At 43.7% G+C, this 557330-nt stretch overlaps 1 protein-coding gene and 1 long non-coding RNA gene across 4 annotated transcripts; one reads left to right on the top strand and one right to left on the bottom strand.

Moving 5' to 3' along the window:
* Positions 1–105758: 105758 nt before the first annotated feature.
* On the bottom strand, positions 105759–353342 carry KERA (keratocan). 3 transcript variants are annotated; one of them, XM_085653017.1, is made up of 3 exons: positions 353195–353342; positions 259112–260003; positions 105759–113426 (listed from the first exon to the last, which is right to left on the bottom strand). In XM_085653017.1, the coding sequence occupies exons 2-3, from the start codon at positions 259995–259997 to the stop codon at positions 113251–113253; spliced, it is 1062 nt and encodes a 353-aa protein (XP_085509143.1). In that variant the 5' UTR covers positions 259998–260003; positions 353195–353342; the 3' UTR covers positions 105759–113250. The 3 variants fall into 3 exon arrangements, with proteins under 3 accessions (XP_085509143.1, XP_085509142.1, XP_085509144.1); XM_085653016.1 differs by lacking the exon at positions 353195–353342 and adding an exon at positions 352969–353170; XM_085653018.1 differs by lacking the exon at positions 353195–353342 and adding an exon at positions 352451–352712.
* Positions 353343–534181: 180839 nt separating this feature from the next.
* On the top strand, positions 534182–555278 carry LOC146855318 (uncharacterized). The gene is made up of 5 exons (XR_014980812.1): positions 534182–534237; positions 534927–534990; positions 535174–535232; positions 537611–537768; positions 553532–555278. It is a non-coding gene; the product is annotated as an uncharacterized LOC146855318 (long non-coding RNA).
* Positions 555279–557330: the final 2052 nt, after the last annotated feature.

Raw genomic sequence — 557330 nt, 5'->3', positions numbered from 1 at the left:
GATCTATATGCCCACATAAAGGAATTTACAGAGAAAGGTTATCTTGGGTAGCACCACCATCTTGACTAAGTTCACTCTCCCAAGAATGGTTATAAGGAGATGGGCCCAAGATCTCATCTGCTTTTGACACTCTTTTGACACCTGCCCTAGATTAGCACCTGCAATCTTGTCTATGTCTTGGAGAATTCTAACCCCCAGGTATCGCAAACTACAACTAACCTGATGCTGACTACTCTCAAGGTTCCACGTCATAATCTCAGTTTTACCGGCATTCACCTCACACCCTGAGACCTGTCCGAATTCCTGTGCCAATCTGATCACTGCCGGGAAGGTTATTTCCAAGTCTGCCGAAAGGACCAAGATGTCATCTGCGTACAGGGCCACCTTCCTCTCCCACTCTCCATATCTATAAGGCACAATGCTAGGATCTTCTCTGAGCCTCTGCGCAAAAGGTTCGATATACATATCGAACAGGAGAGGGGAAAGGGGGCAGCCCTGCCTGGTACCCCTGGTGATCCTGAATGGTTGTGTCAGCTTACCGTTGACGAGCAACCTGGCTGACGGGGCTTGATATATCAGCTGGATAGTTTGACGGAATTTTTTACCCAGGTCAAATTTCCCCATGACTTCTGACAGGTAAATCCAATTGACTCTGTCTAAAGCCTTGGTTGCATCAAGAGTCAAGGCTGCAAGAGGGAGAGAACAGGTGGAGGCAAAATCTATTGCTCCAATAAGGTCCTATGTGATGTCCGCTAGATGTGTACCTTTTACAAACCCCTTCTGATCTGAGTGAAGGATATCTCTGACTACAGACCCCAACCTGGACGCTAAGATCGAGGTAAAGATTTTGTAATACGCATTTAAGAGTGAAATGGTCCTATATGACCCACAGCTCGCCGGATCTTTGCCAGGTTTCAAGATCAAGATGACTGTGGCATCGTTCCTTGACCCGGGGGGTTTAAAACCCTCTGCTAATATCTTGTTAAAAAGTTGTGTCAGAGTCGGGATTATCACCTCAACCAGGGACCTGTATAACTCTGCTGGTAGCCCATCAGGCCCCACAGCTTTACCTCTCTTACAGGCCACTACAGCCTTCCTCACTTCCTCTTGGGAAATGTCCTGTTCTAAATCTTCCTGTTGTTTAGGACTCATAGGTGTCAGTGTGGTTCTATCCAGCTAATCCTTGACTTTAGGTCTATCCTCTATCAGCTCTTCCTGGTATATGTCTTGGAAATAATTTAAAAAGGCCTCAGCAATATCTTGATCCGAAGATAAAGCAGTTTCCGCATCACCGGCAGTGATCTCCTTAATCTGGTTACGTAGCCTATCTGCTTTTGCTTTCCAAGCCAGGAGTTTTCCTTCCCCTTCCCCATCCTCTAAATGGGCAATCTTGCTAGCCTCCCATCTGCGCATAAGCCTTGTTTGAAGGATACACTCCAACTGCTCCCTCAATTTACTAAGTTTGCTCAGATCTTCTTGGTGCCTACCCAAGACATCCTGACTGTTCAATTTTGCCTCCACATTTTTCATTTCTGCCTCCAGTTATCTAATCTCCCTCCTATACTTTTGGTTCCTAAAACTTGACCTGCTGGTAATGATACCCCTCAAAAAGGCTTTCTGGGAGTCCCAAACCATTGTGATTGATGCTGTTTCCATGTTGGACTTCAGAAAGTATTCAGTTTCCCGGGATAGGAAAGACATCTCTTCCTCTTCCAGGAGCAATGTTCAATCAAAAGACCAAACTCTGAACTGCTGGGCTTGTAGCCCCTCAAGAACTAATACAATTCCTGAATGATCTGACAGGTGGGGCGGCAGGTAGGTCACATATTTGACCTAGCCCGTAAGCTGTAATTAACCAGGATGTAATCTATTCTTGATTTATGTCTGTACTTAAAAATTCGATATGAGACTCCTAGCTGCTGTCCCGATCTTTCTCTCCATACGTCACACAAGCCAGATTGCACCATCATGGACTGAAGAAATACTCTAGATCTTGAGGGGACAGCCGCTCTACTACCAGCCGATTTGTTGAGTTTAGGGTTAAGAACACTATTGTAATCCCCAGCCATAATAAATGGTTCTGGGAAGTCTAGGAGGTGCAAAAAAATAGTTTTAAGAAATGAAGGGTCGTCTTGGTTTGGGCCATAATAGCCAATCAAGGTAAGGAGGATGCCCATTAAGGTCACCCTCAGTATCACCCATCTGCCACATGGGTCTACCATATGCTGCAAAATCTGAACATTGGCTTGTTTTTTAAAAAGAATCAGAACCGCTCTAATATTAGCCATCTGGTTAGTACATATGAAGGAGTCTACCCATTTTTGTTTTTTTTAAATTTCCTTGGTCTCCTCCTCAAGAAGATATGCCTCCTGGATGACAATGACCTGCGCTGGAGAGTCTTTTAGGTATTGCAAAATTCTGGCTCTTCTTGATCTCACGCGCAGTCAATTGACATTCCAGGATAATATCTGAAGTGTATTCATGGAGGCTTAAGTCTGAGGCCCCGGCCCTGCACTGAACCAAGTACAGACCGCCGCCCAATCCCTCGCAATCTAACCACGGCTTTCTGGACTAAGTCTAAGATACATGAAGCGAATGAGGTGTTTTTATAGTTTAAACCCCTGAGCCCCCATGAGACCCACCCAATCCACTCACCCCCCTCGGAGAACCCTTCCCCCATTTGTCTGGACCGGTGTTGTCCAGGTGTTGCACCCCGGAGCTGCCCGCCCCGTCCCATCCCATTCTAAATATTTGAAAAGATTCAAGCAAAACAAATTAAACCAGTGCCAATGATAATGAAATAATTAGAGTATATAGAGAAAAGAATAAAAAAGGAAAACTATGCAGACTATGCAAACTATGCAAAGGTGGCCCAGTCCAATATTGCGACTTCCACCTTTCATCCTCACCAGTTTAGTTAAACGGAAATAGGCTAGAAAAAGGACCACCGATACAAGTGACCCATTTCCTCAATTCACCCTAGACCCAGCAAGTGGAGAGCTACTCTTAGGTAACCTTCTTGCCTATTATGTCAAGCAACTCATCTGCTTCCTGCACTGATCTTATGTGGTGCATTTTATTATTATGCATAACTTTCAGGAAGGTTGAGAACTTTAGCTGTACTACAGCACCAATCTTCTTGAAATCGTCCATGTTCCTGCCTAGTTCTCACTGCCTTTCAAGAGTAACTCTGGCAAGATCCGAATGAATTTCGAAAGAGAAATCTCTGATCCTTAGTGTTTTAGCCTTTAAAGCCAAGTTAAGGATTTTCTCTTTCAGAGAGTAAGTGAGGAAATTGATGAGGATGTTTCTTGGCTTAATTCTGTTTGGGTTCCTTCGGAATGGGTCTCTGTATATTCGCTGTATATCATTGTCTAGGCTTGCCTCTGAATCTTCTAGCTTCCAAGCTTCTTTAAGCAATGTAATGATATATGATTTAAGATCAGACCCTTCCTTCCCTTCAGGGATATTTATAAGACAGAGGTTGTTCCTGCGAGAGATATTCTCTAAAGCCTCCAATCTGTTTCGCAGGGCGGCTTTCTCCCGTTTAAGTATCTGTATTTCAGCCTCTGCAACCCCGAGATTATCTTTCAGATCCCCAACGTTTTTTCAAGGGTCTCAGTCCTGATGTTTAGGATATCTACCTTCTTCTCAAGGGACTCATAGGAGTTTCTTATGTCACCCTGATTAGCAGCCGATACAAAAAAGCCTTTCTTAATATCGTCTGATAATATAGCAAAAAGAGTTTTCTGCGAGGCTACTGAGGATCCACCCGGTTCTTGAGGCGTAAATCCTTTCTCCGTCCCTCCACTCACTTGGTTGGCAGCATCCTCATTACTCTGATTGTCCGAATGTATCCCTTTATCATGCGCTACCTCGGGAAGAGTTTCAGTATCTGTTAGAAAAGACTCCGAGGGTGGAGAGCTGATCAACTCCATATTGCTGGTAAGTCGGTTAATCTTGAGCAGCTCAGAATGTCCTCCTCCTCCTTTAAGAGTCTTCCCCTTCTTTGTAATATCCAATACCTCAGGTTGCACTCTAAAATACGACCATAAAGAAGGGGTGACCCTAACCTTGCTATCTAGAGGGTTATTCTTAGACCTCCCAGGTTTTATACTTCTCCCTTTAACCTGACAATTTTGAAAAGCTGAGCAGTTAATGGAGGTTGCTTTGTTCGGGGAACTTTCCTAAACTTGACGATTAAACTGTGCCTCAGTGAGCTGATTGTTAACCTCATTTCTTTTGGCTCTCACAAGTCCCTGGGCGGCCCCCCTCGATTTTTGCCTTTCTTGCTGCCCCCTCTTATGGCTGACCCAGAGGCGTCTGAAGCAGCTCTCACCTGAGGTGGGGAACCAACCTGTATCTTCTGAGCTTCGACGAAGTTTCGAACCTCTTGTAGTGTCTCGGGTGTTATCTCTGGGGTTATCTCTGGGGGTGTCTCCCCCAACCCTGAAGGAACAGATGTTGCATGAATAGCAGAAATATCAGGGAGCACAACATGTTCAGAAGTCAGCCCCGGCTCTTCCCCAACCCGCTTCGATGAGTCGAGGAACCGGCTGATGCTGACATTGCCCCCGCTGACCCGGAGGAGCCCTCGAGCCGCTGCTCTACGGCCCCTCCTAAGCTCCAGGGCGGCCTCTCTCCAGCGCATCAGGCGGGGGAATAGAGAGCTCCGGGGGTCCCCACAGACATCCCTTGCTAACACGCTCAGCTGACACGGCCGATGATTCAGCGGTGATTCAGCGACAAAAAAGCAGGTACTGCGGCATTGCGGGAAGGGGGAAAGGGCGCTCCGGGTGCAAGCGGCTGCTCAGGAAGCTGTCGCCATGTTCTCCTTCCTATCCCAACCAGCTTTTTCGAAGATGAAATCTGTACAGAAAAAATAAGCAGGGTGCAATAATTAGTGCACAATTTAAAATGCAGATCCCTGGACACATGTGCGTAGTTTCCACTGGTGCAGTAGGTGGAGTAGCCTGTGGAGCCATCTGAACCCTGATTATTTCTGTTTTTCACAGTTCAAACATCATCCAGGGGGCACATTTCCTTCCTTGCACTATGGGCTGGGATACACTGGCTACTCCACTACCTGACCATTATGAAACCTGGTGAAACTCCTGTTTGCCTAGGGAAACAGTAGAATGACCAAGTTTCATAATTTAACTCCACATTTGAAATCAGGGCCAAAGTGACCAGTTAAGAGCTCATGATGTTTCTGAACAAATACATTAAGTGTATAAACATTTGATGGGTTCTCCCACATGAAACTGAAGAAGCATGGGAAAAACAAACTCCAATGATGCTGTTACTGAACAAAGGAGGGGCAGGTTAAGAAAAACAGTCTCTAGTCGATGGCCATTGAGGTCACTACTACTAGGGTGGCACTCATTGTGTGTTCTGTACAGCGAGTTTGAATGATGGCCTGTTTAATCCACAGAAGTGACCCTTCACAGCACAGGTGATTCTTGGAGAAGTTACACCCATGTTTAAAATAATGATCAGGCTCACCAAACTAGGTCATCAGACTTCATTGGTGAATTACCGTTACTGAGTTTTAAGTACAAAATGAAGATCAACTCACAGGCATTAAACAAAGACTCGTTTTTTAACTAATGAAAAAGAAGACAGCAATGTGTCAAATTACAAACTATTGTTTCATGCCTCACTCACTCCTCTTTTCCATCCTCCAGTGGCACTTAGTTGTTTCAGCATGATGTGTGCTGGCCTAATTTTGTGTAAGCTGCTACATACTGATCATCCAGACCTCGTCTATCCCAAAAAGATGTGGATGTTTAACTAGGAGAATGAAGGACCGAGAATCCTCAATATCTTGCAAGCAAACTCGTGGGATCCACACAGCCAATCATTTCTCAAAAGAATATGGAGACCACCTCCACTACCCTTCCATGAAGGGATGCAAGTCATCTAAAAATCTTGAACAGGAATCCTTACAACTATGAAACTAAGAGGTCCCATGTAGGCCTGGGCGAAATTTGAGCTACACTGGCAAAATTAGCTTAATTTAGATATTTTTGTGTTACTCTTGTTACGCAAAACTCCCAACATTAGGATATTACACCACATTACCTAATTATGTACTGCTCATGGTAAACATGTATCCCAAAGGCACCACTTGGTATAACAATTGACCACAAATGCACTGCAACAACGTGAATGACAGAGCATAAGCAACTGTTGTTCATTGTCCTTTTTTTGTACAGTTTTTTAGCACAAAATGCATTCCCGTATTCAAAGTGGATTTCAACGATGCATTTTACACTAGGAAACAGCACCAAATGCCCATTTCATATTTCGCTGAATTACAACTAATTTTGTTGACATTTCACGTAATTACCCATAAGCAAATTACACAAAATTCTCAAAGACCTAATCTCATGCTATGTTTTTACTTCTAACAATTCTTAAGTATTTTAAATTCTATGAAACAGGCAGCAATCTAGAAAGTTAGAATGTTTCAATTTTCTTTGTGCTCACTGTCTCAAAGAATACACCTTCAGGTCAGGATATTTTATGTCTCAAGCCCTGTACCCATCAGCTATATTCCTGGGTGAACGATATTTTAGGCGGGTCAGAAAGATCACTTCATGCCACAGTAATCCCAGCAACAAAGATGCTGTTTGGCAGACATTTCACATCTGCCTAGGCATAATTCATACATTCTACCTGAGTTCCAATTCATTCTTTAAGTTACTTACCTATCTGAATGTGAACAAATATGCCAGTTTTGGGTGCAGGTCATTGCACAAGCCCATTCTTACTCAATGCACTGAAAGAGAAGCACTGTATGAAAAGCACCTTATTGAGGTATTATCTAGCAGCTATATTTCTAAATGTAGGTCCTACTGACCTTAGGGTTAATCCTGTGATCCAATTTACCCAAGTTCTATGTTCCCAAATAAATCAATGACATCCCCTGTTCTCCATTTTCCTATCAAAGTTGTGTGTTTTCAATAAATGTTTTCATATTTGCAGAGCATATTTAGACAATTAATTCTATTTAGGTTTGCGTGTATTCACTTCCTCTATGTAAGAAAGTAGGTTATTATTTGTGGTGGATGAGAGTCCGCCTCAACAAAAAAGGATACAATCTTGTCGGGGTAAAATACAACTTCAGTAATTTAAACCTGGGCTAAACTCCATGGTAGCTGTGGCACAGAGTAGACATGCTTAACCTAAGAAAATATGTAAACTGTTTAGCAGTGATAAACCATATAGAAAGTCAGGATGCAACACATAAAAAATACCCCACCGCCAATTTCTAAAAATAGAGGAAAAGGAACACAATTACCAAAACCACAAAAATCCAATAAGGTGAACTGAATATAGGAATGTTGAAATGATTTAAGGCAAAAAGTGAACATCAATCAGAAGTCACTCTTTGGGGTTGACTGGGACGTAGGTGTGATTTCAGGCTGATGGACTTTCAGCTCGATTCACCAAATTGATTGTCCAAGACAAAGATTTTACCTTCTGACTTAGTCCCTGAAATGGCAGACGAAAACATCTAGTGTGGCAAAGTTGCAGGAGCTGTATCCAATGAAGTCCCCTTGAAGCCGGAGAGCCATTGGATGAGGGTCCGCGGAAGCCATTGGTTTTGTTGGGGAAAGCTCAAAGAGGGAGAAGCGTAATTTCTTGACCACCAAAGTTCTTGCATTGGGCTTATACTTATTGCATCTTTATCCCGTCAAGATTTCTACCTTGGGACTATGTCTTTTATATGGTGTTCAAAATCCTTTAGTGGGGCAAGCCTGAAGCTGTATAAGACAAAGTCCACTCAAGATTGAACAACTTTATTGTGATGTTCAGCTGGCGCACTGGAGGTCTTGGAGGTCCAAATATTTTCCAGGTGCCAACTTTTAGGGCTTTCTTGAGAAGCTCCTCTTCACCACCTCTGAGGCTACTAGGACTTCAGGGAGAGCACTAACATGCTTTGACACTCCAGCAGAGCCCTCAAGTAGGGTCCAGTCCAGCTCCAATTGCTACTAGTCAGCTCAGCAATTTAGGAAATTGCAGCTTGTTGGGCAGCTACAGTCACACAGGAGGTCAGCTAACTAACACTCGGAGTCTACTTCATAATCCTTGGAACAAGTAAGAGCAGGTGCAGTCCTTCAGCTCTCCACACAGGTCTCCAACAAGTATATTTCTCTGTTCATCCACAGATTCGGGGAGTATTCTGATGAGCTGTGGGTGAGGTGACGTTTCCGCTAGTTAATTGGAAAGGGTGACACCTGGGCAGTTCCTAACCAATGAGGTCCAAGTTCAGAGGGGCACACCTTTCCACTTTTTTAACACATCCTTTTTACTTATAGCAAGCCACCCCACATGAACTCTTCTGGGGCAAACCCAAGATGGCAGTGCCAATCAGCCTTTGGAGTACATTTAGGGAAACAAGTGGTTTCCTTCTCCTCAGCTATATCAAACTGGTTTTGTGACCAGCTTCTGCTCCCACTGGTTCCAAGCTGGCTACAGAGAGCCTAGGAAGCAAAAGGCCTTCTCCAGGTCTCCCTATAAACTTAACTATGACTGTGCTGACATTTCCCTGATTCTTTTCAAGTTAATGAAGTTCCTGAACCCTCCCAAGCTGCACTTCCTATGTTGATATTAGTTACAGCTCTCACATCCAGTTCTTCCTTTCAAAAGGCCTAAGCCACTGCTTCTGCTCTGGTAGCAGTTTTTATATCTCTTTAAAGCAGGGGTCTCCAACCTTTTCTGTAGTGAGAGCTACTTATGATCAGTGAAAATCATCTTGAGCTACTAAAGGCCGAGCAACTCGCACATTGTTCCCAGAGTCCCCTCCACACCGCTTCATTGACTAAAGGGCCACTACAGAGAAAGAAATACACATTTAGTGTATGCAATGCACAACATGAAACCAGAAAACCTGGCATTAGTCCTGGCTTTCCTCTTCAACAAATGTTTGGATCCTGAGCTCTGCAGTCACCAGCTCACTAGACTACAATTGTAAGAAATTATAGGGCTCTGCCGAGCTGTGCAAAGCTACCAGCATACAGAAAACAAACTGCACGTATGTCTCTCATAACTTGTTATCCACCACACTACTATGTCCCATCACACAATAAATGCACCTCAGTGGTCATCACGCATGACATGGAAACATGTCCCATATAGGTTCACAAAACAATGACAACGCCATTCCAATCACATAGCTTACATGGCCTAGCTTGCAGATCATGTAGGTGAGAGCTTCAGTGCCCCACTAAGGAGTAGTACATGCCATATAAATGCTGCAATACAATTATTTTGTTACACCATGCCTTCTTTTTCTTTATTATCAGGCCTGATGGCACCTTGATATGCTTGAATTTATTTTAGGGTGTGCCCTGTGCACTATACAAAAATCTCTCCTGACAAACTCATGATGCTCCAAGTAGTTATAACCTATGCAAGATGTATGGAACACAACTTGCCTCTTACTTCATTAAAATAGCATTGTCATCATGGATGGTGGGAGACCATGACTGTTTCAAGGTTTGAAAATGATCACTTCTAAAAATGCCTCTTAAGGCACTGATATAATTTGATGTTCTTATTAAGTGGTTCTACATGTTGGAGAAATAAAAGTTGTGATTTGTTTTTCAAAAGATGGCATTTTTGTATGACGTCTGTGTCACTTTTTGCAATATTTACAAATATATGTTTGCGCAAAGAAGGGGTTATACACGTAAGCTTGTCTCATGTCTCAGCTTTCACTGTTTGACTCATGTCTCCGCTTACCCTGTTTATTGGCTGTACTTACAACTGAAAAATACAGCCACTGTATGAGTGAGGTACTTCTTATTTTAATGAGATCAGTTCAAAATGCCATGTTAAGCCTTATGTTCATTGTGCGTTAAAAGGAACACTTCATTTTAAATATCTCCCGTTAATTAATTAAATTGAAGCAGCGTTTTACAGGGGTTCTTAAAAAACAAATAAATAAAGTACCTCCTGCAAGTTGTCCCTATGCAGAAATCGGATCCAGGAACTTAATTTTACGTTTCTCTCATTTGTCCATTGAAATGTAATGAAAAGAAATGTAAAATGATATTCCTGTCTCCTGTTTGTGGCCAGAAACAACTTGCAATGTACTTTATTTAAAAAGGAAAGATCCCTGTTAAACGCTGCTTTAACTTAATGTTAAATTAAATCAGCGTTTCAAACAGATTTTTTCTGACAAAATAAAGTATCTTTGCATTTTGATGCACAGAATAAAGCCTTTCACGGGCATCTGTTTCTAACAAAAAACTTTCTCTCTTCCACTAACCTGAGGCTGGCAGTCTGGTTGTGCCTCCAAGGCTGCTGCTCGGGCCGCACAAGTCATGCAGGATCAACGTGCTGTGCTGGGCAGCAGAAGGCTGGTGTCGTGGTTCCCCATGGGCAGTTTAACACTGTTCATGCCGGGCCAGAATCACTCGCTTCGCCTCACCCCTCCCCAGCTAAAGCTCAATAGCCAATGGAAGCAGTTGGTTCGTGAGACAGCAGGCAGGATCACATACGAGGCTAAAAAGGCCTAAAAATATACAAAATGACCATGACAGGGTACAAAAGTGGGCACTGAGTCTCGAGCTACAGACAGGTTGTCAGCGAGCTACCAGTAGCTCGCGATCGATGCTTTAAAGGGAAGCACTGACTGGAGTAAGCTGCTGGCAGGCTAATATTAATTAGTCTGCTGGAGGTTCAGGTTAAGTGTAATGTTTTAAAAGTTAGTTTTCCTAAAAGTTTATTAAAAATCTGACTGCACCACTGAATTGGATTTTAATAAACAAAAACACTGTGTTAATTATTTTAGTAAATTATCCATCATAGGATAACTACAGCCCTTAACACTGAGAATAACATTTAAGGGCTAGTCGCTGTAGGCATATACCAACACAAACGATTCTTGCATTCACCACTTTAAAATACTAGGCACACTACCATGTGGTCTTTAAGGCCTGCTTCAGGATTATTTTGAATATTGAAAAGTGAGGTTCTTTCCTGTTAAAAAGTGTTATTTCAACATGTTCACTTGCAAGTTTAAAAGCTTCAATAGTCAGGATTCACAAGTCTCCTGATTCACAGGTCTTCCTGAGGCCATTTTTTCTTTGTCACTCTAGTGCATGGCATGATTAGTGCTGCAGTCTACGGGTGGCATTTACCTTTCTATGCCATTGGTATATTTTCCTGCACATGTATCTATGGCCTTACTGTAAAGCTAAATATGTCAATTGGGGATGAGCTAATGTCATAATTTTTGAGGGGTCAGAGCACACATTGGCATAAATGCGACGCTAACCTTGCTCAAGAGTCTGAAGGGTTAAATGATTTCCTCAGCCTTGCCTAAGGGCAAAGGTGTCTTAAAAAGAACAGAAAAACCAGGAGTAGGTGACTTGTCATGATGCCCTGCGTCTTGTTCTCAACTGAAAAGAGGGTGCAGCAGTGGGTACCAGCTGATCAGCTGCTCTTTGACCCTCAACATTGTGTGGATTATGGAGGAGCAGCTCACCTGCCACCTCCTGAATATCAAGATTCAGATATTTACCCAGTAGCAGAATGGAACCACTCACCACCCCTGTCCAAGCACAGCAGCCACAAGAGAGTTTTCAGTGGTTGAACCATGATACAATCAAGTGGTACGGGGTTAGGATAAGGACTCCAGTGATCCATAGATCCAATAGTAAATGTTTGTGATCACTCTCCAATATTTTTGTAAAATTAGATAAATTAATAACATTTCTAAAAAAACTGGTAATTATCCTACTTGAAATATAAAGTGCCCTTTGCTTACAGCTGACAGATCCTCTTCAACATTGGCTTGGAAGTTTGATCTTGAAAAAAAGCACTGAATTCTCACAAATTGGGCCAATGTTCCTATGACCAACATCAATATTAGCCTTTACTTTGCCTAATTCAATCATATTCAAAGCCTCTTGTTCTGTTCTGCATTCAAAGGCAATGGAAGTCTTGTAGTCAGACCTCACTTTGTGGGTACAAAGATTTAAAATGTCTTTAGCATCTGCAAATGGTTAATCTCCAGGTCGCAGTACCATTCTTTCACAAGTTCATGCCAACTTCTTTTTTATGTGGAGTTAGTGCTACAATAGTTCTGGAAAGATTGGGTAAGAAATTCAAGCGTAACTCCTAAAATGAGTTGTTTGAGCTCAGAGTTTCCCTTTACTTGAAGTACCAACCACATTTTAGTTCCCAAAAAGGTTTTGGATACAACAATCACAGCTTTTCAGAGGCTTTCAAAATCTCTCAAATGGTCACAGGACTTTGACCACATTGAAGTAGGTGGAAATGGAAGGTGTCACTAAACTAAAACAGACTTGGTTCTTTTCCAAATCATGTGCTGCTGGCTTTCAGGTAGTTTGCCTTGTTGAGAAGCAGTGGATCATAGGATGTGTCCCTATTTATAGAAAACTTCTCTCTAGTTTTCAGATGATTGTGCTAGAGTTTCTCATTTCAAGCAGGACCCACATTGGCCACCACCATGGTGGGCATATCTTAATCAATCAACCAGAGACATGGTGGAGTAGGGGACACAGAGATATACTGGCAGGCTGGGAGGCATATGAGGAACTATTAGTTACCCTTGTTTCTTGATGGTGCTTGATGGAGGGTGCAAGGTCATGGCTGGAAATGGCAATGGGACAGACCCCTGCCAGCAAAGCACCTTGTTCCCAATTGAGAACAGACAGAAGAAGAGGGGGCTTCAGCTAACTCATGCTCCTCTATGGGCTGCACAATGCTACAGGTATCAAAAGAGTAGGTCACCTTTTACCTATCCCTGCATACATTGTTCTTAAAATTGACCTGCTCATTCATGGCCCGGAGCATTGTATATGCCATGGAGGAGAGGGTTGTGGTCATCTCTAGCTTGCTCCACACTGCTGAATAGTGTGCAAGTCCAGAGCATTGGTACTTTCATGCCTCCCTCACCTGATTCTTTAGTATTGTGAGAGTGGGGGAACTAATGTTCCTCCACTTCATCTTTGGGAAAGGTGAGTGTGCCAGTTTTTCCCCTGTTTTCCTTGCACAATATATGAAGGAATAGAGGAATTTCCCCCTCCCAATTGCAAGAGGGCTGTTTTTAACTTGTCCTAGGGCAAATGAGATGGGAGAGGCCCTGTCAAACCTTTGACATGCAGAAGGGTACAGGGATACAGGAATATAAACCAGTAGCTACTCGTATACAAGTCAAAATTGTCTTCCTATCCATGATCATGGAGGGAGGATTGTGTTGTCCCGCTCTTAGGGACATCCCAGGAGGCAATTTATTAACTGCATCAGCCCTTTGGGAAGGTGGTGGGTGGATTCTGCTAGCCCCCATGAACATGGATAGGCACCGGACCTCTTCTTTTCATCAGCTACATCTTCATAAGATTTTTTGGAAAATGACTATCTTTTGCATGATATCTAACAAGGTTTGCACTTTCTGCTTTTCTGGCATTCGAACTATGTGAATGATACCTCTGTTAATGAGGATTAATGTGTCTGTGCTTCCCTTTTAAACATGGCTAAAATTGGCTTAACCCTAATTGACAAATGTATTTAATTAGTGCCCAGCAGGTAAAAAGCAGCCTGTGCTGTTGTTTACTAGTAGGGCCATACACAAAGGTCAAGAGGGCCTCAAGCATATGAGTATCAATGCTTTAATCCTGAAGCATCACTTATTTACACACATTTGTATTCTTCCAGCTCATGAAGAACTAACATTTTGTTAGAAACCTTGTGGGAGTATGTGTTAGACCATACATGATCTACCATTCTCATGAATCAATTATGGCTCAAACTTCATAAAATCTCAAGAGCGGTCAATCTTACTCAAATGTTGTTTATTGTATATATATATATATCTCCTTTCAATTTCAAAGATTTCCAAAACCATTGAAGCTGTTGGACTTGTGATTATACCCATAGTGATCAGATTCATATGTTGTTTTTAAGCACTAATACTTTTGGAATAAAATGACTCTTTTTTCCATTCCATTTAGAGTAGTTGCAAATACTTTTAGTGAGTTTGGCTGATAATTAATGCTCAAATTGCTTTCCAACATATGATTACCAATTGGAAATGTAGATCCAACATTCCTTTTAGGGTTGGGATATGCAGTTTGCTACAAACACAGATTAGATAGAGCATTTGCTGAACGTTCACTGGGGGTGGTCGGAACGTGTGGAGGTTCACTCTGCGGAGTTCTGTGGAGTTACATAAATGCTCCACGAGATTCCATGAAGATCCAGGAGTGGGCGGAATCAGTATTCTGCACTGATTTCTATCGCTGGGAGATTGTTCTGAGCTGCAAATTCAGGGCAAACAGAACCATCTGGCACATAAGAGGGTGCTTCTTCTTTGCTTCCACTCGAGTAAATTTTGTACTCGAGTAGCAGCCTTCTCACAGTGTGCGGCAGATTTCTCGACTGCTTGTGACCACCCACGTTGAGAAAATCTTGCTGGGGGTTATCCTAGCACCTGAAAATTGCACCAGGGACGGCAATTCTTGCTTGCACTCGCCAACTTAACATTGGTGAATCACGCACGAGAAAAAACCTATATGTGACAGAGATTTGCTAGAACTCCATGTTGCAATTCTAGCTCAGAGTGGATAATACTCAGCAAACTCTGCTGGCGGAGAGGAATTTATCACCTAACCCTCCTCCTCACCTGTTTCCCTTAATAGGGATTTATAATGGCTGCCTCTCACATTATTTCTTAATATATCTAGTAAACATTCTACTTATAGCCACATATTGAGATCTGAAAGCTTTAAACCTTTTTGTATGTTTCATTTCTTTGTTGTGTTTGCATGTTGATATCTTTTTTATTAATCTTTTATTAATGTCTGTATATATTAACTTAGCTGGTTGATCTTCATTGGTTAATGATTATTATATTGCTCGGTGGTTGATGGAGTTTTTACTGCCCTTATTTTCTCATCAACCCTCCCTTCTCCCATTTTATCCCTGTTCACAAAATATTTTTTTTAAAAGCTTGTACTGTATAGTTCTTATTTATATATCTAACAATCACTAAAGTAATAATTTAGATTTTTGTGACAACTATAGATTTGTTTTTTTATCAATATATGTTCCTCATACTTCAATAAATTGTAATTACTGTGTTGATTGTTGTTCATTGTTCTTGATCTTTGAATTTATGACCCTCATTCATTTGTCATGATAAATCTTCTCAAATTAAAAAAAACTGGGGGAGTTTGTGGTTTTTTTCCCAGTCCACATTGCACTTGTAACATGGAGTTCCGGCAAAACTCCATCAACCACCTCGTGGCAGAGCTTTTGCTTGCATGTGGCTTGCCAACAGTAAGTTGGCAAGTGTGAGCAAGTGTGAGCATGAATTGGCATCCTCTACTGTGATTTTCAGGCACTTGGAGGGCACTTGGTGAAATTTTCTCAACACTGGCAGACTCCAGCAGCAGCAAAGAAGCAGTGCCCTCTGGTACCGTTCATGCTGATTTTGCAGTGCGGAACGGGATCCTGGCACTAAAAGTCAGTCCAAGCAGAGCGAGGTGCCGATTTCCGCCAGTTCGCGAAACTCTGTGGAATTTCGTGGAGTTTTCATATAACTCCACAGAATTCTGTGAAGTGAAACTCATCAAATTCTGCCCATCCCTAAAAAGAAATACAGCAATTTGAGTTCTAATAGGTCCTCCTTACCTTCATGCTTCATCCTATTACTGGTAAGTGGAAGAAAGTCCACCACAAGCTCTATTTAATTGTTGTCAAAAGGCTGCTTTATTGAAGAACAAGCTGGGTACAATGTAGTAAAATCCTTCAGTTTCTTGCTGCAAAAACTAATATGCCCTCACAAATATAAACTCACCCATCCCCAGCCCCAAAACAGTTCCCACCCCCACTGACGTCTTACTCTTTAACTTCAATTTGACCCCTTCTGTTTTTGTGCTTTGCTCAGGCCCATCTGGCTTTTCTCGTGCCTGCACTGCTTTTCTGTCTCTGTGGTTTGAATGCCCCGGACCAAGCCTGCCATCCTTTACTTTCCTCATTTTGTCTTTACTCTCCAGTGTTCTCTGTCTGGTTACCATTAACCTTGTCCTTAATGCCCTTTGAACTGTCACCAGAAGAACCCTCCCCGAGGTGGTGCTTCTGTCCTTCTATCTGGCGAGGCGCTAACACTCCCTTGCCACTATCTGACTAGTTCTTCTGTCACCTGTTGCGATAAGTGCCCTCTGCCATTTCACAATTTTTGTTAACGTTCACATTATGTCTCTATCTTTTACCATGTCTATCCCATGCACTCTGCAGCTCCCTACTAATCTTCCACTGGCCTCCTAATGGCAGCGGGTTCCTGTGCTCTCAGTCACACTCTCCTGGGCAGTAACTATGTCCACATCACCACCATCTCTGGCCATAGCTCTTTCACAGTCCACCACTCTTGTTTCACTATCTTAGTTCCAAGTCTGTAGCTTAAACAACATCATTCTCCCTCAAAGACAAAGAATTGCCAGAGGACCATTTTTAATCAGTTACCATAATGCCTGCATTAACTACTACCATTGCATGCCCCCAATGCCATAGCATCGCACAACCACCTTCTCCTGTCCAAACCCAGTTGGGCCTCTTCCCTCAGTTTCTCAGCGTGCACTCCAGCCCACTTAACGATGAAGTGGTCGCAGATCCAGACTTCATTTTTTGTACTTCCTCTCCGATCCCTACCTGTCAATCAGAAGAACTCTTCTTCAGAACAAATCCCCTCTTTCACCGTCTCACATACCCCGACATGCCAGCACTCTTCCACCACCCTAACATCTTAAAGTTGAATCTTCCATGCCTCTCCTGAAACCTTCTAGGGCTTTTCCTATGTGATAAGAATAAATCCTCCCCAAAAATACACCCTTGTTCCAAGCTTAGCCTCAGCACCCCCAGTACATGTGACACTGAAACTAAGCAGCCATCACTATGTCCAAAGAATGAGCCACATCCCTGTCCTCCTACTCATCCATTCTTACACTCCCCGCATGGGACATGTATCCAACCAAAGCACAGCACAAACACAACAAGATGATGTCTGGGTTGAACCCATCATCGTTCTTTAGCTCACTTCTCCACTCAGACACTCATCCCCAGTCACAGATCTGGATTGAATCCATCATCGGTCTTCAGCTCACATGGCCACCCCAGTTCAGACCTAGCCATATCCAAATCAGTCATGACCCTGTTCATCATGGGAACAGTCTACCCCGAACTGCCAAGCCAGGTCTTCCCTGGACCAGAACCAAGCATCCTGAGACCTGTTTCGGGGTAAATACCCTAATCAGCCAGGCTAGCTTGAACCCAGTGGCAAAATGAGCAAGGGACCCATGTCTGGGCATACCCTACCAATAGTTCAGTCTGAACTGGGGTGGCAAAGTGAGCTAAAGAACTATTATGGATTTCACCCAGATCTGTGACTGGGGGTGAGTGTCTGAAAAAAAAAAAAAAAACTGGGGTGGCAAAGTGAGCTAAAGAACGATTATGGATTTCACCCAGATCTGTGACTGGGGGTGAGTGTCTGAAATGTTTCAGCGCACCATCCATCATCTCATTGTGTTTACTTTGTTCGCCCTAAGTTGGCAGGGTATGTCCAGACGGTAAGAACACATATTTATGCAAAACACAAAGGGATACGGAGGGACTACAATAGTGTGAACCATATGTCAAGTGAAAGTAACTTCCTAATTTGCTTAGGTCAGCAGTTGAATTGGCCCGCTCTGCAGGGTTACCCCCACATTTTTTTGCCTTCACCCCTCCTGTTGTTTTAACCTGTTTTTGTTGGCTTTTGGGATTTTGTGCACCTTACCACTGTTAACCAGTGCTAAGGTGTATGGCTTTCTTTAAAAGCATGATATAATTGGCTTACCCCGATTTGGCACATTTTATTTACTAATAAGCCCATATTAAAGTGCTACAACATGTACCCAAGGCCTGCAAATTAAATGCTATTAGTGGGCCTGCAGTACGTATTGTAACCCTTTTAAAACAAGTCTCAGGCCTGCCATTGGAGCTTGTATGCAGTTTTAAACTGACAATTCGACCTGGAAAAATATACCTCTTGCCAGGCTTAAAACATCCTTCTTTTAATACATATGTCACCCCTATGGTAGGCCCTAAACAGCCCATAGCAGAGGGTGCATTGTAATTAAACATTGAACATGTCCTTTTAAGTTTTACATGTCCTGGTAGTACAAACTCTTAAATTACTCTTTCCCTACTGCATTGGGTTGCATAATTAAATGTAATAAGTGATAACCTTTACTTGGGGATACTTAACTTAAATCTTTGAAATTGCATATATCAAGTTCTACTGATTGGAGATTGGATTTTTGTCATTTTTGGGTCAAAGAATTTATGTTAGTCTATTTTTCTAAATTAGGGTGCAATTTTTCTTGTGTCGTGTTTTCCTTTATTACTGTTTGAGTGCTGTATGAATAATTTATATATTGCCTTTAAGTTACCCCTGACTGTTTTTGTGCCAAGCTACAAGATGGTCAGACACAGGTTAATTTAGTGACTTTTTGTGGTTCACCTTGACAAGGATTGTGGCTGCTGCTTGAGAAGGGCTCATACCCCCTTCAACCAACAACCCAAGTTCTCACAACAGAATGCTATTTAAAAAAATATTGATAGTCTGGCTGAGAAGGAGACAGGAGAAGCACATATACACTGAGATTAAGATAGTTGACGTATTCAGAAGTGAAGCATTACAGCATAAGGCTGTTCAGCTACTTTCCTCAAAATTGGCAAATATATAGAACAACAATGGTCAATGTAAAATGCCAAGTTTTTAGAGCCAAGTTATATTGATGAAAGTTAGCACAAGTCATTGGGAAGTCAATAGTTACAATAAGGGACCTGAAAAAAGAGATGAACGGTTATTCAGTGCCAGAGAATATTGTTTAAAGTCAGCAAACTGAGTTGAGCAAACGAGGCTTACACTAGAGGGTCAAACAGGAAAACAGTGTGAATGCGTTAACGTGAGATGAAAAGATGTTTTAAACAAGTATATATTTATATGACCAAAGCCATTATTATAAGGTGGGCCAGTAATCTAGTGAGATCAATATTTGAAGTCACCAGCTGCATATGTGAGTTTCACCCGGACATTTCTCCAACTCGGAGTAGGCAACATGTTTGGGTGAAAAAGGACCAAAAATGTGGAATAAGAATGTGGGGAGCAGAATAGAAACACCAGCTCCCTCGTGTTAGTACCCATTTCTCAGGGGAGAAGTTTAAGTTGCCCGGTGTTCCACACACCTGGAAGTAGTGACACCCAGGTATGGGTAATTCTGGGCGTGGGTCTGCTCATTCTTTCACTGTTTGTAACAGGACCCGTCGATTCAGCGACAGTTGAAAGAGCTGAGGAAAAATGGCTGCCTCAAACAAAAAGTAACTGTAAGGCTTAGGCAGACAGAGAGCCTCTGTTAAACTGGTTGACCTTGTGAATTCTGATGGAATTATAAGTGCACCGACAAAAAGTAGTTACGTATCTGAGAAACTTCCACAGAGACAAATAACCACAACCAAGATTACTGTTCTAGTCATTGCGATGGATAAATGTTAATATCATTCATGTGTATAGTTAGCTTTGTTCACTTAGCATGAAGAAGAATTCTTATTTTGCAAATAGAAAAGAGTTCGATGAACGTAATACATTAAATATTGTGGCACTCTGGGGCCTGTAGTAAAAAATAACAGGAAAAAGCTAATTATGTTGTTTAAAATGATCACTACTTCGTTAAGGAGGGATAAGCCAACTGCTTGTGGCAGACAGTAGCAGATGGTGTGCGGGCAGAGTGGCGGGGCGGGCTGTGGGCTGGAGGGGACGACGGGGAGGTGGGGGGAGGGAAAGTATGCATAACAAATAAACATTAAAAAAAAAAAAAGACCCTTACCCTCCGCCTGCCGGCCGGCGCTCTTTTCCGATGTCCTCGCTGCTGCACAGGCTCCCAGCCTCCCCTGCAGCTAATCCTGACGCTGCTCTCATGTCTGAAAGCAGTGCCAGGATTGGCTTGAGCATTGGGAATTTGCGCTCCTAGAGAGACTGGGAGCCTGTGCTTTGCTCGGTGTGTATGTCGGTTTGGCCAGCCTGAGACAGATGGCCAAACCAACATGTGCACTGATCACAGTGGCAGAGGGCCACTGCCCTCGCGATGACCCAGGCCCAAAACTCGCCCAGCCCTCGGAACCTTAAAAATGAAATGATAAAAGTTTGTGGGCGGCGCGGGCGATGCTCCTCCACCACAGCAGAGGAGCTGCCACTGGTGCTTGACTGCAATACAGGGGTAGAAAATTTGATATGACTCGATAAATCATCGTTTTAATGTCTCGGTTAACCTGAGCACATGCATGAAGCCAGCTTTGGGGTGGTACGACCAGTGCTGCTCCACCGGGCGCTGATCCGGCCTGACAGCACTTACCCTGGGGGGGGTGCTGTGTTTAGCAATAACCTAAGATCTAAAAGCACCTGCTGCAGAGTTCTTTGTGAGTCCAGCTTTCAGGCAGCAGTAAAAATGTCAAGATAATTCTTGTGATTAATGTTCCTAATAGAGAGAGAGATCAGAGTTTTGTCTAGTTGTAATTTTGACTTGCCATAATGTAGCCCAGAGGGTTAATGAGCCTGCTGAAAAGAACAGGTCTGTATTTTATGTGGATAGCTGAGTTGATTAGTAAAGTCAGCCTTTACCAACGCTTTAAAACAAATAATATCTGAGTGAGAAGGGAGCTAGGGAAAGACAAGGGGTACTTTTCAGGGTGGTAGGGTAGTATGGGAATATGAAGAGGAGGTCATGGAGGGTGAGTGTGCCAAAGGAAATTGTCACACCGGGAACCAGCAGCACTTAAGCCGGCCCTGCACATGCTATTGGTTTAGTCTGAAGTAGACATACAATTACTATAGCACAAATCCGAGGCATGTTCAGATAATATTAATGAAATGACACATGGTGCAAATAGGCTCTCTCTTCTCCCCCCAGTACAGACAACACAGGGCCTAAATACGATGTCAGGTGCAAAGCCGTCGACCAGCTGTCGGAGGCTTTGGAGCCTAGAGGACACCAATGGTGCCCCCCTAAACATCCCCCTCCGTGCGGCAGGCACAACATGGTGCAGGGATGTTTCAAAACCTCAATATCCCAATGGCAGCTTGTGCGGCAGGCCTTTTATGCCCGCCGCACCAGCTGCCATTGGGGAATGGATGTTTGCAACCACGCATAGGGCGGTTGCATCCAAATCCGGCGGTTGGCACCGCTGACCTATGGTTGGTCGGTTCCAGACAGCAACATTGTCAGGCAGATGCAAGACTGCTCTACATCGTTAATTAAGCCCACAGTGTTATGCAACATGACTGCTTATTATCGAGTTTTATGGTGACCCCTATATAATTCAGTGTTTCTTGACCACACTCTCCAGTCACTGGAATTGTGCCAGATAACGTCACTTGGTTCATGCAGTCTCAACCCTGCTGCCAGTATTGGGTAGATATCTTCCTTGCACCCTATGTTTGCTGGGTCCCCAGTATAACATAAGAGTGTTCGATCATTAGCCTCGTGGAAGGGCTACACACTGTGATATAGTGTGGTTTCCCTCCACCATTATTAGAACATTGGAATTTTGGCAGTGCCATTGAAAACGATGGAGTGCTCCTTGCTTCTAATGGCCGCTAGAAGCCCAGAGCTCCAAAATTCCGAAAGGCCTTACAGAGGCCTTACAGAGTCCAAGGCCTTACAGAGTCCAAGAAGACTTCAATCCCCTCGGGCTCCATGAGGCCTTTGGTTTTCAACTTAGAACAGTCTGCTCTCTTGGGGTGGAATGTTCTAATAGCCTTAGAGCCCTCCATTGCGGGCTCTACCGGCCATTAAAGTCCCACTCCCTTGTTAAAGGCCGTCACCTCGGGTCTTTAACGCTGGAACGGGCCTTTAATGGCCGGTAGAGCCGACCACGATGGGCTCGAAGGCTATATTAAGCAACAATGTTCTGCTCATCCTTTATTCACTAGTGTTGCACAGCCCACAAGCAGTCACTATTTTATACCCCTTACCTTACAATGTTGTGTGCATCCTTTGAAGGGTGTCTACCACTCAGTACTTAATTCCCCGCTGTGCATTCTTTAAATACTGTGTTGTTGTTATGCAACAGAAAAAAACAGCATTATCACCCACCAAAGAACTCCTTCCTCGGGACAACAAGCTCCTTACACCTCAACACCGACCTGCTCTGATCACTCACCTCCATACAATAACAGCAAAACAGTAACCGAGGATCATAAAAGCACTTCACTCTTACCTTGTCCATTGACCCTTCCTATATCTACGACAGCTCTGCCACTGTCATTTGCACAAGCTTTAGGGCTTATTACAAGTTTGGTGGTCCATATATTGCTGCACTGGCGGTCCGACGACGGTGAGCTTCGGCGGTCCGACGTATTGCGGATTGTGTTTCTGAAGACCGCAGCTGAACTTCCGCCACCGCCAGCAGAGCGCTGACTGTGGGGAATGCAGTCAAGGAAAGGCAGCCATCAGAGGGCGGTACAGAGGAGTTGCACCGCTGTGCGTATTACGAGATATCTTATCCACAAGCATCCTTCTTTTAGGTGGCGTACAAGAAGGATTTGGGGCGGGTCTCTACAAAAGTAATGAGAACATGTAGCTTAGGTGGGAAAGAAGTAATTTGTCTTCTTCCAGGCAGAATCTGACGTGGATTCCTTTCTTCAGGTCCCGCCTACACAGCAGGATCTTGACCCCAAGGATTATGACCCTGTTGGTGACAATCAAAAGGTGAGTCCCTTTCTTACCTCATATGGGCCGCACCCCTGCAATGGGTAGAAGGTATATTTCCATATATATCATGAATATGTGGGCATCCGACACATTTGCAATCATAATGCACACACAAGCATCCATATATTAAGTAAAAGTACTCCCCATTGCCTAAATAGCTCTGCTTATAATATGGTGGTCTTTAGACTGCTTGCGCTGTAGTCTACTGGCGGACGCAGTTCTCAGGCGGTCAGACCGCCAAACTTGTAATAAGGCACTTATGCTGGTCCTCCTTTAATACAATAATTGGATTTTCATTTCCCAGTACAGATCTGCCTGTTATCTAGAGCTTTTCAGATACTACCTGAAGTTCCTGTAATCAAGAATTTTCCATTATCTTCCAGCAGAAACAATAAATTCCTCTTACTTCACAATTCTGGGAGGATTAAAAATGTGACCCACCCCTAGTTTGTATGACTCATACAAAATTAATGCTTTGTGTGTTAGAATGACTTAATAGGGCATTGCATTATCCAGTGCTTGGAAGGCAAGGCTGCTTGAATGTAGTATGTTTAGTATAAATATGTTTGAGTGGCCTCTTTGTGTGAGTAAGAAAGTGACAAAGGTGGACTTCACCAACTTCTTCAAGTGTCATTTTCAAACTATTGCCGAATTCACATATTTTGCAAGGTCTTCAAATTCACAAATTTGGTAAGGTCTTCTAAAATATAGCACATAAAATCCTCCAGAACAAATGTTTCTTACTTTCTTAAAAAATATCTTACAAGTGCATTCTTGTGGGAAATTTCATCTGAAGTCGAACTTTTTTTTATCTCTCGCTCATTTGCTTCTTGCCTCCCTCTTGTTCTTTCCCTTGTGTGCATATTCCCTGCCCTACTTGTTGCCACCTTCCTTTTGTGCATATTTTTCCCTCCTCAGACCACCCTGCTAACTTGATCCATTCATCTGTTGACTTATTCTCCCCATATTACCCAATGCCCGCAGTCCTATTATTAAGAAAAAGGGGTGATAAAGCAAGAAAATATAGCTTAAAATAATGCTGTTAGCTTGTCAACATTAACACGAATTATGTCAAAGAGATACAGAAAAATTAAGATGTGCCTTTCACTAAACATGTAAATTAACATGTGATATATTTAGCCTGATTTTTTTGTAGTAAGCATCCATTTCTATTGTATTTTCATGTCAAGTTAAGCTAGACCTCATTAATTACTAATTCCTTTGCATTGCATTTATTTTTGCCCCTTAACATGATTAAGCAGAATGTAGCCTAGTGGAATATTAAATAAATAATTCACGTTAGCTTTAGAAAATGTTATTCTTGAAGAATGTGCTGACTTTGACAAATGATTTCTTTCCCTCCTAAGCTACATTTTCTCATTGCTTTTGGAGAAACTTTAGCTGTTACTTGTCAATAGTTATTAAATAATAAGCGTACGAATAGAACATGAAGCGTATGATGTAGATCTGTAGAAGCTGCAACTAAAATGTTTCTGCTTTAGACTAGTTCATTGTCATGCGGTGGAGTTCTGATTAGGTGATAGAGAGAGCTACAGGGCTCTCGGGGTAACTCAACGTGAACCAGTAAACATAAGCATTTGCAACTTAGTATTTCATTTGAAGATAATGTTAACTACTTTCATATGTTACCGTGGGAATGAAGAAGGATGCGACAGACCATCAGATGATTCTTTCATGTTGACTGATTATAACCTGACGCCGAACCGGATGGATATATACATTTTTTGTGTTTAATTTATCTGTTCCTAATTAGAATTCAGTCAGGCTAGCAGATAAATTTGAATTTAAAATAAAGAGAATAAAACTCAAACCACTAAACTTAAAAGATAAACTTTAACTGAACATAAGAAGTAGAGTTGAAATTTGATATTGATTTATGCTCCATTTTAAACGGTGGCAAAGATCTGGAGAAGATAAAGGGGCAGGGTTGGAGACCATTTTTGCAAGTTAAAAGAGGTAAACTGATTTTAAACTACTCGGGCGCCAGCAGGGGCCAGGCAGCAAATATTTGCCAGTGCTTCCATTTGCTAAATAAAAGGAGTTTTGCCCTACTTTTTGTTTTTTTTACTTATACCGCATGGACGATGCTGTATAGGTCTCAAAGTTGAAACTTGTCTCAAAAGTTTAAACGTATTGGCTTTGCCAATGCTTGTTCCTGTTTTGTTTTACATTTTCAAATAGTGTATAAAATGCACTGCGACAATCTGGGAGGCATGACATGGCAAACACAAGTATCCTCAAAGCTCATGGAAAGTATACAGGCACTGCTAGGAAGCTAGAGCAAAGGTAAGAAGGAGGTTTATGTCTGGGAGGTTTAGGAAAACTGGTTCATTCACAAAATGTTTGTTTTGAATGATTCCTTCACATTTGCCCAATGGCTTCTTTCATTTTTAGTTTGCCTGACCTCATTCTACTATGCTTTTTCTGCATGATCTTTATTTTTTCTAACTGATTTGCTAAGACATTCCTCACAGAACCCCAAAGAGAGTATGTGTACATGTTCATGATTTATTAGCACACTAAAACAGAAAACTGGCCTCAAGTCAACACTAAACTTCAGGAATGAATGTGCAAAGTCAGCTGGGACACTGCATGTTTGTGGGCCTTTTGGAGGCTTCATATATAGCTGTTTTCTCAAACTGATAAAAAAAAGTGTAGGACTAAAAGAAAAAAATTAAACTCATATAACATCACAGATTGTATATTTTGCCACTTACATCACGAAACCTAAAATACACCTTTGACTTTTTAACTTTTTAGAAGTATAAAAATGCTTGTTTAGAAATCACTGGTATTTCATTCACAGATTTCATAGAGAGAAGAGAAAGTTTGTGTTCAGGAACTGCTCAGGCCCACTTGCAGGGTGTGATATATAACATATATTATACAGTAACAGTCCCCACTGTGTAATTATAGTTTGCTAAACATTTCCATAGGGAAAGCATTATTTTCTTTCTTTAATAATTTTGAATCCATTTGGGGAATCTGCGCAAAACCTTTAAACAAAAAAAAGTAATTCCTCCTTGGCTTCTTCATGGATAGTTTCGCACCCACCCCTCGAGCAGAGCCAAGAAAAAGGCGGGAGGCTGTCCCAAAAGTGTAATTTCCTATGATAATTCCCATTGAAACCTTTGTGCTATAATACAAAAAAAAAAACGTTGAACGGAATTACACAAAATTTGGCAACATGTAGGAACTTCATCCAGAAAGGGTGCTTTTTCTGCTTTTGTGTTAATCCATTCAGCTGGTTTTGAGAAATGTACATTTAAAGAGGGGCATGGGTTCAGCATGAATGGGTTAATGCTCCAAGAAAAGTTAGGCATATCTGGACAGTTGGTCCCACAGAAGACCCGAGGTACCACAAAGTAGGACCTTCTGATTGGCTGAGGGAGCATTTTTTCCTGTTAGTCTTTTTGGAACTGTGTCACTTGTGCTGGTGTGGCCGTACTAATTGGTCTGATAGGCCAGCCGTAACACTGAAGAAAATATTCAGCCCACCATTACATAACTCCGGGACCCATTTCTAGAGTCCATATTATTTCCGGAAGCCAGCACAACAGTCCCAGCTCCCAGTACCACGATACCGAGTGCAGCACTCCCTGTGTTACCAGGGCACTAATACCTGTAGAGTGGTGCCCCAAAAAACAAATACATTAAAAAACAAGGATCCAGTCAAAGATTAGACACTGCAGTCAACCACCATTATTCAGGCCATAGGCAGTGGCTGTTGACGGCATGACATACATTATGTCATTTAACATGTCATGAGTGATGTAATATGTGAGATCATAAGCAGTCCAAGTTATGGTTAGTTCACTAAGCTATAACTTGCAAATATCAGGGGGCTTTCGTTAACTCTAACTTCATTTTATCCTTTGTGTTTTTTAAGTGAATATAAGAAAATATCTATAGAACATGTATAAGGGCATGAAGGTATTTTATTTTTACATCTGTCCGGTCAGGTGACTGCCTGGTGGAGGAGTTATTGCCAGATTCCTCCCTTGGACCCCTGTTGTAGATTCATTTTGCAGTGAACTTCATGGTCTTTCAATGCAACATCTGCAAAATAGTTTCATGCTTGATTTCAGTGCTGATCAGCTAATGTTTTACATTATATCACTGTCTACAAAATAACTGAATGCGCACATAGCATGCGCAACATAGTAACAATAGATGATTTTTACCTTTACAAATTTTACAACTTTGAAAGCCTTGCAACCTGTGAAATTCCTAAAATTAATCATCAAATGAATTTTTTAAATGTTGTAGTCTTATGTAAGCCTGGGCAAAGCACTATGCTACGCTCGCGTAGTTTGCGAAGTTCGCGCTACTTCGCACTACGCGAACTGCACGTAGCACAGTGCGAAAACGCGTAGCGTAGTGCTGCGGTCATTTTTTGCTTGCTTGCGGTCCTCAACTTCAAGTTGGCGACCGCGAGCACGCAAAATGACATCCCGGCGAGACTTTTTGCTTGTTCGCGATCAGCAACCTCAAGTTGGCGATCGTGAGCATGGAAAATAAACCTCCCGGCGAGATTCCCAACGCGAGGAGGTCAGGTTTCTCATTGCGATGAGAAACTACCAGTTCGCGTTGAGAAAGCTGCCGCTCGAGTAAAAATCTACTCGAGCAGCAGAAAACTACAGCTCACACTGTGCAAGATGCCATTTTCAATGATTGCACAGTGCCGGTTGCTTGTCCGCACTGTGCAATCATTGAAAACGACATCTGGCACAGTGCGAACAAGGTACTACGCAGTTCGTGAAGTGCTACGCGTAGCTCGCGTAGTGCGAACTGCACTTTGCGTAGCTTCGCGAAGTGCTACTTCGCGAACTACGCCCAGGGTTAGTCTTATGCCTATATTGTCCTCAAGTCTGACCCACTTTGGAGCTGCAAACTGGAAACCACTTCTCTCTGGGAATAGCGAGTGTAATCAGTTTCATCTCAGGGAAGTACTGTAGAGGTTAGAGACTTAGAACTCACTTAGGCAAACAACAGGCACAGTAAGTACATTTGCAACCTAGTGCTATTGATTTGAGAAAGAGAGAAATAAGTTATCACATGAGGCATATACACAGTGAAGGGACTCAATCAAGTTACAACAAAGCCAAACAGAAACTTCAGATTTTATACACAGGTCAGTGTTTGTGTGATGAAATGGAGCAGCCTTTCTGAGTTCTGTAACCCATTGGCAAGTCTGTATGCTTTGACGCAGGTTGCAATAATCTCCAAAAAATCCCTTTGCCATGTTTTCAGTTAATGTTCTGTTTGCGCATTTAGGTTAATTACAGAGGTCAAGCACACCGGGATCTTCTGCGAGTGAGCAGGCTTTCTCTTGATGATGCAAGCAATTGCAATCCCTGTCACAGGGACTTGATGGGGCAGCTTGCCTTATTTTCTCCCTACGGGGCCGATTGTACTTGCAGCAGCTCTGGTGAAAACTCCTAGCGGGCAGGTTGGGCCTCACAGCCAGGAGTTCCTTCCTTCGAGTTGCAGGGCCGCGGTCCTCCGGGCTCAGCAAGGGCAGAGTCAGGGGCATATCAACAAGGGCTTTATCTCTGCTTTTTTGGCTTTAAAAGCCAAAAAAGCAGAGATAAAACTAGCACCCTATCAACAACAGGGTGCTAACACGCAAATTTGCATGTTAGCACCCTTTTACTCTACGCTTCCCCTTGCATCTCTAATGAGATGCAAAGGGGGCGTTCCAGAGTAAAATAATAGGAGGAATGTCGCTAAGCGACATTTCTCCTATTATCAAGAATGTCGCTAACCCTGTTAGAGACAAAAAAAGCAGCGCTAACCGTGGTTAACGCTGCTTTTTTACGTCTGCTAATTTTCAGACTTAGCCATGATATCCTATGGAAGGAGGATATCATGGCTAAGTTTGCCTGTCCCTATCAACAAGGTAACGTGTGATTATCGCTGGGTTTCCAGCGATAATCTCACGTTAGCCTGTTAGCGTGTAGATTTTTATCGCTATTGAGATAAGCGTTGCTAATAGCACGCTATCTCAGCGATAAAAATTCACGCTAGCCGGCGATAATTATCCTCACGCTAAGAGCGCTGAGCGATAATTATCGCCGGTTGTTGTTGATATGCCCCTCAGTGAGTCAGTACAGGGCCTCTCGTCTTCCTCTGTGTCGGTCGCTGGCGCAGGCACTCTGACAATTCATAGGTTTCCATTGGCTTATCTTGGGCCTGTAGGGATGTCAAACAACCCTCAAGCACCCTTGGTTCAGCTTCAGACACACTCCCACACGCGTTGTTCGATCCTCTCGCTGGAATCGGCAGCAAGGCTTGTTCTCCCTGAGCAGACAGCTCCTGTTGGATGAATCCCTCCTTCTGTCCCCTCACCTGGCAGGGAGGCTCCCCTGTCCGGTCAGGCAGACACACAGCTCCCCAGTGCAATGTGAAGATTTAAAGAGGTGTCCCCTTACCTCTCGGAGACTTTACATCACTAGGCCTGGGGCAAATTTTAATCACACTGGCGTAATTTGCTTAATTTCAGGAATGTCACATTACACTTGTTACGGGAAATTTCCAAAATGACACCATTGCATCACTTTGCGTAAATATATGCCATTTGCGGTACAAATTCATACCAAAACGTTCTATTGACAGTAAAAATTGACAGGAACAACTGATCGTGAGCGGATGTTTGTTTTGCTTTTGGTTTAATAAGTCCTCGCGCCAAAAATATGCAGGACGAATTTCTCACCAAAATTAAGTAAATATAGCGCGGGATAACATTTTTGCATTTCATATAATTAAGTTTAATTTTACTGAAATTTTGCGTCATTGCACCAAAGCAAATTACATGAATTTCGCAAAACCCTACCTATCGGTGATACCAGCCCTGGATCGCAGCCGCTGTCCATGTACTCTGCACAGACAGTTCTTCCGTCTGTGGTCAGGCAATACAATTGAAACAGGACCCCAGTGGGAAAGTTTGGGTCTGCTTTTATGCAAGATTTCAAGTAAGGGGATGTGGATCCACTGTTTAAAACCCAGGAAACAGTTTGGGGAGGTTCCTTTCGCATTTGTTTTCTGCCTGTACTGCATACACCATCTTTGTGCAAGGTGATGGTTCTCTAAGCAGGGAGTGATGAGGCTTGCTCTAAATAAGAATATCAATAACATGAGCACAATTGATGCAAGGCTCTGCACCTGGCTATTTATTTATTTGAAGTTTTGTATAGCGCAAACATGACCCAAGTGGATCAGAGCGCTTTACATGACGGTTGCGGAGGACATAGATCGAGAGATGTGGGAGACATTTATGGCAGTATACATCAGTAACAACAGTGAAAAAGTGGTTATACTGATCCGTGACAGTGGCCAGATAGCAATTGCGACGCGATACATAAGGAATAACAGTGGAAAACTGGAGTGCGACAAAGGTCCGTAGCAGAGGCCAGGAGGTGACTAAGACAGTTAAAAACAGGCAGGTCGCCAAAAGGGGCAATGCTTCTAGGTCAATGTATTTTTCATCAGTAGAGCTTTCACTTCCCTTTTGAAGGCAAGGGTTGAGGGAATTAGTCTTATTTCGGCAGGTAAGTAGTTCCATATTCTCAGGGCAACGCCAGAGAAAGTGCGTTTGTAGGTTTTCAGTTTTTTAATTTCTTTGGCTTGAGAAGCATAGTGCTGATGCTCCTTGAGGGCCTGGCGCTTCCAGATAGCTTGAGCTTATTCTTCGGGTATCATCAGTGTTCCTAGATGGGTCATTCAAGGAGATGAGAAAAGGACCAGGCTCTGAACTTCTTTCCCAAAAGAATGAAATCGGCAAAAGGTTACAATAGAATAGATTTTCTATTGTAATTAATGTCTAGAGATTCACCTTCCAGCTCAGAAATGCAGGCAATACAATTCCACTGTCTCAGGAGGTTGTACAAATTTACATGAGCTGGCCTGTAAGGATCACTCTCTCACTTTGGATCAGGTATTAATGGCCTGGCCAATGCCACGGGTTCAAAAATGGTATGCTGCTACCGCAGCTCAGTGTACACATCCCAAATTACCACAGAAGGTATTCTCGTGTCCTTTAGAGGGTAAGGGTCTTGCGGTCAATTTTAGGCATACAGTATTTTGTGTGTGCTGGGGTCAAAAGAAAACCAATATACCAGTTTCACATGTGGTCAATTGTCTCAGTGCAGAGCTGCTCATCAGTTTACCATGAAGGGAGCATTCTTGTCCCAATAGTCTCGGCCAATGTGATTTCACCCACTTACCATTGATGTTCACGGGTTGACTTATTAATGTCTTGAAACTTGAACACCAAGAACTACCTGTTAGCATATAACTCACAGGGCAGCGAGGCATGCAGGCCAAGGCAATGTAAAGGGGTAGTATGGGGTTAGAGACTCCAGACTCCAGACTCCATAGTGCACAAATAACACTAAATAATGGATTATCCAGTCACAACTCTTATTTATAGAGAAAAAGTATTTTATTATACTACTACTTAAGACTACATAAATAGATATTACAGAATGCAACCCATACATATGAAAATCAGTCCTAACCCTGCTCCCCATGGGAACAGTCCGGCCAGAACTGCCAGGCCAGGTCCTCCCTGGACCAGAAACAATCATCCTAGGACCCGTTTCGGGGAACACCCCTCATCAGCCAGGCAAGCTGAAATCCTTTGGCAGTTCGGGCTGGGCTGTTCCCATTGGGAGCAGGGTCAAGATTGATTTGCATATGGCTGGGTCCAAACTGGAACGTCGTGGTTAGCAAAAAAACAACAGATTTATGCCCAGATCTCTGTTTTTGAGGAGAGTGTTAGACATTGTACAGCATTTCCTCCACCATTTGTTCTTTTAGAAAGTTGGCATTTTCCTGCCTCAGCCATTTAGTGCCTGTAGTCTGTCTCTTGGGCACAAGACTGAGTGTAGCTGACATTTGGTCTTTGTGTATTCCTCCTAGACAGGCACACACAATGGAGAGCTCAGGAATGCTTTGCTGGGTCATCACTGGCAGTATGGGCGGGTGGAGCTGGACAAACCACTAGTTACACTTGAATAGGCTGTGTTCTTCCTCCACACAAAGGGCTGAATACCCCCTGTAGTTAGTCTGAATCCAGGACAGGGAAATCAGGATGCCTGGTGACTTCAAAAGGAATTTCTAGAAGCTTCCCCCATCTTCCAGAGGAAAGGTACCACGTATAAATGTTGGACTTCAGAAGCCACCTCTTCAGTACACTTCAGTATACTTCTGGACCTGCATATACTCTTCCAGGAAGAAGGACTGCTGTGCTGCTGAAGAACTGCCACTCTTCTGGACTACTGCCCTGCTGGGTTACTACCTTGTTGAACTGCTGCCTTGAGGTGCTGACCTGCTGCCGGCTGCCCTCTTGATTGAGTGAGAAGGACTGGACCTTAATCTCTTGAACCCAGGACCCCAGAGTGTTTCCAAGGGTTAATTGGCTGGCCTGCTGACAGGATCCTCAGGGACTGAAGGCTCCAACAACCTCAAACCCAGGACTATGGACTCTGCCATCTGTGAGTCCCACCCTACGAAGTGGTGCCAACCCAGTACTGGACCTTTGGAAGTGGGCCTAAGGTTCTCTGACAACCTCTGTGGATCCAGGGGAAACAAAGCATCTTCTCTGGTGCACAGCGCAACCCCAAGCAGAATTGATGTATCACAGCTGCTGCGTGGAATGGTACCGTCACAAAGATCCGCATTACATCTGCAGGCACTTTGAACTACAGCTGCGAGGTGCATCCTCAGTGCAGGCGCACGCATCCCTCATCGATGGCAGCCTCGACGATGACGCCGAACTCCTCATCGCATCCTCGCACCTCCTCAGAACCAATGCATTGCCATGACTTCTTGACGCAGCCTCGTGCCGGACTTTGCATCAGAAGCCCTTGTCAACAGGATATTCGCCAAACTCGTAATCAGGCCCTCTTTTCAGCAGACCTACCTGGTTACCTGTAACCGGCTCTCACTGTATTGTGGTCAGCCTGTACTTGTGACTTTCTCCCAGTCCAGGGGAACCAGATAACCACATTTGGTGCTATTTTCACTGAAACTTTGAAATTGGTTATCCCTAGTTCCACTGATTGGATTTTTGTCATTTTTGTTTTATTCATTAAACATAAGTCTAGTCTTCTAAATCTATTGTTCTAAATCTATTTGTGGTGTATTGTCACTGTGTTGCTATTTGAAGTGTTACAAAAATACTTTACACATTGCCTGTGAGGTAAACCTAACTGCTCTGTTCCAAGGTACCCGAGGGTTGACCACAAATTAATTTATAGTTGCTTGTGACTTCACTCTGAGAAGATTTGTGGTTGAGGCTTGAGAAAGGCTTCACCCCTCTTAACCAGTGTCCCAATCTCCTACAGTGTCAATCACTCCCAGACGAGGGAGGAGGCTGAAAATCACCTCAAGACCCAGTGGGGCCACGAGGGGGTGCAGCCATATAGACATGAGGTGCAGGGCTCATCTAAGGTTCCAGCAGTTCTGCTCCTATCCAAGACATCCCAGTGGGGTTTGTCACTGGTAGACTTCTTCAGTGTGCTTCCTCCACCAGGAGTACAGTTTGGGCTATCCTCTGCGCAGAGGAGATACATGCACATTTAAGCAACCAAGATTACTCCTCATCCAAAGCAGGACCTTGGTGGGCAAGAAGTGGGTTAGACCTTCTAGAGACAGGAGCGGGTTACAGACTTCTCAGGTGAAGTTCCCTCAGGAGAGGGCAGCTTTTGCATGATGCACCTAGCAACAATCTGGAACATGCATGTAAAGGGGAATAAAATGGGAAGCCCGGATACAGACAGAGTTCTTTCTACTCACACCTAGTGGTGGGTGTCCTTAAGAAAGGATACAAAACCAGCAGATTACTAGGTCTGAGACTTGCATTTCTAAAACAACTGTTATGCTCACCCCTGTCACACAAAGGCTACAGGAATGCGAGCAATACACTATCCCCGCCTGGTAGGCTGCCTTTACCTCTATTTTGAACCGCATGTTTTCGTAGCAATCTAAAATAGATTCTACCCAGCCCACACAGTGGCGTCTCTGGAAGTGAATTTTGTAAGGGGCACACATTGAGCCACAAATAAAACTGGTGTGGCCCATCTACAAGTATATTTATCTACCTATATCTATATATGCATCTGTATCTATATCTATATATCTCTACCTATATTTAGTGCTATTCACTAAAGAAACGAAAGTTTCCCATGCAGGAACTTGATTTGGCCATCCTACTGCAATTCTGTGCTAAGGCTAACATATGCGCATTAGCACGGCACCACTGTGGGACCGCCAACAGACAGCCCGCCAGACCAGGAGAAAACTTCCAATCTGGAGGGTGGTTGTGGATCAAGTCTGGTGGTGTGGGAACGGGGTGTTGGTGTGGCAGCCCGCTCCCACACCGCTAAACTCATAATCAGGCTCTAGGCCTTGGTTACATGCTTCAAAGAGGCACTTAGAACATTTTGACTCTGGAGATGCCCCTCTGGTTCCTTGTCTCAGACCTCATTTTTACAGGATAGCTTCGATCCTGAAGATATTGTTGTTTTGTGGTAAATTTTAATTACCTAGACTTAATTTATGCGGTAAAATACAATACGAATAACTCAGTAAAAATAAGAGGCAGAATCCGTGGTATTCGAGGGTATAATAGGGAATTTATTCCTTACAAAGGAATGATGGTGATGGTTCGAACCAGGCAATCGAGTTCCGTCACCACGAAGGTTCAGGAAGGGATCAGCAATACATTATTGACAGGTTATAGCATATATAGTAATGCATTACAGTAAAGACAGATGCAGGAGGCGTAACAGCTGATAAGAATACACATACGTAATAAAAAGGCGTGACAATAGGCGTGCATAGAGGCGTATACTAAAAACGTCATTATGATGATGACACAAGTGGGTGGATCCATAAGAGAATCCTGCAAAGTCAGCAGAAATACATGGCAGAGATGCGCGCGTAGCCGCATGACGTGTGATTGACGTGTAACTAGAGGGTGAAGGGAACTTGACATTTAGCCCTACATGAGGAGACAGAAGTCTGGGGTGTCAGGACAACCTAGTCCTAAATCATATCTAATATCTTGTGTTTAAGGAACTATATTATCTAGAAGGGAAGGTCTTTTCGGACAGAGTCTATTCTATACTGACTGCTAGTGCGTGTACAAGCGTCTAAGTGTCTACATGAGATGCGAGGGGGCATGGGCCTACCATGGTAACGAAAGTCATGAATTACTTGCACGGAGACAGTAAGGCCGGGCCCTTTGCTCTGCAGCTGGAGGGATGTTTACCTAAGCTACTAGACAAGAATGCATTTCTGGAGGAGCGGAGCAGATAACTTGAAGGCTGAATACAGTTTTGGCAGGCAACAGGCTGGGCTAGGCACCGTTAGCCGCGCAGGAAGTAAGACAAAGTTCATGGATACAGATGCAGGTCCAGGCTGGAGCATTCAGAGGCAGAAGCAGGAAAAAGCTCGATGGCAGAATTCAGGGCCTACCTTGCCAGAGCTGGAAAACGTGAAAAGTATACCATATAAAGACGGTGGCCAGGCATACTTAGGAACGGAATATCTGACCCATTCATGGCAGATCTGAAAGAGGACATATTAACGTTGGACACAATTGTATTTGCGTCTTCATAGCTTGAAGTGGAGGGAACATACATGTACTTGTAGCATATACATGGAGCCGTTGGGGTCTAGATAGGGGACACAATTGACCATAAAAATTCATATTTCCTCATTCCCTCCTTGTCCCCTACGGACCCTCATGAAATATCGATCTTCAGGAATCCATCAATCTGTTCATGTAACATCATTTGCTCTTCTTTCTTCTTCCGGAATCTTGAATGAAAACTTGAACGTGGAATACACGATGTAGCACACAGGCCGCAAATCGCTGGTCCACATTGTAGACATAGGCAGCAACTGAATACTATGAGAAGGCCAATACCTAGGAAGGATAGGACTTTCCATCCCCAGGCTGACAACACGCTCCAGAACCAACCGGACCACGTCCAGGTGCCTGCATTCTGATGTATCTGGTTTGCAATCTTGTGAAGACGAGTTATGGCTTTATATACGGATGGCGCGTTTTCTGGGATGAAAACACAGCAACTTGATCCGATGACCCTACAAGCTCCGCCCCTATCTGGTAGGATGACGTCAAGGACAAGACGATTTTGAAGAACAACAATCCGCATCGCAGACTGCTCCTCGGTTAAGTTGCCTAGGGCAGAGGTAGTTTCATTCACTACTGCTTCAAGGGTTCTGGTTAATCTACGTATCAGTTTACTGTTTGAGACAACACCTATGTAAGGAAAGAGACCTTTATTGAAGTCTGTATATTGTTCCCATGCTGTTTCGGTGTAGTCAACAATCGGGATATCTCTCTGGGGTCTATGGTGTACTAGATTGGTATTTCTATGATAATCAAGAGGGGCTAGGAAAACAGGTGGCAGAAGGAATGCAATGTAACAGGTACCATCCCAGTCTGGAGGTAGGCGTATATATGCGGTATGACCACAGATGAAGTAGGAGTGACGGGAAGCTCTAAATGTAGACTTGCCTTTATCACTGAATTCGATCACAGTAGTACATTTACTATGACCCAGGTGTACTGAACCATTCTTTCTTACACAGAATTCACCTTTGACTGGTAATACGGACATAGCAGGCAAGACTAATGTAGCTTCAGATTCTATATTCAGAATCATGATGTTAAGTGTAAAATTACCTAATCCATATACTTCATTTTCTAGGTCAGTTCCTGTTCTTTTGGGAAGTCCCTCCTTGTTAGGATAACAGGCTTTAAGCAAAACTAAGTTCAGGTTTCCCCATACCCAGTTGCTCTGGTAAACTACAGTGTTTGAATCTAAAGAGTTAATCAAACTAAACCATGCTCCACAGGAACCATTGTGTGTAAATGGGTACGGAAAGAGAGGCAGAACTCCTTTTCTCTTCTGATAGGGAGGGAGTCTGCCACATATCCAACAATTTGTAGCATTGCTGGTCTGATGGGAATGGTGTAACATACTAATGAATGTGTTGTTGCGCAGCGCAAATCTATAGGACAATTCATGTGGAGGTAGTTCACTAAAAGAATGTTCGGCTGTAACATTGTAAGCACGCTTGAAAATAGGATAGTACATGTGCAACAGTACACTTGCAGCAATAATAAAAAGACTTAGAAAAAACATAATCAACAATGTCACTATACAGTGACTATGAAGTGATTTACAGTATGCATGTTTCTTGAGCTGTTTCTGTCTATTTCTCTCTCTCATTCGGTCTAGAGGATACATGTCAAAGACTTAATTCAACCGATTCACCTTGGAGAGGACTTAAACAATCGAATTGTCTGACTTGCTAGACCTTAGTTTCAGTTTGTATTCCTGTGATTCGGTCTTTTCAACCAAGGGGAGTTTTGAATCAGTCTCTGGAAGGGGGCAGGGCTGAGAGTTCAGATCGGATGGTAGTCCATGAAATTTCTTGATATGACTCGAGTGTAACCAACCCTTGCGACCCTCGACCTTCACTGCTGTCCTCGTCGTTAGAAGAACCAGCTTTGGTTGTTGCCAGCGAGGCTCCAACGGGCTCCTCCTGTCGAAGTTTCTGATGAAAACTAGATCTCCAGGAACCACTTCATGGGGCTTTACCTCGGTGTTGTCGGGAAAGGCTGCAGCTACCTGTGAACGGCAAGATTGTAGTGCAGACATCAAGGAAGCAAGGTAATCTGTCAGCATATTACAATCAACATCAGTTATTTTACGAGGTATAGGCGTCCCCCACATATTTGGTGGCCTACCGAAGACCACCTCGTACGGGGATAGCCCTGTGCGAGAATGTGCTACCATTCTCATGTAAAATAGTGCAACTGGTAAGGCTACTATCCAGTCGACACCTTTCTCTCTACAGATTTTAGAAAGTCGTATTTTCAGGGTCTGATTATGACGTTCCACGAGACCTGCTGCCTCGGGATGTCGGACACAGTGGAATTTCCATTGATAGCCTAACAAGAGTGAAATGTGTTTCATTAGCTCGGATGAGAACGGCTGGCCATTATCTGAGTACACGATACGGGGCAAACCATACCGTGGGAAGAATTCACGAACTAATTGTTTGGCAGTAGTCGGGGCAGTGTAATCTGAGACGGGATACGCCTCTGTCCAACGGGAAAGAGCGCATACAACTACGAGGACATATTTGAATCCTCGACATCGTTCCATCTGGATATAATCCATCTGGAGGACTTCAAAAGGATGATCGGGAGGTTGAAATCCACCCTGCTCTACAGGTACGCCTTTACCTGGATTGAACTGACAACAAATCATACAAGTTCGGACTTTCTGTTTAGCTGCAGCTCGTAAATGTTTGTTGAACCAAATGTGTTGAATACTGTCTAACATAGCTTTTTCTCCTAGATTTGCTGGACTATGTATTGTGTTAATGATAACTTGAACCATTGAGTCGGGGAGAAACCATATAGATTTTCCCTTCGTCATCCATCCCTGATCTGTTTGGATCCCTCCTAATTCAGTCCATTTCTTTATTTCCTCTGGTGTAGCATGTGTTTGTATGTCAATTACATCAATGGCGGGATCCTTAACTGTCATGCAGTGTGTCGGCGTCGGAACTATTGTCTTTGTCAAGTCAGTTGCATGAGTCTGATTCTGTGCTGTTTGCTTAGCTGTTCGGCATGCAGTGTGTCGTGTTTTGTGTTGCAGCAATAGGCTGTGGTACCGCTATGGTCTGTTGTGCAGCTTGCATAGGCTGTACATTCTGAGGTGCTTGTTGTTGGATCTGATCCTGTCTAGGCGGACGTGGTCTCTCCTTGGTTTTACCCGTAGAGATATTATGTTTCAGGACTGCACAGTCGTTTATATAATGACCTGGCTGTTTACAATAGTTGCATGTCCCTTTAACGGGAACCGCTGAATTACTGGACTGTGTCGCACCCTTTTTATGACCGTCAGCTGGAACTGACTGAGCGACGAGCATTTTCATTTTCGTGTCTTTCATACGTCTTTGTTCGTGTTCTTGTTCTTCTCTGATTCTATTCTGGTGATACTGTAACATTTGTAACATTTGCGAAGGAGTGTTAGCTTGCCAAGTGCTCTCAACTTTCAATACTCTGTTTTTAACCTGTGGCAGGGAATTCTCGACTAGTTTTGTTACAAAAAGATGTGGATATGAATCGCTACTTGCATTCAGGCCGCTATTAATACCAAAACATTTCTCAAATCGGGAATAAAAATCACTAGTGTCTTCATCAGGTTTCTGTTTACAAGCTGAGATTGCTCCCCAATCTTCCTTTTTCGTAGTTAATAAACGTGGCAATACTTGTACTAATAATCCTGGCAATGCTTTTGTTTTGTCCCCAAGCCCTACGCCTGCAGTTCGGTTATTTTCTTCGGTTTCTAATGCGGTCCAATCAATCTTTTGGTCTCCCACTTCCCACTCTTTTTCTTTGAGTTTCTCGTAAATACCGGCAGGCAATAATACTTTCAATATTTTCATAATGTCTGGATAGGTACAATCACCCATGAGTAACATGTCCTTTAGTTCACGGTGAAAACCTGCTGGATCTTTGTCATGGCTGGGCACTAATTTTTTCATTTCCAATAGTTCTATTTTGGTTATGGGCGTGTACACAAACACGCGTCTAAACGTATTGTCATCATTTCTAACTGGGTGTACTTCGCGTAAGGGATTCTGTCTGTCTATGTAATACATTTTTCTCTCCATGGAAGGAGCTGGATCATGTTCTGGACACAAAAAGGCACTATATCTATGTCTGTATTCTAGAATTACTTTAATTAGATCGGTACCTAGACCTCTCCATTTATTCATGAGTAGTTCTATCAATATATCAGGTAGGGGACCAGGATCGGAGTGTTGGGCTTTATATAATATAAGGAGATGTTGTATCATGTATATACTAGCTAAACGCTGTTCGTCTGGGGCTAGATTCAGAAACGTGTGTGCTAGCGCATCATCACTGTATTTTTCAGGACTGTCAGCCCATTGTACTGCTGACCTAGCTAATTCTTGTTCATCCATAGAATCGAGCACGTGGTACCCCCTTCGTTCTCGAAGTAATTTATCAGTAGCCTGGAATAAGTGTTCAGGGGTCCTTGGATTTGAGATAACTGTTTGAAAAATTCTGTTACATTCTGGGCGTATCGGACGTATTGTTTTATTAAAGGATCTTCCTTTTCCTACATAAGCTATCATTTGTTTAGCTGGTAATTCAAATTGTCCTGTATTCGTTTCTGACTGTTCCTCCTCCTCTTCCTCTGATTCAGTTTTATCTGCTTCTACTCTTCTTTCATGTATTCGTTCTACTTCTTTTCTGATCCTTCGGCACATGACTTCTATACACTTCTGTTTATCATGTCTCCCGTCTGTTATATTCTGACCCCATTTGGTAAGTACTTGCATTTCCTCCGAATCTACCTCAGGCCTATCTCTGTTTCTGATCAAGCAGTTTATGAAAAAGCGTAACAATAACTTTTGCATGTCTACTTTCTGGTATTCCATGGCCTCGGCAATACTTTCAGGACCTTGCCCTGTTTGGACAAAGCGATATATTTTGTCTAGATGTTCAACCATTCCTGATAACGTCATTAAATAGTTTGCAGCTCGTCGTAATCGTACTGAAGATAGCAACATTCTGTCGTGTTTTCCTGGCACTGGATCATATCTACAATCAGAAAGAGGCTCATTTAATATATTGTCATTAGCTCTTTGGGGTGTACGTTGGTATGCTAAATCCCTATAAGTCAATCTAGTTGTTGGCGGTGGCGTGGAAAAACCTCCTGTCGCACCTCCTGAGGTGCCAAGTCCAAAAGGATTTGTTGGGTGTAGGGTAGAGGGTGTGGGTGCAGGAAGGACTGTAGAAACAGATGGAATGTTTAGAACGTGAGTAGGAGTTTGTTGCTGCGGAGGTGGGTGCAGCTGATCTTGGGGTTGAGCGTCGTTAACAGGTGGTGTGCGTGGCTGCGCACCATTACCATATTCGGGGGCTGCATCATCTAAATAGGAAGAAAGGAAAATATCCTTTGCGGTCTTGGGATGTACTTTAATCGGGAGTAAGGGAGGTGGCAGATCTTTTGGTACCTCCAAGGTGGCCTTAGGCAAACCCTCGGCCAGAAGAGGATACATACCATTCATAAGAGTGTTTCGTTGTCTGTCTACTTGTTCTGTTTTTACTCGGGTACCTTCGTCAATTAATATGTTTTCTCGGGCTCTTTCTGAATCTTCCCTACTTTTCTCTTCCTTTCTGAGCGCTTTCTCTGTGCGTCTATGCGATTCTTTACGCCATAGTTCAATGGCATCCTTCTGTGACTGTCTGGCTTTCTTTTTCCATAAGGCTTCTTCTACTCTCATGATGCAATCTGCATCCCATGTTCCAGTAGCGGGCCATCTCTGACTCTCTGCTAAATCCTTGGTGTAGTCCACCCATAGATCAAGATATAATACGGCATCTAGGCCATGTTTATGGTACATAAAGTACCCTGAAGTGTCCCTAGGTGGGATGGGAACAGCTTCCTCGAGTATCCCTTTTCTAGTTTTTAACTGTCTTAATTTTGAAAATAACGGCATCTTGAACCTTGTTACTTAATTCTTACTCGGTTTTTGAACACAATAATTACAATAAACACAATAATGAAGATCGAACAATCACTCATACCACGACATTTAAAACATATCAAAACATTTTAGAACGAACAATAATAATTAGAATAAAACTAGTTAACTGCATAATACTAAATATACTGTATGTACTGCTAAACAGTACAGATACACTGCTAAAACAGTGCAGACCAGGTCTGTGTACCCAGACCCGTCTTGACCGGCACAAACTAATGTGCACGTCTAGATGCGTCCCCAGCAACGGTACTCACCGGGAAGCACAGAACGGAAGGCCTCGGAAGTCTGGACTGGACTAGACCAAACTGGACTGGACTCGACTCGTGACTTAGATACTTCGGAACTTCGGAATCTGGTGGGCCTCTGTATACCTCGGATCTTGCTCTCTCAGCTAGGCTCTGGTCGGGATTCTCCGCACTCCTCACCGCCTCGTCTGGGTGTTGATCGCAGCCTCAGTCGCCCCCGTTGGCCTGAGGGAGATACAGGAAATCCTGCGGGTACGCGTAATTGTCCGTCCGGCTGTGGCAGGAGACCGGGTCTGCAACGCACCTCCGGCGCGTGGGGTGTGAGAGGTGTCCCTGTTCGGGTGCCAATTATGTGGTAAATTTTAATTACCTAGACTTAATTTATGCGGTAAAATACAATACGAATAACTCAGTAAAAATAAGAGGCAGAATCCGTGGTATTCGAGGGTATAATAGGGAATTTATTCCTTACAACGGAATGATGGTGATGGTTCGAACCAGGCAATCGAGTTCCGTCACCACGAAGGTTCAGGAAGGGATCAGCAATACATTATTGACAGGTTATAGCATATATAGTAATGCATTACAGTAAAGACAGATGCAGGAGGCGTAACAGCTGATAAGAATACACATACGTAATAAAAAGGCGTGACAATAGGCGTGCATAGAGGCGTATACTAAAAACGTCATTATGATGATGACACAAGTGGGTGGATCCATAAGAGAATCCTGCAAAGTCAGCAGAAATACATGGCAGAGATGCGCGCGTAGCCGCATGACGTGTGATTGACGTGTAACTAGAGGGTGAAGGGAACTTGACATTTAGCCCTACATGAGGAGCCAGAAGTCTGGGGTGTCAGGACAACCTAGTCCTAAATCATATCTAATATCTTGTGTTTAAGGAACTATATTATCTAGAAGGGAAGGTCTTTTCGGACAGAGTCTATTCTATACTGACTGCTAGTGCGTGTACAAGCGTCTAAGTGTCTACATGAGATGCGAGGGGGCATGGGCCTACCATGGTAACGAAAGTCATGAATTACTTGCACGGAGACAGTAAGGCCGGGCCCTTTGCTCTGCAGCTGGAGGGATGTTTACCTAAGCTACTAGACAAGAATGCATTTCTGGAGGAGCGGAGCAGATAACTTGAAGGCTGAATACAGTTTTGGCAGGCAACAGGCCGGGCTAGGCACCGTTAGACGCGCAGGAAGTAAGACAAAGTTCATGGATACAGATGCAGGTCCAGGCTGGAGCATTCAGAGGCAGAAGCAGGAAAAAGCTCGATGGCAGAATTCAGGGCCTACCTTGCCAGAGCTGGAAAACGTGAAAAGTATACCATATAAAGACGGTGGCCAGGCATACTTAGGAACGGAATATCTGACCCATTCATGGCAGATCTGAAAGAGGACATATTAACGTTGGACACAATTGTATTTGCGTCTTCATAGCTTGAAGTGGAGGGAACATACATGTACTTGTAGCATGTACATGGAGCCGTTGGGGTCTAGATAGGGGACACAATTGACCATAAAAATTCATATTTCCTCAGTTTATCCATGTTCCACAGAGTGGAAGCCATTCCCTAAGGTGGCAGCAAATACCCAAAGCAGACTTTTTGTATTCTTCCCAAAGGAGGTTATAAGCCACCTTTGAGAAGAATAGTCCAGATCTTCCGTAGAGAGGGCAAAGTTGCCATTGATCCAAAACTGTCCATCTTACCAAGAAAGTTTGTTAAGGATCCTAAGAAATGAATAGATCGTTCCTGGAAAGCTGGCCAGGACAAGCTCTTAAATATTTCTGGTCCTTTATCAAAAATGTTGGATATGGCCTTGATGACTTAAGACCAAGGCACCATCACTGATCCTGACATTCTAGATGTGGGCCCAATGGGCCACCTGCTTATTATGCAATGCTGATTGTGCTTTGTCATTAGAGCGCTGTCATTCTATTCTTAGCCAGCTCTAAAAAAGTTGTCCCAGTCCCACCTTTTTTCCTAGGCTGGTCGAGGCTGGGGCTGTTCCACCAGACACCTTCAATATCAAGGTCCTTCTTTTGTCAACAGAACACAAGAAGATTTTTGAGATGAAATGACACACAAAGGGGAACCCACTCCTTTCCTTCCAATGCAAAGGATTCCACTACAGGACGTTCCATGAAACAGCTACCAGTTTCTCTTTCCAAGTGAGTCTTCTACGTTCTCCCCATGCAGAGTTTGGAGGTAGGATTTGATATTTTCTACACAACTGGAGCTCCATAACCCATGATGCGTGCGTTTTGCAAACAGTTCAAGGTTTTCAGCTGGAATTTTAAGCAACTCCAGTCCAGACTATTATTCACAACTAACTTCACTTTCAGTCTCACAAGGTTCACTTCAAAGTCCCGATGTTATCATCTCTTCTACAAAAGCAAACCATAGCCCCATGCAATCCTCATCTCACAGTTTTTCTAAACAACATCTTCCTCGTGGACAAAAAAAGATGGTAGCCTCTGTGTGGTAATCAGTCTCAAGAGTTCAACTTTGAATCCATTTCTGCCATTTCAAAATGGAAGGAATTCAGGTGCTAGGAGATCTTCAAGGAGAGGGCAGCTACATGGTCTGTTTGGACCGGAAGGTCGTCTACTTGACAGTGCCAATTTTTCCTTCACATCGTCGCTTCAAGCAGTTTCAATGGTGTAACCTTACCCATGAATTTTTGGCAATGCCCTTTGGCCTATCTTCAGCCCTTTGTGCTTTACCAGACTTCTCAAACCAGTGGTAGATTTATTGAGAGCCAGAGAGATCCTGTTGATCGTGTACTTAGACAACTTCCTTTTGATGTCTCATGACCCGAGTCTGTTTAAGAATGAGTAGAGTATCACAATTGCACTGTTGGAAGCACTCGGGTTTGTCATTAATGACAAGTCCAACCTGCACAACAAATGCCTTTTGTAGGATTTGCCATTGATTCTGTTCCAGCCTCTTTGGCTCTTCCAGATCCAAAGCTCAGATCAATTAAAAAGGATATACGCAAGACTCTTGCACAAACAATGAACGCTTGTCGATGGCTTATGAGATTATTAGGCCTATTGACATGATCCATCCAGGCCATCTTTCCGAGACAACTTAATTATTGGCCTCTAACGCGCAAGTAAATTGCTCACTTACGAAAAGGCTTGTCTTATTCAGATCAGATTGCTCTTACTCAGGAAGTGCACCACAAACTGCTGTAGTGGCTCGACAACCAGCCGCGGCCCATGCAGGTAAGAGCGGTGGGGGGAAATCTGACAGTTGATGCGGGAAAATTAAATAAATAATGAATTTCCCCTCGTCGCTGTCTGTGGAAATCCCCCCACTCCTTTTACCTGCACAGGCCGCGGCTGTCAACAACATGGATGACTGGAATGGGAAGTCAATTTTTGGCCTTTTTCTAGACACGATGGTGGAATCCAATGCCATCCGTTGGGGTTGGCCTGCACCCTGCAGCAACACAACAATAGAGCGATGATTGTCTGTCCAGAACAGAACTCTATTTACAAATCAACTGTTTACAGCTGTTAAATGTCCCTTTGCCATCCACTCTTTTTCTCCCCAACAACCACATTGCTGTATCCTGCTAAAAATGGACAGCATGTCAGCAGTCCAATATTTCAATCGTTTGAGAGGCATACAATAACTACTTCTTGCAGAGATGGTAAAAGACTTTTGCCGTTTTGCCTCAAGAATCAGATTTCAGTCATAGCTCTTCATCTCCCGGGCACCCAGAACACAGATACCAGCAAGTGAAACTGGATCTGAACCTGTTCTCTAGGATTATGTAGGATTGGAGTCCATGGCAGATTGATCTGTTTGCATCTCGCCTAACATTCCAGTTACCATACTTCTTCAGCTGTAGGCGGAACCTGCTAGCTCTAGAATTGGACGCATTCTTGCACAATTTGCGTGGACTGAACTATGCCTTTTACTCATTCTCTATACTGCTAAGAGACGCCCTGCAGTTCAGATGTCAGACAGCAGAATGTATCCTGATCTTGTCTCTTTGGAGGACTCAGAGTTGGTTTCCGACTTGACTAGAACTTCCTTGTGATTTCCCTCTCCTACTTCCTTAGTTCCTAACTCTACTCTGGGAACATCTCAGGTGTCAACATCCTTTGGTCACGACACAGTAGTTGAGGATAATAGCCTGGAGACTTTCCAGAGACGTTGGCAAGTGCTGGGAATTCCGGGACAGAATTTTGACCTCATCTACAAAGCCTGGTCAGATTCCACAGATAAACATAAACAAGCAGTTTGTAATCAATGGTCTGGCTATTGCTTTGAATAGAGTTTAGATCCTGTGGTAGCAGTTGTGATTCATATCACCAAGGTTTTGTCTTCCTTGGTCCTGGATGGCCTTTCTTAATGAACCATCAATTTTTATGGATGAGCAGTTTCGGCAGGTAACATTCCTGTTGCCAACAGACCTGTAGTATAACATCCCCTTGTTCCTAAGCTTCTCAGAGGGGCAGGATGTTATACTCCTCCTCAACCAACGTATTCTTCTCTTTGGGATGTTTCCATAGTTCTTAGGTTTCTTAAATCATATCTAAATAACTCCCCTCTATCAAGAAAATAACTCTCTGTGAAATTGACTCTCTTACTGTGCCTTGTTTCTTTGAGTCTTTGATGTTGGAGTTCTTGATTTGCACGTAGATGTTTTACCCCTAAAGGCATTACCTTCCTGATTTCTAAGCGGACAAAATCAGCAACCAGACAGGTGGTATTTCCAGCACTTCCCTGTGATAAGAAGCTGTCTATAGGAGTATAAAAAGATGGCTGCTCCTTTACAAAGCTCCCTTTTTGGTCCACAATTAATCTGTTTGGTACAACCTCATGCCCCTGTATCCTGCCCTACATTAGCATGGTAGGGAAAATTGATTCTTTCACAAGCAGGGATCGACACTTCCATTTTTGGAGCTCATTTAGTCCAAGGAGCTATAGCTTCAAAGTATTTTGCTTTGGGAGTACTCGTGGACGAAATTACCGACACAGCAGTTTGGCCATCAGATTCCATGTTTAAAGACTTCCACCATAAGCCAGTAAGTAACCTTTTCTCTATGGTGGTTGATAAGCTTTAAACTTGCATAATCTGAAGCCTCCGGTCCTCACATAAAATCCAACTTAAAAAAAAAAAATTGAACAAGAAGTTTCGATTCTATTAAGGGCACGGAGGCAAAGATTATCCCACCCAGTAAATTTTATAACTGAACAACTATTGTCCTGGTATTGCTGTTGATGTAGTCCATACATGCTATCACTTCTATGTAGGTTGCATTTGGCCTCACCCTTGCAGTAGTATAAACGTTTAAGTCTTTTATTTTTAGTTTCAGATTAAAAGCGAGAATTAAACTATGAATCTAATTACGAATGAACGGAATTCCTCGCAGCTAAAGAGGAAGAGTTAAAATTGTTGACCCTGTTTATAGACCTACATGAGTGGTGAATGTATATTGGACATTCTACTATGGCATTGTTAATAATGATAACATCAAGGGCACTGTTTATAATGATACACTTGCATAAACAAGTCAAATCACATCACTGTTAACCAACTCGCCTGTCATGAACTCTTCGTCAACTCTGACTCAAAAAACCGTGGTGAGGCAGGGCTTGAGGCTAATGAATGACACATCACAGTCATGGCATGTAGCTGGGAGGCAAATGCATGACTAGAAAACTCAGGTCCATCCCACAGATAAGAGCAACAACACCAAAAAGGTCCAGGGAGATTGGCCACAATAAACCACACATAGTGCGAGGGGTGCCCGCATTCCTAAAACTTCATGCCATATGAAGTGAGCAACTCACAGCCAATCAGAACACCGCACACACAGTACATGCAGTAATCACACACCCCTAATGCCGGACAACTGGTCACATTACCCACTGGCCCACATTGTGTCCATGCACGGTCGAGGCCCACCTGCATTTGCTATCAGGGCCCTTATTTATGACCCCACAGACAAGGCCTGCATTCCTTTATCAAACAAAGTTTGCTGCAATATTATTTGATACCCAAAAACAGGATAAAAATGTGCTCAGACTGATTGTATTTTGAGACATTCCTCAGACCTGCTTCTGCAACTGTGCTCCTGGCCGAAGTGTTTAATTAAATCAACTGTTCCTGGTTTGCCAAACCTCTTGGCTTCTGTTTTTTCAAGGGAAATTCATATTCGAACAAACTTTTGGCGAGCCAGAGGAAAGGGAGCCCACCGGACAGATTCACATCTGCACAGCAGGAAGGTAAGCAGACGCCCCAATTTCATAGCAGTTCTGCTGAAGCTGCAGGTGGAGGCACAGTCCTGAAGCCACTGTCAGAGAGTAAGAGACCACATCTGATCCTTAGTCTCCAGCACTTGACATATGGCAAACTAGGAAGAAATGTAAAATATTAACTTGAGCTCCCTGCCACTAACAGAAATCTGGCATGTTACCTATTTTATGTGCCTGAACTGAGTAGCCGCAAGGATGGCTCGGAAATGTTCTCGCGGAGATCACCTTTCTTCAATAGTCAGCACGCTAGGAAGGTTGTAATTGGTTATCACTTGGACCGCTTGGCGTTATACAGATGGTACTATTATTGCTTGAGTATAATACAGGGCTGAGGCCTCACAGCTCGGACAGCTGGGTGTGGTACAAATGGTACGCATGGGCCCTGGGTGTGATATAGGGCTGGCACCTCAATCTTATTTTTCACTCTAAAGGGTTTCCTCAGTGCTACCAATTTCTTAACACTGTTAGTATCTGAAAGAAGTGAGAGGTGTTGTTCGCTCAGAATGCTGGGTGTGATACAGATGGCATGGTAAACTCTTTGGTGTGAACAGGGTGCAATTGGGACATTAAGGAAATATTTGGATCTAGGAGATCAGGTGTAGGTGTGTTTGGCTCAGAGGGGTCTATGGTTCTTTGAGGTATTACTTTACTCGGGAAAAAGTAGTAATTTTCTTTGTCCTCGAGCCTATATTGACATACTATCAGGCTGACTTAGTCCAGTGTACCACACAGGGCTTTCCCTGGTCACAGGATATCATGCTAAGGTATTTTTGAGAAAGTCGTCATTTTTTTCTGCCAGTTCTTTCTTTTATAGTACTGAAATTGATGCAAAGTATATTTGATTTAGTTTGATACTGCTGTGCTGGTAAATGAATGCAACAGTATTTTGTCTTGAGTATTGTGTTTTTGTCGATGTCTATATGAAGGCATTGCTGTTTCTCAAATTTATTATTTCATCTCAAAGCAAAATCTGCTATTTACTGCCAAATATCATGACATTTTAACAATTGCACTTTCTTCTAAATTGTGACTCTTCATATGCATTACTATTTGTGTTTGTGAAACGTTTGTATTGATGCATCTGTAAATACCATTGAGCTCATAGAAAGAAGTTAGAACCAGGAGTCCCCATGTATAATATTTCCCCACGATCACAGTAAAACTAAAAAATTATCTAAAAACCAGAAAAAAATAGGGTACATCTGTCCCTTAAAAAAGTACCCGGCTTATGATGGCGTCGCCACTAAAACACATGCAGACCACGTTCCACACACAGGCTAAAACACTTAACAAATATTGCCACGAATGGCATGCACATACTAAGGTACATGCATTCCCCTGACTAAAAGGAGAGAACCTTCAACACCAACATTATCGAACACATGAGGACATACGTATGGACCAAATATGAAGGACAGATAAAGGACAGGAGAGAGGCACTGTCAGAGCTGTGGCTGATCTTCGAGGAGACCCAGACCGATGATCCTATTCCACCGACAATATCTAAAGCACCTGCACTTCTCCAACCATATGAGGGTATGGAGGTGCTCTCCCTGATTCCAGGTATTCCAGCATTAGGATACACAAACCCGCCAGGTGATGGAGCCGAAGGGTCCCCAACCGAACAACAAACTGTTAGGTCAAGGCATGTGAATCTAACAGGCCACCAGACCTGAGCAATCACAGCACCATCCCAGTCCAGTTCTAGTCAGCTGACGTTTGACCTCCCCAGGCCATCGTGTTCATCCCATTGAACACCAGCAAAGCAAAGTACGTGCACTCCCACTGTGTCAGGTGAACACACCTGAGTTAGAAGGAGATTCATAGGAGGTCTGGACAGTGATACAGATAGCGGGGGTGAGGGTCCCAGTCCCCTGGGATCTGAATGCGAGAATAATGCTACAGGGTTGGCCAAGCTGACCAAGAGGGAACATTAGGAATCAATGCCAGAAGCAGATAGACCGATCAGCAATAGATCCAACCTTCACAGTACTTGGGAACAACATGCGGTGCAGTTTCCTAATAGACACATGGGTGACAATGTCATGCATGAGGGAAGGGATAGTCCCCTTGTCAAGAACTACAACAGGTGTAAAAGGATTCTTGGGCACGGTGACAAGGATCCCCATCAAGGAACGTCTTGAGTTACAAGTAGGGGGGAATCGGATGAGGAAACATTTACTATACTTTCCCTCATCTCTGGCTAATATACTAGGGCGTGACCTGATGGTCAAACTCAAAATGTCCATCCATTTTTCCGATGACGGAACTATAGCTTGCTCCTCCCTCAGATGCCCTTCCTTAGAGCCCGCACCATTAAAACACTCCCACGTCACATGTACACGGGATAGCACAATCTCTACCAATCAGACCCCCTTCGCTGAGGCAGTCTTGGAATATACGGAAAAGGTCTTTGAATTATGCAAACTTGCATGATAGTGGGCATGCCGCTCACACCGACTCTTAGTTGAGACTGTCAAAAAGATTAAGACCTCGATAGTCAATAAGATACAGATGGAGGAACAGCATCAGGACCGTGACATGCACACACCTGCTGGGTCTCTCTAGGTAAAGCAGGAAGCAGGGCTAAGGCACACAGGGGTAATCGTGGCAACAGTCGGAACATACATGCCTCTAGGACCTCCAAGCGCAGTCTCTGCCACCACCTTTGCACCTCCGTGCATGGGCAAGTGTCACAGGCGAGGCTGCCTGGCCCAATGTGGGCCGTTCCCCATGCCCGAAGCCCCCCTTCCATTGTCAGATAGGGCAGTGAAATACTTGGCCACCGAAGGGAATAGGTAAATAGAAAATCAGCACAAGAAAGCGCCCCCACTGACCACGCAGGGAAGGAAATTGAGTACAATATGGGCAGGCAGTCACATGCCCCCCCCAGTCAGCGACCCGATAGGAAGATTTCACCACGAAACACCAGAGGGTTTCAACCTCACTATAGCCGCAGACATCAGGGAGGTTGGCAGTAGCCAGACCTTAGAGAATGTTACTATTTCCACACATGAAAACCAAATAGACGTTCCCGAGCAAGAACAAGGCAGTTAAGCCAGTAAGCAATAATTCTCAATGAGAGTGACAAGAATAATTCAAAGTCCAGTAAATCAAAAAAGGTTTCTTCTTTATTTCCCTTAGTCTTCTTTGTTCGCATTAGCGGCACCAAGATAAGAACAGTAGCCAACACGTGTTTCGTCTCGGGTAGGTTGCCCGGCGACTTCCTCAGGGCATAAAATTAATCACATACACAGTATATGTTCGTTGGTCCGCCACATCTATAATGTATTTTTGTATTTTTAATGTGGGTCCATACAATATTGATCGTCTGTGTACAAAAAATATATATCTTTGAACACTTTTTCAATCCCGATCAAGAAATCAGATGAAAGGGATAGGTTAACGTATCCAAGAACCGAAAAGAAGGAGAAGGGAGAGTGCTCCGATCGCTAAATACTGGTGGCGATCGGAGCACTCTCCCTTCTCCTTCTTTTCGGTTCTTGGATGCGTTAACCTATCCCTTTCATCTGATTTCTTGATCGGGATTGAGAAAGTGTTCAAAGATATATATTTTTTGTACACAGACGATCAATATTGTATGGACCAACATTAAAAATACAAAAATACATTATAGACGTGGCGGACCAACGAACATATACTGTGTATGTGATTAATTTTATGCCCTGAGGAAGTCGCCGGGCAACCTACCCGAGACGAAACACGTGTTGGCTACTGTTCTTATCTTGGTGCTGCTAATGCGAACAAAGAAGACTAAGGGAAATAAAGAAGAAACCTTTTTTGATTTACTGGACTTTGAATTATTCTTGTCACTCTCATTGAGAATTATTGCTTACTGGCTTAACTGCCTTGTTCTTGCTCGGGAACGTCTATTTGGTTTTTAGTGTTTTTCCTCCTATCACCTGTGTGACGGAGGAATATTGGGGCATAGGTGGCTGTCCCTCTTGATGTTTCCCTAGAGCACTTCTCTAATTTAGAATCATACAATTGACAGGATCTTGGATATGCGCGAGGGTGTAACCCTGCCATGGTTCTAAGTTACATTATTTCCACACATGGCCAACCAATGCTGCCTCAAAGCACACCACAAACAGAGGTTAATAAACTTGGGCCAGTCCCCGCAAACCACAAAACCAATCCCAGGGGAACCCGAATAGACCGTACACACAGCTCCAGGGAAATCAGTCAACTACCATGCCACTGCAGCAGGGATCAGGTAGTTAGAAAAATGCTTGGCAACAGCATCAAGAGACAGGAAACCCAACCCAACAGAGACTTGGGCCACATTCAGGGCATTGAGGGTAACTGTCTGGGCAGACAGCGCTTTCGTGCAAACAAAGAACTAGCACTAGGGAGGGTCAGTTCAGTTCAGAAAAGCTTTATTCGGTTTATATAAAGGCAGACATTAAATTACAAACATTAAATAATAAAACAAAAATAAAAACAATTCCCTTATACAGTCTGTGAAAAAAATACATAATATATCTAAATATGTTGAAACAGGCAGTGCAGTCCATTTCCTCCCCTTCTTAGTACTGTACATAATGCGTGACTTTTGTGCTATGCCGATATTTTGTAGACAAAGGCAGAGCTTTGTACTTAACTGGGAAAATGTACAGGATATTTATACATATGGGCACATTCACTTCCTGACAATTCTCCTGGGTTTAACTACAGAAACAAGGAATCAGTATGGCATATGTTAGTCTTCACTCTTCAGCAACTGGAAATGCTCTAATGCCTCTTTAAATTTTTGTATATTTAAACTTCGCAGTAAAGGTCTCAAAATGCGGTCTCGCTGTTCCCTGTATGATTCACAGAAAAAGAACAAATGAAGTGATGACTGGGGTGCGATTGAGTTACATTGACAAGGAAGAAGATTGTTACTATTATATACGCTTGAGGAATATGATACAAAAAAATGACCTATTCCCAGGCCAAATCTAATAAATCAAAACCTTTGGTTGCGTGTTTTTTTGAGCAGCTAAGTCTCAATGGGTGGGATTGTAGATATTGATAAATATAACCCAACAGATTTCTTCTTAATTTCAGCCTCCCACCTCCTTCCTTCTATCAATTTTAGTAGGTCATCTTTTATCCTGGTTTTGTGGGTTTGATTGATTGCTGATGGATTATCAAAAAAATCTCTTTTGCCTATTAGGTGAAGATGTTCTCTAATATGTGTTAGTCAGTTAAATTGTGAACCCTGTCCAATTTATGACAGTCAGTAAATACAGTTTGTGTTATGACTGATTCTGGTCTGGCCCAGACTGTCAGCAAGATCAGGGTGGGTTCCAACCTCAATTTGTCCTCCTCATATTGAAGACCCAGTTCTTCATGTACTAAAATTAGTGGGATGGAATTGGGAAGTGACAATAATCTATGGAAAAATCTATTTTAACTAATTTGCAATTAGGAGTGCTCAATAAATCCCCTCACCCCATGCCATAGGTGACAATCTGCACAGATCTGACTCTATATATTTCAATGGCGGCTTTAAGGGACCTAGACACTATCAAAGCAGCAAATTTAACCAGGGAAGCTATGGGTTACTCGCACATTACTCAAGTGCTCCCAGAAGATCTTGTTGTCGAACGGAATCCCCAAATAGGTAAAGGAGATCATACACTTAAGTTCTTCCTTCTGACTTGGAAATGCGTCATCCGTCTCTAGGGCATTCACAGACCATGGCGTATTGATGTAGATGTATTTATTGTTAGGCCCAGGTCAGACATAAGATGTACAAAAGTGTTCAGGAGTTTTTGGAGTCCCAGTCCAGTTCCAGCTATAAGGACGCTGTCATCTGCGTACATGAGGGTGGGTATCAGGCAATTTCAGGCTCTAGGTGGATCGGCTGCAGCACCCACCAGTTGATCATCAAGATCGTTGATATAAATGCTGAAAAGGAATGGTGCCAATACGCACCCCTCTCTAAACCCATTTTCTGATCTTAATATAAGGGGTGCACTCCCCACCTGGACCAAATCTAATACATCCCTCAACACTGAAGTGCAGCTGGGCAAGAAGATGCACAATATATGGATTAACGCCCTTACTAACTAGCATACTCCACAATATTGATCTTATAACGTTATCAAATGCTGCACTCAGATCCATAAACACCAACTAGCGACATCCTTCCTTAGCGAGCACATATATGAATATTTAATCAATGGAAGTTTAAACATTGATCAGCTGTCCCACATTACAGGCTGCATATCGGGACTGGAGGGGTATACATGTGACCTCAGGGCATGCTGCCATTGCCAACGACATTCAATTGCAACACACATCCTCTGAATACACTGCCCCTTGCATGTGTAGGTCAAAAGACACCAATCGCACCAATAGCACCCCCCACATATACATCAGAGAGAGGGGCTGGCAACGCCCATGGAACACTAGCTAAAATTAATACCATCCCATGTTCATGAGATTACCCTGTAAAAATACTGCACCAACCTAACTAGGCATGGAGAGGGGGGAGGTCCGGGATCCTATAAAATTAAAGGCCAACAACCCCTAAAAATGAATGAGTCCCATGAACAATAGCGCACTTTAACAAATAGATACTCCCACTGGGACTACCTTCAGGTGACTCACTAAAAATTGCATGAATAGAATATGGAGAGCACACCCTTAAAAGGAACCCAGAAGGAAAATATGCAATAATGCACTGTTTTTGATTTAACCAAATAAGCATAGCGCTCATTCAACAAGTTAGCAATCGAACATCCAAATGCATCCCCTTTTTCAGCCGGCACATCAGCACCCCAATAGGATCTACGGTGTTCAAACTAATGTAGTGAACTTTTGCCTCAAACTTTGCTGACTAAAGACACTCTCAATTACCAGAGTATTACAGATGTCTCGCCTGCATCCATTCCCAAGACCTGCAATGTTCAATAAGTTATGTATTGTTGCACTTTTACGTACCCTTTGCTTACTATGGGTGTTTCCATTCATCACCAAAGCAATGACCAGTCAGATGGAGTCCACCCTGAAGCTATCACCGGGCTTGCTTAGGGACCTCTCCCACATCACTTATAATTATACCTAACTCAACACTAGCATTCTAAATTACAAACTCGCCTGTATGAACTCTTCGTTAAACCTGACTCAGAAATATGTGGTCAGGCAGACTCTGCAATATAGGCCTGAGATTACTTATTGACACATTACAGGTGGGGTGGCACGTAGCTGACAGACAAATGCACGAACAGGAAATTGGCCCCAATAAAGCACACATGGCCAGTGGGGTGCACACATTCCCAAAACATCATATAGTCAGATGCCACATGAAGTTAGGAACACATGGCTCATCAGGACACAGCACACACATTACACGCATGGATCATGCAACCCTCATGCCTGTCATCTGGACACGTTGTTACCCACTGGTCCACATTGTGTCCATGCAAGGTGGAGGCCCACCTGCATTTGCTATTAGGGCCCTTAATCATGACTACACAGCCAAGGCCTGCATTCTTTTGCCAAAAAAGATTCACCAGAAGTATTTTTATGATACCAAAACTGTATAAAAACTTTCTCGGATTGATTGTACTTTGAGACAGTACTCAGATCCGCTTCTGTCCAGCCAAAGTGTTTAAATAAACCAACGCTACCTTTTTTGCCAAACGCCTCTTGTCTTTTGTTTTTTCAAGGTAAATTCATAATCGAGCAACAGCATACATAGTTATGTTGAACTCTGGGATTTGTTGTTTTTCATCTACAACTCTGTAGGTAGTGTGTTTGTTTACATGGCTGCTTTTCAAATAAATCAATGTGGAGAATGCATAAAGTTCGCCTCCATGACCTTAATAGAATTGAAAATTCCTGTTCATGAATGCTATAATAGTAATGATTCTCAGAAACTACCATCATACACTGGAACACCACCTTTGTAAAAAGCAGACATGGACATTTTATGTGGTATTTAAATTTCAAAATTGTATGACCTTGAGCAGTACATTTAACCTACCAACTGTAATGAGTTATACATATTTGTATATTTGCTAAAGATCAGATTCCAATGTTGATAATTGCTGAACAGATTAAGGAAGACAAATTGTTATCCTCAACAACTTCTGTTTCTGAAAAGCAAATGGAACATATGAGGCTAAAATCCCAATACAGGCTGTTACAGGATTCTTATCAGCAACACTTCAACATCATCACTTTGCATTGTAATGACAACAATATATGATTTAAAGTCTCAGTGCAGTGCCCTCTACAGAAAACCATCAGCCTACAGTCGCTCCTAATTTCTTAATTGTTTAGAAATGATTAAATGATCTTTCTGCCCTTAGTAATCTCATGGGAGGGTGGCTCTTAATTTTGTTATCTGTATGCTATTCATTTGTTATAGTCTGAAAGTATAATTGTCATCATATCTTAAATAAGATGGAGGGTCTAACCCTAAAAATTACACTTTTTTAGACTATGTTTGTTCTCTCCAAAATGGCTGGTTAGTAAATATATAATATTTCTTTGTCTCACAGTTCTTAAATGTTCAGAAGTTCTTTAGGACACATAGCAATACTTTTGATGTAAAGTTTGGGACAGGTGAAGGATATCAAATACCTATCAAGTGTATTAAACATTTTGAAAAATTCGGTGTGCAACTCTGATTACCATCCTACGAGAATGTAACAGTATTTCCAAATTCATATTTGCATCCACATTTGCATTACATACAGGAGATTACTGCCAGCATGTGGTATAAATTTGATTGCTGCTTTTTTCGATATAGGCAGAAATTATCCCACACCTGGACCTGCAAAATTGTGAAGGAAATAGCTTTTGTGCTAATTCTCTATGTACTGTCATGGCTTTGCGTGGTCTGCTTTAGATCTAGGTTGGTTCTGATTGTTGGGGTACCTTGTCGGTAAGACCTCTGTGGTCTTAGGACAGAGCCAGGCAAGTGAACCTTTAATGATAACTGGGGACCCACTAAACAATCCTCATAATTCAGATGCTGTTAGGCCTGCCAGCCTGAGGGTGGCCTTCCCTCAAACATTTTCCCTGCTTGCCTCCAATTTTATTGAATTAATTTTTGCTAGCTTTAGGAATCTGTGCACTTTACCACTGCTAACCAGTTCTAAAGAGCTTGTACTCATTCTCCCAAACATGGTTTGATGGCTATATATCAAACATCTATGTATACCCAACATCCATTTGACCATGGCCTCTGACCACCCGCGGTCCATGTTGGAACACCTCAGTACACCAAACACAAACACTCTAATAAACTCCATCGACTTGAGATCACCCATCGACCCATGCCCACACCAACTTTTCCACCTCAGAAGGGACATGATGAGCTGCCATTTCACCTACATCCTTAACACCTTCATTGTAACAGACACCTTTCCTGATGCCTAGAAATACTCAGAGGTCAGACCGCTCTTCAAGAAACCGGAAGTGGACCCCAGCGAGCTCCAGAACTATCCCATCTCACTGTGTCTTGGAGAAGGTCATCAACCTCCAACTCACGGAACACCTGGAGAGAAACAACCTGCTGGACCCATTCCAATCAGCAATCAGAGCTAATCACAGCACTGAGACAACGTTGATTACTGCAACAGATGACATCAGCACTCTACTCGATAGAGAATCAGCTGCCCTCAAGATCCTTGAACTTTCCAAAGCTTTCGACACCATCTCCCACCACACACTCATTGAATGACTATGCCACATCGGAATCACAAACCACACACTCAAATGAATGGCTTCCTTCCTCAATGGGTGAACCCAGAGAATCTTTCTCCCTCTCTTCACCTCTCAGCCAAGAAGAACCATCTGTGGCATCCCTAAAGGCTCATCTCTGAGTTCAACCCACTTCAAAATCTACATAACACCACTTGCAGAATTTGTCAGAGCCCACAACATCAATATCATCTCCTATGCCAACTACACTCAGCTCATCTTCTCGCTCTCACTGGACCCCACCATGACGAAGTCCAACTTCCACACCTATAAGAAGAACGTCTCAGCTTGGATGGAGAACAACTGCTTGAAGTTCATCAAGGACAAAACTGAAGTGCTGATCTTCGGCAGACACACCGCCCTTTGGAGCAACTCCTGGTGGTCATTGGGACTCAGACCTACTCCCACTCTGAAAGACAACGCCTAAAAACACGGCATCGTCCTGGACAGCAAACTCTCAATGAAACATCAGGCAAATGCTGTCTCCTTATCCTTCTTTCACACTCTCCGTAAAGTCTTCGAGTGGCTCCACACCAGCACCAGGAAAACTGATACGCTGGCCCTCATCACCAGCCCACTGGACTACAGAAACCCACTCTATGCAGATACTATCAATGAACTCATGAGGAGACTCCAGACAATCCCGAATGCAGCAGCCAGACTGATCCTCAACCTTCAAAAGAGGACCCACATCACCCAGCACCTGAAAGATCTCTATTGGCTCCCCAGCCGTAAAAGATGTAAATTTAAGCTCCTGATCCACATCTACACAGCCCTCCACAACCTAGGACCTGCCTGAATGAACCACCGCCTGTATTTCCTCCTACCTCCCAGGAACCTGGGCTCACATGCCCTCACACATGTACCACACACCGCCACTACCGAACCGGAGGATGCACCTTTTACCTCCTTCCCGCAAATTACTGGAACACCCTTCCCCTTCACCTCGGCACCACACCCTCGCTTTTACATTTTAGGAGCTGACTCAAGACCTGGCTCTTCACCTTACTCCGCAGCACAGTGTCTAGATTCCGTCAATGGTGATGAGCAATGCTTAAAAATACCATCTGATTGATTGGCATTTTTAATTTCCCCTATAAATCATTAGTAAAGTACACTGCATGTGCCCAGGACAAATAAATTAAATACTCTACGTGGGCATGCAGCACTTAGTATGCCACCTACTTCAGTAGCCCTTTAAACCTGTCTCAGGCCTGACACTATAGAGCCTATGTGTGTAATTTACACTGCCATGTTGACATGATGTTTAAAAGCACTTGTCAAGTCATAAACTCCCTTTTTATTACAAATGACACTCCTAAGGAAGGCCCTAGGATACCCATAGGGCAGGGTGCTCTGTAATTAAAATGTAGGGCATGTACTTTCAAGATTTACATATCCTGGTACTGAAAAACTCCCAAATTAGTTTTTCACCACTGTGAGGCCTATCCCTCCCATAAGTTAACATTGAGGATTCCTTGAAACATTAAATAAGCTGCAATTCCCAGTTGAAGGAGGTAGGTCTGTCATGTTTAGTACCCTTGGATTTGTAATGCTAAATCCTCTGTAATGGCAAAGTCAAATTTATAATTACAATTTCGAAAAAATATGCCATTTTTCTGCTCTTAGCCCTTTGGGCCGGCAGCCTCTCTGATACACGTCTGGGACGGTAACAGCTGGACTTTATGTATTCCCTCTAGACAGCCACCCACAAAGGTAAGTTAGGTGTGACTTGATGGGCCATCCTGGGAGGATGGGAGGGAGGAGCTGGGAACTGAATAGGCTGTGTCCTCTTCCCACACAAAGGGCAGCATAACCCCTGTAGTGTATCTGGAGCCAGGTCAGGAAGAGAGGACCTCTGTGCACTTCAAAGCCCTTCTTTGAAGTCCCCCCACCTCAACACTACCAGCGGGTATAAGAAATGGACTTCAGACCCTACCACTTCAGTACACTTCTGGACCTCTGGATACTCTGCCAGGAAGAAGGATTACTGTGCTGCTGAAGGACTGCCACTCTGCTGGTCTGCTGCTCTGGAAGAACTGCTTTCTTGCTGTGCTGACCTGCTGCCTGCTGCCCTTTTGGTTTGGGAGAGAAGGACTGAACCTGCATTACTTGACCCCCCAGAACCCAGAGGGACTCCAAGGGCTAGTTGGCTGGCCTCCTGATCTGAAGTCTCAGGGCCATAACATACCTCCAACTATCCTGCTTGTACACCTTGACTCTGCCATCTGTGAGTCTACCCTGCCAAATGGTGCTATGCCAATCCTGGACCCTTGAAACTGGGCCTTAGGTGCTTGTTTAACACTTAATCACGGCTGTGGAGACAGAACAGGTACATTCCTGCTACTGCATGGTCAGCACCGATGCATCTTCACTAACGTTCTGATTGGAACAGGTGCATAGCCCCTGTTGCGTGGACCAGAAAGGATGCATCGCTGCATCTGCGTGGCTCGGAACCTCCACTCTACCTTCAGAAACAACCACCACTGAGCGACGCTCTTCAAGGAAAGTCTTTGCATCTCTCTCGACAACAGCATCAACATCAAAGCTAAAACTCTGCATCACATCTCAGCCAACGTATCATCGCTGCTGCAAGGTCCATGACACCCTGCATTCCAAAGGTAATATTTGCGGGTCTTACCGACACCGTAGCTATCCCGCGACTCCGCAGTCTGCTTGATCTGTTGGATTTGTTTGTTCGCAATGCCTTGATAGCCCCAGTCGGATCTATAGACTTCAAGGAAATGTATTTTTGCAATAGTCGTATCATGATTTCTTTATGTTGGATTTTAGGTTTTTTGCATTTTGGTCTTGTTTTACACAGATAAATATTAGCTATATTTCTAAAACTGGTGCAGTGTCCTTTTGTAGTGTTTTCACTGAGTTACTGTGTGTTATGTGCAAATGATTTAAACATTGCCTCTGAGATAATCCTGACTGCTCATGCCAAGCTACCGAGGGGTTGAGGTGGGGTTATTTTAGAAGTGTAATCTCCTTACCCCGACTATAAGGAAGGGTCCCTACATGGACAAGGTACATACCTCTGCCAACTAGAGACCTCAATCTCTAACAAAGCCAATATAAAAAACTACAAATGATATCATCAAGCTGTACTGCTCTTGCTCCTTAGAAAAATTGCCATTTCATCTCCTTTTTCTATTTTTCGTCAAATGGCTTCCTGCCAGTGTGTCTTTTATCCCTTCACCTCTGAATTGTTTGTGCATCTCTGTGACATAGTTATAAAAAAAAAAAATCATTAGCACATGTCTGTTTGGACTCTGTGCACCCAAGCAAGAAATATGTTCTCTTTGGCTCATTGAATGCTATGTATTGTTGTCAACACATGAAAATGTATCTTTGCAGCATGAAGATATAATTAAACATGTTGAGGTTTTTTAATTTTTTAGCAAATCTGCTCAACTTTTAAGTGCATTTTTCAAATGGAAAAACATATATAACAAAACACTAACTAGAGAAACGTTATCCTAAATGTCTGGAGTCTAGCAATACCTAATGCACAATCAAATTTGTAATTTTAGTGCAGGTTATGAAATTGGGCAGAATCACTGTTCAATTGATGACAGGTATTAGGGCCATATGAAAGTATTAAAGGTATACATTTTCTAAATCTTTCCACAATAAGAATTTATTGGTACACGCCAGGCCTCCTTGTCCTAACTGGTTGGAGTGTAAAGCACTCTGAGTATGGCATTTGAGAGACAATTTTTTCCCAAAACATGGTAATTTCATACAGTTTCCTTGGCGCATGAAAATGTGCCTGTTAAGGTTTGATCCCCAGCTTTGTTCCTCTGGGTCTCTTGAACATTGTAGTGTTAGATATGTATGTGTTTCTATGAAAACAGGAAACCAACCACAAACATATATTTTTAAGATTGACACATCGCAAGGTTTATGTCTCTGGGAGTCAGTCCTCCATCACTCTGATTGACTGACTGCACAATTGTACTCAACATTACATTTTTGGGACTTTTATTTATTTATTTTCTTATAAACATGGTAATTCCCTCTATTCTCCCAAATGTGTGTACCTAGGTCCTGTGAGTGTGATATTATCGGACATGAATGGATCTTTCATGGGTTTGATCAGGAATCACACAATATACACCAGGGAGATTACAGAAGAATGTCTGTGGCATTTGGACACTGGTTTGCCCAGCACCCAGGAGAACCTATCAACACCACCCAGTTCAGAAAACTGGAGAAAAAAGTGAATCCACAATAACCGGGCTTGCATGAATTCCAAATGATTTACCAAGAAGTACCTAACAATGTTATGAAATCTGTAAAAAAATAACAGAAGGGTCCCAGAAAGTAGAAGAATTGTTTTTATTAACAGGTACCTTGACATTATTGGGGACATCTAGGTAATAAAACATTTGGGGTTCATGAAAGCAAGGTCACTCTGGATTCCCTCTTGTCTAAATTTTTCAGAAATGACTAGGGTTTATAGTTTCTCCTGGGTGGCTGTCCAAAGTCAGAACATCAGGAAAATGGCAGAAGTCCTACCATCAAATATTTGCACACTTCGGACAGTAAATATGGCACCCTACATATGGAGGTGGACCTACTGCACACAACAGACTTAGGTCAAATTTATGATGATGTAAAGACCCCATTCACACTTACTAATTTCACACAGTGATATTTTGGTCCTGTTTGTGGCTTTTATAATAGTTACCCAAACATGTGAGGTACTGCTTTGAATTTTAAAAGTGTTAGAAGACTTAGAGGTGGGTGTTTTTCTGTTTCCTACAAATTCTGGAACTTTCTTTCACAGAAATATGAGGAAAGTCTGTTCTACGGATTATTTGACTGGTATAGTCCTTTCTGTGTGAGAAAAATAGGTGGAATTTATGCAAGGCACCCCACTCAGGAGTCTTCCTGGTGTTTAATGTTAAGACATGTCTGGGGGCGATAAGTTTCTCTGGCGCCGGATGACCCCAGACATGTTTTTGTGTGCTTGTGAGGTGCTGGCTAGGGCCTTGCAATAGGCACAGATGTCTGATGTTTTTTTTTACTGTAAATAAGAAATAAATTCAGACAGGCTCATGCCTACTTACTGGGGTACAGAGTTGTTAGTGTGTGCTGAGCTTCATTGAGAAGCAGGGAGTTTTGGGCACCTCATTGGAGTGCAGATGTGTGTGTTTGTCTGTGCCCCAGCAAAGGGTCAGACACTGCACATGTTTGGATCTTTTCTGAGGATTGAGGAAAAAGTCAAACAGCTCCAGGTTGGGGTGTTGATGAGAGTGAGTGTGTGCATGTACACCCAGGTGAGGAACCTGGAAATGTTTTGGTTTTTTATGAGGCTAGGAAACTTTGCCTGGGCTCCTTGCTGTAATGGGGATGTATGTGTGTCTGCACCCCAGCAAGGAGCCAGAAACTGTTTGAATTTTTAAAGATTATAAAAACTCTAAATGGCATGCAAACTTCTCGCTGGGGTGAAAGTATGTGTGTGCATGACCGCAGCATGAAACCAGGTGGTTTTTGGATTTCTTCTGATCATAAGAAAAAAATCTAACCAGCACTCTGCAACAATCCAGGTGCTGTTTGGATTTTTTCATGAGTATAAGAAAATATCCAAACAGTGCCCTCCAGTCTCCTCATCAGGTCACAGCCATCTGTGTGAGTATCTGCACAACCCAGAGGAGCCATATGTTGTTTTTTCTAGGAGAAGAAGGAATCCAAACAGCATCCAGGCTTCTTTCGTGGTTGCAAACATATGCATGTGTGAGGAGCTGGGCCGTGTTTAATTGATTCTGAGGCTATAATAAAAAATCCAAACAGTGTCTGGACTCCACATTGAAATGCAGACATGTGTGTGCATGCCTGTACAATAGAAAGGAGCCTAGCACTGTTTAGATTTTGATAATGATGAGAAAAAAATCAAAACATCATCTAGGTTCTTCTCATGGGAACTAATCTGGCACTCTTTGGATTTTCTGAGGATAAGAAAATATTCAAGGTGTATAAAGTCCTCATCAGAGCCTAGACATGTGTGTGTGTGTGTGTGTGTGTGTGTGTGTGTGTGTGTGTATGTTGGTGTGTGTTTGTGTGTGCTAGAGCACAGGGAATTCTCTCCAACTTACCCATCAATCCAGGATACACAATTTACAGGTGAATGACCTTTGATGTCTGCAAATATATGAGTTGTAATCCATACAAACATTATCAATTATCAATTCTCTTAGTTCAGTCAAGAAAGAGAGTTAAGGTGAGATAAAAGATTTTATTTTCAGATCTTTTAGTTATTCATTCTTTCAATAAGTAATTGTATTCATATCTCATCATCAAAGGTTGATATAATCAATTAATCTATATTTTATAATAAAGTAATTGCAACAAGTGTGTTTACATAAAGACACTACCTTCACTAACTAAAACCAATTTAAATGCAAGAAGGAAAAGGTGTCATTTCAGATACCCTTGAAGAGTTCTGATGGGAGAACCAAGCATATGCATAAAGGTTTTACATAATAAGGTGGACAGTATTCTCTACTCAAATAACATCAGACTAATAAATAAGGAAATGCATCTCATGAAGAGATGTCAAAGAAACACAGTAAAGAGTCGCTACTCATAGAGTCAAGAATGGGCACAAAATGACATGCTACTCTCAGTGTAAGAAAAATGGGGTCCCTGTCTCACTAGTTTTGGAATACACGCCGAGATAAATACACATTTCAAAGTAGCAAAATTAATGTTCTTTCTTCTTCACGCTGACCAATAGGATTTCAGCACACTCCTAGGAACAGGTTTACTCCGCACTTTCTCACCAGGGTGCAATTGTTTTTTAGACCCGTGTGCTAGAATGTTACAGGCACAACTTTATTTTTGTCAAAATTTGCTTCCCATGAATTATCCTTTGTGTTGTCTGCATCTTTTGCAGCGAGAACCTCACTATCAGTGATCTAATACAACAAGATTCTATTCATTAGCTAATTAATAGTATCTTCTGAAATCACAACGTCTTCAGCAAAGAGAAAAAAAAATTTTGCACAACGGTTGTTAAATGTGAAAAATAGCCATTTCAACAATAATGCACTAATACACGGCATCATCAGTTTTGTCAAGTTAAGAAACCATGCTTCATTTCTATATTACAGGCCTGAGCTTTGCACATTATCGCTTTAATATAAATGTTTTACAAAACCTACATTTGCAGCAGCAGTTTTCCACCTCTGTTGGTTGAAAAACCATCACAATTTCATCACAAATGAATCTTTTCAGAGTGCACGTTCATTCCCGATTGAGTCATCTTTTCCAGTCTTATTTTTTTTCAGATTTTTACAAATTTCTTCTAATCCCTGTTCTTCTCCTACATTTCTATTTTCTTCCTAATTTGTTTATTTTTCTCTATTCTTTCTTCTGTTTTGACATCATCTAAATATTTGCTATAAACCGTATAACGTTATCAAACAACCACCTATGATTAATGCAGGTTTCAGGATGACTCCAAAAAGTCCTCCTCCAGCCAGCTTCCAATAGAAGAAACTCCTTTACCTAAGATTCCTAACACTCAAGAGGTTTCTAATGGTTTTAGTTCAGGCTTCAAGTCAGAAATGTTCTTTGCAAATTCTTCTATCTTCTATCTTCCTACTCTTGTCTGGTATGTATGAACACCAATGTTGTGCTTTCAGCATCTTGCAGACTCTGCCTTTCTCTACCAGCAAAATGTCTAAAGCTAATTGATCTAATAGCCACTTTTTTCTGTGTTAACAGTCAGCAAAGCACCAGAAGTACTAGTTGCCAATGTATGAAATTCAATGTACAGCTTTCTAGTCTTCCCATCATTCAGAACTACTCGTACATGTGGTATAATTACTCAAAATAGTGCCTCCAACTAATTGTGCTCCATCATAAAAACACTTAGGGCCCTATTACAAGTCTGGTGATCTGAGGGCCGCAGGACTCGAGGTGGCGGAGCAGTGCCGGATTCAGCCACCGCCGCATCGGTGGTCCGATCATCATATTAGGAGTGGGGCGGTCGGACCTTTCACATATTACTCATTTCTTATAGGGGATCCTGACGATGCATTGAACCCCCCTTTGTGACCAGTGGGCTTTGGATCAATCTAATCTGAGGATGTGTGGGGTATCAAATATTAGTACTGCGTTGCACTGAAATGTATGAATTCTTTAATATAGAGATTCCTTGCCTTTTCTTTTAGGCTCCCTATCCTGGGTATGTTCTATTTATTTATTTAATTTAAGAAGTTTTATATAGCGCTGGCCTGACCCGATGGTATCGGAGAGCTTTACAACAGATACATTGCAAAGAATCACATAAAACATAACAGTGCAGGTCGATGGTGGGGAGATCTTATTCAAAGTCTTGGGGGCATGGAGTCGAAGCAGTGCGAGGTGTCTGCTTCCCTGCTCCGACTGCTCCAATCGGTTCCCTAGGGAGCGGTCGAGGAACAGGATTTTGAGTTGGCTTTTGAATTTTACAAAAGAGGGAGTAGTTCTGATGTGAGGGGGAATAGAGTTCCAGATTTTAGGCTCACTCCAGGCGAAGGATTGTGCCGCAGTTCTTTGTTTTCGGGTTTTCAGCTGGATGAGTAGGAGGGGGTTTGAGCTTCTAAGGTTCCTGGCCTGACTGGCTTTTTTGAGTTTGGCCACCAAATATTCGGGTTTGCCGGTGTGCAGGGCTTTGAGCATGAGGCAGGCTGTTCTGAAGCTAATCCGCATTTTGACTGGGATCCACGTAAGTTCTCTGAGTGCAGGAGAAATATGATCGAATTTCTTGATTCCGGTGGCAATTCTGGTTGCCGCGTTGAGAGTTGTTTTGAGGGTAGCCAGATGTGATTTTGCTATTTCTGAGAGGTCTGCATTCCCATAGTTCAGTCTTGACAACATCAATGCTTATGTGGCCTGTTTGAGATCACTGGGCGGAATGAAAGGTTTTATTTTGTTCAGTAGCTTTAGGTTAAGGAAAGCCCTCTTTGCTGAGTTCTTGATGTTTATGGCCATGTCCAGATTCAGGTCTAGCGTGATGCCTACTGATTTGACAAAGTCGGCCAGAGTGAGGTTCCCGTTGAGCGCATCGACGGCTTTTAGCCATTCAGCAATTTGGGGGTTCTCCTCTTTGTTCGAGATGAGGAGTATTTTGGTTTTGTCGGAGTTTAGTTTAAGGTGGTTACATGACAGCCAGTGTTGAACATCTCTCAGTACGTCATTGAGTCTTTGAATGTCTCTGATGGAGGCGGTTTCCAAGTAGATCTGGGTATCGTCAGCATAAAGATGGAAGCAGATGTTGGCTTTTTTTAGTAGTTTGGTGAGAGGTTCCATGTAGATGTTGAAGCGTTGCGGGGAGAGCACTGAGCCTTGAGGGACTCCCTTGTTGACTGGGTGAAGGTCGGATGCAAAGTTTTTGGTTTTGATTTTTTGAGTGCAATTGTGTAGGAAGGAAGAGAACCATTGGAGGACCACCTCACCAAGTCTGGCTCTTTCTTATTGTATGTCCTTTAGGATAGTACTGTCATGTATGCCCCCTTTTTACATACATTGTCCCATCCGCATGACAATAAAGGTCCTGAACAGGTGACCTTTTACCTAGTAGCTTGCTTCTGTCTTTTTGACACCAGGCTCTTAGTATTTTATCATAATACCTGTACCTGACGTGCATAAACATGTCCTCAATCACTGCATAATTATTCTGTATAAGGGACACCATTTTTTTTCTTTTCATCCTTGGCCAACAAGACCATAGTGCATGATCGCATTGTTTTAGAAAAACAGTTATGAGTGTTTTCAAAATGTTTATGATTGTTTTCAAAACATATCGATACTAGAAGAAACCCTGGAGTGACCACTCTAGTATATAAGACCCTTATTACCCCCTGCAAATTAGAGGAGAATTCCTTCCACCCTGAGACGGGGTCCCGCATGCTGAATCTTTGACACGCAGAGGTCTGACATCTCTGGCGGGTTGTCATCCTCAGAGCAGAGATGGGGTCCACCATCCGGTGAGGGGGTTGATTCTTCCCTAAGGGATTCTTGGCTATATACATCTAAACCTATAGACATATACATGCTACACCTACATATTTAGGCTAGGTATACTTAGGCTAATTACGTAGGGCGCACATTATAGGAGTACGTAAGTGCTACTGTCTTATCTGAACTGTATATGTTCATCTTATTAGCACTATGGTAGAAATGCATCTACTATTTACTATATTGGTACTAGAAATCTCTTTTGTATGCTTCTGTCTCCTGATTGTCGCAGCACACATGTTTTACACAAGGCTGTCACTGGGCCAATAAATACTTATTGAAACCTCCTAATTTCCATCCTGTGTATTTTCTGAGAGAAAGCAAGCATGTGTGTCTGAGCAAAACATACTCTACTGTACTGTACTAGTTCCCACGATCCCTGAGGAATAAGGGTTGTCATGTTCAGTTGTTGTCAGAAACTACCTACACCACTGTAAGATACAGGGGAGTGGTAGTCGCACTGTAGAGCTAGCTGGTCTAACGGCTGACACATCCTGTGGGGGGTGTCTGGAATCGGTTTGGACTCCAAGCCCTCAGTTTAGGTAATCCAAAGCATGCAGGTCCCGAGGATTCCTAGGAACTACAGGACACTATATTTTTCCTATAAACACTTGCACTTTTTCATGTGGCACTTTAAGCAAGACACAAATCTATGTGGCTGGTATTTATTGACATGAGGAGTTGTAAGATATTTTGTGAATTTATTGGCATTTACCCATTAATGTATAGAGATATATTCTAATATGATCCAGGAATGCTGCCATCTTGGTATGGTACTAATGAGTGTTTTGTGCAGAATTAAGTAATGTCGTAAAAATTATATAATGTCGAGCTCCATGATTTCCATAATGCGTATATTGATCAATTGACATTTGTACACTATATGTGTTGCTGCTGATCTTGCTTATTAATGTTGGTGTTTTGTATATTCACATGGGTGACATTTTTTTTTACAAAACAATGCATACATTAAAAAAAGAAAAGCAAAGAAAGAAAAAGAGACCTTTGTGACCATAAATGTCCAAAGTCATGGACCACACCAAAGCCTTATTAACTTTCTGTAAAAATAGGCACTCTCATTTGTGCTGAAAGGCAACATGCTTTTGAAAAGGGCAATGAATTCTGCCACTTGTGCAGAGGTAACACCTAGAAGCCATGACACTTCTACCACTTCTTGAATTGAGCAGACTGCATAAGCTGCTCTCAAAGTTCTCTCATTGTTTCTTAAACATAAACCGCCTACAAAGATTACATAATCAGGTTCATCAAGAGGTTCATCTCTCATGTATGGTCTTGGCTTGGTGCATAAGTCTGTAACATGTGGACAATTATGTTCAACCTGATCCCCATCAATTTGATTTTCAGGTGGAGGCAGTAATGTGGCTGGACGAAAATGCAACATCTCTTTAGCACCACATTCTTTGCAGCAACTATCTGTTGTTCACACTTTGTAAGTCTGCTGTTCATCAAGTACTGTGCTTTTGTTTGAGTGAGCAATATTTCTAAGAAGAACCAGCACTTTAAGAGGATATCCCATCACTATGCTCTCACATTTCTCAATGCTGACACTGACGTCTGCAACCGATTTGAGGCAGGGGACAATATTGTGGCAACAGGGTCAGGGGTAGTTGAAAAATATGTCACAGGTCTTCATGAATCTCCATGCCTCTTAGTTAGTACTGAGAGAGAAAAGCCCTTCCTCTCACTGCAAAACAGTGTGAATATTTTACTGTAATCAGGTATTTCTAGAGCCGGGGCACAACAGTGACTTTCTCTCAGTTGTAGGAAACCTTTCAAATAATCGTTCTCCCATGGAAGTGGATCAGGCACATCTTTGTGTGTAAGCCTCTGTAAAGGCTTAGCCAGTGAGGACAAGTTTGGTATCCACTGCCTGCAGTGGCCAACCATTCCCAGAAATGTTCTGACTTCTCTCCTAGTTCTTCGTGGAATCATTGTTAAGATTGTTTCAACTCTCCTGTGACTCCTTTCTCATGCTGTCCTCAATTATATGTCCCAAATATTGGACTTTCTTTTTGACAATATTGCAGCTTGCCTGGGAACACTTTGTGTCCATTCTCAGCCAAATGATCAAATAAAGCAATTGTATCTTGTTTTCAGGCTTCTTGTGTATTCGATGTCAAAAGAAGGTCATTAGTTTATTGCACAAGAAGTGAATTGCAAGGCATCTGCTGAGTCTCAAGATTCTTTTTCAAGATCTGATTAAAGATTGATGGGCTTTTGATATACCCTTGTGGAACTCAGCACCATGCCAGAACTCTATCTCTAAACACAAATGAGAACAGGAATCGACAGTCCTCATGCAACAGAATAGAGCAGAAATCCTGCAGTGCAAGGAATCTTGAAAAGTATTGTTGTTGGATTCGGTACCATGGGACAACATGGAACAACTGCTTTGTAAATGTTTTGAAGATCCTGTACAGTTCAGTATTCCCCATTAGGTTTCTGTCATCCCATAATAGGAGAATTGCAAGAACTTCCAATAATCACCTTTAAAATCCCATTTAATCATATTTCTCATCACTGCTGTTATTCCTGACACTGTCTTTGATGTCTGATTTTAAGGGGGCATTTGTGATAAAAGAAGTCTTGTTATTAAACATTATGTGTTCTGTTACCATGTTGGCACACTTACTATTTGTATTCAAGTAACATCTTCATGTGGTTAAGATTCCACGTTCTGGAAGTGATTGCAGTCAGTTAGTTGCTCTGCCACTCTCCAGATCGTGGACGCTCCAATAAAGCACTCTTAAACTTTAGTGTGTGGAGACTCTTCAATTACCACATATGGCGCCGATTTATGGGACTTGAAAATATAACCCAGTATGGAGCATCCACACAACCTACCTTCCATGGAAATTGTCAGTCTCCTGCCATCTCCCTGACTTTCACCATTGTGAGGTTGATGAGATTGTAACCTGGGATTTCTGTCAGCAGATGGCTATGTCGCACTGGCATTAGTTGAGGCAGCAACGAAGCAGACAGGAGTTGTAGCTCCAACAGAAGTGTGGTGGCTGTTTTCTCACACCCTGTGACTTTTCGATATTCTGCGGAGGCTGTTCCAGATATATCCTTGAAAAATCCTGGCAGCGACTGGTCCTTCGTGTCACCTGTCTGCTGTTTTGGGGTATTTTCATCAGACATGAGTTACTGATTTCTGGATGAGTGCCAGCGCAAGCAGAGGAGTCACATGTGAGTGGGTGACAGAGTGCAAGACAATTCCCTTAGAGAAGACGTGCAGACATGTGCAGCGGGGATGACACACATGCAAGCGCCGTTTTGGTTTCGGAATTTGTCATCGTTTCAAGGCTGCGTGTCCCGAAAATACACCTACCTGACTTGGCAATTTAGAAGCCTTTTGTATTGAGACATCATGTCACGCATGCAAGCGCCATATTGGTTTGGGAATTTGTCATCATTTCAAGGCTGCATGTCTCGGTAATACGCACACCTGACTTGGCAATTTAGAAACCCTTTGTATTGAGCAGTTATTCACGTAGCGTGTTGTGGTGATATGCACACCTGAATGTCAATTTCACTTAAGTTAAATATTGTTTAAACTTTCAGCAGTATTCTCAGCATTTTATCTGCATTTGTATTCTTAGCATTTTATCTGCATTTTTGCCTCACCATGACTATTGTGTGGGGAAATCCTCCACCACCATTTTATTCATGTACCAGTCAACCAAGCATCAGATGGGAGCAATTGTTTAGACATTTTAATAACTATCTATTAGTTATCAATGGCAATTCTTTTAATGCAAAAAGAAAGAAGGCATTGTTATTAAATTTGATGGGCACACATGATGAAGATGTGTTTGAACATTTGCCTCCTGTGCCTACTCCTATATGGTCTGAAGCTGGAGATTATGGTTGCTTTAGTCAAACAGTAGATGGACTTAAAAAAAGGTTTACAGAACAACCCGATATTGTGATGGAAAGGTATCATTTCTGTACCTGACATCAATTTGTGAACGAGTCAGTTGATGCCTATGTATCTTTTTTAAGAGTATTAGCTGAAGAATGTGATTTTGGGCACAGGTTGACAAATATATTCGTGATCAACTAATAATTCGCTGCTCCAACAAAAAGATACAGGAACAACTCTTGAGACAACACAATCTATCTTTACATGAAGGTATTGAAATTGCAGAGTGTAGAACAATCAATACCTTTAAAACCATCAATGTAGACAATGTGGCTGGAGGGGTAGCTGCTCTTAGTGTGAAAGAAAATAACTGTCATGCAAGTGGTTCTAAAGTTTAATAAAACATTTTTATCTAATCCCATGGATAATAAACAATATGCCCATAATACTTATTTTAATAAGCTGTTGTGTGCCTGTTGTGGCTCTAGATCTTATTCCTTTCAGTTCAAACACTGTCCAGCCAGGAGCAGAGTGTTTTAAATGCAAGGAAATATGCCAGTTTGGAGCAATGTGTCAAAGCAACAAAAGGGTTGCTAGTGTCACAGATGAAGACATTGTGGATTAATTGAATACTGAGCTTATGGTTGAAAATACCATTCACTGTGTGAGAGAAGGTAATATTTATAAAGAAAAGTTGGGACAAGTGATATGTGATACAGCTGATGGCATTGATAGTGAACCTTCACTAGATAGGCAACGCAGCACACCACAACGGTACAATAATACCACAATTTATCCACTTGGTTAAATCACATCCATAAACTGTATAGTTCACATAGGAATGTAAATCATTGTCCGATCTTCATTGGGATGTTGTAGGTGCCTCCTGATGATATCAGAACTTGTTTCATCAATTCTAATATAAGTATGTACGTCCTCTCTCGTATCCGTATGAACGAACACCTCGTCCTGTCGTTTGGCCAAACGACAGGACGAGGTGTTCGTTTATACGGATACGAGAGAGGACGTACATTGGTTCCAATACGAATCATCTCTACGGACTAGAACGAATTAGGACCTGACTAACATGGGTCATTGGCGAATCGGTTTATAAACATTTGATGGAAATACTTATATTAGAATTGATTAAACAAGTTCTGATATCATCAGGAGGCACCTACAGTGCAGTGCATAACTATAATCATTCGAGCCTTGAAAAAGCCCTGCGGGCGAAACGCGCGTCGGCTGCTGTTTGAAATTGGATACGTACTTGGAAAATAAACATTCAATACAACATCCCAATGAAGATCGGACAATGATTTACATTCCTATGTGAACTATACAATTTATGGATATGATTTAACCAAGTGGATAAATTGTGGTATTATTGTACCGTTGTGGTGTGCTGCGTTGCCTATCTACTGGATTCAAATCTTTGGACTATTCATAGTCGCAAAGATATGTTCAATACTTTAAGTGGATGAGTATTTGGCTTCGTTTCCAGCACCCAATATTATTGTTAGAATTTATACTGTTTGAAAAACTTTATTATGTACAAATAATGATGTGCAGATCACTTTAGCATATCCATTGATAGTGAACCTTATTTGCCTCCTATGTGTACTATTACTGTAGATGGCAGGAATGTTGAAGTCATGGCAGATTCCGGTTCTCTATTCACCATCATCTCAGATTATTTCTTCAACACATACTGAGGGGGCAACATTTTAGAACCCAATGACATTTGTATTTATAAGTTTGGAGGTAAGGAAATTGAAATTTTGGGATACTTTGTTACGAACCTTTCTTTTAAACACAAAATCATTTTGGGAAAAGTGTATGTTGGAGTTGATAGGTTACAGTTTCTGGGTTGGAAGCATCAAGGTAAATTTAATATTAGGTTACTTCCCAATGCTAAAGTACAAGTGTGTATGTTGGAAGAGTTGACTCCAATGCATGGTAGTCAACCAGACAACAGAAAAGAAGTAGGGGATATTTTACATAAACACAGAAATGTGTTTAAAAAAGACTTGGGAAAAGTAAAAGGGTTTTCTCATAAAATTGTTCTAAAAATAATGCCATTCCTTCTGAACATAAATTGAGAAATGTACCATTGTCAGTAAGAAATGAATTAGCAGAGATGATCAAAAGGTTGTGTGATGATGGTGTTATTGAACCAGTTAATGCATCAGAATGGGAATCTCCGAATGTTTTAGTTAGGAAACAGAATCGTGTCTCCTATTGAAATTGTATGCTTTTATTAGCTCTCGACAGCTCCATGTCTCTTCTCATGAGGTAGGACACCTTTTGTATTCTACGGGGAAGAACCTGTTCATCTTTACTTGGGTGTTAATTTCACCATGACAGTTACCCTGCAACTGCCTAGCTCGCGCTCCGACTTGCGCCATTGCACACGCATTCCATTCTTGTGAGTCTTTCTTACCTCCGAACTTTACGTTGGATTCCATTCCTCGCTCCTTATATCATCCGTCACTACCAGTCCTCGTTGACACGACGTCACACGCTTCACACAACATAATGGCGATGAGGAGGCCATTTTAGCTGATCGGGAAAGTTCACATTGAATATACCTTACCTTGCGTGTTTCTTCGCATTGGAAACTTCGTTCAATCTCGGGGCACTAATATTCACCCGAGAGTGTACATCAACTACTTTACCATCAACCACTAGTGATCATCGACCACAACGGTGAAACGCACACCAGCGGAGTCGATATTGATCATTTCTGCATCTGTCTACTGGACTACGATGATACCAAGTTGGTACATTCATGATTTTATACAATTATGAATTTGTCTGTAGTGTTCCCTGTGCTCACCTACTGAATTACGGTGATGCGCACACCTTCATAAGATATCCAGTCAGCTTTTCTTCATTCAGTGCATTTTCTTCGACAACATTTGTTCTCTTTCATATCTTCATAACATTTTGTTTGCTACTACAAGAGTTTATACACCTAATTAGTTTTTTTTTTCAGTGCAGGGACACTTTGTCTCCATTACACCTTCTTCCTGAAATGTTGTTACTGTAAATGCAAGGGTAACTGGTCTTGGAGCAGGATTGAGTCAAGTTAAAAGAGATAATGAGGTCAATGTTGCGTTTGCATCTAGACCGCTTACTGTGACGTAAACAAAGTATTCTACTATTGAAAGAGAAGCACTGGGTTGCTCTTGGGCAGTGGAACATTTTTAAACTGATTTGTAGGGGAAATCTTTCAAGCTAAAAACTTACCATAAATCTTTGGTTTCTCTAATGTCTAACAATGGAGTGGGAAAAGCATCATCAAGATTAGTTTGAATCTTAGCTATACTGTAGGAGTTTAATTTTGAAGTGACGAATATCCCATGTTCACAAAACATGAGATTTGATTGTTTGTCGAGGCTGTCTTATGAGCCTCAATCTACAGATCAAGAATTTACACAAGAAGAATGTGTAGTGACTTCAGTTGAAGATATGGTACTTTTGGTTTCTCAAGTTATTTCACAAGAAGAATGGTTAAAGGCCATGACTGAAGATGAAAATTGGAAATTCTGCCAAAATATATTATTGAGGGTTGGCCATCAGAGATATGTTTACCTCCTATGGGTGTAAAAAGGAATATGATATATATTGCTCATTTAGGGCATTTAGGGAAATCTAGCACCATTAAAAAAGTGAGGGATTTGTTTTAGTGGCCCTACATGGATAATTGTATTTTTGAGTTTGTGATTCTGATAAAGTCTTAAAAAAACAACACTTAAATTACAAGTACCTGATAAACCATGGGAGAAAATTAGTATTGATATTCTAAGTCCTTATGAAGGAATCTCTATATAAAAATTGTACATTTTAGTTGTCATTAACTATTTTCCTAAGTGGGTTGAAGTCAAATGGGTTACACAAATTGATTTCATGTCTATAATTGATTTTCTACAAGAAAATTTCAAAAAGGAAAGAATATCAAAAACCATTGTCTCATAATGGCTCTCTATTCACTCAAATGTTTGGTAACTTTGTAAAAAATGCTAATATAAATCACATAAGAGCTGCTCTGTATTGTCCAAACATGAATGGACTAGTGAAAAGACATTGGTTGAAGGTATTCAATTAGCGCTTAAAGCTCATATTGATGTTAAAGCACATGTAGCAGAGTTGATTTGGTCATATCTTTGCACTCCATATTGTACAACAAAGTTTTTACCTTTTGTGCTTCTCAAGGGCAGGAAACCCGGACAAGAGATATCTCTTGCTTGGTCTAAATCTACTGGAAATAGTTTGGAGCCATGGTATAGCTAAACACAATTGTGATACAAAATGAAATGTTGTTTCAAGAAAACAATCTTCTTTAAAAGTTGGTGAGAGAGACTAAATAAAACTACCAATGCATATTAAAAAGGGTCAGTCTAATTTTTTAGATGCCTGTATTGTCCAAAACGTTGGGAAGACCTCAGTGTTTTTGAATAATGGGTCATGGTGGAGTATTTCTAAGATGGCTAAAGCTAATATTTCCAAATGTAGGGAATCTCTTTACTCATCTAAGCCGGATTTTACAAGTGTCTTAGAGCAACTGGAAGGAGAAAAGGAAATAGAGTCTTCTTTAATTCATAATTGGGTTACTCTTCATTCTGACTCAAGATGTCTTGAGCCTGTGAACCTTACATCTGTGAAGAGATGGAAGATGATACCGATGAGATTTGAGGATTTTGTGTTGTATTAGTTATATGTATTTATACCTCTGTTTTTATTTTATAAGGAAGGAAGAAATGTGATAATAGAAGTCTTGTTATTAAACATTCTGTATTCTGCTGCCATGTTGGCACGCTTACCATTTGTATTCATGTAACATCTTGATATGGTTAAGATTCCACGTTCTGAAAGCGGTTGCAGTCAGTCAGTTGCTCTGCCGCTCTCATTATAGTGGCTGCTCCAATAAAGCACTCTTAAACTTAAGTGTGTGGCGACTCTTCAATTACCACAGCATTCTTTGGAAAACTGTGTTTATCTTTACTGTAATTCAGACTAGTTCTACACCCTTGATTAATAATGTCCCGAAAAACCCCATACCTCTATGTTTATAGTATCTTTTAAATAAGCAGGCAAATCCTCTACTATCCTCACTGGATACAATCCTACAGCCATTTCTTTTTGGACCATTTTAAACTCAAAATCTTCATCATGTGTTTGGAATTCAACACCCTCTGGTGTGTGGTAAATAATGTAATTTAACTTGCACAAATTATTTTTACTAGCAGATGTATAGAACTTGAATCACATAATCTAAATTAAGGATTTATTCGAATGAACCTATTTTTACAGACATTTTCTCTAAAACAGGGTTAGTTATTTGTAACACCTTCAACTTGGATCTTCTTTCCTGAAAGGGGTAGGTCTGGGACTTCTGCTGTACCAAGAGTAGAACCAGTAGCTCCGGTGTAAATGAGAAATGATACTAGGTGGCCATTAACTCCTCCTTCTAAAAATGGTCCACTTTGGTCTACCTCTAGGGCTGCGCCAAGAACCTAATCTTCTTCCTGCCTTAGGCACCATCATTGGAAATTGTCAGAACCAAATATCTCATTTTTCAACATGGAGAACTGTTGGAATGGTTTCTGGTTTTGAAACAGATCTGGATTTGCTCTCGGTACTTGATTCACATTATATCTAAGATCTGATTCATAGAAACCGGTGACTGTACTAGCATTTTCATTTGTGGCACAGGCACCTGACTTGCAACATTCTGTATTTGTGTTTTATTTACTTCCTGCATTCGTTCATCACCACTCACTCTATTCGGATTCTCTCTGAATCAAGGCCTGATCTTGATACAAAAATGACAAGAAGTCAACGTTTTTAATGTTGCAATGTCTATACCAGAAATTGGATCAATCTGACCTCCAGCTTGAAAACTAACACCTTGCATTCCACTAGTGTTTCCTCCAAATAACTGATTCTGGAATCCTTTTTGAACCAGCTTCCTCTGTGCAAGCATGAACTTCTCCTTAAGTCTGCTTAATTTCCTGCTCATCACCACAGTATCTCGCATACCTCAGGATCTCATCTAAGGGATTTGTCTGCCAACAGATCACATGTTGCTGTAAATGCAGCCTGGTCTCTGGTCGCAACCCATTAACAAACTGTGACACAAAACTTCCCATATCACTTTTCCCAAGATATTCTTGCCCATGTGTGGTTTAAACACTTGTAACACTCATTCATAATAATCAAGTACTTATTCCTTTTCCTCTTGAGTTGTTCTATTGATTTTGAACCGGTCAATGTCACTTGCTGGAACTATTCCTTTCAAAAAGGTGATCACCTCATCGTACTTGGTCATTACCACAGGTGAGGGTGCACATCTCTCAGAGGTTCAGAACATGGGCATTGCACAGCTATTTTACATTCAGCTCACAAAGTTCTCGGTACAACAATGTCCAAGAAGATATTCAAATCTGTCAACAAAACATTTGCAATTGTAACAAATCTGTCTACTTCTATATACCATTGTGCAAGTTTTGCTCTCAATTTCTGAAAATTGTTCATAATATTGGAAGATCACCTCTACTCCATGGCACACGGACATACCCTTCACCTCTTATCTCTCATAGGAAAGGCCAATGTTTCATCTGGGAGTTCTGGTGGTGGCTAACTATGAAGGAGACAGACACTGTGTGTTTGCTTTTGATGAATACATCCTAATTTTCTTATGGCGCCTTCATAGGAATTTGGTATAGTGCAAAAGTGGAACTTTCTAATAATCTGACACTGGCGAGTGGTGCTAGCCAAGGGTGCCTTCTTGCCCCTCTCCTTTGTATATGGTACACTAATGGCCTTGAGAAGCACCTGAAAGACTTGAAGCACAATACCCCATGAATCAGCAATCAGGAAGCACATGTCCTTCTCAATGCTGCCATTGCCATCTTCATGTCAAAGACTAACACCTGTTTACAAAGGTTACTAGAGTTCTATGTTGAGTAAACCCAGTGGGAGGGCCCAAATCTTAAGACCAATTTCTCCAAGATGAACATCTTAATTCAGGGTCCAAAGAGAACAAGATCTAGTGATTTTGGTTTGCAAAATCATATGCTAGGTGAAGACAAAGCCTTTGGTTATCTAGGTGTTACTTATGATTGTTGAGGGTCATGGGCTCAGTTACTGTGTATTCAGAAACTTAAACTTTTATAGACCCAAGCCCCTGTTCAAAACTTTGTTAAATCGCTAGGAAACAAACTGAAAATATGTATGACTGATTTTCATGATAGTAAATCAATTTCTAGGTTTTGCTATGATGCTGGCAGCTGACCATTTATTGATTGATTATAAAGCTTATAAGAGGCTGAAAACATATTTTGTGCATAGATATTGAGACTTAAACAAGGAACTTCGTCCTACATCTGCAATAAAGAGATGGCACTTATATACCTAGAAGAGTATTTACACATGGCACCATTATTAATTTGGATCTTGGCAAGATGCAATTTGTCAACATAACTGAACTGCATAACCATCAAGGACTGTTCGAAGCTTGATGGTAACTCCGAAATATTGTGGCTGAGTTATGTAAGAAAACTTTGCTCTAATCTAGGAAGGCCAAATATGTTTTCCCACCTATGTGTCAAACAACTGAAGTTCAAGATCTTGGACAAGAAGGAAGTGGAATTACATTTGGCATTGCATAAAAAAATGCAAGGAGCTCACCAATTCATCTGCCAGGTCTTATCTGTTATCAAAGACTAGCTGCCAGATGGATCCGTATCTGACAATTGTCTCTTCTTCATAAGATTGATTGCTTTTGACCAAGTTATAAATGGACTCAATCCATGTTTTGTTGACCTTTTCTAAAGTCTGACTACATTTGATGTTTTAAATCCTTGTCCTTGTGACTCAGGATCTGATTTAGTATTTGGCAGACACAAAACTCTGTTGGAAATGCCACAGACTACCCTGTCAGCAACACTGACATTCTGCCCACCCTAGTCAATGCTGAGAGGACACCAACTTTCTGTCAACGGAACCACCTTCAGAGTAGGTGTCATCCAAGTAAAGACATTACATAACCCACCTTGTTTAGAGTGGGAAGTGAGATGTCCCTTTTTTCTGTCCATCACCGCCAAGTAACAGTTCTAGTGAGGGACAGAACAAAAATATGATGCACACACCCTGGGAAAGAACAAACTGAATAGGGGGGAGGGGGGGTCATTATTATTACTATTATTTCAGTAAAAAAAAATCACACTTTGGAATTTTGTTTTTTAAAATAATCTGTAGAAGTTTGGTGGATTGTTTTCAAACCAATGGCGGACGTCCATCAAACGTTTTGTACCTTGAAAGGAACTGTCATGACAGCTGTACAGAGATCACCTGTGGGCTGGCAGTGATCCCTAAATTTGGCAGATAGTAGTCACAGTGGCAGGTGAAATATCCTCCACCACCCTGACAGACAAAGTACCATCCACCAAAAGTTTATATCTGGCCCTGTCACTTCTAACACCTATGCTTTTAATTTTGTTGTAAGATTTATAGTTCAATCCTCACCAAGTACTTAATGCCTGTATTGAAATCATGTAGTTTCTCAGGGTGTAGATTGGCATTTATCGTTTTACAATCATTATATTACCCTTTTATTTCATATACAGTGAAATGCTTTTTAACTGCCACTATAAATTCCCCATATATTTAGTTTTAACTGTTCATAACGAATGTCTGTTTTTTCACAGCACCTTATTTTTTGTGAATGCCTCATTGATTGTTGTGATTTGTATTTCATGATTATTTGTTAACTGAAAAAACATATTGATTTATTGATTGAATCAATAATCTAAATGGTCCACATTTAACCAAATAGACTCGAATTGATCCTACTCTTCATAGCATGAACCAAACCATGGCCTTATACTGACAACTCCATCCCAGCAAATATACTAAAATCTTTTGCTAAACACATTGCCCCATCTTTGTGAAGATTATCAATTCATTTCTAGAGGAAGATGCATTCACATCTGACCTCACAGCCGATCAGATCATGATTCCATTGACAAAGAGACCCCACTAACTTTCAGAATCTGAGACCAGTCCCCAAACTTTCCTCCTTGAACGTTTTTTAGGAAAGCTATCTCCCTCATATTCCTTGTCTATATCCCAAGCAGCAGCCTCTTAAATGCCTACCAGTCTGGTTCTGTGAAATGCAGACAGAAAAGGCCATCCTTCAGATCATTTAGAATTCCCTCTGGATGAAGGAATCATCGGTCTAGTAGTGCTACCCAACTAGTCAGGGCTATAAAGGAACAGAGGTGCCTAAATAAAACATACATAAGAATACTTTTAACTGGGACAACAATTATGCACAGAAACTCTGTCCTTTAGACAAAATAAAGTCACATTTATTGACCAATTCAGGCCAATCGGTGGGTGGAAACACAAACAACACAAAGTTATATAAACAAACAAAAGAATCAAGCAGTAATGTGTGACCTAAATCAAAATGTAGGTTAGTCACAATTACATTTAAATCAGCACTTCTGCCCCTATACTGATTATTCTGTACAATATAGTTGGGTCAGTGCACAAGAGCCGGCGATGATACATTTTTAAGGGGCTACTTAAGTGGGCGGTACACTGAGTGCTGTAGACCCACTGGTAGCATTTCAATTACAGGCCCTGGCTGCTTGTAGTATCACTTTACTAGAGAATTACAAGTAAATGAAATGTGCATTTGGGTGTAAGCCAATTTTATCATGTTTAAAGTAGAGAGCACAAGCACTTTAGCTCTGGTTAGCAGTGGTAAAGTACACAGAGCCTTAAACATCAACAAAAACTTGTTCAGAAAACAGGAGGGGAGAAGACAAAACGTTTGGGGTTGACCCTGCAGAGAGGGCCAGTTCCAACAATAACATATCTCCAGTGTAACCAAAACTGCATCATTCTAGCTCTTTAAGAAAATCAAACCCTCTACCGCATCTAAAGATTTCAGGAACGTGGCTCAGTCCCTCATGCTGCCATACCCTAATACCTTACTCGCAGGACTCCCCAAGGCCATCCTAGAGATGGCAGCTTACCAGGCAATAAAAAATATCCTGAACGACTTCCACCAGTTGCCTCTAGATGCTGGGATTCACATAGAAATTGCGTATATCACCCATAAAGCCCACATCCCTGAATAACAAACTCCAGATCTCTAGAGAGAATAGAAGTAACAGGAACCCCTTAGATATGACTATGGAAACTATGAAAGTAAAAAAGTCCAGGATTCTGAGCCAGGCCTTCCCATTCTTGACTCAAAGATTCTGGGACCACCTGCCTGAAGACCCAAGGCCCAATAACAATCTTCTCCAATTCAGAAGGAACCTGAAAACTCACCTAATCAAACCTTGCACCAAATTGAGTTTTTGCTTTGAACTAGTCACATGAAAGTCATATTTTTCCTTTGGTAATCTATTGCTTTATTCATTTAACTGTTTTCCTAGTATGCACTATATAAATCCTAAAAATAAAAAGTCCTGCTGACAATGTATTCCCCTATTTTTGAGGGGATTCTTGGCTGTCGGTATGAAAAATGTTAAATTGCAAGTCGGTTGCACAGTACTAAAATTATAACATTGGTTGTTTCAGCTTGAAGTTTCATTTATGCCATGAAGAACATTAATTATATTGCTTTCATTGAGCTATTTTGATTTTCCATGAACTGTTCATATATATTTTAGCATAGAAATCAACCAGTGTTATAGCTGTAGTGATACGCAAGCAACTTCATATTCAGTTCTTTTTGTCCACACACGTTTCAATTTTTGGGGCATCTGAGTCCGTATTAGAGTTTAGTGCTTTGGGGGCACAGTGGACATGTGAGGCCACTGTTAACACCCCAGGGCACTATGGTACTACAGGAGGGGTTGCACATGTAGCACCAGTACTATCTTCAGAGGGTGTTCCATCATCTGCATTGGGGCATGACACCTAGCAAATGAGGGACTCACTTTACTTTTGCGCCACATCAAGGACACGGGCAGAGAGGCAAACAAGCCCTTGGGAGGTGCACTTACACTGCACCACAAAAAGGTGGGGCCCTGTCAGTACACCTCATTAAGCCAGCCCTCTGAAGTGAAAAAAGGGTCTCATTTCGACCCCCCAGATTTCTACATGCCTGTTATGGGATCTCTCTTCCCTCTAAAGTGCAGGTAGCATGCCTCCTGCACAGTGAAACAGAGATTAGCTTTTAAGCAGACACCCCTTGTTTCACTAAATGCACAGCCTTCAAGGCAGCATCAGATTGTTTGTTTCCCTGAGAGCAGCACATTTATTGCAATGGGGCACATTGTTCCCGTTTGTACCTGGAGCATCTGTTTAAAGGAGCGCCATAGTTTGAAGGAGGACAGTGCGCCCTAGCTGTAATACCTGCCCAGCTTCCAACTTAATGCACTAATTTGTGATTTAGCACATATATACAATATTTTGATACAAGTTATAATAGTAATTTTGTAGATTAGTGTATCCTGTATCATCTACTTATCTACCTCTTGTTTTCTCATGCACGGAAAAACTTGAGTGACCCAGTTGTTTCTAAATGGGTCTCTACGTGGGCGATTTATGTTGGTGTGTGTCAGGGCTCTGAGCTGCACCCTAATTCAAAATGGTTGCCTTGTAGTGTTAGTATTTAGGATACAGGCAATGGTCCCTGCTGTTAATCCGTCCCAATCAAGATAGCAATGGTAATAACTTAATTAGGTATTAGGGAAAATGGTGAGACACTGGAAACACTGATTCGATATAGAAAATACATCAGCCTCAGAGCTTCACAGAACCACCACTTTGAAATCTTGTAAACAAAACAATAACAGACAAACAATTAAACTTCTTTGGATAATTAACACTATTTTGGGGAGTGCGTCCTCTAGTTGCTCAAAGGACGGGGGACATAAAAATGCACGCTGCGCGGGCATGCTGTTGGCACGCCACAGGCGCGCCTAAGGCAAGCCCGTCTGCGCCCGTCAGGGTCCCGGATGCGGCCAGCACCAGCCATTATGCCAGTGATCCCTCCCACATCAGACCAAATGCCCTTCAGTACAACAGTAAGAAACTTTGGTCTCTCAACTCTAACAATTGTGAGGGATGCATGTGATGGGATGTTTCAGTTAAAAACGCTTATGCCTGTGATAATTGCAAGTTAGATCTTCCCCAGTCCCTTTTTTCCACAGCTGATACTTCTAGGGGAAGACATGAGCCGCTCTATATTAAGGCAGTGCTTATCAATGCTCGTTCAGTCTCTAAACACTGCCAAGACGTCTCTGAGCTGCTCGTAGATGAGTCCCTCGACCTTCTGTTTCTAACCGAAACATGGCTTACGTCTTTTACTAGCCTGGTCATTAAAAAGGTCATCCCTAAAGGGTTTAAAATCTCCAGAGCAGATCACAAATCAGGGCGGGGGGGGGTGGGGGGGGTGTTGCAGTGGTGGCGAGGGAAGAATGGGAGTGCCAATTTAATGAATTAACGGACTCACCTGACATCAAAGCCCTTTATTTGTGTGTTAAAATATCTTCCCAGTATTATTTGGGGGGGATTTTGCTCTATCGACCACCTGGCCCTGCTGGTCTCTTCTCTAATTTGCGAAATATCTGGATTACGCCTAGAGCTATACGTTACACGCACTTCTTGCTCCTGGGCTATTGTAACATACATATTGATAATATGGATGGGAGTGATACGCGCGACTTTCTATCCGTGCTGCATTGGACCCAGCTCCAGTAATATGTAACCGCCCGACTCATTGCGGGGGCCACATGCTTGATGATGTCATCTCTTCCAGTCTACCATTGGTGGTGCCATCTCCTCTGCAAGTAACTTGTTCCGATCATTATTTGATCTCCTTCTCTTGGCATATTGCCTGGGGGACTTATTCGCCCAGGCCATGTGGGACTGGGACGTGTAAGGCGACCCATAAAATAGAGCCAGCTGCTTTCTGCCAAGCCCTGGCTGAATGAAAGCCTCCGCTCCCTGCGGATTTCAATCTTGCTCTTTCACATTCTATTAGATAGATTGAGAAAGTGGTGGTAGATCTCACTCTGCAAGTTAGACCCAAATGCTGGAACACGCCGCTGTCCAAACCGTGGTTTCTCGCCTCATCTCAAATGACAGAAACAGCATTGTAAAAGGCTGGAAAGAAAATGGAGGCAGAACTATAGTATAGTGGCCAAAACTGCAGTAAAAACAGCCCAAAAATCCTACTATGCTGCTATCGTATTAGCAAAACGCTCATACTATACTGATCGTATTGCCCTGTCTGGCAATAACGCTAAAGAACTGTTTAACATTATGAAAAGTTATGTGACCCCTAAAGCTGTCAACAATGCCCATGCCCCTTCTCTTTCTTGGTGTGAAGAGCTCTCAAATTTCTTCATTAATAAGGTCAGGGCGCTTCAATTGGTTTTCGGTAGCCAGGATGCCCAACCCTTTCCTTAATCAGTTGATCAACGCCTCGCTGACATTGGCCTCCGTTCCTACAGAGCGGAAACAGGCACTGCTTATCCCGCTTATTAAAAAGACGACTCTCGACCCCAACCTACCGGCCAGTTATTGCCCTATTTCTATGCTCCCTGCAATTGCCAAAGTATATGAGAAAATGTTTAATAAGCAGTTGACCACCTACTTTGAACAGCATGGCCTGCTGCATCCGGCTCAATCTGGCTTCAGGGCCTCTTACAGCACGGAGTCAGCCTTGGAGGAAATCACGGTAGCTATCCGTGAGACCTTGGATGCTGGGGGCAGGGCAGATCTGGTCCTGTTGGACCTCTCTGCCTCTCTTGAAACTGTCCCCCAGTCACTCATTTTAGCCCTCTTGCAAAAATTAGATATCATGGGTACCGCCAGTGAGTGGCTGAAATCTTTTTTAGAAGACAGAACCCAACAAGTCTGGATCCCCCGTTTCACATTTACTTCCCAAGCCCTTTTGACAGGGGTTTCGCACGGGTCTGTATTTGGCCCACTTTTGTTTAATATTTACATGACTCCTCTCATTCAGCTGGCAGAGGAACTGGGAGCTAAAGTTGTTGCTTATGCCGATGACACCCAACTCCTGTTCACTTGTACATGTGCTCATCTGAAATGTAATGAAGATAAGAACCAAAATTTTACTCTTTGGGGAGTTCCCCCCTCAAGTCTGGCATACTTTCTGGCCGGATGAGTCTCCCAGGCCCTCAACTTTGGGGCTCCGAGTAGCAAATCTCAGGTTTTGGTTTGAAGAAAAGCTTAGTTTCTGCAACCAAATCAATAAACTGACAGGTACCTGTTTCGGCATCCTGAAGCTTCTAAAAAAAATGTCTGCCTTTCTTGCTCTTAGCAGCGAAAGAAATGGTCATACGAGCCCTCGTTACCTCCCGCATTGATTATGCGAATGCACTGTATGTTGGCCTTCCCGGCTACTAAATGGACAGACTTCAGGTGGTACAAAATGCCACTGCCCATCTGCTTTTTGACCTTCCCAAATGTACCAGTGTCAGGCAACATCTGCGCAATCTGCACGCACTGGTTACCGGTGAAGGCAAGGGTCACTTTTAAGGCCCTGGTAACAGCTCATGCTGCACTCTATGAGTATGGCCCCTCTATCTCAGGAAACCCTCTCAATTCTACACCCCTTGCAGACACCTGAGTTCCTCTTACATGCTTATGGCCACGATCTCTAAATTCCGCCTGAAAAGAAAGGGTGGTAGTTCCCTGGCCTATTTGGCTGCTATGGCCTGGAACTCCCTCCCTTTTGACTTGCGCAGCTTACAGAACTCTACCCAATTTCGGACAAAACTTAAAACTTTCTTTTTGAACTGAGCTGGTTCTGTATATTTACTGTTCCTCTTTCCCTCTTCCTGCTGACTCTTAGGCTCACGCCGGGACATTCTTTTGAGTAGCTGTGCGCGTTATAAACTCTGATAACATAACATAACAATTAATGTGTGAGATGTATATATATGCACAAAAAGTGTGTCCCGAGCTCGGGGACACACTCCATCACAGGCGGATTAAATCCTTACATTAAGGGGAGCAGGCAGTTGCATCGCTGAGTTCATTCACCACCTAACATGTTTCAGAGCCCCCTGCTCCTTTTTCAAAGGCATTTCCCAGTGCGCAACCAAATCAAAATGAACTCGTTTTTTTCTCATTTAAGTACCTTTTAATAGGTTACAGCTGAATCGTTTTGCTGAGGATTCTGGTATCCATAGTGCACAATGAATTATTTTCAACCCTCCAGTGGGTGTTGCACGGCTGAGGAGATTGTCAATCATTTCAGACCCTCCAGTGAGCCTCAGTTCCTCAACTGTACGAACGATTTTCAAGGCACTGTGATGTCACAAACAGGTAAAAGTTCAATCTTCACCTTGCGCCTCATTCTCTTTCTTGGGTGGTGCCGTCCCCCATGGCCCAGACCGCCGTGTAATTCATCAACAAAAAGTGTGTCCTGAGCTCGGGGACACACTCCATCACAGGCGGATTAAATCCTTACATTCAGTGGAGCCGGCAGTTGCATCGCTGAGTTCATTCACCGCCTAACATGTTTCAGAGCCACCTGCTCCTTTTTCAAAGGCATTTCCCAGTCGCGCAACCAAATCAAAATGCACTCGTTTTTCTCTCATTTAAGTACCTTTTAATAGGTTACAGCTGAATCGTTTTGCTGAGGATTCTGGTATCCGTAGTGCACAATGAATTATTTTCAACCCTCCAGTGGGTGTTGCACGGCTGAGGAGATTGTCAATCATTTCAAACCCTCCAGTGGGCCTCAGTTCCTCAACTGTACGGACGATTTTCAAGGCACTGTGATGTCACAAACAGGTAAAAGTTCAATCTTCACCTTGTGCCCCATTCTCTTTCTTGGGTGGTGCTATCCCCCACAGCCTGGACCGCCATGTAATTCATCTAACAAAAAGTGTGTCCTGAGCTCGGGGCGCACTCCATCACAGGCGGATTAAATCCTTACGTTAAGGGGAGCCGGCAGTTGCATCGCTGTGTTCATTCACCATCTAACATGTGTCCGAGCCCCCTGCTCCTTTTTCAAAGGCATTTCCCAGTCGCGCAACCAAATCAAAATGAACTCGTTTTTCTCTCATTTAAGTACCTTTTAATAGGTTACAGCTGAATCGTTTTGCTGAGGATTCTGGTATCCGTAGTGCACAATGAATTATTTTCAACCCTCGAGTGTGTGTTGCATGGCTGAGGAGATTGTCAATCATTTTAAACCCTCCAGTGGGCCTCAGTTCCTCAACTGTATGGACGATTTTCAAGGCACTGTGAGGTCACAAACAGGTAAAAGTTCAATCTTCACCTTGCGCCCCATTCTCTTTCTTGGGTGGTGCTATCCCCCACGGCCTGGACCACCGTGTAATTCATCAACAAAAAGTGTGTCCCGAGCTCGGGGACGCACTCCATCACAGGCGGATTAAATCCTTACATTCAGGGGAGCCGGCAGTTGCATCGCTGAGTTCATTCACAGCCTAACATGTTTCAGAGCCCCCTCCTCCTTTTTCAAAGGCATTTCCCAGTGCGCAACCAAATCATAATGCACTCGTTTTTATCTCATTTAAGTACCTTTTAATAGGTTACAGCTGAATCGTTTTGCTGAGGATTCTGGTATCCGTAGTGCACAATAAATTATTTTCATCCCTCCAGTGGGTGTTGCACGGCTGAGGAGATTGTCAATCATTTCAAACCCTCCAGTGGGCCTCAGTTCCTCAACTGTACGGACGATTTTCAAGGCACTGTGATGTCACAAACAGGTAAAAGTTCAATCTTCACCTTGTGCCCCATTCTCTTTCTTGGGTGGTGCTATCCCCCACGGCCTGGACCGTCGTGTAATTCATCAACAAAAAGTGTATCCCGAGCTCGGGTACGCACTCCATCACAGGCATCGAGATGGAGGAGCAGCAACATACCCTAGAAGAGATGAGCAGTTAAGAAGGCCTGGGAGCATAGGTGTGTAGGAGGTAAAAGCAGAATTTGTAGCAGGATTATGAACAACAGGGAGAGGAAATCAAATGAGAAAAATACAAAAATAAAAAATAAAAAAGCGTGGGGTTGGAATGCACAAACTGATAGTAAGTAAAGAGCTAAAAACAACCTGGGAAACTTCCACTGGCTCCCTGTTGAGAAGAGAGTTACTTTCAAGATACTTACCCATGCCTACAAATGCCTCAACAACACAGGACCCCAATACATCAATGAAAGAATCTCCTTCCACCTACCCACAAGAAACCTATGATGCGCCGACCTAACCGTTGCCGAAACCCCACGCATCCGCAGAGTAAGAACAAGTGGAAGAGCTTTCTCCTACATCGCGGCCAAGACCTTGAACAAGCTCCTGATCAACAACAGATGTGCCCCCTCCCTGATCATCTTCAGGAAGACACTCAAGACCTTGCTTTTCGACTGAACGGAGCTGCATACCCCCCAGCGCCTTGAGACCCTCACGGGTGAGTAGTGCGCTTACAATTGCCTTGATTGATTGATTGAAACCAGGCATTTTGCCAGGAACTTGGTTAGTGCCTGTGAACATTATATATATATATATATATTATCTACTGGCGGTCGCTAGTAGATAGTTATAGTTAGGACCTATTTTCCATAGGAAATCCGCAACATTCTATTCCCAATAAGTCTGGCGCCGATTGACGAATCTCCGCGAAATTTTCCAAACTTTTGGCCAGCTCCACTCCGCTCCTACCCTGAAAGTTTTGTGGTGATTTGTCAAGCGGGTCCGAGAAAAAAGGGGGTCCCAAAACGCATTTTCCCCATGCAATTTCCCATAGGATCTGTTGTCGCAGCTACAGCCCGAACCGCTGAACAGAATGACACCAAATTTGGCAAAGAGGTAGTCCTCAGTTCAGACTCGTGCCTTTTGCATAAATGGTGTGAATCTGTTCAGTAGTTCCTGAGAAAATTTGGGTAAAAAAGTTAGTGATATCTATGGCCGGGGAGGATCCGTGGACCCTACCCGCACCGTAAGCGCACCCTCCCCGAACCGAGCGCGCACCATCCCGATCGCGCACTGAATGCTAATTGGCTGTCGAGTGTCTCTCTACATTCGAAACCAGGAACTGTTGGCGGCCATTTTCTGCCTCGGTAGAAGCGAGGCTGAAGAAGCAAGGGAATAAGTGTGGAAAACATAGAAAGGGGGCAGAGTGGAAATGCTCTGACCCTCTAGAGGTGCTCAGGGGGTCCCAGAAGGACCCCTGGGGCCCCCTTTTTAAAAAAAAGAAAAAACGGCGAAATACGCGCACGGTGCGCGCATCCTAACGTGTTGGGTGCACGGATTCTCACGCGTTGGGTTTGCGGATCCACGGCAATGTTTTTTGAAAAAAGACAAGAAATCATTGGTTGTATGACTACTTTCTACACTGAAAGGTAGGGTTTATATTTCTGTTTTTTAAAGGTATGATTCTTATTGGTTAACAAAAACAGATTGTAAGGAACATTATATATGATAAGCTGATATGTTGAAGTCAAGCACACTTCCTGTCTTGATTAGCAACATTGTGTGCTGAACTTGTGACCTGTGAGCTCAGTGCAGTGTTCCATGACCTGTTTCTATGGTAAGAGGAAGAAGGCAGATTGGGGGAAGGGTTGAAATTTATTTCAGTTGGAAAGGGTTAAAATGTTTAACTAATAGAAATGTGTGTTTGCTTTTGAGTTTATGTGTGAAGGATTGTGATTTGATGTTTACATGTATATGTGTGGAAAATGAAAGGGAAACTTTTCCATTCTTTGTTTTTGCTGAGAGGTGCACAGTGCAGAGATTTTGTAAAAGAAAATATGGTGAGTGATTGATATACTTCTTAATGTACAAAAGAACTTGAAAGATGAGTTATTTAATTGTGAGGGGATGTATGTAGACTATTTTGATTTTAATCAGACTAATGTATTTCTCCTGCTAAAGTGTAGGAAGTACTTTTTTTCTCTACAATGTGTGTGCATGTAGAAACCAATCTGTGATAAGCATTTGTGTTTTTCATGTGTTTGTAGACAGATAACTGTGCTGTTTTTATATATTGGTAGAATTAGAAACCAGTCATTGCTTATGAATTTGTGAAATGAGTGATGTTATGTTTCTGTACTAAAATGTAGTACTACTTCTAGATGAAGAAATGTGTTTTGGTATAGTGCAAGGGATAGTGTTGTTTGTCTAGAATCACACAGTGAGTCTGTGTGCTTTTGGGAACCATTGTGAGAGAAGCATTTGGTAACATCCCGCTACCTCCTAGGCGAAGCTGTGTTCAATGCTCGCCAGGTGGTGACTTGTTGGCTTTCCTTGCACTCGAATTGAAAACTGCCTTGCCTCTGTATTTTAACACTGCTGACTATTTTAATTGTGATTGCTGCTTTTGTGACGAACGTTTTTATCTGCATTACGTTTAGCTTTGTTTTATTTTAAATCGTTTTTTGGCTGATCAATAGTATTTGCATATTTGCACAGGCACCCTGCACTTACCTCTTTCCTTGCTTGACCGGCAAAGGGGCAAAGGTTTGGGAACTTGGGTCACCGCCATATTTGCGGTTAGCGTTTCAGTCTTTTTTTCGCCTCCCTTCAAAGCCACACGCTGACGCGACCGCGCAGCGCTACCTCCTAGGCGAAGCTGTGTTCAATGCTCGCCAGGTGGTGACTTGTTGGCTTTCCTTGCACTCGAATTGAAAACTGCCTTGCCTCTGTATTTTAACACTGCTGACTATTTTAATTGTGATTGCTGCTTTTGTGACGAACGTTTTTATCTGCATTACGTTTAGCTTTGTTTTATTTTAAATCGTTTTTTGGCTGCTCAATAGTATTTGCATATTTGCACAGGCACCCTGCACTTACCTCTTTCCTTGCTTGACCGGCAAAGGGGCAAAGGTTTTGGAACTTGGGTCACCGCCATATTTGCGGTTAGCGTTTCAGTCTTTTTTTTCGCCTCCCTTCAAAGCCACACGCTGACGCGACCGCGCAGCGGACGCGCGCAGCGGGCGCGCCGAAGGCGCGCCAAAGGCAAGCCCGTCTGCGCCCGTCCGCGCTCGGCCCGGGCTCAGGGCATGTCCCCCTGGTCCGTTTGCCACCCATCCGATCAGTTATTCTCGTGAGCACCTTCTGGAGATGGCTCATGCTCCCGCAAATATTAGATGCCCCAGATGGGATCTTCACCTGATGGAGGAGACACAGGAGCTACACTGCCCAGGGTGCTCCTTTATTCTTTCAAGTATTTCGACGAAGAGAAGCCCCCTTCATGCCTACATCACTCCTACCCCTTTAGCTCTGCCACCCATTAAATGCCTTCTGCTTAACGCTAGATCTCTTATTAAACATAGCGTGGAATGCGCTTTATTTATGGAGGAAAACGATATTAAACTGGCCCTGATAACCGAATCCTGGTCCCATGAAGCCTCTGGCCCTGACTTACTCAAAGCTACCCCTTTAGGTTTTCACTGTTTTACCCAAGACAGACCCTCTAGAAGAGGTGGTGGATTGGCCGTCCTTTACCATGACTCTCTTAAACCGAAATTTACCAACGCCTCCAACTCTACTTGTGAAGCCTTACTAATTAACATCCAAATCTCACACCATGAGACTTTTAACTGTGTCCTCCTGTATCGCCCCCCGGGGCCTAGAGGGGCTTTTCTTGATTCCATTGGCTCCCTGTTAGAAGAAGGACTAAGCAACACCAATTTCACCGTTTTGGGCGATTTTAACTTTCACTTGGATGATGCGAACGATCCGGATAGTCAAAAATTGCATCAAATATTCAATGGAGGTGATCTTAAACAACTAGTAGTTGACCCCACCCACTCTGCAGGCCATACGTTGGATGGAATATTCTCCAACTACCCTAATCTTGTTTATTCAAAATCCCTGCCCCTAATCTGGACTGACCACACAGCCATTTTATTTGAGCTCAATCGCACTTCACTTAAAAACCCTAAACCTCAGGACAGAACCACCCCCAAATCTAGGTGTTGGAAAAATATCAGCAGCCACATCCTAAATTATTTATTACTTAACTCACTTCCTGCTCCAGTGACCGACATTGATGAGGCAGCTACCACCTTTTCAGACTGGGTTGATCAGGCCTGTACTCAACTAGTTCCAGTCAAAACCTGTACTACTAAGCGGGTACATCCCTCCGCCCCCTGGTATACTGAAAATCTAAAGAACCATAAATCAGATTGTAAAAAACTTGAACGAGCTTGGAGAAGAGATTACTGTGACATCAGCAAGGAAGCGTACAAGTTAGCTTTGGCAAAATATAAAAAACTAGTACAGGAAACGAAAAAGCTTTATTACGGAGAACAGATAAGAGGTGCCAGCTCTTCATCTAGAGAGCTGTTCAGAACCATCTCCCAATTAACCTCTCCCTCCTGTCCAAAAATTGCAAGCACCCCGGAACTCTGTGAATCATTAGCTGCTTTTTTCCTGCAAAAGGTTGATACTATCTTTTCATCATTTACCTTTGCGCCGTCACCCTCCCTACAACCGACGCTTATGGGGAATAAAGAGCGTGACAGATGCCGCCTAACTCTCAATCACTTTACCCCTTTGGAACAGTCAGGAGTCATGAAACTCCTCTCTGAAATTCGCTCCGGCTCCCCATTGGACCCTTGCCCAGCCTCCGTTCTGAAGATGGTCCCAGAAATTATTGGGAAAGTTCTTACCCCACTATTCTATTCCATCTTTGAAGCTGGATATTTTCCTGTCCTCTGGAAAATCGCCTCAATTCTCCCTCTTCTAAAAAAGCCCAATTTGGATGCCAGCGACCCGAACAATTACAGGCCTATTTCGTGCCTCCCTCTACCAGCCAAGATGATCGAGAGAGCGATGAATGCCCAACTCAGCCAATTCCTACAAACTAATGCTTCTCTTGATTCCACGCAATTCGGGTTCCGTGCTGAGCACAGCACAGAGCTGGCACTCTTAAAATCCACTGAAGAGATCAGGGAGGCCTTGGATCAGGGAGGCGCTGCCATCCTTATCCTTCTGGACCTCTCGGCCGCATTTGATACGGTCCATCATGATGTTCTGATGGACCGTCTCACAGCGGTCGGGGTCGGAGATAAGGCCTGGGATCTCCTAAAATCCTTTTTGAGCAATAGATCACAAACGGTTGATCTAGGTAGGAACAGTTCTAAGCCCTTTGTTCTGCCATGTGGGGTTCCTCAGGGGTCGTCGCTTAGCCCCACTTTGTTCAATGTCTATGTTACCCCACTGTCCACCCTGGTCAGATCTTTCGGCTTTCAACTGTCCTCTTACGCCGACGACACTAAAATTGTGCTGTCGATCAAAAAGGGGGCAGAGGCAGAAACAGCCTCTAAGTGTCATGACTGCATGAAGGCGATAGCTGCCTGGATGGCAGCTAACTGCCTTAAGTTAAACGCTGGAAAGACCGAGGTCATTCTTTTTGGTAATACGACCAATCTGTGGACGACAGACTGGTGGCCGTCTTCTATGGGCAGACCTCCCATCCCAGTCTCAAAGGCAAAAAATCTTGGGGTGCTCATTGATGCTAAACTTTCGTACGAAGATCAGATCAGTAGGGTTGTATCTTCCTGCGCCTTCACCCTGAAGCTCTTACGCAAAATTAGATCCCTCCTTCCAGACGACTGCCTTAAAATCGCAGTAACGGCATTAATCCTATCACGGTTGGATTACTGCAACAGTCTCTATATCAATATTCAAACAAAACAGTTATCGAGACTTCAGACTGTGCAAAATGCCGCAGCCAGATTACTCACCGGTATACCCAGGTTTACATCAGTAAGGGCAGGGCTTAGATCCCTACACTGGTTACCGGTGGCAGCTCGAATTCAATTCAAAGCCCTATGTTTAGTCTTCAAGGCCCTTAATGGCATCGGCCCTGAATTCCTCAAACATTCTATCCAGTGGTATGTGCCAGGGAGAACTCTGAGATCTCTGACATCCAAACGCGCTATTCTCCCCCGCTATCACAAACTCAGATGGGGCGGCAGAAGTTTCTGCCACTGTGCCGTTAAGGCCTGGAATAGCCTTCCCATCAATCTCAAGAACTCCCCTGGATTACTCCCATTTAGAAAGGGCCTCAAAACCTGGCTCTTCTCGTGAATTCTCGGCCCTCTGCTTTCTTAGATAGGTAGCGCATAGCGCCAGGACACCCCAGGGTAACAGTGCGCTTTAGAAATCACGATAACATTAACATTAACAACATCGTGTATTTGCTGACAGATAACTGTTTTAACTTGTCATGTTGTGAAGTTTTAGTAGCATTAGAAGACAGTTATGGCTTATGATTTGATTAAATGAGTCAGGCTTTGACAGAAAAGTGCAGTCCTGAAATATGTAGATTGTGTGCAGTTCCCTTACCACTTGCACTGTAGTGAATGAGTTTTGGTAAACTCCTAGGTATAGTGGTTGTTGTCTAGAATCACACTGTGAGTCTGTGTGCATTTGGGAACCACTGTGAGAGAAGCAATTGGTAACATCGTGTATTTGCTGACAGATAACTAATTTAAAACCTGTCATGTTGTCAAGTTTTAGTAGCATTAGAAGCCAGTCATTGCTTATGCGTTGATTAAATGAGTCAGGCATTGACACTAAAGTGCAGTCGTGAAATATGTAGATTGTGTGCAGTTCCCTTACCACTTCCACTGTAGTGAATGAGTTTTGGTAATCTGCTAGGGATAGTGTTGTTTGTCTAGAATCACACTGTGAGTCTGTGTGCATTTGGGAACCACTGTGAGAGAAGCGTTTGGTAACATCGTGTATTTGCTGACAGATAACTGTTTTAAAACATGTAATGTTGTCAGGTTTTAGTAGCATTAGAAGACAGTTATGGCTTATGCTTTCATTAAATGAGTCAGGCATTGACAGTAAATTGCAGTCGTGAAATATGTAGATTGTGTGCAGTTCCCTTACCACTTGCACTGTAGCGAATTAGTTTTGGTAAACTCCTAGGGATAGTGGTGCTTGTCTAGAATCACACTGTGAGTTAGTGTGTATTTAGGATCAGTGTGAGAGAAGCATTTGGTAACATGTATTTGTTGACAGATAACTGTTTTAAAACCTGTCATGTTGTGAAGTTTTAGTAGCATTAGAATCCAGTCTTTGCTTATGTGTTGATTAAATGAGTCATGCTTTGACACTGATGTGCTGTACTTAAATATGTAGATTGTGTGCAGTACCATTAACTCTTCCAGACTAGTGAATGAGTTTTGGTAAACTCCTAGGATAGTGTTGCTTGTCTAAAATCACACTGTGAGTCTGTGTGCATTTGGGTAAGGATTGTGAGAGAAGCATTTGGTAACATCGTGTATTTGCTGACAGATAACTGTTTTAAAACCGGTCATGTTGTCAAGGTTTAGTAGCATTAGAAGCCAGTCTTTGCTTATGCTTTGATTAAATGAGTCAGGCTTTGACACAAAAGTGCAGTCCTGAAATATGAAGATTGTGTGCAGTTCCCTTACCACTTCCACAGTAGTGAAGGATTTTTGGTAAACTCCTGGGTATAGTGGTTGTTGTCTAGAATCACACTGTGAGTGTGTGTGCATTTGGGAGCCACTGTGAGAGAAGCATTTGGTAACATCGTGTATTTGCTGACAGATAACTATTTTAAAACCTGTCATGTTGTCAAGTTTTAGTAGCATTAGAAGCTAGTCATTGCTTATGCGTTGATTAAATGAGTCTGGCATTGACACTAAAGTGCAGTCGTGAAATATGTAGATTGTGTGCAGTTCCCTTACCACTTCCACTGTAGTGAATGAGTTTTGGTAATCTGCTAGGGATAGTGTTGTTTGTCTAGAATCACACTGTGAGTCTGTGTGCATTTGGGAACCACTGTGAGGGAAGTGTTTGGTAACATCGTGAATTTGCTGACAGATAACTGTTTTAAAACATGTCATGTTGTCAAATTTTAGTAGCATTAGAAGACAGTTATGGCTTATGCTTTCAGTATATGAGTCAGGCATTGACAGTAAATTGCAGTTGTGAAATATGTAGATTGTGTGCAGTTCCCTTACCACTTGCACTGTAGTGAAGGAGTTTAGGTAAACTCATAGGGATAGTGGTGATTGTCTAGAATCACACTGTGAGTTAGTGTGTATTTGGGATCACTGTGAGAGAAGCATTTGGTAACATCATGTATTTGCTGACAGATAACTATTTTAAAACCTGTCATGTTGTGAAGTTTTAGTAGCATTAGAATCCCGTCTTTCCTTATGCGTTGATTAAATGAGTCATGCTTTGACACTGACGTGGTGTACTTAAATATGTAGATTGTGTGCAGTACCATTAACTCTTCCAGACTAGTGAATGCGTTTTGGTACACTCCTAGGATAGTGTTGCTTGTCTAAAATCACACTGTGAGTCTGTGTGCATTTGGGTAAGGATTGTGAGGGAAGGATTTGGTAACATCGTGTATTTGCTGACAGATAACTGTTTTAAAACCGGTCATGTTGTCAAGTTTTAGTAGCATTAGAAGCCAGTCTTTGCTTATGCTTTGATTATATGAGTCAGACGTTGACATAAAAGTGTAGTCCTGAAATATGAAGATTGTGTGCAGTTCCCTGACCACTTCCACAGTAGTGAATGATTTTTGGTAAACTCCTAGGTATAGTGGTTGTTGTCTAGAATCACTCTGTGAGTCAGTGTGCATTTGGGAATCACTGTGAGAGAATCATTTGGTAACATTGTGTATTTGCTGACAGATAACTAATTTAAAACCTCTCATGTTGTCAGGTTTTAGTAGCATTAGAAGCCAGTCTTTGCTTATGCATTGATAAAATGAGTCAGGGTTTGACACTAAGGTGCAGTACCATGTACTATTCTGTTCACTGTGGCAGAACTGAAAATTTTAAAGTTTTACCTAAGCACTGTCCTAGAAGTAGTCTGATTAGATAGTCAGTTTCTAAGTACCTAATAGATTGCTTCAAATGTCTATGCAGTATGCATGTAGTGTTCTAACATACTATACACTTGTCTTTTACACCTTCAATTCCCTAGTCAGTATCCATACACTTCCAGGAAACATCCTGTCAATTCCTTTGCAGTCCTCTAGAGACCCATTCAACAGCATGTACTAATCCATTCACTGTGCCAAAACGCAAACATTTATAAATTCACCAAGACACTCTCTTTCCAGTACTCTAATGACTCAGTCACTGCCTAAGTATTCATGCACTGAGCCAGGTTTTAGCACATGGACTTCTTTAAACCCCTATCCACTATGCATGCAGTCCTCTAACCACCTACACACTTTTCTTTCACACCTTCAGTTCCCCAGTCAGTATCCATTCACTTCCAGCAAACACCCTATCACTGCCGTTGCACTCCTCTAGTGACCCATTCAGCATTATGTACTAATCCATTCACTGCGCCAAACCCTAATAAATTCATCCAGGCACTCTCCTTGCAGTACTCTAATCATTCAGTCAGTGCCCAAGTACTCATCCAGTGACCCAGGCCTTAGTATATGGACTGCTTCAAACCCTTATCCACTATGCATGCAGTCCTCTAACCACCTACACAATTGTCTTTCACACCTTCAATTCCCTAGTCAGTATCCATACACTTCCAGGAAATATCCTGTCACTCACTTTGCAGTCCTCTAGTGACCCATTCAGCACCATTTACTAATCCATTCACTGTGCTAAAACCCAAACACTTATAAATTCACTAAGATACTATCTTTGCAGTACTCTAATCATTCAGTCAGTGCCTAAGTATTCATACACTGAGCCAGGCCTTAGCACATGGACAGCTTCAAACCCATATGCACTATGCATGCAGTCTTCTAACCACCTAGACACTTGTCTTTCACACTTTCAATTTCCTAGTCAGTATCCATACAGTCCAGCACTTGTCACTGCCTTTGCACTCCTCTAGTGACCCATTCAGTACCAAGTACTAATCCATTCCCTGTGCGAAAAGCCTAGCACTTATAAATGATCACCGACAGAATATCGATGACAAGAATATCGACCTACAAAAATATCGAGGAAAAAATATAGAATGCCAAAATATCGAATGCCTATCTACAAACAGGTAAGTACTAAAATATCGATTCCAAAATATCGTTGTAAAAAATATAGTTAGTCAAAATATCGATTTTTTAAATATATTAAAAGTAATGTAAAATTAATGAAATAATAAATATAATTAACTAAAACATACTTACAAATACTTAAATAACTTTACAATTAATAAATAATTAATATAAGTTATTATTTATTTTTTTAATACCTATATATATTAACGTAATATTAATAAAAAATATTCTATATTTTTAGCGTAGGATAGCGGGCGGGTCAAATTTACTATTACCACTCGAGTAAGTCCAACAGTAGGGAAAGCATTGGATAGCGGGATGGTAAAAATTACTATTCCCGCTCCAGAGAGTGCAACAGTAGGGAAAGCGCTGGATAGCGAGAGGGTAAAAATTACTATTCCCACTCCAGAGAGTGCAACAGTGGGGAAAACATTGGATAGCGTAGGGGTAAAAATTACTATTCCCTCTCCAAAGAGTGCAACAATAGGGAAAGCGTTGGATAGCGTAGGGGTAAAAATTACTATTCCCACTCCAGTGAGTGCAACAGCAGGGAAAGCGCTGGATAGCGGGAGGGTAAAAATTACTCTTCCCACTCCAGAGAGTGCAACAGTAGGGAAAACATTGGATAGCGTAGAGGTAAAAATTACTATTCCCACTCCACAGAGTGCAACAGTAGGGAAAGCGTTGGATAGCGTATGGGTAAAAATTACTATTCCCACTCCAGAGAGGGCAACAGTAGGGAAAGCGTTGGATAGCGGGCGGGTCAAATTTACTATTACCACTCCAGTAAGTCCAACAGTAGGGAAAGCATTGGATAGCGGGATGGTAAAACTTACTATTCCCACTCCAGAGAGTGCAACAGTAGGGAAAGCGCTGGATAGCGGGAGGGTAAAAATTACTATTCCCACTCCAGAGAGTACAACAGTAGGGAAAGCATTGGATAGCGTAGGGGTAAAAATTACATTTCCCACTCCACAGAGTACAACAGTAGGGAAAGCGTTGGATAGCGTATGGGTAAAAATTACTATTCCCACTCCAGAGAGTGCAACAGTAGGGAAAGCGTTGGATAGCGGGAGGGTAAAATTTACTATTCCCACTCCAGTGAGTGCAACAGTACGGAAAGCGTTGGATAGCGTAGGGGTAAAAATTACTATTCCCACCCCAAAGAGTGCAACAGTAGGGAAAGCGTTGGATAGAGTAGATGTAAAAAATACTATTCTCACTCCAGAGAGTGCAACAGTAGGGAAAGCGTTGGATAGCGAAGGGGTAAAAATTACTATTCCCACTACAAAGAGGGCAACAGTACGGAAAGCGTTGGATAGCATAGGGCTAAAAATTACTATTCCCACTCCAAAGAGTGCAACAGTAGGGAAAGCGTTGGATACAGTAGGGGTAAAAATTACTATTCCCACTACAGAGAGTGCAACAGTAGAGAAAGCGTTGGATAGCGAAGGGGTAAAAATTACTATTCCCACTACAAAGAGTGCAACAGTAGGGAAAGCGTTGGATAGCGTAGGGGTAAAAATTACTATTCCAACTCCAGAGAGTGCAACAGTAGGGAAAGCGTTGGATAGCGGGAGGGCAAAATTTACTATTCCCACTCCAGTGAGTGCAACAGTAGGAAAAGTGTTGGATATCGTAGGGGTAAAAATTACTATTCCCACTCCAGAGAGTGCAACAGTAGGGAAAGCATTGGATAGCGGGAGGGTAACATTTACTATTCCCACTCCAGTGAGTGCAACAGTAGGGAAAGCATTGGATAGCATAGCGGTACAAATTACTATTCCCACTCCAAACAGTGCAACAGTAGGGAAAGCGTTGGATAGCGTAGGGGTAAAAATTACTATTCCCACTCCAGTAAGTGCAATAGTAGGGAAAGCGTTGGATAGCATAGGGGCAACAATTACTGTTCCCACTCCAGTGAGTGCAATAGTAGGAAAAATAATAATTTAATATTTTATTAAAAAATAATTATTAATAGTAATAAAAAATATATTAACATTATTTACCAATCACACAACCTTTAATAATTAATTATTTATAAATACCAATAAATATTTTTTTTAATTAATTACCCATTAATAATTATTTAACAACCAATTAATGTTCAATAAAAAAAAAAAAATAGAAATGAATAATTAATTCATAATAAATATCAATATACAAAAATAATTTCAACAAATTATTTGTTTACAATTAAATAACTTCCCACCATATTCCCCTATAAATCCACAACCCACTACAAATAATAAATTAATACAATTAACATAATTATCAATTAAACAATTAATAGAAATTAATTACCAAATAATACACATTAATTACCAATTAATAATTAATCAACCAATTAATTTTCCATACCAAAAATTGATAAATAATAAAAATACCAATTAATAATTAACAGTAAATTAATTATTAATACCCAAAAATATTTTCAATAATTACTTAATTATAATTACATTACTTCCCACCCTATTACCCTATAAACCCACAACCCGCACCGAATAATAAATTAGTACAATTAACATAATTATCAATTAACCAATTAATACAAATTAATTACCAATTAATAAGAAATAATGACCAATTATTACAAATTAATTACCAATGATGTTTAATTACAATAAATTAGTTATTACCAATTAATAATTACTTAATAACAATTAAATTTCTTTCCACCCTATTCCCCTATAAACCCACAACCCGCTACAGAAGTAAAACTCAAACTTAAATTACAAATAATTAATAATTCCTAAAAATTATTATTTATTGTACTATAATTATATTACTTCCCACCCTAATCCCCTATAAACCCACAACCCGCTACAGAATTAAATTACAAAAAAATTAAATAACATAAAATTCATTACTTTAAAAATATTCAAACATACATTCCAAAATTAATACAGACTTTTAACACATATACTAACACTTAAAACACTATAAAAAAATTCGATATTTTTAACAACTATATTATGACTGTCGATATTACTTACTTCGATATTATGCAAATCGCTTTTTCTTACCTGATTTTCGATTTTCTTCACTACTATATTTTGGTATGTCGATATTCTGTCCATTCTATATATAAAACTCGATATTCTGTCCACTCGATATTTTTTTTTCGATATTTTGGCTGTTTACCCTTATAAATTCACCTAGGCACTCTCCTTGCTGTACTCTAATCATTCAGTCAGTACCCAAGTAGTCATGCAGTGAGCCAGGCCTTAGCACATGGACTGCTTTAAATGCCTATGCAGTATGGATGCAGTCCTCTAATCACCTACACAGTTGTGTTTCACACCTTCTATTCCCTAGTTAGTATTCATACTCTTCTAGCAAACACCCTGTCACTCACCCAGTGTGTCTCCTTATAGTACTGTAATCATTTAGTCAGTTAGCATGTAGTCTTTTAGTGAGGTAGGCTTTAGGGCATGAACTGCTTCAAAGTAGTATGCACTATGTATGTAGTGTTTTAACGATCGTCACACTTGGGGCTCAGGGCTATAGTTTCTTAGTCAGTTTTTATATAAAATGTGTTTGCACAGTAATGGAATAGTATAAATTTGAAAGTTATTAATATACATTTATTTGTGATTCTTTTTTACAGATACAGAACAGGAGTGTTTCTCATCTGTTTGCACTCTTCTCGTGCAAGATTGTTTGGGTGAAGGGTCCTTAGGTGTTTCATCATACTTGCTGTGCCGCACGAGTATTTTTTGTTAGGATCCCCTCATAACAGAACTCTTTGGCAAATCTTGCGAGTGACGAAGGTGGCATTGGTCTTTGTTTGCCCCTTGGGAAAAGTAAAAAATGTCCTCACCACTGAAGAAAAACGTTGTGGGCGTGGTGCCTTCTGCAAAACAAATTCCTCAGATTCGGTAAATATTTTAAAGCGGCAACATTTACAGTTTTTGTAAGTTAAACTTATAAAATGTTGTTAGCTGTATGCATTTTATATATCTGTGATTTGTTTCTTGTGGTATTTTGTTGAGAATACCATGTTGGTTTTTTTAAACAATCTTTCTGATTTTCCAGGTCTGTCGTCGACATCCATGGTCCCCACAGGAGTGTTCCGCCTTGTTGTTTTGTATTATTGTTGTTACATTTTGTTTATTAGTTTATTGTTCATATATATGTTAATAAAAAAATAAAGTTTGAAAATAGTTTATCGTTTATATATTTATTATCATAAAAAATGAAGTTTAAAAAAAAATTAATAACGTTTTTGGTTGTTCTCTTAACTGCTGGGTGACTCTTTCTTGTTCTTATTACTGTTATTTGATGGAGTCCACCATGGTGTTAAATTTTAGGGCACTTATCGCTGGAATACTGGTGATATCTGCAGTTTGCACCAACTTCTGAATAGTGTGTTAGATTTATCTTAACTTTACTTCCGTTAAAGTGCTGATAATGAAATGGAGAGTAGCCGTTCCCGTGCAAAAAGACACGAGGTGCACCTTTACGATTTATTCTAAATACTAAAATCCTATATTGAATTGCACTGAGGTATTGGCTACACTTACAGTGTACGCACAAAATCTATTAAGAAATCTCATTGTATGTATATTGATTGGGAATAGTGCGTCAGGTGCTGGATCTTGACGAGATACACTGCTCAATTCGTATATTGTTCTGCACACGAAAAAAATCACATCACAAATTTCACAGCAATTGCAATGCGAAACAAATTCCGGCAATAAGACACGTTAGCACCAGGGATTTTACACCTGCTTTCTGCTGGTGTTAAGCAGGACAACTACCTGCACCATGAAAGGGAACACAGCCAAGAGCCACACCAGAACACCCACAGGTGCCATAGAGTCAATGAGCATGATACAGGGATACCCATGAGGGCCAGAAGACTCATCTCAACAACTCCAGGACCGCCAATGCCCCCCGAAACCCACATCTTAGTAAGTGTGTCCCTGTGGCATGATAGGCAGGAGCCCTGCAACATCACAGTGTGCTGTCACCTCAGTGTTGGCAGTGAGCCTGGATGTGTAGCTACGCACGCATCCTCCTGCATGCACAACTGGCGTGTGCTGGTCTGGGGTTCACAGGTCAGTGCAGGGGTGTGCCTATCCGGCAAGGGGAACGGGGTTTCTCGGACATGTCCGTGTACAGGAAGTACGGTAAGTGTGTCTCTGTGTTCTGGTGTGGCCTGCTACAAGAGCTGCAGCAGTCGATGTTGTAAAGTGGCATGCACCACATCCAAACGGCACTGTGATGTTGTAGTTGGAATGTAGCAGGACATGCGCAAATAGGCATTACAATGGTGTGCCGTACGAGTGCACGAGATACAACAGCGCACCGTACAAAAGTGTGGGGGCTCGTGGGAGGGAGGAGCAGCTATTTGGCAACATAACACACAGTGAACTCGACCATGTGCCACATGCTGGGCATCTCATCCATGATGACCACGGTCGCAGACATCCCACAACACCAACGACTGGCCTTTGTACACATCCTGTATGAATGCAGCGTGGTTTTCACTTCTATGCTCGTTCAGTGGTGTGATGTTGGCGGGTTGTGTGACTTGTGCTCCTTGTTGGTGTGTTTCATTTTGGCCATTGTTAGTCTATATGTGTGTTGTACTTAATTGTGCATGTGTGCCATTCTGCCCATCTCCCACCTTCCCCCACTCCCTGCTTCTTCCTCCTCCTAGCGCTGTTGTGTCTATCAGTGATGTCATTTGAGATGTCATCAGTGATGTCATCAGTGATGTCACTGACCATGTCATGAGTGATGTAATATGTGACGTCATCAGCAGTGCATTGCGGGGGCGCGAGTCATAGTTAGCTGAACTAACTATAACAGGGGAATTTCTAGGGTTTTGTATGAGGGAAGTGTCCAGCTAACTATAACGCCTCTGAAACCTATGGTTTTTTCAGTGAATTTCTAAGGTTTTATAAATGCTAATTCCTAACTATAACGTGCCTGAAACCTATGGTTTTTTCAGTGAATATATATATAGTTGCAGCTAAAACTGATCCGTAAGTTCTGCCCATAACCTGGATGTAAACTTAAGGTTGTCCTGCGCTACCTTCCAAGCCACCATCTTCCACAGTTTCCAATCCTGGCTACTATGGATCTTAAACAAGGCTGTAAACTTAGGCACTGGTCTATCTCTTTGGTGACCTTTCGGGAACTTTTACTCCTAATCCTGATTATGCAGTCTACTCCAATGTCTCTGACAACTGAAGACCATTATTCTCCTTTCAGATGGTCACAAGAAAACATAGATAGGACTGTGGCTCCAATTAACTTTCTCTGTCCCCATAAATCTGCTGTCAAGAGAGTGCATTTCACAATTGAGAGGTGCAACAACTCGCAAGCTTTGAATGCAAAAAGTAAGAACGTTTGTTGCTACTGCCTGTTATTTCATTTAGTCACCTATTGTTTCTACAAGTTTACAGATTTTGGACCTAGTTTATATATAGGCGGGTGGCCCGTTTCTCCGTTATGGAGATGTAGTAAATTACTCTGTTGCCCTGATGGAGGAGCCGTCCGCCTAATTTAGAAATGACCACCAAGCTGGTAATCCTTTTTAAAGCATTGCCAGGAACCGCCATCATGGTAGTTCCTGTCAAAGCTGTTTATAGTTTGATGCAGGGTTCAGTCGACATGACAGAACCCTGCACCAAACTCTTTTTTTTTCTTTTCATAAAAAAAAATCCAGAAGCAGGGTTTTCTTTTTGAAAATAAAATGCCTTCCAGCCTAAGAGAGTCCTCCCACATGGAGCATTTTAGCAGTTGTCACTGCCCCTTATGTCAGGGATTTCCTGGAGGTGCTATGCAGTGAAAATTGAACTCTAATTCTGCCCATCTAAATTAGGTGAGTGGAAATAGAGATCTGCCTCTGATGGCCTTTACTTCACTGTTATTAAAATTAAGGCCCGCCCTCTATTAATTTTGACGCGTTGACCTGTATCTTGGCAGTATGTATACTCAGTTGCCAATGAGATCGAGTATTCATACAGCCAAGATTTAAGTAGGACCCTTAAGCATTTATGCTTAGATGGTCATTACAGCCTGATGTTGGAAATATTGGTCGCTGTGTGCCTTTGAAAAACTTTTTATCTCTGTATGTTATGACAATGTGTACATTGTTAGTTTGAAAAAAATGCATGAGACGTGTTTTTCGGAAGCCCAAAGCTATTTTAATTTGACAGCAAAGAAACATGTTTGTTGAATGTCTTTTTTCTCACATCACATGTAGGTGTAAAGTAGGCAACGTGTTTGTGTTCGTCGTAAAAGATCACATTTTTTCCAAATGTAATTACTGGTTAGCAAGTCACGTACTACATTTCTTCAAACTAATACACCTTTACATTCTACAAGCTAAATGCAGTCTTGTATATACACAATTGAAATATGTTCATTTTTGTAAACAAATTGTTATACACATATATTGATTGTTAGTCATAAACCTCAGCTAAATGTAAAATCATATGTATGCACACAATCTAAGCTACAACATTAACGGACCCTGTAATAGGAATACAAAGCAACTTGTCTTTCATATATATTCCCCTGCAAAAAAACTAAACATAAAATACAGCCGGTTGTAGTATCATGCCCAATATATAAAATGTTGTACATACATTTGCTCAAGGCTAGTAATTAGTTAACCCCTATTTATCAAGATAACATTGAAAACGAAAACATAATATGTTTTTTTCATGGTAGTTCTATTAGGTAAAATAACTTACATGTTTCACAAGTTAAGACACTCCTCAGCATTGTTTAAGGTAACAATGTTCATTTGATGAATGACAGCGCAATAATCAAAGCAATGATTATAACAAAAACAAATATAAAAACATGTATTGCGAACAATCAAAGAAGCCGTTTCGAAGGTCGTAGTTGAAATATAATTTTTTTGAATACAGAAAAATCGATAAATTTAGAGGAAATATAACCACTTAAATTTACTGATGGCAGCAGTGTAAAACAAAATGTTTTTTAAACAGGGAGCATTTGCTAAATGTTATTTGACATAAACCAGCACCCTTTCCCCACAACAGAAATGATTCTTATGCAAAAACAAAAACACCTTAGCACTTAGGGTTCTACCTAAAGAAAAACCCTTGTAATTTAGTGAAATTTAGTACCTGCCAAACTAGGAAAAAAGTTCTATTCAATGTTTCACTTTGAATGCCTATGTTGTCAAAATACAGACAAAACATTAAACTAAGGGCCTTATTTATAACATTTTGGCCTAGGGAAACACAGCAAGGCACCTTGCCGCACTGCCCTATGCCAATGTCAAAGTGCTGGAATACACCGTATTTAAGCAATGTGGTGCTTTCAGCCTGACCTGGTGCAGTTTTGGCAGCCTAACGCCAACATAGGCACCCTTGCACCATGTTGCACCATGGTGCAAGGGTGTGGTGCAAGGGTGCCTCCGTTGCATGCATGATTGTTTTTGTGCAGGAAGGGGCACCTTCCTGCACAACAACAATCCTACCAGGCATTTTCCTCAATCTGAACGCAAATACAAATACTAGAAAAGTCAGGAAGTGTTATATTTCAAAATTGAAATTAACTAATATGTAAAATTTAGTGGGCCTAAAATGTGGCTTTTCCTGAATAATGCATACAAAGTCATGAGGGAGAGTTATTTTAAATATACGTATTATTTGGGATTTGCCAGTTCTAAAAAATATTGGAACATATGACAGTTAAGAGTATTTTGGGTTATCCCATTTGAACAAATGTTGCACGAAAGTAATCACCAACCAGTGCCACATACACCATGTGTAACTTATCCAATATTACTTCATCAGAAGCTGAATCATTAAGCCATTCTAAAAATGCCCAGAATTCTATTACCCGGGTCATGGTGGGTCTCCCAAAAAGGATAGTCTCTCTATTTCGTACCAAGAGGTGCATTGGCTTCCCATAAAAGACAGAATACATTTCAAGATGTCTGGTACAGAAGGTGTCCATGGGCTTGTCTTTGAGCATCTGTAAAGAAGACTTTAGGTTTATGGTTTATGACACACTTCACCTACACTTAAAGAGCAAAACAAGAGAACAGAAGAATCCAGACATCAAAACCGAAGGCAGTCATTTATTTTCAATCTAATGCAACAGTCATTGTGGATGCCTGGCCGCATGAATTTCTTCACCTTCTCATTAGCCCCACAGGCCCTGATGCCCTTTGGTTTTGTGCACGTTAGAAATGTAAATGCGTACCTAGATCACCAATCTTAATGATTGCAGGAATCTACTACCAATATAAAAAATGTCAAGAAGCATTAGAACACACTGCATCTAGGATGTTTAAATATAAAGTGTATCACCTGTGTCAAAAAAGTGATAAAAATGCCCCTTGTAAAAAGTCTCGGACAAAGAGCCTAAACAGCCTTCATCAAGCAACACACAAATATGCTCACTATCTGGTTAAGAAGTTAGTTGATCCAAACTGTCTCTCTCGAGTCACAGAAATACATAGAGCAGTTTTAATTTACAGGAAAATGTATTATCTTTATGTATTGAAGCCATGATATATATTTCATGACCTAGATCACTTTCTGTAATATTGGCATGGTGTATTCATCCTGAGTCAACCTTACTGTACAGTTTCAGAAGTATGGCTTAATGAGAATGAATTTACTCCTCTGTAATAAAAGAAAGGACAACACAATATAATGTTGCAGTTCCATCATCTTCACTTACAATTTGTTTCCCTATTTTTGTTTCCATCAAAGGTCTCCCCAACTACACAGGACAGGTAGCCGACCCTAAGTGGACCAGGATACTCAGCAAAATTCATTCCAAAAGCATATTTCCAACACCTCAGCAGCATAACAGTTCAATATAAGATCCACCAAGGGTGGGATACCTGTCCTGTGTAGAAGGGGATACCTTTAATAGAAACAAAAAAAGGGAAATACATTTGTTTAATAGAAGTTTTTTTTTAAACTTTATATAGGCACATTCACAATTGTTAATGATGAAAAGAAATGTTTTTATGTGGTAATCCTGGGTTTGTTTCTACATAGGAGCAACTTGATTTTAATATAGGTCTGCGGGAGAAATCAATTAGCCCTGAAGAAGGAGGGTCTAAGTGTTTGGCACCCACTGAAACACATTGATGCAGAAGTGGAATTAAATCTAGCAGTCATTGAGACACTGTAGTTGTTGGCCATTTGGAAATACCATAGACCTAATTAGGATGTCGGTCAGAGTTTCCTCCGACTGACATCCCTGTAGTTTTAAGACCCACCGACCTCTGGTCGGCGGTCCGAATCCACAATTACAAGGCAATCGCACATGATGCAGTCACAAAGTCCCATTCACCAATTGGAGCATGTGAGGCGGTTGGAAACCGGCCGCAGCACAAGCTCCCATTGAGAAATGGGAGTCCCTGTAAATCCCTGCACCGCATGGCAGGAACCATGAGAGATTTACAGGGGTCTCCTCGGCCCCCAACTAGATGCCAAAGAGAACGGGCGCCCTGCTGGGGCCCTCAAAGTCTCTTTGCAATGACTTTCCATGTTAGAAAGCCCGACATGGAAAGTCTGTCATAAAAAACATCATAATCCTGAGGGGAACGCTGTCCGCACGGGATTGTTTGCTTTCTAACTGGCTGATGGGCTCCATTAGTCTGTCAAGAGCCAGCTGAAATGATCACAGGTTTGACTTCTGGCCACCAAAATCCTAATATGACTGTCGGAATTCAAATCAAGGATGTCGGTCGGAAAGCCTTTGACCTGCGGTCAGAGACTTTCCGACCGACATCCTAATTAGGCCCTATGTGTCATCAACAATGATCAAAACAGATTAGTAATTGTAAAATACATATGTGTTTGTCTTATATGTTCTCCCTATTTGTGCATATCTGTGATTTATGGTGTATGACTGTTGTTTTTTTTTAAAAAAAGGAGGATTGTTTGTTTTTTAATAAATGTATTTTACGTTTTTTTAAATTGCTGCTACAGTTCAAAAATAACCTGGAGGATTTACTTTGTGATGCTTAGATTAATTTTAATAACTCTTTTTAAATTGGATGTGACTTTTGTTAAATGGAGCACTAAAGATCCTGTCAATTGTGAATAGTTGCAGGTCGAAACAAAGTGCTAGGTGAGGTTGAGAAGTGAAAAGGTGTGAGAATTTCAAACAGGTGGTGTAGTTAGTGATTGAACCCCAAGGGGAGATTTCTCATTGACTTAATAGTCTGGTACAGTGCTCTGGATTGAGGGGCCTCTCTCAACTAACATTGTTTCATTGGAATGCAACTATAGTGTTCAAATGAAATGAAATTGCTTTCACACATACAATACCAGAAAGGGGATGACATCAATTTACAGAGGTTAAGTCTTCCATGAGGGACAGCTTCCAATTCATGAATGTGGCTGTCGACACTAAAGGGAGCACGCAGGGTGCAGGGTCTGCAATAAAATAGGCTGTTCATAATTTTGATAGGATGTTTGGTGTCTGCTGTCCATCACATGTCTCCATTTCTGCTTTCACAAATCTTTCAATAGGATTCACTAAGAGAACCCTGCTTCATTTACATCATCGTGCAGGATCATGTAAATCCTAACACAAGTATATTGAGGTGGAAAATGAGCCCTGGGTTGCAAACCAGTTCCTCTGAAAAAGGTCTGACTGCTTTGTGTTCTGGGGCTTAGTACACCAGGCCTATCATCAATTAGCTCTAGCTGCAGCACTCTCTTAAAAGAGGAACTGTAATATTGAAACTATTGGCTTTGGGAACTAACCTTTGGAGCAGATACATTGGTAAAGATATGTGTATATATAGGCTTGTCATTCGGGGTTGCCAATCAGCAAGTTAGACATAGGGCATCATTGAAGAAGCATAATGTAAGAAATCTATATTCAGTAATAGAAGCAATAGCAAAGAGCATCAAAATCCTCAAAACTGGGTTCTGTATTTCTTTCCTAATTTTAGATGCCAAGGAAGAGTTGCAAGAAGCAATACCATCTTCAACTTCGGAAGTTCATGCAGCAAGTAAGTCCAAAAATGGATCATCAGACTCCACAGCCTATTATATCATGCCATGTATCTTGTTCTGGTAGTTAGTTTAATATTTACCAACATTCTTTCTGTTTTACCTTCTCATATGTAACACTTCTTCAAACCAGGGAGAGCTAAATATATTCTTTAAGGATGTTGACATGAGCAACATATATCTTTTTGAGTACTAAAAAGCAAATATTTATGTTCTCTATAATCATGCATGCAGAAATGTTGATATGTTACATCACTATGCGGTGGCCTTGTAGATCTATGTGAATATATCATTTTCATATAAAATATATGCAATGCATTTAGAAAATGAAAAGGGAAAGAAACTAAAATTTAAATTAGGTCCGTGACCAACTGCAGTGGAGGGGATGTGGGCAAGCTGAAGCAATTTGTTATATTGAGCAAATGAGGTGCCCCAGGAGGACAAGGTATTTAAACATAACAGAAGTGGTTTTCATCTTCCCTTCGCAAACGTATGTACGTTAACAATCATTGTACTGAAAATAAATAAGGATGACCACTGTCCATGACGTAACAATGAAAGTGGCTTTGTGAAATAAATGACTCTTACAAAAGCCTTTTCAGAAAATTCCAATTTCATCTAATTGGTCCACTATCCCTGAAGTCAGCACTGCATACAAATTTCACACACTCATTTAATAAATAGGTGTAAATAAGTGTGGCTTGCTGAGTGTCTAGCACTAGGTAAAGCACAATCTCTCTCTCTCTCTCTCTCTCTCTCTCTCTCTCTCTCTCTCTTTCTCTCTCTCTCTCTCCCACCGAATAAAGACTTTGCTTTGAAATGAAGACGGATATACAAGACTCGTTTTGAGTCATAGAATTGGGCAAGTTTATTGTTGAATAAACTAGTCTCATTCTCCATGCCGTAGTTGGATTCAGAAGCCTTTTAGGGCAATGTCTATTGAACCACATACTAGTTTTATTTGAGCCTAATTATAACGTTTATGGCATAAAATGGAGAATGACATGCCAAAACAGTCTTAACAACAGTTTGCGCACATATTATTACCCCTTTAGCAATGTTTTGGCTACCAATCCCTCCAAGTATTACCTGTAGATGCATTGCACATATAAAAATTATCAATTGCTGGCATTTTCCACAAAGCCCATAAATGTGAAAAACAAACAGATGTTTTGGTGTCATGTTTCCACTTTGCACTCATATGAATGAGTGTCAAATAACTTCTGAACTATCATGAAGTGAATGAGGGGAGATTCTCGTCCATTTACATTTGTGAACTGTCTTATTCCCAAGAATGAATTTGTTTTTATTATTAAATTAAATTATATAAAAATATACCGTTTTGTATTATTTTTAAAAGACCCAAATATTTATTTAACAAACAGATATGTTGTCCCTCCTTCCAAGATTATATGGTGAAAAGGAAGTGGTTTGAATTTTCCGTTGAGGTTGAAATTGAGGACAAACCCAGAGGTTTCACTATTGTGTGAATTTCATTTGCTCATCACCAGTGATGTATGTTCTCACAAATCCTTTATACAACTTTTAATCCACTTTGGCTCTCACCAGAAACTGGGGTCAGTATTAGCACATATGATATTATGCAATGAACTGTAAATCCTGTACAACATAGCTTTCTAAGCTAGTAAATATCAAAACCATCCAAGGCAGCGGTGCTTAACTCAGAAAAAAAGTTTTGGGGGTTTACTCTTTTAGGCATGGATTCCTAAGGGGTTAAAGAAGGCTCAACTTTAGTTAATTAGGAAACATCTATGCTTTCACTTTCAGGAACTCCTACAGCAATATCAATCTTGCCATATCCAAGTAAATCACCATTATTTAAGCTAGTAGCATTACACAAGGCACGATTTGGAACTATACATATCTCATTTTCTATATTACATGGTATTCTGCAAATTATCCTACAGTTTTGAATCTTGTGATACAGAAATGTAAGTAATGAGATAGCAGAGGGTTTTGGAAAAATATACTATTATGATACTATAGACTAGTTCTTAAGAATAGTCAGTTTGAATGAATACTTTTTGACTGAAAGTGAGGCTTCCACAGATCTGAATAGGTTGATTTTTGCAAGGTGTTCCCTTCCCAGCAGATGCATGTAAGATTTTTGGTAGCAATTTTTCAGTTGTACTTATTTAAGCTTGCCGATCACATACAGGCATAGACATGCCAGAATTCGAACTACAGTGTAAAATGTAAAATTATCATAAATGTAGATATAGCTGAATAAACCCGTACTATTTTAGTTTCACTAAATATACATCAGTTATATGTGGAAAATACTGTAAATTGTAAGATCATAATTAACGTACAATACAGTATAACAAATTCAAAATTGTTGCCCAGCTCCTACGTTAAAGTAATATTTTTCGAACTCCTATATTTGATAAAAATTTGTACTGAGTTCTAAATTGGCACATTTGATATGACAATGCCGATTAATTTTCGTTGCAGACACACAGATGCTTTATACGTAGCATATCAATTGTGCCAGCACTAGCTAAATGGCTACAAAAGTGATAACAGAGAAGAGATATTGGATAATGTGGACAAGTGTATGAAACAAACTTCTTGACTCTGAAACGCATCCACTAAACTTTTGAAAATGGTTTGGGAAAACACATTCAAATAGTAATGACATGTAGGAGTCTGAAGCAAACCAAAAGGTCAATGGGAATTGGAGGCTTGATATCATTTCCATCCAAGCGGAGGTAACGAAGGCGTGGCCCATTGTCGGAGTATGGATCACTTGGTTGTTCCAGCTCAGCTGGTGTTGGGCAAATTGTAGTACCATTAACACCTAGAACACAAGCAACAGCAGTTTATGTAACTCCATACAGAATAGGAAACAGAAATGCATTTATCCACTGCAAGTTGATATCACAAAAATAAAATACATTTTCATTGTGTTGTTTGTCAATCGATTCACGTTTTTTTAACCTGAAAATTAATCATGATAGTTGTATATAACATTTTTAGGATACACATCAGAAACACAGTATCTGTAGGAGTTAGCAAAGGCTGTTACTGCGGTCAACATTTTGCACTCAATAGATCAACCTAAGATGTCAACATGCAAACCTTTGTGACCCAATGTGCTGTCTTATGAACTTGTAGTAAATAGTTAGTTAAATGTCTTTTTATTGTCCATAGCACAGAATGATGTAACATCCATAATGTTCAATTATTCAAATTTTTGGACGCATGCAGCATGCCATGGAATTACATAGTTAAATATTAGTACTCTTACAAACCATTGTGTTCATGTATACTTTAGAGCAGAATAACATATTTTACATTGTTATTCAAGCCACTATGTATTAGCTTTGGTGGTCTGGCCTATAAAGTATATATATATTTTACTATTTAAATGTTCTTAAAATATTTGCACAACTTGTTTTGAGGATGGTGACAAATTGCCTCTAAATCCAGTATGTTGTTTTATATTGTACACATTATTAGTTCATCTTTAACTAATATGTACAAACATTCTTTGCAGGGAAATCATGAAACAGCTATATGTGTGGAAGTATGTAGAGCTAAATATATACAAAAAAGCCTAACAGGAGACCAGCAGACTATAAAAGAGAGGGCAGAGTCCAAGAAGAATTACATTATCATTTTAAGGTAGCAGCCTACAGGTAGGTTTTTTGTGTGTGGCGAGGTTGTACACCTTTAATTCTTTCTGAATATTAATAGCATAGGAGCCATTCTGAGGTTGATGACAATGTTTTACAGGATTTGGGTGCATGTAGAAAGTCTAACACTACTATGTTTATGATGTAATCTATTTGAAGTAAAAATAAATATTGGGGGCTTGTCACACAGGTACAGTTTCATGGGATACATCTAGATGTGTAAGATTATTATTACACTTTTGATTACGTTTACTACTTTAGGCAATGCACCATTTATGAGTGTTTGACGTACATGTAACCAAACCTGAAGCAGGAGGTTGGGCTAGCTTGATGCTCCTTCAGTCACTTGGGACCTGTGCCTACTCTCCACCCAGCTGTCTAACGCAGCTAGGGTTGGGGAGTTTTAAAGTGCGTCTTTCAAGAGAAAATGAAATGCACACTATAAACTGAAGTGCCCAACACTCCTCCCTGCTGGTTCCAATCAGCAGCAATAGCCCCATCCTCAGACTTGTCTCTGCTGCCAGCATGAAAAATAAAATGGTAATAAAGTCCAATGCTCTCCATGCCACTGGATTCAAGCTATAATGGCGGATGATGAGTGATACTCCAAAACCGGCCCTAGTATGCTTGTTTCCAGTCTGGGAAGGACCTGGCCTAGCAGTTTGGGCTGGACTGTTCCCATGGGGAGCTGGTTCAAGACTGATTTGCATATGGCTGGGTCCAAACAAGAATGGCATGGTGAGCAAAAATAATTAGGGATTTGGGTTCAGATCTCTGTACTGGGGTGAGTGTTTGACATTGCTCAGATTTCCGTCCATGAATTTCCTTTTAACTTTTAAAAAGTTGCCACTCTTATAGCACACACTCAGTTCTGCTTGCTGGCTTAGTTCTTGGTTGTTGGCCACGAGACAGCCTTCTGCCCTCCTAGGTGGTAGCTGTTACTGACTCTTACAAAGGAACACAAAGGGCCTTCCTTTCGAAGAGGTGTTAACATCTCACTAGCAGGAAGGCCAAACAGGGCGTGAGACCAAAAGTCAAGCTTCCCAGGGGAAGCCACCTTTAAAGGAAAAATGCAGAGCAACTTCTCTTTTCTTCTGGTAGACAGGCTGATGTCAGGGACAAAGTGAGGGAAATTGTTGCCAAACCAGTTTTCCCATGGGCATGCAACCCTCAGGTAGCCACTCCTCTAGAGCGGGCTACCTAGCACAAAACCCTGAGAGATGGTTTCGGCTATCTTAGGAACATACAGAACATTGTATTCTGGGATAGCTAAAGTTCCAATTTAGGAAGTTGTCATCAGGCGTGAGGGGATCTGTTAGTCTACAGCCTAGTAGTCACCACATCTATGATGGCAAATTCTGGGTATAAATGTGGCAACTCTGGCACCCAGGCCTCTTATCACAGATGCACTGGATAGAGAACTGAATAATGACTGCCCTGCTTTTCCCTAGAGCCGGCAAAGAGAAGCAGCACCAACGACTGGATTGCACCTGCTGAACATCTCAATTTACAATTCACAAATTATTATGTAGGTGAATTGTGCCCAATATTCCTTAAAATGTGTCTTTTTTTCATGTTACTATGGACGTTCTGTGGATATACTTTTAATTTCAAAGTTGTGTCGTTCACTACTCATCTTTTTATAATGATTTTTTTTATAGCTCTGGGTTGATAAATACGTTGCAATTACCATGCTTTTAACTTACTGACTGATCTAGATCCTTACATTAATTTCTTGCAGTTTTCTTATCAACCTTTTTGTGAACACTTTTGGTGTAGGCCATAATGCAAATCAGTAACATATATGTAGGACTTATGTGTCACGATCTTCAGTATCAATCACTAACCTTGAAACGCTTAGGAACTGAGGACCATACGTATGAACACATTTTCCCATAGACACAGAATGGGTAAAACTATTTGATACGTCTGGACCTTAATGCTTTTTTGATATTTCAGGTTATAAATCAATAGTATCTTTCAATCCTCTAATGTACAGATTACCTTTAATTTGCGTTTTGAAACTATCATTCCAATCATCATAACTGCAAAATCTAATGATGGGTTACCCATTTGCAAGTTAATTAAATTGTGAGATGTGTATTTAACTGTGTTGTCTTTAAATCTAGAGTTTCTCAGTTTTGAGCAACTACTCACAACAATATTATGCCATCTTTAAGTGTATACCAAAAACATATTAGTTGATGACATTCTGGATCACATAAAATACATTAATGCTGAACTGTTTAGATAAATAGATTTGTCTATGCTTAAACCATATTTCTCATATTAGATATGTCCTACACTTTAGAATAAAGTATTTTAACACATTAGTTAAATGTCTTTTGGGAACACATTTTAGTAACAAAATAAGAAATTGAATTTAATTTCATACAGACCAATCTAATTTATATTGGCATCCATTGCCCTTAATCCTTCACAGTATCATTCATTAGATGCACAGGGTGATCTTATCAAAAATCACTTCAATTGTATTTACTGTACTGAAAGATACACCTTCCATTTCTCTGTGCAATCTGTAAAACCTTTCAAATATGTTGCAGTCACATTCTCAATCTCTTTTGAAAAACATTCTCCATGCAGAGCTAATGAAGCTAAATTGTTACTTACCACATTTGAAACTTAGCAATAGAAACATATTACTGTCATAGCAGAATGACTAGTTCATAAATATTACTCATAATTCACTTTTGTCTGTTTTATTCAAAACTCCCCTCAGACTTTCTTACAGTCAAATATTGGAGATTATTGAATCCCTGATATGCTGTAATAGCAGAATGCTGTTTGGTTCCTTCTGACAAATATTAAGACAAGATGACACCATTTATCAGCAGGGTTAAACACAATGGGGCCTATTCACATAGATAAGGTCTACGCATATTTTTATGGCAGAAAAGCTCCACCAGGAATGCTGAGTTCTCGTTTCCTGTAAATCTCTCTTTAAGAGTGGGATTTGGAGATTTCAAGGCATGGCTAGCCTTGTAAAATTCTGAAAACTCACAAACATGACTTCCACAATTCATAAACTACTGTGCTTTCCGTTCCCAGCCTGAAAGGGATTGAAGATTTACTTCAGCCAATGGAAGGCTTAAGATCCCTTCTGAGTTGGGAGGGGGAGTAGTTCACTCATTGATTTGCTCGGGTCTATGGGAAGGAGTTTCACTATGGAGAAAAATGAATTCCCAATTAAAAACAAAAAATGTGTGTTTGTCCAGGAAATTGTAATTCCCATCTGTGGGGTTACCTTTTCTTGTGAATTCCACACACCAGGAATAGGATCTCGTGGGAATGTCATATGACTTTCCAAGGAATATGCCTGGAAACCCACGTCTATCACATATTTCTCTGTGTATTCCTGTCAATGCTTGTGAATTCCAGAAAATTGTAAATCTACACTCACACATGTGTGTAAATCTGCAAGGGTGGATTGACAACTTTCATGAAAAACATACTGTAATGTAGATTTCTAAGAGTCAAATTGGTTGTGAAGGAAATTGAAGAAAGTGGTATGAAATCATTAAATAAGTGTGAGAAATCTGAACAGTGTCAAAATAAACAAAATTATTTGGATGAAGCAATAGAGAAAGATTCAAATAATTGAAATGAATTAATATTTAGTACTCATCAATATAAATTTGCTAACAGTTTTTTGTTTGTAAGCACACTGCAATCCATAACTCTAAAAACAAAAATATTATTGGAAAACATGGGACTATGCTACAACATGATGAAGAAATGCAAATATAGGTGAATAACTATTTGCAGTAGTGAGTATATCCACAATTTGACAACTAATACTGGTGTGTGAAAATACAATTTTGACTTCATCAACATTTAAGGAGTCATTAAGCTGTTCCAAGAATGAGGTATCCTTTATAAGGCAGTAGATGTTGTGCTTTCCTAATCCCATGATTCCCGTTCCTCATTTAGAGGTGTGAGAACCACTGGAATCCAACTAGGAATCTCCTCCAGATCAGATGTTTAAAAATATTAGCCAGGAATACATCTGCCACAAGCCTGCCAGAGACAGCAGACCTTCTGGTATCAATTTTTCCTGCCTAGGTCAGCTATGTGAGGCATGATGTTCCTGGGCAGAAAAATGTGAAATGTCCCCCATGTGAATAGAGAAACCTGATGTATTTTTTATTTTTTCAGAAGCAACACTCCACTTTGCGGATTTGTTAATGGAAAAATATAAACATTGTCAGGCACACATCAATGACATGCCTGCCCAGCAAACATGATTATATAGGTTGAGTGGCACTGTCATTTTCACTATAATCTCTCACTTTGGCCTTCAGAAATTGTGAATGCATTACGCAGATGCACCAGTAGCGGCCTGTGGTGGTAGTGCTGCCGGGCGCTGACGTGGGTTGGGGGGTAGTAAACTCCGGAATACGGCTAAACAGAGGTAAGTACACAAACAAATAAATAAAACGAATGTCGTTGCACGCGCTGCATCGCATTTGCCGATTCACCATGGGCTGCTACTGAGATGCACCCTTGGAATTGAAGATTATTCAAGTGCCTAGATGCAGAGTGAATGGAGGTTCCTCTTGTCTGATCAGCTAAGGGTATGCTGGCAGGTAGTCTAATGGGTTGTGAGCGTAGGAAATGGACTATTGACCTAATTGAGGTTGTTTAAGTGTCTCAAAATGGCATCAACAAGAGGCTGAGGGTTTCGTAGGGTTCACAGTGAAGTCTGAGAGGAAGCATTACTGCTTTCAGTGTGAGCAGAGAGCATCAGAGGCCAGCTGATATGCTCTTCAGGGCTGCAAGATTGGTTTAAAGTCATGAAGGGGGATTCAGGAACCAAGGGTCTGTGATCTTCAGCTGCTAGCATAAGTACCCATGCAGTGTTTAACATTAGAGAGGGGCAGGTGTTAATAGTGGACAACGTCCTCTGGAAGATGTAGGTGCTTGTCAGAGGCAAGCATATAGATGATAATGGGGGGGTGTCAAGAGGGCATACATAGCACAAAAAGTATGGGAAAGTAAAGTAAAAGTGAATAACATGGATGTTGTTCACCATGGATTTTGAGTTTTATTAAAGATTGAGAGTGATTATTGGCTACTCCATAAGGGCAGATGAGTAATGCTAGAGTCATACATGACATGGCCTTTCCTCCCTGTCCAAAATATATATATATGTCTTTCCATCAGCCTCCACTATCGCCACCATTTATTTCCCCGCTCCCATAGCTGTGCTGTCTGCTCTCCATCGGAGCACAGAGGCAGTGCTGTACTGACAGACTTCCAGATAAGCCTGTCAGAGAAGCCTTGAAATCCTTTATTGTAAGAAATTGGGTTGTTGGTTGACTGGGGTGAGAACACTGGTCAAACAGCAACCACAATCCTTGTGAAGGTGGGTCACAAGCCAACCCAAAACTAACCTGTGCTCAGCCTCTGGTAGCTTGGCACAGAGCAAACAGACTTTACTTGTATGCAATGTGTAAAGTTTTTTGTTCAACGCTTCAAACAATAATGAAGTAAAACCACTAAACAAAAAGGATTCTACAGCAGGTAAGAAAAATAAAGTTGCTTTAAATAAATAAAAAAGACCAAAATGGCAAAAATCCAATCGTAGGACCGGAAATATGCAATATTTTATGATTTCCAAGAAAATAGCACCAAAAAGCATCAACTGTGGATATATGGGTGTGTCATGCCAGGACAAAGTCACAAGTTCAGGCCGACTGCGATTGAGGATGGGAAAGCTACAGGGACCTAGTTTTGCCCGCTGATTAAAGTACCTTAAATCCAGATTTGCTAAGCTTTGGGAGGATCTGCATCAAACATGCATCTTACAGGTGAAGCAATGTGTGAGTTCCGAGGTACAGCAAGACTTTATGTGAGCCCCTGTGTCATTGATGAAGATCCCATTGACAAATGCGTGCAATGTGAAGTCCGGCATCGATGATGCGTCATGAGGTCAGCATCGATTTGAGGGAGCTGTGAGGCTGTGATACAGATTCGGGCATCGTTGTCAAGGCTGCTTCAAAGAGGGATTCAAGGGCCTGAGTCGAGAATGTGCAGGGCAGTGGTGGTTCCAATGAGGCAACGAGCTGTGATGCAATGTGGGTGTTTGTGGCTGACGTGATCCACACAGCAGCGGTGATGCATCGGTTCTGCTCGGAGTTGCACTGCGCAGCATAGGAGATGCACTGATTGCGCTGGATCCATAGAGGCTGGCAAAGCACCTCACACTCACTTCAGAGGGTCCAAGACTATGGTATCACCACTTGGCATTGTAGACTCACAGATAGCAGAGTCCAGGTGCAGGTGCATGATTGTTGGGGAGCCTGTAACATCCCTGAGGCTCTGATAAGGAGGCCAGACAGCTATTCCTTGGAGTCACTCTGGGGTTCTGGCTTCAAGAGATGGAGGTCCAGTCCTTCTCACATAGGCAAAAAGGCAGTAGGTTAGCATAGTAGGGCAGCAGTCTTTCAGGCCCGCAGTCCAGCAGAGTGGCAGTCCTTTTAGCAGCACAGAAATCTTCTTCCCGCCAAAGTAACCACAGGTCCAGCAGTGTACTAAATAATTGGTTCTGAGGTCCAGTATGTATACCCAGCTGTGCCTTTCGAAGTGGGGAGAAGTTTCTAGAGGCAGGCCTTTGAATTGCAAAAGTGCCCTGCCTTACTGGCTCTGGCTCCAGACCAACTAAAGAGGAATGCAGCTCTTTGTGTGGAGGCTGGACACGTGTAAGTGGAGCATGGCCCAGCCCTTCCCTTCATCCTGGTAGTGGTGACCCATCCAGGCACACAAAGTTTAACTGTCAACCACACCCATTCATGTGTCCCAGAGACAGGCTGCATTCACAAAAATCACTAACGCAGGAAAATGGCAACTTTTTAAAAGTGGTAGTTTCAAAACTGCAGTTTAAAATATGAATTCTCCATAAGTTAGGATTTTTCATTACAATTCCAAAGACACCAAACATGAACTGGGTACCTGTGAGTGGTCATGTGTGGTGCTTACCTTACTCCAAGGATAGTTTGGGGTAATTTTACACCTGTTTTGATACCTGTAGGGTTGAAATAACTTTAGAAGTGCAATTCATGAATAGCAATTGTCTTGCTCTTTTCTTCTCAGTGTGAATTTGTATCAGCATGTCTCTACCTGAACACATCCTTAAATTTCACTATACTCCTATCATTTAGTGGAAAGTCTCCCTCATTTTTTAGCCACTCCCCCATGTCATCACACATTTACTACAAAAACATATACCTGTGTGCAAGTAGCTCTCCACCACATTGGTGGTGATCTCCACTCAGAAAAGACAGGAGACGCAGAGGTCTCCGGCTCTTGGTTTGCGACTAGCATTTTTGGCATTACATCAATAGTACTTCTGTAGTACTACTTTACAAGCTACAGCATGCATTTTGTGACTAAGCCCCAGAAAGTGTAGATTTAAACCTAGGTGGTGTATTTGACATACACATGAACCAATGTGCAGAGGCATATTCACCTTTGTGTATAGACCCTAACATTCTTTTCTCCATATGGAAAATTACGTTTGACCCCATGTTACGTCACACACCCACCTATGAAGGTCAATTGCACCCACTGGCAGCCCTCATGGGACAGCACCTACAGCAAGTGCGCCACTTGTTCAACACAGGGTGCACCACCTTCTAGGCTGAGGATGTCTTCGGGCACAGGGGTAAATGGTCATAATATTTCATTTCTCTGTGTCTCTAGGCACATTTAACTATTGTTGCTCACATTGTTCTGGTACAAAGTATTTTGCTGATTTTCCAGCGACTGCTAATGTTAGTCCGTTATCAGTGAGATGTTTACATTTGCATCTGAAACACTGTCTCTTCCCTCTCACCCAATGGGCTATTTAACCTTTTCGATCGCCTACAAGGAAAAATGGCAGAAAAACTTTTGTATTTAGCATTTCACAACTCTGCAGTTTGGTCACTATAAATAGGATATGATAATATATGTTTTTTTCTTTTTCAGTCAACAGCTGTTTCATTGTCAGGCTTATAGTTTTGTGTTTATCTGTTTCATAATGGGCTCCAAAACCTTTCATGCACATTACTGTTGGCTAATTCCAGATCTCGCTGAACATGTCATTGATGACTTTGAGCAATTTGTCAGCTATGTGTGGAGTCTTCTCAATAGTAGAATGTAAGGGTTGTTGCTAGGGTAGAATGTTGATCTGTGAAGTGGGGGAGTTGATACTGCAAAGCTGGAAGAGTAAGCTGAAGGTACTTATTCTATCCACTACAATTAAAGATTATCAACATCAATCCTGTGTTGGAGAGGATCTTTACATTGGCGACGATGGACTTAAGCTGCGCAGGGGGCAGACTGCAAGTACCTCCACCCCTGGATTAATTACCAAGTTTCTGGTACACATAGAGAAGAACCCACTGTTTCAAGAAGAAGAAATTGTATTTTCTTGGATAAATTATCAGCATACTGAAGTCAGGGTATGTACTTTATATCTTGATTCAATTCAACAATTTTTCTTACTTCTATTTCATAATGGCTCTTCCAGCATTCATAATTATTAAAGAAGTTTCGGCATCAACGATATTTACTTCATCAAGCAACTGAACTGTGCTGCATGACATTTCATTACTCGACCTTGGCATAAAATATTTTAAACTGGGCTCGAATTTACACTATTTTTGCTTGATTCTGATGTCATTTCATCTGTTCGACACGTCGGCGTGTTTAATTGGCGTGACATGGATTTCTTATTGTGGAAATACAGTTTATTAATGGACGAAAGCTCCTCCATTTTGTGTTTCTCAGTCACCATTTTGTGTTAGCCTTTTTCTAGCCTGCCACCTCAGCACATATAAATCTGCACCATCTGCACAAAGAAATGCTGGTATATTAAATGACCCCATAGCACATGTTTGTTCTTTCAATGATAGCGTGCAAGTAGAGCAGGGCATTGACATCAGGTCAATGACTCATTTGTGTAACTTTTCTAATGATCGAGATCACATGTGTTATAGCTAACAAAAGACTGCTGATGGTAACAAATTATTGTTGACACAAAAAATGCGACCTTTTGTTCCTATTAGATGATTAATGAAGTGAGCGCCTGACTTTGTAACCACACGCGTGTCTATATTTTATTTCTGGCACAAGTTATACCCAGTTCTGCTTTATTTCTGTTGACCACGGAATTACTGATGATTGATGGAATTTAGTGAGCAATCCTTCCTACCTACTCCCACCTACTCTTGTTCCAGCACAACCATATATAAGGCCTCCTGTGACTGTGTAAGTTGTCCACTTCTCTCATAGCCACATGGAGCTGTGAGGTGGTGTACCCGCTTGAGCGCAATAAATCTTTTTATATTTCAGTTACCTCCGACTGCTGGTCTTCCTTGTTGTAAGCGTACCTGGGTGAGGTAGGAAAAGATCCACTTCCTCAAATTGGCGACTCTGGTGGGACCTCTCTGTGGGACATCCAACGGCTAGTTGAGTCCGTGGTTGGAAGGTGCGACCGAGGACCGAATGATCGTGGGGGCCCCTGCACAAAGGAGACAGCGTTTCTCCGCAGCAGCTGCCATCTGAAGTCCCGACAGGCCTTTTGACACAGGATTTCCCCGGCAGAGGTCCACGAGCTGATCCCTTCTGAAACGGACGTATTGTCCGAAGACCAACAGTCGGACGATCCAAGGACCGCAAGGAACACCACAGATTGGTGAGATTGTTCTGTTGCATGTTATTGTTAAAAGTTTTGGGTTAATTAAGTCCATTGAGGACTGTGGTAAAGGAATAGTTATAACTAAAATAAGAGGAACAATGAAGAAATGCATTTCTAAAACATTCTGTTGTATACGTTCAGGTTATCGGTTAGACGAAAGTGTCCCCACTCCTGTTGAAGATAGTCCTGGTTGGATATTAATGATAAAGAAAGGAGTGAATGTGAATCTATACAACAAAATATGGCATGAGTATACAAAAAAGGATAAGAAATTACAGTTACCTATTGATGGTACCTTTGATTTAGCTAAATTACAGTATTTACAACAATGTATGATGGAACGAAAGGTTCGACCTGCTATGTTCGAGGTATTTCAAACATGGGAAAAATCTGCCAGAACACGGAATATGAAACAGAAAAAAGATAGGGAAAGAGAACAGAATAAAACACCTATGGCCAAGGTAATAGAATATAATAAAATGAAGATAAATGAAAATATCGAACAACATGACAGAGAATTTAGAATGAAAACAGAAAAATGCTTCGTTGCAAAAGAGAAAAGAGAGTGTCCCCCAGTTGATGAAGTATTGGAGGATTTGTTAGACAAACCACCCCCATATAATATTGTCCAAATACCTGCACCCCCAGGTCCAGGGCTGGCAGGTCAACAAGTTAATGTTGTTGCTCAGCCAGCTCAACAGGTAAACCCCCCTGTTGTACCGGCACACCAAGTCACCCCTGTGGTACAGCCACAACAGGTGGCCATTCCTGGTGCACAAACTCAACAGATTCCATCCGCTCCAGTATCCTCCAGTATAACGCCTCCTGTGTTAATGACCCCATTTTCCACACTGTCTTATACACAGGGTACCTCTGGAGCGGTGGTTTATCAAACCCCAGTATCCCTAAGTACAATGACGCCTTGTGCTGCGCAGAGTGATTCTCCCGCCATAAACATCAGAAGGAAGAAAAACTGGATGGATTCTCCTAACTCTTGGTCAACAATTAGGGATAGTTCACCGTCAGATAGATATGTCAGACAAACCCGGTTAGGCAGCACAGAAAAGGATACCATAAGAGAAATGACAAAAAAATGGATGGACCTAGGAGAAATAACTAAAAGAGGAGCCAGGGAGACATTTGAAGGAATGCAACAGTTACGAGCTAAAAATTTCGTCATTAATACTATGGTGCACCGACTGCTTGATCACTGTCAACTTTTATCAGAGTACTGTGACATTAGTTTCAACATGACAGATAGGTTGAATAAAATGTGGAGAGACAGCGACAGTTCCACATTAACGCTCGCACAATGTGAAACAGCGTTTGAAAATTCTTACCATTATCAAAGAGAGTTGGATGCTCTTTCTTGTGGTGCCACTAACAGCCACCTCCACCAACATTATGGCCCAGAAGTAATTTATGATACCTCAGCTTTCCCTATGAGAGAGATACATCCAATTGCAGATCCCAGAGGTGCACCTCCTTGGAATAGAGCTGATTTGTTGGCCATGAAAAAGGAGTTACCTGATCCTAGAAAGAATCCCAAGGTCTTTTACGAACAACTTGAGTCCGCCATTAATTTAACACCTATGATCCTAAAGGACATTGATTTTCTGTTTGATTTTTTGGTGCCTCAAGACATATGGCGTCAAGTAAGGGACCACGATTGTGCGACCATACCTGGCAAAATATAACAAATGACGACGCTGGAAGACCAGCGGGAGGGGCTGTGCCACCAACAGTAAGGAATTTACCAGGGCTTATTATAACACGAATGCAGGAAATATTGCCCAGGGAAAAGGTGGATTGGGATAAATTGACTGCATGTCGACAAAAGGAGGGCGAGGAAGTGACTGATTTTTTTAGCAGAATAGAAGAGGTTTTTAAAGGACATAGTGGACAAGATATACAGACTGTACAAGGAAAGCACATTTTTGCTAATCAGTTCGTGCATAATCAAGAGGACGTATACATTTTCAGAGGGGAGGTGGACGTAGTAGAGGGGCTGGTCGAGCTGCTTCAGCTCCGACGCAGAGAGCAGGGTTAGGGTACAATACATGTGCCAATTGCTATCAGGAGGGTCATTGGAGGAACGAGTGCCCGTTGTTACAGGGCCAGTGTCAGAATATAAGAAACAATGCAAATACTTACAGAGGGAATACAACACCCCATGCTGACAGAGGGAGAAGAAGGGGACAACAGAGAAATTATAACAACGCCGACCAGGCAAATTATTTTGATCAAAGGAATAATGCGTATTTCACACAAGATTATGCACAGGATGATGACGGCCAAGATTGGACACAATAGGGATGCCCAGGAGAGGACAGGGAGCGAGTGCAGATACCAGTGGATCCCTCAGGACCATATGTAAAAATGGTAGTTGAAGGTGAAGAGAGGATATTTCTTCTAGATACTGGTGCCACTAATACCTCCATTTCCCACCGCCTGCTCCCCCATGCTCCTCTCTCGGGAAAGTTAGATAAATCGGTGGGATTTTCTAATGCCGTTGTCACAAGCCCCATTTCACGACCATTGGACTTCACAATTGGTCCCATAACAGGGAGTATGCCATTTGTATTAACAGAAAAATGTTCACTTAATTTACTAGGTCTGAAGGCTTTGAAAATGATGCATGCCACTATATACTGTGCACCGGATGGTGTCTACCTCACTTACAAGAAAACAGTACTACCTAAAGAAAAATGCCAATCTCGACAATACATGGTTTCAGACAAAACTAACATTCCACCTGAACTTCATGATATAGATTCAAACTTATGGGCACATGGACCGAATGATGAAGGGAAAATGGATATAGAGCCAGTACATATTAAAGTAAAAGAAAATGTTAGATTGCCTAGTATTCCCCAAGATAAGACATCAAAAGAAGGTGAGGAGGGACTGAAAATTGTCATATCAGACTTGCTACAACGACAAATAATAAAAGAAGTCACAAGTAGCCCATGTAATAGCCCCATTTTACCTGTGATTAAACAAAATGATGGTACAGGAGAGGTCAAATATAGGATGGTGGTTGATGTACGTGCCATTTATAAAATAGTGGAACCTCAATACCCTGTTGTACCCGACATTACTGCAATGTTTTCATCTGTACCACCTTCAGCCCAGTGGTTCACTATAATTGACCTCAAAAACGCCTTCTTTAGTATTCCAATACATCCAGATAGCCAATATTTATTCAGTTTCAGTTTCCAAGGAAGGTCGTACCAATTTTGTCGCGCTCCCCAGGGCTATACAGAAAGTCCTAGCATCTATAGCCAAGCATTAAAAAGACAACTAGATCATTGTGTTATGCCATCTGGTACAGTATTATTACAATATGTGGACGACTTGCTCATAACAGCTGAGACGGAGGACATCTGTAAGCAGGCTACGCATGCTGTTCTAACATTTCTCGCTTTGCATGGACATAAGGTTTCGCCAGCTAAACTACAATATTGTCGACAGGAGGTGACGTATTTAGGTCATCTCCTGTCGAAAGGAGGGAGAAGATTATCATCTGACAGAATACGAACAGTGCAGAACATTCCCAGACCTTGAACTCAAAGAGATGTGCGTGCATTTCTGGGAATGGTCTCCTTTTGTAGGCAATGGGTACCAAATTTCTCTTATCTGGCCAAACCATTACTGTCCTTAACTCACAAAGATGTGAAAGATCCCGTCCCTTGGGAGAAAGAGCATCACGATAGCTTTATGGCTTTAAAAACTGCCTTATGCAATGCACCTGCTTTGGGCACACCAGACTACACTAAAGACTTTGCATTGTTCGTATATGAAAGGGAAGGGTGCGCAATGGCGGTACTAACTCAGAAAAATGGAGAGAAGAATAGACCATGTGCTTATTTTTCCTCAACATTGGATCCGGTAGCAAGAGGCCTACCGAACTGCCTTAAAAATATTGCTTCTGCGGCTGCTGCAGTAAAACAGGCAGATTCTATTGTCCTTGGACATCCAGTTATGGTTTACGTACCTCATTCAGTAGACATACTATTAAACAAAACAAAAACTCAGCATTTAACTAATGCTAGGTTAACTCATTATGAGCTGATACTAATGGCCACCAACGTGACCTTACAACGATGTAACACAATAAACCCAGCTACTCTGATGCCTCTCCCTTCGGAGCAGGATGAAGTACAACATGATTGCGTGATTGTTACTGAAACTGAAACGAAAGGTCGAGTAGATTTGGTAGATGTACCTATGTCTACAGTTGATGGTACACTATTTGTGGATGGCTCTTGTCTAAAGAGACCAGATGGAACCACCTCTGCAGCCTATGCAATTACAACCAACAAAACAGTGGTTGAGACATGTAAAATACAACAGATGTCCGCTCAGGCAGCCGAGCTAATTGCTCTAACTAGAGCATGTGAGCTTTCAGAAAAGTTAGTAGTAAACATCTACACCGACAGCCAGTACGCCTGGGGGGTGGCTCACAACTTCGGAAGACTATGGGCCGAGAGAGGGTTCATTACATCTGGCAGTGCTAAAATACAGCATGGCACCTTGATTACAAGACTACTAAATTCTCTTGCCTTACCAACTAAGTTAGCCATTATGAAGTGTAGTGCACACAAGAAAATCACAGACCATGTAGGTCAGGGAAATGCCTTTGCCGATGAAACAGCCAGACATACTGCGTTAAATGAGTACACCTTAACCTATGTAGTGTCAAGTGCAGATGAGGAGAAAAATGAAATAGATCCTTACAAAGAGATAAAGGAGATTCAGGGGTTGGCAAGTGAAGATGAAAGAAAGCAATGGGTAAAGGAAGGATATTACTTTAACACACACTTTGGGGGTTGGATGAATACACTTGGAACAAAATGGATTTTGCCCAATAGTTTCCTCCTACCAATGCTTCAGATGGTTCATGGTCCGGCACACCTGGGGGCTGATGGAATGACAAATACAATTGAAAAGATATGGGAAAACAAAAATATAAGAAAGACAGCTGTAAAACTTTCTAAGAATTGTATGACCTGTGCTCTTCATAAGGTGGGGAAAGGGATACAAGTACCACCTGGTCATTTCAGATTACCAGAATACCCCTTTGAATGCCTACAAATGGATTACATAGAAATGCCCCCTTCCAATGGCAAAAGATATGTTTTGATTATTATATGTAGTTTTAGCAATTGGGTGGAGGCATTCCCTTTGAAAGATAACACCGCATTAAGCACAGCCAAGATGTTGTTAAAAGAGTACTTCCCCCGCTATGGTTTACCCAGAAGTCTGTGGAGTGATAACGGGGTACATTTTTCCAATAAAATAATGGACCTGGTCTGCCAAGGACTGGGTCTTAAACAAAAGTTTCATTCAGTTTATCATCCAAAAGCGGCAGGACTTGTAGAACGCTGCAACGCTACATTAAAAAATAAACTGCAAAAAATATGTGCATCAAGCACTCTCAGTTGGGTAGATGCTTTACCCATAGCCTTATTCTCCATGAGGACAACTGTTACGTCCAAAAATAGGCTCTCTCCATACGAGCTTGTTATGGGGAAACCAGCAAATGTATATGGGTTTGCCTCTCCACCGAAGTTGCAGGAATTGACACATTCTGCTTTATTGGATTATTGTAAAGAATTAACTTCTGCCCTGTCTACCATTCGCCAACAGGTCAGAGACACTTGGTCCCCGCCGCTGGAAGGTGAAGTACATGACATCAAGCCAGGGGACTGGGTCCTGACCAAAAACTTTGTGAGGAAGAACAGCCTACAGCCCAGATGGAAGGAGCCTTCCCAAGTTTTGTTAGTCACACAAACAGCAGTTCGATGTGATGGACACAAAAACTGGATTCATCTGTCAAACGTGAAGAGAGCACCACCGTTCTGGCCACGATTGCCCCCGGAAGAGGAACATTCTGACCGAAGGACTGGTGACTGCACTCCTGCAAAGATTGACCATAAAGGAACTGTATCAGGATACAATCTACGCCCAAGGAAATTGAAGAGTGCTTAGGACGGAGCAAGCACCAACTGCCGTGCCATCTTTAAAGGACTAACTTGTGCAGTGAGGTTAGTAAAATAAGGACACTGCTGATAAAGATTTGACAGGAGAAGAACGGAATACCTCCCAAGCCCAAAGACCCATAGGAGGAGAGGGTGCAAGGTTGAATTTTGTCATAGCTAATACCACCTGTAGAGCCTGTAACAGTGAGGCCTATAACGAACACTGTTGAACTGCCGCACATGTGAGATTGTATATTCCTAATGGTATTGTTATTTGGAAGAACAACAAAACACATTCCTTTGCTAGACATGGAGGATACATATTCCACCCTTAAATTGAAGAAAGGCCATTGGTACTCCAAATTAGGAATATTAAGTCTGCTATTCTGTGTAATGTCTTTGGTCATTGGCTTACTATATCTTTTGGAGCTTTACCATCCTATAGCACAAACAGCCCCACTTCCCTCTGAACTTCCATCTGACATTGTCCCCTCAGTTACAGTAGCACCTGAAGATATGGATCACAGGGAAGAAATGCGCCATAACTCCTTTCTTATCCTACTTCATCAGACCCATCAAATAATAGATAAAAATAATTGCTGGATATGCATGCAATTTCCCGCCTATGTAGATGAAGGAATACCCCTTCTACAAGTACCCCTGCCATTTGAACCATCCTGCTATGCATTACACATTGTGGTGCTGAAAATAGAGCTGATAGGGGCCTCAGCTAACTGGTCACAGCCCGTTCTTCAACCAGAACGTCAACGACTTCCCTGTACAACCGTTATGAAAAAGACATCCTCCTGCCAGGGAATTGCACTGCAGTTATCTTGGAAAATGCAACGTTCCCCTTTTCTGATATATTTACCCCATTGTTTTTGGTAAACAATGCTAGTATACCTCCACTTGATAGAGACACCATGAGAATACCCTTTTTGAAAATTAGACAGCGTGGTGTGCTTGGGAGTATATGCATTCGAAGTAACGGTACTGTCAATATGGGGAATAGTACAAATTGCAATATGACTTTTGAGGTGACTTCTCAGGAAATATCTGTCCCACTTTATGTCGGTGACTCAGTTTATTTCATTTGGGGTTCTAAGGCCTATACTTGGCTACCAGTGAATTGGGGTGGCTGTTGTCACCTAGGACTTGTAACACCAGTTGTGTCTGTCAAAAGTACACGAGAAGTAAATAGAGCCTCTAAGACTATAAGGGGTAGACGGAGTGTTGATCAAGGGGATACGGTGTCTGAGATAGCTGGTGATGTGCTGGCAGCGTTTGTTCCATGGTATGGCCCTGCCATAAATTCCAGGAATATTCGCAGATTGTCCCGTCTCTTGGAAGCCACAATAGAGGAGACTGCAGGAATTATTGAGAACATCACAGTGGAGCTCAAAGCCGTCCGATTGGTTTCGCTTCAGAACCGGATGGTTCTAGACATGATGTTGGCAGAACGGGGTGGAGTCTGTAGGGTGATCGGAGCCTCCTGCTGCACGTATATACCTGACTCTTCCATGTCAGTTAGGGAAGCTGTTAAGAGACTGTATGATATAGGAACACAGGTCCATAGTGACGATGGCTCATGGGATCCGGCAGGTTCCTTTTGGAACACTTTATCTGCCTGGGGCTGAAAGATAGGAATGTTCCTAGTGGCTATCTTCCTTATAGTGGTTGGGTGCTGTATTTTCATTAATTGCCTGCCCATGTGTTGTCAGTGTTTGGGGCGCCTATTGAAACCACCCCCAATACCCCCTGTGACAGTAACTAATGCCCTTATTATGAGGGATGTGGTAGCACAGGAATTGATGGATATTGACATCTCGGATAACGCCCCATCAAGCGCAAATACAGTTGATTATGTGAATGAGCGCAATGCGGCCCACTATAGTAACAGCCGGCCTATTTATGAGCATGTGCGTTAGCAACGCACCAAAAATGTTGGACCTTGCGTCCAAAGGGTCGATTGTGGAAATACAGTTTATTAATGGACGAAAGCTCCTCCATTTTGTGTTTCTCAGTCACCATTTTGTGTTAGCCTTTTTCTAGCCTGCCACCTCAGCACATATAAATCTGCACCATCTGCACAAAGAAATGCTGGTATATTAAATGACCCCATAGCACATGTTTGTTCTTTCAATGATAGCGTGCAAGTAGAGCGGGGCATTGACATCAGGTCAATGACTCATTTGTGTAACTTTTCTAATGATCGAGATCACATGTGTTATAGCTAACAAAAGACTGCTGATGGTAACAAATTATTGTTGACACAAAAAATGCAACCTTTTGTTCCTATTAGATGATTAATGAAGTGAGCGCCTGACTTTGTAACCACAGGCGTGTCTATATTTTATTTCTGGCACAAGTTATACCCAGTTCTGCTTTATTTCTGTTGACCACGCAATTACTGATGATTGATGGAATTTAGTGAGCAATCCTTCCTACCTACTCCCACCTACTCTTGTTCCAGCACAACCATATATAAGGCCTCCTGTGACTGTGTAAGTTGTCCACTTCTCTCATAGCCACATGGAGCTGTGAGGTGGTGTACCCGCTTGAGCGCAATAAATCTTTTTATATTTCAGTTACCTCCGACTGCTGGTCTTCCTTGTTGTAAGCGTACCTGGGTGAGGTAGGAAAAGATCCACTTCCTCATTATCGTCACTGAATAACTAGGATTTAGATGCAAGCTGTTATTTGGTGATCATCTTTGCTTCGTGTGTGTGAAGAAACAAGAACATTAGACTTGGTGTCATTTGCGTGTTGGTCTTTCGTGTATGTGAGCGTGCAGGAAAGACTGGACCGGACTTAACACCATATGCGCAATTTATTAATGGAATCTGATAATCCCAACTACATCGATAATTGCCAATAGACTGTGCGCATAAATAATCAACTGATATTTTACTGACCATAAATCATTCACCGCTGAATGCATCCTTTGATTTCATACCGGCATTCCAATCTGTGCGCGGGATACATGCACACTAACAACGTGTGAGACACTGTAACTTCCTGAATTACATGCCCAAGCAACTTAAGAAAAATGACGCGCGACACACAACCACGCACGCACGGCGGCCATCTTAGATGATTGGGGAAACATCCAACCAACGTTTTCTACTTCCTGAAAGGAGATTTTCGATACTTTCATCATATTCTTCGTTTTCAACAAGAAGTTTCAACAGAACTCTGCAACGGCTGGACAGTTAAGATCCAAAATACTGACAGTAATTTGTTATTTTAACTTATTATTTTAGTAACATTTTCTTTGTCCACAGGTGAATTTTCAATTGTATTGTATCTTACAAATCCATTTACAAAAAATATTAATTGTACTCACTTGTAATCCCCAAATCTCCTATTATCCCTCATTTTTTAAGATGACAGATCAAGGGTTAGCAGCACCCCCTTCCTTTCTTCCCTCTCCTGGCGATCCTTCCATCCCAAGAAAGGAATGGAAAAAGCTATTTTTAACATACATCTTAGCAGATAAATATGGCCCAGTACGCAAGCAGGCCATTTTGCTTCATCACCTAGGTGTAGAAGGGCGGCGTTTATATGAGGATTTCCCTAGGAATGGGTGAAGGCCAGCCTACCAATGTTTGTGAAATGAGTATGCAAATGTTAAAAGTGAGGTTTATCACTAAGATTAATGTTGTGCTAGAGAGACATACGTTTTTTTGTCGTGTACAAAAACCAGATGAGGACATAGGAACTTATGTAGCTGCATTAAGGGGACTTTCCCTAACTCGTTGTTTCGAAGGATTAGGAGATTCGCTCATACGTGACCAAATTGTCAGGTGCACAAATAACAAAAGGCTACGTGAAAAGTTCCTTATCAAAGATTGTACATTAGAAAAGGCGAGACAAATAGTGAAAGGGCTTGAGCATACCGAGCTATGGATAAGAGAAATGGAGAAGTGTAGTAGTTCGATAATACAAAAGGAGGCAATGTCAAAAGACTTAGCTTCAAAAGATCTAAATTCTAAAGGATCAGAGATCCATGCTTGTGTTGACGAAACTAAAACAGTGAAAAACTTAGGGAAAATAGAATCTAGACCTTCTGATAAACCCATAGAAATTTTCCGTACAGGTAAGATAATACCTGCGACCACTACACGTTCAAGAAATATGATACCATCGACCAATACACGCAGTTTTAAATGTTATCGGTGTGGTGCTCCCGGCCATATTGCTTCAAGCACCAGGTGCATGGCCAGAAATACTATCTGTAGAGTGTGTGGAAAAAGGGGACATCTTGCCAAAGTATGTAACTCTAAAACCCAATATGTACAAGAGATTGACGATACTTGTGAAAGCATTCATGAATTAATGCTGTGTGTGGATGGCTTATCTCTTCCTACTGAAGCAAGTTGTAATGTTGTCAATAATGCTAACATTGCTATTGAAAGCACTGATAAGTTGGAAAAGCCTCATTCTATTTTCAGTCTAGACATGAACGACGTGAGAATGTTAATTGACTCTGGGAGCTTATATACCTTGTTGTCTAAAGACATGTTTCTCAAAGTATGGGGATGGATGAGTAAGATGGAAGACTGGAATATTCCCGATATTAAAGCTGTAGGTTATGGTGGTAGAACAATAGATATATTAGGGTTTAAGTGGATGTTAATAAGCTTTGCAAATGAAAAGATTTACGGACGAGTATACTTAAAAAAACAAGGATCTAATTTGCTTGGTTGGCGTCATCAAAAAGATCTTGGGATAATGCTAAATCCAAATGCTAGTTGGCCAGTCAAATCCACTTTTATTCATAATATTGTTAACTATGAAACAAGGGTAATGGAAAAATTCTCCAACGTCTTCTCTGATAAATTAGGAAAGCTTGTACATTTTTCCCACAAGATCATCCTGAAGATGAATGCTATACCGATTGTTCATAAGGTAAGGAATGTCCTCACCTAATGAGAGGGCCCCTCCAAGAGGAGTTGAATAAATTGTTAGATCAAGGCATTATTGAACCCATTGAGGCTTCAGAGTGGTTGCTCCCATATTGGTCGCCCCCAAGGATGGAAATAAAATTTGTTTGTCTGTGGACTTGGGCGATTTGAATCGGAACATATGGGTAGATAGACAGCCGCTACCTAATATTTCTGAGATGTTGACTGCTATGGGAGGAGGCGTTGTTTTCAGTGTGATAGATATGTCATCAGCTTATCATCAAATTGATCTTTGTAAGGAATCAAGGCATCTTACTTCATTTGTAACACCGCTAGGAGCCTTTCGCTATTGCAGGATGCCATTCGGTTTGGCATCTGCTTCGGCGGTATTCCAAAGGGTTATGCAGCAACTATTTACTGGATTAGAGAATGTTCTGTTCTTTCAAGATGATGTGTTGGTCATAGGGAAAAATGGTGAACATCACGATAAGGTATTGGACGAGGTTCTAAAACGAATGGAGAGTCATGGGCTAACAATAAAGAGGGAAAAATGTCAACTATGGAAAAGTTCCGTAACATATTTAGGTCGTGAGATATCCGAAGCAGGGATCAAACCAAAGAAAAGCATTGTGTTAGCTATTAGTGATGGCCCCATTCCACTCAATAAGGAACAACTGAAATCCTTCCTGGGATTAGCGGAGTATTGCTCCAAATTTGTGAGTGGATTTACAGAGATTGTAGAACCTTTGAGGCAATTGATGAAGAATGGTGTTGTATTTGATTGGAATAAAAGGTGTGACGAGGCTTTTAGATCAGTAAAGTACTGTATACTCCATGCTCCCACACTTGGACACTTCAATGTGAATGCAAAAACGTTTATCACTACAGATGCCAGTGCTGTTAGCATTGGAGCTGTTTTGACTCAAGTGTATAATGGTGATCAAAGAATTATTGGATTCGCATCCAGAAGGCTGCAAGGTGCAGAGGTATCATATTCTGTAATCGAGAAAGAAGCCTTAGCTTGCTGCTGGGGCATTAAGAACTTTCGTTATTTTGTTTGGGGGTTACCTTTCAAAGTCCGTACTGATCACAAACCTTTAGTACATTTGTTTAAGGGAGGTAGAGGCTTAGAAGGAAATGTTACCCCAATAATTTCCAGGTGGATTCTATCAGTGATTGAATATAATTTTGAAATGGAATACGTGACAGGCTTAAGAAATGTTGTAGCTGATTGTTTGTCCAGGATGCCGGTGAATGTCATTGATGTAGATTTGGATGATAGAGTAGATGTGATTAGGTGCAGTGATGAGCAAGCGTTTGACAAAGAACAGTGGGAAACTGGTATGTTGAATGATGAGGTATTACAAGAGGTTATGATATGTGTATCGGCAGGATGGAAGGACAGTTATAGTCAGGATATTCGTTTCAAGAGTTATTGGAATGTTTAAGCTGAGCTAAGTGTAAGTAAAAGGAAGTTGTGGAAAAGAAATAAATGAGTACCACCAATTAGTCTCAGAAGTAAGATAATGAATATAGCTCACGAGGGACATTTGGAGAGAAACATGACCAAGAGGCATGTCCGGCAGTCTTTTTTATGGCCAGGTATGTACAATGATGTTGAGGAAGTTGTCAAAGACTGTTATGTGTGTGCCAGGAGCGACAAAACGAAAGTCATAAGGCAACCACCGCTGGCATGTCCTGAATTTCCTAAGCGTCCGTGGGAAAGGGTGGCAATTGACTTTCTAGGCCCCATTTTTAAACTTTGTTCACGTAGTAAATTCATGATGGTCTTGGTAGACTATCACTCTAAGTGGTTTGTTGTTGAGAGCACCGATTGCATTGAAACTGAGAAAGTGATTGGATTTATGGAAAGAGTATTCATGAATGAGGGAATACCCAAGACACTTGTGTCAGACAATGGGGTTCAATTGGTTTCTAAAAGAATGCAAGGGTTTCTCTGTAAATTGGGAATCAATCATGTGAGGGTTGCGTTGTTCAGACCTCAAGCAAATGGGTTAGTGGAAAGAATTAATCGCTTGATAATGGAGAATATCCAACTCTCTATTTCTAATGGTTTGTCGTGGTCAGAAGAACTCAAAAAGTTGGTGTGGTCGTACAGAGTAACACCACAATCAGTGACAGGAGTGTCTCCTTTGGTCTCTCTTAAGGGACGTGAGCCGGGAATGAAGGAAGTCCCAGGTTGGCTTAAGAACAAAGAATGTGTGTGGGTTGATCATGATGCAGTAAAGGATGGTGTTGAGGAACGACAAAAGGCTGCTGCGAGGTATACCAGGAAAGGTGACATAAAAGCTGGAGATTGGGTTGTCATAAAACTAGGGGGAGTTGTCATAAAAGGTGAAAGCAAATTTTTGCAACCAGTACAAGTCAAAAGTGACATTATCATCTTGACAGATGGTTCTGCTTGGAGCGTAGGAAATGTTTCTAAATGTAGTGCTCCTGATCTGAATGTACGAGATTAATGTTACTCCTGTGTGTTTGTATTAGTTGTTTAACTATATAGTCATATTTTCTTATTGCGTGATTTGTTAGTTTTCTTGCATGTTTAATTATTATGATATATGTATGGGGGAGATGTGTGGAGTCTTCTCAATGGTAGAATATAAGGCTTGTTGCTAGGGTAGAATATTGATCTTTGAAGTGGGGGAGTTGATACTGCAAAGCTGGAAGAGTAAGCTGGAGGTACATATTCTATCCACTACAAATATAGATTATCAACACCAATCCTCTGTTGTAGAGGATCTTTACACTATGTTTTGACATTTTATAGACCCCTATTCCATTCATTTAATTCTGTGTTTTTTAGAGGTTCCAGAGGGGTGGCTATTTTACTGCATAAGGGTGTCCTGCTTGTGGTTTCTGTCACTCGCATTGACCCCCAGGGACGATATGTGGGAATTGAGGGTATTCTTGATGGCTGACACTATAACCTGATTTCGGCCTATGTTCCCCAATAAGGGCTTCAATCAACATTGTAGATGCTCTGAGATCTCCTGCTTGCCCTCTCACTGGGAACTACACCAATAGGAGGTGACTTTAATGCCATCTGGATGCTGCTCTGGATACCACTGAACCTCCTCCAATCGCAGATGGCCATACCAACTCTCTCTCTGGGCAAAGTAATTGGGCCTTTGTGATGCATGGAGGACCTGGCACCCCACCATGCATGCGTATACCATGCATCTGCAGAATATAAAATGCTGTCAAGTATTGATCTAGTTTGTCTTCCTACACATGTACAAATTCTTCCACATGACATTTCAGAGTCTGCTCCCCTCCTACTAGAGATGGGACCCCTCTAGGAGCACTTAGGAGCCTTATGGAGCCAGCCTTTGCTGCCATTGTGGAAGAGAAGATTAAAGCCTCCTTTGCGCTAAACTATAATATAGTGACCTCCGCCAGCACCATGTGGGCTTCTAGCAACCAACCCTCCGAGGCATAATTAAAAGCTACATTCAATGTAAGAAACACAGAGGCTTAAGCAGTTGACCGACCTGGAGCCCTAGATCCTATCCTTGGAGCGACAGTCACACTACTCTCAGTTGACCGGTTTGGACCGCAACTGGTTATGGAAAGGGCCCAACTGAAACACATCTCCTTACACGAGGCCAGGCAGTGTTGGAGGGAGTCAAATCAGCATGCACATGAACACAGTGATAAATCTCGCAAACTCCTCTATTGACTGGCAACCAAAGATAAGGCCTCTAAAATCGTACCATACATCCAGGAATCAGCTGGCTGTAGCCACAGAGGTGGTACAGGGTTTTGTAGACTATTGTCACATGCTATACATGGTGATCACATGTTTAGGGGTATCCTAGTGTATAGACCTCCAGGTCCTAGGAATCCGTTTTTAGCGGAGGTGGTTATGCTCTTGGAGGCAGGCTTGAGCTTTGACTCACACACAATATTGGGAGATTTTAATTTTTATTTAGAGGCTGATGCTGATAAAGACACGGCAAATTTCTTAGATTTAATCAATAGTGTCGATTTAAAACAACTAGTGAAGGGACCCACTCACTTGGCAGGGCACACATTGGATGGGATTTTTACACATTCCCCATACCTTTCAGTCACAAATGTGCTTCCTTTATCTTGGTCGGATCATGCGGCCATTATGTTCGAGCTGGTCATCCAGGAAGGCCAGGGTAGGGACTCCTCGTCTAGGAAAAAAGGAAATTAGATCCTGGAATAAGGTAGGAGGGAAAGAACTAACTGAGCTGCTACTTTCAACGCAGGTTTCTTTGCCCTCGGAGGTGGAGGAAGCTTCCTCCGTGTATACTGCATGGGTAGAGGATGCCTGCTACATTCTAGCTCCTAAGAAAGTAATCACTCCCAAAAGGACACAGCCCACGGCCCCTTGGTATTCTCAGGAACTAAGGGCACACAAATTGAAATGTAAACAATTGGAACGGTCCTGGAGGAAGAAGTATCATCCAGCTGGAAGAGCATTATATCAACAAGGCCTTCTATGTTATAAACAGATGCTATTCAAAACTAAGCGTGAGTTCTTTGTCGGACAGATTAAACTAGCCAGTAACTCTTCAAAGGAATTAAATAAAGTAGTTACTAGGCTTGCACATCCACTGCCTGCAACTATTGGAACCAGCCAGGAATTTTGTGAAGAAATTGCTACTTTTTTTCAGGCCAAAGTGGAAGCTATTTTTAGCACTTTTAAGGACCCGGTTGGCAGTTTACCAGGTGATTTGACACATGGCGCCAAGGCAGGGCCTGTGCTAAAATTTTGTATGGATAGTTTTCCATCAATATCCTACTTAGACACGATCAAGCTTCTCGTATCTGCCAAATCAGGCTCACCCTATGATCCGTGTCCAGTAGCCATAGCAAAATTGGCCTCCGAACCTATAGCCTTGACTCTTACACCTCTTTTTAATGCTATCTTTTCCGAAGGGCTTTTTCCTAAATTATGGAAAACTGCTTCTGTCCTGCCGCTCTTAAAAAAACCTAGTTTAGATATTAAAGACCCAAGCAGCTTCCGCCCCATCTCACGCCTCCCTCTGCCCTCCAAACTGGTGGAGAAATACATGAACACTAAATTGAGCTCTTACTTATGTGAAGCTACGGTTTCAGACTCCACCCAATTTTGGTTTAGGGAAGGGCACAGTACTGAAACTGCCCTTCTTAAATCCACAGAAGAGATTAGGAGAGGGTTGGACCAGGGAGGAAAGGCAGTGTTGACCTTGCTTGATCTCTCCGCTGCCTTCGATATGGTCCATCATGGAGTATTGATGGACCGTTTGTTGGCTTGCGGAGTGAGAGATAAAGCCTGTACTCTCCTTAAATCCTTCCTCTCAGACAGATGCCAGACAGTCTCACTGGGTGAGTTTGTTTCCAAGCCTTCTTCGCTTCCATGTAGGGTTCCTCAGGGGTCTTCCCTGAGCCCTACGCTCTTTAATGTTTACGTATCCTCTTTGGCTCCTTTGATTGAATCTTTCGGCTTTTGTTTAACATCTTATGCCGATGATAACCAAATTGTGATCTCCCTGCAACCAGGGCAGGAGAAGGCAACGGGGGAGAGGCTTCATGATTGTATGGGAGCAGTGGGAGGCTGGATGTCTCAAGATTGCTTAAAGCTGAATGCTGGAAAAACAGAGGTGATCCGGTTTGGGAATAATGCCAATCTTTGGACTCCTAGTTGGTGGCCAGAGGCCATGGGGACTCTTCCAGTACCCTCCAGGAAAGTCAAGAACCTGGGTGTGGTGCTGGATGAACATCTTGACATGCGTGATCAAGTGAATGCCGTGGTCTCTGCTACCTCCTATATCCTCAGGACCACGAGGAAAATTTTGCCTCTTCTGACAGCTGATTGTAAGCGTACAGTGGTTACGGCCTTGATTATGTCAAGACTAGACTATTGTAACAGTCTTTATTTAAATATGCAGGAGCGCAGTTTACAAAAACTCCAGATGCTACAGAATTCAGCAGTCAGGCTGCTTACGGGAACCTCGAAATTCGCATCTATCTCAAGCACAATAAGAAAACGTCACTGGCTGCCTGTAAAAAAGCAAATCCTTTTTAAATCCCTTTGCTTAGTTTTTCGAGGGCTTCAGGACACAGGTCCACTTCATCTGAAACAACAATTTCAGTGGTATGTGCCCGGAAGATCGTTACGCTCGTTAGGAGCAAAACTTACTGTAGTACCCACCACAAAGAGAGCTAGATGGGGAGGCAGAAGTTTTTCCGTTGGGGCAGCTAAGGGCTGGAATGAGCTTCCTTTTAGCTTGAGAAATTCTAAGGACTTATTTGCATTTAGGAAAGCGCTCACAACATGGCTGTTTTAATTCTTCTGGCCGGAACCGTCAATTAGGAGGACTGTAGCAAGCGCCAGGACACCTTAGGGTAACTGTGCGCTATATAAGTTTTACTAACATAACATAACATAACACCCACCTCTGTGTGGAAACTGGAAGCACTGATACTGGCAGAGATCGCATTGCCTTTGAATACCCTGTCCCTGGCTCACGATCTTGGCCAGACGATCATGGCAGACAAGATTTACACAGCCTTATCCGACCTGGCCTTGGGCAAAACGCAGGGACCGTATTGGTTTCCTATCGTTTTCCCTAAACATTTTCCATCCCTGGTGCTTCCCCATCTCCTGATGCTCTACAAAGAAGCAGCCAACCACAGGTAATTTCCCCCAGATATGGACAATGCCACTGGTATTGCAACACCTAAAACAGGCCAACCCTCTGAGGAGTGCTCTTCATATAGACCAATATCCCTTTTTAATGCGAATTTCAAAGTAAAAACAAAGGTCTTGCCTATCCTATTGCCTATCAGAACAATTTGGCTATATGTCCCATAGGAGTATACACCACTGTATTTGCAGTGTCCACCTATCCTTATACCTGGAACATCCCATCAGTGGTCATACGGCTCTGCTCCTGGTGGACTTTGACGAGGCCTTTGATACTGTGGCATGGGTCTTCTTTGAGGTGGTGCTACAGAGGACAGGCTTTGGGCCCCTTTTTTGGTCTCGCGCCTAGCGTTGCAGTGCGCAGTACTGCTCGCGCAGCACGAGACCTCATGTAGGGGCTTCTGAAAGCTGACCACACGCTCGTGCGTGTGGTTTTGTTATCGTTGCAGGCTTTGGGCATTGCGTGCGTCTTTTTAACAAAGACAGCATGCAATTGGGCAAATGCAGGCGCATGTCCCGCATTTGCCCCGCCCATGCCCTATTGGTGTCTGTTACCTGCATGGCCGACATCTGTTTTGCATTATCGTGTCCGATAATGCAAAACAGATGTCTCGCTGTGGCGCGCGCGCAATTACCACTTCCGTGCCTGTTTTTAAAAACCGATAGCTCTGCAGGTCGCTGCATGTTTCTCCAGCAGGACTCTTTGCCTTTCTCTTGAAGAATCACAGGATCCCAGTGCAGAATCCGAAGTATTCCAGAAGGTCCCTGGAGTGATCATCTTAATGTAGAAATAGAACATATCCAAACAGAATAGAAAATATCCGGTATCCGAGATGCAGCGTATGCTCAAAAGAATTAGTTTGTGCTTTTCTGTTCTATATATTCCTAAGCAGCTCCGGCGGTGTCATCGGCAGCATTTGAGGTCATTGTGGCTCCGCTGTTTCTCATGCAGATGACAGTTCCTCAAGTACCCTGCTCCAGAAGAGTAGTAAGCCCCAAAGCCACCTGTGTTTCCTCACCTCCATCCACTTGGTATTTTCATTCAGTGATTGAGCTCTCATCTTCCTTGGCTGCCCGGCTCGGCTCGCAGACTGAAGTGCAGTGGGACCCGAGTGCTACAGCATGGCATGCGCCGCCGAACCGGTGCGAGGGAACCCGCGCAGCCCTCTCCAGGCTGGGCCCGCGGACGTGGTGCTGGGAGCCGTAGCCCTCGCGCTAGGGCTCAGTACAGGCTGAGGCCAGGCTGTGTACAGGTCCCTCGCCCACATGTTAGTATGCAGCCTGCATGTGCACGAGTGTGACTGGTCTCTGGTACTGCAGCACCGTGTGCTGGATACCATGCCAGCACACAGAGAGCCTCCGACCGGAGCCGGTGAAGTGCCGCCGTCCAGTTCACAATGCCACAGGTTACCAGAGTGAGGAAAGTGAAGGATGACACATACAAATGACCCCTCTTACCCACTGTGTGCGCTAATGACAGAAACAAACTGCTTGGTCTGCCGTGGTAATGCGATGAAAACAATCCCAGTATCGCACATGTACAGATAGATACATGTGTTTAGAAAACACCGGAAACAGAAATACATATATATTAAGCGAGCGCGACTCAATCATTAAAACAACATTATGTGATGCACTTTTTTAGGTCTCGCGCCTAGCGATGCAGTGCGCAGCACTGCTCGCGCAGCCAGAGTCCTTTTGTCCGGGGTTCCCAAACGGAGCCTGGAATTGTACACGCTCGTGCGTGTGTTTTTACTTTTGTGTCCTGCTAATGGCCTTTGCCTGCCTGTTTGTTTTTAAGATAGCACGCAATAGGCCAAAGGTGGGCGTATTGCTCCGCCCATGGCCTATTGGTGTCCATTACATGCATTGCTGCCATATGGTTTCAATTATCGTGCCCAGACACTGGCGCGATAATTGAAACCATATGGCTCGCTGTGGCTCGCGTGCTATGTTTCCAAAAGTGATTGATTTCAGTTTCGCGATCACTTTACTTGTGGCTTTGCGGCTCCAATGCACTTTGTTGCTTCTTTTCATAATGACGGCGATTCCCCGGTGCAAGCCTCCGTTAAAACCTACGGGACTATTAAAACGACTAATGCTCCAAGCGGGTGACACTTCGGTGAAACAATCGGTGCGGGCCATGATGTGTGCTTCAAAGCTGTCCTGGGGTGCGTGAGCCTCCAATGGAGTCAACAAGTTACTTCGGATTTGTGCCGTTTTTGCGCAAAGATGTGAGGCAGTTCAAGTCAGTGGTGCCATCTGAGTGACATTGTGTTCGCACTCGCCATGTCCCAGTCCGGGAGTGATTAGTTCTTGTAGCTCAGTGTTCTCGTGCTGGCTATTCTTAGTTTCTCTCCCATGCTGCGATTTTAGTTCCACTTTTTTCACCCAACACACACCAACCCTCACTTCGACCCCCTACTCTTTTTTTCCCTCCATAGAAGCCCGCGGCTCAGTTGTTATGTGACCCCCCTTCTGCCACTCCGCTTTTTATAACACTAAGCATTCGGGGACTTTTAGGCCCTTTGCTTGAAATAGCTAAGTAGCCATAGAGCCACATTGCAATCGGATAGTACGTACCGTGGGGAGGAAACCTATTGGGAATATACTGCGGGTCTAACACCCTCATCTTGATGGGGGTAGGAAAGCTGAAAGCTGATAGAAATCAGGACAAAAAATATATGTTTTTAAACATATTTTTTGTCTTGATTTTTATCAGCTTTTAGCTTCCCTACCCCCATCGAAGCAACCTTTACTTTGACCCGCCTCGCCTTTTCTAAAGGAGCGTCATTCCTTTAACGCCTATGAGGTTCAAAGGTCAACCCCTTCTTCAAAAGTCCAGCTAGCACCCTCTCCTCGTATTTCATAGGAGTGTCTCTTTCAGCAAGGACTGGTGGGAGAAGGAAGCCGGTACGAGAGGGAAGCAGTGAATTAAAGCAAGAATGCTGGGAAAGAGGAACCCATAGCTGTTAGATGAGCCCATTAGGGTGACTAGATGGCTCCATGCATACATGCCAACGTTTATAAACATAAAAGAGGGAGGTTCTGAAAAATATAAACGAGGACATTTATTTTTCCCATTGACTTGCATAAGAGGGTTGCCAATCTTAGGCTAGAGAAAGCTAGGTAAAGCCTCTTTTAACTTTAAAAATGAAGAGTCTCGCTCCAGAATCGGATCTGTTGGCATGTATGCTTCATGTCATCCAAACACCACTTTTCCATTCCTAGACTTTGCTTTTACATACTATCTTTACCAGGAGTGTTGGTCCACTTGGCTCAATTATAACAAACCAAAACTACAAATGTCCGATTGTACTGATATCGTAAAACAAAATCCAGAATTGGAAAATTGTGTCCGGGTGAAATGACGTCATGTGGTTAAACAATGGATGTTAAATAAAGCTCTCAAGCGTCCTATAAATTACGCATCCTGTCCAGGTATTTTTCCTTTCCATTCTGGTACATGATACTGTTATTTGGTGAATTCAGAACTTAGAGTGCTATGATGCATAGGAAAAACAAGTTTGAGCTATTGGCATTATAAATGACAATGCATTTTATTTATGTTTTCGTTTTTAAAACATAAATAAAAGGCATTGTCATTTACAATGCCAATAGCTTAAACTTGAGTAAATGCGAGACCTATTGCATTGCAAATGCATGTTCTTTCACGTGCTAATAATACTATCTCATACAAGTGTTATTTGGGATATGCTTCTGCGTACGGATTGCTTCGTGAAGTGTGCCTTCTTCTCCTTCCTAGTCCCTTGACTTCGTATTTTGTAATGATTCCTCTACTTGTTTGAGAACTAGAAAAGTGAACATAATTTATCTTTAGAGAGACAGAATGCCACAGAGATAATAGGAAGCAATCCAATGCCCACAGTTCAGCCACTGAGCAAGCACAAGGTGAGATGAAAAGGCATCTTCCCAGAGGGAATACTTTAACAACATTTAATATATATTTAGGAGTTTTGTTGTATAAGTTACATAGTCACATTTGACAATGCAAACAGCACAAATAAAGAGAAGACTTTTTAATTTTATGAACTTTCAGTATTGCTGCACTTGTGTTGAGAATTAAACATTTCATGCATTAATGAATGTACATAAAGGATAGAAGTTGGATAAAACAGAGAGAAGCTCCACAAGAAACCCTGTCCACTCCCGCACCCGGGATACACTAGTGGACACACTCCTTCTTGCTACGTCCATCTGTCTGAATTAGTAAACTGCTAACCTACTCGACATCTACGAGTATCCCGTTGTTTCTGCCTGGCCTCGTGAAGTCCATAGTGTTTGTTACGGCAGGCATCCATTTAAAAGATAGCTATGCTACCCTTTTTCACACCCTCATTTTTCACAGAAAGTTAATTTGTCACGTTTGCCTGTCCATTTGCGAAAGTTTAAGCTATTGACATTGTAAATGAGAATGCTGGAAATGCCTCAGTAAACAAATCAATAATGAATTTCCGAGGGTCCTGGCCTTCAATCCCCTCTGGAATTTGAAGAACTCTCAGTTTGTTCCGCCGAGCCCTATTCTCCAAATCAAACAGTTTCCATAAGACATTGCCCTTTTCTGCTCGTAAAGATTCATTCACTGTCTTCTGTAAGGCTAGTTCATCCTCCAACTGCAAAATGCGTGATTCTGCATCAGTAATTCTTGCAGTAAACTCAGAGCATGTTTTACCAATCCGCCGCACTGAGTTTTGCAATTTGCGACAGACATTCTGTGTCCTCAGACTTTCAGACAGTGTTTCCTCACTGTGGGTCAAAATTGTTCTATATATCAAGCTCAGGGATACTTCCTCAATTGGCGCTACCTCTGACTCTAATGTTCTTTGAGTTACAGGGGAGTCGCTTTTATCTGGGGGTGGGCTATTAAGTCACGTACCGACACAGGGGAGTTAGCTAAGAAATTGGCCCCCTCTGTCAAGGCCCTTTTCTTTCGCATTGTCTGTGGACTCTCCTCCGATGAGTCAGCTCCCATATCCTCAGAGGGTACAGTGCTATAGTCAGATAGCTCGTCATCCTTTTGCTCCATGCATAAAACACTTTTCCTCCTTCTATCATCACTAGGTAAATCCGATTGGCCCGAATGGTCAGATAGAGAAAACAACTTCTCTACAAGGTCGACCAGCTCAGCCTCTTTCTCTACTGACTCTACGCTGGCTGAGTCTGTCCCAGTGAGGGCCCCACTTGTATCAAGCAGTTGCATCCCACTTCCAGCCAAAATATTATCATCCCTGTAAATCTTATGTCTTACGACTGGTTCACTATCTTGACCGCTAACTTCAGGGGGTTCTTCATCTCTATTGCTCATTCCAGAGGAATCACAGCCATCCGCTTTATCCCCCACCACCTCGATATTGTCCTGCTGGGCCTCAAATGCCCCCCTCATATCCTCCAAGTCTCTAGTGGATCACCCATCCCCGTCAATGCCCAGCGCTCCTCGCATTTTATCAACAGGGGGGTCCTGGGCTCCCCGGGTCTCCGCTTTCTTCCCACCTTTCCCCAAAGCAAACAGCTGCGGAATCGTACCTTTCGCATTGCTACTCCCGCCCGTAGAGTTGGCCGTGCCTCCGCTCTCGCCCATGTTTAACTTAACATTAGTTTTGGAGACTTTCTTTTCACTCGGCGGCTCCGGATTTTTGTCTTCACTGCCGGTAATATCCCCCACGGCCGTGGCGGTAGCAGAGGTAGCGGCGGCAGAGTCAGGAGGAACCCTGGCTTTCCCTCTGCCTCCCTTGGGGGGCATTCTCGGCATTCTACAGTATCCCACAGTGTTCTAAATAGTGTAAATAGCTCCCCCAGTTGTTTTGATTGCTGGAGTCTCCGCATTCACTGCCGCTTGACTCGCCGTCCAAGCCCGTCCTCTCGCAGCAGCCCCGAGTCCAGACACAATGTATCCAGTTTGTGTTTTGCAGAACTGATACAGTGCTGCTGAGAAGAGTTTAAACATGCCGAACCTCTGCGTTAAATTCAAAGCATTCATGGCATTTGTATTAAGTATTACTTACCACTCTGATCCTTTCAAGAATCACCAAATATCGCCATATCGCCTCACGGGTGTGGGAGAACAGGAGCTACCAGCTCACACGCCTGAGCCGGCGGCCGCCATCTTGCCTCTCCTTGAGGCATTTCCAGAACTAACTCAATGGGAGTGGCAGAGAGAGGTGCAGAGAGCTCATCGATTTCCTTTTTCTGTCCGGGCCCGGCCAGGTCATGCTGCAGAGGCAGTTAAACCTAGAGCTATTCTGATCTCGTTTCACAACTTCTTGGCACGGGAGGCCGTCTCGGATCTGGCCCGCCCCGACAGGAAAAAAGCTGGCAAGGGGGTTGAATTTTTTGTTAGGCCTGATTATTGCCATCAAACGGTTGAAAAACTGTGACAACTGCGCTAGCTTATTGCACCATTTCAGTCTAAGGGGATTCAGGCATTTCTATTACAACCAGCTAAACTTAAAATCATTTACAAAGGGAACACTAGATTTTTTTCCTCCGCAATTCTGGCGAATGACTTCCTGCAAACCCTCAAAGGAGGTTAAAGATGATGTTATTTATTGTTTTGCTAGAATTATTTATACATCTGTTTGAGTATTGCAGCGCTCTGATCATCTAAGTTGAAGATCCCCCGGTATTGTACACTATAGGTATGGGAATTGTGATTTATTGGTGTGTCTTGTTTTTTGTTTTATAGGCTATAGATTCCCATTACAGACTTTGTTTTGTTAGGATTATGTACTGAGGGGGTCTCACTGGTATGGGGGGCACTACGGGTGTAGGGAGCATGCCATCGCAAGGACTCTCAGTCCTAAATCCTCAAGGTGGGGGGGTGGTGGGGGTTGTTGGTGGAGTGGTAAGGGGAGGGGGGAGTGGGGGGGAATGCTGGGGGTTGGTTGGGGTCAAAGCACAAGAAAAAGGAAGTTTCATAGCAGTAAAGAAATGGTCAAAAAAATAAAAAGATTTGTGTTTAGATTTTCTGGTCAGCTAATGGTGAAAATATGGCAAATGTAGGCCTCCAGTTATGCACACTGAATGTGTGCAACTTAAATAATTACAACAAAAGGCAGAGGGTTGCTAGAGAGTTACGGGTGGTCCAACCTGATGTGGTGTGTTTGCAGGAGACACATATTCCATGGGCAAAACGCAAGGCCTTAGAAGAATTAGGGTACACGGTATTAGCAGTCTCAAGGTAGTCAAGTATGATAAGAGGAGTGGCGATATTGGCAAGAACTTATATTCAAACCACTGGGCGCATCTTGGCTGATAATTTGGGATGTTGGGCTATCGTGGAATGTAGGCTAGGGGGGGATACTATTTACTCTTTGTACAGTTTATGGGTCTAATTTGGATGAAGCTCTAATATTGGAATATGTAAATGGGGAGCTTGCTACTTGGACCACCCCTTATTACTGTGCGGGGACTTCAATATAAACTTAACCAGGGAAGATTTTCAAAATGGAGGGCGGAATTATAAGGGCAGGAAACCCCGGGTTAATAAAGCCCTATTTCAATTGTTAACTGATCATGAGTTATTGGATGTGTGGAGCAGTTTGCATAGACAAAACCCTGGTTTTACATTTTACTCGCACCCTCATAGTCGGCATGTTAGGCTTGATTACCGCTTTGCACCGTCAGTACTGTTTACTGGGCTGAAAATTGCTATATATCCAAGGGTGAGCTCGGACCATGCACCCCTGTTAGTTGAAATTCTGATGATTGTTAGGTGTGCAGTCCCTCGAATGTTCACATTCGACAGGAAGTATCTGTCGGATGAAAAATTCATCGAGCATATGAGGGTGTGGATAAAGGAATTTTTCCAAATTAATAGACACTCAGCGCCTTGGGGGGGTTGTATGGGATACATTTAAGGTGGGATTTAGAGGGGAAACGCAGAGCTTTGGGTTTTTAAAATGTAAAATGGTGAAACAGGTACTACAGGTTCTCTATGAAGACCTCAAAAATGCAGAGGAGGAATTTGTCACTGCCCTAGCGGTAGGAGATAATACTACTGTGCCTCTGAATATTTTAGCGAGATGTAAGGCCAAAATTAATCTTGAAAGGTACAAGGAGATAGCTATAAAATATCAAACATATAAAAAAGAATGCTATGAGTATGGTGAAACCACGGGGCGGTGCCTTGCTCAGAAACTGCGAATTAAAGAGTCTGAACATAGAATTAAGGGGATTCAAAATATGGTGGGCGTTATTGTATCTGACCCCCAGTAAATTCTTAAAGTATTTCATGATTTTTATTCAGATTTATATACTGAGAGTAAGATGGGAGATCTGTCTCTAACTGATATGGGAATGCCAGTTTCTCTATGGGGCCAGCTAGAGCAAACGGATGTCAAAAGACTTGAGAAACCAATTTCAATGTCGGAATTAGAGCAGGCCATTAGCTCATTGGCAGTAGGGAAAGCTGCAGGACCTGACAAACTCCCCTTGGAAGTATTCAAAACCTTTTTTCATTAAATCAAAAACGATATGCGTACAGTGTATCAAACTGCACAGAAAGGGGGGATTCCATGAACCTGGTCTGAGGCCAATATTTGTGTGTTTAGGAAAAAGGGGAAACCATCGGAACTGCCTGGATCATACCATCCAATCTCCCTCCTTAATGCCGACGGCAAAATGTATTCGAAAATCTTAGCCACGCGGTTGGCAAAAATTATACCATCTATAGTCTTGTTAAAACAGCATGGCTTTATACCCGGTAGAGGGACGGTAGATCATGTGCACAGAGTAATAACCCTCTTTGATATTGCAAAGGTTGAATCCTGTGAATTAGGTCTGATTTTACTAGATGCCGTAAAGGCGTTCGACCGGGTTTCGTAGAATTTCCTTTGGCGGGGACTGCAACAAATGGACTTTGGACAAGGCTATATATGGGCTTTAAAGGCCCTCCATAATCTTCCGACAGCGAAAATTTGTTCGATGGGACATTATTCTCAGGCTATTGCGATCTCCCACGGCACACGGCAAGGATTTCCCTGCTCCCCACTTTTATTTGCGTTATATATTAATCCTTTCATTCTTATGTTAGAACAAAGTAGAAGGATCTTGCCCTGTACAGTACGACAAGAACGCTATTTTGTATTGGCCTACGCTGATGATATAGCAATTGTCACATTTAACCCTTGCCTTGCTATATGTGAAATAGAATTATTGGCACAGATGTTTGGGGCAGCCTCTGGGTATAAACTCAATACTGCAAAAACGCAAATACTATGTACAAGCCATGTAATGGATGGGGATGTTAGGTGTGTTAAGGAAGTCATATATCTGGGTATTAAGATCCGTACTTCTGTTCAAGAGATTATTGAGGTTAATTGGGGGGACATCATTTCTGGAGTGAAAAGCTCATTTGAAAGGTGGGAGAATCTCCACCTGTCATTAGTAGGCTGAGCAAATGTGTTGAAAATGAATGTTCAACCTCGGGTTATGTACTTTTTCAGGGCAGTACCATTGGAGTTTTCCCATAAACAAATTCAATATCTACAATCACTGTGCTCCAGATATATGTGGGCCCCAGGGAGACCTCGTAGGGCAGCTCGATATATGACTCTCTCCAATGAAAGTGGAGGATGGGCTATACCGGATTTTGCTTTGTATTATTATTCATGTATTCTGGTCAATGTACAATTATTACTTACTGGAGAGGGTATTAGTAACTTAGACGAAGCACCCTCAATTTATCAGATGATGTTAGGTTCAGAAGTAAAGCACTACCTTTTTAATAGCGTTGATGGTAGTTATTTTAAAAGAACACGCTTTAAGGTACTGAATGCTTTGTGTAAAGTGTGGAATACTGTACGGAAGAACTGTGCGATTCTGGTACCTTCAATGTATACTCCTATTAACTCCGTAGTACTCCCCCCGATTTGTAGGGACCAGGTGGCTATAGGCTGGAGAAGGAGGGGGATCACCTGTCTTGGGGATTTATATCAAGACGGTGGGCAAATTAATTCATTTGCCGACCTAGTGGATAAATTCAATCTACCCTCTAAGTACTTTTTTCAAGTATTTGCAAATTAGAAATTTTCTGGCGAAACACCCTATTTGCAGTATGAAGGTTAAAATTGTAGAATTTATTAGGCGGTGTGAGAAGATTGGGGCAATCTATAAAGTATTTTTAGAGGGTAGAATGGATGACTTAGAAAAGCATAACTTGAAATGGAGAGCTTGGCTGGGGAATCCCGGAATCTCATTGGAAGAATCCATTGACTTGGCAAGAAGGATTTTATGTGCAGCCAATCTTAAAAGTCAACATTATAAAATGATATTTTATCTATATCATACCCCGCTAAAAATGATGAAGTGGGGAGGTCAGCATGATGGGAGATTTTTTTGTTGTGGTAAAGATGGTGCTGATATTGTTCATGTTTTCTCTGCATGTGAGGTATTGGACCCTCTGATAGAAGCTATAGAGAAGTTTTTGACAGAAATAACTAGTGAAGCGATTAGAATATCTCAATCTATGATGTTGCTTGGTATAGGGGAGGAGGTCGGGGAGCGGCAGCCATTATATAAGCACTGGTACTTAATTTTTATGGCCACGGCGGTTGCTCGATTGGCAATTGCATCTTTGTGGTTACAGCAAGAGCCCCCGTCTTTTGAGCTGTGGCGGGCTAAGTTTCTTAATGTATATAATTTGGAATATAGCTTATATGCCATGAAAGGATTTAGGAAGAGGAAATAAGATTATTGATATGGGGGACGGTGAGGGAGTAAATGGCTGGGTAATTTAGGCTATTATGTATAATATAGATGATATAGTTTGTCTAACTGTTAATTGAGGATATTGGCTAGGACTGCGGCCTACAATTGTAATAATGATTGCTGTTTTTCATAAGCTGTATGGGTTGTATTATATATGGTTTTCTTGTTTGTTATACTTTGCTGCTATGGATAAAAAAAAAAAAGTATATGAGAATGCTTTTTATTTATGTTTTAAAAACCAAAACATAAATAAAAGGCATTGTCATTTACAATGCCAGTAGCTTAAACTTGCGTAAATGCGAGACCTATTGCATTGTAAATGCTTGTTTGTAAACTTGTGGGTCTCCTTTATGCCAGACCCACTGCCCAGGTTCAAGACAACTGCACCCTCTAGCCTCCATTTTGGATCTGTATGAGCACCTGCCAGGGCAACCTCTCTCTCCACTCCTATTCGAGTAGCCAATTGAGCCCCTGGCATAACTAACTGGATGCAACATTCAATACATGATTGGTCCCGGGACGGAGGGCAGGACGAGGTTATAGCCCTATACACAGATGACCTCTTGCTGTTCTTGGGAGACCCACTATCATCAGGCCCTCGCTGTCTTCAGATTCTCCACCTTTACGAGGAAGCTTCTGGCCTTCATATCAATGATGCAATTTTTTTTTTTTTCATTATTCGTGCGAAGGGGCCATTGCCATGCCCAACGCGTTTCGGTCCATCCCTCGGACCTTGATCCCATGATCAAGGTCCAAGGAACGGACTGAAACAGACCTGCTGCAAAATCTGTATCTCAGCCTGTGATCAAGGACATGGATTTCAGGGACGTTATAGCTAGTAGGACATTTCACACTTACAAAACCAGAGAAATTTGGCTGTTATAGTTAGTTCACTAACTATAAGTCGCGCACCCCCAATGCATTGCTGATGACATCACATATTACATCACTCATGAGATAGTCAGTGACATCACTGATGACATCATCAACTGAATGTGTGTTTTTGTTAACTTTAAATTTGTTTTATAGATACATATAGCCAAGGTGTTTTGAAGAATCAGTGTGTGTATAAGTGTCTGTATGGATGATTTTGTAGGTGCGTAACTGATTGTATAATTGATAGGTTAAGGATATCTTACTGAATGCATGGGTTAGTGAATAAACTGTGTACATTTTTGTATGACTTTGTCAATTGTTGTATTAGTGGCTGCATAGGTTGGTGAGTAGCTACATAACTGTATATATGGGTTTTGTTTGGTTTTCTAAGTATCTGTATGGGTGCTTGAGTGTCTGTGTAGGTGGGAGGGGAATGTGTGACACTGTGCATAGATGTGTGACTGGGTGATTCAATGGGTGTTTGGGTTAAAGAGTGCATCTGTGAAGAGATGTATGGGTGGGTGAATGTGTGTATAGGTGTGTTGGTGAGTGAACATATGTCTATGTGGTACATGTGTAAATAACTATATGTGTTTTAAGGCAGTATATGTGAGTGTTGGAGTATATAAATAACTATATGTATCAGTGAGTGATTGCAAGAGTGGCTATATGGATGAGTGTCTGTTGTATTTGTGATTGTTTTAGAAAGTAATTATGTGTTAGTATCTGTATAAATAAGTGTGGTGGTTTGTGAATAACTGAATAGGCGAGTAAATGGGTGTGTGTTTGTTTGCATGAGTAACTAGGTGTGTGAGTAAGTCTATGGATGAGTGGCGGTGTGTGAGTGTATGTATAGGTATATGAGTGCTTATGATATTTCTGTATTGATGAGTGACTCCATATATGACTGGTTGTGTGGGTGAATAAGTGGATTTGTGTGTTGACCTAGGAATGAGTGAATGAGCATGTAGTAACTGGTATTGGTGTGTGAATGGTTTTGAAAATGTTTGTTCGAATTTTCGAGTCTGTGTATCAAAGGTTATAGTAGGGTGTAAAGTGGTGCGTCAGATTGTCACATGGATGATGTCATCAGTGATATCACCAATGATGTCATTTGAGATGTCATCAGTGATGTCACTGACCATGTCATGAGTTAACTATAACGGCCTAATTTCTCTGGTTTTGTACGAGTGAAATGTCCAACCAGCTATAACGTCCCTGAAACCCATGTTTTTTTCAGTGAATTTGAAAAGTATTCAAAATGCTAATTTCTAACTATAACGTCCCTGAAACCTGTGGTTTTTTCAGTGAATTTCAAAGGTGTTTTTAAATGCTAATTTCTAACTATAACGTCCCTGAAACCTATGTTTTTTCCCGTGAATTTCAAATGTTTTTTAAATGAGAATTTCTAACTATAATGTGCCTCAATCGTATGTTTTTTTTACTGACTACATATATACATATATATATTAAAAAAAGTTGAGAATAATTTATAATTAGGAAAATTATATTCATTCTTTCTTTCTCTTTTTAAAAAACAATTATTATACAGAAGTCGCGCACCGTTCGAGCACCCTACACGATGGCTGCGCGCATCCTAGTAGCCATTTTGAAAAGTTGGGCGGGGGTCACGACTTTGGTGTAAGTTGGAAAGTATGAAATATGTTTAAATTAATTATCATTAAAAGTTTTGCTTTAACTATTTGTCTACTATTATTTACAAAAGTATTTATAAGTGATGTTTTTCAGTATATTCCCAACGTTATGAAATTTTCCGTATGTGCGACATTGCACTTACGGTGCACGACCCCTCCCCGCACGTATTTCCGGGATTGCGCCGCCCTCGTGCTGGGGTCGCGACTTCGGCATATTTTTAAAGTTTAAAAAATGACTATTGAAAGTTTCAATAAGAGTCTAGAGTGAATAGTTTTGGTAATATACTTATTAAAATATTATAGAAACTTTAATTTATAGTTTATATTCATGTATGCAATATTTCACGGGTGCACAAAGGGTGCGTGACGTAGGCACGCACCCTACGTGACTTCATGTCGGTTCCAAAAATAATCTGATTGGTTTACATCATTTTTATTCCTGTGAAGTTCCCTTTATCTTTACTATTCAGAGAGAGAAGACCTGGTTCTTTCTTCTCTGCCTTTTGTATTTTGTGTGTGTATTTATTGATTTTAGGGTGAACAACAATGGCTTCCAGTGTTGTTACAGTGGATCCATTGGCTGTGGAGGAAGAGGAACAGATTGTGCAGGGCAACAGGAAGAAGAAGGAAAGTATTGTTTGGGCCTTCTTCAAAGTTCCTGAGGGTGAAAAAAAAGTAAACGCCCGGAAAGTTACCTGTATTATTTTCTCCAGAGTTTTATCAAGTGGGTCTGAGAAGAAATATTCCTGTGGCACCTCCAGTATGAAAAAACACCTGGAAACCGTGCACCCAGTCCATCTTGCAAGGGAAGAATGAAGGAGGGAGTTAAATGCTGCAGCACAGGAAGACCCTAATGCCCCATCTATATCTAGACAGCAAGGTGCAGCTGCTTTAATGCCCCACATCGTGCCTGAACTCTTGGATGCAACTATATGTTGCAAGAAGTGCAATGTACAACTTTGCATTGCTGAACAATGAAAAGAGGTCATTACTGCTGCATTGGAAGCACACAAATGCTACTTTTTTATGTGCTTCTGTCTTTGTTAAAGACTTTATTTGTTGTTCCTCATTTTTCTGTTTAAAAAAAATCAAAAACACACAAAACAAACTTTAAAAAAGGTTTAAAATATACAAAATAAATTCTAAATTGTTAAAAAAACAACAACGGTTCTTACGGAACCACCTCTACTGGTTAAAAAAAGAAAAATTCCCTGAGTGATTGCACGAGAGTATGGAGACTGTGTGGGTGATTGGTGAATTACAAGGCTACTGAATGGTTATTTTATGAATGTTTGCGTAATGGCAACGTGATTGAATGAGTTCATGTATAATTGCTGGGTGATTGGAGGTGTGCACGAGGAGTGACAGGCTAATTGCTGGACTGCATGGGCACTACCTGGGTCATTGAAGATGTGAATGAGCAGTGTCTAGGCTGTTACAGGACTGCATGGGCAGTGCACATGTGATTATAGCACTGCATGTGTTAGTGCCTGGGTCATTGCATGAGTACATAGGTAGTGACTGGATGATTAGAGTACATGGTGAATTTATTACTGCTTGGATATTGGCGGAGTGATTGGATTAGTGTATGGTACTGGCTGGCTGATTGGAGGAGTGCACAGGGAGTGAGAGGGTGATTGCTGGAGTGCATGGGTACTACCCGGGGAATTGAAGTAGCGAATGAGAAGTGTGTAAGGGCTTAGAAGACTGTATGGGTACTGCATAGGGGATTGCAGCATTGCATGTGTTAGTGACTGGGTCATTGCATGAGGAAATGGGTGCTGACACGATGATTAGAGTACTGCAAGGAGAGTGCCTACTTGAATTTATATGTGCTTGGGTATTGGCGCAGTGATTGGATAGGTACATGGTACTGGCTGGGTGATTGGAGGAGTACACAAAGAGTGACAGGGTGATTTCTGGACTGCATGGGTACTACATGGGTAATTGGAGGTGTGAATGAGTAGTGTGCAGGTGGTTAGAGGACTGTATGGGTACTGCAGAGGTGAATGTAGTAGTGCATGGGTAGTGTTTGGGTTACTTAATCTTACCTTTTCGATAGTAGATATGAAAGTCATTGAAAAATTTTTTCAGTTCTTTTTTATAATCTAAATTTTAAAAAGTTTCAAACTTTAGAATTTGGTCTGTAAAAGAGACGAAAAAATACAGTTATAACATATAATATTATAGTTTAAAGTGCACAAAATAATTTTACAATTACATAACATATTCAGTTTGCCTTTTTTGCTGTTCTCAGATTCTATTGAATTTCTCCATAGACAGTAATTTGAATCTTGATCATCATGTAACAGCGGGCAAAAAAATACAATCAATAAGATTGTTAAAAAAACACAAATCTGTGTTCAAAATATTTACAACAAACTCAACTATCTGTTCCCATTTCCTAAAATAAACATCCTCAATAACATTGCATATAATACAAAGATCAAATATATGAAATGCGTCTTTCTAAAACAATTCACTAAATACAATATCAAAGAACATAAACGATAATTGAATCAGCAATTCTTGATATCTTCCATATATTCTGAATGATGTTCCTGAAATCATTTGCAGTGAGAATAGCAAAAATAAACTTCTTAATTCATATTGACATCTTCCCAATAGGCCGAATGATGTTTTTGAAATCGTTTGTTTTGAAAATATCCAAAATAATCTCATTAATTCATATTGACATCTTCCCAATAGGCCGAATGATGTTCTCTGAACTTTGGCATCAAAAATATTAAGTATGAATTTGGTAATTCATTAGGAAACCGATATTTAAAAAGGAAAATGGGCATCATTACAATGTGTCCATCCTTTATTGCACTTTAAATACACACTATAGTGTCCAGATGTTGTAGAAGGTTCATCGTGGAAAATAATTGCCACTGCTTTGAAAGTTCTTCCTGGTAATGATAGTTGACTTGCCACCATTTTTTAAATTTTAATTTCCAATTTTCTTCCATCTGCTCTACAATGTTGTATCATTAAAATTATGTATTGTCCAAATCTTTCTATAAATAATGTTGATAAAATTTCTGATTTGCAGCGACTACACTCCATATTTTGATTTGCTGATTTTACAACCTGGTTTTGTCAAATATTTGAATCTTTCAGTGTCTATGTTAGTGCTAGAAGTAAATGTACAATCTTCACATTCATGTTCCCATCTGTAACGTAGTCCAAACAGATTTTCAATTTGTATTCCTTCATCTTCTAATACTGCAAGCATAAACATAAGAAATTCTTGAGCATCTTGCTGTACATTAAGTGTAAATTGTGAAGAACCAAAACATATATCCAGAAGATGCCAAATGCCAGAAGAATTTTGGATTTTAGTTTTCTAGGTTGTCAAGTTTTTAAAAATAGAATGCAACAAAGAACAAAACCTTTTTTCTTGATTCTCTATAATTTGTTGTTAAAGATTTTTGTAGGAGAGTAGGATCTGCTTCACATGGGTACCCCCACTTTTTGCTGGTGTTTCACTGTTTTTCGACCTTAGTGTGGCTGTGGCCCTGCTAATCAGGACCCCAGCCTAGCTGCCTCCTCTCTAAAATGGTTTCCATGTACATTAGGTACATCTCTAATTGGATTCTGGAGTGCCTTATGAGTCCCTAGTATGTACCCAGGGCATAGGTACCTCAGAGGCCTACCAGGGGCTGTAGTATATATTATGCCACCCCTGGGAAGCACTCCATAATGACACCACAGGTCTGCTACTGCAGCCTGGGTAAGTTGGTGCATGCACCCCTTACTGTGGTATACGCTACCTATATCACTACCATTGCACACACATATAAAACCTATAAGTCACTCCTATGGCAGGACTTAACAATCCTGAAGGCAGAGTGCTTGGTTTTTACGTGAGAGGGTGTTCCTGCATGAGCAGCGCCCCTCTGCAACGTTCAGAGTACCTCCTCTGATGCTGTTTGTGGTGCAGCCTGACCATATACTCTTAAGTGCATTATAACCTTGCGGTAAATGCTAACTTTGGACTGGCTGCACGGAAACCTGTTGTGTTTGGTGTCAAACACTTTGGAATACTACCCCGCCGCCAGTTCTGGCGGCGGGGGTAGCATTCCACCCTTCTAGAGGGAGAGACATGTACTCACTGGTCTAACCGGTAAAGACTTTCTAGAGCCCTGGCATCACAAAATGGATGCCACTGCCACAGACACGGGTCTGGCCTCCTGCTGCTGACTGAAACTCCGGCAATAGGTTTCCTGTCACAGGGAGGTGTAACCACCTCCCCAGACAGGCAGATGTGTATTGGGGCTGGGCGGTAGCACTCTCTGGTGCTTTGAAGTCTTGCACTGTGGGCACACTTGGTGTCCCTGTGCATAGTCCAGTTCAAACCGGTTGCAGGGGCTACCTGCCCCTGCTCTGGCATGAAACTGGACTAAGGAAATGGGTGTAACCACCCCTCTTTCCAAACTCTCACATAGGTGGGACCCCAGAGTATGTCCAACCCCCTATCTTCGTATAAGTATAGGAACCCAGTCCTTGAGACTTTAGATTACCCTGGACGAAACTCTGCAGCATATATCCTGGACATGCGACTTTCTATTTCGACTAGAAGACTGAAGAAATCTCCCTTGGGGTCAAGGAGTGACTCCCCTGCTTGGCAGGCACCAAAGAAGCAACAGTCCGGTCTGCAACTCTGAAGCTCCCGCCAGATGCCGAAGTCTTTGCATCACCAGAGGTGGATTTCCAGACTTCTCTGAGGCTACCCTGAGTCCACAGCAATGCTGAGGCCCGTGGATGACGTGGAACCGTGACCCCTGGACACTGTGAACTTTTATCGGTACATCATCTTCCTGGTCCTCCTCGAAGTTGAGCTTTGGGCTCCGAGTAGCCCCAGCCTTGAGCACCGACTGCACCGAAGATCTCTGACCTCCACTCAACGAGTGACCCGTGGGCCAATTTCCAGTGCGATTGCTCGAGGCTCCTTCGTGATCGCTAGTCCATTGGCTAGGGGGTCCCATGAAGGCAACTCCTTTTCTGCTTGGGCTTTCCTGGTTGCTCCAGACGTGCTCTGACTTACCCTTGCTGGGTGAGTCTCCCAGACCTTGCTGGTGTGCACCGACGTTTTTCTTCTATTTCCATTTGACTTGCCGTTGCCAAGGTTTGTTGGGTCCATTCTGGTCGCCCATACCACAGCACTCAACAGACTTTGTGGTACAGACGACATCTGTGGGCAATCTATGGTGCCCCTGGTGACTGGTCAGTGACCCAGACTCCGTCCCCTCTGCTTTCAGGTTCCTTCCATCCTCGATCCAGGCTTGGATCTCTTCGGACACTTCTCTTCACGGCAGCAACACTTCTCTGCCAGCTTCCATTGAAAACGACGCTGCGACCCAACACCAAAAGACACCTATGCACCCTGCTTCCCGGGGTGAGGTAACACGAGTACTCTGGTGCTCCCGTGGGTGTTGGCCCTAGAAACCTCTAAGTCCAGAAGGGTTTGCTTGTAGTCGTCCTCCAAGTGTCCTTAACTTGTAATTTTCCAACCGCGACTTTCCCCATAGAAGTCAACGGTGATTCGTCCTTCTGTTCAACACTGCACGCGTCCCCCATGGGTCCCCTACGTCGCTACCATGGGTGGTTCCTTGGGGCCCAAGCACTTCTAAAGGCTCTAGGGCTTGTGTCTAGTTCAGTCGTGGTTCTTATACCACTTTATTGGTATATGGTTTGGTACGCACCTAGGGCCCAAACGTGTATTTGTGCTTTTACTGTTGAATACTGACTTGTAACTTAAGTACTTTGAACTCCAGCCTCATAAAGAGACTAGAGGGCTGTGTTTTATCTTAAATACAAATATTTTGAATATATACCTGGTGTGGTTGTCCTTTCATTTGGTCATTCAGGAGATTATAGACTGATAAAACAAGCTGCTTTACATTCCTTCAAGACTTAGCCTGAAGGCTGCTTTCCATAGCTACCACAAGGATAGCTTTCAATAAAGGTTGTCTTTAACCTGTCACCATAAGGGTTTTTTGGACTGGTACAGGGTGCCCACTTTAATTAGTGGACAGCATATACCAGGCCAACTTCTCACAATTTTCTAGAAAAAATATGACGTTCACAACTACATTAGCATACCAGTTGATACCTGAACTATTTTCTAACTGATATCCTACAATATCTTCAACATTCTCTTGATGTTTTTTCTTCTTTCCAACCTCACTACAGAGTTTCTGATATGTTTATTTTTGATATACTACATGCTTTTCATATACAGGATATTCACTTAAGTTGGGAACATACAGTCTTCTTAACCGATTATACTCTCTTACATAATTTGCATCTGCATTAATCTTTCTCTCATCAAAATCAATCAAATACAATCCAGATAAAGTTCTGACTCGGGACAATGCAACATATGCCATGCCCTCTTTAAACACGGTACTTCCAATGTTTACCAAAGCACTGTCTACACTTAAACCTGGAGATTTATGAATGGTCACCGCATATGCTAAAGAATGAGGAAACTAATTTCTACGAACATACAAGTCTTTAACAAGCAAAAAACTAACAGCACAACGTCCAATCTGTTTTACTTCTTCAGTCTGATCAAATTTAATCTTCAAAAATTCAATTCCATCTCTATTTTGATAATTAACAAAATCAACAACTTTTCCCATTGCTCCATTTACTAAACCTTTTTCCACATCCAAATTAAGCCGTAAAATTACCCGACAGTTTTCACATACATATAAACTCTTTTCTAAACCAGCAGTCTTAGATATAGATTTTTCCAATGAATCCAATTTTCTTTTTAATTTTTCTGTCATTCCTTTGTGCTCTATTTTGTCAATGGCTTCCATTTTTATTATTTTTTGTTTTTCCAGCTTCAAAAGTTCTTTATTGAATGTAGAACCCTCTCGCAGTGTTGGCATTAGGCAGATTATAATTTCTTTTCTCCAATTTGTTTGTATATTATTTTCAGAGCAACATTTTTATTTGGAAACAAGTTTGTAAGTAGCCGACTTTGCAAAGCGTTTTTTTTTCCATGTTCTGTCAAAATACCAATTCTTATATCTTGAAGGATGCTTCCATATTCTTCAGCACTTGCCTGTCGCATATTTTTAATAAGTTCTTTGTATTGAAAATATGACCAAATGTTGAAATTTCCAATACTTCCCAAAGATTTTCTGGTGTCTTCATGCAGAAGTGTTTTAAAAAAAGGTTGCCGTTTTACAGGAGTAAGTTTCAGTAGATCGCCGGAATCAATTGCACGTTTTCCGCCACATAACACATCATATTCTGTTTTTAAAATTTGCTGCATTCTTAAATGTACAAAGGCAAGCATTAAGTTTGAGACCATGCTCACCTCATCAATGATCAGAAGTTTCATTTTCTTTAGTACTCTTGAAACTCCCAAACAAGCTTCTTCATAAAGCTTGTGATATTCCAACTTGTTTTCATGTTCAACAGGTAGCATCAGTAAACGATGTAATGTAATCCCTTGTTGTGTGCTGCTAACACAGTTGGAGCGGTTACAACACAAGATAAAAGTGATTCAGTGGTTTTCTGTAAATAACTGGTTAAAACTTTTATCAAGAAACATTTTCCTCTACCAGCTTGACCACTGATATCATTTGGATAGGTTGAAATGAAGTCCATTTGCATTGGTTATTTTCATGAAGTAAACCATGGTAAATCTGTTGTGTTACTTGCTGATATATTTCTTTCTGTTCAATATTTAGTTGCTCTTCCAAGTTTCCCAACTCCATAATATCCTGTTGAGCTTGATGTATTGCTGTTTCTGCTTCACTCATAGCAATTGCAGCTTTATTTTCAAGAATTGGTTCTCCTAGTGGATTTTGATTCAGTGGAGCAGAACATTGACTGTCTTGAGAACTGTCTCTAGCAATCTCGGCTGCAATAGTAGCTTCATGTTGAATCACTTCATTCAACTTTTGTAGATAATTTTGAAAAACTGCATTCAATGCTATCTTTACATGCATTAAAATAATCTTCATATGACTGAAAATCTCCAAGTAATTCCATTTCAGTACGCCAAAGCTTTAAGAGTTGCAGAAGTGCCAAATAGTAAAATTCCCTTTTATCTGGAGTATGCAACTCAGTTTCCTGTGATATATGAGATTTCCTTTACTATGTCTCACCAAACATCCATCACAGCCAATCACTGTGTATTTCTCTTCATTTATGTTCTCTGTAATATTTCTTTTAAAGCTGTAGTATTGAAGGACTTTATAGAAACATATGTTTTCAAGATAGGGACTTCTTTTTGGATAGCACGTATCCCACATGTTTATTTTACCAATAGCTGTGCTTTCCGGTTCATTTAATGTTAAATATACAATTTCTTGCATAGATTTCAGTTCTCGATTTTGTGTTGCAGCAAGACCTAGACTAACCCAAACGATTCCTCTTGACTTTGAATATAAACTTGCAGAGGTCAACTGATCTGAACATATGTAGGATCCAATCTCTTGATGGGACAGCATCTTCAAACTAAAGCTGTACCATTTGTTACTGAGAGTCTTCTCTTGGGAAATTTCTTCCCAAATTTCTTTCAACTCCGTCTTTTCAGATTTTGTTATCAATGGCGTTACATACCGAGGAACAGCAATGGAATTATCTGCAACATACTCTGTATCCATATTTGCATTCCACATTGACAAAAACACTGGATTATAATCATTAATATACTTTGATTGTTCACTTCTTTTTAAATTGCAAGTATTTTGGGGAGATTTTCTAGTGATAGTATGCCTCACTGCTGAAATGAAACTGTTAACTCTTCTATTGGATATTACTGGACGTGAAAATCCAAAACGACATTTGGTATAAAACTTTTCCTTTGACTTGTATTTCCGTCGACAGTATTTGCCACATCGATGAGTTTGAAACCGTAAAACTTGTTGTCTTAAGGTATTTTCTTCCTTTGTTTTTGCTATAGCACATGTAACATAGGCTCAATAAAAGATAAAACAGTCTCATCCAAATTAGTTCCAAATTTGGGTGCATCCTTGTTACATAAAAGCATATGAATATGAGGAGCACCTCTAGCTTGATACTCCTTTCTCCAAAATAAATCAATAACTTCTCCAGCAGGTGGATTGTTTTTATTGCAGATAAAAGACATCATAGCTTGAAACCTATGATTAAAATATCTGCACAAATTTACCAGATCCAAGGAACACAGTTCTCCAGGTGTTTTAAATTCAATGTTTTTAATATTTGAATTTGCTTCTCGAAGAAATTCAAATAAATCGTCCCATTCGTATTCAGTACAGCTTAGCATAACAAAGCACGTAGGGGTTCCTAAGTTCCTTAACATACATTTAAGTTCTCCATGACGACGATACCAATACTCATTAGTACCACGTTGACACCCCAACAAATTAATCAATTGAGATTCTAAATGATCTCTCTCTGTTTTACTTTGTCCATGAGTTACTTCGCAGAAACATTTTGAAGATGAACTCTTTTTAATATGTGGTTGACTGCATATGAAAGTCCAGACAAGTCACTTTCAATCAAAAGATGCTATAAATATGGGATACATTGTCAAAATCTTGGATCTTGGATCTTGTGAATCCAATCTTGTTGTCCGATATTCTGATGCGGGAATCTGTACTGGTTTTTCGTCATATCGTTCACCTTTTCCAGTGGGGAAGAGCTGTGGAAAACAACGAGCTTCCAAACTTTTTTCCCAAACACTCATGGGAGTCCCCTTCGCTTTCTTCATTTGGAATAATTCAATAGTATTTTCAATCACTTCCTTTGAATGTAAAGGATGTACACTATAATGTTCATATATTTCTTCACTTTGGAGATGTCCACTTTTTCAATTTGGCCACTTGAAATTTCGCTGTCTTCTCCTAAAACTATTTCTTCTTCTTCCACATACATATTTTTGTAGTAAACATTGTTTTTTGTGAGATATAACGTAGCCTTTTGCACTTTGCTCACCTCTACTAATTCTTGCCATATTTCCCCACTCTTCGTAGGAACACCATTAACTAGAATAACTACAGGTTCAGTTTCCTCTTTCTCTACACCAATAGTTTCAATTTTTTTCTTTAAATCCAAAGGTAAATACCCAATTCTTCCTTTTAATCCTCTTTGTAAATCTGTGGGAGGCAACGTACTTGTTTTAGGCTCTATACGAACAATAGCCTGAAACGGGTGCACAGATTGAATCAGAATGGACTCATAAGTATTTAAATCTACCAGTTCTGGAGGAATACCTACCAACTCTAGGTTATTATGTACAGCTCTAGCTGGCATTTTGTTGTCCTCTAATTTGGCATAACAATATTTACAAATACGTTGATCACTACCCAAATCAAAGTAATCTTCTACCAACAAATAAGTTGTAAATTCCTTACACTTATCATTGTTTTCTTTTTCACTTTATAAATACAGATCAACATTCCTAGTTTGATTTTTATAGTGAGTTTGTCGACAACAAATACAAACATAGTTTGGCCTTTCACAAAAAATTACCTTAAACTTCGTTATTTCTTCTTCAAACTTCTCAGTACTTCTATCTTCCACGTCTTCTTCTACACCTACTTCTATCAATCTCTCACTTTCTATACACTCTTGTTCAGGACCAAAGTACCGAAACTCTATTTCATCACAAACCTTTTTCACATCTGATACTGACCCATGCAAAAGAGCATTGTTTAAGTCACTTAAAATTATTGCAGGACTTTTTACATAGTACAATCTTCTTACGAACTTCCGCATTTGAGAGTGATGTACTGCTAACATTCTCAAATGATGAAAAACACTTTGACACACTTTTCTAGAAATACAAGCCAGAGAATGACCTTGCAAACCAGTATTTTTTCTCACTTTGCAAGGATCTAGTCCTTGCAGCATCTTAATCTTTTGTTTAACACTTTTTTTTACTATACTCTCGTAAGAAATTTCGTAAAATAATAGACTCCTGTCGTATACTACAAATACTACTACAATCCCAAGTATACACTGGGGCTTTAGTACATCTCCCTAGACCTTCATCAGCTATCATTTCTTGTACATTTCTAGGAACCATCTTTTCTTTTTCAATTGCAGAACCGTTTTTCATTTCATAAGCACGACCACTGGTATCAACTGCGTGAACTAATGTATTGCTCTGAAAATATCTCTCTTCATTAAAAAAAAAGCTCTGAACTTGAAGCATGCTTCCATTCACCCAATTTGTTTTTGCAAAAGTTAGTTCTGTTGATTAGTCCTTTCCCTTTAGTTTTGTTCTACATAGAATACATCAGTTTATCTAATGATCGCATTGTTTTTAAAACTAAAATAAACAATTTTCTTTTTAATTCAAAAGCCTTTTTAAAATTAGTTTCAATCTGTTTTTTCTTTTTATAAAATGCTGACCTTTTTTCTATTTCTTGCCATCTTTTAATACATTTTGTACTACTCTATTGTGAAACATTAATTTCCCTATTTCATCAAATTGATTCTTTCTTCTTTTACCATAGATTGTTTTTTCAGAACGTGATTTGCCATTAATTCGTCCTTTTTTCATTTCATTCTTCTTTGTTCTTGAGATATTCTTTCTATATTCTACATTGTTAAAACCCTTTCTAGTCCTTGAAAGTCTTTTAATAAATTATTTTGTTCCCTTACCACAAGACTTTTTCTTTTTTCACACGTTGTAGTTCATCTAATTCTTGCTGTTGTCTTTTCTTTAAATAGTATTCTTTCTTTTCTTCTTTTCTCTTTTGTGTTTTTTTGGCCATGGTAAGTCTTTCTTAATGATGATGAAGAATATCTGAAAAAAATGTAAAATAAATGTCATATTAATTATATAACTATATAGAAATATACTATTCAATTAATAAAGAAACCCGTTCTTCATAAAGACCAATTACATTCTTTCTTTTGAAATCACATGGGATTTCCTGCACTACATAGGTACTTCCTGGGTAATTGGAGGAGTGAATGAGTAGTGTTTAGGAGTTCAGAGGATTGCTTGGGTATTTCTCAGGGGATTGTAGCAGTGCATGTTAGTGCCTGGGTCATTGCATGAGTACATGGGTACTGACTGGATGATAAGAGTACTGCAAGGAGAGTGCATGGTAAATTTATAAGTGCTTGGGTTTTGGTGGAGTGATTGGATAAGTACATGGTACTAGCTGGATGATTGGTGGAGTGCATGGGTAGTGAAAGGGAGATGACTGGACTGCATGAGTAGTACTCAGGGGATTGTAGCAGTGCATGTGTTAGTGCCTGGACCCTTGCATGAGTACATGGGTAGTGACTGGATGATTAGAGTACTGCAAGAAGAGAGCATGGTGAATTTATAAGTGCTAGGGTATTGGCGGAGTGATTGGACAAGTACATTGTACTGGCTGGGTGACAGTGACAATGAGAAGTGTGAAATTGGTTAGAGGACTGCATGGGTAGTTCTCAGGGGATTGTAACAGTGCATGAGTTAGTGACTGGGTCATTGCATGAGTGCATGGGTAGTGACAGGATGATTAGAGTGCTGCAAGGAGAGTGTATGGTGAATTTATAAGTGCTTGGGTATTGGCGGAACGATTGGATTAGTACATGGTACTGGCCGGGTGATTGGAGAAGTGCACTGGGAGTGACAGGGTGATTGGTGGACTGCATGGGTACTACCTGGGGAATTGAAGGAGCAAATGAGAAGTGTGTAGGTGGTTAGAGGACTGCATGGGAAGTGCACATATGATTATAGCACTGCATGTGTTAGCGCCTGGGTCATTGCAGGAGTGCATGGGTAGTGACTGGATGATTAGAGTACTGCAAGGAGAGTGCAGGTGAAAATATAAGTGCTTGGGTATTGGTGGAGTGACTGAACAAGTACATGGTGCTGGCTGGATGATTGGAGGAGTGCATGGGTAGTGACAAGGAGATGGCTGGACTTCATGGGTAGTGCTCAGAGGATTGTAGCAGTGCATGTGTTAGTGCCTGGGTCATTGCATGAGTACATGGGTAGAGAGTGGATGATTAGAGTGCTGCAAGGACAGTGCATGGTGATTTTATAACTGCTTGGGTTTTGGCGGTGTGATTGGATAAATACATGATGCTGGATGGGTGATTGGAGGAGTGCATGGGTAGTGACAGAAGGATTGCTGGAGTGCATGGGTACTACCTAGGTAAATGGAGGAGTGAATCAGTAGTGTGTAGGTAGTTAGAAGTCTGCATGGGTAGTGCTCAGCAGACTGTAGCAGTGCATGTGTTAGTGCCTGGCCCATTATATGAATAGATGGGTACTAACTGGATGATTAGAGTACTGCAAGTGCATGATGAATGTATAAGTGCTTGGGTTTTGGCGGAGTGATTGGATAAGTACATGGTGCTGGCTAGGTGATTGGAGGAGTGCATGGGTAGTGCTCAAGGGATTGTAGCAGTGCATGAGTTAGTGCCTGAGGCATTCCATGAGTGCATGGGTAGTGACCGTATGATTAGAGTGCTGCAAAGAGAGTGTATGATGAAGTTATAAGTGCTTGGGTTTTGGAGGAGTGATTTATAAGTACATGGCACTGACTGGATGTTGAGAGTACTGGAAGGAGAGAGCATGGTGAATTTATAAGTGCTTGGATTTTGGAGGAGTGATTGCATAAGAACATGGTGTTGACTGGGTGATTGAAGGAGTGCATAAGCAGTGACAGGGAGATGGCTGAAATGCATGGGTAGTGCTCAGAGGATTGTAGCAGAGCATGTGTTTGTGTCTGGGTCATTGCATAGGTACATGAGAACTGACTGGATGATGAGAGTACTGCAAGGAGAGTGCATGGTGAATTTATAAGTGCTTGGGTTTTGGCAGAGTGATTGGATAAGTGCATGGTGCTGGCTGGGTGATTAGCAGACTGCATGGGCAGTGCACAGGTTTTTGTGCCACTGCATGTGTTAGTGCCTGGGTCAATGCATGATTACATGGGTTGTGACTGGATGATTAGAGTACTGCAAGGAGAGTGCATGGTGAATTTATGAGTGCTTGGCTTTTCGCAGAGTGATTTGGTAAGTACATGGTGGTGCCTGGGTGATTGGAGGAGTGTGTAGGCAGTGACAGGGAGATGGCTAGACTGCATGAGTAGTGCTCAGGGGATTGCGGCAGTGCATGTGTTAGTGAATGGGTCATTGCATGAGTATATGAGTAGTGACTGGATGATTAGAGTGCTGCAAGGACAGTGCATGGTGATTTTATAACTGGTTGGGATTTGGCGGAGTGATTGGATAAGTACATGATGCTTGATGGGTGTAGGAAGGTGGAATCTGACTATATGGTTGCCCCCACTTTTTGCCTGGTGTTTTGCTGGTTTATGACTTAGTTGGACTGGGATCCTGCTAGTCAGGGCCCCAGTCTATCTGCTTTCTCTGTAAAATGGTTTCAATGTACAATATGTACATTTCTAATTGGATTCTAGAGTGCCTTATAAGCCCCTAGTATATGGTATACTATGTACCTAGGGTTTAGGTATCTCAGAGGCCTACCAGGGGCTGAAGCATGTCACCCCTGGGAAGCACTCCAAAATGGCACCACAGGTCTGCTACTGCAGCCTGGGTAAGGTGGTGCTTGCACCCCTTACAGTGATATAGGCTACCTATTTCACTACCATTGCACACACATATAAAACCTATAAGTCACTCCTATGGCAGGCCTTAACAATCCTGAAGGCAGAGTGCTTGGTTTTTACGTGACAGGGTGCCCCTGCATGAGCAGAGCCCCTCTGCAGCGTTCGGAGTACCTCCTCTGATGCTGTTTGTGGTGCAGCCTGGCCATATACTCTTAAGTTCATTACCACCTCGCGGTAAATGCTAACTTTGGGATGGCTGCACGGAAACATGTCGTGTTTGGTGCAAACGCTTTGGAATACTACCCCCCCACCAGTTCTGGCGGCGGAGGTAGCTTTCCACCCTTCTAGAGGGAGAGACCTGTTCACACTGGCCTAACCCGGCAGGAATTTCTGCAGCCCTGGCATCACAAAATGGATGCCTCTGCCACAGACACAGGTCTGGCCTCCTGCTGCTGACCGAAACTCCAGAGGGGAGGCCTGGACAATAGGTTTCCTGTCCCAGGGAGGTGTAACCACCTCCCCAGACAGGCAGATGTGTATTGGGGCTTGGCAGGAGCACTCTCTGGTGCTTTGAAGTCCTGCACTGGGGGCACACTTGGTGTCCCTGTGCATAGTCCAGTTCAAACCGGTTGCAGGGGCTACCTGCCCCTGTTCTGGCATGAAACTGGACAAAGGAAATGGGTGTAACCACCCCTCTTTCCAAACCCTCCCATAGGTGGGTCCCTATAGTATGTCCAACCCCCAAACTTTGTATAAGTATGGGAACCCAGTCCTTGCGACTTCAGATTACCCTGGACGAAACTCTGCAACATATATCCTGGACTTTCGACGTTCTACTTTAACTTGAAGACTGAAGAAATCTCCCTTGGGGTCAAGGAGTGACTCCCCTGCTTGGCAGGTACCAAAGAAGCAACTGACCAGTCTGCATCGCTGAAGCTCCCGCCGGACGCCAAAGTCTTTGCATCATCAGAGGTGGATTTCCAGACTTCCCCGAGGCTACCCTGAGTCCACAGCAAAGCTGAGGCCCGTGGCTATCGTGGGTGACGTGGAACCATGACCCCTGGACACCGTGAACTTTTGCAGAACCAGCATCTTTCTGGTCTTCCTTGAAGCTGTGCTTTGGGCTCCAAGTAGCCCCAGCCTTGAGCATCTCCTGCACTGAAGATTGCTAGCCTCCACTCCACGAGTGACCCGTGGGCCAGTTTCAAGTGCGACCGCTTGAGGCTCCTTTGCGATCGCTAGCCCATTGGCTAGTAGGTCCCCATGAAGGCATCTCCTCTTATGATTAGGCTTTCCTGGTTGCTCCAGATGTGCCCCGACTTACCCTCACTGGGTGAGTCCCCCAGACCTTGCTGGTCTGCACCGACGTCCTTTCTCTGCTTTCAAGTAACTTGCTGTTGCCAAGGCTTGTTGGGTCCAATCTGGTCGCTGACACCGCAGCACTCAACAGACTTTGTGGGACAGCTTGAATCCAGCTCCTGTTCATCATCTGCGCCTTCTGGACCTCTTGGCTGAAGTCAAGACACCCGTCAACTCACCTGAAGCACCCGACATCTGTGGGCATTGGTCAATCGTGCCCTTGGTCACTGGTAAGTGACCCAGACTCTGTCCCCTCTGCTTTCAGGTTCCTTCCATCCTAGATCCAGGCTTGGATCGCTTCAGACACTTCTCCTCTTCACGCAGCAGCACTTCTTTGCCAGCTTCCATTCAAATCGACGACGTGACCCGACTCCAAAAGACACCTATGCACCCGGCTTCCCTGGGTGAGGTAACACGAGTACTCCGGGGCTCCCGTGGGTGCTAGTCCTAGGACATCCTAAGTCCAAAAGGGTTTGGTCCTGACTCGATTCTAAGTGTCCCTAATCATTAAATTTCCAACCGCGACATTGCCCATGGAAGCTAACGGGAACCCGCGGTTGTGTTCATACACTGCACACGGTCCCCGTGGGTCCCCTGTGTCACTACCTTGGGTGGTTCCTTGGGGTCCCAGTGATTCTACAGGCTCTAGGTCTTGTGTCTAGTTCAGTCATGGTTCTTATACCACTTTATTGGTATATGGTTTGGTATGCCTCTAGGACTAAAACCTTTATTTGTGTTATCACTGTTGATTGTTAACTTGTAAATTAAGTACTTCGAACTCCAGTCTCATAAAGAGACTAGAGGGGTGTGTTTTATCTTAAATACATATATTTTAAATATATACCTGGTGTGGTTGTCCTTTCATTTGGTCATTCAAGAGATTATCGATTTGTAAAACAAGCTGCTTTACATTCCTTCAAAACTTAGCCTGAAGGCTGCTCTCCATAGCTACCACTAAGAAAGCTTTCAATAAAGGTTGTCTTTAACCTATTCACCATAAGGGGTTGTTAGGACTGATACAGGGTGCCCACTGTAACTAGTGGACAGCATATATCAGGCCATCTTCTCACAATGGGTGATTGGAGTAGTGCATGGGTAGTGACAGAGAGATTCCTGGAGTGCATGGGTGCTACCTGGGTAATTGGAGGAGTGAACCAGTAGGGTATACGTTGTTAGAGGTCTGCATGGGTAGTGCTCAGGGGATTGTAGCAGCACATGTGTTAGTGCCTGGCTATTGCATTAGTTCATGGGTACTGACTGGATGATTAGAGTACTGCAAGGAGAGTGCATGATGAATCTATAAGTGCTTGGGTTTTTGAGGAGTGATTGGATAAGTACATGGTGCCTGCTGGGTGATTGGAGGAGTGCATGGATAGATACAGGGTGATAGCTTGACTCCATGGGTAGTGCTCAGGGAATTGTAGCAGTGCATGAGTTAGTGCCTGGGTCATTGCATGAGTGCATGGGTAGTGACAGGATGATTAGAGTGCTGCAAGGAGAGTATATGGTGAATTTATAAGTGCTTGGGTTTTGGCAGACTGATTGGATAAGTACATGGGTACTGACTGGATCATGAGAGTACTGCAAGGAGAGAGCATGGTGAATTTATAAGTGCTTGGATTTTGGCAGAGTGATTGGAAAAGTACATGGTGCTGACTAGGTGATTGGTGGAGAGTATAGGCAGTGACAGTGAGATGGCTGGACTGCATGGGTAGTGCACAGGAGATTGTAGCAGTGTATGAGTTAGTGCCTGGGTCATTGCATGAGTACATGGATAGTGACTGGATGATTAGAGTGCTGCAAGGACAGTGCATGGTGATTTTATAACTGCTTGGGTTTTGGCGGAGTGATTTGATAAGTAAATGGTGCTGGCTGGGTGATTGGAGGAGTGCATGAGTAGTGACAGGGCGATGGCTGGACTGCATGGATAGTGCTCAGGGGATTTTAGCAGTGTATGAGTTACTGCCTGAGTCATTGCATGACTTCATGGGTAGTGCTTGGATACTAACTGGGTGATTGCAGAATATGGAATCAGTAAATCATTACTCATGTAGTTTTAAAATCACATATTCACTACCTTTTGCACTCCTGTAATCGGTCAGGCACCTCTCAATAGTTCACTAAGGATAGGATAGGATAGATATTTATATAGCGCTCAAATGCCGCAGCGTCTTGGTGCTGTGTATGAACAGGAGGAGATTGAGTTGTAAAAACCGGAGCATTAGGCTTTAGTCTTGAGGGAACAACCAAGTCTTCAGCATTTTCCTAAACAGAAACCGATTCGGTCGGAGTCACACGCTAGAAGGCATTTGATTCCATAGCTTTGCCGGACAAATCCGCACCCCCCCATCTTGCTCTATGGATTTCAGGGGTGTGGATGAGGCCTGTATTTGTAGATCTGCGAGTTCTGGATGGAGAGTACCATGAAAACACCTTCTGGATCTCCACCACCCCTCCACCATATAGAGCCTTGTGCACCAGACACAAGGCTTTGAATTCTACTTGTTGCTGGACAGGGAACCAGTGAGGAGACCTTATGCCTGCCGGGGTAAAGTGGCCTTTTGGGATATGTAATAATAATCGTGCCGCAGCATTTTGCAGTGATTGCAATTTCCTGATCTGGGACTTGTCAATGCCCATGAAAAGCGCGTTACAATAATCTAGTTTTGAAAGCAGGAGTGCTACTACAACAGTTTTTTTAAACTCCACTGGAATGAAGTGATAAATCTTCTGTAAACACTTTAGTCGGAAGAAGCAAGAGGAGGTCTGATGGATGACCTGGGCTGACAAATTGAGCTGATAATCAAAGATCACTACCAGATTCCGGACCTTCTCGGTAGGGCAAGGGCAATCACCTGCCTCTGGCGGCCACCAGGTTTTGTTCCACAGTGAAAGGCCCTTGCCGAACCTGTCTCTGGTTGTTTAGACACCAAAATTACAAGCTGTTAATCATCAGTGAACGAAACCAGGGTGAAACCGTGCTTTCTGATGAGTCTGGCCAGGGGGTAACATATATGTTATAAAGCGTTGGTGACAAGGCCAAACCTTGCGGCACCCCACACTGGAGATGAAAGGACTCGGACTGTAAATTGCCCCAATGTATGGTCTGCTCCCTAGCTTCTAGGAAGGAGAAGAGAAGGGTCAGATATTTTATCCTTAATTTCCACGTCCCTCAGCCACTGCACTAACACTGTGTGATTCACGGTGTCAAATGCTGCTAACAGGTCCAGGAGAATGAGAACAGCTCTGCCCCCCCATCAATCACTTTCCGTATCTCCTCCGTTGCCATTATCAGGGCCGTCTCGTGGAGTGGCATGGCCTAAAGCCGTGCTGTGTAGGTTCAAGCAGATCATTGAGTTCAAGGTTGTGGGTTAACTCCTGTTGACTGCTTTTTCAAGAATTTTGGCCGCAATCGGCAACCATGAAATTGGACGAAAGTTTTTTTTTTCAGTTGGGTCAAGGGACGGCTTTTTAAGGATCGGCCTGATTCATTCTTTTTTCCAGGTCCGGGGGTTTATACCAGACTCTAGCACTTGGTTTAACACAGGGGTTAAGTGTGTGCTAATATTCCCAGACACTGGGTGTATAGTGGCCGGAGGACAGGGATCATTGGGCGAGCCAGACTTTATGGATATGAGGAGTTTGTTGACCTCCTCATGGGAGAGCGGACGGAAACGGGTAAGCTGGCAATGAGCTACCTTTTCCTCCATATGTGGACTGTGACCGCCATCCGTAACACCAGCTGTAATAAGGAGATCATTATAGATTGTTTGCACCTTGTCTTGAAAGAAAATGGTCAGTTTGTTGCAAAACACTTGGTCCGGTCTGAACTGATTAGCCACTTGTGATTTGGCTAATAGTTGAATAGATTTAAACAGTTCCTTTGAGGAATTACCAGCGGTCTCAATTTTAGACGTAAAATAGGCACGTTTTGCTTCAATAATTGCTTCCTTGTATTGTTCTAGCTGTAGGTTGTAGGCCACTTTATGCTCCTTACTGCAGTCCTTTCTCCAGATTCGTTCACTTCTCCTGCAGTTGACCTTTATACATTTAAGGTCTGGCCCATACCAAGGCGCGGTTGCTGAGCCTCTCTTAACCGAGATGGTTGTTTCAGGCGCAACACGGTTAATTGCTGAGCGAATCCAGTTATCAAACTGTTGCGCTGCTTCATCATTGTCCTTGACCAATGCGGGGAGGGCAGATATTAAGGGCATGATCTAAGTCACTCCCTTGGATTTTATTTCACCGGCACGTCCTTTCCCTAGAGGGTCTGGAAGGGGGCGAGATGGGATTTATAGTTTTCATCTCAAAATGGATCGCCCTATGGTCTGTCCAGGGAAGTGACAAGGTGTTAGTCAGACTAATATCTGGGTTATTATTAAATATTCCATCTAGCGTGTGACCGGCTGAATCGGTAGGCTCAGACACTAATTGAGTAAGACCGAGTGAGGCTGGAATGTCCAGGAGACTGGCAGTGTCTGAGTTGGTGCTCAACTCCAGATGATAGTTGAAATCTCCCAATATAGTAGTTGTATGGAAGTCCAAGCATGACTCTAATAGGGTCTGAAGGGCTTGGGAGAAGGCCGCTCTGGGGCCCGGGGGCCTATAGACAAGTAGGCCTTGGAATGTGGAGGTGTTATTTAGCTTAAAAGAGAAGCTCATCACCTCTGCTGGAAGCAGTGTGATTGCTTCAACTCGCACCTTTAGGTGCTCTCGATGTATTAAAGCGATACTGCCTCCTTTGTTCCCAGTCCTGTCCTGTCTAGTCACTATGTAGCCTGGAGGGAGGGCCATATTCCAATTTGGCTCCGAGGGCTCATCCATCCAGGTCTCGATCAGAAAGACTATTTCTGGGTTGGCAATTTGTAATATACATTCTAGCTAATGTTTGTGCATGACCACTGATCGCGTGTTTAGTAGTATGCATTTCAATGACCGGTCTGGCCCCTTCTCCTTGCCCATATGACCACTACTAATACTAGGCGTCAACATGGCATTCACCCGACTTCCAGGGTCTGTGGTTTCACCTTTGTTTGCCCTCCTCCCCGCCTTCCTTGCATGCGCAACCTCATTAGTGGTAGTTGGTGATGGGCTTAGCCAAAAATCGCAGCATGTGCAGTTAGATTCTCTGTGTTTCCCTCCGAGTTGAAGAACATCGGGGGCAGAGCACTCACCTTTCCTGAAAGCAAGGAGTTCCTTTCTGGTGAAACTACGGGGTCTAAACGGACAAGGGGTCCTGGTGCTGGGTGTTCTCCGGGCACCGATGGGCACATACGGGCTTGCTTTTGGTGTGCCTTTGACGCGCCAGTGGCATGGTCACGCCAGCGTGGTTTTTATAGCCCGTACAGAAGTAGAGCTGAAACGCTGACCCCTGGCAGGGCGGGCTCACTCTGCCAGGCGGGCACCGTGGGTCAGCAAAAGGTTAAAAGCTACCTAAAATTTGATTTTAAAAACCACACATCTTTAAAAAACACAAGAGCATTTCATTCTAAATGTGCAAAGTACGCAAGTTTAGCAGCAATTCCCCAGGTTCAACTCGCGCCAGCGTGGTTTTTATAGCCCATACGGAAATAGAGGTGAAACGCAGACCCCTAGCAGGGCGAGCTCGCAAACATACAACTATATAAAAGAATCTGAACACATAGACGAGTCATTACATACTATCTAGTTAAATAGATAAGTACAACATGCCCGCAAAGGTAATATGTGGTGGTTTATTTTTTAGCTACATCTTGACCATTCAATCTACGAATATGCGACATCATTAAACCAGACTTAAGAAAGAAGGCTAATTAATAACATCTTTTATGGGCTTTTTTAAAACCACACTTTTATTGTACATCTTCACCTTTTTATCTCAAATTATGTGGCATCATTCAACTATACTTTTCTCAGACTACAAAAAGAAGCCTAATTAACAGCACCTTATTTCACCATTCTATCTTTTAATATATGGTATCATTTAACTTTTTATTTTCTACAATCTAATAAAAGAAACCTAATTATTAACAACATATATGATCATCTTTCAAACAGCACAGATGTGCTGCATCTTTACCAAACTATCCATAGCTATGCAGTATTATTCAACTATACCTTTGAAGAGAGAACAAAAAATGAAGCCTAATACACTACACCTTATATGAACATCTTTCAAACTACACATTTGTACTGCATCTTCAACCAACTATCTAAAGATATGCGGCATCATTCAACTTTACCTTTGTACAGACTGAAAAAACACGCTTTATTAATAACACCAGTAATCATCTTAAAAAAATACACCTATTACTGTTCAGACTCTTTTTTAAACAACATTTAAGTTCAATAAAACAAACTCCAATATACGTCTCTATATTTATTAATATTTTTCAAACAACACAGTATTAGAATAAAGTAATTTTTTTAATAAACCTCACAAATTTATAACTCACCTTGCAAACAAATGTGTTGAATGAAAAATCTCACAAACTCTGTCAGGATTTTCTTTTACACACAATCAATATAATGCACCAGCCTCTGCAAGGTGAAACCAGTAATGGCAAGGTTTCCCTCTCGTTCTCCATACAAATACATATAAGCAACAAATAACATTGCTTCCCAGAGTTTTTCTAATTGTAACACACATTTCCATTGGTTACATATAATAAACCTTATTAACTGACTTCTTCACCCCTTCTGCTTTTCTTTTTTTTTTTGCGGAGTTTTATATTACGCGAACTTGACCCGAATCCAATCAGGTATCAGAGTGCTTTACATAGCACCAGTTACGTTACATTAGGACACATATTCATTCTTTGTTAGGCATGGCGAGATTAAGTGATTTGCCCAGAATCACAGGATGTTCAGCGTCATTGCCGAGACTCGAACCCAGTCCCCCAGGTCCGATCGCCCTAGCCGTTAGGTCAACTCCTCTCCCAAAATGTTTAATGGCAGTTTCCATAGCAACAGGTCATGGAACATTCAACTTAACAGACAGGTCCCAAGTTCACCATATTTTCAAGTTCACCATACAATGTTGCAAATGGAAACAGCAGGTGTGGTTGGCTTTGCAAAACAAGATCTTATCCTTTCCACTGTAGCTTTCAAATATTTTTTACATTTTTTACTAACCAATAAGAAACTTGCTTTTTAAACAAAGTAAAATGCACCCTATTTTTGAATGTACAATGTTCTTAAACAGCCAATCAAATCTCTTCTTAAAAACAGCATCTTCTCCACCATTTTAGATTTCTCTCATTCTACCAACTGACTACCACAGCTACAGACATCTTTTGATTACCTACAGACATCCCTTCAAGATGCTTTCTGTGTGGATTGTTGGGCACAGCTATAAATTCTGGCGCAAAAGGGTTGCTGAACACAGATGTATTGACAAAGACCTAGCATTGCAAAATGTAGCCATTAAATGGATTGGACATAGAGGATTAAAGTGGCATCAATTTATGCCCTTGGTTAAAATCTTTTTGCAGCTCCAAGCCCCTGACCTCATGATTGTGCACTGTCGTGGTAATGACCTAGGCACATTGACTGGGGTAGGTCTGGAATTGCTAACGAAGGACACCTTTGCAGAACTGATGTTGCTTTGCCCCAAACTGTCTTTGTATACTCTAACATATGTCAAAGACAGAAATGGAAGTAGTCCAATCAATGTTGTCCTCAGATTGAGAAAGCTAGAAAACATGTCAATAAAGCGGTTTCTGCTTACCTCAGAGACCATAGAATGGGCTCCATCTATAACAACAATCTACGTTTCCATATGGATGGCATCTACAGAAGTGATGGAGTACACTTCACTGATGAAGGGAACAGTGTTTCGCAAAAACCTAAAGCACTGCATCTGCACTTACATGTTCCTACAACAATATCCCAATCAATACAAGGACTCTTTTTAGAGCCACCCAATAACTCAACATATAACCTAGGTTTATGTAAAAAATCTTGATTATTTTTGCTTGGGGTCGCGCACCCATCGTGTTCACAAAAGGGGGCTGCGCTGAGAGCCATGCACCCATCGCGTTCACACCAGGAGGCCGCGCTGAGAGCCGCGCACCCATCGTATTCACACCAGGGGGCCGTGCTGAGAGCCGCGCAACCATCGCGTTCACAGCAGGGGGCCGCACTGAGAGCCACGCACCCATCGCATTCACACCAGGGGGCCACGCTGAGAGCTGCGCTAGGGTCGCAACTCCAAATTTTGGCGATAAAAAAACCATCTACTACCATTAATTTATATTGGCCCCGGGGACCCCATCCCGGGGCATGCCCAAATCTTTTTTTTTTTTTTAAAGTGAGGGGGACTGCGTGGCCCCCCTACCGGGCCATTTTTGGCCCCTGGGACCCCATCCCCTGGGGCATAGCCTCACAGTTGGGGACCGTGGGGGGAGCCTCAATGCCCCCATGGTCCTGCCAGCTCCCCACCTTCTGCGGGAGCTGGCATTGCTTTTCCACATGCAGCTCTCCTTGTGGAAAAGCAATCCTGCTTTGCTTCGTTGAAGCGAGAGCAGGTTTCCCTGTTCTCGCTTCCATGAAGCAAGTAGGAGTTTGCTATGGCGGGGCGGTGGGCACCCTGGGACACTGCAGGAGCCGGCCCTGGGGGGTGGCGGTCCCCAGGGCCATTGAGAGCACCTGGAGGGGGGTCACGCAGTCCCCCCTCCATTTCAAAGCCCTGGGGTGGGGGTGGTCCCTGGGGCCTGGGGTCCGCAACGGACCCCCGAATTTAAATATTAAATGCCCTGAGGAGGTGGTGGTCCCCGGGGCAGTGTGGGAGGGATTGGCCCCCCCACACATTTATCTTTCAGCCCCAGGGAGGTAGCGGTCCCCGGGGCTACGGGGGCCATAGTGCCCCCCACATACAATGAAAAAAGCCCTGGGGAGGTAGTGGTCCTTGGGGCTGTGGGGCCCTCGTGACCTGGCCCACCCGGGCACTTTATTATTTTCTCTGCAGGATTCGCAATCCCAACACGACTTCAGCCGTTTAAAAAAATTTTTTTTTTTTGTTGTTTCTGGGGGTCCTTCAGGGACCCCCTGAGTGGGCCTAGGGGGTCAGGGTGTTTCTATCCTGCACCCTTTTCTTCATTTTACACTTTGTTTTACTGTTTTCTTGTGACTCGGTTCTACCGAGTCACAAGATGGCTGCCAACAGTTCCTTATTTGGAGTGTTGGCAGCCAATCTGAGTGCAGCTCATACCGGGGAGGGTTCGCGAACCCACCACGGCCATAGATATCAAAACATTTTCAAATTTCTCAGGAGCTACTAAACGGATTTACACCACTTTAAAAAAAGGTTGCTTTCTGAACCAAGACCTACCTTTTTGCCAAATTTGGTGTAATTCCGTCCAGCAGTTTGGGCTGTGGCTTTGTCTAAAGTTTCCTACTGAAAATAACATGGGTAAAACGCGTTTTGGGACCCCCCTTTTTTCTCGGCCCCCACTTGACGAATCGCCCCAAAACTTTCAAGACTAGAGCTGACCGGAGCGACCCACTAGTTTTGAAGATTCGTCAAACGGGATACATATTTACATATTTAAACATTACTCACTAAGCCATGTATTCACTAAGATACACTTAATCAGTCAGTTATACAATCAATTTAAAAAAAAAAATCATCCATTTAGACACTTATATACCCATTTATTCTTCCATCGACCTTGAGATATACATATATAAAACATATGTAATTTTCAGAAAAACACACATTCACTGGATGATGTCATCAGTGATGTCATCAGTGATGTCATCAGTGATGCCACTGACCATGTCATGAGTGATGTAATATGTGACGTCATCAGCAGTGCATTGCGGGCGCGTGAGTTATAGTTAGCTGAACTAACTATAACGGGGGAATTTCAATGGTTTTGTAGGAGTGAAAAGTCCAGCTAACTATAAAGCCCCTGAAACCTATGGTTTCTTCAGTGAATTTCTAAGGTTTTTTAAATGCTAATTCCTAACTATAACGTGCCTGAAACCTAGGGTTTTTTCAGTGAATTTCAAAGGTTTTTTAAATGCTAATTTCTAACTATGCCTACAGAGATAGGACATGTGAAGAAAGAAGAAAAAACACACAGAAAGAAAAAAAGAAATGCAGAAAGAAGCAACAGAAGTCTTCAAAGATGAAGAAAAGTGCAGGAAGAAGGATAACGTGCAGAAAGAAGCCTTGTTGCAATATCATCCTGTACCCTCAACTTTTTCAGACGGATACTGGTGGTAACTTAGTCTGACTAACCAGTCCTAGAGCCAGTGCTATGTTAAAAGACACTCAGAATACAGTGAAAACACCTACATACACTAGGGAACACTATGCGCTGGGGTCCCCCTGTGATTAGCATGACCTCCTTTGTAAGCTCCTAGTATATAATAGGGCAGGGGTTAAAACTACCTCTTAAAACGCGCCACAGGGCGTGTTTGCACACGTCACCTCAGGCCCCGTCCCCTCCCTTCACCACTGTGTAAACACGCCCTGTGGCCGTTTTAAGTTGAGAGATGGAGTCCCCTTGAATCCTAAGGGTCCCTAGGGTCCAACTAGACCACTAGGTACCTCCAGTAAGCGCCACAGAGCTGCGTTGCATAGAGGTGTAAAAAGGGGCATGGCCTCAGAACACCTGTCTGCAACGCAGCTCCCTGGCGCATACTGGAGATACCTGTTGGGCTAGTTGGCCCTCAGGGACCCTCAGTATTGAAGGGGGATTAATTCCCCAACTTACAACTGGCCAGGGGGCGCGTTTGCAGAGTGCTGCAAGGAGGGGGCGTGGCCTCCGGCACGATGCCGGTCTTTTATTTATCTTATTTTTTTAAGAAGGAGGGCTGTGTGGCCCCCCTTCTTTTTCTAATTTATGGGCCCTGGGGACCCCATCCCCCAGGGCCTGCACCTTAATTTTTTGGGTAAAAAAAATAAATTTGGAAGGGTCATGCCTTTTTTTTTTTATTCTTTAGGAGGGGGGCTGCCTTGCCCCCCTCCTCAGGCCACTTAGGGCCCCGGGGACCCCATCCCCCGGGACCGGCCTTTGGTTTTTATTATTTAAAAAAATATATATATTTATAGAAACACCTAGGACATGCTGGACAAACCGTATGTACCTATCACCACATGAAGCTTTGCGTGATATTCATTAAAAGGTGACTATGCATACAATGAATCCACGTGGAATGTATTTACACCGCTAGTGAAGCTCTGACGTGTCTGACGCCCTACCGTGCCTATTCCCGGCACCCCCGCCGGTGGGTACTCTCCAAGTAGACACCCTTGTTGTTTAATTATACAAATATGGGTAGCTATTGACGGGCACATTTAATACACACGCACACCAAGCCATTCAAAGGGGATTCGACAAAAATTCGACCAAACTATGCAAGAAACCCCCCTCACGGTTAATAAAACACACATCCACCAGCGGATTTGTAATACTTTTTATTTTACTCTCTGGAAAGGAGACAAACCTCACTTGAGAGTCACAGCGTGCTCCTGGCTGAGCCCAATGCTGTGTTACACCCACCAGTGCCCACCGAGTGCCACACACCTCTGTGTTGTATTCCACCAGCTAGTGCGCATGCTATGACACTCTCTAGCCCATGTGCACTGTAACACCACCCCGTGAATATGTTATGCCACACTCGCCTTCGCACGGGTTATATTGCCCCATCTAACGTGCCTTCCTCGATGCCTATGTTATAACGCACAGCGCTATGCCATACATATTACAATCTGGGATCCATATCTTTGTCACAGTGCATATGCAACATTACACTCCCCAGCACATATTTTATATTACAACTTTAGAGACTAGTTAGGTTACACAACACTGCCCTGTGCATATTACACTCCAAGGCGCATATCGCATATCACGCGCTAGTGCCTGTTCTATCTCGTACTCTCCAATGAATCTGTCATTGCGCACAATGTATTGCATATTACATTTCACGCCTCGGTTCATCTTATGTCACACTTTTTGGTGTATAGTTTATACCATATACTATATCTAGTTTTCATTTTCACTCGTGCTCTCAGGGCTATGTTCCATATAACACTGCGTCCACCTACCCTTTTCACGGGCACTACATTTTGTGATGGGGGGTGGAGGGTCAGGGGGTGTTTCTGCCAAGTGAGCCTGGAGTCACAGTCACAAACGTCCTCTTCTTCCTGAATAAAAGTGAGATTATGCTGCCTACTTTTTTAAAACAATAAAGTTCCTAAAACCCACCTTCTCTGAACAGTTAGCTTGCTGCCCCATCCACCTCCTCCCTATCCTCTGTTGTTTGAATCCATGGACTAGCCTCCTCCCTCCTGCCATGCATGGTCTGATGTGCTGCCACTGCCCTCCATTTAGCATGATGTACCAGTCCACTCTTCCTGCCCTCCATTGCCCAATTCTATGGCCCACCATTGACCTCCTGCTTAGCCTCTGTGCTTAGCTTGCTGCCCGTATTCTCCTTCCCCCTGCCCTCCGATGTCTTTGTGCATGCCCCTGCTCCATCCTTTTTGCCCACCATGTTCCATGGACCTGCCACTCCTATCTACTCTGAGTGTTCTGTTGAGCTGCCACACCCCTCCCACCTGCCTAGCATTGTCAGATGACTGTAACCTGACCCTGCCACCTCCACCCTGCCTGTCCACATGCCATGCCCCTATCCCCTTCCTCCTGTCCTCCATGTTACTGCCACACCCTTCTGCCCTCCCTGGTCTGTTGTGCTGCAACTGCTCCTCCTGCCTGCCCCGCGCGTTGTGAGGCCCCTTCCCCTGAACTCTCTTGTCTGTGCCCATGTCCTGACCCTCCCTTCTATCCTCCATGGTCCTTTGTGCATGCCCCTGCACCCTCCTTCTTGCCCATCATAGCCATTGTGCTGCCATGGCCCCTCCCACCTTCCCTCCATGGTCTGTGTGTATGCCATCATAGTCTCACTGTTGCTCTCCATGGTGTGTCTTGTTTCTAGTGCCCATCCTGCCTGACCTCCATGGTCATCTTGCCGCTCCTGCCCTGCTCCCTTGCCCCCAGCCCTCTATTTCCATGTGCAGACCCCTATTCCCTCCCTCCTGGCTTGTCTGTTCCATTGTAATGACCCTGATCCGTCCCTCCTGCCCTTTATGGTCTGTTATGCTGCAGCTTTCTCTCCTGTCTGTCCATTATGGTCAGCTAGCTACCATTGCCTCTTTCCCCTCTGTTCTCTGTTGTCCATGTGCATGGTCCTGTCCCCTCCCTATTGCTTTCTATGGATTGTTGTGCTGCACTCCTGTCCCGCATGCCCTGTGTGGTGTATTGTGCTGCTGCAAACCCTGATGCCTGCCCTGTAGGGTCAGTTTGGTGCACCTCTCCATTTCCCTCCTGTCCTCTGTTATCCGAGTCCATGTCCCTACCCCAATCCTTCCTGCCTACCATGATCCAATGTACCATACTTGCGAAAAATGTTAACTTGGTAAGAGGGAGATTTTGTAAAAAAACTGGGGTATTGATTTTCCCCTTTGAGTTACATTGAAAAAGAGGAGATTGTAGACAGGAGACAGATCAAATAAAGCCCAATTGAGCTTAAAAACATTGGACGTTTCCTGGCTGAAACGGGTCTGTTGGCATGTATGGTTGTACTACCACTGCCTCTTCCTTCTGCCCACAATGGTCTATTATATTGCCACAGCCTCTCTTGCCAGTCCTGTATTGTTGGTTTGTTGCCCCTGCCCCCCTTTCCACTGCCCTCCATAGTCTGTTGTGCTGCCAATTCCCTTCCTGCCTGCCCAGTGTGGTCAAATTGTTGCCTCTGCACTCTCCTACCTGCCTTCAATTTTCAGAGTCCGTGTCCCTGGCCTCTGCCTCTCAACAGTATCCCAATGAACAACTAGATTGCTAACATTCTATATTTATTACAAAAGTGTGGAATGCCTGACGTCATATTGATGCAATCAAAACTGTAATACCTAGAGCATTTCCTTTAGAAATTACATATATGAGAGGGTCTTAATTGCATCAAAATTATGGTTAGTGCTCTAAAAAACTAAAATGAGGACGTATTTTCTGAGTTTTCAAATAGCGACAAAGAACTTTTAAATTATTTGTGATCTTTATGTTTTTTTATCCAGTTGACCACTTAATTAAATGTTGCAATTAGGGGAGAGGATGTGGTGTTACTTCCAGAGCTGCAGATTTTGCAACTGGGGAAACAGGTTGGAGTTTCTGCTTCAGCTCAATATTCTGTGATTCTGGTCAAATCACTTAATCTCCCCATGTCTACAACCAAAATGAATTTGATCTTGTGTGATGTAACCAATGCTCATGTGAAGCACTCCAATACCTGACAAGTATGCACTATATAAAACTGCACATACACAAAAAATAAGTGTTTTGCACACTTCTGTCATTTCCTCATCTACTACAGTCTCCTCAGTAGGAAATACTTTCAGTTTTTTACTTTGATTCCATCAAGAAGGCATTCAGATGTGTCATATATTTGCCATAAATTCAGAATGTTAGCACTCTAGTTGCTTATTAGATCACTGTAGTAAAGCTACTGCTCACCAGGGAAGTCTGCTGCTGGTATTGAAAGTGCATGTTTCAGTCTGCATGTCAGAATTTTTTAATGAAATAGAAGAGGATTTGAGAAGTCACTCAAAATGTGCCCTAATTTTTCTTTCTGCAGCACTAATCATACTTTCTATGGCAAAATGATCCCCCTCATTTTGTTCCTTTTTAAATTAAAAGTTTTAAGAGTTACCACTTTATTCCAATCCAGATGGCTTCAGGTGTGCAACACGTTTGTCATAAGTAGGACTGTTAGCACTCTAGTTGTTCTTTAGAACACTCTGGGAAGCTGCATTAGAACACAAAGGAATCAACTGACAGTCTCTGCCCTTGTTGGATGTACATGTTTTACTCAGAATGTCAGACTTCATTCTCACATGACTGAGAAAGATTATGCAAATTTACAGAAAATATGCTCTCAGTTTAGCTTACAGATCACCTTCCAAACCTCTGTTGGAAAAGCATGAGAAAATAGTTTTCTCTCAAACATGATTCATGATATCACAGCAGAAGGCTTTTTCACAGGGTAAAATCACCTTAGAACACACCACAATTCCTAAAATGAGTATGGTACCATCAACAAATGATTTATAATGTAACTAAAGTCTTAAAACCTTCTATTAACTGCAATGCTTTTAATGAGGTGCTATCATGTATATTGGTCTCAAGATGGCTGCCAACACTTCTTGGATGAAGTACTGACAACCAATCAGATCTCACGATGAGATGTGTAGTTAGGCTCCGCCCAGATATATCTATCTTTTTAACTCTAATTTTCTCAGGATCTACTGAACGGATTTACACCATTTAAGCAAAAGGCACGAGTCTGAACTGAGGACTACCTCTTTGCTCAATCATGCTATCTTAGCTGATGTAATGTCCCTGGACCACTTTAAAAAGGTACCGTGGTTATATTACCTGAGTAAGTCCTTTGCACAATTGGGACGCCCGTACCTATTCTTAGAACCATCTGGCATTAGGAAGGTGGATGTGAGTCTGGTTAAAAAATTATTCATGGAAAGGACCAAATTATCCCGGGAGGAAATGGAACTGCAGAAACCGACTGTGAGATCCCATTATATGTTATTAGGCTCTAACTCACTTGCACAATACCTTGTAACTGTTACTAAGCCATTTCATAGGTTTTTATTGGTAAAATTCAGATGTAATTTGATTCATTTTTATTTGGGGAACTATCCAACCTGGGCCCAACCTGATTTAGCAACACCTTGTACTTGTGACCAATTCTCAGTCCAAGATACCATGCATTTTACTACGTTTTGCGGGCATTTTTTGGACATCATAAAGAAATATTTATTGCCAATACTGAAGGAGGCGGGCTTCACGCATGTGAGGACGGCTTTAGTTTTTCTTCAATCTCTAAGTAGTGTCCGCATTACATTTTGTGTTGCCAATTTTCTAGTAGCGGCATCAAGGATAAAATTTAAATAATGTACCCCGATTTATGATCCAATGAAGTTTTAATTGTTTAACATTTTTATGACAGGATATTTCTCATTGTATCAAATGTATTATATCACATATATATATTAATGTTTTTATGCCTTTTATGATTGTTATAAATCGAATAAAGTGTATTTGACTGACTGACTACCTCCTTGCCAAATTTGGTGTAATTCCGTTCAGCAGTTCGGGCTGTAGCTGCGTCAACAGGTCCTATGGGAAAATGCATGGGGAAAACGTGTTTTGCGACCCCCCTTTTTTCTTGGCCCCCGTTTGACGAATCACCGTGAAATTTTCAGGATAGGAGCAGACCGGAGCTGGCCAAGTGTTTGGAAAATTTCGCAAAGATTCATCAATCGGCGCCACTGTTATTCCAAATAGAATGTTGCGGATTTCCTATGGAAAATAGGTCCTAACTATAACTACCTACTGGCGACTGCCAGTAGGTAATATATATATATATATGTATATATTTATATATATTAATATTATCTCAGCATGTAATAGTCTATGTGAAAACATGTCCAGATACGTGGACTTTTATTTGCAAGACTTTGTTGTATCTTTGCCTTCATATCTGCGTGACACCAGTGACTTTCTCAATAAGATTATGGATATACGATGGTCTGAAAACTACATCCTAAAATCTATGGACATCACGTCCTTATATACAAGCATCAATCATTGTGATGGCCTACAGTCATGTGAACATTTTCTACAGGGACGCCCGATTACACATTATCGTCACAATAATCTACTGCTGTTTATGATCGAATGGTGCCTCAACAATAACTATTTTTTATTTGACAGAACTGTATACCAACAAATGCATGGTGTGGCCATGGGTGACTGTTTTTCTCCCAGCTATGCGTGTCTGCACGTTGGCTGGTGGGAGGAACAGGTACTCATGGTCGACCACAGTGAGACGTGGAGCGCTAACATTGTCAGTTGGCTTTGCTATATTGACAACATCTTTGTTGTATGGAAGGGTTCCATTGAAAGTGCCTGTGAATTTATCAATTCTATCAACTGCAACACCCCTAACCTAGAATTTAATGCCAACATCAGTGCAAGGGAGATTGGTTTCCTTGATATCACAGTATACATTGAGACAGGTGAATTACATTCTGAACTTCACCGCAAGGCAACTGCAGGGAATTCTACACTCCATGCCTCTAGCTATCACCCCAAACACCTAATAGTTAGCATATCCTATGGAGAGATGCTCTGGTTGAGGAGAATTTGCAGCTCAGAGTCTGACCTTAACACCTGTCAGGAAGAGGCACATGTTCACTTCGTAGCCAGCGGGCACAGCCCAGCATCACTTGACAAAGCCAGAACCAGGGCCAACTGAGTACCTAGGGACACACTTCTAGCTCCTAAGCCTCTTATTGAATCAGACTGCACTGAAAACAACAATACTGATGATGAAGTCAAAGGCACGGTAGACACCCGTCGGATTATCACTTACAGCAGAGAGAAGCGTGCCATTAAGGCCATCATCAACAGACATTGGTGCATTGTCCAAACCAGTTCTTGGCCCTATGATTGCCAATAGACCGACAGTCAGCTATCACAGAGCTTTTTCCATGAGAGATGCTCTCGTCAAGAGTAGCCCTGAAGTCAAGTTTAAATCCAACCGGCTCTCTGATGTCAAAGGCTTCTATAAGTGTACGTCATGTAGAGCCTGTAAATTTGGCATAAACACCACCCAAGTTATTGCCAAATTCTGTAACAAGCCCATCATTTTACAACACAAATACACATGCAGGGCTGACTTTGTGGTCTACATCCTCCGATGCAGCTACAATCTCATGTACGTTGGAAGCACTAAGCTCCAAGTACATGTTAGGATTTTACAACATCCTAGGGCAATTGTTAACAATGACCCAAGCTACCTTGTGGCCAGGCACTTCAGAGAAATACACAACAATAATCTTGATCACCTACAGTACTTTGTGATTGATAGTGTATCAACACTGAGATGCAGAGGCAACCACGAAAAGAAACTGAGGCAACTCGAATCCCGCTACATTTTAGAGCTTGACACCAAGACCCCTTATGGGTTAAACAGTAGTGATGATCTGTACAACTATAATCTGAAGTGTCTTCACTTTTGCTGTTATTCAGTTGTGTTTTGCCATGCGTTACATCATTTCCTTTCGCAGTCTCCCTTTGCCCTTCCTATTCACTGACCTATCGCTCCTCGGTACTCAACTCTACTTGTGGTCACCAGATGACCATCCTTTTTCACATTATGACATTTGTGGTATTTTATTGCTAATTTTTCATGAAAGAGCTGTATCTCGTTTTCTAGTATTTACATTTGTCTACTTTCTGTCTGTCTTGCCTTTTACACTTTCATGTACCTGTATTTTGCCTGTATTCTCCACTTTGGAGTTATGGTCTCTCACGCACTATGCGGACATTGTTTGCACCTAGGGGAGCTATCTCCCATTTAGAATTTAATGCTAATCTAGAAATCCGGCTGGGTTTCTGAGCATAGTTCAACTTTGAACCATTTCTCTTGATTCATCACTATTTTATTATAGTTATATTTGTTTAGACATCGCATCACACACAACTGTCACATTATACTATGTTGCACCACTCATCACCAATTCACTCGCCACTATTTACGGTAGCTAATGAGGCACTTCCTGGCTACACAGACTAGAATTTGCCACATGCATGTAATACCTATGGGTTATTACTTGCGGCGTCTTACCCCTTATAGTCCTGAGTAGCTCAGTAGTGAGAGTCTGACACACACTGTCAATGCCCTTTTTATTTTTTATTGTTTTACATTTCTCACCTTTCTCTTTTCCGGTATGAACTCAATACCGAGGAGAACGTGCTGCTATGAGTTTTATGTTGCTTCCATATTTCTTCTTGCTTTAATTACATTCCTCGTCCAGTAGTTATCGTCTTTTATCCCGCCCGGGGTGCTAACCCGATTGTGCTCCTCAACTCATTTTGCGGATATTGTTGCATACGCCTGTAACTAGTGTCACTTGGGTACTCGCCCCCCACGCCCTAATCGGATGACACACTGTACCCATTAGTGAGGAAATTGTGTCTCTAATCAGCATACGATATCTTACCTGACACTATTTCCGTGTTTTCTCTGCATCATGCTGCCTTCGAGAGTCTGTTCTCATTTCTCCCGGTTTGAATAAAATGAGGTCTAACCAAATAACTCTACCATTTCTAAGGGCAAGGAAGCAGTTTGCTGTTGTCTACTACTCTTGGCATTACAGTAAACCAGTTTTTTACATAGTCACTGCCTCAAAACTATCACAAATTACAGTCAAGTCAATTTATGCATTGTCACTGTCATACATTGTAACTCACTACCGTAAAGCACGAGCACTTTGTTAGTTTTACAGCACATTGCAACGTCTCTCACTTACCTGCCTACTTAAGCTGTTACTTGTACATAGCGTGGCTATGTGATCAAGGCTATATATACATACAGATATATATATATATACATATACACACACAATTCATCAAATTCCCAGCAACAGCAGCTTAGCCGAAGGACGCGACACGGACTCCAATTTGCGTGCAGGTATATTCTTCTATTTATTTACTAGCACTGACCGACATGGCAGATGACGCGTTTCACCCAACTAGTGGGCTTGATATATATATATATATTACCTACTGGCGGTCGCCAGTAGGTAGTTATAGTTAGGACCCCTTTTCCATAGGAAATCCGCAACATTCTATTTTGAATAACTTTGGCGCCGGTCGACGAATCCTCGCGAATTTCTCAAAATAGGTGGGGCGCTACGCTCCGCTCCTACCCTGAAAGTCTCGGGGGGATTCGTCAAGCGGGGGCTGAGATAAAAGGGGGGTCCCAAAACGCGTTTTTCCCATGCATTTTTCCATAGGACCTTTAGACAGGGCTACAGCCCGAACGGCTGAACAGAATTACTAGAAATTTGGCAGAGAGGTAGTCCTCAGGTCAAGGAAGTGCCTTTTGTAGGTTTGGTGTAAATCTGTTCAGTAGATTCTGAGAAAATAGCCTTTAAATCAATATATATATCTGAGCCAGCTTACGGTACGCTTACCGTAAGCTTACGGTACGCGTACGGTGGCGTGCGCGAGCGCGATTCTGATTGGTTGTTAGATCTTAGTAAACATTCGAATCGGTCGAAACCAGGAAGCGGCGGCCGCCATTTTGTGTGTTTCACTCAGAAAAAAAAGAGTGAAAACAAGAAAAGGGGGCAAGGAGGAGAGTTACAGACCCCCTTACATTTGTGAGGGGGTCAAAGAAGGACAGAAAAGTACAAAGAAAACATTTATTGATTTTTTTTAAAAATCACGGGGTACGCGTACGGTAAGCTTACGGTAAGCGTACGGAAGAAAAAAAAAAGAAAAAAAGAAATGAAATGCAGATTTAAGAGTTTAGATATTAGGGGGCTCTAAAAAGAGCCGTTGTGTTTATGAAGTGATTTTTTAAGTGGTACCTACAAGTAAGTACCGATGCAGAGTCTAAGGTTCAAGAGGAAGACTCTGTTCCCTTCATCATTGAAGTACACACCATCTCCTCTATAAATGTCTTGCATGTCATAACGCAAGTTGTTGTGGTAAATGGCACCCATACCATAGTCACGGAGGAAAGCAGAAACAGATTTGTTGACGTGCTTCCTTGCTTTGTCAATTTGCGGACAGAAATGATTGGACCAGTTCCATTTTTGCCTTTGGCATATGTTGGAAAACACAAAGGCAGTTTTGGGGAAAAGTGAAAACAGTTGTGCAAAGGTGTCCTTCATAAGCATTTCCAGACCTACCCCAGTCAAAGTGCCTAGGTCATTGCCACCACAGTGCACTATTATGAGGTCAGGGTGTTGGATTTGCATGAAGGATTTCACCAATGGCATCAATTGGTGCCACTTTAACCCTCTCTGACCAATCCATTTAATGTCTACATTTGGCAAAGCAAGGTCTCTCACCATACCTGTTTTCTCTGCAAACTTTTCACTCCAGAAGACATAGCTGTGCCCTACAATCCACACTGTGAACATCTTCAAAGGAGATCTGGATGCACTCAGGAGGTGTAATTCAGTAGAATGGGAAAAAGAAATGAAAAACAGTTTGGAAATGGAGGCATACATATTTTTTTTTTTAAAAAAAGAACTGATTGGCTGTTTCATACCATTCTACACTAAAAACTAGGCTGTATTTGTAAATTGATAGAAGCATGTTTTGTATTGGTACAGAAAAATGTGTTACCATAGAACAGTACTATGGATTTGCTGTAAGGTTTGAAAAGTCAAGCACTCTTGCTCTGTGGAATTGAAACATTGTTGGGCGAACTTCTGACCTAACTCCACACAGCAGTGTTCCATGAGGTGTTGCTATGGTAGCAGGCAGAAGTCAAGTTGGGGGAAGGGTACTTTAAGAAAAGGGTTGGTTTTCAACCAATAGAAATGTGTGATTACATTTGAAAAAAAGGGGGAAGCACTGAGATTTGAAACTTACATGTATATGTGTGGAAAAATAGAGGGAAACTTTGCCATTTTCTGGTTCTGCTGAGAGGAGAGAGGTGTAGAGAACAGAGATCCTGGCTCTGATAATCTGCTGTTTGAGTGCCACATTTCTTTCACAACTAACTAATTTTAAAGGTGAGTTATGAGTTTCAGAGGGGATGTATATGGTAAATTAAGAAATGAATAATAGAATTGGAATTCCTTTTGTAGAAGTTGTGTTTATTATTTTCTGTTTTGGGAGAAATTTAAATGTGAGGAACATGTAAAATAATATGGACTATTTTTTCATGATAAATTAAGGTGTACTGGTAAAAATAAGGAATACTTTAAGGGTTTGAGGTTGCAGTCAGTAATGCAAATACATTCAGCATCACTAAGGCTGGTTGCCCTTGCTGGAGTGTAGGCAGTCACCGAGGATACACATGGTGGTGGTCTGAAAAAGCAGTTTGGACATGGGATTTTTAAAAAAATCTAAAAAGTGGATTCATAATGTGTCAGTCTGTAAAAGTGATTTTCACTTGCCAAAAAAAAAGAGCAGTAAGTGTGCATTTAAATTGGCAAAGAAATTTTGTTTTGGGACTAATGTGAAAACATGACTCTGTGTGCAAATAGGAATTACAGGCAGAGATTTATTGCGTTTTGCTCTGGTGATTTCACAGTTGCATTAGTAGGAAAAAGGGGGAGCGATTTTTTGGTGCAGAAGCAGACTCTTAGCACACACCCAGCTCCTTTCCATGTATAATCATGCACAGTATTTAGAAGCGAGTGGGGTTTTGAGGTTTCAGTCTGTAATGCAAATACATTCAGCATCACTAAGGCTGGTTGCCCTTGCTGGAGTGTAGGCAGTCACCGAGGATACACATGGTGGTGGTCTGAAAAAGCAGTCTGGACATGTGCAATTAAAAAAATCTAAAAAGTGGATTCATAATGTGTCAGTCTGTAAAAGTGATTTTCACTTGCCAAAAAAAAAGAGCAGTAAGTGTGCATTTAAATTGGCAAAGAAATTTCGTTTTGGGACTAATGTGAAAACATGACTCTGTGTGCAAATAGGAATTACAGGCAGAGATTTATTGCGTTTTGCTCTGGTGATTTCACAGTTGCATTAGTAGGAAAAAGGGGGAGCGATTTTTTGGGGGAAGAAGCAGACTCTTAGCACACACCCAGCTCCTTTCTATGTATAATCATGCACAGTATTTAGAAGCGAGTGGGGTTTTGAGGTTTCAGTCTGTAATGCAAATACATTCAGCATCACTAAGGCTGGTTGCCCTTGCTGGAGTGAAGGCAGTCACCGAGGATACACATGGTGGTGGTCTGAAAAAGCAGTCTGGACATGGGCTTTTTAAAAAAAATCTGAAAAGTGGTTTCATAATGTGTCAGTCTGTAAAAGTGATTTTCACTTGCCAAAAAAAAAGAGCAGTAAGTGTGCAATATATTCTGAAAACAGCAAAAATAAGGCAAAAATATTTTTGGGTAAATATGTAAATACGTGTACTGTATTTTAAAATGTTTAAAAAATATTAATACTTTTTTCTTTTTTTTCAGATTGATATAGAAAATTTTCGAAAACTAGAACCATTTTTAAAGCAATTTTTTTTAAAAAAAACAAATGAATAAATATTTTTTTGAGTGGGCATGGTAAGTCAATAATAATAATTGTAGTGTTTCAGATGTCATCAGTGATGTCATGAGTGATGTCACTGACCATGTCATGAGTGATGTAATATGTGACGTCATCAGCAGTGCATTGCGGGCGCGCGAGTTATAGTTAGCTTAACTAACTATAACGGGGGAATTTCAATGGTTTTTTACGAGTAAAATGTCCAGCTAACTATAACGTGTGTGAAACCTTTGGTTTTTTTCATTGAATATATATATATATATTACCTACTGGCGGTTGCCAGTAGGTAGTTTTAGTTAGGACCAAGTTTCCATAGGAAGAGCATTTTATGTTTTGCTTATAACTTTGGCGTTGTTTGATGAATCTTCATGAAAGTTTCCAAACTAATTCTTTGTTAATATCATCTCCTATGTGGGATGTTTGGGGGTGATTCATGAAGTGGGGGCCGAGAAAAAAGGGGGGTCCCAAAACGTGTTTTCTCCATATAAATTTTCATAGGAAACTTTAGACAAGGCAACAGGTTGAACGGGTGAACGGAATTACCCCAAATTTGGCAGGGAGAAGGGTCTCGGTCTAGATAGCACGATTTTGTTTATTTGGTGTAAATCTGTTCAGTAGTTTTTGAGGAATATTGAAAATTACAGATATCGATATTTGGGAATTCTGCCATCTGATTGGCTGAGGCGTTACGAGCACGAGCTTGCTGCTTATTTGTTGGGAGCGCTGCGAGCGGTTGTAGCTAGGAAGGGTTGGCTGCCATTTTGTGATTCCGTCAAAGCAAGTAAGGGGAAAAAAGGGCAAAAAAAGTAGGAAAGAGGACGGTAGGAGCTCTGTAACCTTTGTGGGGGTGTTGAGGGTGAGCTATAGAGTGGGTGCAAAACGAACTACTCATTGCTACCGGTCTGAAAGTGCTGGGTACGGAAATTAAGTGAGGTATTGCGTAGAGTCTGATGCTGCTAAGGTTAGCTGGTGCGGGAGTCGGGGATGAAAGCGTGAGCCTAAACTGTGTGTCTTATGGTGTGAGGTCATGTGCCCTGGTCGCTGTGCCACAGCTGTGGAAGTAGTGTCAGTAATATTTTATACGTAGTAGGAGGAAGTTTTGTTTGGAACACGGTAATTTGTATATGGTGTTATACAGGGAGTGTGAAGGTAAATCAATACGGTATTTGTAAAGTGCAAACTACACAGAAAAGGATAATTGATTGGAAGATAAGAAGCATTGGGTACTAAAACTAGGGTGCATATTAGTTGCGTGAAAAAGCATATTTGTAATATGTTAATAAAAAGCAGTCTAAACGTGGAGTACATTCGATAGGATGAAATGTGCAAAGCTCAACCAGACATGCTACTTGCATTTGGAAGGTACATTTGGAACTTAAAACAATGGTGAACTTTTAACCCACAGGTGCTGTTAAATGTTAGAGAATATGCTGAAAAAAAACCTGTTACGTTTAAAAAAATCATGCACTTTTAACCTGCAGGTGTCGTAGAATGTTCCAGAAAGTGTGGTGATAAAATAGGTTGAACTTCTGACCTGTATGTGGTGCGGAAAATTAAGTAGCTTTTTAGATGGAAAATTCAAAAATAACCAATGGAGATATGTTTTAGAATGTCGATGAAGGAATGAAGTATTCTGATGTGTTCATTACATGTATTTATATGTCGAGCGACAGAGAAATTGTGCCATTACTGGTTCCATTCTTGATGAAAGCGGTGCAATACATGAACTGTATGACAAAGAAAGAATTGCATGCGTGAGTAACATTTGAAATCTGCATACCAACTACAAAGGTGAGGTAGAAATGAACAAGGTGTGTTATGTGTTCTGTAGTAGTAATTAAGTATTTGAGGTGATATTTTTAAGTTTGACAGTATTTTTTATTTGAAAATAATATCCTGTTAGTAAAGTGTGGTGTTTCATATTGATTATAAAATATGCATAAAGATTGACCTGTTGTTATATAAGTACTTTATATATGTTTAGGAATTTTTTACAAAGAAGCAATGTAGTTTGTCATCTTTAAAGGACTGTATGGTTTTGAACATGAGGTACAGCGTTAATTTGGGTTTGTTAATGTATTCAGGCGAGATAAACAAAATGTTGCACGTTGGCAAATTATACTTTTTGTGGAAGTAGTGGGGAAGGGGGGGTAGGAGATGTATGTGTTATTACATTAAAAGCGATAAAACCAAAGCCAGAAATGTTATGTGGACAGGTTGTGGCCTCATGTTTGACAGTGAGAGGTAGATTTGAATATAAGTCTAGGGGTCATATTATGAAGAAACGACGATAACATTATCGCCACTTTAGCGCCAGGAAACTGCAGCTAAAGCGGCGATAATGGGCTTGATAATATGCCCTTGTGAATTCCCATGGAAGCCCAGGTTCACACCAGAACTTGGGCTTCTATGGGAATTCACAAGGGTATATTATCAAGCCTATTGTCGCCGCTTTAGCGGCAGTTTCCTGCCGCTAAAGCGGCGATAATGTTATCGCCGTTCCTTCATAATATGGCCCTAGGTAGGTTGTTGTACTGTTAGGCCGTCTACAGTGTTTGGAGATTACATGAAGAGGAGATGGAGATAGTAAAAGTGATACGTTCCTTTTATATGTATGCATAGTTTGAATCATTTGAATATAGGTTGAGATATAATATGAACATGGTTTCTGGTTTGCATTTGGGTATATTTAATAGTTTTAGTAATTTGTGACTAGTGAATAATAAAAAGGTAGATGTACTAAAATATATGGTAGTAAATGTATTAATTATTGTCTGTGCCTATGAAATAGAACTGGTTGGGGAGTGTTTCTTTAGAAGAGATGTTTTATAAATGTGTGAGAGATAAAAAAGAAATGAAAATGTTCGGTATATTTTCTGTATAACTTTCTTGACATTAGTAAAGTACATGTCATTACAAGTGATAGCAATTGTCAGGCTGTGTTCCTGTGCTGAATATACGTAGGTGTTTAAGTGGTCCGGGTTTTACCGGTGCTCAGTTTCACTATCTCTTTTGAGACACTCGTCAATTTTTGTATTCAATTTAATGTCCTTAATATACATACAGTAAAGGGACGGTATATCAAACTTTTGGTAATTAGAACCTTATTTACTCTCCCCATCCTCTGCTATTCACTGTACAGAATGTTTAAACGACTTTATTAACATACAGATGTATAGCTCGTAAATGTGGTGTAGTGCCACTGGGCCCATTTATAAACCATGCTATGGGATGGTTTCTGTTTTACCCGCCAATTTGCATGTTTGAATACTTTTGGATGATAAGCATTACAGAAGACACCTTTAAAAATTAAGCCCGAGTATGGGTATAGTGCCGCTTCTAGGAATGGTGGCGGTTTCTCTTTGATTTCGTACAGTTAAGCAATGGCGGGGGTGGGGTGGGGGAGGTGGGTATGTTGGTGATTAAAACAGACTTTAGTAACGTGCAGATGTCTAGCTACTAAAGGTGATGTGGTACAACTGGGACCATTTATAAAACGCCCTATGGCATGGTATATGTTTTACTCGCAAATTTGCATGTTTTAATACGTTTTGCTGATGAGTGTTTCAGGAGATATCTGTTGAAATTAAGCCTTTGTTTGGCTATAGTGGCGCTTCCAGGTTTGCTGGGGCTCTTTGTTTTATTGCGTAAAGTTAAGCAAGGGCGGGTGTGGAGGTGGTGTAGTGGTAGTGGGACTATTTATAAACCGCTATATGTTATGGTGTATGCTTTACTTGGAAAATTGCAGGTTTCAATACCTTTTGCTGATGAGCGTTCCGGCAGAAATTAAGGCTATGTATGGCTGTAGTGGCGCTAATGGGAGTGCTGGGGCTTGTTGTTTTGATTTCGTAAGGTTAAGCAAGGGAAGGGGTGGGGGTGGGAGAGGTGGGTATGTTGCTGATTATAACACGGATGTTTGTAACGTGCATATGTGTAACTAGTAAAGGTGATGTAGTGCCACTGGGTCAATTTATAAAGCGCTCTATGGCATGGTACATGTTTTTTCCGGAAATTTGCATGTTTTAATACCTTTTGTTGCTGGGCGTTCCGGCAGAGACTTGTTCAAATTAAGTCCCTGTATTGCTATAGTGGCTCTACCAGGTTTGCTGGGGTCTTTCTTTGATTTTGTAAGGTTAAGAAAAAATGGGGATGAGGGTGGTGTAGTGGCACTGGGCCCATTTATGAAACGGTTTATGGTATGGTATACGTTTTTCTCGCAAATTTGCATGTTTTAATACCTTTTGGTGATGAGTGTTCCAGCAAACAGCTACACAAATCACAAAACATTTCTGTGGATAACAAATCTTCGTGCTGATAGACACTCTTGCACTGTGGTAGATGGCTGCCAGCATTGATGGCAAAGTATGAATCCTGGTGCCATTGTATATTTAAAATGGAAGCTTGGATCATTTCTTTGTTACTATGGTGCAGTGAAGGCTTTAAGTGGGAAATAAACTGGGGGTGCTCTAAAAGGGGCGGGGCAAACCTGTTAAAGGGGTGTGGGCTATCCAAGTAGGAGCATGGTCTACATGAAGATAACTAGCATTGTGTGCTTAAGAAAATCCCCTCGAATTATCCTACGTTCGGGAAACACGCTCTTTAAAGGATTGCCCTGCCTCCTACAATGTGGCTCACGTAGCATGTTGTCTCCACTTCTCAGTAGTGAGCAAAATGAGCATGCGCACATCGATGTGCATGCTCTGACTGCAGTGCAATAAAAAAAAAAGAAAACTTGACTACCTTTGCGAGGGCAGAAAATAGAGCCCGATAGAGACCCGTTTCGAGTTTTTCTGAAAATAACTGCCGGTGCTCAGAGCCGGCAAACTTAAAGCCCTGCATCCATTCATCCTAAGCACTGCGCCATCCAACCATCTTTCAATTCATTCAGACATTCCTACCTACATACATACATACATCTGTCCCTGCAGTTATTCTATCTATCTATCAGCCCACTCACCTAAGGAAAGCATTGTGCCATTCATCCAGTTATACGCCCATATATTCATCCATACATCTGTCAATCCTACGCGTCTATCAGCCCACCCGTGTATCCTAAGTACTGGTCCATGCATCCATGTATCCTTCCATTCATCCATATATCCATCCATCCATCCATCCATCTAGCTATCCATTCATCCATCTGGCCATCCATCCAGTCGCCCTTTATTCAACTATCCGTCCTTATTTTCCTGCACTCTCCGCCGCCGTTCCTAAATACTGCATATTATACTCATCCACCCAGCCTCTTAAGGGGCCGAAAAGGCTGGCGATAATCCTTGTGAGGCAGATGAAGTTTCTGATAAAGAACAAGAAAGCTTTGAGTTGCTCTTTGTGGACCAGAGTTCACCACCCTTCTCTGGTGTTGTTTTAAACAAAGGTTGATGTAGGGAAAGAAATGTAAAGCAGCTTTTCAGTGTAAGACGTTAATTTAGAAAGATAACGGGACATATTATCAAGAACGGCGTTAAAATTATTACCACTTTAGCGGCAGGAAACTGACGCTAAAGCGGCGATAATGGGCTTGATAATATGCCCTTGTCAATTCCCATAGCCGGCCAGGTTGTGGTGTGAAGCTGGGCTTCTATGGGAAATCACAAGGGCATATTATCAAGCTCATTATCGCTGCGTTTGCGGCAGTTTCCTGCCGCTAAAGCGGTGATAATTTTAACACCATTTTTGATAATATGCCCCTAAGTGAGCCAGGCAAAGCGTGTGTTTTCGTCGCTCTACAACAACACCCTGTGAAAGGTGAGAGCAGGGTTGTGTTGGAGTTGGCTGCGTGTGGTCATCTCGAAAGACGCAGCCAGAGCAAAATTTCGGGGGAGGCTAGTTCTTTCAGCAATAGGCAGAGTGGGGATGTAGGGCATCTAAAAAGCGGTGGAAAAAAACAGAGCATCATTTACAAGCAAATGGTCTTTTGAAGACTTGTGAAGAACTCGGGCTCTGTGTGTGCTATTGGGAAGCAGTCTCAGGGAGTCCGGGACAATGGGTGTTGTGTGCCTGGTGGTCTCTCTGCTAATCACGCCACAATGATGTTCCTCCTGCGCTGCAAAAAGAGTAGGGAAATGGTGAGAGAAAATGGCTCTCTTTAAAGGATTTCTTTTCTCCTACAACGCGACTCACCTGGCATGATGTGTCCACTTTTTAGTAGTGAGCAATGTGCATGACTACAGTCCAATAAAAAAAAAAAACAACGGACTACCTTTGCGAGGCCCGAAAATTGATCCCCATAGAGATCTGTTTTGAGGCCCCCAAAAATAAACTGCCGGTGCTCAGACTCCCTCCCCTCCAATTGAAGATTTGGGTGCAGTGTTATGTTTGCGAAGTTGTAGATAAAATTGTTAGGCTAATAATGGTATTTTTTCTGTGTGCCGTTTGGTTGGCAGCATCATCCTAAGTATAAAGATTACAATTTTTAAAAATATTATCCATAAAGTTGTCTGCGGTGGGTTGCAGAGGGAGTGTGTGGGGTATAAGTATAAAGATTACAATTTTTTAAAATATTATCTATAAAGTTGTCTGCGGTGGGTTGCAGAGGGAGTGTGTGGGGTAGTGGGGTGCGGTGGAGAGATGAAAAGTATGAGGTAGTGCAGTTACATGTAAATGGTAAAGGTGTATGTAAATAATTAAATAAATACTTGCTGTATGTTCTATGGCACTACCCGTCATCCTACTGCTCCCCTGCCGTGCTCCATCACATTGCAGCACTGCCTCTGGAAGCCGTCAGTAGAATTTATGTAATTGTATGTTATTATTGTAATATATTGAACAGATGTAAAAAATAATTGAATCAATTTTTTTTTTTCTTCAGAATATTATTTCGTTTGGATAAGAATGGGAAAATGCCTAGAAGAACTGAGAAAAAAAGACAAGAAAAGAAGCATTTATATTTGCAGAAAAGAAAAGATTTGAAATTACAAAAAAATGAGGGCACTACACAAACAGTTTCTTCTGGTAAAAACACTAGACAATTTCTGAAAAAAATATTACGAACATTTAATGAAAATAACATCACACAAAGGAAAAAGAAGAATTTTTCAAGTAAGGAGAAGGAGACTTCAATTTCAAATACAAGGAAAAGAAAACATGATTGAGAAACAGTATCTGTTACCTGGAGACAAAAACAGTTTCAAGAAATTCGTCAGAACCTTTTTCGAAGTAGAGTGATTCAGAATTTAATGAGAACATGCTGCAAATATAAAAAGAAAGTTCTGCAATTCAAACAGAAGCAGCGTATCGAAAGTATAGTGGATACTGCTTTTACTTTAAAACAGAAGTTATTCATTGTGATTTTGAAGAGGATCAAAGTATTAGATAAAGTAATCAAAGTGTTGAAAGAGAAAAGTAGAAGAAAAAGACTTGTGAACAGAGCCAACTTTTGCAAAATCTTTAGTGGACATTGGAAACATACTTCTAGTAGTGAGCCTTTTTTTAATGAGCAAAGTTACTTCCAGGAAAATAGTTTACCATTTGCAGTTGATACTTGAGGTCGTTGCTACAAAGTTCAGGATGGTTGTCCCCTTCCAAAAGAGAAATTGGTTGGTAAAAGTGCAGAAGAGTTGAAGAAGTGTAAGGGAAACGTACACAAGCTCCTGTGTATAAGTGGGGTTGTAGCAGTATTTGTAGTATTCGACAGGAATCTATTGATATAATGCGAAATTTGCTACGAGAATATACACAGAAAAGTATTAAACAGAAGATTAAGTTGTTGCAAGGACTAGATCCATGTAATGTAAGAAAATATACTGAGAAACATGGGCATTCTCTGGCTTGTCTTTCAAGAAAAGTGTGTAAAAGTATTTTCCATCACTTGAGGATGTTATCAGTACACCATTCAGAAATGCGGAAGTTTGTAAGGAAACTGTACTATGTAAAAAGTTCTGCATTATGTTTAAGTGAAATGAATACAGCTCTTTTATATGGTTATCAGATGTTCAAAAAAAGTGTGATGATATTGAAATGCGATATTTTGGTTCAGAAGATCAGTCAATAGAAAGTGAAAGTTTGACAATTACAGATGTTGAAGGAGATGGGAAAGTGATTAGCACTGATCAGTTTGAAGACGAAATTGGAAAATGTAATGTAGTGTGCTTGTGTTTGTTGTCAACGTAGTCATTATAAAAGTCAAATAGGAATGTTGATTTGTATTTGAAAAGTGAAAAGGAGAACAATAGTAAGTGGGAAGAATTTGCAACTTACTTGTTGGTGGAAGGTCAAAATGAGTTAGGTCGTGATCAACGTATATGTAAATATTGTTACAACAAATTAGAAGAGAACAAAATGCCTGCTAGAGAAGTACATATTAACTTAGAATTAGTAGCTATTCCGGAGGAACTGGCAGAATTGAATACATATGAGTCAGTTCTAATTCAATCAGTTCATCCTTTTCAAACTATAATTCGGATGGAGTCTAAACAGGTAAACTGCCACCAACAGACTTGCACAGAGGGCTGAAAGGAAGAGTGGTATACTTACCTTTGGATTTTAAGAAATATATTGAAACTATTGCTGGAGAGAAAGAGGAAAATGAGGCAGTAGTCATTCTAGTAAATGGTGTTCCAACAAAGAGTCGGAAAATATGGCAAGAATTTGTGGATGTTAATAAAGTTGAAAAGGCTACCTTATATCTTATAGAGAACAATATATATTACAGAACTGTAAATGTGGATGAACAGGTAATAAGTTTAGAGGATGAATGTGAAATTTCAAGTGGTCAAATAGAGAAAGTGGACAAGTCAAGGACTGAAGAGATTTATGAACATTACACAATATGTCCTTTGCATTCAAAAGACATAATAGGAAGCAGCATTGAGTTATTTCAAATCAAAAAAGCACAGGGAACTCCAATGAGTGTATGGGAAAAGAGCTTGGAAGCTCGTTGTTTTCCACAGCTGTTTCTTACTAGAGAAGGTGGAAGATATGATGACTGACCTGTACGTATTCCAGCTTCAGAATATCGGTCAACGAGATTATATTCTGAAGATCCTAGATTTCAACAGTGCATTCCATACATATTTAACCTTTTGTTTTAAAGTGATTTATCTTCTCTGTCATATGCAGTGAACCACATACTTAAAACTGGAGTTCATCAATCACTTCTTTCTGCAAAAGTATTTGTGGAGAAAGTCGAAAAAACTGATGAAAATTTAGAAGCACAGTTAATCAATTTGATGGCATGTCAACGTGGAACAAATGAGTATTGGTAGAACTCAAGTGTATGTTACGGAACTTAGGTACACCAACATGGTTTGTCACACTTAGCTGTGCAGAGTATGCATTAACCCTGGGCGTAGTTCGCAAAGTAGCACTTCGCGAAGCTACGCAAAGTGCAGTCCGCACTACGCGAGCTACGCATAGCACTTCGCGAACTGCATAGTACCTTGTTGCACTGTGCCAGATGTCGTTTTCAATGATTGCACAGTGCGGACAAGCAACCGGCACTGTGCAATCATTGAAAATGGGATCTTGCACAGTGCGAGCTGTAGTTTTCTGCTGCTCGAGTAGATTTTTACTCGAGCGGCAGCTTTCTCAACGCGAACTGGTAGTTTCTCATGCGCGACCACTCGCAATGAGAAACCTGACCTCCTCGTGTTTGGAATCTCGCCGGGAGGTTTATTTTCCATGCTCGCGATCGGCAACTTGATGTTGCTGATCGCGAACAAGGAAAAAGTCTCGCCGGGATGTCATTTTGCTTGCTCGCGGTCGCCAACTTGACGTTGAGGACCGCGAGCAAGCAAAAAATGACCGCAGCACTACGCAACACTACGCTACGCGTGTTCGCACTGTGCTACGTGCAGTTCGCGTAGTGCGAAGTAGCGCGAACTTCGCGAACTACTCGAGCGTAGCGTAGTGCTTTGCCCAGGCTTAGTATGCATGGGAAGATTTGCATGAGTTTCTAAGAGAAGTGAATTCCAATATTAAAAATGTTGAAATAAAGACTCCTGGGTAACTGTGTTCATTGGATCCTGTAAATGTGTGCAGATATTGTAATCATAGGTTTCCAGCTATGAAGTCTTTTATCTGCAATAAAAAGAATCCACCTCTTTTGGAGAAAAGAGTACCAAGCAAGAGGTGCACCTCATATACATATGCTACTATGGATCAAGGATGCACCTAAATTTGGAAGTGATTCTGATGAAACGTATTGTCTTTCATCTAACAGTATGTGACATGTGTGATTCCGAGAGAAGGAGGAGATAGTAGCTTGAGACAGCAAGTTTTACGTTTCCAAAGTCACCGTTGTGGAAAGTACTGCAGACGAAACTACAAGTCTAAAGGAAAACTTTACACCAAATGTCGGCTTGGTTTTCCACGTCCAGTCATTTGTAAAGGAAGACTAAATTCTTTTTTTTCTTCTGTAATGCACACAATAACTCGGAAATCTCCAAAGAATACCTACAACTTAAAAAGAACAGCAGTGTCAAAGTATATCAATGACTACAATCCAGTCATTTTAAATATGTGGAATGCGAACATGAACATCCAGTATGTTGCAGATAACTCAATTGCTGTTGCCCGTTATGTTACATCGTACATAACAAAATCAGAAAAAACAGAGATGAAACAAATGTGGGAAGAAATTGGCCAAGAGAAAAGCGTTAGCAAAAAATTGTACAGCTTTACTTTGAAAATGCTTTCCCACCGAGAAATTGGATCTTATGAATGTTCAGACCGCTTGGGCTCTTCAAGTTTATGTTCAAAGTTTCAAGGAATCATTTGGGTAAGTTTAGGTCTTGCCTGCTCACGGAATAGAGTGTTGAAATCATTAGAAGAAATTGAATACTTTTTTTTTATACTCTTTATTTTGATACCATCATATCGAAATTCAATGCAGTGAAAATTACATAGGGGCGGTCATTTTCCTCTAGCCATGAATACAGCTTAAATATTTCTCAGGGTTACCATCGTTTCCCCCTCGACTCCATAAGGCTGAAAAAGGGGTATTAATAAGGTCTGGTGACCTCACGTATAGCTGCCCACTGCAGAAATGGCAAATAAATGCATAGCATAGTGTTATTACTATACCAATTAACATGAATAACAAATGCAACTTTGTCCCTCCCCACCCTAACCCTCCCATCCCTCCCACTCCTGGTCGCACAGTGTTTCCTATGTCCAGTAGGACCTCAAAGGGGGAATTCTAACTGGGTAGCACGAACTGGTACTCAGTAATCGTGCGATGCGATGTATCAGTCACAGACTTGGGACCTACTGTGATATAGTCACCTATTCCCTCTGATTGTCTGCGGAACTGGAGTATCCTGAGGGGACAATAAGTCAACTGATTAAAACTCGTGTAAGAAGAAATTGAATACTTAGCAGCAAATGAACCAGACAGTACAGACATTCTTAAAACTAATATGTTGGACACATACTATCCGAAAAGGAGTCGACATCTTGAACAGCTATGTCTTTATGAAGTACTTCAACATTACAGCTTCAAAAGAAATGTTAAACAGAATTTAAAAGAAGGAAAATATGCAGTAGTTGGATGTCATGGTTGTTCAGTAAAACATGCAAAGGGTAATCTTATAAACCACAAGAAACTCAGTTGTGAAATGCCAGATAAGCTAGAATTTTACTATTTAGCACTTCTTCAACTCTTTAAACCATGGCGTAGCGAAAGTGAATTACTTGGTGACTTTGACTGCTACGAAGATTCTTTTAATGCATGTAAAGATAGCATTGCATGTACAATTTTCCCTACATATTTAAAAATGTTGAATGAAGTTGAACAGGAAAAGACTATTACAGCTGAAATAGCTAATGAAAGTTCTCAAGATAGTCAAAGTAGTGGTCAATGTGGTCAGGATCCTCTTGGACAATCAATACTGGAAAATAAAGCAGCGATAGCTATGCATGAAGGCGAAATTGCAATGCAACAAGCACACACGAAGAATATTACATTGGAAAAGTTAGAAGAACAACTAAATGTTGAACAGAAAGAAATATATGTATAAGTGAGAGAACAGATAGAACATGGTTTGTTAGATAAAAAAAAGAATGTGTGTGTTCATCTTTTAAACCTCTTCTGATGTACATCAGTGGTCAAGCTGGGACAGGTAAAAGCTTTTTAAAATAAAGTTTTGACCAGTTGTCTTAAAAAAAACTTCTGGTTCACATTTATGTTCTGTGGTAACAGCTCCTTCTGGATTAGCTGCACATAATGTTAAAGGAGTTACTTTGCATAGATTACTGATGTTACCAGTTGAGCATGATTGTAAATTACAACATTAGAAGTTGTCTGGAGAAGCTTCTCATGAAGTGTCAAGATTGTTGAAGAAAATGAAACTATTAATTATTGATGAGGTGAGCATGGTCTCAAACGTAATGCTTGCTTTTGTACACTTAAGATTGCAGCAGGTATTAAAGACAGATTATGATGTTCTCTTTGGAGGAAAACAATTAATTGTATTTGGAGATCTGCTACAACTAACACCTGTAAAAGGAGAACCAGTGTTTAAACTTTTTCTACATGAAGACACACAAATCTCTGGGAAGTATTGGAAATGTGTATCTGTGGTTACATTTTGAATATAAAGAACTCACTCAGAATATGCGACAAGCAAGAGATGAAGATTATGAATATATTCTAAAAGATGTAAGAATTTGTGTTCAAAGCAAACATGGTAAAGAAGCTTTTCAAAGTCGTCTACTAAAGAACTTGTTTACAAATGAAAGCACACCAGTTGAAGTATTGTACAAGAAAATGAAAGAAATATAGTCTATAGTTTGGTTAATGCCTATAGTAGAAGAGTGTTATACATTCAATAGAGGGCTTATGAAATTGGAAAATGAAGAAATAGTTCACATTGAAGCTATTGATAAAATCGAGCATCAAGGAATAACAATTCTTCTTTCAGAAAAACTACACACTAAATTGGATTCTTTGGAAAAGTCTGTATCAAAAACTGCTGGCTTAGAAAAAAATGTAGATGTATGTTTAAACTGTCGGGTAATTTTGAGGCGTTATCTGAATGTAGAAGAAGCTTTAGTAAATGGAGCAATGGGGAAAGTTGTTGATTTTGTGAAATATCAAAATAGAAATGGAATTGAATTCTTGAAAGTTAAATTTGATCAGATTACAGAGGTAAAACAGATTGTGCGTTTTGTGTTTTGCTTGTAAAAGACTTGTATGTTCGTAGAAAACAGTTTCCCTTCTGTTTAGCATATGCAATAACTATTCATAAATCTCAAGGTTTAAGTGTAGATAATGCTTTGATAAAAGTAGGAAGAACTGTGTTTAAAGAGGGAATGGTATATGTTGTATTATGTCGAGTTAGAACGTTGTCTGAACGCAAACATGGTGAAGAATCAACTATGGTTGGAAAGCAGAAACAAAATCAAGAGAAAAGAAAAGATGTAAAGAAGAAGAAAATACAAACAAGTGATGATGTTGTCGGATTTCAATTAGAAAATGCTTCTGGTGTCACCTGCTATGGTGATGTAATTCTAAATGTTATATTTTATCTTGAAGATGTTTATGGTGAAATTATAGAAAGTCAGGAAAAAAGATTATGTTCTGCACTTTATACTTTATTTCAAGAATTGAGAACTGATATAAGTAAGATCCTTTCTGCTTCTGGTATTCGCCAACTGTTGGATACATGTACTGGATCTTTAACGTTCAGTGCTAATATACAACAAGATGCAAAAGAATTTCTGATGGTTATGCTTGGAGTACTAGAAGATGAAGGAATTCAGATTGAGAGTTTATTTGGACTCAGTTACAAATGGGAACATAAATGTGAACAGTGTTCATTAACTTCAAGCACTATAGTTGACAGAGAACGATTTCTATATTTGACAATACCTGACTGCAAATCTCTACCATTTTCCAAATTACTAAAAGAGGCAGATCACGAGATGATCTGTTGTCGTTGTAAATCAACAATGCTATCTACATTATGCCTACAAAGATATGGAAAATATTTGATTATAATGCTACAACGCTATAGACCAAATGGAAGAATAGTGGAAACCAAATAAAAAATTTGTAGTCAAGTATCTATTTCTGGAAGAACAGTTGCTATTGTTTTCCATGCTGGAAGTACTACCACAAGTGGACATTATACAGTTTATTTAAAGTGTAATAATGGTTAGAGTCACTGCAACAATACACACTTGGAAATGAAACAGAGATTGCCTTATGAATTACCCAACTCATACTTGATATTTCTGAAACAAAGATTTTAGATACACCATTCGGCTATGTGGGAAGGTGTAAAGGTGTAAAGATACTTTAAGGAATTCATACTGGATGCTTGTAAAGCGAAATTTTTGATACATTATTTGGTGTATTGAGAAAATGTTCACAGAAACTACGAAGTAAAGGTAAGATTGGAAGATTGGAAATAGTATTGGATGTGTTATTTGTGCTGATTTTGTATTTTTTTTAACAATCTAGTTGATTGTTTTTTTCCTGCTGTTTATGATGAAACTACTTTGATATCACTGTGAATAGTGAAGTTAAGTAGTGAAAAAAGGGAGAAAATTTGTTTTCTGAATGTTAAATGATTTTGTATTATTTAAAAACTCAATGTAATTTGTGAAATATATTACATTACATTGTAGTTTTGTAGTTTATTTTATGTAGTTGAAAAGTTAGCAAAAGCAGTAGTAATGACAAATAGCACAATAGTAGTTCGATATTTAAAAAAACCTTTGAAATTCATTGAAAAAAACATAGGTTTCAGGGACGTTATAGTTAGAAATTAGCATTTAAAAAGCCTTAGAAATTCACTGAAAAACCATAGGTTTCAGGGACGTTATAGTTAGAAATTAGCATTTAAAGAACCTTAGAAATTCACTGAAAAAACCATAGGTTTCAGAGACGTTATAGTTAGTTGGACATTTGACTCATATAAAACCAGAGAAATTCGCCTGTTATAGTTAGTTGAGCTAACTATAACTCGTGCACTCGCAATGCACTGCTGATGACGTCACATATTACATCACTCATGACATGGTCAGTGACATCACTCATGACATCACTAATGACATCTCAATTTACATCACTGATGACATCACTGATGACATCATCCATGTGATAGTCTGACACCTCTTCACACTCTAATATAACCTTTAATACACCCACTCTAAAATACAGACTACCATTTTTGAAACCATAGACACACCAATACCAGATACTAGATACCCATCCACAGATTCCTATCTATATATTGTGAGCCAGACATACACTGATACAGTCACTCATACATGCTGTCACTCATCATGACATCAGTATAATATCCACTCATACACCTATACATACATTCACACAGTGCTACTGATCCATAGAGTTACTCACACATCTACTCATTCATGCCAAAAATCAATCACACACCCATGTACTCACCTATGCAGATATATACACACTACCTGATTTATTTATACACACACCACTTCCCTTATTTATATAGATACTCTCACATACTTACTCTCTTATACAATCACTAATACAAGTACATATTTGTGTATGTAGACACTCTTGCAATCACTCTCTCTCACATATAGTCAATTTTACACCCCTACACTCACATATACTGTCTAAAAACATATATAGTTACTCACATATATACAACTGAGACATCAATTCACTAATCAGCACACCTGTACACACAGTTAGCTACCCATACAGCCCTTCCGAGATGCAGTTTTGAATGTATAGAACCAGTGAAACAGCTATTCAGACATGTATGCACAGTCAGACACCTCCTACCCACTCAGCTAGACACTCAGACAACCATACAGATACTCATACAAACAATCAATAACCCATATAGACACTGCTGTAGCTACTCACCAACCCATGTACCTGCTTACACACCAACTGAGAGACTAATAGAGACATTCACACAGTTTAGTCACTAATCCATGCATTCAGTAACATACGTTCAATCAGTGACTTATAGAGTCAGTCATGCATCTACTAAATAATCCATTCAGGCACTTATACATCGACTCATTCTTCAATAGACCTTGGCATAGATATATAAGAAAAGTATTTACAGTAGGGGTGGGCGGAATTTGCGTAATCGCGTTACGCAAATCTTCGGGAAACGGTAAAAAATCTCCGCGAACACGCAGAAATTCCGCGAACAAGCGGAATTGCTTGTTCGCGATGCTTTTTTCCTGTTCACAGTTGCTGTTTGCGTGCTCGGGGAGAAATATCTTGCGAACACGCATTTTGAGAACGCGATCAAGAAAAAAATTTGCGAAGTCGCGGAAAGCAGAATTTTGGGCAATTTCGCGTTCTCTGCGGAACGCGAAATTACCGAAATTCCGCAAATTCCGCGAGCGGAACGGAATGTACCGCCCAGGCCTAATTTACAGTTTACAGAAAATCACATTCACTGGACGATGTCATCAGTGATATCATCAGTGATATCATTTGAGATGTCATGAGTGATGTCATGAGTGATGTCACTGACCATGTCATGAGTGATGTAATATGTGACGTCATCACTATATATATATATATATATATATATATATATATATATATATATATATATATATAGTTAGCTCAACTAACTATAACAGGCACATTTCTCTGGTTTTACATGAGTCAAATGTCCAACTAACTATAACGTCCCTGAAACCTATGGTTTTTTCAGTGAATTTCTAAGGTTTTTTAAATGCTAATTCCTAACTATAACGTCTGTAAAACCTATGGTTTTTCCAGTGAATTTCAAAGGTTTTTTAAATGTTAATTTCATATTTTAATATTTATAAAACCAATATTTTTTCTATTTTGTTTTGTAATATTTTGGAGCTCTATTATCCTTTTTCTTAAATTTGAAAAATTATGTAACTTTTTATATCTTCAAAAAAAGTATGTATATATATATTAGTTTTTTTAGAAAACTAAACCCCTGTACCGGTAGTGTACCAAGCTCCATCACCACGCAAATCCTATCCACCATATTGCGAAACTCGTTAAGGATGCGCATTTCATATCCGACAGCTTCGTAGCACCGTGTCCCACCTAACATCATATATGTATAAGGTCGCGCCAGCTCCTAGTTTGGTATGCGATGGGTGCACGGTACCAATACACGCGTTACGTCATATACGTATAGGGTCGCACCGGCCTGCGCGTTCTGTATGCGACGAGTGCACGCTGCCAGGCCCTGTGTTACATCATAGATGTATGGTATCGCGCAGGGTACGCCATTCCCTCATTTATTTTTTTATATCTCAAAACTATATCTAAATAAGTTTAAAGTATATATGAGAGCAAGCGATAATCTAAAATATTTTCCACATTTATATATTTCTAACTGTAATAAACTTATATTATGGTAAATATATTTTCTCAAAATCACGTCGGGTGCGGCCTCCTTGCGCGCTCGGTGCGCGATTGCCATGTGACCTTAGAAAAAAGCTTTTGATTGGTTCATAACATTTCCATTGTAACAGTTGGAGGACCCCACCCATTTTAGTCATTCTCTCTACACCGTTTGGTGAGAGACACCTCTTCTGCTTACAGAGCTTTTTTGAAAAGTTTTTTGCTATGTACACATCTCATAGTACACACAACATGCAACGATCATCTTTATCAATAATCATGCTCTGTACATTAGCTATCCACGTGTGATAGCCATGCATCTGAAACGTTACATCAAAAACAAATGTGTGTTACACGATGCCCCTGGTGTGTGTGCACGCATTATTGTGCTGCCTTTTGGCCTGGGTATAGGTGACTCGAAGGGGTATCATCAGCCACGGGCAGAGTGCACATCCTAGATCACATGTGACAAACAGTAAAGAGTATGCTCTGTTGTCAGGCTTTACCAGTATGGTAGTGTGTCATATGTGAGATTTTCAGCTTCACGTTTGACATGCATTGCTTGACTGTAATGAGCGTTATCACTGTGTATGACGTAACCTCACTGCTGATCCTCCCTCCATCCGAGCACATTCACATGTGTGCGCTTCATGATAGCAACACTTTCAATAATACCGCACACCATTAACATGCGTGTCTGCGCATATTCACCAGCTTGACAACGACATGTGATGTTGTCCATTCAATGTTCTCAGACAGCATCTCATTAGCGATAGTTGCCGCCCTCCCGGTACATGCTACATTAATGTAAATTGCGGATTGTACGATGTCAAAACTGCAACAGGTACACACACATAAGTACACCTCCTGCCCTGGCAGGAACTAAACAATGGCCAGGTCCCCGGAATAATTATTCACACCCCTACGCTGGCCTGGCGTACGCAAGCCCAGCCCACTTTGCGTATGTATAAATAGGATAACGACGACGACACATGTCCCAGTTCTTCCACACTGCTTCAGGTGATATGGCCACATCCACCTTGCATCTCACAATGTGCAATAAAAAAAAAAAAATCCATAAGGTGTACATCATCCTGGCAATCAAAACTACATCCGAATTGTGAACCCTGCTGGCCATCATGTTTGGACACACACCAATGACAGCAGATGATCAGTGGTGCCTGGGTGCACAGGGGTTGCAATTAAGCGGGTTGCGGCGGGAAGAATGGGGTGCATCAGCCTGGGTGCACAGGTGCAAACAAGTGATGTTGCAGTGCGTAATGATGTGATCTCTGACCTCATTCAGTCACATCTCTGTCTCATTTTAAGGACCTGCTGGACCGTACTGTAGGCCTGAGCCAGCGGGCAGCGCTGCCCTACAGACACGTGGCATTGGCTTTTGGGGCACTGTAGTGAGCTGACTACTAAGTGTACATGTACACAGGCTTGCGCCACTGCATTGCACGCGCACATTATGGTTCTAGCATGGGCTCTGTTCCTTTGTATGTGAACGTTGGCATAACTTATTATTTACCCTTGTGTATTCTCGTGCACTCCAACTCCTCTTTGAACCACAATTACCACTAACAGTTGGTAGATCGTACTTCAAGAAGGAAGGATGCACTCAACTGGTGTTCTCTCTTAAGCTTGAAATAAACCTTCATTTACCTTAAGACGTTTCCACCATTATATTATTTCTCCCTTTTCAGACACTGAGTTAGTTGCACGAAAAAGCACGCAGCAGGTGCTCAACCGGTGCTGAAGCTTTGGCCTTTCTGACGCCTTCCATCATGGTTTCAAGACACCGTCCTTGACCGGAGACCTGCTGTGCCACCCTGAGAGCGGCACCCCGGAGTTGGAGCTCGCACCGGCATGTCGTTGGACATCCCGGCTGTGGCAGGTGAGCAGTGAAGCCTCAGTGCGCAGGAGCTGCATTTGAGCACAGTGCGGGGGTAGGGGCTGGGGTGCAGCAGCCTGGGTGCACAGGTGCAGGCAAGCGATGTTGCCGTAGATAAAATAATATAATCTCTGACCTCATTCATATCTCTGTTTCATTTTAAAGACTTGCTGGACCGCACTGTTTCTCGTGGACCCCAGCATCCCAGAGACACGGGTGACGGGAGGTGAACAGTGAGGGCTGGGTGCAGTAGGCCGACACTCTGCCTCCTCCTCCCTCTGTTCTTTTGACTCTCCCACCCCTTCTCCCTTCCACCCACTCGCTCTCTGTCCCATTCTCACTTTCTTCCTTTCATTCTGACTACCTTTCTTTTTCTCTTGGACATGTTTTGTACGCTGCTTCCGGAGGAGACCCACCCACTTCTTTCATGTTTTACTGTTGTTTGTTCTAATAAAGTTACGTTTCCATTTATTTGTGTTGTTTTAGTAAAAGTATTTTTTTTTACCAATAAATAGGTGAGTGTATGGGTCTTCTTTTTCTGACAACACTTGTCTGTAGTTTATTGTGAAATCTGCGGTTGATAGGAGGTTATGAGGGAAAACATTTGTAATTTTGCGGTGCACCTACCAAATATAAACCAACAGACTATTACATAAATGAAGCCTGGGTAATTCTACAACGGCAAAGGTTCTATGAGTGTATCACTTTATAACACCATGAGTACTGCCCATGTGATTACAGAACCAATAAGGCACTGCCTAGGGCCACCGAGGCTTCAAGGACTGGCGAGGCCCACCCTGCATATTTAAGTAAAGCCCCGGAGGTTGCCGATCCCCGGTCTTGAGTTGGCCTCGAAGCCCCCCGAACAATTCATAAACAATACCTGTGGAGGAGTCGATCCTGCGGAGGAGTCGATCCCCTAGGCTGCGAAACATCTCTGTGCCCTCCCGCGCCTAATTTACATGTGAGATTAAGGTCCCCAGTGCTGCAGTGACCCCGCAATATAATAATAGGATTGGCCCCGGAACATTACCCACCAGTGTGCTCATTTAGAGACCCGCTTCATTTTTTTCTCTTCATTTTTACCATCCGGATCCGCTTTATTGAAGCGATACTAGGTTTTCCTCCTCTCGCTTCAACCAGGCAAACAAGAATTTACTATCACAGGGTGGAAGCCATGCTCCCGCCCTGTAATAGCAAACATGAATGTCCCGCAAATGCACACCCCGGGTCATTCTATGAGCTCCGCCTGGGAGGCGGCGCTCCATAGGGCCATGGTGCATTGGTTACTGCATAACTACAGAATTAGTATAAACGCATACTAACACTACTTGCACACGTGTAGTACAGCAACCAGAGTGTAGTGAAGAGGCAGAGGAAGCCCAAAATCAAAAAATATAAATCCTACCAGAGGTAGAGTCACGTAGTTTGATGAGCCGATGACCCTGGTATGAGTAGAAACAGCTTCACCAAGAAAACGTGTCTTCAGCACAACGCAAGCAAGCTCAAAATCTTGGTGAGTGCTGCCTTCTTTTTACCTTCTCCCGCTCATCGCCAAATTTATGCAGTGAAGAGGAAGACAGCAGTAGATCCGATAAGTATATTTATTGCAGGAAAAGAAGACAGCTTAAACAGCCACCAACAGGACCAGACAGCAAGGCAATCATCTTCTCCAGCACCGTGTACAAACTCCCCAAGATTCTCCTCATGACAGCCCTACATTCTAACATTACATACTTACATTATAGTAGCATGACATACTAACATTCTACTATGACTTACATTGGAATACCACACAGTGCACATGGCTTTACAGCAATGAGCTCATGGTTTCATCCACGAGTCTTGAGACTGGTAGGGGCGAGTAGTTCGCTTCCCACTCCCTGTATTGTATAAATGCAAACTAACACTACTTCCACAGGTATGCTGCAGCGCCCAGAGCACATCACTTTACAGCAATGAGCTCACGGTTTAATCATCGAGTCTTCACACCGGTAGGCATGGGTACTTCGCTTCCCACCTCCGGTATAGTATAAACGCACGGTACAGGTCAGTAGTTTGCTTCCAACTCCCTGTATGGTATAAACACCTACTAACACTACTTCCACAGGTATGCTACAAAGACCAGAGCACATCACTTTACAGCAATGACCTCACGGATTAGGCTCTCGATTTCACACCCAAGTGTAGCAGCATCTCATCTCACCACACTTTCATTCCGGTAGGAGTGACTACTTCGCTTCGAACTCCCCCACAGAGGTTACAGTGCTCCTATCCTCCTGTTTCCTACTCTTTTCACCCTTTTTCCCCCTTACTCGTTTCAACGGAATCACAAAATGGCTGCCAACACTTCCTAGTTGCAACAGCTCGCAGCCAATAAGCATCAAGCGGTTGACGAATCTCCCAAAAAGTTTGCAAACAAAGTGCCCAGGTGGTTCTTGAAAAGTTTCAGGGCGATCCGTCAAACTGGACCTGAGAAGAACGGTGGGGCAAAAAAAGTGTTTTTCCAAAGTTAATTCCCATACAGATTTTACTCACATCTATGGCACTCACCGCTGAACGGAATTACACCAAAGAGAAGAAAGAGGCAAAATAAAGGTCAGAAACGATCGGAAGGAGGCAGAATAAAGGTCAGAAATGAGCAGAAAGAGGCAACATAAAGGTCAGCAACGAGCAGAAGGAGGCAAAATAAAGGTGAGAAACGAGCAGAAAGAAACGGATTAAAGATCAAAAACAAGCTGAAAGAGGCAAAATAGAGGTTAGAAACGAGCAGCTCGAGGAAAACAAAAGTTGAGAAATGTGCAGAAAGAGGCATAATAAAGGTGAGAAACAAGTAAAAAGTATATTTTGTTTATAGGAGCTGAAGCACACACATGTGATCTATTTCTGGAGTTTAAAAAAAAACATCATAAGCTTTTAGTTTTCAAAAGTCCCTATCAACCGTATTTAAGTGTCCTCACGTAAACGTTCTGTACTACAGTGCATTTTAAAACCCTATTTTTTCATGGTAATTCAATCTTGGAACTTCATGAAAGCGACATACTGGAAATTCATGCAGTCAGAAAGTGAAATATTTTACTCTCTTCCTTAGATCTTCGCTTTGTCAAATCATATCTAGTGATTGATGTGAAGTGCTTGCGAGGTCTGTGTTGAGTTCAAGGTAAGTACTGCGTGTTGACATGCCTTTAGGCTTTCCAAATACCATGTCACAGTCTTTCAAGACATGACAGGATTTTGTCGACAGGGGGATGAGGGCGTGAAGGACAACAGAGCAGTGGTGGTATCTGTCTGCAGATCTATGGGTATGAAATACCTCCTTTCATGTTTTTTGCTAGTCAACTGAGTTTTAATGTCTCTCATAATTCTCACGTTACCTCCGTAGACACTGACAGGGTTGACTTTTACAATGTATTGAAGGGTCATAACACTACACAGCTGAATTGCAGTACAGTAAATTCTTTCCTGACATTCAAAATTGTTCGAATTAATCTATTTCATGCACGGTGGGTCGTTTATGGGATATATTTTTTAATTGCCTTATCGTGTAAAACACTGGAAGTTAAATAAATCATATTTTCCCTCACATAGTAGACCTTCAATATGCTATCACCGTTCAACGATCTGGAAAATCAAACACCAGACATCACCTTTCTTTCATTAAAGTGTTTACAATTGTTGTAGAAATTGGGGAAGTCGTTTCTCTGGTTATCTGCAGAACTCGTAATTAAGTTGCCTGCAATGTTAGGCTGGGTTGAGGTGCCTGGCCCAGAAGGTAAGATTTTCAATCGATAGCAATAGCAAGGCTACTATGTGGTTATTTCACATATTTTCACACCAGGCTTAAACTGGTGGTAATCCATTGATCAATTACCGCAATGAACCATGGTAATATGACCACTGATTAAGATTTGTGGAGCAATGTGCAATATTAGATACTGCAGTTTTACTGCTGCTTTCAATTTGCGATAGCACAGTCTTCTACATATCGGGTGCACTTTCCTGTCCATCGCCGCGATGGACCCTTAGCTAGGTTCACATTTGTTTTTTAATCGTTTTGTTTCCAATGTATGGTCAATGTTTGGTAAGTCCCCAGAATCCCCGTAACCTTCTCCCCAGATGCACCCTTGGTAACACATGGACTGAATGCCACATATGTGTTGCAAAATTTGGGGCATATTGATGAGGAGTTGCGTTGCTCTTGCACCACACACCATGGTGCAAGAGTGACGCAAGCCCAAAATGCAATTTATTAAACCATGTAAGGCCACCTTGTGAGGCCCTCAGTGGTTTCATAAATTGGGAGTAACTCAATGCAGCACATAGCTGAGTTGCATCACTCTGTCATGGGAAGACTTTCCAATGGTGTTGCGTGGTTGTTCCCATGCAACCTCTATGGATTGCAATGCATCTCCAGATTTACCAAAAGTGGTAGACCTGGGAATGTGCCAAAAAGTTACGCCTTCGCAGGGGAGGCGTAACAATGAGAAATATCTTACTTCTCCTCGTTACTTTCTCTTTCCGTGTGTGCTACAGAGAGGAATATTCCTCAGGGATTGTTTTTGTGAAGGAAGGTGACCCTCCATACACAAAAAACAACCCTCCTTACAATGCAGGCACCATTGAAACCGTGGTGCATGGGTACCTGCTTTGGCTCTAGACAGCTAAAATGGCGCCAGTGCAGGAACAAAGACAGGATTGCACCATTTTCTATAAAATATGGTGCATTCCTGTCCTTTCCCGGTCATGCAGCACAGCAAGGTGACTTGCTGCACTGTGCTGCATGACTTTCTACTAAATATGCCCCTTAGTCCACCTTCTGACAGCTTGTTTGCCCTTACTCAGTATAAGGCACAGACACAAGGGGGCATTTTTACTAGGGCATAGTGCCACTGGAGCGACGCTTTTTTCTGATGCTCTGGTGGAGCTGTGCCCTGATCCATATTTACAAGGCGGCACCAAGCCACTTTGCGTGGCTTAATGCTGCCTTGTAAATATGGCCCTTCTCGATAACGTTTTCTGAAGCAAAGGGGCGTGCAATAGGTGTTGCTGTGGGCATTCCAAACTATCTCCCACTTATTACGCTCAATGTGGAGATGTTGAGTGAAAAGTACTGCCCTTGTTACCCCTACTCTCCCAACCGAAGGGAATTGTTTCCAACCCCTTGAATGCCTCCTCCACAGCTGGTTTTGTATGCGCCTTGCCTGATTTTAAATATGGACTAATTATAATCACAATGAATGAAGTTTAACTGTTTTTAACTTTGTATATTTGTTTTATCCTTGACTTTTTTGTCCTTCTTATATTCCTTTTAGACCAACACTAGTGTGGATTTTAAAGGTCTTATTGTATACATATTCTGAATCGCATGTGCTTTTCTGGCAATTGCCGAAGTAATGGTTTTATTTGCTTGCATTGTGCTATCTATCACATTTATTTTCCATCCCGTCGTCAGTAGACTCAGTTGTTATGGCTGTAACTCTTAAAAAAGAAAGACATGGACCACATGCAGGATCTCTTAGCAGCAATGCAAGACTCAAGTCCAGACTCTTACTGATGGCAATTCTAGGAAAGGTAACCAATTCCTTAATGCCTTTATTTTGCAATTTGGAATTAGGACCAATAATTAGTTACAACAAGGCGAAGTGGGGGAGTCGTATATACCTAGCAATTATTGTGGTAATTCGTTGACTTGGGCATCTCCCTTTGTTACTGGCGATATTGTCATGCTGGGTAGTTATCTCACCTTTTACTCGCTTCTAAGTCCATGTTTGATAAACACAATCAGTTTTCTGCTATTATGGAAGCCTTACTCAATTTTTATTGAGACACTATGTAACCATGTTCCGCAAGATGGACTTGGCTGTTAACTGGCGTGAGAGTATGCTATTCATTCTTTTAAGAAAGGGCTTGCATGATGATATAAAGAATGAGCTGGGAAGGTTAGCATGCTCTGATAATTTTCAACAGTTAATTGACACACATCTGCAAATTGATTATCCGTTACCAGATTGAAAGGTGGAACTTAAGCAATACACTGTCTCTTACCCAATCGTCCCTCATTGTGAATCTGCCTCCTATTGCTTCCATGAAAGAGTCAAAGGAACTTATGAATTTGAGAACAGGTTGTGATTACCTTTTTTGGGGGGAAGTAAATCCATATAGAACTCATGGGCTCCCTCATCTATTTTTATAAAAGGGGGTCACCAGCTTCATTCTTATCCCTGTTAGTTTAGAAGGAAGCAGGACATTAGAGCATCTAATTCTAAATAGGAAGGAGAGAGTGGGTGTGTCTGTTTCTTCTCTCTCTACATAATTTCAATCAAACTGTGACAACTACTTTTCTATTTAAAGCTGTGTAGTCAGGAGTCTGGCCAAGATGGCGACTGAGTGAGACATCCTTCCCCATCTATCTGCCGCTGCCACCATTTCCTGCTGCCATACACCACACCACTACCCTGGTTCAGCTATCTCCCCCACTGGCGAACCCACAGGCTAGGGAAAAGAACCACCCAACCAGACCCAGGCATGATTGCGATGGAGCAGCAGGTAGCTTTGGAGTCAAACCCTGAGGTGTTGGCTAAAACTGACTCCCCCTAACACAGATAGGCAAGTACCTTCACTGACTGCATTGCTGGTGGTTGGGAGGCGGGCAGAGGATGGGAGGGTGTGGCCAAGGATTGGACCCTCTACATCTAACACTCTGAACTGTGGATTTGTTTGACCCGCTTGATTGAGTACTCATGTTCCTGTTTGCATTTTTGCTTGTTCTTTTAAAGGGGGTTTTGTTGTGTTTGGGGCACACTCATGCTCACAAGAGCCACAACATAATGCACACGCAGTAGAAGTGAGTTCCAGGGGATGCCATGCTAACTATCAGACCATACACCAACTCTCACTTGGGGTAGCCTTAAGCTTTCTATGGTTACACAATGAGAGACAACCCCCTAAGTGTCATAACTCTCAACATGGAGTGCCTTGTTAGCCCAGTTAAATGTAGGATGGTATTATCATACCTGGAGAATACAGGTGCGGATTTATGCCTGTTCCAAAAGACACACTTCCTCCCACAAGACTACCACAGGCTTCGCTCACACATCTTTCTGCGCCAATTCTTTTCCTCTGTGTGCACCAAGATATTAGGGGTGGCTCTCTATGTAGCACATACCTTTAAGGGGAAAATAGGCACCAAAGTGCGGAAGTGAAGGGCCATCTCCTTGCTTTTCACCTCACCCTCAATGACTGGTCATTTGTGGTGGCCTCCATCTATGCTCTGAACGAAGGTCTAGAGCAGTTTCTACACGGAGCGCTCTCAGACGTCTTGTCCACCCAAGAAAGACGGGTTGTAGTGAGAGGATACTTTAACCTGGTTTTAGATAATGATCTTGTCAGGTGAATGCACAGACATGGCCAAAATGGGGCACTGACGAGGGAGGGGCACAGGTGGCTCAAGGATATGGAACTCCAAGATATCTTTAGAATACTTCACTCCAGGCCCACGAATATTCTTATTTGCCCATGCACACAAAACCTACGCATGGTTGCATCTCTTTCTGGGCACAAAGGATATCCTCACACTCACCTGTGATTCCTAGATGGTTCTGGCTGCACTGTCAGACCATGCAGCGATTTCCCTTGCAATGGCACTCCCCCCTACACACCGCCCAACACGGACCTGCCGACTGAGGGACACATTGCTACAGCGCCTTGACAAGGTATAACAGTTTAGCCAAATGCCATTATTGACTACCTTGCACTGAATGACATTCCTGAAATCTCTGTGGCCACGCTATGGGAGGCCATTAAGACGATCATTTGCGGGGAACTCAGTGCCATCTCAGCAGCAGACAATAAGAGGCTCATGGGAAAGAGGGACGAGTTATCCAGACAATTGAAAGAGCTCGAGGGCATACACCAGCACATGGGAGCGACAAGAATTTTGTGTCAATTGACAGCCGCACTCGCACAATTAGTAAGCATCAACCTCAACAGAGCCGAGTGCACAGCACTGCGCCACTGCACTGCGCCAATTTTTTGTATGTAGGGAGATAGGGGAGCCCACCTCTTGGCTAACAAACTGCACATCCAGTAGCAAAATCTGGAAGTGGAATCACTCCACAGCACGACCGGGACGTGAACCACAGATGATGACTTTATTGCTGACTTATTTACAAACTTTTGCGCAGAGTTCTTTACTAGCCAACAGGTAGACCCAGCAGATAGTGCTCCATATCTCAGCAAAGCCCACATGTCACCGCTATTCCCAGACCAAGCAGATGCTCTAGAACATGATATCTGGGTGGATGAGGTCATCTCAGTGATCTCCCAACAAAAGTTCTCCAAATCTCTGCAGCCATATGGATTCTCATCTATTTTTTATCAAATGTTTTGTCATGCGGTTGCTCCAGGTTTTACTCGGTTATATAACTCCTTTTCAGCCCCAGGGGCCAATCCCCCCAATGCTGACAGCTTTGGTGGCAGTCATTTCCAAGCCCGGCAAAAATAAACAACCGAGTAGCTCATATCACCCAATATCACTCTTAAATGTAGACCTCAAGATGTTCACTAGCATCTTAGCAGCTAGACAGGTCCCGCACATGCATTCTACTATAGACCCGGATCAAGCAGGCTTTATTCGCCAATGCCAGACTAGCAACAGTACGAAACGGGTTTTACACATATTAAAAAAAAGCCTTGTGCATATTGGGTGAGTTTATGCTTTTAGCAATCAACGCTGAAAAGGCCTTTGGCAGGCTTCTTGGCCCTTTTTAGAACACATTCTGGCCCACTTTGGAATAGACGAGACATTTCGAACCTGGGTGTTAAACTGCTACCACTTCCCCTGTGCGTCAGTCAGGGTAAACGCCTGTGTATCGGCTCCCTTGTCCATTGGCAGGGGTACTTGGCTGGGCTGCCCACTGTCACCCCTTCTGTTTGCTCTTTATATGAAGCCCTTGACTTCATAGTCCTACTTGGGAATCTGGCTGGTTTTCTATATACAGGCAACCTCCGTGAATAATTGCCAGTCCCTACATAAGCACATCAACACTGATATTGCCCGGTGGAAGCTACACCCGATTTCTTGGCTCAGAAGACTTAAGGCCCTGAAGATGACGATCTTGCCTAAGATTATGGAAGCAAGCTGAATGTTTTGGAGTGGGAGGGGATAGGATGGGATTTGTTTCAGTTTGTTATTAATCCAAGCCAAGATTGGTGTGATGTGTTCCAAACACTCCCCTTGACACCTCCAAACGAGGTGATACTCATGCTTCAAGCTGAACTACACCAATTTGTATGGGCTGGGAAGAGGCTTCGAATGAGAGAAATTAGCTATCTCTCTCCAATTGCTGGGGGTCTCGGTATCCCAAATCTCCAACTATATTTCTAGGCGGCTCATCTACGGTATCTGGTCGAGTGGAACAAAGACATCACATAGACCTCTGAGTTGATACCTCTTGCTGATCAACAAAGTGTCTGTGTACGTCTGGGATCGGAGTAGGTTTAGATGTGAACTCATGTCCTTCCCCCTCCCGCTGATACCCCTGCCCGTCAATCCAGATTTCATGCTCGCACATGGTCCTGGAACATTTAATAGGTGGCGCCAGACCAAGTGCCACTCAGTGGGACATATGATAGATTAGGAGAGGGTGATCCCATTCACAAAGTTATGCGCACTTCCTGAGACGGAACGTTTACAATACTGGCAACTCTGCCACTGGCTGCTCCACCCTGACAATAAGACTGCCACTCAAAGAAACCTCACTCTCTATGAGAAGTGACTGATCACTAAAGCTTCTGATAAACGGCTGATCTCTGAGCTATATGCCCTCCTACTCCAGCTCTAGCCCACTAGACACATATATAAACTAATCAAACCCACTGGGAGAGAGAGATTGGGTGACAGTTGACTTACAAGGAGTGGGAGGATATATATTATAGTGCACGACATACCGCCTGGAACACAGCCCTTACTGAAATGCCTACTAAAGTAATTACATATTGGTATTTAACTCCAGAATGCCTGCATAGGATTGACTTGAACAAAACCGCAGACTGATGGAGTGGTGTGGAACAATGGGGACCCTAATGCATCTCTTAAGGGAGTGTACACAGATTGAAGCATAATATTTGGACTGAAGTACGCGATGACTTTGACCGACAGCTTGACACCCAACTTCCCTGATTTCCTTCTTACACGTTGTTAGTCTCACCCAATTCTCTCACTTACCCCCTAAAATCCATACAAGGGTGGCAGATAGGTTTAGCTTTAGGTGCAGTGATCCAGAATATACTCACATATTGGGGGATTCCACATATACCTCCTCACCTGGGATGGCTTCACCACCTGTGGTTTATCCTTGGTATGGAAAAGATTACACTCTCTTTTACCAATCAAGGGGCATCTTTTGGAGACCTCTGGCGTCCGTACCCGTCTCTACCCTCGTAGGACTTCTGGCAGCTGACATGCCCTAAATATCTTTCCATCCTGTGGCTATTTGAGCTAACCCCCACCACCAGCTCTGAGATGGACTCATGAAATGAACTTGATGCTGCAGTTGGTACTATTTTATGGAAACAAGCTGAATGTTTTGGAGTGGGAGGGGATAGGATGGGACTTGTTTCCGTTTGTTATTAATCCAAGCCAAGATTTGTAGATTGGTGTGAAGTGTTGCACACAGTGTTGCATTCACATTGCATGTACTGGCACAAATGAATAGATTTGAACCGTAAAGTTGTTGTGTCTTTTTTACTATTTTTTGGCAAATTTCAGTCTTGGAATTCTAAATCCATGACTGTTTCCAGAGCAAAAGGCGTACTCATGGACAGGGAATGGGCAACACCCAATAAGACACCTGTCACTTACAAGACGCAAACTGCAACACTGGAAATAGTTGAAGGTCGTTTATTAAGTTCTGGTGCTATTTCTGAGAGTACTGATCTATTACAGCTCTATATCGAGGGTGATAGTGAGGGAATCATTCAAGAGCCCCGACAACGATTGTCATATCCTGGTGCACAGTAAGATGAACATTTACTATCCTTTAAAAGCTAATTCAATTGAATATATAATGAAAAATGTTTTGTGGAATGCACCATTTTTGCCATTGTTTCCCAAATTTTACTGGGGTAGAACCCCCCAATTACCCCTTGTAGTGGTCAAGCTCACTCCCTATGAACTATACGGGGGCTGGTCTGACAATATTTGCCAGGGCTGCTATGGTTTCCCAGTCCGGCCCTGTGTGTGACCTCTTGTTGAATATCAGAAGATCTAGAGACGCCACTGGAACAGCTGTCTGGTACAATATTCACAAACCACATGAAGAGTTGGAACCATACCTATATACCAGATGTTTGCCTATCAAGCCCCTTTAAAATAACCTTCTACCCCAACAATGGAAACCATAAACAAAGTAAAAACATTCAGTGGCACTGGAAAACTTTAAAAGCCTCTGTACTGCTGGCAACATGAAAGATACTACTGCTTATTAGCACCTTGCAGGCAAGGACTATACTATAAATTAAATATTAGTATGTATTTTTTAAAAGCTGCTGTGATAAAGATCATGTTATCTTCATTTATGAAGCATAGCTAAAGAGCATGAGTGAAACTGGTGTTTTCTTGTCTGTTTTATTATTTTTTTGTTGATGAGCTTATATGCAGGATGCCGTCTCTGAGTGTCCATTTGGGAAAAAGGGGGTGGTGATGGACAGAGTTTCTGAATGATGCAGAATACTCTTACCAAGTCAAGAGATCATGGTTTTAATCCATCACCGTTTTTTAGCTCACTGCACCATCCCAGCTCAGAACCTGGCTACATGCAAATTAGTCTGTACCTGTCCCAGTGCATGAGTGTCCAAGCAGAATATTCACATATCTTTATAATGGGTGGTAGCTGTATTGGCCAATTGGCCTACATTTGATAGGTACATTTAATTTACATGTAAGTGTCTTGTAACAGTGCTATACGTACCCAGGGTCTGTAAATTACATGCCAATAGTGGGATGCAGTACTCCTTGTGCTATCCCCCAAAGTAGCCCTTTAAAACATGGCCCATGCTTGCCAATGCAGCTGGTAGTGCAGTTTTAAAGTGCTATTTTGACCTGACAAAAGAATCCTTTTGCCAGGCCTAACCCTTAATCATTAATACTTATAAGTCACACTAAGGTAGACTCTAAAGGCTCATAGGGCAGGGTGTATTGTATTTAAAAAGCACACGAGTTTCACATGTCCTGACAGTGAAAAACTTCTAAAGTCTTTTTTTCACTGTTGCAAGACCTTTCTCTTACATAGACTAGCACTGGATCACATTATTGCCTTTAAGAAGTGCAAACTACAGGTTGGGAGTAGATAGAGATAATCTGTTTCCACTCAATTGAATTGTAATTTCAAATCCCCTTTAATGGAGAAATCAGATTTTAAGTTACAATTATGAAAAATTCACTTTTTGGAAAATGTGCATTGTTTTGTCCTAACCTTATGTGGCTTCAACAAGTATCCTGGGTCACATGACTGTGAACGGCTTTGCTGTTGGGGTTTGTCTATTGCTTCCAGACAGTAACACAAAGGGAGCTAAAGTACAGCCACAATGTGCCATCCTGGCAGGATGGCTGGGGAATGGCTTCTGACCTGTTTTTGTTGGTTTTATGACTCTTGGCACTTTACCACTGCTGATCAGTGCTAAAGTGCATGTGCCTTCTCTTTGTTTGGCACATTTAATTCAAACAGAAGGTGATGATGGACGGAGCTTTGAAACTTTTCAGACACTCAACCCCAGTCACAGATATGGGTTGAATCCATCATCGTTCTTTAGCTCACTTTGCCACCCCAGTTCAGATCCAGCTATATTCAAATCAGTCTTGACCCTGTCACTCATGGGAACAGTCCAGCTTGAACTGCCAAACCAGGTCTCCCTGGACCGGAAACAAGCATCCCGGGACCGGTTTCGGGGTGACACCCTTCATCAGCCAGGCTAGCTTGAATCCAGTGACGAAGTAAGCAAAAGACCCACGTCTGGGTCTGCCAACTTAGGGTGAACAAAAAAAAACACAAGGAGATGATGGACAGAGCGCTGAGGGTGAGTGTCTGAAATGTTTCAAATGGTTTCGTCTTTGCAGCTTATGGCTGCAACCTGCTCAGCCCCCAGCGATTGGTGAGTAGGGCTGAGCTTCACTACTTTCAACAGCTGGACCACGCGCTCGCGGTCAGCTAGCCCTTTGGTGAGGGGAGGTCCCCCGCCAATGTGGGCAGTGTGGGTGGCTACCCACCCTGTTGCAGACATAAATGAGGCATTGGTGCTGGATTGTTGGGACGGGGTGGCACCTCTACAGAGGTACCCGATTCCCTGCAAGAATCAGTACCATTCCAGATACTTTTTGGGGGCGCTGTGGTTGTGGATTGAGCGAGGGGACCGGAGGACGTCTCTCACATGGTCATAAAGTGTGTTTGGGGACAACAGACCGCCTGTACCTGCCTAAGGCAGGTGGGTCACTAAATCACCGTATTGCTCCTAATAAAAGGACAGGTGGTCCTGCACTCTCCATTTCTTTCAACTGGGACTGCCCAAAGTAACGCAATCACTGTTGTAGGGGGGAAGTGACCCTGTAACCTGCGCTTGGGGGGCAACCTTATTGTAGAGCGTGCTGCATGTCATATTCATGCAGAGTTGTTGGTTTATGCCCCGCACTGCCAGGGTAACGAGTAACACAGAAGGTGACTGTATATTATGCACAAGAACTATTGATGGACAGAATGCAGAACAATGTCATACATTCACCCCAGTACAGAGATCTGGGCCTAAATCCATCGTTTTTTTGCTCACCGTGCCATACCAGTTTGGACCCAGCCATATGCAAATCAGTCTTGACCCTGTGTCCAATGGGAATAGTCCCGCCCGAACTGCGAGTCCAGGTCCTCCCTGGACTGGAAACAAGCATCCTAGGACCAGTTTCGGGGTATCCCCCCTCTTCAGCCAGGATAGCTTGATTCCAGTGACATGGAGAGCACGGGACTCACGTCTGAGCATACCCGTCCCACTCGGGGTGACAAATGCAAAAAGAACTATTGATGGACAGAATGCAGAACAATGTCATACATTCACCCCAGTACAGAGATCTGGGCCTAATTCCATCGTTTTTTTGCTCATTCCAGTTTGGACCCAGCCATATGCAAATCAGCCTTAACCCTGTGCCCAATGGGAACAGTCCAGCCCGAACTGCCAGGCCAGGTCCTCCCTGGACTGGAAACAAGCATCCTAGGACCAGTTTCGGGGTATCACCCCTCTTCAGCCAGGGTGGCTTGATTCCAGTGGCATGGAGAGCACGGGACTCACGTCTGAGCATACCCGTCCTGCTCGGGGTGACAAATGCAAAAATAACTATTGATGTGTGTATTTTGTATATTGTGCACAGCAATGATATATTTTTTTATAACATGTGCAATACATGAGTATTTACTCTATTGCACTATTTATGCTATTATGACCATTGTATAGGGTCAAAGTGATTTTATGATCTATGTGACGTCATGACAAGTTCCTAGTGACACAGTGGTTTATGTTATTATGGCCTAAAATGTTTTATGTACAATACTATAGATATTTTTCTTTAACCTTGTGTAGAGTCTCTTTTTGTGGTGGGCCTAGTGTGTCACTGGTGTGTGTGTGTGTGTTGCACAAATGTTTTACACATTGCCACGGGGATAAGCCTGACTGCTCTGCCAAGCAACCAAGGGGGTTAGCAGGGGTTATCTTTTTTTTCTTCTCAATTGCCTCAAACCACAGTGGACAAAATAAACGTCCGTACCGTTACTCGATATTATAGAGACGTAGTCTGCTGGATGGGGACCAGGAGGAAGTGCCTGCCTACCGGTACATAACAGTCTTAAAATGGCACTGGCCCCAAGATGAAAAGGGGTGGTCACACTCTCCTCCAGTTCGTGGTGAGCTGTTTGACTGTTAGTGTTGGCCTGTAAAGGGGGAAAACCCTGGGGGCGGCCCAACACAGTCAAGAGAGTTTCAAAGAGGCATAATCATAGGAACCAGATTTCTTTGTGAGTGAAAGCTCTAGTCCTTAATTTATAGATTCCCAACACTAAATTCCCAAAACTAAGCATTGGACCAGGTTGATAAGAAACTCCAAAAAGCTGTCTTTTTTCTACTCTACGTTCTACACAAATCTGTCCTGGAAGTAGTGACTAAGGGGGATAGCCACTTGGAGTGTAAGAGAGGTGTAGTTTCTACCCATCTTTTACACATTTTCCTCCTAGCCAGCAGAATTGCGCAGAAAAGAAACAGCCTGGCCGGACCCGTAATTTCACTGGATATACCAACGATTATCAGGGAGAGATTGAGTTGAATAGGAAGTCCCAGAATTTTGCCTACTTTTTCCCAAAATTTAGCTATTGCAGGGCATTCCTTAAACATGTGGATGTCAGAGGCACTCACAAAATTGCATATTTTACAGCTGGCTGGAGGCCCCTTCGACATTTTGGTCAATCTTGACGGAGATAAGTAAGCCCTATGGACCCTGAACAAGTGGTTTCTCCTTAGTCAAGCTGGCTTTACAGTGGCAATTAGGATATTAAAAGATGCCTGCCACAGATGTTCCCACTGTTCATTAGGCAAGGAAGCCACCCACAGTTCTTCAGCCAGCTTAAAATCTCCGTCGGAAGCCTCCTCAATAGCCCAATAAAGGAAACTTCCCTGATAGTCTAACCACTAGCTGTTCCTCAAGGGTGTTTCCTATACCTATAGGTTTTTTAAGATTTTGGGTCCAGCTCTGCAGCTGAATATATTTAAACTTGCAAAAACAACAGTTGATGGACAGAATGCAGAACAATGTCATACATTCACTCCAGTACAGAGATCTGGGCGTAAATCCATAGTTTTTTTGCTCACCATGCCGTTCCAGTTTGAACCCAGCCATATGCAAATCAGTCTCGACCCTGTGCCTCATGGGTACAGTCCAGCCCGTACTGCCAAGCCAGGTCCTTCCTGGACTAGAAACAAGCATCCTAGGACCGTTTTCGGGGTTTCACTCCTCTTCAGCCAGGATAGCTTGATTCCAGTGGCATGGAGAGCACGGGACCCACATCTGGGCATACCCTTCCCACTCGGGGTGACAATTGCAAAAACAACAGTTGATGGACAGAATGCAGACCGGTCACAGGATGCTTGTTTCCGGTCCAGGGAAGACATGGCTTGGCAGTTCAGGCTGGACTGTTCCCATGAGGCACAGGGTCAGACTGCTTTGCATATGGCCATGTCTGAACTGGGGTGGCGGAGAGAGCTAAAGAATGATGATGGATTAAACCCAGATCAGTTGACTGGGGGTTAGTGCTTGCAATGTTCAACACTCTGTCCATCATCCCCTTTGGTTTTGCTTTCTATTTAAACTTGGACATGCCCACTTCTTGCTTATTATATAATGACAACCATGGTAAGAGAAAGCCGTCAGAAGCAAGGTCTCCCCACATCTTAAGCCCGGCTGCTCTAAGTTGTAAAGCAAGCCTGTCTTTCAAGCAGTCTGAAGCTCCTGGAGAGTCCCACAAAGGGGCCTGACTCAAATAATAGTTGAGACCAGTGCGCTGTTTAATACTTGCCTATATCCGAGCCATCCCCAGCAGGACTTTTGTTCTAATCTTTTTGAAGAACTTCTGTTCTCCATATTTGAACATAAATCCCTCCTGAGAAAGACCCACTTCTTTTATCATTGCAGAAAACATGGCCTCACCCCTGTGTGGTCTGGGGTTTTTAGGAGCATTCTTGAGTGCGATAGCTGGAAGGCCCATGCATAATATTGCTAATCAGGAAGCGCAAGGCCTCCCTTCTCTCTCCCACGCCTCAACTACTTCCAGGCAATCCTCGTAGCCCTGTAAGCCCAAACAAACAAATGTATTGTCTGCTGAAGCTTGACTATGGCTGATTTTTCAAAATGTAAAGGGATAGTATTAAACAGGAAGGTGATTTTTGGTAGGGCTACCATCTTAACAAAGTTGATCCTTCCCAAGATGGTCAAAGGGAGATGGGCCCATGATTTCATTTGATTCTGACACTCCCTTGAAACATTTGCCAGGTTGTTCCCTGATATATTTTCAATGTCCTGCACTATTCTCACCCCCAGGTATCTCATGTTGCGCTTGGTCTGATATTGACACTCCGCCAGGTTCCAAGTCATAACCTCGGTTTTCTCTGCATTAACCTCGTAACCGGATACCCACCCAAAGTCCCGTCCAAGCTAAGTAGTTGCGAGATCGGCAGAGAAGATCAAAACATCGTTGGCATACAGGGCTACCTTCCTCTCCCAGCCCCCATACTTGAATGGCATTATGCTGGACTCTTCCCTTAAACGCTGAGCAAAAGGCTCAATATATAGATCGAAGAGGGGAGGGGGTCAGCTCTGCATCGTGCCCCTTGTGATCTTAAAAGATTTTGTCAATTTACCATTAACCAGGAGTCTTGCCGATAGGTCCCGATAAATGAGCTGAATAGCTCTGCAAAATTTCTCACCCAAGTTACATTTTCCCAAAACTGCTGAGAGGTATATTCAATTAACCCTGTCAAAGGCCTGGTGGCATCCAAAGTCATGGCGAGGGGAAGTGAAAAAGTGGTGGCCAAATCAATTGCACCCACCCAATCATAAGTGAGGTCAGCGAAATTCCTGCCCTTAACAAAACCTTTCTGATCGGGATGGAGTATACCTCCCACTACTGAACCCAGCCTATCCGCCAGGATCATGGCAAAGGCTTTGTAGTCTGCATTCAGAAGCGAGATGGGTCTATAGGACCCACTATTCGCTGGGTTCTTACCTGGTTTTAAGATCAGAGTAATAGTAGCTTCCCCCCATGAACCCAGGAGCCTTGGCCCCTCAGATAAGATCTCATTAAAGAGCAGCATCAAAGTAGGAATTATCACCTCCCCCAAAGATCTGTAAAGTTCTAAAGGAAGCCCCTCAGGTCCTGCAGCTTTCCCTCTTTTATAAGCAAAGATGGCCCTCCTCACCTCTTCCTGAGATATGTCCAGATCTATATCTTCCCGCTGGGACAAACTCAGAGGGGCGAGCGTGCTACTCCGCAGCCACCCCATTGCTGTGGTTTTATCAACCATGCTATGCTTCCAATACAGCTCCTGAAAAAAAGCAAAATAAGCACCCCCAATCTCTTCATCTGTAGACAGGACGTTAGCGCTATCTGGACTATCAATTTGTTTTATGAGATTTTGCGTCCTTTCGGTCTTGGCCTTCCACGCCAGAAGATTACCTGCACCTTCTCCATACTCGAAAGGGGCAAGCTTGCTCACCTCCCACATGCTAGTGACCCTAGTCCGAATAATGGAATCCATCTGATCCATTAGTTTACTAAGTTTCATAAGATTTTCCTGGTGCTTCTCAGGGTCAAACTCTCTATTTAAGCTCAGCTCTAGTGTCTTCATCTCTGCCTCCTTTTGGGCCACCTCCTCCCTGTATTGTCTGTTCTTATAGGATACCCTGTTTTTGATCATGCCACTTAAAAAGGCCTTTAAGAGTCCCAGACCACTGAAATCCCAGCCGAGCCCAGATTTATGTTAAAAAAGAACTCGGTCTCCTGAGATAAATACTTCATCTCAGATTCATCAAGAAGTAGAGTTCGATCAAATGTCCAAACTCTAAGATGTTCACCTTCTGCCAGGGCCAAGTCCATCCAGACCCCTGAATGATCGGACAGATGCGGAGTCAAATACCCAATATCCTTAACTTTACCCCTAATATTGTAACTGACCAGAATATAATCGATTCTCGATTTATGGCCATATTTGCTGTTATAATATGAAACCCCTGGCTAAAGACCTGATCTGTGCCTCCAAATGTCACTGAGTCCAGTCTGTGTCATCATAGATTGGAGGTATGTCCGGAACTTGGAAGGCACCCTGGCTCTACTACTAGGTGACTTGTCCAATTTGAGGTCCAGAACGATGTTAAAATCCCCGGCCATAACAACTGGGTCTAAATAAAGATTTGAAAAAATGGTCTTTAGAATGGAGGGGTCATCCTGGTTGGGACCATAATAGCCCACCAAAGTTAGCAAAGTACCTAAGATAGTCAGCTTCACAATGACCCACCTACCGCTGGGATCTACCATAGAGTCAAGAATACGGATATTTATTTGTTTTTTAATTAATATAGCGACGCCCCTGATATTAGCGGTCTGATTAGAGAAGATCACATGTTCCACCCACTTTAAATTTTTTTAATTTCCCAATCATCTCTTCTTTTAGAAGATGGGTTTACTGGAGGATAATGACCTGTGCGGGAGAATCTTTTATATACTGCAGTATTTTGGCCTTTCTAGTTTTCACCCGCAGGCCATTAACGTTCCAGGACAGAAGCTGAATTGTTCTCATGGAGGTTTAGACAGGAGAGCTATGAGTTGACTCAAACTCAGGGGAAGCCAATACTGGACCAATCGCGATAAAACCAGGCTAATTTGACCAGACAGTAAAGTGAAGGAGGAAATGTTATCTTTATTACTCCAATGCTCCCCACCCCGAGCTACCCACCCCACAACCCATTGTCCCCCCAAAAAGACCCTCCTTGGATAACCCTTCCCTCATTTATCTGGACAGATGTAGTCCAGTTGTTGCACCCCGGGACAACGTGCTTTGTCCCCTTATAAACCTATACCAAAAGAGGAGAAAAAGAGGAGAAAAACTAGGACCCTGACTTAGACTACCCTTAACTAAGTGTCCCCCAGTGTATCTCAATGTGAATAAACATACATGTGTTTATTATTTCTATCTAATACCTCATACTAATAGTTGAAAGTGGGCTGATGCCAGTTAGGGGGAGAACCCCAATAGTAAAAACCTCCCCCAAAAGTCCCAATTCCCAACTGAAGATATTGTGTATAACTACTCAGCCACCCGCTGCCTTCGAAACTTTCCAAGACTGTCTAATAACTCATCCGCCTCTTGCACTGATCTAATATTTTCCATTTTGTTGTGCATAATTTTTAGAGTTGCAGGATATTTAAGCTGGGCAACCGCATCAAGCTTTCTAAACTCATCCAACTTCCTGCCCAACTCCCACTGCCTATTCAAGGTTACGCAGGAAAGGTCAGAACGGATTTCGCATGAAAAGTCTCCAGCTCTTAATGATTTCACTTTCAGAGCCATGTTGAGGATTTTTTCCTTTAAGGAGTAGGTGAGAAACTTCATAAGAATCTTCCTAGGTTTTGTCTTGTTGGGGTGCCACCTGAAGGGGTCCCTATGGACCCTTTGGATGACTTTTTGCAAGTCCTCCTCCAATTCCTCAATCTGCAATGATTCTTTTAGGAGTGACACTATGAAGTACTTGAGATCTTCTCCTTCTTTCCCCTCTGGGACATTCAAAATACGTAAGTTGTTTTTTCGAGAGTTGTTCTCTAACGTCTCGAGTCTTTCACAAATAACCACCTCTTCCCTCTTGAGAGATGTTATATCTGCTTTTGCTGCTCCAAGGACATCTCTTAGATCTCCCACTCTGTTCTCCAAAACGTGTTCTTGAGTTTAGGAGGTCGATTTTCTTCTCCAACGACTCGCAAAACACCCTAATCTCACCTTGATTGGCCTCGGAGACTGAGAACCCCTTCTTAATGTCTGCTGAAAGGGTAGAAAAAAGAGTTTCGAGAGAGGCCACTGAGGGTCCCCTACTTTCGCAATCTTCAGGGACTTTATCCACCCTGTGCTACAGCTGGCTGCCATACTTTGACAAGCCAAAGCTTCCTCTCCTGTAAGACCATTTCCTTTTTCCAAGACCTCCATGAAAACAACTCCAGGAGTTGTGGATAAGGTTGGTGGCATAGAGGGGGGGGCTTCCAGCAGCCTCCATCTTCTCCGAGTTGGACCTTGAATCCAACTGGCCTGCAGAGCTCTTTCTAAGGGCCTCCCCCTGTTTCACAACATCTGACACAAAGGGTTGTACTTTAAAGTACGACCGCAAAGAGGGGGTGATCCTGACTTTCAAATCAAGCGAATTGCTTTTCGATTTGCCTGCCTTAATAATCATGCTCTTAACCTTGCAGTGCTGAAAAAATGAACAACTGCTATCTATAGCCGCTGCTGGAGTAGTGATGCCTTTCCCCTGACCCTTCCCACTGTCCTCTGCAACAACTTTCTCCTCGGGGCAGCTTAGTATTTTTCCTATCAATTTTTTATCTTGCCGGCCCCTGCGCCGTCCCTCCACGTTTACCTCTCCTTGCGTTTTTATTTTGGAGCACAGTGCTTAAGTGCGCCCCCACTGCCTGGGCCCCCTGTACCTGTACCAGTTGTAACTGCGGCTGCGGAAGAGATGACAGGGGCTCGTTGTGCCCTGAAGCCTGATGCTCGCCGGTCTCCTCTGTGAAGACAGTCTTCTCTAAGATGCAGGAAACTTGTCCAGTGCTGCCGCTGTCAACCCGTAGGAGCCCGCAAGCCGCTGCTCTGCGGCCCCTCCTTAGCTCCAGAGCGGCGATCACCCAGCGCAACAGGAGAACGGGGTCTGCGGAGACCAGAGCTCCAAAACACATCTCTCATGGGAAACCACAACCACGAGGAACACCAGGGCACTTAAAGAATAAAAAAAAAGGGGAGCGAATTTTGCCGGCATACTTCAGGACATTTTTACAGTGGGTAAAAAGCAGGTAACTGGTCCTAAAATCACCTCCTCATTAAGCACGGACGTGGGAGCCACTGGAGGCAAGCGGCAGCTCAACTAGTGGTCGTCATGTTCTCCTCCCCCTTAGCAGGGGTTATCTTGTGTCTTTAAACCCTTTACCCTGACTAGAGTTGTGGGTTCTGCCTGGCTTATGTGCATACCATATCCAACCATATCCCACACACAAAAGGCTGACACCATGTGTAAATAGTGGACTGTCAGAGCCACTCATCAGAACACTCCTGAACCTGTGGAAGCAACAGAAGAAGGACTGCTCTGCTGTCAAAGGACTACACTGCTGTTTGAAAGACTGCCCTGCTGCCAAATGACTGCCTTGGTGTTTGAAGGACCGCCTTGCAGTATGAGTAGGAAGGATGGACCTGCTTGCCTTCATCCCAGGCTCATCCGAGTAACTCCAAGGGTCAGTTGGCTGACTTTCTGTGTGAGCTACAGGAACACAACAACCTTCAGAGGCCTCCCTACAACTGCCTTGCTGGCCTGCTACAACTGGACCTGCCTGGACCTGCAGCTGGACCTACCTGAGTCCTGCTGGCCTCTGCTGGAGTGAGTACTGATCGTCAAGAGGTGCCCCCCCCCCAGGTCTTGGACCATTGGCTGGCATCAGAGCTTACTCTTCATAAATAAGGGGCAAAAATCCTGAAGGTTTGGCTCATAGTGACTGCGAGCACGCTCACTCACGCCAAAGGTCTGACACCCCTGATTACCAGAAATGTGAAGCTCTGGTGAATCTTGCTCTTTGCACCGACAATGACAGTCAGCGGCGACGAGCAATGCTCGATCTGCGCGACAGGGATGACTATTCGTGATGTTCAGCCTCCTCCTCATGGGCCTCCTCCAATGCAGATAGAACTCTGTGCAAAAGACTTAAAAGGTAACTTTTCAGCCAGACTATCCTGATCTCTGTATTTGACCCGTGCTCCATCGCAGTTGGCATGCATTTGTGAGTTTTCCCCAGACTAGAGTGACCAGATGACTGTGAGGGGCACTCTATACTTTTAGGTGCTGTTTTAACCGAAAACTTCAAAATTGGATATCTCTGGTTTTACTTTGTTCTGGTATTATTTTATTTTTTATCACTGTTTATGTGCTGCATAAATACTTTATACATTGCCTCTAAGTTAGGCCTGACTGCTTTTGTGTCTAGCTACCAGAGGGTTAACACAAGTTGATTTAGTGACTTTTGTGGTTGACATTGACAAAGATTGTGGTTGTTGCTTGAGTGTGGCTTCCACTCCCCCCAACCAATAACTCAATTTTTTACAGCAGATCTTTGCACAAGCCATAAATGAGTTTCACTTTCCTAAAAGCCCTAAAAGCAATGCTAACTGAAAGGTTCTTTTCACATAACTTGCAAATCTATAATGTATAATTCTAAAATATAAAAAAAGAACATCTTTTTAGAACTGTTAAAGTACTACTCCGAATATTATGCTTAGGCTGTCCAGTTTTAGGTTTAAACCTATAATACCTGATAAAACCCCACTGGAAGGCAAGAAATGTGAGGATCTTTGGTCACATATTGATAGTGATTTGAAAAGAAGTACACTCTACTGCCTTCTTAGGTTTTTACAGGAAAGCATGACTGCTGTAGTGGACATAATAAAAAAAAACACCCTTGCCTACCAAGTGTACAGCATAATTAGTGTAGATGTGAAACATCTCCTTGAGAGTAGGCTGGGAGACACTTTTAGTGACGTTGGCACTGCAACAGGTTCCATGTTAGAGTGCTTGCCACTTAGTAAGCAAATAAATGTTGAGGAGCAATTCAGGAACTTTTATTTTACAATGTATGAGAAATAGCCCTTCACCAACCATGGCATTTGAATTCAATAAAGCCTCACTGTGGTACTCTGCACAACTAATAGAGCCTTTCTGTAAAGGGAAATTTTCTCCAGAGTTTCAAAAGTGCTTCTTTTTTTTTGACCGCTTTAATAACTCTGAGCGCCCAGTTCAATGTATATGTTGCAGATCCTGTCACAGAGAATCACAATCTTCAGGTGCACCAGTATTGGAATGGAAAGCTATGTCAGTGGCCAGAGTTAGTAAATTCTATACTGGCTATTTTGGAGTTGCCTGTCTCAAGTGCCAATGTTGAGAGGGCCTTTTCACAGATAAAGGTTTACATGGGAAGGAAAGAGTGAGCGTGCATGACCAGACACTCACTGAAGAAGTATTGTATGGTGTACTACGAAAAGTTTGATTTGTAAAAATGTATTTGGACCTCATATACACTGTATGTACACTGTCTATATACCATGCACTATCAGTGCAGAAAGCAAGCAATAATAAAAGCAAAAAGTTACATAAACACTAGAAAAACACTGCTTCTGTTGTTTTTAATGGCATGAAAATGTGTAACCACTGATAACCACTGTTTTTTTAAGGTATTGAAATCACTTGAAAACACTGAAAAAACCCCACCAGAATTTACCAAAAATAGAAACTAAAATCAGGAAAGCCTAATTATGCGTTAGTGAAATCCATTTGATGTTAGGAGAAATTATTAAATACAATAAACCAACTACTGCACCCGCATTGAAGAAGAAGAAGAAGAATATTGTAATCCCAGGGATGTGCTCCATGACACCCCACTTCCTTTAGCCCTGGGCACGAAAACTTGCTGTGGCTGTAAAACTGTCCACCAGATCACATCATGCATTTCCCATTATCCATCCACACGTAAGGTGATATTATAATATTTTCTATCATCCATATGCACAGAAAGTCACATCACCTGCTTTCAACCTACTTCAGTCTATTCTTCAAGCTGTCCCATCGCCCGGATATCTAGTGCTAAGGGCAGATGCAAACAAGGCCTGTTAGGGACAGAGAGGGTCTTGCGACAGAACCGCTGGTCCAGTGAAACTAAGAAAGTAATCATGTAGTACCCCATATTGCTAGTCTTCAAAATCACACCCAAATGTAAACAATCCTGGAACTCACATACTATTCACACAAAACATGCACCAAACCTCATAAACTTCCCGCTATCTAACATGCACCCTCACACTACTCCACACACCAGACATCATAGACCTAATTACATATCACAATCTTGATGTCCTTTCCATCACATACCTATGGTTCACCCCCACATTTTCTCATATCCGGGATATGGCTCTTCCTACAGGCTATAGCATCCATAATGTGGACTGTGACCATAAGAATGGAGAAGGCCTTGCTGCCATCCTTAAATCCTCCTGGTCCTGCACCCTAATCAAGCAAGTGACACTCCATGGAGCTGCTGACATGCCAAGTCCCAATCTTTGCAACTCAGACCACCACCTTCCATCTCATCTATAGGCCTCCTAGGCAGACCAAGAATTTCAATTATGAATTCTCAGATATCCTCACCACCTGGTCCATCCAAAACACCTACACCACCCATTTGGGTTACTTCAAACTCCCAGATAACACATTAAAGAAATACGACACAGCCATTTAAACCTCATCTATACAGTTAATGTGGTACAGCATGCCAGACAACTAACCCACTCTAAAGGCTGCATCCTTGACATTGTCTTCTCAACATCACCAATGATCCAATACAAACCACCCATACCCTTGGACTGACCACTTTGCCATCCATATCCCCCTACTCAGTGTCATATCAACAAACCATGGTCAACACAAAGAGAAGACCACACCTTCAGATCCTTCAAATACTTCCCAATAGACATCATAATAAGGAAATTCATCTCTTACCCTACCGACCACCTGCTGGACTTGCCTATTCCTCACTCCTCAGAAAAGCACAATGCCATCAACCACTTCTTCACTGAAAACATTCAGATGATCTCACGGAATTTTGATGTCATCAAGCCTGCTTCAATTCATACACCCCTTCCCATATAATCTTGCAACGGTCAGCCTTCAAAGCTTTATCTCTCCCAGATCCGGCTGACATACTCAACTCTCTCAAAATAATGAGTAATGAAGGTGATGTTTTACCATTGCCCTTCATCAAAGCCCTCTCTGGACACACTCTTTTACACCTGATTGCCATAGTCAATGCCTTCCCTACTCAAGGTGTCTTCCCAGAGGTTCCCAAGACAGGCCAGATCCTCCCACTCTTAAAGAAACCTTCAGTAGACCCTGATGATCTTCCCAAATACTAGCCCATGACTAAGCTACCGTTTATCGGCAAGATCATTGAAACAGCAGTAAATATTCTGCTTCAAGAGCACATTCATGCTAACCATCTGCTTCATGACTTCCAATCTGGCTTCAGCTCACACTGTAGCATGGAGACTGCTGTCTTACACATTGTAGACACTGCCCTCTTGATCACAGATGAAGATGAGCCCTGTCTTCTAATATTGATGGACCTCTCAGCTGCCTTCATCACTGTTGGTTGACCATTCCACCCTCATATGCACCCTGGATTCTCAAATGATATTCACTGGCAATGTCCCACACTGGTACTCCTCCTAACTTTCCAAGCAACACCAGTTTTTTCACATGGGCAATTCCAGGTCACAAAATATGCATATCACTTGTGGAGTCCCCCAAGGCTCCATTTTGTCATCTTTCATCTTTTTACCTTTACATAGATCTACTTGGTGGTCTACTCACAGATAACATCATAAAGATTTGCTTGCATACCAATGATACATGGCTCTACTTGTAAGTTTTTTTTCATAGGCTCAAACTAAGCTTGTGCATCATCCAGACCTGGATGTCCAGCACCTACCCGAAGCTTAAACCAAAAGAATTTCTGCTATTTGCAAAGAGCAGTAAACAAACTGTAGTACAACACTGGCTCCCTAATGACATCAACCTTGATGGCTTTGAACCCCAACTTTCACCAAATGCCAACTCATTTGAATTCACCCTGGACACCAACCTCACTCTCAAAGGAGATATCATCTAAAACACAAGGACGTCATGGTTGTACTGTCTCTTCTAAAGAAATTCAAACCATTTCTTACAGAAAGTGGTTTCAGAATGGTGGTTCAAGCCCTCGTACTCTTGCATCTGAATGGTGGTGATGACCTTCTCCGTAACCTCCCAGATGCCACACTTAGGACCATTCTCCATGCTGGAGCACATCACATTTGGGCCTGAAGGAATATGATCACAACAATCCTTTTGTGATAGAACTGCATTAGCTCTCTTCATGGGCCCAGACAGTCTCCCAAACCATCTGCATAAATTACATCAATTACATAGCTATCATGAACAGCAACCCCACTTGTTTTGCTGATTAGCTAACCATCTCTGCTAGATCTCATCACATCTGCAGTTTGGACACTATCGTCTTGCAGACTAAGAGTTGTAAAAAGACAGGATGCCTTATCATCTACTCCCCCAGAATCTGGCAAAAACTCTCCATATTCAAAAGGACCACCCCACTGCTGCTCGAATATAGGAAAGAGTTGCACATGGGGTAAATATCGATTCCATAGGGTTCAGTAAACAAAATGTGTAAGAAGTCACTGATAATGAGGTTTCATTGTGTAGTGTAGAATTTGTATTCACTGCCTGTGTTAAATACTGAAAGTGTGTTATTTAGCATATGCATTAAATACTGCGCCCAATATATAGCACATGCACAAAATATCAGGAAGTTCCTATTGTCAGACACTGGAAGTTCCTGGAGTGAAAAAATTAACCCATAGAGAACAGAAACAGTCAGAGCAACACACAAAAGGACTGTAAGACTCCCCAACAGTTGAAAGAGTTGAAGATTTGCCTCTTTAAAGAACACTACACCACAATGTGTTAACCATCTGCATCCCATTTCTCACCCGTTACTTGGTCACAGTGCTCTACCGACTTGTATGTCAGGCATAGCTATGCCACAGGGATCATGGCCCCTATGCTGAGGGGCCCAACAAGCGATTGAACCAGCATCTAGTGCTTCATGCTCCTAAGTCACTAACAACCCATCCTCTGCTCCAGGCTGACTTTCCATTTTGGCAACTAGCACAATAAGTCCAGCCTCCTCGCCTACTCCCAACAGAGCTGCCTGTGTTGTGCAACAAATGGCTGAGCATCTACAGGACTAGAGACTCTTGGCCAAGGGCCAGGCTGGTCCTGCTACTATGCTCATAATGCACTGGTGAGATTCACCTCTGATTGGCATTGTGTTTTATGAGAGGGTGTTGACTCCAAGGAGAGAAGCAGAAGAAGACGGAAGCAGATGGAGCAACCACAATTCGGACGTGGCTCCGAGACAGTTTGGACAGTGCACAGGCAACATCTGCCCAATCAAATCCTGTATAAATCAGATCCTGTATTCACATCCACCAATATGGGGGCTGAAGTACTCTTGAAAGCTCTTTATTACATTGATCACATAAAGGCTGGTGACAGTTCCACTCTCACCTACTCCTACTCACTGGATAAGCAAAGTCCTTAAGCCTGTCCTTTTAATCTTTCCACTTTTATTTTCCCAATGATTAAGCTTTTTGCCCACGCCCACCATACACTGAGAAAGGTGTAATTATGTGCAAAACATATTTAGTAAACAGATATCTGAGGCACTTTAGTGGATTGTGACACATTGGTTTCAATGTACAAGGCCTCTGACTTGTTATGCCCGATGTACCACCTAAACTGTATTCTCACATTAATATCTAACAATCTAGGGGAATCCACTGATGAAAACAAATTCACGTTACTCTACTATCAAACTTCACCAATATTAAAAACGTAGTACCTTCCCACTACCTTTGGGTAAGCAGGACTGGAAGAACTAACACTGCTGCTATTTTGGTACGATAAATTACTTTTCAGGGAAATTGAGTAAGGCTAGGATATTGCATAAAGTACGTATTGTAGGAAATGTAGTATTGTTTTAATACCATGTAATATCCAGTATGATGTATTGCTCCCATCCTCCCAGTTTTTTAATTGTTAACCTCCTCTTGATTATTTAAAATTAAGTGATATCATTTTCACATAGGTTCATCTAAATTTCTATTGACAGGCAACCGCATTTAGCATATCATGTAAAATTTCACTATCTGCATATAAGTTCACCAGAGATTTCTGCACCAGCGGTGGTTCCCCAAAAGAGGATGTTCCACCTAGGGCTTGGTTATGAGTTTGGTGGTAAAGAGCCCCACACATGATTATGAGGGTTTATTGTGCACTGTGGAATTGTTATTTACTGCATATGCTAAATACCGAAAGTGTGTTATTTACTGCATGTATTAAATGCCGCACCCAATATATGGTCCATATCCGTCCATCACCACCCCCTTTTGTACCGCTTTGTTCGCCATAAGTTGGCAGGGTATGCTCAGACGTGAGTCCCTTGCTCACTTTGCCACTGGATTCAAGCAAGCCTGGCTGAAGACGGCTGAAATGCCAGAAACCGGTCCTAGGAAGCTTGTTTCCGGTCCAGGGAAGGCATGGCTTGGCAGTTCGGGCTAGACTGTTCCCATGAGGCACAGGGTCAGACTGATTTGCATATGGCCATGTCTGAACTGGGGTGGCAGAGTGGGCTAAAGAACGGTGATGGATCAAACCCAGATCTGTTGACTGGGTGTGAGTGTTTGATTGGTTCTGATGCTCCGTCCATCACCACCCCCTTTTGTACCGCTTTGTTCGCCATAAGTTGCCAGGGTATGCTCAGACGTGAGTCCCTTGCTCACTTTGCCACTGGATTCAAGCAAGCCTGGCTGAAGATGGCTGAAATGCCAGAAACCGGTCCTAGGAAGCTTGTTTCCAGTCCAGGGAAGGCATGGCTTGGCAGTTCGGGCTAGACTGTTCCCATGAGGCACAGGGTCAGACTGCTTTGCATATGGCCATGTCTGAACTAGGGTGGAAGAGTGGGCTAAAGAACGGTGATGGATCAAACCCAGATCTGTTGACTGGGTGTGAGTTTTTGATTGGTTCTGATGCTCCGTCCATCACCACCCCCTTTTGTACCGCACCCAATATATAGCACATGCACAAAATATCAGGAAGTTGCTATTGAGGACCTAAGGACTGCCCAAGAGTACATCAACACATATTTCTAGTGTGGGAGTGAGCAGGCATTCATTTTGTGTGGACAAAGCATCTTGAAACAAGACAAACAAAACCCACTGCAATCCTCTGATATCACTCAGTCATCACAAGCAGAAACCTGCCATATTTTTCCATCATGAATCTAGGCAGATAAAGGAATTACATCTTTACCAAGCCGGAGCTGGAGGTCCTGGCTGAGGAAGTGTTAAGACACCATGAGCATCTAATGTTTCATCTCATGCTGAAGATGCCATCATAAAGAAAGAAACAAAAAAACATGCCTGTGGTAGGAGATAATCAACAAAACTAATGCTGAATCAACACATCCACATGATATTGAAAATATTGAACGCAGGCTCAAACCTTGACAAGCACTAAAGCATGGCAACTGATGGTAGTTCTCCACCTCAGCTCTACTTCAAGCTGTAGGAAGAAACAAATATGACCATCCTTAAGATGTCTGGTGTGGAAGATGTGAAAGAATGCCTCCAGTTTGGAGAAATCCATGGTAAGAGGCATACGAATTGTAATGGAAGTACAAGAGATTATAAAAAAATTGACTTGGGTGAGAATCTACAGCATTGTGAAGAGTGTCTGATATAAGTATTTACAAATAGTCACATTGATCCATGTATGTGGATGTATTAGGGTCTAAGAACTCTCTAATGGTGCTGCTGAAATGTATTGAGATTGGACTACAATAATCATAATACATTTTATTCTTGATGATAAAGGGTTGATTTGTGTGCTGAATACCCAGTTACCAGAGTGTGACAAATGCTGCTTCTTTTCAGGATCATGACATTGCGGATTTGTCCAGAGCACCTAATGCAGCAGTTCAGTATACACTGAATAATATCACACAGCATTTGCACATAAATAGTGTGCTTCAATTTCCATTTTTAGCATACTTGTTCCTGGTCACGAGTGGCCACCAGGTGTACATGAGTGCCGTCAATTTGCACTAGGATTTCAGGAAATCCTGCTATAGTAGAGTGTTTGCTTTTCTAGCATTAACTGTGTGAGTGTCCAAGGGGGACTGTATATGCCTCTCACTCTCTGTCTGCAAAGTATCCATCACTTAGCAGAGTGTTTTTTAAAGGTTGACTGAGAAATGCAGTGCACCATCCTACCATCTGTTGTGTGTGCCTGTTAAAAATAATTATTTTGCTGCTAGCATTTTCAGCAGGGGAGGATAGGATTTCCAGTGGATCCCTATGTTGGGCTCCAGGGTACCTATAATGATGAACATATTTTTCAAATGGTGCCCATCTTTTTTAACTCAAGCTGACTTCCGCTTATGGGTTCCAGCTTCACTCAGTCAATCCTGGCTCTCATTCTGTGCTGCTGTGCCATTTGAGGTCATGGATTGGTGGCCTGGTTTCCATCTTCATACTGCAGGGCTTGCTTTAGCAGAAGATGGATTTGGCACAGCATGATGTAATGGCTTAGCAGTGCTGCCTCCATGGTGATGGACTGTGTGCATGTACAGTATTTTTTTCATATTATTGTGCTGGCCCTTCATTTTGTTTCACAGCGTTTCTTTAATTCCATACACTTAAAGGATTTTTAACCACCTGCTTTTAACTGAAAGTATTTTAAGATTGTATTTTCCAGGTTTTTTTTTACACCCTCATGCTTGTAATTTACCACTCCGCCTAACTCATAATTAGGGCCTACAAATTAGAGCATTTTTCTTTACCACAAATTCAAAATAAAGCCGGAAGTTCTGTAGGACCACACAGACAGAGCTTTGTTCAATGAAGGTCCCTGTTCCAAATTTGCAAATTATTTGGTACTTGAGATCTACACAATTTATAGAATACTGTTTTCCAGTAAGTCGCCTTTCAATAAAACTCACCACCAAGCATAATACATTCACCTTCTGTATTAGACTTTCAAAGCCTAGAAATGAAGTCAATCTGGTGCTCCTGCTGACAAACAGCTGACATAAACTACAGTGAAAAACATGCTTTGTACGATACACCAAGTGCATGTTTCCTCCTCATAATTTATCTTGATAATGTGTTTATTTAAATTACCATATTCAAAGCTCATTTTCACTGTTTCACAGGCAACAGACTGAAATTTTGGAATATGTTTATTCAAAAAAATGAGTTTTCTCCGATCTGCCTTTGTGTGGGGAAAGTCATAAATGGAGAATATGGATAAAGGGAATCAAAAAAATAAACTGCACTATAGTTTGCTATTTTTAATGTCAATAGCTGCTTGGAATGCAACAACACTTATTGAGTAAAGCTTTCTAAATGTGTTCCTAGTCTTGGAATGTATTTACTGGCTTTAACGTTAAGACAGATCAAGTGATAGATGGGTGTACATGTTTCATTTTCATAACTATTGCTGGAAGGCAAGAGATCAAATTGCAGTTCAGTATAGTAGATATGCGTTTCTGGTTTAGTTTTGAGATGACCTTGGGATCAAAGAGCAATAAGCAATGGAATGTAGTTGTATTTGTCTAAAAGACAGGGACTGGCATTAAAGCCTTTCTCATTAATCAATGACAACTAGGAGGGACATAGACAGTCTGAGGAAATCAGCAGAGAAGCAAGGCAGCGAAAAATTGTTTATCAATAGACTAGAGTAAATTATGTGCAAACATTTCCAAACCCTTATTAAATTAGCATTCCACCAAAATTGTTACTTTTGAAACAGTATTTATAAAATACGTTGTAGATCATGTACCTTTTCAAGGGAGCAATGAGAATTAAATAAATGTTTAATTGTTATGAATAACCTGTTATTCAACATGAACAACAAACGAATGTTAAATAGTTCAATATCAAAACCATAACCCCTTTTGCAAATTCAATAGCACAGCCAGATGGACAGATTTGAATGAAGTATGAGATTTCATTGGGATCAAAAGTATTGACAGCCGCACAAATGGCAATTTCAATGTTTTTTGTCTATGTATCAGTAGAAATTAGTAATAGCTACTCTTTCTTAAAATGGTTGTTCATTACTGCACCCCATTTCTGAATAGGAATTTGCCTTAAAAGAAACTGGAGTAAAAAGAGATGTTTGAAAATGTGTGATGGCAGTGTATATCACAAATCTTTCCCAAGTTTCATCTGCAATTGGAACAAGATGGCAATAGTTGTGGTTTGTTCTGGCCCGCTTGTTGATGCTGTTTAACTTTATCAGTGGCTCTTGTGAATACCAGAAACATGTTTTAGTCCCAGGAGTGAACTAAAAGAGTGTGCGCCAACTAATGGCATAATTTTCTGAATATCTTCCATGCTACACCATTCTAGAGATTAACGGTGTGGAATTAGACAAGTGATGTATGCTTCACTACAGTTCAAATTCCTAATAAAAACTTCTTGCACACCAAAAAAACTGAAACCTATGTCAAGATTGCCTTGTCCTTGACATTTTAATTCTTAACGTAGGATGAAATGTAATTTTTTTGTGTGTTATCCTTTTGAAGTTAATGGAGATTTAGGGCAGGATTTAGAGCTTGGTGGACAGAGTTTACTCCATTATGGTCGTGGAGGACATTACCTCTGTCATTCCGATTGACATCAGATTTATAGATGTCTACTAGCTCCACAGAACTATCTCTACATTGACACGAACCACTGTTATGGCAGTTCCTGTCAATGTGGGAAATGTGTGATGGATGTTACTGTAAGCAGCGACAGCCAGCTGTCTAACTTTCTAAAGGTTTTATTTTTCAAAAACAAACTTCCAAAGTGAGATTTTGTTATTTGAAAAATAAAAGAAATAATGACCCCAGCGTATTTGGGTGCTTTGAGTTTTTCCTGTCCCTCACAGCCAGGCTTTTCCTGGAAGTGATGGACAGAAAAGAAAAACAGGCATTACACCACCCATCCAAAATAGGTGAAACTGTGTATGCTTTTCCTCTATTGGCTCCAAGTGGCCCCTCTTCAGTTTGGCCGTTGGAGGAAGCAGTCCTTCAAAGTAGCCTGCAGGGGCACCTTGGAGGAAGTACTTAAGGTCCATCCATCTCAAAATTATGGCAGGTGGATCACGAGTTTCGTGAGCCGGATACACTGTAGCATTTGAGATTGGAGTACTCAGCCCAGCAAATTCTAAATTGAGACCTCAATATTTTTTGGAAGGTGAGCAAGGGTTTTCTGGTAGGTTATTCCACTTAAGTCTATCGGAGGTATTCCGTTCACTGAGAGGTAAAGGATGAGTCTAAGAATGTTAAGACCCTTCATAAGAGGGTGAAAGAGAGGTATGTGAATGTCTGACCACTGTTGTGAATCTTCCTTTTTTTACATTGGATCAAGTGTGGTTTAGAGACTGGGGTCGGAAATGTGGTTAGCAAACATTACCGCATTCACCTGAGGGGTAAAGTGTATTGTTAAAAAGATATAAACAAGCATTGTCAATGCAATAGGTCCCGCATTTGTGAGAGTTTAAGCTATTTGTATTGTAAATGACCATGCCTTTTATTTATGTGTTTTTAAACCCAACACACATATAAAAACACCCAGTGCCGCTAAGACACTATGGTAGAGAGCAGACCTAATTTCCAAATGGATACCCTGCATTTTAAGGGTGCTATTTCTTTGCACCCAGGACATGATATCCACACCGGGTAAAAGCCACGTGTTGCACAGACAGTTCTGCAGTGAACTCATGGAAAATTCAAAGTAATGTGTGCCAGCAAATTCAGGAAAATCCATCACCCCAAAAACCAAGATTGCATTGGTTGCAGCAGATCAGCATCTTGTGCAGGTTAAAAGCTATTTTGGAACGTACTTTGATATGGCCTCCAATGAACACTTGTCTTCCCTTTTACTTCATTTCATTTTCCGTACCTGCCCTTTCAAATACATTTTCTGTCACTTAATACTAATGAGAATATCAATGGAAGGTGCAGGACGAGGATGCTGCTATTGATGACGTTTTACATGTTTGGACAGAAGAGGAACCTCTCAGGTAACAAACATCTTTCAAAGTCCAGTCTCTCACGTCAGAGTTAGAAACAGTAGAGGCCAAACAATCAGAAGTCAGCCAACATAGGCGGCACAAATGTTCATAAAGGAACACAAACAAAAACAAGATAGCGCCTTCTGACAAATCTCTAGCAATCTTTAAATCAGCATGGCCCATTCCTCAAAAATTAAACCTGACTTATTTTTTTAAAACACCTTTTCTCTGGCAGTGAAAACATTCTCAGCATACAAAGACCAAGCCCAGCTCCGACAGTATCGAAGCAAACTTACCTCTCGCACCCACTGGGTTCAGCAAAGCCCAAGCTTCGCTCACACCCCAGACCAAATTCGACACTTGCAGCTGCAATATAAGCTTTTCTAAAACGCAAAGCATAGGCGCAGCAGATGTCAAGCAAGCAAGTTCATTCGAGCGTTTTACTCCTATAGCGCAAGCAGAGTGCAGGTAACGGTGCTACGAGTCTCCTTCACACTCACAGAACGGACGCACCACAGCAGCATCAATGCTAACTGCACACACACAAAGCAGACACCGCACAGCAGTGCAAGAGTCCCAAAAATAAACCGAGAAGATGTGTTGAAGGCAGCAGCAGTGTGCGCTTCCTTCGAACACAACGGGAAGCACACGGATCACAGCACGGCAAACTTCACTTGCACATGAAGGGCAGTCAGGAGCTGGATGTGGGCTATGCATCACGGAAAACATTGGTGGTGATGAAGGTGCATGTTTTACCACCGCAGAGACCGAGGTCATGTTTTGTACGTTGAAAAGATGTACTCAAAGTGCTCCGTGGGTGAGGGGTCGCGGCCTCTATGGAAGCGGGAGGACATGTGCACTAGTGCAAGTGCGTGCGTACAAGAGCCACCCATTTCAAAATGCCCGCTAGTTTGATAAATTGGCTTCCAACACAGATAGATATCAGGACTGCGTCCGATTTTCGCATCATTCTGAAGTGCCCGCTGCAATGTGTTTTCTATGTCTGATGCGCGTGCATAGCTCCACCCACGGCCTGTTGCTGTCTATCACGCGCTTGGTGCCCGTATTAGACACCAATAGGCCCTGGGAGCAGTTATGCGTGCGCATCAGGCCAATGGCGTGCAGTATTTGGAAGAAGACGCCCGCAAAGGCCAATGGGAGGCCTGAAAAGGAATCGCACACGCACGAGCGTGTGCAATTCCAAAGTCGATTTCTGAACCTCACACAAAAGGACTCTCGCCTGCGCGAACACTGCTGCGCAGTGCAACGCAGGTCGCGAGACCTAGAAAAAACAATATATAAACAATTAAAAATCAAAATGAACAAATACATAAATATATATGTATATATAGAGAGAGAGAGACAGCAAAAACATACATCAAGCCTAATTAAACAGAAGGAAATTAATACATGACCAACAAAAATTCAAAATAAAAAAAATACAAAATAATTGAAACAATATCAAGCCAAATACAAACTCCAGAGAAAGTGTTCGATTTTGAAGGAGTCAGATTAACTATAAGAATGCGAAGGAGGAGGAAGTGTTGGCTTTTGATGGGTTAAATTTACTATTCCACCGTGTTAGAAATGGGAGTCTTTAGTTTGCGGAGGTTGGTACCTTTGTCCAAGTAGGGATCCTTTTTACTAGTCAGGGTAAGGGGGATACACTTTTAAAATAACCCCTGCTCACCCCTTTGGTAGCTTGGCACGAGCAGACCAGCTTATCTCAGAGGCAGTGTATAAAGTATTTTTTAAGACATACAGTAATACAGTGAAAACACTACAAATGGACTCCACACTAGTTTAGAAAAATAAGTAATCTTTATCTAAGCCAAACATGACCAACACAACAGAAATCCACAAGGCAGTAATCAAAATATGGCTTTTAAAAGGTACAAATAGTTCTGTTCAAAGCAAACTGCAGATGTGACACCTTTCAAACAAAGTACCTTGGATGTGTCGTGCACACAAACAAACTGTTGCAGGGAAGGTGATGCACCGGTTCCTTATGCCCAGAAAATGAGATGCTTTGGTTGCTTACTTCAGGGGAGTTGATACATTGGAGCCTTACTGCCATGCAGGGGCGGTGATGCATTGGTTCCTTACTGAAGGGGGGTGATGTGTCGGCTTCTTACTGTGCGGGGAGGTGATTCGTCGGTTTCTTACTGCTACCACGGTGTCCATTCCGGCGTGGTGCCCAGGTGCGATCAGTGAGGTTCGGGGATGTGTCAGTTCTTGATGCAGCGGCAGCTACCACACTGCGTTGTTCTCTCCAGCCGCAATCCCACGATGCAATGTTTCTTGCAGCCACACAGAAGGACCTGCGCCCGAATGGGTGCGGTGATCTCAGACTTCGGAGATCAGTGCACGGGATTCGGCGTGCTGCGGCAGGCGCTGCGGCGATTTCTTCAACGATGCATTGGAAACAGCTGTGGATGCGTCCTGCTTCTTGAACTTGCGTTACTTTTCCAGCTCCCAATGGCAAATAGCCTCCAGAGGTCCAAAACAGCAGCAGGCACCTCTAAGTAGGTTAGAACTCCCAGAAAGGAAGTTCAGGGGATCTGGTGGTGAAGTCTTTGTGTCACTGAGACTTCAGAACAGAAGGCAAGCTCTATTTCAAGTAACCCTGGGTGTAGTGGGCGTAGTGGGGCTACGTGGAACATCGCGTAGTGTGGCCAAATCTACGCACACTCGCGCGCTCCGCATAGCCCCACAAGAAATGCGCATGGGGGGGCGTCCGCGCATGCACATTTGTGAGAAGAAGTTGCCGTGAACCAGGAAGAGGGAGCCCTGGGACGCCGCACCGCAGGTAAGGCATTTTACTTACTTTAAAATACTTTAAATTATTTTAAAATGATGGCGGGAGGCGGGAGGCGGGTGGCGGGCAGCTCTGCTCCACCGTGGTGTGTGCGTAGCGCTGCCTGCTACGCCTACTTCGTGAACCGCGAAGCAGGCAGCACTACATACACTACACAGGCGGAGCGGAGCACTACGCCCCCCATTAATTTCAAGCCCTTGGAGATCTTCCTCAAGCAGGGAAACAGCCCACAGCAAAGTCCTTGTCCTTTCCTTGGCAGAAACAGCCACTGCAGGCCAACCCCAGACAGCAAACAGAAAAGGGGCAGTACTCCTCCTCAGTTTCTCCAGCTCTTCCCCTTGGCAAATGTTCCTCTTGATTTCCAGAAGTGATCTAAAAGTCTGGGGTCTGGGCCTCTCTTTTTATAATTCAAGATCCTTTGTTCTCTGTGGCAGAGAAGCTCTTTGCCCAGCCAAAAACAGTTCTGTCTTCTCTGGTGCAGCTTCCTGGCAGGAGGTGGAGACAGCATTGTCTAAGGCAGACAAGGTCCATTCAGGTGTGAAAGAAATATCCTCCCCCTACTCTGAATGCAACCCTTGTCTATTCAGCCCTGCCCTGACTCAATCTGGAAAGGCAGGACACACCTCAACCCCCTAAGTGGCTGTCTGAACAGAATGCACATCCCCAGCCACTGTCACTCCAAAGCCAGACAGACAATACACATCCTAGCGGAGGCACACTGGGTGGTTAGGCAAGAAAATAACTAAAAGTGGTATTTTCAAACCCAGAATGTAAAAATCACCCTCACTAAAAGATGTATCTTAACATTCTGAGTTCAGGCATATCAAACTTTACTTTCCTATCTTGTTCCCATCGGCAGTAATACACATAAAATGTTATGGTCAAATTCCCCATTCTATCCTATCGGACAGCTAGCCTTGCAATAGTAAAATACTGCCAAGTTTGTTTTTCACTATCAGGACATGCCACACAACTCAGGGGGTGTCCTACCTTTCACATATACTGCATCCTGCTCACAGGGGTACCTGGGGCCCACCTTAGGGGTGACTCACATGTAAGAAAATGGAAGATGAGGGCCTGGCAAGTGGGTGCACTTGCCAGGGCAATATGGCAGTACCAAATTGCACCCAGACTCTGCAGTGGCAGAGTTATATTTACAGGCCGATTATGTGTGTGGCATAATCAGTGCTGAAGGCCCACTAGCAGCATTTGATTTAAAGGCTCAGGGCACACACAGTGCACTTTACTAGAGACTGACTAGTAAATCAAATATGGCAATTGTGGAATCTCCAATCCGTAGCAACAATTTGCAAGGCGATCTCGCACTTTGGCACTGAACAGCAGTGGCAAAGTGCCCAAAGCATTTAGACCAGCAAGAACGAAGTCCAACACACAGCAGAATAACACAAACTAAAGGCAAAAATACAGGGGAAACCCATGCCAATGATGCCAGGTCTAACACTTAGGTGCCGATTCCGATCTGGGTCGGAAAGCACTCCGACTGAGCCGGATCCGGAGTGTTTTCTGACCGAGCCGGAGTCCTGCAGTCCGACCGAGCGAGTACTATGCGGCCGTATGCTGCCAGACTCGGTTCTGTCGGACTCCCATAGAAGTCAATGGAAGCCGGTCGTACGACGCGTACATGGGCTCCCATTGACTGAATGGGTACGTCTCACGCAAGGGAGCCCCCTACAGTGGGTACGCGTCGGTGCCATCCGCACCGTACATGCCTGTGTTGGGGGACCGTTGGGTCTCCCCCTGTGTCCGAGTCGTAGGGTTGCGGGTGACAGGGGGTCCGACGCAGACCCCCAAAGGCAACCACCCGGACGTTTTGCGTGCCGGACACTAAGGCTCGCACAGGCTGTCCGACGCGTGCATCGTACTGGCTCGGTCGTAAATTGCATCCATTGCACGCCACGGTTAGCTTACGACTGAGACTTACGTAGCGGTTCAGACCCGGAAACAACTTGGTCGGTGAATTTCACGTAGCTCCCATCGTACTTGCTCGCTCGTACAGCTGTACGAGTCAGGCGGAAAACACACGTACGGCTCGTAGTTTTTCTGTCCGGATGCGTTCGGTGCCCTTCCGACCTGGATCGGAATCGGCCCCATAGTATGGAAATTGTTGGACTATGGAGGGGTTAGACTTACTCTTCCCCCTCCAATATATACAAAGATAGGGAGAGTATTAGGCTTTGGGGGGGGGGCTTTAACTTGCTATTCCAAGTTCAATGTGAGCAAAAGCAGGTAAAGTGTTACACTTTGTAAGCGTTACATTTACTTGTTTCATACCAATCTAAGGCTAAGCAGCAGAAGTGTGAAACTTTGGAGGGATTAGATTTACTATTTCCACTCAAACATAAGCAAAATCAGGGAACATTTTGGATTTTGGAAGGGTTACGTTTACTATTCCCACTCAATTTAAGCATAATTAGAAAAATGTTGCAACTTACAGAGGTTAGATTTGCTATTCCCATTTCAATCTAAGCAACAGTAGGGAAAATATCAGATTAAATTAAGTATACCCACCCTAACATAAGCAGAAGCAGGGAAAGTGCTGGAGTTTGGAGGGGTTACATTTACCATTTCAACTCACATCTGGGCAACAGTAGAGAAACTGTTGGATTTAGAGAGGTTAAATGTACTATTCCCACTCCAATCTGAACAACAGTACGGAAAGTGATGGACTTTGGCAGGGTTTCTTTTACAATTCCCACTCCAGATTAAGCAAAAGCAGCAAATGTAATTTAATATGGAGGGGTTATATTTGCTATGTGCACTCCAATCTAAACAAGAGTATGGAAAGTGATCAACTTCAAAGGGACTAGAATTACTATTCCTACTCTAACCTAAGCAAAAGCAGAGAAAATGCAGATTTTTGGAGTGGTTAGATTTACTCTTCCCACCACAATCTAGGCAGCAGTAGGGAATTTGTTGGACTTTGGAGGGGTTAGATGTATTATTCCCACTCCAATCAGAGCAACCGTAAGGAAAATGTACTTTGGAGGCATTGGTTCTGCCATTCCAATTCCTAAATGTTTTTTAAAAAAGACATTTAAAAATATAACAAAGTAGAACCATTTAAACATTTTCGAAATGAAATAAAAGCTAATCATTATAGATACATTCAATGAAATGTTTAAAAAAAAATAAAAAAATATACAACAACGTAAAGACATTTCAAATAAATACACTTCCGTCCCTACTATCCACAATAAGCTACCAGTAAAAAAAGTGGTATAGATTACAAATAACTAATATTAAATTCATTACTAAATAAAATTAATAAAATTAAAATAAGTGATAAATATGAAACACTTTTTCTAAATTGTATTATTATATGTAATTGATCAATAACTTAACAATTAATCTAAAAACAAAAAATGAACATAACAAGAAATCACATAATTTATACTATTTATTACCAATTCATATTTGAATACCATAATGCATATTAATATAACAAAAAATGTATACTTCCAATAACCTTCCACCTTATTCCCTTTAGACCCAACGATGTTCTACTAAATTAGAAATTACAAATTCAGGGGTGATAACAATTGGCCCGGAAAGGATCCGACCAGTCCCTCTTCGTTCTCCTAGCAGCATCACAATATCTGAGTGGGCTATGATGGCCATTTTGGGAGGTGGACATTTGGGAGGAGGGCCTTAATATCTTGTGTATGATTCCTCAAAACACATTCTTATTCTTCCCTGGAAGAAGTGTAAACTGGAGCAATCAGGAGGATAATATATGTTATTATCGGGAAATCTAGCACCCAGAAGCAATAAAATTGTTTGGACTCAGATCTCTGGAAGAGGTTAGAGAGTCGCAGCTTTCTTTGTTAATCTTTATTTTATTTGTAGTACTTAGATTTGAATGTATTATTGTACTTTGTATTTATAAAGTAAAACACTTATGGGGCATAAAGTTCTGAATGAGTATTGTGGTTATTTATAGTGTTCTGAGGGTCTTGTCCACTCCACCTCCATTAGTAAGCATTACACTACTCTGTCTCAATATCAAGGCTTCAGTTCTATAACAGAGTATGTGGTAATTCAGTTTGCAGTCCAGTAGTGTGATGGTCCCAGGACACCAGTGGTAAAGAACTCCAAGTATCACTACTGGAGCCCAGCAACCTCTGATTGCCCTGGGATCATGCAAATGAGATCTCAAATCAATTGGCAAGTGGTGATGGAATGAGACTCCATTCTCAATTAATAGTAATGCTGCTTAATAAGTTCACTTTTTTACAAAGAAAGAGGGCAAGTGCAAAGAGACTGAATTGCAGGGCCTCACTGTCGAGAGAAGTTGTTTGGTGTCTTTGGTCTTTGGTCAAAAGATGAAGTTTGCTTTATAGAATATATCTTGAAAATGCAACAAATTGAGAGGACAATACGGCAGAGCATGACCAGGAGACTGTTAATAATGTAGTGGAAGGAAAAGTAGAAGAGCCCTCAAAGGAATAAGCTGCCAGTGTAGAGTTCCAGAGTCAGGTTCCCTTGGGGGAAACTCACTCTCAAGCTCCACTCTCTACGTTTACATATAGCAGTTCCCCTTTCCAAGAGTTCACCTGTTAGGACACAGAGAAATATCAGATTTGCTTAAGATCAGAAAGGCCAAATTGAAATTCAGGAAGGTTTCAAATGTAGCTAAGAAAAAGTACAGAGTAAGTAAGTAATTATATAAATCTTTATTTGTGTGATTATTTAAAATCATTGCAATGACATTTTATAGTTTGAGATTAAAAATAACAACCCAAATGTGCAAAGTAAGCAGAAAGGACTTTTAAATGTGAAATCAGCGTACATAAGGCCTCATTACATCACAGCCAGAATGAGACCCACAGACAAGGAGTCTGCAGTACCACCCACCAGTTTTTCTGTAAGACTACTGTGAAGGTGGTCAGAAACTGTTTTTTTTTGCTTGTGCTGCAGCCTGAAACAGGGCTGCAGCACAAGCTGCAGTACAAAAAGGCATCTTTCATACATCCATGCACCGTGTGCCAGGCACCATGCCTGCCAAATGGTGCATGGAAATATGGGGGGGCACCATATGTGCCCCCTGGCCACTCAGCAGTGACCCACGGGGGACAGGGGCCCTTCTTGTGGCCCCCAAAGTCCCTTTCCCACTGCCTTTCCATGGTGTTGGAACAGCCATGACAAAGGCAGTTGGAAAGGGACATCCTAATCCCTACAGAGGTGCCTGCGTAGGCATTACCCTCATGGCAGGCATAGTAGTCCGAAGGCCCCCCGTTGGGCTGTTTGAGCTTGCTGGAGGTGGCGGTCTTTCCCCATGCCATCATTGCTCAGACATGCCAGTATTGTAATCCGGCAGTCGGACCGATGGCCTGGATGTCGGGCAGACCGCCACTGACATCAAAATGAGGGCCATTATGTTGAGATCGCATCAGTCCTTCCATTGAGAAGAAAGCCAGCGAGTTTGAGTGGGAGAAGAGTATGCTGGCAAAACAGGTAAATAAGGAAAGGCAAATGATCAGAACTGACAAATTGGCCCATAATGAGCAGGACATTTAAAGAGCTTGAGAGTTGAAGACACAGTATAGTGAGCATAAGAAAGAATGGATATCCGAAGAAGAGAAAAAGAGAAGAAAAGGTTTCAAATGGGGCTGCTAAATTAAGATCAAAGACAGTTTGCTTCCATTGCCAATCCAAACAAAGGATTGGGTGGAGTCAACCAAGGTGTCAGGAAACTCTTTACCATTGTATGTAGTTGGCAATGGTTTTCTGTACTGTGTGGAATCTGTTGAGTTAGCTTGCAGGGAATGGAATGAACTTGCTGAGCCTAAGGCACTAATTATTTACTGCTATCTGCATAGTTATTACAAAAGCCATTACCAGGTGACATGAGAGTAAGAAGCTGGATTATGCAAGTGTGAAGTAGTCTGTGACTCAGAGGTTTGGCTGACATCAGCCCAACACTAAGATAATTTTAGGGACAGTAAGAAGGTGGATGGGTTTCCTATAACATGCAAATACATAAGTACAGCAAAACAGGGATTAAAAGGTGAACCAAATGGAAGTTAAAGATCATGCAGTTGTGACTGCTGAGTGCCACCAGCAGTACTGTTGAGTAGCTTTACGACAATATCTGTCCGATCAGGAAGAAAAAGATCCTAAGTGAATTTTTGCAATGGCTGATGAGTGGTTTGCCAACAGGGTCCCCAAAGTCCAATTCGAATAGCCAAAGAAGAAAAGAAATTCCATTAACATGGCAAAAATCTGAGGGAAAGGGCCAAAGTAGTTCTCATAGGTCTCAGAAAGGACACAAGCCAAAGATTAACAGGCCCACTGATCAGCACCCAAAGGGGAGTGGTGAGAAGAATTCCTCATCTATCCATGTCCATCACGATAAAAAGCATAGTCATGGATATGGTACTATCAGTTCTTATGTTAACCAATGTTATTCTTAGCGTGGATGGATGACGGTTGTTTTGGCTATCTGGGAAAGGGATGCACTCATGTTCACTCACCCCAAATCAATAGAATATGTAAATGAGGCAGGAATTAATGACCTTTGCTTTGCTACACACTTTTGAAGGAATTTGTTGCAGTGGACTTATCTTTTGCCAGGAATGATCACTCAATATTCCAGAGCATATGGTCTTGCTGCCAGGGAGTAAGACCTAGCTACCCATTAGCCATGCCTGGGGTGTAGACCAATGTCAGGAATGCCATTGTGGATTTAGGGCTGTAGGAAAAGCTTGGAGATGTTTTCCTTCTCAGGAATAACCTAATAAAATCTGGGTTGGAGCAGGATCCTACATGGTATGGACATTACCTACCTTGCTTATAATTGTATAGGCTGTGTGATAGTCTCCTGGTGAGGTAGAGATACCTCCAGAGGAGAAAAAACAAGGGTAGACCAAAACAGAAAGGAAAGCAGCAGACCTGCCAACTCACATGGCGCCACTGTGTGTCACAAAATATCGGCTTACTGCACATAGTTACTAACTGTACACTGTGCAGCAGTTTAGCAGGCAAAGCTAGGTATGTGGAGTTTGTGAAGTCGAGACTAAATTGAATAAGCACAGTGACAATAAAAACATGAAGATTTTTGTGACTATATGAAAGGATTCATTTGAGGATAGATCCACAAATGAAAAAAACAATTAAGAAGCAACTTTTGAAGTCTGTGCAGCCCCGATTATACCCGAGCACAAGATGGCAAATTGCTTTGGACAGAATAGGTCGAGTTTGGATCACTACCGGTTCTGCAGTAGTTGGTAGATGCTGTAGGAACATCCACCAAGGTCTGGTTATGGGGCAGGCAGATTGTCCTAACCTTGTTGGCTTCTGGAAGGTCGCCCAGGAGATAGTCTACTAGAGAGTGGTGGTGAAGCACCATTCGGCTTGGAAAGACAGCCATCCGAACATTGAGCCTTCTGTGCTGGCCCAAAGTCATGAGTAAGATTCACAGGCACACATAAAATTCCTGCTGCGGATGACCCACAAAGTCCCCTTAGGTGGATGCCTAGGAATCAATTAAACAAGGGACCAACCTGTGCCTCTTTGCTACCAGACAAGTTTGGGTCAGGGAGTTGCGAGTATCTGCAGGAACTGCAGGCTTGTGAAGCTAGCAGCAAGTTCAGGGCCCTGGATGAAAGCACCTCTGATACCCTCATTGCTAAATGTTGATGTCTCCTCTGATTCTAATAGATACCAATGTTCAATCTTATTGAACTGTCACACATTGTAGGTTAGTGCTAGTGCACAGGGAGTGGCAGTGATCCTAGATATTTCGAAACTTGCTGTTGATCGGATTTGTGAGAATTCAGAGGTTCTTACACTTGCTGTTTCTTTACATCAGGCACCACGGGTGCACTTTTAGGACTGATTTAATGTGGTTGTTATTACGGATATTTACGGCTGCTTTCTGGCACACGTTAGAGATTCTCAGTGACTTTTTAGGGAACCCTATGCAGACGGCATCGCAACAGTCAAGGTATACCAGGGCTCTTGCATAAACAAAACAGTGTTCCCTTTGGAGAAGTGGCAGGGAGGTAGCTACATAGTGACCTCCTTGCGCATTGTTTCCGTAAATTTATTTAATTACGTCCAAGTTTCGGTCTCAGCTTGAGCAAGTTTCATTTATGCAAAAAACACTCCTGGAGCTAGGTGTTAATGCAGCTCAGCCCATCTCTTAATGAGCACCCCAACTCACACACTCAGAACACTCCTCAGCACGCATTCCATCCTGCAGGCAGCCTACTCATACATGCTCCATTCACACAGTACTTTTTCTCACCAAGAAACAATTGGAGGTTAATGGGTAAATTGGTTGCAGGTCTATGTAATTAACTGCAGAGGAGCAGTGAAACCACGATAAGAAGTTTTTGGCTTGATGCATGACTTTCAAACTTTTTTTTAACTCTTGTCCAATATACCCAATTATACTGAACACCAATGAGAGGAAGTTACAAATAATTTGCATTAACATTTTGATAACATTATTACCCATGTGTGATTCTCTTTCACTTTGTTAAAAGAAAACTCTTTATAAGGTCAAAATAAAACAACAATTGACAAAGCCAATAGGTCTGGCCTATGCAAGGTCTTAGCTTTGTCAATGCTTTTCGCCATGTTACAATGCAGCATGCTATGATGCAACAAAATGCCCCACAAGCAATAATCCATGAGCTGTCTCAGATGAGACCTAAAAAACGCCATGCTGAATTACTGAGCGCACATTTCACTATACATTTTCCAGTTTGTATTAGTGGATTTTTTGTTGTAAAATGTACTTACTTATTATTTTGTTGTGATCAAGATAAAGGTGCTCTAGGTGAGCATTGATTGGAGGAACAGTAGTTAGCTGGTTGTAGGATAGCTGTAAGTCAAGAAGGGAGGAAACATTGAACACATTTTCAGGTATCCCAGCATCAGACAGCTTGTTATAGTTCAATCTAATGAAAGCCACTTTTGGAACTGAGTTAAAGTAGTTCTTGGGTATTTCCTCAATTAAATTGTTGTCAAGAAACAACTGCATTGTGTTGCTTGGGAGGCTGGGTGGCATTTTCTTGAGTGAGTTCTTGGCTACATTGAGCTGCATAAGATTCTTCAGACCTTGAAAAGTGCCACTTTCGAACGCATTGTCTGACAGCTTGTTATGTTGCAGATCCAACATGGTAAGGTTTTCTAAATTACTGAACACTCCTTCCGGTATCAGGGAAATCTTATTTCGAGCCAGGCGTAACTGCTCTAAGCTTGCTGGCAGAGGAGCTGGTACCTCCTCCAGCTTATTATCTTCTAGAAGCAAAAAAAGAAGATTATTCATACTTCGGAGCAAATTTTTTTCTATCCCTCGATTAGTTATATTATTTTTGTTTAGGTTTATCCATTTTATGCCAGTGGCATTAGCAAATGATTTCTTAGAAATCGTTTCGATCTGGTTATTTTGCAGATATAGGTACCATATTCTTGATGGAATTGTTGGAATTTCTTTCAGTCCTTTATTGTCACAGTAGAGAGCACGCGGGAAACTGTAGGGACAGACGCATTTGCTGGGACACTCATTGGACATCATTGAAAAGGCCTGAACATCCAGGTCATCATAGTATTGCATCTGAACCTCAGTCCAGAAGAAAGAGCTGACGAACAACACCAGGAAGCTCGGAATCACTTTCACATCCATATTTATCTAAAAAGAAAAAAAACATCATGTTTACATATATCGATATTTCTAACAAGAAACGTAGGTCCAGATGTATCAAAGGGATTTACCCATTCTGTGTCTATTGGAAAATGTGTGCATACATATGGCCCTTAGATCTTACGAACGCCGGTCTTGAATACACTTTATTGGCTGCCTGTTTGATAGAGAATCAAGTTTACATTTCTCTTTAATGTTTACAAAGCCTATAGGATGAGAATGTTTGGTACATGCATCCCATCTATGAATGTAGCTTCGGCAGCATTGCATTGGATTAAACATCAGGCATTCAAACTAAAATATGGCCTTACCTGTGGAATGATTTGAAACTGGCCATGAGGGCAGCACCTACAAATATATACTTCAGTAAATTTCTAAAGACTAAGGGTCTGATTTAGAGTTTAACAGAAGGGTTAGTCATCACAAACATAGAGAATATCCTGTCCGCCGCATTACAAGTGCCATAGACTATAATGCAGTTCTGATGTTGTTGACAGGGCAACCCACCGTGTTTGTGTTACAGTATGCCGTCCGTCAAACCTTCAATAAGGCCCAAACTCAGTCAGACTGGCTATTCATGTCATTAGACCAACAAATTGTTGAGTGCGACTAGGGAATATCAGATATGGGTATCTTCTGCAGATGATTGGACTCCTGATACATCTGATTTGTAATTCGTCCTGTAAAGATCGCTGAAGCAATGATTAAGCTTCACAGAGCACCATGTAAAATGCCAAATAAATAAATGCTTAAAAAAGCTTACATTTGTAACAAAAATGTATTTGTGCACATTTCTTTTTTTTCTATAAGAGATTGCCATGAAATTTAACAATTTTATATCACACATAAGTATATTTAATGCTTATTTGCTGTATGTCTAATTGCTGTGTGCAGTCATTACTGAAAACACACCGATAGAGGATTTTGTTATAATGTATGTAGAGACGCTGCTCAGCAATGGTTGCCACAGGGATTGAAATTATGTGTAAGGTAATGGAATTGTTAATATGGCAATCAATGCGTTCATCAATAAAAATGAAATCTCATCCGTATTAATAGAATCGCACATTTTGAACTCCACATCTACTCACAAATATGTAGTCAAACAGTCCCTGAGACCTAGGCCAGGGATTACGGATTGATAGGTCACAGGTGGGAGGGTGCACAGCTCGCAGGCAAGCACTCCGGCAGGAAATTCTTGATCAATCCCACAGAGAGGAGCAGCGACATTATAATGGTCAGGGGCGATTGCCCTAATAAAGCACCCAGGGCTGGGGGGCAACCGCACTCTCCAAAAAACGCCATAAAGTAAGATGCCACATGAATTAGGACACATAGCCAATTAGGACGTAGAACACACTGAGGCAGATTTATGTTCCCTGGCGCATCCCTGCAAATCAGCATGGATGCGCCAGGGAAGATGCGTCACGCAAGTTTGCCCTTGCGCCACCGCAGATGCGCCGCATTTACAATGCGGTGCATCGTGGCGCAAGGACAAGCAGATAAGGGACGCATCTGCCGGCGAAAGGTTGGCGCAGTGCTGAAGTTGCGTTGCAAGCGCGACGCAACTCCAGCACTGTTCCAACCTACCCTATCCCTAACATGGTGCGTCAAGCCTTACGCCTGCTTCAAGCAGGCGCAGGGTTTTGACGCATCAGCGTTGGGAAAGTGACTCAGTGAAATCTTATAGATTTCACTGAGTCACTTTTCAGGGGCGTTCCTGCGACGGAACGCCCCACCTGAGTAGAAACGCTCACATGAAATCTGACACAGGTTTCATGTGGCGCAGGGCTTTACACCGTGACGCATCTCCATAGATGTGTCACAATGTAAATGGGGCGCAACATGGCGCAGGGTTTATACCGCCGCTGCGTCACAAAAGTGACGCAACGGCGGCGTAAAAGTGGCGCAAGTCTGATATAAATCTGCCCCATAGTGATTATATGCTTCCCAAGCCGGACATCTGTACGTGTTCACCACTGGCCACACTGTGTCCACACGAGGTCGAGACCCACCTGTAGTAAACATTTGACCATTACTTTATGTCTCCAAAGGCAGCAACCAACATTGCTCACAATATATGGTACTCCGGAAACTTTTATGACCTGTTGTGATTTTGTCTATAAGAAGGACATCTACCAAATGCAAATTGAAACAGCCCTCAGACCTCTTGCCTGTAACTGTAATGTTTTATTGAACAAACTGTTCCGGTTTTGCCAAACGCCTCATGTCTTCTGTTTCTTCTGAGGATTTCAAACTCAAGCAATATTATCTTCACAAGGTAGTGGTGGCAGCTACAGATGAGCAGGTGAGGGAGCTCCACGTAAGTGGCTCAGTAGTAAATAAACTTAATTTCCACCTCATACAGTGAAACAGCATTTACAATGTGGGATAAGCCACGCATGACATTTCCACCCAAGCAGAACAAAGCTTGCCTTAACCACACATGCCATTACCACGTATATGCGTGGTAAAGGCAGTTAGCTGTCTAGCATTGCTGCTAGTGGGCGGGGTTGTTGGAGACTTCCTGCAGTCAGCAGATGGAATTACAGCTTGGTAAGTACTTTTTTTTAACTTTATATTTAGGTTTTCAGGGTGGGGTATGGAAAGGGGCAGTTTTAAGGACTGGGGCGGTTTTAGGGCTCAGGGTGTGGGATCTGGGGGGTCGGGGTAGTTATTATTGCAGGGGCCTGGTTTAAGGGCTCAGGGCTGGGGCAAGGGGCACTTTTCAGGGCTGGGGGTCAGTGTTGTTATTAAAGCAGTGGCTGGGTTTTAGGGCTCAAGGCAGGGGGACGGGGTCGTTTTCAGGGCTAGGGGCAGTTTCAGTGCTCAGGGCGGGGGCGTTAAAGTTGGGGTCGTTTTTTAGGGTGGGGGCTGGCTTTTAATGCACAGGGTGGGTGATCGGGGTAGTTTTAGATCTGGAGCGGGTAGATCTCAGAGATGAGGTTGGGTTTTAGAACTCAGGGAGGTGGAGGCTGGGTTGTGATATTTAGTACGAATATGCCTTTAACAATCATGCCTTTCCAACAAAACTCGTTGTAAAGGCATGCATGTTAAAGTCATGCATGGTAAAGGAATGAGTGGTTGAGATGCATTTGTTGTTGGGACTGCATTTTGAGGCACGCATGGTTTAGCCATACATGCTTCTGTCATTCAACCCCTCACACCATATCAGGAGTTTATTTCAATTGGGTGACGAGGATGGGATAAGTGGAGACCAGCTACATAGGTGCTGAACCCAGTTAGGAATAATTTCCTATGTGGATGATTCCAGGAGTTTAAAGAGCCAGTAGGCAATGGCAGTACATCTTGTCCCAGCTTCCACTGGGCAGCCGCTTGGCATTTGCGGGCAGTGAGTACAGCATTTCACCATATTTAATTGTGGGTACCTGCAGTCAAATTAACCTTAGGAGTGGGGCACAAGTGAACTGGTATTACGGACAGCGCTGAGGAGACCTGCATTTGTTTACAGATCACTCTGAGAGTGAAGCATGGGCAATTTAGAGCGCACTGTGAGAATGTGCATTTATTTACAGCAACTTTGGTATCATTAAAATGAAACTTCAGGGGACCAAGATTCTCGTGGCATCCGGGAATGCATATTGGATGGGTCTTTATTTTCCTGATGACCGGATCAGCGACAAAACAGACGAAGGACCAAACATTGTGTAAACAGTGAAAAGGGACCAACATAATGCGCACACAACGTGACATTCATTCCTCCCCAAATTTCCGTCACCCTTCCCATCCTGCTGTGCCCAAGAACTCTCAGAACCAGGATATGTTGTCCAAGGGGGTAGCCTTTTATTTATTCACATCAATCAAGGTACTTCACCAAAGCCCATTATGAGAGTAAAAGTATCCTCCTTGGATATATCAAAAATTATTCACAGCTTCACATTTTATCAACGTCACATGTGAAAGGCAGTAAAAAAATTATAATACACAAAGAAAACTATGAGTCTAGTAACGTTAGAGACCTACAATGGTGTAATGGTAATGCTAAGTGAGGTGAAAAGGTGAGTTCATATGTGTATGAATATGGTTCCCATCATCCACATGACGTGGTTGGCTTCATAATCTGGGAAACCGGGACTTAATTGAGAACCATCTTCTACTTGAAAAATGTACATTACACCATTGTAGGTCTCTAACGTTACTAGACTCATAGTTTTCTTTGTGTATTATATTATTGATTTGGGGATTTCAAAACTATTAGAGTCTTTAAACTTCATCCCTTGGACCCCTACTCTTTTTTGAGATACTTTAATATAGTAAGAAAATTAGTCATGACACTGCACTTCAACTTCAACTTGCAACTTGGCCATACACTTGAGCATGGCCGTACTCTTGAACTTGGCCGACTCAGCCCACCAAGCACCCACTCTGCTGCATACATTGTGCCAGCAGGCCCCAACGCTCTACAGCCAACAATAGCACAACTTGCAATCAAGGGCACTGCATACCGCACCTGCTCACCGGGGTACCTGAGCACAGGCCGCCCCCCCAATATTCTACTCAGTCCATCCGTTGTGGGTTAGGGCAGTAGAGTCCAGGACCACCAGCAGGTGAGTCCCCTCCCCGCCTACCCTATGTACACTTGGAAACTACCCCCTCCTGGGGTCCATCCAGTGACTGAAACTCCATTGTTGTGCATCCCCCTTTATTGTTAACTGTCAGTGCTCTGCCACAGGGCGAGAAAGCTCCATGGCGCACTCGCCCTCCCCCCGGCGCTGACTGTCCTCGCCCATAGCTCCCAGTATCGCCTGGATAAGCCTGGATAAAGATCTTCTGCCTTTTAGCCTGGAGGCAGTAGTGTTGGATGTGACCAAGCCATCTCTCCCCGCCTGATGTCCGTAGATCTAACTATGCTAAGTGCTGACTTACCAAGACCAAACCAATTTTTTCCCATACACAAGCTCGGTCATTCGTGAACTCTTCCGCCCGCTGTCCATAGGCCTAACATGCTATGTGCTGATTTACCAAAGCCAGGCCAATTATGCTCCCATACCAATGCTCCGTCATTTGTGAACTATTTCGTCAGTGGATGCCCACCTTGAAGAGGCCGAGCTGAACATACCCCGACGTTGCCATTGCACACCAGAAATCGCAGGATGGGAGGGCCCCCGACCATCTCTCCCCCTGCCCGATACCCATAGGCATGAGCCTGTTAAGCCCTGACTTACCAAGACCAAGCCCCTCATGTTCCATTCCCATGCTCGGTCATTTGTGACTTTGTGACTTATTCCGTAACTGGTTGCCCACCATTAAGAGGCCATGCTGAAAATAACTTGACTTTGCAGTTGCACATCATACTTCGCAGGACTGGAGAGTCCCAAGCCAGCAGCAGGTCAGCTATCTCTCCCTCAGTCCAATAGGCATACACATGCTAAGTGCTGACTTATCAAGTCCCAGCCAATTATGTTCCCTACCCCTGCTCGGTCACTTGTGGACTATTTCGTCCTTGGTTGCACACCGTCAGAAAGCTGTGATGAACAGAGCCTGACCTTGCGGTATGTGCCGCCCCCCCCGGTAGCGTGCAGCACTCCACTCCTTCAAGGAAATACTGGAACACTTCTCACTCCGTCACCGCTATCATACCCTAGCATATTTCAACGGCATCACAGTTGTACCCATTTGTGTGCTGAGGGTATGATTCTAACAACCACCGTACAATAACACATTAGTGTGATAGGCGAGAATCCCTTATTTCCACAGCCGACGATACTATGCCGGTCATATTCCGCCTAGAATAGTTTGCCAGATTTCGGTAACTTCCCTTCTCCGGCTCTGTCAGTAAATAATATGAACGATATTGTTGTGACCACAAGCCGGCGGCTGATGCAGATGAACGTTGGCGACCGAACTACCAACCCTGAATAGTTTTGAGGTCTTGACGCCGAGCCTGTAGCCTCCATCATATGGTGTACTCCGCTAAAGTCTTTCCATGCAGGGTATTGCCTTCCCCGTATTATCCAGTCCAGAAAAGGGGGTTCTGGTCAGCCCCCTTTCCCACCCATGCCATTCCCCCGATAAGAAGACAGATTGCAATATAAAAATATATATATATATATATATATTACCTACTGGCAGTCGCCAGTAGGTAGTTATACTTAGGACCTATTTTCCATAGGAAATCCGCAACATTCTATTTGGAATAACGTTGGCGTCGATTGACGAATCTTCGCAAAATTTTCCAAACTTTCGTCCAGCTCCGATCCACTCCTATCCTGAACATTTCACAGTGATTCGTCAAGCGGGGGCCGGGAAAAAAGGGGGGTCCCAAAACACGTTTTCCCCATGCATTTTCCCATAGGACCTGTTGACGCAGCTACAGCCCGAACTGCTGAACGGAACTACACCAAATTTGGCAAAGAGGTAGTCCTCAGTTCAGACTTGTGCCTTTTCCTTAAATGGTGTAAATCCGTTCAGTAGTTCCTGAGAAAATTAGAGTTAAAAAGATAGATATATCTGGGCAGAGACTAACCACACCTCTCATCGTGAGATCTGATTGGCTGTCAGTACTTCATCCAAGAAGTGTTGGCAGCCATCTTGGGACCAATATACATGATAGCACCTCATTAAAAAGCCTTGCAGTTAATAGAAGGTTTTAAGACTTTAGTTACATTATAAATCATTTGTTGATGGTACCATACTCATTTTAGGAATTGTGGTGTGTTCTAAGGTGATTTTACCATTTGATAAAGCCTTCTGCTGTGATATCATGAATCATGTTCGAGAGAAAACTATTTTCTCATGCTTTTCCCACAGAGGTTTGGAAGGTGATCTATAAGCTAAACTGAGAGCATATTTTCTGTAAATTCACATTATCTTTCTCAGTCATGTGAGAATTAAGTCTGACATTCTCAGTAAAACATGTAGATCCAACAAGGGCAGAGACTGTCAGTTGATTCCTTTGTGTTCTACTGCAGCTTCCCAGAGTGCTCTAAAGAACAACTAGAGCGCTAACAGTCCTACTTATGACAACCGTATTGCACACCTGAAGCCATCTTGATTGGAATAAAGTGGTAACTTTTAAAACATTTAATTTAAAAAGGAACAAAATGAGGGGGCACATTTTGAGTGACTTCTCAAATCCTCTTCTATTTCATTAAAAAATTCTGATATGCAGACTGAAACTTGCACTTTTAATACCAGCAGCAGACTTCCGTGGTGAGCAGTAGCTTTACTACAGTGATCTAATGAGCAACTAGAGTGCTAACATTCAGAATTTAAGGCAAATATGTGACATATCTAAATAAATTCTTGATGGAATCAAAGTAAAAAACTGAAAGCATTTCCTACTGAGGAAAATGAGGAAATTAGGAAACTTCATAACAAAAAAATCTCCCAAGATGGCCACCAGAGACAAAAGAGCCAAAATGCAACACAAATATCACCCAGATGTAGCACACGTGTAGCCCAATGACGGAAGTGTGCAAAACACTAATCCATAGAAAGCAATAGGGAGGGGACAGGACTATGCACATGGACAACAGAGAACAGAGGGGAAAGAGGCAATGGTAGCTAGCTGACCATAATGGACAGACAGGAGAGAAAGCTGCAGCATAACAGACCATAAAGAGCAGGAGGAAGGATCAGGGGCATTACAATGGAACAGACAAGCCAGGAGGGAGGGATAGGGGTCTGCACATGGAAACAGAGGGCTGGGGGCAAGGGGGCAGGGCAGAAGCAGCAAGATGACCATGGAGGTCAGGCAGGATGGGCACTAGAAACAAGACACACCATGGAGAGCAACAATGAGACTATGAAGGCATACACTCAGACCATGGAGGGAAGGTGGGAGGGGGTCAGCGGCAGCTAGCTGACCACACAGGGAAGGTGGGAGGGGCCATGGCAGCACAGAAGACCATGCATGGCAAGCGGGAGGGTTAGTGGCAGCACAATGGCTATGATGGGCAAGAAGGAGGGTGCAGGGGCATGCACAAAGGACCATGGAGGATAGAAGGGAGGGTCAGGACCTGGGCACAGACAAGAGAGTTCAGGGGAAGGGGCCTCACAACAGACCGTGCTGGGCAGGCAGGAGGAGCAGTTGCAGCACAACAGACCAGAGAGGGCAGAAGGGTGTGGGAGTAAAATGGACCATGGAGGACAGGAGGAAGGGGATAGGGGCATGGCATGTGGACAGGCAGGGTGGAGATGGCAGGGACAGGTTACAGTCATCTGACAATGCTAGGCAGGTGTGAAGGGAGTGGCAGCTCAACAGAACACTCAGAGTAGATAGGAGTGGCAGGTCCATGGAACATGGTGGGCAAAAAGGATGGAGAAGGGGCATGAACAAAGACATCGGAGGGAAACAGAAGGTAGAATAGGGGCAGCAAGCTAAGCACAGAGGCTAAGCAGGAGGTCAATAATGGGCCATAGAATTGGGCAATGGAGGGCAGGAGGAGTGGACTGGTACATCATGCTAAATGGAGGGCAGTGGCAGCACATCAGACCATGCATGGCAGGAGGGAGGAGGCTAGTCCATGGATTCAGACAACCGAGGATAGGGAGGAGGTGGATGGGGCAGCAAGCTAACTGTTCAGAGAAGGTGGGTATTAGGAACTTTATTGTTTTCAAAATGTGTGTTTGTGCGAACTACTTAAAATATGAACAAGCATGCAGCATAATCTCACTTTTATTCAGGAAGAAGAGGACGTTTGTGACTGTGACTCCGGGCTCCCTTGGCAGAAACACCCCCTGACCCTCCACCCCCATCGCAAAATGTAATGCCCATGAAAAGTGTAGGTGGACGCAGTGTTATATAGAACATAGTCCTGAGAGCACGATTGAAAATGAAAACTAGATACAGTATATGGTATAAACTATGCACCAGAAAGTGTGATACAAGATGAACCAGGGCGTGAAATATAATATGCAATACATTGTGCGCGATGACAGATTCATTGGAGAGCGCGAGATAGCACAGGCACTAGCGCGTGCTATGCGATATGCGCCTTGGAGTGTAATATGCACAGGGCAGTGTTGTGTAACCTAACTAGTCTCTAAAGTTGTAATATAAAATATGTGCTGGGGAGTGTAATGTTGCATATGCACTGTGACAAAGAGATTGATCCCAGATTGTAATATGTATGGCATAGCGCTGGGCGTAATAACATAGGCATCGAGGAAGGCACGTTAGATGGGGCAAGATAACCCGTGCGAAGACAAGTGTGGCATGACATATTCATGGGGTGGTGTTACAGTGCACATGAGCTAGAGAGTGTCATAGCATACGCACTAGCTGGTGGAATACAACACAGAGGTGTGTGGCACTCGGCGGGCACTGGTGGGTGTAACACAGCATTGGGCTCAGCCAGGAGCACGCTGTGACTCTCAAGGGAGGTTTGTCTCCTTTCCAGAGAGTAAAATAAAAAGTATTACACATCCGGCGGTGGATGTGTGTTTTATTAACCGTGAGGGGGGTTTCTTGCATAGTTTGGTCGAATTTTTGTCGAATCCCCTTTGAATGGCTTGGTGTGAGTGTGTATTAAATGTACCCCTCAATAGCTACCCATATTTGTTTAATTAAATGACAAAGGTGTTTACTTGGAGAGTACCCACCGGCGGGGGCCCCGGGATTAGGCACTGTGGGCCGTCAGACACGTCAGAGCTTCACTAGCGGTGTAAATACATTCCACGTGGATTCATTGTATGCATAGTCACCTTTTAATGAATATCACGCAAATTGTCATGGTGATAGGTACATACGGTTTGACCAGCATGTCCTAGGTGTTTCTATAAATATATATTTTGTTAAAAATAATAAAAAACAAAGGCCGGCCCCGGAGGATGGGGTCCCTGGGGCTATAAGTGGCCTGAGGAGGGGGGCAACGCAGCCCCCCTCCTAAAGAATAAAAAAAGAAAAGGCCATGACCCGGGGCTTGGGGTCCCCAGGGCCGATTAAGGCCTTGGGAGCGCCAAATTTATATTTTTCAACAAAAAAATTAGGGTGCAGGCCCTGGGGGATAGGGTCCCCAGGGCCAATAAATTAGAAAAATAAGAGGGGCCACACAGCCCTCTTTCTTAAAAAAATAAAATAAATAAAAGACCAGCATCACGCCGGAGGCCACGCCCCCTCCTTGCAGCACTCTGCAAACGCGCCCCCTGGCCAGTTGTAAGTTGGGGAATTAATTCCCCTTCAATACTGAGGGTCCCTGAGGGTCAACTAGCCCAACAGGTATCTCCAGTATGCGCCAGGGAGCTGCATTCCAGACCGTGTTCTGAGGCCACGCCCCTTTTTACACCTCTATGCAACGCAGCTCTGTGTCGCTTACTGGCGGTACCTAGTGGGCTAGTTTGATTCTAGGGACCCTTAGGATTCAAGGGGACTTAATCTCTCAACTTAGAATGGCCACAGGGCGCGTTTACACAGTGGTGAAGGGAGGGGACGGGGCCCGAGGTGACGTGTGCAAACACGCCCTGTGGCGCATTTTAAGTTGGGGAAATAATTACCTTTCAATCCTGTGGGACCCTGGGGGCCAACTAGCCCACCAGGTGCTTTCAGTAAGCGCCACTGCTCTGCGTTGCAGAGAGGTGGTGCAGGCCGTGCCCCTTTTTACACCTCTCTGCAATGGCACTTACTGGACATACCTAGTGGGCTATTTTGCCCCAAGGGACCCTCAGGATTCAAGGGGACTTAATCTCCCAACTTAAAAAACGGCCACAGGGCCTGTTTACACAGTGGGGAAGGGAGGGGACGGGGCCTGAGGTGACGTGTGCAAACACGCCCTATGGCGTGTTTTAAGTTGGGGAAATAATTCCCCTTCAATCCTGAGGGCCCCTGGGGGCTAACTAGCCCACCAGATGCTTCCAGTAAGTTCCACTGAGCTGCGTTGCAGAGAGGTGGTCCAGGCCGTGCCACTTTTTACACCTCTCTGCAACGCAGCTCTGTGGCGCTTACTGGAGGTACCTAGTGGGCTAGTTGGACCCTAGGGACCCTCAGGATTCAAATGAACTTAATCTCCCAACTAAAAACGGTCACAGGGTGTGTTTACACAGTGGTGAAGGGAGGGGGCGGGCCTGACTTAACGTGTGCAAACAAGCCCTGTGGCGCGTTTTAAGCTGGGGAAATAATTCCCCTTCAATCCTGAGGGACCCTGGGGGCCAACTAGCCCACCAGGTGCTTCCAGTAAGCGCCACTGTGCTGCATTGCAGAGAGGTGGTCTAGGCCGTGCCCCTTTTTACATCTCTCTGCAACGCAGTTCTGTGGCGCTTACTGGAGATACCTAGTGGTCTAGTTGGGCCCTAGGGACCCTCAGGATTCAAGGGGACTTAATCTCCCAACTTAAAACGGCCACAGGGTGTGTTTACACAGTGGGGAAGGGAGGGGATGGGTCCTTAGGTGATGTGTGCAAACACGCCCTGTGGCACGTTTTAAGAGGTAGTTTTAATCCCCCGCCCTATTATATACTAGGGGCTTACAGAGGAGGTCATGCTAATCACTGGGAGACCCCAATGCATAGTGTTCACTACTGTATGTAGGTATTTTCACTGTATTCTGAGTGTCTTTTAACATAGCACTGGCTCTAGGACTGGTTAGTCAGACTCAGTTACCACCAGTATCCGTCTGAAAAAGTTGAGGGTACAGGATGATTTTGCAACAAGGCTTCTTTCTGCTCTTCTGTTTGTTCTTTCTGCACGTTATCCTTCTTCCTGCACTTTTCTTCGTCTTTGAGGACTTCTGCTGCTTCTTTCTGCATTTCTTTTTTTTCTTTCTGTACGTTTTTTCTTCTTTCTTCACATGTCCTATCTCTGTAGGCATAGATAGAAATTAGCATTTAAAAAACCTTTGAAATTCACTGAAAAAAACATAGGTTTCAAGAAACGTTATAGTTAGGAATTAGCATTTAAAAATCCTTAGAAATTCACTGAAAAAACCATAGGTTTCAGGGGCGTTATAGTTAGCGGGACTTTTCATCGTACAAAACCATTGAAATTCCCCCGTTATAGTTAGTTCAGCTAACTATAACTCTCGCGCCCGCAATGCCCTGCTGATGACGTCACATATTACATCAGTCATGACATGGTCAGTGGCATCACTCATGACATCCCTGATGACATCTCAAATGACATCACTGATGACATCACTGATGACATCATCCTTGTGATAGAGTGGCAGACCTCCTCTCCCCCTAACATAACCTTTGATACACACATTCAAAAATAGAAACTAACATTTTCAAAACAATGGACATACCAATACCAGTTACAACAACCTATTCAGTAATTCTAAGATACACATACACATCCACTCATTCACCAACAGTTCTATACAGTCACTCATACATGTACTCACTCATCATTTGTACTCATACACCTATACATCCTGTTAAACAACGCCACTCATCCATAGAGTTACTCACACACATAGTCACTCATGCTTACAAAGAATCAAACATCCATTTACTTGCATATACAGTTATACACACACCACCACACTTACTTCTACAGAAACTTACACATACTTTTAAACAATCACTTATAGAAACACATACTCATTCATACAGGAACTCTTTCAATCTCTCACTCTCACATATACTCACTTATATACACCAATAGTCACATATACTTGTTTAAAACACATGTAGTTACTCATAAAGACACTATTGAGACAGTAATTCACTCACTAATACACCCATGCACACACTCATCCACCCATACAGTCCTGCACACATGCTGTCTTCAACACATACAAACAGTGAGTCACTCATTCATGCACCTATGCACTACGTAATACCCCCCACCGAACCATACAGACACTCATACTGATAATCAAAAAACCAACTAATAACCTATATAGACACTCATGTAGCTACTTATACACAAAGTGAGAAACTGATACAGATATTTACATATTTAAACATTACTCACTAAGCAATGTATTTACTAAGATACACTTAATCAGTCAGTTATACAATCAATTTTTCAAAAACAAATCATCCATTTAGACACTTATATACCCATGTATTCTTCTATCGACCTTGAGATATACATATATAAAACATATGTAATTTTCAGAAAAACACACATTCACTGGATGATGTCATCAGTGATGTCATCTGAGATGTCATCAGTGATGTCATGAGTGATGTCACTGACCATGTCATGAGTGATGTAATATGTGATGTCATCAGCAGTACATTGCGGGCGCACGAGTTATAGTTAGCTGAACTAACTATAACGGGGGAATTTCAATGGTTTTCTACGAGTGAAAAGTCCAGCTAACTATAACGCCCCTGAAACCTATGGTTTTTTCAGTGAATATATATATATATATATATATTCACAGAAAAACCATGAGCGGCACTCAATAATAGATAGTTTTCCATCCATGGTCACTCCGTTTTCTGTTATACCACTCTACACGGAGTTTCCCTCCGTTCTCGCTTTACTGCCCTGTGACTAATTCCCCCAACTGGAAGTTAAGCGTTATTCCTTTTCACCTAATTATGTGAACACTATGGAGGTTTACTTTCATTTACCACAACTAGATACCGCAGTGGTAGCCCCCCCCTTGTTCTAGGTGGGGCACTCAGGACTTTATATATTGTTCCAACATGAACATCTAAAGATTGGTGTCGCTTATTTACTGACCGCCATTTATCATATATTCACTACATACTTTGGCGACCCACATTAGATCACGTTTGGTAGATTGCGATTGTGATGCTTTTTTCCTTGATCTTGGCAAAACCACCACTGATTATTGGCATTTGCCCTATGTACATTATGACAGCCACATCTTAAGATGGCCGCCGTCTTCGACGTACCAACACCATACACTCAGCTTCACCCTTCACGCTTTGACGTAGAACACACCTCCCGGATGCCGGCCCGACCCCTCCCACATCGGTTAGTATTTCAGCTTGGGACTCAGACCTGTGTTGTCCTTCCCGGTTCGAGCGGCGCCTGGGTAGGTTAACGGCCCATCCCGGCAGCACCTAATATGTGAGTGGTACGATAATGTTGACGTGTCTCCGTTTTCTTGCGGCGGGTGTTGGCAGCGGTATGGATGTGCACCCGTGACCTACGGGTACGGCGTTTTTTGCCGATTGAGTCTTGTACTGTGCTCGTGAGTGGCAATTGATACGCAGTGGTCTCTGCCTTCTAGCGAAGGTTTCAGTACTTGGCGGCGTCAGCGGGTTGTACCAGCTGGGTGTCAGTCACACCTGCCACACACGATGCTTGACCCATTACGGGTGATGGGGTTCCCCAGGTTCGCGACTGTGCATCTACGACACAGTATTACCCGCCATGTGTGGGCCTCTCGGATGCATAGGTTGTGCTCCGGTTAATCCCCGGACATCACTTTGAGGTCTGGCAATTGCGTGGTGGTGTACGTGCACTGAACAATGTCTTTATAGCACCAGCTGGAAAACACGATGTCCCGGCTGGATGTTGAGTGCACCACCGTTGCGCCTCATTTTGACTCTCACTAGTTTTTGGGGGGTCTCCTCGGTGCTCAACCCCGTGTCTGTGTCATTGCTCATAGATTACCCCTGTCTGCATGACATGACCGTACTACGGGCGACACCTCTTTACTTGTACTTACACTACGTGTTGGGCTAGTTGCCCTGTGTTTTATACTTTTGACTTTTCACTTTTTTCTTCCAATAGCACACCAGAATCTTGGTGTCCCGGTAGCGCAGCAAACACGGACAGAAGCAGGGATATACACTCTAATAGGTGATGTGAATACTAGTCATTCACTGCAGCTACTACCGCACATCCAGTCTTCTGATTTTAAATGGTTCTTGTTCTTAATCTCACATTCACGTATAGTAATTTCTATACTCTATTGTTTGATTACCTACACTTGGTTACAATTGGCATAGTCTATTATCACACCTTGTAGGAAGAGAGATCTTGTTTGTAATATATGTCCGGACAAGTACCAAGTATTTTACACTGACCTGTGTCTTGGTTACCTTATTTCCTTCTCCTAGGTTCCCATTTGACACATGGCGAGATCGTTTTCCATAATACATGTGGCAGGTAACAAATGCACCCACCACATTGTGTAGATAGTTAACATTTCAATAGGTCCTGAAGAATTGCCAAGGATCACTAGGACTGCGAGGCATGAAACATGTTGACCACCACAGAAGAGCATAGCTAAGCCAAACCCTCACGTCAGCTAGCTGCCACTCTGTTTTTGTTTTTAAATCAAGTGGATAGCCATTCCCAATAAAGTCTCATTTTTGGATTATCTAACTTGTTTTAATCACCTACACGCATTCACATCTACACCACTAGACCCCTCACACGCACTTCACCATACAGCCAGGAACAGAAGATCTCCGCTAAAGAGCCCCTTTAAGGGTGCCCGTCGGGTATTGCAGCGCCGACCCGACAAGGAGCAGGTCCATATGATGAAGCATGACACCTAGCTTGCTTGGTGTGTGAGGACCCTAGTTCCGACTAGATGATCTCCTTTCCTCTTTCACACGGTCTCCATGTTACTTACACCCTCTCTCTCCCTCTATCCTGAGGAACTGCATACTCTTCATTCTTTTCAATGTGTGCATCACTGTCTCTGTTGTTGAAACATGCTGCATCAGTTGGTCACTAAGTACATGAGTGTGTATATTAGTTATTGATTAGTTGGGTGAGTATTTGTATGGGACACTGAGTTTGTGTGTGGTTGGATGGTGTGTGTGTGTGTAACTCTATGCATAGATGTGTGAATGGTTGATTGCCTAGGTGTATAGGTTTAAGAGTGCATGTGGAAACAGTTGTTTGGGTGAATGAGTATTTATTTGTGTGTTGGTGAGCGAATATATGTTTTAGTTGTACATCGTTAACAAAGTAAAAAAATAAAAGGCATTGTATGTGAGAGTTGGTGTATATAAATAAGTATGTGTAAGAGTCAGTGATTGTGAGAATAACTATGTGAATGAGTGTATAATTGTAATGGTGATTTTTTAACATATTAACTATGAGTTACTATGTGTTTGAATAAATGAGGTGTTGTTAGATAATTGTGTGAGTAAATGTAAGTGTGATTCATTTTTTTCATGAGTGAGTAGGATGACTACATAACCGACTAAGATGACTGCTGATGTGTCAATGTCTATATATGTGTATAAGTGCATTTGATAGTGTTCTATTAATTAGTGACTGCATGTATAAATGATTCTGTTGTTGAATGGGTAGTTGTGTGTGTAGACTTAGGAATCAGTGAGTCGGTATGTAGTAACTGGTATTGGTGTGTCAATGGTTTCAAATATGGTTCAATGTATTTTACAGTGAGTGATGAAAGGTTATACTAGTGTATGATGAGGTGTATCAGATTGTCACATGGATGATGTCATCAGTGATGTCATTTGTGATGTCATCAGTGATGTCATCAGTGGTGTCACTGACCATGTCATGAATGATGCAATATGTGACATCATCAGCAGTGCATTGCAGGCGCACGAGTTATAGTTAGCAGAACTAACTATAACGGAGCAATTTCTATGGTTTTGTACGAGTGAAATGGCCAGCTAACTAAACCACCCCTGAAACCTATGTTTTTTTCTGTGAATTTCTAAGGTTTTTAAATGCTAATTTCTAACTATAACGTCTCTGAAACCTATGTTTTTTTAAGTGAATTTCAAAGCTTTTTTAAATGCTAATTTCTAACTATAACGTCTCGGAACCTATGTTTTTCTTCAGTGAATTTCAAAGGTTTTTTAAATGCTCATTTTTAAGTGTGATAGTAGTTATACCTATTTTTTTGTACTGATTTTCTACAGTTTTTTAACAGTTATTTATAAAAAATGTATTCATTAAATCACATTATATATTTTTCTGAAAATTGCAACAAAAAATCAAACTGAAATATTGATTAATTTTCTTATTTTCATTTTTTATTTTAATATATTTATATTATTTTCTTTTAAAAAAAAGATTTTTTTTTTCTAAGTCGTGCACTCAAAGCGTACACATCACGGTGGGTGCGCGCATTCTAGCCACCATTTTAGAAAAGTCATGAAGGATCCGCGTACGGTGTGCGTCGGCTGCGTGTTTTTCAGTTACATCATATACATTTAATATTACGTGATATGCACGATTGGTATGCGACCAGTCCGCGACTTCTGCTCCCGTGCATTCGCGACACATGCGCATTACGGTACGAGATGCTTGCGTGGTTGCAGGTCCCGTGTGACATCCTATACGTGCTGGGGTGCGCTGGGTGCGCGACTCCCGCAAAATAAATTTATGTTCCAAAATGATATCTATGTGTCTTTAATATACATATTAGGGCAAGAGATTATCTAAGATATTCATAAAAATAATATATTTGTACTTTTAATAAACTTATATTATTTTTAAATATATTTTCGCGAAGTTGGGTGCGTGCATAGTGAGTGCAGAGAAGCAGGTCAGCAGAGCTGCTGTAGAGCCAGAGAACCAGGTCAGCAGAGCTGCTCTAGAGCCTAAGAAGCAGGTTAGCAGAGCTGCTTCAGAACCAGAGACCCAGGTCAGCAGAGCTGCTCTAGAGCCAGAGACCCAGGTCAGCAGAGCTGCTCTAGAGCCCGAGCACCAGGTCAACAGAGCTGCTGTAGAGCCAGAGAAACCAGGTCAGCGGAGCTGCTTTAGAGGGAGAGAACCAGGTCAGCAGAACTGCTTTAGAGCCAGAGAACCAGGTCAGCCGAGCTGCTCTAGAGACACAGAACCAGGTCAGCAGAGCTGCTTTAGAGCCATAGAACCAGGTCAGCAGAGCTGCTCTAGAGGCAGAGAACCAGGTCAGCAGAACTGCTTTAGAGCCAGAGAACCAGGTCAGCAGAGCTCTTTAGAGGGAGAGAACGAGGTCAGCAGAGCTGCTTTAGAGAAGGAGAACCAGGTCAGCAGAGCTGCTTTAGAGCCATAGAACCAGGTCAGCAGAGCTGCTTTAGAGCCAGAGAACCAGGTCATCAGAGCTGCTCTAGAGGGAGAGAACCAGGTCAGCAGATCTGCTTTAGAGAAGGAGAACCAGGTCAGCAGAGATGCTTTAGAGCCATAGAACCAGGTCAGCAGAGCTGCTTTAGAGCCAGAGAACCAGGTCATCAGAGCTGCTCTAGAGCCAGAAAAAACAGGTCAGCAGAGCTGCTTTAGAGGGAGAGAATCAGGTCAGCAGTGCTGCTTTAGAGCCAGTGAACCAGGTCAGCAGAACTGCTCTAGAGCCAGAGAACCAGGTCAGCAGAGCTGCTTTAGAGCCATAAAACCAGGTCAGCAGAGCTACACTAGAGGCAGAGAACCAGGTCAGTAGAGCTGATTTAGAGGGAGAGAACCAGGTCAGCAGAGCTGCTTTAGAGCCAGAGAATCAGGTCAGCAGAGTTGCTCTAGAGCCAGAGAACCAGGTCAGCAGAGCTGCTTTCGAGCCATAGAACCAGGTCAGCAGAGCTGTTTTAGAGCCAGAGAACCAGGTCAGCAGAGCTGCTCTAGAGCCTAAAACCGGGTCAGCAGAGCTGCTCTAGAGCCAGAGAACCAGGTCAGCAGAGCTGCTCTAGAGCCAGAGAAACCAGGTCAGTAGAGCTGCTTTAGAGCGAGTGAACCAGGTCAGCAGAGCTGCTTTAGAGGGAGAGAACCAGGTCAGCAGAGCTGTTTTAGAGCCAAGGAACCAGGTCAGCAGATCTGCTTTAGAGCCATAGAACCATGTCAGCAGAACTGCTTTAGAGACAGAGAACCAGGTCAGCAGAGCTCTTTAGAGGGAGAGAACCAGGTCAGCAGAGCTGCTTTAGAGCCAGAGAACCTGGTCAGCAGAGCTGCTCTAGAGCCAGAGAGCCAGGTCAGCAGAGCTGCTTTAGAGCCATAGAACCAGGTCAGCAGAGCTGCTTTAGAACCAGAGAACCAGGTCAGCAGAGCTGCTCTAGAGGCAGAGAACCAGGTCAGCAAAGCTGCTTTAGAGGGAGAGAACCAGGTCAACAGAGCTGCTTTAGAGGGAGAGAACCAGATCAGCAGAGCTGCTCTAGAGCCAGAGAAACCAGGTCAGCAGAGCTGCTTTAGAGGGAGAGAACCAGGTCAGCAGAGCTTCTTTAGAGCCAGAGAACAAGGTCAGCAGAGCTGCTCTAGAGCAAGAGAACCAGGTCAGCAGATCTGCTTTATAGCCATAGAACCAGGTCAGCAGAGCTGCTCTAGAGGCAGAGAACCAGGTCAGTAGAGCTGATTTAGAGGGAGAGAACCAGGTCAGCAGAGCTGCTTTAGAGCCAGAGAACTAGGTCAGCAGAGCTGCTCTAGAGACATAGAACCAGGTCAGCAGAGCTGCTTTAGAGCCATGAAACCAGGTCAGCAGAGCTGCTTTAGAGCCAGAGAACCAGGTCAGCAGAGCTGCTGTAGAGCCAGAGAAACCAGGTCAGTAGAGCTGTTTTAGAGCCAAGGGACCAGGTCAGCAGAGCTGTTCTAGAGTAAGAGAACCAGGTCAGCAGAGCTGCTGTCGAGCCCGAGAAACCAGGTCAGCAGAGCTGCTTTAGAGGGAGAGAACCAGGTCAGCAGAGTTGCTTTAGAGCCAGAGAACCAGGTCAGCAGAGCTGATTTGGAGCCAGAGAACCAGGTGAACAGAGCTGCTCTAGAGCCAGAGAACCAAGTCAGCAGAGTTGCTTTAGAGCCATAGAACCAGGCCAGCAGAGCTGCTTTAGAGCCAGAGAACCAGGTCAGCAGAGCTGCTCTAGAGCCTAATAACCAGGTCAGTAGAGCTGCTTTAGAGGGAGAGAACCAGGTCAGCAGAGCTGCTCTAGAAGGAGAGAACCAGGTCAGCAGAGCTGCTCTAGAGTCAGAGAACCATGTCAGCAGAACTGCTTTAGAGACATAGAACCGGGTCAACAGAGCTGCTTTAGACCCAGAGAACTAGGTCAGCAGAGCTGCTCTAGAGCCAGAGAACCAGGTCAGCAGAGCTGCTCTAGAGCCTAAGAACCAGGTCAGCAGAGCTGCTCTAGAGCCAGAAAACAACGGTCAGCAGAGCTGCTGTAGAGCCAGAGAAACCAGGTCAGTAGAGCTGCTTTAGAGGGAGAGAACCAGGTCAGCAGAGCTGCTCCAGAAGGAGAGAACCAGGTCAGCAGACCTGCTTTAGAGCCAGAGAACCAAGTCAGCAGAGCTACTCTAGAGCCAGAGAACCAGGTCAGCAGAGCTGCTCTAGAGCCTAAGAACCAGGTCAGCAGAGCTGCTGTAGAGCCAGAGAAACCAGGTCAGTAGAGCTGCTTTAGAGGGAGAGAACCAGGTCAGCAGAGCTGCTCCAGAAGGAGAGAACCAGGTCAGCAGACCTGCTGTAGAGCCAGAGAAACCAGGTCAGGAGAGCTGCTTTAGAGGGAGAGAACCAGGTCAGCAGAGCTGCTTTAGAGCCAGAGAACCAGGTCAGCAGAGCTGCTCTAGCTGACACTGACTGACTGACACTGACTGACACTGATTGACTGACACTGACACTGACTGACACTGACACTGATTGACTGACACTGACACTGACTGACACTGATTGACTGAAACTGACTGACACTGACTGACTGAAACTGACTAACTGACACTCACTGATTGACTGACACTGATTGACTGACACTGACTGACTGACACTGACTGACTGACACTGACTGACTACTCTCTACTACTCACTCTCTACTACTCACTCTCTACTACTCACTCTCTACTACTCACTCTCTACTACTTTACTACTCACTCTCTACTACTCACTCTCTACTACTCACTCTCTACTTCTCACTCTCTACTACTCTACTACTCACTCTCTACTACTCACTCTCTACTACTCACTCTACTACTCACTCTACTACTCACTCTACTACTCTCTCTCTACTACTCACTCTCTACTACTCTACTACTAACTCTCTACTACTCACTGTACTTCTCACTCTCTACTTCTCACTCTCTACTGCTCACTCTCTACTACTCACTCTACTACTCACTCTACTACTCACTCTCTACTACTCACTCCTCACTCTCTACTACTCACTCTCTACTACTCTACTACTCACTCTCTACTACTCACTCTCTACTACTCACTCTACTACTCTCTCTCTACTACTCTACTACTCACTCTCTACTACTCACTCTCTACTACTCACTCTCTACTACTCACTCTCTACTACTCACTCGCTCCTACACTCTACTACTCACACTCTACTACTCACACTCTACTACTCACTCTACTACTCACTCTCTACTACTCACTCTCTACTACTCACTCTTTACTACTCACTCTACTACTCATTCTACTACTCTCTACCACTCACTCTCTACTACTCACTCTACTACTCTCTCTCTGCTTTTCTCTCTACTACTCTCTCTCTGCTTCTCTCTCTACTACTCTCTCTCTGCTCTCTACTACTCTCTACTACTCTCTACTACTCTCTACTACTCTCTACTACTCTCTACCTCTCTTCCTCTCTCTACACCTCTACCTCTACACCTCTACACCTCTACCTCTACACCTCTACCTCTACACCTCTACCTCTACACCTCTACACCTCTACACCTCTACCTCTACACCTCTACCTCTACACCTCTACATCTACACCTGTACCTCTACACCTCTACCTCTACACCTCTACCTCTACCTCTACACCTCTCTCTACCTCTCTACCTCTCTCTACACGCACACATATGCACATATATATGCATATATATGCATTTATATAGGTATGTGTATATATATACACATACATATATAAACATATATAAAATCTGCATATCTATATAAATACAAATATAAATGCATGAATACATATACATATATTCATGCATATGCATGTTATGTACATGAAAGTTTGAAAAACACTAATAAAAGCAAAGCTAAAAAGCCACCTAATTACAAACAGAATTGCTTTAACTTAAACAAGGGCAAGACAGGCTAACTGACCATCTCCGGGGACCTCCCTCCCTCCTGGGCAGTGTGTCTCTCCGCCGTGTCCCCCTCAATCTGCATCAAGGCCTGTAAGAGACCTTCCCATGATAGGTGTCCTCCGAAGCCCCAGTGTTTCCTCCCTCAGGAGAGCTATGCCTTCCACTTTGCCCCATGCCTGGAGTGAGAACCACAATGCCCGTGTGTGTGGCGGGTCCAGTGCCTTCCAGTGTTTGGTGAGTAGCCATTTAGCCACCACCAACCCCAAGTCAAGGAAACGGGAGGTGACTTTCATGGCTGGTGTTCTGCGGAATAGGTGGAGTAGGTAGACGGTTCACTCAAATGGTATGGTGCGGCCTATGCATATATGCAGCGCCTCGTGGACTGACTCCCAATATGAGCGCAGCTTGCGGCAACTCCACAGCATGTGCACCAGCCCAGTTCCCAACTCCGCACAGCGGGGGCAAGCCGCATCGGTGTGGTGGAAGTATCTTTTAATCATTTCGGGTGTGAGGTACGCCCCTGTGAAGTATAAACAGCTGTATATGGCGGAACCGCATGTTGCGGGGTACAAGTATTGGGCTCTGCAGTATCTTGTCCCATTCTCTATCATCCAGTGGCCTCCCCAGGTCTATCTCCCATTTGCGGCGAAGCGGTTCTAGGCTGATCGCCGCATGCGTGCGTAGGGAGGCCGCAAACCACCGTATCAGGTGCCTACCCAGCCCCATCACATGTAGATACTGTATGGTGAGGTGTTGGCTTGGTTCCACCGCCATGCATTCAATGTCGCGACCAGGGAACGGTGTCTGAGGAATTGCCCAGGTGGCAGGCCCGCCTCATCGACCAGGGATTCGTAGTCCATGAGAGTGCCGTCCTGATAGAGGTCACCCAAGCTCTGTATGTCCGCTGCATGCCACTCCGCTAGCTCTGGGGAAGTCAGCACCCCCAGCCCGCTAGGGGAGCCCTCCAGTGGAATTGCCGGAGCATAAGGAACCAGGGTTCTAGTGAGGTATAGGCTGCGGCGGTAGCATTTGTAGGCTACTACCCCCCCCCCTCATTTTGTTCCTTGTTAAAATAAATGTTTTAAGAGTTACCACTTTATTCCAATCAAGATGGCTTCAGGTGTGCCATACGTTTATCATAAGTAGGACTGTTAGCGCTCTAGTTGTTCTTTTGAACACTCTGGGAAGCTGCATTAGAACACAAAGGAATCAACTGACAGTCTCTGCCCTTGTTGGATGTACATGTTTTACTGAGAATGTCAGACTTCATTCTCTCATGACTGAGAAAGATAATGTGAATTTACAGAAAATCTGCTCTCAGTTTAGCTTATAGATCACCTTCCAAACCTCTGTGGGAAAAGCATGAGAAAATAGTTTTCTCTCAAACATGATTCATGGTATCCCAGCAGAAGGCTTTTTCACATGGTAAAATCACCTTAGAACATACCACAATTCCTAAAATGAGTATGGAACCATCAACACATGATTTATAATGTAACTAAAGTCTTAAAACCTTCTATTAACTGCAATGCTTTTTAATGAGGTGCTATCATGTATCTTGGTTCCAAGATGGCTGCCAACACTTCTTGGATGAAGTGCTGACAGCCAATCAGATCTCATGATGAGATGTGTGGTTAGGCTCCGCCCAGATATATATGGGATTTTAATTTTGATTTTCTCAGGAACTACTGAACGGATTTACACAATTTAAGCAAAAGGCACGAGTCTGAACTGAGGACTACCTTTCTGCCAAATTTGGTGTAATTCCGTTCAGCAGTTCGGGCTGTAGCTGCGGCTAAAGGTCCTACGGGAACTTGCATGGGGAAAACACGTTTTGGGACCCCCCTTTTTTCTCGGTCCCCGCTACACGAATCATCCAGAGACTTTCAGGATAGGAGCGGACCAGATCTGGCCGAAAGTTTTGAAAATTTTGCGAAGATTCGTCAATCGGCGCCAAAGTTATTGGGAATAGAATGTTGCGGATTTCATATGGAAAATAGGTCCCAACTAGAACTACCTACTGGCGACCGCCAGTAGGTAATATATATGTCTGCCGCAGCCCCCATAAAGCGCCCCGATAGAATATACTGTGAGTGTGTGCGCAAGTGATATAGCGCAGCCCAGGTTTAACTATTCGTCAAGCTCCCCTCCCCCGATTGTCACGGGGAGCAACAGTGTAGCACCGGAGATAGAGTTGAGCTGAACGAAATCCTTGTAGCAGCCTTGGGGGCATATTATCAAGGACGGCGTTAAAATTATCGCCGGTTTAGCGGCAGAAAACTGCTGCTAAAGCGGCGATAACGGGCTTGATAATATGCCCTGGAGAGTTCCAATAGAAGCCCATGTTCTGGTGTGAACATGGCCTTCTATTGGCATTCTCAAGGGCATATTATCAAGCCCATTATCAAGCCCATTATCGCCACTTTAGTGGCAGATCCTTATGCGAAAGCAAAAAAAAAAAAAGACTGAAGGTGTATTTTATAAAACAAGTGAACATAACTATGCAACAATCAATGAGCAGTATCTCTACATACATTATAACATTTCTCCACTGAGTAGCATGGGCTAATTTTGTGATTTTAATTTCAGTTCTCTTTTGGTTAGTGCCATGGATTATTGTTGATGTGTAAAGACAGGAAATATGTAATAATATATGCAGACATGCTGCTCAGTGACAGTTGCCACAGATATTGGAATTATGTGTGAGTTGATAGAATCTTCACGCAGCGGGGGTGACAGTGACAGATGAGCAGGCGAGGGAGCTGCGTGCATGTAGCTGACTAGGAAATAAACCTAATTCCCTCCTCACAACTTCTCAGATCACAAAACAGATGTGTTGAACAGTGAAATGCTGAGGCACACACAATTGTTCGGTTGCTCGTATTAACACGTGTTATTCAAGAATAGCGTAGCAGTTACACAAGCTTAGGATCAAATCAAGTCCGTTCCAAGGAAGCCATGTGTTTTTATTTTTCATTCCTGCATAATGGCAGGATGTGGAGCATATTTCTTCCCTCTTCATAATTCCGAGCAAGAGCTTTATGCAGGCGGGTTCTTGGGCATGAGTGGTAGAGCCTATGGGAGGCCTCGTGGCATCACCATGGGATGACCGATCAACAGTGGAAGTTCAAATGACACTTCTTTGTTTCAAGTGCTGTGCATCTGAAAGTGGCTATCTGTGTGGTAAACTCACCTTGTATCTTGAATAGGTAGTTGCTCACTAGCCAATCAATTGCTAGCAATGGTGAATTAGTAACTAAAGATGGAAATTGGTCAGGTTGATATCAGAGTGATCTGTGTCCACTGCCATGGCAATCTATTGTATTCAGTTAAGTCGCATAAACAAATAAAATCATGTGGGTATTTCTGACTCTTTCTTGCGTCTCTTTTCATGTTTTTCTTCCTTTCTTCTCTACGATCCACCCTCCTTGCATTGCAAGACACATCATTAATGTGTCACACTCATTAATCAACCTGAAGCAAAAAGAGGACACTACTAAATTTAGGATACTCAGCATACGAAATGGCTGCATTGTGGTTTGTTCCAAACATCCATGTTAGGAAGGCTCAACAGGGAAGGACAAATATTGCATTAGAGTATTCATGTCTCAACTTTAGTAGAAGTACCCAAGCACAAGACGTTTTTTCTTTTTGGGGGTACAGGAATACAGTAAGAGAACAAGTGTCACAATCACAGATCATGTAAGATCAAAATCAAGATCATAAGATTAAAAAATGTATTAGCTAGCTACCACAAAATATTTATATAAAAATCAAAAAAGGATAACCAGAGTAAAATATCTTCAATGTATTGGATCAGTCATCAACACAAAAGTATAAAAAGGTTGTACAGATGTTTTAATCAAGGATATGTGGACCCTTTACCAATCATAACCAGACATTGCCTCAAACTATATATATCTATTTGGAAATTGTGCTTATTAGAAATGGGCATCTCTAGTTGGCAGTGCTATGCACCCTCTGTCCTTCTAGTCAGGATAAGGGAGTTACACACCCAGATATCCTCTGCTCACCCCCTTAGTAGCTTGGTGCAAGCAGTTAGACTTATCTCAGAGGCAATATGTAATGTACATAATACACAGTAACACAGTGAAAACACTACACATGAACACCACATCAGTTAAAAAAATAAAGTATCTTTATCTAAAACAAAAAAGATCAAAACAACAAAAATCCAACATGCACTCCTCAATATATGACTTTTAAAAGGTTTCAAGAAATTCTGTCCATAGAACTGTATGAATGTTGTGATGTTATACAAATTACCGTAGATGTGTCAAAATCTACAAGGCAAACAGCCGTAGAGGAGGGTAGCATCGGAAAAACACAGAGATGCGTCTGTTCCGGAGTCCACGGGGAGGCGATGCGTCCTTTCTGCTGCAAGCGGGAGAAGTGTTGCAGTGAATCCAGACTGTAGGGGAAAGCGTGGAATCGAAATCCAAGATGGTTCTGGTCTGCAGGTGATGCATCAGAAAAGCGGAGCACAGAAATGCGATGTGTGGAAATCCGGACGCACTGGAGTTCGATGCAGCGGTGGCAAACAAGAGCTGCGTCGGTTTCTTCAGCCGTTTTCATGCGATGCGCCGATCTTCTCAGCCGCACTTGCACTTGTCAGTGCAGTGGTCTCAGACTTCGGAGACAGTGCGCTGAACTCGGGCTGTGGCAGTTTCCTCAGCAGCAGGTAGACGCTGTGTGATTTCTTCAGCCGTACGTGGAAATTTCTCCTGCAAGGCGCCGCTGTGTCGGAGAAACAGGTGCTGAAAGGCGATGCATCGTTTTTGATACTTTAAAGCAGGTCTTAGCTGTCAAGAACTGGAACTAGCACCACTTGGTAGGTCAAAACTCCAGGCGGTGGAGTTCAAGGATGCTGCAGGTGATGTCTTTGATGGCCCTAATACTTCTTAACAGGAGCCAAGCACACACAAGCCCTTGCAGAAGCTTCACAAGAAGGATACAGATCCAAGTCCAGTCCTTTTCCTCTCTAAAGCAGAAGCATCAACTGCAGGCCAACCCAGCAAAGCAACACACAGCAAAGGAGCAGTACTCCTCACACCTGTTTTCCTTAGCATAGGTTCCTCTTGATCCAGGAGAGGTCTCCAGTCTGGGGTTTTAGGTCCGATACTTATACCTCTTTTGGCCTTTCAAGAAGGCTTTATTTAATGGATAGTCTTTGTAGTGCACAAGTTCTTGTTCTGCCTGGTCTTGGCTCCAGACACACTCCAGAGGGGTGGAGACAGCATTGGGAATGGCCAGGCACAGCCCTATTATTATTAATAATTTCTATAGCGCTGAATCACCCCAAAGGGGTATCTGCGCTTAGGACGGTGTGCTGCAGCTAGACCCGATGGACTCAGAAAAGGAAGGTTTTTAAAAGCTTCCTGAATTGAGAGAAGCTCTGGCAATCGCGAAGCTGGAGGGGCAATTCACTCCAGAGAGTAGGGGCAAGATGTGAAAATGCTTTGCCACCCTTGCAAGCCTTTTTAATTCTAGGGGTGCAAAGGAGTAGCTTGGAGCCTGGTCGAAGGGGCTGTGGAGGGGGTGTACTTGATAAGTTTATCAGACAAGTAGGAAGGCCCCTGTTCATTAAGGGCTTTATAAACAGTGCAGCCTATCTTAAATTTCACCCGCTTTCTCACAGGGAGCCAGTGGAGTTTATTAAGAAGTGGGATAGAAGCCGTTCTGGGAGGGGCATTTGCTACTAGATGGGCAGTCGTGTTATGTACAACTTGTAACTTGTTTAAGGAGGCTTCGTTGGCCGAGGCTAACAGTGCGTTACAATAGTCCAGACGGCTTAATACTAGGGCTTGCATCAATTTTTTTTAGTGGAGGATGGTAACAGGGGGAAGACTCTCCTCAGTAAGCTGAGTGTGTGGAAGCAGGTGCCAGCAGTAGTAGTGGTGTGGGCATCGAGTGTGATGTTCTGGTCGATCCTGATTCCTAAATTCATGACCACTTCCTTAGGAGAAGGGGCCTTGCCCAGCTCCTCCGGCTACCATCTGGGAGTCCAGCTTATAGCTGCTCCTCCAAACAGCATGATCTCCGATTTCTCAGCGTTCAGTTGGAGGAAGTTGGTCCTCATCCAGGAAGCAATGGTCTTCATGCCCTCAGAAAAGATGAGTTGTATATCAGATCTGTTTTCATCAAAGGTGAGGAGGAGCTGGGTGTCATCTGCTTAGGAGATGGGACTGAACCCTAAGTTCCTCATTAGTTTGGCCAAGGGGGTAACATAAATGTTAAAGAGAGTAGGGCTCAAGCAGGAGCCCTGTGGTACCCCCTTGGTAACTTTGGGGATGTATGACGTAACAACGCGAGTCGTTACAACGCGTGCAGTTACATCGCGGTCGTTACAACGACTGCGATGTTACTACGCTATGCCATTACAACGCAAGTCTTTACATCGACTTGCGCTAGATGGCATGCTAACATTAGAAAAGCGTAATTTACTATTCCAACTCCAGTCCACTTAACAGTAGGGAAGGTGTTGGGATAGTCAACTACACTATTTGTAATGTTAGCACGCCATCTAGCGAAAGTCTATGTAAAGACTTGCGTTGTAATGGCATGGTTACATCGCGTCCGTTGTAAAAGTTTCGTTGTAATGGTAGTGCGTTGTAAAAGTTGCGTTGTAAAGGTTGTTTACCAACTTTGGTGGTTTTAGATCTAAAGGTCCCCAATGTAACTGTCTGCTTTCTATCCGTAAGAAAGTCTGTCAACCATTTTAATGCAGCCCCCTGAACTCCAATGCCCTGAAGTCTCTCCAGTAGGAAGTGGCGCGAGATGGTGTCAAACGCCGCCAATAGGTCAAGCAGCACCAGTAGTGCCACCTGACCATTATCCAGGGCCATTCTGATGTTATCAGTTACCTCAATTAGAGCGAATTTGGTACTGTGTTTGGCCCAGAAACCTGACTGGGAGACATCAAGGCAGTGAAAGGTTTCAACAAAATCAGACAAATGTCTGTTAAAGTGCTCTTCAATAAGCTTGCTCTGAAGGGGGAGCAAAGATATGGGACGGTAATTGGAAAGCTCAGATGTGGAGAGGTGACAGCTCTTCCCACCACTCTAGCTCAGCAGGGCCGCCTGGTGAATGGCCCTCAGGATATGCAGGGTTCACCTCAACTCCCTTTGTGCGACTGTCTAAAGTGAATGCACAAACAGACCCTTGTCAGTCTAAACCAGACGTTGATTTCACAGACAGGCAAAGGCACAGGATGGTTAAACAAGAAAATGCCCACTTTCTAAAACTGGTATTTTCAAACACACAATTTAAAAACCACCATTACTAAAAGATGTGTTTTTAAATTCTGAGCTCAGGGAGCCCAAACTTCAAATCTCTAGCTGTTCCCAATTGAAAGTTACACTTGTAAAATGTTACAAGGCAGTTCCAATGATAACCTATGGGAGAGCTAGTCCTTGCAATAGTGAAAAACGAAATTGGCAGTATTTCACTATCAGGACATGTAGAACACACCAGTACATGTCCTACCTTTCACATACACGGCACTCTGCCCATGGGGATACCTTGGACCTACCTTAGGGGTGCCTTACATTTAGTAAAAGGGAAGGTTAGGGCCTGGCAAGTGGGTGCACTTGCCATGTCGACATAGCAGTGTAAAACTACATACATAAACACTGCGATGACAGGCCTGAGACACATTTACTGGGCTACTCATGTGGATTGCACCACCAGTGCTGCAGGCCCACTAGAGTAGCATTTGATTTACAGGCCCTGGGCATACACTTTACTAGGGACTTACCAGTAAATCAAATATGCCAATCATGGAGAACCAATCAAAATTCCAATTTACATACGGAGCACTACTTTATCACTGATCAGCAGTGGTAACGTGCTCAGAGTACATAAACTAGCAAAAACTAGCAAAAATGAAATTCAGCATAGCAAGCATGCCGGGTCCAACAGTGCTCAAACGTGCAATGCATTAAAAAAATATACAAATACACACCTTTGGCTGGTGTTAAAATAGGTGAGTTATGTGAGAAAATGATGCAAAATATAATAACTAGGCTTACCAAGGTATGAAACCCATTCATGCTAAATACTAATGTATTAATGAGTTGTGCAAGAAAGAAGAGCAACCACGTAAAGCAAATAGGAACCTTGCCAATATAACAACAACATTTTCCACCCGCTATCTTTTATTTTTTATTCTCACATTTTTCTCGATTCACTCATATGCATCTTTTATTCTTTTAAGCCTTGGTTAACAAAATAATAGCATCAAATCATTCTTTCAATCAGACACCAGCTTCTTCCACCAATTAAATAAAGGGGTCATTTTTAATACCATTTTAACAGCAGTGAATATCTACAAATTCAACTCTATCTCAGAGCAGACAGTAATACCAGTTCTTGACTGATTCTTGTTTTGCTCAAGCATCCTAACCAAACACATGCGGTGATTCTATTCAAACTGTTTACACAGTGCCAATTCATTTTAAAGTGTGATTATACCACATGCACATTTGGATGCTTCAACAATTCTGTATTTTTGTTCCTGATCCCTACTCAACATTCATCACCCACCTAGATTTAACTTATTTCATAAATTGTCTCAGATTTTAATTGAAATCCATATTTGCATATTTGGGGCCTCATGTAGGTGGGCTTGCATTTACCACTTCATAAATACCGAATCATACCAATTCGGTATTTATGAAGTGGTAAATGCTATGTAGGTAATGAGTCGGTAATTTTTACCGATTCGGTAAAATTCGGTAATTACCGAATCGGTATTTACCGATTCGGTAATGAGGCATACCTTCCCATTGATGGGAAGGTATGCCTCATTACCGAATCGGTAAATACCGATTCGGTAATGGGGGGAACACATGCAAGGGTGGCAGGGTGTCACATTGACACCCTGTTGCACCCCTGAATCGGCCATGTGTGCACATGTGGCACACATACATGCCCTAAGGGCATGTATGTCTGCCACATTGCACACTTGTAGGCGCTTTGAAATGCATTTCCACATCCATTCTTCATTTACCACCAACTATTAGTTGGTGGTAAATACCGACTCATAACAACACCCACACACTCCCCCTACATCTCATTTCTGTATTCGGAATTTACTGAATCGGTAAAATTACCGATTCGGTAATTTTACCGATTCGGTAAATTCCGAATACAGAAATTGTCCTCCTACATACCAAAAGCCTAAATACCGGTCGGTAACGGTATAATTACCGAAAATCGGCCGTTACCGACCGGTATTTGGCTACCTACATGAGGCCCTAGATGACTAAGTCTGGCCCTATTTAATAAATTGAAGTTATCCTAAACTCTTCCCTGAGTAACTTTTTCTCATCACAACAATAACATTTGCTTTCACTATTCCAGCAAAATGGATATTTCTTAAGAATTAATTTACTTTTTATCACCCTTTAGGTTAAAGAAAACATTCATGACCCTGCTGTCCATCATCAACTGATTCCATTTAAATCAGTTTCAAGTGCGTTGGAGGTTTTTTTGTTTCCTCTCTGCAGCTTCATGCCGAATTTCATCCAATTAATCTCCCATATGCTTCTTTTTTCTCTAACAGGGACCCTATAATCCTGTATTGATTGTCTGTCCTGATGATGGCCATAAATTGTTTCTGGGTTGAAACTTTGTTGATTCACACAGCAATAAGACTGGGGATGCTCTCTCTAGATTAGATGTCTGGAACATTTTGACTACACAAGTGAAGTCACTTCTTTGTTATTGTTTTTATGCTGGTGTTTTTGCACACACATTATTTCTCACTGCATTTACTCGCAGAACGATCACTATAGCACTAAACAGTGTCCTGGGTTCTGCCTGTGCAGATACTTAGTGAATTAAAAATGCATTTTCTATACTTCACTGGGTGCGGCTCATGTATTAATTGACTTGCCTTAATTACATCTAAAGAATTTGCTTTTCATAATCCTATATGTGCTACTTCAGTGAATAGCTTCTGTGTAATTGTGTATTAAAGAGCACAAATGAATTAAATATTAAATGGTGGTGGATTTCAGCAAGTATTCTCGAAAGCCCATCTATTGTATTTACATAATAGAGATCTTGCTGTAAGACTTATTGTTAGACCTGGAACCATTAGCGTGGGTTTCCCCTGCATTTGTTGCCTTTGCCTCCTGTGTTTTTGCTGTGAGTTAGGCTTCGTTTTGCTGGTCTAGATGCTTTGGGCACTTTGCCACTGCTGTTCAGTGCCAAAGTGCAAGTGCTCAATTTGTAAATTGTTGTTATGGATTTGTGTTTCCGTAATTGGCTTATTTGATTTACTAGTCAGTCTCTAGTACAGTGCACTGTGTGTGCCCAGGGCCTGTAAATCAAATGCTGCTAGTGGACCTGCAGCACTGGTTGTACCACCCACAAAAGCAGCCTGTAAATGTAACTCAGGCCTGCCATTGCAGTGCCGGTGTGCAGTCTAGTACTGCCATGTCGACTTGGCAAGTGCACCCACTTGCCAGGAACGTACCCTTCCCTTACATGTTAGTCACCTATAAGGTAGTCCCAAGGTACACCTGGGGGCAGGGTGCACTGTATGTGAAAGGTAGGACCTGGTGTGTATGGCATGCCCTGATTGGGAACTACTGCCAATTTCGTTTTTCACTATTGCAAGGCTACCTGTTCCCATAGGATAGAATGGGAAGTTTGCTTATAACATCTTATAAGCATAACTACCCCTGGGAACAAGGTAGGAAAATAAAGTTTAGTATGCCTGAAATCAGAATTTTAAAATGCTTCTTTTAGTGAGGGTGATTTTCACATTCTGAGTTTGAAAATACCACTATTAGAAATGTAGTATTGTCTTGCTTAGCCAGCCAGTGTGCTGACTGTCTAGCAGTGGAGTGACGAGGGCTGGGGATGTGCAGTGGCTCCAGATAGTCTGGATAAGTCAGGGCTGGGCTGAATAGACCTGGGCTGCATTTAGAGTACGGGAAGGATATTTCCTTTCACCTGAATGGGCCTGGTCTGCCTTCCACCTAGCTATCTCCACCTCCTGCCAGGAAACTGCACCAGAGAGGACAGAACTGAGCATAGGACTTCTCTTCCACCAGAGAACAAAGGATTGTGTAGCATGAATATTGTGGCCCAGACCCCAGACTTTTAGATCACTTCTGGGAATCAAGAGTAACCTTTGCCATAGAGAAGAGCTGGAGAAGCTGAGGAGGAATACTTCCCCTGTGCTGTTTGCTGGGACACAAAGACTTCACAACCAGTTGCCCTAAACTTCCTTGCTGGGAGTTCTGACCTGCTAAGAGGTGCCTGCTGTTGTTTTGGACCTCTGGAGGCTGTTTGCCACTGGAAGCTGGGAAAAGTAACGCAAGTTCGAAAAGCGTGATGCATCCACAACGTCGCAGCATCGAGAAATCGCCGCACGTCACATCGAGTGCACCGATCTGTGAAGTCTGAGATCACTGGCCCGATTCCGATGCAAGACCTGCTGTGCAGCTGTAATAACACATGCATCGTCATGGATCGTCACAAAGCATCGAGGCGCCAAGTTTATTGCATCGTTGGGGAACGCAGTAAGAAACCGCCGCATCATCTCCCCACGCAGAAAGACACCGACGCATCACCTCCTCTCTTGTAAGGAACCGACGCATCACCTCCCCTGCGCAGCAGTAACAAACCGACGCATCACCTCCCTCGGAACAAGAAACCAACGTATCATCTTCCCTGAGTGTAAGTAACCGAAGCATGACCTTCCCTGTGGCCCTTTTTGTTTGTGCGCATGACGCATCGAAGGTATTTTGTGTGAAAAGTGTTGCATCTGCAATTTGCTTTGAACTAAACTATTTTTACCATTTGAAAAGTCATATTTTTATTATTGTATTGTGGATTTTTGCTGTTTTGGTCTTGTTTGGTTCAGATAAAGATTACTTATTTTTCTAAACTGGTGTGGTGTTTATTTGTAGTATTTTCACTGTATTACTGTATGAGTTCACAAATTCTTTACACACTGCCTCTGAGATAAGCCTCTCTGCTCCTGCCAAGCTACCAAGGGGGTGAACAGGGGTTATTTTAGAAGTGTATCTCCCTTACCCTGACTAGAAGCAATGGTTCCTATTTCAACAAACCAATGTTTTAGGGGTCCCATACTTGGAGTTATCAGCTTAGCAAAAATGTAAGACTCCTTGTGTGACTTTGTGGATGTTAAACATTTCACATAAGACTCCACCTTTTAGAAGAAATTGGGATCTCTGGTTAAAATTCAAGTGGGTTGGGGAGGTTAAAATGATTAACAGCCAACAGAATCTGAAAAGGCTGTTCCTCATTAATAAGGGGAGTCTCAGGATCTCATTTGTAATTATTTGGTAATCACTGAGATACCAGCTCTCCTGGTATTTGTAGTACAAAACGAATTACAACCACATTGGTGTGGAATTAGTAATGAGGACCATAAAGGTAGGGGAGTCACTGGGATTCTGGCAAGGGTTCTGCCATCAGAAAGCCTTGGCCCAGTTGGCCTGTGAGTGTCAAGACCACTGGGAAGGCTTTGTGGAGCCCGAGTCAGCAGCATTTGATGCCATCTACTGTCATTTACCATGTTGGCTTCCTCCTCAATATTATATGGAGCAGTCTTGCTATAAATCTATATATATAAGGATTGCACTACTAAATATAAAACATAGAAATATTCTGCTACAGGAAAATCATGGACATAATATTGAGGACCAAAATATCAAAAAATAAGTGCTTATAGAGGAAGTATAGATTTACTATTCTTAACTTCACATCTACGTACCTTGAAGATATATATTTTGTCAGGGTACATCTATGTGAAGTTATTTTGGTTTCAATATTTTGTCCTCAATTTTTCATACTGCGATATTCTGTCTTTGATATTCTGTGGCCACATCATGAATACATATTGCAGCATGAACCTGTTACCCTGAAAATGCATCGGGAATTAGGAATATTGGTCTCTCTTCCTCCTCTTCCCCATCATTTGGCAAATGCAAAATGCACATGCACTTTATGTGTATTGCTAGCTAAATTAATTCAGTCAAATGGAGGGAGACGACAAGCTGTGTAACAATAGCATTATTTTTAGCTTTACTTTTGGTGCAGGTAGTCTAACAATAATAGGGCATAGGAACCCTACATTTGTGGAAATGCCTAAACTAAAGAATACCAAGAGTGTGACAGTTTGTACATAATCCATATACAAAATTTTTAATATTTCAGAGTTCAATTGCCATACAGCATTCTGTGCTTATACATACTTTAAAACGTTTCCCACTTTGTATGGGTGCTGTAAAGTGCAGCTCATCAGCAAATGTTGAAATGTCTGGAGGAAACAAAAACTCTAGATTTGTGCCGGTCCAAAAGTAGTTATATTTTTATATGCAAAGTCCCGTCAAAAATGCTCATGGGCAAAGCTTTGAATATGCTATATTGTGTTACTCCTAGAAACATTTCCAGCACAAATAACATTGTACACTGGAAAGTAAATAACATATCATCACTTTGTGCTGGTTTGTATCACTTTTGATAACTTTCGGTAACTGAGCATCCCTTAATTACTTAATTACCATTGTGTGATGTTGTATGGATAACTGGAAGTTGCTCTTAAGAAAGACTGTCTTGTCATGCCTTGTGCGAGAAAATAAATCACTATATTTTTCACAGCTCACGAGAGAGCGAGAGAGAGAGTGAGGTGAGAGACTGAAGAGAGAAAGAGAGGGAGAAAGTTCTAAGAAATTGAGTCGACAGTACGATGGCTAGAGAGAGGGGTTGCGAGGTACAAAAACAGAAGAGAAAGAAAGAGGTGAAGAGCAACAAATAACTCAGGGATACATTGAATGTATAATTGTAAGAGTTTCTTATTCCACACAAACTTCCTAATTATTTGATCCAACTCCTTAAAATAATGATTTAGAATTTTCAGTGGAAGATTAATAAAAAAGAATTGTGGCCCAAAATCATTTGTGACGTGTATCCCCAAATATCTAACTGGGTGGGGTGGTTTTAGCTGGATAGAAGCTGGAATATCCGAAAAAGTCACATTGAATGTTAAAATTTCGGTTTTCGCTTGATTAACTTTGTAACCACCCACCTGTGTAAACTTTTGGATTTCATCCAAAGCATTCTGTACATTATCTGCCCCTGCTTTCAGATATAGAATAATATCGTCTGCATAAAGCTTAATTTTTGCCATCCCTTCAATGGGCGGCAGGATCATTACGTTTTTCCGGATCTTCGCGGCTAGGGGTTCAATGAACAATGAAAAGAGGAGGGGGGATAACGGGCATCCCTGGCCAGTGCCACATTTAATCATAACCTTACCGGCTTCTGACCCATTAATAATGATTTTGGCTTCTGTACAGTTATAGACTTTTTTTAACATCTGCAAAAATTGTAACGGAAACCCGAACTTTTGCAAAATAAAAAATTAAAGCCCTCCAAATCTACTAAATCAAAAGCCTTTTGGGCATCCATCATCATAATCACCGCATTAGTCTTATCAATAGAAAAATAATCAATGGCCTGCGTTAAAAAATATGTATTGGATGTCATGAAACATCCTGGAATAAAACCATTTTGATCGCTATGGACCACTTGTTGTGCACAGGGAGTTATCCTTTTTGCCCAAATTTTCATGAGCAGTTTATAATCTGTGTTTAACAGACTAATGGGACAATAAGAACTGGGATCACAAGGATCTTTATCTTTTTTAAGAAAGACTATTAGCACCGATTCCTTAAAACTAATAGGAATATCAATACCTTTTTTTATTTAATTGAGCAGCTTTACTAGAAAAAAGGAAGTATCTCATCTTGAAATGCCTTATATACTTCTACAGGGATCCCGTCAGCTCCACTGGCCTTAGCATTAGTCATACTTTTTAATACTGATTGAGCTTTTGAAATCCCTATTTGGGCATTCAATGTCTCCGACAGCTGCTGCGATAACAAAGGCAGCTCCAAAGTATCACAGTAACTCATTAAATCTGCTTCATCTATCCGCTGGATTTCTGCATAGATTTGATTAAAATGTGTAAGGAATACATACCTGAGCGATAGCCGAATCCTCATCTCCTAGCATGCCTGTTAAAGGGTTTTTGATTTGGCTAATTAATTGAGCAGCTTTTAGAGATTTCGTAGACCATGCCAGAAATCTACCAATCTGCTGACTTTCCTCATAGAGCTTTTGTTGGTAGGCCTTACTCCCTGTAATCTCCTCAATTAAAAATAAATCTTTCAGTTTATCCTTAGCCCTAGCTAACTCTTGCTGCTGCTGCTTTTATAATGGGCTCTGGCGTGTCTGTTAAGGTTACCTTTAGTCTGGCCTTCTCCACGGCAGTCTGGAGTACCAAAATCTTATGTTTCGGTACGTTATTTATTCTTGCCTTATATGATATAGCTCGGCCTCTAAAAGAAGCTTTAAAAGCCTCCCAGACCATAAACCTGGGAGCTGTGTTTAAATTATGCAGGAAAAAATCGTTAATGAATTCTCTGGTTTCTGTTAACCAAGTCAAGTCTTGTAATAAAGATTTATCAAATTGCCATCTGGTCGTCTTTTTTAAAGTACTATTTAATCTTAAAGTGAATGAAACTAAAGAATGATCTGAAAAAGAATTGGCCACTATTTCTGCCGGGCTGTTGGCAACCAATTTGTAGACTAAAAAATAATCCAGTCATGGAGCAGATCTAAACCTTGCTGTGAGTAGCAGGTAAATTGCAAGAGAGTAGGATGTCCTATTCTCCAAGGGTCTGTTAGTGAGAAATCTTTGGCAAGGCTGCTTATTAATTTTGCGGTTTTCTGCTTTAGTTGGCGTTTCACCGTGTTTGATGTATCAAGAGCCAGATTCTGAATGAAATTAAAATCACCCCCAAAATCAATATGCCTTCCATTCGTACTGCCAATTTATATATTTGACCTAATTCTGCAGTATCATCCTCAATAGGACCATAATAATTCACCAGGTTCAGAACTACTTCCTGCAGCTTAACTTTTACACAAAGCCATCTACCTTTCCCATCTCATTGCATCTCCTTAACCTGCCAGTCAAGGGTGTTCACTAATAAAATCCCTACCCCTTGGCCAGCCAAATTAGCAGAAGAAAAATATGCCTGTCAATACTTCTTGGGAAGTGCTATCTTCGGGATATCAGTCCTAAGATGTGTTTCTTGTAAAAAAAACAATTTCTGGAGAGAGGGAGGTGACCCAGTTTAAAAGAGCAGCACTTTTTTGAAGGTTTAAGTAATCCATTGACATTACATGTAATTATTTTTATGTTCTGCATTTATTGGTTTCATTTTGTTTGACCTGCTGTATTCAGTATTTTTGACCTGACCTACACAATTTAGAGTAATTTCTATAAAATAGTTTAACTCTTTCCTGTTCATCTGTTCTATAGACCCACCACCTTCCCGCCCACCCACCTCCACCCCGGATCCCAAAAATCCACCCAAGAGATGCGGAGGTCCCCGCGGGCCCCGCTCTCCTCATCTCTCCCTCCCTACTTATAGCTTGGGTGCCTTGATCCTGCACCCTTGGTGACCTACCCACCCTCACACAGAGAAGAAATCCAGTAGACAAAGTTTTGATATTCGAAACAATCTCATCTTGAAACAGTAATTTCTCTCAAAAGCTCCTGAGCTTCTTCTACCCGCAAAAGCATATGACATTTTCCTATCACCAGCACTCTTAACTTAGACTGTTGGGCAAAGGATGCCTGCGCCCCCTGAGCTTTGAATAAGAACAGCAATTTTACAATTTATTTTCGTCTACGCGCCCCCCCCCCCCACTGACATATCTGAAAAAATCCGACATTTAGTCCCTTCGTCCATAGCAAACTGTCTGCTGGATCGCTTTCGTCAAGATACTCTCTTTAATTTTGTAATCAGCAAAGTTGATTAAAATAGTACAAGGGTACACAGAATTTGGAATAGGATGGGTGGGAACTCGATGAGCCCTGGTTAGTGATAGGTCCCCAGAGTAGTCTGGAAGCACTTTTTGTTTAATGAATGTCTTGACCCAGCTAAGGGTATTAGTACCCTCCTTCCCCTCGGGTACTCCCACTATTTGGAGATTTGAACGACGTGAGGCGAACTTGGGGGGGCGGAGCTAGCCACGCTCGAAGATGGCCGCTTTCTAGGCGAGCTCCTTCGGTTACTCGCTTACTATCCTACATTTCTCCTGCATCTTGCAGTTCTGGTAATGCTGCGCCATAAATACTGGGTGGCGGAATACCTCAGGGCATTGACGAGCTGTTCATTATACACTGACCTGCACCGCAACTGCCACAGATTCATGCAGAAGGATCCCATCAGCGCTGCGGCCTAAGGGAGGTGCGCCACCATCGCCTGGAGACATCTGCTGTGTGCTGCGGCAGGCGGAGCCGTGTCTCGCACCTCGTGCTATCCCCGGGGTGTTTGACCGCTGTCCCGCATAGACCGTGCGAGAGTCCCACACTGCGCTGGAGCGTGGTGCTGCTGGCAGCGATCTGCACCTGCGTGGGCCCAGGACGGAGGCCGAGCGCTGGCGTGCTTTACGACTCGGCGCAGCCGGCCAGCAGTTAGGCGGGTGCCCTGTGTGGAAGAGGTGAGTCACCGTGCCCGGCAAGTCTGGTTCCCCCTGCTGAGGCACGGTGTTGGATTCTCTCCGCGTGTGCTGGGGAGGATTGGAGGCCCGTGGTCTTACGGGTTGGGGATCCATTGGTTGTTGTTGGGTTGCTGGTGATCGGCGCTGCATGGAGCGTGCTGACTGGGCCTCACTGATCTCCCCTGCCCTGCCACGAATTACACATCGGGCGCAGCATAGTCCAGATGCCAGTGCGGCCCCTCACATAACTTGCCCACTGGGCGGCGACGGACGGCTCCTCACATTGCTTGTTTGCCATCCTGATCATCAGCATCACGTGGCGTGAGGCTATATAGAGCCGGTGGTGTATGGTGTATAGACCTTTCTGCACCTAGGACATAGATAGTTCGTACGTTGCCTACCTGTCTGCCCTGGTTAATCATCTCCTGGCTTCTTCATCAGTATTTAGGGTGGAGGTTTACCCTGTAATTCAAAGTAAAACCGGTCTGTTAATGCCTGGCCCTAAGGAGGGTGGCTAGTATCTACGTGTGGGTGCGTCTGCCCTCTTTGCCTCTGCTCACCTGTTCCCCTGGCGCTCGCTCTGTGTGGCTACAACTTTTGTTAGTTTGTTAGTTGGTTAGTTGGTTAGTTGCACCAAGTCCTGTATTGACAACTATGGGGAAATCAGACCGCAATCAACCCAATCTGTCCTTTGATCAGCCCAAAAAGACCCCTGAGGGTGTCCAGGAGGGGCGGTCGGACCTAGTACCCACATCCTCAGCCGCTGGGGGAGTGGTTGTGGGAGATGTGCAAGCAATGTTCTCCGCAATACAAAGCACCCACACTAACATAGACGGTAAAATTGATAACCTGACTTCCAGGGTGGATCGCATGTCGGAACGTCTTGATCGTCACACGGAGCGCATTGACATGGCGGAGCGGCGCATATTGGATACCGAAGATGCACAGCGGCAAATAGAAACCAAACAAAACAAAATGGACACAAATCTGACTGGCCTAATGGCCAAGGCTGAGGATCTTGAAGCGAGATCCAGCAGCTGCAACCTCCGCCTCATGGGTATAGCAGAGTCCACCAACACGGGGCCTATGGAGAAATATGTTGCGCAATTGCTTATTACACTACTGGGCAAGGACACATTCTCTGATGTTTTTATTGTAGAGAGAGCCCATCGATCACTGGGCCCGGCGCCACCGGTGGGCGCAAGGCCTAGGCCCATTATAGGCAAAATTCTAAACTATAGGGATCGTGATGCAGCACTTCGCAAAGCTAGAGAACTGGGAAGCTTAAAACACCAAGGCATGGACATCTCCATATACCCAGACTTTACGCCTCAAGTCCAAGAAGCGCGGAAAAAAATTGTAGCTGGTAAAAAAAAGCTAAGAGACATGGACATTTTCTGCGCTATGATTTGTCCGGCTCTCTGAGGGTGGGAAAGTTAGAATTTTCAATGATCCCAAAGAGGTGGTCAAATATTTATAACAGAGGAGTGTCCAGTCGACGCGCAGACGCTCTTCCAGGGTGGCTTTGGAGGAAAATGCAGGGGCATCTGATATTGAATAACGGCGTTGCCTGTGTTGTAGGTGTGCTTGAAGGGGGTACTAGATGGAGTCTTGAGGAATAATTGTTATCCTCCCTTCTGGATACATACCAATAAGGCTGTTGTTTAATTGTATACCTAACACAAATTGTTATGTTTACTACAATTACTATGCATCTTTTGGTGACCATCTGTTTTGTTACAATGATTGCCAAGCTGCTGTCAGATTCCTAGATGAGAGTTCGGGATGCGGGAGATGCCAATTTATACTAGCGTAGTAACCCCTAGGGGACATGTTCCCTTAGGATACCCGGCTGGCAGTTTCCGCCCACCTGTGTGACCCACAGAAACAGTTATTCACGCTGGGTGGGGTGGGGGACCGAGGGGAGTTACTTAACGCTATGGTGATCTGTCTTCGTCAGGTTTGGGATGGTGGAGTGGGAGGGTTGGGAGGTGGGATGGGTATGATGCTGTTCTTCATTATTCAACTGTTTTCCCAGAACATGCGGTCAGTCTTGTTTTATAGTAGCCTGTTATACAGTAATGTCATAGATTCTGTGACTGTCCAGCCCGGACGGTATACACGCCGACACGCCAGCACAGCGCTATCTATTTCCAGCATTAGCAGATCTTATGATAATGTACACTAAAGATACGCCCAAGCCCCTCAAACTGGTAACCTGGAATATAAGAGGTTTAAATAACCCCAGAAAAATACGACAATTGTTCGCTTACCTTGATAGGCACGGTATTGATATAGCCATGTTACAAGAGACACATTTAACTACTCATAAAGCAGATGCTTTCGGGAAGAGGTGGGCGGAGCTCGTGGCAGCGTCCTCCTATTCTGCATATGCGCGGGGTGTAATAACACTGATATGCAAAGGAACCCAGTTCATACCAGAACAAACCCTCACGGATACGCAGGGACGCTATGTCATAGTTACAGGCATGCTGCGAGGTACTAGGGTAGGGCTCCTAAATGCCTATGGCCCTAATGTGGACGACCCTGATTTTTTTGTGCACCTATACTCCAGTCTAAGAGATCTTTCGGGGTTGCACCTTCTCTGGGGAGGGGATATGAATGTCGCATGGGACAGATCACATAATACGACTGAATATCATCAGCGGGCAGCGGCGGCTCTGAGATGTGTTATGGCTGAATTTAGGTTGCATGATGTATGGCGTATGCGCAACCCACAGGTATGCGGAAGCACACACTCGCCTACTGTGCACAATAGTTGGTCCAAAATTGATTATTGGTTCCTCACGGAAGAAGTGTGTACATGGACCCAAGAGATCAGTCACTTACAAAAAATGCTCTCAAACCACAAACCTGTCCTGCTGGCGGTGACGATTCCGACATACTCCCTGCCGCCATTTGTATGGCGATTTAATGCAACATCACTGTTAGATCCACTTTATACTGAGACAGTGCGCAATGCCATAGTGGAGTATTTTAATACCAATAGGCATTCGGTGAAGAGCGCAGGAATACTGTGGGAGGCCTTCAAGGCAACGTTGCGTGGCATCTGCATAAGCACGACGGCGGGGATCCTTAAAGATATCCGTACCCAGCTAACACGTAGTGAACAGATCATTAAAGCATTAGAAAAGGAATACGATGCCACGCATAGAGAAGACATATTGGGAGCTATTAGGGAGGAAATAAATAATTACAATAACCTGGCCGATGATGAGGTGAAATACTTTGCTAGGCGTCATACTGCGCGTAGGATGGGTGAGGGAGGTAGGTCGGGCGCACACTAGCACACAAAGTGCGTAACGAGCATAAACAATATACTATACTCAAAATGAGAGATGACAAGGATGTAGAACATCATGATATGGTAGGCATTCTTCAAACGTTTATAGACACCTATAGCTCGCTTTTTGGGCACGTAACATGGCGGGCGCGCAGGAGATCCTAGACTATGTGGAGGACGTAGCATTGGTCTGGCTGTCAGATAGTCACAGGGATAACCTAGCACGTCCCATTACACTGGAAGAGGTGCAGGATGCTATTAAGACCCTCCCTAATGGCAAAACGCCTGGGCCCGATGGCTACACAGGGGAATTTTACAAAACGTATTCTGACCTGATCAGGCCATATCTGTTAGAAATGTATGACGAGGCATTTAATACTGAATCCCTACCACCAATGCTGCGTGAAGCGCTCAAAGTGGCCTTACTTAAGCCGGACAAAAATCCAGAGCTTCCGGAGTCCTATAGGCCGCTTTCTTTGCTAAACACGGATGTAAAAATCCTGGCTAAAATACTTGCGAATAGGCTGCAACCATTAATGAACACAATTATACTTCCGGATCAGTCCGGATTTATACCGTCTCGATCCACTGCACATAACCTACGTACAATATTTGCTCTTTTGCATCAATTAAACCCGGGGCTGGAGGCAGTGGCCGTCTTGCTAGATGCGGCCAAGGCTTTTGACTCCGTGGAGTGGGTCTACCTTTTTGCTATTTTGCAGCGGATGGGATTTCCGCCACGCTTTGTGCAATGGATCAAGCTCTTGTACACACTGCCTACTGCACGCATAAAAGTGAATAGATATATATCAGATGTGATACCAATCCAACGTGGGACACGGCAGGGATGTCCGCTCTCACCCTTGCTGTTTGCAATTGCCCTGGAACCCCTAGCATGTAAAATACGTCAGAACTACGCTAAGACAGCCCTAAGTTTTGATTTGCACCCTATCGGCATATCGATGTATGCTGATGATATGGTACTATATGTTAGGGACCCCAGTACTAATCTAGCACTGCTTCTGTGGGAATTCATAAATTTGGGTAGACACTAAACTGGTCAAAATCAGCGGTGATACCGCTAACGACTAGCACAAAAGCACCACCACTGAAATTCCCGCACATTTGGCAAGAGGACCCCATCAAATACTTGGGCATCTGGGTGCACCGTGACACCGAACTGTTGATTCGGACTAATTATGGCACCACAATTGATAAAATAGAAACACAAATAGATCGTTGGGTCATGTTGCCCTTATGCCTTGCAGATAGAATTTCTCTAATAAAAATGATACTTCTACCCAAACTCTTATATCTATTCATAAACATTCCCATAGCGCCCCCCACTCACGTCTTTAAACGATTGCAGTCGCTCATGAATAGATTGATTTGGGCAGGCAAGCAAGTCAGAATAAATTTACGCACAATGACGTTGCCTTATGCCTCTCGGGGCTTACTACTGGTATCACCCTGTGCAGTTTATGCCACACCTTGCTGGGGAGGATGGTGACGCCCACCCCATTAAGTTGGCAAGCATACTACCATATTCAAGATCTCACGTGACCAAACAGGAAATTAACACAGTTCGCACGATTTCTGAGGCATGGCAGCGAACTCGTGGGCAAAGCTCTCCTGTACTCGCCGAATCTCCCATTGGCACAACATCCTGCTTTATCGGTCACACAAGAGAAGGGGGGTATGGGGCAGTTGGAACAAATTGGTATAACGAAGATGGGAGATCTGTACCCGAATGGGAAATTTCTGGATCAGACTGACTTGGGATATGTACGTAATCAAACGTTATTTAAATTTGCTTATTATAGACTTCGAGCAGCGGTTAAGGTGTTCTATCCTACCTTCCCGGCAGAGCCTCCCACCTTAGAAACACTTCAGTTGTTAATAGCAGCCCCTGATAACAAGCATATAGTGGCCCGGCTATACAGAGCTCTGCAGAAAGAAATAGGGGCCGACACGCGCAGAGCGCAGGATAGGTGGAATCAGACACTGCCTACACCACTAACAGCGGAGGAGTGGCAGGCCTGCTGTGCCCTTACTGAACTCCTTACGCCTAATGGAAACTTACGTATAATACATTATTAATATCTCCACCAGGTGTACCACACCCCGCTCAAACTGTATAAACACGGCTTACGGGATGATGCAAAATGCAAACACTGTAGAGCGGATCAGGCAGACTTTGTACATCTGGCGTGGCAATGTGATAAAGTAAGGTTGTTCTGGGACCAGGTGATATGGCTGCTAAATGAGGTACTCAGCTGTAAATTGGACTGCTCACTACAACTGTGCTTACTGGGCACATACCTCACTTGAGATCTGCTAAGAAAATCTAACAGCTATACTGATACTATTAGCCAAATGCAGAGTAGCTATGCACTGGGACAGTAGAAAGAGCTCAACGGCGACGCAGTGGCTACTGGATTCTATCTATTGCAGAGACAACTTTTTGCTTTATGCGGAGGAACTGCCCACAGCTGCTAAGCCATCGGATTTCTGGTTGCCGCTTACTAATTATTTACGAGAACACCCTGACCTTCTAGAAAAAGACATTTAATTTTTGTATGGCGGGGCTACCGGGCTGTCCAATTCTACTGCTAAATATCACTTAAGATGTTGTGCTGAGTAGTTGTGTCATCTGTGAGTTGGTTAATGCGGGACTGACTTGCTGTACTTTATGTATATGATTGGTTTCTTATGTTGGAAAATCTATAAAAAAATTAAAAAAAAAAAAAAAGTCTCCAGGGCGATCTTATCTGCCGTCATTTGACTAATTTTCTGGATTGTGGAGCACATCTGGTCCTCCAGGTGGGCTATTATAGTCTCTGCTTCTTCAAGCCTAGCGGAAATACCAGAGATAGATTCTTCAATTTTTTCCAGCCTATGATGGAGGGTGGCTACCTCGTGTGCCTGGGACTTTTTCATTTCCCTTATCTATTCCAGTATAAGATTAAGCAATGTTTTCACTTCCATCTGTTGTGAGTCATCCCAGAAAGGATTATTTCGCAGAGTATCAGTGATCTGACTTGAGAATTCCAGACCCTTCTCCATTGATGCGCCAGGGGGAGGGTGTTCCAGGTCTTGACGGCGTGATGGGAGAAGGACCTGCCTCTGGAAAGTGGTTCTCCGGATGCGTGGGACCGTGGCCAGGCTGCGGTCAGCCGAGCGGAGGTTCCTGTTGGGTACGTAGAAGGAGAGTCGACTGTTGAGATAGGCAGGGCCGGTTTTGTGGAGTGCTTTGTGTGCATGGACCAGGAGTTTGAAGGAGATTCTTTTGTCGACGGGGAGCCAGTGCAGGTTCCTCAGGTGGGGGGTGATGTGGTCGTGGCGCGGGACGTCGAGGATCAGGTGTGCGGAGGCATTCTGGATTCTCTGTAGTCTGCTGATGAGCTTGGACGGGGCTCCGGCATAGAGGGCGTTTCCGTAGTCGAGTCTGCTGCTGACTAGTGCCTGGGTGACTGTTTTCCTCGTGTTGGTCGGAATCCATCTGTAGATCTTGCGGAGCATGCGGAGGGTGTTGAAACAGGTGGAGGAAACTGCGTTGACTTGTTTGGTCATGGAGAGTTTTGAGTCGAGGATGACTCCCAGGTTGCGTGCGTGGTCGGTGGGGGCCGGGGGGACCCCAGTGAAGTGGGCCACCAAGAGTCGTCCCATGCGGAGGGGTTGGATCCGAGAATGAGGATTTCCGTCTTGTCTGTGTTCAGTTTGAGGCGGCTGTCCTCCATCCAGTCGGCGACGGCCTTCATTCCCTGGTGGAGGTAGGATTTGGCGGTGAGGGGGTCCTTTGTGAGGGAGAGGATCAGCTGAGTGTTGTCGGTGTAGGAGATCATGTTGAGGTTGTGCTGTCGGGCAATGTGTGCTAGTGGTGCCATGTAGACGATGAACAGTGTCGGGCTGAGGGAGGATCCTTGAAGGACGCCACAGATGATCTTGGAGGCCTCGGATCGGAACAGGGGGAGGCGGACTCTCTGCGTTCTGCCGGAGAGGAAGGAGGTGGTCCAGTCCAGGGCCTTGTTACGGATCCCTGCGTCATGGAGGCGCGTGCGTATGGTGAGGTGGCAGACGGTGTCAAAGGCGGCGGAGAGGTCCAGGAGAATGAGGGCCACCGTCTCGCGTTGTCCAGCAGGATCTTGATGTTGTCTGTGGCGGCAATGAGGGCGGTCTCGGTGCTGTGGTTGCTGCAGAATCCTGATTGGGACTGGTCTAGCATGTTGTTGTCTTCGAGGTGCCGGGTGAGCTGGGTGTTTACTATCTTCTCGATGACCTTAGCTGGGAACAGAAGCAAGGAGATGGGCCTGAAGTTCTTGAGGTCGCTCGGGTCCGCCTTGGGTTTCTTCAGTAGGGCGTTGATCTCTGCATGCTTCCAGATCTCAGGGAAGGTGGCGGTCTCGAAGGACAGGTTGATGATTTTGTGCAGGTGGGGAGCGTTGGACTTGCTGGCTTTGTTGAAGATGTGGTGCGGGAGAGGGTCAGATGGGGATCCAGAGTGGATTGTTCCCATGGTCTTGATTGTGTCCTCGATGCTTACGTTGGCCCAGGTTGTCAGGGTGTCGTGGGCGGTGGGGTGCGGTGGGTTCGGTGCGTTGTGGTCGGCAGGGGTCGTCCGGGGTCTGAAGCTGTCATGGATGTCGGTAATTTTCCGGTGAAAGAAGGTGGCGAGGGAGTCGCACAGGGCTTGCGATGGGGGGATGTTGTTGGCGTTGGAGCTGGGGATGGAGAGTTCCTTCACGATGGTGAAGAGCTCCTTGCTGTTGTGTGCGTTGTTGTCAAGGCGGTCTGTGAAGGAAGTTCTTTTGGCGGTCCTGATGAGGTGGTGGTGGTTGTGGATGGCGTCTTTGTGGGCAGTGCGGCTGTCTGGCGTCTTGTCGTTGTGCCATATGTTTTCCAGTTTCCGGCATGTGCGTTTGGAGTTGAGGAGTTCCGGGGTGAACCAGCTGACTCTTCTGCTGGTGTCTGTGTTGGTGGGGTTTTTCAGTGGAGCGACGGTGTTGGCGCAGTCATTCATCCAGCGTTCGAGGGCGAGTGCCCCTTCATCCGGGTTGGTTGGGGTTGTCGGGGGGTTGAGTGCGAGGTTAGTTTGTAGATGTTCTTCAGTGATTTTGCCCCAGCGGCGGCGGGGGGTCTGTAGTGTGTGGTGGTGTGTGGGCGGTTTACGGAAGGAGAAGTGGATGCAGTGGTGGTCTGTCCAGGTGAGTTCGGAGGCATGGCTGAAGGTGGGGTGGGGGCTTGAGGAGAAGATGACATCTAGCGTGTGGCCGGCATTGTGACAAGCTGTTTCAGTCAGAGGTTGGAGAGGTTGTTGATCAGGGTGGAGGAGTTGCAGTCGTTGTTCTCCAGGTGAAAGTTCAGGTCTCCGAGGAGGATGTAGTCGGTGGAGGGCAGTGCGTGCGTGCTGATGAGGTTGGCAATGGAGTCGCAGAATTGAGGCCGGGGTCCTGGAGGTCTGTAGACGAGGGTGCCTCTTAAGGTCGTCTTTGGGTTCGTGTGGATCTGGAAGTGCATGTGTTTGGCGGTGATGAGGGTGTCGTTGGTGTTTGTTGAGATCTTGATGGTGTTTTCGTGGACGATGGCGATTCCTCCTCCGGCCCTGTTGGTGAGGTCTCTGCAGGTGATCTTGTACCCGTATGGGATGGCTATGGCAATGTCTGGCGAGGAGGTTTCGTTCATCCAGGTCTCGGTCACGAAGGCGACGTCCTGTGATGTGGTTTTGAGTAGGTCCCAGTGTTCGACGGCGTGTTTGTGTGCAGAGCGGTTGTTGATCAGGATGCATCTAAGCTGGTTGGCTTCCGTTGTGGTGGGTGTCTTGGCGCTTTCGTGTCAGGAGAAGCTGCAGTTCCGGCAGGTGAAGGGGCCGTGGGTGCGCCTCGGGGCGGCCTTGCAGCAGGTGGGATTTCTTCCTGGGTTGAGAGCGATGAGGGTCTTGGCGTCGTAGCGGAGGTGGTCGTCCTGGCAGGTGCGGGGGCCAGGGGTTCTGGCACTGGGTGCAGACGGGTGCAGACGGGCTTGCCTTAGGCGCGCCATATATGTGGAGGTGGGGAGGGAGGAGCAGCTGGGAGGCAGGAGGGGAGGGACGGGTGTGGCGAATGGGCAGGGAGGGGGCAGGCCGCAGGGGAGGCAGCGGCGGGGACGGGAGACCGGCGCGGGGCACAGAGGAGCAAAAGGTCTACAGAATGCAAAGGGGCACAGAGCAAGCGGCGATCAGGATACAAAATACAGGGGGCACAAAGCAGAGCGGGGGCAGGGGGCACAGAGAAAAGCGGCGATCAGGATACAAAATACAGGATACAAAATACAGGGGGCACAAAGCAGAGCGGCGAGCGGGGGCAGGGGGCACAGACAGATGCAGGAACAAGCAACGGCAGCAAAAGGAAACAGTGAAAAACGAACCTAAAGGCCACCACTGGCCACCAGGGATGAGGTGCAGGTGGAAGCCTGCGGGTGGAGGAGGGCCTCGAATTCACCGGCGGTGGCAGCAGCAGCGATCAGATAACAGTGACAGTGGGGGTGCAGGCGGAGCTGCAGCGGGGGGGAGCGACCTACCAGGAGGTCAAGGGTCACTCTCCTCACCGCACAGTGGCCGCCATATATGGGGAGATGGGGAGGGAGGGGCAGCTGGGAGGCGGGAGGCGAGGTACGGGTGTGGCGAATGGGTGCGGAGGGGGCGGTCCGCTGGCGAGGCGGGGATGGAGGACGGGAGACCAGCACGGGGCACAGAGGAGCGAAAGGTCTACAAAATGCAAAGGGGCACAGAGCAAGCGGCGATCAGTATACAAAATACAGGGGGCACAAAGCAGAGCGGTGAGCGGGGGCAGGGGGCACAGAGCAAGCGGCGATCAGGATGCAAAATACAGGGGGCAGAAAGCAGAGCGGTGAGCGGGGCAGGGGGCACAGAGCAAAGCGGCGACCAGGATACAAAATACAGGATACAAAATACAGGGGGCACAAAGCAGAGTGGCGAGCGGGGGCAGGGGGCACAGACAGATGCAGGAACAAGCAACGGCAGCAAAAGGAAACAGTGAAAAACGAACCTAAAGGCCACCACTGGCTCTCCCAATGCTCAACCAGGATTTAATGTGCTCTTGTTCGGCGGGACTAGCTTATTCCCTGTATCCAGCCCGCGCTCCATCCCAGTCGCCCTGAATTTATTACTTTGTCCCAGTCTGGCATGACCAGTTCGTGCTTAGTTCTTCTAGGCACTATCTTTACCTAAATATTTAAAAACTGCATAGCTTCGGTTCTGCTAATTAAATGTTTGTCATTGTGGTGTAAAATAATGTATTACATTCTAAATTGGTGTGGAATTTTTCTTGTGTGGTGTTCTTACCCTATTACTGTTCAAAGTGCTGTATGAATACTTTATACATTGTGTCTAAGTTAAGTCTGACTCCTTTGTGCCAAGCTACCAGAGGGTTAAGCACAGGCTCATTTGGGGTTTGTCTATGACTTCATCCTGATAGAAATTGTAGCTACTGCTTGAGTAGGGTTTCACACCCCCCCTTTCAAAGAGTAACCCAATTTACAACAATGCCGGTGCAGGAACCTCAAAAGCACACAGCAGGCCTCCTGAATGGTGGAATTACTTAATTCAATGGTTGACTTGTCTTGATTTCCTCTTTATGCCCCACTCTACACTCCCTGCTCCTCACACTTGTAGGTTATTTTTCTTCCCAGCTTTCACCCTTTGTCACTTTCCACTGCCATTTTCTTTCCACCTTTGTCTGCTTATTTCTGTTGTTTGGTATCATATACTAATAATCGTAAAATAAGGTCCAGTTCATAAAAAAAAGAGTTCCAATGGGCCCACCTGCAATCAATATCGCACATTAAGCTCTAATTGACACTCATAAAACATATATAATTTGGTTCTTTTCATGCTGAAGTGAAGTGTACTTCAGCATACATTTTAGCAATGGTAAGGGTGGGTGGGGATTTATTAAACTGAGGGGGCTATTGAAGGGGGTGCTCAAGGAGTCTGAATAAGATGATTGCTTTTCAAAGATGCAGGTATTTTAGTTTAATTACCCATGGCAAAGTGGCGAGTGGTTTTTGCCTGTAGGACGTTTGTAAAGTTAGAAGGCCAGGGGGCCAGCAGAGAAGAGAATATGGGCATCAAGGACCATCTTGGTGCTCTTTATATAGGCATTACACTGATGATCCCTCACCTGGGTGTGCATTGATCCAGGGAATGATAAAAAGCATGTGCAGCCAGCGGTTGGGTCTGTGGACTTGGCGGTCCAGTCTTCAGAGACGGAAGGAGTTCTACTACTATTGTCAGTTTATAACCACTTCTCCTTTGCAAGGTGTGTGATGCGCCATCCATCTGCTTGGCAGCTTGGGTCTGCATTGTATGCTGCATGTTGAAAAGGAGGATGCAGGGGGTGTAGGCGCCCATATTCAAGCAGCTCCTCTAGTTCTCTTATAATCTGGGCGAGGAGACCAGGGGCTGCATGATGGCACCTTGCCACCGCCATCATCTGTGGTTGTACTGTGTAATGGGGCTCACCTGGATACCATCATGGGCTTGAAGAGCCAGGCAATACAGGATATACCAGAAGGCTGGGTGGCACACAGCACTGAAGAAGGCCTCAGGCGCCGGTCCTCTCTACCTCTCTATGTATGCGAGGAGGTACAGAGCCTGGGGGCCTACCTGACATATGCCCAGTGCATAACAAACTAAAAGCAACAGAAAGAGGGAGACACCAATGCTAGAGTGTCTGTTGCACTGTGTACTCTAGCAGCACTCAGGCAAATGATGGAAGGATGCATTTTCACCACAGACAGCATGCACCTGTGCTGTTGGACCGTTGATTTATAAAACGATAAGGTAGGTTCTTCTGGTGCTGGTGGCAGGGCACCGTGTCGTCATTGTCAAAATATGTCGTTTTGACAGCTACAAATGAATGTCTGGCTGTTTTCAGCATTTGTGAATTGTTTTGCAGCTTTGCCCTGCGTGTGTGGTACAACAAAGCATCATTACTGTGTGCGTGTCTGTACAAGACAAGCAACAGTGGCCTTGTGAGGAGCTGTTTGTTGAACCCATCACCAGGCGAAATCCAAAAATGTGGGCATCCGCGAAATGTCCTGGGTTTATGCAAATTATGATGGGCATCCCATCCCGCCAATCCCCGAAGAGGGCTCACCACCAAATGCCCCGTGCTGTGAATATGTCAAACACTATGGGGTATATTCACAAGAACGTGTGATAACTACCGCACGAGTAGCCTACCCAACTTCCAACATCGCAGCCCAACGCGGGAACATTACGCCATGCCAACCAAGTATTCATAACGCGGCGCTAGCATGCAATAGTCACCCGATAACACATCAAATGGCCGTGCAAAATCCAACACCACGCCGCAAAAATACGAAACGCAAATGCAATAAAATCATGCGATGAGGCCAATCGCGTTAAAATATTTTGCGAAAACCAGCCATAGGCCTGCAGAAATCATGCGGCACCATAAAAGAAACAAAAAAAATAAACCAAAACCAATTCAAACTGCGTAGCACCATGGATGCACCCGGACTGAGTGCAGAGGACATGCCAAACTCACCAAGCCCCACGGACGACCAGCATGAAACCCCGGGGAAGGGCAAGGAGAAGAGGAAGATGGGGTTCAGTCCGCAGGAAGAACGGATCATCTTTACGGAGGTGATAGAAAACTATCAACAACTGTTCAGCACCTCCCCTGCGGCACTGGCAACACAAACGGAAATATGGCACACCATCGTCACAAAAGTCAATGCAATCGGAGTGTCGAGGAGGTCAATGGAGGAGGTCAGGAGGCGCTGGCATGAAGTGCACAGCCAAACGAAGGAGAAACCCGCCGCCAACAGGAATGCAGCAATGGCGACTGGAGGTTGGAGTCCTGCGACACAAGAGGAGCTGGATGAGCTGGAGGAAATGGTGACCACAGTCAGCAGTGTGGAGACGATGGCAGGAGTTGTGGTCCTGGACACAGCCCAATGCGAACTGACCCAACAGCAACAGGGTGAGTAACGACCAGGGACTGGGGTAAGGGGAGATGGGCACAATGGCACACATGCACAAATATGTGGCGCACACTGCACACCCACAATGATCATGGAACATGTCCCTGACAGCCTTGGCACACTGCACCTCACATAGAAACACCAAGTAGGCCCCCGTCCACTATGTGTACAAAGGGGCCCCCCTCCCCAACACCAATATCACAACCTACCCATGCACATGTGCTGAATCCAGGAAAGCAGAGGCTCTGTGAGCCACACTGACTATGCAAGTGACAATGCATGACAGATAGCATGGCTGTAGTCACAATACATGCCACGGCCCACAAATTGACATGGAGGTGCCCCAGTGCGGATCACATCTGTAAAGAAGCAAGTCACACTCTGACATATCTATGTGCACCCACAACCCACAACCCATGTCGCACAACACACACAGCACACGAACAATGCACCAGGCCACACAATCTGTACGGCAGCACATATGACCCAAGTCAAAAACAACTAAGAAGGGGGACCCCCAGCTACTGATAGATGGCAGGTTTGGCAGGGGAAAACACGAAACCAATGAATCATAGAAAAACCTGCCCACATTTAATTCTCAAGGGTCCTCAAATGGATCCCATAATGGAAAAAACAATCCGGTATAGATGATTGCAAATAGTAAATAATTTTAATAAAGAGTATTTTCTCATATTCATTAATCAAAGTCAATAATAGAAACAATAAGGTAATGAGAACATATAACACTTATATCCTCAATGCATAGCTACACATGATCTGATTTTGGACCCCATACTCTAATTTTAGAAGTCACGTAAGTGCACAGGTCGGACAACAACTATCCCATTACAATGTCTGGCCCACAGAAGTGGAGATTGCAAAAGGGAGCCACACCCATTGTACATGCGTCAGTCAGTTCCTCCCTGCGTAGGGACGATGCAGAGTTAGACACCAGTCGATTGGCATAGACTTTATTGGCATGTGCGTGTCAGTACGGACAAGGCAATGGCCACAACAGGCAGGGACAGGCTTAAGGCGCTTACACGCAGCATGCGAACATGTCGACGTTCAGGATATGGTGAGGCAAAAATGGACAACGGTCTCAGCAAACCTAGCAGTTCTGGACGAGTCATGTGTTGTCTGGCGTCTGCCCATTGCCCCGTGTGAGGGGGCTCGAACCACTGCCCATTTGATCAGCATAGTGCTCAGCCACCGGAGTGCGCAGATTGTCTGCTCTGCTGACAGTGATCAGCTGGAAGGATTCGACCTGTTCACATGTTGTCCTACATTGCCATGTGTGTTCACTCACCCCAGCAATGTGTCCGAATTGGTAACATTGCAAAACGACACTGTGTTCCTCGGAACATGGACCGGCACCACCTTGCACAGGTATGTGTACACATGTGTAGTTCCATGCACATGCATCCAGAGTCCTGGGGATGGCAGACATGTCCTCTGTTGTGGTGGGATATGTGAGCTTTCCTCACAATGAAACAAGTTGTTGGGACCTGTCCTGTGGGTGTCAATCTGATGTGGCTGCAGGGACATATTTACTCGTCCATGAATGCCAGCGCAGCTTCATGTGCAATGTGCTCCAATAGTACGTTGATGTCATGTTCGAGAGCACCAGGGTGAGCCAATCCATTAACTGGTCCGGGCAGGTGAGCTCAGCCCACGCCGTTTCCCCAATCCACAACACAGCCCAATAGGGGAGCGCCTCGATGTGGTCACTGTACACGAGGAATTGTGCAATCTCCCATGCACAACTGCCAATACATATGCAGTATGTCAATGCATCCCATGCACTGCTGTCTCAGTTACACTCCTGTTCGTAATCCAACAGGGGGCGTAGACACAAGTCATAGTCCAATTCATCTACGGTTGTGTTGGATAGGGAGACATCCATGGGACACATGAATGTGCATGTTCGGCAGTGCAACCAGAGCTGGACGCAGCTGACGTAAGCCAGGCGGAAGCTCAGCCGGTAGCTGATAGGCAAAAACAACAGTTGATAGACAGAATGCAGAACAATGTCATACATTCACCCCAGTACAGAGATCTGGGCCTAAATCCATTGTTTTTTTGCTCACCATGCCATTCCAGTTTGAACCCAGCCATATGCAAATCAGTCTTGACCCTGTACCTCATGGGAACAGTCCAGCCTGAACTGCCAAGCCAGGGCCTCCCTGGACTGGAACCAAGCATCCTAAGACCCGTTTCGGAGTTTCACCACTCTTCAGCCAGACCAGAATAGCTTGATTCCAGTGGCATGGAGAGCACCAGACTCACGTCTGAGCATACCCATCCCACTCGGGGTGACAAATGCAAAAACAACAGTTGATGGACAGAATGCAGAACAATGTCATACATTCACCCCAGTACAGAGATCTGGGCCTAAATCCATCGATTTTTTGCTCACCATGCCATTCCAGTTTGAACCCAGCCATATGCAAATCAGTCTTGACCCTGTACCTCATGGGAACAGTCCAGCCCGAACTGCCAAGCCAGGTCCTCCCTGGACTGGAACCAAGCCTCCTAGGACCGGTTTCGGGGTTTCACCCCTCTTCATCCAGGATAGCTTGATTCCAGTGGCATGGAGAGCACGGGACTCACGTCTGAGCATACCCATCCCACTCGGGGTGACAAATGCAAAAACAACAGTTGATGGACAGAATGCAGAACAATGTCATACATTCACCCCAGTACAGAGATCTGGGCCTAAATCCATCGATTTCTTGCTCACCATGCCATTCCAGTTTGAACCCAGCGATATGCAAATCAGTCTTGACCCTGTGCCTCATGGAAACAGCCCAGCCCGAACTGCCAAGCCAGGTCCTCCCTGGACTGGAACCAAGCATCCTAGAACCGGTTTTGGGGTTTCACCCCTCTTCAGCCAGGATAGCTTGATTCCAGTGGCATGGAGAGGACGGGACTCAAGTCTGAGCATACCTGTCCCACTCGGGTGAGAAATGCAAAAACAACAGTTGATGGACAGAATGCAGAACAATGTCATACATTCACCCCAGTACAGAGATCTGGGCCTAAATCCATCGTTTTTTTGCTCACCATGCCATTCCAGTTTGAACCCAGCCATATGCAAATCAGTCTTGACCCTGTCCTTCATGGGAACAGTCCAGCCCGAACTGCCAAGCCAGGTCTTCCCTGGACTGGAACCAAGCATCCTAGGATGGGTTTCGGGGTTTCACCCCTCTTCAGCCAGGATAGCTTGATTCCAGTGGCATGGAGAGCACAGGACTCACGTCTGAGCATACCCGTCCCACTCCGGGTGACATATGCAAAAACAACAGTTGATGGACAGAATGCAGAACAATGTCATACATTCACTCCCAGTACAGAGATCTGGGCCTAAATCCATCAATTTTTTGCTCACCATGCCATTCCAGTTTGAACCCAGCCATATGCAAATCAGTCTTGACCCTGTACCTCATGGGAACAGTCCAGCCCGAACTGCCAAGCCAGGTCCTCCCTGGACTGGAACCAAGCATCCTAGGACCGGTTTCGGGGTTTCACCCTCTTCAGCCAGGATAGCTGGATTTCAGTGGCATGGAGAGCACGGGACTCACTTCTGAGCATACCCGTCCCACTAGGGGTGACAAATGCAAAAATAACAGTTGATGGACAGAATGCAGAACAATGTCATACATTCACCCCTGTACAGAGATCTGGGCCTAAAGCCATTGTTTTTTGCTCACCATGCCATTCCAGTTTGAACCCAGACATATGCAAATCAGTCTTGACCCTGTGCCTCATGGGAACAGTCCAGCCCGAACTGCCAGGCCAGGTCCTCCCTGGACTGGAACCAAGCATCCTAGGACGGGTTTCGGGGTTTCACCCCTCTTCAGGCAGGATAGATTTATTCCAGTGGCATGGAGAGCACGGGACTCACGTCTGAGCATATCCGTCCCACTTGGGGTGACAAATGCAAAAACAATAGTTGATGGACAGAATGCAGAACAATGTCATACATTCACCCCAGTACAGAGATCTGGGCCTAAATCCATCGTTTTTTTGCTCACAATGCCATTCCAATTTGAACCCAGTCTTATGTAAATCAGTCTTGACCCTGTGCCTCATGGGAACAGTCCAGCCCGAACTGCCAAGCCAGGTCCTCCCTGGATTGGAACCAAGCATCGTAGGACCAGTAGCCAGTGGCAGTGCTCCCAGTGAATCTAGCATACGTGCACAATACTGTTCCACGTGGCAGGGGTTGTGCATGTGCCCGGGATGGCCTGACATTGCGTTGTTGCATCTCGTGGAACCGGCACTCTTCTGGGCTGCGGCAGTTGTTTGGAGGATATGCCACAGCTCTGGGCTATGATTAGATTGTGTGTGCCACTTTGGGTAGAATTGGTTGCTGTTTCCATTAGTGTCAAGGGCATCCCATGCGGGGGTACCTCAGGCAGGGCCTTCTGTGTGTGGGGTGTGGATCAGTTGGATTGTTCATTTGCGTAATGCGTCGTGTGGGAGTCGTCCACGTCTGCCATGGCATCCCAGGGTGTTCCAGCTGTGTTCAGGACCAAAGTCAGAGGTGCAGGTGTCCTCCTGCCTTCTGCATTGGTACAAAGGAGCTTTCATCGCTGATGTGTGACTGACTACTACTTGCGTTTTCGGAATGTGATGTGGCTTTGGCGCAGTGATTGGCGCAAGGTCTTGGGCTCATGGTGTCCCGATAGCGATACACACACACATGTTGCCATGTAGGGCCAGGTGCCCGGGAGGCCTTGCGCTGCTTGTGCAGTCTCACTCCATCTCTCATCCTTGCTCTCTCCCTCCCTCTCTCCCTCTCTTTCCTTTGTTATTCGCATGGCCCTCCTTCTTCTCATGGAATTTGTCTTCCAGGCTGTGATCTACAGATTGTCCAGTGCAGACCCGCTTGGACTCATCCGAATGCTGTCTGGGTTTTGATTTGAATGGTGTGTTGTGTTGGTGATTGCATTGCTGTATGACTGATTCTCCATTTTCTGGGCATACATGTGTGTTGGTATACCTGCTTGTGCGATATCAGTCACATTTTTATTTTTTGGGGGATTTGCGGTGTTGGTGTGCAGTTTATTTGTCCGGGGGAGGGGGCGGATGGGTTTGCGGGCCTGGGTGTGGTGTCGGTGGGTGTTGTGGACCTCTTGGGTGTCCGTGCTGCATGGGCAGTCGCTTGGGGGCATCTGTGGTTCTTTATGTGTGGCTCTGGGCTGGGCTCCCTTTCGTGGTGCAGGCTGCGGTCTGACTTAGCACCAGGTCAGAGCAGGTGTTATTTTCCTGCTGCTAACATGCCTTATCGCCGGTTTTGTGTTCTTAAAGGAGTTCTGTCTGGTCGCTGTGAATGTTGCGGAGTTGTGTTGTCACGGCTTTTGGCACGGGAACGCCTACTCTGCATCTCATTGGCGATAGTTGCTGGGGTCATCCGTGGCGATGGTTTTTGCGGCTGCTATTGTGGGTAAACTGGTGCTGTTGGCTGTTAACACCAGCTTGTCAATGGGGCGATAAATTTATCGCAACTTTGGATGCGATAAAGTGCCGTTAACTCGGCAATAGTTCCTTGTGAATATGCCCCTATGTATGTGTATGTTGTGTGGTTGTGTTGCGTTGTGGGGTTATGTAGTAGTAAAAATAGTTCACAACGCTGTCTGTATCAAGACCTAAAACATGTCTGTGGTGCGGCTACATTTTATTGCATATTATTTAACAAGATGGATATTATTCAAATAAACAACAACTGGTTACTCTTTAATTCACCTGAGTGCTAGAGGGCGAATATAATTAAAAAGATTTATCTTGCACTATTCCCGCTGTTTAGAAAAAAGGCAAGATCACAAAACAATGAGAAACGGGATACTTTGTTGTGTTAACCTATATAATCCCTTTGCACCCAGGTGCAACGCCGTTCCCACCGGTGGCGGGGCATGTCCTGACAGCTCCAACACGGAGCCCTGCAGTTGAGATTTCATTCCCAAATGCAGGGAGCAGAGGTCTGATTGCAAACTGGGGGCGGGGTGCAAGATTAGAATTTCCTGCCAGAAAAGTAAAGGAGGTAGAGCAAATGTACTTTTCTTATGACGATTACATATTTTAAGAGGACCTGTGCAAGGGTCTAGCATCTTTGATAATAGATAGCGAAACGAGAATTGATATAGTTGTGATTTTTTGTCACTGCAAAATAATTTATACATACATTTTAAGAAACTTCGCTTTTTAAGTGACATTATTTAGGTGTTACTCGTTAAAGGAGTAAATGTTTTTACCTGGAATGCTTCAGAAAGTTCTTTTTTTTGTGCACCCGCCCTGCTCCGACATATAGAGCAGGAGAGAATGAGAGAGAGGGAAGAGCAGGAGGAAAGCAAACAAGCATTGGCATAGCCAATAGGTCTCGCTTTTGGGACCTTATAAGTGTTTAGCCATGCAACAGTTGCATAACTAAATAGTTATAAGGTCCCAAAAGCGAGACCTATTGGCTATGCCAATGATTGTTTTGCCTTGCCGCGGCGGTGCCAGAACAGGACGCGTGACTGTGCAGAGACAAGCGCTCCACTATGCTTATACAATATGCCTTGACAAAACCCAACACCCATGACAGGAAGTTTCTAGAAACTCGGTGAAGGAAAAAAAAGAGAAAGAAAATGAACTGTGGCAGTTGAGGGAAAGCAGCGCGGGACGGAATTCCTGAGGTTTAAAGCTCGTTTGGTATCTAGCTAACTGCCTTTATTACCCGCAGGTGGCTGTGGGAGCCGTATCGGCAGGCAGCTGAGCTCATCCTGCTCACTCAGGGGTGCAGGAAGAGGCCAGCGGGTGACGCCGTTCACAGGCACCCCTCTGGTGGGAAGAAGCCCTAAACTTTCTGGGATGCTCTCAATTCTCAGCGAGTCGGCTCCAAAATAAATTAAATGCCCAACAGGCATAAGCAAATGCTCCCATGGAATATACGAACGTAAATGTTTACTTTTTTGCTATTACCCTTCTTGCTGGTGTGTACCATGGTATGCTCCATTTTCCCAGCCCTGGCCCTTATCACGACCTATCTCTGGCACTGAGAGGAGACAAAGTGATTTGCCCCGCCCTCGTGAAATTTCCTGGCGACTATTTACAGATGGGTTCTACCCGAACTATTTATTAGCAAAGGGTTTTGGGGCCTATAATGGACTGCTAAGTAGACACCCTCAGTTAATTCCAGTTGCACATTTGACTAGCTCTCTTTGGTCTCATGGTGTCTTTCAGTGTCAGGTTGTTTAGTAACCAGCCCATCTACCCTTGTTATTGAAATGAGGAGTGGGCATGCAGCACGGTCTCCTGGCACCAGAGTCGCTGCCTAACCCACGAAGGACACCTGCAGGCATAGCCCACCAGTGCCAACTCTCACACTGCACTAGTATTTAACACTGCATACCAGTGTGATTTCTAACACTGTCGCCAGTGCTAGTTGTCACACAACATACCAGTGTGACAACTTCTCTCACCAGTGCTCCCCCCCCCCACACAGGTAGCCATGGTTTGGCCCGTCTTTGGACCCCCATGGGCTGCTAAGGTGCGTCACAGTAATATGATGATTAATTCTATATCGACATTTACTGCATGCGTGCTTGCACGCAGCTCATAAATAGAACTCTAAGAGAACAGTATGGGCAGTATGGGAGAGCTGATGTGAGAGTGTGTGGGGGGGGGAGGGAGCTGCCAGTTACAGTGAAAGAAGCACAGAGAAAGGATTCACAGGGAGAAAAAAAGATCAGCGAGAAAAGCAAATAAATTGACAGAAAAAGTAAAGAGGTGAAGAAAGGAATGGTAAAATACAGGGTAAATAAGAATTGAATGTGAAAGGAAGCCAATAACCGTGACGGGACGTGTGTAAGGAAGGAAGGCGGGCAAATTGTGAAAGGAAGGAAAGAGTGTTGAAGGAAAGGTAAAAGGACAGAAAGAAGGGTGAACAGATGTAAGTGAAGGGGGTGACGGGTGAAGGGTGGTGAAAGGGTGAAAGGAATTGTTCTAGGACGGCTGTGCTTCACTTAAAATGTACCATTAGCGATTCTGTTCAGAGTGGGAGGAGTTTCATTTCCATTTCCTCTCACTGCCCACTGGTGCGACTTCTTCATAGTGTTTCTGGGTGATAGTTCTCCACGCAGTGAGCTATATATTAATGAGACAGGGGAAGAATGAGATTCGCTTGTACTTACAGTAGCGTGCCCAACTAAAAAGATGGCACAACGAGGAGAGGGCCGGGAGAGACAGGGTCTGATGGATGTTGGAGAGTAGAGGGGGGGAGGGTAAGAGTGCTAGTGGGAGGGAGAACATTATGAGACGTGAAAAACATCCCTGAAGCGCTTCTCAGGTGAAGCCCATCTCTGGGCACACAGGATGTCACTATAGTTGTTTAAAGCTCCAACACAGGGAAGGCTGGCATATGGTGAGCACTTTCGCTGGCGCTTTGATGTCCTCAGTGGCCGCACGGCTCACTGAGAACATCAAATCGCCCGCGAAATGTACACGCAGGCTGCCAAATGGTGCGCGCGCCCAGCGCACATGCACTGTAGTTGGGGGCCTGAAAAGCACTCGTTTGCACTTCCAAATCCCCGTTTTCTATAGCTCTCGCCAGAGCAGCGCTAAAGCGCTGGCTCAGGCGAGACCTAAAAAGAGAGACTGGGAGAGAACAAAGAAGGAAACGGCGAAGGAGAATGCAGAGCGGGTGTGATTTGGGGTGTTTATTAGTACTATGTGAACCCCAACCTGGGAATCGAGGCTTGTAATTGAGGCTATTTTATATATATTTTTTATGGGAGATGGTTTAGCAGTGCATGACAGTAAATATCATAATTTATTTCCAGGAAGTACAATAGCATATTTTATTATACTTCATTGATTAAGGTTTTGCTATGTGCTAGAGTAATGGGGAATACCCGTTTTTGAAGATATTCAATATATTTTTTACAAGTAGTAATTCATCGAGGATGCAAGAAAACACAGGAACCTGTTAATATAACATCCGGGAGCATCAGAAAGAGAAATAAGGAGAGCAGACAGCTTATTCAGAACATCCGGGCTTTAGAGATGACAGGCCGGGATCACATGCTCACAAAACAGGACAGTAATGCATCCAGTACTATCTACAGATAAACTCATGCATTATCAGCTGCTTGCTTGTTTTTATGAACATACACGTTATGTGTTTGTATGCAGCTCATACGGTGTGCGTCATAACAAATAAGTCAGGAAATGTGTAGTTGCGAAACTCTGCACTACTGCTACCTCTAATAGATCGTTTGTGTTACGGAAGCTTGCGCTGCAGCTAAACATGCTACACCAACCTGTGTTGCATGTCAGTTAAGCGTCAGGCTTATCTTTCGGCTACGCAAAAACCAGAAACCACTAGCACTATCCAGAGAGAGTGCAGTGCAGGCTGCAGAGGGGTGTGGCCACTGGCAGCATGGGGTTGGGGCAGGGGATGCAAGCAGTTAGGAGAACCAGGTTCAAAGGAGCAAGGGGTGCAATGAGGGAGGGCATAGATAACAAGGAGGAGGAGTCCAGGCTGTGAGGAGGCACATGCAGGTTGTAAGAAAGCGCAAACCTTCTTTGCACATACAAGGGCAGCACAGGTAGCCGTGGGGCTTACTTTCACCCCACAAAGAGGAAGTAACACTCAACGGCAAGGCTGGAAGGGTCGGCTGGAAGGGTGGGGGCTGTTTTATTACTGGAGGCCGTTTTTGTAGCAGTGCTACAGTTTTGAAAGCACCCACTGCAGAGTTTCTTGTATATCCGGAAGTTCTCAGGCAACAATAAAAGTGTCAAGATAACTCTGGTGATTAATGTACCTGCTGGAGAGACATTAGCATTTTGTCTAGTGGTGGTTTTGACTCATCTGAGGTAGCGGAGAGGGTTAATAGCCCTTCTGCACAGGACATGTACCATGCAGATCACAAAATAGTATTTAATGTTCATAGATTAGTGGGTTACTGCTTTTGTCACAGAGACCGCCTTGTTCATAAGTTACAATCATCATGTGCCATAGTGAGCTATGAAGTCTCATCAAAGCGCTGCATGCAAATTACATTGTACAGGCTAGAAGGTTACGCTTTTTCTGTCTTTCATTATCCTACTATTGCTAAAAAAGGGTTTATTTCGCTAGAAATAAAGCCAACCTTAACCACTGTGTTACATTCTGATCATGGGTGTGTGCTTCCCCAGATCAAGCACTCTTAAAAAATGCCCACCAGTATGGATGACATGAATCCTACACCTTGTAGTCCCCTTTGTCTTATGTAACATTTTCTATACACTGATTTACACACTTATGATTCATTGTTTCTGTATTTGTGTGTGATGTAAAGTGCTATGACACACTACACTGGTATAAGAGTCACTATAAAACAAATGAAATACATGTGGGAGAGGGGCTATGAAGAGATGAGGGGCACTGTTGGAGGACAATAGTGAGGGAATCATTGAAGAGCCTCAACAAAGATTGTTGAATCCTAGTGAAATCTAAGGTCATCATTTAATTTGCTTTTAAAGCGAATCCAATTGAATATATAATTCAAAATGTGTTGTAGAATGCACCATTTTGCCCACATTTTCTTGTGCGCAGAAACCCCTAGGCCCTCTTTGTAGTGGTCAGGCTTGCTCGCTGCACTCACTACGCACCGTACAGGGGCTGGTCTGACACAATTTGCCAGGGCTGCTTTGGGTTCCCTGTCCAGCCCTGCTCAAGGAATGAGTAGTAAAGCTTTCTTCTGACACACCTTTGGAAGTTTCCAAAGCTGGAACATATTCCACCTAGGCTTCAGGATTGCAAGCTTACACTGCACATATGGAACAATTACTGCATATGTATCAGCATTGCAAAATCGCCTTGCATGTGCAAAGAACAGGAACCACATCAGCGTCATTAGTGTGAGCTTCAATCAAATACTCACAACATGAACACTATGGCCATCGGCAGTGGATAATTCCCTTGTATAATCATAGGGACCTCAGTATTGCCAGCTTCCATCAGTCACACCAAGTATGTACCACATGGGTATCGGAAGTGCTAGTTACCTCTACATGCACAGAAGAGGTACCAAATGAGCATCAGAAGGGCGGGCTTCTCTTACACAAAGAACATTTACCACTTCAGAATCAGGAATGGGAGCTTCCACTGCACACACATAAAAGGTACTACATGTGAATCAGCAGCGCAAGCTTCCCTTGAACATGCAATGAACAGGAGTCATATGACTACTAGCCCTGCAAACTTCGGTTACACACACACATAATAGGCACAACATTTCCATCAGGCACAGACCAGGTAACACTTGGGTATCTTGAGCTCTAGGTCCTCATACACCAAACATCTACCACAAGCTTCCTTTCCACACACAGAAAGGAGGTATAGTATGAGCTCCAGCAGGGAATTCTTTGCTCACACACAGAAAAGGCAGGATATACATATCATGAATGCAAGCTTTCTTTAAAAGCGCACTACAGAAACCTCAAGTGCAATGACAATGCAAGCTCCAATGCACACACGGAACAGATATTTATCTGAAGTACAATATTCCTTTGACAACTAAATATCAGAATGACATGGGCATCAGGCATGTTAAAGTCTGCATGCACATACACACACATACACCAAATAGATACCACATGAGAACCACCCATACAAGCTTCCCTCTCAGAAGGAAAATGTAGCACATTTGATTAATAATGCAAGCTTCACTTGCACTCAACAAACATGTAAGATATGCATAGTTGGAGTACAATCTACCCTCAGACAGTGAACTTATCGCTGGATATTAGAAACAACATCAGTAGTTCAAGCTTCCTCCTGATACATTTCAGTACACAGAACAGCATTGTGGAGAAATCTGGAATATAAGTTATCCTCACACAGAACAGGCAATACATGGGCCTCAAGAATATAAACTTCATTCACACACACAAATAGGTACCATGTGGACATCAGCAATGCAAGCCACCCTTGTACAGGCAGCAATAGTGTCAGCTTCCCTAGCATACAAAACAAGAATGGTACATGCATCAATACTGCAAATGTGCCCCGCTTACCAAACAGGCACAACGTGGGCAACATCAGTTCAAGATCCTACAGACACACATACAGTTATTGTTGCTGCTCCCTCTGCACTGGTCCATTTTCTTCTACTAAGCTACTGAGCCCTTCCGTTCTTTCAGGTAAGTCCTCTAGCTGTCCATGGGAAGTTGCACCTCATTCTAATGTCCCCCCAAATGTGATAGCTTCTATGCTATTCACCAGATGGCCCTGAGGTGCTGCATCTCCTGCGTGATTTCCTGCACCAGCATCATCTGGATCTCCGGGTCAACCACTGCAGCCACAACTGCTATTGTAAATTTCTCACCTCAGCCACCTTCTTGTACCAGAAAATAATGGAAATCCAGTGTACTAGTATGTGGTCTGAAAATGGGGGCTCATATGCCCAATGATTTCGAACTCATTTCAAAATGCTGTTAGATAGTTGGCCAATTAACACCCAATCACCTAACCTCAGCCCTGACCGAGGCAATGTAAATGACAAGGAAACAAACTGCATCCCTGAACAGTGCTGTGTATGGAAACCATAAACATCCAACCCCCAACGGGAGGTGTGACATGTTTGTAGCCCATGAGCAACAAAGTCCAATCCCAAATTTGTGGTGGGTGTTGAGCTCATGGGCTACCAAGCCCAATGCCCAAGTGTACCCGAAAAGTAAGATGTCTTGGGGAGAGGTAGGAGGGAGTTTCACTCTATTGTCAGGCTATGTGATTGCCTGTTTCCATGTATACTAAAGAGTCTAAAGTAAACAATTAAATAAATAAAACGAATTTCGTAGCGCGCCCTGCATCACAAAATGCGGTGCAGCGCGCGCTACGAAATTAGTTTTATTTATTTAATTGTTTACTTACCTCCAATTAGCCATATTCCGGTGTTTAGTACCCCCCGCCCCCGCCTTTCCGCCCCACGGAACTCCCTCCACGGACTGCTGCTGGGCTCTGCTCTAGCGGGCCGAGGGTTTCCAGGGGGTGTGGGGATGTATGCCTTCTCTGTTGTTTTTCCCCTATGTGCCTTTTTTTCTTGTAGGCGTTTGTATCGCCGCCCACCTGCCCCTCATGGCGCTGCAGCGGGCGGCGGCTGTGCGGGTTGTTTCGCCGGCCACCTGCCCCTCGTGGCGCTGCGGTGGGCGGCGGCTCAACTTTCTTTTTGTGGCCAGTCAATAGCCTCTTCTGTCCCACTGGTCCTCCAACTACCGCAAGATGAATGCGGTCCTGCTAGCGTGCCGGGAATTTGCTCCCTCTCTCCAGGGTCATCATGTTTTGGTTCGGACGGACAACCAGGTGGTGAGGTGTTACATCAACCACCAGGGGGGCTGCCGGGTGTGCTCCCTGTGGTTGCTGTCCCGGGAACTGTTGTCCTGGGCGGAGGGGGCGGTCTTGTCTCTCAGGACAGTCCATCTCCCGGGGTCGAAGAATGTGGTGGCGGACCATCTCAGTCGGGTGTTCGCTCTGTTGAGTGCCCTCTCCCTGTCGCCGATGGTCTTTCGGCTTCTGGTGAACCAGTTTGGCCTTCCCCAGGTGGACTTGTTCGCAGAGTTGGACAATGCCCTCCTGCCCTGCTTCTGCGCTCTCCATCCGTGTCCGGGGGTCTGGAGGGTAGATGCTCTGTCTTTCCCATGGCCTCGTGGTCTCCTTTATGCCTTTCCCCCCTTTCCCTTGATTCCTCTGGTCCTCTGCAAGATCCGTTTGGACCGGGCCCTGGTGCTCTTGGTGGTTCCCGGTTGGGTGCACCGCTCCTGGTATCGTCTCCTGGGTGAGCTGGTGGTTTGGCCATGTTGGCCGATTCTGGATCACCCGTTCCCCTTGTGGGGGCCTCCTCTCCCCGGGGCGGTGTTGTGCCGGCTCCATCTGCAGGCTTGGCTGCTGAGCGGGTGACATTGTTGGCCCAGGGGTGTTCCCCGGGGGTGGTTGCTTTTTTGAAGGGTTCCCGGAGGTCTTCAACCTTGCTGTCCTATTCCCGTCACTGGTCCTCCTTTTCCCGTTGGTGCGGCCTGCTGGGTTCTGACCCGGTGTCTCTGGACCCCATGAGGGTTCTGGATTTCCTGGCAGAGGGTTTTCCCTGGGGTTGGCTACCTCCACTCTGAGGGCTAAGTGGGCTGCCGTGCGGGTCTTCCGCAGTCCGGACCTGGACCTACTGGATTCCTTGGTCGCTCGCTTGCTGCGGAGCTTTTCTCTGCGGCGGCCTCGGGCTGCGAGCCTGTCCCCTCCTTGGGTTTGAGGAAATTCAAATACGGCCCCATCTTTCCTTGTAACACCATTATGCTGTTGCCCTCACTCAGGCCCCTTCAACCTTCATAGCGTTTCTTTCACGTTCTATACTGTTGCACATATTACACAACCTTTCCTGTTTCCCTGAGCTAAGTCCATTCTGAGACCCGGCTCAAAGCATCTAATTCCCCAGATAACCATCTATTGACACTTGGTGACCGTTCTCGGCCTCTCCAGTTGTTTTACGAATCACCATCTTCAACACGCAAACACGTCCTGTCGTAAATTAATTTAACCAAGGAATGGCTATGCCACCTGACCTATATGGTCGGGTAGAGAACACGACCTTAGGGAAGGAATTTCTATTAGCCATTATCCTGTATCTTGTACAAACAATGTTTTCTTGTGGATGATTTGTATTTTTATTGCACATTGTGGGGGTTGTTGCTTTAGGGGATTCAAGCGCTACAAAAGACTGTGAGCCACGGATTGAAGTGGCAGTCTCCTGAGAACCTACCACTGATGTACTTCTAGGACAACTGTACCTAGCTGAAGCTAATAAATTGAAGTTCCTATGCCAGACAGAGTGTTCCGTGTCTCTGTAATTTGGAAGGCGAACTCAGAAGTTTTCAGGCGTACCCTGCGCCGCCAGGCTTAAATAGCCTGGTTCTTCAGGATCTTCCCTTGGTCCTGCAGGCTCTGCAGAGTCCCCCCTTTGAGCCCCTTCAGACGGTGGATCAGAAATTCCTCACCTTCAAGGTGGTTTTCTTGGTCGCCATTGTCTCGGCGGGTCGCATGGGCGAGCTGGGGTCCTTCCTTCTGTCTCCCCCCTTCTTGAGGGTCTTGCCGGACCGGCTGGTCCTGCGCCATGATCCCTGCTTTCTGCCTAAGATTCCCTCCCTGGCTAACCGCTCTTGTGGTGTGTCCTTGCCTTCCTTTTCCCCGGCGGTGGGTATCCCCCTGTCCTTGTTGGATGTCCGTCGTGCGGTGGAAATTTACTTGGCCCGCACCTCCTCTTTTTGTCAGTGTGACAGTTTGTTTGTGACCTTTGGTCCAGTGCGTTCTAGTCACAAGCCTTCTGTGTCTACTCTGAGTCGCTGGGTGAAGCAGGCTATCCTGCTGGCGTACGACTCCCAGGGTTCTGACCTCCCGGGGGTTGTCCAGGGTCGTTCCACCCGGAGTGTCTCTGTGTCTTGGGCCTCGCTTAAGGGTGTGTCCACTGAGGAGATTTACCGGGCGGTTACGTGGTCTTCTCCCCACATGTTTATGGAACACTACCGGGTGGTTCTGGGGGGCTCTCCTCCTGGGGATTTTGCTGGAGCTGTTCTGAGTGCGGGTTCTGCCATCCCTTGATTTGTCCTTTGTTGGGACTGTATTTTTATTCTGTTGTTTTCATTACTAAATGGATTAAAGTTGTTTTGATTACCTGTTTTCGCCTTGGTGGTGGTTTCTTGAGTACCATGAAGCCTTTTTGGCTTGGGTATGTGCTCACTTCGTTAGTCATGTGGCGAGGATGACTGACGAGGAGGTAATGCTCTGATTACTTACCGGTAATCTTCATTACTCCGAGTTAGTCTTCCTCGCCACATGAGTTCCCGTCCCTCCCTCCCTGTCTGGCTATCGACTTTATGTTTGGCTTGGTAGTTTCAGGCTTTGGGGTTGGGTCGGCCCGCCTCTTATAGTGGTCATGGAGTGTATGGGTCGGCCATATTGGGAAGGGATGGGAGGCATGGGAGGCTAACTTTTGCTTTGGAGGGTTCTGGTGTGGAGCTGAAGCTCACTTCGTTAGTCATGTGGCGAGGAAGACTAACTCAGAGTAATGAAGATTACCGGCAAGTAATCGGGGCAGAAACCATTATTGACAGCCATCCCACCCCCAAAAAGGCGGGCTGACTGTCACTGTGACTTGAGGGTCATTTGAAAGACTGATCACAGGTCAGAACTTAAGACAGGCGTACCTAACAGAGGCTCAGCTGGTGTTAACCTGGTGCTTTCCTCTACACTGACTAGAGCAGGGCAATCATACCTTTGGCAGGATCAGCATCTGCCACTTTGTTGGCAATGCCTAACATCTCCCAAATTTTAAATCAACCCTTTAGGTTTAGAACAAATATGTGTACAACACATACTTTCTGTTATTTTATGTTGTAACTCCCTTCATCTTTAGGAGATTTTGGGAAAATACACTTTATTTTAAAGCACATTAACTGTTTCACATATCTCTATGAAACTATGCTGATATTCCTTCGTAGGACAGAACTTTTAAAAGAGAGTCATTTTTATGTTTCACCTAACATACAATGAAGTATCAGAACATAGAATGTGAAATTATCCGAGATTCACACAACACTGCTTGATAGAAGCATTCTTTTAAAATTATGGGCCAAAATCACAAAGTTTTTACTGGTAGTAGGATCTAATTTCCAAAATACAAAGTTTTAAACCTAACATCCTTGGTGTGATCTCCCTTCAAACTTTTTGCCATCACCCCTCCTGTTTTCTGAAATTTGTTTTTTTAGTTATTAGGAATCTGTGGACTTTATCACTGTTGACAACTGCTAAAGTGCTTTTGTTCTAATTAAAACATGATATATAAAAACCAACAGGAGAGGAAGGGATCAACACGGCTAGTCCCCTCGGTTAAATATCAATAAACAACGAAGCCAGTGTACAATAAGGGGGCACTCAAATCAATGTGGTACATTAATCAATCGAGCCACAAGCCTCAGATTCCCTGTGAACCGTTATGTTCATTGGAAATATGCTTGGCAACATCAGAACAATACCCAGTGGGTATGAAAAGCCCTCACTCACCAACCTGGTTGGTGACATGCTTCATCATTGGGCTTCCACTGGGACGACCGAATGTCATCCCAGTGTGCTGCGACGCCAGGTTACTGCGGAGCTGGGTTGGTTGTGTGGGGAAAGTGAATTTAAAATAACCAATTAAGTCAAAAAAGAAACTTTATTAATTTTGCTTAAAAGGCAAGAAATAAAAAGGAGTGAGGGTCAAAAAATAAAAGACCTGGTTCACTCCGTGGCGGTCAACATGTTTCTGCCTCAGAGATTGTTAATCGGGCATTCGTCAGGACCAGAGGGGGATGTGCGTAGACCCGGTGGTGTGCACGCTCTAAGGTACACCCAACCGTGGGCTAATGTGTGAAAAAATCAACAAAAAACACACTAAATAGTGTGACCTCCGCCAGAAAGGTTAATATGGGGAGAGGAACGAGTTTACTCTGATGGTTAAAATTGACAAACAAACACAGAGACAAAACATAAAAGAAGTATTAATGTCTGTCACACAGAACGTGCTCAATGGATCAGCACAATAAAACTGATGTGCTCGAAGGACAAGTGAGTGCCTTTAGGTCTACCACAGGTGCAGTAATATGTGAGAAATTGTGCACCTAGGTATAGTAGGATATCGGTGTAAGGACAACGGTTCGTTGTCCTCTCAATGGTGACTAGTAGTCAATGATCGGATCGCAGGTGAAATGTAGTAGTGACACTCAATGCGAAAAATCGCGCTAGGGATAAAGTAGACTGCACGCGATGCTTATATGCAGAAGAAAGGGGGACGGGTCTTACAACGAGGCCTGTCCGTTGGAAGCCTCATGGGTCCCGGTAGGGGGGTAGGAGCAAAATGGCACACCCTGCATCAAAGTAGAGAAGGAAGAGAAACAGAGTTCGTGTCAATATCACGAACAATTGAGAAAGCGAAAAATCGCTTACCTTGTTGGTTGAGGAGCGGATTAGAATTACTTACGCCCTTGCTGCTCTCAACCCGCGTTATGCCTAAACAGCCTCTTGCTGCCGGGCCCGGAGAGTAATGCACCCCGGACGGGCGTGTTCTTAAAAGGGACCTCAAGGTAAATCCCCGGTGAAGTGGAGAGATTAGAGCTTGACCCTGATAGGATGGATAGCTCAAGCTCGCTCGCTGAATGGCCCACAGGGAGCCAATCAGAACGGCGAACAGGGAAGTTCGTTGCGCTTGGTAGCGATGGCAACGAGGGGATCAGAGTGTAGGGTACCGTAGAACTTTATTGACACAAGCACTGCGGGAGTCTGAACAGACCGAGAACAAAGCCCCGTGCGTGTGCAACTTAGCTTTAGCAAAGAAACGGATACCATAGAACGTTATTGACACAAGAACTGCGGGAGTCTGAACAGACCGAGAACAAAGCCCCGTGCGTGTGCAACTTAGCTTTAGCACAGAAACGGAGGTGAAATTGATTAGAGTAATGTTATGGGCACGCGCAGGAGGTCAGAGAGATCTAGTGATGCGTGCATGGATAGCCAGTGGTGAGTTAATTAAAACATGGTCAAATTGGCCTACAGCTGAATGGCACATGCAATTTACTTGTTAGTACTTAGTAAAGTGGTACTGCATGGAAATTAAACTGCTACTAGTGGGCCTGCCAGCAGTCATTGTGCCTCCACTCCAGTGGCACTTTAAAACATGTCTCAGACTTGCCATTGCAGCCTGTGGGGCAGTTGTAAACTGCAAATATGACCTGGCAAAATAAATCTTTTGCCAGGCCTAAACCTTCCTTTTTGAAACATATCGGTTACCCCTAAGCTAGGCCCGAAAAGCCAATGAGGCATGGTGCCTTTTATTTAAAAACTAGGGGCCAGATGTACGACAGATTTTTTCATGCGTAAACGGGTCTTAGACCCTTTTGTGTAAGCACAAATCCTGTTGGCCATGTACAAACCCTAGTTTGCAAGTCGTAAAAATGTGTGACCCGCAAAATAGTGTTTTGCGACTTGCTATTACCTAATAGCGACCCCCAAATGCCATGTATGACTGTTTTGCGACCGCAATTACGGTCGTAAAACAGTCGCAGTTTACCACCCTTTCTCTTTGTGACTGGCTCTAATAATATTTTTTAAGGGAAGGCAGTGGTAACCAGGGATGCATCCTTTTTACCTTTAAGGAAAACGGGATGCATTGAAAAAAAAACTGCTTTATTTAGAAGCAGTCCCAGACATGGAGGTCTGCTGACCCCAGTAGGCCACCATCCCTGGGAGTGCCCGCCATTCCTAATGAGGTTGCAAATTGCAACAGGCTCATTATTATTAATGAGGCATGAAATTTGCGACCCCATTGGGAATCGCTAACAGTGTCTCAGACACTGTTGTACATCCCAGTTTGTGACTCGCAAATTGCGAATCGCTATTGTGACGCAATTTGTGAGTTGCAAATTGCTTGGTCGTACATCCGGCCCTAGGACATGTGTTTTTATGTTTCACCAGCCGCGCCACGCCATTGCCTGGTTCAGAGCCAGCAAATAGAAAATAAAACGATGTTCAAGCATCGTTTTATTTTTCATTTGCTGGCTCTGTGCCAGCGTGTGCGGAGAGGGGTGGGCAAGAGACATTGGATGGGTGGGGAAGGAGGAGTGCATATGCACACCCTAAGGGTGCATATGTGTTTGAACGGCAGTCACAGGCTGACCAAAACAGACATGCATACTTAGGTTTCTCCAACCCGGCTGCATTGAACAGCCAGGCTAGAGTAACCCCCAGAGATTCCTTGGCCAGAGCGGAGAGTCTTTTCAGCCCGCTCAGGACAATCCACCCACTGCTCTCATAGCATGAGAGCAGCAGGGAGATTGGATGGGAGTCTGTCCAAGGGGCCGCCAAGACCAGGAAGAGCGCAGGAGGCACAATGCGATGTGGGAGGTGGCAGGCTTCGGGTAAGTTATTATTTTTTTATATATATTATAACTATCCTCCTCTGTGCGCTCCTCTCACCTCTGCGTGTTCCCCCTCCCGCGTTACTTCCACCCGCCCCACCAGCCGTTTGTTTGTGGTGGCCACCACTGTTTTTTACATATCTTGGTAGTGAAAAACTCCTAAATTCGTTTTTCACTACTGTAAGGCCCACCCCTCCCATAGCATCACATTGTGTTACCATATTACAATCAAGAAGTGGTAGCTTTTGAGTAGGAGCAGGTAGAAATGTCATATTCGGATTCAAATGAATTGTAATTTAAAATCCTCTTCAATGGCAAATTTTAAGTCACAATTCTGAAAATGCCCCTTTTAGAAAGTTGCCATGTTCTTGTCTAATTATTTGGTGCCTGAAGCCTGTGTCCTGTGTCACAATAGTAAGTGTATGTATACATTTTTTTCTAGTTTTATATAGCGCAAACTTGACCCAAAGGTATCGGGTATCAGAGCGCTTTACATGAACACCAGTTGCGTTACACAAGGACACATTCATTTTTCTGTGGGCACGGGGAGATTAAGTGATTTTCCCAGAATCACAGGATGTTGAACGTCATTGCAGAGACTCAAACCTGGTTCCCCAGATTGGAGTTACCGCCCCAGCCGTTAGGCTACATCCTGTCCCCTAGTTAGCAGTTGGCCTTTGTGTATTACTCCCAGACAGTGAGATAAAGAGGGGCCAGATGTTGATAGTATGGGCAATCCTGCCAGAATGGGAGGAGCTGAGCTGCTCCCTGCCCCACTTACATTTGTTAAGGGGCTGCTACAGCATAACCAGGCATTTGTCCCCTTAAACATCTCGGTCCTTGGGCAGGGTAAGGAAAGCAATTGCAGAACAAGACGTGAGGGAATTCTAGAAGTTTCTTCCCCTTCAAAGCTGACACCAGTTGTAAATATTGGACCCGCAGACCAAATCTTCAGTGCACACCTAGACCTCTGGACACTACAGAAGGAGAACTGCCCTGCTGCTTGAGGCCTGCCTTCTGTCTGAGAAGAAAGAATGGACCTGCTCCTTTCATACCAGGCAGAGAGGCTCCAAGGGTCAGGAGGCTGACCTCCACTTCTGAGCTACAGGGACAGAGCAAGCTCCAGAGGCCTCCCTGCAACTGCCCAGCTGACTTGCTGCGCAGCACCTGCCTAAACCTGCAACTGGACCTGCCTGAGCCCTGCTGGCCTCTGCAGAAGTGGGTTTCCCATCCCCAAGAGATGCTTCTCCAGGTTCTGGACCCTTGGCTGGCATCAGTTGGGTCCCCCTTGTGACGAAAAGAAGAAATCCTGAAGTTCAGGGCTTTTCGCGACTGTGAGTGGCACGATCACGCCGAGACCATGCCTCTCAATCAGCATCACAAGATCTAAGAGTTCGCCTTACAGCCCGTGGCGACCCGCAACGAGAAGCTCCAGCAATGACTGTCTGAGACACACAAAAGGACCTTTGTGCTATAGCATTGACCGCACGTGACGCCCAGTCTGCTATTCGCAAAACTCCTCATTGCTCTCCTAGCTCTTTGTGGCATCCTCCACTTCGAACTGGACATTTCATGTAAGAGTTTGAGATGGTAACTTTTCAGCAGGACTGACATCCGGCCCGGCCCGGCCAGGCCTGAACTTGTGACTTTCCTCTGGTCTAGCATGACCAGATAACTGCAAGCGGCGCTATGTGCTTTTAGGCTTTCAGGCAATATACTTGCTTTTTGAAATAAATTGCATAGTTCCAGTTCTACTAATTGAATTATTGTCATTTAGGTCTCAAATTACGCCTTACGGTTTACTACATTTTTTTTTTTAATTGGTGTGAGATTTTTCATGTGTGATGTTTACACTTTATTACTGTTTGTGTGCTGTATACATACTTTACACATTTCCCCTACATTAAGCCTGACTGCTTTTATGCCAAGTTACTTGAGGGTTAAGCACAGGTTAATTTAGTGACTTTGTGGAGCACCCTTTACAGAGATTGTGGTTGTTGCTTCAAAAAGATGTTCACCCCCCTCAACCAAAAAACACATTTCTTACATTAATTAAATGTTAAATATTCATTATTGTCCGATATTTCCCTTAACATTATAATATATTTTGAACAGTTTTAGGTTAACTTATCATTATTTCATATGGAGTTTTATTTTAAGTCTATGGGCCAGATGTACGTCCACCCAATTTGCGGGTCGTAAATTACGTCACAATTGCGATCGCAAATTGGGATGTACAACAGTGTCAGAGAAACTGTTAGCGATTCCCAATGGGGTCGCAAAATGCGAGGCTCATGAATATTAATGAGCCACTCGCTATTCACGACCCAATTTGGAATACCGGGCCCTCCCAGGTATGGTAACCTGCTGGGCTCAGCACACCAACATGTCTGGGACTGCTTTTAAATAAAGCAGTTATTTTTTTTAATGCATCTCGTTTTCCTTAAAGGAAAACTGCATGCATTAAAAAAAAAGAAACTTTTTTGTTTCCTTTTTTGAGGGCAGGTTGTGGTCCCTGGGATCACTGCCTGCCCTTGAAAAATATTTTCTGAGCCAGTCACAAAGGGAAAGGGGTCCCCGGGGACCCCTTCCCATTTGCGACTCAATTACCATCCTCTTGAAGAGGGTGGTAATTTGCGGGTGTTTTGCAATTGCGGTCGCAAAACATTGGTACATGGCTTTGCGGTCGCTATTATGAAGGCAACGCCCCTTCCTAATAGCGAGTCGCAAACCCCTTTGCCCATGCCAAAACGGGTCATACATCTGGCCCTATATCCCCATTATTTACGATTGAGGGAGTGTTGCCTTAACAGTAGTCAGTCATGTGTGTGCTTGACTTCATCTCTGAGCTGAAGTCATTTACTACTGCTATGTGTCTCATTTTGACTGTAGTAACTTTAGAAGTGTAGTTTGTGAATAGCAATGAACTTACCCTTTTGTGGGTGGGTGTATCCCTCCGTAAACCCCTCCTTTTGCTCACCTAATTTCTTCCTAAACTCCACGAATTTGCGAGTAAGTGTGCCCCATTTATCAACCACTCCCCTTGGTTCTGAAATATTTATTGCTAAGTAGGAAACTTATATGTGTCAGGATCTTCCCCTTAGCATATATGGTGGAGGTGGATATTGTCACTTCTAGGATTGTGGATAACATTTTGTAGTGTGCCGCAGCTGCTGCATGTTAGAGCGGTGTGGCAGTGGGGACCAGTGGGGGTGGATTGCAAGAGACAACTACGAGGGGAAATTAAATAAATAATTCATTTTCCCACGTGGTCGTCTCCACCCGGCCTCACCGCTCTTATCTGCAGCTGCCGCGGCTGTTTGTAGTACTGTAGTTGTACTATTGAAGTACTACTAAATGTACTACAAAATGCAGTTTTTGAATTGGCCCCTCAGTTTTTTGATGAAGGGAGAAAGCCGCTTCCAGGTTAGGGGGCTATATGGTATAACAAAGACCTGAATCTAGAAGAAGCACAGGGTGGTTTGTGTCATTCCAGAAATTTCAGATTGTAGGCAACAGACTGGTTTATACCAAGCAGTATGGTAGAAAAATAGTCAGAGGACTAGTCCTGTTATAAATAGATATCCATCCAGCTTGATGGTGACGGAATGAGGTGGGAATTTGACTAGGGAGATTGTGAAGAATTGTTGTGGTGAAGAATAGGCCAGATCCTTTGGAGCAAGAGAGTTTTGAGGGTGATTCTTTAGAAGAATATTCAGGCAACCAAGTTTACCAACTACAATGCATTTTATCGGCACATTGACTCTATTGATGGAGACTGAAGAGCACATAGTTCAGACATTTAAAGAATGATAACAAGCTGACCTAGGATGGCAGTGAGGAATGAAAGACCGTGTGCTTCATAGGACAAAAGAAAACATTGAGATTTCTGGCTGAGGGAACAATAGCCATGTTGTTAGGAGGGGAGTGTATTGGATGTGATAAACATTAGAGGAAATATTGTATAAGATCTCCATCTTTGATGAGTTTAGCATGAAAGATTATCATGTCATAGCTACTACAGAATCGGACATGTGTGAATAGAAAAATGTGTGAAAGTTAGTGAAAGGGGAAACAATTTTACGTCATCAGCTTAACATTTGTAGAAGAATGCAAATAAATTGTTTAAAACAGGACCTGTGTTCTGACTATTTTTCTACTATGGGGCCGATTCCGATCCAGGTCGGAAGGGCACCGAACGCGATCCGGCTGGAAAAACTATGAGTCGTACGCGTGTTTTCTGGCCGACTCGTACAGCTGTACGAGCGAGCCAGTACGATGAGAGCTACATGAAATTCACTGACCGAGTAGTTTTCGGGTCCGAACCGCTCTGTATGTCTCGGTCGTAAGCTAACCGTGGCGTGCAATGGATGTGATTCACGACCGAGCCAGTACGATGCACGCGTCGGACAGCCTGTGCGAGCCAGATTGTCCGGCTCACAAAAGCTCCCGGAGTCGGACTTCGGGGGACCCCCGACACCCGCAGCCGAATGACTCTCACACAGGGGGAGACCTATGGGTCTCCCCAACACAGGCATGTATGGTGCGGATGGCACTGACACGTACCCACTGTAGGGGGTGCACTTGTTCGAGACATAACCATTCAGTCAATGGGAACGCATGTACACGTCGTACAACTGGCTCCCATTGACTTCTATGGGAGTCCGACTGAACCCAGTCAGACAGCATGCGTGCGCATGGTACATGCTCGGTCGGACTGTAGGGGTCCGGCTTGGTTGGAAAACACTCCGGATCCGACTCGGTCTGAGTGCTTTCCGACCCGGATCGGAATCGGCCCCTAAGTTGCCAAGCACAATCTTTATATTCTTGAGAGAGTGTAAGAAACTATCTAACCATGTGTATGTTATGCCTCCGCTGGAGTTTGCCCACATTTCTTCTACATGCTGCTTTCTTACTTGTCTATTTTAAGAGCCACCATTAGTGGGTCTTTGACCCATCTATCAGTGTGATTTCCTGTCAATGTATTCTTCTGTTTCTTGCCCTAATGTTGGTAGTGTAATGTATGTCCTGGTTTAATTCACTCTCTTTACCTCAGCTTGTTTTCTCTGAGACCAGCTTAACAAATCTCCCTCCTCCTTTGTTGGCGTGTTCCTGCTCCCAACCTACACATTTACCTGTCATTATAAACTTGTACTTCTACCCCTGTTTAAGAGTCCCCGGGCCAGTTACATACTTGAGGATTAGGAAGATGCCCTGAGGCCAGCTACATAGATGATGATGAGGATGAACAGGAAGGTACAGAAACATACATGGGACATATGACCCTCTGCCAGCTAATCCCTCACAACTTTTACTTATGCAAGTGCTAAAAGATCAAGAAGAAGGCTAGGAGGAGTGAGTCCTGCAACTATATTTTGGAAGGGATGGCAGGAAAAAGGTAGATGTAGATGGGATACAGCAGAAAGTGTCAGAATGAAGGTTGCTGCTTGGAAGCGAGTAAATCATCAAGGGTCATGTGACCCTCCACAAGCAAAGCCCCAATTCCCTTTCTGACGATCATGAGGCATACCATACCCAGTGAGTCAAGGAAGTCAAGGCAGGATACAGTGGAAAGAATATAACAGTGGGTCTTTGGCAGGTAATGATTATTTACTGATATAAGAATCCCCCTATCTCAATTACCTTCCTTATAAATTCCCAATTTGTTTGTATTCACTGTCTCCCTTTCAATGTCTCCCTGTTCTAGTGTCAGTGTAATTGTTACTGTGATGTGTTTTTTCATTTCCCAATATAGGTATGTTCTTCTCCTAGAGATGCATGTCTCCCTGCCTCTAAGTCCCCATTACTCACGGTACCCCAGTGCAATACAATGTGTGTTTCTTGTCTAAAGACTAGAGGCTCCCACATTTTCATGTCTTCTTTAACCACTGTAAATTGATTACAGACCCAATGTGGGTATATTTTCTGCTGTGTAATTGCTCTAATGCCCCAGTGAAAGTCATCCATGTTTCAGTGGAATTTCTGTGTTAGGGTCGCTGCTCAATGCAAGTGTCCCACTTTTCCAATTGCCATACAAGTTAGCTAGGTTCTATCACAAGTGCAAAGGTTCTGTCTCAATGCATGTATCTCCCTTTTCCAATTGCTATACATGTTAGCTGGGGTCAGTGTGAAGGATAGTAATGTACTGATGTTGATCTCTTATTGTAAAGAATACTCTGAGCGAACATCCATGTATTCTCCTGCCAGTACATTGCCTTTCTCCAATGAACTGATCTGCTTTCCTAGTGAGGATGTACTTCTTGCCTCAATGTGGTTATTTCCTTCCAAATCTAACCTTTTTCCTGCCCTACTGTTTTCTCTCTTCAAGTTAAATTGTAGTCTCTGTTTAAACAAAAGGAATGATATCCTGGTGGCAACCCTTTGTACATGAAATCATGCCCCAGAATGTGTATCTTGGTTCCAGCAATACTGTTTTCCACGTGTCAGTGTACATGTCTGTAGCAAATCTGCTTTTTTTGCATGGTCGCTATTGTATGGACACTATTGTTGCACTATTGTTGCAGTCTTTAGAGCTTTGTGTCGTTGCCACTCCTAACCATCAAAAAATACACTCAAACTCCATAATTAGCCTGTTTTACTTCCATTTAAGGCCATTGTAAATGGTGACTGATGCACACCTATGGTATGGAAAGATAAATGTCATATGTGGGCTGCAGTGTATATTTCCACCACCCACATATTTGACAAAAATATGTTTCTGCCAGGATCACCAATGTGAGCAGGCTAGGTTGCAGTTTAATTGCACTGCAGTGACACAAACCCTGGTAAAATGCCTTGGCCACGTAGAAAAGGCCTGTTTACATATATTCCCAATACACTCCTAAAGTCAAATACATATTTGAGTTAGTGTTTCCTCAAAATTAAAAAAAAAACAAAATCTATTTCAGTGTGTAGGCCTGACTAGATTTATTTCCTAATACGCCCAGGTGGAAATACCATCTTTCTTTTCTACCTCTGGTTAGAAATAAGCTAGAAATGTCCTCCGAAGTTATTTCCTTCTTAGTTTTAAAACTTAATGATGAAATCATATTTTTGCTATTTAGGCAGCAAATTAAGATTGCAAAACAGTACATTAAGCTGCCTGAAGCACGGCTAGTTTTAAAACTTGCTCTGGCCCTCATCACACCTCCAGAGCTGGATTACACATCCTTGGCTGGGAGTGTTAGCAGCGCTGGCTTAGAGAACAATGGCCTGTCTCTTAGCCCACGAGAGACCAATGGGTATTGACTGTTTTCCACTTAGGAGGGATTAGCTATCTGGGAGTATACAAGAGCAGTTGGCACAACAAAAGACAGTTGAGGCACTAACTCTTGCATTACCTCTTTTGACTTGAATATACCAAGTATGGCTTCTCCCATTGTTTCGCAGAACCCTCCTAGACAGTCATCCAACAGTCACATTAAAAGGGAAAATCAGTTCTGCACCTATCACACCCCCTGATCTGCAATACACATCCTTGGCTGGGAGAAATAATGACTCTCTCTGAAAGGACATTGGCTTACATGTGGGACCAAAAAATGTCAATGGGTGTTAACTGCTCACAACATAGCAGGTGTTAGCTATCAGGCAGTGGACATGAATAGCTAGAATCACTGACAGAATATCGAGGAGCTAAATATCGACCTACAAAAATATCGGTGACAAAATATTGACTACCAGAATATCGAATTCGTATCTACAAACAGATAAGTACAAAAATATCGAATCCTAAATATCAACTTTTTTAAACGTCTTATAAGTAATGTAAAATTAATGAAATAATAAATATAATTAAGTAAAACATACTTAAAAATACTTAAATAACCTTAAAATTAATAAATAATAAATGTAGGTAAAAAAATAAAATAAACATGCATTTTTATGTTTTATTACATATATATTAACTTAATAATATTAAAAAACAATCAATATTTTGAATAATTAAATGTTAAAAACAGAATTTTAAATAAAATTACATATATATATATATATATATTATCTACTGGCGGTCGTTAGGACCGTGTTTCCATAGGAAATCCGCAACATTCTATTTGGAATAACTTTGGCGCCGGTCGACGAATCCTCGCAAAATTTTCAAAACTAATGGGGCGCTACGCTCCGCTCCTACCCTGAAAGTCTCGGGGGGATTCGTCAAGCGGGGGCTGAGAAAAAAGGGGGGTCCCAAAACGCATTTTCCCCATGCATTTTCCCATAGGACCTTTAGTCCGAGCTACAGCCCGAACGGCTGAACAGAATTACTTGAAATTTGGCAGAGAGGTAGTCCTCAGGTCAAGGATGTGCCTTTTGTAGGTCTGGTGTAAATCTGTTCAGTAGGTCCTGAGAAAATAGCATTTAAATCAATATATATATCTGTAAGCGCGCTCCGTGTGCTTACCGTAAGCTTACCGTATGCGTACGGTGCCGTGCGCGAGCTCAATTCTGATTGGTGATTACATGACTGTAAACATTCGAATCGGTCGAAATCAGGAAGTGTCGGCCGCCATTTTCTGTCTCTCGCACTGAGAAACAAAGGTGGGGAACGTGAAAAGGGGGCAACGAAGAGAGTTGCAGACCCCCTAGTGTTTGTCAGGGGGTCCAAGAAGAACCCAAAAGTACGAAAAATACATTTAAATTTTTTTTTAAAAAATCGCGGAGTGCGCGTACGGTAAGGGTGTGCGCACAGTGAAAAACCAGAAAAAAAAAAATAAAAAATACATAACTTAGCATTTAAAAAACGTACAAATTCACTGAAAAAACCATAGGTTTCACACACGTTATAGTTAGGAATTATCATTTACAAAACCTTGCAAATTCACTTAAAAAACCATAGGTTTCACACATGTTATAGTTAGCTGTACATTTCACTCGTAAAAAACCAATGAAATCCCATGTTATAGTTAGATCAGGTAACTATAACTTGCGCGACCGCAATCCACAGTGTGTAATTTCAGATGTCTTCATTGATGTCATGAGTGATGTCACTGACCATGTCATGAGTGATGTAATATGTGACGTCATCAGCAGTTTATTGTGGGCGCACAAGTTATAGTTACCTGATCTAACTATAACGTGGAATTTCATTGGTTTTTTACGAGTGAAATGTACAGCTAACTATAACATGTGTGAAACCTATGGTTTTTTAAGTGAATATATATATATATATATATAAATAAACCTATAATATAAATATAAAAATAAATTATATATAAGTTAAAACATTAAAATTATTTATTTCTTTTAAATAATATTTTACACTACATTAAATATAACATTACTGAAAAGATTGCATAGCGTAAAAGATAAAATTACTATTTCCATTCCAACAAGTGATATATTAGGGAACGTGTTGGGTAGCGGGAGGGTAAAAATTACTATTCCCACTCCAGTGAGTGCAACAGTAGGGAAAGCTTTGGATAGCGGATGGGTAAAAATTACTATTCCCACTCCAGTGAGTGCAACAGTAGGGAAAGCGTTGGATAGCGCAAGAGTAAAAATTACTATTCCCACTCCAGTGAGTGCAACAGTAGGGAAAGCGTTGGATAGCGGGAAGGTAAAAATTACTATTCCAACTCCAGTGAGTGCAACAGTAGGGAAAAGCGTTGGATAGAGGGTGGGTAAAAATTACTATACCCACTCCAGTGAGTGCAACAGTAGTGAAAGCGTTGGATAGCGGGAGGGTAAAAATCACTATTCCCACTCCAGTAACTGCAACAGTAGGGAAAGTGTTAGATAGCGGGAGGGTACAAATTACTATTCCCACTCCAGTGAGTGCAAAAGTAGGGAAAGTGTTGGATAGCGGGTGGGGAAAAATTACTATTCCCACTCCAGTGAGTGCAACAGTAGGGCAAGTGTTGGATAGCGGGTGGGTAAAAATTACTATTCCCACTCCAGTGAGTGCAACAGTAAGGAAAGTGTTGGATAGCGTAGGGGAATAATTGAATATACCAACTCCTGCAATATAATTAACATTAATAAACAATTCATAGTTTTTTTAAATTAATTTACCTCCCACCATTTTCCCCTATAAACATTACCTAAAATATTGTAACATATTAATAAATTAACATAATTAATTAACAATTAATTAACTAACAAATTACAATTAAAAATATAATTAATAACAATCAAATCTCAATTAATTCACACAATTAACACTATAAAATAACTTAAAAAATTATAATATAACAAAAAATAAAAATGATATTAAATATAAATTACTTCCTACCCTACTCCCCTATCAACCCTCAACCCACTGATAAAAAAGTACACAATTAACATATTTACAAATTAATTTTTCATAATTAATATCTAATTAATTACTAATTAATAAAAACACAATTAACATAATTGCCAATTAATTAGTAATTATTATTAATCAATTTAAAACATAATTAGTAACACATTAATTAACCTAATTAACAATATAAATCATTAAATAATAAATTAGTAAGTAATAAAATAATAAGTTAATTAATTAATTTATATTAAATTACTTCCCACCCTATTCCCCTATAAACCCACAACCCGCTACAGACTTAAATTACACAAAAAATATTTAATATATAATTACTTATTTCTAAATAATGCTAAAATTCTATATTATAATTACATCACTACCCACCCTATTCCCCTATAAACCCACAACCCACTACGGAATTATATTACACAAAAATTAATTAACATAAAATTCATTACTTTTACAAAATTTAAACATACATTACAAAAATAATACAAATTTTTAACACATATACTAACGCTTAAAACACTTAAAAAAAATTCGATATTACTAACTTCGATATTGTGAAAATCGATATTCCTTACCGGAATTTCGATATTCTGCATCACTATATTTTTGTAATTCGATATTCTGTCCATTCTATATTAAAAACTCAATATTCTGTCTAGTCGATATATTTTTTTCGATTTTATTACTAGTTACCAAATAGCTAGCAGAACAAAGGACAGCTTTAGTACTCCCTCTTTTGACTTGCCATTGATCGATTCTCCAATTCATCCCAGGAACCCCTAGACAGTCAGGCTCCAGTTATAGTAGAAAGAAAAAATATTTTTGACCTTCTGTCAGTCAGGGGAGAAACCAGGAAGCTGAAGACAGGCTTCCATAATGGCAGCTGGTTCTGTCATTTTGAAACAGGTTCATGGGTAATTATATAGTAAGGCAAACTGGAAATGCTGCACACCAGGGTAGGGGACTGTGAGAAAATAGTTAGGACAGGTTGGTAGATTTTGTCTAAACTCTCCCTGTATAAATATGGCACATGAACCACCACTTCCTGAGAATATTCCTGGTTCTGGAAATACTCCATGTGAAGACGAAGGCCCTGCTGGAAGAAGAATCCTACCTTCTGACTCCTTACTCCTGACGTGTGGTTCCTGCTAGAAGAAGACTCACATGAGGACTCCTGAATTTTGCTTCCACCCCGGAACTGGAAACTGCTCTCCATTTATCAAGTGATTAGCCTCCTGTTTAACAGCATCAGGGACAGAAAAAGAAGAAGGATTCTTGACTCAAGGAGGGCCCGGATGGCTAAAGAGGACTATACACTGCAGGTCAGGGCAGTACCCAAAAGCCTGCCCTGAGTTGTTGGGGGCTACAGGATTGACCAGAAGAAGATTAGCTTTCCCAGCAGTTTGAGACTAAGGGTCTTATGATTTAGAGTTTGGTGAGGGTTACTCTAACCAGTGATGGCTTTCCTGTCTACCTTATTACACATGACATTCGATATAATGCACATGTAATAAGGCATATGGGATATCCATCACCTTTGTGTTGAAGTAACCTGCCAAACAAATTCTTATTAATTCTAATTAGGCTCACAGTTTGAAGGTATAACCTACTTGGTATAGCCAAACTCTGCACTATCACAGTCAATCTGAAACTCCCTCTAAGACCCAATCTGCTGTGAACTGTTGTTATTCCTGTGGGCTTGACTTTTCCTATGTGCTTTTTGCCTTAAAACCTTAGAAAACCAAGTCTCCAGTTCCCCCAAGCGTATACTGATGATTTTAAGATAGTGGGGTGATTTTGCTCATTGTTCTTTTATCTAGTTTTCAAAATTGGATTGGGAATTTTATTGTGTTGTGTTCTTTACTTTAAAATTATTGGTATCATTTGAACCTAGCATGCACTTCTCTGGGGATTGCTCCTCCATTTCAGTGTATTCCTTGTCAGTCTTCCTACCCCAATTTGAGTGTCCTCCTGTCTCAGTTTATGGGTCACCTTTTACCTGTGTATATGTCACAGTGTCTTAGTTATCATGATGTTTATTTAAGGCTGGAGATGTGTTCCTCTTGTTGCCTTGTTTCTCAAGCCCCCAGCTCAGTGTAACTGTTATCTAGTACCAGCATTGTTTTTCCATGTGTGTGAGTGTGTAGATTTGTGTGTGTGTGTACCCTAATTCCAAATGTAGGTACCCAGGATCAGTATATTTCTTACAAGACTTATTTGGAAGTTCAACTTCCAACACACTCATCAGAGGTGAGGGGACAGTTGATCCTCTGATCACAATGTGTGACCCACCAACCCATAGCAGGGGTGCTTTCAGTCTCAAGTGGAATCTAATTTACCACTTTTGTTTTCAGTGCATTTCCGATCCCAGTGTATACTTACTTTTACCTCACTATAAATATGTTTGCACCTGCCCTTTTCCCAGCATCTTCTCACTCTTATTTTATTGTTCACTGTCTCCCAGTGAGTCGATGTTGCTCTCAATTGTTTTGTTATGGACATGTGAATGTAGCTGCTGGTGTAGCAAACAGTGAGTCTAATAGTATACAAAGCATGCCCCACAGTGCTGGCAATGCATGTGGGGAATTTCAAGACAATGTAAGTGACATAATCTCACAAATATTCTGCTTTCGGGGAAGCTTTACTCAAGCCTCCTGCCATCTTGCTTAAGGTCCCTCCAAGCATTTACTAATTATCTATTCCTATAGATCAGCATTGCTGTAGGAAAGTAGGATCAGATTCATGGTTACCCTCAACTTTTGCCTGGGGCTATGCTGTTTCTGACTAGTCTGACCTGTCATCCTGCTAATCAGGACCCCGGTCTCTCTGCTTTCTCCCCTAAATTGCTATGGTAAGTACTTGGGTACATCTCAGATTGGTTACTGAGGTAACCTTATAAGTCCCTAATGGTACCCTTGTAAGTCCCTAATATATGGTACTAGGTACCCAGGGCCTAGGTACACCAGAGGTCCCCCATAGGCTGAATGGGAGACCATTCAGACTATCATTACAGGCCTGCCATTGCAGCCTATGTAAGCTGGTGCTAGCACCACTTACGAAAGATATAGGTATCCCTATATCTAGGGTCACTGCACTTAAAACCTATAAATCACCCCAACAGCAGGCCTTTTTAATCCTAAAGGCAGGTGGGCTTGGTTCAAAATGTGAAGGTGCCCCTGCATGAGCAGGACAACCCTACAGCCTTCAGAGTCCTTTCTCCCAGGTTGTAAGAGAGACAGTCATATAACACATAGATGGGCACCGCGTCATTATGCGATGACCATCTCGAAACTGACTGCAACGAACCCGGTCGTGATTGGTATGAAACATGTTGGAGTCATACCCCCACACCATAAACGGTGTGGGAGGTATGATTCCAAGCACTGTAAAGGCCCTCTGTACCTTAGGGTACTTAAGGGATTACCTGAGGGTCGGTCCCTGGGTCGTCGTAGGACACGATACAATTCAGACACCACTTCAACTTTGACCATCTGGGCACTCTGGACTTTGCTCTGGGCATCAAGGCTGCAACCTGGGAAGACTCCTGCTGCTCCTGATCTCTTTACCCTCCTTGCCTGCTGCAACGTCAGTGCCTGTGTGCCATGCAGGAAACCTTACAAGGCCTGGGGGCATCCAAGGCACCTGAAGGAATCTCCCTTGAAGTGAAGGAGTCACTTCCCTTCATCTGCAGGCACCGCAACAAAGCTGATTGGTCTGCTGTTCCTGGGCTCCCACGGACTCCAAAAGGCTCAGCAACACAGATAATGGTTCTCCACATCCCTCGAGGCCTGCCCTGTCCTCTCACCAAGATTGAGGTCAGTATCCCTTGTCAGAACCGCAGTATCTGAACCCCTGTGCACCTCGTCAACTTGCCGTTGCAAAGACTTGTTGGCTTCCTTCTATCAAGATCTTCGGGCTCCAAGTAGCCCCAACCTCAAGCATCTCCAGGGACCAAAATCTTCGATCACCACAATGCTTGCACCGTGGGCCTGCTTCTTTGGTAAGCTGCTCGAGGTCCTATTGCGACTCTAGTGCCTCCAGTCTCTGGGTCCTATTGAGGGTCACAATTGAATTGTTTGGGCTGCCCTGACTCCCCTGCTTGTGGTGAATTTCCTGGACCTTGCTGGTCCTGACATTGCACCTTCTCCAACTTCCGTGTTGGTTGCAGTTGCCAAGGCTTGTTGATGCTCCCGCCAGACACCGACCCCTCAACTCTCGACATCCAATGTGGGACAGCATGTGTACTGCTCTTGGTCTTCCACAGCATCACCTGGTCCACACAGCTGCAGTTTCAAGGTCACTGTCAGCACTCCTACAGCACCCAACATCGGTGGGCATCCGCCTTCCGTGCCTCCTGGGCACTCCTGAGTAGCATAGTCAAGATGTGCAGAACCTACAAGCAAAGAAGACAGAGTCTCTGTCTTCTCTGCTTGCAGGTTCTGCACATCTTGAATTCACCTTTGGGTTCCATCGAACACTTTCACCTTCCCCAGCAGTGGCACCTTCCTGAGGTCCTCCATTGGGTTCGACGACGGTTTCCAACGCCACTTCACACCTATGCACCCGGCTTCCCTGGTGCAGTTAACATGGTTCCTAGGGTATCTATAGGTGGAGTGGCTCTTCAACCTCTTGTCCTCCACAGTGTTTCTTCAGGGTCCACTGGGAAGGGTCCTCTTTTTTTAACAATTGCAATCGTGACTTATACGTTGATTTGTACAGAGAACGAGGTTGTGATCCTACACTGCACACAACCCTAGAAATTCACCTTGGGTGGTTCCTTGGGCCCCCAGCACTTCTACGTCCTCTGACTATTGTCTTGACCCGAGTCGTGGTTCGCATAATAATATTTTAGTATATGGTTTGGTCTCCCCCTGGGAACCACTGTGTATTCTGTGCTTATTACCTCTTTCTATTGCAAAGTAATGTGTGCATTGTGTATATTTCCGGCTAGGACATATATGTATGTGTTAGTGAGTGTCTTATAATAAATACATATTTTTATAAATGCACTGTGTGGTTCTTTTTCACTTAAGCTATACCTATAAGGTTATGTTCTGGTAAAACAAGCTGCTTTACCCTCCTTCTGGACTAGGCCTGACGGCTGCTCTACACAGCTACCACTTAGAGAGCTTTCTAAGGTTGTCTAAGACCACTAAAATCACCATAAGGGTTGTCTGGATCTGTGGATGGTGTCCACTTACAAATATGTACATCATATACTGAGCCAGCCTCTCAAAATTGCCTAAACCCAAAACACCACTTCACTTGCACTTCAAATTGCATACCATGAGCCAGAGAGAGCATTCCCCTCTGGCATCTAACATTCTGCTGCCGCATATGAAGCCCACAATGCTGAAAGGAAACGTATAAGTTAGTTTCATGATGAAGTCAAGATGTTTATGGGAAGAACAAATCATTACTGTGTGCATGAATACAGATGAGGAATGTAGTATGATTACAAATTATAATGTATGGCCCTATTGGTGTTATGACAGCGTTTGTGCTCATGGTTTATGGCTATCTATTAATCTGTCTTTGGTTTATGTAGTGAATTATGTGGTATGATGCCATTTTCCCCAGGCACCTGAATTCCAATTAAATCTCAAAGCAGATATAAATAAGAAACATTTACATCATCATGATTGAAGGGGACTGCTGTAAAAATAAAACGGATACAAAAAGAGACTATGGGCCTTTTCCTGCGGTTATCTTTCAGCACATATCAGCATTAATTTCTTTGCAGTGCAATTCAACTCCGTGGTCATCAGTATATCCATTGTGAAGCCAAAATGATGGCAGGAGCACATGACTGTCTATTCTCAGTGCTGAAGTGCGTAACATGTAATACCTGACTTGTCTCATGTCATAAGAAAAACCAACTACAGGCTTTGAACAATCTATATCAAACTACTGTAATCATGTAATAGGGTCAGAGATTGAAATTTGGGGGGTTCTGGTGATATCTTAAACCATGAGGCCTAAGGCCACCCAATCTGTAAATGGCACCAAAAACGTGCTCAGCTGGGGTTGCCGTTTTCAACTCTACTCCACACCTTTTTTATAACATGAACATCTCAAACTCTATTGAACAGATTTACACCAAACCATGACAAGCATGCTATCTGAGTAAAGTTCTACTTTTCTGACATTTTATTTTGAATCAGAGTTTTGTTTGCTGTACCATTAGCAAAAAATGGCCGGTGGTATGAAGTATGGTTTGCATTGTGCATTGCATACCATAGTTTGCAAATGTCAGGGCTTTTCAGGTTTGAGCTCACTGAAGCATAGTTAACATGGAACCGTGTTTTCAGTGAATATATATATTTTCAGATGATCCCATTGGAAATAAATGTGGCCCATTAATACATTTTATTCAGAGCACTACTGTACTACAACATAGATTCTAAGACTTATTGCTAGAAAATAAAGATTGGGTTATTTGAAATCATGACCTGCTTGAGGCTTTGCCACACACACACCCTGTCCCAGTAGGCCCTCCACACCACCCAAAACACTGAAAATAATCATACAATATTTAAAATGACATTTTGCTAAAAGTCTCCAAAGTGTGAGCCTCAGTAAATAAATCAATTTGAGGCTAGCCTATTAAACATAGAATAGCCTATAAGACTTCTTGACACCTACATCAATTGATTTGAATCCCAGACCTATAGATGTATATTTTTTACAAGTAACAAGACAGGAACATTGAGCACAAGGCATAGCTGAAGGCACTGTGACCAATACCTGCAGTGAAATTTGCATGGTCCCCAAGCCATCTTTAAGAAGTACACTGGACAATGGTCCTGTGTAAAGGACAAAACCACACCCTTGGTTATTCCACAGAGACTATTTCCACAGTTCAAACTCTGCAATGATCATGGGAACTGTGTGAAATGCATGCTCTTTGAGATATGGTGGAAACTTTAGGTCGTATCACTGTGTGCAGGAGCATGGCCAAAGGTCGAACATTGTGGGCAGTCCTGCTGGTATGGCCTGGCAGGCAAAGCCCAGCTTACTTTGAAATGACGTGTGTTCCTCTTATGTGTATGCAAAAAAAAGTTGAATGAGGAGCAAGCCAAAACCCCAGCTTTACAATGCAATCATCCTAAGCCTAGTACCTTTATGTGTAAAATGCATGAGGGCTTATTAGCAAACAGTCCATTCTAATGAATGACATCACTTGTTGAATTTATTTTGAACAGTGACGGAAGAAACATCTGTTATTCTGTAGCAATCACAGACAGTACCTGGTCTACTTATGTAGTGCGGTACCACATGTAATGTTGAAGATCTCCGGGTCAAATGAGGATCAGAGACATGCTATCACTGAGCTTTCAAGTACCTTTAGTAAAGATTGCTTCTTGAATGATTTGTGCCATAACTTTTGCACTAATTCCAAGTTACAACTCGTCTATCTTTCTATACCTGTCTATTCTCAGTATGCTTGCCTGTCCATCATCTTTGTTGTGTGGCTAACTACTGCTCCAACTGTTCAACTCCCATCCAAACACAAATCTATCCATTTATCTATCCTTCTTTAGGTCTTTCTGTTTGGCTGCCTCTATATTTCCCTCATACAGACTTAAAATTTAGACCATCGTTTCTTACCATTTTGACTTCTGTGCAGCTCCACTAAATCACACTGGAATAGAGGGGCCCTCACTGAGACATTGCTGAAAGCTGGAGTCACGGGGCCTAAGCAGTTTCTATGATTTGAGCCTTAAAACAATGTACAAGAAGAAAGACACAAATATACACCAAACGAATGCAAAAATATCGAAATATTTAGTTTCATTCACAACCAAATATCGACAATGTTTTCACATTTTTAAATGTTGCCTATTTTTTGCTTTATTACTATTAATTTATTAATTTTAATATTATTTAATTTTATAAAACTGATGCTGACCCCCTGAGTAGGCCTCGTGGAACTGCAGGGGTCCTCGGACCACAAGTTAAGAACCAATGATTTAAACTATAGAGGTAGAGGGGCAAGTTGTATACTCAGGCACCCTGTAGCCACAGCAACAACTTCCCTTTGAAATGTCAGCTACTTATTTTAAATGTGGCAAAAGGATCAGCCGCTCCTCAGAGTGATGGGAGTATAAGATATGATTCCCGCCGTGGTATGCCCAAAGAATGTATGTCTTGCCTGGGCGTTCAATTTTTTTAAAACTTTGTCAACATTCCTTCAAATGCTGCTAGCTTCTTACAGGCCAGTTGCCTTTCAATTCTACCTCTGCATTGCATAAGGCCGTTCTCTTACATCACAAGATACATCACTTGGACCATTCACCATTGTAAATATATGATAATAGCAAATTGATTCAGATCACAGTGCAATACAATCAAATTGTTCGTGACTAAAAATATTAAACAGATCAGAAGTTAGTTTTTCAACCATTCCAAATGTATTTTTGTGCAAAACTTACCATATAGAAACCCTTTTCGCTGTTTCTTAACAGAAATGAGTGCATGTTAGTGTCAAATAGACAAAGGTGCAGCTGTTTTCCCTTACTGAAAAGTAAAGCATGACTTTGAGCTATACAGAAACTATGACAATTTGGAAAACGGGAACTCTCTTGGTGAACATAGAATTGTCAGATGTAGCATGTGTCTTAGCATAAAAAAAACAGTCTGGGGTAACACTACTATGATTGTTTAGAAGTCCCGATGTCACATCTTAGGGCAGAGTGCAAGAATGGATCTATAGCTTACACGTGTACTTTAGACCAACATTTTATTGTGGATCTTGTGGGGAACAACAATAGGTTGTGTAGAAACTGGTTGGATGGGGGGCAGGGGTTGTTTGGGGTCATTTTAATGAATTATTTTAATGTGTATTATTATTCTAAAGACAAGTGTCTAAACATTAATACATTTTGACTTGGCATGAGATCTTGAACCCTTTTAGGAGGTGTATGATATTTAATGGCAATTAATTAAGAACATTTTTATTTGCTGTACATATAAGTTTCTCGTATTTATTATACCGTGGCTGTGGCCAAACACTAATCTAAATAAACCAAGCGCTGTCCAGAGCGCGCTGCCTTTGCACATGAAGAGATGACATAGATAGGAAGCACTCTGGGAGTCAGTCTATGAATAGATACACCAAATCTGTAAAAATGCTTTAGCTGCAAATGTGACTTAAATTAAGTACATTCAATGTGCTCCCTTAGCTGTTAACTGTCGAATTCACAATGTAAACAAATTCTTGCGCTAAACACAACCCAGACAACACAACTCATGCTGCTCGACTTGAAACAGTGCGTTAGAAAACAGTGCCAAGAACAACACTATTCTCACTCTTGAAGTCAAACGTTAATCTCCCGTCTACAAAAATGATCAGGGCATCAAATAATGTATTTTATTATCAAAATTATCAATATGGGTCAAAACTATAATGATCTTGAAACAGCAGTGTGTTAGCAGGGCGTAGTTCTTAGAAGTGGCTCATACCATGGCTGCGAGATTTCTGGGTGGATCTGCATCTGGTACTGCAATAAACCTTACCTGGCTTTGGCCACACAGGGGATGCTCTCTGAGTTGTCTCCAAACTCCCTGCCCAATTACATGGAAGTAAAGGGTGAGCAGAGCCAAGTGTCAGATCCTGGGACTGGAATCAATATGTCTGGTCCCTAGTGTTACACACCAAAGCCGCTCCTCCTGCCCGACCATTAACGCTGCCTGTATGTTCCCAGTCACAGGGCACCTCCAACAGGTATTCACGATTTACAAAGAAAGTCTGACTTTCTGCCAATATTTCCGTGTATGGAGTAAAGCTGTGTTTATTAACCCGGCAAGTGCTCACTCGTTTACTGCCTAGTTCTCTTATACTCAATTGCAGGCAAGCTGTCAATTAAACATGTCAATCTAGAACATCGGAAAACATCTGTGTCTGGAGCACATCTGGATCTATACACAGGAGAAGAACATGACAGGTAATGGGAAGTCTTCGATAGAAATAGCATTAAACACTTTCCGGCATCAACAGTCAAAATAACAAAGGTGAAAAGTAAAAAACAATATACCTTGTTTTCCAGGAATGCAAGCTCTGCTTTTGGAGGTTATCTTCCGCCTGTTAGGAGCTCACCTAATGTGGAAAACCTTGGCTGCTGGCCGAATGTTTTTATGCGTGCCTCTGAAACCTTGACGCTCATAAAGAGAAAACTGCCCCCAGCGTCCTTTTTTCCTGCTCCCTCGATAGTAGCTACAACGCGTCGCTGCAAACACTCAGCTCTTTCCCATCAAGCTTACCTGGCTCTGTGTGCACCCTTTCCTCTTTCCTGTGACCGATGCAATTTCTCTGCAACTGTTTACCCAGGCTCCTTATCTTGTTTTAGGAATACAGCGTCATATATATGCACCAGTGACTACATAAGTTAACCCTTAGAACAGCGAAGGACAGCTCATTACCTAGGCAGCAGAAAGCAGAGGATGTTTCTGGCGTTAACATGAAGTGGTTCCTTAAGGGCACGTTCCTTCAAAGTGAATTTAATGTTAAAAAAAAACCTAGGTGGAGTGTAATTAAGGTAACCGGCAAAAAAATGAAATGCTTTGTTTTTAGGCTAGAGAAAAGGGACTTTTTGCTAAGCTATAAACGATAACTTTCGGTAAAAATAATTTTTCAAAATGTTGACCTTAGAGAACAGACGATAAAAAAGTAAAGCCATCTGCGCTTGCGGAAATCTTTTATTTGATTTCAATGGAAAACAGATGCAAAAATGTTACTTAAGAGGAGTACACAACTCTTGATTATTGAAAGAGATAGAGAAGTAGATTGCTTGTTGGTAGACATATTTTGCAAAATATTCCGATCAATCCACTTTTGTTTTAGGAAGTATACGTTATAAAGTTTGGAAGAAAATATTGACTGTAGATGTTTATGTAATTGGTCACTTGCAACTTTGTGCAACTTAATGGCCACTTATGGATAATCATAAAAAATTCACAATTCATTAAATCTCTGCTCAAATTGGTGATTTCCCAAAGTCTAGAAATGTTTAATGTTAAATAGTACATTGCATGTGATAGCCATGTTACAGTTATTGGCAAGAACATGGGGCCAGATGTAGTACTGTTTTTAGAGGTCGCTACGGAGAATCAGGCCGCTAACGGCTGCTAAAACAGCTTCTGCTCATGTACTAACCCAATTTTGTGTGTCGGTGTTAGACCTGGGGGTCGCTAGATGGCTCAGGTAGGTACCGTAGGCCAAACAGGGACCCTTGCTTCCATGTCAGGGAAAGGAAGGACACCTTCTGAGATAGTCCCCGCTCACCCCCTCGGTAGCTTGGCACGAGCAGCCTGGCTTATCTTCAAGACAAGTGTGTAAAGTATTTGCAACCACGCTCTCGGTAACCCAGTGATAACACCACAAATGGACTCCACACGAGTTTTATAAAAACAAGTATAAATTTATATAAAAAGATATATGATGAAACCACACGATATAAATCCAACATATGCATATTTGTAATATTCCTCCTGGCCGGTTGTTAGGCAAGCCATCCCTTGTAAGTTCTGGCGATATTAATGAGCAATTCTAAATGATCCACTGCAGTCCTAATGCAATGCTATGCAGTTACAATGCTAGAATCAGGCACTTTGCAATGTGAAAATAATGAAGTTCGTTATGCAACAATCAAGCAGTTCGTAATGCCAAAATAATGCAATGCGTAACGCAACAATCAGGTAGCTCGTTATGCAACCTGACGCAATGCGTAATGCAACAATCAGGTAGTTTGTTATGCAAAAGTAGTGCAATGCCTAATTCAACAATCAGGCAGTTCCTAATGCAGAAATAATGCAATGCGTAATGCAACAATCAGGTAGTTTCTAATGCAGAAATAATGCAATCCGTAATACACTAATCAGGTAGTTCGTAATGCAGAAATAATGCAATGCGTAATACACTCCAGCATCGATCACGGTGCCTTAGGTGGTCTTTCCGCCACTAGTACTGACTCACAGTCAGTTTCTGTCAACAGATGCCCCCACACAGGTCTGGTGTAAACCAAAGTGCAGCTCTGCACTCCGGCCCCAGTACTGCCACTCCTTTGAAAGTATGGGCCGCGATACGAGCCGAAGCAGAGGCTTGAGCTGCAGGAATGGGAGAGGCCAAGAGCGTCTCTCTCCGAGCCCGCACCCCGCCCCAGGCGGCGACACACGTTACCTGGGGTGTGCGACCTCGCTCTCCTCTTCCCGCGACTTAGCCCTCCGATGCAATCTTTGTGGGTTTTGGGCAGTGGAACTCGGGCCCTCCCTCGACGGGGTTGGTTCGAGGTCCCCCTCTGGCAATGGCAGGCTCAGGCCGGCAGCTCAGGTCCTATGGGGTTGCCGGTCCGGGCCGCTGGTGCTACGAAGATCTCAGGCTGCAACAGGGAACACACACACAGCGTCCCTGAGACTCACTTGAACTCCGGGTGCACGATAACAGGGCAATCCTCACGAAGGTCTCAGGCTGCACAAAGCACACGCACACAGCATTGCTGAGACTCACCTGGACTCTGGGTGCACGATAACAGGGCAAGTTGAAGAACCAGAACCTTTTGGGCCTGGCGGCGCAGGGTACGCCCAAGTCTCCAGAGTTCTCCTGCCAAGCTACACAGAGACACGGGACACTCTGTCGGCGTTAGAAGATCAGATTTATTTAGCTGCAGCTAGTACAGGTATCCCAGAAGTACACAAAGTAGGTTCTCAGGAGACTGCCACTTCACTCTGTGGCGCACAGGGTTATATACTACATAGTGTTCATATACATTAACCAAATGCACTCCCAGAACATACAAGAAAGAGCCAATAAGGAGAGTTGGAAAACAGGATAGAACCAATAGGAGAAATTGGAAAAGAAAAGTGTCAGATGACTCGAAGAAACCTCTCCTCCAACTATGTTTGTCACCCCTCCCTCAAGCTAATTCATTAACAGATTCGTAACTAACTTGCAGGTGGCGAGATACGTTTGTGTGTGTTGGAGGACAGTTGTGAAACGAGAGAATGCTAGCAGAAGACAGTGAAGGCCAGACGATAAGATAAGGTCAGGAAAGAATAGTGTGAAGCAACAGATAGTTGAGACGGGGATTAGAAAAGCCAGACAGGGATTAGTGTACTCGGCTAGTCCTAACACCAGCTTTGCAAATAGAGGCAGAAAGCGTATTTCGACACCAGACTGCAGAAAAAGCAGAATAGACTTTGTTCGCCGTGCTGACTGAGTGATGGCAACACAAAATGGCGGCGGAGCACAAAATGACGGGTCGATTCGATCGCGATCAGAAATCGAAGTTCCTCAAATCCTCACGAAGGTCTCAGGCTGCACAAACCACATGCACACAGCATGGCTGAGACTCACTTGGACTCCGGGTGTGCACGATAACAGGGCAATCCTCACGAAGGTCTCAGGCTGCAAAAAGCACACACACACAGCGTCGCTGAGACTCACTTGGACTCCAGGTGTGCACGATAACAGGGCAATCCTCACAAAGGTCTCAGGCTGCACAACGCACATGCAAACAGCATCGCTGAGACTCACTTGGACTCCAGTGCACACGATCACAGGACAATCCTCATGAAGGGCTCAGGCTGCAAAAAACACATGCACACAGCGTCACTGAGACTCGCTTGGACTCCAGGTGCCCACGATCACAGGGAAATTCTTACAAGGGTCTCAGGCTGCAAAAAGCACACACACACAGCGTCACTGAGACTCTCCTGGAAACTTTCGTATTCCTGAGTTTCCGCAACAGGGAGCCAGCTCATCTCGGGCCCTTGGGGATAAGTTACTTCCGGATAACACAGCACACAGCAAAGTCCCTTCAAGCAGGGGGACACAGCACACAGCAAAGTCCCTTTAGCCTCTCCTTGGTTAAAGCAGCAAACTGTAGGCCAGCCCCAGAACACACAGCAAGGGTCAGTCCTTTCCTTCAGTCTCTTCAGCTGTTTCTTCCTTGGCAGAAGTTCCTCTTGACCACGAAGTAGGTTCAATCCTTTTCAGTCTTGATCAATCCATTTCTCCAAAGTTCAGCGGCTTCAGCTTTCATAGTTATACCCCTAAATGTTTTTGAAGTCTTTCTGTTCAGGGGGGCACTGATCCCTGTTCGATCCAGTTCTGGGTGCCTCCCTGCAGGTGACTCCTTCTTCCTTTGATTAGTGTGGGTCTGGATTCTCAATCACTCAGCAGGGGATGGGACCATTGTTTTATGGCAGCAACCCAGGCCTCTTCACCTCTAAGGACTACTCCTCCCCCCTCGACTCCAGGTGCAGGTCAGCCTGTTGCTGTCTTACCTCCTCCCCTGGGTCAAGACATTCCCCAGATCCTATCACTTTCAAATCCAGACAGTCAATCCACAACCAGGCAGAGACACACAGAAATGTTAGAGCACAAAAACCAGCCACTTCTAAAAGAGTGGTTTCTAAACACACAATGCAAAAACCACCCTCATAAAAAGATGTGTTATTACATTGTGAGTTCAGGCACACTAAACTTCACCTCTCCATCTCAAGCCTTTGGGAAGATAGGGTGGAAAACATATTACACAGCCTCCCCATTCTATCCTATAGGCAAGATGGCCTTTCAATAGTGAAAAACGAAATGGAGATTATTTCACTGTCAGGACATGGTACACATGGTATATGTCCTACCTTTCACATGCACTGCACCCTGCCCAGGGGGCACCTTGGACCTACCATAGGGGTGTCTGATGTGCATAGAAAGGGAAGGGTAAGGCCTGGCAAGTGGGTGCACTTGTCAGTAACCCTGGGCGTAGTTTGCGTAGTAGCGCTACGTGTATCTACGCGAAGTGCACTTTGCACTATGCACACTACGCGTAGCAACGTGAACTGCGTAGTGCGGTAGCGAAATGCTGTTCGCACTGATTGCACAGTGCCGGATGCTTGTCCGCACTGTGCAATCATTGCAAACGGCCTTTTGCACAGTGCAAGCTGTCATTTTCTGACACTTTAGTAGATTTGTACTCGAGCAGCAGCTTTCTCAACGTGGACTGGTAATTCCTGCACGCGAGCATACGCGACCACTCGCAATGAGAAACCTGACTTCCCCACATTGAGAATCTCGCTGGGAGGTTTATTTTCCATGCTCGCGATCGGCAACTTGATGTTGGTGATCGCAAACGAGGAAAAAGTCTCGCGGGGATGTTGATTTTGCTCGATCACGGTCACCAACTTGACGTTGAGGACCGCGAGTGAGCAAAAAATGCCCGCTACGCTACGTGTTTTTGCACTGTGCTACGTGCATTTCGCATAGTCCCTAGTAGCGCAAACCACGCATGCACCGCTAGGATAGCGCAGTAGTACGCCCAGGGTTACTTGTCAGGACAAAATGGCGGTTTAACCTACTGCGTGCAGGCACTGCAGTGGCAGGCCTGAGTTCTCTCTTTAAGGCTACTTGTGTGGGTGACACAATAAGTGCTGCAGGCCCAAAAGTAGCATTTGCATTACCAGCCCTGGCACACATAGCGCACTTTACTAGCAAGGCAAACATACCAATCATGGATCACCAATTAACATTACACTTTACAGAGGGAGCACTTGCACTTTGAAACTAATCAGCAGTGGCAAAGTGCCCAAAGCATCTAAGTAGGTAACACCATGTCAGAAAAAAGGTCTAGGGGGAAAGCAAAAAGTTTAGGGAACTTTAGCCAAAAAGGGCCAAGTCTAACAGTAGGTAACATAATATAGACTTCCAAAATATGGTTTGAGAGTCGCTATTAGGAAGGGGCGTGCTAATGGTGTTAGCGAGTCGGTAACCTATTATCGACTCCCAAAATAGGGTTTAAGAGTCACTATTAGGAAGGGACGTGCTAATGGCCTTACTTCCTAATAGCGAGTCACCGGGGCATGTATGACTGTTTCACGATCGGAATACGGTCATAAAAAATTCATACATTAACAACTCCATGAAACAGGTGGTAACTCATTTGCAAATGGGAAGGGGTTCCATAAGAACCCTTACCGTTTATGAATGTGGGCGCTAACATTTCTTAAAAGCAGGTTGTGGTCACTCCCTACTCTTAAAATATTAAAAGAAAACTTTTCATTTTTCTTTTTTAAATGCATCCAGTTTTCTTTTAAGCAAAACGGGTTGCATTAAAAAAAAATTTTTATTTAAAAATCAATCACAGACATGGTGGTCTGCTGACCATTATCTCTGTGAGTATAGGCTGTTCCCAATGGGTCGCAAATTGCAACCTGCTTCATGAATATTGATGAGGCAGGTCATTTGTGACCCCACTTTCATTTTGTGAGTCTCTAATTGCTAGTCGCAAAAAATTGCAATTATCGACTCGCAAAATGAAATGGTCGTACATCTGGTCCATGGTATTTACAAGGGGTGTGCAACATTGTAAAGTTCTTCTGTTGTGGAAAAATGTGTCAACATACAACTATCTGCATTTGTAGAGATGTCCTTTGCCATTCATAGACAGGGTTCAGGAGTGCACACATCACTGAATCCGCACTGCTAGGAGTCACTGTGGACTGTATCAAGGCACTACTGCCCGCCTGATATTTCTTGATATTTCTGTGGTGTTTGACGCCATTTCTACTACCAATCTCCTCAAACCTTTGCATGAATCTGACATTTGCCCTGATGCCCAAAAACAGGTGTTGTAAAGTCATGTACTTTCTATTTTCTATTTTGTGTTCATCAGATTGAATATGTCAGATTGTCAGCTGTCTATCTTAGCTGTGGTGACATCTGAGGGTTCTAGAATGGGTCAGCGCTGTGGGCTGGAAGCAGGAGAATCTTGAAGAGAGGAGTGAGAGGCAGTTGGGTGGCTGAGCTGTTAAACTTGTAATCTTATAAATAAAGAACCTGTGAAAATCTATCATCTACTTATCTCATCTTTGATGGAAGAATCTACTATTTAACACTGGCGACGACTGGGAAAGCAGCTCAACTCCAACCCTGAAAATCTCCGCTTCAACCAAGATTTTACATCGAAATTAAAAACTACAAGAAGAAAGCTATTTGGACACTAAAGCGTTATCACAGATGCCGAATACAGAGGTAACCTACGTCTTGAATCCAGTTTTTTCCCGTTTCAAGAACTTCAAGATCACCAAGTAAGACTTTTATTTCATTTCAAACTCGTTTTTCAGATTTCACTCGACGAAGCACTGAGTCTATTACTTCATTGAATAACATTATTTCGTTTTTTTTAACTGCTTAAGAACTAAGTTATTACTTTCATGCCGTTTTTGCTACGGAACGGGGAAACGGTTAAAGTTATTTTTTTTCAAGTTACCTCTGTCTCACGCGCGTGCTTGCCTACTCGTGAGCCTCTGATGACGTCTCCCCATTGTTCAAAGCGTCACTGAAACGCAGCGTCATACAACTAAGGAGACGGTCTTCTTTCTTCAAATCATGCGCAAGCGTCACTGAAACGCAGCGTCATACAACCAAGGAGACGGTTTTTCTTTCTTTAAATATGCGCAAGCTTGTGCTTTGAGCGTTTATTGGTTGACGTCTTCCCATTGGTAAAATCGTCACTGAAACGCAGGAGTGCACTGACAAGGAGACGTTTTTCTTCAGCCTTTCCACAAGTTTGAGACCTGAGTGTTTATTGGTTGACGTCCTCTCCAAAGAGTTACTTAGCAACGCTGACGCGCACAGCTTATGTTTCAATAGCGCGTCGTACACTGGAATTCACAACTCGAGTTGTTTACCTTTCTTAACGACGCTAACGCGCACAGCTCGTTTTTCATCAGCGGGAAACTGTTTTGAGTCTTAATTGTGCACAGTGAATCTCACGACGCTGACACGCACAGTTTATATATATTTTCAGCGTTTTCAATATACTGCGGTGCACAGAGACCCTCAACACTATCGTCAAACAAGTGATATACTTTACTGTGTTATGATCCTGCCGACACACAGTTTTATCTTTCATTTTCACTCTGTGTGTGTCAAAACAACGCTGACACGCACAGCTTAGTTTTTTGGCTGTACATTTGAAGATTTCTACAAGTGTGAAGTGCTACTATTTTTATTTATTTATTTATTTATTGCTGAACGTAACATCTTATGAAATTTTAGGAGTATTGTTGCATTTTATTGTACTAGGTTGTTGTAGGTACTAATTTCAGAGATGCAAAATGTTACTGCAGCTCCGTTTTTCTTACAGTCACCAGGAGATCCTCCCATAAAATGGTCCAAATGGAAAAAAGTGTTCGAACGGTATGCCCGTGTGTGTGGTACTTCTCTCAGCGTAGAGAGGAAAACTGCGTTACTTATGCATTGCCTGGGATCAGAAGGTCAGGATGTTTTTGATCATCTTCCTGATGTCCCCGACAGTGCTGCAGCTGGTCTCAATGAATTTGAAATTTGTATTTATAAACTCGATGCTCACTACTTGCCTAAGGTCAGTACCATTTTAGAGCGTTACCATTTCGGTAGACGCATGCAAAAAGAAGGTGAGAGTATTGAGAATTATGTCACTGACCTTAGGCAATTAGCGTCAACGTGTAAATTTAATACATTAATTGAGGAGAGAATTAGAGACCAATTTATGTTGGGCTGTATTTCAGAAAAAATTTGTGATGAACTATGGCTCAAAGATGAGCCTTCTCTTGATGAAGTTTTGGTGGTAGCCAAAAGAATTGAACACTCTCTTGAGTGTGTTAAAGAGATCAAGAAGGATCTCAATAAAGATCTTAATAAGGAGGTGTCGGTGGTCAGCACTAACACAACTTCAAGTTCAAGAGAAACCCAATCTAAAATTAAAGTAAAAGAAAAGAAGGATTATAAACCTCGATTGCAATTCAGTAAAGAAAATAAATGTTACAGATGCAACAATACTGGCCATTGGGCCAATGACAAATCCTGTCCCGCGTTGAATGCGATATGTACATATTGTAAGAAAAAGGGACATTTTGTAATTGCTTGCAGAATCAAATCGTCTAGACAAAGTGTTAATGAAATTGCTGTGGACAATTCGAGTGATCTACATGATTTTGAGTGTGGTCAAATTATTGTCCAGGTTGGTTGTGATGGACCTTTAGATTATATTCTGATTGAAGGTCATAAAACCAAGGTATTGTTTGACTCTGGTGCAAAAATTACCATTGTATCAAGCAGGTTTTTTGATGATAATTTAAGCTCAAAAATCAACCTGTTAAAACCTGACATTCGTCCCATGGCTTATGGTGGGGACCCCATTGATTTGAGAGGATACTTCTTGGGTTTAGTTGAATATGAGGGTCGCTTTACGTCAGGGAAGGTCTACGTTTCCAAGAAAGGCGACAGTATTATCAGTTGGTGGCATCAGAAAGATCTGGGGGTCATGTTGGATCCTAACAGCTCTCCTCCCATCATACTTAAGGAGAGGAAAGCTGTTGAATCTATAAATCATCACTCTTTTCTACAAACCCAACTTATGGAGGAATATCCACAGGTTTTTGGTGACAAACTTGGGTGTCTGAAAGGGTACTGTCACAAGATAAAATTGGCTGCAGGGTCTGTCCCAGTTTCTAGTAAAGTACGTAGTGTCCCTTTCACTGTTAGGGATGAGATGTTGAAGGAGTTAGAGAAGCTCAAATCGCAGGGCATTATTGAGGAGGTGGAAGGTACATCCTGGTTGGCTCCGGTTGTGGCTGCGAGGAAGGCTGATGGGTCTTTGAGACTATGTGTGGACCTTAGACAACTCAATAAATGTGTCCTCGTTGATAAATATCCTCTTCCTAATATCTCAGAGCTATTGAGTTTGGTGAGTGGTGCTAAAGTGTTTAGCACAATAGATTTAACATCTGCATACCATCAGATTCTACTTGATCAGTCCTCCAGAGATTTAACTGCATTTGTTACTCCATTTGGTACTTTTAGATTCATAAGACTTCCTTTTGGCCTTGTTTCTGCTGCTTCTGTCTTTCAAAGAGTCATGGAAAGGGTGTTAGTCAATGTTCCTGGTGTTTGCGTTTACCAGGATGATATTTTAGTCTATGGGTGTGATGAAGTGGAACATGGGAAAAGAGTCCGAAAAGTGTTGGATAGACTGTCTGCTCACAACCTCACTATTAAGCGTGAGAAGTGCAAATTTGGTCTTGATAAGATTGATTATTTGGGTCACTCGATATCTGTTGATGGTGTTGTCCCCAAAGCTGAATTGGTTCATACCATTAGAGACCTGATTGCCCCCTCTTCAAAGGAGGAGCTCATGCGCTTTCTGGGGATGGCGGAATATTACAACAAATTTATTAAAAATTTTGCAGAAGCCACTTTCAGCATGAGAAATTTGCTTAGAAAGGGAGCAAAATTTGTCTGGGATGATTTGTGTGATAAAGAGTTCATAGAAATAAAGCACAGATTACAGAATGCTCCTAATCTTCGTAACTTTGATCCAGCTAAACGTTCAATTGTCTCTACTGACGCTAGTCTCAAGGGTCTTGGGGCTGTTTTATATCAAGGTGGCACAAATCCTGATAACACTATTATGTTTGTTTCTAGGAGTTTGAAGGGTGCTGAATCAAGGTACTCTGTAATTGAGAGAGAAGCCCTTGCTGTCTACTGGGCCATTAAAAAATTTAAGAAATTTCTTTGGGGGACTTTGTTTGTGGTTAGAACAGATCACAAACCGTTGTGTGAGGTACTGATGAGTAAGGGTATTGACTCAATTTCTCAGAGAATCTCCAGGTGGATTGTTGGGTTGCAGGGTTTTAATTTCTCAGTAGAGTATGTTCCAGGTTCTAAAAACTTTGTTGCCGACACACTTTCAAGACTTGTCCCTGCTACTCAGTCGGGTGACAGTTTGGATTCGGATTTTGGTCATTCTAATGAGTTTGTGTGTGAAATTGACTACAAGGTAATTTCCCAAGATTCCTGGTTGAACGCTTGTCGTGAAGATCAGGTTATCCAAGAGATTTTGAAGCTTATCCGTGAGGGTTGGTCTTATAAAGAAGAAGGAAGTCAATCTGTTAAAGACTTTTGGTTGGTGAGGGACCAGTTGTCCTGTTGTGAGGAGATGTTATGGAGGGGTCACAGTTTGGTTCCACCTTTGTCTCTAAGGAAAGCTCTATTGGATTTAGCTCATGAGGCTCATTTAGGGATTTCTAAGACTAAGGAAAGAGTGCGTTCTACTTACTGGTGGCCTGGAATGGACATCCAAATTGAGCGTTTGGTAAGGGAGTGTGTTCAATGTTCTCTAAGTGAGAAGAGTTTGAAGATCAGAACTCAGCCTATGGAAAAAAGGTTGCGTACCAGTGGTCCTTGGAAGGACATAGCTCTCGATATTTTGGGACCAGTGCATGGTGATGGGTCTGATACGTTTGTTATTGTAGTCATGGACCTTTACTCTAGGTGGCCTGAAATCACTTTTGCTAGAAATGTTAATACGAAAACAGCTTTCGATTTTCTGAAAATATTAATTTCTAGGGAAGGCATACCACAAACTTTACTGACTGACAATGGTGTTCAGCTTGTGTCAAAGGAAATGGAAGATTTCCTTGTTAATTGTGGTATTGTTCACAAAAAATTTGCTTTATATCACCCAGAATCTAATGGCACTGTCGAGAGGTTCAATAGGGTTTTAAAAGACACTATCTCTCTGGCTAAACAGAATTGTCTTGATTGGAAGGAGGAAGTTTCTAGGAGAGTTGGTGTTTATCGCTTTGCGCCCCATACTACGACAGGGAAGTCTCCCTTTTCTTTGTTCAGAGGGAGACAACCTGATACTTTTTTGGAACCACCTTGGGTTAATAAATGCATCTCTGCCAAGGGTGTGATTCCAGATGATAGCTCTTGGGAGGAAAGGGAGGATTATAAGTGTTTGAAAAGTAAAGAGAATTATGATGTGAGACATGCTGTTAAAACTACTAAAGTTTCTGTTGGTGATTTTGTCATGATCAAAAGACCTGGTTTCTGTGTTTCTGGAGCCAAATTCTCGGAACCTTTGAAAGTTATTAAGGTCTTTGACAATGCCGTGAGAACTTCGGATCATAGAGTGTGGAATTTAAGTCGAGTTGCGGTATGTGGTAAGATGTTTCATTTAAGTGACTCTTCAAAGAATACTGATAGCAAATGTGTTTCAGGAACCTTAAGGAGATCTAACAGGTTTTCTCGCATTCCTTCATATTTGAATGACTATGTAGTAAAATGATGTTATGATGTTTGTAAGATAAATTCTATTATTGTTTTTTTTATGTTGTTTTACTTTTCATTCAAATGTTAGTGTGTAAAGAAGGGAGATGTGTTGTAAAGTCATGTACTTTCTATTTTCTATTTTGTGTTCATCAGATTGGATATGTCAGATTGTCAGCTGTCTATCTTAGCTGTGGTGACATCTGAGGGTTCTAGAATGGGTCAGCGCTGTGGGCTGGAAGCAGGAGAATCTTGAAGAGAGGAGTGAGAGGCAGTTGGGTGGCTGAGCTGTTAAACTTGTAATCTCATAAATAAAGAACCTGTGAAAATCTATCATCTACTTATCTCATCTTTGATGGAAGAATCTACTATTTAACAACAGGACACATCTTTTCTCTCAGACAGATCTGAAATGGTCTGGTTGCCTCCTTTTTAATCTGCCAAGACTCATATAGAATGTGGGACTCCTCGGGGTTCCTCTAGCAGGATTTATCAGACCTTTCGGATTTAAAATTGTCTCCTATGCGGATGACATGCGGATGTAAATTTTCATCTCTAACAACATCCTAGACACCGGTTGTCATCTGGGTAACTACCTTAAGCTTAACAGCTATTAATCACATGTGATCTTGCTTGTTAATTCTATATACTATTGGGCCTAATGGCAAGTGGCCTAGTGATCTTGGAGACACTCTGCAGCCCATCATGTCCGCCATAAACCTGGGCATCACATTCAACAAGCACCTTACTATAGCAGATCAGGTCATCTCAGTGTCTACCTCCTGTTTTCTGAAAGATGGTATGCAAGGGTTTTACAGGGTTACACCTACAGACTCTCCAAACTGTAATTCCTGCCCTGGTTACCAGGCATGTGGTTTATGGAAATGCACTACATAGACATTCCCACATACCTAATGAAATGTCTGCAAACCATACAAAAAGTTGAACCTCGGCTGACACCCAAACTCCGAGTCCGTACTTCTATGTATAATCATCTCAGGTCCCTAGACTGGCTATCTATGCACAAATGTCTCTATTTAAACTGTTGTGCCACACTCACAAAGCCCTGCACAATCCTGGCCCTTAATACTTGAGCAAAAGACTCTACTTCTGTACACTTGGCTGACTTTTAACATCCTGTTTCCTTCATCTATCCGCTATTATCTATATATTATGCTTTGGATCAGGAAGTCACTGTTTCTTGTACTAACCAACTAAAAGCTAGAATCTCCATCCTCTCTCCCAGTGTCTGATTAGTGAGGTTCCAAATCACGTAAAATGACTGAAAACTTGGCTTTTAAAAATCTTTTTGATGCTTAACAATTTCACCTTCCACTGGTCTGTTTGAGTTTGCTAATTCAGGATGCAAATGCAGATGTGCAGAGTTGAATATGCTATTTATTTCCATTGATGAGTATAGGGAGGGGCTATGACTCAGAAGAGGCGAAGCTTTGAGTAAGTCATGATATGCTCCTCCATATTCGTTTGCCATGTACATCAATACTTGATTTAATGAAAATTATTTTACTTAAACCAGGATGCAAAGAGTAAAGTTTGTGCAATATGGTAAAAATGCATTCAAGAGACCTTGTGACTATTATGAGACCTATGTAGAGCAACTGTTACATTCAACATGTTAGGCAGTGGAACTTTTTTTCTCATCTCAGTTTTACTATACTGTATAAATATACTTGATTTGGACAATGTAGCGATAAATGTGTGTTTATTAGTATTAGTTTGTATGGTTGATCATGTTGGACTTGGCCCTCCCTGCAGTGTTACCCTCAAACATTTTATTCCCTTTCCTCCTGTTTTGTGAACATGCTTTTTTTTGGCTTGTAGTACTCTATCCAATGTACCACTGCTACCCAGTGCTAATGTGCTTGTGCTTACTCCTTTAAACATGGCCAAATTGGTCTACACCTGATTGCACATTCATTACCCGTTACCTATAAAATAGGTGCCCCTAGTGGGTCTGCAGCACATAATGTGCCACCCACTTAAGTAGCCCTGCAAAACATATCTTAGGGCTGCCATTGCAGCCTGTGTGCAGTCTTAATTTGTCAGTTTGACTTGACAAAATAATCCTTTTACCAGGCCCAAACCTTCCTTTTTAATACATATGCACTCTTAAAGTAGACCCTAAACAGCCTATAGGGAAGCTTGCAGTGTCTTTAAAAAGTTGGGCATGCCTTTTTAAGGTTTATTTGTCCTGGTAGTGAAAAACTCTAAAACTAGTTTTTTACTACTGCAAGGCATACCAGGATAATAGTGGGCTACCTTCTACATTTATTAAGTGATAACGTTTGTTTGGGAACATGTAGACATATCATGTTTGACCTCAAAAGAGTTATAATTTAAAGCCCTTTTCAATGGTAAAGTCAGATTTTAAGTCACCATTCTGAAAATGGCACATTTAGAAAGCTAGGACAAATGTCCTAGACAAGGTGCACTACCAATATTCGCTCAGAAGAGTTTGAACCATTTACATTCAAAAGTTGAACAGACTTACATGGTCTGTATTCAAAGTAGAAATCAAAAGCAATATTTCAACATGCAAAAGTCCATCATTAAGTCATCACTGAAATGCTGGCTGTAGCTCATTCAAACTTTATTGAACAAACAAAGTCACTTCACGGGGAAAGATTGTTGCACATGAGTTAGATGGTCATTGCGTGATTCCCACGAGTAGTGAACAATTCCCAATGCATTTCGGGCAGTTGCCCTTCATCAGGGGATCTCCAAACGGCGACGTCTGAGAATGAGAAAATGACTGGGGATCGCCGTAATCACTATGTGCATGTTCCCGAGACTCAGTGCTAATATCGGACAGAAAGGCAGTTAACCCAATCCGGAATGTTCACGAAAGATAGGTGCTCGTGATGACGATCCGAGTCTTCATTCTCAACCCTCGCTATTTGGAGTTCCCCTGACCAAGGGCAACTGTTAATGCCCGAAATGCATTGAGAATCGTTCACTACTTGTGGAAATCCTGCAATTACCATCTAACTGAAGTGGAACAAGCTTTCCCTGTGATGTGTCTGCGTTTGTTAAATAAAATTTAAATGAGCTACAGCCAGTGTTTCAGTCATGACTTAATGATGGACTTTTGCATATTAAAAAGTTGCTTTTGATTTCTACTTTGAATACACACAATTTCAGTCTGTTCAACTTCTGAATGTAAATAGTTTACACTCTTCTGAGTGAATATTGGTAGTGCACCTTGTGTCTAGGACATTTGTCCTAGATTTCTCTTTCTTTTTGAATTGGGTGGCAGGGCCGAGCCCCCTCAGAGGGTGCACTCTGTAGAAATTTACTTTGTTTCTTCTGTTTACACTGCATTACTTTTTTGTCCACTAGAGTGCAACTAGCATATTTACTTTAAGAAAGCTGGCATTTTTGTGCTCTAATCATTTAGTCCTGAAGCATGTGTTCTAGGTTACATGACTATGTATAGTTGCCAGTTAGCCTTTGTTTATTCCACTCAGAAAGCGATACAAAGGGGGACTAGATGATGACAGGTTGGACCATCCTGCCAGGATGGGACGGGCACAGATGATCCCTGCCCCACTTACATTTCAAAGGAACTGCCTCAGCGCACTCACAAAAAAACCTCACACCAGTCTTTTGTCACCCTAAACCTCTTGGAGCCTGGGCATAGAGGAAGGACAATCCATTTCCAACTGTGGGGGCAAAACTCTAGAAGTTTCTTTCACATTCTTTCACTTAAAAGCTGGCACGAGGTATAAAAAATTGACCCTCAAACCCACTCTTCAGTTCAGTCCTGAAGGAGGACACTCAGAAGGCTTTGTACTTCAAAAGGCTGCTTGAGTCTGACTTTGTACCTCAGAGGACGGCCCTGCTGCTACCATAGGGCTTCTCTGGTGCTTAAAGCGTGCCTTGAACTCTCAGAGGACTTCCCTGCTTCTTGAGGACTGTCTTTCAACTTGAACCCATGACTACCAGAATTACTCCAAGGGCTAGTTGGCTGGCCTCCTGTTATAAGCTAAAGGGACACAAAAAAGCATCAAGAACTTGAACCCTGCCTAAAGTGAGTCCTTCCCTCCAAGTGGTGCCCCTTCAGTTCTTGACTCTTGAAAGTGGTGCTTAAATTACCCAAACAGCCAAATCCCAGACTTATGACATAGATATTTTTCAACCAAAACGTGCTCTGAAGACTGATGGACGACCAGGACCTACCTGCTCGCCGATCGGCCCAAGGTGTATTGCCGATCATCATGACTTTGTTGTAGCTCTCTCTGCCTTTTTCTCCACAGCAACAAATCCTGTTCAGCAGCTCCTCACAGAAGGAGTACCCAATCATGTGGAGCCCTCTTTGACAACAGCCAGCAGGTTCGACCCACAGGAAAATTTCAACTTCCAAAAAGTGAAAAAATCAGAATGTAGAAATCTTACCTTGACTTCATCCATTGCCTCCCTGACAACATCTCTTCCTCAGACACCGGCAGTGGCCTTGCTGTGCTGTACTTTACTTTCTCAGACATATTTTCTCAAAACCTTGTGTATCCAAATGTCGCTCTATTGTAGTCGGCCATAACCTTCGACTTTGCTCTAACCTTGTGCACTAGATGACCACAGTTGACCCTTTGATCTTTTAGGTGCTAGTTTTTCTTAACAATTCTAAAAACTCATAACTCCAGTTCTATTGATTGGATATTTGTAATTTGGGTGTCAAATAATGTATAAGTATTTACTCTACTTTTCTAAATTGGTGTAGAATTTTTCTTGTGTTGTATTTTTACTAAGTTAAGTTTGACTTCTTTTGTGGCAAGCTAACAGAGGGTTAAGAATGATGTTAAATGCATTTTGTGGTTCACCCTGACAGGGATTGTGATTCTTGCTTCAGAATGGTCTGCCCCCCACACCCATTCAAAACACAATTTCCTATGGGTCTTAACAACAAAATATACAAACGTATATAGATATTTTCCCTGGAAAAAACAAAGTTTACAGTGGGCAAAAATATCAGCTAAAGTGTAACATTTCAAACTATAATAACACAGAAATTCACTTGTTATAGTCCACTGATCTAACTATAGCTTGTGCTCCCACCATTCCCAGTGTTGTAATAAATAATGTCATTTGAGATTTCAGCAGTTATTTCATCAATGATCTAATGGAACATGTCATGAGTGATGGAATATGTGAGGTCAGAAGCAGTGCTGGGCCAGGCGCAAGTTAAGGTTAACTTACTGAATAATAAATGGAGAATTTCAGTTTTTCATTGGGTTTAAAATTAAGGGAGGGCGAAATATTCAGTTCTTGCGGACGGAGTTTGGCCGAATTTTGGTGACGCTGTATCAAATTCCACCAGTTGCCACGTGGCAGGTTTTTTTCCTGCGTGCAAGCCTAAATAGTAAGTTGGCAAGCAAGATTTGGCATTCCCTAGCATGATTTTTGTGTCACTAGAAGGACATCTCGGACCCTGTTGGTTGCGAGAGTTTGTTGTCAGAAGGCTACCACTCGAGTCGAAAATTGACTTGAGTGGCAGCAAAATCAAATCAACTAACTGCACCCTTTGGCACATCCTGTGGTGCCGTTTGACTGATTGTTCAGCGCAGAACATGCTCCCATTATTAAATCACAGCACGAGCAGCACGACATGTCTACTTTCTCCCGTTGGTGGAATCTTGCAGAGTTTTTTTGTAACTTCACAGAATTCTGCAAGTCAAATTCTGCGAGTTCTGCCTAACTCTATTTAAAGCGTGGAGTTACGAGTGACATTGTCATCTAACCATAATGTTCCTTTAACCATTGTGTTATTCAGTGAATTTATAGGGGCTATTTTTACCGTAAGTTAAAATCGTTTTTCTTTTCCTAACTAAAAATGTAACTTTTACCTTTGGCTTTATTTAGTACAGATGTGGAGTTAAGAATGGGAAATTTACATTTACCTCTATATGCTTACACATACAATGTCTTGGTAGACAGAATTGTTTTTGTGTCGTAATTCTTTATTGAAAATTTTAAAAGTAGATAATACATAAAAGTGTAGCATATTATAATGAATCAATGAGGCGCAATTATCAATACATATGTTAGCGTGCCACAAAGGAGAGAACAACTACATAAAAGGGAGGGAGGAGGAGGAAAGAAGGAACAAATGATGGAGGAAAAGGATATTGTATGCTGTATAGACTATGCTTAGAAATATACTTAGAAATATATCACCTTGATTACTTATTGCCTTGAAATAAATTAAACGTAATAGAAAGTGAATAGGACGGATAAATACATTTGGATCTGTAGAATAATAGATGTAAAAGATATAACAAATATTAAGAATGATGGAAGATCATATAATGTCACAAATAGCTAATAAAGAAATAGATAAATAAATAGATAGATAAGTGAAGTAAATAAATATATGCATAAATATATAAACATATGGATAAATAAATAAATAGATAGATGAATAAATAAAGGGTTGAATAAGTAGAAGAATGAATAGAAGGATGAATGAGAAGTAAAAGCCATCTCCTTACCCGGAGAAAGACAAAAGAGAAAGAAAGAAGGGAGGATAAAAATTAAGCTAGGAAGGAGGAAAAAAGGGATACGGTAATAAGGTAATAAAAGAAAACATTCATTTGAGAAAAGTAGCCCATACTTGGTGGAATATTTCTTCTTGATCTCGTAGCCCATATATTACACGTTCATGGGATGCAGTTTGGATCATTGCTAACAACCAATCCTCTTTTGAGTGGGGACTGGATGATTGCCACAATCTCAGAATACAAATTTGAGCTGTAGACAGTGCAGTATGTAAAAGATGACTCTGTGGGCATGTAATGTCAGGTAGACTCCCAAAATCATGTAATAAGATAATGGAAGAGGTAAGGGGAAGTCGGAGTGTAATTGTTTCCTTTAGAGAAACCCCTAGTCCAAAAACATTGTATAGAAGGACATTCGTATAGTGTATGAGGAAGATCACAGTTAATGGCAGACCATCTCCAGCACTTAGAATGTTGTAATAGTCTTGCTCGCTGTAATTTCAGAGATGTCCAGTACCAATCATGTAGAGTTTTGAAAAGACAAAATTTAAAACGTGTCTCCCAGGTACCATTGTCTAAGGCTTCTAATATGTCTGGCCAGGCTTCTTCATGTGCAGTAATTTGAAAACGCTCTTGCCATTGTTCTCGGAGAGAATTAAGAAGTGTTTCGAGTACAAGTGATACGTTAAAGTAGAATATAATCTTGACATCACACCTCTATGTCGCCCCCAAATAAGAAGATAGTCAAGTATCGGAGATGATCCTAATGCCCAAGGAAGAAGCCCAGACATCGCCTCAAACAGTGTTGTAATTGTAAGTATCTTGAAGACTGGTGTAATGGGAGATAACATTTCTTATGAAGTAGATCAAAGGATTTCAACTCTCCGTTTAGTATGACCTGATCTATTATCAGGATTCCTCTCGATTTCCAACTGGACCAACAAAGCGCATGGCCATTTATTAGAATACTTTGATTACCCCAAAGTGGGGCTTTAGAGTGCAAACGATGAGCAACCTTTTGGACGATGTGCTCTATGCCATGCTTCATATGTAACTTGAATCACAGGATGCGGAGGAGATGTACGTGGGTTGCGAGATCCATATGACAATTGAAGGACATCATCACGATTAAGTAATAAGTGCATTGTTATGACCCATTGTGGAGGATAGGTCACACCTGGGAGCAAATAAGTCAAATGTGAGAGTTGTAGTGCTAAAGAATAATACTCTAGTGATGGTAAGCCTAGTCCACCATGGGAGCAACAAGCTATTAATTTGGCAGCAGCTAGGCAAGGACCCATAGATCGCCATACAAAGGCTCGTATTCAAGCATCAACCCGGCGTAATGTGGAAAGAGGAACTACAATCTGAAGCATTCCGAGAACATAAGTGAAGCGAGATATAGTGACCATTCTACCGCCTGTACTCTTCCCCTACAAAGAAAAACCCAAAAGAGACCATTTGGCAAAATTAGTTTCCATGTGCGCTATAATGGGTGAGAGATTATCTGAGATCATACCATCCAAGCCACTATTGACCAGAATTCCAAGATATTTTATTGTGATGATTTCCAGCAAAAGGGGTATCCATCAATTGATGCTTTTTTAGTACCGGATGAGAGTTGATGAGCTTCGCATTTGTCCCAATTCCCCCTATAACCAGAAATAATTAAAAACCTATCAATGATCTCGAGTAGGACTGGTAAAGAATGGTAGAGATTCTTAAGAGTAAGAAGAATGTCATCAGCATATAGATATATTTTAGATACACCTCCTGCTATAGGTATGCCCTGAATTTGCGATGAGTGGCGAATAAGCGAGTCAAGGGGTTCCATTGCCAACAAGAATAAAAGGGGAGAAAGTGGACAGCCTTGATGAGTACCTCTTTGTATTGGAAAGGGATCAGAAAGAAAATCACCACAATTGACGTGGGCTATAGGAATATCATACAGTAGGAGAACCTTGGAAACAAACTGATCGCCTAGACCAAAGCGTTTCATGGTGTCAAAGAGAAATGCGGTCAAACGCTTTTTCTGCATCTAAAGAAAGGGCGATAGTGTCTTCCGTCATCTCTTTTGCAGCCCATAAAGTATGAGCTAATGTTTAAAGATCATTCATTGAGGAACAGCCTGCAACAAAGCCAACCTGTGAATGGTGTATAAGGGTTGGAATGACTTTGCAAAGTTGAGCCATGAGGATACTCACAAACATTTTTACGTCTCCATTAATAAGGGAGAGAGGACGATGACTACCACAAGCGAACGGATCTCTGCCTGGTTTAGGAATAACTGCAATTAACGCCCTATTAGAAATAACACCAAGTGAGGTTGTCTGAACAGCTTCAGAAGAGGCAATTGTTTCTTCTCCAGACAATTTTTAATATTCCGCAGGGAATCCATCTTCACCTGGAGATTTGTGATAAGGTAATTTGGCAATGACTGCAGCAATTTGTTCTTTGGTGATATCACTGTTAAGTAAATTTCTGCCTTCATCTGTGAGGCATGGAAGATCAATACCTGCGAGGTATGTGGACAGTAGATCTTTAGATGCCAGGGTTTCAGAAGTATAAAGTTGTTTATAAAAAGATGCAAAAGTGCTTACTATTTCTTGTAGTTTTATAAGGGTCATACCTGTTTTCACCCGTATTGCAAGTATAGCCATGGCTGCCTCACATTGTTTCAACTGTGCTGCAAGTAATCTGCCTGCTTTCTCCCCTTGTTCATAATGTCTATCTTTTAGACGTTGAAGAGCATACTCAGCTTTGGAAGTAAACAGATTATTACGCGCCATTTTGGATAATTCTAGATTTCGACGTTGATGTACGGAAGGATGGGATGAATATATATGTGTAAGAGAAATAATTTGAGCTTCAATTTCATTTCGACGAAGGGATGCTGATTTATTGGCCTCGGCTGCATCTCCCATGAGTTTTACGCGAATAGTTGCTTTCGCTGCTGCCCAAATAGTTCTGCAAGAGGTAACTGATGATTTGTTATTGATTAGGTAATCAGAGAGATGAGAACGTAATTGGGTTTTACCCTGGGGTGACCGATATCTCTGAATATTCATACGCCATGGTTTACGGCGTAGTGAAATTAAGCCTACTTCTGGAGCAAGAAGAACCAGGGAATGATCAGAGATAGCTGCTTCAAAAATCTGAGATTCATTAGTGATAGCAGTTATGGAGTGAGAAACTAGAAAATAATATATCCTAGATTGGGTGCCATTAGCAGAAGAGAGGAAGGTATAGTCCTGATCTGAAGGATAACAAAGTTGCCAATGGCCCACTAGTCCGTGATCCGATGTTATGTCACTCAATAAGGCTCTATCTCCCTCATTATGTCTATCCAAGGGACCTGTTCTGTCTAGAACTGCATCATGGGCAAGATTCCAGTCTCCACCAATGACATAGCTGGAAGCTCTGATTCCCACCAACAAGCAATTTAGGCTAAGAAAATAGGCATGTTTAGCTCCCAGGAATCTGCCACCTATTTTTAATTTAGCAAAGACATATCTACCATCTGGACCTAGGTCTTGACAGTTGTGACGGGTAGGGATTTGTGCAAAAGAATGGCCACTCCACATTTCCGTGGCTGACCTTTCTTGGAGGGAGATTGTGTTGTCAGTCCGCAATGAATAACTTTTCCCATCCAGTCTTGCCGTAATTTAGATGACTCTAACGCATCCAAATGAGTCTCTTGCAGAAGAGCAATATCAGTTCTTTTTCTTTGTAAATAAGAGAGTACTTTCTTGCTTTTAATGAAATGTGTAAGTCCATTAACATTCCAGGAAATAATGCGTAATGGGTGAGAGGAAGAAGAAATTTTAGCTGTCATGTGTATGTTGAAGAATGCGAGAGATTGATTTCTAAAGGGGAGTTAATATAAGGAATAAGAAGTATTAAGTTAGGGGAGAAGGAAGACAGAGCGGGAAATAATGTATATAGAGAGAAAGTTACATGAATTATAGGGTATCAGGGGATGAAGGTTGGATGGGAAAAGAGAATAATTGAAAAATGTATGTAAGGAAGAAAAAGGGGAAGAAAGAGAGTAAGTTCCGGGTAAGGAGAAATAATACGAATGAGGCCTATAACCCTCTCAGAAAATCTAGGAGTGTAAAGGGTTAAGAAGGTGAAATAGGAAAGTCACTTGTATTTACTCAGGAAGACAAGTAAGAAAGGAGAAAAGCGAGGTACTAGAGAAATTGAAGGAAGAGTAAAAGAAGGGAATAGGAGAAAGGGCAAGAGTGCTACGCAGGAATAGCACAGCATCAGGAAGGTAGAGCTGTTTTCTGTAGTCCTAGGCTTTCGGGCTATACGCACCGGAAGACCACCAACCGGTGGCAAAGTGAATAAGGAAAAACATATATGTGTAATAGTATTAACAATATTAACAGTATTGAAGTAGAAATAATAAAAGTACTTAATTATTGAAATATTCAAATATACGACCAATAGTATAAAGATCGAGGTTAAAAGCTAAAGGGACAGAGGATAGGAGCAAACAATTTAGGAGTATAGCACTAAAAAAGGTGGGGGGTGAGGAGATCGAAAGGAGAAGGAGATAAAGGGAAAGAGAGGGAAAAGAAGAAGAGGGTCTATGTCATATGAGAGTTTCATATACATATTATAACTGAACAAATATTTAATAACAGTATAATAATGGTGGTAACTGAATATCAAATATTATCTAGGCCAAGTATTATCACAGAAAACTGTTATCATAGTTAAAATTCCTCTTAATTCATGTGATATAAAGTTTTACAATATGAAAAAAGATGAGGAAACAGGCGCTGTAAGAAACTGGAAGGGTTGCAAAGTGTTATCATAGGTATACAGAGGAGAAGGGAATTGGTGTCAAATAGGAAAATTATAAAGCAGAGAATGCATAAGAAGATGCATAAATGATAAGGTACTCATCCAGATGTCTCCTTCGGCAGGAAAGAGGCTGCAGATCTCCATCAATTCATAAATTTAAAAGGGTAGAACAGTCAATGAAAGTCCAAGACACATCTTCCTCAGATGATGGGGTGGGGGGGGTGTCAGACGGGAGAGTGAGTTAACATTGTTTCTTTCCCATGTAAAGAATTCCACTGCTTAAAGTATATATTTAAATCAACATTTCTATATGCAATGGGCTAATGGGTAACAGAATATCAGATTTTTTAGTAATGCAGGAAAGTTAATAAATCAACATAGTTTAGGGTACACCCTCCTCTTATAGAAAGGGTTTTATAGGAGAGCGTGACTTATCTCTGTCTCTTTCCTGTGTAAGGGCAGCAACTGCTTGAAGGGCTTGTGCTCGATCTCCCAAGGGATGGACAGATCGATCTAAGTCTTGTCTCCTACTCTGGGATCTGCCTGGATTACGGTGGGAACCACCTGTAGACATTAAGGAATTTAATGATAATGGTTGAAATCCAAGTTCTTGTGGAGATGAAGGGTATTTCATATTCTGAGGAGAAAGTGTGTCTAAGAAATGATGAAGATCCCCTGGATTAAAGAACTCCATCCATCTTTGGTGATCCGCAGACGCACAGGTTCAAAGAGGCCGTACTTGATATCAAGTTGTCTCAGAAGGGGTCTAAGAGAAAAGAAAGCTTTGCGACAATCATTAGTTTCTTTCTAAAATTCCTCTGCTATTCTAATCTCATGACCTTCAAATATATATATATGGGCCATGGGTACGAGCTGTAATGATCAATTGGTGAGCCTGTTCATGGCGTAGGAAGCAGACAATAAACGGACGTGGTTACATGTTTCTCCCTGTGTTGGGCGAGCCAATGCGGTTGGCTCTTTGCATCTCCAGTGGTGGATTGAAAGGGAGTCCTGTAAGTTTTAGAAGAGTTTCTCTAAGAAAGGATTTTGTTTTTAGCCTTCTATTCTCTCCAGAAAACCAAAGAAACTGACATTATCTCTACAGCTACTATCTTCCAAATCCACCACCTTACTACAGAAAAATAGTAACTCTTGGTCTCCATCTGGAATAATATCAAGACGGTTCTCAATTGCTACTAGGTGCTCTGTTAGACAATTCATCCGGATTTCAAATCCAGCAATGTCTGCACGTATGGATTTATTCTCAGTCGTGAGGGCAGATATAGAGGTTTCCATACCTTCCAATTGTCGGCCAACAGCAGAAATATCCTGAAGTATGCGTTCCATAGTAGAATAAGGCGAGGCTGTCATCATAGGATCAGTTGATTTTTTAGACAAGAGGGTGATGCTACTGTTATCTGAGGCAAGACGGCCCTGATTTAAGGCCTCCACGAAGAGAAATTGTTTGGCCGGTTTATTAGATGCTTTATTGGAAGGCATCACCTGCACCTCTGTATTAATCTTTGACATATAGGTTCTTTCACAAACTTGACGTTTATAATACAATAGATGGTGACCTCCTCTGAAATCATTCTGCTACTGAGCCCGCGACCAAGTAAATAGAGATCAACAGCAGGCAGCAACAAATTTCAGACAAGCCAGAGGTGAAGGGAATGTCTGTAGGCAGACTCCGTAGCGGATCACCCTACTGAATAACGATGATCAAAGACAAACAGGCTCTCAATCAGGTAGATAAGTAGTTTTGCAGTAATGTTGCAGCACGCCCTGGGACCAATTATCCCACCAGGGCAATTAGAAGTGATAGTCATGCCAAGAGATTCGCTGGGGTTAAAGGATAAACCAACTGCTGTAAGATCTCACCTCAAGATATACATGTTCAGAGGCGTCTGTGATTGTCACAAACTCAAAAGATAGTTACTCGCCGGAACTGCAATTATAGGCTAAAAGCAGGGGGCACTGGGCAAGTGAGGATGGTCCAACAGAGTGGGAGTCGAGCGCTTGGTAAGCACTGAGGAGTACAATACAGTAGAGGGCCCAGTTGCAATCACAAGTCAATCACAAGTCAGCATAGGCCAGCAGGTCAAGAAAATAAGACTGAACAGGTAAGTGATAGGAAACGTTCCATTCAACCATGTTATTCTTCAATGTCATCATCTGCAAGGATCCTACAGGTTATGCTGTGTGTCAACAGGCTGATCGCATCTCTGCCTATGCTCTAAGCGGTACAGCGTACCAGTAGTCGCAGAAACCACTACAAATCTGCACCAGATGATAGGAAATATAGATCCACTAAAGGAAACTGCTGGTAGTATTCCTTGTATATATGAAGTATGTCAGTAATTGGTTTTATCTATGTGCTGCAGCAGGATCCTCACTCTCATGTTTAGTCAGAAAGCCAAAATGGCAGGCGCTCCCAAGCCGCCAAAGCAAGAAAATTCACCTCAGTAGCCTCATCTGCAAAGAGGCTATGTCATCAGGCCACACTCACTGGGGTCCAGAAATCATCGGAGGCAGGTGCAGATGAGGCAGCCAGAGACCGGGGCAGCAAAACATAGAAGAAGAGGCCCCTCTTCCCTTAAAAAAGTACATAGGAATTTGGAATGAGCCAACCTGGAATACAGCTCCTCAAAATATAGCCAGAGGGGGCAGAACTCAGTTTCAGATGTTGACGGTGAGGATCAGGTGCACAGCAGCGCTCCTCACAGGCTCTCTTCACAGCTGTGCGTGATCATCGCGAGCCACCAATTTCTGCTCGCAGGGCTTCCCAGAACTCTTCACCAAGTAATTTTGTCTCGGAACGTCCGCTGTCTCTGAACTTGTCGTTACAACAAACAAATGATGGACGGAATGCTGACAATGCAGACATTCTCCCCCAGTCAAGAGATCTGGGTTAAATCCATCGTTCTTTTGCCCACTACGCCACCCCAGTTCAGACATGGCCATATGCAAATTAGTCTTGACCCTGTGCCTCATGGGAACAGTCCAGCCCGAACTGCCAAGCCATGTCTTCCCTGGACCGGAATCAAGCATCCTATGACCGGTTTCTGGCTATCAGCCGTCATCAGCCAGGATAGCTTGACTCCAGTGGCGTAGTGAGCACGGGTCCCACGTCTGGGAATACCCATCCCACTTAGGGCGAAAAGCGTTACAACAAACAAATGATGGACGGAATGCTGACAATGCAGACATTCTCCCCCAGTCAAGAGATCTGGGTTAAATCCATCGTTCTTTTGCCCACTACGCCACCCCAGTTCAGACATGGCCATATGCAAATCAGTCTTGACCCTGTGCCTCATGGGAACAGTCCAGCCCGAACTGCCAAGCCATGTCTTCCCTGGACCGGAATCAAGCATCCTAGGACCGGTTTCTGGCTATCAGCCGTCATCAGCCAGGATAGCTTGACTCCAGTGGCGTAGTGAGCACGGGTCCCACGTCTGGGAATACCCATCCCACTTAGGGCAAAAAGCGTTACAACAAACAAATGATGGACGGAATGACAATGCAGACATTCTCCCCCAGTCAAGAGATCTGGGTTAAATCCATCGTTCTTTTGCCCACTACGCCACCCCAGTTCAGACATGGCCATATTCAAATCAGTCTTGACCCTGTGCCTCATGGGAACAGTCCAGCCCGAACTGCCAAGCCATGTCTTCCCTGGACCGGAATCAAGCATCCTAGGACCGGTTTCTGGCTATCAGCCGTCATCAGCCAGGATAGCTTGACTCCAGTGGCGTAGTGAGCACGGGTCCCACGTCTGGGAATACCCATCCCACTCTGAACTTGTCAGCAGATGGCACTCGGTTGCTTCATCTTCTGATGTCAGGGCTTAAACTGATGGGAAAGTCACCGGAAAACCCTCACGCCCCCATCCGGGGTTCCCAGAGCACAGAGCTCCAGAGTCAAGCAGCCATCTTTCGACGTGACCAGTCCATGCCCCCTGGTAGTCAGAATTGTTGCAGGTCAATAATAGGAAACTCGATATTGTGATAGAACACTCCCATAGACTGACATCTACAAGAAGCTTTTTTTTGTATAATCCCTGGTGCACATACAAAATAGTATGAAAGCATAATGTTAAGCATAATGTTAAAATAATGCAATATTTCTGAATTGGATATCACAAAAAAACACTTAGAATCTTTTGGTACAGAACAATATTTTGATGCATAAACTGAACTTGTCAAGTGATAGGTGCTGAAGCGCCAAACTCGTGCTAGCACAAAAATGGAAAACAATTGAATTTTGCGCATGCCCTAATTTCCAAACAGAATGTGCACATGGCGAAATGCTCTGCATGTGCTTGAATTGCCCAATACATCTCCCTGCAACACAAAATCTGCACACAGAAGTTTTGCCTATGGTTGCCGCAGACACAGATCTAAGTGCATCGCTCATTCTCAGAGTGTATATCCAGGTCGATTTATTTTGCCTATTCCAATGTAAACTAACGACATATTCATGTCACAAAAACTACTCCTGGGTGGAAGATTGAAAGGAAATTAGATTTCTATGAAGAGAGACATGAATATTCCCTTTCTCTGCAAGCATACATTTGTCCATTTTTTTAGTCCGTAGTGACAGAGTGGGTCCCCTCGCACTTCCCCAATGCATTGCTATACATTTTTTGGCCAAAGTGTACCCCAAGGTAACCCATTGTTGTTCTATTGCGGTGAGTTCTGTGGCCTCCCATATGGTAAGGAGTCCTAGTCCGGGTGTTAGTTGTATATCCTTACCTATCGCCTTGTGCATTTGTTGTGTGATTTTTCCCCAGAACAGAGCTATACCCGGGCGGTCCCACACTGTATGATAGAATGTGGCCTCTCCTCCACAACGTCAGAGGCAAAGTGTATCGTCTCTGTGACCAATCCTATGTAAGGTGTGCCCAGTCATGTAGGTTCTGTGAAGTATCTTGAGTTGGATAAGGCGGAGATTCAATGGAATAGCCGCTTCTCGTGGGGACATTAGTGCGTCCTGCCACTCTTCGTCATCAAGAGACCCTATGTCAATCTGCCATCATTCACGTAAAGATTGGAGTTGGTCTGGCATATTGTTAGTCCATATTCTGTATATTAATTATATGCCCTTTTTCTTCAGGGGTTCTGATAGTACTCTATCCTCAAGGGGGGATGTCTCCGGCAGCTCCTCTGAAGCGGGGAGTGCTGCTTTTAGGGCATGGCGGATTTGTAGGTATCGGAATACCTCCCTCTGATCTAGTTCATATGCTACCTAGAGTTCAGAGAATTTTAAGGGTTTCCCCTTTTTCCATAGGTGTCCGATATTGGAAATGCCGATGGTGTCCCAGCTATCAAACCCTGGTTGGTTGCCGAGCTTCCCAAGTTTTTGGGTGAACCATAACGGCATGGCGAGTGTTACTTTATTGTGCCAGCCAAGTTTTTTATTTGCTTGCCTCGATATGTCAATAGTTAAGGCAGTTGGGCCGATGTAGGAGTCCTTCGCTGGCTGTGAGTATAGAGCCCCATTATAACGCTCTTTTCCCATCTGATAGTGATCAAGTTGATTGGCAGGTTCCATCTGGGGATAATATACCCAGTGGTTGATAACCACTAGCTGTGATGCCCAGTAGTAAAGGCGCACATCAGGAAGTGCTATTTCCCCGTCGAACCAGCTTCAACTCAGTTTGTGCCTAGCTATACGAGGTGTCTTCCCATCCCACAGCAGTGTCCTGACTTCAGTGTCGACATGCTGAAAGTAGGGCTCGGGAATTTTGAATGGGCGATTCTGAAGGATGTATAAAAAATGGGGGAGAGCTAACATTTTGAAGAGGGCTGCTCGGCCAAGCAATGACAGAGGTGGTGCCCTCCAGTGTTTCACGTCCCTATGCAATCTATTTAGGTGGGTGGGGGGGGTGCTAGATTATTGTCATCAAGGAGGGTTGAGTCTGGTGTGATGAATATACCCAGATATCAAAAACCTTGCTCTGCTACCATTACTTCACATCCTCGCGGGAGTTTCGGAGTCGGACCATGAAGTACATAGAGCACTGATTTGGACCAGTTGATTTCATATCCTGAATACTTTGAATACTCCCTTTCTTATCCATCAAGGAGGACTTCATTCCTCACACCTGAGCCCTACTAGAGTTTTTTTTTTATTGAAATCATCTTTATTTTATTTTTTTGCTACTTTGACATTGGCAATACCACAGGAGAAAAACGTCCTTACAACTTTGCATACGGATATACAATCATTCAGTGATATGCTAGTATGGCATTATTGAGTAGTGTGCTATGGCAGGGGGCCACTTGTCCTTGACAGTCATACTTGGTGCATGAGCCCTACTAGAGATATAGCTCTTTCCTCCTCAGGTGCTGATCTCCTTCAAGGTAATCTAAGAATAACACTCTCTGTGAGACGTACCACTCGTGACGTTGACAGGATGGGCCACTCTGAGAAATCAGGGGGACAAGCTGTCACCTACCTCACTTGCACATCACAAAAGATCTGCCTGAGCACTCTCACAAAGCGTTGTCACTATTCTATTGTGAACCCAGACAAGCTGGAGGCAGGGCAGGGATGAACGGATGCCTGACACCTGAGGAGGGTGGAAACCTCCACTTCAAAGGGGCCAACCGGAATAAATATTGGACCTCTGATGCCAACTCTTAAGTACACTTCTGGACCTGTGGACTCTGCCAGTAAGAAGGACTGCTGTGCTGTTGAAAGAACTGCCTCTCTGCTGTATTGCTGCTCTGTCACCCTCCTGTGCTGAAGTGCTGCCTGCTGCCCTCTTGCATGGGTGAGAAGGACTGGATCTGCATCTGTTGAACCCAGGATCACCTGAGTAACCCCAAGGGCTCATTAGCTAGCTTCCTGTCTAGAGCCTCAGGGACAGAAGGCTCCAACAAACGTGAACCAAGCATCTGGACTCTGCCATCTGTGTATCCCACCTGGCCAAGTGTTGCTGACTTAGTTTTGGAGTCTCAGAAGTGGGGCTGAACGTACTCTGCCAGCCCATCTGTGGATTCTGCAAAACCAATGAATCTCCTCTACTGTGGGTCACAATCCCAAGCAGAACCGATGCATCACCTCTGCTGCATGGAATTTCCCGGTGGAAGGACTTCCCATCTCTACTCCCTCAACGATAGCTCAGGATATTGCATCGCAACCTCTCATCTCCTTGGAACTGACACTGTGTGACATGTCTCTGACCCAGACCTCGCTGCGCTACGACTACGCAATGCATTCTCGAAGCGGGACTCCACAACTCCTCGCAAACAGGGTTTAAGGTATTTTTTTTCAGCTGGCCTAACTGGGTCACTGTAGCCCACCCATGCTCCATTGTGGTTGGCTTGAACTTATGACTTTGACCTGGCCTAGCGCAACCACCTATCCGCAGTTTGTGCTTTCTGGTTCTATTTTCACTTAAATCTTGCATATCTCTGGTTCTGCTAATTGTTTTTTGTCATCTTCGTCTTGATTTATTTATTAAATGTTACTCTACGTTTCTAAATTGGTGTGGGATTTGGCTTGTGTTGTGTTTTGCCTTTATTTCTGTTTGCAATGCTGCATAAATACTGTACACATTGCCTCTAAGTTAAATCTGAATGCTCTGTGACAAGCTACCACAGGGTTGAGCATAGGCTAATTTGGGGTTTGCTTGTGACCTCACCCTGACCAGGATTCTGGTTGCTGCTTGAGTAGAGTTTCATCCCCCCTAACCAGTAACCCAATTTCTAAAAGAGGAACATTGAAAGATAGGCAGAGTTATTTGCTACAACCTGTTAGGCAATGATTAAAAATATGGAAGAACCTGATAGCTGAAAGGGTGCTAGCATCAAACCCATACTCAAAGCAGATGATCCCTCCCTACCAGAGAATTATCACTTAACAAGTCTTATAGATGTGGGAGCTGAATTATTTGCAAAGTTTACTCTCCAGGAACTAAAGCAGCCGTCAGATGAAAAACCCATAATACCTAATGAGACGGGTGGCTTCAAAAAGATAATTTTACTATTTTTATTTAGTTTTTAAACAAAATGTTATTAAGTTTTCAAACAGCACAAACAACCTCCGGAATGGCTGGAAGGCATTACAGCATGTAAATCCACGTGCAATATATTTCAACATCTAAACAGTCGCCTTGAACCCAGTGAGGTTATTCAACATAGGGCACAAGATGTATAAATCAGTGCAGCTCTTCCCACTCAAATCAATAACCCCGCCCATCCCTGTTCCCACCCAACACAATCCCCGCCCATATGTGGGGCACTCAACATAGCACATCCTAGGTATCTCACCAGGGAATGGACCTCTGTGTGAGCAGGGTACTTCACATTCCACAGCATGTAGGAAGTAAGAAAGAATAATCCTCCAGTTTCAGGGTCACTTGTGGGCAATAGGGAACGCTCAGGAGCATCAGGGTCAAATTCCTTGAGGCAATCTACTAGGTGATTCCATGCTTTAGCCTTATCTGATGCCTCAGAAGCCTTCCAGTGCATGGAAATCTTCCACTTCGCAAGGATGAGGGCTAAGTCCACAAATCTGGTTGTGATCTAGCATTTTTGGGGACGCAGTAATTCCCCACATGAGCATTCCAAGGGAGTGCAGGGAATAGACCTTTGGGTAACCTTATTGATATACGCAACTACCTCATACCAAATAATGGTTGGTAGTTCAGAACAGGACAACACCATGTGGAGCATTTAGGCTCCCTGCTACCACATCTGGTGCAGGCCACCAATGTTGAGCAGTAGAGGCAAATGATATGATCTATGTAAACAGTAGAAATGCATCAATTTAAACCTGCCATTCCTAGACACAGTGTAGATGTTGCCAAGTATTGTGTCCCAGTCTGGGTCGGTGATTGGCAGATCCATATCTACCTCCCATTTGTTACATAAGTCCCTCAGAGGCCTCAGCCCGTGGTGCCTGATATAAACCATTCACCGCTGTGATAAAGCCCGTTGTGGTGCACGGGACCTGGCAACACTTGTGGGTGGGAGGTTTAGATAAGACAGTTTACCAATGGGTACGTAGCTTTGCTCCTATTGCTCGATATAAGAGGAATTGGTCAAAAGGTATTTCAAAGGTGTTTGAGAGGTCATCGAACGTCATTATTTATTATTTATTATTAGCACTTGTAGAGCGCATGGCTACCCACAGGTATCCCAGCCCTGTGAAACGTCGAGCTCAGATCAAGCAAGATAATGACAACGATCCTCCTTAGTCCAGTAGTCTTTTAGATTCTTCGACCACTGCTAAGTGACTTTGGTTAAGATGTGCAGGGACCAGATCAGAAGGGGAGCCTGATTTGATTTGGTGGAAGATCTCTAAAAGCTTTTGTAGATCCACATAAGGAAATTCCATAAGTCTAATATCAATGGGGACCATGTGAGTGTCTTTTCACACAGTTATATGGCGGGAGTGACACGTGCTATAGATCAGAGTGGTCTTGAGTTTTCTTCTGAAAAAAGCTGGCTAAGTCATTGCACCATCCAGGTTGCAATGCTAAATTAATAACAGCAGAAGGAGGATCAAGTAGAGGTTTGGCAGTGCAAAAAGGTTCACGTGTGGAGTTACTTGCCAGGTTGATATTTCCTTCGAAGTAAAGTGCTTGTGCTTTTAAAATTTCTGCTGTATAGATTTGAATGGCAGATTTATACTTCTGCTGGCTAGATTGTCCATAGTCTTCCCTCCATGTTCTCTCAGTTCGTTTATAGTTTTGTTTCAGTTCACGCAACTTGGAAGAGTGCCGAGGTGACGTTTTCCCTTTGCTTGTCTTGTAAGAGTTCTTTGGGGAATGGCCTGATCCAGAAAGGATGCAATCCAATGAGAACTAGTATCATAGGCTGGGTTAGTATTTTAGTCCAGGGAGGTTCTGAGGTCAATAAGATAGCCGCGGCCCGTTCCGTGGGGCGGTAAGGCGGGGCAGGGGAGGGGCAGGCTGGGGGGGTTCTAAAAACCGGAATATGGATAATTGCAGGTAAGTAAACAATTAAATAAATAAAACGAATTTCGTAGCGCGCGCTGCATCGCCCCCCACCCTGCCCCTCTCCCGCCCCGCCTTACCGCCCCACGGAACTCCCTTCACGGGCCACGGCTGCAATAAGAGATTGTTTACAATGTTCTAATGACAGTCTGGAAAACAGGCGGTCCTTACCACGGATGGAATTGTGGTAACATGACGATTAACCCGCTTCCCAAGTTACTGTAATCAGAAAGTGACCGATCTGATTAAAGGACTGGGGGCAAGAACTTCATTGTTCAGTCATGACTTCCCCATCCCGGTAGAGGACTCCCATTTCAGTAATCCCATACTGGGACCACTCCACTAGTCCCCTCAGTGCATCAGCTGCATCCAACTGCTTTAACCCTTACAAAAGAAGATCCGGCAAATAGGGGTAACCAAATGAGTGCATTGGAGGGAGAACTACTAGTGGCAAGCTACTTGCAAGGTCATGGGACCATTCAGGAGTGGTAACCCGGGGTTTAGGAGGATCTGGCACAGTACATAGAAATTCAGGGTCCCTCCCTCTACACAGCCGTGAGGCCATTAATTGATTGAACCACTGGAGCTGTGATGCAAGGTAGTAAACCTCAATATCTAGTGCTGACAGCCCTCTATCAGACATAGGTCACTGTAGTTTGGTCAGCACCACCAAGGTATTTCAGGCCCGTCTCTTCACCGGCAAGGCCACACAGGTCACAGAGAATCAGGTGCATTACGACAGAGGCCGGATACGCCGCCGAATCTTGCTCCTGGCAGGACTTCACACATAAATTAGGCAAAAACCGGAGCATATCATCTGCTTACAGGGTGGTGTGGTGTACCCTACTCCTGAACAAAGCATGCACTGCCAGCAAATGGTTCAGCAGCAATGGTGAACAATAAGGTGAGTGGGCACCCCTGTCTGGTGCCCCGTCCCACAATATAGGAATAGGAGATATTATTGCCCGTGCGCACCTGGGCGGTGGGTGCTGAATACAACAGCTCAGTCCTTTGTGGTGAACCCATGTCCAAAACCCATCTTTGGTTTTGTCTGATAAAGAAAGTCCCATTGGAGACTACCAAAAGCTTTTTCAATTTCGATTGCTACAATTCCCTCCTGTGCTTGTCAGGGATTTCTGCTTCGAGGACGGAAAGAAGCCTGCAGATGTTGGTTGCTGTATACGCCCCGGGATAAAGTCAGCCTGGTCCTGATGGATTAGCCGGGGCATGAGGGGTAGAAGGCAGGTAACCAGTATACGTCTAAGATTTTTATAATCCATGTTCAGAATGGATAAAGGTCGCTATGACTGAACATTGTATGGGGGCACATCTAAAGCCTCTCTAGTGGCGGAGGGCAGTTACCCTCCTCCCCGGCCACCGTATAGAAGGTGACCAACTGTGGTGCTAGTTTCTCAGCGGAGGCTGCATAGAATTCTGCCAGTAGGCCATCGGTCCTATGGGCCTTTCATCAGGCCATGGCTTTAATAGCCATACGCACCCCTTGGAGCATGATGCCTCCTCCCAAGGTCTCCGCTTCCTCCGGTGTAAGCATCAGGAGTACTACAGGGTTCAGCAATTTGTCCACCCACTGGGGGAAGATCATGTTACTACAGACCACTGTTTTAGTCTCTGGGGATTGAGCCGTATGTCCATCAATCCAAGGGGAAATTTGTTTTGCTGTTTTGTGGATTTCCGTGCTGATTTCAATCTTATGGATCGAGAAATTCTCTGGACGAAATTAATTTTCATGGAACACCAACAGGGTATTTTCCTGCCTGGTACAGCTCCATACTGTAATTTAGGAAAGGACAGAGCTAGATTATTATGGACACCTTTAAGATAGAATAGCAATCGAAAATGGGTTGAGACAGGGGAGGTGTTCTTGCACCAACCCTACTCTCCTTTTTTGGGCTGGGCTCCCAAATGCTCTTAAAAATTCCACCTCCTATTCTCTTGGGGGCGGTCATACCCTTTGCTTATTGTATGCTGATAGCTCATCGACGTAAATTGTAGATTTTTCATAGGTACTGCCAGTAGAATAGACTGAAAAAAAACATGAAACAAACAAAAAATGGTATATGGAGGCAAAGCCAAGAAGTATTCTTGGACTATTGAGGGACTGTAGATTGAAGAAGGTTACTTCGCATAAATATCTAGGGCTTCTATTTCAAAATAATCTGAAGTGGAACCAACATATAGCTCAGTTAAAATCTAGGACCTCAGTAGTAATTGACAGGCAAAAAAAGTTTAATTAATTCTACGGAGGCTATCCCATGGCACCCCTGTTAAAAGCTTATAAAGTCATGGTTCAGCCCATGTTGTTACATGGTAAGAAACTGCTTGATCTTGGTGAGAACATTGTAACTGTTATGAGAGATTTTGCTTAAGGGTCTTTTAATAAAAATTCAATGATTCAAGCAATTCATTCTGAACTGAATTTAACTTCCTGGAATTACTCATGAAATATCAAACCCATCACTACCTAAACAAATGAGTCACCTTGGAGCAGAAGATAAATGATATCCTTAGTTATAAACAACTACTAAGGGCCTCATTACGATACCGGTCGGATGAGTGTCCGACTGGCATTGTGTCAGAAACGAGACCGCCTGACAATAGTCGGTAGACCCGCTTCCCTGATTAGGATGCAACCACCTTCATGGTGGTCAGAAAGTCCAGATTTCCTATTGTGGCTTGTGCTGCGTTCTGCACAAGCTGCAATAGGAAACTTACACTTTTTAAACATAAATCCAACCTGTGGTAGGCACCATGGGGTGCCCCCATGCCTCATAGCAAATGCCACGGGGAGGGATGGGGGCCCTTCTAGGAGCACCCAAAGTCCGTTTCCAACAGCCTTCCTATGGCAGTCGCAAACGTGCATTGTAATCCCCATGGCGGTGCCTGAGCAGAAAACATGCGATGAGCCCATCCGTGATGAGGAAAGCAGGGATAAGCACCGCCAGGACTGCGAAACACATGGCAGGCGGAAATAAGCACTACAAAAGCCTGAAAAAGTAAGACAGACCAAACAGAAAACAACATCCAACCACAATGGAGGCAACCCGAGCCAGCAGACAACCCCACCAAACCCATTGGTAACAAAACATTGTACATGGCAGGCCAACTTGGACAAGATGAATGCAGCCTGAGAGCAGAGGAAGACAATGGCACAAAACCAGAACTCCAGCAATGATGAGAAAGGCACAAACAAGCAGAACCACGCCAACAACAAGAAGGCAGCAATGCACACCGGAGGTGGGATTCCAGCGCCACACCAGTCGCTGAATGACATGGAGGAAATGGGGTCCACCACATCAGTCTGGAGATGGTGGCAGGACTCGGGGACCACAAACTGCACCAAACAACAGACACAACAGCAACAGGGAGAGGAACCAGCAGGGACTGGGGGACGGGGGGAGATGGGCACAATGGCACACATGCACAAGTAAGCACAGCATAACAGCAGACAAACCATGCCCACGAGCAACAACACCAACTAGGTGCACAAGTCAGACAACCCGGCAATGTCACACCACTGAACAGACACAGAAGTGAACACAACACCGCCTACAAGGGAGAAGGGTGAGCCAAATCAAAGCTGAAGGGACATTACACACACAAAGCAGCACACACACATAGGAAGCACAGCACCCCAACATCCAACACAATGTGGTACAAACATCAACTTGTGCACAACCAAACTCAGGACACAAGTGCACCCGCCTGTGGCCGGTAAACGGCCATCCGCATCTGGCAAAGCACGAAACAGGGACATGATAATGCACATGTACAAACACACAGTCCTGATGGGGTAGCAATGCACGGATGGCAGGGAGCCAGAGAGTCCGTGACACACATTGGCATACAAATCAAGACACAACACAGTAGGAGACAAGTGAAACTTTATCAACAAGTGCGAGTCAGTCAGCCAAGATAGGTGCCATGATATGCAGACCAATGCAGCAGCATGTCTGAATGAGGAACGTAGGAAAGTGCCAATGTCCATCTCTGGGGAGTCCCTCACCAACACAAGTCAGTGCCAACCCGCGTTGGTTGTCCACGCCTGGAACATGAGTCCTGACCAATGCAGCCATATCCACTGTCATCTCTGGACTTTTGACCATATCCACAACATGCAACCATGTGTCGTGACAAGTGCAATGGCTCACATCCAGTTGTGACTGCAGGTACCTTGTCACTCGCCATTAACGAGAGTGCAGCTGCGTAGGCCAACATCTCCGATGAGCAATCGTCGTCCACCACATCTGACATGTCGTCGATGTAATCCATCAGCTGACCAGGACAGATGTGCTGACTCCAGTGGACCCAATGTGCACCAAAGCCCAATCGGGTAGTGGCTCAATGTGCTCACTGCACACGACGATTCGTGCAATCTCTCAGGTCCAGTTTACAGCCTCCATGCCGAACATCCATGCATGCCATAAACGGTTATCCTGGTGACACTCCTGGTTGTGGTCCAACAGGGGCACACACACACGTCGAAATCCAGGTAATCTGCCATTACGTTGGAGAGGCAGACATCCTTGGACCACTCGAATATACATGAGCGACAATGCAACACAGGCTGCATGCAGGTGACGTGCGCGAGGCGGAAACCCGCCCGGTAACGGATCCACAGCACTGCCAACGGCAGTGCCCCCAGTACATGCAGCAGACGTGCATGGTACAGCTCCACGTGACTGGAGTAGACCATGTGTCCCGGATGGTCTACCATTGCGTCAGTGGCTCTGCTTGAAGTGGCACTGGCTTGCCCTGAGATAGTCTGGAGGATGAAATGGCACAGCTTGGTGCAATGAGCAGTGTCTGTGTGCAATGGGTGCAGGCCTTGGGTGGGATTGGAGTACGTGCGAAGGCCATATCACGCACGCCAACTGCGACCAAGGACCACTGTGTAAGGGATGTGTACATGTTGGTCTCACGCTGGGCAGTGCGTAGTGTGGGATTCACAAGCAAATGCCATTGTACCTGTCAGGGAGTGCTGGGCACATGCAAGTTCCTGCTCGGAGCTGCAGATGTGCTACTGCCTGATTGTACAGACCAAGGACCTTTCATCCCTATGTTAACTTCGCCAGCTGCATACATACAGGAGACGTACAGAGGCCGGTCATGGGTGTGGTGGGACATCTGCAACCCTGGTAATCATGGATGATATGCCCAGCACAATGCATATGAGCGGGCTCACTGTGTGTCTGGTTGCCACACAGCTGCTCCGCCCTACCTTGGGCACCCATACTTGTGTGCGCTGCACGGTTGCATCATGTGCACTCCTACGGGATACCATTCTAATGCCTGTCCGCGCATGTCCAGCACCATGCCAACAACACCGCGATGCTGGACTTCGAAGGTGTGCGCCCACTTGGGTATAGGCCAATGGTCCGGACAGGGCGGACACAGGTGTCCAGCCCATGGCTGGCTGGGACTGCGCAGCGAATGAGGACAGGCAACAGACTCATGCATCCGCAAGACTGAAACACATCACACCTGGCATGCATGTGCCAAGACCCCGAGTGTCCTAGCGCTCCTACATGTCCCCGTACCTGCGGGCCCACCCTCCTGGTACATGCCACAGTGCAACATCGTGTACTGTGGCCATGGTGACGACAACACCCCAATACAGAGATACACTTAACACACTTCCTGCACCAGGCCACATCCAGACCACGCCCTGCCCCCCCTGCCAAACCAGCACACGCAGCCTGTGCATGCCGGGGGGCAGGTGCGGGGATACATGTCCAGGGTCACTGCCAATGCTGAAGGGACATGGCAACATCCGCAGAAGACAGCACACACACAATGAACACACGGACACACTTGCTCAGATGGTGTGAATGGCTACGGGCACATGCGCACAGCCACATTTATTAGCAGACACACTGTTTGGATGTGTGTGGGGTGTGTGCACACCAGTCGGCAAGGGCTGCCTGGTGCAGTCAGAAATCGACAACAGTGCACATTGTAAAGAACACAACCATACAACCATAAAGGCCCCATGATTTGTGCTGCACAGAGTTAGTGGCCCAGATGCACAATGTCCTGCACTGGCCTGCTGCCACGGGCTGCTGACTTGTGGTGCACTGGGGCAGGGTCACGGGTGCAGAGCAGTTCCACGGGATGACAAGGGGCCTTGTCGCTGAGTGTCTCTAGGGACAGTGGAAGGTGTACCCCCAGGGCAGGATGCAGAGGGCACGCTGATATAGTCACTATTGTGGAGTTGAATGGAACAGATACATGTCGGACACCAAGTCAGGTCCAGCCGGAAGAAGATGCAGAAAACCACCAGGCCATGGGCTCTGACGCCACCATGGTCCAATCAGATGGTGCCCATGACTATTTGCGCACAGAGTTAGTGGCACCAGTGCAGTTAGGGGATGCCACCTGCGATGAGGCGTGTCCAATAGTGTGGATTACTCCACATCTTACCCAAAACACAGCTCCACATGTGTGACCTAATGGACCCCAGTGTAGCCTGAGGTAGTACTCGGCACGGTCCATTCACCGAGCGTTGAACAGGGTTAGTGGCGCCATGTTTGGCCGGCTGGTGTTGAACAGGGTTAGTGGCACCACGTGTCGCAAGATGCCCATAATGAACAATGCCACACTGATCGGCGGGGTCTGGTGCTGTGGCTGCTACCCAGACTTTGGGGTCACTGCCATTCAGGATTCAGGACACAGTTTCACATATGGGACCTACTGGGCCGAAGAGGACGCCGGTGTAGTACGTGATTGTTTAAGGAGTAATGTGGGCCAGCGCCGGGGGGTCAGCGATGGTCTGCGGAGGCTGCAGAAATCACGTAAGTGGTGTTTGGAGCTTGCACCGGCACGTGGTGGACCCTCCTTGAAACACGCCGGTGTCGGCAGGTGATCGGTGTCACCTGGCTGCGCAAGCGCAGGCCTGGTGTTTTCCGTGTCCAGTGGGCTGGGTAACGGCAGGCGCACAGGATCGCAGGCAACTCTGCTCATGAGGATGGCGTTGGCCTTGTGCCGTGGTGAGAGGTGCCGCCCTGGCAGAGACATTCGGCTTTCCGGAAGTGGACCATGCCCAGGGCTACGTGCTTTTTATTCACACCCCTACGCTGGCCTGGCACACGCTGGGCAATCCCACTCCGCTCACACTTATGGGGGGGATGTAACAGGCAACATTTGCGTGCACTCCCCCACTGGCCGGGGGGACATGGCTGCATCCACTGTCCACCGCACTCCATACACCAGTGGTGTGTGTCACCATGGAAATGGGTGTGTTCTGCATACTCCGGTCTGTCCAGCAAATCTGGACACACCGGAGTATGCAAATGCCTCCATTTTGGAGATTACAGTCTGCTCTCTGCCCCGACGGGCTCATTGAGCCTGTTGGCGGTGGAGCGTATCGGTTGGACAGCCTGTATCCTAATACAGCAGTCGGACTGAACCTCGATCGGACCGTCTCTGACAAGCTGTCAGATGGCCTTCTGCCTGACACTAATATTGGGTCGATTTGAAAAACTTCAAAATAGCAGTTAAAATGTGTGTCATAAAATGCAGCACAGGAACACAGCCTACTATATTTAGGTCATAAACATTCAGCGGCATATTCACAAGAACGTGTGATAACTACCGCAAGAGTAGCTTAACGCAACTCTCAATATCGCAGCCCATAGCGGGAAAATAACCCTGTGTCAACGTGGAATTCACAACACGGTGGTACCATTCAATAGTCCTCCAAAAACCCGGCCAATGTCCGCGATACAACCACCCCGACGGAGATAAAAACACAAACAACAAAACCAGAAAACATGCGATGAGCCCATTCGTGATGAGGAAAGCAGGGATAAGCACCGCCAGGACTGCGAAACACATGGCAGGCGGAAATAAGCACTACAAAAGCCTGAAAAAGTAAGACAGACCAAACAGAAAACAACATCCAACCACAATGGAGGCAACCCGAGCCAGCAGACAACCCCACCAAACCCATTGGTAACAAAACATTGTACATGGCAGGCCAACTTGGACAAGATGAATGCAGCCTGAGAGCAGAGGAAGACAATGGCACAAAACCAGAACTCCAGCAATGATGCGAAAGGCACAAACAAGCAGAACCACGGCAACAACAAGAAGGCAGCAATGCACACCGGAGGTGGGAGTCCAGCGCCACACCAGTCGCTGAATGACATGGAGGAAATGGGGTCCACCACATCAGTCTGGAGATGGTGGCAGGACTCGGGGACCACAAACTGCACCAAACAACAGACGCAACAGGGAGAGGAACCAGCAGGGACTGGGGGACGGGGGGAGATGGGCACAATGGCACACATGCACAAGTAAGCACAGCATAACAGCAGACAAACCATGCCCACGAGCAACAACACCAACTAGGTGCACAAGTCAGACAACCCGGCAATGTCACACCACTGAACAGACACAGAAGTGAACACAACACCGCCTACAAGGGAGAAGGGTGAGCCAAATCAAAGCTGAAGGGACATTACACACACAAAGCAGCACACACACATAGGAAGCACAGCACCCCAACATCCAACACAATGTGGTACAAACATCAACTTGTGCACAACCAAACTCAGGACACAAGTGCACCCGCCTGTGGCCGGTAAACGGCCATCCGCATCTGGCAAAGCACGAAACAGGGACATGATAATGCACATGTACAAACACACAGTCCTGATGCAATGCACGGATGGCAGGGAGCCAGAGAGTCCGTGACACACATTGGCATACAAATCAAGACACAACACAGTAGGAGACAAGTGAAACTTTATCAACAAGTGCGAGTCAGTCAGCCAAGATAAGTGCCATGATATGCAGACCAATGCAGCAGCATGTCTGAATGAGGAACGTAGGAAAGTGCCAATGTCCATCTCTGGGGAGTCCCTCACCAACACAAGTCAGTGCCAACCCGCGTTGGTTGTCCACGCCTGGAACATGAGTCCTGACCAATGCAGCCATATCCACTGTCATCTCTGGACTTTTGACCATATCCACAACATGCAACCATGTGTCGTGACAAGTGCAATGGCTCACATCCAGTTGTGGCTGCAGGTACCTTGTCACTCGCCATTAACGAGAGTGCAGCTGCGTAGGCCAACATCTCCGATGAGCAATCGTCGTCCACCACATCTGACATGTCGTCGATGTAATCCATCAGCTGACCAGGACAGATGTGCTGACTCCAACCAGTGGACCCAATGTGCACCAAAGCCCAATCGGGTAGTGGCTCAATGTGCTCACTGCACACGACGATTCGTGCAATCTCTCAGGTCCAGTTTACAGCCTCCATGCCGAACATCCATGCATGCCATAAACGGTTATCCTGGTGACACTCCTGGTTGTGGTCCAACAGGGGCACACACACACGTCGAAATCCAGGTAATCTGCCATTACGTTGGAGAGGCAGACATCCTTGGACCACTCGAATATACATGAGCGACAATGCAACACAGGCTGCATGCAGGTGACGTGCGCGAGGCGGAAGCCCGCCCGGTAACGGATCCACAGCACTGCCAACGGCAGTGCCCCCAGTACATGCAGCAGACGTGCATGGTACAGCTCCACGTGACTGGAGTAGACCATGTGTCCCGGATGGTCTACCATTGCGTCAGTGGCTCTGCTTGAAGTGGCACTGGCTTGCCCTGAGATAGTCTGGAGGATGAAATGGCACAGCTTGGTGCAATGAGCAGTGTCTGTGTGCAATGGGTGCAGGCCTTGGGTGGGATTGGAGTACGTGCGAAGGCCATATCACGCACGCCAACTGCGACCAAGGACCACTGTGTAAGGGATGTGTACATGTTGGTCTCACGCTGGGCAGTGCGTAGTGTGGGATTCACAAGCAAATGCCATTGTACCTGTCAGGGAGTGCTGGGCACATGCAAGTTCCTGCTCGGAGCTGCAGATGTGCTACCGCCTGATTGTACAGACCAAGGACCTTTCATCCCTATGTTAACTTCGCCAGCTGCATACATACAGGAGACGTACAGAGGCCGGTCATGGGTGTGGTGGGACATCTGCAACCCTGGTAATCATGGATGATATGCCCAGCACAATGCATATGAGCGGGCTCACTGTGTGTCTGGTTGCCACACAGCTGCTCCGCCCTACCTTGGGCACCCATACTTGTGTGCGCTGCACGGTTGCATCACGTGCACTCCTACGGGATACCATTCTAATGCCTGTCCGCGCATGTCCAGCACCATGCCAACAACACCGCGATGCTGGACTTCGAAGGTGTGCGCCCACTTGGGTATAGGCCAATGGTCCGGACAGGGCGGACACAGGTGTCCAGCCCATGGCTGGCTGGGACTGCGCAGCGAATGAGGACAGGCAACAGACTCATGCATCCGCAAGACTGAAACACATCACACCTGGCATGCATGTGCCAAGACCCCGAGTGTCCTAGCGCTCCTACATGTCCCCGTACCTGCGGGCCCACCCTCCTGGTACATGCCACAGTGCAACATCGTGTACTGTGGCCCTGGTGACGACAACACCCCAATACAGAGATACACTTAACACACTTCCTGCACCAGGCCACATCCAGACCACGCCCTGCCCCCCCTGCCAAACCAGCACACGCAGCCTGTGCATGCCGGGGGCAGGTGCGGGGATACATGTCCAGGGTCACTGCCAATGCTGAAGTGACATGGCAACATCCGCAGAAGACAGCACACGCACAATGAACACACGGACACACTTGCTCAGATGGTGTGAATGGCTACGGGCACATGCGCACAGCCACATTTATTAGCAGACACACTGTTTGGATGTGTGTGGGGTGTGTGCACACCAGTCGGCAAGGGCTGCCTGGTGCAGTCAGAAATCGACAACAGTGCACATTGTAAAGAACACAACCATACAACCATAAAGGCCCCATGATTTGTGCTGCACAGAGTTAGTGGCCCAGATGCACAATGTCCTGCACTGGCCTGCTGCCACGGGCTGCTGACTTGTGGTGCACTGGGGCAGGGTCACGGGTGCAGAGCAGTTCCACGGGATGACAAGGGGCCTTGTCGCTGAGTGTCTCTAGGGACAGTGGAAGGTGTACCCCCAGGGCAGGATGCAGAGGGCACGCTGATATAGTCACTATTGTGGAGTTGAATGGAACAGATACATGTCGGACACCAAGTCAGGTCCAGCCGGAAGAAGATGCAGAAAACCACCAGGCCATGGGCTCTGACGCCACCATGGTCCAATCAGATGGTGCCCATGACTATTTGCGCACAGAGTTAGTGGCACCAGTGCAGTTAGGGGATGCCACCTGCGATGAGGCGTGTCCAATAGTGTGGATTACTCCACATCTTACCCAAAACACAGCTCCACATGTGTGACCTAATGGACCCCAGTGTAGCCTGAGGTAGTACTCGGCACGGGCCATTCACCGAGCGTTGAACAGGGTTAGTGGCGCCATGTTTGGCCGGCTGGTGTTGAACAGGGTTAGTGGCACCACGTGTCGCAAGATGCCCATAATGAACAATGCCACACTGATCGGCGGGGTCTGGTGCTGTGGCTGCTACCCAGACTTTGGGGTCACTGCCATTCAGGATTCAGGACACAGTTTCACATATGGGACCTACTGGGCCGAAGAGGACGCCGGTTTAGTACGTGATTGTTTAAGGAGTAATGTGGGCCAGCGCCGGGGTGTCAGCGATGGTCTGCGGAGGCTGCAGAAATCACGTAAGTGGTGTTTGGAGCTTGCACCGGCACGTGGTGGACCCTCCTTGAAACACGCCGGTGTCGGCAGGTGATCGGTGTCACCTGGCTGCGCAAGCGCAGGCCTGGTGTTTTCCGTGTCCAGTGGGCTGGGTAACGGCAGGCGCACAGGATCGCAGGCAACTCTGCTCATGAGGATGGCGTTGGCCTTGTGCCGTGGTGAGAGGCGCCGCCCTGGCAGAGACATTCGGCTTTCCGGAAGTGGACCATGCCCAGGGCTACGTGCTTTTTATTCACACCCCTACGCTGGCCTGGCACACGCTGGGCAATCCCACTCCGCTCACACTTATGGGGGGGATGTAACAGGCAACATTTGCGTGCACTCCCCCACTGGCCGGGGGGACATGGCTGCATCCACTGTCCACCGCACTCCATACACCAGTGGTGTGTGTCACCATGGAAATGGGTGTGTTCTGCATACTCCGGTCTGTCCAGCACATCTCCGCCACTCTTGGCATTGTGTTCTTTCCCAGTCATGATTCTCCTGCCTCCTTCACACATGCCTGGCTGTAACCACTCCCCACATTCAGGTAGTGTGTGGCTGAGGTGCCATGCCGTTGATGGCTCATGTGCAGGGCTTACCCAAGATACCATTGTGAGTTGTTCTGTCGTGTCTGGTGGGTGGGCATGTTGTTTTGCATGTGGGTTTAGATTTTGTGATGTGTGCATTGCCAGAGTTGTGAGTTGCATGGTTGTGAAGTTGAGGTGAGTGGGGTGTTCATTTTGAACTTGCCAGGGGGCTGTTCATTTCCCTTGGTGCCATCCTGGGGACACTGGTTGCTGATGGACTGTTGGAGGTTGGAGGAATCGTGCACAGTGGCTGGGTATTTTGAGGCAAAATTTGGTGGAGGTTCCACGGTGTTCGGTTGTTTTCTGCCCATTACTGTGAGACGTGTGCTTTCTGTTGCGGTGATTGTGTGCTGTGTTGGCAGGGGGCACAGGTATGACATGTGTGCTGTGGATTGCACCCGACACGTGCGTGCATCAAATTATGGCGTATGGTCCTTGCTTGGTGTCCAGTGGATCCTACGCATTGTGTTGGACGTATAGGTACTGGGGTGACAGGCTGATGGTGTTGTCCAGATCAGGTGTGAGGGACTTGGATGTGGCTGGCTGTGTGACTCCTTCGACTGGCAGGTGTTGGTTGGGGGGTACCAGGGGCCAACAGGTGCAGCACATCCAGCAGCTTTGTGTGGGGTGGGATGTTGGTTGTCCGCTGGGTTTTTCTGCCGTCAGCCTGTTGGGCGTTGTTGGTCAGGATGCGTAGGATGGTTGTCCTTTTGGGCCTGAAGTGGGCAATGACATTGTCAGGTGTTGGGTCTGTGAGGCTGGTGCGTTTCCTGGGGGTCCGCTGTCCTTCTCTGTGCTGCCTCTGTGGTGGTCCGGGGGGGTGTTCCGGGTGGGGTTTGGGGTCCTGGGATGGTGGCGGTGGGCGTTGTGGCCCTCTTGGGTTTCCAGGCCGCATGACCAGTGGCTCCATGGCATCTGTTGCCCTTCCAATGTGGCTGTGTGCTGTGCTCCCTTTCGTGGTGCAGGCTGTGGAGCGACTTAGCACCAGGTCAGAGCAGGTGTTATTTTCCGGCTGCTAACGCGCCTTATCGCAGGTTTTGTGTTCTTATCGCAGTTCTGTCTGGTCGTTGGGAATGTTGTGGAGTTGTGTTGTCGCGGCTTTTGGCACGGGAATGCCTACGCTGCATCTCATTAGCGATAGTTGCAGGGGCCATCCGTGGCGATGTTTTTTGCGGCTGCTATTGCGGGTAAACTGGTGCTATGGGCTGTTAACACCAGCTTGTGAATGGGGCGATACATTTATCACAACTTTGGCTGCGATAAAGTGCTGTTAACTCGGCGATAGTTCCTTGTGAATATGCCCCTTAGTATGCCATTTTCTGAGCTTCTGATTTTTTTCTTACACTGAGAATGATAAGGCATGAGGTCCAGAGGTTTAGAATAGGACTGAGACCTGTGTGTGCACCACCAACCCTTGCATAGATCCTTCAATTAAATGAAGATTATTGTTAGTGTCCAGTGGGAGGGAAGTGTACAAATGGACATATTTTGCTTGATTCCATAATTTTGCTGAAACAAAAAAAGAAACATATAATCCCCAGTTCTCTGAAAACGTGATTGTATTGGTACACTATTGGCAGCTAAAGACCCTTTCATTTAAATGTGTTGTTTTACTAGTGATATGTGCTGTAGGTCGATTTTTATTAAGCATAACATTTGAAGAAGGAGAAAGATAGCTGTATTGTTTTTAATAATTTGACTTCGATTTTATTATGTATTTTAGTGTATTTTATGATATTATTTGTAATGTGGTTCTTGTTTATATCATATTTTGTTTACAATGTTGCCAAGAAATGTAATTGTTAAACTGGTTGTTTCTGGGTGTTGTGACAACAACTTAGACACTGGATAAAACAAATGTCTCTCCGAGTCATAAGGTCTGGAAGTAACTTGCACCAATAATAAACCAGACTTATCACACAGGGTGATTTGAGACTGTCAGGGATATTGTAGTGCATTTTGACATCATGGTGCAACATTATAGACATAGCACCCTGTCACACTTTGCATCAATTCTTATCATTAACTCAGACCTTCTGTGAATGTGCTGTTCAGAGTTCAGGCTTGAGCTCCCCTGCAGTGAGCAACTGCACTCCTGAGACCTCTGCTCCCTTTACTTGCGGGGTGAACCTGTGGCTCACTTTATATAATGCGAATTCTGGTGCATTTCAAACATAAAATTCATTATGATGGTAACGTGTCAAGAAGTAATATCCAATCTAATCCAGCGGTGGCTGGCATCTATGGGGGGGGGGGGGAAGGGGAGGGGGGGGGGGGCAGGGGTTAATATTAAAAAACTTACCTGAACCAACGTCCTCCATCCTACACTCTGGACCTCTTCTCAGCAACTAGATACAGTGCAGGCACCAAATCCTAGCGCTGCTCTCATGCTATGAGAACAGCACCCTGATTTGAGAGAGTGGCCTCACTCACTGCTCCAGAGGACAACGGAGCACTGCACTTACTCTAACCCAGCAGCAAGACAACTAGGTTAGAGGTTTCAAAGTGAGAATGTGCAGCTGGCCGTTGCAAGACGTCCGGCCAAAGGGACCTGCGCACTTTGAAAAGTGCACAAACAGCCCACTGTCCTCCCACCTCTTGTTATTTAGCAGCAGCCCTGTCCCAATTCTGATGCTTGGTTCAGGACGGGAGGATGAAAAATAAAATGGTAATGAATTACTATTTTATTTTTAAGCTTCGGGGGTAATTTAAGTGGTGTGACACTACTCCGCTCCAATAGAGGACCTATCCCTGTATTTGAACTCCAGCTTGGAGGATCTCACAAGTTGATTTTTGCAATATAGTTATTTTTAGACTTTTAAATGTACGTGTCTTCAAACTGCATTACAATGTAAGGACATTAATACATTTCATGAAGAGAAAAATATAGCCACTTACATTACTGTGAACAGTTATGACATTGGACATTATGAAAGATTATGTTTTGTTGTTCAACATAATGCTTCCGTCACTTATAGATATTTCTGGCAACCTGTCCCTGAAATAAGAGTGCTAGGAATTTTCCAAACTCATGCAGGGTGCTCTGACATTTCTTTAGAACCATATCCTTAAATGTACTTCCTGTTCCATCATGCTGCTTATTAGCAGGCATCAAAGTTTCAGTAGACAGCTTGTAAGGGTGTCACCAGATGTGTGTCTTTTGGACTTGTGGTTTAGCATCTCGCTTTTATGCTATTTCATTTTTACATTTCTTAGGTTGCAGTTTACCTTGCCAAAAGCCCTGAAATGGATCACTGAAAAAACGTGTTGTACAGATGGATACCCTGCTGTTGAAACAGATGTGGAATCACAGTTGCAAACATTTCTATTATTTTAGGTCGTTATTTCTTTGGAGGACAGCCAGAAAGAGGTTTTATTCCTAACGGAAACCTGGCTAAAAGATGATTGTTTACCTGATATTGGAGTGTCACTCCCTCATGGATATCCCATTGCAAGATGTAATCGAGTTGATAAGATTGTTTCCGGCTGTAAAAAAACACCTTTTCGCAAATTATACCCCATCACAATTCCGGGGTGGGAAAGTCTCTCTTTCAAAACCCACCTATATGTTTTCCAGACTGATAGTCTATCCCCTCCTCCCCCCGACCAGCTGTGAAGTTTCTGCAGGCTGTAACGGATGTTCCAGCCTCACAAAGCTTACCGAAAGCCAACTTATCGTTGCTGGGTGACTTAAATATGCACTTTGAAGAAAAAAGCTGTGAACGCACAGTAAAGTTTATGTATCACCTTGCAGCTATACAGCTTTCTTAACTGGTTATATCATCCAAGCGCAATAAAGGACATCTACTTGATCCAATTTTCATGAACATTCAACGCATGCCAGTGAAATATCCTCTTCCTCTCTGCTGGTCAGATCATTTTATTACTCCTTTTTCTCTTCCAATAATAGGAAAGAAAGCTCCTCAGTGGTACAGCCAAAGGCTTCTCGGCAATGGTCTAAATTAGACACAGCAAGCTGGGATATGGCCTTACATTATTCAATCCCTGACTTGCCTGGGGATGTCTCTACATCCTATGCAACATTTAAGGACTGAGCAAATGTCTCCGTAGATGATTTAATACCTTTCAGACTGAGTAAGAATACACAGGCAAAAGCCTCCTGATTTTCAACAGAACTATTTCAATTAAGAAAGAATGTAAGAGAAGGGAAAGGAAGTGGATGGGTATGATGAACCTTGTACATCTATCTACAAAAAAGCACTAAACAATATCAGCATGCCATTAGGAAAGCTAATTTTGCTCCAAGGATTTAAAGCTCCTCTTAGTCCTTGAAGGAACTTTGCAAAATTATTAATTCCTTTTTGAAACCCTATATCACAAGCGCAGGCCCTTCTCCCACTGAGGCCCGCTGTGAGTTACTAGGCTACTTCTTTCTGGAAAAGCAAGGCTTATTAACGACATGCTTGTTGGAACATCGAACACAAGAACATGATCAACGAGAAGGTTTTAGTCGACTGGTCAAAGGGTGATCTTTCCTCATTCCCACAGGTTGTCAAGCAGGACATTTTGTCCATGATAAAAACTGTCAAATCAATCTCCCCGATGGATCCCACAACCCTAGATATCATGCTGCAAGGGAGGATGCTGTTCTTGCAGTACTTACTGACATACGCAATCTATCACTGGACAGTGGTACTGTGCCAGGCGCATGGAAGCATGCAATCATAAGACCTGTACTAAAGAAACCTTCTTTGGACTTAGAGCTAGTCGAAGGTTATATGCCTATTTCCCTCCTCCCTGGTGTTAGCAAAATTCTGTAAAAGAAGATAAATAAAGATCTGTCTGCATTATTGGAATCTCATAACATCCTGCCTTCCACCTAAACAGGTTTCCGGCCACGGTGTAGTACAGAAACAGCGCTCCTGGTTGCTAAAGAGGAGCTTGAAAGAGTCTTTGACCAAGGTGGTTCAACTGCTCTCATATTGCTTGAGATGAGCGCAGCATTTGACATCATTTCCTTCTCAGCCAAGCTGTGTAGACTGAAAGAGGCAGGGATCACAGTAAGTGCGCTAAAATGGCTTTAATCTTTTCAAAATATTAGAAGTTTTCAAGTTAGTGAGGGGCCATTCCTTTCCGCTATTCCTCACCTAAAGTGGGGGATTCCTCAGGGCTCTTCCTTGAGTCTGACAGTGTTCAATCTTCACACTCGTACACTGTCAGACATCATTTGCTCTTTAGGTTTTGCTATGGTGGTTTACGTGGACAATAGACATGCCTAATGGTGGACTTATTTCACAGCAACTTAACTTCTACTTAAAGCAAGTTAACGATTGGATAGTTGCCAGCTACCATAAGTTAAATGGCGAGAAAACTGAGGTTTTGGTGGTAGGTATCAACCCGTTACTTTGGAACTAGATAAGCTGGCCTTCCTCCTTGGGAGACAGGCCATTCCATAAGCCAGATGTGAAAAGCATGGGTTCCACACTGGACAGTAAACACAGTATGTTAGCTCAGGCCAAGATCTGGGAACTGGCTGTTTTGACCTCCGGAAGTTGCTTAGCTGGCTACCATTTGCTGCCCAAAGGAAGGGGGTTCAATGTCTAATCCTATCCAACCTTAATTACAGGAACCCTCTCTAACTGGGCAGCCCAATCTCAGTCATGCAAAAACTTCAGGTCATACAGAATGCTACAGTGCAAATCCTTTTGGGCATTCTCAAATTTCAAATGAGTCCCCTGCACGTGCCACTCTACATTGGCTGCCTATAATCAAGAGGTTTCAGTTTAAAAAACTCTGCATGGTTCACAGCGCAAGACACAAGAAGTTACCTCATATCCTGCATCAGCTGGTAAGACACTATCGCCCCAAAAGAATGCTAAGATCTAGCTACCTGAGTCTCCTCTCCCTCCTCAGACTGAAACAAATCTAGATGCAGTGGGATCTCCTTTGCCTACCTTACATGCAAACTGTGGAACTCCTTACCTCTAGCTCTTAGGCTTCAGAAAACAACTGTTTGCTTAAGATCAGTGCGAGATCAGTGTACCAAGCCTAGTAGACCTCTCGCACTCCGAAGCCCATCCTGGGTAGCTATGGGCTCAATAAATCCTTTGTAACTGGAATTGACTTGCAGCAACTGAACAAAAATTGCAGTTTTGTGGTACCCTTAATTTGATACGTTTTGTTGTTTGGCCATGTTTTTTCTTTATTGTACGTGTTCATTGTCGAAGAATGCAGGCAACACTACTGAGTTGGGGATGTAATGAGCAGCAATGCCCTTTTTGAAGTTAATTGACTAGGAGGTTAAATGGGTAGTGGTTGGATGGGCAGCAGTACAATCCTGTGCAGTGTTTTTGGGATGACTCTCCTTAGCTTTCTTTGGTCATTCGAAGTTGCTTGGCCAACCTGCAGTAGAGAGGCAATCCTCATACTGGCATTCTTCCAATAAAATTATGACTCATTCATGTTATTCATGCATTTCAGACAATTTCCCGGTTAATAGTTTATGAGCAAATATATCTTTTAAAGGAATGCATACTGTAAGGATTGTGATCATTATTTTGGTGGGTGACTGCCAACCTAAAGGAGTATTCATGACTCTTGTCAGGGTGAACCCTTAAAGTCACTAAATTAACCTGAGCTTAACTCCCTAGTAGCTACGCCACAAACCAGACAGCTTTAGCTTAGAGCAGTTTGTAAAGCATGTGTGCAGATTCAAAAAAGTACTAAAGTCAAAACACTAACAATACAAAACCCAAACCAAATAAAAATAAATAGGTAAAATTTCTTAACCCCTTCAGTGCCCCGCCCTTTCCCCCTCCTGTGCCGGGCCTTTCATTAGCGGGCGGGGTCCATGACGAGATAGTCTCGTCATGGGCACAGCGCAACCGTGCTCCATGACGAGACTATCTCGTCATGGGCATAGAAGAGGTTAAGCAAAGCGACACCAGCAATCCAATAAGGGACCCTGGTGACATGAATGTTTTAGCTTTTAAGTATAGTGTTAGAAAGCTCAAACGTGCCATTGATAGCTTATGGAAGCAGTAGATGGGCACCTAGGCATGATTTGAAGCAGACCATGATGGAGCCTGGGAGGGATACACCACCCAGGTACATCCTTGGCAATAATTGAACCTTCTGATGTAATCCTTTAAGTCTCTTCTTTCAGGGTTTCTGGAGCAGCTCCTCTGGGTCACTTCTAAGGCTCCCAGAACCTCAAAGCCAGCAGTTACGGATCAGGACTCATTCCAGGAGAGGCCACTAGCAAGGTCCGATTCAGGTCCATCTACTAAAGGTCTCTTGCAGCTTGCTATGTCCCTGTAGCCACATACCATGTCAGCCAACTGACCCTTGGAAGTCACTTGTATAATCCTACAAGAGGGAGCAGATACAGTTCTTCAGTGTTTCTCTCAGGGAACAGACAGCAGGTCCAGCCATCTTCTGCTCTTCCAAAGGTCCAGAAACTGTTCTATCCAGGTGCCGTAGGGTCTCACATGTATGCCTGGCACCAGCTAGTGGGCAGGGGTGACTCATAGAAACACCCTAACCAACGGGATAAAAGTTCACAGGGACAACCCTACCGACTTTTAAACTAGCTCCTGTTTGTCTTACTGCAGACAGGCCCAAAATGCCGTGTGTCAGGACCTTTTCAAGATGGCAAAAAACTTTGGCCACTCTAAACTGGGCTTTGCGGGCTGTGGGTATGTAGAGGAGCATACTATGGTAAACACTACTGTCCTCCCCCATCTATTCCTTTGAACCAGTTAGAAGAAGAAACTGTACCCAAAACAAAACCACAGGAAGACGTCTGGTAGGACTAAAGAAGGGGTTTTCAGCAACCAGACAGTAAATAAACAAGAATTGTCCAGGCAACATGTTCTCTCCTTTCAAGTGTCTCAAAGTGTCACTGTCTGGCACGAGTTGACATAGTGGTATCAGCTGAGTGCCCCCAGCCCCCACACTATATATCCTATTGAGTTCAGATAAGTCATCTCTGGCCCTTCAGATCAGCCACTTTGTGTTCCTGAGAGGAATTTCACATTTCTTTCATAACTCTTACCTTGCTGAACACAGGCTCAGAGGTGCAGGAGTGTTAAAGCAAATTGGCCAACAGAAACCACAGGCAGGGAAGGATAACTTTCTAAAAGCTACTTTTTATTAATATTTATTGAAAATCTGGCTTCCATCATTTTTGAACAGTACAAAGAGTCCCTCATGATACAGCTTATTCAAGGGACACACAGCCATAATGGTATTGAATGGTGAGCTTCAAGTTCAGCCTTGTTGCTCATAAAGTTATCTTTGTATTAAACTAATGCACTTTCAGTGTACACTTTTCTTATCTTGATGTGGTCTCCACTTTAAGTTCATTTTCATTTCATTGTTTTAAATGTGTTGAGTATTTTTGAGTGTCCCTGCTATCTCTTGTAAGAAAATGTTTTCAGGTTGGCAAAGGTACAGATATAGGAACTAAGGATTTCCCTAAAATTTGTTTGGTCAGTGTTCGTGGATAGTTGAAGGTGGGTGTCCAGTAGAACTTTAAACATTTCCCTTATCCATTTCACTCTCAGTATGTCAGGGAATTCTTTCCATGTGTATCGCCAGAAATCCAACCGTTGTGGTCATTCTGAGTTCGACAAGAAATTCCGACTGCGGGGCGTTGGAAACGACCAATGGAGTCAGTTGGAGAAAGGACTGCCTCTCGAACTGCCTGCCATATTACAATGCGCCCTTCCGACGAGCCAACTGTGATGGTCCAACCACCTCATTTGAGCTGGCGGAAAGGGAGGGACATAAGGTGGACACTCCCCTCTACACAGCTTCTCACGTCCTATGCTGACATGGAGCCTGCCCTTCTCGTCCTGCCGCTGCTGTGACTTCTCAATTACGAACAAATTCGACACTGTCGTGGACACAGTAGCCGGTAAGTGACACATCTACCCATCTACATAGAGTATGCTGCAAATCAATACCCTGCCATGGAAAAGCTGTGGCGTACCTTTGTCTACATGATTAGGGGGGTGTGAGCAACATGCTCCTAAGTCATCACGCTGGGACATGTTGCCAATACACATTTCTTGACAAGCTGGCCTGAAGAAACCTTGGAAAGAGCGAGTAGTGAGAGTTGTGTAGCAGGGTTAAAAATGGTCTGGGGTCTGTTGGTGTAAGCACTGGCAGGTCGAAAAAGCTGTTGCAGAGAAGAGTGCTAAAAGACTCTCCATATTTGCCCTCACACTCAGGGTACGAAATATATTAAACTTTGCAGCCCTGTGCAACCCCCTCCTTTTAATAATTCCTCATGCCTCCGGGACCTGGCATGGCTAACCATTATAGAAGGGCGGTAGCCTGAGCTTTATTTCTTTATCTTTTAGCAGGAGATTTGGATCCAGGTGACTTTCACCAGAGAAAAAATGTGGTGATCCCTGTGAGACCCCCACAAGCGGCATAGGGTGGTCAAGGCATTCCTACCATACCATCTTCTCTTGTTTTTACCTTTTTTTGGGACTCGGCTGAAACAGAGTCCCAAGATGGTTGCAAACACTTCCTGGTTGAAGTGTTGGCAGCCAATCAGATCTCTGCACGAGATCGGGAGGATTCACAAGCCTTTGCGTCCCTATATATACACATTTGGATTTTCATTAATAGCTCAGAAGTTACTAAACAGATTTACAACAATTCACAAAAGGTTGCTTTCTGGACCAAAAGCTACCTTTGCCTAATTTGCTGTAATTCCGCAAGCAGTTTTGGGCTGTAGATGTGTCTAAAATCCCTATGGAAATTGCAACGGGGCATGTATTTATATGTATATATAGTGTTATTTTTGTTTTAAAAAAAGGTTAAGGTCGGTAGAGGTAAAGTGGAGTAAGGAATCAGGGGTGGCTAAGGGTGGTTTTAGGATTCAGGGGTGGGAAAAGGTAAATCGGATAAGGGTGGTTTTAGGGTTACAGGGTGGGTAGATATAAAGGGACATATGGGTGGTTTTATGGGTTAAGGAATGGATACAAAGAAGCTTAAAGAGACCTTTTCCTAGAAGTACCCAGCTGACCAGTGGCAACTGGACCTGGACTGGAACCTTCTCTTGGCTTCTGCCTGGCAGACAGTAAGCTCATGAAATATTTCTAATTTTGTCTTCCCAAAGATGTTCCTGTCTGACTGTTAACCAAAGGTACATTTGCAGTCCGCTCATCAGGACATTGCAAAATATGCTTGTTTGAGGCCACACTCATGTGCAGGACTAAGAAAACGGAATTTAGCTGGACTACCTGATTCTACGATGTGTGACTGGCAAGTCTGGGCGTTGATTCCTAATACATCTTATTTTCTTCTTTAGGCTATAAAAGTGACTGTCAATTATTTGGCAATATTGTCTCCTGTTGATTATTCTTCCAGGAATCTGTGTTATTCTAAATTAAAATATATATTTGTTGCTAGCACCCCAGAATGAGTAGTTGAGATCGTTGAGCTACATCCATGCACGAAGTCACAAGACCTAAAGAACTGGCAAAAAAGGTAGCTGCCTTGAAACGTATGATGTTCTAGTAAGTAAAGGATACAAGTATTCTTTCAAGCTAAAGAGCATTCTGAATTTGTGGCTGATGGACAGTGTCCAGAAAAGATGCCACGCCAACACTATCAGAAATAGTGCCTCTTGGTAACATATGTTATAATAAAAGCAACCATGCTTTCAATTCTGTTCTGAAGACCACAGCACATAAATTGTTAAATGCACTAAAGAAGTCAATCTTGTTTATAAATCCAGCATGGAAAATTTCCATTAAGAGGCAAGATGGCGGTCGTCGATACAGCTGTGTGAGCTGTGCTGCAGTTCCGGACTGACCTGTGACAGAATGCTGCTGGCTACATGGCGGATCTGCTTTATCTTTCTCTCGCTATGCTTGCTAAACAATGAGCCGCTTTGAGACACGGTGAACGGGGAAAAACTTACTGAATAGTGCATCGATGTGCTCTGGCAGCTTCCACGGTATCTTTCGCCAATTTTTGCTGTAAGGAGGCTCTGGGCGCAGGCTTGGGTCATAGGACTGCTTCAGCGGCCGACAACGATCCTTAGGATGCCGCAGAAAGCTGGGCGTGGTAGAGCTCGTGGAGCGGTCGAGAGCGAGACTTCCAGTGGGGCAGCTGTGAACAACTCTGCGTCTGGAGGGAAAACTACAACCTCGGCAGAAAGTGTAATGATGCTAGGTGCTCTGGTAAATACTGGTTATTCCCCAATAACTTGCTGGAGGCACTTGTGGATAGGTAGAAGCCTTTATTAACCTTTGGATCTACTTCCCGAGAGAGCGCCGGGCAACACGCTCCGAACGCCGTCTCTCTCAGCGCGCTACTGCCCGCGCATGCGCAGTAGCGTCCAAGATGGCCGCTACGCACATCGCCGTCCTTACGTAGTGCGCGCGTCAACTAGACCGCGACACTACATATCTCCCCCTTTTCACCCCACACAACACAATGTCCCCGACCTTGTGGTCAGTCCATTTCAAAGTCTCTAAACCTGGATGGTCTCACCACTGCTCTCCCCACCCGGGTGTGTCTTACCGGAGTGGAATGTCCTTCTCGGCCTCCGTCTGCGACCAGGCCTCCGTCGGTTCCTTTCGGAGAGCCCTGGCCCTCTCTCTCTTTTTTCTCACCGTCTTCCCGGGTCGTTTCCCCCAGGGACCATCCGCCTGGTGTGTCTCTCTCTCTCTCTTGCTCTCCGTTCCTGTTCTCTCCTCGCCCTCTTTCGGACGAGTCTGTTTCCCTTATCGGCTCTTCCGTCGGGGTTTCCCCTTCCGCATCCTCTCGGGGCCATTGTAAGATCTTGTTACACTTTGCCATGCGATCGTGTGACCACACGTTTCCGCCACTGAGCAACGCTGCCCGGTCGTACACTTCTTCTACTCTGAGGGGTGGGGAGTACTTGCTTTCTCCCTTCCGCTTCAGGACTGCCAGCTTCACTCTGACCCACTCCCCTTTTTCCAACGCCGTCTCCTTCACCCTCTTGTGGCGGTTGTAGTGTTCCGTATAGATGCGTTGTGCCTTCTCCAAGTTGTGTTGCACCACCGCCGGAGACCATTTGCTGGTGATGGTCTTCTCCTGCCACGCAACATTGTCTCTGGTGAAGGGTTGTCTTCCTCGTAAGATCTGGAAGGGACTGTACCCCGTACCGGTGGGGGTGATACGGTACGCCCATATCGTGCTTTGCACTTCTTTCTCCCAGTCTTTACCCCTCGTGATGGCCGCCTGTATGGAGCCCATCAGCACCCTGTTGAACCTTTCTACTTGTCCATTGCTGGTCGGGTGATATATCGAGGTGTGTCTAGATAGTATGCCGTTCCTGTTTGCAAACGTGACCCACTTGTCGGAGATGAACTGGGGGCCATTGTCGCTGATTATGATCCTGGGTATGCCTTCCCTGAGGAACACCGCCTTGAGGAAGCGCAGTATCTCGTCCGTATCCATGATCTCGTTGATGTGCACTTCTGGCCACTTCGAGTACTTGTCTACTAATACACAGAGGTATTTGGGGATCCCCTGATCGTCTAGTATAGGCCCTAATATGTCCACAGCTACCTCTTCCCATGGGTTACTGGGGTTCGTGAACTTCCCTAAGGGTGGTCTCATTGGCTTCAGTATCTTGTCCGCCCCCTGGCACTGCACACAGTCTCTCACGTGCCTCTCTACATGCATGTCCATTCCTGGCCACCAGTATGTTTGTTTTGTCCTGGCCTTTGTCTTCACGATTCCCAGGTGGCCCTCATGCAGTATGGCTAGCAGGGCCGGTACTATGTTCTCCGGTGGTACCACCCTGTCACCTCTGTAGACAAACACCCCGTCGTTTCCCACTGACAGTTCTTCTCTGACCTCGTAGAACTGCTGGACTTTGGGTCTTTGTCTTCTCCTTTCTGGCCACCCTCGCACAATGTACGACTTGATGTCGGCCATATCGTCATCCGCCTCATACGCGTTTTTCCACTCCTGCCTGCTGATGGCTTTTTCCGGGTCGTCGGTCAGGGCTACCATCTCGTCGTCGTCTTCCATGCCATTGGAGGCACTGTCCATCGCGGACGCCCTGCTGAGGTAGTCCGCTATCTTGTTTCTGGAGCCCGGGATGTACTCTACGTCGTACCGGTACTCCAGGAGTTTCAGCGTCATTTTCGCGATCCGGGGTGTGGCGCTGGCATGACCATCCGATGTCAACACCTTCACTAGGGGCTTGTGATCCGTCTTCACTTGAAATCTAGTGCCCCACAGGAACTGACGGTACTTCGCCATGGCCCATACCACCGCCAGCATCTCTTTCTCGATCACACTGAACTTTTGTTCCGACGCCGTCAACGTCCTGGACGCGAAGCTGATCGTCTCCGTCCCTCCTTCTGGTCTTTCTTGCATGAGCACCGCTCCTAGCCCTTTTTCACTCGCGTCCGTCATCAATATGGACCGTCCCTGGGGGTTGTACCCTTGCAGCGGGATCGCTCCACTGATTTCCTGTTTCACTTTGTCAAACTCCTCCTGCGTCTCTTCAGTCCAGACAAACGCCATTTTGTCCCGCGTGAGTTGCCACATGTGGTGGGTTTTCGTGGCGAAGTGGTGGACGAACTTGCTATAGTACTCCGCCATCCCTAGAAATGACCGTACTTCTTCCTTGGAGGTGGGCGGAGGTGCTTCGCAGATGGCCTTCACGTTCCCTTTCTTCGGTGTTATCCCCTGCGCTCCTATCTCATGCCCCAGGTAGGTGACTGATGTCATCCCGAAGTGACATTTTTCCCACTCTGCCGTCAGGCCGTTCTCCTCCAGGATCTTCAAAACCGCCGCCAGCTTCTTGTCATGGTCCTCCAGCTCCGTCCCCATCACTAGGATGTCATCCTGGAAGTATTGCACTCCCTCAATGTCCTTGAATAGGCGGGCCATTAGCTTCTGGAACACCGCCGCCGCCGAGGCAAGACCGAAGGGCATGCGGCAGAATTGGTAGCAGCCAAACGGCGTGATGAACGACGTCAGTTTTTTGCTTGTCGAATGCAGCACTACCTGGTGGTATGCCAACTGCAGGTCGATGGTGGAGAACCATTTTACGCCTTTCGTGCGGGCCAACATTTCCTCTATGCGTGGTAAGGGGAACTTTTCTACCACAATGCACTTGTTTAACTCTCTGAGGTCCACACATAGACGCACCTTGCCTGATGGTTTCATGGCCACTACCAGAGGCGCCAACCACTCCGCACTGTCGATGGGCTCGATGATTCCCCAGTCTTCCAGTCGGTGGAGTTCCTGTTGTACCGCCTCTCTCACCGCAATGGGTATGTTCCTTACTTTGTGCGCTACCGGCCGGGCGTTTTCTTTGAGGACGATTTTGTGGGAGAACTTCTCTAGTTTCCCGATCTTCCCGCCGAAAACCTTCGGGTGTCCGCTCCGCCATTTCTCCGCCGTCGACTCCTCTCCGTCCAGGGTCACCATCACCTGTGTGTCGCCTCCTGGGTTCAGCTGCACGCCCAACTCTCCTTGGTCCATCCAGCCCAGGACTGACGGTCCTTTCTCCGCGACGTACAGCTTGCAGAGGGCGCTCCGCTCTTTGAACTGGAACCACAGCTTCTTGAACCCCACCATCGGGATTGGGTCCCCTGTGTACGTGACCGGTCGAATGTCGGGGGGTTCTAGCTGCGCGCCCCATGTGGGTCTGAACCTCTCGTTCCACACCGATCTTTGAACAATCGTGTAGGGAGATCCTGAATCCGCCACGATGGTGATGCTTACTCCTCCAATGATCATGTCGCACTGGGGTTTGCGCGTTCTTCTCCCATAGATGCCCAATACCTGGTCCACTACGCACAGGACTTCATCGTCTTCTTCCCGGCCTTCTGCTTCTTCCCCCGCGTCCTGCGCCACAAAGTTCACTGCATGCTGTCTCCCTTTCCTTCGGCATACTTTCTCGTAATGACCTACTAGGCCGCAGAACGCACACTTGGCTCTGAATGCGGGGCACCGTTTGTCGTGCGCTGCGTGGCTCGAGCTTCCGCATCTGTAACATCTCATCGCTTCACTCTTTTCTTGCTTCCATGTCTGTCCAGGTTTTGCCTTCCCTTTGGGCGCTCCTCTGTACTCCCCCGTCGCTGTTTTTCCCCGTCCGTGCTGGTCCGCATCATCCACCTTGTTGACCGTGAGTCTGGGGACCGGGTCTCTCTTTGCCGCCTCCGCGCAGCGTTTGGTCAGTTCCGCTCGTTTCACTATGGCGATCACCTCGTTCAGCGTCGCATCTCCATTCGCCCACAGTTTATCCTGCACCGACTTGCTTGTCGTATGCATTACGATCTGGTCCTTGATGAATTCATCCTGTAGCCCTCCATACTTGCACGTCATCGCAAGTTTCCGCAGCGCCGCCACGTAGTCATCTATGGATTCCCCCGCTTCTTGCTTCCTCTGCTGGAAGTTATAGCGGTCAATAGAGGTGCACACTGCAGGCCGGTAGTGGTTGTCCAAGTCTTCTATGGCGTGAGAGAACACGTCTGTGTCCCCTCCCTGTCTGATGCTCGGTGTGAGGTTCTGAAATACCCGTATTCCTTCTGGTCCCAGGTTGTGTAGGAGTATCCTCTTCCTCCTGGCACTGGAGAACGCCTCCTCGTTCTCATCTTCCAGCGCTTCCAGATAGTTTTTGAAGTACTCCCTCCAGTCTTCCCACTTCATTAGGGGTTCTCCCGGGCGTGGTAGGAACGGGATCGGCGTCGTCAGGGTCGATGACTGTGCACTCATTCTGGCTTCCGCTTGTTTCCTTGGGCTACCTGGCGCGTCTGTCCCCGCTCCCCTTCTTCGGGTACCTGGGACTGCGTTCGAGCTGGCTGCGCCGTCGTCCCCCGATTCCGCCAGGGTCTCCTCTGTCGTTCCGCGGTCCGCCTGCGATTTTCCTCTACCTCGTGGCCGGCTCCTTTACTGCCTACGTGCCACTTCCTGGCGTCTATCTGCCTCTGCCGCGCTCTCCCGGTGCGTAGGCGTCTGTCCTCGACCCCCTCGGTCTTCTTACCACGTGGGGTGACGTCCCTCCTAGTGGACACTCCTCTCTGAAGCAAGTTGGGGGCACCTTCCTCCTGTTGCATGCAGGGTTCTCACCAGCCCAGTCTCGTCGCCACTGTAATGATGCTAGGTGCTCTGGTAAATACTGGTTATTCCCCAATAACTTGCTGGAGGCACTTGTGGATAGGTAGAAGCCTTTATTAACCTTTGGATCTACTTCCCGAGAGAGCGCCGGGCAACACGCTCCGAACGCCGTCTCTCTCAGCGCGCTACTGCCCACGCATGCGCAGTAGCGTCCAAGATGGCCGCTACGCACATCGCCGTCCTTACGTAGTGCGCGCGTCAACTAGACCGCGACACTACAGAAAGGAAGATTGAAGGGGGTAAGCGTTCTGTTCCCCTTATTCCTTCAATCTTCACTAATAAACTTAAGAAAAACGCTGCTCCACTACCTAATAACATGGAAAAAAAAAAAAATAGCAGCACTCAATCCTCTTTTACCGAGTTCGATTGCAATGTCTGAGACAGTGCCAGGGGGTGATTTATCAGATAATACACAGTCTGAGTCAACTAATGCTGCTAAAACTATATCTGAAACTTCAGTATCAGGAGCGATATTGAATGCAGGAAACGATGTAACTAAAGAGGGTCTGGAGAGAGGGAAAAAAAGCAAAAGAGACAGAATATCCTCTAATGCGAATAACTTACTGAGCTTTCAGACTCCTGCGTCGAATCAAGCTTTAAAACACTTAGCTAAGACACCACAACAAGAGGGTACCAAGGATTTGGACTCAGGCGATTTTTTTTCTCTCTCGGATTCATCTGAGACCACGGAGGGCGAGCTTGACTCATCAGATAGCGAAAGTCCGAACCCTAAAACAAATGGAGGTCATGCTAATGAGCGCCAAGAGTTGGAAAAGGAAAAACGCGGAAAGGCTGCTCTCGAAAATTCTCAAACGGTGCGGAAAAAAGGATAGTCATAGTCACAGGGGACCGAACATACTTATTACCCCTGAAGAAGATTTAGAGAAGCTGCAGTGGGATTATTCATTTACTTCACAATTTGAAATGCCTGTTCCCAGTGATAAGAATTTGCTAGGTGTGGCTGAAAATGTTTCGCTGGCAGACATATTTCAAAGCATAAAAGCACATAGAGAAGAAACCAGAGTGGAAAGTCAAAGGGTCCAGGGCTCTTGTCGCAAATTGCAGAATACGGTGAGATGCATAGAGAAATCCTGCGCTGAGCTCACGGCACGCTTCACAGAGGCCGAAGCACGAATCTCCAATTTAGAAGACGAGCTAGTTGCTCAGAAAACTATGACAGAGACTTTAAATGCTGCAAAAAATGACACGGCGTGGAAATTAACTGACTTGGAAAATCGCCTCCGCAGGAATAACCTACGGGTTATTGATATTCCAGAAGGGTTGGAAGGATCTGACGTTCGACAATTTATAATTGATCTGTTTACTGAAGCCTTTCCTACCTTATCTCAATGGGACTGGAAAACAGAGATCTTGCGTGCTCATAGATTTCCCTTTATTCAACGAGTTAGACCTAATCAAATGCAAAGAGCCTCTCGCCCCTGAGCTATTTTAATTGCTGTTAATAATTTTCTAGCAAGGGAGGCACTATATGATCTAGCCCGTCCTGATCGAAAAAAACTGGGTAAGGGGGATGAGTTTTTTGTGCGTCCGGACTATTGTCCGGACACAGTTGAAACCCGATGGAAGCTGCGACAGCTTATTACACCTTTTCACAATAAAGGCGTTCAAGCGTATCTCTTAAACCCCGCTAAGCTTAAGATAGTGAGTAAGGATCAAACAAAGTTCTTTACTTCGGACACCGCAGCTAAGCTTTTCTTACTTTCACTATAAGATTATATTGGATGCACCTTTCTCTCTTTTTTTTAGGCTATTTTGAGTGGGCTCTCAAAGGGATTCTCGGTCAGATAAAAAAAAAAAAAATCTGTAATCTGCCAAATGCTGGGTTTTCTTTTTTTTTTTTCCTCTAGAATATAATTATTCTGTCACTGGCGGGTTGGTCCGAAACAGCCCAGCTTAATACATCTCTGGGACCATCGGTCCTAATGCCTCATTGAAGGGGAAGGAGGGATGGGGGGAATGGGGTCTCGGCTGAGACCGCATTGTCGGGGGGGTATGGATGGTGTATAAGGGTTGGAGGGAGGGTCTGCGTGAGTATGGGAGGAGGGGAAATCTGGGGGGATGGGTAAAAAAAAAATGTTCATGCTCGACATAACTAATATAACTAATATAAGCATTTTCAGTTTTGTGCAGCTGGGGCTTGATATGTGTCTTTATTTTGTGTGCTATTTTTGCTATTTGGATTTGATTTTTAAGGGGATGATTGATTATGCTGAGCTGTTGAAAAATAAGGCCAGCAATGCTAAAAACTATCCTAGTGGCAAGATAACACGGAGAAGTTTGAGATTAATAATGAATGGCTAGATCGATTATACGTATAGCTTCTATTAATATATGTGGTCTCAACGACAAAAATAAAAGAAATAAGCTCCAAGAAGATCTTACATTTTTTGATATAGATTTACTATGTCTGCAAGAGACATATATTGCCAGTAGAGATAGTAGCTTACTAGATAACTTGGGGTATAAAAGACTTGTCCATACTACCCAGGATTGTAGGACAAAGGGTGTTGCTGCCCTATCTAGAAATAGAAGTATTAGATGTGATAGAAAGAGTGCGGATAGATTGGGGAGATGGACCTTAATGACTATCAAATATGGATCAGTTGTTTTTACTTTAGGCTCAATATATTCTTCTATATTAGATGATCCTTCGGTATTGAGATATATTGCAATGGAGCTTCCTTCATGGCCAGCGCCTTATGTCTTATGTGGGGATTTAAATATAAATGGTGTTAAAAAAGCAGATAGTATAGTTTCCGTAGATCGCAAACCGGAAACCCGGAAGGCACTAAATGATCTGATAACTGATGTGGGACTTATTGATGTCTGGCCCAAATTAAGGGGCCGTGACCCAGGATTCACTTTCTATTCAGCCCCCCACCAGAAATTTGCCAGGCTTGATTATTTTTTAGCCTCCCCGCTATTATTAAAGGAAGCAAAAATTGAACTATACCCAAGGGTTCTTTCAGATCATGATCCCCAGGTGTTCCAAATCTCTTTGGATGGCATGGATAGCATAGGTAAAAAATGGACATTTGAAAGGGCTATCCTTTTAGACAAAGAGTATAGGAATTATATGAGGAGTAGAATAAGGGAATTTTTTAGCATTAATAATGGTACTGCATCGCCCGGGGTAGTATGGGACACATTTAAGGCTTGGATACGTGGCGAGACAATTAGTTTCGGTGCGCTTAAAAAGAAGAAATATATTTTGCAAGTTAAGAGTTATTATCAGAAGCTTTCTCAGTTGGAAACAGAATTAATAGCTAAAGTGAGAAATAAGACTGAAATAATAGGAACTTTGGATTCAATTTCAGTAATTAAAACTGCTTTAAGTGACTTGTATTTAAACAAAATAGCAGGTATCTAGCTAGCTAGAAAGCAAGAGTGTTACGAATACAGTGAGACAGCTGGGCGACTACTTGCAGTTAAAATAAGGCAACAGATATCTGCTAGACATATAGATCAAATTAAAAATATCAATGGTAATATAATATCTGATGAGAAAGAAATTAGAGAATCTTTTAAAGACTACTATAAGGCCTTATATACAGCAGATACTTTAGTGGATGCAAGCTATGACACTTTTATTTTACCCAAGGCAAAGCTAACAAATGAGGAGGCATCTCATTTGGGTTTAGAAATTTCGGAAGAGGAATTACAGAAAGCGTTATTTGATCTACCGTCGGGTAAAGCCATGGGTATAGATGATATACCATTAGAGTTTTATAAAACTTTTTTTAAGGAGATACGAAGGGAGCTTTCAGCTCTCTTTAATTCTGTTAAGGGTGGAGAGGCTCCACCGCAGTCCTGGGGGCTGGCAAATATTGTTATATTTTTAAAAAAAGATAAAGATCCGCTAAATATTGGTTCCTATAGACCTATTACGCTTTTGAACAGCGATACTAAACTATATTCTAAGATTTTTGCCTCACGCCTTAATGGAGTTATGCCACAATTGGTTTCCAGATGGCAGCATGGATTCATTCAGGGTAGGGGGACAGAGGATCATATTAGAAGACTTATTACATTATTGGACGCCTCTGATGTTACAAAACTTCCCTTAGCGATTGCCTTTTTAGATGCAGAAAAGGCGTTCGATCGCGTTTCCTGGAGCTATTTGTGGAAATGCTTGGAAGCAAATAATCTAGGTGAAGGTTTCATTAGGGCAATCCAGGCTCTTTATCGTAAACCATCAGCGCAGGTTCAGATTATGGGATGTCTTTCTAAACCTTTTTCTATAGAAAGAGGGACAAGACAAGGATGCCCATCTTCGCCGTTGCTATATGCGTTATATATGGATCCTTTTCTTAGACTTTTAGAGGCTTCTGAGAATATACCCCCTTTTATTTTCAACAATTCTGCCACGAACGTCCTGGCATATGCAGACGATGTTGCAATTGTGACCTCAGAACTATCTAAGATATTGGTTGAAGTTGAAACTTTGGCAGAAAAGTTTGGCAAAATTTCCGGATACAAACTTAATAGGGGTAAAACTCAGATCTTACTAAATAAATACCTGGCTTCTACGGATGAAAGAGTAGTAGAGGAGGCAAGGTATCTTGGGATCAGAGTAAAAGCTCAAACGAAGGAAATAGTCGATATTAATCTTAGCCCTATTATTTTAAAAATCAAGAAGGATATGGGCCGATGGAATAATTTGAAATTATCCATAATAGGGAGATGCAACCTGATCAAAATGATTGTTCTACCAAAGTATTTATATATTTTCCGTACAATACCACTAGAAATTCATAATATATGGTTTCGACGGATTGACCGGGAGATAGCAAGATTTATCTGGTCTTTCAAAAAAACACGTCGTGCAAATCGTTTTCTAACTCTTCCAGTGGAAAGAGGAGGATTAGGATTACCTGATATCAGACTTTATTATCTGGCAGCGTCATTTAAATATTATTGGTCTATGTTTCGAGCAGATAGCAAAGCTTCTCTAATATTGAAAGATGTTCCCTCTATATTTGAAATTTTAATGGGCTTGGATGCTAGGGGGTGTCTATTAAAAATATATGAGCCTAGCTATTTTAAAAAGACACAATTTAAGATTTTGATTACAGCACACAAAAACTGGACCCATGTTAGAAAAAAACTTGGTATAGGCAGATTTAGTAGATATACCCCATTTTTAGATAACACTCAGATCTCTACAACACTGTTTGATGGATATTTAGTGAAATGGATAAAGGCCGGGGTCTGTAGGATCTCGGAGTTACTGGCCGGTGATCAAATAGCTACATTTGATATAATTAAAAATAGATTTAATCTCAGCAATAGAGACTTCTTTACATTTCTACAGCTAAGGGACTTTATTACTAAAAAAAGAGATGGTGTGAAAGGCTACTCTGTGATACCTCTGTTGGAGGCTCTTACCAGCGATGCTCCTCCATCAATTTCTCAACTCTATAAAATATTTCTTGAAGAGGTTGTTGATGATATTCAGAAACATTCCGTCAAATGGCAAGAAAGGTTGGAGATTATAGACTCAGGGCTGGAAAGAGCTGTTGTTTTGGCTAATACGGTTTTGACCACAGCAAATCTTAGGGCGCAATGTTATAAGACCTTTTTTGATCTTTACATTACTCCTTCGAAAATTGCTAAATGGGTGGTACGGAGGGTATTCATTGTTTTAGGTGCAATGTTTTGGGGGCGGATCTGGTTCATATTTTTTCCACTTGTCCGGTTTTGGATAATTTAAGGCAGGAGGTTACGACATTTTTGCAATATGTTTTGAATAGAAACTTTTTGTTAACTCCTCAACTTATGTTATTGGGTGTATCTACATCTGTTAGAGTTTTTATTTATCGCTATGTCAATACTTAGATTATGTATTGCCTCCTCATGGCTAGATCCGCTTCCCCCTACTTTTGGTCAATGGAAAATGCGTATGCTTCATATATTTAATTTGGAGAAAGCCCTCTATACCCGAAAAGGAAAAAAAGGAAGAACGAAGGGACTCAAGATTTGGAGACCACTTAATGACTGGATCAGTGAATTTGAATAACAAAAGTTATAAAAACGTTTTTTTTTTTTCTTCCCTTTGTGTTTGCGCAACTTTTGCTTGCCCTCAGCTTGTTTGTATATATTAACGAGCATGAATAATAAAAAAAAAAAGGAAAATTTCCATTATAAGATACAAAATTTATTTTTAAATGCTCCACAATTTCTTTGAGAAGAATGTAAACAATCTCTATAATGGTAGTTCCCAAATGTCTATACTAATTATAGCTGTTAGGTTGGACTGGATAAAGTAAGCAACAACCTTGACGCTGGTGCACAAGAGAGGCACCAAAACAGCAACATGGTTACCAGAATAACAGTGTCACACTGGAACAGGTAGCACACAAAATATTTGTTTTCACTGTTCAGTGTTTTTGCATCAGTAACATATTATACACAGAATCAGAGTGATGCTAGTTTTGATAGACCAAAGCTTAGTTTGAATAGCATTTAGCAAGCATTTTGCTGCCAAACAAATCACTGTTTTGAAGAGGAAGGAAACAGTGGTGCAAAGCCCAGACAAGGGGGGTGGGCGTGGTGCATTCGTGTAGACACCATCCCAGAAAAAAACTCATAAGGCATACTTCTGTGCAAATTCTACATCTGCCTTGCAATGCCTAAGATTAGCCGTTAATACTATGATCAGGCTTCAGATAGCTGAGCTATTGCTCATTCTACCCAAAGGTCAAGAGTGAGACTCCTCAGTTATCCCTTCATAAGAAAATACTTGAATTGCATTGCTACTTATAAAGTGTGATGAATACCTTTAAGGGATCTTGTCGTTGAGGTGACAAACAACATCAGAAAAGATATGAAGTCAGTGAAATATATGAATTTTGAGAGTTTTCCTAAGAAAAGCCATCTAAGTTGTAAATGCTATGACAGAGTTTATTCCAAATAAGGGAAGCACCAAAATAGAAGAAACATCCCCCTCCCTCCCCTTCAAACCTGCACCAAGCCTGTCTAAATCAGGAAACTGATAGCAGAAGGGAGGACCCAAAATGAAGAGATTGTTTAGACTTGGAAGCATGCATATGAGCAGCATGGGAACTGTTTGATAATAGTCAGTGGACAAAGAAGAGTGCATTATAATAGATCTTTCTGGAAACCTGCAAATCTGTGCAGCTTAGAGCAACACATGTAGAAAAAATCAAAATTCTAGAAATTCAAGGCAAGTCACACTGCCATACTCTGAACACCTTGAAGCTTGTAAATAGCTGACCCCGGAAGGCAAAAATAGTAAGCATTTGCATAGTTAAATCTAGAAATAATGGCAGCATTAACACCACTTTCAAGTAGCACAGACTAGGAATGTTCTTTAAGAATTTCATTAGGAGGTAACATGATGACGCAAATTCAACAGGCAGGTCCGCCAAAGGCGCTGTGGTTCAGTCAAAGAGCAGGTCTTGAGGTCCTTCCTAAATTGAAGCAGTAACAATGATTGCCTGAGGTGGAGAGGGAGGGTGCTCCAGGTATTTGCTGCGTGGTAGGAGAATTATCTTGCTCCAGGCATGGCCTTGCGGATACGTGGAATGGTAGCCAGGGACAGGTGGGCAGAGCAGAGGTCCCTGGTAGGTGCTTGGAATTTTAAGGTACGCAGGTCCCATGTTGTGTAGGGCTTTGTAGGTGTGTGTGAGGACCTTGAAGGTTATTCTTTTGCTGACTGGGGGCAAGAGTGGGCATGGTCCGGGGGGGGGTGTGTGGTTGAGGGTGCCACAGAGGGTGATGTTTGACTTGGTCTGGACCTGGAAGTGGAGGTGCTCCATAGTGGTCGAGTGGTCGTGCAGGTGGGTGGTGAGGCAGAGGGTGCTTTTGTGTACGATGGCAATGCCTCCACAAGGTTTGTTGATGCGGTCCATGTTCTTGTAGCCGTCCGGGATGGTGGTGGCGATGTCTGGGGTAGAGGTGGAATTCATCCAGGTTTCCGTGAGTAGGGCGATGTCAGAGTCAAGCAGGTCCAGAGCTCCACGTCATGTTTGTAAAGGAAACGTGTGTGGAGCAGGATGCAATTGATGTGGTCGGGTTAAGTATTTGTTGGTTATTCGGTGGGTGTGGCTGGTGTGTGGTGGTAGGCAAAGGTGCAGCTGCAGTTCCAGCAGGAAAAAAGGGCCCTGGGTTGGAGCGAGGCCGGGCAGCTGGCAGTATGGCGTCCAGTGTTGAGGCCAGAAAAAAGGTGCTGGGATCATAGCGGTGGGTGGTCTGAAAACCAGGGTCTGTGGTGCTCGGCCCGGTCCAAGCGTGGATGGGTGCAAAAGGGCTTGACTTTGACATGCCAGCAGCGTGCCTGCTGCGTGCACCCACACAGTGCCCCCCCATAAGTAGAGTCTGTGGGAGGACTGGCACCTTGGAGGTGGGAAAGCTGGAAGCAGTGCTGGTTGGCGTGAGGCCGCGGGGGGCGAGCAGCAGCAGGGACAAGGAGGAAAAAAGATGCAAAAATAGGAACAATCGAAGAAAAGTGAAAACAGTGGAAACAAGTGAAAAAACCAAGCTTTTATACTTGATTCTGGCAGTGGTGGGGCCTCTGGTGGATCTGACTTTCCCGCCCATCTGCCAAGGTGCCACTAAACCACAATGAAGAAATTCCCACTACCATCATGGCAGGGCTACCATCACCCATTCTTCCTGCCTAAGGGACAATGCAGAATGGCCCCCAATTGCAGGGAGAATATTGTCTGCAAGTCAGTCATTCCTGTTTTTTTTTGGGAAAGCAAAGTCCCAACTAAAGAGTTATTTTCTCAATATAAAGAAGTTTGCAGAGTAGGGGGTTTTCTTATGGGCCCTCCTCTGCAATCCTGCTGTGCTCTGAAGGGATGCAGCCGCTGTAGCTTCCCTAACGGTACAGAAATCCTGGCCAGGCAGGTGGCGATCTATAAACTGAGTGGATGGTCCTCTGCCTGAGTGGGGCATGTCATGGGCTTATTCTCCGGCAGATCTCTTGAGTTGGTTATGTTATCTTTTGTGAGTGTGCTCAGCCCGATATTGGACAGATTGCGAAAAGCGGAAGCAGCCCTAAGAGATTAAAAGAGTGCCTGGCCTGAGCAGCATGTGATTTGGGCCCCGTCATCGGGGTCCACTGGCAGCAACTCCAATGATAGATCATTGCAGCAGCTTAATAAGTATACAGGATTTGGTAGGAGCCATTTGCCAGAGGGGAGACCGGAGACATTGTCAAGACCAAGCAGCAGCAGCGTCACTGGGTACCAAAAAACCTTTGAGTCACTATCTTGTCCCAGTCACTCTATGCTTCAATTAGTCCCCACCCCCCCCTAGGTAGCACAGTCCGTTGTTATTTTGAAGAATGTGCAACCGCTGAGAGGTGATTTAAAGGAGGACCATGACCAACCATGACCAACTTGCCAATAGAGTGATTCTCTGGATCAGTGGTAGGCTGGGAGGGCAAGAACTACCACACCATTTTTAAAAAAAACTTTATTTTTCATTTTTATAAGGTACCGCACAGACCAAGCAATCTACAATTACATGATAGTTAATGTGTTTCACTTTCACCCTTCAATATGCACAGACATTAGATGAACACCAGTAGGAACATTAGTACATACATTTTTAGGAAGGTTAACTCGACAGGAGGTGGATAGGGATAAGTGGTGCACAAGTTCTCTCCGTGGATGTGATGCGGGCAGAAGTAGCAGGGTTGGTTACCGGGGCTGTGAGCTGACAGTGACTTTGAGTGTGACGAGATAAGCTTGCAGTGGTTGCCATATGTCACCGGGTCTAGGCTGCAGAGTGGCATAGAGCTCGCTGTTTGTGCTATAATATATTAGGCTGTTAATCCATGCGTTTCTAATGCGTGGTTGCCTACTGTCCTGTTGCATAGCAATTTCACTTTTGCGTGAGTAATAGAGAAATGGCAATAAAACGGCATGATGCAGTAGGGTTGTCTTTGATGTATCCCAAGAGCACCAGTAGTGGTGAAGGTTCAATCATGATTTGAGTCATAAGTGCTATCTCGGTAAGTATATCTCGTCAATATGATGTTATCTTATTGCAGGTCCACATCATGTGGGCAAAGTCTGCGAAAGGAAAGTGGCATTTGGGGCATTCAGACGAGCGAGTTGGATCTATCTGATGTAATTTAGCTGGCATAGCATACGCCTGAGAGAGATATTTGAAATGCAATAACTTATGGCGCATATCAATTGCGTTTGTGCACAACATTAAAAAAATTACAAGTCACTTAGGATGTGTCCTTGATCCTGTTCCCAGACAGCACACAGCTTGGCTTCTTAGGTAGGAAGCAAGGCCAGGCTCATCTGATAAAGTTTAGAGATTAAATGGTCCTCATCAGTATCTTTATTAATCCTGCAGGGGTGGAACATTGTCTGGTTCTATGTAGTAACTGGGAATCTGAGATCTAAGTGCCATAGCACAAATTGGTCCATGGGGGGGGGGGCGGTTTGAAAGCATGTATCTTCCATTCGTGAGAACCCATGTCTATTGGGAAAGAGGTCCCAATTGTGCTTAAGGAATATCTAGGAAGGGTGCGTTGGACCAAAGCCTCTTGCGTGATAGGCAGCCAAGGGTTGGCAGCTAAGTAACGAGCTGGAGAATACAGTAAATGGCCACCCATCATATATATCAGCCACTTTCAGGCCCAGGTGGTTGAGGATACCATTTGGGTATCATGCGGGTTGTGCAGCAGACCAGCTGGCAACAATGCTGCCAATGTTGTTGGGGAAGCCAGGTCAACCTCAGGCTTAGTGTAGGGTATCCGGCATTCAGGGTGAGACCAGTGTCGAGCAAAACTATATTGTATCACTAGAAAGTAAAGATGGAAGTTGGGGACTCTGAAGGCCCCGTGCTCATACGGAAGGACCATTCTGTCCCAACTAATTCACGGCTGTTTGACCCCCCCCTCAGATGAGTCATGTATGGGTGGTGCAGAGCATGCAAAAAAAGCGTTAGTCAGCAGGATAGGGATATTGTAAAAGAGATACAAAAACTGGGGCAAGACCACTTTTTTGATAATGGCTATAAGGCCACCATTGAAAGAGGCAGTTTTAACCAGCACCCTACTCAAGCGGACAGTTTGCCTACTGGTGGGATGTAATTAAGGTGTATGACTTGTTCCCTGTCTCTATGGAAATGTATCCCCAGATATTTGGTAGAGGCATCGTGCCATAACAAAGTAAATTCACTGTCAGTCCTACTCGTCGCTATTGTTAGGGGAAATAATTCAGACTTACCCCAGTTTATTTGTAATTCTGATAGGGCTCCATAACAGATTATTTCTTGCCAAATGGGTGCCGTATTTTCACTCGGGTTTCGCACATAGAGGATGATATCATCAGCATAGAGTGTAATGATGAGTGGCCCAGGTTTAACCCCTTCAGCGCTGCGCGGATTTCCGCGCAGTGCTGAAGGTTCTGAGCGCGGGCGGGGCCATGACGGAACGGTTCCGTCATAAGCACAGCCCAACCGACGTGCATGACGGAACCGTTCCGTCATAAGCGTCGAAGGGGTTAAACTGTAGTCTTCTGTGGAGGTGGTGTGCCTGCAAGTGATGGATCAAGGGGTCTAGAGCTATATTAAATAGTTGGGGTGACAGAGGGCAGCCCTGTCTTGTTCCACATGATAGGGGCAAAGGAGCAGTTAGCGTCCCATTTAGACGAATGCGGGCTATGGGCTGTGTGTACAGTAGTATGATAAGAGCTGCGAAACCCAGAAGGAGAGCCATTTTGCGCAATGTATCATGCAGTAAATGCCTTTCTAGTGAGTCAAATTCCTTTTTAGCATCTAATAGTGCCACTACAGCGTGCACAGTGGGGGATATTCTGTAAAGTTCTGCAAAATGTGTACATAGATTCGCGGCTGTGTATCTGTACGGGACAAACCCTAACTGGGCCGGAGATATTATTTGGTCCATTGGGAAGGAGAATCAGGTTGCTGTCATTTTTGCTAAGATTTTATAATCGAAGTTTAGTAACAAAAGTGGCCTATAGGACCCGTATTGGTGTGGGTCCTTCCCGGGTTTGGGGAGTTGTATTATTACTTCTTCACGAAGAGTGGGTGGGAGAATGCCATTTTCCAAAGCCTACCTGTAAAGTTCCAAGAGATGTGGGGCTAGCAGGTATTTTTAAGTTTTGTAGAAAATCTTGTACAACCAATTGAGTCCTGGCACCTTCGAGCCATCCATAGCTTCTATTGTTTGAATTATTTATTCTACCGTGAAAGGGTCCCCAAGGTACTAAGCCATAGCATGGCTATCTCTTCCAGATATCTGGTTCTTTCAGTGGCATCTTACTTAACACAGGCAGTATACTGATCGATGTAGTAGGTAAGTATTTCACCCTGAATACCCAAGTGCATCTGTGAGATATGTACCATCTAATTGTTGGAGGGTAGTTATGTAATGGCCCCTTGAGGGTTACAGCAGCCTAGCCAGTGTGCGACCCGGACTTTCCCTCTCCCCATACTTACTGGCCATCGCGTACTTACACTGGTAATGAGCTTCTCTTTAAGCTGCATCTCGGAATTAGGGTAAAAACGATGCACATCGATGTAAGTGTGTTGGTGACTATTGTGATTTCTGGGACTGATCAATCTTGGCTAGCTTTTTCTCTGTTTGAAACAGGGTGTTACATAAGTCTTTCAGAATCCCTGCGTATTTGGAAATACAAATCCCTCTCATATACGCATTGAAGGCTTCCCACAGGGTGGCCCACATGTCAAACTTCCCTTTGTTTATTTTAAGATATTCTTGTATAGCTGTGCAGAACTATGACCAAATTAGTTCCTATTGGAGAACCGTCCCGGGGAACATCCACTCTCGTTCAACCACAACAGCACTAGGTATATGTAACTTAAGAATTACCAGTGAGTGGTCTGACAGTGTGTGTGGAAGATGCATTATAGAATCGATCCAGGGAGTTAGGGTCAATTCAAGGAGCCAATAGTCAAGGCGTGTCCAGGTGTTATATTGTGCAGAGTAACATGTGTAAGCGGGTTGTAGTGGGTTCTGCTGACGCCAGGCACCAACTAAGGTATGTGTTTCACAAAGCTCCTGTAAAGCGCGCAAAGAGCGTGGTTTTGTGCTCCTGTAAAGCACACATCGAGCGTGATTTTGTGCTCAGAGTATTTGCAGGGCTCTCCCAGCTAGGGTCAAGCAGTAAGTTAAAACTCCCCCAAAACAAATATGGTCTGCATCTACCAGGTCGATCTGTGTTGGGTAAAATTCTGGGCTATCTATGTTCGGCGCATATATGCTACTAACAGGATGGTCCTAATAATTGGACTGCTACCCACTGTGTCAGTGCAAACTACATTCAGTTGGAATGGCATTTGCTTATGTATAAGTATGGAGACCCCTCAAATGTATGTGCTATAGCCAAAGAAAAATCGGTGTGATACCCATGTAGATGCAAAGGTGAGCGGATGAGCAGGGGGTAAAGGTGTCTCCTGTAAAAATACAAAATTGACCTGATGTTGCTGCAGGTAGTATATTACTTGCTTGTCCTTACGTTGGTTGTTCAACCCCCGAATGTTCCAGGTTGCTAGCGTAATGTCCGTGAAAGGGTGGACCTTATTGTGTACTGTCATTGCATATTAAAAAAGGAGGAGTGAGTGTTACTCAGGTAAATAGTGTGGTACCATCTATAAACTGTGAGTCCAAAAGCTGCACACATTCCCAATACTCATCACGTTTCCCCTCCATATCTCCCCACCCATCCCAGGCTCCGTTCCTCCAGGGAAAACCCAACCCCAACAAAATTCCCATGAACATAAACTCTCTCAACATAGAGTGATAATAATTCAGCTGTTTGTGAATCAGACTCGATGTGGCAATGTCACGCCTGGTCCCCACATCCAGTTGGAATAAAATTACTAAAGAACATTATAATTGCCATATAACAAAAAATGAATGTAATCCAAGGCAATTTAAAGGCAGACAACAACAAAGTTCAATGTGCATGGGCCTTCTGCACAGTTATTGCATAGTTAATGTCAGGTTGGGGCTGGAGAAACAGCCTGGAGAAAAAAGATCTGTGCCAGTGCTGGAGTGTTTGGTGGTGATCTCCCAGGTGACTTGTGCCATAGTGTGCCCTTCAGAGTAATGGCGACATAATTCCTGTCCATCCGTAGCGGTATCAATCAGGCGTGACTTTCCATTCACCTCCAGTCGAGGACAGACATGATATACCATTCCATATCGAAGTCCCAGGTTGCGTAGTTTGGCCTCGACACCTGTGTACTTATGGCGGGCATTCTGTACCGTTGCGGGGCAGTTCTGAAACAGCGAAACAGAGGACCCCCACCAGTTAAGTGGACCCTTTTCTCTCACCAAATTCTGAGTTGTATCATGGCCCCTGAGGTTTAGCAGGTGAGCAATAAGTAGTCATTGTGGGCAACGTGCATTTGGCCGTGGCCCAAGAGAGCAGTGGGCCATCTCGACCGCAAATGTTGGAGTGAAAAAGTCTTTGCCAAACAGATCTGACAGGAGTTGGTCATGGATTCCAGTATACCCACGATGCTGATGCTGTTGCATGTGCTCCTGGCCTCTCACTCCTCGTTCTTCATTGCAAAAGTCTTCATGAGTTTTTCCATATGGTCTAGCATTTTTGCCGATTGAGCCGCCAGTACTCCATTTCCACACTCTATCTTCAACCTTGTCAAGCCTCTCTTCATGATGCTCTAGGCACACACCAATCACATCCAGTCTTTTGTCCAGGGTGGCAAAGCGGCCGTCTAGGGCTCAAAGCCCCATTTGCAGATCTGTCATGAGGGCATCTGTGCTGCGAGGTGCCACAAAAGATGCCATCATTGGGCCTGAGTTGGCTCCAGGAGACTTCGTTTTGTCGAAATTTAGCCGGCGCTGCTTCGGATCATTGCTGATCATAACCCGTTGTAGCATAGGGTTCAATGACAGTCTGCCCAGGCCAGTCTTGGTGCTGCAATCTGCACCCGAGCTAAAGTAAGGGTGGGTGTGCAACTATTTCTTTAGAGTGACACCACTGAGGAGTTCAAGGAAGTCACCTGTCGTACTTCGCAAAGATTGTGTGCAGAGCCAGGTAATTAATGGGGGTTATAACGGGGGCAGTAGAGGTCTCGGTGATAACGGGGGCAGTAGAGGTCTCACCTCTGACAAAGTTGAAGAAGTTTAAATTGTCCAAATGAGGTCCCCAACAGTTTGGCAAAACAAGGGGCCCTTTTTATTTGACCCACAGGCGGCCAGCAGGCAGGCTGGGTGTCTTCCACAAGGGAGTGCCCAAGGTTACCACTGCTCCGTGGGCACCCGTGTCAGTGAGAGCCGATGGTGGTGCAGGGTGGGCAGCAACCAGGAGTCGGGACCAGCAGGTGTGCTGCCAATCCCGCCCTCCACTGAATCCACCACCTCGGGGTCCACAAGCGCTCACAGGTCTGAAGATATGCAGGCAGGCAGTACTTCAAAAGGGAAGGGCCCCTTGCCCCTCTGGCATATTTTCAGCTCAGACTCTCCGGCGCACAGCACAATCACCCCAGGCTGTCACATCTTTCAGGATAGAGCCGGTAGGATGTAGTTAGGCATGGTGGCGTATACGGGGGCAGGAGGCATAGCTGACTTTGGGCCCCAGGCTCGCCCATGGTCCCTGTCACAACGGGGCCTCTGAGGGCAACGTGGGACGGCCTTACTTTGGTTCCATGTGTATTGTCCTCTAGTGCGGGCTCCCGCAGATCCACATGTCGCCTCCCCTGCAATTGTCGCCAGCGTCCGCGAGCCTCGCCACACTCATAGCATCGAACCGGGACCCCTGGTGCCGCACTCTGCAGCCCAGTTGCCTCCATCACATGGCTCCCTCAGTTGCAATGGTTTCGGCCTAGGTGCCAACACTGTGTCTCAGATAGCGGCGCAGCCTTCCCCCGGGCACAAGCAGGCACTAGCAGCTCGGCGGCACGGCTCACTATGGGAATGGGTGCACCTGCAGAGCCAACCCGCTTGGCCACAGCAGAAACAGACTAGGCCGCAGCTGGGCCCCCTCAGCACAGCAGTCAGTTCAGATGGCCTCAGAGCCATTCATGCCACTCTTACTCACAGCGGGGTCTCCCTTCATGCAGCGGGCGCCAGATCAGGTGATTTCTTAGCAAGGATGGTGGCCTGTTGGTTAGTATATGGCCAGGATTCTAAGGATGCTGGCAGAGCTTCAACGCTAGGCAGCCATCGCGGTTGGCTGTTTGATCTTGTGCGGATAGTTGCCTGGGTTGGTAGCTGACTGAAGCCTAATGGGAATGACTGCACAGTGATCAACTTTAAGGATAGATGAGTGGCCAAAGAGATCTTGATGAAGATCCCCTTCGCAACTCCATTTCATTTAACCATTGAGGCCATTCTGCTTGGGCTTTGGTACTAGCCTCATAGTAATCTGACTAGCCTATCATCACTGACTCAGCCTGTTGTTACTTCTAACAGGCTTGCACCCATCGCTCACATGGACCAACTGGACTGCTCCCATTATTCCTTCTCAGTTGACTCAGTCAGAGGGGAATAGCTCACTTGAGTCAGATCTGCTGGTTGCACTACTTTCAGGTGTTGCTGACAAGGCTATTTCACAGGAGAGGATTAGGCCAGGGTGATCAGGTGGAGATGTTCCCCTGCATTCAAATAGTATGTTTTATTGTGGTGATGTTACACCATCCGTAGTTAGCATGTCCATTAGTTCTCCAGTTGGGGACATTATCACCTAAGAAAGCACGCACCCCACTTTCATCTTGTGGAATATTGCGGGCTTGGCCAGTAAGTGGGAAAGCCTTGATTGGCACTAATGGTGGGAAGTCTCATGCGGTCATTTGTCGTCTGGAGAAATGACTCACTAAACCTGTGTATATAGATGGTTATGCTACTTATTTCACTCCTGCTCTTCTGGATTCTGCAGGGAGGCCAAAAGGTGGTCTTATAACATTCATCTGTCTGGCGTTTCCAGTTTAGGTTTAATGGCTGAGTTTTAATTCCCCGCAGTACCAACTCATTCTGTTACAGTGCCTAGCAGCCCAGTTGCTTTTATTTAATGTTTATAATAATGTATAGGATACTTCTAAGACTGATTTACCCAAATCATTATTTAGTGATGTGGATGACTGCATAAGTAATAATACAGGGAAATTAAATGGTGATGCAAAGGGGATTTTAATTTGAGACACTGCCAGTTTCTATGTCCTCGGCTTGCAAATCGTGAGATAGTGTGGGGGATCCACTAACCCACGTCACTCACAGCAGTCCACTTGGAGATGAGTTTAATTGATTCATTATGAAATATAACTTGCTGTTTTCCTTTGATTCATTATCGCTGAAGTCCATTGTGTCACCTACCTTTATAGGGGGGTACTGCTAGTCAGATCAAACTTGTCCTCTTTTCTTTTTTTCTGAGGAACTGGGTGGCGGACTTTAGCTTGAGGATTTTGTCACTCACTAATCATAGGCTCCTGGCTCTCTCTCTGTGCATGCTTACCTCTTGGCTAAACACCCAACCAGACGTATTCCTCTCCCGCTCTAATACACAAAGAAAAAGGAGCTAATTAAGAGGTGGTATAAGGTGGATGTTGCCACGTTCATGAGCTGTTTAGTACCCCCTTTAGTGCCCAACCTTTTAAGTTGCTTTGCTGATGATTGTATGCCGGTGGGGGCCAGGAGGTAATCAATAGTTTTGAGAGAATCTGTCCTAAAGGATGTAATTCAATCCTGGCCCCACTCAATCTTAATCAGGAAAAAAGCATTAAATGGTTTGATGGTGATTGTACAGATGTGCACATCTAATTGTTGATGGTCCTTAAAGACACCTCGACAGTGCAGGAGAAGGTGCAAGACGCAAGGTCTTGTTACAAGCATGTGCTGAAAGCAAGGAAAGCCACCACCATTAGAAAGGAAACTTTCTCTGCTCTGCTTCAGGGAGCGGCAATTATTTTAGTAACAGTGATGAGTCAGGGATGGCTGTGGTTATTAAGCCTGATCTTTGGGTTGCACACTTTACAGAACTTTATGTGGACACCACTGCCAGGGTACGGCTAATGGTGGGGCAGTAGTGGATAGCCTGATCAGGTCTCCTCCAGATAATTTGTTGGGGGCTGTTTCTCCAGCTGGACCGAAGATTGAACTTAGTGAGGTTCGGATTGCACTAGATAGTTACCCGGCTGTGAAGGCACCAGCTCCTGAAGGGATTCCGGAAGATTTGTTTAAGGCTAACACTGAGCATTGGGCCCCACTCTTGACAAATGTCCTCAATGTGTTTCAAGTCAAAGACCCGCCCAAACCTTGAGCCCATGCGACAATCGTCCCCATATTTAAAAAGGGCTCTAAGAGCAACCCACACTGTTATCACTCAATTTCTTTTATCAACTCCTACACTAAAGTTATTGGGAGAATTTTGTTGGAACGACTGCAGATATGGGCCTGGGATTACAAAGTATTGTCTGAACTGCAGTTTGGCTCCAGGCCTGGTTTGGGAATGGCGTAGTAGGCCCTGAACATAGACCTTCTAATCAGCATGTACACTTTGGCTAAGCAAGGCAGGCTATATCTGGCATTCCTGGACTTAATTTTCCGTGTTTGACTCTGTCAACAGAGCCAAACTGTGGCCCATTTTGTCAGACATGGGAGTGGAAATTTATTTAGTCAATTTCTTGCGCCTAATGCACAGTGATGTCATGGTTAGTATGCGATATTGCAGAGGGGGAGAGACCACAGCATCCTTTAATACGGCAAGTGACAGGGTTGTGTGATGGTCCATTCCTGTTTCTCTACACATTATTGGGTTGGAGATGTAGTTGGTGGACCTTAGGGCAGATTACCCATGGGTAGGTGGCCATAGTATCCCTGCTTTAATCTTTACAGATGACACGATCTTGATTGCCAGGACAGCTGATGTGCTCTAGCGTCTATTGGACTGTTTCTGTAAATACATGACAGGTCTTGATTTAAGGGTGAAGCAGTCAAAAACCCATGTCATAGTCTATAGGGCAAAAAGGACAGAAAACCCTGTTTTCACATTGAAAACTGACAGAGTATGTGCTGTCCTTACATTCACTTATTTAGGGATTCTCTTTGACAACTGTCTTACATGGAGATCTTTGAACATTAGTAGAGTTGCCATATTTTAAAAAAACAGTGGTGGCAGTGTTTAATGTCGCCAGTAGACTGGGACAGAGGCCTGTAAAGGAACTTATAGCCATCTGCAGGGCCAAGAGTTCTGCGATTGCTTCATATGGATCTAGGGTCTGGGGCATTGGTGACTCAGAGAGGTTGGATACTGTAGAGAATGGCTTCCTTAAGAGGCTGCTCTTTGTTCCCGCTAGCACAAGTTCCTTTATTTGTCACCTCTAGGCAGGGCTGGACTACATTGAAGATTTTATAAAATAGCAACCCCTATTACTGTGGCTCCAAATATGGACTCAGGAGCAGTCTGCAAGGGCTATCCTTGCAGACTGTTTGCAACTAGCCTGCTGCATGGATATTCCCTATATGTCCATCAAACTACCTAGAGCCTGGAGCTCGATGAATTGCTTAGGACTCTGAGCAGTCTTAAAGCAAGCTTTGCTGTGACACGGAAGACCATATTATTATCCCACTGTGGAAACCATAGGCTACAAATGGCATTTAATAATCGAAGTGTCCAAGCATATGTTGAGATTCCAACTAACCCAGGTACGGGCCCATACTTAATGTGGGTGGTAAATCAAAGTCATGTGTTTTTGGAACTGTTCACTTCTTTATGGCCTTTCAGATCCAGGGTCCCTATTTCAAGAGCTTACCTGTCTACCCCTGCGATGGTCATTCAACCCAAAGATTGCTGCATGTTATGTTCTTTTGGAAAATTTACATCGTTTTGAGAAGGCTTTACCTTGTGCCGTTTTTAAAACAAGTGAAGATTCGCCTTACCAGAGCAGCTTTCATTTATCTATTGTAATTAGGCAGCAGAGTGCTAAGATTGTGAAACAATGTGATCTCTTTTCCTGCCACCTATGACTGTGATGCTATTTATGCCATTTTTATGATGGGATGGAATATTTTAATTTGGTTTTTTTTATGTACTTGATTGTTCTTTTATGATCATGACTGTGTGCAAATAAAAATGATTTATATCGACCTTCCTTCTCTGCGTCTCACTGGCACTTGGCTTCCTTGCCCCCTCCAAACTCTGTGAACCAATTAAGTCTACAAAATGTGTGTCCATGACCACAGTTTTGTATATCAGTTTTGCTTTCATGGTCTTTAACAAATAGATGCCAGAAAGCTGAACTCTGTCCACTGTCCTGTAGAACACAAATGCTCTGTAGCTCTGTAGCAGTTAGCACCAACACAGAACATCAATGCTTTCTTCTAAGGATCCTTATTACATGCTCCCATTGTTTTTGCCAAATGATCCAGAAACTCATCATCTTCCCTTACATCAAAACAATCTGGTTAATCCTCAGACATACCCCATTTCACACCTGTCTTAGTACTATCAATCTCTCCATCACGACTCATCCATCATGAAGTTGGCCAAACTTCAGAGGTGTCTATCTAGCCTCTCAGGTGGGCCTCTCACTTCCTTCAGACCAGTGCTCACAAGTCGCTTTAGAATTGACTGGTGGTAGGACACTTCTGCCAATCTCTGCTGCCTGCATTGTCATGGCACTTCGGCTCAGACCATTTCACCTGAGTGGCACACCACATTCAGAGGCCCATCCAGCTGCCCATGGCTGCTTCTGACCCACCACCTGACCACCTTCTAACACCCATACCCATTTACCTCCTGCTTTCCCTGCTCCCTACCTAATCTCCAGCCCATCCCGCTGCCAACACTGGCCTTTCAGTCTCATTTTTGCAATTTGTCAAAAAGGGTAAGAGGCACCAACTCCCTCCTGTCTAATTCCTATCTCTAAACTTTATTTAGCATGGGACTGAAGTGCTTATCTACAATTGAAATGTACCTCAGCAATGCTCCTGCTGTCTCCTCCGCCCTTCTCTGGTTCACCTTGCTCATTTTACAGTTGCCTAGCCGCTCATCAGTGTTCTGTGGCATAACTGTCACCCCTTCTGCGTCGCAATCCAGTAAAACAACCAGGTTGAGCTCCTCTGTAATGGACGTTGCCATGTTGTGTGCTAGCAAAGGCCTTTTCTCTAGGGGAGGACATCCATGCCCAGCTGTTGCCAGTGTCCGAGACTTCTGGCGGTCCATAAGCATCACCTCAGCATCCTTGTGCATCATAGCAGATGCACTCTCCCCTTCCTTCAATTTTTCCTCCCATAAACATGCCTCCCAGAGCCACGGATCATGCCACGCTAGAAGGAAATAGCTACCTGCTCTTCAACAGGTGAGCCAAATATTTCTGGGAAGGCTGCCCCCATCTGTGCTGGGATTCCATGGAACCTGGCCCCTCTGATCACCACCATCTATGTCACATGGAACCTTTTGGTCCATTTTAAATACAGCCATGCCTGATTTAGCTCCTCCTGCTTTATTAGTTCTTCTCTACATTCATCTTGATCTTGAAGAATTGATAACGCTTCCACTACTCTACTATTACATGACTAAATACAGTTTTTTTCAAAATCTTCAATACCGTCTTTCCTTACTACTAAAATACAAAAAGCACTTCCTGGCCTATCACTAACCTGAATTGCTGCTACAAACGTCACCAGCCTGCCCACTGGGTGTAACGACGACCAAATAAATAGGCCACTCCCAACCTACTCTTGAATTCCAGGCTAAACCCATTCACTGCTGAATCACCAATCAATAGTCAGAAATATAGCAGGGGCACGCCACTTGCCCAAAATACATGGGGGGAGATCGGCTTCACCCAACTCCCCCAGCCCCCATTAAATACTTTTAAACATGAAAACTGAAACTTAGCACCGAATAAATCATTAGGGGAGGCTTGATAAGTTGGGAAGTCATATTAGTTTCCTTGTTAAGATGCCTCGAGGATCGCCTGATCACTTCATTTAAATAATGCTACACACTTAAAGCTAGTTAACCATCTTGCCATTAAGACATGATTACTTATTAATTGAATAATCGCTCAAAACTCTGAACTCTGGTTTGAGTGTTCACTGAGGTGCGTTGCTAGACACAGCAGCATCAGTGATCAGGCTTTACATGAACATTACCAGAATCATAACAAACTTCACTCAGAAGGGTCACAATGACAATGGAAATCTCAGAAAGACCACACTCCCCTCTATTAAGTAAAAAATACAACAGTGTTAACAATATACAGAACTCAACTGAGAGAATTTCAAAATGTTTAACAAGCATCAGGATGGGAGAACAAAAAGCACTTTGTAGCTTTCATCTTTAATGATTACAGCAGTGTGAAGGAGATCTTTTTGTACTGACGTTGAAATATATACTTTGTAAATTAAGTGATAGAATATGACCAAGGAGTTCTGTAATTTTAAAAATACCCATTAACATTTTATCAAGGCTGATTTTCATGTAGGAACGTAATGGAATGATTTTCCAAATTATAGTCAAGGCATGTAAATGTTCTTTATTTCTTCAAGTATTAACATATGAATTCTAAGGTACTTTTGTGAAGGAACATGGCAAGACTAGGACATTCATTTTGAATTTCAGGATTTTAAGAACACAAAATAAAAGTTGAGAAAATGCAATCATACTTAAGGACCGTAGATCCTTCTTCAGGACCAGACTGGCTACTGAGCATTCTAAATAAACAATGCAAAAACAAGTACTTCAAAAGCAGGCCATAAAATCATTTGTTTTTGCAATGTTAAAAGGTCCCAGTTACAAAACCAGCCCCCATGCAGTGAAACAGGCTTCCAACCTGCCAGCCCCAAAATCCCCCCCCCCCAAGCCAGCCCAGCACTTCTGTACAGATGTTAGTGAACTTCCTCAACAGTGAGGAATAGGTCACAATTAATCACTGTGCTTTGTCCTCCCCTCCATATTTAGGACATATTTGGGCTAGTTTCAGCTTCTCCTTAATCCTGACATTATCCTCAGGTAAAAACAAAAACACAAAAATAACTAAAATGTGGTAGAGGGTCCAAGGGATATTCATAGACCTTCCACAGATTATTTCCCCAATCAGTACTTTCAAAACAATACATCTAATCCGGGGGTCTACTGAAACATAAACCTATCTGGGGAGAAGTCTCTGAACATAAATAACAAGAAGAGTACTACAGAAAAAAATTACAGAGTAAGAAGACCCTTAGGAACAATCAGATTCCCATCACTCATCAAAGTGATCAGTATCATCATCTAGGTATCCATTCTACCATCCACTGTACCTCTTGATCATAGAGGGATTGCTAGTGGATTGTATCTTAAATGGGTCATGTAGGAGGAACAAAGAGGTGAGAGAAACCAAGCTCTCAGGACACATATACGTGTGATAGGTGCAGTTCAATAGTGTGACAGTGAAGTTTTTAAAAAGGATTTACAAAAGAGAAAAAACTTTTTGGGGAATATCTATTGTAATCCTTATTAAAAACAGGGCAAAAAGCAGTTTTCAAACATAACTGCTTGTAAATGAGGTCGACATGTTTCAGCCTTCTGGACTAGTAGTCCACGGCTTTCTTCAGGACCTGTCTATAAATGTTGTTGCTACTGCATTAAAAATGAATGAAGTGACGCAACAGTGAAAACACAGATTAAGAAAAGGAAAAACAAGAAATGAGGGTTGGAATTAATAAAACCTCATGTGCCAAATACGAATCCTCCGTATCGACGGGATGCAGATGGCACCCGTCTTGTACGAGGACTGGACCTCACCTCGCCTGGTAACAACTCAGGTCAATGAGGCCACGCTCTGTCCCTCGTTACCTCTGGCTCGACCTGAGCTGAGTCTTAAGTCGAGCCAGAGGTAATGACGGACAGAGCCGGGCCTCCTGATAAATAGTTATTATGTTTTACTATGGAGTATGCATTTTGTATTTAACTCTTTTATTGTCCGTTACCTTATTGGGGAATAGTAAATGTAACTCCTTTAGTGTCCAACACCTTCCCCAAAATAGTTTATGTTGGAGTGGGAGTAGTTAATTTAACCCTTATAGTGTCCAACATTGTCCCCAAAATGGCTTTGATTGGGAATGGTAAATGTAACCCCTTTAGTGTCCAACACCTTTTTCAAAATGGTTTAGATTGGCATGGGAACAGTAAATGTAGGCCTCTTTAGTACCCAACACCTTCCCCAAAATAGTTTTGATTGGAGTGGGAATAGTAAATGTAGCCCTTTAGTGTCCAACACCTTTTCCAAAATAGTTTATGTTGGAGTGGGAATAGTTAATTTAACCCCTTTAGTTGCCACCACTTTCCCCAAAATAGGTTAGAGTGAAGAGGGAATGGTAAATGTAACCTCTTTAGTGTGTAAACACCTGTCACAAAATGGTTTAGATTGTACTGGGGACAGTAAATTTGACCAATTCAGTGTCCAACCCCTTACCCAAAATGGTTTATTTTGGATTGGGAATGGTAAGTGTGACCTCATTAGTATTCAACACCTTCCACAAGATGGTTTAAATTGCATATGGAATAGTAAATGTGGCTCCTTTAGTGTCCAACACCTTCCCCAAAAGGGTTTAGATTGGAGTGGAAATAGTAAATGTAACCCATTTAGTGTCCAACACCTTCCCTAATTGGTTACGGTAGACTGGGAATAGGCAATTTGACCCCTTTAGTGTTCAGCTACTTCCCAAAAATTGGGTAGATTAAAGTGACATAGAAAATGTAACCCTTTTAATGTTCAATATCTTTGCTAAAATGGTTTTGTATGCCGTAGGAGTAGTTAATTTAATTTAATGAGTATATATGATTTTATGAAAAATTAATTACATAGGAGTTGGATGTGCACTTGATATATAACTATAATATATCTATGTTTAGATTTCTTCATTATAATAAAGGTACATAACACAGTTTGTCATTATTTTTTTTTTCTCATTTTTATTTAGGGCCTAATTATGACTTTGGTTTCTTCCAATGGAACCGCCAAGGCCGTGGTGAGCCCGCCCATTGATTATGAGTGTAAACCAGGGTGGATGGGCAGTCTCACTACAGCAGCTGTGTTAAGTTCATAGGCGAGCCTAACGAGACGCCGGGAGAGTGCCTGAGGCGCGTTCTTTTATTGTGTGGCATGCACCATGTCATGCATGCCACACCGTGCAGGAACGAGGGTGCAATGCCAAGGGGGCACAACCTGTGCACCCAGCATACACACTCAGGCCTAGAATTGGCCAGGGGATCTGATAGGGCCCCCTTACCTACATGCCCGCCATCCTTTTCAAGGCAGTGTCTCCGCCATGAAAGGGACGGTGAATATGCAGGTCGGATTATGTTCAGTGATGTTGCCATCAGCATGGCCAGCATATTCAGGCTGTTGTCAGACAGCCGCAGCAGAGGGATCCTTGATCCCAGTGGAGGTGGTGGCCTCATGGCAGTCTGGATGCCTCATCTCCTAATATGGCAGTCGGGACGCCAGGGTTGTGCTGGTTGGACTGCCATCATGAGTACAGCATTTCTCAGGACTACTGTACTCGTAATTAGGCCCTTAATGTATATGTTTATATTTTGGACATATATAATTGTACTTATATATTAATATTGATATATAAACTATTAAACAATATGCTAATACATTTTAGCATTAAATAAACAATATAAATTGTATTTGAATAGTCTTCTATTTTGTATCTTTTTCTGTAATGTTTTCCATTGTTTTTCATTTTTTTAAATTAATAACAAAAGTTAATTTGGACACATAATTTTAACATAGCTGGTTTAGTATATATTAAATAGTAGTCTTTTTTAATACTATTATTAAATTTATACTTTACATTTTTTCACATATTTTACATACATTTATAAATGTTTCATATTTTGTAAAAGTTTTGAATTTTTTCTCATAATTTAATTGATTTCTGAGCAGATTTAGTCTTTTTTGAGGTTGATTTAGCAACCATATTTTTACAGCTACCTTCTATTTTGTAGTCTATTTTTTGTCTTTTTTCCTAGAAGGAGGACGGTTGAAGGTGCTGCAGTTCGTCAGAACAGGTAACTTCTTTTTAAAGGTTTTATTTAGGGTTTTGAAAGTAGGGGAAATATAGGAGGGATTTGTAGACTTTAGTTATAGTTTTGTTTTTGGGGTTTTCGTAGTTTTAGGTGCATTTATTTTAGTGTCATTCACTAGTGTGTTGGCCTAGGTAGATATTGTACGTATTGCATTGTTACTTTATTATATATTATGTTATGTCATGTGCTTTTTGATGATTAAGTGCGATGTATAGGCTATTTTTGAAGTGACTGTTTTTGCTGGTGGGTATCATGTTTTATTTTGCAGTAGTTCAAATAGGCAATGTCTTTTATGCACATTTGGAGTTAGTGTTTTTTTTCTTTTAAAGGAAATAGATTTTGGTATCTAGTTAACCAATATTTTTTCTTTGATTTCCTTTATTGTTTTTTTGTTTTAAGGAGTGTTTCTTTTTATAAAGACTTTTTCAGTTTTTTATGGTTCATGAAGGCTGCTACAATTGATGTCTATTGGATTCGTTTATTTTTGCATTTTTTCGTTACATGGGTATGGAGGAGGATCTGCTGATACAGAACAGTAAGAAGTATTTTCATTAATTTTTCTAGTGGGAAATGTTATTTGTTGTCATTTATAGAGTCTAGGTTGGGTTCTGCCTAGTGTAGATTGGAAGGTATTGTCTCATCCTTCCACTGCATTTTTTGTTTTGGCTTTCTGTGCCATGGTGCTGTCATAGACATACAATGTTGTTTGAAATTTGGGTTGGCATTTGTGTACTGAGAAAAGCAGTCTGCCAACCCAAGTGTCTTCAACACAATCCATGAGGGGGCAGTGTTCATTTTGTTGATAGAAAGGACACTCTGAAAGTAAATTGTAGTGGTTACCTATCACTGCGACAGGGGCAGAGGCTAGTGCAATCATTTGTTTAATTTCAATAGCAAATTGACTATTTGCATCATATTCTACACTTAGTTCACGTTGTTGGAGATGTCCCCATGTGCTTTGATTGAAATGGGAGTAACAGCATGGTATGGCTGTGTGTGGTTCACAGTTCAAAATGGTTTGAATCGTGGCTTGTTCAAAATCTATTCTTTTTTGTGGGCAGTATTTGTTTGTTTTAATTGTAATGCAGTTTAATAGTTTACAATAAGAGGTACTTTGGTTATTAGTAGTGGGGCATATATGAATGATCTATTTGTATTTTGATATTCACCATGTATTATGCATGTCTTAAGGGAATGTTTATTGGCACATTTTGAAGATCCCATCCATCACCCATGGTTGACAATGGTTTAGTTTTAGCAAGTTTTCTTTTGTAGAAAATATTAGGATTTGTTTCTCATTGTGTAGGTTATCATGTAAGAGGAAGGGTTCTTGATATGTTATCAGTGATGTCACTGACCATGTCATGAGTGATGTACTATTTGAGGTCATAAGCAGTGCATTGCTCGATCATAACTTATAGTTAGCACAGCTAACACCAATGACTAAATTTCACTGGTTTTGTACCAGTGAAATCTGAGCCTAACTATAATGTCCATGTAACCTTTTTTTTTTTCAGTCAACTTCTAAGGTTCTTTCAATTCTATTTCCTGACTTTAACATCCCTGTTACCTTAAGTTTTTTAAGTAAATTGCTAAAGTTTTTCAAATTCTATTTCCTAACTATAATGTCCCTGTAACCTTTGGTTTTTAAAGTGAATTTCGATGGTTTTTTAACTAGTAGCCACAGACTGGTGGAGAAAGGGGGTGGGCCTTTGATGACCCCTCAACAATTTATTTGCATGGGACTTACTGGAGGTAACAGGATGAGTTGATGGCCCCAAAAAAGCCTCAGCAGCGATGGGGACTTCATCCCCCAACCAGCAGTGTGCCAGCAGGCACATTTGCAGAGTGGTGGAGAAAGGGGGTGTTGCCTCCAAAGACATTTCAGCTATCCCACTGTGTAGGACTTACCTGAGGTAACAGGAGGGGTTGTTTGCCCCCAAGGACCCTCAGCAGCCAAGGAGACTTCATCCCCCCAACCAGTCGTATACCAGGAGGCGCATTAGCAGAGAGGTTGAGAAAGGGGGCAGGACTCCGATCACCTCTCAGCAATCCCCCTGAGTGGGACTTACTGGAGGTAACAGGAGTGGTTGTTGGCCACCAAGGACCCTCAAGCGCCAAGGGGACTTTGTCCCCAACCAGTTGTGCAACAGGAATCGCGTTTGCAGACAGTTGATAAAAAAGGGGTTGGCTCCCAGCAACTTGCCAGTCTGGCTTTTTAAAAAAAAATCAGATATTAGGGGAGGCGGGCATGTGGCCTCCCTACCAGGTCAATTTCATCTCTGGGACCCAAGCCTTTTAATGTATACTATAATATTGGGGAGGGGTCCACATAGCCCCCCTCCCCAGGCCAATTTCAGCCCCAGGGACCACATCCTCCTGGGCCTGCCATCACTGCTGGATGGCTCCATTCGCCACAGGGATCACGGGGGAAGGCTAAAGGCACCAGGGGTCCCTGCCGGCTCCCTGCCTCCTGGGGGAGCCGACATTACTTTTACAGAGAGGGAGCTGCTGAATATGCAGCTTTATCTCTGTGCAAGCAATTCTGCTCTGCTTCAAACAAGCGACAGCATTTTTTGCAAATTTTACCAAAAAAGTTCTGTACTCCATTTAGTTGTCCATGGTGAGTTTCGGGGGCTAAGAAAAAAGGGGGTCATAAAATGTTTTCCATGTTAAATCCCATAGGGGTTTTAGACACGGCTACAGCCTGAGCCACTGGATGGAACTACATCAAATTTTGCAGAAAGGTAGTTCTTGGTCCAGACAGCACCCTTTTTGTTATATGGTATAAATCCCTTCAATAGATTTAGAGTTAATAAAATAAATCCAATTTTGTAAATCTAAGGATGAAAACCCTCCACGAACCCACCCAATCTCGTGCAGAGATCTGATTGGCTGGCAACACTTCAACCAGGAAGTGTTGGCAGCCATCTTGGGACTTGGCTTCAGCCCAGTCCAAAACAAAAAGATAACAAAGAAAAGGGGGCAAGATAGGAACTCGCTGACCCTATAGCCTTGGTCCTGGGGTCTTCCTGGGGCCATGCTATTTTCTTTAACCCCTTCCATGCTCCTGTCGGACAACGGCCGTCATGAGCATTACCTGGCTAGTGCTGCGCACATCCGTTGGCCGACACGCCCGCCCACTTTTTCAAACCGCCGCTCTGCGGCGTAATTCACGCCGTGGTTAAGCGGTTAAATATTCACAGAATATCACAACAGATTCATGTATTCAGTGAAAAGTTTGTAAAAAATCCAAGCAAGGTCTCCAGCGGTTGTTGAAATTATCACCCCTGGGTTGGCCAGGTCCAGGGGGCAGGAAGCTTTTTTAATATAAAGGAGCCGGGCACACAGGTTCCCTCTCCTAAGGCTCTATATAGACCCGGGGACCACCACCGCCCAGGGGATTTGTGATTTTAATGGTGAGGGGTCGCGAGCACCCACCTTCACAGGCTCAAGGGAGCTCTAGGGACCACCACCTCCACAGGACTTTATTTTTAAAGTGGAGGGGACCACGCCGACCCCCCTACTGGAGCTGTTTGAAGACCTGGGGACCAACAGCTCCTGTGTCTAAAATAAAATCTCTACAGGGGTGCCACATGGCCCCTCCAGGCACCATGGACCACCACCTACCAGGGGCCAGCAATAAAAATAGATGTGGGAGGGGGTCTCATGGCCCCCCTCCTGTTGCCATTAGTGGCCGTGGTGACCATCACCCCCCAAGGCCGACTCCTGTTATCTCCCAAGGTGCCCACCCTGTGGCAATAGCTGTTTGCTTTTGCTTGGCTGGAGCTGTGACAGCTCCTGCAAAGAAAGAGCAAACAAATATTTCGCTCCCAGCACGTGGGAGCTGTCAAACTGCTCCCACTTGCTAGGAGCTTTCTTTTCCTCTGTTTCCCTGCCCACTGTCTACAGATTTGTGTATGAAGACACTCGAGGAACAATCACATTGCTAAAATTACATGCACACAAGGTCACTGGAGACATTAACCGGTGGTCCTTTACCCAGCTGTAGTGTAGAATGTGCAAAAGACATTTACACAATAAAAGGTAGCACTTACTAATCAACCAAATGTAAGTACTCCAGTTGAGTAGATGTTTTCTTCGAAAAAATGATTCTGGCTCTGGTGCTGATTTCACAGAAAGCAAAACTAAAGGGGAAGCACTTATAAATATAAACATAGCTTGTGCCCCTGTTGAAGCTCCACTTCAGTGAAGCACACACAATTCTAACTTCTTGGGCTTGTTGAAGGCAAAGCAAGAGTGTTTCCTCTTGTCTACAATTTTGAAAAACAATATGAATTCCTTAATGGAGGTGAATTCATCATTGATCTATTGGAGCACAATCTGATGTGTAGTGACTGTGATGAGTGATTGCTTTCTTGTTGTCTCCTGTTGAGAGCAGAGTCCATGGTGCTTCCTTTTATATACCCTAAGCATGCAAATGCCTCAAATCCATAGCATCAGTCACATACCTACTCAAAGACACACACACGCTCTCACAGACCCACTCATAGGCCCACACAGGAACTCACACACCCACATACAGACTTTCAACAGGCCTTCACGGACCTGTACAGGCACTCACAGACCCACGCAGCCACTCACACACCCAATCTCAAAGATGACAGGTTACAGTCAGTATTAAAAAGTTTTTTTTTAAATATAGAAATTCACTGAAAAAAATGAAGGTTACAGGGATATTATAGTTAGGAAAATAATTTTTTAAAAATCTTCGAAATGCACTGAAAAGGGGTTAGAGAGATGTTATAGTTAGGCTCAGATTTCACTCCTCCAAAGCTAGTAAATTCAGCAGTCATAGTTACCTGAGCAAACTATAACTTACGCCCTCGCAATGCACTGCTTATGACCTCACATATTATATCACACATAAAATAGCTGTGTTATCTTGATCTCACCATGCTTCCGGTTCTTCCACCAACATACTGTCCTTCCACCTTTATCTCACTGTTGCAGTTTTTCACCCCTTTTTTCTCTCTGTCACATTCCTCTGACTTTCTCTTCCTACTCCTTTATGTCCTTACTGACTTTCTTTCTCTTGTTATGGGTCAGACTCTTAGGGTAAAAAATAAGTGCTGGTCCCTAAAAAGAGTGCTGGTGGGCCGCACCTGCAAACACTGGGTATAATGAAGCACTGCAGTTAATGCATTTCCCAATTATATTTTTTGAAGAATTTGAACTGCTAACTGTTCTTGCTGTGGTAGGACCCTGTTTAGTGGTCCCTGCTCCTGGAGGTGCAGATGTTTTACTTCCATTACATTTTTCTGCTAATGGAGTAGCTGTGAAGAGTGTCATCACCAACATGTCTACGAAGGCCCCCTCAAGTGACGAACCTCATGCTGTAAAGCAATACAAGCTCTCAATGTCTTGTGAAATCAAGCCCACACACAAGAAATGCTGCCACATTGCGTGTGGTCATCCTATTCAAGATGCTGCTTTAATTTGTAGCCACCACTCTATCACTTAATTAGAGTTCCAGTTATAGTGTAGTAGGATGCAATTTGGATTTCAGCATGAAGAGCCTTTTGTGCACACATAAAGCTGTGACATGCCAGTGTGTATAGAATCTTTCAGTGCTGTAAGCATAGGTAGGCATTTGGGACTTTTCCAGCACACGAAGAGTGTTCAAACCTTGCAAGACCGCATGCCAGCGAGGACTTGTTTTGAAATGGCAAATCTTACTCAAGAGATTAAATGGGCAACATATTTGGAATTTGGAATATAATCACAGGAAGAATACAATAATGGCAGTAGAGGATAAGCTTTTCAAATTAAAAGAGTCACAGAGTTCACTAGTGCCTTTGTCTGCTGAGATAACGTGGATCAAAGTAGCAGCGTCCAGTCGTGACTGCTTCCTAGAAGTAGCATTGGGGCAGGTGGAGGCAAAGGGGCAGATATGGGGAATTGGGAAAAAACAGTCTCCGCCTCTCCTGTGTCCCATCCACTTCCTGGCTTATGGTGAGGGAGCAGGAAGCACCAGGGCTCCCATGCTCCCCGCCTCCAATCACAACACTGCACTGCAGCGTTGTGATTGGGCTGGAGAGATGGGCATGTTCTCCATGCAGGTAAAGTGTGCATGATTGTTTTGGGCGGCCCGAGACTGCCAGCGAAACAGACATTGCGCACAGGAATGTTCCACCACTCCTCCCCTTTTCTGCAGCCCCACCCAGACCCCTCACACATGTTGCTGCAGCAGGAGGACAAAATAAAATTATAATAACATTACGTTTTAATCATTTTATTTTTTCCATTCTTTTGCTGCTTCCTGGAAGTTGGGTGATGCTCCTCCGGCTTAGCGGAGGAGCCACCACTGGTAGAGTCATGATTGAAAAATTGCTCTTTACTTAACATTAAACTGTTGTATTGAGCTGTTGCATTTCTTTTCATGCGCACAGAACAAATATTCCTTACCCATGGCTGTCTCATTTCAGATGCTTCTTGTGCCCCTGTGTGAGTGCATAGGCCGAGCCATAAGTTAGGGCTTACTCTAAAATTGTTGTATAGCTGTTTTACTACGTGATATAACTTTCATTATTAACTAGCCCGCCCCAGCAGTGCCTGTCCTGCCTAATGTAGTGTTTCCTGCCAAAAGTGGAAGAACAAAATTGCCAAAAATGCTTCCCCCAACATGGTAGGAGCCCTTTCTGAGAAACTGCACAATACCACCTAGCCTTACATGCTTTTGCAAACCTTTAGGCATTTTTTTAAATTAAGAAATACGCCATAGAGCAAGTTTTGTTCAAGACATTTTTGATTTATTCTGGCTTAAAACCTTTATGCTTTGCGGTCGCAGGAAGGAAAAAAAGCTGGATTTCCACTCCTGAATAAGCCAAGCCTTTTCACGTTGTGAAAAAACTTTGAATCCTTGCCCACTTGCAAAGTGTTTTCTGACGTTAAGAAGTAATCCATCTTCTGAATGAATCTGGGATATCTAGATGCAGGTAAATGGGAAAGCTGCTTTTTTTTTTTAGTTTAATTTCACTACTTATCACTAAATGAGGCCCATAACCCTTTTTTTGACAACACAATCAGTTAGGGGGTTGACCTCCTGACTTGATGATTTGTTAACACAATTAGTCATGACTTCAATGAGACTATGACTGCTTGTCTAAAGCATGACAAAAAAGCAAGAAGAGAAGAAAGGCCTTGTCCATATTTATCTAAACACAGGAAATATTTTTAGATCAACAACCTAAAGTTAATACTCATCGTTCATTCAGCTACCCCTCTACCTCTACATCCAGGCCCAGATTCACTAAGGGCTCACATTGCCCTTGCATCAGGCAAGGTGACACAAGAGAAAAGAAAGCCCTGATTTGAGATTTACAATGCCACACAGAGCTTGTAACGCAGGCACCCTTGCACAATGGCACAAGAGTGCTTGCGTTTGCTTTTGTCAGCCACTAGTGAGCCAGCTCAGAGAGGGAGCAGAAATAAGTCATCTTAGTGGATATAGTGCATTCCTGCCATCTCCATTTGATGCAGCACAGCAAGTTGTGTTGCTGTGTTGCACTGTGCCAGATTTTAGAAACTCTGCCACCTAATGTCATTCACCTTCTAAGTTACTTCAATGCATTTCTGGAAAACTATGTCAACACCCATGCTCAAACTAAAACTCATAAGTGCAAGCTTAAACCCTCCAGCACCCTCTTTCTCTAAAGGCCTGACTGATAACAAATGTTCTATCTGCAGACAGGAATAAAATGGCAGAAATCACAACCACCAATTGCCACATAATGCTGGCATTGCTTTCCTCAACACACAGATTCTTCATCAAATGAGCCAACACCAAGTACTCTAACTACACCTTTAAGGAAAGTGCCCACAAAAGTAAACACTCTTCAACACAATCAAGCACTGCTTCAGCCTCTTGCTGTCCACTGGCATTTATATTTCACAGATACATAAAATGCGATCAGACTCTTCTTTATTGAAAAAATATTTGTGATTCAAAAGAACATTGACAACACTGAGCCTATCTCTACTTTGACTATACCCTTGGTCGTGCATTTCACAATTGTCATCCATCCAAAACCCTCTCTCACCAGGCAAAAAAAGTAGTTAGGCTTAACTTAAGAAAATGTGTAAAGCATTAGGAAGTACCAAAACAGTTAAAAAGTAAAAATCACAACACAATAAAAAACCTAATCCAATATTTAGAAATAGAAGATATTTTAATGAGAAACATTATACCAAAGAGACAATCTATAATAATCTACAGAGAACTGATTTTGTTTTTTATTTTGAATTAGATAAGAGTTCCAAAAAACATCAGATACAGGCAACTGTTATGTGAGACAGGGACCAAGGTGAGGTTCAAGGCTGACCGCGATTAAGCACGGGTTGGTTACAAAGCCCAGGCTGGACTTGGTTAAAGTGTTACCTTCAGAATTAGGCTCAGCCTTGTGCAACCCTCGGGCAGTTTATCTGCAATTAGATGCCTGTTCATTTGTTGTTGCACACTTTTGCATTTTGAGCGACTATGGCTTATTTTGCACTAATACCCATTAAGAACTGTCTTTACTCTGTAACTTTCTAGTAACTGGGTGTATGCCACCTTTTTAAGACAATTTGTCACACACAGTACATAGTAACTGACCTTTTTCTAGAAATAACACTTTCTTAGTCAACTGTATACTCTGTGTGTTTTTATGACTATGTTCAACAGTCATATTCTATCACCACCTATATGTTTTTTACATAGGTATTGGATGCCGCCTTGAGAATAACATGCAGAGGTTACAGGTGTCTTTTTGCTCACCCGACAATTCGGGTATGTTATCGACACTATTATTGTGTTGTTGGTTAGGATCATAATATGCATTTCAATTTGATCCATGTATATGTTGTGAGTACATGTTTATGATCCTGATAATACACATTCTGTTTTTCTTCTTAGGGAGTATGCTGACCAGTCCCATCAACACTTGAGTGATCTCCCACTCTACCTACTGGTTGTATATAAATATCTATTTCACGTCACTTTGTTCACACAACCTGGTCTTGATGAAAGCCGCTACATCACTATGGGGAGTGCCAGGCTGAAACATATCGATCTTTTGTCTTTGACAGATTGAATCACCCTCTGTCTTAGTTTCACCTTTTTTAATCCTGACCTGATGAATGCCATATTAAACTGTTTAGCATATCACAGAATTAGTTTTAAGCCACATTCACTCTCTTTTCACTTACCTTTCACCACACCTTGCTCATCAAGAGGTTTAGGACACCTCACCATCTCTCATAAAACATCCCTGAGCTCCTCCCTCTCAGAGAGAGGGTTGTAGCCCATACTACAGCTAGGCTCATAGTGTGAGGAGATCCCCTATGATGAAGCATGCCACCAAAGGGTGGGTAAGGGGAATTGTCCTAAGAAATGGATACGCCAGTACTCCAATAACTTACCAGACCTAGGGGCCTACTATTGTGTTTTCCAGGCCTCGCCTTCAGTCAGTTCTCCATACAGAGATCTCTAAAAGGTTAAAAATTTACAGGCTCCAGGATTAGGCAGAAGGAGTACACTTGAACACTTATCTAATTGGCCCTAGGGAATTAGGGACACGACTTAGAGGTCAGGGCCTACGCCAGAAAAAGACACCTGCAGGGTTAAAGGGCAGATCCAGTTGGAAGTAGTCAGTTGGGCTCTTCAGGAAAGTGGGCTTCTTGCAGCTGTTGTATATCTGTAGCTTAACAGGTCAGCCAACTGACCCTTGGAGTCCACTTCTCAGTCATGGATATGGGTTGGAGTAGATCCAGCCCTTGATAGTCTCCTCACATGTCACAACAGCAGATGCAGTCTTTCTTCTGTCTTACACAGGCACAAAGGTGTACTGTGGGTGCCATATTTAAGCCTAGTGCCAGCCTGTGGTGGGGGAAGCTCTTGGCCACTCCCTAACCAATGGGGTAAAGGTTCCCAGGGGTGAACCTATGCCGTTCCAGTATGGCTTACTGTAAACTATACCACGGTGCCCCCTCTCAATCGAATACCAACATGGCAGAACAGTAATATACATCTAATTTTAGTAGAGCCATTAACAGTCAGGTAACACCGAACAGAAAGGCACTTTTGGCTCAGGCTGGAAAATGGCAAATTTTTAAAAGTACTATTTTCAAGATAGTAATATGAAATCCTACTTGACCATTAAGTTGAATTTTAAATTACTATTAAAACAAGCCCCTGAATCATTTTTCCAGCTATTCACAAACTGAAAATATGCAGAAAAAGATCATTTTAATTATTTAATTATAATTAGATTATAAGATGTAACCCAGTGCTTTTCTATGGGGGAGCCAGCCATACCTCATTGAAAAATGACTTTGAAGATTTTTCGATGCCAGGGCATGTAAAACTTAAATATGCATGTCCTACTTTTTAAATACCACACACCCTGCCCTATCAGCATTTAGGGATTATTTTAGGGATGATTTATGAATATGAGTAAGGAAGGATTATTTGCCAAGTTGAATGGCAGTTTTAAAACTCCCAACCCAAGCTGCTGGGGCAGGCCTGGAGGCATGTTTTGCATGGTCATTTTAGTGATGGCACAGTATATGCTGCACTCCACTGGTGATATTTAACTTATGGGCACGGGGAATACTTTTGTATCATATACTAGGGACGTAGGGGCAAAGGAGTGGCAGAAAATTAAAATAGCCCCACTTTAACCCAAAACTCTCATAGCACCCAGCAATTGAAGCATCTCATTGCATCCCCTCCCTACAAGAGGTTGCTTGTCTCTTCCATCCAACTATCTATCCATTCATCATTTCATCCGTCAGTGCACTCACTGATATCCACCATTTCACCTGTAGATTCTGTCATCTATTCAGTCTTTGGTCCAGCATGCAGTCTGTCACCATTCCATCCATTTGTTTGCCCATCGATATCCAAACCTATCCATCCATCTTTAAACCTATCCATCAAACATATCCACCAATCCTTTTACTCGTCATCCATCCTTTCACTTATCCATCCCCCTTTAATCATCCATTCATCCATCCTTCCTATCAATCATTCTTCCTTTCGCCCTTCCATCCACCCTTTCACTCATCCATCCATACACCCTTTCAGTCTATCCATTCTCCTGTTCAATCATCCATCCATTCTTTCACTCAGACATCCATCCTTTCACTCATCCATCTACCCTTTGACCCATCCATCCACTCATCTATCATTTGCCCTTTCACTCATCTGTCCTTTCACTCACTCATCCATCCATTCACCCTTTCACTCATCTGTCTATCAATTTACCCTTTCAGTCATCCATCGCTCTACCCTTTCATCCAGCCACCATTCTACCCTCGCTTTTACTCACTCATCCATCCATCCATCCATCCATCCATTCTTTCACTCATCCACCCTTACAAACATCCTTTCACTCCTCCATCCATCCATTCATAAATCCATCCATCTATCCTTTCATTCATCCATCGTTTATCTCTGTCCATCCATCAACCCCTTCACTCCATCTACTCCTCCAGTCTTCCATCCATCTATCCATCTGCTCATTGATCCATCCATTTACTATTTCACTCATCCATCCGTCCCTTCTCTCATCCTCCATCCATCAACCCTTTCACTTATCCAGCCTTCCATCCATCTACCCTTCCGTCCATCATCCACCCTTCATCCCTTTCACTCATCGATCCTTGCATCCATACTTGCACTCATTCATCCATGCACCTGTCCATCCACCTTTTCATTACCCTTCCATCAACCATTTCACTCACACATTATCTACCCATCCATCCACCCTTTCACTCATCCATCCATCCTTTCACTTAGTCCATACAGCCACCCTTTCACTCTGTCCATTCATCCAGCCTTTCACTCCATCCATCAATCCATTTACCATTTCACTCATCCATCCATCCTTTCACTCACTCATCCAGTCATCCATCCTTTCTCTCTTCCTGCATCCATCCATCATTTCACTCATCCATCCATCCATCCACCCATGCATTCTTTCACTCATTCATCCATTCTGCCTCCCTTTCACTCCTCCATCATTAAACTCATTCATCCATGCATCTGTCCATCCACCATTTGGTTCACCCATCCATCCACAATTTCAGTCATGCATCCATCATTCACTCATCCATCCATCCATTCACTCTTTGACTCATCCATCCATCCACCCTTTCATCCAGGCATCTGTCTACTCTCCCTTTCACTCACCCATCCATTCTTTCACTCATCCATTCTTACATCTGTCTTTTTACTCATCCATCCATTCACTCATCCATCATCTACCCTTTCAACCTATCCATCCACCCAGCCTTTCACTTCATCCATCCATCCATTTACCCTTTCATCATCATCAATGCTTTCACTCACTCATCAATCCATCCATCCTCCCTCTCATCACCCATCCACCTTCCCAATCATCCCTTTCGCTCATCCAACTTTCCGTCCACCCTTTCACTTACCCATTCACCATTCCAAATCCTTTTATTCATCGAGGGATCCTCTTATCTAACTTCACCCATCAGCAGTAGCCTTTGAAATGGTATCTCACCCTTGACTGATCCAGAGACTGCAGGAGATAGGCATCTGGGGCACAGCTCTACAAGGTTCACGAGTTTCCTGTCTCAACGAACCCAGACCATCAATCTGGGTCCATCTAGATCACGCACCAAAGAGCTCAACAAGGGGGTGCCTCAGGGCTCTTGTCTCAGCCCTACATTATTTAGCATATATGTTGCCTCCCTTGCACAAACTATCAGAGACTAGGAATTTACAACTCTGTCATATGCGGACAATACTTAATTTCTGATCTCTTTTGATAGAGTCTGTTGCACAGAGGCTTTCCTTTACTCTCACTCTCGGTGCACAAAACCTTAGTCCAGGCTTTGGTGATCTGTCGCCTGGACTATTGTAATGCTCTTTTACCTGCCGTTAACGAGTCTCTGCTGGATAAACTCCAAGTGGCTCAAAATACAGCGGCCCATCTAATCCAAAATATGCCAGTCAGATCTGCCTCTACTCCCATATTGTGCTCGCTCCATTGACTTCCCTTGCTTAGAAGAATCACTTTTAAGATCTGCTGTATAGGGCATAAAGCGCCAAACAGCAAGGGACCCAGATACCTAGTGGAGAAACTCACCCCCTAACTGGCAGGCAGGCCAAATAGGTCGATGGACAAGTCCTTTCTTACTGAACCACAAATCAGGAAAACTTGATCTGGGGCAAAGCCTTCTCTTATCTGGCCCCTTGCTACTGGAGCAGACTTCCTACTCATATACGAAAGTGCACTGATCGCCTTCTTTTCAGAAAACGTCTCAAAACCAAACTATTCTAACACTACAGCTAAACGTTTCTTGGTCTCTGCTGCGCTGAGATACCACTTTGGGGGTGATTCATGTGCATTATAAGCTAATTTAACATAACATAACCCACCCGCCCTTTAATGTAAATTATGGGCCTTTGACTGGCGATTTGCAGACAGAAGAGGCCCATCAAGAACCCCACCCTGCTGTAGCTGTTAAAGCTGGGGCTTGACGACACGCTGCTAATAGACACGCCAATCAATAGTGCAGCCGATTTCAACATGTTTTAGGGTTCAGAGTATATGCACTGGAGCATGTTGAACAGTGACCAGGGGCCTCATGTAGGTAAATAAATTTTACCGGTTCTAAAATACCGAGCCGTACCGAATCGGTAAATTAGAATCGGTAAGTTATATGTAGGTAAAAATTCGGTAACAGTTACCGATTCGGTAACATTCGGTAATCACGAATCGGAATTCACCGAATCGGTAAATACCGAGGTGGTATTTACCGAATCGGAAAATACCGAGGTGGAAGTTACCGAATCGCAAAATACCGAGGTGGTAGTTACCGATTCGGAAAATACCGATTCGGTATGTACGGAGTCGGTAAAGAAAATCACATGACTTGACGAAACAGCGAATCCAGTGCAACGACAGCCCACCCAACCTGGAACTGCCCACACCCAGGCAGGTGTACTCAATTAGCCGAAGTGGCCACACCCAGGCAGGTGGACATAATTAGCCGACCCTGGAGAGGCTTGGAGTGCAGAGGAGAGGCAGGGAGCAGTTGCATGTGCGAGCGGGTAAACGAACAGCATGTCCAGCCAGAGAACACAGAAAGACGGAGGGGAAAGGAGGAGGAAGCTGAAATTTCGCCCCAAGGAACTCCAGGTGCTGGTGGAGGAGGTCGTGAAGCAGCACCAGAAGCTGTTCGGCAGGCAATCCCTGCAAGTGCCTGAGGTGGAAAAGCGCAACATATGGCTGGCCATCCAGGCGCAGGTCAATGCTGTGGGAGTGACCCACAGGGACATTGAGGTCCTCAAAAAGCGCTGGTATGACCTGAGGATTGTAACCAAGAGGAAGATGGGCGACATCCAGAAGGAGGCCAGCCAGACCGGAGGTGGAACCAACAGGGCACCTGCCCTCACCGAACTGGAGGAGCTGGTGGCGGCCACAATCGAGCAAGAGAGCGTCGTGGATCTTGGGGACGCCGACAGCTCTGCCAGAGCCGCAACACACCAAGGTAAGACGAAAGCACAGCAATGTATCCCCCCCTACCCCATCCCACATCCCCCAAATGTGAAACGAGAATCACACTGCAGTCCACACGTGTCAGTGCAGACAGGCAATGCATTTCGGGAGATGTAGTCAGGGCAACACTAACCATGACGTAAATGTTACAGGGCAACAAGGCATGTCACGCACTCGAGGCACAAGGAGACAGGGGACATGTTGGAATGTGAAATTATTTATTGTGCCGCTTGCAATGCAGCCCTTCGGGGACACTGAGCCAATGTTGTATTTCTGTCCACAGATGTGACATCATGCAGGACAGGGCATGCTGCAGGAGAGACGGCACCACGGCAACATCAAACACCTCCAGCCAGCACAAGTACAGACCGGGGAGCAGGCCCACTGGCAGCCGCACCACCAACACAGCCAGCATCGCCGCACACAGAGCCAGCATCACCTCACCGTGAGCCAGCATCACCACCACCAGAGCCAGCCTCGCCACTCATGTTCGATTCACCGGCCACATCTCCGCTTGCATGCGTGAGACAGAGGAGGCGTCCAGCAGCCAGGCTACGAGCCTTGGACACCTCGTCAGACGACAGCATGGGCCCTGAAGACCGCACCGGGCCCCAGGAAGGGAGCCATGCCACTGTGCCCCACACCTCACAGGCAGCACAGACGGAAACAAGAGGGCGCCGCAGGTCGCGTGTCCAGAGTCCACCAGCACCCACTGACGGCCATGGTGTCTTCTTGGGGCTCGAGGGCCAAATGTTAAAGCAACAGCGCCTGCAATCAAAGGCAGTCATGTCAGTCCAGAGGCACATGCGGGTGATGAAGACAAGCATAGTCAACATGGACACAAACATTGGCGGCATGGCTGCGGGCATTCGGGACATGTCCCAGTCTATCCAGCAGTTGTGCAGCAAATTAGATGCTGACATCGAAGCACGGCGCCGGGAACGCCAGAGAAGGGACACTACCAGCAGGGCACTCAACCGTCTGGCAACTGCCACTTCCCTACTGTGCCGGCGCTCTGTGACGATGCAGGAGGGCCTAACACAGTGCTGCAGCGACCTGTCTCGGGGGATGGTGCAGGTGACAAGTGCACTAGGGGTGCTATTGACGAGTCAGGCGTCGACAACTGCTGCAGGGGATCCTGCGGAGAGCATCGACACCACCAGCAGCATCACACCCCCCGTCCCAGAAACACGCAGGAGCAGCAGGCGGCTTGGGGTTGGCTCTAGTGAGGATGCACAGGCCGTGCAATCCACCACTGCAGCGCGTATGCGCAAACATTGATGTCGCCCTGCCTAGCCACTTCACAATGGGTGACGTAACCCTGGACATACTCCTTGTATAGATGATATATTGCCAGATTGGCCTGATCATGTGTTCATGGCGTGGTGCCACATTAAACTACGTCATGACTGCTCACAACTCGCTGTGTCCCCTTACTTACTCAGAAATAGTTGGATGTGATCTCTGCCCGTCTCTCTCTCCCATCGATTGCAGTTGGCACTCTAGCTGCGTTGCCCTCTGGCTGGCCTGACTCATCCTCGTTGTCCTCAAAATATGTTAGTTCCACATCTGTACCTTTTTTCGTGGCAAGGTTGTGCAGCATTGCACAAGTGGCAATGATCTTGCAGCAGGTGATGGGTTTGTACTGGCGTGCGCCTCCGCTCTTGTGCAGGCAGCGGAACCTGCTCTTCAGTAGTCCAAACGTGCGCTCCACCACATTGCGTGTTGTTTTGTGTGCCACGTTGTATCGTCTCTCACTCTGGGTAGCTGGGTGTAGGTAGGGAGTGAGGATGAATGACCGGCATGCATATGCACTGTCGCCTGGATGGGTGAAAGGGAACCATCAGTAACATGCCTCTATACACTATGTTTGCATGTTTCAAGGGGCGTCACTGTTACTTACCTAGCAGGTATCCCTCTCCGAATTCTCCGGCACTCAGTCGTGTGTAAATCCCACTATTCTGGAAGATGTAAGAGTCGTGGGTGCTCCCAGGAAACTTTGCAACAATATCTGTGATGATGTTCCCTGCATCACAGATCACCTGCACGTTGATGGAGTGGGTGGACTTCCTGTTCCTGTAGATGTGCTCTGTATCTGCTGGTGGACAGATTGGGATGTGGGTACCATCAATACAGCCGAGGACATGGGGGAACTGTGCCATGTGATAAAAGTCAGTTTTTGTTTTCTGCAGTGCAGCCTGTGAGTTCGGGAAGCTTATGTAGTGGTGCATTCTCTGCATCATGGCATCCAGGAACTTCCTGAAGAAACGGGACAGGCAACTTTGGGATACCCCACCCACCGCAGCTATCACCACCTGATAACTGCCGGATGCCAACAGATGTAGGCTGCAGAGCACCTGCACATGTGGGGGTATGGCGTGCGCCCTTCTAACTGGCTGGTCCAGGAGTGGGTGTAGGTCCCTGATTAAGTCCATGATGGTTTCGGGGTGTAGCCTGTACCTCTCATGTATCTCTGCATCAGTCAGCTGGAATAGTGTGATGCGCTGTCTGTAGATTTGTTCCTCCCGTCGCCACACCCTCAATCCTGCTGCCTGCAGACGTAGGCGCCTTGCAATGACGTACATAGCGGCCATGTTGTCCACGCTGTTGAATTTTGGGTTTGCTTTTATCCATTGTTGATGGTTACCACCTGCTTTTAGTCCGTGTTAATTACCGACTCTTAATTACCGATTTTAATGGATTTCTTAATTACCGACTGCTCCTACATGCCATTTTAAATTTTTACCACTTCATATTTACCACTTCATGTTTACCGATTCGTTAATTCTGTATTCGGTAAGTATGAATCGGTATTTTAGAATTCGGTAACTATGAATCGGTATTTACCGCCTCATATTTACCGAAAAGTGGTTTTTGGACTCCTACATCTCACTTGTCTGTATACCGGTCGGTAACGGCATATTTACCGAAAATCGGCCGTTACCGACCGGTATTTCGCTACCTACATGAGGCCCCAAGTGCGCAGAATCAAAAAAACAGCTCAAATATTCCAAAAAAAAATGAGTGTGACCATGCAAAAAAGAGCCATTATCCTACAACTCTCTAGAGAAGCTTTTTAACCTCTGTGTATCTTTGCCAGAGCCTTCTTTATTTACACCATATGTCCAGAAACTCTCAAGAGAGTCCAGATCCTCACATTACTAGACAAACCACCCTGATGACCTTGACATATACCAGTCGATCACTCACCTACCCTTCATTACTGAGATCATTGAAAAACAGTCTAAGCACATGTCTAGGAGTAGAAGCCTTCTCTCACATCTACTTAGCATGGTTGTGATTTAATGTCTTCAACTTGAGAAAGCTAAAAATAGCTGTTCAATGAAAGGAAATGTTTCTAAATAGTTCATGTTTATTTTCATGAATATGTCCTCACAAGCCTTCTGGTGTCTTCTACGTTGTATCATAGAACTAAAGACACCAGGAGAATACTTACCCTAAATAAAGCGGAGTGTTCCTTCTTAAAAGCAATATAAATACTCTTCTCTTCGATTCTCTTCTCGTTTAGTTTTCTCTTCTTATTCTATATCCCTTTTTGTCTTTTTTTGGTATTTTTCTTATTCTTCTGCTTTTCTTTCTATTTCAACATTTTTATAAATAAATGTGTCTTATAAAGCATTTCACTCGTAATTCCTAATCAAGTACCTGTTTTCCTTTGGTTGCTCCCTACTTGTTTCCTTGAGGATTTCCCCACTTTCCATCTCCTTTCCCCTCCAAGTCCGTCATTGGCATTGCTCTTTTCAGAGTCTTCGATAATGCACTGCTTTCTCGTACTTGTATTTCCACCTCCTCTCCCATCTCAAGCTCCCGCAGCTTTATTTTCTCTTCTTTTGTCTCTTTCTAGCCTGACTCCTCCTCCATGCTGCCTGCACAATCTGTCTCCCCCTGCTCAAATTATTGTGGGCCAGGCTGTGACTATAACATTTCAGTATGAATTTAGGGGACAAAGTCAGAGAGCATCTCCAAAATCACATTAATGCTAGTATTGTCCTGAATGTCTACTATTTCCTCTTCAGATCACGCTGCAGCACAGAGACAGCAATAATACAAATCATAAACAATGACTACTGCTGAACACAGAAACATGTGGCCCCTACCTTTTGGTATTGTAAAACCTCTCAGCTGTCGATAAAACTGTAGACCATACCACTCTCGCCAACAGCTGACGTTTTGAATGAGATTCACTGTCAAAATCCTGTCAAAATCCTTCACTGATTCTCCTCCTACCTATCCAATTGGCACCAGTTTGATCACAAGGACACCCCCAGGTGCCAGAAGGTCCCTCTCACCTACTGAGTCCTACAGGATTCCATCTCGTCCCCCATCACAACCTCTACATGAGCCTCTGGGAATCTGCTCATCGACAACAGTATCAACATTTAGTAATACTCCGAATGACACACACACTACTGAAATCCCTATTTTGTTCCATGAGTTTTTGGGATCATTTCTAGTAGATTTCCTGAACTTAAAAAGAAAATTAGAGGAAACCTGCAAGTGTCTATTACCCTTCCAACTACATTATGTGAAATTGATACAGGGATATTATGAGTCCGACAAACCTGCAAACAATTTCTTTCATCTGGATGAGATATTGCACATCCCCATTCTGAACACCAGCATTAGTGACAAATAATGGCAGTTTAGAATGCTTTAGTATGTATTATATGCCACTCTTGCAAAAATCATAGGTACAATAATTTGCATAATAATTATAAACATCTAAAAACAAAATGAGTGAATGATACATCGAACCTAAACACCATTCATCACACCATTCATCACATACCCCTAACTAGTTGGAGTACAATTCCTTAATTCTATTATATTTAGCTAGCTTACAGCTTGAGATATTCATTTAGTACAGTATTTTGCAAAGTCATGTTATACCCAGCCCTCCAAATTAACTCTATTTCAGTAGGCCTCAATAAGACCTGTGATTTTCAGCACCTCCCCTAAGCAACAGGTCAGTCTGCTTCACGTCCGATTGCTAGGGTCTTTTATAACATTTCAATGCATGAAGATCAATAGAACATAATACAACCAGTTAATTGTTGCACTGGACAAAAACAATGCGTCTATCAGTTTATTAGGAAGCATTCAGAAGCTACTGTGCTGTATTTTTTAAAGTTCACCATCACTGAACTTACATTGAGTCTATCTGCAAATAATTATATTTACCATGGAGTAGAGCATGTAAAAATCTATCTTTGGCTTTCATAATGAACCATAATAAATTTGCATGAGAAACCTGGAAATTTAGCACATTCAAACTCCGCTAGCCTGCACTAGAAATGAAACTAAAACCTAATTTTAATGGCGGGCTGTAGTATTCCTAGCACATACATACTTACTAATCAAGCAATCAAATACTTTGACGGTGCAAATAATGAATATGTGAAAAAGCATCAGGGTGTGTGACACAAGAAACTGCCACATATATAGCAAAATACTGCACAGATATAACAGTATTCTCTGCTCCACACATTCTAGATCTCAAACATCCAGTCCTAGATGTTCGGTAATTACCTGAAGCTCAATCTCACCAACACACAATTGTGACTATTCGCCAAGAACAAGAAGTATGAATCAGTCCAAATGTGGCACAAAAACATGAACCTCGCCTGATTCAAACCGCAACTTTCTCCCAATGCCAAGACACTTTGGGCTTATTTACAAGTCCTTTACGCCACTAGTGCATCACTTATCACATAGGTAAAAAAGTGACATACCAGCGGCGCAAGTGGCTTGTAAAAAAGCCTATTGGATTCACTCTGTACAGCAACCTTACCATCAAGGAATACAAGAAAAACAAGGTAGTTTGATAACAGTGATACATTTTCTGCATTTATCCAGAATACAGACTCTGCCGAGTGCACCTTAGACTGTTGTGTAAACTGCAACTTTGGCATAGTTCTACAAGGTTTTTTCCCCACCCACAGGTAACACAAATGAACTTAGTTCAATGCAGCAGTGCTTAATGTAAAAGACTGGTTTGTGTAGCCCAGCAGAACCCTATGCATTGATCACTCCTGAGGCACAGCCAGGAGGAAACGCTCGCTAATTTGCTTTTAAAACCACTGTATTTTGTGTAATTTTACTTGTAATCCACTTACTTCTGGGCACTTTTCTAAGCTGCACTCTGCCAAATTCCCCCGCGCAGCGGATATTAGCGCTGCTGCGGGTTGAGATCGACACTGACGCCATCCTCGCGCCAAGACCATGGCCACGCACACTCTTACGAGGCCACGCCCATCACACACTATATCAATGTGCATTCCCCGAACGCGCAGCGGGCGAGCGCAGCGGGCGCGCCGTCAGTGCGCCGAAGGCGCGCCACAGGGAAGCCCGTCTGCGCCCGTCCGCGCCAGACCGGGCCCAGGGATCAGCCAGGCCGGCCATACCATCACTTATTCGGCCGACTCCCTGAGGGATCTACAACTCCCCAACCTCACTCCCTCCCCTTCTACCATCAGACGCATCTCCATGACCGGTATCTCCCCATCTGATCGGCGCCCCACCAATCTGGTCACCCCCCCTACCCAGCCTACCAAGAGCAATACCACCATCAGAGTTCTTTATCTTAACACCCGCTCCTTGGTTAAACATCACGCCGACATCTTCATCCTTCTATCCAACGAGAAACCGGACGTCCTCCTGCTCACTAAAACTTGGCTGACTGCGGACTCGCTTCCTGATATTCTGGCGGCCCTCCCCCCAGACTATTACATCCTCCGCGCCGATCGGCCAGGAAATCGCCCTGGGGGCGGGGTAGCGGCCATAATCTCCAAACGCCTTAACTTCATCTCTACTCCATCCATCTCACTCCTGGGAGTAGATAACCTTATCTTCAGCCTAAAAACGGATAGCGGGGCCTTAACTCTCCTTCTTCTTTATCGCCCCCCCCCAACCGATGCCTTCCTTCGCGGCCACCCTGACCGATCAGCTGATCAACCTTCTCACTTGCCACCCCAGATTCACCCTTTTCAGCGACCTTAATTATTGGTTTAAAGACATCAACGCTGGGCCCCACGCCTTGGAGGTCTTCGAGGCTCTCACTAGCCTCAACCTGTCTCAACAAATCACCTCGCCTACACATATTAAGGGCCACATTCTAGACCAAATATGGACCCAAAACCTAAGTCTTTCTCCCCCCTCCGTCTCACCCTGTACCTGGTCAGACCACCACTTAATAGATACCACCCTTACGATCAGTGGCAATCCCCCCACCCCACTGATGGCCGGTGGTCTATCTCGCAAATGGAACGCCTATGACTCCGAAGGATTTCTTGCGACTCTCTCAGACACCCGCCCCGCCCTCGTTTCGCGAACCAACATTGACAAATTAGAAAGTGACATATGCTTCTGGCTGCAGTCAGCCAGTGACCAATTTGCCCCCTTAATCAAATTTCCCCCGACCAGACACCACAACTCCCACCGTTGGTTCTCGGACAACCTCAAAAAACTTAAACTGAAGGTACGTCAGCTAGAAAGGGCATGGAGACACAACTACTCCGAACCAGCCAGATCACAATACACCTCAGCCCGCAGAGACTACAAAATCGCAATACTTTCAGCCAAATCAACCCACTTTTCTGACCGAATCTCTTCTTCAGACAACAAATCTAAAGACATTTTTAAAATCATGAACGAACTGACATCTGACGACAGAACCCTCCCAGGCCAAACCCCCACCCAAGAAACTTCTGACGCTCTCAACCTCTTCTTTGTTGAAAAAATTAATAAAATCAAGGCATCGATCTCCACCGTCCCTCAGATCACCACTCCGGAAATTCCCCTTAACAACCCTTCCGCCTTCACCGAATTCCCCCCCATTAACCCAATTTCCCTAGTACAGCTTGCGTCCCGGATAAAATCAGGTTCTCCGAACGATGGCTGCCCACCCTCAGTCCTACGAAGTGTATGTCATTCCTTACCTGAATGCATCCTACCTCTCTTGAATGGCTCGCTCAGCACAGGTACTGTTCCCAGATCCTTCAAAGAGGCCATCCTAGTCCCACTACTTAAAAAACCTGGCGCGGACTCAGCGGAACTTTCCAACTATCGCCCCATTTCGCTTCTGCCCTATTTCTCAAAACTTCTCGAAGCACATGTCACTAGATGCCTCTCCAACTTTATTGAGACCTCTTGCTACCTGGAGCCTAATCAGGCCGGCTTCAGGCCTTCATTTTCTACTGAAGCCGTCATCTTAGCTGTTCTCGACACGCTGAGGAGAAATGCCGACTCAGGGACCCCCCAGGCCCTCGTTCTCCTGGACCTTTCGGCCGCATTCGACGCGGTTGACCATAACATCTTGCTCAACCGTGTTGAACAGGCTGGCATTCAGGACCCTGCCCTCAGCTGGATCCGGTCTTTCTTGTCTGGTAGAACCCAAGCCATCCGGCTGGGCCCCTACACAGCACCCAAGACCCCCACAACCTGTGGAGTTCCCCAGGGCTCCTCCCTGTCACCTTTACTGTTCAATCTATACCTTCGGCCCTTACTCCACTCACTCCGTAACTGGGACATCACAGTTTATAACTATGCCGACGATCTGCAGATCATCTTTCCACTCAACTTCCCCAATGCGATACATAACTTTCACTCCGTTATGCTCCACATCCAAGATTGGATGAATTCCAACCAATTGAAGTTGAACCCCGGGAAAACCGAGCTTCTTCTCCCGGGCTCCAGCCCCTCTTTCTGGGGAACCCAGTTCTGGCCCACTGAACTGGGCCTCCCACCGACCCCTTCGATCTCTGTAAAAAGTCTCGGCGTGACTATCGACGCCGAACTCTCTCTGCGACCTCATGTCGGCTCCGTGATTTCATTCTGTTCCTTCCAACTCAGAAAGATCCGGAAGGTCAGTCACCTGCTCCCCCCACTTGCTCTGATTCAAGTAATCATATCTCTTGTGCTCTCCCGCTTGGACTTTTCCAACTGCATCTACCACGGACTTCCCAAAATCCTTCTCCACCACCTTCAGGTGGTCCAAAACCAGGGAGCTCGTATCATCTTCAAATCTCCAAAATGGCAATCTGCCAAACCTCTGATGCATAAACTACATTGGCTGCCCATAGAACAGAGGGTGGCCTTCAAGTTGGGCTGCCTCACGTTCAAAGCCCTCCACTGCCCCAGCCCTACTTTCCTGACTTCCCTCATCACTCCCTACTGTCCAAATCGCAATCTTCGCTCTGCTCATCTTAAATCACTTGTCATACCCAAAACCAGAACCAACAAATTTGGCGGACGAAGGTTCGCCTTTTTGGCACCGAAGTTCTGGAACTCCCTTCCCCTGATCATCAAAACGAGCAGCTCCCTCCTTCATTTTAGGAAGCTGCTCAAAACCTCTCTCTTTCCCCCACCCTGCTAACCCTGCATTAACCCCAGATTGTGTATCACCTTTGTCCTATAGCGCCAGGTAACCCATGGTGTCAGTGCGCTCTACAAATTTCATTTAATAATAATAATAATAATAATAATAATATGCAACACATTGCTAAAGTAAAATTATTGCTTTTGGGTTACTAACAATCTCTATAAGGAGATCAGGGGCACTGTGGTAAAAGAAACAAACCTATTTTGTTGTTCATAATATCACACATACACTACACAAAGAAGAATAGACACTTTTAAATAAAAGCATGTATTAAGCCAGGAATAACCTGTTTCTCAGTACATCTAACAACTACCCAGGATATCATTAAAACAACAATAAGGCATGTTGTAAGCTACAGGAATAACATTTCTAACATGTTAAACATGTAATTTAAAACCTAAAACCCTAAAATCTACTTTTATGCACTACAATTAGAGAGAGAGCATGGAGAGCAGAGCAACTTTCAGTCTAGGGTCTCTTAGGGAGGAGGGATGCAGCGCATAGCTTGTTGACAGCAAGGTCTGTCCTTATCAGTGGAAGCGTGAAGGCAGTGTTCCCTGTGAAGGCAAAGCAGCCTTCCTCAGGTACTTGGCTCTATTAGCGCTGAGAGAGATGTAGCATCTTCCAAGTGCACCGGCAGTAGGTGAGATCATCTTCTGGCAGTTTCTCATGAAGTAATCTGGATGAAGGACCTCTCCTAATGTGAGGAAGATTGCTACCAAACACTTACACAGGTGCAGAATGATGACTGCTCTCACTGCCCTTCCTGGAACCTCTCCATCATCCAATTAAACTGAAAACCAAAGTGCTCCAAGGTGGAGAAAGGGGAGGGGGGTAAAGAAGAGACTGCCTAATTCTTTTCAGATTTTTCCTTCTCGTTGCCACACCCTATCGTCTGGCATGCAAACCCATGAAAAACCTTGCAATTCTTCTGGGCAAGATTAGGACGTTCCTGTTGTTAAAGACAACAGCTATTTTGCATGTATGTGTGCCTATACTACATACCCAAGACAGATTAGGAATTTGCCCCTCTTCGTTTTAGCATTCTCAAGTGGCGAAATGTGGAAATATACATTGAAGAGATATGGCAATTCATCTTGACTTTCTATATTAGTGTAGTTCAAGAAGATGAGTGAATGGAGTCTTAGGATTAAATGCAAGTAAGTCTCTACTTATCCACAGGTCAGCACAACATTGGCATTGGAGAGTATTGTAGGCTGCCATAATACTTTTTAACAACCTTTCAAATACAACAATCTCTTAGTTTTGATTAATTATGCAGAGTTCTTTTGGCAAAAACCGGAATGCTACTCTTCACGTTGCTGCTGGGAGAAGACTCTGCTTCTTAGAACAGTAGAAAAATGGAACACACTGGAAATACTGCTCATGGAGAGGCAGCAGACACTGTATGGAGACATTGATCTCTGGTTTTCCTGGCTGAGACTGTCTGACTCCGAGATGAGACACTACTCAGAGTAGTAGGAGGAGATTCAATCTCAACTGTGCCTACAGAAAGCTAAGCAAACTCATAAGAGTAACACCAGTTACTCTTATCTCTAACTGCCCAACAACTAGAAAACACAAAGGAACTAAAATGACGCCCACAGATGTCACTACTCTACAATACTAAGCCAACACGATGGACTTCTGAAGAATTCTTCCTCTCAGGTGAAATACCTCAGTGAAGTGCGCAGAGTGGAATTATCACACACTGTACATCCCACTTTGCGCTTCACCCAGAACCTTAGCAACTCTAGAATGTTGCCTTAAGTTCAGTTTGGGGGCATCTGTTATTGTTATTAGGTCAGGAGACAGAATTGGGGACTACATGTATGCCATGGCAACTTGGATGAGACAGAGTTTTCTCCAATGGAATGGAGCGAAGACTGAAATAATGCTTTTTGGAAAAGCCACTCAGACTTGGTCAAAAGACTGCGGCCTCAAGAACTTGGAGCTCCTCCCTGCCCCAAACAGGTATTTGAAAATCTGGCTTTAGAATGGATGACAAGCTTTCAGTGAAAAGTCACTTCACGGCCCCATGCAGTAAAGGTTTTGGCATTTTATGCCTTCTTAGGAAGGTGTTTTCATAGCTGCCTTTAGATTGAAGGAAGATGGTGACGCTGGCATTGACAATCAGTTGGTTGAATTATGGTAACGCTTTGCTGGTAGGCATGAATTCTTCCTTGATGACTTACCTTCATTTGGTCCAAAACTTGGCGGCCTGGTTGGTATGCCACCTACCTAAAGGTACTAGAATAAACCCAGTACTTAACTCTTTACATTGGCTCATAGGTAGAAAAAGGTGCATTATCAAGCTACTTTACCTTTCTCACAAGGCCCTATATGGATTGGCCTGTTTCATCTCTGTTGTATCTCTGCTCCAGTATCAGTTTTTACCATTCATCTAGGGCTATGAGAACTTTTGACATCGCTCTGGATGCTCCTTGCAGAATTCGGATCACTTAAATCGGCAGGCATTCCTTCTTATTTCTTGCCCCTGATATTTTCTATGAATATCGATACTCAAACTACGGACTGTACAAAGCAATGTCCTATATGAAATATAGGTCGCCTTTTGGTGATTTGAATTATTTTGTATGAATATGCAATATATACAACTTTGAAGAGAAACAAAGATTTGTTTAGATATTGTTTCAATAGATAGTATATAATGAAAATATGTGTGTTGCTTTATTAACAGTGAGCTAATATGTAACGAAAGGTTGGCTCCCTGCTAATAAATTAAATTCTTAACGTATATGTCAGAAGGGCTTCAAAAAAGGTGGGTGATAGCCAGCACAGGGTCAATTGCGTCTGTAACCTATACTGCAAGCATCTGTGGAGTGCATCAAGGTTGATCATTCAGCCAACCCTCCTCAACGCATACATGATCCCTTTGGCCAATGTCATCTGTGCACAACACATCAATATCCTCTCCTATGGCAACAACATAGAACTCATACTCTCCCTCTTGAACAAGACCCCTAATATATTTACCTATTTCACTGCCTGCATGAACGAAGTCTTTAACTGCACGTAAGCCTACTGTCTCATGCTAAACATTTACAAGATGAAACTAGTGATCTTCAGAAAGAACACCTGACAATGGGACTCCAAATGGTGGCCGGCTGACCTTTGAACCACACCCTCAACCCATGCCAGGATTCTCTGACTAAATATTGAATGCAAACTGGACCACACCGCACACGTCAACACCGTCACTACATCCTGATTTCACACCCTGAAGATACTGAGGACAATCTTCAAATAGCTCCCAAGAAACACTAGAAAATCTCTCACTCGTCCTAATCACCAGCAAGTCGGTCTCTGAGAATACCCCCTCTGCCTAGATCAAGAAGCAACTCACTAGAAGACTACAATCCTTTCAGACTCATCCTCAACCTACCCCACGGAACTCAGAACACACTGCACCTCAGGTTCTCCACTAGCTCCCAATACATAAACGTCCTTATTTGAAACTACTCACACACATTGCAGGTGCTACACCACTTAGGCCCAACCTACCGGAAAAGTCTCATCTTCTTCCACCAAGCACCCAGACACCTCTGCTCTGCAGGACTACTACTTGTACACATCACAAGTGTTAGACCTGGCACCATTGACGTGGGTCTCCTCTGCATTTTTTGCCTTTGCCAAAAAAGTGTATTTAATGATCTACTGTATATGACTATGGACAGGTCTGATTGTACTGGGTGGTGCTGTAAATCAAGACCCAGTACCTACAATGAATAGATAACTAAGTTGATTATCTACTACTTCCTTTCCTCTCTTCCATCTGATTTAAAACACAAGCACTTCCTTCTATCCTTACACCTTTTCTCAATCAGCAACCTACTCTTAATTCTGAATGACATGTGGTTATGTCTTTACCCAATTTGAATGCATTTATGAACAACTAAGTAAAAAAACCTTGAACTAAACTGCAGTCGGGTGTGTTTCTCGTCCCTTTTTGTCCTTTTTTCCCTTTTTTCTTTCACTGTGCTAACTAAGAACTTTTTATGTACATTGATGTATTAATTACTATCTGCTGACCTTCCAGCCAGCCTTATAGATCCTCTTTAACATAACAGAACTGGGTCCAGGACCTATTATGTTTCATAGCATACTGTACCCAGGTCCTGTGACCTTCTTTGGGTTTCCCCATAATTTTGTAATGGTCTAGATGCTTTGGGCACCTTGCACTGCTGTTCAGTGCCAAAGTACAAGTGCTCCCTTTGTAAATAGTTGTTATGGATTGGTGATTCCATGATTGGCTGGTTTGATTTACTAGCCAGTTCCTAGTAAAGTGCACTGTGTGTGGCCAGGGCATGTAAATCAAATGCTGCTAATGGGCTGCAGCACTGATTGTGCCACCCACATAAGCTGCCTTTAAATGTAACACTGGCCTGCCATTGCAGAGCCTGTGTGCAGACTAGTACTGTCATGTCGACCTGGCAAGTGCACCCACTTCCCTTTTTTTCACATAGTAGTCACTCCTAACTTAAGGTAGGCCCAATGTACCCCTGTGGGCAGGGTGCAGTATGTGTGAAAGGTAGGACATGCCCTAATGTGTGTGGCATGTCCTGATAGTGAAATACTGCAAATGTTGTTTTTCACTATTGCAAGGCTACCTGTTCCCATAGGATAGAATGGGGAGTTTGCTTATAACATCTTATAAACATAACTACCCCTGGGAACAAGGTAGGAAAATAAAGTTTAGTATGCATGAACTCAGAATGTTAAAATGCATCTCTTAGTGAGGGTAATTTTTATATTGTGTTTGAAAATAAATACCGCTTTTAGAAAGTAGGTATTTTCTTGCTCAGCCATCCAGTGTGCCTCTGCTAGGTTTGTGTATTGCATGTCTGGCTTTGGATGACAGGGGCTGGGGAGGAGCTGTTGCTCCAGAGAGCCTAACAAGTCAGTGTTGGGCTAAATTTCGAGTAGGGGGAAGAGATTTCCTTTCACCTGAATTGGCCTGGTCTGCCTGGTCTGCCTTCCACAATGCTGTCTCCACCTCCTGCCAGGAAGCTGCACCAGAGAGGAAAGATCCAGTTTTGACCAAGCTCAGGGCTTTTCTGCCACCAGGGAACAAAGTATTTTGTAGTATAAATTTTGGGGCTTAGACCCCAGAACTTGAGATCCCTTGTGGGTATCAAGAGGAACCTTTGCCAAGGAGAAGAGCTGGAGAAGCTGAGGAGGAATACTGCCCCAGTGCTGTTTGCTGTCTGGGCTTGGCCTGCAGTGGCTACTTACTGCCAAGAAAAGGACTTTCTACTTGAGGAAGATCTCCAAGAAATTGAAGCTGAGCTTGACTCCTGTTCTGAAGTCTCAAGGACTCAAAGACTTTATCACCAACTCCCCTGCTCTTCCTTGCTGAGAGTTCTGACCTGCAAAGAGGTGCCTGCTGTTGTTTTGGACCTCTAGAGACCATTTTCTGCTGGGAGTTAGAAAATCAACGCAACACCAACAAGCGTGACCCATCCGTACCTGTTTCTGATGCAACGCCGAAGAAGCCGTTGCGGCGCTTACCGCGGCTTGATAAATTGCCTGACACCTCATCGAGTGCATCGATCTCCGAAGTCCAAGACCAACGCACCGATTTCAACTCAAGGCCTTCTGTTTGGCTGCAAGAATCCACGCATCATTCCAGATTGTCACATCGCATTGAGGCCCCAAGTCTGTCGCATCATTGGGGGACGCAGTAAGAAACCGATGCATCATCTCCCCACGCAGTAAGAAACTGACACATCACCTCCTCTCCGGTAAGGAACCGACGCTTCTCCCCTGCGAGCAAGAAACCAACGCATCACCTTCTCTGAGTGTAAGGAACTGACACCTCACTTTCCCTGTGACTCGTTTTGTTCGTTAGCGTGACTCATCCAAGGTACTTTGTGTGAAAAGTGTTGCATCTGCAATTTGCTTTGAACTGAACAAATTCTACCATATGAAAGTCAAGTTTTTATTACTGTATCGTGGATATTTGTCGTTTGGTCTTGTTTTGGTTTAGATAAAGATCACTGATTTCTCTAAACTGGTGTGGTGTCCATTTGTAGGGTTTTCACTGTATCACTGTATGTGTTCACTGTTCACAAATGCTTTACACACTGACTCTGAGATAAGCCTGTCTTCTCAGGGGGTGAACAGGGGTTATTTTAGAAGTGTATCCCCCTTACCCTGACTAGAAGCAAGGGTCACTATTTGGACAAAAGTACCTACCTCTGACAATGAGAGACCCCCATTTCTAACATTGGTGGTCAGCTGTGAGGATCTGGACTTGCATTTGTGACTTACATACAGTGATTGGTGTGCACTATTAGTATAGTGCAGACCATTACGCGACCACATACATTTGGTGGAACTTTTTTTCCCTTGGAATTTCTTGCAGCTTGAGAACTGCCAATTTTCACCATGATTAAACCAGCATCACTTGCATCTCTGGATATCGAATTTGAAGAGGAGAGGGTTGATACCTACACTGTGCCACAACTTAAAGCTGTCAGCAGAAAATGTAAAATCTCTGTGAGAGGCCTCACCAGAAAGGATGAATACCAAAAGGCGCTGAGGGCCTGGTTGGAATCAAGGAATTATCTCACAACAAGGTCTCTATAGGAGGAATTATTACCATCCACAGTACCACTCCACTATATAATACACACAAAAGGTAACCGGATGGTGTCCTAACTAGAATGTGAATATGAATGTGCACAAACAGAACTATAAAGGGGGGCATTTGCTTTTTAAAGATGAGAACCCTCACTCACCCTTTGGGTGACATGCTTCATCATTGGGCTCCCTCTTGCACACAGTGTCCGCAAGGTCCACTGTGTGGGCTACAACTCTCCCTCAGGAGAAGAGCGTGAGGTGTTTTTCACTCCAATGTTTTACGTGAGTGAGTGCAAAAATAATATCAACAGTGAATTTAAAACCATCTCATATGGGGAAAAAAGTTTTAATGAGTATCCCCTATGGATAGGATTAAAAAAACAGTGTGGACGATAGGGGTAAGGATGTTCCCTATCTGACTAGGTCAACATGTTTCTACCCAGATGACCAGAGGTTCGTGGCATTCTTCAGGACCAATGTCATGTCACTCTGCTAACAATGTGATAAAAGAAAAAACATACTTATTTCTATGGGTGTTCTCAGAACCAACTTCAGTCTGGTCTGTTTTCTGTAACACACAAACACATTAGGATGTCATAAGTGTATTCACAATCCTTGCCCATTGGCTAGTGTAAGTGTAAAGCAGAGCCAAATCACCACACATGTGAAAACACACACACAGGTGAATTGATTAATTATCTAACCAGTATCAGACCAATTGTCTGCCTCTAACTTTAGCCGGTCCTCTATATATATGTGGGAACCTAAAGGCAACATCAAAATCATTTGGATAGACATTATATACATCAACATATCAATGATCCTTAAAAACACCTATTGACAGAAATCTCACGCATCGTATGGCACATATGTAATTGTTCCTCAACATTAATGTACTATGCTATTCATAAGTCTTAGTGTTTATGTCACATAACAATCAGTTTTCTATTCAAACTCCTCTCATGTGGGAACATAATTCTATATGTCACACTCTCTAATCACTCATATCAAGGAGAGAACATGCAGAACAGTCCAGTTAAATCTACTGCTTATATATAGAAATCAGCCTGCTGTATACCTCTTGTTGGCATCACAAATGTTCTTAAACATCCCTCTCTCCAACGTCTGTATTTTCAAATGAAACATCACCTTTATATCATGTGTCCCACACTGTAAGGTGGATAGAACTTATCAGTGCCCACATAAGCATCAAGCACCGCATCCAAGATGGAGCCTCTTCAACAATTGCCAGGTAAATTTCCTTTCCAAAACCTTACTCGTATATAACGGTCAATCACACACTCTATCTCTCCTCGTAACAACAAGCACCGCTTCCAGGATGGTGCGTCTATAACATATAGACTGTCTCACCGATTGTCCCAGCATATACTACCTGTGAATAGAGGCCGAAGGGAGATCGTACAACTCCCAACTCTGCTTAAAATACTGTTTCCGCGTATCCGAACACGACCCGGAAGTAGAACCAACTGCTTGCGATTCACGGAACGCGGAATACGGGAAAGTCGGCATACTGCAAAATAGATGTTGCCAAAGTGTCAAACGTCTGTATTAAGGTGGCGCCGCTATTATATTATGTGGCCCACGCTGTAAGCGGAACATTTTAGTTTGGAGTATCAATTCCCACACACAATAAACATAATATCCACTCCAGTGCATCATGGGATATGTAGTTTATCTTATATCCCACGTGCATAGACAGTATTACTCCATTATGAAATTGAAAAGTCTGGAGTATCAATTCCAACACAGTAAGCAATATGTATAATATCCACTCCAGTTCATCATGGGATTTGTAGTTTATCTTATATCCCACATGCTTAGACACCACGGAAATACAGTATTACTCCACTATGAAATTGAAAAGACAACCACATCTTTCTTCTAGATAGATATGGGTACAGCCAGGATTAGATCACATGCCACCAATTGAAGTACTGTAAAAAAAATAACATAACTATTAGGAGGCACTATTTATGGGAGTGTTAGTTATAAAATACTCCATGGTATATCCTCATTCAGTCCTATAATGTGACTCTTCATGCGGAACACCCATCTCTGTTCCCTTCACAAAAGTACCCTATCTAAGGGCCCTATGTTAGTGTCATATTTCGGTTTATAAATAACCACCCACACAAAGTCATTCTCTGTGTGGGCCATTTCCACAAACTGTCAAGTCAGGCGGGTATTGTTTTTTTTGCATCGGAAAGCACTTCGATGCTCCACCATCCTTTGTTTAACCTTACGGGTGGTCATCCCAACATATATTAATAAGCACGGACATGTAATCACATAAATGACACCACTCGTGTTACAATTCGTGTGTGAGTTTAGTACCCAGGGTGTTGCTAGACCCAAATCCAATTGTGTCACATGTTTAGTGAATGGACACACAGAACAAGACCCACAAAGCAAGTGCCCTGTCACTGTCAAAGCTACCCATAATGTGATTTGTCTGCTCTCTTGTTGTTTCAATCTTGGTCTCGTATGCACCAATAAATCTCAGAGATTACTGCTTCGTTTTAGTGCAAACAATGGTCTTTCCAGGGACAATGTCCTTGTATTCAGAATATGCCATGATTTGTTGACTGCCCTTTTAACCTTGTCTGTCAAGTTGCTAAAGGTGGTCACACAAACCATCCTTTTGTGCTCAGGTTTCTCGTATGACTCAAGGAGTGCCTCTCTATGGTTGTTACAGGCTCTTTTTTCTGCTTCATACACCAATTTGGTCGGATAACTCCTTGCCAATAGTTCCTCACTTAGATTCTTTGCATTTAATGTATATCTTGTGACCTCACTGAAATTTCTAAGTAACCTTAGAAATTGTCCTATCGGAAGATTATTTAATAAGGCACTTGGATGGAAACTGTGATAACTAAGTAATGAGTTCCTCGCCATAGGCTTCTGATATAATTCAGTCTGAATCTTCCCATTCTTGGGGTATAGTTGTAAGTCTAGATATATAGAGGACCGGCCCTCAGCGCCTTTTTGTATTCCTACTTTCTGGTGAGGCCTCTCACAGAGATTTTACATTTTCTGCTGACAGCTTAAGGTTGTGGCACAGTGTAGGTATCAACCCTCTCCTCTTCAATTTCGATATCCAGAGATGCAAGTGATCTGGGAGTGCATCTGGAATCAAGGAAATGCCAGTGAGCATACCGAAAAGCCTATGGTGGAGGGAGAGAATTTAGATGGGCAGCAGGAGGGGCTATTGGGCCTGACTGGAGGGAAGTTGCCTTCCAGGGGGTGCAGCAGTCTGTCTTGAAAGGGTCTGTCTCCAGAGGAGTTGGAGGACAGGGAGAGAAGCAGAGTACATGAGTTGGAGCTTACAAAGTTCAGGAGTGTGACATGGAGAGTAAGAAATTGGAGTTGGAGAGTAAGAAATTGGCCATGGAAGAGAAGAAGATGCTCTTGGAGCATGAAAGAGAGTTGAGGTAGTTGGATCTGAAAACGAAACGTCTGGAGATCAATCCCAATGGGTGCAGCGCACCAGCCGTGCCTGGAGAAGGGAAGGTATACATCCCCAAGGAAATTATTAAGGATTCCACAAAGCATGAGGACATTGGTCAGTGGCTCAAGGCCTATGAGGTAGCGATGAGGTCCCACAGTGTCCCGGAGAGAGATTGGGGAGTGGGATTGTGGTGCTGCTATCTTAGTGAAGGAAGCGAGACATTGCTAGCATTGCTCACTGAGGATCAGATGTCCTATGCCCTCATGAAGGAAGCCTTAGTAGCAAGGTATGGGTTGACCCCTGAGCTGTACAGGCAGACATTTTGAAACTGTAAGAAGCTGGAGTCAAGTACTTTTGCAGAGCACTGGATGGTTGGGTGAAGGGTAGCAAGGTGAATGAATTGCAGTACCTCTATAATTTGGTTGCATGAGAGCACTTGTCAGATAATTGTTTTCCAGAGCTACAACAGCACTAGATTGACAGTAAGCTGACTGACCCCAGGAAGCTTGCTGTAGAGGCGGACCGCTGGGTCAGCACAAGGGCCCGAAAAGGTTGTGTGGGATACCCTGTCAAAGGTGGGCAGGGTCCCCAGAAGAAGAGTGGGGGGGACAAGGGTAAACAGAAGGAGTTCCAAAAAGATCCCCAAAGTAATCCCCAAGGGAACCGAGGTAAGGGTTCCCAGCCTCCCACTGAAAAGAAGCCATGGGTCCTGACAGGTTAGCCTGTTCATAGGGGTTCCAAGGCATGTTATGGTTGTGGGCAGGTGGGCCACTTCCAAGGGGATCCTAGGTGTTCCAAAAAGGTTACTACCGCACCCACTGGTGCACTGCCCTGGGAAATGGCTAGTGTAGCCTTGGGGAGGAGTTGGTGCCCAAGAGGGGTGGGGTCCGCAGAAAGGTCCCTGGTCTCTTTAGGAGACAGTGAGATGGTCCTAAGATCTCATCTGCCTGATAATACTAAGAGCTACAGGCAGTGGGTGACCATCAATAGCCATAGTGTGGAGGCTCTGAGAGACACCCGAAACAGTGTGACAGCTGTCAGTTGTCGGCTGGTGTCTGAGGAGCAGGTGGTCCCCAACACATTCCACCCACTGCTTGCCACTGACAACTCAGGGTGCCTCTGCAAAGTGGCACAGGGTCCCTTTGTGTGAGGGGTTTCAGGTACCTTGAAAGTAAATGTGAGGCCAGCCATGCCTGTTAACTGTCTGCTAGACAATGATTTGGAAAGCTTCCCTTGGGCGAAGGTGGAGCGGAGGTCTCATTTAGAGATGTTGGGTCTGCCTGAGTGGGTGAGTGTGACCACTTGGTCTATGGCAGCCGGTAAGGGCATTTGAGAGGACCTGGAACCTGAAAGAGTAGCACAGGTGCCTGCCAGGAAGAGAAGAGGCAGGAGCATGGGAAACCGGCTCCCGAAGTTCCCACGGTCCAGGAGGAGGAAAACCTTGAGGGGGTGCCCTAGGGCCTACAGGGGAACAAGTGGCTGTACTGGGAGACCTGCCTGAGCTGACCCATTGGCAGCAGGAAGTGGGTCTCACCAGGGAGGAATTCTGTCAGGAGCAGCAGAAGTGCCCTTTTCTTGTTGGTTTGCGGTTACCAGCTGCAAGCCAGGCAGCAGGTGATCAGTCTGTATCACATTGGATTTACTGAGAGAATGGTCTCCTGTATAGTGAGCCTAAGGTTGCTGAGCCTGGGTAAGCCCTGTGCTGGTGGTACCCCAGCGCTTCGGAGTCTTCCTACTGGTTCTGGCTCATGATGTGCCTTTGGCAGGACATTTAGGGCTAGACAAGACCTTTGAAAGGCTTGCCACCCACTTTTTTACTGGCCCCAAATGCGTAAGAGTTCTGATACTCATTGTAGGTCTTTCCATACTTGCCAGGCAGGTGGTAAGAGTGGGAGAAAGTTTAAGGCTCCTCTCCAACCTTTCCTTGTGGTCAGCACCTGCTTTTAGAGGGTGGGTATGAACATTGTGGGGCCTCTGGAACCCAAGACAGCCATGGGCAACAGTTTTATCCTGGTCTTGGTGGACCATGCAACCCGGTACCCGGAAGCCAACCCACTCCGGACAGTGATGGCCCCCGTGGTGGGTTGTGCGTTGATGGGAATTTTCTCGCATGTGGGGTTCCCTAGAGAGTTGGTGTCCGACCGGCGTACCATCTTCATATCTAAGTGTATGAAGTCCCTGTGGCAGGACTGCGGTGTTACCTACAAGTTCACCACTCCTTACCACCCCCAAGGTAATGAGCTAGTTGAGAGATTCAACCAGATTCTGAAGCGCATGATTATGGGTCTTGGTGAACCCATGAGGCGTAAGTGGGACGTCCCCTTACCATGCCTTTTGTTTTCTTACAGTGAGGTACTGCAGAAGTCATTAGGGTTCACTCTCTTTGATCTCCTGTATGGGCTGCCTGTAAGAGGACCTCTAAGTCTGGTTAAAGAAGGCTGGGAGAAAGCTCCCAGTAAACCTCCCTATGATGTATATAGCTACATGGTGGCCTTCAGGAACCAGACTAAGCGCTTTAGAAAGCTCGTTCAGGCGAATCTTGAAGCCAATCAGGAGGAGATGAAACATTGGTATGATCAGAATGCCACTCTGATCGAGTTTCAGCCTGGACAGAAAGTGTGGGTCATGGCCCCAGTGCAGCCATGTGCGCTCCAGGATAAGTTGACCCTTTGCGGGTCCTGCATGTAAATCGCCTTACGCTCCACTTGGAGAGGTCCGAAGTGCACATGCCCTAGCAACAGATGCTGGAATGGAGGAGGAGACTGAGCCTCTTCCTAACCTCCTGTCTGCGAAGGAACATGATGGGTCAGTGGACGGTGTAACACTCTCCCCCACCCAGACTCCTGAACAGAAGAGTGAGGCCAAATGTTGGGGCAGTTTGCTGCTCTATTCTCCCTGACCCCTGGTGTCAGTCAGTGGTGTGTCCATGATGTTGATACTGGGGACAGTCCTCCTGTGAAGCATTACATTTACAGAGTGACTGACAGGGTCAAGGCTTGCATCAAGAAGGAGGACTCCAAGATGTTAGTGTTAGTGGTGATTGGGCCCTCAAACAGCCCTTGGGCCAGCCCAGTGGGCTTGGTCCCAAAGGCTGCCGCACCCGGTGCCACGCCAGAACTCCGGTTCTGTGTGGGCTACCGAGGGCTCATTTCGGTCACCAGGACTAATGCGCACCTCATCCCCAGAGCTGATGAGCTCATAGATCGGTTGGGAGCTGCATGGTACCTCAGTTCGTTTGACTTAATGTCTGGGTACTGGCAGATTGCCTTAACTGATGGGGCAAAGGAGAGGTCAGCATTCTCAACGCCAGAGGGGCACTACCAATTCCGGGTGATGCCCTTTGGGTTGAAGAATACCTCTGCCACATTTCAGAGATTGGTCAACCAGGTGTTGGCTGGACTGGAGGATTTCAGTGCTGCCTACCTGGATGACATAGCAGTGTTCAGTGCCACTTGGAAGGAACATCTGCACCACCTATGGGAAGTGTTGAAGGCTATGCAGGGGGCAGGCCTCACGATCAAGGCAAGTAAGTGCCCGATTGGACAGGAATCTATGGTGTACTTGGGACACCAGGAAGGGAGCGGCCAGGTGGTGCCCCTACAGCCCAAGATTGATACCATTCTGTCTTGGGAACCACCCATGACCCAGACAAAGGTGAGAACCTTCTTAGGACTCACCGTATATTACAGGAGATTTGTTAAGCGGTCAGGCACCATTGTTGCCCCCTTGACAGTGCTGACTTCCAGGAAGCAGCCCAGAAAGGTTAACTAGACTGACGCATGCCAGAAGGCTTTTGATGCCCTGAAATCTGCCATGTGCATGGTGCCCGTGCTTCAGGAGCCCAATCTCTCAAGGGAATTCATTGTGCAGACAGATGCTTCAGAGAATGGTGTAGGGGCTCTGCTCTCACAGCTAAATGAGGAGGGCCTAGACCAACCTGTAGCTGTCATGAATGTGCAAACGCAGACGCTCAATCATGCTTGGCTATCATGATTATTTGACATCATGTGTTTACTGATTAAATAACACCCTTGTGATTACTGTACCTTGTACAACTTGCTACTACGATTTGTTTTGATGAATGGTTCATTGTTTATAGTTATGACCATTTAAAATGTAGCACCATAATCATGCAGGAAAATGTTCTACCAAAATTATTATGTAAGAAGACTTCACGTTTTTTGGCACTTTTCATGTAACTGTTTAAATTATGCAGGAAGCATGTTTTAGAACAACTACTGTACCAAACTTATTTTCACGTGCCTCAGCATCAAAGGACAAGACGCTCCAGTGAACACGTGAAGCGCTCAGCCAAGGAACACATTTGCATTCATGTTCCGCTGCAACGTGTTGAAGTACACGCGGCATCCGCAAGTGGCATAAAGGTATTTAAACCGCTCGCGCCCCGTCTTCAGTGCTTGGTCTCGTCGTTGAAGATTCCTTACCTGCATCTCAGACTGCGCTTCCCTGCAGGCGTATCCTCACCTCGCAATTGCGGCGGCTGCCCTCTCACTTCCTTGGGATCAGCTGCATTCTTCCTGCCCTCGCTAGCTTCCGATGCAGCTCCTTTCATTCCGGTGACATCGGAGACCCGTCTTCTGCTTCCGGTTCCTCCATCCTGTGTTTCCTAGTCCTCGACTCTGTCAAAAGATAAATAAGAAGAGATAAGTAAGGTTAACTAGCAAGGCCTTTAGATTACAATTTCTACAAAAAACACTCGGTGAGTGTGGTGTAGCGGTCTAGTCGTCCACGCGCATAGCGTGTGATGTAGGCGGAAGTCCGGCGGCGGCCATTATCGGGGATTTGGCGCCCGGATTCCGAACGAAGCAGAGCACCGCTCCGGCGCTCACGAGTGAATATAAATAAATAAATATTTGGCCCCCCAGCACCCCTCTTGGAACCCACGTGGGAGCTCACAAGACCAACATTGCCACCCAAGGAACAGGACACCGGGAGCGCGGCAGAGCAGTGGTAAGTGCGCCACGGCACCGGCTCCAAGCACCACTTGCTCAGGCTCAGGGATCTCAGTCCACTTTGCCAGTAGCCAGCCACCCTGCATGCAGAGGTCCCAGGCCAAATTTTCCATGCCGCCCACGGGAGAGTAAGGGTCCACCGGCCAGTCCACCCCAGTAGGGGCATCCTGACCCTGGCGCAGCCAAGCAACGGCCACGCGGAGAGTGGGAATTCCAGCCAGGAGGACGAAGAGCGTCTAAGGGACGCCCAGGGTGCAGAACTCCAAGACAGCCCTGCCAATACCGGGAAACGCGCTGTTACCGGGGAGAACATGAGTGCCCAGACGATCTCGTTGACGAACCCGGTGCCGTTCTTGGCAAAAGGGGGAGAACCCGAGATGCCGTGGGAGGACTGGAAACAGTACTTCTTGAATTACCTCTCGGCGCTAGAAGAGATGGGGGAAGCGGAGTTCTCGAGTGCCAGGCGGAAGAAAATTCTACTCCACAATTTGGGCCCGGCGGGACAAAGAGTTTACCAAAACCTGGTAAAACAGGAAAGAGCAGCAACGGATGATGACGTGTTCAAGCACGCGTTAGAAGACCTAGATGCACACTATCGCCTGGCAGTGTGCACGGCTATAGACAGGTATAACTTCTACCACAGGAAGCAAGAAAAAGGGGAATCATTTGATGAGTATGTGGCGGCCCTACAAAAATTTGCCATAACGTGCCAATTTGGAGCCTTGCAAGAAGAATTGATAAGGGATCAAATCATCATGCACACGGTAATTTCCTCAATACAAGAGACGCTGTGGGTCAACGGCGATGCACCTTTGAAGGAAGTGGTGGCGTTAGTAAAAAAGGCGGAGTTGTCCAAGAGGTGTGCAGAAGCGGCCAAGCAAGAGAGCAGCCATGGACAAGCAGTATGCAAGGTAGCGGACAGGAAGACATGCGACAATACAACCCCCAGGACAACAAGGAGCACGGAACTACAAAAAGTACAATACGAGAACACCAAGACCACAAGGGCAACGGAATTGGAGTAGGAATGCCTGCTACAGATGCGGCAGCACCACTCATGCCGCCAACGACAAGGGTTGCCCCGCATTCAGTGCCAAATGCTCGTACTGCGGACTCTTAGGACATTACGAGAAAGTGTGCAGGAGGAAGTCCCCTAGAAGTGAAGTGAAGTATGTGGCACAAGAGTGGCACAAGGAGAATGAAGAAGAGGGTGAGGAAGATGAAGACGGAATCCTAATAGTGGAGGAGCAGGTCCTAGGCATAGAGTGTACCACCGACAAGAAGCCGAAATGCGAGATGACGATCAGAGGAGTACAGGTGACCATGGTAGCTGACTCGGGATCACCCTACACGATAATCCGGAGGAAAGTATGGGAGAAGGAGTTCGTCCCAAGAACAGATTATCATCTACAGCCCACAGACATCCATCCAGTGACATTTACGGGAGAGCCCATTCCAATGGTGGGGTTTTGTCCCTTGTCCTTCGAGTTCAAGGGGAGAACGTGCAATGGGAAATTGTATGTGGCTGAAAAGGGACCGTCGGTACTGGTCTGGAAGGATCAAGGAGCCCTGGGAATGAAGTTGAACCCAGGAGGACACACGCAAGTCCTTATGACAGAAGAGGGACCAGAGTATGCAGCACAGCGATGGAAGGAAGAGTTTCCGGAGGTCTTCAGAGAGTCCATAGGACACATGGCGAAGTTCACGCATAGAATCCAATTGAGAGAAGGGGCACAACCGGTGTCTCACAAAGCATGTAACATACCATTCAGGACCAGGACGGCCGTACAGGAAGAGTTGCAGAGACTAGAAGATAACGGCGTGATAGAGGCTATCGACAACGCGGAATGGCTGGCGCCCTTGGTGGTGGCGCAGAAGCCAAATGGTAAAGTGCGGTTGTGCGTCGACTTAAGAGAACTGAACAAAACATCGTGGTGGATAAGTTCCCCCTTCCCAGGATCAACGAAATGCTGGCAAAAACCCAGGGAGCAAAATGGTTCTCCACGATCGACCTGACATCAGCATACCACCAGATTGCCTTGCATTGCTCCTGCAACCACCTGACGTCATTTATCACGCCATTCGGATGCTACAAATTCTTAAGGATGCCCTTTAGACTAGCCTCCGGGGCCGCTGTGTTTCAAAAATTGATGCACCGGTTGTTCCACAAGAAAGAAGGCATCCAATATTTCCAGGACGACATATTGGTGATGGGAACATCCAGGGAGGACCATAATGTGACATTAACCCCTTCGCTGCCAGGCCTTTTCCCCCTCCTGTGCCAGGCCTTTTTTTGGCTATTTGGGGTAGTGCGCGCTTAGGCCCCTGTAACTTTTTGACCGCATTAGGTAGCCACGCCAAATTTGCGTCCTTTTCTTCCAACATCATGGGGATTCTAAAGGTACTCAGGGTTTGTGGATTCCCCTGGAGAGGTCACAGAAAAGAGCCAAAATACAGCAAAATTGGAAAAACGGGCTGCAAATGAAAGCATCTGGGTTTTTCCCTGCAAATGTTATCAAAAAAGGGTTTGTGGGGTTGAAATCACCATTTTCCCAGCTTTTCGGGGATACTTGACTTTTGTCAGAAACCCAACATTTTTTCCACAGTTTTGGCATTTTTCTGGGACATAGCCTATTTTTGCAATTTTTTGTGCTTTTGACCTCCTTCCAGTTAGTGGCTGAAATGGGTACAAAAGCAATAGTGGATCCTGGAAAGCTATACATTTTCGAAAAGAAGACAACATTCTGAATTCAGCAAGGGGTCATTTGTGTAGATCCATCAAGGTTTTTTTATAGAAACAAACATTCAAATGTAGGATAAATTGAAATTTAGTTGAAAAAAACAGCCTTTTGTGTCAACGTTTTCACCTGTAACTTCTTCTAATTATGACAGCTCTTTGAAAGCAATATACCGTTGCATCCGCTGGACATTACTGGTTGTGGGGATATATAGGACTTGTAGGTTCACCAAGAACCCGACGAACCCAGAGCCAAAAACTGAGTAGTAACTTGCGATGGTTTTTTATTATGTACCGGGTATATAGTAATTATTCTGTACATGGAAAAATCGGTATGAAAGACACCTATGTATTTCTGAAATGGGAACAAAATATAGAGTTTAGAAACAGTAGATATTTGCACATTTCTGAAATTGGGAATACTCATACTAGCATGAGAATTATCAGTCATTTTTTAGAATGACTTCTTTTTTACTCAATATCTTTCATTTGGAAAGCAGAAATGCAGTGAAAGTCAATAGATAATAACAGTTCCTTTACAAATCTGAATTACACTAAGTCTCCCGATAAAAATGGTACCTCACTTGTGTGGGTAGGCATAGTGCCCACGACAGGAAACGGCGCAAAACGCAACGTGGTCACACCACATTTTCACAATGCAAAATTACCCTTTTTTTGCAAAGTGCCTAGCTCTAGTTTTTGAACCCTAGCTCTGCGGGCACCTTGGGAAACCTAGCAAACCTATACATTTTTGAAAACTAGACACCCAGGGGAATCCAGGATGGGGGGACTTGACTGCCTCCCACCAGGGTCTGTTACCCAGAATCCCTTGCAAACCTAAAAAATTGTCAAAAAAAACACATTTTCCACACATTTCTGTCCTGGAAAGTTCCGGAATCTGCGTGGATCCAAAAATTTCTACCCACCCCGCTTTCCCCAAAGTCTTACGAGAAAAACGGTACCTCACTTGTGTGGGTCGGCCTAGTGCCCGCGACAGGAAACGGCGCAAAACGCAACCTGGTCACACCTCAATTTCGCAGTGAAAAATGACCCTTTTTTGGAAAAATGACTAGCTGTAGTTTTTGAACCCTAGCTCTGCGGGCACCTTGGGAAACCTAGCAAACCTATACATTTTTGAAAACTAGACACCCAGGGGAATCCAGGATGGGGTGACTTGACTGCCTCCCACCAGGGTCTGTTACCCAGAATCCTTGCAAACCTAAAAAATTGGCAAAAAAAACACATTTTCCACACATTTCTGTCGTGGAAAGTTCCGGAATCTGCGTGGATCCACAATTTTCCACCCACCCCGTGTTCCCCAAAGTCTTACGAGAAAAACGGTACCTCACTTGTGTGGGTCGGCCTAGTGCCCGCGACAGGAAACGGCGCAAAACGCAACCTGGTCACACCTCAATTTCACAGTGAAAAATGACCCTTTTTTGGAAAAATGACTAGCTGTAGTTTTTGAACCCTAGCTCAGCGGGCACCTTGGGAAACCTAGCAAACCTATACATTTTTGAAAACTAGACACCCAGGGGAATCCAGGATGGGGGGACTTGACTGCCTCTCACCAGGGTCTGTTACCCAGAATCCCTTGCAAACCTAAAAAATTGTCAAAAAAAACACATTTTCCACACATTTCTGTCGTGGAAAGTTCCGGAATCTGCGTGGATCCACAAATTTCCACCCACCCCGCGTTCCCCAAAGTCTTACGAGAAAAACAGTACCTCACTTGTGTGGATCGGCCTAGTGCCCGCGACAGGAAACGGCGTAAAACGCAACCTGGTCACACCTCAATTTCGCAGTGAAAAATGACCCTTTTTTGGAAAAATGACTAGCTGTAGTTTTTGAACCCTAGCTCTGCGGGCACCTCGGGAAACCTAGCAAACCTATACATTTCTGAAAACTAGACACCCAGGGGAATCCAGGATGGGGTGACTTGACTGCCTCCCACCAGGGTCTGTTACCCAGAATCCCTTGCAAACCTAAAAAATTGGCAAAAAAACCACATTTTCCACACATTTCTGTCGTGGAAAGTTCCGGAATCTGCATGGATCCACAATTTTCCACCCACCCCGCGTTCCCCAAAGTGTTAAGAGAAAAACAGTACCTCACTTGTGTGGGTCGGCCTAGTGCCCGCGACAGGAAACGATGCAAAACGCAACCTGGTCACACCTCAATTTCGCAGTGAAAAATGTCCCTTTTTTGGAAAAATGACTAGCTGTAGTTTTTGAACCCTAGCTCTGCGGGCACCTTGGGAAACCTAGCAAACCTATACATTTTTGAAAACTAGACACCCAGGGCAATCCAGGATGGGGTGACTTGACTGCCTCCCACCAGGGTCTGTTACCCAGAATCCCTTGCAAACCTAAAAAATTGTCAAAAAAAACACATTTTCCACACATTTCTGTCGTGGAAAGTTCCGGAATCTGCGTGGATCCACAAATTTCCACCCACCCCGCGTTCCCCAAAGTCTTACGAGAAAAACTGTACCTCACTTGTGTGGGTCGGCCTACTGCCCGCGACAGGAAACGGCGCAAAACGCAACCTGGTCACACCTCAATTTTGCAGTGAAAAATGACCCTTTTTTGGAAAAATGACTAGCTGTAGTTTTTGAACCCTAGCTCAGCGGGCACCTTGGGAAACCTAGCAAACCTATACATTTTTGAAAACTAGACACCCAGGGGAATCCAGGATGGGGGGACTTGACTGCCTCCCACCAGGGTCTGTTACCCAGAATTTCTTGCAAACCTAATAAATTGTCAAAAAAAACACATTTTCCACACATTTCTATCGTGGAAAGTTCCGGAATCTGCGTGGATCCACAAATTTCCACCCACCCCGCGTTCCCCAAAGACTTACGAGAAAAACAGTACCTCACTTGTGTGGATCGGCCTAGTGCCCGCGACAGGAAACGGCGCAAAACGCAACCTGGTCACACCTCAATTTCGCAGTGAAAAATGACCCTTTTTTGGAAAAATGACTAGCTGTAGTTTTTGAACCCTAGCTCTGCGGGCACCTTGGTAAACCTAGCAAACCTATACATTTTTGAAAACTAGACACCCAGGGGAATCCAGGATGGGGTGACTTGACTGCCTCCCACCAGGGTCTGTTATCCAGAATCCCTTGCAAACCTAAAAAATTGGCAAAAAAAACACATTTTCCACACATTTCTGTCGTGGAAAGTTCCGGAATCTGCGTGGATCCACAATTTTCCACCCACACCGCGTTCCCCAAAGTGTTACGAGAAAAACGGTACCTCATTTTTGTGGGTCGGCCTAGTGCCCGCGACAGGAAACGATGCAAAACGCAACCTGGTCACACCTCAAACTCGCAGTGAAAAATGTCCCTTTTTTGGAAAAATGACTAGCTGTAGTTTTTGAACCCTAGCTCTGCGGGCACCTTGGGAAACCTAGCAAACCTATACATTTTTGAAAAGTAGACACCCAGGGGAATCCAGGATGGGGTGACTTGACTGCCTCCCACCAGGGTCTGTTACCCAGAATCCCTTGCAAATCTAAAAAATTGGCAAAAAAAACACATTTTCCCCACATTACTGTTGTGGAAAGTTCCGGAATCTGCGTGGATTCACAAATTTCCACCCACCCCGCGTTCCCCAAAGTCTTTTGAGAAAAACGGTACCTCACTTGTGTGGGTCGGCCTAGTGTCCGTGACAGGAAACGGCGCAAAACGCAACGTGGTCACACCTCAATTTCGCAGTGAAAAATGACCCTTTTTTGGAAAAATGACTAGCTGTAGTTTTTGAACCCTAGCTCTGCGGGCACCTTGGGAAACCTAGCAAACCTATACATTTTTGTAAACTAGACACCCAGGGGAATCCAGGATGGGGTGACTTGACTGCCTCCCACCAGGGTCTGTTACCCAGAATCCCTTGCAAACCTAAAAAATTGGCAAAAAAAACACATTTTCCACACATTTCTGTCGTGGAAAGTTCCGGAATCTGCGAGGATCCACAAATTTCCACCCACCCCGCGTTCCCCAAAGTCTTACGAGAAAAACGGTACCTCATTTGTGTGGATCGGCCTAGTGCCCGCGACAGGAAACGGCGCAAAACGCAACCTGGTCACACCTCAATTTCGCAGTGAAAAATGACCCTTTTTTGGAAAAATGACTAGCTGTAGTTTTTGAACCCTAGCTCTGCGGGCACCTTGGGAAACCTAGCAAACCTATACATTTTTGAAAACTAGACACCCAGGGGAATCCAGGATGGGGTGACTTGACTGCCTCCCACCAGGGTCTGTTACACAGAATCCCTTGCAAACCTAAACATTTGTCAAAAAAAACACATTTCAACACATTTCTGTCGTGGAAAGTTCCGGAATCTGCGTGGATCCACAAATTTCCACCCACCCCTTGTTCCCCAAAGTCTTTCGAGAAAACAGTACCTCACTTGTGTGGGTCAGCCTAGTGCCCGCGACAGGAAACGGCGCAAAACGCAACCTGGTCACACCTCAATTTCGCAGTGAAAAATGACCCTTTTTTGGAAAAATGACTAGCTGTAGTTTTTGAACCCTAGCTCTGCGGGCACCTTGGGAAACCTAGCAAACCTATACATTTTTGAAAACTAGACACCCAGGGGAATCCAGGATGGGGTGACTTGACTGCCTCCCACCAGGGTCTGTTACCCAGAATCCCTTGCAAACCTAAAAAATTGGCAAAAAAACCACATTTTCCACACATTTCTGTCGTGGAAAGTTCCGGAATCTGCGTGGATCCACAATTTTCCACCCACCCCGCGTTCCCCAAAGTCTTACGAGAAAAACGGTACCTCACTTGTGTGGGTCGGCCTAGTGCCCGCGACAGGAAACGGCGCAAAACATAGTGAGGTGACATCAAAATTGCCTATCTCCAAATCCCCTGGTTTTGCAAGGGGGGTCTCTTGGGTCTTTGGCCCGGTGCACGGCGGCCATCTAGGGAAACCTACCAAACCCATACATTTCTGGACACTAGACACCCGGGGGCTTCCAGGGAGGTATGGCTTGCGTGGATCCCCCAACGTTTCCTTACCCAGAATCCCCCGCAAACCTCAATTTTAGCTGAAAAAATCACTTTTTCCACACTTTTTTGTGTGGGAAAGTTGTGGCATCACCGGGCTCACTCAAATTTCCCACCTCCCAGCGTTCCCCTGGGTCTCCCGGTAAAAATGGTGCCTCACTTGTGTGGGAGGCCCAAGTACCCGCGACAGGCAAGGGCCCCAAACGTAGTGAGGCGACATCAACATTGCCTATCTCAAAACCACCTGGTTTTGCAAGGGGGGTCTCTTGGCTTTTTGGCCCGGGGCACGGCGGCCATCTAGGGAAACCTACCAAACCCATACATTTCTGAAAACTAGACACCCGGGGGCTTCCAGGAAGGTATGGATTGCGTGGATCCCCCAACGTTTCCTTACCCAGAATCCCCTGCAAACCTCAAATTTAGCTGAAAAAATCCCTTTTTTCACGCTTTTTTGTGTGGGAAAGTTGTGGCATCACCGGGCTCACTCAAATTTCCCACCTCCCAGCGTTCCCCTGGGTCTCCCGGTAAAAATGGTGCCTCACTTGTTTGGGAGGCCCAAGTACCCGCGACAGGCAAGGGCCCCAAACGTAGTGATGCGACATCAAACTTGCCTATCTCAAACCACCTGGTTTTGCAAGGGGGGTCTCTTGGCTTTTTGGCCCGGGGCACGGTGGCCATCTACGGAAACCTACCAAACCCATACATTTCTGAAAACTAGACACCCAGGGGCTTCCAGGGAGGTATGGCTTGCGCGGATCCCCCAACGTTTCCTTACCCAGAATCCCCTGCAAACCTCAATTTTAGCTGAAAAAATCACTTTTTTCACACTTTTTTGTGTGGGAAAGTCGTGGCATCACCGGGCTCACTCAAATTTCACACCTCCCAGCATTCCCCTGGGTCTCCCGGTAAAAATGGTGCCTCACTTGTGTGGGAGGCCCAAGTACCCGCGACAGGCAAGGGCCCCAAACGTAGTGATGCGACATCAACATTGCCTATCTCAAAACCACCTGGTTTTGCAAGGGGGGGTCTCTTGGCTTTTTGGCCCGGGGCACGGCGGCCATCTAGGGAAACCTACCAAACCCATACATTTCTGAAAACTAGACACCTGGGGGCTTCTAGGGAGGTATGGCTTGCGCGGATCCCCCAACGTTTCCTTACCCAGAATCCCCTGCAAACCTCAATTTAACTGAAAAAATCACTTTTTTCACACTTTTTTGTGTGGGAAAGTTGTGGCATCACCGGGCTCACTCAAATTTCACATCTCCCAGCGTTCCTCTGGGTCTCCCGGTAAAAATGGTGCCTCACTTGTGTGGGAGGCCCAAGTACCCGCGACAGGCAAGGGCCCCAAACGTAGTGATGCGACATCAACTTTGCCTATCTCAAACAACGGGGGTCTCTTGGCTTTTTGGCCCGGGGCACGGCGGCCATCTAGGGAAACCTACCAAACCCATACATTTCTGAAAACTAGACACCTGGGGGCTTCCAGGGAGGTATGGCTTGCGCGGATCCCCCAACGTTTCCTTACCCAGAATCCCCTGCAAACCTCAATTTTAGCTGAAAAAATCACTTTTTTCACACTTTTTTGTGTGGGAAAGTTGTGGCATCACCGGGCTCACTCAAATTTCACACCTCCCAGCGTTCCCCTGGGTCTCCCGGTAAAAATGGTGCCTCACTTGTGTGGGAGGCCCAAGTACCCGCGACAGGCAAGGGCCCAAAACGTAGTGATGCGACATTTGAGATGGGCAATGTTGATATCGCCTCACTACGTTTTGGGCCCTTGCCTGTCGCGGGTACTTGGGCCTCCCACACAAGTGAGGCACCATTTTTACCGGGAGACCCAGGGGAACGCTGGGAGGTGTGAAATTTGAGTGAGCCCGGTGATGCCACAACTTTCCCACACAAAAAAGTGTGAAAAAAGTGATTTTTTCAGCTAAAATTGAGGTTTACAGGGGTTTCTGGGTAAGGAAACGTTGGGGGATCTGCGCAAGCCATACCTCCCTGGAAGCCCCCCGGTGTCTAGTTTTCAGAAATGTATGGGTTTGGTAGGTTTCCCTACATGGACGCCGTGCCCCGGGCCAAAAAGCCAAGAGACCCCCCTTGCAAAACCAGGTGGTTTTGAGATAGGCAATGTTGATGTCGCATCACTACGTTTGGGGCCCTTGCCTGTCACGTTTACTTGGGCCTCCCACACAAGTGAGGCACCATTTTTACCGGGAGACCCAGGGGAACGCTGGGAGGTGGGAAATTTGAGTGAGCCCGGTGATGCCACAAGTTTCCCACACAAAAAAGTGTGAAAAAAGTGATTTTTTCAGCTAAAACTGAGGTTTGCGGGGGATTCTGGGTAAGGAAACGTTGGGGGATCCACGCAAGCCATACCTCCCTGGATGCCCCCGGGTGTCTAGTTTTCAGAAATGTATGGGTTTGGTAGGTTTGCCTAGATTGCCGCCGAGCACAGGCCAAAAAGACAGTTGACCCCCTTGCAAAACCAGAACGTTTTGACATTGTTTCTACAACGTGAGAATTTCGGCACAATATTGCATGGACAATGTGACAGATATTTTGAGGTTTGCAGGACATTGAGGATAAAAAACCTTTTTGTAATGCACAAGAGAGACATCACCATGAACTCCCATGGGTTTACGACAATATCTACAGTTGGTGGGTTATTTTTACATGGAACATACACCTTGGCAGAGAAACTAAAAAGACCAAGAATCCTGCACAGCCACCTATTCCTCAAACGCACACACATACTGGTTGGATTTGGCACGAGGGCGAGTGATGGTTCAGTATATTAAATTTTATTAACAAGAGATTTCACAAAAATGAAATGCACTGTCAATAATTCAATGGAGAAAAAACTGAACCAATGACTCGCAGCTCGTGAGCTGTAAAGCCCCGGCAAGGCACCAACCGCTTTACAGGCCATTCACACATCTTTCATACGTGATACACACAAGACCATTCGCACCATGAGGCACAAAAACAACACATTACAAAATTCACAAAAGGGACAAGGTACACCCTGCTTCAGAAAGGCAAATATGACTGCACATCCATCTAATCCTCAAGCACGCACACATACTGGTTGGATTTGGCACGAGGGTGAGTGATGGTTCAGAATATACAATTGTATTAGCAAGTGATTTCACAAACATGAAATGCACTGTTAATAATTGAAAGGGCGAGAAACTGAACCATTGACTCACAGCTCGTGAGCTGTAATGCCACGACAAGGCACCAACCTCTTTACAGGCCATTCATACACCTTTCATACGCGTGAGACATACAAAACCATTCACACCGCCAGCCGCGGGCCCATCACATAACAAAACTGACACCAGCACACAGTGCCATTCAAGGGCCCATCACTTTCACACGCCCACATTCCTGACGCAGCAACTACACAAGCAGATGGATTGCGTGGAGTGGCACTCAGCTAGCAGTGTGTGTAGTGACCAGCAGCAAGTCACTACTCACACACAGCCAGCCGAGCGCCAGTCCACGCACACCGCTAGCCGAGCACCAGTCCACGCACACCGCTAGCTAAACACGAGTCCACGCACACCGCTAGCCAAGCGCCAGTCCAGGCACACCACCAGCCAAGCGCCAGTCCAGGCACACCACCAGCCAATCGCCAGTCCACGCACACCGCCAGCCAAGCACCAGTCCACGCACACCGCCAGCCAAGCACCAGTCCACGCACACCGCCAGCCAAGCACCAGTTCAACCAACACCGCCAGCCAAGCACCAGTCCACACACACCGCCAGCCAAGCACCAGTCCACGCACACCGCCAGCCAAGCACCAGTCCACGCACATCGCCAGCCAAGCACCAGTCCACGCACACCACCAGCCAAGCACCCGTCCATGCACACCGCCAGCCAAGCACCAGTCCACGCACACCGCCAGCCAAGCACCAGTCCACACACACCACCAGCCAAGCACCAGTCCACGCACACCACCAGCCAAGCACCAGTCCATGCACACCGCCAGCCAAGCACCACTCCACGTACACCGCCAAAGAAGTGCCAGTCCACACACACTGCCAACACATTTAGGATTTTTTTAGACAAAAATAGAAACACAAACAAATCACAAATAGATACAAATCTACAAACACAAAATCAGAAACTAAACACATTGCACTAACGGCAACCTTGAAACAGAATCAAATTTTTTAAAGACTACAAACCAATCAGTTAACTTTACCACTCATGAATGCTCCCAAAAATTCTTTTGAGTATGGTACGCTCTAAAATAAGCAGGGACACACAGCCCAGGTTTAGATGGACAGTCGGGGCAATACATACGAATCTCCTTCCGCGTACCTCTTCGCCAACAGACTCTGCATCTCCTAGTGGGAAAATCTTTTGCCGGTGTGGGAGGGATGAAATCAGGAAAGTGGCGATCTTTCAATCGAACCACATCCTCCACCACTCCAAATCTAGGAACACTTGCCTGTTCCACAACAACAAGGCTAGCTATCACAGAGTGCTGAAACTGAAGAAATGTCAACTTTGACGCAGGAGAACACTCCTTGAACACAATAAAAGCATTGAACATTGCTAATTTGAAGAAATGGATGGCCAACTTCTTATACCAAACATAAGCCTTCCGAATAGCAGAGTAAGGTTCCAACCTCTGATCTACTCTGTCAACACCACCCATGTGCTTATTGTAGTCTAGAATGCACACAGGTTTGCGCACTTCAGCAACCTGACCCCAAACAGTCACAGGTGAAGTTCTGTCATCATGGATGGTAGTCAGCATGTACACATCCCTCCTGTCCACAAATTTTACAGCTAGTAGTTCATCAATACGCAAGGAACTGCACTGCCCCCTCTGAAGTTTTTTGCAAACAAGCTCTTTCGGATAAGCTTTATGGTTAGAGCGGATTGTGCCACATGCAAAAGTGTCCACTTTATACAATTCCTTAAATAATTGCACAGCAGTATAGAAGTTATCAAGGTACAAATGGTGGCCTCTGTTAAACAGTCTCCTAGCAAGATCCCACACAATTTTCTCTGCAACTCCAAAAGTGGACGGACAACCTGGGGGGTCAATAGCAGAATCTCTACCAGTGTACACACGAAAATTAAAAACATATCCTGTCCTACTCTCAGACAACATATACAGCTTAATTCCATAGCGTGCCCTCTTGCTAGGGATGTACTGCCTAAAAACCAAACGGCCCTTGAACAAGACCAAAGACTCATCAATAGATATTTCTTTCCCTGGAGTATAGATCTCAGAAAATCGATCCACTAAGTGATCAAGAACGGGCCGAATCTTAAAAAGATGGTCACAGTCAGGGTGATCTCGTGGCAACGCCATAGAATTATCAACAAAATGCAGCATACGTAGCAAAAGTAAATACCGATTACGAGTCATAACTGCCGGAAATATGGCAGTTGCCAACAAGGGGCTAGTAGACCAATATGAAGCCAAGGTTGGCTTTCTTACCACACCCATCAATAAAGTCAAACCCAAAAACTTCTTCATCTCTTCCAGATATGTGGGAGTCCACCGGGTAGCTCTAGACTGGGGCCTAAGTTTGTCGCTGTTGTTCCTCAAAAACTGTTCAGCATACAAATTCGTCTGCTCAACTATCTCACCCAAAAATACATCATCCATAAACAACTGAAAAAACTGTATAGGCAAAACATTTTCACAATTCACTGTACACCCTGCATCACCGCTAAAGGCAGGCAACACCGGCTGCACCATGTTTGGATCAACCCAAAGTCCAGCACTTCCAGTAGGAAGCCTAGCAGCCTCAGACTGCAATCCAGATGCCTCTTGCACCATCGGCACAGCAGTTTCCTCCTCTAAGACAGGCACTTCATCCGCACTGAGAGTTGCTTCATCCACACCAAGAGTACCTTCATCTGCACTGAGAGTACCTTCATCATCCGATGATTCCATGTTGAGAGAAAACTCACTGCCAGAATCTTCCCCTCCCTCCTCTCCCTCAGACGCACTGTCAGTCTCATAATCATGCTCAGAGGAAGATTCAAGAAGCATACCGACCACCTGTTGAGCAGTCATTCTACGGCTAGCCATATTGCTTACTAATAAAGGTAACTTGTCAAACAAGTCAACAACAACAAACTCATTGTAAAATAAGTAATAAACAAAAAGCACCTTTATCAAAAACTCAAATATACTCCAAAACAATACCACTCACTTGCCAGAGGCAGCTAAACTACTCACCACCACCAACTCTGTATAGACACAGTATGGATCAACAATATCCCACTAAAAAAGAAAGAGAAAAGCAATTACACATAAGACTATGCAAAACACATCACAAAGAATTTCATGCTCAAACTACTAACTAAATATGCCGCCATTATGACATCACTTACAAAAAAATTCATTCAGACATTATATTATTACTCATTTGGTGTAAATACAACAACAAAAAATTTCTTACCAACACAATGCAACTACACAAAACTGCAGAACAGCCACCGTCGAAAAGCTTTAGACTAGAATAAAAAGAAGAAAAAATACGTTATTGTAACATATGCATATAATGCTCTAGACCATCACGTACTGCGCAAAATGTATTGCTTGACCCTCCCACTTTCAAAAAGGAAAGATTGGTGGCCTAATCCTTTACAAGCAACGCGGCGAGAATCTGGAACTGAGCCTCAGCTCCGGACCGCCCCCTCCCTCTTCCCAGTCCTTCAAAACTAACCTCAAAGTTCTCCTCCTGCAAAGACACTTCCAAACTTAATTCACACCCTCTCTATTGTGTGAAGGAAGTCTTTACATTATAGGAAATTCTGTTCTCCATGCCCGTAGAAGTGCCTACCCAGTGTGTTCCTGTGTTTTGCGTGTCTGCCATTTATTGCACTTTTATACCTCTACTTGTACTCTTTTGTAAGTTGACACCACTACAGTACACCTGCTTGTGCTAAGACATCAAGCCTTCTAAGGTCCAGTGGGGCCTTCTACGGTGTAGCATGGGAATGTGCTCCCTCAGTACAGTGGTGTGGTGGACTGGTCATGAATGCTGAACCCGGTTCCCCATTTCCAAATTCAACAGCTCCGGCCATAGTGCCACATCCCCACTGAACGCCATACTTGCCCACTGAGAGAAACTCGCACTGCCTTCAGCTATAACCTAATTGTGCCCGCTATAAACACTTGGATGTGGCTCAATTCAAATTATGCACTTGATAAGAGTAATACGCTGCCTAAAAAAAAAAAAACACTCCTAGGGAATGCAAAGCATGTGAAATGTAAGCAGAAACAACATGGTTACCTAAACGATCTCTCACTAACTATTCAAAAATCAGCGAGTGGTTTCACCGGAAAAGTTATGGACATGACTAGAGGGCCCTGAAGGGAACCGTTTCACTGTCCATTGCTTACATCCTTACAAAACATAAGCAGTATGGTAGACCACATCCATAAACACAGAACCATGGTGCACATTGTGTTTTCCAATTCACCCATCAACCAGGTATTGCAGTACCTCCAGAAATAGTACACTCTCCCACCCTGGAAACAACAATGCTGTTCAAAGGAAGACGAGAAAACGAAAGTAGAACTTCACTGGCAAACTCTGATGCTGGTGTACTTGGATGCAAATGAAATCAATCTGGCCACTTTGCAACCCCTCTGTCTTACTTTATTTTGCCCCCCCCGGGAACAACAATGCTGTTCAAAGTTAGATGAGAAAACGAAAGAAGCACTTCACTGGCAAACTCTGATGCTGGTGTACTTGGATGCAAATAAAAACAATCTGGCCACTTGGCAACCCCTCTGTCTTACTTTATTTCGCCCCCCCTGGGAACAACAATACTGTTCAAAGGAAGACGAGAAAACGAAAGTAGAACTTCACTAGCAAACTCTGATGCTGGTGTACTTGGATGCAAATGAAATCAATCTGGCCACTTTGCAACCCCTCTGTCTTACTTTCTTTCACCCCCCTTTGGTACAACAATGCTGTTCAAAGTTAGACGAGAAAACGAAAGTAGAACTTCACTGGCAAACTATGATGCAGGTGTACTTGGATGCTAATAAAATCAATCTGGCCACTTTGCAACCCCTCTGTCTAACTTTATTTCGCCCCCCCTGGGAACAACAATACTGTTCAAAGGAAGACAAGAAAACGAAAGAAGCACTTCACTGGCAAACTACGATGCTGGTGTACTTGGATGCAAATAAAATCAATCTGGCCACTTTACAACCCCTCTGTCTTACTTTATTTCGCCCCCCCCCTGGGAACAACAATGCTGTTCAAAGGAGAGACGAGAAAACGAAAGTCGCACTGCACTGGCAAACTCTGATGCTGGTGTACTTGGATGCAAATAAAATCAATCTGGCCACTTTACAACCCCTCTGTCTTACTTTATTTCGCCCCCCCCTGGGAACAACAATGCTGTTCAAAGGAAGATGAGAAAACGAAAGTCGCACTGCACTGGCAAACTCTGATGCTGGTGTACTTGGAAGCAAATAAAATCAATCTGGCCACTTTGCAACCCCTCTGTCTTACTTTATTTTGCCCCCCCCTGGGAACAACAATGCTATTCAAAGTTAGACGAGTAAACGAAAGTAGCACTTCACTGGCAAACTCTGATGCTGGTGTACTTGGAAGCAAATAAAATCAATCTGGCCACTTTGCAACCCCTCTGTCTCACTTTATTTCACCCCCCACCCCCCTGCCAGCACCCACCGATCACAAGATGTAAAATAAATAAATCTGGCCACTTTGCAATCCCTCTGTCTAACTTTATTTTGCCCCCGGGGAACAACAATGCTGTTCAAAAGAAGACCAGAAAACGAAAGTAGCACTACACTGGAAAACTAAATAATTCTGGTGTATTTGAATGCACATAAAATCAATCTGGCCACTTTGCCACCTCTAATGCTTACTTTATTTAGCCCCCCACCCCCATCCCACGCTAGCAGCACCCCTAAGCTCGAAAACGACAAAGAAACGAAAACGAGCGGTTTTTTTTTTTTAAATTGCACATAAAATCACCTGCGCTTGGACGATCCAAGCGCAGGAACAAAGCAGAGTGTTCCAAAAAACATTTCCAACCCCCCAACATTGTGCCCCCACCCTACCTACCCCACAGATGCACTAACACCCCCTCCCCAGCCCCAAAACTGACCTTTACTCTCCGACGCGCAGGAAGCAAATGGCTTCCTGCGCCTCGGAGAGCAAAGGGGAAGCCTCCGGTGACGTCAGCGTGGCTCGCGCGCTGACGTCATTGATGACGTGGGCGGGGGGGTGGGGGGAGGCAGGGGAAGGTCTTCCCCTGCCTCCCCAGCAAAAAAAAAAAAGATCGCGGAATCACGGGGGGAGCGCCAGCGCTTCCCCCAAGGGTGGGTCCCATGACGAGATGGTCTCGTCATGGGCACAGCGCGACTGTGCTCCATGACGAGACCATCTCGTCATGGGCACAGAAGGGGTTAAAGGAGGTGCTCACCATACTGAGGCAAAACGGACTCACTGCCCAAATGGGACAAATGTAAGTTTGGAGTGAGCAAAGTCACGTATTTGGGGCACGAGATAAGTCAACATGGTATTGAACCCAAAGCATCCAATGTCACAGCGATCAGAGATGCTCACACACCCAAGAACAGGGAAGACATCAGGACTTTCTTGGGGATGGCAGTTTTATAGTAAGTTTGTTACACATTTTGCATCCAAGACCCATAACATGCGTTTACTTCTGTAGGACAAATCTGGATTCCAGTGGACGGAAAGCGAACAACAGGAGTTTGAGGACATGAAACACAACATCAGTGACGCAGTGCCTATACACGGATTCAAACCCGAAGCGCAGACCATACTAACCACTGATGCCAGCGATCGAGGTTTGGGGGCAGTACTCACGCAACAATCCACAGCGGGAGTGATCACCACAATCAGCTTCACCTCCAGAGCATTGGCCCCCAATGAACAAAAATTCAGTGTCATTGAAAAAGAGATGCTAGCAGCAGTGTGGGCAATGGAGAGATTCTCGCAGTTCCTGTGGGGAGGAAAGTTCCTTCTGCGCACGGACCACAAACCCTTGGTGAAGGTCCTCACGTCAAGCGGGCATGAACATGCCACTCCACGGATTGCTAAAATGACCCTGAGACTCCTTGACTATGTGTATACTGTGGAGTACCTACCTGGACACAAGAACAAGGTAGCGGACTTCTTGAGTAGGGCTGCATCCAAAGAGAGAGCGGAAGACCAAGGAGAAGGAGGATGGGAGGAGTACGCAGTTGCCCTCACGGGGGACCCGGAAAGAGCCATAAGCGCCCTGGAATGGGAAAATGAATACGACAAAGACGTGAAACTAAGCGCAGTAAAAGCATATGTGACGAATGGATGGCCAGACAAGAGATTGTTGGAGGAAGAATTGAAACAGTACTGGGAAATCCGAGAAGAACTGTCGATAGGGGACAAACCCTGGTTCTTGTTAAGGGGTACCAAGGTCATCCCTCCCTACTCCTTGAGGAATCACATCGTATCCATCACACATGAAGGACACTTGGGTATCGTAAAAACCAAATGGAGGGCAAAGGAAGACTACTGGTGGCCCGGGATGGACGTGATGATAGAGAGGCATGTAAGGGCGTGCGAGCAGTGTTGCAATGCGGACAAGACCCAGAAGTTATTACGGCCGCCCCTAGGTAGATACGATGTTCCGGAAAACCCATGGGAGGAGATTTCCATAGACATTCATACAAGATGCATAAGGCACTCAGAAATATATCACTGTTGTCATAGACCGGTACTCTAAGAGGCCGGAGATCGAGGTGACTGAAAACACAGAAACGGAAACAATATTGGCCTTCTCATCAGACATCTTTATAAGAGAAGGAATCCCCAAAGGAATTTTGAGTGACAATGGCCCGCAGTTTACATCATCTAAATGGGAAGCCTTCATGGAAAGGAATGGCATTGCTGTGCGACATACACCAATATATCACCCGGCAGGAAATGGATTAGCGGAGAGATTTAACCGGGTGATCCTGGGATCGGTCCAGGCGGCAATCAGCCAAGGCATGAACTGGGAGAAAGAACTGAAAAGACTGATGTGGGCTTATCGGATTACGCCTACCACCACAGGATACAGTCCATTGAGAATACTGCGAGGAAGAGAACCTTTCATGAAGGACAATGTGGCATGGAAACGTCTCACGGTGCAAAGCCACTGGTCTCCGGCAGTAGTGCGCAAGAACTTAGAGAGAGCTCAGGCAGTGTACACAGAGCACTACGACGCCCAACATAACACCAAAGAGGTCACCTTAGAGAAGGGCGAATGGGTGAGAATCAAGCTGCCAACACAGAAGAAGAAAGGAGATAGTAAATTCACCCCCCCGCTTCAAGTGATGGAACCATATTCCAGATCAGCGCTCCTCAGCGATGGGAAAATATGGTCTCAAGATCGCATGGCAAGATGCAACTCAGCAGGTTTGAGTAGCACCATAGAGGAGACAGCTAACACCTCACCGAGGAGAGGAGGTAACCCGGAGAGTCCCAAGGAGGAGGGGAGCAGCCCACCACCGAGAACAGTGCAAGGGGAGAGAGAGGAGATGAGAGAACAGGCGACCAGCACCCAAGAGGGAACAGATCCAGAAAGCAGAAGGGAAGAAGGACGGTGGGGAAGCACCCAAGCAGGGACATACTGATTCCACTCCAAGCACTGGAGGTCTCAGGGGTCGTACACGGTGTGGCAGAAGAGTCAATCTGCCCAGGAGGTTTGGAGAGTTCGTTATGGACAGCAAGTAAGACTGTACATTTTCTTTGGGTTGTTGTAAAAGGGGGGAGATGTGGTGTAGCAGTCTAGTCGTCCACGCGCATAGCGTGTGACGTAGGCAGAAGTCCGGCGGCGGCCATTATCGGGGATTTGGCACCCGGATTCCGAACGAAGCAGAGCACCGCTCCGGTGCTCCAGAGCGAATATAAATAAATAAATATTTGGCAACATACCTGGTGTGAGGAGCTTCCTTGGTGCCCATCACTAACCCCAAAACCACCAACATTATAGTGAGTTTCTTTCTTTTTAAAAGTCCATTTTCTAAGCTATAGAAGCTTACAGAACTTGGCGAACAGAAAACTGGGACAGTTTCATGTTTCAACAAGGAAACTCCATTGAAGGCGAACTTTAAATTAAGTATGCTAAAGATTTAGGCAAATACATTGTTTAATTATTTAAGGTTAAACATACAGAGACATCAAAACTTTTATGAACATGCCATTTGTAAACCTCGTGGTAAGACGTGATTACCACGAGCAATGTAATATTTAAACAACAAGTGTGAATTTTTACAACAGTGTTATTTGATAATAAGGTATCACTAAGCAATATTGGTGCTCTTGTTACAGGACAAAGAATTAATATCAAAGTCGATAGGAGTGTTGGTGAAGCACAGAAGTTGTTTTAGGTAAAAGAGATTAATGAAACATTTTAACCTGACTTGATAAAGTTTAATGTAGTTGTCATGTAGTATATTGATAATATATAATTTGTTTATTTAGATTTAACTCAAGACACTGTCAAGCTCAGAGTCGGTGTCGGTGCCAACCTATCGTAAGGTCTTAGAAGAAGAGACACAGGTCAAAAGTCCCAGAAGACATCATCTCTCTTGTCCTTCCTTTTCCATCCCTCTTTCCCCCTGGAGACTGCCTAGAGCTCTGAGTGTTCTTTTCTCTCTACGTTTTGGGAAGTTTTTGGAGGGATTGGGGTTTGTTTGTCGTAAAGAAGAACAAGGAGATCAGGTGAGTGGCTTGACTGACAGACGCCTTTCATTAGTAAAAGGTTACTTCCACGGGAACAGAGGTGGAGTGCGATTGAGCATGAGACATTTGCTGTGGTCTGGGCACTGAAGATGCTGAGGCCCTACTTGTTTGGGACTCACTTCCAGGTTCAGACCAACCACAGGCCCCTCAGATGGTTGATGCAAATGAGGGGTGGGGATCCAAAGCTGTTGAGATGGCCCATTTCCCTACAGGGGATGGACTTCATGATGGAACACTGCCCTGGTACAGAACACGCCAATGCTGATGGTCAGTTCAGATTTTGTTGCCTTAGTGAAGAGAACTCCCAAGACGGTTGATAGTTCTCCCCACATTTCAGCTGGAGGGGACACGTGTTTCACCCTGGGTGGAAAACGACGCTACGCTCGCAAACTGTGCGTAGCGAGCGCAACTACGCACTACGCGCATCGCACGCAGCACAGTGCAAAAACGTGTAGCTTAGCGGGCATTTTTTGCTCGCTCGCGGTCCTCAAAGTCAAGTTGGCGACCGCGAGCGAGCAAAATCAACATCCCGGCAAGACTTTTTCCTCATTCGCGATCAGCAACATCAAGTTGCCAATCGCGAGCGAGGAAAATAAACCTCGCAGTGAGATTCTCAACGCGGGGAGGTCAGGTTTCTCATTGCGAGTGAGAAACTACCAGTCCGCATTGAGAAAGCTGCAGTTCGAGTACAAATCTACTTGAGCGGCAGGAAACGACCGCTTGCACTGTGCATGATGCCATTCGCAATGATTGCACAGCACGGACAAGCATCCGGCACTGTGCAATTATTGCGAACATCATTTCCCTACCGCACTACGCAGTTTGCGTAGCTATGTGTAGCGCGACGTAGTGCAAAGTGCACTTCGCGTAGCGTAGCGTGACTATGCGAACTATGCCTAGGGTTACACGTGTTAGACCTGGCACCATTGGCGTGGGTCTCCCCAGTATTTTTCGCCTTTTCCTCCTGTGTTTTTGCTGTGTGTTGGACTCTGTTTTGCTGGTCTAGATGCTTTGGGCACTTTGCCACTGCTGCTCAGTGCCAAAGTGCAAGTGCTTCCTTTGTAAATTGTTGTTCTGGATTGGTGTTTTCATGATTGGCTGATCTGATTTACTATTCAGTCCCTAGTACAGTGCACTGTGTGTGCCAGTGCCTGTAAATTAAATACTGCTAGTGGGCTGCAGCACTGATTGTGCCACCCACATAAGCAGCCTGTAAATGTAACTCTAGCCTGCCATTGCAGAGCCTGTGTGTAGTCTGGTACGGCCATGTCGACCTGGCAAGTGCACCCACTTTCCAGGCCCTACCCATTTCCTACATATTAGTCACCCCTACGGTAGGCCCAATGTACCCCTGTGGGCAGGGTGCAGTGTATGTGAACGGTAGGACATGCCCTGGTATGTGTGGCATGTCCTGATAGTGAAAAACTGGCAGTTTTGTTTCTCATTATTGCAAGGCTACCTGTTCCCATAGGATAGAATGGGGAATTTGCTTATAACATCTTATAAACATAACTACCCTTGGGAACAAGGTAGGAAAATAAAGTTTAGTATGCATGAACTCAGAATGTTAAAATGCATATTTTAGTGAGGGTAATTTTCTTGCTTAGCCATTCATTGTGCCTCTGCTAGGTTTGTGTATTGCATTTCCGGCTTTGGATGACAGGGGCTGGGGAGGAGCAGTAGCTCCAGAGAGCCTGATGAGTCAGTGCTGGGCTGAATAGACCTGGCCTGCATTTCGAGTAGGGGGAAGAGATTTCCTTTCACCTGAATGGGCCTGGTCTGTCTTCCACAATGCTGTCTCCACCTCCTGCCAGGACGCTGCACCAGAGACGGTAGAACTGGTTTTGACCATGCACAGGGTTTCTCTGCCACCAAACAAAGGATTATGTACTATAAGTATTGGGGTCCAGACCCCAGAACTTGAGATCACTTCTGGGAATCAAGAGGAACCTTTGCCAAGGAGAAGAGCTAGAGAAACTGAGGAGGAATACTGCCCCTGTGCTGTTTGCTGTCTGGGATTGGCCTGCAGTGGCTACTTGCTGCCAAGGAAAGGAGACAGGACTTTGCTGTTTGCTGAGTCCCCTGCCTGAGGAAGATCGGCAAGGGCTTGAAACTGAGCTTGCCTCCTGTTCTGAAGTCTCAGGGACACAAAGACTTCACCACCAGCTCCCCTGAACTTCCTTGCTGGGAGTTCTGACCAGCAAGAGGTGCCTGCTGTTGTTTCAGACCTCTAGAGACCCTTTTCTGCTGGGAGCTGGAAAGTCAACGCAACACCGAGGAGCGTGAAACAACCGTACCTGTTTCTGACGCAGTGCCGAAGAAACTATCACAGCGCCTATTGCGGCTCGGGAAATCGCTGCACGCGGGATCGAGTGCATCAATCTCCAAAGTCCGAGATCACAGCAACGATTCTGACAAAAGGCCTGCTGTGCGGCTGCAAGAATCCACGCATCATTCCAGATCATCGCATCGAGGCGCCAAGTCTGTCGCATCATTGGGGGATGCAGTAAGAAACCGACGCGTCACCTCCCCATGCAGTAAGAAACCGATGCATCACCTCCTCTCCGGTAAGGAACTGACGCATTACCTCCTCTGTGCAGCAGTAATGAACCAACGCATCACATCCCCCGGAGCAAGGAACCGACACATCACCTTCCCTGATTGTAAGGAACCGACGCATCACCTTCCCCGCGGCCCATGTTTGTTTGCGTGTCGCATCCAAGGTTCTTTGTGTGAAAAGTGTTGCATCTGCAATTTGCTTTGAACTGAACTATTTCTACCATCTGAAAGTCATATTTTTATTACTGTATTGTGGAATGTTGTTGTTTGGTCTTGTTTTGGTTTAGATAAAGATTACTTATTTTTCTAAACTGGTGTGGTGTCAATTTGTAGTGTTTTCACTGTCTTACTGTATATATTCACAAATGCTTTACACACTGCCTCTGAGATAAGCCTGTCTGCTCATGCCAAGATACCAAGGGGGTGAGCAGGGGTCATTTTAGAAGTGTATCCCCCTTATTTGGACAAAGGTACCTACCTCTGCCAACTATAGACCCCCATTTCTAACAACAAGCATACACAGAATCAGATCAGGAAAATGGGCATTTTCTGACATCCATCAGAGCTTCCTCCTGTCTTCTTCAATCCATGTTCAGTTACTCAATCTACCATAGGCCGGGTTAGACAAACACGCGTTGCGGGTTACAAATACAAACAACTAAGGACATAATTACAATGTCAGTCGGAGTTACCTTAGGTCAGCAGTTCCGACAACCCCATTAGGATGGGACAGCACATGTTATGGTGTCAAACTTACATTTTTGAATGGGAGCTTGTGTGGCAGTCTGAAACCGCCCGCAGCACGAGCCCCCATTGAAAAATTGAAGTTTGTACACATCCCTGCACGGTGGTGCCTGCCACATGGTACAGGGATGTTGCGCAAAGGGCCAGGAGGGAAGGGGGCCATACTAAAGGCCCCCAAAGTAAGTTTCCGACAGCCAATCCATATCAGAAATGTCGACATGGGTTGGCTTTCTGAAACCGACATCATAATTCCGATGGCGGAAGCACCATCCTTAAGGGATTATGGTGCAGTTCCTCCGCCGGTTTAAACTACGACTGCCATCACCATAATTTGTACCTTATACATAAAATGTGCATAGCTCTTTCTATAATAACAAAGAATATAATGATAATAATCAGGCTAACATAAAAGTAAGCACAACAGTATTATTTTGTCAATTCACCATGTCACTGTATTTGCCCTATAACACCTCTCTTCTTGACTCTAGATGAATTATTTTAGCACAAAAGGGAACCACAAGGAATTACCAGATGGAGTTGAACACAAATACATTAATGGAACAGTGAACATGTTGTTTTGTACAAAAGGAGTTAGTCTCTACCTTTACGAAAAGCTGATAAGACCGGCTTTGACATGGTGACAGCCAGTATTTAAATAAGAAAATATTTGAAGCTTGTGGGCCAAACCTTGATCTCATAGTCTCTGGTAGTTCCTCTCCCAGTGCCCCTCATTTGCATAGGGCCTGTTTACTTGTTAGTGATCTTCTATCGTATGTTACTAATAATAACATTCAATATGTTTATTTTATTGTATATTACTGAGAGCATCAATCCTTTTGACCTTTTCCCTACTTACCTACTGGCCCAGGGACACATTGTTGGTATAATACAAATTTGCACAAATCAGCATTAAATAAGATGAAGCACTTGTGAAAACTTATATGTGCATGGAAAGTATTTGCTGAACTAGCAAGTCATATTTAAGTGAACATAACATGACATATTTAGACAAACCAAATGAAATTAAATGCAACGTCTTTATAATTGTAAAATATGCAATCAAAATAAAAAAAAATGTTATAATGCAGTGGGAGATATTTTAGAGCAGAAACAAGTGAACATTACTTAATTCCTTAATTGATAGTGAAGCAATTATGAATACATAGTTATGTAGCTAACATATGTGCATTGATAATTAAAAAAGCTTAGGCAATCATGTTTTTTTGTCCTATTCAGCTATATTTCTTTGTACAGTAACCAAAAAGCAATCCAAAAAGAAAGAAATTCAAAAATGTGGCTTCAGACGACAGTTGTAAAGACAAACAATTGTAAGTGCTGGTTATCTTTCTGTTTATAATGTTGAATTCATAATAGATGAGAAACTTTAAACATGTAACCTCAAGGAGGGATTCACAGATGTGGACAACGATGCTTCCAAATTCTCTTTGCAACAAAGGGGATCAAAGAATTCCGATTCACTGAGAGGATACTGGTTCTCACCAAGTGTTGATTCAGATGAAGCCATGACCAAATCAAGAAATTCAGATGTTGAAACTGCAGGTGAATCTATAGTCGAAGGAGGAGTTAAAGATGTAACTGCACTTGCCAAAGCTACTCCCCAAAAATGAGCTGGTCGGTAATGCAACGCCTAGGTGCACAGGTGATGGCATAGCTGTATACTCATAGATGGCTTTTCTGAGAATGGGTAGCTCCTTTACACAGCAGAATGTCTGATGCATTAAATTTCGTTGAATTCATTCAGCAAAATTGATTGGCAAAACAGCTGGTGCTTTTAATGGAATATCCAGGATAATTATAACATAGCATGACTCAAAACACAGGTCACACTCGAAAGGTTTAAGCCTGTGAAAAGGAAGAGTCAGGTTTTCATAACGCTTGGCAAGCAAATTCACTCCAAATAAGAAAGTCATAGCCTCACAGCCTTGGTATTCGGTTAGTTAACCAGGAGAAAAATGCAAATTTAAACCTCTTACCAACTACATCAAGTAATGAATTAGGCAATGTGGTACAACCACTATCAACAAGTGAATCAGTCCCTGGAGTGAGGCCAATGATTTCAATGCAGCTGTACACTTCTTGCGGTTACTCAAGAATAGGGAGAGGATATACAGGTCTAATATGCTTACTGCTCTAATCTGTAGGGACTTTGGTGTCAGTGGAGGTCTGCTGAGCAGAATTTAGACACATTGTGCCTAATTGGCGTATCGGTCGGTAAGCCTCCGCCCGCTCATCGGAGGCTTACCGACCGACACTGTAGGTTTACGTTCCGACTGCCAAATTATAATGTCGGCGGTCAGAGTGTAAACCTGCCGGGGAAACTGACTGGGTTCCGACTGGATTAAGGAGCCCGTCGTCCAGTCAGGAGCCACACATAATCCCTTAAGGATCGTGTTTCCGCCGTCTGGGTTGTGAAGTCGGTTTCTGACATCCTTTCCATGTTGGCTTTTCCAACATGGAAAGGCTGCTGGAGTGCAACTTTAGTGGGCCTCTAGCAGGGCCCCCTTTTCCCCTGGCCCTCCGATTGAGGCCCAGGTGACCCACTTCACATCCCTGCACCGTGTGCCACACGGTGCAGGGATTTGCAAAAACATCAATTTTACAATGGGAGCTTGTGCTGCGGCCGGTTTCGAACCACCCCACAAGCGCCCATTTTAAAATGGAAGTTTTGCATCCTAATTTGATAGTTAGAACTGCCAACCTATGGCCAGGCTGTTCCCGCACCGAAATGGTGTTGCGTCCGCCAGACATTGTAATATGGGCCCTAGTACTTTATGAGACACTTGATAGGCACTTTTCGGTTTTTCTTGGCACCTAAAAAGTGGCCACAAGATTTTAGCGTGTATGTCTTCTACCTCAGGAACTGAAACAGGTGGCCTGCAAGAAGGTCAAAATACTTTCTTTTCAAACATGCATTCCTGAACTAGCTCTTCCATTTTAGGGAGCCACCTATCAACAATTTTATCAATAGTGATGGCAGAGTCTTTAATGTTGGATAACATTTTCCTAATTTATTGAATGTTGTGCAATAAATCCAATTGTGAAAAAGAGTCAGAAGAAATATTCTTTAACTGTGCCACCCCTCCAGGAAGATCAAGACCAGGTACACACATTGGTACTCTGAAAAGGATTTAATTTATAATGCGGTCACCTAATACTCCACTAGGCACATTATTTTAGTTCTAGCGTGTATCCAGTGCCCCAGTGGTCAAGGCTTGTTTAAGCATACCATTGGCTCGCTCTACAACACCATTTAATTTCAGATGGAAAGGGTGCAAATATAACCTTTGAAGTCCCAGGCAGATAAAGCATCAATGAATGCCCTTGTGACAAACAGTGGACCATTGTCTGAATGGAAAGTATGAACAATTCACATTGCTACTAGGCACTACTAGGCGCTGAAAGTCTTTTATGACTGCTTGAGCAAGGAAAGTCTTTTGTGGCCAAACCCAAAAGAATCTATGGCATGAATCCATGCGAACAAATATGAATTTATATTGACATCAGGTAGTGGTCATGGAAATTACAACAAACCATTTCTTAGTTATTGTAAGGAGAGACCATTTCTTAGTTATTGTTAGGAGAGTTGGTGCTGGTCTTACAGCAATTGCAAGTTGTTCTGTTTACAAATTTTACATTGCTGTACATATTGTTTGCATTCTTTAGTAAATAGGGCCACCAGTATTGTTGTATTGTGTTAATAATATAGCACAGTTACCGGCATGAGCCAGAGCTATTTCCGGATGAGCTGCCTTGATCAAATCTAATATCTATCTCTCATTAGCTATATTCCTATCTTCAGTCCCAGATATAAAAAAAATATCCTTTGGTGAAACTATTGGAATCTTTAGGAGGGACACCATCAGGAGGTTTTTGACCTGTATTGCCGCTTCAACTCCTGCATTGATTGTTACAACAGCTATCTTAAGGGTTTGTACTGCTGTCGTTGCAGCCTGATCCACTGCACAGTTTACTCTAGCATGAATTCCTTCACTTTTATGAGATAGGTTGGGTTGCACAATGGACAAAGGACGCTAATCCCATAGAAAAGTTTACTTTCTACAATATTGTTAACTTTTTATTGAGTTAGCTTTTGAATCTTTGAAGCGTCAATGTGGTAAATCCACACTGTAAGCCTATACACAGAATGCTGAATCCAACACAATGAGTGTTGGAACTGATGATGAGCTTTTTGAGGAGCAAGTAACTGGCTTGTATTCCTATTATCTGGGCTTTGGAGTCACCTAAATCACTACTGTGTGTGTGTGCAGTGCCTTGATGCAGCTACCTTAAAAACTCCCTGCACTGAAATGCAAGCCGCAGAATATCGTTGCTCATTTCCAACTGCAGGTGAGAAGAGTCATATCTGTAGATCATGCTCTTGCCCTCATGTATGTGTAAATATTTGGGGCCTCATTTATGAAAAGGGACGCATCACTGCGTGAAAACAGTGATGCGCCACTTTTCACTGCGCCCTCCCTGCGACTCCAGTGATGCGTCATATTTACAGTATGACGCATCATGTCGCAAGGAGTCACAGATACGTCAGTATTTCTGATGTATCTGTAGGCGCAAAAGTGACGCATCACTGGAGTGTGTCACAAAAGTGACGCAACTCCAGCAATGTGTCCTTTCACATGGGGCAAACCCCATGTGAAAGGGCCTGCGTCAGTCTTACGCCTGCTGTGAGGCAGGCGCAAGAAATTGACGCATTTGCACACTAGAAGTGGCGCAGTGAAATCTCGTAGATTTCACTGCGTCACTTCTACGACCCTTTCTTGCGTCAAAACGCCCCCTTGCATACATTATACCTGGCGCAGGTATAATGTGGCGCAGGGGTTTACAAAGTGACGCATCTACCTAGATGCGTCACTTTGTAAATATGGCGCAACATGGCGCATGTTTTCTGCCACTGGTGCGTCACAAAAAGTGACGCACCGGCGGCGCAAAAGTGACGCTCATAAATGAGCCCCTTGGAGTTTATGGACTATTCGGTGTGTACTGTAAAAAATCATGAATTCTAATTGTAGAATCAAATTCAAATTTTATATTCAGTAGCAGTCAAAGAAAAGGACCACTGCACCCAAACGAAGGTGTAGAATACATTTGTTGGGAAGATCAGTCCTTGGAGGCTGTTCATCTTCAATATTGTGAACGGCTGCTTCCCAAAATTATTCCAGAAACACATACCTCTTTGTGAAACCTTTGTATTTTCCCACTTTATCCTTGGAAACCCCTTTAAATTCACACGCATCATCTGGACCTACTCGTTGATTGCATCAGCATAACTGTGTATACTCCTATGGCACCCAAATTCATGCTGATCATCATTGACAGTATAGACAGGAGTATTTGCTCTGAGATCTAGTCTGATGCCCATCTCCTCCTGATGTTCCCACCCAAAATAGCTTCCCCTTTGCTGGCTACAAATAGCTTTTCCGGGTCCTGCATTCCTTGAGTTCATGTTACACCAAAAGTAAACTGTAGAATCTCCTGGGCGCAAGTGTGTGGTGAGTAGTTTTCCACCCTTCGACTAATCCTGCACCAAATTCATCCGAAGGATGCTATGCTAGGTGCATCCATTACTCATGACTTGTTCCTGAATCTTGTCCAGTAAAATTGTAGATTTGGGCAACCCCATGTCTTTTTTCACCATCTCTATGCCTAAAAATGAATTAGGATTTAGGCTAGATTAATCATCACTGTAAATTGAAACTAAGCTGAGTTTTCTAGCACTGCAGACCTGACCAAAGTGGCCTTTCCTTTAGCACATTTTACAAATTGCCTACATGGTTGCTAGTATCGCACCTATAACATTTTAAAGTACCTTTCTAGTCAGCGTGTTCTCCCTTTATCTTTTTGTTTTATCTACCTCCAGGCTCGTGCCTCTTGGTTCTCAAATTCTTCTACAAACTTCTCTAAATGTTCTATCCCCTAGTGCCTCCGTGATAGTGAGATTAGACATAGCCAACAGATGCTCCTGATTTTTCTTGTTTTTAGAACACATCAAAATTTGGTCCCATAGTACTTCATCAGAGTCAATCAGTTCAAACTCACAATTCACTTCCAGAGTCCTTAGAGCAGCAATATAGTCGTCGTTCCGCTCCTCTGCCCTGTTTTCTAAAATACAATTTTTATTGTTAACTCATAACTGAGAACGGTGTTAATCTTGCAAACGGTCATAGTGTAATAAAAAACAAATCAGATTAGTAGTGTTATTGAAAGCAGGTAACTGATTATAATACTTCATATCTTCCCCTCTGATGCAGCTTGTCAAAATATAAATTCTCTTTGGTGAGTGTATTCTTTACCTTTGAGGACCTCAACATATGAAAACAAACATTGAGTACGAAACATCCCATTAAATATCAGGTTTGACCATAGTTGGTTGCAAAAAGGGGGGGGGAGTAAAAATGCAGGAAATTATACAACAATAAACCCAGCATACAGATTATTACAATCGCGAATAAAGAAGTTAATTTACTCACCAGAGGGTGAAAGGCAATGCACATTGTAGAGATACAAAATAATTAAATTAGTGGTGAGAAAGTGCCAAACATGAAACTGAAAAAACATAATAAAGTTAAAATAAACACATAATCAACGTTATGGTAAAGTCGAAACACTGAAAGGTTATCACACACAAATGTTAAGAATAGCATTGATGGTGAAAATTAAGTGGTTCTATTCTATTCTATTTTTAAAGTTGTGCCAGTCACCTCTGACTGGTTGCTTCAAAAATAGTTGACATGTGTCAGGTGATATCTCTCTCTCAGGTGTGCGGATTGCTGCAGTGCATAAACGGGGCTTCAACCACCGTTGATTGGCTGCCTAATGCAGAAGGACTTCATAATTGCCGCACGGAGGTAGTCTACCAAACTGCTACATCCATCCGCGGCACAACACTACTGACACCATTTTCTTATGCCGGTGGTGCTTGTAGCAGACATAGATTCCCAAAGGCAGGGATCCTGCGTCGTTGTTTACTCAAGGTAGCTCAATATGGAGCACATGAGGATGTGTTCAATTCCACTGCCAAAGATGCTACGATGAAGTTCATAGCAGAATTATAAAAACTGTAGCAGGACCATAAACTTGCTTACAAACAGTGTGGGGATGCTGATTTCTCTCCACAAGGAATCTCACAGTGACCGCTGAAGCCCATCTGAAAAAGCAGGGACACAACATATAAACACAGTACTGCTGATTCCTAAGTCCAGATAAACCAACTCTTTGCACTTGGCCCAGTATTCCAGGTAAGGTTTATTGGAACACAAGAACAGCAAATTCCAGCTGTACAAAAAGAGCCAACAGTAGCAGTAAATCATATCCTTTTTCTTCTGCTTCAAATGACCACTGCCCATTCAAAAACCTCAACATTCCTAGAATCACTATATGATGTAAAAAATTCTATGATTTTAGGAAGGAACAATCTGAGCACAATACCAAAGAACAACCGTTCAGGCCCTCTTAACCTGGATGCTGGCAACACCCTGCTCCGCCGTCCTACAGACTCCAGATTGGCTCCCCTGCACATCGCAGCTGCTTCATTAAGATGCTGAATGAATAAGACCACATCATGCTCACCCCAATGAATCCCACCAGCCGCATCTGGTCCAGTGGAGCTGAGGGGCAATGCCCCTCCACCTTTTGACCCTCAGGGACAGTGTCTGTCAGGCTGAACAAAGGTCAGCCGGACTGACACTGTTCATTTTAAGGTCAGTCAGCCAGGACCCAGACTTGCGCAAATGCACAGGCTCCTGGCTGCCTGAACTAAACTTTGCTGGGCTGAGGAAGTCACATTTCCCATGGGCGTGACATCCTTAGCTCAGCAAAGGTCCCCGAGGGCTCCCCTCAGTGACAAGTCACTGATTGCCTCGCACATGGGCGCTTCCGTTTTAAGCCCTGAAACGCCCAGGGTCGAGTGTCAATCAGTGATACTTCATCACAGAATGGGGTGGGGCAGCCCCACTCTGTGATGACGTTGGGACTGTTGCCTTCCCTCAAGGTCAGCCAATGAGGGAAGGCAGCAGTCCCAAGCCTCCTGGAACCTCTGAGGCAGAGCTGGCTGCAGGTAGGTGTGTGTTTTTCTTTTGAATTAATGTTTGGTGCATGCATTTGTGTATGTATGAATGTTTGTTGAAGAGTGTTGTAAAAGGATGTGTTGGTGTGTGCATGCATGTATGTGAGTCTTATGTGTAGTGTGTCCCATCCGCCCCCTCCTTCCCAAACTTACCGGCCACCACTGAACACCACTGTCTCTCCTTGACAGTCTGCACCTTCTTCGAAATCAGCAGCATCATCTTCAAAGCCACCACAGCCCTACACTAATCTTTCCAAGGAACTGGTCAACAATGTCTCCCTCTCCTCTTCTTATCTCTCCACGCTGACTTAGTACACATGATTCTCGTATTCAAGTTAAGAACAACGTTATTCGGTTCAGCTGAACCATAAGGGTTCAAAACAAGATCATCATAATTTATCCAACAATTGCGATCAATAGATTACAAGAGGAGTATTTCATAAAATGCCAGGAAAATGTTCAATTCTTTCCATACAATAATTGCAATAAAACAGCATATTAGTATATGGATCATACAAATTCATAAAAGTTCTTGGACTATGATAAACAATTTAAAACAGCATACTATAGGAACCATTCATTATGCAGAGGTACTTCCTTCATTGTTTTTTCTGATAGCCAAGGAAGCTTTTATGTAATTGGCTTCCATAATGCAAATGTCTGGTGCTGCCAGTGAGTGCCCAAAAGATTAAAACCATCCACATATATACAGGGGCGAATTTTCCTTGATAATGGTATTCAAAATGGTCTCCTCACCGTTTCATATAAAGTGCAAAATAAGATAAAGTGCATGGTGCTTTGGCTTGTTAAATTGACACACGGACAAGGTACGAGCTTATCAGCCCACCAACTTTGGCGTGGAAATCCCAGTAAAAAGTGCACAGTGCGTAAACGAAATCTGGTTAAAAGAATCTAGCTGACAAATCGGTAGTAAAAGTTAAATAGAATTGCAGCGGGCAAGGGACAACAGTAGAGGACCCACGTCATCTTGTGCAAAATGGCGGGAATTGGCCCTAGAGAAGAACGCCTCTTTAATAATGGCTTTAGCATTAAGTGGAATATTTCCCGGGTTATCATACTAATGGCCGAATCCTATCTCATGATAAGTGTCCTTTACAAAGCGAAGGCATGGAATTTTGGGCATAAGTCAAATTTTGGCAATCGGTGATTACTTCACGAAAGAATTTAACTCTTCTGTGAGCCAAATTGTTGCCCACAGAAACAAGGGAGCACTAGATATAGGATCCTCTTATTAATTATTGGCACGCCTGAACGTTGGATAACGCAAAATACAAAAGAGGACAGCCGGTGTGGGTAATCATAAAGTCTATGGCAATCTGCCATAGATTGTATGTAACAAACTTCAAACGTAAGATAAAAAACTGCTAGAAATGGAGGTTGAAATGCAATATTTGCACCTACTGAATGACTTTGAAAGTAATACCATCTGTTAATTTATATTTTTATACAATCCCAGACACCCACATTGGCAAAGTTCCTTAATTTTTTTTTTTTTTATACTTTTACTATATTTTGATATGTGGTCCTTTTAATTAGTGTAAGCCTCATCATATTTCAGCTTCATAACTTTGTGCTTGGAGATTGCTATCCTGCAATCACACAAAATATATGTGCACTGTTAAAACAGTGACAGAAAACTATAAAACCATTCACTCCTCGAATAAATCAGCTATGATATACTGCAATGGTAAATATTTTAGACCCCTTTAAATATAATGTTCAAAGAACCTGTCAAAATAAAATACATTCATTCTTTCACTAGGTGCAGAATTTCAACTAAGTGCCAAGCTGTCAAAAGCAAGTAGACTTCGTCGGGGCACACACATTCCTAGCATGCTCAGAATGCTTTCTTTAAACTACCTTGTAAATTGGCATTACATGGAATTCACATTAGAAACGAAATGGATGTTAGAGTTGGCTTTACAGCTTTCTCCCAACTGCTGCTAAATAAAACAATAGCAAACAGATCTGGCTTTAACATTCTAACATACGTAAATACAGGTATGCGCAGATGCACCCTGATTATTTGTGTAGTTACTTGTGTAACCCGCGTCTTTTAGTGCTCATTTTGTACCTGCTGTGTCTTTCCCTGTTGTTTTATTTCCAACATTTGCTGGGCTTCAGGCTTCATGGAGACATTGCACAAATGGTGTGAGGTAGAACATTAAAACTAGACGAATTGGTGTTGCTATGCTTAAGATGAGTAATTTCATGTTTTCCTTGCTTACGTCTTACAGCCATTGACAGGTGACTTGGAAGAAGACTTTAGCATAAACGGATATTTCCACACTAAAAGTAGGAATTTTGGTCTCAGTTAAACTTAAGACCAAAACTCAAGTTTAACTGAGACAAAAGTCTAACTTTACTACCTGTAAATGTCCTTTATGAATAGAGAAAGTCGTAAAGATAGACTTTCGTCTGAGTTTACCTTTGTGAATCAGGCCCAAAGTGTTTATAGACAGGTACTGCTGCTGACAAATAAATTACCAAAGTGTTGTGTGTTAATAGAGACTTCTAAATCCCTACACACAGATGCATATTATGCTGCCTTTTCATTGCCTTTTAAGTGTTATGGTATGTTATATCACGTCATGTGTATTTTTACAGTGCACTATAACCTGCAAGGTTATCATGGTGCAGAGCAGGTGTGTGTGCCTAGCACTGTATATGGTAGGCTGGTTAATTGAAAAGCCGGGTTTTTACTGTCTTGCAAAATTCAAGAAGGAGGTTCTGATGTGGAGTGGGGGGCTGTTCCATGCTTTAGGACCAATGTATGAGAATTCCTGTCCTCCTGATCAGGTTTTCCGTATGCATGTGATGTGGGTGAGTAGGAGTCCTGAAGAGCAGGGGTGTCGAGGTGGTTGGTGGAAGAAGATGCAACTGTTCTGGTAGGTGGAGCCTAGGTTTTGTAGAGCCTTGAATGTGTATATGAAGAGTTTGAAATGAGTGTGTTTGTATATCTGGAACCATTGGAGCTCACTGTGGTGTGGTGTAATGTGATGTGATTGAGTTCTGTGTGGGAGGTTGAGGATGAGTCTGGCTGCTGAGTTCTTAATGGTTTGTATTCTTCTAGTGAGTTGCTGGTAATCCCAACATAGAGGGTTTTCTAGTAGGTCAACCTGCTGATGTCTAGGGCATGAATGACAGTTTTTCTAGAGTTACTTGGGAGCCATTTGAAGATCGTTCTTAGAATCTTCAAGGTAGGCTGGATGCAGTAAAGGCATTAACTTGTGCGGTCATGTCCAATTTGTTGTTGATGATTGGGCATACTGCTGTCAGCAGACTGCAGTGATAACGGCTAGCAGCAGATTGAGGATTATCCATTTCAAATTCCTACACATGATGTACTACTCTCCTGCACGGCTACAGCGGTATAAACTAAAAGCTACTGATAGCTGTGATAGGTGCGGGGAAGGAGGGGCAGACTTTCTCCACCTGACCTGAATGTGCAGGGCTGTCTCCCAATACTGGAGGGAGGTGGTAGAGGTCCTGTCCAAGATGGTGGACATGCAGATAGTCCTCACCCCACTTATCAGGCTGCTAGGGTATACGGAAGAATTGGAAATAACGAAAAAATGATTTGTGGCACTTGGGCTGCTCATGGCTAAGTGCAGGGTGGCATGTAGATGGGGAAGGGGCAGAGCTCCCAAATGTAAGGATTGGATGCATGATCTGGGGCACAGACATTAGACTGCCCTAGAAGAGAAACACCGACACATAGGTGCACGTCTCTAATTTGAAATGTGCGTGAGTTTGAAGATGTTATGTGTAAAATGATACTGCTCTTGAACCGTAACATGTATCTGCTACTATTTGGCATATACTGTATGTTAATAAGGTGTTATTGTGGAAACACCAATATATTTGTTTTTTTAAAAAGATTGCTGACATTTATTTGGCCCTGGCTGTGTCTGAAGAGCTGGGTCGGAGAGCTACAAGTAACACTCATACTTTTACCTTTACAAAATTCTATTCTCTTAATTCAAACATGGGTGAGTCCATGTATCAGACCATTGATTTTGAGGAGTTGTTGTTACAATAACTTGATGATAGTGTACATTAAAAATTACAAGAATAATTCATTAATAAAAATAAAAAAGACTAGATGAGAAATATAACCAGAAATAAAACACAACGTTCCATGCTGAAATGAAGAAAAAAGTTAGACATTTAGCACTCCATTCATCTGCAGTTAGATTTGTGTTACAAAAGGAGCATATAAACCTTCCCAAGCACTATGCTTGTAGATTTTCTGCGATGCAAAAAGAAAAAAATACTTGTAAAAGAAATGATGGCAAACAAATACTGGTTTGGCATGCACATTGGCTATGCATGACTGTCTATTGTTACGAAATACAAACACTGCCTGGTGTCAGGCGATTTTAACATCCACATGGATAAACCAGACAAACCGGATTATATCAGACTAAGGGAATCCTTCGAGATTTTCAAGCTGACCCCATACATCCAGCATCCTACCCATGTAAAGGGACACACCCTGGATCAGATCTTCTCCACTGTAAATATGAAAATGGGTCATCCCCTCCTGCTCTTGTGGTCTGATCACTTCCTTCTCGATTTTACAATTAAGAAGGAACCCTATCATCCCAAGTTTCATGAGAAGTCCCGCACGAGCAGTTTCAGACCTTTTCATTTAATTACATCTGATGCTCTGAGCACTGCTCTTAGTAATCACCTGATTCCCTTCAGTGGTAATCTTGAGGATGATGTGGTTTGTTTGGATAATTGGCTCCAGCTCCCCGCGGGGGAGCTTTGCAGCCCCATCGTGGCGCTCCGCCAAAGCCGCTCGCCCCTCTGCCCCATGGTTTACGGCAGCCCTCAGGAAGAGTAATAGCGCCTGCAAACGTTTGGAGAGGGTCTGGCGGAAGAGGTTTGATCTTAACGATAAAGTAGCTTATAAGCAGGTGCTGAAGTCTCATTACAGTATAGATTGCATTGGGTAAAGACATCATTTGACAAATAATGAGACACGGTTCAACAGTTGTATTTAGGAAAGACAATATTTCACAGCATGGCGTGATGATAATTGTTGAACTGTATTTCATTCTTTGCCTAGCTTCCAGCTGGCTCATAACATCAGACCAACGAGCAAACTGTAATAATATGATTGTAAATACATAATCCATTGATCTTGGTTCCCAAGCAATGTTAATGTATATCTCAGCGAATCATCGATTAATGTCATTGAATGATTGTCCATTATGAATTGTACTTAACATTTGGTCTTGATGCAATGGACATATACATGATGGGCATTTACCCTTTTTAAATGATTGCCCAGTAATTAGCATGTTTAACAATTCAGATCCATGAGATGTAGATACCATTATGGGTTCAGTAATCAGTAGTCTGACTATTTAATTTATTTCTAAAAATATCTGGAGCGACGCCCTAGTCTTTTTTCCATCACACTATCTAAACCGGCATCTAGCGGCAGCACGGTAACGGGGATCACGTGTCCCTCTCGCGTCTCCCGTCAAAGGCAACAGGGAGCTCGCGCGTTTCCTCTTCCATTCACTAAGCGGTTTGAGAATACGAGGGTAAGTGCTGCTCCTTGGACGTTTTACATGCCCTGCTAAATAGGGGCACTGTGAGGGCAATCCACATTAGGCGTTATCTTCTAAATCTTGGGATAGTTTCACCGCGCAACTAGCCTCACCATTCACGCACCGAGACTCTGAACAGAGTGTTTTTCCTTATCAGGTTAATTCTCTGTTAAGTCTTCTCCGCCGGCACTTTTGATGATATGTTCACATTGGGAAGCGCGTGTGCTACAATTTTACCCTGATCACGGCGCTTCACTACACAGCAGCATTGTTGTCCTACTTAAGCAATATTCTTTAACTTGGGGAGCGCCAGCGTAACGCTTTCATCTTTACCACGGCGCAACACATGCACCAAGATTCTGTTCATCCTGGACATAGATTCGTGTGTCCTTCGGGGTAGGCTCACCCTTTAACCACCACGGGAACTTTCACCATTGACTTTTTAACTTGTTGCAGGGTCCGCAGCTTTGATTTTTAATCCTCCTCTTCTACGTTTAGATTAATTCCCCCACGAGGACTCAGCGGAGGCACAGCCCCGTTTTTTGTCCTGGCATAATTAATACCGACCACGGCTCCACCAAGGCGGTTTTTGGATGACTTTGGGATTAAACGACAGAGGATTTGTTTCTCTTTGGCAGAGTAAGTTTTTTGCCATTTATTTATATTGGATTGATCTCTAAATTATGAGAGACTGTTTTCTAATGATTACCCTAATTTCTTTAGGTGGCCATCACTCTCTCCACCCGTACCGTGAGGAGGCTTTGCTACCCCTTTATCTTTGACGATATTCTGCGTCTTAGAACCCTGCCTTTTGGCAGATACGGTAATCCTTGGGATTTTTTTAATTTATTATTTCCCCAGATGAATTGAGATTAATTTAGCCTTACACTCGTTTTATTTGGGTTTTTCATAGGTGCCCTCCATCCTTCCACACGTACCCTAGTCCTGAGGAAGACCCCACTTTGTAAGGTCCTATTGAACACCTACACGAACCAAGGGGCCGAAACGTCGACATTACATCCTTGCCAGTATTATCACCAGTACATGATGCACTGTGATCTCCTTTATACATGGCTTTTTTCTAAATTGTTTGTACCGTACTTTATGATTGGATCTATGTATAATATGTGGCAGCAATTTAATAATGTCGATCAATTTGATTGTTGTTTAGTGTATTTACCTATATCTTCACTTTCCCCTTAATTCCACACTCAATCACTGAACCCCCTCCCTTCCTTTTCCGGGGCACTTTCATTATCCAGTTGAAAAGATTTTGCCAAATCAGTTCAATCAAGTATATGTTTACTTTGGTTCAATGTGATTAAACAACACTTGAACTCTATTTCAGTTTGTTTTGCTTAAATGTTTATTGATGTTGTTTTGACATGATCTGTTTTTATGCTGGGACCAGTTTATCTATACTGTTCTATACCCAGGTCCCAGTGATTTTGGGTCTACCCTTTCTTTAACTACCGAAGTCTCATTACATACAAGTCTATGAGGAGAAAAAACTTTTTTTTCCCTCGAAAATTAAATTGGCAGATAATAAGAGTAAGGAGATATTTAAAATAGTTAGCGAATTTTCATCTCCGAGAGCGGTGGTCAGAAAGTTTACCCCTTCTGAGACATGGACAGGCCACATGGCCTCGTACTTCTTTGATAAAATTAAAAACATCCAAGACACTTTCCCTGTACAGCCCCTTGCTCAAGATGTTTGTATAGAGCTTATGTCCCCATCCTTGCAGGTAAGGGAACCGTCCTTCACGCAGTTTCCCCACCTCCCCATGGTTAAATCACTTGAAATCATGAAAACCCTGAAATCAGGCTCACCATCTGACCCATGCCTAGCCACCGTTCTGGCATCAATAGCGGAGATAATCAATCTGGTGGTGAATCGGATTCTGAATGCCTCACTGCTGCACGGGCTGGTCCCCGACAGGCGGAAGAAGGCACAAATACTTCCCCTTTTGAAAAAGCCATCAACCGATCCCGAGATAGCATCAAATTACAGGCCTATTTCCCTGCTCCCCTTCTTCTCCAAAGCCCTGGAAAAATATGTAAATCTTGTTACCACCACGTATGTTGAAACCAACCAATTACTCCATTAGAGTCAGTCCGGCTTCAGGACAAATTTCAGCACTGAAACAACACTCTTGGAAGTTTCGGAAGCTATCAAGGATACTCTAGATCAGGGTGGCAAAGCTGTGCTGACACTATTGGATTTATCTGCGGCCTTTGAAACCATCCCCCATGACCGGTTCCTGCGGAGACTCCTGGAGTGCGGCTTTGGGGGCACAGTACTCAAGTGGGTTTTCTCCTTTTTGAAGGACCATCAGCAAATAGTTTGGGCCCCACCCTTCGCTGCACTTATTCCCCCCTTGAAGGTGGGAGTCCTGCAGGGCTCGATTCTGAGCCCCCCACTTTTTAATATTTACATGACCCCTTTAGCGAATTTGGCAGTGGCCCATGGAGCAAAAATAGTATTGTATGCGGATGATACGCAGTTGCTCTTCACCTGCAACAGAGATGCAGATTTCAGCGAAGAAGTGATTAACACCTGCCTGTCAGAGGTGCTCTCCTGGCTGCAACTGAATCAACTGAAATGTAATTCCGAAAATCGGAGATTATATTCTCTGGCCTCCCTCCTAATAACATGTGGGAAAACTGGTGGCCTCTGGACATGTCTCATCCAATAACCTCTGTAAATACAGTCAAAAATTTAGGAGTGAAGCTGGAGGACAAATTATCCATGAATGCCCAGATTCAAGCAGTAGCTGGAAAATGTTTTGGCTTACTTAAAATGTTAAAGCATTTTCTGCCCCTTCTTCCGGTCACACACACGAAAACGGTGGTCCAGACTTTGATTATATCTGGGCTGACTATGTAAACATCCTGTACCTAGGGTTACCAGAGTATTTATTGACATGTCTGCAGGTGGTTCAGAATGCAGCGGCCAGGGCAATACTCATGCTCGGACCTAGAACTCAGATGTCCCACCACCTGAAATCCCAACTCTGGATCCCGATCCGCAAAAGGATCTGCTTCAAAGCGCTGGTGCTGACTTTTAAGGCGCTCCACGGCACAGGTGCCTCGTATATCAGGAAAAGAGTTCGGTTTTACTGCCCGCACCGCACTCTGAGGTCCTCAACATTGCAACTGGCACGCACCCCCAAGTTCCATCGAGCACGGATAGGTGGGTGTTCTTTCCGGGTGCAAGCCGGGCAACTTTGGAACAGTATGCCAGTAGCACTTAGACAGATGCACGACCTTCTCACTTTTAGGAAGTCGCTAAAAACTTGGTTATTTCAGCAATAGCACTCGAGCTTAACTTCAATTCTTCTAGCTCTGTCACAGGGTTCCTAGTGCCGGGACACTCTTTCGAGTAGCTGTGCGCACTGTAAATACCCAATTAACATAACATAACATATGTATGTATGTGTATTTATGTAATTATGTTGTATTTTTATTATGTGAACCTAGCCAAGGGAGTGCTGAATAGTAGTGGTTGTTAACTGTGAAATCTCTATTAAGTATTATGGAAAGTTGGGGCCCCCTGCACGATTTCAATAGTTTGAACCTCAAAAGAGTGCACAAAAAAACTGAAAACTCAACAAAAAAATACACACATTCTACTTACAAGTGGGGTAGAAAGAGTTATCAGAGCACACCTAAACCAAGCATACAATGATCACTTAAATGCAAAAGGCCAGTGAATATAAGGTTGAAGGTGGGTGCTTAGCTTGTCGGAAGAACAGCCACTCCCACGTTTTCCTAGGAAGGAAACACTTTCCAATATAACATGAAAATTGAGGCGTGCACACCTCTGTAAAGGAAAGTATATTGTAATTGTATTTATATAACTCTTAATACCCCTGACAAGGAGTTAAGTCGCTTTTCGGCAAGTACACTACTACAGAACCTGTGGTAGATTAGTAGATGGAAATATATGTTGTTTATTGGGACTGGTGGACATGTAAGCCTGTTAGTTGGACGAATAGGTTAAAGGATGGATAGAGGAGGGAAGACTATGTAAAGGGTTGTTTTGGAGTTCATAATAGTAAAAGAGGTTCGTGATGATTCAGAGAGTGGAGGTGGGGATATTTTAAAAGAGGACTAAGGTGCGTCATACAGTAGTGGTTTGGGGAGGTTTGGGAAGAGTAGTTAACATTTTTATTTCTCTGCAGTTTGAGGAAAATATATAAATATGTAGATACATAATCACAAATCAAAAATATACATAGATAGAGATGTTAACATGAAAAGCATATGCAATATAATCAGGAGATATAAAATTGTACTGGATAAAGTCCCATATGTACATGCTTGGATAAATATTTACTAACTCAGGCTTTCCATTTGTGGGGTAACATTTTCTTTTTTTCTTTTTTCATAGTTTAGATTTTTTTCTAAATGTATATGTCTACCCTAATATTTTAATAGTGAAGCACTTTTAGATACAATTGCTATAATCATTCACACATTGTGACAGATGTATTATTATGGGGAAATAATAAACCCATAAGCATACAATCATCACCTTATATTTTATTTATGTATTGATATAATGATAACGGTATCTATATGCATTTTTAAAATGTGTTTACATCTTTTTAAAGGTATGCATTTTTCAAATTCCTCTAGTAGGAATATATATGTATACATGTATATAAATGGATTTGTGTGTGTGTGTGTATATATATATTAATTCAAGTTTGCCCAGAGCAATTAGAACGCACTCACTTCAGGAGAAATCTTCCGATTTTATTCTGGATAACAAGCTGCAGCATTCATGTAAGTCCTTCATCCGACGCGTTTCAAGGCTACCTGCCTCTTAATCATGGATACCTTTCAAAACGTTCCACAGATGACTCTGATTCAGCCTTAATTTGAATACCCCCTGGTGGGCGTCGCTTCAGTGCGTCATTGTTTCGGTGCAGGCTGGTACTTGAGGTCAAGTGCAGAGTTTGATTCTTTCCCTTCAGTGGGCTCTGTTTTCCGTTTTGAAGTTTATTTTTACACCCTCCGGTGGGCCATGTCTGCTTAAGCAAATTATTTTCACCCTCTTCTGAAGTGCTGGCTGAGCGAGGCACAGTTCCTACTCACAGCCCCCCTGTCGTGGATCTAGGGGTGGTGCTGTTCTACACGGCGGGGCGCCGCGTTAAAATTAATTCAAGTTTGCCCAGAGCAATTAGAACGCACTCACTTCAGGAGAAATCTTCCGATTTTATTCTGGATAACAAGCTGCAGCATTCATGTAAGTCCTTCATCCGACGCGTTTCAAGGCTACCTGCCTCTTAATCATGGATACCTTTCAAAACGTTCCACAGATGACTCTGATTCAGCCTTAATTTGAATACCCCCTGGTGGGCGTCGCTTCAGTGCGTCATTGTTTCGGTGCAGGCTGGTACTTGAGGTCAAGTGCAGAGTTTGATTCTTTCCCTTCAGTGGGCTCTGTTTTCCGTTTTGAAGTTTATTTTTACACCCTCCGGTGGGCCATGTCTGCTTAAGCAAATTATTTTCACCCTCTTCTGAAGTGCTGGCTGAGCGAGGCACAGTTCCTACTCACAGCCCCCCTGTCGTGGATCTAGGGGTGGTGCTGTTCTACACGGCGGGGCGCCGCGTTAAAATTAATTCAAGTTTGCCCAGAGCAATTAGAACGCACTCACTTCAGGAGAAATCTTCCGATTTTATTCTGGATAACAAGCTGCAGCATTCATGTAAGTCCTTCATCCGACGCGTTTCAAGGCTACCTGCCTCTTAATCATGGATACCTTTCAAAACGTTCCACAGATGACTCTGATTCAGCCTTAATTTGAATACCCCCTGGTGGGCGTCGCTTCAGTGCGTCATTGTTTCGGTGCAGGCTGGTACTTGAGGTCAAGTGCAGAGTTTGATTCTTTCCCTTCAGTGGGCTCTGTTTTCCGTTTTGAAGTTTATTTTTACACCCTCCGGTGGGCCATGTCTGCTTAAGCAAATTATTTTCACCCTCTTCTGAAGTGCTGGCTGAGCGAGGCACAGTTCCTACTCACAGCCCCCCTGTCGTGGATCTAGGGGTGGTGCTGTTCTACACGGCGGGGCGCCGCGTTAAAATTAATTCAAGTTTGCCCAGAGCAATTAGAACGCACTCACTTCTGGAGAAATCTTCCGATTTTATTCTGGATAACAAGCTGCAGCATTCATGTAAGTCCTTCATCCGACGCGTTTCAAGGCTACCTGCCTCTTAATCATGGATACCTTTCAAAACGTTCCACAGATGACTCTGATTCAGCCTTAATTTGAATACCCCCTGGTGGGCGTCGCTTCAGTGCGTCATTGTTTCGGTGCAGGCTGGTACTTGAGGTCAAGTGCAGAGTTTGATTCTTTCCCTTCAGTGGGCTCTGTTTTCCGTTTTGAAGTTTATTTTTACACCCTCCGGTGGGCCATGTCTGCTTAAGCAAATTATTTTCACCCTCTTCTGAAGTGCTGGCTGAGCGAGGCACAGTTCCTACTCACAGCCCCCCTGTCGTGGATCTAGGGGTGGTGCTGTTCTACACGGCGGGGCGCCGCGTTAAAATTAATTCAAGTTTGCCCAGAGCAATTAGAACGCACTCACTTCAGGAGAAATCTTCCGATTTTATTCTGGATAACAAGCTGCAGCATTCATGTAAGTCCTTCATCCGACGCGTTTCAAGGCTACCTGCCTCTTAATCATGGATACCTTTCAAAACGTTCCACAGATGACTCTGATTCAGCCTTAATTTGAATACCCCCTGGTGGTGCTCTGGGCAAACTTGAATTATATATATATATATATGTATATATGGTAGTTATAGATAGTACTATAGGAAAAACGTTTTTGACTTGCCTATATCTTTGATGCCGTTTAACGAATCTCCACATGATTTCCCGAAAAAGTGTGCCAGTGACTCTAGTTGTGCATGGAAAGTTTTGGGGTGATTTGTTAAGTGGGGGGGGGGGTTGAGAATAATAGGGGGGGTAAAAAAAGTGCATTTCTATTGTTAATTCCCATAGGGATTGTAAACACGACTACAGCCTGAACCGCTGAATTGAATAACACCAAATTTGGCAGAAAGCTAGCTCTTGGTCCAGAAAGAGTGATTTTTGTTATCTGGTGTAAATCCATGCAGTACGTTTCAGAGGAATTAACAGAAATTCAAATTTGCATATATAGGGACATGAAAGCTCCACAAACCCTCCCTATCTCGTTCTGAGATCTGATTGGTTGCCAACACTTTAAACAGGAAGTGTTGGCAGCTATCTTGGGCATCGGTCAAAGCTGAGTCCCAAACAAAAAGATTTCAAAAAATGAAAAGGGAGCCCACCAGTGCAAAAGCCCAAATTGTTTTTGAATTTTTACTGAAAATCATGGCAGATCCATGGCACAGGCGAAACTAAAAAAAAAAAACAAGCGTGAACGAGATATGGAAAACAGGAGCCACCACCTTCCCGGGGCAAGCCAATGAACACAGAAGGATGGGGGCTGCGCTGTCCCTGTCCTGGAGTTATTTATGGTCCTGGGGTCCACCAACCCACCCCAGGACATAGATGTTTGCTATGCGTTGGTGGGAGCTTTAAAAAAACAAGGAGATGATGGAAGGAGCGCTAAAACTTCTCAGACACTCACCACCAGTCACAGATTTGGGTTGAATCCATCATCCTTCTTTAGCTCCCTTCGCCACCCCAGTTCAGACCCAGCCATATGCAAATCAGTCTTGACCCTGTGTCTCATTGCAGCAGTCCAGACCGAACTGCCAAGCCAGGTCTTCCCTGGACCAGAAACAAGCATCCTGGTACCAGTTTCGGGGTAACCTCCCTCATCAGCCAGGCTAGCTTGAATCTAGTGGCAAAGTGACCAAGGGTGGGAGCTTTGACAGGTCCCGTCAAGTCAGAGCAAACAGTACCTCTGCTCCTAGCAAGCAGGAGCTGTCAAACTGCTCCTGCTTGCTGGGAGCGGAATTTTAATCTCTTTCCCTGCCTATTGTCATGTGGGCAGGGACACAGACAAAAGTATTGCTCCTACACAGTGGCAGCTGCATGTTTAGCAGCTTCTTGTTTGTGAGAGCAATGCCGGCTCCCGCTGGAGGCGAGGAGCCAGAATAGACTGCAGGGGCATTCAGGACCCCGCAGTCCCCAACGGTGCAGACTGGGTGCCCTGGGTGGGCTCCAAGGCACCCAGCATAACATGTCCAGGGATGGGGTCCCCGGGGATGAAACTGACCTGGGGAGGGGGGCTGCGTGGCCCCTCTCCCCCACTTAATTGTGACTGGGCCCGGGGATGGATCCCTGCGGCAAAATCAGCCCCTCTCCCCAATTTAATAGTGGCGAGGACTCGGGGGTTGTATGATATTACAACACATGCCATTACAATGCATGCCATTACAACGCATACACATATCTTTACTCCGAATTGCTGTCGGGGTGCGCTGGAAGTGGGAATAGTATAATTTACTATTCCAACTCCAGTGTCTTCAACAATAGGGAAGGTGTTGGAGTTAACTCCAACACCTTCTACCCCCTGCAACAAGCCTTTCGTGTTATAACAAAATGCGTTGTAATGGCATGCTTTGTAACGCTTCTGTTGTAAAGGCTGTTTCCTGACCCCGGGGGATGGGGTCCCTGGGGCCCAAATTGGCCTGGGGAGGGTGGTGTGCGGCTTTGCTCCCCTTTTTCCTTATTAGTATGCAAAGGTCTTCCCCCTTTTCTCACGTCGAAGGACAGCTTATTAAAAGGCCCCTGAGTGCGTATCCAGCTGATTTTGGTGACGAGTCCTTGATGCAGAGGAATACAAGGACACCTCCACCAAACAAAGAAGCACTTACTTTATTTAGGCAAGAGGAAGTGCCCCTGTTTGGTGGAGATCTACCTCTTTGTATTCTCGTCGTCTTCTCAGGGTGAAGATTGATATTAACACAGATTTGTGAATGAAGGCACTACAAGAACAATCACATTGCCGAAATTAGATGCACACAAGATAACAGGAAATAATAATTCATGCTCCTTTACACAGCTGCAGGGCAGAATACGCACAAGACATTTGCCCAACAAGGTAGATCTTACCAATTAACAAGATGAAAATAATCCAGTTGGGTAGACTTTTTTGGTATAATTGAGGGCTCTTCTGGGAAAAAATGATGTTCCATTCTGGCTCTGGTGTGCATTTCAGAGAAATTAAAGCTCAACAGAAAGCACTTGCAAATTTAAACTTAGCAGGTGTTGCAGGTGAAGCTCGCTTCAGTAAAGTACAAAAGTTGGTTGTGGAAAAGGCAAATTGAGCGTGTTTCCTCTCTTATTCCATGATGAGATAAACAATCTGAAATCCTTTTTATGGAGATGAATGCATTGTTGATCTAATGGAGCGCAATCTGATCTGTAGCGACTGTGATGAGTGATTGCTTTCTTGATGTCTCCTGGTGAGAGCAGAGCCCATGGTTCTCTCTTTTAAATACCCTAAGTATGCAAATTCCCAAATTCTATTGTGCCACTCACACACACACAGGCACTCACAAACCCAGTCACAGACCCACACAGGCACTTAGACACCCACTCACAGACCCACCCAGGCACTCACACACCTACTCACAGACCCACACAGGCACTCATGTACCCACTAACAGACTCACAAAGCCATGCACACACCCACTCACACACCCATAGTGCAACTCACAGACCCAAACAGCCACTAACACATACACACACACAGACCCATAGCACTGCTCACACGCCCATTGACAAACACACACAGGCACTAACACACCCACTGACAGACTGATAGTGCCACTCATAGACCCAGTCACGGACCCACAAAGGTACTCACATATCTGCTCACAGTCTGACACAGGCCCTCACACACCAACTCTCAGACCCATACGGTCACTCACACACCCATACAGCCACTCTTATAACACCTCACACACTTACAGTCACTCACACACTCACTCTCAAAATGTACAGGTTATAGTTAGGAAAGCTAATTTTTTAAAACCTTCAAAATTCACTGAAAAAACCGAGGTTACAGTGAGGATTGAAAAATGATAGAAATTCACTGAAAAAAACAGGGAAAATATAGTAAGGAAATAGAATTTAAAAAAAACATAGAAATTAACTGTAAAAACCAAAGGTTGCAGGGACATTATAGTTATGCTCAGATTTCACTCAGATTTTACTTGAGCTAACTATAACTTACCAACCCGCAATGCACTGCTTATGACCTCACATATTACATCATTCTGCACGCTTTGCAGCTATTGCATTTGGTAAATCCAAGTTGTAAATCGTTCAACCAAGTTTTGGTGTATTGATCTGAAAAGTGGCTTCTCACTAATTTATCCTTGAGTGATTGCACTTTTCTGAAGGTTACCTGAGGTTTATTGCCCAACCGAATTCCAATGGCAGGGTCTTTTGACATTAGATGCCAATACATATTAAATATGTTGCAAATCATTGTGCTCTCTTTGCTATTAGTCAAGACCACTCTCAATTGTGTTCAGTAATTGCTGACTGTGACTTGCTCCATCTTTGTGATCAGAGTCTCCACACAAGTTTTTGACCTCCCTGTCTGCAGGCTGTTTTGCAGGTCCCTCTGTTTATAGATTCTTTATTTCATTCTTTTGATGACCTCGTTGTACTTTACCTGTGCGTCCTCATCCTTGGAGCAATTTCTCCTCATTCATATTAACTCTCCATATGTTATGCTCTTTATTAGTGATTTGTAATGACAGCTGGTCGAAAGTAGAATACTGTCAGTTGCATTAGCCTTCCTGAACAGTGTGGTCTCTGTTTGTCCATCTTGTACATACACCATGAATCTAAAACGTTTACATGTGATTTGTTCATTGAACATATGAAATGTTGGTCAAAGTCATTCCTGTTTAACTCGACGGAGTGATTTGTGAAGTGCTCACTTGTACCGTTCCATATTAAGAACAAGCATATTCCTTCTCCCAACCCCCATAGTGAGATTAGTGTAGTTTGGAGAAAAGGAAATGACCATTGTGGTACCACATTTTTGATGGTATACTTCATGATTAAACAAGAAAACATTATTTGTATAATCATAGTAAGTAACATTTTTGTGTGTTGCAATTCTTCAATATTATATTGTCTCAAGAACTACTTCTTGTCTGATCAAGGTGTATAATGACACCACATCAGTGGTCATCAACAGATAATGCAAAAACCAAAGGAAATGATGGACGGAGTGTTGAACATTGCAAGCACTCACCCCCAGTCAACTGATCTGGGTTTAATCCATCACCGTTCTTTAGCCCACTCTGCCACCCCAGTTCAGACATGGCCATATTCAAATCAGTCTGACCCTGTGCCTCATGGGAACAGTCCAGCCCGAACTGCCAAGCCATGTCTTCCCTGGACCGGAAACAAGCTTCCTAGGACCGGTTTCTGGCATTTCAGCCGTCTTCAGCCAGGCTTGCTTGAATCCAGTGGCAAAGTGAGCAAGGGACTCACGTCTGAGCATACCCTGCCAACTTATGGGGAACAAAGCAAAAACCAAAGGAAATGATGGACGGAGTGTTGAACATTGCAAGCACTCACCCCCAGTCAACTGATCTGGGTTTAATCCAACACCGTTCTTTAGCCCACTCTGCCACCCCAGTTCAGACATGGCCATATGCAAATCAGTCTGACCCTGTGCCTCATGGGAACAGTCCAGCCCGAACTGCCAAGCCATGTCTTCCCTGGACCGGAAACAAGCTTCCTAGGACCGGTTTCTGGCATTTCAGCCGTCTTGAGCCAGGCTTGCTTGAAACCAGTGGCAAAGTGAGCAAGGGACTCACGTCTGAGCATACCCTGCCAACTTATGGCGAACAAAGCAAAAACCAAAGGAAATGATGGACGGAGTGTTGAACATTGCAAGCACTCACCCCCAGTCAACTGATCTGGGTTTAATCCATCACCGTTCTTTAGCCCACTCTGCCACCCCAGTTCAGACATCGCCATATGCAAATCAGTCTGACCCTGTGCCTCATGGGAACAGACCAGCCCGAACTGCCAAGCCATGTCTTCCCTGGACCGGAAACAAGCTTCCTAGGACCGGTTTCTGGCATTTCAGCCGTCTTCAGCCAGGCTTGCTTGAATCCAGTGGCAAAGTGAGCAAGGGACTCACGTCTGAGCATACCCTGCCAACTTATGGCGAACAAAGCAAAAACCAAAGGAAATGATGGACGGAGTGTTGAACATTGCAAGCACTCACCCCCAGTCAACTGATCTGGGTTTAATCCATCACCGTTCTTTAGCCCACTCTGCCACCCCAGTTCAGACATGGCCATATGCAAATCAGTCTGACCCTGTGCCTCATGGGAACAGTCCAGCCCGAACTGCCAAGCAATGTCTTCGCTGGACCGGAAACAAGCTTCATAGGACCGGTTTCTGGCATTTCAGCCGTCTTCAGCCAGGCTTGCTTGAATCCAGTGGCAAAGTGAGCAAGGGACTCACAGATAATCACTGTTCCAACTGATGTCAGTCAATATGCATAGAAAGTCACCTGTATCCCTAATATATGAGTTCAGTGTTTTAACAATGGGTGTCAAATAATAATCTACATAGGTAGCAACATTTTTATAGAGAGAATCACATGCCTACATTATAGGTCTCCTAGGAGGATTACAAAGAGTTTTATCAATATTGGGCGCAAAGTGGATCATAGGTATTCTTGGATGCTCGTTCTTCATTAAATTATATTTGTCATCATTTATCAATAAGTCGTCATGCCACTGACTCAGTTTTTCATTCAGAGTGAGCATCATTTGAATGATTGAATTCTTTGCTATTTTATTATAGTCAGGTAACTCCTGCAGTTGTCTCTCAGCCTCTTTGATGTAGTTGTCTTTATTTTGGAGGACAATATTGCCACCGTTATCAGCTGGATTTCTGATGATGGATTTATTATTCATTGAGTTTTTCAATGCCGTACGCTCTTTTTTTTCATATTTTGTTGTTTGCCACAGTGTCTTTGTTTCTTCAACTTGTCCATGTTCGCAAGGAAAGACTATGAAAAAATATCAAACTTATTGCCCGGGAACAGGGAGAGACACTGTTAGGATTTCCCTTTCACATTGCTGTATTTGTGCCTGTTAGTGACAATTGCCAATTCCTCCAAAATTTCCAGATCTGTCATTTCATCATCTTCTACATTGTGGATCAGATCAAATATGTTTTTTATATCCAGAATTTGTTCAAGAAGTATACCTGATGCTGTACCAATAGGTTTAGAAGCATGTATTTTGGACAATTTCAATTTCTGTATGAATTTATACATGTCTATTTGTGTCTCTGTTTAATCAAAATTATATTCTGGGTAAAATGCAGAGCTTTGTTGAGTACTCTCTGTTCATCACTGGTAATGGTATGGCTTGATAAACTGACAATCAAGTTTGACTCACTGGGCCTGATTTACAGAACTAACTTAAGACAAAATCCTAAACTTACTACCATTTTGGTATTCACGGAAGGCACCTACTCATTTTGGTATTCACAGAAGGCACTTACTCATCAATGAGTAAGTGCCGTCTGTGAATATCAAAATGAGTAAGTGCCTTCTGTGAATACCAAAATGAGTAAGTGCCTTCTGTGAATACCAAAATGAGTAAGTGCCTTCAGTGAATACCAAAATGGTAGTAAAATTAGGATTTTGTCTTAAATTAGTTCTGTGAATCGGGCCCACTGTTCATATCTTCTTTAAATTGCGAAGTAGATACTGTTTTCTTTCTCTTGGCTTTTTTCACTCTTCTGTTACTCCTGGTTGTCTCCTTCTGCACCAACAACAAGGAAACCTAGGGTCAGAAATACAAAAAAAAGCAAGTAGAGCACTTTCTCATTGATAATAAATCCCATCATCCACCATGGTAGCAGCCCACATCATCTGGGATTAGATAGCCCTTGCTGTGCCCTTCAATGAATCAGGGCTACAGACTAAGTAGGCAATCTGTCTAAGACGTGGTGTCTGCCATAATGCTTTAATATAGCTATCTATTATATTAGTGGTGGTGATGGAAGCAGTGCAAATGAAACGTGAAAAGGGAAATCGTTAAAATCATCTACTGGGACAGAAAAAATGCTTTAATAGTATCTGTCCGAGTGACAAAATTAAAACCAGTGTAGAAGCAGTTTTGAAAAAATAACTGCTCAAGTCCAACAAGGGAGGGTCTACATGTTTCAGCCTTATGATTAGATGATAATCAGGCATTCGTCAGGACCTTTAAGAACTTATGCTACTGCTGTGTATATAGTGTAATCCAAAAAAATCAAGCACACCAGTGAAGTAAATTATACATCCTACTTAAAGTGAGGATTTTCCAAACAATCTCCTTGAATTTCTCAGGAGTATTCTTCCAAATCCTAAAAAAGAGAAAAATACTCAATCTAAATGTTTATGTAAAGAAACCTGCTTTATCATTATTATCTATGTAAAGTAATTTTTCAACTGTAACTCCTATTGAATGGGCTACTGGAAACGTTTGGAATTGTCAATAAGCCAATTTCCATTCATAAAACAAACGGAAAAAAAACGAAACAGACGCTTACCCATCCGAGTACGGGAGCACTCCTCACCTCACCTGGCATCCGCTCAGAGAAATGAGGCCCCGCTCTATGTAAAGACAAATGGGTATGAGAAAAATCTCAAAACATGAACCTTATGGCTTTATATTTTAAAACCACATCGCAAACTTTCCAACCTAGCGTCATACCAAAGTGTCTGTCTATATGGTCGTCTCACTATTCAACAGAAACCTTAAAATGATGATCTCAATGAACAGTTATGACGTGTCTTCAAAGTCAAGAATAGAAATAAAACACACATCGTCTAGCATCATATGTCTCTCTCTATAATCAAATATGTCAAGAAATCTTAGATATTCGTCTTTTTTTGTCTAAAGAGTATTTATGTATATACTTCTGTGTTATACGAATGTGCTCGATCATAATCGTATAAAAAGTCCTTAAAGGAGATTTTATAATGTATATACTTGTTATCCCTTTTTATCAAGAGGTGAATATGTTGCTAACACCCCATATTAATAACTTGATAAAAATCCAGAGTGAGATATTTGGCCACTTTATTATCGAAAATAAGTCTACTAAAATACCACAAACCAACGCTGACTTTCGTGTTTATAGCGGTGGCATCAGAATCTCACTGCAACACCCTTCACATTGAGTGAGTAGTTTAAACCAAAAGCGGTCACAATCTGGCTCGATCTATTACAAAACCTTCATAGTTACTAGGGCGCTATCTATTTCCACATCTTAGTAAGAGGTCGGCAAAATTTGACTAACCTGTCCGTCGGTACCCCAGTGATTTGCAGAGCAGGATGGGGAGGTGCCGACGCGCGTGTCCCTGGTGTTTAAATACAAACGATCTGAGGCGCACTGATGTTCCTGCGTCATCATAAAGTGCGCTGATGTTCCCACGTCATCATAAAGCGTCTAACCATCATGGGAGTTGTAGTCTCCCGTCTATGAATGCGCTTTTAACACGAAAAAGTTATGCCCCCATGCTGTCTGATAAGGATTGAGAGTATGTATTAGGGGATAGCAGGCCTCATAAAATAAATGCGGAGCGCCGTAATGAGGCCAACTGATGCTATCTTGAATTATCTGTCGAGCTTATACCAATCTCAGTGGGTCGATTAGCAATGCCTCTCTGATGCCTAGGTGACAACACCGGGCACAGAGAAACCAACAGAAACCAACTATGCATATTTACGTGCATTTCGAGAAAACGCAATTGTGCCGCCCACAGTTGATAGAGTGACTATTAATAATCGAGGTAACAATATTCTTCTAATTCGAAGAATAGTCAGTTTCAAAGAAGTTGGACACCCTCTGCTGGCCAACTAACATGGCTCTATATCTATGTGGGATCACAGAGCCACCTCTTCTTCTTACTTGCAAACAATCATTCAGCTCCAACTGGTCTTTAAGCCTGTATGTCTATGTGGTTAATACAGACATAAAAGGCCATCATGAGATAATATGTTATATTATTCCTATACATAGATATCGTGATCAGATTACTCCTGCTTCTGAATGAATATCAAAAGAATATGTGTAAAATAGTGGACAAGTGTATACCCAAGGTATAGGTGTAAGGACTGTGTCGCTGATACTGACTGTATGGCTCTCTATATGGTGAGGTTTTTCTGTGTCTATACTGGGAGGGTTTGTACATACGCCTATACCTTGGGTATACACTTGTCCACTATTTTACACATATTCTTTTGATATTCATTCGGAAGCAGGAGTAATCTTATCATGATATCTATGTATAGGAATAATATAACATATTATCTCATGATGGCCTTTTATGTCTGTATTAACCACATAGACATACAGGCTTAAAGACCAGTTGGAGCTGAATGATTGTTTGCAAGTAAGAAGAAGAGGTGGCTCTGTGATCCCACATAGATATAGAGCCGTGTTTGTGGGCCAGCAGAGGGTGTCCAACTTCTTTGAAACTGACTATTCTTCGAATTAGAAGAATATTGTTACCTCGATTATTAATAGTCACTCTATCAACTGTGGGCGGCACAATTGCGTTTTCTCGAAATGCACGTAAATATGCATAGTTGGTTTCTGTTGGTTTCTCTGTGCCCGGTTTTGTCACCGAGGTGTCAGACAGGCATTGCTAATCGACCCACTGAGATTGGTATAAGCTCGACAGATAATTCAAGATAGCATCAGTTGGCCTCATTAAGGCACTCCGCATTTATTTTATGAGGCCTGCTATCCCCTAATACATACTCTTAATCCTTATCAGACAGCATGGGGGCATAACTTTTTCGTGTTAAAAGCGCATTCATAGACGGGAGACTACAACTCCCATGATGCTTAGACGCGTTACGATGACGCGGGAACATCAGCGTGCTTCATGATAACGCGGGAACATCAGCGCGCTTCAGATCGTTTGTATTTAAACACCAGGGACACGCAAGTCGGCACCTCCCCATCCTGCTCTGCAAATCACTGGGGTACCGACGGACAGGTTAGTCAAATTTTGCCGACCTCTTACTAAGATGTGGAAATAGATAGCGCCCTAGTAACTATGAAGGTTTTGTAATAGATCGAGCCAGATTGTTACCGCTTTTGGTTTAAACTACTCACTCAATGTGAAGGGTGTTGTAGTGAGATTCTGATGCCACCGCTATAAACACGAAAGGCGGCGTTGGTTTGTGGTATTTTAGTAGACTTATTTTCGATAATGAAGTGGCCAAATATCTCACTCAGGATTTTTATCAAGTTATTAATATGGGGTGTTAGCAACATATTCACCTCTTGATAAAAAGGGATAACAAGTATATACAATATAAAATCTCCTTTAAGGACTTTTTATACGATTATGATCGAGCACATTCTTATAACACAGAAGTATATACATAAATACTCTTTAGACAAAAAAAGACGAATATCTAAGATTTCTTGACATAGATGATTATAGAGAGAGACATATGATGCTAGACGATGTGTGTTTTATTTCTATTCTTGACTTTGAGGACACGTCATAACTGTTCATTCAGATCATCATTTTAAGGTTTCTGTTGAATAGTGAGACGACCATGTAGACAGACACTTTGGTATGACGCTAGGTTGGAAAGTTTGCGATGTGGTTTTAAAATATAAAGCCATAAGGTTCGTGTTTTGAGATTTTTCTCATACCCATTTGTCTTTACATAGAGCGGGGCCTCATTTCTCTGAGCGGATGCCAGGTGAGGTGAGGAGTGCTCCCGTACTCGGACGGGTAAGCGTCTGTTTCGTTTTTTCGTATGTTTTATGAATGGAAATTGGCTCATTGACAATTCCAAATGTTTCCAGTAGCCCTTTCAATAGGAGTTACAGTTGTAAAATTACTTTACATAGATAATAATGATAAAGCAGGTTTCTTTACATAATCATTTAGATTGAGTATTTTTCTCTTTTTTAGGATTTGGAAGAATACTCCTGAGAAATTCAAGGAGATTGTTTGGAAAATCCTCGCTTTCAGTAGGTTGTATAATTTACTTCACTGGTGTGCTTGATTTTTTTGGATCACACTATATACACAGCAGTAGTGTCAGGACTCCAAGATTACAGATAGGTTTAATTGCGCATCGAAGACTCAAAGTTTGTACACGCCGAGCTATGGAAGATACATGGGTGGAGCTGACTCGGAAATGGCGCCGGAAAAGGCCACCAGAACCGAGTAGCTGTTAGCGTTCTAGTGTTTGGCAGAGAACGCGCTGGAATCCTAGGTGAGGCTCGCGCTGCTTAGGAACTGCGCACTTCACCAAGAATTCTAGAGAGTCAGGTGCGCACTTCAGAGCGCGCTAACAAAAAGAGTTTTAGTGTTTGTTTAAAGGCTTTTCATAATCAAGACTGAAGGGCTTTCGGAAGACTGTAGATACGAGTTAGTAATCCGAGTTCAATGAAGTTGAGAGATGTTTGAGGAGAACAGCAAGTCTCAGTTTTGTGAAGATTTCGTTCCGAGTCGTCAGGGAGAGGAAGCAGCGTCTACAGGAGCATCTGAAGAAAGAAAAAGAAAACGAAGCTAAGTTACAAGTGTATATTTGTCACGTCAGAGAACTGAAGTAAATTACTGATAGCTATAGAGTTATAGAACTTACTGTGGGTGGCTTGGCGCCCGAAGGAGATGGCAGCGTTCGGCTAGGAGCTCCGTTCACACCGGAGTCTACTGGCGGTTTGCGCATCAGTTTCCACCAACGAAGGGCAGTCTTCCCTGTCGGAGCATGCCAGGACCATTTTCAATCCTTTTCTGGCGCTGAGGCATAGTTATTTTGGGTCTTACAGCCCATTTTATCTTCGGTCGCGGCTCGTCATCGGCCGCGGCCGCCATCTTGTTTATTTTCGCCCGTGAGCGCCTCAGCAGCGCGTTTTATCGCGCATGGATCCCCTGGATGCCTCATGCTTACATTTCTGACCCCAGCACTTCCCGAAGCACAGATGTGGCTAACCAGCACTCTAAGGTGACTTTTTTCTCTTCAACTATGATTATTTCTGCTGCTTCTCTTTTTTTTTTTTATAAGCTGACTGGAATTTTCAACTCTCCTCATATACGGCGGCCATTTTTATGACTCCTCTCTCCAACACTTTTGACTCCAATTCTTTGGCCTGGCATTTTTCTTTATTAATTTGCTTTCTGGTCCTTTTTCAGTTGGGCAATAAGATATTTTATGACCTCACGCTCCATAGGCGTGCTGATGGCGGATTGCTCCAGTAAAGTTCAAAAGCGTAATTATATTAAAAATTCCAAGTTATTCACGGCACTGGCCCATTTGGAAGCTTCTCAGTCTCTACCTTCAACTGAGATGACGTAGACTGCGGACACCTCCTCACAATCTTCGGCAAAAGCGAACTCTAAGAGGTTAAAAAAAGACCCGCCTTCGCCTCCTAAGTCCTCTTCGCCCATCTCTATGGAGTTACTCCTCGAAGAGATACGGGCCCTGCGCCCTTACATGGAGGAGACTAATGCTAAGTTGCAGATTCTCACTGACAATTGGGCTTCGATGGATGAAAGAGTGTCGTCGGTGGAGCGTGACGTCTCCTCTCTTCAGGAATCTGCGTCCAAGGTCTCTCACATGCATACGCAGATTTCCTCTCTTCAGAAGCAGGTGGAGGACCTTGAAAATCGCAACAGACGCAACAATCTTCGTCTTTACGGCTTGGTGGAGGGTTGTGAGGGGAATGATCCCATCAATTTCTTCAAGTCCTTTCTTCCTAAGCTTCTGCACCTGCCTGATGACACCTCACTGAATATCCAACGTGCTCACAGGCTTGGTCGAGCATCCTCCTCTCCTTCCGTGTCAACGAAGCCTAGAGGTGTAATAATGTACTTTCTAGAATACACAGACTTGTTGAAAGTCCTTTCAGCCGCCAGAGCCTCTCCTCGTCTCACATGGTCAGGCTCCACTTTGTTCTTTGCGCAGGATTATGCCAGGACCACTGCAAACCGTCGCAAGGCCTTCCTAGATATGAGACCTGACCTTCGCTCCATTGGTGCCAGATATGGGCTCTTTCATCCTTGTCTATTTAAGGTCACTCACAATAACAAGACTACAACATATGAGGACCCTGCGCGACTTCGAAGCTTCCTGAATTCCTGCGGTCAAGCTGATATGGAGTTATCTGGTCCCTCTTCTCACCCGCCATGACTTTTTTCTGTAGTTGCAGTTTGATTCCCCAATTTGCTAAGCTTTAATGCTTTCATTTTTACAGGTTCTTCAGATTGTATGACTTCTCGTTAAGATTATATCTTTTATTTTAGCTTCTGATATTGTTGTTCTGGTTCTTCAGCTGGTCATATGTTTGTTTTTTATCTTCGTTGTATTCGAGTCCCTAACTTTGTTCTTTTTCTCCCTTCACAGATCATTGTTTTGCGTTCCGTTTTATTGTCTCTGGTTGGACATCTCCTTCACCCCGAATGCCTTGCTTCTCCCAGTTGGCCCTACCTCCCTCCCCTCGTCTCCACGTATGTCTTCGCTTGTTCCCAGTTCCTGATTGTATTTTTCCCATGCTACCCCCCGTAAGTACTCTTCATTCCTTATTTATCATGTTCCTCTTTGTTCTATATTTTCTTATTTTACCTTTTCCCTCGATGCTCTCAGGTTTATTGGTGTCATTACCTTTTCCATGGCTCTCCTCCTCTTCTCTTTCTTCACTCTTTCTTCTCCCCATTGTATATTGGATCTCTTGCTTGTATTCATCTCCCTTTACCTATCTTACTCTCCCCTGGCCCTTACTTACCATTATCTTTGAGAATTGCTGTATCTTCTTATCATTCTTATTATTTTCTTGGCTTTTTCCTATTTACATGGCTTCTCTGGTTCCTCTCTCACTTTTTCTTTTGCTCATGTTCCACCACGTCTGTTCTCACCTCATTCTCTCTTTCTCTTATGCCCTTTCTCGGTGCGAGGCTTTTCCTTGCTGTCCTATTCTCCAATTGGTCCATTCTTCGATTAACCCTTAATGTCAGTTCGAATTGTTTCCTGGAATGTTAAAGGTCTGCATTCTCCTATCAAGAGACAAAAAATCCTCTCTCATTTAGCCAAATTAAATGTAGACATTGCCTTTTTACAAGAAACCCATTTGTCTGACGCTGAAGCTGCTAAACTTAAGAGAGGATGGGTGGGTGCTGTATTTTCATCTCCGGGTGATGGTAAGAGGAACGGTGTGGTTGTACTAGTTCGCAAATCTCTTGCTCATTTGCTCTTGGTTTCTGAATCAGATCCTGAAGGTAGATGGTTGTATGTCAAACTTTCCTCGAAGGGTGTCCCTCTTTCCCTGCTTAATATCTATGCCCCCACCGGTGGTGATCATGTCTTTTGGCGCGCAATGGCCTCCCGCATCACTGAATATATTGATGATAATTTTATCTTAGCAGGTGATTGTAACTTACCCTTTGATCCTTTTTTAGACAGAAACTCCAAGGCACCTTTTATCCCTAATAAGTCTCACAAGCTCTTTGCTCAAGCGATATCCCAACATAAACTCATTGATGCTTGGCGCCTCTGCAACCCTACCTCTAAAGAATTCACCTTCTACTCCCCGACTCATCATTCCCAATCTCGTATTGACTATATTTTTCTCTCCCATCATATGTCCCAATCCCTTACCCATGCTGACATCGGCCCCTTCTTATTTTCTGATCATGCCCCCGTTTTGATTAACATTGACATCTTACCCAAGTCCACTGGACCAAAGAGATGGCGCTTTAACAATACCTTACTCCTCGATCCCAAATTCTCCGCCTCCTTTGTTGATTTCACCACAGAATTTTTCATCATTAATGACGCACCCACCATGCCCAACCATGTTATCTGGGACGCCTATAAAGCAGCAGCCAGGGGTTTTATTATCAGCTTTGTGGCTAGTAAACGTAAGAATGCTCGTAAGCGCACCAGTGACCTCCTTTTTACGATTAAAAAGTTAGAGCATTCCTTCTATACTTCCCACTCGCAAGAAAGTCTGACTGCTCTCATTGCTGCCAAGATGCAATTTAACAAACAATCCACTGAGGATGCTTCATTGTATTTGTTGAAATCCAGTTCAAAATTCTATGGGGGTAAAAATAAGGCGGGAAAGGTTTTAGCCAACTATCTAAAAGTCAAGCAAAACAAACTAAATATTGAATCTGTCTACGATGTTAATTCTGTTTTAAAGCATACGGATGTTGATATTTTAGAGCAATTCTCCCAGTTTTATTCCAAACTCTACTCTTCTGAAATGCACCCCACTGCTCATTCTCTTGCTACTTTCTTTGCCAGCATTCAACCACCTTCCAATTTCCCTGTTGATTTATCTGCCCTTGAATCACCAATCTCTAGCGATGAATTATTTACTGCACTTCAATCACTCAAGAAAGACAAGGCCCCTGGTCCAGACGGATTCACAGTTGAATTTTATTTGCATTTTTCTAAACTGTTATTGCCCAGGCTACATTCCCTTATTGACTCCTTCATATTAAGTGGCTCTTCCTCAGGTACATTTTCAGACGCTCACATTTGTGTTATACCCAAAGAAGGCAAAGATACCCAGCATTGTAAGAATTACAGACCAATTTCTTTGGTCAACATTGATTATAAATTGTATGCCAAATCTCTCGCCATAAGATTAGACCCTTTTCTTCCCGAACTGCTAGGCCCTGAACAATCTGGTTTCGTTAAAGGTCGCTTCATCACAGATAACACCAGACTTTTGTTTAATGTCCTCTCCAAATCTCCACAGTTCCAAAACTCACTAGCAGCCATTGCCCTAGACGCGGAAAAAGCGTTTGATAGGGTGGAGTGGACTTTCCTTTTCTCCGCCCTCAAATGGTTTGGGTTCGGTCCGCATTTCATTTCTTTTATCTCCTTCCTTTATTCCAGCCCTAGAGCGGCGGTTTGCGCCAACGGTCTAGTTTCCTCTTTTTTCAATCTAGGTAGGGGTGTTCGTCAGGGTTGCCCTCTCTCCCCTTTTCTTTTTAATCTGGCCTTGGAACCTTTCCTTTCAAAGCTTCGTCAAAACCCTAACTTACATGGTTTCCAAATTTCCCAAACTAATATTAAACTTGCTGCCTACGCAGACGATATTCTATTATTCATGTCTAACCCCGCTACTTCTATCCCCGCATTCCTAGCTGAAGTCCACGATTACTCTCAGATTTCAGGTTATAAGCTAAACAATGACAAGTGTGAGATTTTACCCCTTACTAAGTTCACTTTTAAACCGGATTTTATGGCGTCCAAATTTACTTGGAGCCCCTCACATATCAAATACCTTGGTTTGCACATTACTTCCTCCCTCTCCGACACTGTTTCGTTATGCCTCAATAAGTGCATCCAGAAATTGTCCGACCTCACTTCCAGATGGCACCCATTATACCTTTCCTGGTGGGGCCGTCTTGACACGATTAAAATGATGCTCTCCCCGTTAGTCCTTTACACCATCTCTAACATTCCAATTCCTATCCCTGCTAAGTTTTTTAAGAAAATTAACACTATTCTCTCTTCCTTCCTTTGGTCCGGCAAAAAAGCACGTATGTCCTTGCTCAGACTGCAACTCCCCAAATCAGAGGGTGGAGTTAACTTTCCGGATTTTCCCGCTTACCACAAGGCATTCCTTTTGCGGCAAGCTTCCCATTGGTTGCAAGACCCTGCTGAGCCGTCCCCCTTATGGGTTGTCATTGAACGCCTTTCTTTATCCCCTTTCACTTTTGCTGAATACCTTTCATTTTCTCGTAAGCCCCACTTTTCCTCCATTCCTATCCACAAGTTTACAGCCAAACTGCTTCTTTCCACCTCTCCAGGCCCCCCTTCCTCTGTGGCAGAGTTTCTCAATTCCACTATCTGGCACAATAACAGTATATCCATCAATCGTAAGCCCTTTTATTGGAAAACTTGGAGACAGAGGGGTTTAATCTGGGTATCTCAACTCTTCTCTAAATCTGATTTCTTATCCTTCTCTGTTCTTAGCCAAAACTTTCATCTCCCTCATTCTTTTGCCTGTAAATATCTTATGCTTAAAAATGCAGTTATGTCCACTTATGCTCTTCTCTCTAACCCCCTCATGCATCCTCACCCTCCCAATCCTACCTCACAGCTTCATTCCTTCTTGCGTACCCACCCTACAGCCTCCTCATTATACCACTCATTTCATACGATCCTCACACCTAGACCAAAATCCAAGGTTGAGGAACAGTGGGAATCTGATTTTGCCATCTCTTGGCCCACCTCCCTTTGGGACAAATTATGGACCAAACTTCGCAAGACATCTAGAGCTGCCTCCCTCACACAAACCCTTTTCTTTATTTACAACAGACTTCTCTTTTCTCCCCAGGTGTTGAATAAGAGGTTTTCTTCTATCCCGGATCTTTGTTGGTCCTGTTCTACTCCTAAGGCCACTCTTTTTCACATGCTTTTTTCTTGCACTCTTACGCAAAACTTTTGGACATTAGTTTGGGCCCAAATCAATGCCATATTCCACACTACATCCCCCTTCTCTTATGTCAATATTTTTTTAGGGAGCCTCTCTCCTTGCTGGGATGACACTGATTTCAATACGCAAATTGTTGATTTGTTGTTAGCTGTTGCATTCCAGCAAATCACCGTCAATTGGAAAAACTTTACGAATATTTCTTTCAAAGCATGGTGGTACAATGTTTGTCATAATCACAGGCTAGATACTGTCTTCGTGCACCCCCCTAGCTTAGCTGCTAAACGACATGATTTATGGCTTCCTGTTACCTTGTACCTAGATACCTGTGCTAAACGCTCCTCTCATGTATCACCTACTCAGCAAGAGGTCTCTAAGCCTCCTTGATTGACACTGCTTTTCATTTGCATTATTCTTTTTATATAAGCTACTTTATTGCTCATTATTACCAGCGCTGTTTTTTGTTATTTAGCCTCAAATCTTTGTTATCCTCTGATTAATTGTATATTTTCATTACCATGTTTTACTTTTCTCTTCTATTGAAGATATGTTTGTATTTTTTCTTATGTATTGACACCTTTACTTATCCAATAAAAATCTTTTGAACTTAAAAAAAAATAGAACTTACTGTGAGGAAAGTGGCTTTACAGAATTTCTCCACAGTGGTCACGAGTTGTAACGGCAAGTCCTGAAAAAACGAAGAGAGAATTGCATTACATGTTAGAACGCTTGAGCAACTACAAATAATTAGAATAAGATAAAACGATACTTACCACAGAAATAAGTCGTCGGACAGTAGCTTAAGAACAGAGAGTAAAATACCACCACGAAAAGAATAAGAAGAGAAAACACTAAATACACAGATGAATAATTACAAATAGGAAAAGACCTCAAACTCAGTAAGTAGAATACCAAATTAAAATAAATAATACCAAGTTAAAAGAGAGCAAAGTTCTTAACAGATAAATGTAAATATATTGCAGGTGTGCAAAAAGAAAAAGAAACTGTGAACTAAGGCAGATACCAAGGAAGATAAAACATAGAAGAGTGAAAAGAAAAATAGGAAAGTAAGTATGAAGCACAGGGAGAAAGATTCACATGAGGCAGATAAACTTTGGGTTCTAGCTGTTTCCTTTTTAATTGCAGACGAAGAATATAGTTAAGGAATTAAAAGGCACACACAGAAAAGAAATAAAAGAAATAGAAGAGAAGCTAAGTTCTGGAATTGGCATGGTAAGGAAATAAGGCAATAGGGGTTAAGAGATAAGGGAGGTTAAGGACTAAAAGTTTATGATAACAATAACTCTTGTCTACAGGTTACCTCTTCAGCAATAGAAGTCTGCTGGACGGACTCCTGAAGGAAGCCGCAGAACAGTCTCTTCTCTCTTTTGTTATTTTATCTATTTTCCCCTTCCACCAAGATAGCCACTCTAGAGACTTGTCACACTAAGCTCTGGATTGCTGTCAGGGTGGATTTGGGAACTAGCATCTCTGTTCCTGTGTAGTAGAGTACAGTAACTAGAGTCTGACAAGTAGCATAAGTTCTTAAAGGTCCTGACGAAAGCCTGATTATCATCTAATCTTGAGGCTGAAACATGTAGACCCTTCCTTGTTGGACTTGAGCAGTTATTTTTTCAAAACTGCTTCTACACTGGTTTTAATTTTGTTTCTCGGACAGATACAATTAAAGCATTTTTCCTGTCCCAGTAGATGATTTTAACGATTTGACTTTTCACTTTTCATTTGCACTGCTTCCATCACCACCACTAAAATAATAGATAGCTATATTAAAGCCTTATGGCAGACACCACATTTTAGACAGATAGGTTTTGTTTGCCTACTTAGTCTGTAGCCCTGATTCATTGAAGGGCCCAGCAAGGGCTATCTAATCCCAGATGATGTGGGCTGCTAACATGATGGCTGATGGGATTTATTATCAATGAGAAAGCACACCTTTGCCTTCCGTATTATGGGACTTCCTAGATCATTGGAACCCATCTAACTTTGGTTCTTTGTGTGGAAGCGCAAGTTAAATTTATGCTTATAGCGCTGGCAACCCAAGAGCACCTTACTATATGTTATACGTCATCTATTTTGGAGGATCACTTTCTTTGCTTTGAACTTTATTGATGAATGTGGAATTAAGACACATTACATTGCCTTATACGTTTGGTCCCAAGACTTACATTTGCCTTGAAGAAGTTCCAGTGTGGAACGAAACGCGTTGGCTGAGTATCTGTATGAAAAATAAAGGAGATTACTAAAGATACCGATTTGTTTTGGACTTCTCCTGACTGGTGCACCTTCCATCTTTGTTTATCTTATCTGTAACTGCTTGCCAGTGGGGTTGTTCTACGACGCACTCCGGAAGCATTGTGCACAGGATCTAAATACTAAATGAGAGACTTTGGGATATTAAGTGCCAAACTAGTAGTCAGTCGTAGTTCCTATCTTGTTTAACAAGAGTCTGACAAGTAGCATAAGTTCTTAAAGGTCCTGACGAAAGCCTGATTATCATCTAATCTTGAGGCTGAAACATGTAGACCCTTCCTTGTTGGACTTGAGCAGTTATTTTTTCAAAACTGCTTCTACACTGGTTTTAATTTTGTTTCTCGGACAGATACAATTAAAGCATTTTTCCTGTCCCAGTAGATGATTTTAACGATTTGACTTTTCACTTTTCATTTGCACTGCTTCCATCACCACCACTAAAATAATAGATAGCTATATTAAAGCATTATGGCAGACACCACATTTTAGACAGATAGGTTTTGTTTGCCTACTTAGTCTGTAGCCCTGATTCATTGAAGGGCCCAGCAAGGGCTATCTAATCCCAGATGATGTGGGCTGCTAACATGATGGCTGATGGGATTTATTATCAATGAGAAAGTGCTGTACTTGCTTTTTCTTGTATTTCTGACCCTAGGTTTCCTTGTTGTTGTTGCAGTATATAACGAGATTAAGGGATTAGAAACCTAGTGGTCTTTAAATATATTTCCCTGAGACCCCCTTTGATATATCCGGGCAACTCTAGATATATTTTGTTATTCATTGTCCCCTTCTGCAACCACAGCCATGACCTCGGCCTCTCTCTTTGATAGTGGCTGGTCTAAACAGAATAGTTTCATTTTCTCTAAAAAAGTAGCAATGGTGCCGAGGCCTTCTCATTCACTTAGGTCTACATCTGATTCACTATTTATATCCATGGAGTGTACTTGAATTTAAAAATCATCCTTTTATGATCATGCTTCAAAGCATCAAACATTGTTGCAAATGTTAATATTCTGCCGTGATTATAATCCCTCTGTTTTCTCATACATTTTCTTTCTCTTGCACTCCTGTATTTCTTCTTTTTATTTGTCAAGGTGCACTTCCATATCTTTCCTAGTAAGGATTAGATATCAGTCTTTCTTCCATTTCTTTAATGTTTTTATGGAGTTCCTGCAGGTCAAATTTAGCATGCTTAATTAGAATCCGTATCATTTTCAATGAGCTCTTGTTAGACCTGGCATCCTTAGGATGGTCTTCCCCTGGACCTTTTGACTTTTGCCTCCACGTTTTGCTGATTCTTTTTGTAAGCCTTAGGACTCTAAGAAATGTACCACTGCTAACCATTACTAAAGTGCATGTGCTTCTCTCCTAAACATGATGAAATTGATGTATACCTGATTGTACCTCCAGTGAGATGGATGGGGCACCTGCGATGGCCGCCCCATAGTCCACTGAGTAGGACATCGCTTCCCTTGTTGACAAGCCTCAACTTGCTGGATGACATGTGGAAGGAGTACTCACCAAGGAGAAGTTTTGTAGGGCACAAAGGAAGTGCCCAACCCTTGTGGGCATGAGGTAAGAGGCTGAAGCCCAAGCAGCAGGTGATTCCACTGGTAATCACCACATTTACTGGGAGGGCAACCTCCTGTACAGTGAGCCTAAGGCTCCTTGGCTTGGGACATCAAGGGCCCTGGCGGTCCCCCCAATTCTACAGCCCCTTCCTTCTGGAGCTGGCTCATAAAATTAACCTTGCAGGACACCTAGGCCAAGACAAGACTTTTACAAGGCTTTTTCCACCACTTCTATTAGTCTAGGATCAAGAATTCGTCCGATATGTTCTGTAGGATTTGTGTGACCCGCCAGGCCAGCGGAAAGGAAGGGCGGAGGCTATAAGCTCCCTAATCTCTTGCTTGTCATTAGAACATCCTTTGGAAGGGTGGGCATCAACATTGTAGGGTCTTTTGATCCCCAGACTGCATCAGGCAACATGTTCTTCCTTGTTCTGGTGGATCATGCCATTAGGTACACAGAGACAATCCCTCTGAGGACTACTACTGCATCCACAGTGGCAAAGGCTCTGATAGGGATTCGTACCCAAGTGTGTTTCCCCAAGGTATGTTGTATCTGACAGGGGCACACATTTCATTTCTGCTTATATGCATTCAATGGGGAAGGAGTGTGGGGTACCCTGCAGGTTCTCTACCGCGTACCATCCAGAAACCAGTAGGGTTGTTCAGAGGTTCACCAAGACCCTGAACGGCATGATAAGAGGCCTGCCTGAGGTCCTAAGGAAAAAGTAGGATATCCTCTTAACATTCCTGTTGTTCGCTTACAGAAAGGTGCTGCAGAGAGGAGTGGGTTTCAGCCCCCTTGAATTGTTGTATGGGCACTCAGTCAGAGGACATCTGAGTCTGGTGAAAGAAGGGTGGGAGCAAGCTCCCAGGAAGGTACACCAGGATGTAGTGAGCTACATGTTGGCCTTCAGAATCCAGACGGCTAAGTTATTAGGCCTGGGCGGTAAAATCAGTTCCGCTCGCGGAATTTGGGTAATTTTGCATTCCGCGGAGAACACGGAATTGCCAAAAATTCTGCGATCTGCGGTTTCACTGATTTTTTTGTTTGTTCGTGCTTTCAAAATCCGTGTTCGTGAGATATTTACCCCGAGCACGTAAACAGCGTTCGCGAACAGGAAAAAAGCATTGCAAATGGGAGGACCAAGTATTCCACGTGTTCACGAACTCTACATGCTCAAGGAGATACTTTACCGTTTTGCGGAGCTTTGCGTAGCGCGACTATGCAAATTCATCCCACCCCTATAGGTTATGGAAGTAAGCTTCCAGCAACCTTGAAACCAGCCAGGAAGTCATGAAGGCCTGATATGACAAAAAGTCTACCACTGTAGAATTTCAACCTGGTCGGAAAGTGTGGGTGATGGAGCCAGTAGAGGCCAGGGACCTGCAGGACCACTGGAATGGGTCATATGAGGTGCTTGAAAGAAAGGGTGAGGCCACATACCTGGTGAACCTCAAGACCTCTACCCAACCCCATAGAGTGCTACATGTAAATCACCTCAAACCACATTTTGAGAGGTCTGAGCTCACCATCCTGTTGGTGACTGATGGAGAAGAGGAAGAGGAGAGTGAACCTCTTCCTGACCTCTTGGACTCTAAGGAGAAGGATGGGTCTATGGAAGGAGCAATTCTTTCCCCCACTCTAACGCCTGAACAACCAAGAGACTGCCATCAAGTGTTGGGGCAATACTTTTCTCTGTTCTCCCTTGTCCCTTGGCTACCCACCTGTGTACCCATTATGTGGACACAGGGGACAACCTACATGTCAAGAATACATCTTACAGGTTTTCAGCTAAGGTGAGGTCCAGTATTAAGACTGAAGTGTCCAAAATGCTGGAGTTGGGGGTGCTAGAACCCTCCAGTAGCACCTGGTCCAGTCGTGTGGTTCTGGTACCTAAAGCTGCCACACGGGCACCACACCTCAACTGACGTTCTGTGTGGAGGGCTAAAGTCTGTGACTAAGACTGATGATTACCCCATCCCCAGGGCTGATGAGCCAATTGATTGGTTAGGGGATGCCCAGTATCTCAGTATCTTTGATCCAACATCATAGTACTGGCAGATTGCCCTAATAGAGGGAGCTAATGAGAGGTCAGCCTTCTCCACTCCAGAGGACCACTACCAGCTCAGAGTGATGACCTTTGGATTAAGGAATGCCCCTGTCACCTTCCAGAGATGGTGAACCAGACCCTTGTTGGTATGGAAGCCTTCTCTGCTGATTATCTGGATGACATAGCTGCTTTGAGTAGCAGCTGGAAGGACCACCTTTTCACCTCCAGGAAGCGCTTCATGCTCTACAGCAGGCAGACCTGACTATCAAGGCAAGTAACTGCCAGATAGGGAAGGGGTCTGTGGTGTACTCTGGACACCTGGTGGGCTTGGGAGAGGTGCAATCTCTTCAGGCAAGATAGAAACAATCTTGGCCTGACTGTCTCCCAAACCCAGATTGAGGTCAGAGCATTCTTGGGCCTCGCTGGGTTCTATAGGATGGTTGTCAAGGAATATGGCACCAATGTGGGCTCCTTGACTGAGCTGACTTCCAAGAAGTGGTCCAGGAATGTGATTTGGACAGAGGCATTTCAAACTGTATTTGACTCCCCGAAGCAAGCCCTGTGCACAGCTTCTGCTCAAGACCCCTGCTTTCTTACAGGAGTTTATCATTTCGACAGATGCATAGCCATAGGGGCAGTACTCTTCCAACTTAATGAGCAGGGCCTAGACCACCCTGTAGCCTTCATCTCCAGGAGGTTACTCCCCCGGGAACAGAGGTGGAGTGCTATTAAGAGAGAGGCTTTTGCTGTTGTTTAGGCACTGAAGAAGTTGAAGCCATACCTGTTTAGGACTCACTTCCTGAATCAGACTGACCCCAGGCTTCACAGGCGGTTCATGCAAATGAAGGATAAGAATCTTAAATTGCTGAGGTGGTCCAATTCCTTACAGGGTATGGACTTCATGGTAGAACACAGACCCGGGGTTGATCATGCCAGTGCTGATTGTCTATCTAGGTTTTTCCACCTTAGTGATGAGAACTTCCTAGAGGTTGGGTAGATATTCCCACTTTCAGCTTCGGGGGGGACACGTGTTAGACCTGGAATCCTTAAGGTGGTCTTCCCCTGGACATTTTGCTTTTTGCCTCTGTGTATTGCTGGTTATTTTTGTTGGCCTTACGACTCTGAGTCCTTTACCACTGCTAATCACTGCTAAAGTGCATGTGCTTCTCCTTTAAACATGATGACATTGGTATATACCTGATTGGCATATTTGGTGTACTGGAAAGTTCCTTGTAAAGTGGTATACCATATACCCAGGGATTGTACTTCAAATGCTACTAGTAGGCTTTAGCACTGATTGTGCCACCGGAAGAAATAGCCTTTCAAACCTGTCTCAGGCCAGCCACTTCAGAGCTTGTGTGTGCAGTTTACTGCCACTTCAATTTGGCATTTAAAATTACTTGTAATGCCTTAAACTCCCCTTTCATTACATGGATGTTACCCCTAAAGGAGGCTCTAAGTATGCCTAATGGCAGGGTTCCATGTAAGTAAAAGGTAGGACATGTACTTGTATGTTTTGCATGTCTTGATAGTGACAAACAGCCTATTTTGTTTTTCACTACTATGAGGCCGACCGCTCTCATAGCCCTGTATTGGGAATTCCTTAATACACGTTTAAGCTGTAATTCCTGATCTGAGAGTAGCAGCTGTTTCATGTTTCATATGTTTGGAATGGTAATGATGAATCCTCCTTACTAGTGAAGTTGGATTTAACATTACTGTTTTAGAAATGCCACTGTTAGAAAGTGGAAATGTCTCTGTACTTCCTACTCTTTCTGCCTGACAGCCTGTCTCCAATGCATTTCAGGTTTGGGTGACATGAACACTTTGTGCATTCCCTCTAGATAGCCACAAACACAGGAAGGTTAGGCTCATCTGCATTCTGACTACCCATCTGCATTGATCTATATTCTGATGGATCTTCCTGGACAGGGAGGAATGGAGTTTTGGGTGTGAAGCCATGAATCCCTCTATGATGAAGTCAACCCCATTGCCTGAAGTGAGAGACTATGGGATCCCGTCTTGGTCTTGAGATGGACACCCCGCAAGGGATGTCAGACCACTGCGAGCTGGAGTGTCTGTGTGCAGAAGCCTCAGTGTCTCGCGTCAGTGTGTCAGCATGGATGTCCTTTTCTCCTCTCTCTATCTCAGCAAGAGATGGTGTATATATACCCAAAGTGGTACCCCCTGGGGATATACCTTGCTGTGTCATGTCGGACTGGGATTATAGAAGGAATGACCCTTACACACAGTTATTTTGCAGGAGATGGTAGGCCCGCTGTCCTGCTGTGATTCCAAGAATCCTTATGCATAACAAATGAGGCTTAAGCTTTTCGGAGAAAACCTCATGTCATCTTTGGACATTACCGTAACTAGGTAAAAGGTCAATACTATGAACCGTTATGTAGTATAATGGTAGGGAGAATATAGGTGAAAGGTTAGGTGACTACCTGAGCCTATATTAGGGCGTCTATAGGAAACATAACAACAGGACTGGGTTGAAAGGGAGCCTTATGCACTTTAGAGAGCTGCTTTGAAGTCACCCCCTACATCCAAGCCACTTTGGGCAAAAGGATACCTTAACAACAGACACTTCTGGATCTGGAACTTAACCTTTGTCAGAAGGACTGCTGTGCTGCTTAAAGGACTCATCTGGACTGCTTTTATGGAAGGACTACTTTTCTGCTTGTTGCCCTGCTGCCTGCTGCTCCCTGACTATGCTAAAGGGGAGCTGAACTCTGCCTTCCCTCCAGGTGATCTCCAAGGGCTTACTGGCATGCCTCATGTTTTCCGAGGTCTCAGGGACACCAAAGACTTCCGGCAGTTCGGCTGGTGCTGCTGTACTCTGCCTTCTGTGAGTCGGGCCTTTGCCTAAGGTGCACTCTCCAAATTCTGGGCCTCAAAAATGGGATCTGCAGTTGTTTTCTACAAATCTGACACATCCTCGCTACTGTGCAGGTCGAAACCAACGCATCGCCCTTTGACGCTGACGCAGGGGCTGTTCAATGACCGTGTTCCCAAAACCTGCGCGGCCAGATGACGACTCTCTGCACGACTAAACAATGACACATTGATTTCACTTCAGTGAAGCTCAAAGACGATGCAGCATCACAATTGCATCGAAAAACTATACATTAAGCCCACAGCATCAACACTTTCCTCCATTGTAGGTACATTCGCAGTGGACTGTAGCCGGCCTGCCCTGTATCGCGGTTGGCCTGAACTTTTTGATTTGCACCATTCCCTCGTGTCCTCAAGTAACCTTTGACCAATAGTGACTTCTAAGCACTATTTTTGCATTTAATCTTTAAAAACAATTAATATCTCGACTTCTACTGACTGATTCCCAAAAAGCGTAATGCAGTGTGTTGTTATGGTTAGATGCAATATTTGCTCAGTCCTGTTTATACCGCCGTTTTTGGTATTTGGGTGACAACATTAAACAAACAAATGATTGTGTTAATAATACATTGACAATGTAATATTTGCACTTTGAAAACATAAAACATGTAAAAAAGTTCATTTAAAAAAATATTTATATCAAACATATTAATGTTCTGTATAATGATGTATTAAAAATGTATATGTGCTGAATATTCAATGAAATGTGTGTTTCAATTTTAAAATGTTTGTAAACATTTACAACATTTTTAATGCAGACATATGAACCTAGGGAGTGTGAGGAGATGACAGCCTCATGTGTTCAGACCATTTCCAGACCTTGCCACCAAGGAAGTACAGGATATTATAAAACAAATTCCGATTGAATAGGCCAGGGGTCTCCAACCTTTTCTGTAGTGAGAGCAAGTTTTAATCAGTGAGAATCAATTGGAGCTACTAATGGCAAGGCAAATCACACATTTTTGCGAGATACCCCCCACGCCCATCTTCGTTGACTTTAACCCTCATTTCTTCGAAGCCCATACTGTGGTTTGAAAGAAATCGAAATACTGATAATAATGACTTTAGATTTGTGTTGTCACCACACTAGTTTTTTGAGGAAGCAAAATAGTGGTTTAAGAGCTAAAAAAAATTACACTATATGATATTGTTATTTACCCAGGAGGGTGGTACTGAATGTGTCTGTTATGCACTTCATAGACTGTAGTGCTCTGAATCCCTGTGGAGAGCTAAACAAATAATCAATTATTGATCATCACATGCAAAAGTGAAAATACTTTTTTCTAACAAGTCGTTTTCTTTTCATTACATCTGACAAATTCCTATGTCAGAAGATGTTGGGACACAAAGCACATGGACCTTTTAAAAATCATAAAGGGTGGCAGAATGAGAAGCTAGCCTAGAATGGCTGCATGAAAGCAGTGCTGAATGCCACACATGACTGACCAAACAGTTTGCACACACCGAGGTGCACAGTAGATTCCTTGTGGTAAAAGATTGCTGCTGCTGGTGCCTGGAGATGGTGAGACTGTGAGTTGGCGTTAGCTGAGACTACTGCTCTGTGACTTGGTGGTGCATGGTCTCAGAGGTCTGACAGCAGTTGGGACTGTTGGTGAGACCAGGGCTGTACATGTGTCTGGTGAGCTGTGTCGCCCAATCCTGTTTCTGGTGCCCCAACTGACCCTTAGCCACCACAGATGAATGTGCCTCCGTGGCACAGCATAAAGCACTGGCAGTGCCACTCAGCAGTGAGGCTTTTGCAACTTGTCTCATGTCATGTGGATCTATCTAGTATTTTTGTTCCCTTACATTCTCTGTTACAAAGGCACAACCAAACGCACAAATTGCTCCTTCTTTAGAAAAGCGGGTCAATTAGGTCCCTAATTCCAAAAAGACAGAAGTATGGAATACTCTCAGGGGTAAAGTATTTTGAAACAGAGCCCTTCATTGAATTAGGTGCTGTCTTCACACAAGCATAAAACTGGTTTTGTTAATCCATTTATGAGGATGCAGCTGTGCGTGTCATTCGGGGGAGCTGAGGGAGAAAATCTGCTTCATTGCCAGTCAGATGCTGGACCTAGATCTAGCGACAGACATTTGCATGCCAGATGAAGATTTGTGGACAATTTATGGAGCATGACACCTGATATATTTGTTTTTACCACATACCACTGGGGTGAAGTTGGACCACATGCCTCCCACCGTTCTTCAAAGTCACGATTCTCCATTGGCCCACCGATGAGTAATCTGCAGCGTGCGGTGTGCAGTAGCCCACTTCTGCCATCTTGGAAAAGGCAGGTGGAATGGGTTCTGGCAGGGTAGCAGTTCAATACTGCCTGCGCCACGCCACTTAGACGCTACCGACTCAGATGACAAACAACGTCGTCCTCTTCAACCCGCCCCACACTGTCCAAGGTAAGCTCACTTAAGCTTATCACAGCAGCTAGATTGGGTGAGGGCAGGAACCACCTATAAAAAAATCACAGAAAAACATTAAAAGATAATAAAAGGCTCCAAATATCAAAATGCGGATGCAAACTATGCATGGGGCCTTGGAGAACTACCAGTACCTTGCGATCAACCAGTTGGAGACCTCTGGAATAGGCAAACAAATCTTGATTTATGTCATCAACTGGATCCAGATATTCTGCCTCACAATAGGAACACCACAGCAATTACACCAATTTTTGCATTAATAGCAGTACTCCTTGTTGCGGCCACAGGATCATTCCAATGCACTTTGGCAGTATCTGCTGGAATGTCACAACCAACTTTTAGTGATGTGCCACAAGACGTTCTTTCTTCAATGATGGGACACATCAACAGCTTCATTCAGTTCAAGTTGTCTGCTTGCCAGATGTGTACATCACAAGCGTGTTTTCACACTTTCCTGGATCAGCTCATGGTTCCTTTGTACTACAGAACAGCTCAATTCCCCCTGCAAATATCACAGCTTTGACCTGAGAGGGCCTGGCTTGTTGGTAAGAACAATCTGTCAATATGTTGTTTGGTTAATTTGAAGATTAATGATTTGACACATAGTAACATTTTTGGGTTATTTTTTTTTCTTTTTGTCTCATAGGAGATTCAGCTTATCCTAGCCGACCATGGTTGTTGGCACTAATGAGGAATCTGACAACACCAGGGGAGATTTACTTCAACGAGGCCCATTGAGGAACATGGAGGCCAGTCCTGCGGGCTTTTGGGCTCCTAAAGGCCAGATTTTGATTTCTAGATGAGACTGATGGGGCCCTCTTCTACTCACCCGATAAGGTGTGCTCCATCACAATGCCCTGCTGCATGTTACACAACATAGCGCTGCAACAGAACATCCAATACATTGCAGAGGATGGAGATGTTTAAGAGCCACCGGATGAGGATAACTAAATGCCAAATGCAGATAGCGGTCAGAGGAAGGACTTTACTTATGTCAAGATATTATTCACAACTTTTCACATAAGTGTGAGTATATATTTGCAGTTTATTATATGACATGTTATACCAACTTTTAACCTAATGGGGATGACAGTATGTGCTGGAAATGTATTAGAAAGGGCAACTTAAGGAAAATACAGTGCAAAGATGGTTGTTGATCAAAGTTTTGACACATTGAGTACTCTGTTCATTTACATTGTTTATCTTTGATTGTTCTTAGAAAAGGTGTCATAAATTATTCTTTTGTTACGTGAAAGTTTTGTAATGTAATCAACTGATTGCTTTTGTTTTTTAATCTGTTTTGGTTCCTTAACAATGTCATCTTCATTTGGACGTTTCTAAGTTGTGCAATTTGCAATTATAAGCTGTTGTTGCAAAGTACAAAGGGAACATGGGTTGATGATGGGAAAAACAAACACACAGACTTTGGATGTACATATCTGGTACAAAGACTACTTGCACAGTGATTGAATTGAAGTTTCTATATAGTGTTAGACTTGTTTTGTGTGAAATGTTGACACCAAGGCAATATGTGCTGCTAAAAATGCTCTAACCACATGTGGTAGTCAACACAAAACATGCTAATCTCCCTTTGCATTTGCAAAATCCTGATTTTGTGTTAAGTGTCTGAGGGTGTTGATGTGTGTTGAGAGAATGTCTTTCACACAACACTTAAAGTTGTTTGGGACATTGCACCAGATGCTGCAACTCTGTATTGGAATGATCCTGTGGCCACTAAATGGCCATTACTTAGACTATTGGTGTTATTGATGTGGGATTTCTATTTTGGGCCAGGAGATTTGGCTCCAGCTGATGACGTAGATCAATATTTTTAGCCTATTTATTCTGATGTATTTGATTATATTCTGTTCTTCCATGGTGTCAAGGTCTAGAACTGTAAGTGAGGAAAAAGTCAAATCATGTAGGTTATGCATGGGTTGTAATTGTTAAGAAAGTAATGAAAGAAAATATTTCTTTCGATTTAGTAAAGTACTAGTTAATGATCTGTGGTTTTTGATAACATTTGGGACACATTGCCTACATGGAAATTATTCATGACTAAATAATCATTTTGAAGTGCACATTTATCAATGTATGATATAAAGGAAAAAATGAATCAATTGAGTAATGAAGTACAACAACAGTCCTTGACTTTGTCAGTTTAGTTTTATTCAACATAACGAAACACAAAAAAATACATGATGAAATAAAAAAAAACATACATTAAAGCAGTCAGTCGTGGTGAATGAAACTAATATTGCAGAGCCAAAATTGTTTGAATTTCAATGTCATCATCATCATACAACTTTAGTCAATCTTTTTTAAAACAGATCATGAAAGCACAAGTTCATCCAAAATATTACATAACAGGTATTATAACCATATATATCAAATTTTTAAAAAGAAGGACCAGCATGTCGAATTAGCCATGTACATAGTAAAACAAGTATAACAAAAAACATAAAAATCAATTAAAAACCATAAAAATCCCTTAATGACACTTAGGCCCATTTTGCAGAAATCAGTCCAGTTCCATCCTAATTGCTGCTCATTTAGACAAAGACCCCCTCATTTTCCTCTTTACATGCAAGCCCACAAAAATGAAGCAAGGGAAAAACACACAAATGGATCCGGAAGTGCCTTTGGAAAATACAGAGCCGCCCTACATTGTGTACATTTGTGGTGCCACAGAATTGGGTGAATAAATGCATTTCTTTCATCAGTGTAGAACTTACAGAATGGTGTTAAATGGAGGTCTGGGGTGGGCATCATGGTGAAGAACTCGCTCCCGTTGGAAATAGACGAGGTGCGCCATGATGAGAGGGGACGCTACATTGTCTTGGTGGGGAGGATGGAGGGCAAGGTAGTTGTCTTTGTCTCTGTGTACGTCCCACCGGGGCTACAGTCCACCACCTTTGCAGATCTGGGGCGCCTCCTCCTTGACCTCCCGGGGGGGCTTCTGGTGGTTGGGGGGGATTTCAATGCGGTGGCTTCTGGGACTATGGATCGTCATCCCCCTAGGGACCTCCCCCGGGCACAGGCGTGGTTAGCGGGCCTTTTAGACACATTGGGATTGGTGGACTGCTGGCGTTTAAAGCATCCCACCCAGCTGCAGTACACCTTCCATTCGGGTTCCCATGGTAGCCTCTCGCGGCTTGATTATGTCCTTGTCCCTGCGGCTTATGCTGGGAGGGTGGGAGAGGTGCGCCATCTGGCGCGGGGTATTTCGGATCATTCCCCGCTCCTACTGCACTTGGGTGTCTTCCCGAGGGGAGAGGGCAGGGTAGCCCCAATCAATGCTTGGTACCTGCGTGACCCCACTATTCGTGCTGACCTGATTAAATCATTGCAACGGTATTTTGAGGAGAATGTGGGGTCCGTTCCTTCGGCTATCTCCCTGTGGGAAGCCTTTAAAACAGTTCTCAGAGGGGAGGCCCTCTCCTTTATCTCCCATGCCCGCAGACGCGCACAGGAGGAGGTGACCCGGGTGGAGGCCGAAATTACTGAATTGGAGGGTGGCCTGGGGAGTGGGGTGACTGACGCGGCGCTGCATGTTCTACACCTTAAACAGGCGGCCTATAGGGCCCTCGTCACGGAGGCGGCCAGGGGCCTTAGCAGAGAGCAACAGGGGCGACTGTACGATGTGGGTGATAAGGCTGGCAAACTGATTGCGTGGTTGGATAAGAAGGAGAGAGCTAGTCGTGTGGTCCCGCTGATTGAGAGGATGGATGGTGTACGAATTACTGAGCCGGAAGGCATTGTTTCTTGCTTCGCGGATTATTTCCGCGAGGTATATTCTCCGGTCTCTCCCTGCTCGGAGGAGGATTCCCATGCCCTGCTGCGGGACATCGCGCTGCCCTCGCTTTCAGTGGAGGACAGGGATTCGTTGGATGCCGCTCCCACCTCGGATGAAATCGCCCTCGCCATACGCTCGGTCGCCTCGGGCAAGGCCATGGGCCTGAATGGCCTTCCTATCGAATTGTACAAGCTGCGACCGGATGTACTGGCACCTCACCTCCGCGCGATGTTCCTTGCGGCCCACTCGCGGGGCTCCCTCCTGCCGGACCAGCGTCTAGCTACCATCGTGGTTATCCACAAGGAGGGGAGACCGCGAGACCGGGTTACATCCTATCGGCCGATCTCGCTCTTGAATGCGGAGCCTAAAATCCTCGCCAAGGTGCTTGCCAACCGGCTGGTCGGCGTGGTGGGCGATCTGGTCCACCAAGACCAGTCCGGCTTTATTCCCCATCGCAACACGGCCCTTAACCTGTGGAGCTTGCACGGGGTGCTCGCGCGTGTTCCATTCGTGCGGGAGCCGGCCATCTTGGCGTCCTTGGACGCCACCATGGCGTTTGACACGCTCGAGTGGCCGTACATCTGGGCGATGTTGGCGAAATTTGGATTTGGCCCGGGATTCATCAGCTGGGTCAAATTGTTGTACTCTG

This window comes from Triturus cristatus, chromosome 4_1 (genome assembly GCF_964204655.1).
Source record: "Triturus cristatus chromosome 4_1, aTriCri1.1, whole genome shotgun sequence".
Taxonomy (NCBI): Eukaryota; Metazoa; Chordata; class Amphibia; order Caudata; family Salamandridae; genus Triturus; species Triturus cristatus.
Note: the sequence above shows the minus strand (reverse complement) of the source record. Positions and strands in the feature narration are given on the sequence as shown.

Excerpts from the sequence above, each read along its gene's own strand:
- KERA (XM_085653017.1), bottom strand. The coding sequence starts at position 259,997 with ATGGATGTGAAAGTGATTCCGAGCTTCCTGGTGTTGTTCGTCAGCTCT. Across the intron at positions 113,427-259,111 it reads TGATCACAACAAAATAATAA|GTGTTAATGGTACTACAATT; the intron begins GTAAGTACATTT and ends CTTGTGTTCTAG.